This window comes from Myotis myotis, unplaced genomic scaffold (assembly GCF_014108235.1).
Source record: "Myotis myotis isolate mMyoMyo1 unplaced genomic scaffold, mMyoMyo1.p scaffold_m19_p_16, whole genome shotgun sequence".
NCBI lineage: Eukaryota > Metazoa > Chordata > Mammalia > Chiroptera > Vespertilionidae > Myotis > Myotis myotis.
In genome coordinates, this window is record NW_023416320.1 from 35886084 (window position 1) to 36389566 (window position 503483).

Genomic DNA, 503483 nt, shown 5'->3' on the forward strand with positions numbered 1-503483 from the left:
AATAATTCCACTGGAATACCTATTGTGTGGCATATTTATATATAATATGCTGATTATATAACATAGATATTTGTATTATTCCAATCTTTTAGTATAAGTGATTGGTAGAAACCAAATTCTGAGTGGTTTTAACAAATAAAACAAAGCACTGAAAGAATGTATTGAAACTATTAAATGTCAGAGGTGGATCTCCTGGGCAGGACCAGCCCTCACGTTTAAAATGATGTCATCAGAAATCATCTCTTCATCTCTTGCCTTTGCTTTCCTCTGTGTTTGCTGCTTGCTCAGACCAGCTCTCTCTTAATGATAGCAAAGTGGCCACCCACATCACTAAGCTTCTATTTTATACAGTTTGCCAACTTCAGTGGAAAAGAACTTCCCAAACATTGCAGCAAAATGTCTGCATTGCCTTCTGCTCGGCTAGTCCGAGTCCTGTCATCTCTCTTAAACCGTCACTAGAGCCAAGGAGAAGCTGTACTTTCACTGGCAAGACATCATCAGTCTCCTGATTTCAAGAGAGGGTGCTGTCAGAGATTCCTAAAAAAATTTTTTAAAATAAAAAATAAAAATCAGGGTGATATTATCAGAAGCAGGAATGGATTCTGGGCAGGCCTGCACAACAGATGGCCATGGAAGTAGCGCTGGAGAACGCCTGTACCCATCTTAATTTCATGCTTTATCTTGCGTTGGCAAGTCTATTAGTATATTTCCTTTTCTATGAATTTCCTGATTTTATCAAACTGGAACAGGAAAATTATCTTTACAAAGACACTTGGTTCAGAAGCCAGGTGACAGTAGACAATATATTAAGCAGAAATAGAGGAAAATGAAGCAAATATAGATTACTTTTCTTATAAAGTTAATAGAAAAAGAAAGGAGAAAGTTGGAGCTCTAGTTTAAGTAAAAGCAGTGTAAAATGGTTTTTGTTTTCTTAGCTAGTTGGCCAGGGATCAGTGAAGATTTATTTTTCTATTAAGAATGAAAATGCTTAGATATTTTTTTCCATGTAGCTCTTAGGTAAAATGCTTTTCATGGTAAGAGCATGTAAATATACATGTCTTGGATTTATTTTATTTGGCTTTGGCCCTAGAAATATATTACTTAACTGTGAGCCTTCAGTATGACGTTAACCTTGGTAGAGACCATGTTTTGTGGGAAAGTGGGTTTAGGAGTCCCAATGCATAATGGCAGCTAGATGATCTGAACATGAGCAACATGTTCTCCATCAGGCTTCCTCCAAGAGTTGAAAAGTTGTAAGTATGGCCATGTAAACAATGCCATTTACATTTAAAATGCACACATTATGGTTCACAGAAGGAAAATATTCTTAAAAAGTAAACAGTGTAAATGAACCACAGCTTTTTTATTCAGTCATGTGCTGATGGGCACTTGGGCTGTTTCCAAATCTTAGCTATTGTAAATTGCGCTGGAAATTAGCCAGTCGGAGAAAGATAAGTATCACATGATCTCACTCATGTGTGGAATCTAATGAAGAAAATAAACTGATTAACAAAATAGATCCAGAGACACGGAAGCATGGAACAGACTGATGAATTTCATTGGAAAGGTGGGGGTGGGGGGGAGAGTGATTAACCTGGAAACATGTGAATGTATACATACCCCATGGATACACACTCTAGTGTGGTGAAGGCCTGGGAGGGGTGGGTGCAGGGTGGAGGGGGTCAATGGGAAAAAAACAACAAAGAGGACATCTGTAATAAAATGTTAAATGTAGTTAACGTTTTAACAAATGTTTGAATATTTAAAAAAGTAAACAGTGAAGAAGGTTTTGGCACTCTATTGTGAATTCAGATCTAAACAATGGATGGAGTGTGTGATTCTGAACGTATTCCCTAACCATTCCTTGCTTTTAGGATAAAATTGAAAGTCAGAGGTAGAAGAGCTAGATGATAATATTACCAGGGCAGTATTCACGGCCTACGTCAATAAATAAGTGCCAGTGGCATTGAACTTTAACTTTAAAACTGAAATCCAGAAAGAAATGTGTCTTGTGTCATTCTGACGAAAAGAAGATAATGGAAAGCCATTATAGTGTTTTCCCATCTGACATTAGGGAGAGGTATTGCCTTAGCTTTTCTCAAACATCTAGGACATATTTCAAGGATCTTTTGGAGGGACTTTAACCCACTGCCACTCTATTCCTCAACCAGAGGAGAAAAGGGAAAAGAATATGAGATGCAATTTCATTTTTCCCAGGACTATTTCATCAAAGTCTGTGACATAAGCTAAACAAAGTTAGCAGATGCCTGCGCCAGAGTGACAGATGACAGATGCCGCCAGATCCACCTTTAGAGAAGAGGCAGAGTGAGGAGTTATCCAAACTATTTTATAGGAACATTTATATTGACATTAGTTAAGGGAATGGTTGGAAAAAACATCAGCTGTGTCAGGAAACTTAAAAAGTGGAGTCTTGGTTGCAACTGCTGCCGGTGCTCATGGGAACACGTCATTTGAAATGTTAGAGTTGAATCACATCTCTTTCCAAATTCATAATTATTATTGTGTTAAATATAGAGACAGCGGGAAATGCCACCCAGAGAGGAAGGAGATGTGTTTCTACATATAAGGCAGTGCTAGTCTTATGATTGGCAGAAGGGCTGCTCCTGACCCTGGCTGAGCGTGGTGGGGCTGGGGGGGTGGGGGGGTGGGGAGGGTGTTATGAACCATGTTCCTTAATTTCTGTATTCTGATGCTTTGACATCTGGGGCCTGGTTGACTCTGGAGGACTGCCCCTCCTGAGGTTACTCCATACCTTGAGAATTTATTTTATTTTTTTAAATATATTTTTATTGATTTCAGAGAGGAAGGAAGAGGGAGAGACAGAAACATCAATGATGAGAGAGAATTATTGATCGGCTGCCTCCTGCAAGCTCCCCACTGGGGGGTCGAGCCCACAACTGGGGCATGGGCCCTTGACCAGAATCGAACCTGGGACCTTTCAGTTTGCAGGCCGGCTCTCTATCCACTGAGCCAAACCGGCTGGGGTGGGCAAACTTTTTGACTCGAGGGCCACAATGGGTTCTTAAACTGGACCGGAGGGCCGGAACAAAAGCATGGATGGAGTGTTTGTGTGAACTAATATAAATTCAAAGTAAACATCATCACATAAAAGGGTATGGTCTTTTTTTTTTTTTTTAGTTTTATTCATTTCAAACTGGCCGGATCTGGCCTGCGGGCCGTAGTTTGCCCACGGCTGGGCTAGGGCGACCTTGAGATTTTAAACAATTCACCAGCCAGTGTGCTTTTTTTTTTTTTTTTTTTTTTTTTTTTTTTATTAGTTAAGGTATTACAAATGTGTCCTCATCCCCCCCATTAACCCCCAACCTCCCCCCCACACACACTCATGCTCCCAATACAAACCAACCAAGGCAGAGCCCACACCCCAGCTCCCTCCTTTGTCAGGCTGTTACACTCCTGGCCACAACCCTTCTGCTCTACTCACCCACAGCCAGCTACCAAACAACTAGGGACAGCCCCTACAGTGCAGAGCCTGCAATAGTATTTAAGCTAGCCAATCCTACGCCTGCTTATCCTACCTTGCCTGTTTCTTCCCTAAGAAACCACAGTAAACCTCACCCCTCCCTCTTCCTCTGCCTCCTGTCCAACCCTGGTGCTTCCCCATGTGCCCCCCCCCGCCCCCCCCCCCCCCGCCCAGGTGCAGCATGGCAAACCCCCCTCCTCTAGAGAATTGTGAGCAACAAAAGATCTTTTCCATGGCAACCATCACATGATCTTCTGGCCTCACAATGCCTGAATAATAAAACCTTAAAAAAAAATAGGGGTGATAGAAAAGAGGGGGCAGGAGTAAATGTCTTCTTTGAGTATCTGAGAAGCTGAAAGTAAAGCTATATTGGCTAGTCAAGTTGTCTCCAAAACCTTTTTGTGACAGTCCTAGGCAGAGATTCTTATTTTCCAGCTGTTCGAGGCTACAGGAGTATCCAGCATCATCTGCTGTACTTCTGAGTCCACAACTGGTTATGCTGGTTAGGTAGCTACTTTTAGTTGGTGGTATTTTGTTACAGCAGCCTTAGTCAATTAAGACATAGTTCTACTTGGTCAGCGTCAGACAGGTAGCAAAAGCTTTGCTCTTCACTTCAACAGTTCCCAAATGATCCATATTTGTTGGTTCTCTTGGAAGATAGTCTATTTTGCATCAGGCAGTGGGGAGTACTGGATAGAACAAACAACATACAAGAATTGTTGGCCAGCAGTCTATATAAACACCAGCTCACCAGATACTCTGTCACAATATGGCTGTATGAATTAAAGAAAATGACATAAAGTGCTTAAAATAACTCCCGGCACATAGTAGCATTTAATACATGCTACCTTCCTCTAACACACCCCTTTTCCTTTTTCCATGGTATTTAATTTTCTTGTCCACCTCTGGGAAAGTAACCTTTACCTTTAGATGTTTGTATTTCAGGAGTGATTTTTGTTTGTTTGTTTTAGGGAATTCAGTTTTTAAGTCTTTTTAGCCCCAAATTTCATCTAATATCAGCTAGTTGCTGGCTTCCTAATTATTAGAAATGTCTACCAGTGGTTCTCAACCTTCCTAATGCCACGACCCTTAAATACAGTTCCTCATGTTGTGGTGACCCCCAACCATAAAATTATTTTCGTTGCTACTTCATAACTGTAATTTTGCTGCTGTTATGAATCGTAATGTAAATATCTGATATGCTACATGTGTTTTCCGATGGTCGCGACCCACAGGTTGAGAACCGCTGGTCTAGACTATCAACTATCCCATCTTAGAAGTGAAATTCTGGTTATACAACATTAGCAGAATTTCTTCTATTTCTCCACTTACTATTTCAGCAAAACAGGTAGCAACAAAAACAGGTTCCACCAATTTATGCTGATCCATGCTGTCCTGGATCTGAAGGCCCATCCGACTCTTGGGATACAACAGATGGAGCACCACTGCTGGCTGACCTGAGTAGGAATTCTTCTGGGTCAGTCGGGAACTCGGCTGGGCCTTGAAAGATGAGGGTTATTTTTTTCTAGATGGAGTCAAGCATGTGTTTATGCTAAGATGTTCAGAAAATAGAAAAAGCAAGGATCTGGGATCATTACATTCTCTTTTGTAAGGGGCCCTGAATCAATCTTTGCTAATGATGGCACATTGACAACAAAACAGGATAGCAGGTGAAACCACAAAAGGAGCGGGCAGAGAGAGGGTGGTGATGGGAACTAGGAGGCACTGTGGGCTCCTGGAGAAAATAGACTGCAGCAGAAATTCTCTTCAACCTTCGCTAAGTCTTTTACCATTGAAGCTGTAGTTTAGGTTAGAAAGTGATTTCACTTCTGGATTCTCGTTTAAGGGCTTGTAAAAGCTTCTCTTTGGAGATTAATATCACCATGATGTAATTAGCTTTCAAGTGTCTTTTTAAAAAAATCTAAAATCAGGGTGAATATATTCAAGTGGCATGAAAGTGGAAAATGTTCTTTAAATATTATAACCATTGATACAGATGCATCTGACTGTGAATATTTCTGACTCACAACTATCCTAATTTACCAAAAAATATACATTGAACATTAGTAATTCTTTCCAGAAAGTTAGACAGCATTTTTTTCAATTTTAAGTATCCCTACTGTGATAATTTATATATACTGCCATATCCATCAGATGCGCTAGAATTCTCAGCTGATGATGGCAAAGTTGGCCATCTACCTTCCGAAGGTGGCATTGTGAGTGGAAAGAACATAGGTGGCTTGACTTCCAGACTCAGGTGCTCCACTGCGTAGTCACCTTGGAGAAAGCCCTGCCTGCTTTGGATTTCTGTTTTCTCGTATGTTGAATTACAGAGTTGGAGCAAGTCAAATTTAAGGTCTCTTTCAGTTCTAGACATATATAAGAGAAAGTGATCAGGTGTTCGGGGGTTCCAAATGGGAAGAGAAGATACAGAAATGCTTCCTAGAGAAGGTAGAATTGGAAATGGACATTGAAGGATACGTAATAGAATCAGGCATGTTGAGTTTGCTAGGGGTTGGATTGGGGGGGGGGGTGTTTATTCCCACAAGTAATTATTAGGAAAGCTGGGAAATGTGGAGCCTTTAGGGGAAGGACAAGGGGCTTTGTATGGTTAGAACAGAGAGAATATGTAGAGAATAGATTTAATAATGCAGAGATGGGGACCATACAGAAAATATTTATTAAGCACTTACTATGTGCCAGACACTATCCTAAGCATAAGATACAATGGTGAGCCTGGTAGGCAGTGTCTCCTTAGGGGAGCTTTTAGTCTGTTGGGGGAGATAGATTATTTAAACAGCTATGATAGGGGAGCTCATGGCAAGAACATCTGATCAAATCTGGAGGTGACAATCTTTGAAGATGTTATATTTAAGCCGAACCCTAAAGGTTGAATCAATGTCAGCCAGGCACAGCTTGGAACTTGGAAGATTATTTCAAGCAGCAGTGAAGTATCTGTCTTTCCTAACCCTTTGTATCCAACCAATTGTTGACTAAATTATGCACCATGAGTTCAGTAGCTAATTGAAATTGGCATTCAAAGTAAGTGTATTTACCATCCCTGGTCTAAGAAATATTGTGCCAGATATAGTATGGCATCTCTTCATTTTTAAGCACACACCAAAAATATACTTACGATTTAAAAAGCCTCACAAAAAGTATTTGTGAAAGTCCACAATAGGATATCAACAACAAATTGTTCATTCAAACTCAGCCAAATTTTAATGAAATTAAGTAATTAAAAAAATAATATATGGAGCTTGCATGGTAAAACAGCTTCTGATTATGTGTTCAATGCTTGCTGAGAGCCTGAGAATCACACACTATAAATTTTAAGTTGTGAGTTTCTTTAGTAAGTTTTACCAGCTAGGAGATATAATGAGAAAAGTCCAATGGTTGGATTTATCTAAGGTTAAAGATTGACAGGGAAAATAGAATTGATGGCAATTGTAAGAAGGGGTCTAGGCTAGAAAGAAAAGACATAACGCCAGTGATATAGTGGGAGAGATGGGGACTGACAGTTCCAATAAGTCTTTTTGTATTTGGAGAAAGAAGGTGTATATGCTCTTGACCAGAATAGAACCCAGGACCCTTTAGTCCACAAGTCGATGCTCTATCCATTGAGCGAAACCAGCTAGGGCTGGTTCAAGTTTTTTAAAGATTCTATCTGTCCTCCTATCTGCTTTATCAGTGATCTGAAGAGTCTGGAGGTGAACAGCCGAAGATGTGAGCCACGTGCTGAGTCGGATGAGAACACATGCACATATAAATCATCAGGGTCGTCAAGACCTGTTTCCGTAAAGCATCTTTAGGATGGGTTTCCCACTCAGCATGGACTCCCTCCGAGCACAGCAAACCAAATGTCCTAACTGGATTCAAGAAAAGAGAGGAGGGGAAGCTGGAAAAACCTAAGTCACAATTGACCTTTTAGACCTAAAAAAAGATGATCCTGCTGCATAAAGGCTAAATAACAAAGATGCAAAGAGCAACCACATGTTCCCTCTAGAGGACAATAGCGTCATGACATTAATAAGACCCATAGCAGACTGGAACAAAGGTCAGGTTTTCTTTGTGGGAAGTGATTTTTTTCTTGGCTTTCATAATACATGATGATGAGTTAGTAATTCTGTTTCTCAAGGGAGCTTTTCTTTCTGACTTATTAGTCACTTAATGCCATCTGTTCGGGTACCAGTATTATTCACTCATGTAAACAAAAGGAAGACTTAAAAAATGTGACGGTAAAGTCACACTATTTGATGTCAGACTAAAGTTAACATCACCTTTTGGGGTATATCTGTAGTTTATTTCCATTCACTTTATAGCTATATAAAGCTCAATTTTTTCAAACAGGAATAAAAGGATGTAGAATACTTTATGTTCTTTTTAGTGGAACCTGAAAAAGGAAAAGCTTAAGGAAAGCCACTCAAGGGAGATGTTACCATGTCCCTGTGCCCCTCCGTCTTGTAAGTTTGCTGACACACACCTTCCCACCCCCACCCCGTGCTGCCTCTAAGACAGTTTCTCCCCAAAACAAACAATATTTTAGTAAAATGCAATGAGGGTCTGGGCCAGGAAGGGTCCTTAGTTACCAAATAGGATGGATATCTGCTTTCAAAGTTTCAATTTTTTAAATTTTCTTTCTTTTTTTTGGTTAATCGTCATTCGAGGATAGTTTTCCCATTGCTTTTTAGAGTGGAAGCCGGGGGTGGGGGGGGGTGGGGGGGGAGAGGAGGTGAAGAGAGAGAGAGAAACACCAATGTGAGAGAGACACATCTATTGGTACCTGTAAACCAGATACTTGCTTGTGACGGGAATCGAACCCACGACCCGTCGATGCACAATGCATGCTCTAACCACTTAGCAACACCAGCTAGGACAAACTTCCATTTTAACCAAAAAAAAAAAAAAAAAAAAAAAAAAATTATAGTGGCCAAAGTTCCGAGCTGTTTGCAAACATTCCCATGGAATTTTATATGTACACATAAAGGTAAACATACTTTATCTCGTATAGAAAGTCTTCCTATACATTCCTATGTCACATACTGGCATTTTGGTAAAAAATGGGCCACATATATGTTGGTGGTCTCATAAGATTATCATGGAACGGAAAATTCCTATCTCCCAGGGAGGAGGTAGCCGTCTCAACATCCTAGCCGTCATAACATCATAGCTGGCATTACGTCATAACGTCACGTCACGTCACGTCCTCACCAGCGTCAGGACGTAGACAGTCTAACGCAGTGTGGTGCGTCATCGTGCCTTACGCCTTACGTTTCGGCAGGGCCGTGTCCGAGGCCTTTATCTTCACTCACTGGCTCAGAGCAACTTGCAGCCCAGCACGCTCCGCACGCGGTAAGTGCCCTGTGCGGGTGCAGCGTTTTTGGTTTATTTTTAAAATCTTTTATACTGTACCTTCCCCGTATTTACAGATGTTCATGTACATACAGTGGCCTCCAGTGTTCATGCCGCACGGATTTGTAGCCTAGAAGCAATAGGCCGTCCCAGTGTCAGAATTGCCTAAGGATGCACTCCCCGGGACGTATCTCACCGGGTAGCGATGCGAGACTGTTTTTCATTTCTATAGTTCCTTTCCATTATTTTTAATAATTTTAACCTGATTCTTCAGATGCAAGCAGGGCCCATTTCCTCTGAGTTGGTAATTAGTGAAAAAGAGAACACCTGCCAAGGTTTCCTTCCTGGGCTGTGCATCTTTTAGTTTTCAGTGTTTTCACAGTGTGAGTTAAAATGCAAATGGAAAATTTAGCAAACGTGGAATATTTTCATGTAAGCCGCAGTTTATCACTGATGCATTCCTCAGTCTCTGGCTTTAAAATGTCAATTAACTTAGGAACTTAATATTAAAAAAAAATTTCTAGTTCCTATCAACTTGTAGCAGGTGATGTGTTATGGTCCGTTGGAGCTAGCATTTTAACTACACAAACTCAAATATAACGGATTCTTATCAACCATGTTGATACCAGACATAACATTTTATATAATCTGTTTTCCTCTCCTACTGCCTCTTCTAATGCTATTTTTTTGAAGACTGTGAACATCTCAGGCATATGTTCCCTAGGCCCCAAAGCTAAGATATACATGCACTAAAGTTAATGTGCTTTTTTGGAGATAATTCCTTGTAAAGTCTCCTGTTTTACCCAGTAATTATTTTCTCCGTGAGGCTGAAATCATGAAATATTATTTCCAGTAAAAATCCTTCAGTAATATATCAGAAGCTTCACAACAGTTTATTACTACAGAAAGAGGTCATTTAAATCCAATAAAACACCATCCTCATTGAGCCTCTTTTATGAAGAGATGAGCTAGGCTGTTATAAAACATCTTTACAAGTGTGGCCTTAAAAGTAATTACACCAACAAATAAAGATTTGGCATTGGTTAAGAGTGTGGGTTGTGCAGTCAGAAGGTTTGAATCTCTACTAATCTGTTTACTAAGGGAGGCCGGCAATTAAACTCAATTATCCACACCTGAGAAATGGAGGAATCTTGAGCACTCGATGGCGCTGGCGAGGAATACGTAAACATATATGCCGTAGTATATATAAAACATCCAGTCCAACTACACAGCAAGCATTCAATAGATGGTAACTCTTTCTATAAACTGAGTTGTATTAGTTTTCAGTTGCAACTTTTCCCTTTTCTTAATTTTATGTATAAAAATAGCCCTATGCAGTATGAATTTTAGGAATGAAAATAGGAAAGGATACTCTTTAAATTTATTGTATATTTATACATGTAAATTATTTTATTTAGCCTCCAGCCAGGCATTAGTATTTAATTTCTAAGTGGTTCCTCATAAGTCAAATGACATCCGTTAGTTAAAACTTCAATTCATAATACATAAATTACAACATTTAATATTTTCTGGACATAGAATATTAAAATAAATAATCGCCTGTGACCAAACTTACACAAATTTCAAATAGATGGTGGTTCAATATATTAATGAAGTTTTGTAGAACCGTGGAAACTATTTGAATTTACCTAAAGTCTCATTACTCCTGTGATAACCTGTACTGCCTAACAACCAGCAACAGGTCCGGAAGCAAACTACGAAGTAGCTATGAGGGCAGACACCTGGAGTGGCTCCTTCAGAGGTTTTTCTGGACACTAATTGCATGTTATGTGCGCATGCTGGCCTGCTTTAAAGGCAGACACTAAAGACTTCGGGCTTTATTCTGTTACAGTTTTGAGCAGGAGAACATCAGAAGAGAATTTCAGAAATATTCATCTGGCAATAAGGAGTAGGTTCAACTTAGGGTTGACCCATTTAAAGCACTAATTTTAGAGAGAAAGAGTCAAAGTCCGGCTTGGGGAAATAAGCATAGAAATGGAAGAGAAGGGACCATAAGGGTATTTATCTCAGACGTGGATTTGGTGTGGATTGGCAGCTGGTCTCTGATTAATCTATTTTTTTCATAATTCTTAAAGACATATTCAATAATTGGAATATAGTACAGAAAACCTTATATATAAAACATGTTTCGCCAAATACTTTCTTTCCTGTTTTGGGCTAAGAGTCAAGATTCTAAATTTTATGATGTTGAACAATGACCAGGAGGGGTGTATGCCCAACGTACAAGCATCAAACCCCCTGAGCATAGAAAACTAGAAAGAATAATGGACAAAATACGCAACTGCAACTTAATATCAGCCTAACAGAGTATATAGTTCCTTTGTTTCCCCTTCCCCTTGCCACCACGCTGTGGGTGTTGTGATTGGTTGTGACATTGTTTGGGGAGCCTGCAGGTGAGGGCCAGCCTTCCACTCAGTGTTTTCAACCTTCCTGTTTACTGTCCACATGATAACAGGCTCTTATCCCCACAACTCTTGAGATCCAGAGCTAGGCATGTTTTTAACTGATTTTAGCAGTATTCTCAAATACCGTAAGACGCCACATGAAGCCTTTGCCAACTTCTAATGTGAGCAAAACGGGTTCTTAATTTTGTTTTCTGATCGTTGCCATCTTTCCCCCACCTCTCTCCATGGCTTTTGCATTTCCATTTCCTTTTTTGACCTCATTTAAACTCTCAAATCCTCTGCTCATAAGCTCCATTCCTGCTTCTTTCTAACCTATATAATCTCTTACCACACGCCAGTGTAATCATGTCCTTCCTTTATAATAGTTTATCAAGTGCCATTTGATTTGGGGCTTGGAGTACAGATTGAAATCAATAGAAGACATTTCCTGCCTTGCAGGGAAGTGGAATCTAATTCCAGGTTAGGAATAGGAGTCTAGGGAGCTGGCTGTCCCCCAGGAAAGGCAGAGACGCTGGAGACCAGAGGCAGCTGAATGCAGTCCTGTTGGCACTTCTGTGGATGGTTCTGTTGTTGGCAGATGGTGCCTTAATAGATGCATGTTTACCGAGTTGTTGAAAATGTTGCGGGCACTGAACCACAGGCAAGTTTTCATTCCTCTTATTCCTGAAGCAGCAAGAAAATATTTTCTGTGTCTTGGAACAATGCTGCAAATCCCTTGAGACTAGTTGGAGAGTGCTACTCTGGCCTTGTTAGATTTTTTTCTTCTTAAGAGTCTAACTGCAGGATTCAGGAGACCACTCTATCTGTTTATCTACAGGGCGGGGCAAAAGTAGGTCTATAGCTGTTCATATGGAAAATAATACAATAATTAATAATAATACAAGAATAAATTGTTTTTCTTAAAACTGTGAACATACTTTCCTCCCACCCTGGTATCTATCTACCTATTGTCTATCTTTATCTATCTACCTATGTACCCACCTATCTCATCATCTACCTGTCCATAATTATTTGTTTTGGGAAGACATCACCTAGTTCTGTCTATTTTTATTATAACTTGGAATATTTTATCTTTCTTGGCTGAATGAAAAAACAAATAAAGACATTATTAGTAATAGTAACTTGGTTTGAATTGAACTGGGATTATTCTTGGCCAGGAACAAACAAGCCACACCAAATTTTGCTCAAGCACAGCTAGCCAGGGAAGCCTAAACAGGTGTGCCTCAAAACCAGAGAGAGGGTGTTTCCTCCGGTCCTTCCCAAGGGGAGTATTTTGAAGGAGATACTGGGCGGTGAAGCCCAGGTCCTTTTCACTTTAAATACTTTGTGGATATGATTTTTACAAATTCTTTGGAAAAAAATGGCAGCAGCATAGCTGGGTGTTCTTTCTCTTTGCCTTTAGAAGCCTCAGAGCAGAGTGAGGAGAGGACCAGCTGCTGCAGACTGGGCCTCATTGTCTCCAGCTGGGGTGGTTTTATTGGTTGTTTATTTTGGAGAGTGTGGGTTAAGCTATTCCATATATTTCTTTGAATTTTATCCCCTCTAATCATCATACAGAATGTTTCTGCATCTATATTCTTCTGTTGCTTAATACACACATCACATCATGTTCCAATTTTCTGTGTATACAGAAAAGCCTAACCACTGCTTCATGCAGCATGGAATGTATAAATGAGTGGTTCATCATCCTTAATTAGAGCATGAGAGCATGCAGAATAATGACAGAAAAAAGCATTGTTTTTCATGGTTCAAGACTAATAATTGGGGGTCTCTCCATTCAAATTTGACTATAAAAAGATGTCGAATAATTAATTATCAAGATATATGTGCCTTCAGGCATTTTGTCCATTTTTCAGCGTGAACGACACAATTTGAAAATGATGTCTGCCCCATCATACAGACTAGAGAGAGAAATTTGTCAAAGAATCTCTATCATAAATAACAGTAATTTTACCTGAAGAACACTGAAGTCAATTAAAAGACCTCTATTCACACCTTAATTCTTATATTTTGAAGCTTTATAAATGTAGTTGCGTTTTTGTTTTCTTTTTCTCACCTCTAGAAGAACTCAGCAATAGGATTAACATGAGGTTCAAATGCAAGTTTATATCAAGTGATTAAAAAATACACTATTATGTAAATACTAGAGGCCTGGTGCACCAATTCGTGCACGGGTGGGGTCCCTCCGCCTGGCCAGTGATTGGGGCCGATCAGGGCTTGTTGGCTGGGGAAAAAGCCCAGGGAGGTTGGCTGGCCAGCCCCTCCCCCCTTTGGGGCCAATTGGGGCTGGCCGGCCAGGGGAGGTTGGCTGTGGGAGCACACTGTCCACCAGGGGGAAGCTCCTGAGTTGAGTGTCTGCCTCTGGGTGGTCAGTGCATGTCATAGTGACTGGTCGTTTGGTCATTCGGTTGTAAAGATCGCTTTGGCTTTTATATATATAGACTAGAGGCTCAGGGGGTGGGGGGGTCCCTCAGCCCGGCCTGTGCCCTCTCGCAGTCTGGGACCCCTCGGGAGATAACGCCCTGCTGGCTTAGGCCTGCTCCTGGGTGGCAGAGGGCAGGCCCAGTCCCTAGGTGCAGCCCCTGGTCGGGCTCAGAGCAGGGCCGATTGGGGAGTTGGGGCGCTGCCCCCTGTCATGCACAGAGCAGGGAGGATCGGGAGGTTGTGATGCCACCCTCAGTCACGCTCAGGGTAGGGCCAATTGGGGGGTTGGGGCGCCGCACCCTGTCACACACAGAGCTGCAGGCCGATCAGGGGGTTTGGGCACTGCCCCCTGTCATGCTGATCCTGGTGCCGGGAGGCCTTGCGGCTCCGCTGATCCCGGTGCTGGGAGGCATATTACCCTTTTACTATATAGCATAGAGGCCTGGTGCACGGGTTGGGGCCGGCTGGTTTGCCCTGAAGGGTGTCCTGGATCAGGGTGGGGGTCCCCACTGGGGTGCCTGGCCAGTCTGGGTGAGGGGCTGAGGGCTGTTTTCAGGCTGTCGGGTGACGGAAGCTCCCAACTGCTCCTTTTTTTCTTTTTTCTTTTTTTTTTTATTCTGGGCCAGCTTTAGCTCTGAGGCTCCAGCTCTGAGGCCTCTGCTGCTGGGAAAGCGGAAACCCTCGGGCCCAGACTTGTTTGTGTTCTATAATCAAAACTTTGTATCAACTCCAGCTCTGAGATCCCGGCTCGCTGAAAGCAGGTTTCTGGGGTTTTGTTTAACTTCTATATTTGTAACTATGTTTCAAACTGCCCACTCAGAGGCCGGCAAGGCAGGCAGGGAACGTTGGAGTCCGCCGTCACTGAAGCAAGCAAGCCTCATTCATGTTTGCTTTAAGCTGCCTGGCTGCCGGCCGCCGTGTTGGCTGGCAGTTAATTTGCATATCTTGCTGATTAGCCAATGGGAAGGGTAGCGGTTGTACGCCAATTACCATGTTTCTCTTTTATTAGATAGGATTTGTTAGAATAGTTGAGTAGGCATGGGTTTTTAGCATTATGCTTTGCAAAATATATCTAGTTCTTATATCTTCTGTGATGTCAAACAAAAGATCTTTCAGGAGGCTACTTTTCTAAAAAATACATTATTAGAAAATCTGATTAAAAATTCAGAAATAAGAAATGTAATGTCAACTTTATTAAAAATATCTGTACTGCTGTAATTCAGTGGTTTGTGTATTCTACCTGTAGTTTTGTACTCAATTTCACATTCAGTTAGATATTTATAAAAGTGGAGGTTTTTATTTTAATTTTTAAAAAGGTCATTATCTCTTAAAAAATATTATGAATCAGATTAATTGGTTTACAAAATGGTTTTCTTTAAAAACACACACACACACACACAAAACACCATAGTGATTATATTAGGTATATAATTCAAACAGGGAATTTATGTTTGAAAATACATTTACCAAATTTAAAATCAGAAGGTATCATAACTAAGAATCTTTTTATAGGCATTCTTGGCTGGCAAATGGACTTGACTATTATATATATATATATGCACATATTAATTTGAACATAAGTATTATTGTTAAACTCATATAATATTTTTTTACCCCTGCCAAAAAGAAACAACAGGCACAAACTGGAACCATTTGTGGTAAGCCCCACTAAGGCTTAATACCCAATCTAGTTTCAGTTTTAGCCTCTCTCAGGAGTAGAATTGTAAATCAGCCAGTCTGGGATTTCATGATCAACAGGAGTAAGTCACTCTGCCTGATAGGACCCTGTGCCTTCCCTCAGGGGAAGTGACCGAGCCTGAAATAATTGACTCTTTTAAACTACTTTGTTCCACCCTCCCTCTGACTATAAAAACCTTCCATTTTTTATAACTCCTGGGACCTCCCTGGTATTGGCTAGTTGGGATGTGGCCTGACTCATGAATCATTAAGTAAAGCCAATTAGATTTTCAAAATTGCACAACTGAGGTTTTGCGCTTTAACATCCCTAAGTTATAACCCAAAGACATGCGGTTTGGTTTTATTGTACAGCTAGAACCCAAGTGCACCTTAATTATTTTGAAGTTACGTTTTGTTTCATTTTATTCATAGTGCTGGTGTGGAGGGTGTTCATTTTGTTGGTGCAGCCTGATACTACTCTCCTCCATCCCAGTCCATGTGTGGTGATGTGCTGCCTTTATGTCCTTAGAAAGGGAGGGAAGAGCAACCACAGATTGCTCTTATTCCCTTTGTGCAATGCTCAATGTTGCTGTGAGCTGGGAATCAAATTACAAAGAACTCCATGATGTTGTTGAGGAGAAAAGAAAAATTCTTTCCTTTTAGAAGTTCTTTGACAGGTCTGATACAGTAACAGACAAATGAACTGGAGAAAAATTTAATTACATATGTACGGGAATTCCATAAGAATAAGCGATCCAAGGATAAGTCAGGCAGTTGAAGTTCCTATGCCATTCTGAGCTAAAGAATAGGCTAAGTATCTGGGATTTCAATGGGGAGAAAGGTAGTTCACAGGAAATGGGAAGAGCAAATGTTTGGTAGACAAATGTTTGCCCTGCCATACGGAGACCCACTCCCCACCACTCAGGGTCTTTGTCATTATCACTGGTGATAACTCTCTTCCTGGAACAGGCCCTCTATCTAAATTATTTTAGGTAGTTAAGGGGGATGTAAAAGAAAAATTTTCTGAGGCTTCTGTTTCTTAAAAAAAAACAATAAAAAAATCCTCCTTATGCCAGAGATACATTTGAGGGTGGCACATTTTGCTCCCTTCCCCTCTACCCTTCAGGAAAGGTTGGGACACAGAGTGTGGTACCAACACTGACACAACGTCAAACCCCTCCCAAGATCCTAAGAGGTGATCCCATGGCACCATGGCAATCTGGTTCCTCCTTTCCAAGATGACCTCTATGGTTCTGATCTTTTTGTCCACAGCCTTTCTTAGTCTCCATTGTTTCTGATATCAGTGGGATAGGACACTGTGAACCACCCTCTTTTCTGAAGTGATAATATTGCCATGCATATGGCTTCAACTTTTGCCTAAGAGGAAACTCCCAGATCAAGCTAAGAGGTTCTGCAAAACAACTTCAGGCATCAGAAATGCATGTACTTAGTTCAGCACGGAGACGTGCACACAGTACAAATAGTAATAGCGCTATAGATAGCCACACGTATAAACGATAGTCACTAAGTACAAAAGGCCACAAATCAGAAAATAGTCTCCGTGTTCAAGTAATACTTATATAGCTGTTCTTTAGACTTTGCTGTCACCTACCCCTGGTGAAAGGTGTTCATCACTCTCTACCGCGGCCTCAACTTTCTTTTATGGATTGCTAAAGATGGTTTTCCTTTTTCTTTATCTCAGTGTTTGATAAGCTCTATTCTGGACATTATGTCAGATACAGAGATTGAAACTGTCTTGTAAATGTTTGAAATAGATTTACAGACCTAATATTTATACATATGCAGATATAATTACCCAAGGTATATATTTAGAATTAAATCATGGTCAAATATGTGAATGAAAGCTTGCTAGAGTATGAGCTCTGGGAGGGGAAAGATTGTATTGATTTTTATGCATCATTTATCCCTTGTGCTAGAGCAGTAGCTCAATGAATAGTTGCTGAATGAATAATGGGTAGCAGAAGTAAAATTTTTTTAAAGTTACAATTGATATGACATAATTTTCATTGAATAAAATAGTATGGCTAACCAATCAGAATGGACGCTGGCTGGTATGCTGTACCTGTGTGCACAATTGACTATAAGCCATGGGTTGCTTGTCCAGGAAAGGGAGAGATTGTTGAGTGGCTAGGGGAGGTACCATTGGAGCTATGTTTCAAAAATATGTACCTTTCAAGTGAGGGAGAGGAGAGGAGGGTATTTAACTAGAGGAAATGGTCTTATCTAAATATACAGGGCTTTTTTTGTTGCTTCAAGAATAGTACAATAAAACAAAAACTTCTGAAGATATTTTTCTATCATTTTTCATTTTTATTAGCTTAATTTAACTTAATTTTTAGAAGTTTAATTTTAAAACCCAAATGAACCATTAACCTTTAATAAATAGCATTTATAGTAGCATTTATAATGGCACAAAATGTAGAAATTAGTTCATTTGTTATAGCAATATTTCAGTGTTCTCATAAAATCAAATGAAACCTATTACTGATATTAAAAAACTGAAAGAAATTGGTATATCCTGACCATGTTATCCTTGGAGTCTGTATCTTTGGTTATATCTTTTCTATAGGGGAGATATAAAAACCATAAATTTTTCATGTGGATGAATAATCAAGAGACTGGGAGGGTCACCTTACATACTCATAAATAAATCATATTAAGATTCCTTCATACATCTTACAGCCCTCCTTGACCCTATTCCAGTGATGGCGAACCTTTTGAGCTCGGCGTGTCAGCATTTTGAAAAACCCTAACTTAACACTGGTGCCATGTCACATATAGAATTTTTTTGATATTTGCAACCATAGTAAAACATAGATTTATATTTTTGATATTTATTTTATATATTTAAATGCCATTTAACAAAGAAAAATCAACCAAAAAAATGAGTTCGCGTGTCACCTCTGACACGTGTGTCATAGGTTCGCCATCACTGCCCTATTCTGACCTAGGAGACATTGAAGAGAACAGCAAGTCAAAGCCATTGTTTAGTTATACAGAAGAAAAGGCTAATGCATACTAAATTCACAGTTTGGCCTCTTCTTTCTCTTTGAATTTTCCTTGCGCTGCCAATTGGAACACAGGCTGCTTCTATTAGAACCTGGAAAAGAGAGATTTAATCACTGATTAAAAAACATATATCTGAAGGAAATATTATTATAAGAAAAGACAAAAAACATGTTTTATTATTTGATTTGAACCTTGAATCTCATCATATACTGGCAAAGAATGCCTATAATAGATGAGGTAGCAGAATGCCTTTCTGGCTTAAGCAATACACAAAGAGAGTCTTCAAGATTATACTATTGTGTTTTCTCTCATCCAGTAGCACAGTGCTATTTTCCAGGAAAATAAAAGATAAAGGAATACCTCCATGTAATGAAAAGGCATATATAGTATTAAGTCTTATAGTAACTTAAATTCTTTTCTTCTCTTAAACTTGCAAAATTTGACCCACCAACATGACACAAAACATGCACCTTAAAATGGGCTTTACATTTTTAAAATATTAATCATTATCTCCTAACTAATCTAACTTCTCCCTCTGAAGGCATATTACAATTCATTGAAGGAACACAGAAACATTGGAATCCTCCCCTTCATTAGTTTTAAAAGATGCTACTTTCAATGATCTCCATAGGCCAATTTGTTAAAAGAAAAATTAGCTTAATACTTTGTGAGTGGAGTGTGAGGACCTAAATTAATCAGTTCTGCATCAGCGTCATAGGGGTATTTGGCTAATTGCAATCTTCTTCCCTTTTAAATCCTTTTCTTATTTCCTACATCTTCCCAAACCTCTTTAGCATTCTGTGATTTTTCACTATCATTTCATTCTTTCTTGCACTCTTACATCTGCTACATGATAAATTAATATTTTTATGTAACCAAATAAATCCAAATTATTATTTCACAATATAATCCACATAAAAATGAGTAATAGATTTTATATTCTTGATTTACACCAAGTGTTCAAAGCCCAGTGTAGAATTTTACACTTACAACACATCTTAATTTAAAAATTAAATTTTATAAGATACATTTGTTTGGTATTTAGATTTTATAAAGTTTACAGTTGATAAAGAAGATTCACATACCCAAGTTTTTTCAAACATATCTTAACAATTTCCAATCCTGAATCAAATATTAGTTTTTAAATTTAAACTAATTAAAATAAAATAAAAATGCCTTTTTTTTTTTTTTTTTTTTTGGTGCTGAGCAGTGTTTCCTTGTATGGATGGACCACAGTTTCTTTATCAACTCATCCAGTGAAGGAAATTACAACTGTTTCCAGTTTTTGGCAGTTATAATAGTATTGCTATAAATACTTGAACATATGTTTTTGTGTGAACATAATGTTTAATTCTTCTAAGGTAGATATCAAAGAATGGAAGTCCTGAGTCATATGGTAAATCTATGTTTAACTTCATAAAAACTATCGCATAGTTCTGCAGAGTGGTTGCGTTACTTTGCATTCCCAACAGCAATATACCAGGGTTCTGAGTGCTCTGTGTTCTGGCCAGCCTTAGTGTGGTGAGTCATTTTAGCCATTCTCATGTGTGATGTGTGCATTTCCCTCTCATTTGGTGATGTTGGACCTCGTTTTGTGTGTAGAATTGCCTTTTACATATCCTCTTTGGTGAAGTCTCTGTTCAGGTGTCTACATGTGTTTTAGAATTGATAACCTGTATTCCTGTGGGAAATAACTTTGTTTACTAGAGTTCAGGGGTTCCTTTGCCTTCGGTCTTATAGACTTAATTTCCAGGGTTACGTAGGTCATCACCCTTTCTCCATCTCAGGTGTTTCACACATTTATTTCCTCCAGTGAGATGTTTCATGCAATTATAGACCTGTTAAAATATAAACAGGAATGTATCAGAGTTTATTTGAGCAAAAATCTGCTTGGATCAGGCAGTGTCTTACCAGAAGTGGTTAAACACTCTATAACAGGAGCTCAGGGACAGATTTTACAGAGAAGAGGCGGAAGCAGATCAAGGAAATTTTTTGATTGGCTATAGCTTACTTAAGCTGTTGCCTTATTTGGGAAAGCCTAGTAGGCTGTTTGGGTTGGTTGTCCTCCTTAGGTTTTGATTTCTTAATCTTGAAGCATTTCAGGCTTAGGTATTGGTTTGCTTTCATAGACTACTAGAGGCCCGTTGCAGGAAATTCATGCAAGGGCCATGAGCCCCGCTGCCTCTGCCTCGGTTGGCCAGCTGGGAAGGGACCGCGGGAGGGCTCCAGGGCATGTCCAGCCCGTCTTGCTCAGTCCAGTCAGCCGGACCCCAGCAGCAAGCTAACCTACCAGAGCGTCTGCCCCCTGGTGGTCAGTGCACGTCATAGCGACTGGTCGACAGGTTGACTGCCCTCTGGTGGTCAGTGCATGTCATAGTGATCAGTTCAACGGCCTTAGCATATCATTAGCATATTATGCTTTGATTGGTTGAACGGATGACCGGACGACTGGACACTTAGCCTATTAGGCTTTTATTATATAGGATATGCTATAGCCCTGACCGATTTGGCTCAGTGGATATAGGATATGCTATAAACATTTAGATGAAGGTTTTCTGTGGACATATCTTTTTATTTATTTTTATTTTTTTAAATATATTTTATTAATTTTTTACAGAGAGGAAGGGAGAGGGAGGGATAGAGAGTTAGAAACATCGATGAGAGAGAAACATTGATGAGCTGCCTCCTGCACACACCCACTGGGGATATGCCCGCAACCAAGGCACATGCCCTCGGCCGGAATCGAACCTGGGACCCTTGAATCTGCAGGCCAACGCTCTATCCACTGAGCCAAACCGGTTAGGGCGACATATCTTTTTAAATCAGTTGGGTAAATAGCTAGGAGTACAACTGCTGGGTCATATGGTAAGGCTGTGTTTAGCTTTGAAAGAAACTGCCATGCAGTTTTCAGAGTGGCTGAATCATTTTGCATTCCAGGCAGAAATTGAGAGCTCCTATTGCTCTGCATCCTCACAGGCAATTGGTATTATCAGTATTTTGGGTTTTAGGGTGGAAATCTAACTTAATATGACTGCTGTCCTTATAAAATGTGAGAGACATTAGCGATCCATGCACACAGATGAAAAACTGTGTGAAGGCACAGTGAAAAGACAGCCATCTGCTAGCCAAGGAATGAGGCTTCAGGAAAATTCAAACCTACCATCACCTGTTCTTGGAGTTCCAGCTTCTAGAATCATGAGAAAATAAATTTTTGCCATTGAAACCACTCAGTCTGTAGCATTTTGCTTTGGCAGCCCTGTTAAACTAATGGACTAGGTTTCATAGATTTTCTCTTATGTTTTCTTCTAGTTTTATATTTTTGAATTTGATATTTAGATCTGTAATCCATTTTGAGTAAATTTTGGTGTCGGGTCTGTCTCTAGGTTCATTGTTTTGCATATGGACTTGGGATTGTATCAGCACCAATTATTGAAATGACTCTTCTTTTCCCATAGAATTGTGTTTGCACCTTTCTCAAAAATCAGTTGGCTATTTTTGTGTGGAATCATTATTATTTTTATAAGTAAATAAATTTGAATTTTTTAAAGTATTACCTGCAAATATGGTAATGAACCATGTAGCTCAATATCTCTATATATAAAAGCCTAAGCGACCTTTATGACTGGTCAACCGAATGACCGGTCGCTAAGACGCGCACTGACCACTAGGGGGCAGAGGCTCAACGCAGGAGTGTCCCCTGGTGGTCAGTACACTCCCACAGCCAACCTCCATGGCTGGCCATCCTCCCACAGTCCCAACCCCCATCTGGCCCCCAGTGGCTCTGATCGGAACTGGGCGAGATGGCCCCCCAATGACCCTGATCGCCGGCCAGGCTGAGGGACCCCACCCGTGCACGAATTCGTGCACTGGGCCTCTAGTTAACTATAAAGCAATCGGCTGTTCTATATAACTTATTGAATCATTTATCTCCATCTTAAAATTTTTTTAATAGATGAGGTCAGACTGATCTGTTCCTTAGGAGAGAACATTTCAATATAAAGAAAGTACCAGTTATTTATATTGGCTTTTGGGAAGTCTAGCTCCAGGCCATAATTTTATCTGTGATCTTTCAGGTCCAACCATACGCAATTACAAAGTCCTTCCTTGAGAGACTTCATGGGCAAGCTGCCCTCCCTACACTAGACTCAATGGGTGCACAGCCAGTCATGCCAGTCATGTTGTCTCTGAAGGGGGTTGCAGTCAAGGACTCCCAAACCCCCAGTCCTGCCTCCTGGTGGCCATGCATTTATCATATCTACACATGTTCACCAGTGCAAAACTTGAGCATGTTATACTGACTTAATCATATTTTATCCTTCCTTTTTCTTTGACTCTCCAGACTCCATCTGGTTAAGCAAACAATCCCATGGTTTTAAATTCATTTTCCTCACATTTGGGGTGAAGACATTTTTAAGAATTCTCAGGAAATTAGTGGCACACTTATTTTCAGAAGTGATTTTCATTTGCGTGTTATGAAACTTATACTATATACATTTAAAGTGAAAATAGACTTCCTTATAATTTTATTTTCATTTACTTCCAGGACCTCTGAAGTTGCTGCTTAATGAAATCTTATGATATTTGTAAGAGCATTTGTCTTTATCATGTCATGTTTCTCATAGCTATGAGTTTTGCAACTATTTGCATTTTTCCCAAAAATTTTACAGAATTTTCAGTTAAATTTACTTAGAGAATAATTTTTCCTAATGCTTCAGCTGCTGGGCTCTTCTTCAAACTGTATAGAAACATTAAGGTCCAGAAAAAGTACTGTTCAGGGTTCACGCTATATACCAGGCCCAGAGTTTGTCACTTATAATGAAAACATAAGCTTCCACAGATTTTAAGTATTGATTCCATCATCATCATTGAGTAAAATCTATAATACTTAAAAGCTGTTATATGTATTTATCCAGCTGGCACCTGCATACATGAATACGCATTTCCAAATGGAAGCACATTTGCAAATTCATTACAGAACGATCATCTCTTTCATATTAAATTCCACAACAGAAATCATAGTAGATAAAAGGGCAGCAGAGACTGTGCTATCTGTAATGCATGCAGTTGAGGTTACAGAATGAGACTAAATGATCATCACTTAGAATTTTAAATACTTAAATATAAAAAAGCGTTAGCTGATACTTTCCTAAAATGTTGATAATATCTCCCCCCCTCCCCCCTCTCTCACACACACACACACACTCTTTTTTTTTTTTTTAACTAAATGCCATACCATAATAAAAGTCTAAGCTCTCACCAGGGCAATCGGACTCTTACAGCAAATACAGTATGGAATGCAGTTGGTGTGGATCTCTTTGGTTGTTAGTGGAAATGCTTCCAGTTGGTAAGATGGTTTCATAAAATAACGTGAGTCCCTGACTTTACAGCATTCACAAACTAGTAAGGAAGACACATATACAAATTTATTGGAAGAGAAAGACATTGAGTATGTCAGTAGAGGTAAATGCACCGTTTCAGTTAAGCGCAGAGGGATAGTTACAATGACTCTGCCTGGTGAAGTCAGAGCCCCTCACAGAAAAGATGATCCTGCTGGATATTTAAGGAAAGCAGAAGCTCTGCAGGCAAATAGAGAAAGGAAAGAGGGCATTTTAGGAAGAAACGACGTTCTGTGGAAAGTCAGGAAAGGATGAAAGAGTAAGATCTGATTGACAGGATGTAAGTTCGTTACGGCCGTACAGAACGCATGCGAGAAAGGAGCCTGTCTCGCTGAAGGTGAAATAAGGTCGCAAGGAAGTTCCCGGTGATTGCAATAGCATGCCATCACCCAGCAATGAAAACACACTTTGCAGATTTTGAGGCGGTTCTGCTTGTTTGGTTTTGTCTTGACATATATTTTTATTTTTTTAATGTGATTTAATTCATTTTTTCCCATCACCATTTATCCTCTCTAAAATATCTGATTCAGCCAGTAGGCAAGTGCTCACGGAGAAAAGCACAGGAGAGCACAGATAAAGCACACGCAGTGTATTTAAAGAAGGAACCTCAGGCTAAAGCTCTCTCTCTCTACGATTGACACCCCCCTTAATTAATATATTTTCAGTATGAAAACGGTATTGGGATATCTGACCATAGAACTAACCAACCCCAAAGAAAGACCTGGAGGCATGCACTCCAGAAGGTCCACCATCAAAATACCCAGAAATCTCAGCAAGATGACCAGTGAGAGCAGTCTGCCACACTATAGCCCCCAGTGCGGCCTTCTGATCTGCCTTTGAGTGCAATACTTTAAAAAATGAAAGTGCAATCAAGGCTCACCAGACATTAAAGAAAAGCTTTCAAAAGAGACTCAAACAGACAAATAGGAGCAAACCTCTAGAGGACACAGGGAGCATGTAGAGAGTAGCAGGAAACTACGGCAGTAAATTGCTGGGGTACTTCTTTCAATGTGAGGCCCAGGTAGTTCTTTATTAGGCTGAACTTCCTGTAGATATGTCTGTACACTTTGGATAAAGTATTTAAAATGTTATATTGTCCATGCTGCGGACTGAAAGAAAGATCATTATTAAATATCCATGGATAATACAAAAATGGATGTTTAATAGTCATTCCATTTTATTTATCACATGATTACACAGTACATGCTGTGTCAGCTACAGTTTTAAGCATTTTAATAAATAGTAACTCATTGGATCCTTATAGCAACCCCACAGGGATAGGTTCTATTATTTACATCTTCCTCTTAGGAAGAAACTGGCTCAGAGAGATGAAGTAACTTGCCCAAGGTCACACAGCTAGTAAGGAACTGAGCTGGGATACAAACTAGGTAAGCTGTCGAGTCCCTACCATTAATTGTTGTGCAGTATGGTGACTAATAAATACAAGCGAAAACGTTTAATAGCTCACCATAGTTGCTAATTTTATTTCACTTATTTTCTTTATGGCGTCTAGCATCTGGGGAATGTTTAAAAATCACTCAGGTGCTAAAAATGTTCTCAGGCATGTAAGGGACTGGCAGTACAGATAACTTGAAAACCTTCCAGCTACCAACACCAACAATTGATCAATAAATTATAACAGCCTTATAAATACAGGCTGAACTGCTGAGAAAGGCAGGGAAATTGCCTTGGGCCAGAAATGAAGAAGAAACGGAAAACTAGGACAGGGATCTGCAGAGTTGGCACGGTCTGCGGGGTTAACAGCCCAGGGGCTGGGATTTAATACATGTGTAGTGAGGGAGACCTGGGATTGAGACCCACAGCTTTTATGTGCCAGCCCGTCAGTATGTGTGAAGATTCAGGCAAAAAGAACGCCCCGAAGTTGTGGGAAGGATTACACATTTACACAATCATTTTGGAGAGCAATGTGACAGTGTCTCATAAATCTAAATTTGTGCATTCTTATGACCAGGCAGTTCTTTTGCCAGGTTTATACCCTGAACAAAGTTTAGACCATGGGAAAAATCAGACATGGTTGAGAATTTTATTGCAATGTTGTTTGCATTAGTGAAAGCTTGGAAGAGAAGAGGGAATGAATGAATTGTGCTACCTTCATATAATGGAATATACAGAGTAGTGAATATCAGTGTACTGTAGGCATGGGCCATCAGGGATGGTTCTGAAAAGCTCCACTTTTGTGATAGAGACAAGTTACAGAGTATTTGCATGATTAAATCTAAAGTGCTGAAATGTAGAGAATCAGAAGTTTTAAAATTATAATTCTTAACCTCAAGAAAAAAAGAAAGCCAAAGGACTTCTAATAATCCCTGTCCCAGAAGCCAGCAACACAGGATTACAGATGGCTTCCCTTGGGCCCAGCACCTACCCTGCAGACAGACCCTCAAAACAAGTCCCACTGCATAGCAAGAAAGATGGAATGGCGGTTTTGTTGAATATTTCCCAAGGTGGAAATACTCTCATATTCTCATTTATTTCACCAACATGCAAATTGACTCAATATAGCTGTACTAGTAAATCTCCTTCCTTTCCACGGCGCATCTGTCCCTCTTACTGGCCTCGCCAATTGCCTCTCAGTTCCTGAGTCCACACAGGTGCACATACTCTCAGATTTAGGCAGTCATTTAACTCTTGCATTTTTATCCCATCATCATGCAGCTCACCAAAGACTCATGTTTAGGATGTTTATATCTGTGTGTGTGTTTTATAACAATATTTTTCTCTGTCACACACAATTAAAAAAAAAAAGGAGTCTAGGAGGACCTTGGAACCAGCAAAATTTAACAATGACTCTTATACCATTTTCATTGAGATATAATTCACATTCCAGACAGTTCACTTACTTAAAGTGTGAGGCTAAATGGCTTTTAGCATGTTCAGAGTCGTGCAACCATCAGCACAATAAATTTTAGAACATTTTACCAGCCCTAAAAGACACCCATTAGCAGTCCCCTCACCCTTCCTCTGCCCCTATGCTTCCCCTTTCCCACCACCCCTCCCCGTCTCCTGTTCATCCAGCAGCTCTAAGAAACCACTAGTCTACTTTCTGCTCTATCGATCTGCTTGTTGTGGCTGTATTACATCAATGGAAGCATGCAGTATGTGGTATGTTGTGGTTTCATTTAGCTGTAGCCTGTATTAGTGCTATCTATATTCCTTTTTATTACAAAATCATATTAAATGTACATGCCACATGTTATTAGCTCTTCAAGTAATGGGTATTTGGATCAGTCCCACTTTGGGGCTTTTATGAATATTGCTGTTATGAACATTCATGTATAGATTTTTGTGTGGGCATACGTTTTCTTTTTTCTTTTTTTTTTTAGTATATACCTAGTAGTGGAATTGCTGTGTAATATGGTAACTTGGTATTTAACCCTATAATGAACTGCCAGACTTTTTCAAATTGGCTGCACCCTTTACATACACATCAGCAGTGTACGAGGGTTCCAATTTTTACTTATCTTTGCCAACACTTATTGTCTGTGTTTTATTTTATTACAGTACTAGAGGCCCAGTGCATGGATGCACCGGTAGGGTCACTCAGCCTGTCCTGTGAGGATCGGGCAGAAACCGGCTCTCCAACATCCTCTGAGGGGTCCTGGATTGTGTGAGGGCGGTTCTCGAGTGACGCACCCCAGAATTGGGCTCCCTCCTTTGTGGTTCCGGATGCATCACCTGAGAACCCCAGCTGCCAAATCACTGCAGTTCGGCAGCTCCTGAGTTGAGTGACTGTCCCCTGGTGGTCAGTGCACGGCATTGCACTGGTCGACTGGTTGGATGGTTGCTTAGGCTTTTATATATATAGATAGCCATACTAGTGGGTATAAGTAGTATCTCATTGAGGTTTAAAAATTATTTTTCATTAAATTTTTTTTTAAAATTATAGTTTACATTTAGTACTATTCTGTATTAGGGAGACTATTTTAAAATGAAATATCAGTGAAATATAGAAGGTTGGCCATGTTTCCTTCTTCTCTACTTAAATTTTGAAATATTCTTACTGTCATTGCTACAGTAAGACAAGTTTTTGATACAATGCCATTTTCTTAATGAAGTGAAAATGAGAATAAATGTTTTTTGTTTGATAATAGTTTTGGCAAAGCAGAGTCATCAGGAATGCTGAAAGAAAGGAAGAGCCATCCTACCATATATGAAATCTTGGGTTCAGTGGCAATGATTTTATATTAAAATATGCATAGGGATATGACTGTCAAGAGCAGCATTTACACACAAAGGGATCTTACAGTACATTTTAGAAAAGAGATGTAACAGAAAACATTTATCAATTTTAGTCCATTGGTTTTTACTGACCACTGACAATTGCTTACTCATGTTTCAGGCTCAGGTTGCAAGATGAATAACCCTCCTTAAAAAAATGAAAGAAAAAAGGTAAGAGAAAAAGAAAAGTGGCAAATTGAAGAGAATAGATTCAAGAAACACGTACAGGCAAATCAGTGCTGTTATCTTATTGAAACACTGTATCTAAATACTTGACAAATACTTAGAATCTACTGAACAAAATCTATTAGACTTTATTACACATGTAAAAAGGGGGATTTAAATGTACGTGATCGAGAAACTGGTTATTGGATATGCCTAATGAATTACCAGAACTATTTATTCTTTCTTTAATTCATTTATTCTATATCTATTTGTATGTTCATTCGTTCATTCATTCACTCAGGTTTTGGTTTCTGAATCTTCCCAGGCAGTTTCGCAAGTGTAACTACTATTACTCATGACCTCATCATAAATCTTTTGTGGCAGATATATGTCAGTGTGATTCCCTGACATGTGTAGAAGCTTAGCGTATGCTTGGACATCATAGAATTCTCTGTCTCAGAGTTTCAAAACCTGTTGAGGGTTGGAGGATGAGTATTACCCTTCAGAAATGGACCAACATTGACTTTGGAAGGAGAGAATTTGCTGACTAGTTGGGGTGTTAAAGTATCCAGCGTTTATTTGCAGAGTTGTCTTCCTTTTTTAAATTTAAATTCCCTCTAGGCAGTGCAGGTTCCACTTGTTCTTCTAAAATGCACACTGAACCTTTAGTGCTGGGGGGTTGTGAGGTGCCGTGTTATGGCTGAGCATTAGCTGGCATGTACAGAGATGCATGTTGGAGAAGTAGGTCCCATGTTCCTTATTCCTTGATAGTTGGATGGGAGCAGGAGCACATCCTGTCTCAGGCAGAGTGCCTGGTTCCCCACCCTGCTCACCAAGTAAAACTGTTTTTCCTTACCAAGTCATCTTTTGTTTGCTTAGTATCTCTTATTGTCTCCTTCCTTTCAGCAAATCCAGTATCATGTTACAGTATTTGTGACAGTTTTTCATTGTCCAAGTTATTTTTCTCCTTAACAAAAACTCTCACTTATTGGGATGAAAAATTAAGACAGTATTATTTTGGATAGTATAAGCAAAAAGCATGTCAGGCTCAACAATTTATTGATAATATCAAAGGTATCTACAGTTTGGCATCTGTAGATTTCCTTTCAGTGATTCATGACGTAATGCAAATAAACATGTTATGAAGTTACTGACATAAAGTATTTTAGATGCTAATTGCTTATAAACATCCCACATATTAAAAATTAAATATTAAAACCTAATATTTAAATGTGGAAATTAAAGTGATATGTCACTTGAGAAGGCTGGGATTTCACAAAGCTGGTAGCATCATTTGGGCTCATCTCATTCTCAAAGAATTGATAGTGATGGTGGTGATAATTATTATGGTATAATTATAATAATAACAATATTAGCACTACCCTTTATTGAATCTTTATTGTGTTCCTGGCCCTGTATTGATTGCTTCCTGCATTGCCTCATGTAATCCCTATAATAAATGTAGGAACTAAGTGCTATTTGCCTTCACTTTACAGATGAGCTAGAATAAGTAGCTTCCTGAAGATCGCACAGCTGGTGGCAAAGCCTAGATTCTGTCGTGGGCTAGAATTCCAAGGTCAATGTTCTCAATGATTGAAATTGATAGCTTCCCAAATAATGCGTCTCTCCCTTTTAGCTGGACTTGAACCACTACTTAACAGTAAACAAGAAAATACTTTGTAAATTTTACTGAGGAGCTATTAAAAAGAATCAAATTGGAGACTTAAATGGCCCTTCACACATACTAACACCGATAAGAGCCATGCTCATGCTAACCACAGATCTAACAGTATTTTAGTATCAGTATCTTTGTAATTAGCAGTGTAATCCCTTGAAATTAATCTATAATATGTGAAATGATAATAAACATTCTTGTATTAGAGTCCAAATATACCCTGGTTATCTTTTGAATTGTTTCCTGAAACATGTATTTTGAAAGTTTCCATATATAGAATATCCTACCGTGTAATAAATTAATGTAGTATGAACCATAATTATCATTCTTTTTCTGATAATTCAGACTTTGAAATCAAATTACCTTAGGGAAGTTTTTCACTCGGGACTATTCCATGTTTCCACTTACCTGCATTATCTTTTCTGTCTCTCATGTAGCCTCTCCACCTTATAGTTCAAACATCAAAATCTTGATGCTGCACTGAGTTCTTTGGGGAGGGTTTTGTCCCTGTTATACTTTGGCAGGGTGAAAGAGATACAGGAAGGGGACAAGTATGCTTCAGGCCAGTAGTCTGATTCCAGGAGCCTGTATAGAACTTCCCTGCTCTCTGATTTCAATATTTAATTAATTTCAAGGGATTATATTGCTAATACTTTCTAATTAGGTCAACTGGCCTTCACCATTGTTCTCTTGTCTCTCATCAAAAATCATTTGTGTAACGTGTTGTGCAAGGTGTCTTACAAATGAAGTTAGACAAGGACTTTAGTACATCCTATAAACTGGATTCTGTATATTTGTAAATTATGCTGACAGGCGATCCTATAACACAATGAGGTCAAACGGTCCCAGAGAAAATGGCCTTTTCATGCTGTACTTAAGCCAAAAAATAAAAAAAAATAAAGGGAAAGGATCATAAGGGTGCCATGTTATGGGTGAAAATGGTTAAATTCAATCTAAGACGATGGTTACTTTTCAGATTATCTTAAAGGGACTAAATGAAATAAATTCTTAAAATGTACAGCAATAGTATATTAATTAAAGATGTTTAGAAAGAACCTACTATATGACAATATACTGTTACATACTGTAAAGTATAAGAGAATTATTAAGATACAGTTCATGATTTCGATGAGCTTGCAATTTAAAAGAGGCACCAAGATATGCATTTAATGAATTAAACGGAACAAAATAGAACAAAATGCCACATGTTAGAGGCAAAATTTACCCTAAAAGAACGTAGCTGGATTGAATTGATCTACTAAAAGGTGATCGGTTCACCCAACTGCAATTTATTGAATGCCTACTACGTGACAGGTCATGAAATAGCCCTTCCTACTAGGGGACAGTGATAATTGCAAACTAAATTATTGACTAGTTTGCAGGGTACCGGATAGAGCATTAAAATAGTTTCAGATTTGGAGTTAGAATAACCTGAATAAAACCTGTCTTTATCAATTATTCATTGGGTGACTTGGGCAAATAACTTATTAATCTCCCAGCTTCACTGTAGAAATCAGAGGTCATCTTTGATTCCCTCTTCCAATTTCATCCTACAAATAGTTAATCAACAAATTAGTCTTCAGATATTTCTTGAATACATCTCATCCTCTCTATGTACACCAAGTCCTAAGACTGGCCCTCATGATTTGTTTATGGATTCTGTCACTCAAAATGGTTTTGTAATCTCCATATCATTTTTCCATTTATCATGAGTGTTGTAACCAAAGCAACCTTTCTAAAACTTTTACCTGACGCTGTATAATACTCCTCCACTCAAAACTAGTCACTTCTCACTGCCCCAAATAAGCAAGTCTGTACGTCTTAACAAAGCAGTAAGACCTTTAATGAGCTTTACTCTCCTTACATTTTTAACCTCACATGCCAGTCTTCCTCCAACCACACCCTGTGTTTCTCTCACCCCCATCTGTTTTGTGTTTCTGTGCCTTTGTACATGCCAATTTTTATGCCAAAGTTTAAAATATTATCGGCATCCTCACTCTACCAATCCTATCTGAAAAACTTTAAGATTTTACTCTTCCTTCAACATGTTGCTCAAACACCATCTCCTTTATGAAGCATTCCTTGATAATCCTGGCACAGGTAATTTTCCATCATTAGTACATGTATGACATGTTCTGTATATCTGCTGTATTAGCACAGTACTTTTAATGTCATTATTTGTGTCTGTGCCTATTGCCTAGACAAGACTGAACACCCGAGAATAAAGACAGGGACTTTCACCTTTGCATCCTCTGTCCTAACGTAATGTCTGCCATGGAGAGGCTGTGCAATACATATTTATTGTAGTAATGACGTCAGGTTTGGGGATAAGTGGAAAGAACCAGGAAAAGGAGTTAGTATTTGAGGTAGGCATTGAAAACTTTCAAAAATATTTCCTGAATTTTAAAAATGTAATTTTGGGGTATTCAGTGTATTAACAGACACAAATGTATATATTTTTACGATTCTCCCATTAATATGTATTTTGTCTTTTTCTACCCAATGCCCCTGTGCAGCGCTTTGAGAACAGCGAAGACTTAGCATGTTAATTATCTGATTTTTAAAAAGTATGTCTCCTTGATTTCAGAAAAATACCACTCTGATTCTTCAGTCTATGTGGTATCAAAAATACTTGACTTTTCACGTGGGTCGTATGTTTAATTTCTTCTGGACACGTTTAAAATATATAAGTACATCTTTGATCCACAATGGAAAACACAGGACATCCCCGAGCATCTCACCGTTATTGTTTAACTCTTTCTGGGCAGATCACTGAGTCAGACAGTCAGAGTCATACCTGGGCATCTTCCCACTCCAAATCATGTCTATTTCTTTTTAAAAAATATATTTTATTGATTTTTTACAGAGAGGAAAGGAGAGGGATAGAGAGTTAGGAACATCAATGAGAGAGAAACATCGACCAGCTGCCTCCTGCACACCCCCTACTGGGGATGTGCCCACAACCAAGGTACATGCCCTTGACTGGAATTGAACCTGGGACCCTTCAGTCCACAGGCTGACGCTCTATCCACTGAGCCAAACAGGTCATGGCAAATCATGTCGATTTCTGTTTACCAGTGATAGTTAAGCTCTTAGGTATCTTAGAGGATTTCATATCTTAGTGGATTTTAAATAATCTGAATTATTTAAATGAAATTAATGATACTTTTTGGGATATTCCATTCTTATCTTAACTATTGCACGTTTCCACATAAGCATATCATTTAAAATACCAGTGAAAAAATCACTGATGATAATAAACTATGAATTACAGAAATCCAGAACACAGTGAAGAAAAAGAGATCTATCCTGTTATAGCCTGCTTCAAAGACAGTTCTTCCCTTCATTCTAAATCTTCATATTTACTTACATAAATCTTTTTGGTTTGGTTATCATGTCATGGTTAGGAGCCAGGGAAATCGTCATTGGAAGCCTCAATGGTTTCTGTTTGTTTTTTCACAAGAGAGCTCTGTGAAGAAACATCTGTGTTTGTAGATCTTCACATTGAAAATCCCTGCATGATAAGAAAGGTATTGACTAAATTTGAGGAGGTCATGTAGTATCTACAGGAACACCGTTAAGTGGAATAGGGTAGCATCTGAGATGCAGCCGTATCATTGGACATGATTATGTGTGGATTAGGAAGGCAATCTTGGAAGGGAGGACTGGGTTGCTTTGATCTCCTCTTCCTGTCCAAAGCTGAAGGGTTGCTCCCAGCCCTTGGGAGTTTCCTGCTGGGCTCTCAGCTTGCAGTCGCCCGGTCCACTTGCTCCAAGCCAAGTCAGATTTTCCAAAGGAAGGTAACTTCATTTTCATGGCAAACCCTCAGACCCATCCATGTGCCTTTTCACAACCCTGCCCTTCTCGGACCCTGAACCAGTGTAGGCCAAGCAGGAGGTGGCGAGGAGAGGTTCCGATGGGGTGGTGGGGACGACCCCCTTGCGAACTGCATTTGCAGCTGCCATATAGTAGCCAACAAGCACCAGATTTATATGCACTTTGAAAGAAGCCCCTTCACCATTGGCTTTTGGAGCAGCGCTGTCGCTAGGGAGCGGCGGGCAGGGCGAGCACAGGCTGGGGAGAAGCCCGGGCTGTTTGTGCTGTAACCTGGGAGAGGGGCGCACGCATCCTGCGCTCTGCACGCGGACACACACTCTAGGCGAGGTGCAGCCCCCGGCCCCGTCCGCCGAGGGCGCCCCCAGGTGCCACTCTGGGTGGAGCAGCAGCTCCCCGCTAGCCTCAGGGCCCCTGGTCCCCGCTGCTGCCGCCCAGAGGAGAAAGGCACCGCTGCTCCAAATCTCGGGGCGCCGCAGCCCGTGCCACGCAGCCGGAGCCTGGAGCCTCGGGGGCGGTGCAGCCGGAGAGCGCAGTGAATGAGTTCCCCCAGCGTCTCCGAGTTGTCTGAGTTGGTGGCGCTGTGCGGTTTTCCGGGCTGTCGGCGCCCCACTGGCTTACCGGTGGCCGGGCCAGACCCGCACGCCGGGGAGCCCAGGCTCCTGAGCTCCTGTCCCAGCCCCAGTCCGGGGAGCAGGCGGGCGAGCCCCGGGCAGAGGCGCGCGTTCAGCCCGCACTCTGCGCGGCTTCTGCTGTCTCCATGGCGTCCTATCAGCAATCCCGCATCCAGGCTTACCTGGAGAAGAACAAGATCGGTCCCCTGTTTGAGGTAAGGCGCTGTGGAGGGAGGGGTGCCCAGACAGAAGCAGATCACCTGGAGGGAAGGGGGGAGAGAGACAGACGCGCAGGAGGGGCGCCCCTGTGGCTCCAGGTCACTGCTACCGCGCCTGCGGGCCAGCTGTCCTGGAACACAGCCGGGCTGGCACTTCCCTGCTTACCTGGGCGCAGACAGGTGAGCGCGGTCGGCCTGGCCTCAGCCTGGCAGGGAAGTTTGAGCCATCTGAGTGTCCAGCACTCGAAGTCACGCCCAAGACCCTGACACACACACACACGCACACACACACCCACGCTTTCTGGAATTCACGCTGTCTTGCATATTGAATTTTTAAAAATGTTGGCAGTAGTGGAACCGGGAAAGGTGGAGGAGGTGCTTAGCAGCGGAAGGAACACGGTTAACTGGGAGAAGGTGGGACTGGTAAGGAGTGGGCTTGGGTAGATGCGGGCTTGTTGAATGAAATTGCCAAAGGGCGACGCCGACAGTGGGGTTTGGATGGGAGGAGAGCATGCGACGCCGACAGTGGGGTTTGGATGGGAGGAGAGCATGGCAGACCCTACCTGGAAGGCGCGGGGGGGGGGGGGGGGGGGCGGAGGAAGGTTCAGGAAAAGCACACGCGTATTTATGGGAAGGAGACGTAGCTCTCTGCTGTGTTCTCTTGCCAACAGTACTGGTGACAAAAATACGGTAGGAGCAAGGAAGAACGGGAGGACTCAAGAAAATGAGAATGGGAGACAGAAACCCTGCGCCTGCCAAGTGTCCCACGGGTTGCCAGGGGGCTGGGCAGATGTGGAGGCAGGAGGGAGGGATGCCACTGTCCCTTCTCCTCCAGGTTGAACCTCCTAGCTAGGCACCTGCATGGTCCAGGAGCTGTGGGAGGGTCCACATACCTTTGCTTGCCCTCCTCCCAAAAAGCAGTTGTGGCCATTCTTTGTGGTTACATGTCCCTGGCCTCTGATTGGGGCTGAAGCGCAGCAGCGGGGAGAGGTACCGAGAATGGAGCAGCTTTTCTAGGACTTAAGAGAGTGAGAACAGCAGAGAAAACAATGATTCAAACTAATGCTTCAACACAAAAAGGGACACTGGACAAGAGCGTGCGATCAGATAGGTCTTTTCTCTGGGGAGGAGCGATTTGACATGACCAAGATTGTGTGATCTCTTGGTTTTCTGTCCATCCTTAATGGTGTGCTGTCTTGAAAGCGTGGCCATAGTTTCTGCGGAAACTCACTGTTGTGTAGTCATAACGCCTTACACTGTGTGAATTGATTCTTGTTTCTGCTAAAAGTGTTAGCAAAGGAGGTCCATATCTAAAAGCAAAGTAGAATGGCTGGAGCTATTAGATTCCTTTACCTTTCGTGAAATAATTGGAGACTATAGGCAAGGCCATATGCATATTTTTAAAAAATAGAAGGGATATTTTAACAAACATCCCTTTGTGGCACAGTGTGTTAATTACACCAAAAGAAAGATAAAGGAAATATATTTAGAGTGTTTCTACTCTCTTGGAATATGTACAATTTATTGGGGTGAATAACTGAATTGGTTTTTTTTTAAATAGATGCTGTTCTCAACATATTTTAAAATTCTGAAGAGTTTCTCCAAGTGATAATAGAGCTTGGAATGTATGTAAACTTCCTACATAATTAGGAAATAAATCCAACGTCATATTTATCAAGTCCACATTTTTAAAAAATGCTCTCCAGCTAGTTCTGCACTGATGAGATTTAAGTTTTGTCAAAATTTTCTCATAAAATCATAAGACGCCCTCACTACAAAACAATGACTAAATTATATGCTTTATGGGCACAGACAACGGTGGTGATTGGGGAGAGATGGAGGAAACTACGCGGGGCGGGGTGGAGGTAAATGGTGATGGGTGGAGACTTGACTCGGGGTGGTGAACACAGTGCGGTGTGCAGATGATGTGCTGAGGAATCGTGCACCGGACACCTGTATAATTTTGTTAACCATTGTCACCCCACTACATTCAAAGGAAAAAATGATGTGCTCTGATTTTTGTAGGTTTTGTTGATGACGAATTACATAGATCCCATATGTAGTGATAAGTAGTTGATTTTTAAGGATTGATGTGCACTTTAAAAATTGAAGGGAGAAAACGGATATGTTCTCTTTTAGGGAAAGCAGGTCTTTATATAATAATTTTGATCTTTATAGAGCTCGGTTTTGAGAGTAGAATTGCACATACTTCACAAAATTGAACACTCTCACCAGCTTGTAGTTGCCTATTTCTTCCTATTCTAGAAAACCAGTGAAACGGGTGTAACACAGATATTGCTGATCTAACATTCTCCTCAGTGCTCCCAGTGCTTTGGTTAATGGTTCTTATAAGAACTGCTCTGGAGACCAGAGAGGGGGCCAGGAATCCAAATATAGTAAGAGGCACAAATTATTATGTATTTAATTCCTGGACCACATTTTAAGAAACAGTGACATAAGCTAAGATCTCCTTTTCTCAATCACTCATTGAAATGGTTAGCTGTCTCCTAGTTTTATTATCTGTGTGTTGTTGTCATTTTTTGTGTTTGTGCTGAGGTAGTGGAGTTGGTGAAATAAGTTTACTTTTGTTTTGAAAATATACAAGATCTGACATTATGTCCCCTTTACAGATTTTGTAAATTTGGAATGCTGTTGTTTTTTTTTTTTTTTTTTTTTTTTTTTAAAAAAAACTTAATGGAATGAGGCATCTCAGAAAGAGCACTTGAATGTTATTTTGAAACAATAGCAAAGGTCACACATACTATTATTGAGGATACTTGTATCCTATTTTTTTTTTCCCACCTGAGTATCTTATTTACTTGCTTGCTAGTTTATTTCTTACTTAATTTGTTTATTTCTAACATCTTATCATTTGAGAAGCTTATAACATGTTGCACACAATATGGTGTTTCAAAAACCACTTTAAATTAAAATGAATCCTGTGTCCAGATGATTTAGTAGTATAAGTTTATGCTACCTTTAAATATGATTGAAGATGTTTTGAAGCCTTATATAACCATGCCTAGAAATCATTTCATTAGAGTCTTGGATAATGATATTTTAATCAAATAATAGGAAGACTTAAGATGGAAATGGTAGTGATGACTTACATTCCACAACTATTTCATATTTTTGTAAGATGTAACACTTTCAGTATTTTGTTGGTTTATTCAGGGCATCAATCTATAAGGAATGCTTGACACCACTTCAATAAATTAGCCCTAAAACCCTATTTACTATGGATTTCCACACATAGTTCCTTAGTTGTGACATGGTTTGTCTCCCGCCAAAGGGGAGTATTTTTTCGACGCACATAGGGAAGATGCATAATCTAAACCCAAAGGCTTATCTCAAACCCTAAGGCCAACCACTTAACCATCAAAGAATTTGGCAGTCAGAAATTCTGAAACTGAATAATTAACTGGCATGTAGCTTCTTATTGGGATAAAGAGATTTATTTTGTCGATATTTTAAGAAGCTTAACTTCATTTCCAAGAGATTATATGCTGTGGAACATCACAGTACATTTATTTTCAACATAGAGAAGTATACATTGCTGTTAAATAGAATAATTACTTGAAAATTATTGGTTGCAAGCTGCTCAGGGCAGTCATATATCTTGGTTCAGGCCTGAGCATACTCACAAGAGAGTAAAATTCTAAACTACCAAAAAGCAGAATAAAAAGTCCTTTATAAAATCTCCATAGAATTTTTAAATCTCTGTGTATCGAAGATGTGGCCAACCAAATTCACTATATTTCTCCAAATGCAATCTGATTCGCTCCAAGTAAAATCACCTTCTTTATTTAGCTCAAAGAACCTCTACCTACATGGCCTGAATTTGTGCTAATTGATGTGGCAGGTGCTATGAGATGGACTCATGTCCAGTGTATGGTCGCCCATAGCCTGCATCAGTCACACACTTGCTGCTGCACAAGTGGCTTTTTCCAGGTACCCTTTCCAGCCACTCTGCAACACTGAAATCCAATTGGCCTGGAGAGTATCAGGTAGTCACCTGGCACGATCAGGAGATTTGTTACTTACGAGGTAGGGGAGTATTGAGAAAGTAATTAAATGTATTGAAAACAGTGCGAGCAAACTGTCACACTGACGGAGATGGGCGTCACAAATATAAAAAGGAAAAGAAGTAGAATGAGCCTTGTGGTGCTGGAATGAAATTGGAGGTATTGATGTGCCTCAAGACTTTCAATAATAGAAATAGATGTAGATGTAATAGAAATAAATATGTGTGTATTAACAGATGTATAAATGTATACATTTATTTCCTTACTCTGCCTTACTGTGAAGGCCCGGGAATAGCAACACCCCAGTAGCAATGAGCACCCTTAGTGACCAGATTTTGGATTTTCTCTGTTAGTAGAACCAGGTATCCTTGGAGAAATGGTTGATTCCAGCTTTGGAACTGAGAAAGTACAAGATGAACCTGAGAAATCTTATGCCAGAAAGTAAGAAAGTGGCCAAAGAAAAATAGCTACATGTCAGAAGAATATAGAAGGCAGCTTTTAGAAGCTCTTACTAACTAAATCTGGGACATCTTAAGAATCAAAACGAAAAAAAAACCGATGGTAACAGATTATCTTGCTGTATAAAACAGGAGTAGTTTATTGCACAGGGACAATAATGAGATACATGAATGTATTCAATTTATAGGAAGGTGAGAACGCTTTATCATATAGTAGAATGCCAATTAATAAATACAGAAGGGATGATGGAATTAGAAAATCACTACTTGGCAACCATCTTCTTAGTAATTCGGGCAAGAGACATTAATTGATGCTAAAACAAATGGGTGAAAAGTAGATGAGGAATGAGATGTTATATCATCTCTAGTATCTTTTCACGGAATAGTGTTAATTACAAAAGGGAAAAAGTAGCTTTAAAGTGAAGGAACCTGGCAGACACTACTTTAAATAATCAAACCGATAGCCTGTGCCTCCTGGTAGGATGCAGTTAAAACAATGTGGCATTAGGGCTTGAATTGAGTAGTGGGGAAAGATCTGATAAACTTTGTCGGGGAAATTCTGTTTCCCTGGAGTCTTCAAAAATGTTAAAGTGGTGAAAGTCAAGGGAGGGCTGAAAAGACATGTTAACTCAGTACTAAATAAGAAAGAAAATTTCCAAAACATTGGGAAAATAGGCAACAGTCTTCTAAGTAATCTCCTGGTCAACAAAAAAATCTCAGGGAAATTTGAAAAAGACGTCAAATAACACAAAGAAAGAAACGACATGTCGAAATATGTGAGACACGGCTCAAGCAGTGCTGAGAGGGAATTTTACAGCACTAAGACGCACATGTTAAAAAAGTGGACTGTGTGACTGGTCTGAATAGGGGCCCTGCCCTGCTTTCTCTTCTTTTTCTCTGTGCCCTCCCTCTAGTGGAGGACACTCTGAAAGGTGTGTTAGAGTCATCTGCTGACAGTAGGTGTTTGCTCATATATTATATCATGTCTTGTATCAAAAGGTAGATCTGAAGCTCTTGAAGGTTATAAGCTTAGTAGGTATCCGTTGAATTAAATAGAGCATTGACTTGTATATATTTTTTTCCTTCTATGGGGAAAAAACATTGAAGCTAGAGACAGCTAGAAAATAGAATATTTTTTAAAAATTCGCACCCAAAGCTATTCTTATTGATTTTGAAGAGAGGAAAAAGGAGCGAGAAGAAACATTGATGTGAGAGAGAACATCAATTGGTTGCGCTCCGTATGTGCCCTACCTGGGATTCAAACCTGCAACCTTTTGGTATACCAGACGATGCTCCTACCAACGGAACTACACTGGCCAGGACAGCACCTTAATACTTATTTTTTAAAATGGAGAGCAAAATATCCTCCATTCTATTAATTAGCCTTTCTGAACAGTGAATAACTTTTAATTATGTACTTAAGTGAATTAACCTAATTTAATTCCCTCTCAGCCATATTTTTCTCTCTTAATATCTGCTTTCTGGAGAGGGCTGGATAAATTAATTCACACCGCTGTGCAAAGCTTAATGCCTAAATCCCCCAAATTCATTTACATTTAATACAGAGGAAGATGCCTGGCACAGTTACATGGGATGAGGTAGGTGGTCTTTGGTGATAACTCTGGCTTGGTGTCATTTACTGTCCGCTTGGCCCTGAGCAAGTTACTTGATCCCTGTGAACATCCGTGTCCTCCTCTGTACAACAGTGCCTAAGGAGTATTTCATGAGGAACATGTGAGATGAATCAAAGTCCAATGAACCCAGTTCAGTGCCTGCCACTCGGTGAACATCCAGTCAGTGTTGGCTGCCATCACATTACATGCTGCTACTATTTCCCTTTTCTGTTGATATTAACCCAGTGAGAGGCCATGTAGAAAGATGCTTTTGGAGATTAGAACACACTCAAGAGTGTGCATCTACTTAGGTTGTAGCTCTTCTATCTTTGAAAAGGAGAAAGGAGAGCAGAGTAAAGTGTGAATGTAGGTGTGTGTGTGTGTGTGTGTGTGTGTGTGTGTGTGTGTTCATTCATTGGTGGGGCCAGGGGAGGCCTTGCTTGTTGCTATGTCTCAACATTGACAATATACATTGGCAAAATTTGGAAACATTGTATAAAGTTAGAAAACAACCCAGAATATCTTTTATTATTTCAGACACAACCCTCACTCCCCATCACTCTGTGTAATATGCGTTTCTTTGTTTTCCTCCGCATCCCTGTTGTCATTTGATATTATTTCACTGGATTTTTATAATTTCAGCTTATCTTCTCTTTACTCCACTAGAATATAACTTCTTAAAGGCAGATATTTGGTCAGTTTTAACTGCTTATATCTTCATAGAAAATGTCTGGTGCATGGTAGGTGGTCTACTAAATAGTTGTGAATACATATATGAATGAAAAGAAATCAGGACCAGCCAGTCACTGATGAAAAGTGTGGCTTGTGTGTATAAATGATAATGTGCACCAGGAGCCTGGGAATGTCCTCAGCAGTTTATGGGAGATTTCACCTTGAAAACTCATTATGACTTTATTATCTTTTCAATAGACATTAAATTCTTTGGTGTATAATGTTTGAAACTTTATTTCCATTTCTTCAATATGTATTTATTGGGTACTGTATTACCTATTGAGAAATATAAATGTAAGTAAAACATTTCCTGTCCTCAAAAACTCAGGTGTATTTAGAAAAGACTGATACACTCTTAATTTTACAAAAGGGACCTTTGTTTTCTGTTTACCTGCCATGTCCATTTTCACATTCATCAGTTTATTCCATCATTATAATATTGGAAGTAAGATTCATTTTGAAATCAGATTTAGATATTAATTTTCAAGAAATTTGCCATAGAATCAAGTATGTAAACCGAATAAAGCTAAGGGAAGATTTGTTAATTTCTGTTGTTGTAGTTTTTATTCCTGGAAGTTCTTAGCAAAAATCACATTCAAATATGAATTACTAAAAATATCTAAGTGCTCTAATTGTTGGGTAGTGTTCTATGTGAGACATTCTGATAGTTTTAGGTTGTAAGTTGTTCCTTTAACATAAAAAGAGGGGTTTCTTTTTGAAGTATAGTATATAACTCCTGCTGTTTCTTTACTGTTTGAACTATTGATCAAAATTCATAGTGACAAACTATGAATTGAGAATACATTTGGTTTTTCTTGTATTTGAAATAACATACCTATATGTATGAAGTGGACTTGATTATATAATCTTTGTTGTAGTTATTATGTCTTTGAGATATTTTTAAATTAATGCTTGCTTTTATGAATTCTTTCTAGCGGACCTGGTATTTCATTTTTTCTTTTTATATTTTGTCTACAAAATATAATAATCATCTTAGCACTATATAAATGGTAATTAAAAACTGTTACAGTTTATTAAACACAGAATATTACTTTATTCTAACCAAAAATATTTATTAAGACACTCCCTGGCATCTTCCCTCTTAGTTGCCATAGCAAGGGTATGGCAAAAACACCTTTAAATTTACACAGACGACATATACTCTACTTTGTGGAAGTTCATACGAAGCATCAGCTTTCACAGAATTATTTTAACTCAAATCCTCACTTAACATTCAGTTAAGACATTGAAGTCTGTGTATAGTTGGCAACATCCCATTGCTATGATCTGTGGATTGGTAGGGATCCAAGACAGATCATTGTCACTAAGTTCATCTATTGTTCGGTTTTGAGAAATAATACTTAGGGAAGAATTCATGAGGGTTATGTACACTAAGTTCTCAAGTTATTAAAAATGTGTTTTGGATAGAATTAGTTGAACAGTGGCTTGGATACCCACTCTGCATGAGGTGGCCCACTGAAGACTGACTTTCACTGAGTTATACAGTGGAGTGGTTTAAGAAGCCTGTACTGAGAGTCACTGTAAGAACCAGATCATGAAAATACAGTTTTGTCTATTCAAGGATGTTGTGGACGGGCATGTTCATTCATCAGACAGCATCCTCTTATGGGAATGACTGCTTAATTTTTAATGCCAGAAAGGGTTCAGGAATATTTTGAATTGTATAACTAATAGCATTCCTGCCCTCCTTTCCCACCATGCGTCCCCTGCTCTAGGTTTCTGAAAACTCATAGCCTAGTGATAGTCAGAATGTAGGCCATTATTATCACTCCACCCCCCTGAATAATGTCCTCACTTGTACTTTATCTTATTCCCTTACATTTCATTTATGCAATTTGATCATAATTTTTATTTCTATGGAAGATATCTTAAGTTCTTTCTGAAGTAAGGATGAATACAAGTATGTTATATAAATCGTAAAGTTACCCACTCATGGTCCAAATAATTTAGGTATAGGATAGGATATATTTGAATTATCTGTTTCCTGTTGATACACACTCTAGCTGGCTTTCTTTGGACAAAATATTTGGCTCCTTCTGGATTGTTGAGAATTTATTTTCAGTTTGATGATTTTCTCTCCCAGGATGAGTTTGGGAGTGGCAGAGACATGGCTACCTACCATCTGCCTGTGTCTCAGGGCCTTTGCATGATCTGTTTTCTCTGCTTGAAAGCCCCTTTCCCCCCAACACCTCGCTTGGTTGCCCCTTGCCCTTCAGATCTCAAGTTAAACCTCTCATCAGAGGGGCCCTACAGACAGCTCACTCTCCACAGCTTCCCAGTGAGCCTCCATCCTGCCATTGTTTTATTTCCACCACAGTACTCAGTCACTAGCACTTTCTTATCGTCTGTTCAGTATTTGGCTCCTCCTATAATATATCCTCCACGAGGAAAGGGGCTTGGTCAACCTTGTCCTTTGACATATCTCCACATTGTTCAGGAGCCCATGTCCTGTAATTGGCTATTCATTTTTATTCCTCTTACTTAACTTTTTCTAAAAAGGGTTAAATTAACTTTCCCCAGTTGTTTTGTATGGATTAGCCATTAAAAATATAGAAAAGATGAACTCCACATTACACAGGGGTGGGCAAAAGTAGGCTTACAGTTGTAATACAAATAAATAATGCAGTGATTAATGAGTAATCCTATCTAATAAAGAGGGAATATGCTAATTGACCCTCACACTGTCGCAAAGATGGCAGAACCCACAGCCAATAAGGAGGAAATATGCTAATTGACTACCCACCTTCAAAGATGGCAGTGCCCACAGCCAATACGGAGGGAATATGCTAATTGACTGCCCCGCTCTCAAAGATGGTGGCACCAACAGCCAATAAGGAGGGAGTATGTTAATTGACTCCAACACCCTCAAAGATTGCAGCGCCCACAGCCACAAGATGGCCGGCCAGGGAGGGCAGTTATGGGCGATCAGGCCAGCAGGGGAGGGCAGTTAGGGGCGACCAGGCCAGCAGGGGAGGGTAGTTGGGGGCGACCGGGCTGGCAGAGGAGGGCAGTTGGGGGGGACCAGGCCTGCAGGGGAGGGTAGTTAGGGGTGACTGGGCCAGCATGGGAGGGCAGTTGGGGGGACCAGGCTGGCAGGGGAGAGCAATTGGGGGTGACCAGGCCAGCAGGGGAGGGCAGTTGGGGGCAATCGGGCCAGCAGGGGAGCAGTTAGGTGTTGATCAGGCTGGCAGGGGAGTGGTTAGGGGGTGATCAGGCTGGCAGGCAGAAGCGGTTAGGGGCAATTAGGCAGGCAGGCAGGCAAGCGGTTGGGAGCCAGCAGTCCTGCATTGTGAGCGGGATGTCCGGCTACTGGTTTAGGCCCTATCCCTCTAGAATTGGGCCTAAACCGGCAGTCGGACATCCCCTGAGGGTCCCAGATTGGAGAGGATGTAGGCTGGGCTGAGGGACACCTCCCACCCCACACAAATTTTGTGCACCAGGCCTCTAGTAATACAATAATAAGCTCTGTGTTTCATATACTCACAACTCTAAGCCTCCTTGTTGCCCATCCCTGAATATGCAATATTAGTACAGCTGTGTAAGATACACAAAAAGAATGGAAAGTAAGAATGGTTCATAGCTTTTTTAAAAAAATATATATTTTATTGATTTTTTTACAGAGAGGAAGGGAGAGGGATAGAGAGTTAGGGATAGGGATCGATGAGAGAGAAACATCCATCAGCCGCCTCCTGCACACCGCCTACTGGGGATGTGCTCACAACCAAGGTACATGCCCTTGACTAGAATTGAACCTGGGACCCTTCAGTCCACAGGCCGATGCTCTATCCACTGATCCAAACCGGTTAGGGCTGGTTCATAGCTTTTATATGAGGTACCAGATTAATGGGCTAGTTTTTGCTCCCAGAACCCATTCTGTTTTCCAAGCTCTGTTTTGCTGCTATATTGCTTTTAGGTGATTTGGTCTTCTAGAGGCCCTTACTGACTCCCACATAACTATTAGCATATTTGCATATTAATACTGAATTTCTTGTCAGTTAAAACTTTAATGGGGATTTTTGCCCCAGGCTGAGAGAAAAACCCTAATTGAAGAACCAAATCAGAAATGATGGTGATAAGAGGACAGGTAGAGTAGGAGTGAGCCTCAGGGGAGTAGAAATGGTGGTCTGGGGAGATGGAAAAGAAATAAGTCAAACATTTCAAATACAAGCCTACTGTCACTCTATGAGCTCTCCCCCTCACCCCCGCTTAAAACCCTATTTTCAAAGAGAAAACACACACACACACACGCACACACACACACAATTGCACACTTTACACATTACCTGGCATCATAAGACTTATACTCGGCTCTTGTAGGAACACTCAGGAATCAAATGCCCTAAACATGAGGAAAAATGAACACTCAGGGAGATGGCTAACAGCATTATAAAGGAAACATGGGACATCTCATTTGGACATGTCCATGGCCAGGCGGGAATGTGCTGTACCATCACCATATCAACAGCTCCCGGCAACTCCTATTCTAGAAATAATTTTGAGTGGGTACTGTTGGAAAGACTTTCCATGTAGGTTATCTTATAGGTACCTCAAACTCAAAATGACTAAAAGGCAGCCAAAACAACACAAGATGTTTCACTCTCCTTACCTTTTTATTTCAGCTACAGTTTAATAATTCTCCCCAAGGCCCAGGTAGCTTTCATGCCTTTCTTAAACAAATATATCTGGTAAATTATCAAACCCTTTCAATTTGTTCTTTAAAATGCCCTTTGCGACACTTTTCTTGATCTTATCATCATTGCCACTTTAATCCTGGCAACCACATCACTCCATCAGATTGTGCCATTCTGAGCCATTCTACATGTGGCTGACAAATTAACTGTTCCAAACAGTGACATTTATCATGTCATTTATCCATTCGCTGTGGCCATGCTTCTTAAACAAGAGCATTCATTATAACAAATGCTAACTGTGGACAAAATACAAGGTTCATGTAAATTTCCCCCCTACCTGAGATAGTTTATTGAATGCGGCTAAAGGACGGGAATTATTAAATTACAGCATGTGGCTCATAGTGGTTTTGCATGAATTAGTGATATAATTGCTGGACTAGCTGTTCACTATCACCACTTTGCACACATTATTTTATTGATTTTCTTAACAATTCACTGGATCAAGGAGAAGTAACCACACAAATCCCCTGGTTTTTGAGACTTAGAATACCTTTCAGATACTTTAGGTTGGCTGTTGTTTTCATTTCGGATGATACATCAGCTAAGGTTCATATAAATTTCAAAGCTAATCAAACGTTAGGGAATTTCTATGCTTGCCTTTTATCATGTTTGGCTTTGCGTCTAGTCAGCCGGGAGGATGAATTCACAGCCCTGGAGCATTGAGGATGCAAAGATTTTGTAACACTTAATGATGAGATGCATTCCAAACTAGGGTGGCATTCAAAATCTGATTAACCATACTTTTCATTGTACCCACACACCACCTTCAGCGTAGCCAGTTTAGTTTATCAATTTTGCCAAAATATACAATGTCAAGCCTTTGCTTGATAGTCTCTCTACATGTAAGGTTTCCTTTTCTTCAGTAACGTCTCGGATTAGGTTCCTTGAGACACAGACTCAGAGATGCAGCTTTTCATGTATGTTCATGGGATCAGCACCTGAAGGGAGTGAGGGAAGAGGGTCTGAGTAGAGGAGGAAGTTGAGCGATGAGGCAGTTATTTGAGAGTCCTCAGCTGATCATACAGAAGGACCACCTGGGGAGCGCTGGAATGGGGAGGCTGTGAGGGTTGTTCCAGTGGGTACCTGGTAGTCAGGCCTTTGTACTCCAGTCATTAGAAGCAGGCTTCCTCCAGGGAAAGAATGTGACCTTGGGTGAATCAGTTGCCTTCTGTGGGAGAACACAATTCTGGAGGAGGCCTCAGGTAAGAACCTTCAAAAGCCACATTCCTGGCAGCTGTCATAATGAGTATTTGTTTCTGAAGAAAATACCTGGGCACAAATCCCAATTTCTGCTACATTCTCCTATTCAACCATCAACCACTTATTAGGGGACAGTTTGTGTTTTGTCTTTTTAAGTGAAATTTTTGACTGCTCTAGGTTCCCCAGATTTTCTGTTTCTGTGAACTCCTGTTGCACTGAGGCCGAGCCACTCATTTTTGTGGTTAACCACATTGTTACTTAACTACTTTCTGCATTATGGCTTTCTTTCTAACTGTATTGATTCCCCCCCCCCCGCCCCCGCCATTTCTTCAAGGATCTGTCTTGTACTATATGCATCATAAGAATTCAACTGAATACTTGTTGATTGAATAAATGCATATAAAACAGTATGCTCTATAGAAATACAACATAATGTTTGCTTTATACACAAAGCAAGCTAAACCTTTCTGCTATTTCTAAACTTCACCAGGAAAAATACACAAAGACCTCAAAGAAGGTTAAAAGATGATCCACAAAAGAAAAAGGATTAAAATTTATAGTTAGTTTCTGAGTCAACTGATCCCCCTTTTGTGTGTGTAAACAAGACTGATTTGGATTTTTTGTTTTTTTGTTTGTTTTTTTTAACATAGAGTCCTCAGTTATCTGTGTAGTTATAAGTATTATGATTTGTATAAAAGAAATATTTTCATGATGCCATTCAACGTGCATGCCTTAGAAAGGTGCAGCTAAAATAAAAGGCATCCTATGTCATTTCATCGTTTGCCCTCTTCTCACATGGGTATAGTATACATGGGATTGTTAAATGGAGGTTTTGTTATATTTCATGCTGGCTTCTTTGATTAGGTAATAAATATTCAATAAAATCATATAGCTGGTGCATATTAATTATGAATTTGATGTTTATTAACACAGGTTTATTTAATACCTAGCAGAGTCCACATTTGCTTTTCTTAAATGTAAAGCAAATGCATTACTGAGCTAAAGGTAAATAAATTGGTCATTTTTATTCTACTTTGGACTAGTGAAGGTGCTATAGAATTTACTAGTTTACTTTATTCTGTACCTTAATTAGACTTAAAAATGTGACTTCAGAGGCTCATGTAAGTAAAGTCATGACTCCAAGTGTTTCCTAATGCCCAATCTGTGAAAGCAATAGGAGGGGTTTTACCGCAGGTTATTTTATTGATTGGACTAGACAGTGGACTTAATTATTTCATTTTTCAGTTTGGTTATAAATGTGCATCTAGAAGTATGCTATGTTATTATTTTTTACTTAGCTGGAAATTATTCTGAATTTTTCTTTGCAGAGAGCCATATTGTTGGTGGAAATGGCAGAGTTGTTTCTTTTTAGACATTATAGCTTTTCTTTCCTTTTTTGGGGTCTCCATATGATTATGTGATAGCTACTACTAATGGAAAATGGGAAAAATGACAGTTTCTTTTCAGACTCAGTGGCATTTATGTCTTTTTCTTGTCTTACTCTCGTGGCTAAGACCTCTAAAATAATGTTGAATAGAAGTGGTAATACTTGGTATTTTTTTATGTTTGGGTCCTGATTTTAAGAGGAATGATTAAGTTTATTATTTTTTATAGATACCTTTTATAAGGTTAGGAAAGTTTACTTAATAGTTTGCTAGGATTTTTAAATTAAGAGTTGAGTTCAATAATATTTAAAGATATTTCTTTGTATATTGAAATTATCATATGATTTTGTCCTTTATGCTATTAATGGGAAAAACTACATTACTGAATTTAAAAAATGTTAAACCAACTTTGCATTTCTGGAAAAATTGATTCTGATTAAAATGTATAATTTATTTTCTTCCATTGCTGAATTTGAATTGCTAATAAGTTGCTGAAGATATTTCCCCTCTGTTTTTTGGAAGTTTTAAACTTAATTTCTTTTTTTTGTGGTTATCACAGAAATAGTAGGGTGCATGTTTAACTTCAGACCCTGAAGTTGAGCAACATCTTTGCCTTCCTCTTGAAAAATGAAAGGACTTTCGAGTGCTTTGCTTCTGGCTACCACTTTCCCTAGCTTATATACTGTTGTTCATTTCAATTCTTCTTCTTCTTCTTGTCCTTCTTCTTCTTTTGGTTCAGACCCACAGAACAGACAGGAAACAAATACCTTAAATTGTTATGCACAGTTTAAGGTGTTCTTTCAAACACGTGTCCCTAGACATCCTTGAAAACAATATACCAATTCTGTTCTTTTTCTATTTCTGAGTCATACCATTATCCACTGTCCATAAATCAGTGGATCCTTACTTCTGGTAGTAGATCAGCTATGTGGACAAATAAATATTCTTAAGGCATGGGAGCTTTTCTGCCTGTCTTTTTAGTAGACTTTGGAGTGAACTTAAAGTGCTGTAATAGTCTAGTAGTCCACTTGGATTTTATGCCACTATATCATGCAGGACCAGGCCTAAACCAGTCTCAAGTTTCCATCTTAGTCATGGGTCCTAATGAACTCCCCATGAAGACATATGAATGGATTGAGGGAATGGAGGCAATGTAGCAGGTGTATGCATTGAAGGAGACTCCCTGCATGTTTAACTTACTTGTGTATTCTGGATTGCTAATATACATATCCAATCTCATGGTTTGGTGAGTCAGTACCCACTTCATGATGAGCATCTCAAGTCTCATGGCCAATTCATATCCCATAGTCAGATGTCCTTAGAGGGTCCAGTAACAAGCCAAGAGGTCCATCTCAAAAGGAAACTGGCTTGCTGGAGAAGCAGACAGGACCTCATTAAAATCCTCTAGTGTTCTGTGCTGTGCTTCTCCTATGAAGGCTTGCCAGCCACTCAAGCAGCATCTTGCTTGGCACAGGCACTTCCAGTATCAGTGGGTCTACTGGGGCATAAGGATTGAGTGCTGGAGCAGCATGTACTGCAGCTGGACCTGCTGCAGAGTCTTGTCTTGCCCTGGACCTGAGTCAAAAAGGATAGCCTAATGGATTGTTCACTATCGTGTGGTACATGATGCCTCCAGAATCCAAAGAGGGTTTGCTTCTTTGTAGAATTAGGTGGGGTGGGGGTGGGGGCGGGTGTGTAGCACCTATGGAGAGTATATTCTACAGCAGGAGTCCTCAGACTTTTTAAACAGGGGGCCAGTTCACTGTCCCTCAGACCGTTGGAGGGCCGGACTATAGTTTAAAAAAAACTATGAACAAATTCCTATGCACACTGCACATATCTTATTTTGAAGTAAAAAAAAACAAAACGGAAACAAATACAATATTTGTATTTGCATGTGGCCCGCGGGCCGTAGTTTGAGGACCCCTGTTCTACAAGATTAGTGGGCCTTCAGACTCTCTATTGTGGTAACCCAAACCAGGTTTCAGCTTACCAGATGTAGTTTCTTTTTTCTATTACATAGATTAAGTTATATTTCCATATGCTGCCCATCTATTTCACCTTTAAAGACACCAAGATTGATTATCAGACAATATGAAAGATTACTGCTGGTCAAAATATTTTGCTTATCACTTTGTCCCTCTTCCCCATTATGGCAAATATGTCCATCTTGTCTGTGGAAGTTAAGCATTGCCGCCTGGTCTTTGCTAGTCGGGAAGACATCATCCCAGTTGACTGTAGAGCCTATTTGGTTGACAACTCTCACTGTTATCTCTGGCCTTTAGAGACTGTCTCCACAGAGCTTATCAAGGGTATTCTCTTGGTAGTGAAGAGAATGTCCTCTAGGCCTGTCTAGAGTTGAGAGTGAGTGAATGTACAGTTTGCACATGATAAACTCACTCCACTGTTCTTATCTTTCTAAGCCTTTGGAGTCTTTTCTTTATATTAGGACTAGGGGCCTGGTGCATAACATTCATGCACTGGGGCATTGGGGAGGGGGTCCCTCAGCCTGGCCTGCACCCTCACGTAGTCCAGGGCCCCTATGGGGATGTCTGCCTGCTGGCTTAGGCCTGCTCCCCAAACTGGCAGGCAGACATCCCCCAAGGGGTGCTTAGCACTGCTGCGGTGGCAGGAGCCTCTCCTGCCTCCAAGGCAGCGCTAAGGAGCAGCAAGCCCGGCTTCTGGTTGAGTGGCGCTTCCCCTGTGGGAGTGCACTGACCACCAGGGGGGAAGCTCCTGCATTGAGTGTCTGCCCCCTTGTGGTCAGTGCACGTCATAGCAACCGGTCATTCCACCATTTGGTCAATTTGCATATTAGCCTTTCATTATATAGGATATACTGGGACATCTCAACCTCATTGAATGTAGGGCTCTGTTGAGGCCAAGTGTCAGTAAACCAGTCCAGCAAATTTTTAGAGCATGACAGCTAACACTTTACATAAGTAATCTCTAGCTTCTCTCATATCAGTTGACACATGATTATAGAGGCTAAAATCTGCTTTCTGAAAGCTGGAGAACCAGGAAAGTCTGTGATGTAATTTATTCTGGGTCTGAAAGTTTGAGGACCCAAGGGAGTACCAGTGTCTAAAGTTGGGAGAGTATAGCTGTCCCAGCTGTAACAGAGAGCACAAATTTGTCCTTCGCTGGCCTTTTTGTTCTGTTTAGGGCCTTAACAGATTGGATGACACCCATCCATATTGCTGAGGTCAGCCTTCCTCACTCAGCCTATTGATCCAAATGCTAATCTTCCCTGGAACACTCTTGCAGACACGCTCAGATATTTTATCGGCTATCTGGGCATCACTTAGCCAAGCTGACAAGTAAAATTAGCCATCACAAGGTTTACTTCTCACCCATTGTTCTCAGCTTCCGTGTTTTAGCCCAGAATTCTGAAGCATCTGAAACTGTCTCATTCTACACTCTATTGTACTGATTAATTTGATAATATAATCTATTTCCTTTTCTTAGTCACAGTATATTTTATTTACAGTGGCATGTGGCTAAAAAAGCAAAATGCATTTTCTCTACATTCCTTTTGAAATAAATACATTTCTTGGGGTTTATTATCCAATTAGTAATCGTGGTGTACCACACAGTTAAAATAAATAGAGCCACAAGGCATTATTATTATTAGCAAAACCAAAATGATATATTACAATACTTTCTTAGTTAAATGATGGTTATACTAAATGATGGAAATTTTTCTGTGAACCTCATATTCAAACATATTTATATATATTCTGGTGTGTTTTTTAAAATATATTTTATTGATTTTTTACAGAGAGGAAGGGAGAGGGATAGAGAGTTAGAAACATCGATCAGCTGCCTCCTGCACACCCCCTACTGGGGATGTGCCTGCAACCAAGGTACATGCCCTTGACTGGAATCAAACCTGGGACCCTTCAGTCCGGAGGCCGACGCTCTATCCACTGAGCCAAACCGGCTAGGGCAATTCTGGTGTGTTTTTGATAAATCTACATCAAACACAGGATGGGAGCACATAATCCTTGATACTCAGGTTGTTATCTCATGAAATCCAATTTAAAATAAAAATTTTCTCCAGTTTCTGACATGACACAGCAGGCTTCAATCTATTTCATTATTCATAGTAGACACGATTTGTTGTAGTTCAAAACTGACCAGATATGAATATTGTTCAAGGATCCTGGTAGCCACCAAACAGACGAAAACATTTGAACTTCCTTGTAATTATTCAACATGAGCTTGGAGATTCAGAGGGTGAAGCCTAGAGGACACCTCAGAGCTCCTGAAACATTAGCATATTTTTTCCTGTGGTAAAAAAAAAAGTCCATATCTAAAACATACTAATCAACTAAAAGTAGTTATCTTTAATTCTCTTTTAAAAAATAAATGATTTAGGCTTAAAGAGTGTAGATAATTTGTCCAAGATCAAATACATCTAAGTGCCAAAATTAGGATTCTGCCTTAGGAAAAAAGTGCTTGACTTTGTGATTGTGAATTGTTCAAATACCAGTTTCTTCTTTTACTAGAAGTCTGACTTTAGGAAGTTAACTCTCTTAACTAACAGTCAAACATGAAATAGGGTAAATGGTTCCAGCTTAGTGGATTGTTGTGAAGATTAAATAAGGATATGTATTTTGATTGAGCAATTCGTATAACACAAGATATCAATAAATAGTTTTCTCTTTTCATGTAGGAAAAGGTGTTATAGAATCAACGTCAATAAGATTCTTTGAGTCATTTTTCTAACTCTTTAGCAGAGATGGCTCAGTGATGACTCATCTACATCCTCTTCATTGGACTTAATTTTATGCCATATAGGAAAGAGATTTTATTTATGTGCAATGAGGTGATGTGGGAAATTGAATTTTTTAATAAATATATTTTTGTTGATTTCAGAGAGGAAGGGAGAGGGAGAGAGAGAGATAGAAACATCAATGATGAGAGATAATCATTGATCAGCTGCCTCCTGCATGCCCCCCATTGGGGATGGAGCCCGCAACCTGGGCATGTGCCCTGACCGGGAATCGAACCATGACCTCCTGGTTCATAGGTCGACTCTCAACTACTGAACCATACCAATCAGGTAGAAATTGAATTTTTGACCTGGGCTTTGCCTACAGCATGTTCTAACTCAGTGGTGTCCAAATGTTTTGATCATGCAACCCTATCATAAAAATGTTTGTTTATGCATCCACAATATTTATGTTCATGTCTAAATTATAAGCATATACAAATGTGTTAATAAATTTTATGCACAATAAAACATGTAAACAAGGACATTTTCCAGAGTTGAAATAAAAATATATCAAAGTATAAGTCTAATATTTTCTTCCATTCCCTAACAGATGGCCATGTGTACCCCATTAGGACACCACTGCTTGCTCCAACCAATAAGTGGAGGAGCATGGTATAGTTGTGCTAATGACTTATTGTATAGATTATCCGTATGTTTCTTTCTGCTTATATTGGTGTTCTTGTGCCATTAACCATTTAGTCAAACTCCAAAAAATAAACAGGATGACACAAGACAAGGCAATCCTTTAATCTTGAAAGATGATTCATGAAGCATTGCTTACAGAGTTGGTCCCTGGGAGTATTATTTTGTTTAGGAAAAAAACCACAACTATTTAAATCACCAACTATCTAAAATACATGTTTTTATCTATAATAATCTAGGAGTTACCATAGAAATTTAGTGGGCACTTTTATGGCCAGCACTGGTCTAGGTGTTAATTGGTAACAAAAGTATGAATATACTTGAAGACACTTCTTATTTTAAACTAGAGGCCTGGTGCACGAAATTTGTGCACAGGGTGGGGCTGTCCCACAGCCCGGCCTGTACCCTCTTGCAATCTGGGACCCCTCAGGTAGGGTCCCTAGGCTTGGCTGGTGATCACGGCCTATTGGGGCTTTCCTTCTCCCAGCTGCTGGCAGCTGGTCCCACCCCCACAGCCACTGCCACTCCTTGCCATCTCTGCGGCGCTGCCCCCTGCCACCGGTCACCTCCCTGTATATGTGACAGGCATGGGGTATAATTACTTGGCTGGCCTGGGCCTCCCTCTGCAGGGCGATTGCTGGCCGGCGCCGCATACCCACCACAGCGTCTCTGGCCGGTGGCCTGGGCCTCCCTCTGTGGGGCGATCAATCGTGGAGCCCCCAGATCAATCGCCCTGCAGAGTGAGGCCCCGCCTACTCACCGCAGCGGCCGCCAGCCGGGTGGCCTGAGCCTCCCTCTGTGGCTGCCAGCTGGGTGGCCTGGGTCTCCTTCTGTGGGGCAGTTGATCACAGGGCAGTTGATCGCGGGGTTCCACGATGGATCACCCAGCAGAGAGAGGCCCTGCCCACTTGGCTGGGGCTCTGTGATCAATCGCTGCACAGAGAGTGGCTTGGGCCTCCCTTTTTGGGGTGATCAATTGTGGACCCCCCCCTCACCGATCACCCCACAGAGGGTGGCCTGGGCCTCCCTCTGCGTTGCAATTGTGGGGCGATGGCGGGGCCCCCCAACCAATCGCATCACACCCGCCTTGGCTGGCCCTGGCGCCAGTGTGTGTCATAGTGTAGTCATCTGGAAGGTCGTCCAGATGGTCGTCCTGCTGTTCGGTCGTTCGGTCAATTTTCATATTATGCTTTTATTATTATAGATAATTCAGAGATGCATTTGTCTGGATTGCCAACTAGTTAAGAGAATGGGCTTTAGAGTCAGACACATCTAAGTTTGAATCAGGTCCTTTAATTTACCTGTAACTCGTAATCTCCCTCCATTAATCCAACCATCATCTAGCCTCAAATGTTAAGGAGTGGCCACAATCAACCATTGACTGTGCTAGGCACCAAGGTGCTGAGGATACACAAGCTGCATGAGACAGAGCCACGGTCCCTCTTCTGTTCTGTTTATGTTTGTCCCCGCAGGGCAGGGCCTTGAGCAATGCACATGTTTGCTGTGTGAATGAACGAAGGAAAGAAAAAGATCATGTAGTCCATTAGAAAAGACAGCCATAAAATAAAACAAAATTAGGTAGGTATTTACTTTTAATTGTATTGAGAAGAGAGAGGAAAAGTACAGCTCTTGTGAGTGCTTAAAAACGAGGGACCTGATCTCATGAAGCCTTCGTAGGTTATGGAAGGCTTCTTCAGGCAGTGACAGTAAGGCAGGACATGGACTTAATACAGTGATGGCGAACCTATGACGCGTGTCAGAGGTGACACACGAACTCATTTTTTTGATTGATTTTTCTTTGTTAAATGGCATTTAAATATATAACATAAATATCAAAAATATAAGTCTTTGTTTTACTATGGTTGCAAATATCAAAAAATTTCTATATGTGACACGGCACCAGAGTTAAGTTACAGTTTTTCAAAATGCTGACACGCCGAACTCAAAAGGTTCTCCATCACTGACTTAATAGGTTAATAAGTTGAAAGAAAGAGTGCGAACAGGATTTGGGCAGAGGAATGATTCAATATATCACAGGGTAGAAGAATGCCCTGATGCAGTGAGATGCTTGGCTTATTGAAACTGTAATAAGGCTAGTATGCCTCGGGAGTAGAGAATTGGGGAGGAATCCTGCAGGATGTGGCTGGACAGTGGCAGGGGCCAGATCCTCTAAAACAGCGGTTCTCAACCTGTGGGTCGCGACCCCTTTGGGGGTCGAATGACCCTTTCACAGGGGTCGCCTAAGACCATCGGAAAACACATATAATTACATATTGTTTTTGTGATTAATCACTATGCTTTAATTATGTTCAATTTGTAACAATGAAATTGGGGGTCACCACAACATGAGGAACTGTATTAAAGGGTCGCGGCATTAGGAAGGTTGAGAACCACTGCTGTAGGGTCTGAGGCCTGAGCAACTGAAAGAAAACTTTAAGAACTTGCAAAGGGAACCGGAAAAACCCCATATTGGGGAGACAAAGAGGGTAAGATAGTATAAATACAGGAAACTTCCTGTGTGATTTCACCCAGAATTTGAGAGACATTTTCCTCTGGGCCCGCACATAATAAATGTAACTCCATCTCTCTAAGCGTTGCTTGGTTCTTCTCCGGTTTTTCTGTAACACATATACGTATATAAATCCACTAATTAAAATTGACTATTACCCTAGTTTATAAACAATAGCCTATAACTAATCATTGTTTGAAGAGTAATGAGATGAAGGACTGGTTTAGCCAGTCATGGATAATAAGAGAATCAAAGACTTTGTTTACATCAGTTGTCAATCCCAGGCCCAGTCCATTCCTGGTGGCAAGAATCAGACTCTCTTCTGAATGAAACTCCAGGAAGGACCTATTTTCCTCCCTTCGAAGGAAGAATATCCACATTCCTGCGGGTAGATTAGCCAAGCACAAAGTTTCTCTCCCTCTTCCTCTCCCTGCCCTCCTTCAGAGCAGTATGACTTAGACAAAAATCTATTGGAATATCATTTTAACCATTGTTGTGACTCTTGATTTTCTCCCTTTATCCCATTGGTACTATTCTGCAGCTTCATCCATTCTCTTTCCTTCTGTGGCTTCCACGGCTTGGACCTTCCTTTAATTTCTCCCTCACCTTTTGTCTCGTTGCATGTGAATCCCAGGCTCTGCTTATGGTTAGAGAAAATATCTTGACAGTCATTAAGATTTATAATATGGACCAATATGCCTTTAAATTCACTTACTACATTAAAACAAAAAAACGGTAGCCACATTTTTCCCTGACAGGAACAAGATGTACCAGAAAAATATGTTGTAGAGAATGAAAGAAGCTTGAAGAGAAATCTAGCAGTTAATTATGTTTAATTGTCACTTTGGAAATTTCTGTTTACAGTATTGTCATTTCTAAAAAGATATTTTCGGAAGTGACATTTTGATTAGGATAATTTCCTGCTTTCAACATAGTGCGTTTTTATCATTATTTGGCTCAGTGGATGACAAGTCAGCAAAAACAGTTGAGGGTTTTTTTTAAATGAATGCAGGCCCAATGTCTTGGTTCTCACTGGGGCGTATTGAATGCATGCATCACTATTTAATTGACATAAAAACCACTTTTGCCACATTGACTGAATTCAGTCATACTGTTTGGTAAATAGACATATGTAAGACATTGATGAGCTCAGCAAATATTTCACCTGTAAGACAATTCGGGAAGAAACACACACACACATACACTTATATATATGCGTATATATATGTATATGTGTGTGTATATATACATATATATTCAATTCAAGGCATTAAGATTTACAACACATGCACTGGCTTCAGAAGATTCTTTTGGGAAAACATTAACTCCTTTTTACGTGTCAAAATGTGCCTGAAGGCTAAATTCCAATGAAAGTTCATATTAATAAATTAAATAATAAAATGCAAGCAAAAAGATGAAAGCTAATACATAAACTTGTTCTTGGAAAAAGAAGGCTTTGAGGTGACAGAATTACCATTACTAATTCTAGAAGAAAGTATAATGAATAAAGCGTGAAAAATTTCAGTTATCTAGTACAAGAACAGATTAATGAAAGAATGCTTCATATTTTTTATGAATATTTTAAGAAGTGCAACAAGGAGCTTGACTATATTGGCTAGTTTAATTGTCACATTATCGGAAGGAGGAAAATTAGGCAATAATTTTCTAACAAGAAGGGGACACAATAAACTTCATGATCTGTATTCAGAAGTCCTGCTCTAACTTTTAATCTTCCAAAGAGGAGCCTTTTAGAGGTTAACTATTTAGGTTCTGATTAATCCACTCAATCCCAGCCTTTCATATACATCCAGTATTATATTTTCAGGCTTGCAACTATTGCTTTTTGAGTATTCTGACATCTTTGGAACATCTCCACCATTTCTATCCTATGTTTAAAATACCAAAGCAGCCCAACCAGCATGGCTCAGTGGTTGCGCATCGACCTTTGAGCCAGGTGATCACGGTTTGATTCCTGGTCAGGGCACATGCCCGGGGTTGTGGGCTCAATCCCTAGTGCGGGGCGCGCAAGAGGAAGCAATCAATGATTCTCTCTCATTGTTGATGTTTCTTTCTCTCTCTCTCTCCCTCTCCCTTTCTCCCTGAAATCAATAAAAATGTATTTAAAAACCATCCAAACGACATTACAACTTCCTAATGATATTAACAGTTTAAAAATACAATGGCTTGTCTTTTCTTGTGTAAGCTCCTAAATGTCCATGACATGAGAGGCTGACCTTAGGTCCCTGCCAATTCCACTTGGATCTGTGTTATGATTTGAGAAATGTTAAGGCATTCCCTTCACCTCCTTCCAAAATGCTCTTTCCCCACCAGATCTTTAAGTTCCATGCTATTTATGTCATTAGGGCAAGGTTTCTCAGTCTCAGTGTAGTTGACACTTTGGACCAGATAATTCTTTGTCGAAGGGAAATGGGTTTCAAGATATTTAGCATTTCTATGGACTAGACGCTAGTAACTCTCCTCCCAGTCGTGACCATCAAAAATGTCTCCAGACATTACAAAATGTGCCTGAGGGGCAACATCACCACAGATTGATAACCACTGCTTTAGGGAAAGGCATTAAGATTCATCTTACAGGGCAAGTCACTGCCTTGTCAGACTGGGCCGCTTTATCATTTAGCAATGTTAACTGTGGCCAGAAGGAACTGAATACAGAACAGGTTAAATTCAGGGAGATAGCATGGCAAGAATCAGCAAAAGCTAGGTAGGTGGTATGTTTTCAGAGAGCATAAGCCCAGGTGGGGTGCTCCATCAGGTGTCCTCTCAAGTCAGGGAGCAAAGCATTTCATTTTCTCACTTAGCATATATTAATATGCATCTGCTCATCAAGAATACAACATGAAGAAGACGCCATTAGAAATAGAGAAGGGGGCAGCTGTGGTGGTGGAGAGGAAGATGAAAATGTTCCTGAAAAGAAATTGAGTTCCTATGGTAGAAGACACAGAAATAGAATTTTCTTCATAGTACTTTATGTCTCTACTTGATATGATTTTTTTTTCAAAGAAAATAATCATATAGAAAGCCACTCTAAATAATTGTGCAGAACTAAAAACAATAAAAAATGCTATTACTGCACTTCCAATGTGTGAGCATTTAGGTTGAATTAGTAAAAGACACTTAATGGCTCACAAACTGGAACTTTCTGCAGTTGTTGTATGACTTCTTTGCTGTTCGAGAGCAACTTTCTGATTAGCACCAACTCCCATTTCCTGGTAGTGTGTCCCAGCAAATACTTGATTGCTTCCTGTTGATAGTTATTTTCCACCAATCATTTCCAGTAATGAATTTCATGAAGATTGCTTCTGGTTTTTGTCCCCATAAAATTTTATTTTTTTCAGATAAAGCAGACATTCAATTTATTGTTTCTTCTCCCTTTTTGCTCATTATTCCGTGGAGAAAAGCCTTTTTTTTTCTGGGAACATTAGCCTTTATTTATTTATTTATTTATTTAAATGTTTATTGTTGAAAGTATTACATATGACCCCCTCTTTCCCCCATCAACCCCCTTCAGCCTGCCCTGCCCCCTTCCCCAGGCCCTCACCACCCCACTGTGTGCATCCATGGGTTATGCATACACACATACAAGGTCTTTGGCTGATTACCTTCCACCCACCCACTCACCCTCCCTCCGAGATTCCACACTGTCCCATGCCTCCATGTCTCTGGATCCACTCTGTTCATCAGTTTATTTTGTTAATTAGATTCCATGGAGAAAAATCTTTGCAAAGGTTGTATAAAAGTTTTGGGGATAAAATGTAATTGCTTATATTTTGAATTTAGCAACTTCATCCTTTAAGCTTGATAGCCTCATTGTATTTAATTCCAGAGCCCCAGTGGAGTCTAACGTAGCTTTAGAGAAGTAGAAGGACCCTATGTCCATTAAACTATCTTCCATGGATGGTTCACACTAAACTAGCAGTTCTCAAAACTTTGGCATGTATCAAGTCATCTGGAAAAAGCACAGAATTCTAGGTCCCATTCTCAGAGCTTTTGATTCAGTAGATATGAAGTGGAAACCAAGAATATGCACATCTAGTTCCCAAGTCTATGTGCAACCTGCTGGTCCAGAGATCCCACTTTGAGAACCACTGCTCTGTGAGCTTTACATCAGTGTTGTAAGTTTCACATTAGCCTTTTCTCACTAGGAACTGTACTGCAACCCTTTTGCATTGTCAATTGATAAAGAATGCATGTAGCCCAGTGGTTGAGTGTCGACCTATGAACCAGGAGGTCATGGTTCGATTCTGGTCAAGGCACATGCCCACGTTGCGGGCTCAATCCCCAGTGTGGGGCATGCAGGAGGCAGCTGATCAATGATTCCCTCTCATCATTGATTTTTTTTTTCTCTCTCTCCTTCTTCCTTCCTCTCTGAAATCAATAAAGATATATATATATATGTAAAGAATGCTTGTAAAATACCAATTATAGGGAGTGCTATCCACTAGGTATATAGTGACTTGAAGCTTTATCATGACTAATAAGATATGACATCCAGATTTTAGTATGCATTTATTATACAGAGATTTATAAAATCACCCCTCCTAGAAAATGGAGGTAGAATAGTGAGGAAAATATTTTCCTCATGGAGCCTGTAATTTATCAAGGAAAAAGAATGGGATAAAATTCAAAGACAGTTTCCATCTCTGTGGCTCAGCATCATCCATGATCTTGGGATACTTCTCATTTTCCATACATCTATGATGATAATAATCCTTGCATAGTTGCCGTGAATTAAATGAGGTTTCATAAGTGCCTAGTATGATACCAAATAGTACTTAGATGTGAGGTATGAACTATGCTTCTAGTGCATGTGGGCTAGACTATGAGAGAGAGAAAGAAATAGATGACTGTAAGGCATTGTGATGATGTCTTATAAGCTTACTAGAGGCCCGGTGCATGAAATTCGTGCATGGGGGTGGTCCCCTCAGCCCAGCCTGCACCCTCTCCAATCCAGGACCCCTTGGGGGATGTTCGACTGCCAGTTTAGGGGTGACCAGCAGTCGGACATCCCTCTCATAATCCTGGACCACTGGCTTCTAATCGCTCACTTGCCTGCCTGCCTTGCCGCCCCTAATTGTCTAACCCTGCCAGCCTGATTGCCCTTCACTGCCTCTGCATGCCAACCTGATCGCCCCTAACTGCCCCCCCCCCCCGCTGGCCTGGTCGCTCCTAACTGCCCCCCCCCTGCTGGCCTTGTCACCCCTTTGGGCCCCCCCTGCCAGCCTGGTCACCCCCAACTGCCCCTCCTGCTGGCCTGGTCGCTCCTCACTGCCCCCCCTGCCAACTTAATCACCCCCAACTGCCTCCCCTGCCATCCTGGTTGCCTCCAACTGCCCTCCACTCCCCACCGGCCGGCCTGGTTGCCCCACGCAGCCTGCTTGTTGTTTGGTTGTCCCTCACTAACCCCCCTGCTGGCCTGGTTGTAGGCAGCCATCTTGTGAGGGTGTGAGGTTTAATTTGCATATTACCTCTTTATTATATAGGATTTTGAGCCAATCTAACACCTAAATATACTCTCTGTCCACATTGCTGTACATGGCACATGCCTCCCTTTCTAAAGGTGTGAATTTATTTTATAATTATTGTATTGTAAAGGGCATGGATGACACTATTTCTTAAATTGTTGCTTAGGAACTCAGAATTTATTAGGTACTTGGAGACTTGTTCATCCAAGGGGTTATATATTAAAAATCTAAAGGTGAGACCAAATAAAAGAAAGTGATCTTTGATTTATGGAAGAGGCGATTTGGCAATTTCTTTTCTATTTGTTTTTTCAAAAGGATTGGTGAACTTACATGGCAAGAAATATATTACCTTTCACATAAGAGGAAAATCTAGTTCAAGGACAGTTTCTTTGGATGAAAATTATTCTTAGGTTTTCATAATCCTAATGATAACCTCTTTTAACCTTTTTTCTAAGATGCTTATGTATTAAGCCGTATGAGTAAGCATTTTGGTGAGCTACAGTTCCTCTCGAAGTGATCACTACCACCATGACTATTAGTTAAAAGGCAGCTCCTCCATTTTTCCAGATTAATGTATCATATTTCATTAATCTGAGTGTGTTTTGCCTTCTCCCTCACTGCTGTATCTTTCCTTTTGATAATGGATTTTTTTACTGTGGAAGGAATGAGAAGGAAGCAGAACGCATTGAGCATATACTTGATTGAGGATGAGGATGTGGGTTCTGCCTCTGAGTCTGCTGGTCTGTGTTCTGGACCAGCATCCTAAAATTTGAGTTCCATGTACAAGAGTTGAGAATGATGAACTGAGTTTCTTCTCCTTGGAAAGTCTGAGGTAGCCGAGTTTGACTGATTAAATCTATGAAAATTTTTGAGCTAGAAGGTGGTGGCTACATGCTTTCTACATAACCCATAAGCAGGTCAAGAAGATAAAGCTGGCAATAAGATACTATACACAAAGGCAGATGCTCTGGTAGTAGGAGGTAATACAAATCAGAAGGGATTATGAATGGAGACTGCATCACATAGAATTCTTTAAAACTAGGACAGTCTTTTTTCCATTCTTTTTCCTCCCTCCCTCCCTCCCTCCCTCCCTCCCTCCCTCCCTCCCTCCCTCCCTCCCTCCCTCCCTCCCTCCCTCCCTCCCTCTCTCTCTCTCTCTCTCTCTCTCTCTCTCTCTCTCAGTGATAGGACTTTTACCAAGTTTTGAAAATCCAGTTCCTCTATCTCGCCCAGGCCATGAGCTCTGGAACCAGGGAATCTGAAGTTAAGTCCACTTCTACCACCTATCAGCTCAGGTTTTTGTCTATAAAATTGAGATGAAGGTTACCTGTGAGTATAGTTGCAGTCTGAATCAGCCAGGGGTTCTCCAGAAAAACAGACCCAACAGAGATTTCTTTTAAGGAAGGGACTGATTGAATGAGGTCCACCCACCTTAGCAAGGGTAATCTCCTTTACTTAAAGTCAACTGGTTGTAGATGTTAACCATATCTGCAAGGAATCTTTACAGCAACACCTGAGTATTAGACTAAATAACTGAGTGCTACGGTCTAGCTAAGTTGACACATAAAACTAATCATCAGAGTCATCATATTAATAATGGCTAGTATTACTTAACTATGCGTTAAGTGTTCCCATGGAATATTTCCTTTCATTCCGATAAAAACCACAGGAGAAGTTATGACCTTAGGATAAAACTTCCTTTGTCCCACAGTAACTTGCACAGGCACGGGACCCAGGCCATGTCTGGGTCATCTAGACTAGAGGTCTGTCACAAAAGTTTTCAAATTCAAATTACAAAGGAGAAATTTTTTTACCACCCCAAAACTCAAGGCTGTCCTGATGTGCTGGTGGCCATGCCCCCTGCCCGCTCCCCTGCCACCATGCCATGAAACAGGCTGGTTGAGGAGCCATGAGGCCAGCGGGCTCAGAAAAGCGACGAAGAGAGTCAGAGGAAGGTAACCATGGAAGTCCCTAGAGGTCTTTCCTCTTCTCCAGTTGGACCTTGTTAGCTGCTTGTTGCTTCTCTTTTCTCAGCAACTTTGATTTGGGTTTCTGTCACTTGCTAGCAGAGTCCAGCATGATACTGTCATATCGCTATCAAACTGACGGTAACCAACATCCATAGAATCTGAGTGGCTTGAACCACAAAAATGTATTTCTCACTCTTTTTAAAAAATATATTTTTATTGATTTCAGAGAGGAAGGGAGAGGGAGAAAGAGATAGAAACATCAATGATGAGAGAGAATCATTGATTGTCTGCCTCCAGCAAGCCCCACACCGGGGATTGAGCCCACAACCCAGGCATTTGCCCTGACCGGGAATCGAACTGTGACCTCCTGGTTCATGGGTCGACACTTAACCACAGAGCCACACTGGCCAGGCTTATTTCTCATTCTTACTCAGTTTCCATCTTGGTCCGTGGTAAGTCTGGTCTCCAGCATCTTCATTCAAGAACCTCTGCTGTCTGAAATAAGGCTGGCCACCACAGCAGAGGGCCAAAGCATGGCAGATAGTGCACTGGCTCGAAAAGCTTCTGCCCAGACTGACACATCATTTCTGCTCACATTTCATTGTCCAACGCAAATCCAAAGCCCCCTGGAAGGGGGAAAGTGTAATTCTGCAATGTGTCCAGAAGTGGAAAACCAGGAAAATTGATGAACATCACTAATAAATGCTGAATAATTCATATAACTTTTCACTCAAGTAAAATACATTGGATAAAATCAATTGGTTTTATTGATAAAAAGGGTAACTGATTTGAAGAGTGTATAAATTCAGATTTCAAAATTATGAATTTTTCCATTTTTTACTACGATTTTTGTTTCTTATCTATAAGATATTTTCCTCCCCTGAGGCCACAGATATTTTCTCTTACATTTTTTCCTCCCCACTTTAATAAATCGAGTTTATTTTCGTATGTGGTTTGAATTAGGAATCTAATTTTAAAGGTCTTAAATATATAGAAAGCAAATTATCTCAGTATCCTTATAATATAGTCCATTTTTCTTCCTTGATATGTAAGTCAGTCTATAAAATATATTAACTTGCCATCTTTACTTGGGTGCATGGAGGAATTAGATTTCTTTTATAGTTAAACTAGAATCAAAAATAAGTTGTGGCACTTTTGAGTTTTGAGTACAAGAATGATTGCTGGATTGGCCTTTGTAACTTTTTGTATATTTTCCCAAAATATAAAAATATAATGTCCTGCCAAAACTATTATTTTTCTTTTGCACGTTCTTGAATTACAGATAAAATTTTGTTAGAAAATAACTTTGCTTACCAAATAGATTTTACTCCCAATTATGCTTTACTTTTTAAAAAAATCCTTAATTAAATGTATAAAAATTGATAGCCTCTGAGAGTCCGCTTTAAAGGAGACTGACCCCAGTTCATCCTCAATCTCTTTTTGGTTTGAGTAGCCTACGTTAGGGATTGCAGTCTTATTTCCTCTCATAGGTTATTATGATTTTGAAAAGTGATAACATCATGTTCTTGGCTTCTCGGAATAAAGACTAAGCTTTGGAAAGAGCCCAAGGAATGAATGTTGACCTTGGAAAGGTTTCCCCAGGAATATATTAGAGAAACACATTACTTTCTTAATTTTGTTTAATCCATTTAACCAAAAACTTTATTTTATTTGTAAAACAAAGCTGAAAAACAAAGCATGCTCACTCATGCATTAAACTAATGATTTGGGGCTGGACATACGGAACACTGAAATTGATGTATATCTACATATTTAGTGAATGTCCTACAACTGGATAGCGTTTTTGTGAGTACCATGAGTTGAATTTAGGTATTAGTGGGTGCTGGCTAAGGTTAGCCCTTTTGAAACGGAGGGGTAGTCTCACAATAATTCCATTAATCACAAGGAATGCTGGCTTTAGTAATATGATCAGATATACAAGTGTGGAGAATTGACGCATTCTCCTTGGCAGAACTGTTCATTGTTGCAATAAATAAATGGAGGATATCATGAAGCATATCTTACATTTTTTGGTGGAGCAAGGCATGGGAATGTGAGATCAGTGAAAATGAGGAATTTTGCAATGAACCTTCTTTCCCGCCTGCAGTGACAAATTGGAAGCTATTTCACAGCCTAAAAATCAGGCTTCTGCATGACTTTCACTCTCACTTGGCTTCCTCAGGATGGCATAGGGAAGGGAAATCAACAGCATGGCAAATAATAGAGAAAGGACAACCTTTAGAAGAAGATTTACTAAAGGAAGCAAGTTATTTCAGTGTAGAGTTTGAGAAAAGGGAATTAGAGGAGGAGGACATGTCGGGGATCTAGGGGAGAGAGGATGGGTGGTTAGGATAAGGGAGTGACATCTGATTAGAGAGGATGGAGATTCTAGATGGAATTAAGAGGTACCAGCAGTCATACTTAGTATTTGGCTACCTATGGGAAAGAGGGTGCAGAAGGATTCAGGAATAATACCCTAGAGAGTGACATTGAGTGGGTAAGCATGCTATTTCTAAGAGAGGAAACACACTTTCTTTGGCAATTATGGCCTGAAGTACCAAGTAGTGTACAAAGCAATTTTGTTTCTAAATTTATAAAATTTCCTACAATTTTAGTGATGAATTTTATCCTCTTTTGAGCTCATATGCTTTGTAGTAAGCTCATAATTTCTCAGTTCAAGTGAAGGCAGTGTCTCAATAATTCAGTGCTAAAAATAACGACATCTCTGCTGTTGCCATCTAGTAGCCACTAGTAGTTATGGAACCTCTCACTTAATTGTATGCTCAAGATTTAATTTCTTGAATTACATCCCTCTGAGAGAGAAGGCCATGCTATAGTACATATTAACTGTTAAAGAATCAGCTTATTTGTAAATGCAGTAAGTATTCCATAGTCAAATGAATCATACTAGGTAGAATGCTAGTGATGTGAAGATACTGTTAAATTTTATAGCTTAAATCATAGTTTTTCTAGGATAGGACATGAAACAACTTACTAAATAGCTTTAGGGAGAATTTATCAACAACAAAAAAAGCAGTAATGTGAATTCCTTTATATTATATTCAGTAAAAATATGTGGAAACTATACATAGGGATTTTTATAACAATCAGTGAGCAACTTTTGTGTGCCCAGGGATTAACATTGTCACACTCTGAGGGACACAAACAAAGAAGAGAGCATGGGGCTTTCCCTGGACATGGAGCTGTACTGGAGGAAGGTAGAAAAATATACATTAGTTTTGATACCTCTCTGAATCCAACTTCGCACACAGGCACTCCAATCAAGGATTCAAGATTCTGAACATCTGGAATGGGGCCCCCTGTTCCTAGTATGAATCGCTGGTCAAATACTAATTGTGAGCTCTTTGATGTCAAGGAATGTAGTCTGTTTTATACTTCTCATGTTTGCCTCAGCATGTCAAACAAACAATTAAAATAAAAATGAACAGTCTGACCTGATTAGTACAAGTCAGCAATATGTACTATGAGAAATTTAGAAATATGTATGAGCCCATGTCCTTGTGGTTTAGAAGTTTATAGTTTGCTAAGGGAGAGGCACATGGACGACTATTGTATTAGAACTATATTATTAGAACAGCTGTATAATAGCAGGCAAAGGAGGTGGTGGTGGGGGGGGGTAGGAGGGTGGGTAGGGGGGTGGGAGGGTGCGTGGGGGATTGGGAGGGCCCAGTAGAAAGCCAGTGAGCTTCCAGTACCTATACTGGAGTTTGATGTTGTGGGGTAGAAAATAAACATATTTGTCCAAGAGGTTCAGTGATAAGGAAATCTACAGATCCTGAAGGCAGGGAAATAGGAAGTATGCTGGATACTTTTAATGGTACTACTTTACATCTAATAAAACTGTACACTGTATCCCTTTCTTGGGAGGCTGTACTTACAGAAGTTTAGCAATTTTCACACTCAGTGGAAACCTTGGGAGCATATCTTTGTCTCAATCCCTGCCCGCCCCCCCCTCCCCTCCTTGCCACCAAACAGTAGGAGATATGTCCTTTTCATCCCAATATCGCTCAGTAAAATATCGCTCAGGCCCTAGCAGGGGATTTGGTGTAGGATTAAAGAAAAACAAAAGGCTCAGTGTCTGTTTCTTGAATGTTTCTAAATGTATTATAGTTCCTAAAATGTTAATGATGACATTAATCATTAATAATCATAGCAGTATACAGCACAACTCCTGGTGGCTTTGTAAGCCCAGACAGGTCAGCTCATCCTGGTGGTCTTCAGTTCCCTCATCTGTAAAGTGAGAAGTTTTCCCAGATTGTTTTGCTAGCCTTCTCCAGTTCTAGGGATCTCAGAATATCACTCTGATTCTCTCACCTAGTTCCCTTCATTGCTTTTACACTGAGACGGTCTCCTTTCTCCTAGCCTCAAAGGTATTTCTCCATTCTCGTTTCAATCCCCATATTTTCCTAAATGCCATCCTAATTAGTGTCCCAACTTGCAGTTTTATGCATCATTATCTCAAAATTCATAAATGAACTCTCTGTTTCTTTCATTTAGCAATTACACTTGGAGAAAGATCCATTTGAGTATATATAGATTACTTAATTCTCTTTAATAATTGTTAAGATATTCCAAAATACGGTGTATAATAACTTCTTTAGCCAAAATCCCATCAATAGACTTTTAGGTTATTCACTATCTTTATTTTTCATAGTGGTCAATAAATATCCTTATATAGTTGTCATGTTTGAATTGCTGAATTGGGTTGCACATTTTTACTTTTGAAATGCATTACTTAATTGTGCTGCCCTATTTAAGAAACACTCATTTTGTCCTATGAATTGTCACCGAATATTTTATTTTTATGGGTTTCTTTTAGACTGTTTCTATCCTTTTATTCATGGCATATTTCTAAAGAAAAGCAAAGTATATGTACCACAGTTTACAACCCTGAAACATAGATTATAGGCATACAAAGAGACTAAAATAGAATCTATGATTTTTTCTGTAGCCACTTTAACTATTAGAAATCTTCAGGGCCTCTTAGTTAATTTAAAAACCAAATAGGTCTGCTTAAACAAAGCTAGTTAGGATTCACTTGCATTTGAAACGGTGATTGGTATCTGTGAACACTATCTCAATTACGTTAAATATATGCTTGCAGGTTGATTAGCATAAGCCTAAAGGAATATGTAATCACACAGTTATCAGGAGCAAACATAGTATACTGGAAAACTATTTTGAAAATCCAGTAGAAAAATCAAAACAGAATTATTATTTTGGTCCAGAAGCATTCACTTATATAATTCCCATAAAAGAAATGATTTTATAATGCTTTGAAAAAGTTTCCAGTACTCTTGAGATATTCATGCTATATTTGAGTTGTTTTGCTAAACATGCAGTTTTAGCACTGGGGAAATTTACTGGAAGAAGCAGTGTACAGCACAGCAGTATTTGACTCAGCAACTCTTAACATTCCTTTAGCCGGGGTTGGCTTCGTGGGGGTGTGACCTGGGCCGTCACACAGGCCCCCGCGCTCAGAGGTCTCCATACCTGATTTAATGCTCTGCTCTCACTATCTTTAAATTCTTAATCATTTTTGAACGAGGGGCCCCAAATTTTCATTTTGTACTGTATCCCACAAATTATATGGCCTTTAGTATATTTTTCAATATGAAACTGTACAGTATTTATTAGAATGTATTCTTGAGTCAGTATTAATCTTACGGTCTGATGCTTTGGTTATCTCTTCAGCTTAGGGAGTTTTTATTAATTTTTTTTTAAATTTTCTTATCTGCATTTTCACTTTATTATTCTGAAATGCTTCTTAAAAGGATGTTGGGCCTTCCATATCTTACTCCCATGCCTCTTAATTTATATTTCCCCATCTTTTTGTAATTTTGTTTTATTGTTAGATTTATTCTCTTTTTATTTTTAGATCACTAATATTGCCTCAAATTTATTGAGTCCTTCCATATATATTTTGATTTTAACCATACTATTTTAATCCTCACAAATTCTATATCTGCTTCAGATTTCTCAGGTTTCATGGCAGAAAATTCCTGTTTTATAAATGCAACATTCTTTCCAGTAGTTTCCTGAAATAGCTCTACTTCTTCTTGGCTAAGTTGTTCTCTTTGTTTATACACTGTTCAGTTTTTTCCTAAAATTTCTAGTGATTTCTGATTGTTGATTCATATATATGAATGAAAGATAATGATTATCATAGGTAGCTTGTACTGGTCTCTCTGTACTTGAATAGAGTCCCCCATCCGACCTCTTCCTTGACAAGGAAAGCTGGGTATTGGCTTAGAGAGGTTAGCATTTGGGCTTCCTGGAACACACATCAGTGGGAAGTCAAGGTGCTGCCCAATAAGGAGGGCCTTGCTTTGAGGGAGACCTGCTTTCCTGGGCTCACTCCCAGGCATCGGACCTCACCTTCCACGAGATGCGGAGTCCAGTGTTATCTCTGGTTCTACTCTGATGCTTCTTGGAGTCCAAAACTCTCCCTGGAGACTTCCTTAGACAGGTAGCACAAGACAAGGTTCTCTGACCTCACTCTGTGCGTAAAAGCCAAGCTTCCAATGGCACCCCTTAGAAGAGGGAGATGGGATTTCAGGCAGCCCACCTGCTGGGAATGCAATTCCCTAATGACTTATACTGATGGTGTCCCCTTGGCCTCTGTTTGTGCTTTAGCTTTAATAGTCTCTCTGGCTCTCTTGGAAAGAATAGAACTTACCAGGTACTTCTGTTGTCTTTGGTTGTCGTGTCTTCCATGCTTAGATGCAACCATAGTCTTACCCCACCTGCTTCATTTTTCATGCTTCCAGAATTTGTTAAAGCTCTAGTCAAGTGATGGCACCCTTTCTTATTATTCTTGCTAGTATGTTTTCATTCTATGCATAATATCATTTCTGTTATTTTAATGGGTGCTTGGCCATGAGGGAAGGGCCAGTCAATGTGTAAGTGTATAAGACCATATATTATACAAGAAACCAACATGTATTTAACTAGTTGCATAAACGTTACAGAATCACATGGCTTCCAAATAGTATCTGTGGTCTGAATTTCGTGTTGGAAAAAAAATGTTTTTAGTTAAATAAAAATATATAAGCATACACAGCATATTTCATATGTAAAACATTCTTGAAAACAGCTGGCAATTTTCATTGCTTCAGCAGAAAATGGATTTTACTGAATGATTTTGAATCTTTCTAAATCACCTCTTAGTTTACCAGCTGCACTGCGTTCAGTCAGACCCACTGAGGGTTTGTTGAAACTGATTTCTGTTTATTGTTCATCAAGGAATTTTAGTTTTAAGCATATGATGTCTGTTTTTATCAAAACACATATAACTCTACAAAACCTTATATAAAGCATATATAAACAGGGTTCAGCACATACCTTCTGAGAATGGGGGTGTTAGGTGTCTGTAAATTAGAAATGAATTTCCAGCAATTACTGAGGACATCAATATGCTCTTTTACTTATCATAAACCATAAGGAGTGCATGACATCAGCATACTGTTAAATTTAGCTTAATCTAAGAATTTCTGTCTATATCTAATGTCATGATTTTAGTTTATGTAATTTTAGTATTAAATGCCTTAACTGTTAACTTTTTTTGTAAATTGGCTTGGTGTTCTGCATATTAGGTACAAGTTTTCTTTGAAAATGAATATATAAATGTGAATATTCATGTAATATTTTATAATTTGGGATTTTAATGGTAATAGCAGAGTTTTTCTCACTGAGAAAATATTCCTAATAAAAAGGAAAAATTAGTACTTACATGTTTTAGACTCGCTAGTTTTGAGAACTATTTTAAAAATATCTTTTTAACTCCATGTCTTCAGATTATACTGCCTATTGCCCTTCATTGTTATTTTGATCCACAGACCTGTGGGTGGTTCATCTAGATTCCTCAATAGTTTGAAATTCTAATTTTTGCCACACTCTCTAACACTACACCTGTATTTCATCTTGGCAGTTTCCATATACATGTAGATGGCCTTTTCATCATCCTGGTGCCTTTATTGAACTCCTCTAGACCCCTGGTCGGCAAACTGCGGCTCGCGAGCCACATGCGGCTCTTTGGCCCCTTGAGTGTAGCTCTTCCTAAGCCTTAGGAGTACCCTAATTAAGTTAATAACAATGTACCTACCTATACAGCTTAAGTTTAAAAAATTTGGCTCTCAAAAGAAATTTCAGTCGTTGTACTGTTGATATTTGGCTCTGTTGACTAATGAGTTTGCTGACCACTGCGAGTCTAGACCAATGATTTTTACCTAATAACCTGTTTCAGCCATTCCAATTGCTGTTACCAATAACTACCTGTAGGCTCTTCATAGTCTCACTTTAAACATCCTTCTTTCTGACCATCTCCTCTGTCCTTCTAGGTTACTGTTTCTAGTATCCCAATTCCAGCTTTTCTTCGACCACCTGGACATCCAGTCATCGATCCTACCATATTTTCATTTTCCCTTATCTCATTGATGTCCTCACTCAGCTTCCTGTCCATCTTAAGTTCTGGGGCCAGTTGTTGTAATTCTGTAGACAGTTATTGTAATTGCTCCTTTGCATGTCCTCGCAAGTGCCTTGTCCCTCTCTCAGATCATTGCATGCAATTCGCTAAACCACAGCCCTGCCTAAATACAGATTCTTACCCCTTTCACGCCTGCATGCCTGCAGCTGAATGTGCCTGCGAGGAAAACACGTTGCCACACTCACTCATGTATTTCCCCCATCCCTTCCTTTCTCCATGTTTTAAGATGTGCTAGAGTGTCTCATTTTTCTGGGGGAAGTAATAATGCGCCTGTGCTTAAATCTAGGTCTGGATGTGGGTCTGTGTATGGTGCTGCCAACACAGTGGACAGGTGGCCCTTGTAGCAGATGGCCAGGTGCAAAGTGTCCACCTCGGTCAGGCTCTGGCACCCAGACAGTTCATATTACTATTGTTTCACGCATGGTAATAATTGTGGGTGAGCCCTCTCTCCTACACTATAAGCACAGGACGTTTCCGTCATGGTGTTCAGCCTCCATCCTGGACACTGGCTTGCTGTGCTAGGATACGTTTTACTTATGGAGAACGATAAGGCTGTGGAACTTTCTGCAGTCCTGTCTCCATCTCCAACCTGACATTCCAGCTGCATGACTCCTCACCTCAATCTGTCAGCCCCCTATTCTGTCTCTGTATAAATCTTTGTGGGGGCACAATCAATCCTTTTATTGTGAGGAGCAACTTTGCAAAGCTCAGGAGTTAAATATTCATATTCAGGAAAAAGGTTTCTGGATTGAGTGAGAGGCAGAATAATTCCTCTTACAAGTACAATACAGTTGACCCTTGAGCAATGTGGGGGTTAGAGGCACCCCTTCCAGTCAGAAATCCCCATATAACTTTTGACTCCCCAAAACTTACTACTGTTTTGAAAACATTCTGTGTATAAGTGGACCTAAGCAGTTCAAACCCATGTTGTTCAGGGGTGAACTGCATTCATAAATTAGACTCTGACCCAACCAAGATGGCCAACATAGCTTATTGCAAACATTAACTATTTCATTTTGCTTATAACCGAATGTATCCTTTCTTTAATCTCATATATTCATGAATGGAATATAAGGATATCCAAAATTAGTTACTAGACTGATAAAAAATTTAGCAGTGATTGCTTGGTTTATTATGACTGTATGAGCTATCTGCTAAAGACAGTATAAGAACCCTTCAGTTTATTTTAAAAGAAAAAACATACCCACAGAAACTTTCCATCCAGTTTGAAAGGTAAAAAAAGAAGTGCATCAGATCTTAGGAAGTTTCAGGATAGAAATTGCTGTGATTTTAAAGCTCTTATTAATCTAATGTTGCTTTATCTGAATGCTCAGGCCTTATATGACAAGAGTAATCTAGTCGGCCCTTCTATTTATCTTTTTCTCCATTGTTTCATAGCTTTTGTAATGTACAATGAATTTAAATAGAACATAATACATCTCTTCTACAGAAGCAAGATCCAAAATGCTTTAAATTGCATTCCACTGATCCATAACTGGGGTTTACTTGAACCCTGCATTGTTTTACCACAATAGAGGAATGCCCTCTCAGTCATAACTAAATGATTGCTATCCTATCTAATAAAAGAGAAACATGGTAATTAGTGTACGACCGCTACCCTTCCCATTGGCTAATCAGGGCGATATGCAAATTAACTGCCAGTCAAGATAGCGGCCGGCAGCCAGGCAGCTGGAAGCGAACATGAGGCTTGCTTGCTTCAGTGACGCGGACTCCAACGTTCCCCGCCTGCCGGCCTCTGAGCTGCAACTATAAGCAACTATGTTACAAATATAGAAGCTAAACAAAACCCCAGAAACCTGCTTTAGTCGCTGGGCTTCAGCCAGCAGGATCGCAACATTGTTTCAAATACAGAAGGTAAACAAAGGCCAGAAACCTGCTTTCAGCAGCAGAGGCCTAAGAGCTGGAGTCAAGCCTCAGAGCTAAAGCTGGCCCAGAATAAAAAAAGAAAGAAAAACAGGAGCGGTTGGGAGCTTCAGTCACCCGCCAGCCTGAAAACCGCCCTCAGCCCCTCACCCAGACTGGCCAGGCACCCCAGTGGGGACCCCCACCTAGATGGGTGTGTGACCAGCTGCAAACAGCTATCAGCCCCTCACCCAAGCTGGCCAGGCACCCCAGTGGGGACCCCCACCCTGATCTGGGACACCCTTCAGGGCAAACCAGCCGGCCCCCACCCGTGCACCAGGCCTCTATCCTATATAGTAAAAGGGTAATATGCCTCCCAGCACTGGGATCAGCGGAGCCGCAAGGCCTCCCAGCACCGGGATCAGTGTGACAAACCTCCTGATCGCCCTGTGGCTCTGTGTGTGACAGGGGGCGGGGCCACAACCTCCCTATCGGCCCTGCTCTGTTCGTGACAGGGGAAGGCGCCCCAACCCCCTGATCAGCCCTGCTCTGTGCCTGATAGGGGGGAACTCCCCTGATTGCCCCGTGGCTCTGTGTGTGAGAGGCTGCGGTGCCCCAACCCCCAATTGGCCCTGCTCTGTGTGTGACAGGGTGCGGCGCCCCCAACCCCCCCCTCCCCATGGGCCCTGCTCTGTGTGTGACAGGGTAGAGCCATAACCTCCCCATTGGCCCTGCCCTGAGTGTGACAGTGGCAGCGCCCCAACCCCCTGATCGGCCCTGCCCTGTGGGTGATAGAGGGTGACGCCCCAACTGCCCCCCACGGGCCCTGTTCTGTGTGTGATGGGGTAGAGCCATAACCTCCCCTTTGGCCCTGCCCTGAGTGTGACAGGGTGTGGCACCCCAACCCCCTGATCCGCCCTGCTCTGTGTGTTACAGTGGGCGGTGCCCCAACTCCCCTATCGGCCCTACTCTGTGAGTGACAGGGAGGAGCTCCCCAACCCCCTGATCGGCCCTGCTCTGTGCGTGACAGGGTGGAGCTCCCCAACCCTCTGATCGACTCTGCTCTGTGTGTATGGAGCCCAACCCCCCTGATGGGCCCTGCTCTATGAGTGATGGGGGGAGCTCCCCAATCTCCTGATTGGCCCTGCTCTGTGCAAGACAGGGGGTGGCGCCGCAACCTGCCCATCGACCCTGCCTTGAGTGTGACAGGGTGCGGTGCCCCAACCCCCCAATCAGCCCTATCCTGAGCGTGACTGAGGGTGGCAACGCAACCTCTCGATCCGCCCTGCTCTGTGCATGACAGGGGCGACGCCCCAACTCCCCAATCAGCCCTGCTCTGAGCCCGACCAGGGGCTGCACCTAGGGATTGGGCCTGCCCTTTGCCACCCGGGAGCGGGCCTAAGCCAGCAGGTTGTTATCTCCCGAGGGGTCCCAGACTGCGAGAGGGCACAGGCCGGGCTGAGGGACCCCCCCTTCCCCCCGAGTGTACAGATTTTTGTGCACTGGGCCTCTAGTTTTAAATAATAGAAATAAAGAAGACCTGTGTCAGCTGGTTGCTTGCTTATATGTTTTCAGAATATTAAAAGTATTACATTGTGTAATAGGTTGCTTCATGGTATATTTAAGGTGGGATTCCTTTGATCCTTTTACTCCTCCGTTTAGTCTGCACATTTTTGAGATAGCTTGAATTGCTTTATCCATGTCTGTGAGATCACATTGGAAGCTTGTCATCTACACAATCCATTTTGCCTCTACTCAGATAAATCTGTTTGTTCCTAGACTGTTAGAAATGTCAATTAATATCCCTGAGGTATCATGACAGCAGTTTCTTGTATAGGAGGTCAGAACAGTATATTTTTCTGGACTAAGAAATCCATGAACGCTTGAAATATTGTTTACTAGGACACTAAGGCACTTTTATAACTAATATTTACCTGTGGTCAGTTAGCTTAGCAGTCATTCATTCATTCAACACCACCTATGAGTGGTAGAGTTCCAGACCTAGGGAGAGAGTATAGATCAGACCAGGCAGTCCTTCCTCTTAGTGCTCTGGTAGGGATGGGTACAGCCAAGCATCAATCAATGAGTAACTATTAAATGAGATGGTTCAGAAGAGTGCTAAATGGCGTGAAGAAAATAAAATAAGGAAGTGATAAAGATTTATGGAGATTGGTATCTAAGAAGGTCTCATTAGAGATGCATAAATACAAGCCAGCCATCTCAACATCTGAGCGAAAGCATTCAAGGCAAAGGAAATAGGCTATGGACCAAAAAGACAATAAGGTGGGAAATTTCTAGTACCCCTTCTGTTAGCACTCTGATACCTGATTGTATGGCCTACTCACAAGAACCACTGCCTCTCACACATTCTGTACTTAAATTGATCATCGACAGACTAAAATTATGGGCTAAAACCAACAAGATGAGATGTGACTGATGTGAATGTAAAATGGTGCATGTGAGTAACAAACCCCTTTGCTCAGTATATCCATGTGGGTTGGCAGCTGTTCACATGAGAACAGTCTGGGGAGTCTAACTGACCACATGTTGGAGCTTGCTCTTTACTGTTCCTGAAAGGAAAGAAAACAATGTGTAGATATTACCCTTAGTCAGAATTCTGCCCAATTTAAGGCATCATTAGTGCGTCCAAAAATGGAACAGCCTGTCTGGCTGGTGGAGACATCTCCTTTGCTTAACTGTTTAAAAAAAATAAGAAAGAACGAATACTCATCAGGACTTTGGGAGAAAGGAAGTTCTGCAGTGTTTGTAGGCCAGTTTAAGACACTTTTTTGTTTCCTGTGATTCTGAGACTTATTACTCAATTATTTTATTCCAAATAAATGTTCTTCGTTTTGTGATATTTATATACAGTTAGGAAGAAAAAAATATCATTGGTATATAAGGTTGATGGGAAATTGGGTTTATAATGCCATCTTTCTAAATGGTGATCTGAAGTGTAGATTTCTTAGGTTATAATTTTTAAATGAGTTTAGATTAAATTTCTAATGTCTTTGGCCAAGTAGAATAGTAAAAATAAATATATGTATCTTGGCTTTGCCATGTGTCAGCTGTGTAACATGGACAATTTACTTTTCTGTACTACAGTTTCCCCAAAATGAGGACAGTAACGTGTACCTGCCTGAAAAGATTGCCTTTTAAAGGATTAAATTAGTTGCTGTATATAAAGCAGCTAGAACAGTGCCTGGCAATAGTACCTGCTAAGTGTTTGTTCTAATTGTTAGATGTAAATGTATTTTCTGTTCTGCCTTCAGGAATTAATGACCAAATTAATAACTGAGACACCTGACCAGCCAATCCCATTTCTCATTGACCATCTTCAGTCCAAACAAGGAAACCGAGGGCAGCTTCAGCGAACTTTATCTGGATCTGCAGCTCTCTGGGCAGAAAGTGAAATATCAGGTAAATGAAACAATATGTTTTTTTAGTTAATTTTGATACGTGTCATGTAAAACTTTACAAAAAGTCTTTCTGATTATAGTAAGATAAGTCTAGATGGTTACCTAGAGTTTCATGAATTAATCTGTAACTACACCCATATGCTACAATTTGTCATAAAATATTACCGAATTTGAACATAGTGTTAGTATTATGCTTCAAGGTATGAGAATTTGTGTATTAAATTTTATGAAAATAAGAGTCAGATTTTCATGAAGAGATGTGATTCTATATGAATTCAGGCTAATTTTTCTAAGGTTTTTTTCTTTATTTCTTTTTATGAAGAATTTGAATTAAATGTCTGTAGCTCATTTGTAGAAAGGTAAACAAAAGATTTCTCCAAAGTTTCTTTTCTTGTTGTTCAAACTGATGATTATTCTCTATTCCCCCAGCCCAAATTTTATCTGTGTAGGAAGTACAGCCTTAGAAAGGTACCTTTACTCTGGAAATTGGGAACCAGGTTTACCATGAGGCAATACTGTAGTCTCATCTTCCCAGTGAGCCTGGTGAGGTAATTGGGTAGACTTAACTTCCATATCTGCTTGTAAGATAACCCTTTTTCTTCTACACACTGGCCTGTGGGTTGGCATTTAATTTCAAAACCAAATATCCCCACGTCTGTTGCTTCAGGAGCCAGTTCCTTGGCGGATTCCCATGGGAAATCTGACTGCCGGGCCTCCACATGCTTTCCTGCAACGACCCCCTCACTCCTGTCGTCTTCTTTATGCTCTAGTGCTGCCTTGCAAGGATTTTGGTCTCTGGTTGTATTCTCATATGAGTACCCTCTTGAGACCGTATCTCAAAAGCACCCTAAAGAACATAGGGTTTAGGGGATTCCTTTCGGAATGTAGACATCTCTAGTGTCAGTTATCCATAGGGAAGTGATCTGCATCATACAGGAAACTAGGATATGAGCTTTTGGCATTAAAAAGAGCAAATTCCTCTTTCTTCTTGGCCTGACTTTCTTGGGTTTAGGCTCTGAGGAGGTTGGTATATAGGCATGTACTGTGGTTTGCAGGTACAAAGAAGACAGTCATTATGTCAAGCAGAAGAGATGAACATCTGTGAGCCCAGGGAAGCTCGTATGAGCCTATACTTATAAATTATAGTATATGAAGAGGCAGGAATGTATGAAATTGTAGATTTATCAGCTTATGTTTCATATCTCACAGTTCCATGTGTCAGAAGTCTGCTAATGGTTTAACTAGATTCTTTGTTTAATCTCACGTCTGGAAATTAAGATATTGCCTGGGCTACACTCTGATCTGGCATAAGAAAGAACCTGCTTCCAAACTCATTCACGTTATTGGCCAAATTAATTTCCTTGTAGGTAGATGACTGGGGTCCCTGTCTCCTTGCTGGATTTCAGCCCAGGTTGCTCTCAACTCCTCCATGCAACCTGCAGTCCTTTGCCACATGCCTCTGTCACATTATGGCAGCTTACTTCTTTCAAACCTGAAAGGGGATTTGTCTCATTCAGGTTTAATAAGATGGAATCCTATATAACATAATCATAGCATTGACATTCCATCATCTTTGCCATATTCTATTCGTTTGAAGTAAGTCAAAGATCATGTCGACACTGAAGGAGAGGGAACTATATATAAGGTATAACATCAGGGGACAGAGATCATGGGGGTCATCTTAGAATTCTGACTGGCACAAGTGCTTAATGACGCACTGCTTAGAGAGGGTGAAGGAGGGGTGGAGATTACTATAACTCCCAGCTTATTAGCTTGAGTAATGGTATAAATGCTTGTTTAATAAAGTAAGATAGTATCACAGGACTAAATTTATGAATGATAGTAAGTTCAGTTCCCCTTGATAGATTTGATCTTCTTGTGGGGCATGTTAGTAGATAATTCCAGCAGGCAGGAATGAGTCTAAAACTTTTGGGATGGGTCAAGGCAGGAGTCACAGGTGAGGCATTCATATCATATATAAAATCATTAAAACTGTGGGAGTGAAGGAATGGAAGAAGTTGTGGTTAAATTAACAGATTGAGTAGGAGATGGACTGGGAGAAGGCCAGTGTAAGGTCATAGCTGAAACCTAAAATTTTGTCTGTCTGTTGAGAAGTGAGGTTGTTTACTGAGGACAGCTGAAGATCTTTAGAGGCCAGTGTAAGTGAAGGTTCAGTGAAGTGGGAGAGGTACAGAAGGACAGCAGATTGTGCAATCTGAGACTTGAGGTGGAATGATTCCAGATAATGAGAAAGTCCTATTGATGGCCATAGTCTGGGAGTGTCATAAGCATCAGGGAAGTGAAGCTTTCAAAGTTGAGTACAAGGAAGTCTGAGGCTTAATGGGTGGTTTTTTTTAAGGATTAAGAGGTCACCAGGGTTTCATCCAAGTTGTTGAAAGGTCTAGGGACACTGTGCCAATATCATGAGTAGGGTTGCAAGAGATATCAGGGCCAGTACTCTGGTGATAATGAAGCGTGGTGAACAGTGTAGACAGCCAGCATGAATCACAAGTCAGGAGGGACTTTCAGCTTTACATTGCTGGACCCGGAAAACCCAGCCAATGGAGAAGAGAACACTCGCCACTCCAGGAAGCTGCGGAGCAGGGAGTGCTCTTGGGGGAGGAATGAGGTATCTCTTAAGACATGAGAGAGGGGAAGGGGTTAGAACAGAGGAGTGTTTGTTTCCCATGAAATGTATGTTCCAGAAGATGAAGAGGGAAAATTTTGGAGGGCAGAATATGACAAAAGGGAGAAAGGAAGCACAGAATAATCCTTGGATATGAATATAGCTGGAGAAATTTCAGTTCAGGTGACAGTCAATAATGCTAGTTTAAACCTTGCCTGCAATTTTGAATTGTTTCTTTTGGTGTATGTTCTAATTAGTTAGAAAATATCTCAATATTCAAAGTATATGGGTATGATACTTTTTGAAAACATCTCAAGATGTCCTCTTATGGCCTTTAAATGGATCTAGCAATTTAGGACACATCGTATTTTCCAGAAGTTTGACATTTAACATTGTTGAGGACAAACCTGAAAGCAGCCTTATTTTATTCCTTTTAGATATTTTAATTATTCTTTTTAAACACAAATGGGATTTGCTTTCTTTTCATTTTTGATGTTTAAAAGTTTACTGGGAATACATCTAAATGTTTGTCTCTTTAACTTTCCCTATGCTCACTAAATCCTTTCAATCAACAAATCCCGCTCATAAGCCTAGAACATTTTTTTTTCTTTTGTGTACTTAGTTATTGCTTCTATTATATTTGTTTAGGTTTCTTCTTAAGGAAAATCAAGTATGTGTAAATATTGTTCTCTATCCCCCTCATTTCATTACACATGATATTTTCCTTTCTTTATAGAATAACTTTTAGGGAAATTTATTTGTCAATGTGTTCTGTGCCACTGATTCAATTTTCTGCAGTGTCAGTTTTCTCTTTCTGGCTTTGAACAGAAATTTAAATGTTGGTATTGCATTTCAGCTTCCTATCAGTATTTCCTTATCTTCTTCTTTTTTTTTTTTTTTTAAATCTCTGACTGCAGTTATATTTTTTTAACATAGGTTAGTTAGCCTATCTCCTCTCTCATTTCTTTTTGGTTCATAGAATCCATTTTATTTTATTTTTATTGGCAAGTTAGCCACAATGTAAAATTTGAACATTTTCAATAATAAATCTTTTGTAAAACCATCCGTTTCCTCTGTATCTTGAATGCTGTATTCTTGTTTTGTATATTGAATGTTTTTCTTAAAATCATTTATTAATTCAAATTTAAATGAGGAATGTTCTATTTTTAGGCTTGTCAATACGTGAACTCTTCTTTGTCCTCTCACTGTATAGCTTGGAATTTTTTGACTCCTTCTAAAGAATTTTAGAGAGACAGGTGAAAGCAATCATAGCCACTGCTAAAATTTCCAGTATCAGTATAATCCTGTGGGTCTCAGCTAAACTGACTAGTGACTGTATGTCTCATCTCTTTTCAAACAACTAAATTAGAACAATATTATTACTGGATTATTTAAATTAATGTGGACTTGTTTTTCCTTGCCAGTCGTGGAGAATTTAAAAGACCACAAAATCCAGTGTATCTTTTCTCTCTGGTTCCTTTTAGCTTTCCTTTGTATCATGAGCAGCTATATTTTACAAACAGGATTCTTTATTCCTTTACCATATTACATTAGAATAAATTATGGTGCTAGGATGCATGTAGAAAGAAAAATTCTGAGAGATTATGAAACAACATAAGGAGATAACTCTGAGACAGGGGCAAACATTGTGGATGTCTTGAAACCCTCCAACATCTTTCTGATTTGCCTATCTTTTGTCTTAATCCTACCAATAGAAATACCACCTGGGTTCTGGCAGACCACAGGCCAATATTTCAGTTCCTAGTGTGTGAGAATATTTATACCTCTTTTGGTATTTAATGGGATATTGGAGGTAGAAAAATTGAATAACACCTAGTTAAGTACAACCTTAGCATGAGCATTTGAGAAATCCACATGCTGTTTATTTAGTGCTTATAGGTGGGTGGCCAGAGAAAGATGTATGACTTGTTCATAAAGCTGGGGTGAAAACTTCTAAATGTAAATAAGAAGACAGAGGGAAACTCTAAAGAATGCCACCTGGATGAAAGAGGTTGAGGAAGCAATGAATGGGACAGAGACGGGGTAGTCAGGTTAAAGGGATGAGAGGTTGGTAATGCTCTGAGAATAGAAGAAAACATTCTGCAAAGGTAAGTCTGTCTAAAGAGATGGAATGCTTGGTGGAGAAGTGAAGAGGGATGAACTCTTGAAAAGATCACTTACCTTGGGAATTGGTATGACATTGACCACCTTTGAAGGGGAACTATAACTTTAGCAAAGTTGGTTGAATTAATCTTTCTTGCAGAAACAAGTGGGAAAATAAGTGATGCTGAGGAAGAAACTTAGGTGAAGTCAGTTTTCTGTGCCATAGTAAATAATGGATAAACTAACATCAGTAAATATGTAGTTTTTTATTTTCCACAGAATACAATGTTTTCTTCCATGGCAGCATTTAAAGAATGTTATTTTAAGTAATGGTAACCCATGCCTTTCAAGGCCTTTCAAATAATTTCAGTTTAAAATGACCTTAATCATATTACTATACACACTGATTCATATCAAATTGATAACTAAAATGTACAGGGGAAATTAAGCAAGAAATGCTTTTGGATATTTGCATCATTTTTTATTTTACTTTATTATTATTATTATTTTTTTTTTGTATTTTCATTGATTTCAGAGAGGAAGGGAGAGAGAGAAAGAGATAGAAACATCAATGATGAGAATCATTGATTGGCTGCCTCCTGCATGGCTTCCACTTGGGATCAAGCCTGCAACCCGGGCATGTGCCCTGACCAGGAATCGAACCGTGACCTTCCTGGTTCACAAGTTGACACTCAACCACTGAGCCACACCAACTGGACTATTTGCATTATTTTTTATATAAGGTGACCTTGTAGATTTTGCTGAGTATGCCTAATAACTTCATGAATTTAGTTTTTTATGAATCTTGAAATCACAGTAGTGAGCATGTATTTACATATATATGTTTGTTTGTTTATTTGAACAGAACATAAAGGAACAAGGAGGGATTTGAGAAGCTATGATAAGCCTTGGCAATTAAATGCAAAGAAGCCCAAAAAGTCAAAAAGTGACCTTGCTGTCTCCAATATTTCTCCACCGTCACCAGAATCCAAATCATGTAAGGAAGTTTGTTATTCAAAAAATTACTTAATGTATATGTAAGTCTGTGTTATTAATAAAATGAAGAAAAGGTAAGAATTGAAGCCAAATGTTTTATCTGATATTTCTGGCTATTAATCATAATGCATTTTGTATTTATTTCATTATTAACATTGAGCTTTATTTCTATTTAGTAACTTATTCATATTCTTTTTTTAATGTATTTTTTATTGTTGACAGTATTACAGCTGTCCCTATTTCCTTCTCGCTTTGCCCCCCTCCACCCAGCCCCTCCATGTGAAATAGATTTATGCTTTTGGAGTATGCAAATAGAGCGTGCTTTTGGAGCATACTCTTTTAAGGATGTATTTTGCCTAGAATGGGTCCCTTGCCTCTCGTGGCCAGTTGCATCATTGTATTACATTCAAAGCAACACCCACCCTACATTTTAAAAAGCACATAAAAGCAAATTAAATCTATTAGAGGAGGAGCAAATGAGATTTGTATTCAAAACATGTAACAAAATTTTATGAAGTCCTTCACCTATTATTTCCCTGAAGTCCTACTTATTATTTATTACTGAAGCCCCTATATTTATTTCTGTTTCGTTTTCTCTCTCTCTCTCTTTTCCTCCCTCCCTCATTTTCTTCTTCTTTACCCTCCCACCCCCACCCCACCCCACAATGATAAGTCTAGAAGCTTACTAATTTTAAAGGGTCAGTACTGGGTCCCGTCAACTTTAGGGGAGAATGCTAAAAGGCTGCTCATTCTGAAGAGTCTGTGCTCCTAGCAGGATGCTGCTGAGTCACAGCCTGTTGCTGGTGATCTGGCATCTGATGGGTGATATCTCTTTCTGTTCAGATGTCCTACTCCCAAGTTCTGGTTCCACCCAACCATTACCTTTTTAAAACCAAGTTAATAACAAAGTGAGCTTTTATAGTATATGTAGAGATTACATATATGACAATAAAAATACAGGGTCAGAATTATTAATTGGAAAAATGTAGTCAAAATACAGTATATTAAATTGTTCCTGAAGTAACAGAGTATGTTTGAACTTACACTGGGACAGGCTTAAGATGCATATTGTAATGTGTAAAGAAACACTACAAAGCATAAAATGGCATATATTAAAAGTCAGTAGAGGAGTTAAAATGGAATGCGAAAAGAAAAATATAATTTATCCTCCTTAAACAAAGGCAGGAAAAGAGGAACAGAGAAATAAAAGATTGGAAAGATAGAAACCAAATACCAAGATGTTAGGTTGAAGTGAAAACATGTCAATAATTACAATAAGTGTAAAGGTACTGAACATCTCAATTAGAAAGCAAAGATTATCAGGCTAGATTAAAAAAGAAATAGCTATATCCTTTATCATCCTAGACATAAAAATATTATTATCAAATATTAGCAGTTTTATTGGTAAAGTCATTTCAAGGAAACAGTACATTTATTTTTAACCCATAGATAGGAACTTTTGGTGGAGGTCAGAATTTGATTAGTATAATAAATAATTGCTCTAAATTAGCCCTGTATACGGTATACAGTATACAGTAGGCTGCTGTATGAAGTAGCGAGCTCCTATGGGCCAATGGAGGATGCCATCTGCAGGGTACTATGGATGGACTCCTGCTTTGGGGGTGAGCTTTGCCTCAGTGAAGCCATAGACATGTCCTCTCTTAGGTTCTATCACTGCACATGTGTCATCTTATGTTATTGATTCTGTTCTATTGTTTTCCATTTCTCCCGAGAATATTCGTTAAAATGTATTTAAATTGTAGTTCTCAGTTTTAAGATAATTAAGTATAACTAAGTAAGGTTTTTAATCCATCAGAAACCTTTAAGGGATGCCCTCCTCTCGAGGCTGTGTCCTTCCATTATTTATCAAAACATCTTTTGAAATCCCCAGCGTAGTTGATTTGACCATCATCATGCTGTGGCCTGGGTTGTCCTAGATTTGGCTTCCTTGATAAATTGGATATATGTGCATGAAAGTTGCTGAGGAAAGTACTTGAGTGTTGTATCAGTTCTCTGTTGCTTCATACATCCTCCCTAAAACTCAATGGCTTAAAAAACAACAATTTATAATTCCTCATGATTCAGTGGATTGATTAGGCACTTCTTCTGGTCTTGCCATGTCAGTGCAGTCAGTTGGTAGGTCTGTGAAGGCTGGGATGCTTTGGGAGCTGGCCATGTCTGGTGGTTATTCGGAAATATTAATTGGGACTGATTTTAAAAACAAACACTAATCTCTTATTTTGTAAATTAAAAGGAGAGAGAACTCTTGATAGCATATGTTAATTTGCAGGAAAATTAGATAATGCAGTGATTTAGATTAGAGAAATTGTTCAATGAAGGTTAACAAGTGCCAAACAATCTTTTTTTATATATAAGTTTTAAAAAATATATATTTTATTGATTTCAGAGAGAAAGGGAGAGAGAGAGATAGAACCATCAATGATGAGAGAGAAGCACCGATCGGCCACCTCCTGCACGCCCCCACCAGTGTCAAGCCCGCAACCCCTGTATGTGCCCCAAACTGGAACCGAACCCTGGACCCTTCAGTCCACAGGCCAAGGCTCCAGCCAATGAGCCAAACCAGCCAAACAATCCTTTGAAGGATATGGTACAAATATAGTTTTATCTGCTTCCTTTTCTGAGTTTCTCTCCCCTATGCCTGGGCTTGTTCCCAGAGGTCCCCTGGGGTAATAGCAGTGGGCTAGAAGTCTTTTCTAGAATATTTATCACTCTCACTCTGTCCACTCTCCAGTGTTTGATCGCCAGTGTGTTGATGTTAGCTGATATCTCTATCCCAGAAACCCTTAAATAAAAAAAGACACAGGAAGCACTTGCATTCTATTTTTTATATTTTAGATTTATTTAAATTACAGAAGTAATATTTGCTTATTTTGACAATTAAAAAATAGACATTAGATAGTTTTTTTTCTTCAGTCCACTTAAATTCTACTCCCTCAGAAATAGTTTGTATCTTTTCATAGCCTTTGAAATAGGTTGCATTTTTTACATCCTTTTCTTTTTTAATAAAGGCCTTCCCAGACAAAAAAATGGCTATTACCAAAACCAGCGTTGCAAGAAATGTTAAAGAGACTGCTGTCATAGTAATAAGCAATATATAGAGAGGGAAATATAGGTATAAAGAATACATCCTTTTCTTTGTATAAACTAACACAAAATATATATGGGTTGACTTGCTTCCTAAAACTAGCCTTAAACTGTAAACACTAAATAACTTGATTTTATTATTTTAAAATGCATTGTGGACATATCTCCATCCTAGTAATAGACTACGATCTAAGATAAACTTTTTAATAAGTGCAGACTGTATCATAGTGTGAATGTACCTTAATTTATTTATTCCCCTGTTGAAGGACATTAAATGATTTCCAGAATTTTTCCACCACAAACTGCTGAATAAACAAATTTATATCTTTCACTTCCTGATAAAATAAACAATCTTGTAATCCTATCTAACAATAGAGAAACATGGTAATTAACCGTAACTTCGCTACCCTTCCCATTGGCTAATCAGCGAGATATGCAAATTAACTGCCAACCAAGATGGTGGCCGGCAGCCAGGCAGCTGAAATGAACAGGAGTCTTGCTTGCTCCAGTGATGGAGGAAGCCAAGGTTCCCGGCCTGCCGCTGCCGGCCTCTGAGCTGCACTCTAAGAAACAATGTTGCAATTATAGAAGCTAAGCAAACCCCAGAAATCTGCTTTCAGCCAGCCGGGCCTCAGATCTGGAGCAGCAACAGTGTTTCAATTATAGAAGCCTAACAAACTCAGATACCTGCTTTCAGCAGCCGAGGTCTCAGAGCTGGAGCCGAGCCTCAGAGCTAAAGCTGGCTCTCAGCTCCAGTGACAGCCATAGAAGGTAAATAAATCGAAGAATTAAAAAAGAAAAAAAGGAGCAGTTGGGAGCTTCACTCACCCGCCAGCCTGAAAACAGCCCTCAGCCCCTCACCCAGACTGGCCAGGCACCCCAGTGGGGACCCCCACCCTGAAGGGGGTGTGACCAGCTGCAAACAGCCATCATCCCCTCATCCAGGCTGGTCAGGCACCCAAGTGGGACCCCACCCTGATCCGGATCACCCTTCAGGGCAAACCAGCCGGCCCCCACCCATGCACCAGGCCTCTATCCTTTATAGTAAAAGGGTAATATGCAAACTGACCCTAACAGCAGAAGGACTGGGAATGACTGGTCACTATGACACACACTGACCACCAGTGGGCAGACGCTCAATGCAGGAGCTGCCCTCTGGTGGTCAGGGTGCTCTCACATGGGAGGAGCACTGTTCAGCCACAAGCCAGGCTGATGGCTGCCAGTACAGCGATGGTGGTGGGAGCCTCTCCTGCCTCCTCAGCAGCGCTAAGGATGTCCGACTGCAGCTTAGGTTTGCTCCCTGCTGGCAAGTGGACATCCCCCAAGGGCTGCCGGGCTGCCAGAGGGATGTCTGATTGCCAGCTTAGGCCCAATCCCCCGGGGAGCGGGCCTAAGCCAGCAGTTGGTCATCCCCTGAGGGGTCCCAGATTGTGAGAGGGCACAGGCCGGGCTGAGGGACCCCTTCACCCCCAGAGTGCACAAATTTTTGTGCACCGGGCCTCTAGTTTATATTTAAGTATAGACATTTTTATTTATTGTAATTGACCAAACATAAGATTGCTGGGCCAGAGGGTCATTATACTTTTATTATAATCGATATTGCCAGATTACCTTTCAAATAGGTAGCAGAAAAGATATTTCAATAGCCTTTCTTTCCTATAGCCTTACCATATAAATATATAGAATTTATTTATTTTTATTGAAACAAAAATATATGTGGTTTAAAAAGTAAAGTAGTAGGTACTACTTCTCCTCTGTTCTTCTAATGTGGAACCACTTTTAACTCTCTTAGATGTTGCTTTTGGTACACAGGTCTAAATATGAAAACATACAAGGTACTTACATGTTCTTTTTTACTTTTACATTTGAGGCATCATCTTTTGACTTCCTTCTAAGACTTCGTGCTTTATACTCTGCCCCCTTCTCAGCATCCCCCTACAGTCATGCAGATATTTCAAATGTTGGTTGAATATATACTCTGCTTTGGTATTAATAAGACTACATTAATTTGTGTTTTTCACAGTGTAGCCATAAGATGTCTAACTATTAATTTATTAGATGACTTTTAATTAGAGTTAATAATTGTCTTTTTTTCTGTTTGTTTTCTATGTATCCATCATTAATACTTCACCAAATCCTGTGTTAAACTATTAAACACTCTCAATATGATCAAATACATCAAGTGATCCTAATTTCGGTCTTATTTTATATTTTTTACTTTATTTCGTTTAAAAAGTGTTACATCCATTTCCCCTGTAGCTCTCTGTCCTATTGCTCTAGTCTTGGCTTCTGGGTCTTTAGCTGCTTTTTCAGCTGTCTCCCAGGATTGTTCTTTACTGTCACCCTTTTCCTTTTCCTTATGGAGGATCACCTATTGCCTGAGCCCCAAGTCTTTCCACTTTGTATTTTGGTGGAGCATCTCCACTAGGAGCTTTCTGGGGAAAAAAAATGCTTGCAAGATAAATTTTGAGTCTTTTCAAGTATCTTAATTGATCCTTGAGTTGGGTAGAAAATTCTGAGTTGGAAGTACTCTTTACTTGAAATCTTGAAAGACTTTCTCCCCCATCTTCTGAGGAGAACTGTTGCTGTTGAGAAATCTGATGACGATATGATTTGCTATTTTTGTCTCTGAAAGCTTTTAAGATCTTTTCTTTTCTTCTATTGTTGTAAAATTTAGTGATATTCAATGCATTCTTCCAGTCTGAAGAAGAAAGTTTTTGTATTCTTATTACTTTGTCGTTGGTCTTGTTTGATACTTTAATGCTTAAATTGTCTGAAATGATCACTTTTGGGGGGCATCTCTCTCTTCAGGGACTAGGTTTTGTTATTCTCTAGTTTGCTAAATTTGTTCACTACTCATCAATTCATTTTGCATCTTCCAATAAACGATGATGCTATTTCATATCATCATATTAATAGTGGCTTCTCTCCTTGCTTAACTAATTCTTTGTCCAAAAAAATAAAAATAAAAATTCCTTTACTCCAATAATTTTAGTGGGAATTTGGAATTTGAAGGGAAATGAAGGTAATTACAGTCGTCTCTGTTTTACTAGAAGACAGCAAGAATGTCTTAGAAATATTTACTAATTGATGATAAAGAAGTTAGTGAAGTTAGTGATTATTTTTAAGCTGCTAAAACAAACAAAATCTACTTTTATGTTTTCCTTAAATTCTAGAAATTATTAGTTTTAAATCAGTACCTGATTTTTCTTTTTTCTACAAATAGCATCACACTACCCTTTACTTGTTCATTTAAAACATTTCTTAAAACCCAGCTTTATAACTTCCCACTGCTTGCTCACAAGAAAACCATTTCCAAGGCAAACATTTTTATTCTGTATATGATCTTATACAGTCTTTCACATAATGACGAATAGTAAGTTTTTATTACTATGCAGCATGCTTATGAAGTAATCATTTTTTTTAAACATAGTGTCAAGGTCAGTAGATCATCCTAAGTGGAACTGGCGAACTAAACCAGAAAGCCGTGATTTTGATGAATTGAACCACATCCTTCAAGAGAGCAAGAAGCTGGGAAAAGCCCTTGAGAAGCTCTCTCGAAGTAAGTTCAGTTATTTAATCCTAATTGAAATTCCTAACCAATATTAAAGTAGAAGCACTCATTAATATTGCTGGTAACCCATTTCCAACATCCTCGTTAAAATTCTGTGAGAGGTTGAGGAGTTCTAAGGGCCTGGATTGGAGCTGAGATTGATCTTGCGTATTACACAGCCTCATCGGAAGACTGGTTATACAGAGTAGGAGGAGCTATAGCCCCCATGGTTATTTCACCACCTCTCTCTGCAATCTCTCTGTTATCAAGGTCAAGGGTACACCTAAGGGTATCTTATTCATTCTTCTCTTTTGAACCTCTTTGTTTTGTGTCATCTTAATGAACACATATTCCTATTGCTTTCATGGGTTTTTAATGTCTCTGCATTTAAGGATGGTAATGGGGCCAGATTTTTCTTAGAATCCTTTCAGAGCCTAGCATAGTGCTGTGTGAAGTACTTTGTGTAAAAGCAATGATTTATAATCCAAGTGCCTAGGTTAGAGGTTTTGTTCTGCCACCTGTGACTTACTTTTGGATCAAATAATGATAAAGTGAGTTTTCAGTTTATTGCTATACTATATTCATGAAAAGAACCTTATATGAATATGTCAGAGGCTTTTACTAATATATACAAATCTTGATGAGATGCTATAGAAATGTTTGTTTATATCAATTAGCCTATGGTAAGTTGGTTTTATTGTCTGTCACTTTGCTTAAAGTTGCAGAACCTATAGACTGTCAATACAGTCTATTGACATTAGACTGTATATGCTTTTGAAACAAAATGCCTAACATATCTCCACTTGCATTTAGCTCATTGCCATGCTAGATTCTGTCTATCAGAGTAGATCCTACCCCCCTCTTCAAATGTAACCATTTTTTCTGTGGGCTCTGTCTCAGATGGTGGCACCGTCGCTTACCAATTCTCCTAAACTGGAGCCCCCCTATACACGCTTCTCTCTCCCCCTTAACTATTCAAAAATTAACTCTTACCAAATCTTGCTCATTTTCCCTCAAAAATATGTTTTGGGTCTGATTCTCTTCTCCAGTCCCTAGTTCACACAACACAATGACAATGCCCAGATCATTGGTTTATCCATTTAACATGGCCCATTTCGTTCCTGCCCCATGTCAGGAAAAACACGTGCAATTCCTGCCTTTCCTGAGCTGTGTCTGGCTAGCTTGCCATAACCTTATGTTAGGGGAGTCTCATGGCCAAAATCATGTGGCTTCATACAATACAATATTTTCTCATTCAGGGAATAGCTTATGGAGTGAGCCAATGGTGCAGTGAGCCAGTGGTGCATCTCCCTTACAGCATATTGTAGCAACCCACTCACTACATTTTCTCTTGGATATTTTCAGTTCACTGCTGCTCCTGCATTCCTACATACTTTAACAATATTATCTTAAAATATGATGGCTTTTAAGAGTTAATGAATAGCTGTGAATGTTATGCTAGGCACTTGGAGAAATATCCTGGCTACTCATTGTAAATGGTTCCCATTGGAGCTTCATGCTTACGGAAGGAAGCGTTTCTTTAAAATTCTTTCAACTGTTTTAGTTAGTTTAAACTTAGATTAAAAGTGAAATTACAAAAATATGAAAAATACCCTCGGTAATTTGACATTGTCAATAGGGAGCAGAAAGAACTGTATGCAATAGAGTAGATATTTATTTAGATAACTTATTAGGCAGAATCATCAAAATATGTAAGTGTTAAAAAGTATAATAATAGGTATCTCAATAAAATATGTCCAACCAAACACTTGGAACAGTTAGAAGCATAATTTTTTCCCCCAAGGCAAGTTTCCAATTTATCTAGTTTGAATTTTATTGTGGGACCTATTACTTCTTAGTATGTTAATATATCTTCATAGCAACCTTTCCCTTCATCTCAGTTTTTCATTGGCAACATTTCTTGGCTCTGCAAAACAGCATCTGAAAGTTGAGAGTGATGGACAGTGGATAGAGGATCCAAGCAGCTAGGTCATAAGTGATGGGCAAGTTCTGTATGATAAATAGATTTTGACTATTCAAAGATTTTTTGACTTACTTGCTAGTTCTTGGCTACAGTCTAGATAGGTGAATTATTATTATATTTATGAATAATGGATTTATAAACTGAGGTGTAAAAGAAATTTAAAGATAAACTGATAGCTTTCCAAAAATTTAATGAGAAAACTCTTTTTGCAGAACCAAGGGTATTAATGCAAAAAGTTTTTAAAAAAATCAAGTGTGTTTCAAAAATCTCAGACAATTAAATCATGGGTTATATAATTCCAGGTATCTAAATTTTATGGCTTTGGATGAGATAATTTTGTTTTATGTATCTACTCTCTTTTTAAAGTATATTGTCTTTTAAATATTTAGTTTTACACAATATATTCAGTTTTAATATTGAATAATACAAAAGGAACATTTTTGTATTAAATGTAAATATTAATACTTAAATATTTACTTGGTTTTTGTAAACTGGAATAATTATTTTAAATATATTGTAGACTGTGACATAAGCCATTTGGTGTTCTATACATTATCGTGAAATCTGAGTTATTCCAAGTGACCATTTAAAATATTATATATATACTAGAGGCTCGGTGCATGAAATTCGTGCATGGGGCGGGGAGTCCCTCAGCCCAGCCTGCACCCTCTCCAGTCTGGGACCCCTTGGGGGCTGTCTAACTGCCTGTTTAGGCCCCCAACTCCCTGGGATAGGGCCTAAACCGGCAGTTGGACATTCCTCTCGCAATCCGCGACCGCTGGCTTCTAACCATTCACCTGCCTGATCGCCCATAACTTCCCCTCCTGCCAGCCTGATCACTGCTAACTGCCTCTGCCTGCTGGCTTGATCACCCCTAACTTCCCCCCCTGCCGGCCTGGTCACCCCCAACTGCCCCCCTGCTACCCTGGTCGCCCCTTACTGCCCTCCCTGTCGGCCTGGTCACCCCTAACTGCCCCCCCCCCCGCCAGCCTGGTTGCCCCCAACTGCCCCGCTTCCGGCCTGATCACCCCCAACTGCCCCCCTGCCAGCCTGGTCACCCCTAACTTCCTCCACCCCCCCACCAGGCTGGTTGCCCCCAGCTGCCCCCTGGCCGGCCTGGTTGCCCCACGCAGACTACTGTTCGGTTATCCATCTGGTTGTTTTTGTCATGACGGCCCCTGGCTTTTTATATATTAGGATTTAAACCCTAATATTCATAAATGGGTACTTACATTAAGCCTCTATAAATATTTATAATTGTTCAGAAAGCTTTGGGATCTCTTATTGGTCTTACATATCCTCCCCATTGCGAATCCATTATGTCTCAGAGCCCTCCACCACACACACTCAGTGCAGATACTGGCCAGCTGCAATGCTACTCCTTCCTGAAGCCTTTGTTGAATTGTTTGAAGGAGCTAATTAATACAGCATGTCCTTGAGTAATTGTTAAGCTTAGGTCACCCCAAATTCCCAAAGCGGTAGATAGAGATTTTTTTTTTAGTACAGTAACACATACAATTCCTAGTTACCAATAACTTTTACCAAAAAAAGAATTATATGGAATATTGCTATGATGAATGAGTCTCAGATACACCTGTGTTTCTAGTTTCATCTACAAGGGAAAGAATGGTGCCATTTCCTGAGATATAGTAGGGCAATATTTTTCTGCTTTGTTTGTAATTGATGTATTAGGTTATTGGAGTGGGAGAGGCTCTAGGAATGGGTTAAGTACCCCCCACATGGCCACACCAGTTCCAATGCCTGGCCCCAGGGCCTATGTTCAGCTCTAGGCACAGCATCATTCACAAACGGGGGGAAATGATATGCAGGGAAGGTGATGTCATTAGCCTGACACTTTGAGACTGAAATGCACTTAGAAATCCAACAACTAGCTCAGGAAGAAAGTCTGTGCTGTAGATAAAGACTTGTTTGTCATCACCGTATAGAGAAATAACCATGTCAGTGGTATGGGTTAGATAGCTCAGGAAAGAATATCAACTGAAAAGAAAGACAGCTCAGCAAAGAACCCTTGGCATTTCAGGAAAGGACTCCAAAGAACAGGATTCCTGCGGGGGGGAGACAGATCAGGAGATTAGAAAAGAGAGGGAGTTAACAGCGTTTAATGACAGAGCGTTGATGACAGATAAATTAAGGACTAAGCTCTTTACATTGCTGATTTAAAACAATTTTGGAGGAATGGTAAAGACAGAAACAAGATGTACAGTGAGGAATGGTAAGAAGGGTAATTGTGAGGAAGAATCATTTATCCATTGGCTTAAGAAGCTGTCAATCTAAGAGACTGGGACAAATTCCTAGAGCTCTCTAGTTTGTGTCCTCATCTGTAAAAAAGGGAATTAAAATAAATGATCTCCAACCACCATGCTGCCTTAATATTTTATCACTCTAGGAGTCTAAATCAATTCATAAGCAGGAACAAAATTGTAACAACTAAGTTATACTTGATTGTCATTATAACATAAAGACTACATCCCTACAATTATATGCACATTAGCTCTGCATCTAAAAACCACTGTGGTACTTGTCTTGTTTTTGTTGCATCATTTGCATTTTTCAGCAGTTCATGCTGTCATAGTTTACTTGAATTCCTAATTTGTTTTCATGAGTAGGAAGGTTGTATCACACTATTTTGAAGCACTAATAAAAAGAAAAAATAGAATGGAAAATACACTAGTTTTACAAATAGAACTTTTGTCTTTGACATTAGGTTATTAAAGATTGTTTCTAAAACATTTTTATAAATCTCTTTTGAATCCCAGGTATTGCAATTTCAGATGAACTTGATAAGGTAAGTTGAACTATACATCTAATGAAAAGAACATATAGAATTTAGGTTTTAATCCACTGAAACATAAAATGTTCAAATATAATTTATGGTGCTAATATTTTAAAAAAATTTTCAAAGTTATATGCTTAGATTTTAAAATGAAAGTTATTAAATGAAATATATAATATCACCTATTCTTTTGAGTTAAGGATTTTCAAATTTGGCTAGAGAAAACTGAACCACTGTAAGCATTAACAACTATATTAAAAAATGAAAACTAATAATATTATGTAAACTATTTGGATTTTACTTATATTGATTATGATGGTATGGAAGAAACTTGTTATTTACTATAGCTGCTCTTTGTAAACCTTACTAAGTATTTTTCAAAATATATTTTTATTGATTACAGAAAGGAAGGGAGAGGAGGAGAGAGATAGAAACATCAATGATGAGAGTCATTGATCGGCTGCCTCCTGAATGCCCCCTCCTGGGGATCGATCCGCAACCCAGGCATTTGCCTTTGACTGGAATCGAACCAGGAACCTTTCAGTCTGCAGGCCGACGCTCTATCCACTGAGCCAAACCAGCTAGGGCTTACTAAGTACTTTTTAAAAGTAATTTTAAGATGCCAAGAAAATATGATGATGCCTTGCACTAGTGATAGTTGTGAAGGTGGTGGGAAGTGATATGATTAGGAATATATTTTGGCAGTAGTATCTTTGGAGCGTGCTATGGATTGGATCTGAGGACTAGTAGAAGAGATCAGTCAGTGATGATTCTTATGTTTGGAGGATGAGAAATTAAATGATCTGTGGTGCCATTTACCAAACTGGGGAGAGAGCAAATTTGACAGGTTGGGATAGCATCAACAGTTCTCTGTCCTAGCCCTAGTCAGTTTGCTCAGTGGTTAGAGCATCGGCCCGTGGACTGATTCCAGTCAAGGGCATGTGCCTGGGTTAACAGCTGGATTCCCGTCCCTGTCAGGGCTCATGCGGGAGGCAACCAGTCGCTGTGTCTTTCTCACATCGATGTTTTTGTCTCTGTGTTTCTCCCCCTCCCTTCCACTCTCTTTAAAAATAATGGAAATATATCCTCAGGTGAGGATTAACAACAACAACAACAACAAAGAGTTCGCTTTTGTAATGTTTATTTTGAGTTGTCTGTTAAATATTGCTTATATGAGTTGTTGCTCATAAGAAAGTTTTGATTTAGTGTTACACATTTAGGAGTCAGTCATTGGGCTAGACGTTCTTATTTTTTTGGTCTCAGGATCCCAAAAAACTTGGCACTGTGTAGATTATACCTATTAATGTTTTACCATGTTAGAACTTAAAACTGATAAAAAAGTTTACATGCATTTATTTAAAAAAATAGCAGTGACATAACCATTACAATAACAAAAATGTTTTTGCCTTATCCAGTTTGGCTCAGTGGATAGAGCCTCGGCCTGCGGACTGAAGGGTCTCAGGTTCGATTCTGGTCAAGGGCATGTGCCTTGGTTGTGGGCACTTCCCCAGTGGGGAGTTAGCAGGAGGCAGCTGATCGATGTTTTTCTCTCATCGATGTTTCTAACTCTCTATCCCTCTCCTTCCTCTCTGTAAAAAAAATCAATAAAATATATTTTAAAAAATGTTTTTATGAAAAAGTACTTTGTTTTCCAAAATAAGGTACTTATGAGAAAGTTACATTTACAGTTTAAAAGAAATCTCTTTAATGCCTGGCTTAATTAGACACTGCTGAATTTTCATATCCACTTCTGCATTCAATCTGTTGTGATATGTGGCTTTGGCTGAAGAAAAAGTTTTAACATGAGGTATGTAGTTGGAAAAGGGAGAAGCACTTAGAACTAGCCATCAATATTTGGTGAACATTGATACAACTATCTCTCTAAACAGAAAATGTATTTAATTTGGCCTCATGCTATATTTATAGCTAGAAAATGGTAGAAATTATTGTACAAAAATGGGATCATACAATCATGCCATTTTAAAATAATAAACTATAATGTAACAATTACTTTATTTACATAAAAATAATAGTTAGCATTTTTTCTATTCCAAATAGGAATATATCTTTTAAGTTTTAATAAAAGTACATATATGATAAAATAAATAAATAAAATTGACAAATATATTATTAAATATGATTTCCCTTTAATAAGCCACCTAATAATAATAAAATTACTTTAATTTCTATCTGTATTAACTCCATGCAAAACCAGATCATAACTATGTACCGTAGCTCATGGAGTAAGTGGCAGATGGGGTATCTGGCTTTGTCCTGTTTTTCTAGTCTTTCTCTGCAAAGCCATCATTGTCTTTGCCCAAACTGGTCTCCTTATACCCTGACATTCCTTCCAGTTTGCAGAAATGTAATAATCCATGCTTGTGAAGATATACTCTAGGTTCATTTTAAGTACAAAGACATAATCATTGCCATTTCTAGGTTCATTTGTTCCTTCTAATATATTTTGCAAAGCTCTGGATGCCGGAGCCATAAATTAGCTGTGTGATTCTACTTTCCTTCCCTTTCTTCTGGGCCCTGGCTTGCAGCTGGGTTAGTGTCTACACCATTTTTGGTGAGATAAAGAGCACAGCAATTGTTCTTTGAACTGAAAGTGGATTTCACCTTCACCGGGTAACATTGTAGGTGCCCTGGGGTCTCCAAGGATTAGCCCAGGGTACATCTTCCTCCTTCTCTCCTCTCTTACAGTAGTAGCAAGAGTTTTCATTTAAATAAGTTTCACATATTGCTGATTTTAATTGTCTTAATATTGTATTTTAAAGACTTTATAGAAATTGCTGGAATTTATTGCACATTTATTATTTTTCATTTTCATTGAGGAAGCCACCAGTTGTCACACTAAAAGAGCTTTTATTGAAAAATATAGTTGTGTCAGTACAAAAAATTGTTCCCACTCACACCTGATTTTCAAGAGGGTCAGATAATACAAAAGAAACACAGCCTCCATTCTTTGCCTTCCTGGAACCAGTCTTGAAGAGGGACACTGCCTACCCCATGGTGCCCTCTGGTGACCACAAAACTCAGTTTTGCATTTTGCTCGGTAAGAAAAAGTGTATCTCAGGCAGGTACTAAAAGCAGTCAAACAGAAAAAGGGGACATCTGTAATACTTTCAACAATAAAGATAAGGTTTTAAAAATCAGTCAAACAGAAAGGTTTACAATTTGTGTAGAGCTGACACCTTGTCCTTACTATAATAAAAAAAATATATATTCTTCCTTTTAATCTTCTATTAACATTTTGGGGGTTCACTAAAGATAATATTCTTCTTAACCTTTATAAAATACTGGCCTCTAGTTAGATCATAATTTACTGTCACTCTAGTTAGATGATAATTTCATTGAAATTATTTATTCTGTGATCTTTAAAAGTAGTTTATGAATTCTATAAAAGAGTTATTACTAGTAATTCTATTTAAAATGAAATGATAAAATAAAACAAGACTGACACTATTTTAAAGCCTTTAAAAAAACTGTGAATTCTAGAAATTTCTTTCTGTTTAGTCACTATATTGGTTTTCTATACTGCTGTAACAAAGTAAAACAAGATGATTTATTATCTTATAGTTTTATAGTTTAGAAGTTCTACATGAGTGTTCCTGGCTGTCATAAAACTGTATTCCTTCCTGAAGTTCTTTGTGACATTCAGGAATGAGCACAAATCACATAAAATAAGTCATCTAGTAGAGATGGAAAGAACTGAAATTTTAAGTTAATTCAGAAAGGAAAAAGAACATTTTGATTTGAGGAAGCTGTTGAAACTCTAGATAAAATTATTTCCTTGTCTTACTGTAAAGAGTAAATAAGCTAAGGCAGCACATTCTTTTCTCCTCTTCAGGAAACAGTGGCATGTAATTCTTCTCTTCTAAGACCCCGTGTAATAGGAGAATGGATTGGTCGAGAAGAGAATGATGCTGACCCATTGGCAGCCGAAATGCTACAGCCCCCAATTCCAAGAAGTAAAAATGAACAATGGGAAAGTGAAGATAGCAGCTCTAGCCCCACAGGAAGGTAAGATGAGATGGTGTCTAAGATTCTGAAAATGATTAATCATTACAAGGTGAAGGGAAAATCAAGTGCATGATTTTGTTGAAGTAAGTCTTAGCAAATTTATATAGAAAATTATGTTGGACTCCACACAAGATAAAAATTAATTTCTCTGTTTTAAAATTAGAGTGCTACTAGAATTGCTTTTAGATTTTGGTTTTGATTTTTTTTTCTTTACAGCTAAAAAAAATTACCATCTCTTTGTATCTAATACCAAATAGAGAAATAATTTCAAGGATATAAACTGTAGTTGAGATTTTCTATAATATTGAACAGGGAATAGCTGACTGTTAAGAATTGAAAGAACATATATCTTTATGAATAAGTGTTTTCAAAATTTTCAGGTAGATACCCAGAAGAGGGATTGCTGAGTTATATGGTAGCTCTGTTCCTAATTGTTGAATGAACCTCCATACTGTTTGCCATAGTGGCTGTACCAATTTACATCCCCACTAGCAGTGTGTGAGGGTTCCTTTTTCTCCATATCTTTTCCAACACTTGTTATTTCTTGATTTATTCACAATGGCCATTATAACAGGTGTGAACTGGTATCTCATTGTGGTTTTGACTTGCATTTGCTGTATAGCTAGTGAAGTTGAGCATCTTTTCATATATTTGTATGTCTTCTTGGGAAAAGTGTTGATTCATGTCCTCTGCCCTTCTTATAATTGGATTGTTGGTTTTGTTGTTGAGTTGTATGAGTTCTTTATTGAAGAACCTTATGGAAGTAAATTTGCAAGTATCTCCTCCCTTTCAATTGGTTGCCTTTTTGTTTTGCTGAAGGCTTCTTTGGCTGTGCAAAATCTTTTTAGTTTGATATATTTAGTCCCATTCATTTATTTTTGCTTTTCTTTTCCTTTCCTTTGTGGTCAAGTTCATAAAAACCTCTCTAAGACCAAGGGACATAAAACAGAAATAGACACAGACAACAGTATGGTGGTTACCAGAGGAGGAAGGGGGTCAGGAGAGGATGAAGAGGGTAAAGGCAGGCAAATATATGGTGACAAAGGAGACAAGACTTTGGGTGGTGAGCATACAATGCAATATACAGATGATGTATTGTGGAATTGTATACCTGAAACTTATACAGTGGTATTAAACAATGCATTTAATTTAAAAAAGAATCTAAAAGGGAGAACTTCTGATGTACAAGAGACATAATCAGCAGGGGTAAGAAAACTATTAAATGTATAACAGACAATACAAGGCAGTGTTAATGTGGAATATAAAGAAAAAAGAAAACCCTTGGTTAAAACCATTTAAGCTTAGAGTTGCTAACTATGACTGCATATACATTTTCTTTGTTAATGTTTAGAAACTATTATGATTTGTAAGTTTGAAAGTCCATATTTCATTTCACTCAGACCTCTGATGCTCAGAATGGGTGACGAGAGATTTGCCTTACGTTTCCATAGGCTGGTAGAAGGGAAATGTTCAGATCATATTTATTAGAAAAAGTATATTTAAATAGCAATTGCAGTGAGTAAAACTCAAAACAAAAATGAAAACTTCTATAAGAGAGTTGGGGTGATAAAAGCCTTATGAAGCATGGCATACACGAGGCTGAGAAAATGGATATAAATACCCATGAACTGAAATGTGGCTGGAGCTAAAACTATCTGTGAGTGTTACCAGCGGAGCACCTTAGAGGAGTTTTTCCTGTGCATCGCGTAGCCACAGTAACTTTGTATATCCTATGTTAAATTTAGCAGCAAGCAGTAACTATTCTTTCTCAAGGAGAAAATTGTATTTTCTACAATATAATAGCTTTCAGGCTTTTTTCACTTTGACTTATCACTTGGCTGGAGGGAAGGAAATTCAGAATACTCATTAATGTGCTTTAGGCATATAGGAAAAATGATTCCATTTCCATGAGAAGTAACTTTTAAATTATTTAAGTAGTTTGAGTTTCCTATGTAAGGAGAATAAAACCATTTTTAAAAATCCATTTACCTTCTTTTGTAAAATGCCAGATCAATTTCACCTGTCAATGAGGGTACTTTCATTTTTAATACCAGGCTTATGAAACCTGGTATTGCTTTATCTTTATTCATTGCTAGATCTTTAGTTCTTAAATATAAAATAGAGAAATGTCAATTTTCATTTTGCTTTCATTTAGTCATAATAATAATTGGAGCTATTTATTGAAAATGTTAGTGTTTCTATTTTCTTCCTAGCTTACGTGAGCTCTTATTTGCTCTTGAATATCATTAAAGGGAATCTTTCCTACAATTCTAGTTCAATCCCTTACCCATAAAAACTCAATCCATGAAAATATCTCTCTCAAATATTTGTGTAAAAATGTTTTCAGTTTTATTTTTCTCTAGCTTTAAATTATGAGTTGAGATATTACCTATGAAATGAAGAAAGTGGTGAAGTCCTGCCCAGATGCCCCAGTAGAGCTGAAATATAATGCATGCATACCTGAACTGGATTTAAAGAATAACAATAAACTATGGATGGGAAACTGTATCTCTCGCATCTTCTAATACATAACAGGATTTATGAATTTATACCAGGCACTCATATAGCATTAGATTTAATTTGGATGAATAAGAAGGGGTTGAGAAGAAATTTTTAAATGACTCTACAATTTTCAGCTTTAATGTTAGCTTTTGTCTTTAAATAGTTATGGAATTGTACTATAACTTAACAGTCATGAACATTCACAGACTACATGATATTCTAGATCCTGAAAGTAAAGACTTAATTTTTAAAGATGACTCCTTCCATTTTCCTTTCCGCTAATGCAGTGGTTCTCAACCTTCTGGCCCTTTAAATACAGTTCCTCATGTTGTGACCCAACCATAAAATTATTTTCGTTGCTACTTCATAACTGTAATGTTGCTACTGTTATGAATTGTAATGTAAATATCTGATATGCAGGATGGTCTTAGGCGACCCCTGTGAAAGGGTCGTTCGACTGCCAAAGGGCTCACGACCACAGGTTGAGAACCGCTGCTCTAATGGGATCCACATGCTGTTGTTGAAAATAGACATTAGTCATATGAGTGAAGGAGGCACATAGATGGCATCCAGTAGACGTGTGCTAAATGAAGCCTAGTTATAAGAAGGATTGTTTATTGTCTATCTTAATTTTTTGTACTTTTTCCTACCTTGGTCTTTCCTGTTGTTTAATGCTCAAATCTTACTTGAATGTCTGTTGTGACTGTCCTCCATCTTTGGTACATACCCAACTTTCCCTTTCATTCAGATTAATACATACACAATAGACTGGACTTTCACCATTAGGTTAGAGAGGATTAAATAAAAGCATAGTGAACCTTAAGAGTCTTATGGGTAGAAACTTACCCACAATTTCCTCCTGGAAGTTTTTTAAAAAAAATGATATTTCTTATATGAAATATCATATAAGATATGATATTTCCTTAGGTTCTGCAATACAGCATTGTATGAAAAGAGTCAACAAATTTAATAAGCATTGCTGTGACTTGAAGGGTTAGGTGCTGGTTCAAACAAAGGCAATTACTGTAGGAAGGAGATATGGAGAAACTATTAGAATAAGACAGAAGCTACTAACACAGAATCCATGAACCCTATATGGTCACTGGTTGGACTCAAGAGATCTTTGAATCTCTTGAAATTACATGGAAATGTTGTGTGTTTGTGCACATGGACATTTTCCTGCATTTTTATGCCACATCTTTCATAGATGTCAAAGTGGTTCTAAATTAAGACAGTTAAAGAAATAAAGCATCTGAGCTATAAAAGAAAGAGAGATCACAAAAGAGAAAGGGGAATATGTTGGGGAACTATCGAAAGTTTTCCACAATTGTCAGATACAACCAATTGGCATTAATTGTTATGGCTTGTCTAGCCATTTAAGGGGGAAATATATACATTTATTGCACATTTAGAGTTATTAAAAATAATCACACAATAATATAAACAAAAATTAAGTTTAATAAAACTATATAATTCTATCTTAAGCCATCTTAACTAGACTTTGCGAAAGCTGGGTAATGGAGTTCCCAAAATTACTTGCTGAATTGTAATGTGAATTTGTAAATAGGCTCATCAAGGCTTGAAAGCCTAATGAAGCTTCTCTAATTTGAGCCACCTTATTAAAACAAGAACAATATCAATAAATAATATAGATCTGGTGAATTGGCTTTATTTGCTAAATGAACATTGTTATTAGATGGTAAATAGGCCATAAAATGGATAGAAAATCTTACAACTTATAAATATATATTATTAAAATAAAAGCCAAAATCTCTTCCCATTAAGAAGTTTTCCCTTTCATTAAAACTCATCGTTGCTTTTGCTATATCTATAAACAAAGGCTGGAAATGTTCCCCTTTCCTTAGAGTACCCTTTATTAGCAGCAAGAGATAAGCAATCAACAAGTGAATATAAAAATATCAGCCATAAATTCAAGTAGTGATAAGTAATATGATAGAAAGTAAACCATAATAAAAAGGAAGAAAATGGATGGAACAATGATCCTTAATACATATTGTCTGATTTTGACTGTGTAGATATGATAGAAATATAAATCGAACTTACTAATTTAGGAGTACTCTAAGATGTAAATTTTAAGCATAAAGAATGTTAATTAATAAAAAATCTATCAACCAAAGAACAGAAGCCTTAAAAAGATCTAAAATATAACAAAATTATACCTTATGACTCAAAAATTTCTACTTAAAGCCAAAAAATATGTAAGTCATGAACAGTCATCATTTGGGTCTCACAGCCCAGCACTGTCTTTATGACCAAACCATGTATTTTAATGAGACCGAGGACAACAATTGTGCCCACCTTCATGAAATGGTCTTGGTCATTGTTGGTTGATGAATAGGAGTCACACATCTGCAACCTGCCATTTGTTCCTCATCTTCCACATTTCGACCTGCATATTTTTCCTTCTTCTGTTTCATGACCAGTCTTCCTGTTGCCCTGGATTTTCATTTTTTATATACATCTACTTAAACGAATTCTCATTTTATTTAGTGTGTTTTAAAAAATGAAGTTCAAAAAGAAAAAGTGATTTAAAAAATATCTATTGAGCATTAACATAGAAGGTAACATGCTAGGTACAGATTAGGTTCTGACAATTAGGCTGTGATGGTGAACTGAAACAAGCTTAGGATACAAGTCAAGAGAGGAATCATCCAGTTTGCCACTAAAGAGAGCGTATGGGCTCAAATAGAATATTTACTAACCTGTATTCAGAAACAGTGTGTTAAACAAAATGGATCAAGGTCAAGTCCCGGGGAAGAGTAGGACCAGGAAGAAGGCTGTCCAGAGGGATGAGGAAGTCTCCACCTGGAGAGGTGGGCACACCAGGGCAGGGACATCAAATCCCCTTTAAATTGTCCCTTTCCATCTGATCTTGGTTTAGAAGTTACCTTTTTAAAGCAAAGCAAAATAGATTCCTAGAGTGTATCAACACCACACTGAAATATTAAGTGCTATTCTTTTTCATATGGCCTAAGGCCTCTTGTGGTTCCCTTTCCCTTTTGTTTTTCTAATTTAAATTTTATTTTCAATTAAAGTTTACATTCAGTACTATTTTGTATTAGTTTTGGGTGTATAACATAGTAGTTAGATAATCATATACTTGACAAAGTGATTCCCCTGATATTTGCAGTACCCACATAGTTATTCCAATATTATTGACCACTAGAGGCCCAATGCATGAAATTTGTGTAAGAGTAGACCTTCCTTCCCCTAGCTGCCAGCATCGGCTTCCCTCTTCCCTTCCTTCCCCCTGTGGCCACCGGCAGGAACCCGGGACCCGGGCTTCCCTTACATCCCTAGATTCGTCCGGAAGGATGGAAGGACATCCAGAAGGGCATCCAGTCTAATTAGCATATTACACTTTTATTATTATAGATATTCCCTGTGCTGTACTTTCTATGTGAGATACAGATGCTCACGAAGAAACGTAAATATTTAGAAAGCTGCCCATTATGTTCTTTGAACATATAATGATATTGGTTGCCACTTTAGAGACTGCTCTATGTGTTTCCTCATAAAAACATTATTATTATTCCCATTTTAGAAATAAGGAACTAAGTCCCAAAGCTGTGAAGTAGCTGAGCTAGGCTGTTTTGCTTTCAAATTCTGTGTCCTTAATACTTTTCTTCAGGGAAAAGTTCTAAGAATCCCAATATTATTAAAATTTTGGTTCAATATCTGGGTAAGAGGGGGCCCAGAACCCTAAGTGCTCTTAGAAACACCCCAAACCCATCTCTCCCCATCTCCCTACCGCCTGTTTGCATTAAGATCCTGCTTCCCTTCCATGTCCTCTCTCATGGTGCAGTTTTCACTTCTACAATCCACAGGCCTTTCTCATTCAAAAGGCCTTCTCAATGAATACAGTTTGTCAAGGAAGATTTTTAAATTTTACATTATTTCTCACCTTAAAAGACACATGGCAAAATTATTCAGAAGACTGATGCCATGACAAGAAATTGGGGTAAATAAGCCTCCATCAATTTATAAGTGAATATTTTATGTTTTATCTCTACTATTAAAATATACAAGCATGCATGCATGTAAGCATAACCAATGGACATAAGACACTGGGGGATAGGGAGGCTAGGGGACTGTCTAGGGCAGGGGGATAAAATGGACACATATGTAATACCCTTTGTAATACTTTAAGCAATAAATAAAAAAAATAAAATAAAATATACAAGCGAGTCTCATTAATTGAATTTGAATTATACTCATAGTTACTAAAATAGAAACAAATATTTTAAAAGATAGGCCTTTTTTTTTTATCACAATAGTTCCTGTTTAAGTGGGGAACCTAAGTTAGGATGGAAGTTAAAGTTGAAGTAAGCATTGTTGATAAGAGTATGCCTTCATTATAATTCCTCTTATTTTTACCCTCAAGTTTTCACTTTGAAAAGTATCAAACGGCAGAAAATTTAAGAATAGTAATATCAATATCTACATACCCTCCACATATATTCACCAATTAACATTTTGCCTTTGTGTTACCTATGGTAATAGATCAATCTATTCTAATTTATTTATCCTATTTTTTTTATGCTGAAACACCTGAAAATAAGTTATAGATATTATAATGTGTTAATTCCTTAATTCTTTAACATTCATTTCCTGATAATAAGGATATCCTCATATACAACTATAATACCGTTAACATACCAAAACTTTTAGCAGTGATACTATAAAGTTATCTAATATGAAGTTTATATTCAACTTTCTTTTTTCCAGTAGAGTCTTTTATAGATTGTTGTGTTTTGGTGTTTGTTTGTTTGTTTGTTTCTTTTTTATCTACCATCTAATGAAGGATCATGTGTGGAGTTAAGTTTTCAAGTCTCTCTAGTCGCTATAATCTAGAACAGTCTCCGACTTTTGTTTTATTTCATAACATTGATATCCTTGTAGATGGCAGGCAATTGTTTCCAAATCTGGACATGTCTGATTGTTTCCTGATCATTAAACTCCAGTTAAATATTTTTGGCAGTAATTCTACATAGGTAGTAGTACTGAGTACTTCTTCTTTTTCCCATATCTAGAGATTCATAATGTCAGTTTGTCCCATTATTGCTGATACTGAGTTTGTTTAGTTGCAAGGTTAAGGCCCTATCCACTAGGGTTCTTCATTGTGAAGATATCATTTGCATTTGTAATTAACAAGTCATCTACCACCTCATCTACCAAGTCATCTTTGGAAAAGATGGCACAGACTCTCTCAGCTCCTCCCCCTTAAATACAACTATAAACCTTGGAAATAATGCAAAAGGCAGCCAAAGCAGTTTTATGCTGTGAAAAATGTAAAGAGGAAGATGGAATGGCTAGGGATCTGACGACTGGAGGAGCAGCAGTGGCCAGCAATGTATGAGTCTCCCACCAACAGCATAAGGCAAACGAGGCCTGGCATTTCCCAACCCCAAACTAGCAAGAGGAGGTGGTGGCCTTGATAAGTTCATTTCCCCCCTAATCAAACAGGAGTCCTCCCGGCCTCACTGGTAGAGCCTGGTTGCACTGGCCAGGGAATTGACAGAGTCCCACTCACAAGAAAGGGTCAGAGGACATACTGTCCTTTCCTGCCAGACTTGAGACTCCTCTTCCCCACTGAAGACAGTGGGCAGTTAAGTGCCTTTTACTTGACAAAAAGACACGAGGGATCCCTCCACAGCAAAGCTTGACATAGGAATCCTTTATGTCCCCACAGCCAGACATTCCCTTTATCTACCTAAAGGTACCAGATGCACAACCTGGAGATGCTCCTTTTGCCCTCTCAGGCAATACCAGCAGGTACACTGGGAGCCACAGCAACACCAGATAGCCCAAGCAGACTAAAATAGCACTTCAAGAGCTCTGAAGCTGTCACTGGAACCACAAATTACAAAAGTAAGCCAGGGGGCTGCCTTTTAAAATAAAAAATATGAATAGGCCCCAGACACTCTTAAAATAATAGTCAAATTGTGCAAATCACATTATACGAAGAATCAGGAAAACCACACCTTACATGAGAAAAGATAGTCAACTAATGCCAACATTAGGAAGAATCAGATGATGGAATTATCTGGCAAAGATTTTAAATGCATGTGTTTCCTAAAATAGAGTCAGAAGATGAAGTGGCATCATTCTCACATCAGACATTAGATTACAATATGCGATTGACTTTCTTCAGTGAACATGCAACTCCCACAATTTGCTCTGATCATGTCAGCATCACTGAAACCCTCAGCCATCTTAGTTTAAAACAGTGGTTCTCAACCTTCCTAATGCCGCGACCCTTTAATACAGTTCCTCATGTTGTGGTGACCCCCAATTTCATTGTTACAAATTGAACATAATTAAAGCATAGTGATTAATCTCAAAACAATATGTAATTATATATGTGTTTTCCGATGGTCTTAGGCGACCCCTGTGAAAGGGTCGTTCGACCCCCAAAGGGGTCGCGACCCACAGGTTGAGAACCACTGGTTTACAACTTTGAACTTTATTTTGGATTCTTCCCATTAAATCTAATTAATCCTGCTTTTTAAAAAATCATAAAAATGCTTCAACAAACAATTATAAGTTCCCTTGAAACAAATATCAACAAATATAAATACTGACAAAGAACCAAGTGAAATTTAGGTAACTGAAACAAAATATAAAAACTTGTTAAATGGACCCAGATTGGAAATGACAGAGTATAGAGTTTTTTAATGAGGATAGATCTATAGAATTTATCCAAAATGAACACCAGAGAGAAAATAGACTAAAACTTATGTATAGGCCCAATCAAAATTTCAGCAGGTTATTTTGTGAATGTCAGCTAACTGATTCCAAAGTTTGTATAGAGCGGTAAAAGACCCAGAACAGTGAACAAATTATTGAAAGAGAAGAACAAAATTGGAGAACTGATAGTAACTTACTCTGAGACTTACTATAAATCCACAGTAATCAAGACAGTGTATATTGGCAAAAGATTAGAGAATGGGACAGAAAAGAGAGGCCAGATAGCCCAGAAATACAGTAAACTAATCTTTGACAAAGGAGCCAAAGCAATCCAATGGAGCAAAGGTAGCCTTTTCTACAAATGGTGCTGGAACAACTGGACATCCACATGTTAAAAAAAAAAAAGTCTAGACAGAGACCTCCCACCCACCACAAAATTTAACTCTAAATGGGTCATAGACCTAAATGTAAAATGTAAAACTATAAAACTTCTATAAGAAAATAAGAGATAACCTATATGACCTCAGGTGTGGCAGTGAATTTTTAGGTATAACACCAAAGGCACAATCCATGAAAAAAAAAAATGTAAACTGGACTTTATTAAAATGAAAACTTGAGGAATGAGGTACCAAAGGATGTCTAAGAAAGAAGACAAGGCTCTGTATTTTTATTATACTTGGGGAAAATTTTAATAAAATGTCCATAAATTTGCATGGCAAAATAATGGAATGAAATGTGATTGTCGATTTTCTTCACTCACCACAGCTAATGCATCATGTCATCATCGTTGAAAGTTAACACTTAAATATTTCTTCAGCTTAAAGGTGGAACCCAAGACCAAGGGATTAAAACAGCAGCAACAGCAACATAAGAAACTGCTGGCAGCGATGCTCTCTCAAGATTCTTTTGAGTCTATTCACAGCCCTACCCCACCTGTAACAGAAGAAGATATTGATAATGAAGATGATGCAATGGAATTGCTGGGTAATTTTAAAAATTAATAATTTCTCTTTTTATTCTTCTTTGGCATTGTAAAATGTATGGTGATTGAGAGACTTTAAGAGTTTTGAGTAGTTTTGTCTTAGGGGAAAGAGCTTAACACACATTTTATTTACATTAGACTTTTATGAAGTTGCATCTAAGAGCTAAGTTGAAATCACCTAAGCATGCGAACTATTAGACTGTACTTTGATGTTTTATATATGCAGCTCTTTGCCTTCTAACTATTTAATCAAGCTTTATTCTGTGTGCAATTGTGATATTCAGTTGTTTGCTTTATTCTCTGATTATAATTGCCTTGATTTCAGCTTTTGTCTATAAAATGTATCCAAAGTACATATTTCAATCCTTATCCCATATGTCCCCTGTTATTTAAGAATGTGTCATAAAAATAGGTTAAATTTAAAGAGGCAGAGAGTAAAACTAATGCTTTATATCTTTCATAAATGACAGAAAAGTTGAAATGTAGACATTTCAGCTTTTAACTTTTTCATAGGCCCATTACTTTCATAAAAACGTTATTAATGTTGTATATGTAAGAAATCCTTTTATGTCTATTGATGAAGTAAATGTATGTTTCTGTGTCATCAGAAATATTTTTGTAGTAACTTTAAAAACTTGAACTTCCCTTTGGAAACCATTTTTTCCAAAAGAATGAATGAACTTTTATTTCAGAGAAAGTGATCCACATATAAAACAACATTTTTGTCAGTGATATCAATTATTCTATTCCAAATAATTAGAGCAATTTTAAATACTTTGTAACAATATACTAGTAGGAGAATAAGTCTAGTCATTTGAAAGTTTTAAATAAGTTTAACATATAAAATATGGAGTCCCAGAAATATGCATATATTTAAATTTTTTTCTTATACCAGATTCTTTGGTTTTAAGTATTTATGACAGTAAAACACTATCATTATGATAAGTGATGTAGGTTTCTTTGCATTGGCCTACAGAGGTGTTATTTAGTCAGTGATAGCAGGCTCACTGATGTTTTCTGATGTTATAATACCTGCATTTATTCTAGCCTTGAGGAGACTATATCATGGTATTTTCATCTCAAGCTGTTGGTCTCTCTCTCTCTCTCTTTCGAAAGAACAATTAAGCCTCGGTGCTTCTTACGGAATCTTCTCTTCCCCACCTCCAAATCATTACTGTGGCAGGTGTGCAGGATGTGGTGGTCAGACCTTTTTCAGTTAATTTCCATTCAACAAGTATTTACTGAGCACTTACTATGTGCTAGGCAGTGAGTCCTGGGGACATAAAAATAAAATAATCACGGTCTCTGTTTGCTAGAACTTTACCTTCTAGTGTTCAAGATAAAAATGTAAATACCTCACTCCAGTAGTGCTGCTGCAGGTCTAATTTGATTAAGGTTACAGCTGTATATAGGGAGAATCCCTAATGCAGGAGTAGGAGACGGCGATCAGGGAATATTTCCTAAAGAAACTGATTGTTCTGGTGAGTCCCGAGATGCATCGTCAGCAGGCAGAGTGCGATTGTTCTCCTTGTAGGTTTACTCTGGTAGGAATGGAATCTCTGCATTTATGCCCCAGGACAGTGCTTATAAATTGTTCTCTGCTTTGGTCAGTAACAATGAATCGGCATTGGATTGTGCCGATATCTTCCTCTCTCTATCCTTTCCTGTAAATGACAGCTCATCGTCAGCTAATGTCCACATGAAGGCAACTGTCGCTTGCCACAAGAATCTTTTGAAGAAATGCAGGCTCAGAATCACTGTAGGGTTACTGACAGCCTCAGGAGTTCAGAGGAGATCACAGAACTTCCGTGGTATCTCAAGGGCTTCTTTAAGGGATTCTTTAAGGAGACTCTGATGTCCACTCAGTGCTGGTGGCCCCTACATATCGGCTGCTCTGTTATCAAGTGTCAGTTCTCCCAAGCTGAAGACCAGAGGGTTGGGTTTTGACTACCTAACGTGAGCAACTAATATCTGGTCCTCATTAATTTTTTTTCCATTTAGACATTTTAGCAAATTTAATCATAAGAGATAGTCAAAGGACTTGGCCTTTCTTCCTGTAATTCTGTATGTCTCAGCACAGATGGCTGGTGGTATACTAATGCTGATCTCCAGATGCTCCAAGTCCATTAGTCTTATCCCCTAAAATAATGCCATACGCAGCTTTCCCTGTTGCCTATTTGTCTCCATGAACAAAGGTGATATAGCAGAAAATTCAGTCCAAAAGATGGTTTCACCCAGAAAGTTCATCTACTAAATAAAATGTCATTTGAATATGAAATATGTTTGATTTTTAAGGCCCAAATATTTGTACCCACTAATATAATTTAATGATTTTTAAAATACACATTTAAAATATAAACTCAGAGTTTTCTTCAAAAGTAACTAGTATATATAAATTCATTACATACGATGTTACTTATGTCTCACTAAGGTAATGGCTCATCTTTTACATGAAATTAAACAAATGTACATGATAATTTCAGTTAACACAAGAAGTAAGAATTTTTTCAGTCATACAATTTCAGATTAATATTCCAAGTATGGATATAGCATAAAATAGTTCTTATTTATTTTAGGACTTGACATCTTGGGTAGCCATGTATATCTCTTAATATTTCAATGTTTTTCAATGGAATCATTGGTACAATACTCCTAAATCTATTTAGAAATTATAAAAATCTGCCTTCCTGGTCCTTTTAATATTAGATTTCCATCATTTTGTTTATTATAGAATTTTAAGACAATAATTTTGAAACTCTGCTTCTAAAGAAACATCTGATTATATTTATTTGAAACAAATTCAGATGCTAAGCTCTTGAAAATTTCATGAAGTATAATTGTAGTACATAGCATCAAGTGTAAAATCAAACAGAGACATCTGGTACTTAAAACATCTTTTTTAAGCTACCATGTTTTGTAGAATGGTTTAGCTCTAGCTTACGTGTTTTAGGGTTTAAATTGTCATTATCTATACCATGATTTAACAGGTTGAATTTTTATTTATTATGCATGTGAAGCACTCTGTAAACTTTTTGAAGTGATAAATAAGTAAAAGGTATAATGATTAGCTTACATTAATATATAAATAATTATTCCTTAGCAAAACTGATTGGAAAGGTTTTTGGAAAAAGGTTTTTAGTTGAAGTAGTAAACTTTAACAAAACTATTAATCCTGGTTTTGTTTATTACGAAATCTAGCATTGTTAGTATATACTAATATTTAATTCTCTACAGTTTGGTTGCATTTTTGTGGATTTATTTTCTATTAAATAAGCACTAAATGTCCTTATGAACAGGATTCAGTGAAAACAAACAAACAAACGCCGGCCGTGGTATATGAAAAAAATTTTAGTACACCATTTATAATTTTTTATGTAGTTTAAATATTTTCTGTAGGATTGCTTTAAATACTACGTATAAACTCATAGTATATAAGTAAATTAATATGGAATTACTATATATCAGAGAATAACATCAAAATTTGTGGAGTGTAAGATATAATAATTTTAATCACTTCTGAATTTGGTACTCTGATTACAGAAGATATTGAATAAAATATCTCCATGTCACCTTAAATTAAATAACTTTCACTTCAAATATAAGATATTCTCAGTTATTTTAGTAATTGTGCTAGAAATTAATGACCACAATGAGTAAGCCATAATAAAACATTTTCATGCTTTTTAAGTTATTAAAATAAGTAATTTTCAAAAATGGAAAGACAAGTTACAGTGGTAAAGATATAAAAACCTTTATGTATTTTATTTTATTATTTTTTACAGAAAATTTGAGGGACTTCATTAGTTTCAAAGATTTCACTTTGTGAATATGAGCCCATTTTCATCATGTTACATGCATTTTTCCTCTTATTTTTTATGAAATGCTAATTGTAATACATATTTGATTGTTCTCTGCATAATTTATACTCATTAAAATATCATTAGAATTATTTGAAAGATACAACTACTTTTCTTACACACTTTAGTATGGGTTATTACTCTTTAAAAATTTTTATGCTTTCTCAGAATTGATTATGAGGCTAATATCTAAAAATCACATGCAGGAAGTACTAAAAAGAAAAAAAAACAGGATTAGTCATGCTTTATACTTTCTAGTCATAGGTCACAGTCATCTAAAAATTAAAACTAAAGTTATATTACCAAAACATACAAGGTGCTTAAAAATATATTTTATTTGTTATAAATTTAATAGTTAAGAACAAGCATAATTATACAGTACTGGTATTCTTTGCAGAATATAGTAATTGAGTTTCTAAAAAACTAAGTATATTACCACATTCTGTAAAATATAAACTTTATTTTCTGGAGGCACTCATGACATCAAAATGATCCTTTGGCAAATTCTTCTGCATTTTTTTAAAGTAAACATTCACTCTGCCTTTTATTTTTAATTGGAGACTTCTTAAAATAGAGAGTACCCGTTTTTGCAAAATAGCATGCATTTTACCTAATGAGAAATGGGTCCTGTCACTCTATTTTGTTCACGGGGGTGAGGGCGTTAATGAAAACAATAATCTATCTAACTACCTATCACCTACCTGTATTTTAATGGTCTAAAGTGTGTGAAATAGACTGGAGCACATGGGAGCATAGATACACACTTCGTTTCCTTTGTGTATCACTCTTTGGGCATATCAGGGCAACATAAATACTGTCACTTTTAAAATGTAGATTTTTTGTAGAAAAGATTCTGTTAAAATGTATGAAGACTTCCAAAATTAAATGTATGGATACTTTAAGTTGTCTGTAAGATTGCTTTAAATGTTACTTAGAAATTCATTCATCATAGTATGAAAATAACTTAGTGTGGAATTAGTACATGTTGGAGATTAAAATATCTAAATTTGTGTGATGTCAAAATAAAATAATTTTGAGCACCACCAGGTTAGTGCTCTAAGTCTAGAACATACTGAATAACTTATTTCCAAATCACCTGCATCTAAGTAAACCTCATTTATAAATATAAGATAGTCTCACAAATGTCAGTAGTTATACTGGTAAGTAATGACCACAATTAATTAAATATTATAGAAAATCTGCATATGTATTTTTAAATGTTCACTAGTTGACTTAGTATTATGGAAAAACTAGAACCTTACACAGATGTATAAAAATATCTTTCACATTCTAAGTATTAAATATTTCCTTCTGTGAAGTCATGAGATGTACAGGGCGGACAAAAATAGATTTACAGTTGTGAGTATGCAAAAAGTTTATTCTTGTATTATTATTCGTTAATTATTCTATTATTTATTTCCATTACAACTGTAAACCTACTTCTCAGTTTTAAAATAAAGTAAGAAAAGTAATGCATGCTTATTACTGGTCTTACAATGGTTTCAGGATTTTAGCCTTCTTAGTTCCGTCATTGAATGTTCACATGTGAACACTGTCAACATAATTTTACTGTTTATTGCCTTCCTGACAAGCAAAAAATTTCAGAAATTTCAAGAAAGAGTAATTATTTTCAAGAAAACTATTAGCACTTATAAGTCAACATAGGCTTATTTTAGGGGATTTTAATATCAGATCTGCTGGGAGTCAAATTTCTTCTAAAATACTATTTATTTCTTATTACTAAAAGGCAGATATTCAGTGTAAAGAATGTGGCATTACAGAAGGCAAATGGAATCCAAATAGTTGAAAGAAGCAAATGTTTCAGTTAAGAAGAGGAATCAATGACCTAGAAAGCTAACAGAGAATATTAGCAATGCCGAAACTGATACATCCCTCCTAATGCTGACAAGGAAAAGGGTAGAAAAACACAAATTACCACTATGAAAAAGATGGACAAGACCAGATTTCACCATAGATCTTACACAAAAGATAATAAAAAACATGTGAAAACAACTTTATACCAGCATATTTGACAACTTAGATATAATGAAGAAAAAAATTCTAGCAAAGCACATCATACCAGATATAAAAAAGGAGAAATAGGATATCTGATTAGTTCCATATTTGTTAAAGAAATTGAATTTGCAAACAAAATCCCTCCCCAAAAGACAACTTCAGATTCACATGGTTTCTTTGATGAATTTTCAAATATTAAGTAAAAAATAATGCCAAATATAATAAACTCAGGAAGTGGTGAAGAGAGAAAACTTTGCGGGTTGTTTTGAGACTAGCATGTCCCTTATGGACACAGATACATATGTTCTCAACAAAATATTATTAAATTAAATCTCTATGATCCAATTCGGTCTCAATCAAATTTCTAATAGGCTTAAAAAAAGAGAAAGAACTCGATGAGCTAATTCTAAAATATATATGGAAATAATGACCTGAAATTGATAAAATCAGGGAAAAGGAGAGTATCTGGAATTAAAATATCTGATTTCAGGACTTACCATAAGGCTACAACAGCCAAGAAAATATGGTATTGATACAAAACTTGACAAGCAGATCGAGGAAATAGTTTAAAGTTTAGAAATATATCTAGTCAGTTCGTTTTCAACAAAGGCATCAGGCAATTTGATATATAAAGAAAATATTTTCAAGCATTGGCGCTGGAACAATGAGATAAATGTAAAGAAATCGTACCGTAACAAAAATTATTTTTAAATGAATTATAGGGACAACCTTGAGGCAGGCAGAGATTTTTTTTTTCTTTTAGAGATAACTAAGGATTAAAAAAGACATTTAATAAACTGGACCTCATTAAAATTATAAGCTTCTCAGAAAATGAGAAGAAAGTAAGAAGAAAATTTAAAAAATAGAGAAATATACCACTTACTGGGAGAAAATATGGACAATATACCTGACAATCATTTCTTGGCCTTTTGGCTAAGATCAAGTGTAGTATCTGTTCTTATCCGCTTAATCTCTGATATGTCCTTTAGCTGGACAATATACTTTTTTAAAAAAGGGCAAAAGCTTTCAACAGGCAGTTCACAAAATGAGTTAAAAAAATGGTAAATAAGCACATGAACAATGTTTAACTTCATAACTTCAAAGAAATGCAAATTAAAGCAGCACTGAAAGATCACTACAAACCAACTAGAACGGCTAAAGTTAAAAGACTCTCAACGCAAAATATTGCCAAGAATGTGGTGTCGCTGTATATTTCAAATATTGCTCATAGGAATGAAAAATTTTACAATCACTTTGGAGTAAATGTCTGGCAGTTTCTTATAAAATTCAATATGTACCTATACTATGGGCTAGAAATTCTTAGATATTTTCCTAAGAGAAATAAACATGTATCCTCAAATAGTTGTGTATGAAAGCAGTTTTATTATAATAAATATCCTAGATAAAAAACTAAATATAATCACTAGGAGAAATTATAAATAAATTGTGATATATTTACACAATGAAATATTGTTAATAAAAATGATCTAAGCACTGATACATGTGACAATCTGGAGGAATCTCATTGTTATGGACCAATTCATATGTTGATGCCATAACTCCTAATTTTGATACTATTTGGAGACAGGACTTTCAGGGATAAGTATTAAGTTTACAGGAGGTCATAAGGGTGGGTTCCCAATTCAGTAGGTCTGGTGGCCTTTTAAGAAGAGAAAGAGACAGAGCCGCCTCCCCTTCCTCTCCCTCTCCCTCTTTCTCTGCCTCTATTTGCACGCACACTCAGTACTCAGGAGAGGTCACGTGAGGATGCAGTGAGAAGGTGGCCATCTGCAACCCAAGGAGAGAGCTCTCACCAGACATTGACCCAGCTGACACCTTCACCTTGGACTTTCCAGCTTCCATGACTGTGAGAAAATAAATTTCTGTTATTTGAGCCATCCAGTCTAAGACATTTTGTTATGGCAATTTAAGCCAAATAAGACACATATAAACACTACACCGAACAAGAGAAACCAGAAACAAATGACTACATACTATGCTAATTTAATCATAGGGAACTCAAGAACAGACAAAACTGATCTATAGTGATAGAAATCAGAACATAGTGCAGGTGGTGAGGGGTTGGTATCAGGAAGCTTTCTGTGCTGATAGAAATATTTTATATTTTCACTGAAGTGCTCATTACCACATGGGTGTATACATTTATCAAAACTCATTACGTTGTACATTTACTATCTGTGTATATCCGTGTAGATGTGAATTTGAAAAAATAAAATAGAAATTTTTGTATATAAAAATCATGGCTGCATAATGTTAGATCATGAGAATACTCAAGGAGTCAAAATTAAATTTGACGTTTGTTATTGTTCCTAAAATAAAATGATTACATTTTATAGAAACACACATGAGATATGAAAGGTAATTTAAGACAGTAATATAGGCATTTGCTATGGAAATATCTCTACTGTGACCTTTAATATGTTTTCCAAAGTCTGTGCCTATTATAAGCCTCATATTTGAATAATCCTGAACAAAAACAGAAATTGTCATTTTAATTTCATAGTTGCACTTCAGAAAGCAGAATTTGATCTTTGATGATAAATTTCCTCGTTTTGAATATACATACTCTTCCAATGTGGTCACACTATATTTTATTTGATATACTGAAATGTCCTTCCTTACTGACTTGCTTGTGATACAAAGAGCTAAAGCTGTGGCAATCTAAACTGAAAATGTTCTTGTTATCAACTGGAAATGTGCAGTACATATATTGTGATTTTATATTCTTTGCTTAAACATCGTTAGTGAGATATACATGCATGACATAAAATTTATCCACTAAATGTATAGAGTTCAATGGCTTTTACTATATTCACAGAGTTCTGCAACCATCCCACAATCTAAGTTTAGAACATTTTCATCCCCCCCTCCCCCCAAAAAACCAACCAGTCAGCAGTTACTCCTTGTCCCACCACCACCCACTCCCTCACAGCGAGGCAATCATTATTCTTTTCTGTCTTATGGCTTGGGTATTCTGAGCATTACATAAATGAAATCATATACTATGTGTGGTCTTCTATGAAGGACTTCTTTTACTTAGAATAATATTTAAAAATTTATTAATATTGTCGTTGTATTAGTCCTCGTTCCTTTTTTACCGACTTCTGCACATGGGCCACGAAGTTTCAATTGCATTTTACGTGCGCGCCCACACGTGGCATTTTGTGGAAGAGCCACACTCAAGGGGCCAAAGAGCCGCATGTGGCTCGCGAGCTGCCGTTTGCCGACCACTGGTCTAGGTTTTAGAGCATTTTTAGGTTCATAGCAAAATTGAGCTGATGATCCCTTCCTCACCCATAACCATTGGCAACCACTGATCCTTTTACTGTATCCATAGTATAGTCTTCTTCAGATTTCGTACAGCTGGAACCATACAGTGTGCAGGCTTTTGATAATTGACTTATTTCACTTAGTAACATACATTTAATGATTACTCCATGTCTTTTTATGGCTGCGTAGCTCACTTATTTTTAACACTAATAGTATTCCGGTCTGAATGGTACAGTGTATCTTTTCATCAACTGAAGGACATCTTGGTTGCTTCCAAGTATTAGCAGTTGTAAATAATGCTGCTAAAAACATCTGTGTGCAGATTTTTGTGTGAATGTAAGTTTTCAGTTTATTTGGGTGTATACCAAAGAGCATGATTGCTGGATTGTATAGTAAAAATATGTTTAGTTTTGTAAGAAACTGCCAAAGTTTCAAAGTGGCTGTACCATTTTGCATTCTCCCCACCAAGGAATGAGAATTCTTGTGGCTTCACATCTTCACCAGCATTTGGTGCTGTACATTTTTTTGGATTTTAGCCATTTTAATAGGTGTGCAGTGTTACCTCATTTTATCTCCAATAGCCTAATGACAGATGATGTTGAAGACCTTTGCATATGCTTATTTGCCATCTGTCTTTTTTGGTGAGGTGTCTGTTCAGATCATTGGCCCATTCTTTAATTGGGTTGTTTATTTTATTATTGTTGATTTTTAAAAATAAATTTTATTGTTGAAAGTATTACATTTGTCCCTTTTCCCCCCCATTGCCCTCTCCTTCCCCCACCCCACCCCTAAGCTATCACCACCCACTGTGTGTCTATGGGTTATACATATACACATATGAGTTCAGTGGTTGTTCTCTCTCTCTCCCCCTCCTCCCTCCCCTGCCTTCCCTCTGATATTTGGCAGTCTGCTCAATGTTTCTATGTCTCTGGGTCTATTTTTGTTTATCAGGTTATGTTGTTCATTAGATTCCACATATGAGTGAAATCATGTGATACTTATCTTTCTCTGACTGGCTTATTTTGCTTAGTATAATGCTCTCTAGGTCCATCCATGCTGTTGCAAATGGTAAGAGTTCTTGCTTTTTTACAGCTGCATAGTATTCCATTGCATAGATGTACCACAGTTTTATAATCCATTTATCTGCTGACGGGCACTTAGGCTGTTTCCAAATCTTAGCTATTATAAATTGTGCTGCTATGAACATAGGGGTACATATATTCTTTCTGATGGGTGATTCTGAGTTCTTGGGGGTATATTTCTAGACATGGGGCCACTGGGTCAAATGGTAGTTCCATTTTTAGTTTTTTGAGGAAACTCCAAACTGCTTTTCACAGAGGCTGCACCAGTCTTCATTCCCACCAGCAGTGCACAAGAGTTCCCTTTTCTCCACATCCTTGCCAACAGTTGTCGTTTGTTGATTTGTTGATGATAGCCTTTCTGACAGGTGTGAGGTGGCACCTCATTGTCATTTTGATTTGCATCTCTCAGGTAATCAGTGACTTTGAGCACTTTTTCATATGCCTTTTGGCTTTCTGCATGTTCCTTTTGGAGAAGTTTCTATTGAGGTCCTTTGCCCATTTTTAAATTGGATTGTTTACCTTCCTTTTGTTAATTTGTATGAGTTCCCTGTAGATTCGACAAAATCCAACACCTTTTTTTTGGATAAAAACTCTCAACAAAATGGGAATAGAGGGATCATACCTCAACATAATAAAAGCCTTATATGAAAAACCTACAGCCAACATCATACTCAATGGACAAAAGCTAAAACCATTTCCCATAAGGACAGAAACAAAACAGGGATGCCCACTTTCACCACTCCTGTTCAGCATAGTCCTAGCCATTGCAATCAGACAAGAAGAAAAAATAAAAGGTATTCAAGTTGGAAAGGAGGTAGTAAAAATATCACTATTTGCAGATGGCATGATACTGTACATAGAAAACCCTAAAGACTCCATCAGAAAATTACTAGATTTAATAAATGAATTTGGCAATGTAGCAGGATATAAAATTAATACCCAGAAATCTATGGCATTTTTATACACCAATAATGAACTCTCAGAAAGGGAAACCAAACAAATAACCCCATTTCCCATTGCAAGAAAAAATTTTAGATGCTTAGGAATAAACTTAACCAAGGAGGTAAAAGACCTGTATTTGGAAAACTATAAGACATTGAAAAAAGATATATAGGAAGATATACGCAAGTGGGATAATATACCATGTTCATGGATTGGTAGAATTAACATCATTAAAATGTCCATACTATCCAAGGCAATCTATAGATTCAATGCAATCCTTATTAAGATACCAACAGCATAATTCACAAAGCTAGAACAAATTGTCCAAATCTTATTGTTGATTTTTAAAAGCTCTGTTGTTTTTTTTGTTTGTTTGTTTGTTTTTGTTCCCTTTACCCATGTTGCGTATGCTCTTTGTGTATTTTGTATAACGGCCCTTTATCAGATGCATCTTTTGCAAATATTTTCTCCAAGTCTGTGGTTTGTGGTTATCTTCACATTCTCTTGATGTTTTCTTTCACAGAGAAGTTTTCAATTTTAATGAAGTCCAGATTATTTTTTCTTCATTGATCTTGCCTTTGGTGTTTTATCTAAAAAGGTACCACCTTACTGAAGGTCATCTAGGTTCTCTTCTATGTTATTTTCTAAGAGTTTTATAGTTTTTCATTTTACATTTAAGTTTGTGATCCGTTTTGAGTTAATTTTTGTGAAGGGTATATGTTAGATCTGTGTTTAGATTCATTTTTCTATGTATATATGTCCAGTTGTTTCAGTGTCATTTTTTATAAAAACAACCTTTTCTCTATTTTATTGCCTTTTCTTTTTTGTCAGAGATTAGTAAGCTATATTAATGTGGGTCTGTTTCTAGGCTCTCTATTCTGTTCCATTGAACTATATGTCTGTTTCTTCACCAATGCTTGATTCTTCACACTGTCTTGATTTCTTTAGATTTATGGTAAGTCTTGATTTTGGTAGTCTGTCCTCCAGTTTTGGAAGAACTGACATCTTATAATATTGAGTCTTCCTTTCCATGAACACGGAATACCTACTCATTTGTTTAGCTCTTCTTTAGTTTCATTCATTAGAGTTTTCTAGTTTTCCTAATGTACATCTTGTACATATTTTGTTAGATTTATATCTAGGTGTTTTTTTTTAAAGGTGCTAATGTAAATAGTAACTGTCTTTTTAATTTCAAATTCCACTTGTTCATTGCCAGTATTTAGGAAAGCAATTGGCATACAGCTTTGCTATAATTCCTTATTAGTTCCAGGAGTTTTGTCAGTTGTTTTGCACCTCCTCCATAAACAATCATATCATCTGCAAACCAACAATTTTGTTTCTTCTTCCCCAATGTTTGTACATTTTCTTTCCTTTTCTTATTGTATGAGCTAGATGAACTTGAAAAGGTGTTGAGAAGGATTGATGATATAAAACATCTTAGCCTTCTGCCTGACCTTAGTGGGAAAGCTTCAAGTTTCTCACCACTAAGCATGATTTTAGCTGTAGGATTTTTGTAAAGATTCTTTCTCAAGTTGAGGAAGTTCCCTGTTTCTAGTTTACTGAGAGTTTTTATCTGAATGAGTTTTGTCACAGGCTTTTGCATCTATTTATATGATCATGTAATTTTTCTTTTTTAATCTGTTAATATGAGGAATTACATTGATTTTTTAATGTTGAGCCAGCCTAGCATACTGGGATAAATCTTATCTTGTCATGGTTTACAATTATTTCTATACATTTTTGGATTAGATATGCTAGTATTTTGTTGAGGATTTTTGCATGTTCAGGAGAGATATCTGTTTGGACTTTTCTTGTATTGTCTTTCTCTGTTTTTGGTATCAGAGCAACACTGGCCTCAAGGAATAAGATAAGAAGTATTCCCTTTATCTTCTGGAAGGGATTATAGAGAATTTGGTATTATTTCTTCCTTAAATGTTTGGTAGAATTCACAGGCAAACTCATTTGCACCTGGTGCTTCTTTTTTTGGAAGTGTATTAATTATTTTTTGTAAAAAATATGTTTTTATTTATTTATTGGAGGGAAAGGATGGAAGAGGGATAGAGAGAAACATCGATGAGAGAGAATCATCACCGATTGGCTGCCTCCTGCACACACCTTACTGGGGATTGAACCTGGAACCTGGGCATGTGCCCTGATTAGGAATTGAGCTAGTAACTTCTTGGTTCATGGATCAGTGCTCAACCACTGACCCACACCAGCCAGGCTGAAGTGTAATTATTATTGTTTCCTTTTCTCTCAAAGATATAGACCTGTTTACATTGTCTTTTTCCTATTTCTTCTTATGTGAATTTTGACAATTTCTGACATTCAAGGAATTGGTCCATTTCATGTAAGTTTTCAAATTTGTCTGCAGAGTTTTTATTATTGCTTTGTTACCCTTTTAATGTTCATACTACCCATAATAATGTCCCCTCTTTTATTTCTGTATGAATATATCAAAATTTATGTATCCATTTCTCTATTCATCAGTTTCCAGATTTAAATGATTACCCTCAGTGCTGATATGAATACCTCTATCCTGACTCCTTAGGCACCATGCTGAAGTTTCTTTTGGGTGTACACCTGAGATTAGCACTTCTAGGTCATGGGTGCTTGCATATACTGTATGCAACTTTTTGGATTTTATTAAATATCTCATTTGTCTCTGAATATTTGTGTTAGTTTCTCTAGAGTCTGGGTAATGGTTCTCAGTCTGGGTAAAGGTGATGGCCAGAAGGAAGGGGTGGGGGGCAGTGTCTGGGTGAAGGTGAGTAAAGGAGGGGACAATAGGGACATCTATAATAGTATAAACAATAAAAATAAAGTTAAGAAAGAAAGAAAACCTTTTTACTATGTAAAGTGATATCTCTGTTAATTACTTCATTGTGGATTAAATCAACATGTTGTATACCTTTAAGTATCATGTTATTCAAAGTCGTTGTCAATTTGATTATGAAAGAACTCATTCAAAAGTTTTCATTTCTCAGATAACTAATAAAGTTGAATTATACATTTTCCATTTCCTTATTTATCTGTTGTATTATGGATGATATCTTTAGATATTTTGTCCCATTCTCTCTGTTTGATTTGTAGTTATCTTGTCCTTTGATAGTTTTAATTTTAGTTATTATATTTTTCATATCTAGTAATTTTTAAATTAAAATCGGTTTGTTCTTATTGTTTTCTAGCATATTTACCACTTTTTCTTATAATTCCTGAATGGATTTTCTCTCTTTAAAATGTTAAATAAACTTATATTTAATCTTTGAATTGAATCTATCATCTCCAATTCTTGGGGTGTTAATTCTCCTTTTGTTTTTACTGACTTATACTTTTTTGTGGTAGATTTTCTTTTTAATGTGGCTTATAATTTTTAAGTATATTTTTATTGATTTCAGAGAGGAAGGAGGAGAGAGAGAGAGAGAGAGAGAGAGAGAGGAATATCAATGGTGAGAGAGAATCATTAATCAGCTGCCTCCTGCACACCCCCTACAACCTGGGCATGTGCCCTGACTAGGAATCAAACCATGACCTCTGGTTCAGAGGTTAGTGCTCAACCACTGAGTCACTCTGGCCAGGCATGGTTTATAATTTTTAACTGACCCAGCACTGCAGAAGCACTTATACAAGGTGGCTTTTCATTGGCTTTGTATAGGGCTGTAGGAGGATTTGTCAGTTGAGTTTTCGCTTTCTCCATCACTTGGACCTTGTAAATCAGGACATTACACTACCATGTAGCATAAGTTTATATTTCCATTTCTAATGATGCCTTTTCCAACAAGAGTGACCAGTGATGAGAAGCTTCCTTGCCACTTTTGTGGCTGAATGGGAGAACTTTTCCTGCCCCAGTGTCTGATCATAGTTCAATGTCACTTACAGCTCTAGGGTTCCTTACTTTATTCAAAAGACTTTATTTCAGCTCCCCCGTTTACATGAGCTAAAGACCTTATCTCTTTTCTTCGTAAATTCCAGCCACTAGTCCAGAGATCTAGACTACCCTAGACTCATGTAGGTTTTAGTCTAGGTTTTCTGTTCTAGATTTATTCTTCTTTATTTCTGCTACGTGAATACTTCATTTCTTTTAGAACTTATTGGGAGTAATTTTATTTTGTTAACTTTATCAAGCATTTCTGTATTTGAAATGGCAGAAAGCCTTTTGTGGCATTCAGTTACTTAGTATATTGGTAGAAATTTAAATCGTTTAATTTCAATGAAATCCAAATACTAATAAAAATACAAAAGAAATATATAAAGAAATACATAAAAATAATCAGCTTTCAAAAACAAATAGCCAACATTATGTATGTCATCTAATTTTTTCAAAATTGGTCAAACGTAAATTTATATGAACTATAAATATGTAGGTATCTATCTCTATGTATTAAAACCAAACTATTATCCATGGTTAACTTAGGGGAGCAGAATCAAGGTGGGAGAGATCTTTCATTTTTCTGCTTTCTAAATTTCCTCATTGTTTGATTTTGCACATAGGCATTTTAAGTGTGAGAAGATGCTAAAATTAGTGATAACTTTAAGAGGACGCATTCTGTAATTTTCCTGATTAGTGTTTTGATAATTACTAACCATGAAAACCCTGTGAGCCTGAAAGACAGACTGTGAACTCGTTTCATAGACTGTGGTGTAACGGGTAAGTTGGGAGGCGTAGCCAACATCAGAGCGAACCCCAGGATCTGGGAGCAGAAGCAGGTGGTGGAAGTGACCAGAACAGACTGCATCTTGGATGCCTGCGGAAGACGAAGACCACGCAAATCAGACCACGGCCACCATTACCCATGAGGGAAGTCAGTATCTACCTGTTCCTCCCAGCTATGTCAGCCTTACTGCATTTTCGAGTTTCTTTATCAGGCCACAAAGTTCTTATGGATTTAAAAACATTTGTAGCAAATGTAGGTTGTAGGTATGAGAGATGCCATCCACAAAGGGCACTTAAAGGTCAGGTGAATTTCCTTCTCAGCTAACACCGACTTCAATTCTGGCAGTCATGTACTTCCTTTACATTTTCTTCATTCTTCAGTCGGTCTTCCACAAGCCGTATTTGATTCATCATAAAATAATAAGAATGCGTACAATGAATTTTCCTCAACCTACGTTTTCTTAGCTTATTTTTGATTCTACTTGCAGATTAATTTTACCATACATACAACCTACATTACCCACATCAACAGACACAATGTGTGTTTTATTGCATTTCAGTATATTAATGAAACCAGGAAAAAACTCTTGCTCTCTCTTCATACTAATTGAGCAGTATTTCAGACTACTTTATTTTCCTGCAGGGTAAAATAAAGCTTGTTAGCTTCTGTGTTTCGTAATTAATTCATTACATATTTATATTTGGTATCTTACTTAGCACTTAGATCGAGGGAAATAATTTTACACTGAAAAATCCATTAATCTTCTCTGTGGGGGCATCATTTTCTTGTAAATTAAATTGCCTAATTAGCTGTTCCTTTGGAAACTGATTCCGAGCTTGATCCCCAAAAGTTTAACCAAAATGTTTCTACTTTTTAAAATAAACTACATACAGACTACTTGTAAAGATATTAGATTCAAGCTATTATTAGACCAACCATGAGCCTGCTAATCCTAGGAATGAAGAGACTCACTAAGGCAAAACTCTTATTATATTTAGTATTTATTTGCTGTGTTCCCACCCAGATCATGGAAGTAAATAGAAGATCCCCCACCTTGTCTGTGGGCTATCGGAGTGTGCTTTGGTTTCCTTACAGACTGCCTTGCCATAGGACAGCCTGAAACAAAAAGTGTGACTTTATCAAATCAGCTTTCTGCACCAAATAAGGAATAAACTTCCCAAAGGGTGATTGAGAGGCATTGCTATTCAGGGAATATTGTGACTTTCATTGTGGTCCCCACTTAATATTCAATCTGTAATAACAATAACAGGGATCTTTTTCTTTGTGCTGTTTTATTCTCTTATGAGTGACAGAGCCTTTCCTGGCCAGGTGCTCATAATGTAAACGTCAGAATGAGAAGCATGCCGGTTGGCAGGCAGAGATGAGAGTCTACAAATTAACAACAGATGTGAGTTAGTAACTTCAAATATGAACAGAAGGCCCGTGGCTCAGTAGCTTCTTCTTTACGAAGCAGATTCTCATCTAATGGTCCTCATTTCTGAGTTCTGAAATTTTTATAGATGAAAATTATTCCTTAGACCTCAGCATTTTTATTCTGCATCAACAAAGAACAAAATGAAGTTGTCTATTATTCAAGCAAACATAGATTGCGTAGGCACCTAACTTAAGAGTCAAGTTAGAAACTAATAACTCTTCACTCCATTTTTAAAAAATAAGTTTTTATTGATTTTAGAGAGAGTGGAAAAGAGAGGGAGAGATAGGGACATTTATCAGCTACTCCTGCACGCCCCCTACTGGAGATGGACCCCGCAACTCAGGCATGTGCCCTGACCAGGGATTGAACCAGTGACTTCTTGGTTCATGGGTTAACACTCAACCATTGAGCCAAACCAGCCGGGCTTCACTTCATTTTTGGCTTTGAGTCTAATTTGATGTCTAATCTGAAACCTAACTATATATAACTATGTAAATATATATATGTGTATATATATATAAATTTGGAAAGATACGTATGTTGCAATTTTTAAAATATAAAGTGTAACTTTCTTACAATAAATTACATTGTTCTCACCAAACAGGAAATTTCTAACCATGTAGTTTCATTTTTCCTCCTCATAGAATGTAATTTAATTTTTTGAAAACGTTTCATAGTTGTTAGGAATATGGTGGTAGGGCAAGGATTCAGAAGACAGAGTGAAATATCACACAGACATAGGAAGAAATGTCTTCTAGCAAAAAAAAAAAAATTGTTAAATATAAAAATAGGCTAGTTATCTTTGTGATAATATCTAGATACCAGTGCTAATGGAAGTTTATGATTGTATTTCTACTAGCTGTCGAGGTCATTGATAATGCCATGCCCTGTGCTAGGTACTGAAAATACAGAGCCAAATGAAGTACAGTTGCTACGCAAATATAACAGTGGAGAAAAAGAAAAAATGTAAACCCATGTGATAGCTATAATATCAGAAGTATGTACATGGTTCTGCTCTGCACATGATTCTAGTGCTGGGTCAAGGTCAGGATGCCTTTTGCTGTCACAGAACCACTCTTCCCATCAAAACATCTGAAGTATCATTTTCTTCCATTTGGCCCATTGGGGGGATATAGTAACCACAGTGGATTGTTTCTTCATTTTCTTTACCTTTATTTGTTTTCTTTGCATTTTCAGATATCCTTTTTTTCTGCCTCACATGATGGCTCACCCCCTTGTAATTTGTCCTTGTCTGTCCGTTTTGTTCTCATTGTTTCTATGCGTTTGGGCTATCTCTAGCATTGAAGTCACGATATTTTCAGAATTGGGCGAGTGCTCTCTTAAAGAATGGGCTTTTGTGTAGTGTAGATCAAGCATGTCAAACTCACAGCCAGTGGGAATGAGGCATGTGGCCCACCAGCCACGAGTTTGACATGTTCGGTGTAGGTTTCTCTCAGATCCAATTTGATTAATTAATACTCCCTATGTTTTAGGAAGCAAATCAATTCCCCCAAAGATAAAGCTGCTAGTCCAATGGTTAGAGGCCAGCGTGAAGCCAAATGAATCAGTGCCCTCATTCCCTAAATAGCCTCTTGAACATACCCTGCAAACAAGACTTTCTTCACCTCTGCTTCCATGGGAAAAGGAAAGGAGAAAACAGGGCAATGAAGGAAAGAAAGAGAGAAAGGGAATGAGCATTTAAATGAGTAAATAAAAACACCGGGTACATTTCTAAAGCTGAAACAGTGCAGATAGCAGGATGGGGCCATCTTTTGTATCCCAAGGCCAAGTGATATGAACAGCAGTGATGGATTGCACAGAATGCATCATGACGTTGCCTAAGCTGGTACATTATCTGGCAGCGTGGACTGACATTTACTCAGATTTTATCTTACCTTTAAACAGAATGTTTGAAATAGGACTTAGAGTGTTTTTAATGAGATGATCTCTTAACTATGAAATACAGTTAGATAGCTGTTGAGCATTTTTTAATGTGACGTCAATGTATTCAAGTGGACAATCATGTAAGAAACAGGAATAGCTTGGAAGAAGGTACAAATGATACACAAACAGGTAAGAGGTCAGCTGATAAAAGTCTAACTGAAGATGGTGTTAAACATTATAGAATTTTTTAAAATATGGATTTTTATTTCATTTTATCTGTCAAGCATTTCGAAGACATTTATAACTTCATATCTATGGTTATTTGTGAAGTTGTGTTTTTAATTTTGCATGTGATTATATCAAATACTACTTATCTCTGTTTTTATGAAGTGTTAATCCACTGAACTTTGTTAGTAGTAAAGACTCTACTAAATATTTAACCTAAATATTGCTAGAGGAGACTTTAAGGTTAAGTTAAATATAAGTTTGGCTTAATATTGACTCTGTCCCTCTAGTTGTGTGATCCTAGGAAATGTAATGGGCTCTTAAACTTTTGATTATTACCTGTAAAATGTACTACTGTGGAATAACTTTATTAGTGTTTAGTACAAAGTAGATTAATAGATGGTAATTTACATTATAACTAGATCAGTAGATTTTACAAAGGCCCCAATTTTTTTTTTTTTAGAATTATTTGTTAAACAGTCTTTATATAAGAAATTCGAACAATCTAAAGCTTTTAAAATAGAAACTGATAACATTTTAATGTTGTACCTGTTAAAAGGATTCTGTCTTCAAGGTTAAGAACAGGAGTCAGGAAACTTTTCTGAAAAGGGCTAGATAACAAAGAGTTTAGGTTTTGTAAGACCTATAGTCTCACACTAAACAATTCTGCCGTTATATTGTGCAATCAGTCATAAAGTAATGAATAGCAAATGGGCATGGCTGGGTCTCTGTAAAACTTTATTCACAAAAGCAGGCAATGGGTCGGATTTGGCCTATCAGCTTTGATTTATCAACTCATGTTGCAGATTGTCTGCTTTCCCATCCCTTCACCCACTTTCTAATCCTATCTAATAAAAAACAAAAAGGGTAATTGACTGTACCTTCACTATGCTTCCCATTGGCTAATCAGCGTGATATGCAAATTAACCGCCAACGAAGATGGCGCCTAATTTGCATATGTAGGCGCCAAGCCATGGAGCGAAGCCAGCTGGCCCAGGGCAGGAGCAGTGAGTGAAGGCCGGCGTGGTGAGCGAAGAGCAAAGAGGGAAGCCCGCTGCGCCGGCCCTGTCCCAGGGGCCCGCGCAGGAGTGAAGAGCTAAGGCCCTCGCCCCTGGGGCCCGCGCGCAAGTGAAAAGCAAAGAGCAAAGCCCGCCATGCTGGCCCCAGCCGGCGAAGAGCGAAAGCCTGGGTTCCAGGCGCCGGAGGAAAACTGGTGCCAGCAGCCAGGGGAAGGGGCCCCCAATGGGCGCCAGACTGTGAGAGGGCACAGGCCGGGCTGAGGGACCCATCTGAGTGCAGAAATTTTTGTGCACCAGGCCTCTAGTAATAATAATAATATCACCAGGTTTATTGGCTTTTAGAAACAGCATAGGTTTCTATGCCAAAATCTTTAATCTTTCCATGCTGACTCTTACTAAAAAAAGATAATTTGGAATTTACCTTGCATCACTTAGAGAGTTTGTTCAAATGAACAAAAGTTCTAAGAGTAATACAGAATAAGATTTATCGTAGTATTTCACCACACTCAGAAGGAGCTGGTTATAATCTATGTGAGGCTATTGTTTCTGTTTGGCATTGGGCTGAGCCAGCTGAACAGCAAGTGATGGAGGAAAGATGGGCAGGAAGTAGGAGAGAACAAAGGCAAACCAGACCCATGAGGACCAACTGGAACCCACGTGAGTCCTCCCCACCCCTGGGCATCCAACTTCAGTGATGGAGGTGCCTCCTCCATGGAGCTGCACATGCTCCTGGCCTGGGGGTCACAGACCCCTGCGGCAGCCATCAGGCAGGAGCTGGAACAGCGCCAGGCCGCTCTGCTGCATCCCAGGTGACCTGTCCCTAACCTTCCTGGCCTCAGCATGGCTACTGCCTCACTTCTCTTTCCACATCTCCCGCAGAGTTCTCAACCCTGAGCGGTGCTACCACTGTCTCGTGGAACTCAGTCCGCTTCTGCCAAGGAACTTAAAAGGCAATGTCGGTCACGTTCACTAAAGCTCAAACATGCCACCCTTACCTTGTCTTAAAATAGCCTTGAGGACACATATTGCTGGTTTTGTATTTTAGAAGCGGCCTCTGTGGAGCGCCTGTCTTCCGTCCGAACTTACAGCCCATCTACCTGCATAAGTGAGTGAAACTTCAAGAAATGATGAGGCGGGTCCTCAGTCAATAAGCTCTGGTTCGGGATGCCCTCTGACTCAGTCCTCCCGCGCCCGGACCCCTTCTCTCTGCTCTTGTTCAATTCTCTCAGTTGTTTGTGGGGGTCTTTTTTTCTATTAGCCTCAAAATAGTTGCCTGGAAGCCCCCGTTTTTGTATATTGGAGACAGTTTCCTCTCTTCAAAGTACCAGAGCTATTCTCAGAGGGCACACCTGCCATTTGCTTGAACATAGAATCACTGGCCAGTGGATATAGGTCAGAAGTTCAATCGGACTTTTATGTATAAACCCATTTTGGAGTGGTCTTCATGGTGTATCTTAGTTTCCTTACATATAGCTTCAGCATATACTGCTTCGTGCTCATCCTTAGAAGCCTCTCATCAAACACACGTTTCCATACTGTGCCATCATGGCACTCACTAGTCAATGACAAAACACACTTAACCATGTGAACAATGATCGGAGAGCCGTGTCCCGCCTGGCAAAGCAAGGCAGCGATGTCCGTATGCAGCAACATAGCTTCGAGCTCTCCTGCATTGAGAAGGGCAGTGCTCATGCTAATAAAAAAAAAAAAATACAATAGAAACCAGCCTCACTGTCAGTGTTTCTGAAGTGTCCAGCGTTAGTTGCAGTTCCCCTACCTAACGTATGCACATCGTGAAATATATCTTTGACACCTGGCAGTGGCAAAACGTCTCCCCTACTAAATTAAATGTTAAGTCCTGTAAACTAAGTTATTGACCCCTGGCTACCCAAAGGGTGCTCCTGAAGCAGAGCAGAGGCACTCCCTGGGAGCTTGCAAATAATGTGGAATCTCAGTGCCGAACCCCAAGTTGTCGAATCGTACTCTGTGTTTTAACAAGATCCCTTGTCATGTATGTGCACAGTAAGATATAAGAAGCACCAATGTAACTCTTGGAGTCATCTCATTAGATTGGAAATTCTAAAACAGTTCTTATACCATGGTCAAAAGGATGAAATGAGATGGTGTGTGCAGGTCCGGAAGCCTGGGGCAAAAGCAGTTTCCTCTACTCGAGAGAATGGAGTGGGTACTTCTGTTGCTCTTTGATCATGAAGGCTGATGGGAGAAGCTTTGACTGTTCAAAAGGGTCTTTGGGAAATGGCACTTGTCCTGAGAGAAGAGCAGGGCTCTCTGGGAACTGGTCCACCTTTGGGAATTTAGCACTGAGAGCATGCACGTGGTCCTCCTCTGTGAGCTCAAAAAAGACATTCCAGGGAGACCCCATCTCCCCGCAGAAGGAGTGCCCTGTGCCTTTGGCTAGACCTAGATTTCATTTAGTAACAGCCATATTTATTTATTAGTATGTCTACTTCCCACATAGTGAGACATTTTTTAAAAAAATTGTGCTTAATTTGTTCATAAGTAAATCTCCAGAAGGAAATTGTCCTTTGGGACCTTTGAATTTGAGGAAGTCTGTAGTCAGTGTCTTGGGCTTGAAGTTGAAGACAACTGTGGCAGTGAAATCAATGTCAAGTTTGTCAGGAACTATCTATCATTCCTTTCATCTAAAAATAGGTATGGCCCTGGCTGGGTGGTTCAGTTTTTTGGAGCATCATCCTTTACACTATAAAGGCAGATTTAAAAAATTTAAATGGCCCAGCTGGCATGGCTCAGTGATTGACCATCAACCTATGAACCAGAAGGTGATGGTTAGAATCCCTGTCAAGGCACATGACTGGATTGTGGACTCCATCCCCAGTGGAGGGAGTGCAGTAGACAGCCAATTCGTGATTCTCTCATCATTGATGTTTCTACCTCTCTATTCCTCTCCCTCCCTCTCTGAAATCAATAAAAATATATTTAATTTTTTAAAAAATAAATAAATAAATAAGGTATGGATCACCCACAATCTGTAAGATGCTTTAAAAGTTACTCTTAAATCCTACTGTGCTGGTCATTGAGCTTAATGCAGGCAGATTCCTGTGTGCCTATGGGTAGTATAAAAAAAGATAAGGAAAAATTATTTCTCTGTGTTAGATTATTTATATGGCTGAGATATCATAATGGGAAGAAGCATAGTGAAATTGCAAATTAGCCATTTTATATTTTAATTCCAAGGGTGGTTAGGTGTCCCCTTATATTGCTCACATGGATTTCAACATATGAACAGGTGGCTCTTCTATTTGCTATAGAAAGCAAATATGTAAAATTTTAATACTAACAATAGTGATAAATACAAAATTACATATTTATATAAAGTATTTCAAACAAATTGTGAAATAATATTTTTAATGAATTTGATCACTGTTTTTTCAAATGAGATCTTTTTTCCTGCTTTAATATTTTCTACTTGAACATTTTAAAACTATACTACGCATCTGACATGTTTATATTGTAAATATGTAAAGATTTTTAGAATAGTATTGCAGTGCTGTTGAAATCATTATATGTTTGTGTGTATAGATATATATTTTCATAATATACATATATATAGTTTCCAGTGTGTATATATATATCATTTCATATACACATGTATGTGTGTGTGTATATATATTTATGACACTGATGACCCAGAAAATGATCCATTTTATTTGTCTACATCTTTTGATTGATGTGTGTGGTGTTTTTCTTATCAGGTTACAGAATAGAGCACTACTTGAAACTATACTTCAGGGTGCTCTTAAATGTATTTTACTTCTGTTTGTCCAGATTTGATTACTATACTTTAGTGCACCATAAACAGTATGTTTGGTTTTTATGGCTGATGTCTGGTTCCTGAAAGTGCTAAGCTCAGCAAGATTGTACTGTGATGATCATTACTTTGAATCTGACAGATTTTATGTGTTGAAAACAGCTTGAATAATGATAATGCATGACCATATATACACATATGGCTGGAAATTGCCTTTCTATTATTTCATTATGGGGCAACCCTGAATAATTCTGGGCTCCCTTTCATACTCAGTCCTTAGTTGAGCAGAGCTGTTGAGCAGAGCTGTTATGGATGTGCCAAGTCTTCTCTCCTTCTGCTAAGCATCCTCATTTTATTTAACTACTCCACACCATCCTGGTTTTTAGGGCTTTTTCTAACCCTGACCTCTCATCATGATCTACTGTAGTTAAGTGTGTGTTAACAAACGCATATATTATTGTCATTTATATTGCATTTGGCTTTTTCTGTATTCACATTGCAAAGATATTCTTGGTTCATATAGACCTGCTATAGTAGATCTTGGTTTAACCATTTGGTTAACCATTTTTAATATAATCTAAACATATAATTTTACATTGATCCCTGTGAAATTTTAGTTAAGTCATTTGGCCATTTGTATAGACCTTCAAAACAGACATCTCATGAAATATTAGTCTGATGTGATGTTCCTTAAAAATTCTATGGTCAAATACATTTGTAAAATTATTTATACTATGTTCCTGTCTTGCAGATTTTCAATGACCATTAGATAATTAAAAATTCTAATAAGTTCTACGGTTAAGAAACCCTTTTAAAATTTATTTTCAGAATTATTTTTGAGTAATACTACTGCCACACCATAAAGCTGGGGTTCTGCTCAAGGTAGTTGTGAATTATTAACCTAGTGCATTGGAACTGTTTAATTTTGATTTGATTTTCCAACCATATTAGCTGCTATCCCAACATCTATATAAAAATGTAAGTATTTGAGAGGGATGATATTTATCTTCATGGAAGATAATGAGAAAAAGAGGGGAAAGTATTAGGACAGTTCTACTAGAGAGTTTGCCTCAGCTTATTATCTGACCCATGGTTATGCAATAGTTTCTGAATATCATTGTTTAACCAGAAATTATTCACCTGCCTGACATATTATTCATCTTCTCACAAGTGAGAATAATTATCCATGGTCTTAAAATCAGGGTATTTCTCCAATTAAAAAAATAATCTAGTGCAGTGGTTCTCAACCTCCTTCTGGCCCTTTAAATACGGCTCCTCATGTTGTGACCCAACCATAAAATTATTTTCGTTGCTACTTCATAACTGTAATGTTGCTACTGTTATGAATCGTCATGTAAATATCTGATATGCAGGATGGTCTTAGGTGACCCCCGTGAAAGGGTCTTTCGACTGCCAAAGGGGTCGCGACCCACAGGTTGAGAACCGCTGATCTAGTGTATGGCAAAGGTCACCTCTGTTGTACTTCATTGCACTTTATTATTTTTGTTATTTATCTTTATTGTTGAAAATATTACATACATCCCCTTTTTCTCCTATTGACTCCTTCTAGCCCGCCTCCCTCCGGCCCCATGCCTTTACTATCGTATTGTATGTGTCCATAAGTAATGCACCTATGCATACAAATTCTTTAGTTGGTTTCTTCCCACCCACCCCGGCCTTCCCTCTGAGATTCAACAGTCTGGAAAATTTTTGCAACTGCAGAGTAGACAATACTTCTTGGAGATTATATAAAATTAATTAGTAGTATCTAACCCACAATGGAGATTGCAGTAACAGAAGCCGTTATGTTTTTGTTTTGTGTGTAATAACAATATATATATATTTTGTCTTCCATTTTATATACATTCAAAACATGTGTTCTTCTCGATGGGAGATCTTATTTTAAATTCTACAAGATCTTATAGTTTTATTTATCAAGAAATTGACTACAGTGGTGATTGCTTCAGAAGTACAAAGAAGTACAAATTAGTCCATATTGGAAGATTTTCTGTCCTTGCTCAGGCTTCCTCAAATATTTCTTCTTTTTTCCCCTCATCTTCTTCCTCCTCTTCCTCCTCCTGTACTTCTCCCTCCTCTTCCTCCTTCTTCATAAAACAAAGGCAATAGGGATATCTGAATTTCTTCCTTTCATATGTATAGAAATTTTAATAAATGTTAACTCCACAGCTGGAAGCTGTTCTAAGTAAAATAATAAGTGGTTGCAAAATCTAAACTCTACATGACATTTCTAGATTCATTATAATGTCTGCAAAGAAAGAAATACAATTAAATGTTGGAAATATCATTAGGAGAATGTGTCATAAGTTTATAATTTTTCACTTGTAAGTATGACTTGTACTTAGCTAATGTGATACATTCATACTCTTGGTGAATTATATTGAAATGCCAATAAAATGGTACTTTAGTCATTGTAAACTACGTTTCTAAAGCTAAAAGTAGTTTATAACAGCTGCTTCTTAATCACTCTTTTTTGTCAAACTGTTACTCTTCAGTTTCTATTGCTACGTTGGCACTATAAACAGCATAGTGTTCTCATCCTTCACACTGTCACCAGTGACAGTGTCATATTTTCAAACCCATATGTGCTGCAGCCTGCAGTGGTACATTGGACAAGAGTTTGAAATTGGCTTTAGAGATGGGTACTTCTAATTTTCCATCTTATGAAATAATTTGAATACGAATAAAAAAGACATTTTGTTAGAATACAGGTGTACAGTCCCTAGAGCTTACACACAATGATGGCACTCTAAATGTCTAGACTGAAGTTCTCAGTGCCTACCATGGGCACTGACTACCCAGTAATGGGTGCTCTTTGGTGGGGTTCTATGTTAAGAGTGAACAAATGCAGTATGATCAGTCTTCCATATGCTGTGTGTCCTAGAGGCTTTACATACATTAAAGAACTATAGATCCTGGTCTTTAGGATCATGTCTTCTTTATGGGGACTTAAGTGTTACCATTAGTTCCAAGTGACAAGGTAAGTTATATACCTCTCTAAACTTTGATTTTCTAATTTGGACAAGTTGGATGATAATGCATGCTTACCTTTTTTTGTATGATGGACTTATACATGCTATGAGGTTTCTCTTCCCCACCCCCCTCCCCGCCTTTTCTTTTTTGGTAAAATAAAATTGTGTTGTTTGGACATCAAAATGACTGTCATTCCCAATGTTTCCTGAGGCCTATACAATAATCTTGCTTTTATTCCTATCCTGAGATTCAAAGTGTTAGGTTCTTCTCACACACACACACACACACACACACACACACACACACACACACCATTCTGTATGTTCTGTATCTACTTCTCTAGAAATATTGATTATTATCATAATATAAGTATATGGAAATATTAAAAAGGAAATAGTGTCCTTTTCCTGAAGACTTAAAGCTGTAAATACTCTGTGGTAAAGGATAAAATACAGACAGTAAAATGTATTCAAGTAGTTTTTTTTTCCTAAATAAGGTGCTACATTAGCAGTTGAAGTTATTAAGACCAAGAGTCTTTAAAAGAGCTGCTTGCTATCAGAGGTAACAGGCAGAATATCCCTTAGCAGAAGGAGGCACCACTACTTAGTGACTTTTTCTTAGCCACAGTCCTTTCAGTATCATTGTCTACATACTCACTAATAAGTCTGTTATCGCTAGAGGCTTTGTCTGAATATTGGATTTGATGGAATGACATAATAGCTAAAATTTATGGAGTTCTTAATTGTGTGTCAAGCACTGTGCTAAACATATTCCTTTGACATTTGGTGCTAATCAAAGTTCTATGGTCAAAATGCATTCTTCTAATTGATTTTTAATTCAAGTATTTTTCTGTGAAAGTCTGCTAGGTGAGAAACATGTAAAAATAAAATACGTTTTAAAATAGTCTTTTGTTTCCACATTTACAAATCAAAAAGACTTAAGAGAAGTCCACTTGGGAATTTCCTTTCAAATTACTAATAGGAGCTAGTATACTAGTATTAAAATGCACACAATCAATTAGTTTATAAAGGTATTTCTCTTTTTAACATTCAATCATCAGCCAAGGATTCTATCTTTATATTTATTCTATAGCTGGTTGTGCAAAATATTTATGAATATTTTAAAATGCTTTATACGAAAAATGTAAATACTTCCTCTGCCTAATTACCATCGCAAAGTGTGCTGTTTGAACAGCAAAGTCAGTATCTTAAGGAATGTTAGGTTCTACCCAAACTTATTGAACCAAAATATTCATTTTAGCAAACCCCAGTTGATTCATATACACATTTGACAACTTTATCTACATTTAAAAATTAAATTTAGGTGCTTTAAAAATTCTATTATTATAAAGTCATAGAAAATATATACAGTGTTAATATAAATATGTAACAAAATATTAACATTTTCTTTAAATCAGTGTTATCACTAAACATTTAGAATTGATTTATGTTTTATACTTGCAATTTGAGATGACTACAGTATATTTAGAGATTTTAAATTATTTTATGCATTGTTAAAAACAAATAAATGAGAAGCAATGAGGGAAGTTTAAGGAAAGCTCTCCTTTGCTGCATAAAATTTGTTACACCACAAGAGGGTGCTAATGCTTTTGATTTGCAATATTGAAATTTTACATCTAGATACAATTAAGTTTTCAAAAAAAATAAAAAAAAAATATGTGTAATATATAAGTAAACCCCACAGAGGACAAAATTGTGTAAGTTATTAAAATGAAAATCTGAGTTGTAAATTAAATTTGTTTTACAAGTTTTCCTATGTAAAACCAAACACAAAAACTTTATTGTTTTTTCAACTTTCTGCACATTTAAATAAACTATTTAACTTAAAAACATAGAAGGAAATATGCTGAAATATGAACAATGGCTATCTCATGAGTCTAGCATTATAGGAGGTTGTTGTCTTCTTCTACATGTGTTTGTGTATTTTCCATTTTATTTTCTACCATGGTCATGAGAGATTGCATTTATAACCAGGAAAAAATAAAAAAATAAAAATTAGGGAAGGAAGAGAGAGAGGGAGGGGGAAGGAAGAGAGAGACAGAAAGAGGGAGACCTAGAAGGAGAGAGGGAGGAAAAAATGGAGAGAGGGAGGAACAGAGGGAGGAAGGAAAGGTTAATTTAGCACTCATTTGCTAAGATATTTTGTGGCTCATACTCAAATTTTGCTTGAGATTTATAAATGATTTAAACATATTTAGGACACAAGAAACAAAGCATTATAAATCTTGTGGATGGGATTAAGTTAAAATGTTTAGATACCTGTCTTTTTGCAGAACATACTGAGGCTGCAGGGAAAGTAACATGATTTCATTTGGGATTCCTGCTGAAATTGGTGCAACTGTAGACCTTTTTTTCAATAGAAACTTCCTCCTGAGTGCCAAACGTAGTACAAAGCGGTTCCCAAGCAGGAGGGTGACCTTGGTGTGGCTACCTTACTAAATCTAGAACAAACTGGATGCTCTCTAGAGGTAGGTTTCCTAAAAGGCGTCATTCATGTACTAATGAATTATTTAGGTCCAGGAGCTACAGCAAAGTATTGAGTGGATCTTAAGAAAGATCTGTGGTTCATGCTGGTGAAAATATGGTAAGTAAATGTACATCTATTCTTCAATACTGATCTACAGCCTTCAGAACTTAACTAGTTAGCAGGTTTTACCTTGCTTTGCCATTATTTTGCCACCAGCATATTAAACATACTTGAATAGCATTACTATATTTGAATTTCATTCAGTTGTATATCTAATCAAAATTTGATCTATTACTCTTCTAATTTTGATAGAAGATCTTGCTTAGAGAAAAAAAACACAATACTGTATTGTTCAAAAGTTAAAATCAAACAGCTGATCACAATTTCTAAACATGTTACTTTTGCTTTGCTATTTGGAGTATTTTCCAGGATCTGTCCCCAGTTACTTGGTACCTAAAATAAGCCTGTTTCTTTGTTGAGGGAGAGAGCTCTTTATCTCATAAAGTGTTAAGCCTCCTTCGTTAAAAGAACACAGCAGAAGTCTTCCAAAGTTGTGCAGAAAATATTTTTTTAATGTCGAAATGAGAATTAAGGAATGACATGTGTTTATGTGGTTGGTGTTCCAGACTCTGGTCCTCTGAGTTCTTGACCCCTTAAGGTTATTTGCTATAACTGTAATGGTGTTCATTGTCCTGCTGCTAGCAGACAAAAACTTCTGTGTCTTGGCTCATCTTGACATAAGTGACAGAATTCATAAAAAAATTTTATGATAATTCCATAAGAACAAAAAGAATGGAATTAATTGATGAAAGCAGAATAATTTTAAAAATTCAGTTTTCCAATGCATCTCCATTCTTAAAGGTGCAAATAGAAAGACTGAACAGGAGACCTAACCAGTTTGGCTCAGTGGTAAAGTGTCATCCCATGGACTGAAGGGTCCCAAGCTCAATTCTGGTCAAGGGCATGTACCTCGGTTGCAGGCTTGATCCCCAGCCCTGGTTGGGGTGCATGCGGGAGGCAACCAATCAATGTCTCTCTCTCACATCAATGTTTCTGTCTGTCTCTCCTTCTCCTTTCCATTTTCTCTAAAAATCAATGGAAAAGTACCTTTGGGTGAGGATTAACAGCAACAACAAAAAGACAGACTGAACAGGTATACTTTAGACCTAACTGAATTTATCTTATCATAATATAAAGACACTAGAGGCCCGGTGCACGAAATTTGTGCTCTGGGAGGGGGGTGGGCGGGGCCTCAGCCTGGCATGCACCCTCTCCCAGTCTGGGACCCCTCGGGGATGTCCGACTGATGGCTTAGGCCCGATCCCCATGGGGAGCAGGCCTAAGCCGTCAGTGGGACATCCTTAGTGCTGCCATGGAGGTGGGAGAGGCTCCTGCCACCACCACTACCCTCTCAAACCATGAGCCTGGCCTCTGGCTGAGTGGCACTCCCCCTGTGGGAGCGCACTGACCAGCAGGGGGCAGCTCCTGCATTGAGCATCTGCTCCAGTTGGTCAATGTGTGTCATAGTGACTAGTCATTCTGCTGCTTGGTCAATTTGCATATTAGCCTTTTATTATATAGGACTAGAGGCCCAGTGCACAAAAATTTGTGCACTCGGAGGGGAAGAGGGGGTCCCTCAGCCTGGCCTGTGCCCTCTCACAGTCTGGGACCCCTCGGGAGATAACGCCCTGAAGGCTTAGGCCTGCTCCTGGGTGGCAGAGGGCAGGCCCAATCCCTAGGTGTAGCCCCTGGTCAGGCTCAGAGCAGGGCCAGTTGGGGAGTTTGGGCGCTGCCCCCTGTCATGCACAGAGCAGGGCGGATCAGGAGGTTGCGATGCCACCCTCAGTCACGCTCAAGGTAGGGCCGATTGGGGGGTTGGGACACCACCCCCGTCACACTCAAGGCAGGGTCGATGGGGAGGTTGCGGGGCCACCCCCTGTCACTCACAGAGCAGGGCCAATCAGGGGGTTGGGGTGCTGCCCCCTGTCACGCATAGAGCAAGGCCCATCAAGGGGGTTGGGGCTCCTTACCCTGTCATGCACAGAGCAGGGTCGATCAGGAGGTTGGGGAGCTCCCCCCTGTCACGCACAGAGCGGGGCCCATCAGGGGGTTGGGGAGCTCCCCCCTGTCACTCACAGAGTAGGGCCGATAGGGGAGTTGGGGCACCACCCCCTGTCACACACAGAGCAGGGCGGATCAGGGGGTTGGGGCGCCGCCCTCTATCACCCACAGAGCAGGGCTGATCAGGGGTTTGAGGCGCCGCCACTGTCACATTCACGGCAGGGCCGATGGGGAGGTTATGGCTCTACCCTGTCACACAGAGCAGGGACCATGGGGTGGGGGGGTAGGGGGGGTTGGGGCGCCGCCCTCTATCACCCACAGAGCAGGGCCGATCAGGGGGTTGGGGCACCGCACCCTGTCACACACAGAGCCACAAGGCGATCAGGGGGTTGGGGCACTGCCCCCTGTCACACTGATCCGGTGCCGGGAGGCCTCTCGGCTCCGCTGATCCCGGTGCTGGGAGGCATATTACCCTTTTACTATATAGGATAGAGGTCTGGTGCATGGGTAGGGCTGGCTGGTTTGCCCTTAAGGGTGTCCTGGATCAGGGTGGGGGTCCCCACAGGGGTGCCTGGCCAGCCTAGGTGAGGGGATGATGGCTGTTTGCAGCTGGTCACACACCCTTCAGGGTGGGGGTCCCCACTGGGGTGCCTGGCCAGTCTGGGTGAGGGGCTGAGGGCTGTTTTCAGGCTGGGACTGAAGCTCCCAACTGCTCCTTTTTTTATTTTTTTTTATTCTGGGCCAGCTTTAGCTCTGAGGCTGCTGAAAGCAGGTATTTGGTTTGTTTGGGTTCTATAATTGAAACAGTGTATAATTCCAGCTCTGAGATCCCGGCTCGCTGAAAGCAGGTTTCTGGGGTTTTGTTTAGCTTCTATATTTATTACAATGTTTCAAACTGCAGGCTCAGAGGCCGGCAAGGCAAGCGGGGAATGTTGGTTTCCTCCATCAATGAAGCAAGCAAGCCTCATGTTAGTCAAGCTGCCTGGCTGCCGTTCGCCATCTTGGCTGGCAGTTAATTTGCATATCGCCCTGATTAGCCAATTGGAAGGGTAGCGGTCGTACGCTAATTACCATGTTTCTCTTTTATTAGATAGGAGATTAGTTCCAGAGAACCTGTACAGAGAAATTACTTTTTAAATGGCTGCTCATGAGAGCATTACAATATAAATTTATAGTAATACAGAAACTAAAACAAAATATAATGGATGAGTGGCAAGAGTGTGTGCATATAAATATGTGTGTGTGTGTATATATGTATATAGATATACACACACATATATATACATATATATGTATGTGTGTGTGTGTATATATATACACACACACACAGAGAGAGGATTATTCAGTCTCAGAATTATAAAGAATCTCTTGCACAAAATCCTTGCAGATCAAGAACTTATCTTGAAATAGAGAAACAGAATATCAGAGCATTAAGGGATATTGGAAATCACCCAAACCCTGCCTTTTAAAGTATACTGATGCTTAGAGAATTCAGAGTTTTCTGAAATAGCATCATCTCACTTCCATTCCATTCCATTCCATTCTTGAGAGGCAGAGATAAAATGTGTATTTAGAGGATCCTATGTAAGATACTCTAATTTATTTAATCAATTCCACACTCATTGTGACTGGCTTTTACTGATGGTTATGAATCTTAATGTAGTTTGCTACTTATGATTAAGTAAAAAAAATTAAGTATAAAACTTTTCAAAAACTTTTGGATATATCCACATAAGTATGTCATCTCTATAAATGTGATCTCTCATGTGAAGGCAACATTTTAATCATGAAGGAAAAAATGGTTGAAAATGACTGATGTAGAATGTTGAGGAAAACTTTTTGGCACAATCACTTGGTGCATTAATTCTTTTTATTATTCAACAAATATTTATTATATGACCAATGCTTGTAATGCATTGCACAGGTAGAATTAGGAAATCTGCCATTAATCTATCTATAATAATAAAAGCATAATATGCTAATTAGACTGGACGTCCTTCCAGACAACCTTCTGGATGAAGCCGGGGCTGCGAGGGAAGCCTGGGTCCTGGATGTGGAGGGAAGCTGGTGTTGGCAGCCAGGGGAAGGAAGGCCTACTCTTGCACAAATTTTGTGCATCGGGCCTCTAGTGTGTATATATGTGTGTATATATATATATGTGCATATATATATATATATATATGGCTAAGTGACCATCTGACCGACTGACCAGCCGACTGGCTGGTAGGTATGATGCACACTGATCACCAGGGGGCAGACACTCAACACAGGAGCTGCCAAGCAATAGCAACTTTGCAGAGTGCCCTCTCGCACTCTGGGACCCCTCGGGGGATGTCGGGAGCCAGTTTCGGCCCGATCCCCATAGGCCAGGCTGAGGGACCCCACTTGCCAAAGGAACCCTGCTCACTCCGCAGATGCCCTTTGAGCTGCGATGCCATCCCAGGTGTGGCCGGCCAGGGAGGGTCCATGGGATGTTGGCTTCAGGGCATGTCCCGGCTGTCTCACCCAGTCCTGCCATGCCAGCCACCTTCTAAATAATTTCCTTTCAATGTGCACGAATCCGTGCACCAGGCCACTAGTTCTTAAATAACACCTTCAGAAAGATCAGTTCTCCATTTTGCCCCTTAAACTCACTTGAGATTGTTGCCAACAGCCCTATCTGATTAAATTCTATAGTTGTAAAAAAGACAGATGGAACATGAAGAATGAAGGCAAATAAGGACAGATGAGCAAAACAGAACATTCGTATGGGTATCCATTTTCCTTGATAGGAGAGCTATTTTATCCCACCAACAGTGATGTCTATATCTTTCCGTGGAAATTCTGCTTAGGTGCATACAAATATACATGTCCATATCTCCAATGTCCAATCTCTTAGGCACCACATACACAGAAAGAGCAAATGCAACACTGAGAGAGCAGCTGGGAATCATTACTCAGAAACCTCGCCAGGATCAAGGTAAAAAACTCATCAGGTGGAGTGTTCCCTCTGACAGAGCAGTCCAGAAATCTGGAAAGAGAAACATTGTTTAAAACTTAGGTCTTAAAATAAATCATGACTGTAACATCCTTTGGGCTTGGTTTTCTTCCTTTTTTGAAAAAAACCTGGTTCTTATTGCTTAAAAATGGAATATTTGGCATGATAAAAATAATAAACATGAATCGAATTGTGATGGGACTTAAAAGATTCCATAAAGAACATAGATAGAACCCTTTTCCTCTGCCTCTGCAGTTTATTAACATACCAGCATTTTTTTTTTTTTTTGGTTGTAAAGTGGTGATGTGGAAATAGGACTGGATGAAATAGAATTCCTGGAATCTAATGCAGACCTGTCATTATGCAGGCTTTGGGAGGTTGCTTACTCTCTCTAGACCTCAAATATTAAGATGTATGAATTGAGATCCTTTTAAATTACAGAATTTTGTCTTTGAGCTTGATGCTTGGCCTTGGGCTACAGTCAGAACCCTGAAAGCCTAAGAGGCGAACTTAGATTGCCCTTGAGATGCTTACAATTCAATTTATTGAGCAAAATGTGGAGAAAAGAGTAGTGTGGTGAGTAGATGTGCAGAATAGAAAAAGAAAGAACACTACAGTGTTCACTGTAGCTTCTAGGAAGCGATGGGGCAGTGGGGAGGCGGGGGGAGGAAAACTTGAAAAGGTAGGAGTTTTATGGGACAATGTGGATTTTGTTTTATTAAAAACGGGATAAAATATATTTTCAGTTACGGTTAAACAAAAAGCTGGATCCTCAAATTGGATAAAAGGTGCATATTAGGTAAAATATTGAGGAGACCCTTATGTAGTTGTTTGTATTTCGTTTTGTCATAAGTTGCAACAATGTGTTAGTTACCTATATCATGGCACAACAAATTATCCTAAAACCTAGTCACTTAAAAAACAAACCTTTTTTATCTCACAGTTTTGATGGGTCAGGAACTTGGTCTCAGATTAGCTGGGTGGTTTTGGCGCAGGGACTCTAATGACTTTATAATCTGGATGTCGGCTAGGTTTTGACGGGGGCTGGGGTATCTGCTTCCATAGAGGCTCACTCACATGGCTGTGGCAGGAGCCCTCAGTTCCTCACCTCAGACTGCTCCATACGGCTGCGAAGTGTCCTCCTGACACGGTACTAACTAGTCCCAGAGTGAGCAACCCAGGAAGGGAGAGGAAGAAGGACAGAAAAGGAAAAAGAGCGAGGCAGACAAGACAGAATCAGACACCACAATGTCTTTTATGGGCTACCCTGAGAATTAACCCAGCATCATTCCTGTCATTTTCCATTAGTCACCCAGTTCAGCCCTGAAACAGTGTGGGGAAGGACAGTGTAAGTACCAGGAGGCAAGCTCATTGGGAGCATCTTAGAGGCTGGCTACCACAAATACTAAAACAAAATACAACACTAAGAACTGAAGTCTGATAAGATTTTAGTTCTAAGTGTACTGTATGCATAAAAGGGAGAGGAACGATTTTACAGGGGAAGACATTTAGCATGTCCTTTATTATGCCTTTTATTATTTGCTGAGAAGAATGCAAAATATTACCAAGTTGAGCTAATCTGTAGTTAAAGAATAAATCTGAAACAGATGGAATATCACTGAAATGGACTATAAATTCAGATTATGTTACATATTTGACCAGTGTAGGCATACATCCAAAAATTAAGTGCTTTAAACACTGAAAGATATAAAAATATTTCTGAAATACTACAAAGGTCTATCGGAGCCAAAAAGCCTTAAAGTTTCTGTCTTTCCAGTATATTACATTAATATTTGCTATCAGAGAATCTAGGCTGTTGTAACAATCTGTTACCCTGAATTACTTGTATCTTTTTATTTTCAAAAGTTTCAGTGATGTCTTATAAGGCTTAAGTACAAGGTAGTTTGAGTTTCTGTTTGAACCACAAATATAAGATGCCCAATCCACCTTGAAGTCAGTGGACCCCATGATTTCACATAGTTGACTTGACATTCCCAGCAGTAATTTCTTACCATATGAGTAATCCTGTATTGCTTGCCTCCTTGCCAGGAGCCTTTAAATTAATGATTAGAGTGTAGGAAAGATTGGACCAAGGTTGTATTATTGCTTTAATGTCAGCATTTGGTCTGTATTTTCAATTACATACTCTGTTCAGGGCACAACGCAAGGCACTGGGTGTGTGACTATGGTCCCTGCCCTGAAGGGCCATTACATTTTAGTAGGACAGTGCTCTCCAGCTGGTTTTGATTATGTCCCTTCTGCATTCGAGGGGGGAAAGGAGCCTCAATGCATCTGTAATAATAAAAGTGTAATATGCTGATTAGACGGCACATCCTTCCGGACGACCTTCTGGATGAAGCCACAGCAGCAAGGCCGAGGCAGAGGCTGCTGCCGCGACAGTGGAGCTGAGCCCCTTGCATGAATTTTGTGTATTAGGCCTAGTCTAGTGTATATATAATTATTTACAATTGTCTAACTGTCCTTTATCACCAGTAATATTTCAATAAAAAATATGCACTTATTGTCAGATGTACTTAGGTGATTACTTCTTTACTGCTAAATATGGCTGACGAAGATCTTGTACCATAGGAAGAAGGGTCATTTCTGCCATTTTCTTATTTCCTTATGCTTTCATTATTAGTGTTACAAGTGTTATCTTTAATCTGTGGCTTCTATTGAGAAACCTTTTAAGCCATCTCTCTATTTTGTGAGGGGTACTTAGTTAAAACTGGATAATAAATTCTATTAATCCACTTAATCAGGACAAATAAAGTGTAATACCTTTTCACTCACCAAGAACAAATAAAGACACAATGTTTACTGCTATTGCTCAGTGAATCCTACTAACCGTCAAGATACCTCAAGTTCTTTCCCTGAAATGTAACCTTAAGACAGAGACAAAGTGAGGGCGCCAGTGTTGATCTGTAATGTAAAATAAAGATTAATTTCTCTCCTTTTGGAAAACCAAAACAAGATAATATAGCATACTTAATTTTTTTGTACCTTATTGTACCTATTTTATGGCTAAAGAATTTCTCAAAACTAGTTTTCCTTTGGGAGAGGAGTGAAAAAAATAGGAACATGCCATCTGATAAGGGGTCAGCAAACTGTAGCCCAAGAATTAAATCTGATTCTTTGCCTGTTTGTTAATTTGTTTACATTTTTTCTATGGCTACTTTCATGCTACAACAGCAAAGTTGAGTAGTTGCAACAGAGACTCTATGGCCTGTAAGGCTGAAGTTATTTACTATAGAGCCTTTAAAAAAATGTACCTACCTCTTTTCTAAGTGCTTTAAATTAGTGTCCAGAGTAAATGAGTGTCAGGTAAATTTGAAGAAGTGCAGCCTGGTGATTAAAAACACTAACCTTGGTTAGCCACATCTTTGTCTAAACCAGTTCTTACCCTCTCTGATCTTAGGACCTTGAACCAGTCACTTAATTTCCTTGGAGTCAAACTTCTATAATCTAACATAGGACTTTCTTGAGGATGACATGTTATGTGTACGAAGTGTCTAGGACAGCACAGTATGTAGTAGGCATTGAACAACAGTAAAATTTTAGGACAGATTATTAAGCAGATGATCTATAAGTGATAGAAATCAATGGAATGAGGAATTCAATGCAAATACCTTTAAGCATAAGCACCTAACTGGATTAATCATGTTATGTTATGATTTTATAGGATCTGTGTTGGTTAACTGATTTCAATCTAGACCTCAAATGAAGTTCTGAGGAATTGCCTATAATGCTTTTTGAACATTTTGCCAAAACTTGAATCGTGATAGACAACATGCTTATTGTATTTGTGAGTGACCCAAAGATAAGAAAACTAGATAAGCGTTGTATTAAAAACTAAGAAAATGAAATTTCACTGACGTAAATGAAAAATCCAATTTGGTTTTAGTAACAACTACAGAAATGCAGAATTGGGACGCTCTGCTTAACTGCTGCTCATCTGACAAAGAAGAACTAACTGAATAGGATGAATACATGGCAAACGGAGAATTGTCAGAACAGCATGGCTGTTTGTGAAAGGGGAGAGAGGAGTCTGAGCAAGATCATGAGGGAGAAAAAGAGACAATATGTGACCTCAGGCTCCATCAGCAGCATACAACGTACGGATCAAAGGATGCACCCGAGGCCGGTCATATTTTAAGTATCTGAGTTCAGTTTTAGATGCCACGGGGAGAGACACTGATGTGAGAGAGACACATTGATTGGTTGCCTCCTGCACTCACCCAACTGGGGCCAGGATAGAATCTGCGCCTGAGGTGCCTGTGTGCCCTTGACTGGGAATCGATCCTGGGCCTTCTGATTCTCTGGCCTCCACTCTAACTACTGAGCACACTGGCCAGGGCATTCCCTTTAGATATGTATGAGTCCCCTTTTTCTCTTAACATGTTTTTCTACATTACATTCTCTTATTTAAAAATTTTAAATGGGTACTATAGAATTTAGTGTTTATGTCTTCATAGTTTATTATTGTTATATCTTTATGTTCTACCTTCCTGGGCTTTTTAATATTTATAGTTTTTAGCCATTAAAATTCTGAATTTTTTAAAAATTCAACTTGAGAGTCTCGGTCTTTGAGCAGTAAATCTACCCTTGCATCCTCATTGACTTACTCTTCCATCAAAAAATATTTCTGCTATCCTGTTTTAAGTTTTCTGTTCATCATTATTTTTTCCTCCTTTCATGTCTTCAGTAGGATATATACATTTTACTCCTGGTCATTTAAAATTTATAAATTCTATTTTTACCCTCTAGTGTTTACCCTGCTTTATTAAGATTAATTTATATTTTTATCTTTTCATACTGATTTTTAAGCTAAGACAGATATTTTTGCTTCCCTTTAATTCCTTCCGAGCCTCCAACTTTACTCATTGGCTGGTTTCCTGTACCTTTTCTTTTAGTTCTTGATTTTTTTGAGTTATGCTTTTTGTTTGTTTACAAAAAATATACTTTTCTAAATGATTAATTTACACTCACCTCCAAAACACTTTTAGCATTCTCTTTAATTCATTTCTCTCTTTATAGTATATTTTTCTCTATCAGTTCTTTTAAAGAAGATCTTTGGTTGATAAATTGTAAGAGCTTATATGTCCAAAAACATCATTTAAATAATTTTTGTTCTTACATTAAATCAATGAAAAATATAAATTCTAGTTTGAAATATTTTTTCTTCAAAAAAGGAGCCTGATACTATTTCAGTTGTTCCTTGCAGACCATCTACTTCTGCCTCTCAAAGCTCTTATAGTTTTCTCTGTCCTTATGGCTTTTACATTTTCCTATAGTATTTTTCTAATGTACCTATTCTCCTTATAAATCAATTGAATCTGAGGACTTGCAAGTTCAAGGGAAATTTCAACCATTATTTCTTAAAATATTGACTTCTTTCTATATTGTTTTCTCTTCATTTTACAGAAATTGATGCTTCTGCTTATATTAGCCACATGTTTTAATATTTTCTTTTCATCTTTTTATGCCTTCCTGAGACATTCTGGCAGAGACTCTTAAAATTATTTCCAGAATACTAATTAATTCTTTGCTTGTATCTGTGCTTATATTTCACCAACTCACTTATTTATTTCAATACTGAATGCATTGTTATTATATCCAATATCTTCAAATGGTTTTTTTTTCTTATAATTACTTGTTCTTACAATATGTTTCCAATATCTTCCTTTATCTCTCTGCAGACCCCATTATGTTCCTTACGAATGGTTTCGTGTGTGTATGTGTTTCTTAATTGCTACTTCACTTGGTATACATTATCTAGTTTGTGTGGCTTTTTTTATTGTACTTACACGTCTTGAATGCTATAAGAGTTCTTTATCCATGAGTATATATTCCGTTTGGCTAACTTGATTGATACATAGGCAAAGGGGCAAATGCCCAGTCCCCATCTGCAAGTAAATTCAGAGAGCTGGGAATGGAGGTGGGATAAAGAACCTCAGTGTTGCAATATGAGTGCAGCTACTATCACCATTAGGTAATCATATTCTTTTAGATACTTCATTTTTCTAAGTTTTTCATCTTCTGTTTAAATATCATGGCTTTACTCTGAACACATTTACTTTTAGCCGATAATGTATTCTTCAAATGCTCACAAGGGTGTCAAACACTATGAGGGGTCTAAGATTTTTACCCTTTAAGCCAATAAAGTAGTCTGCTACAGTTTCATGGGATGCCCATATTAGAGAGAAATGCAAGTCATTATTCATAGCAATAGCAATAGACAAAGTATCAGCATTTTCTTCTGCTGGTTCCTCAGAGCCCAGTTCGCAACGACGAGGCCAGGTGACACCTGAATGTGTTTGGGTTGTGTACAGGAAATTAACCCAAGCCTCTTGTCTTTCATAATGGGCTGCAAGCAAGCCTGTTGAGGGAGATATCACCTCTAAACAATCCTGCATTCTGCATGTTAGTGATATGCTCTCTATGTTCCAAACCTGTTTACTATACAGACATCCTTGAAAAGTTACTCTAGGACAGAAGGTCATCAAGGCATGCAGAAACACAGACAGTTGTGATCATGGGTGGGTAAACTATTTTGAAATTCAATTCAAAAAATTATATAGTTATGGATCCTCAATACACATATAGGTGCTATGAATCGTTTAAGCATTTAAAGTATTTCCCACTTTATAGCTGAGGGTTGACATTTGACTTTTTCACTTTAATTAAAATAATCATGTTTTGCCGTCATATTATTCCTTGGAAACATACACACTTTCAAAGCCACATTTAAGTTTATGATTTTACTGAGAATTATTAATGAGACCACTGTCTTCCTCAAAAGCATACCATATGCCTATAGAGCAAAACTCGGAAAAATCTCAACCGTTATCTAAAAAGCCAAGGATGGAGGAAGTCTGAATCATTTCAAAGAGAATTTTGTTTTTCAAAACATTCAAAAACACAAATGAAACTCAGAGGGAAGCTCTCACATTGGAATCCTGACTTCAGAACATCAGAGATGTGAGAAGATACCCCTGGCAGGATCTCAGGTGAACCTACTGTCATGAGTGTGCTCCGGAGGTCAGACTACCCCCCATGGAACAAGGCGTGCATGGGACACAAAGAGAAGCATTGTGTCATTTGAGTGGCAGGTGACTAGTGTCTCAGATGTGAGAGTGGGTCACCTGATTCCACTCATATGGCTGACAGATTGGCTTTCTGACTGTATTCTAAGGGCTGAAATTTTTCATATGTGTGAAATAGCAAGATGTTTATTTTAAAATGGGTTTATAGGAAATATCTCTACCCTTTAAACAAAGGACCTCATCCATGTGCTTTGGAAAAGTAGTTGCATCATAAGGACATGGCTTGACACTGAAAACTTATTTGTCTATTTTTCTAAGTAAAAATCCTGGGGAATCAGAGGAGCTTAAATAAGTTCATCATGAAGTTCAGATAATACATATGCCAAGTCAGTGTGTGTATGTGTATGCTTGTGCACACCGATAAAGGAAATATAAATGGATTCTTTCCCTCTGTATTTTGGCATCTAAAGAAGAACCCCAAAGGGACTCTCTTTGCTTGAAAATTGATATTGTAAGAGCAATTTTTCTCATGTTTCAGATAATACCTTTAAACCCACTTTAAGCCTTAAAGTAATATAACTACTAGGAAAGAGTAACTTTATTCCTGTTTTTTGTCACAGTCTGACGGCCGGTAGCACATATGTCTTGGTTCTAACTTTGTTTGTACTAATTCTAAAAAAAATGAAGAAGGTTCATACTTTAAGACAAGAAATTTTTTTCTTCCCACAACTAGATTTAAGCACTTTTAAATTATGACCTTCCCTTTTTTCTTTACTACATTCAAGAACAGTGATATTTTGACACAACTCTGATAAGGTAATTTAAAAATTCAAGATGATTTTAATTGTTTTTAAAAATTAAAAAGTAATATTAAGCTAAGGAGAATACTTAAACATCTTTGAGCAACTTCCTCTTTCCTCATTTCCTCCCATACCAATAGAAAATAAACAGGGCTTTGACAACCAAGGGGTAGGGCTTGACAACCAATTGACAAGCCCTACCCCTTGACAACTGATTTTCATAATCCTTGAAGTGTTTCTGCTAGAAATTATACAACTGAGATCAAAATAAAGACTCTACAGATCAGCTACAGCTCCCCTTCCTAGACTGTAATAAACAGTTCAATTAATATCCCCAAAATGTCTAAAGAGAACATAAGAAGTATGATATTCTAACAATGTACCACTTGGAATTAATTTTGCTACTGGGGATAAAAGCAATGGGTACTAGTGAGAATATTCTGGGGGGTGGGGGGGCGGCAAAGTTTACAGGTATTATCTGTGGTGTGACAAGTTTAATGACTCAAATAGTATCTTGGTATCGATTTCTTTGAGTTTATGCTATTTGGGATTTGCTCATAATTTTTTAATTTGTAGGTTTATATTTTCTTGCCAAATTTGGAATGTTTTTAACCATTATTTCTTCAAATCCTTTTTTGATCCCCCCCTCCCTCCCTACGTCCTTCCCTTTCTGTTGTATGATGGGAGCAGAAGTTTAGCTCAGAACTAAGTGCTACTTACCAGGGGAGGGAAGTGGGATGTGGACTCTGACTAGTCCTGCCACTCACCACCTTCTAACTCATTGATGCAGGGTAGGGGTGAAAGTTCAGCTTCCTGCTGCACCTGCTGACACCACCAGGGGTGAATGAAGCAAAGTGAAGCAGATCCTGTCTCACAGGTCTTAAGTCCCAATGCTGCTGGGTGGGGCCGAGGCTCAGCTCACCATTGGACCACCTAGCAACAGCGCCCTGGTGCTGGGGAATAAGAGATCACCTCTCCCCTGGTCCACTGAAGGCATGGGAGGAGGGGCAGTTTTTCTCTTGACTTTTCATTGGAGTAGAGCACATATTGCCAAAAAAGTTTTTGTTTGGTTGGGCCACCTTTTCCTGAATTCCTGGGTGAAGGGCACAATATTTATTTAGAGCGTTTTAATTGTCTACATGTTATTCGGTCTAAATCCCAGGGAAATCATGCTGTCTTTACTCAAGTCCCAAATTCCTAATCAGTTCACGCTCTTATTTCCACCTTTCAGCATCTTCCTTTTTTTTTTTTTTTTTTTTTTTTTTTTTTGTACGTTCAAGGGTATTTAGTTGTAGGAGAAAGAGCTGGTCGGAATGCAGCTACTTCATCTGGGCCAGAAGCAGAAGTCTCATCATTAATGCTGACAGTGTACAGTGGTACAAGCACTTTGGGAAGAGGCTTAATGGTTTCTGATAAAATTAAACATACACTTACCCTGTGACCCTGGCAATTAAATATACACTTACAGTAATAATTCCTCTCATAGGTATATGCACAAAAGAAATAAATTATATGTTCCTGATTATATTCATAATATCTTTATTTATAATAGACTCATAATGGAAACAACCCAGATGTCCATTGGAAAAATTAATCATGGTATAGTCGTACAATGAAATATTACTTAGCAAATGTTCAAATAAATCACCCAACTACTGATACATTCAACAGTATTGGATGAATCTTAAAATATTAAGATTAAGTTAAATAAACCAGATACAAAAGAAACCATATTTTATGATTTCATTTACATGAATTTCAAGAAGAGACAAAATGTTTTTATAGGAATAGGAAATCAAAATGGGGTTGTGAATAATGTGTGCTGACTGGAGGAGCAAAAAGGAACTTTCTTGGGTGATAGAAAATTTCTCTACTTTGATTGCAGTTTTGGCTACAGACTAAATTGTCAACTTTTCAAATTACACTAAAGATCTGTGTATGTCACTGCATGTAAATTTTATCCCAATAAAAAAAAAAGAAAATATATATGTTGTAAAATTGGGGGACAGAAAATTAAATAAGACCAGAAAAGAATTTAGGAAACCTAAAAAGTAGACCTATATAATTAAAATTTGCATTGGAAATAAAGGCAGAAAAACACCATGGAAATTCAAATTATTAATGGAAGGCACTGTTTTCACAAAATGCAGAGGAAGGGAAAAGCATGATGATGAAGATGGTGAAAGAGATGATGTTATATATGAAGCAAAAATAAAGGATATGTAACATAAGAAGAGACCAGAAACAAATAGAAGGAAAGTCAGAATCAGCCAAGGGCAATAACAAATTCCACAGACCTCATGTCGTCCCTGTGTACCATGCAACAATTAGTTTTTAAAAAGCAAGCATATAAAGTTAATAACACTTCTTAAATTTAAGGAATAAAGGGTTTCTGTGGAGAAAGGTAAAGAATGTATGCTTATTGGCAAATGATAGCAAATTATTTTGCTAGAAAATACAAGTAAGAATAAAGTACAAACAAGTTGTAGATTCAGAACACATCAATTATGATAATAAATGTAAATTTATGACAATAAAAGTGAATCTTTTAAATGACAACTTTATATGTTTAAAAATATGAAATTCCTCATGAAGTCAGCAATAAGACAAAAGTTACTTTTTCTGTAACTTTTTAAAATCATTGACTCTTATTACAGGTGCCCCCCATTTCCAACTCCCTTTGCCTCACACCACCCTGCCACCTCCCCTCCGAGATCTATCTGTATGTTCCATGTATCCATGCCTCTGGTCTTATTTTGTTCGTCTGTTAATTTTGTTCTTTAGATTCTGCATATTAGTGAGATCATATGGTATTTGTCTTTCTCTGACTAGCTTATTTCACTTAGCATAATAATATCCAGGTCCTTCCATGCTGTCTCCAAGGGTAAGAGATCCTTCTTTTTTATAGTCATATAGTACTCCATTGTGTAAATAAATGTACCACAGCTTTTTTTATCCACTCATCGACTGATGAGCACTGGGCTGTTTCCAGATCTTGGCTATTGCACATAATGCCACTGTGAACATAGGGGTGCATATATTTATTTCTGATTGGTTTTTGGGGATTCTTAGAATATATTCCCAGAGGTGGGATTGCTGGATCTAAAGGAAGTTCCGTTTTTCTTTTTTTTTTGAGGAAGCTCTATGCTGTTTTTCACAGTGGCTGCACCAGTCTGTATTCCCACCCGCAGTGTACTAGGGTTCCTTTTTCTCCACGTCCTCTACAGCACTTCTTCTTTGTTTTATTGATGATTGCCATTCTGACAGGTGTGAGGTAATACCTCATTGCGGTTTTAGTTTGTATCTCTCTAATGATTTGTGACATTGAGCGTTTTTTTCATATGTCTATTGGCCATCGGTATGTCCTCTTTGGAGAAGATTCTATTCAGGTCCTTTGCCCATTTTTGTATAGGATTGTTGAGTTGTATGAGTTCTTTATATATTTTGGAAATTAACTCAACTGAAGAATCATTGGTGAATATGTTCTCCCATGTGGTGAGTTCCCTTTTGGTTTTGTTGATGGTTTCTTTTGCTGTGCAGAAGCTTTTTTAGTCTGATGTAGAGCCATTTGCTTATATTTTCCTGTGTTTCCCTTTCCCTCAGAGACATATCAGCAAAAATATTGCTCCATGAGATGTGAGATTTTACTGCCTGTTTCTTCCCAGGATCTTTATGGTTTCTCAACTTATATTTAAGTCATTTATCCATTTTGAGTATATTCTTGTGCATAGTGTAAGTTGGTGGTCTAGTTGCATTGTTTTGCATGTTGCTGTTAAATTTTCCCAACACAATTTATTGAAGAGACTGTCTTTACTCTATTGTATGCTCTTGCCTCCTTTGTCAAATATGAATTGATCATAAAGGCTGTGGGTTGATTTCTGGGCTCTCTGTTCTGTTCCATTTATCTATATGCCTGTTATTATGCCATTACCAGGCTGCTTTGATTACAGTGCTTTGTAGTATAGTTTGATATCCAGTATTGTGATCCCTCCAACTTTGTTCTTCTTTCTCAAGATTACTGAGGCTACTCAGGGTCTTTTTTATTCCATATCAATTTTTGGAGGTTTTGTTCTAGATATGTGAAATATGACATTGATATTTTAATAGGGATTGTGTTGAATCTATAGATTGCTTTGGGTAATATGGACATTTTCATTATGTTAATTCTTTTAATTCATGACATGGTATATACTTCCACTTGTTTGTATCTTCCTCTATTTCTTTTTTCTGTGACCTATAGTTTTCCGAGTATAAATATTTTACCTCCTTGGTTAAGTTTATTTCTAGGTACCTTTTTTTCTTTGCAATGGTAAATGGGATTGTTTTCTCGGTTTCTCTTTCTGAGAGCTTATTATTGGTCTATAAAAATGCCACTGATATCTAGACATTAATTTTGTATCCTTGTACTTCGCCAAATTCATTTACTAAAGTTAGTAGTTTTTTGGTGGATTCCTTAGGGTTTTCTGTATACGATATAGTGTCACCTGCAAATAACTACAGTTTTACATCCTCCTTTCCAATTTAGATTCCTTTTACTTCTTCTCTGATTACGGTGGCTAGGACCTCCAACACTATGTTGAATGAGAGTGGTGAAAACGGACATCCCTGCCTTGTTCCTGATCTTAAGGCAAATGCTTTTAGTTTTTGTCCATTGAGTATGATGTTGGCTGTAGGTTTTTCATATGTGGATTTTATTATGTTGAGGTGTGATCCTTCTATTTCCACTTTTTTGAGAATTTTTATCATAAATGGGTGCTGGATTTTGTCAAATGCTTTTTCTGCATCTATTGATATGATCATGTGATTTTTATCTTTCATGCCATAAGTGATAAGGAAAACTAAGTCATGATTACTTGGAGATAATTCTGTTATCTAATGAGAAAAAATGGAGGAAACACATTATTGTAATTAATAAGTATTTGTTAAAGTGACTTGTGTTTAGTGAAGTATTTGGTAAATTGGTTTGTATTAATATTATGAAAGAAAATCACTTTAGGAGTGTAGGAATTGTGTCTTATTCTATTTCATATCGCAGTTTTTGGAATAATGTGCCCAACAAATATTTGTTGGAGAGAAGATAATCTCTAATGTATCCTGACCAGCTATTAACTAAATCATAAATAAAATTTATGGACACATGGTGGGCCATAAATTATAGGAAGAAGTAAAGGAATAAAAAATATTATCATCTACTACTCACTCTTTACTAATCAGAAATTGTTTGTATTTTAAGATCTTTGATGTCATCTATTACCTCAGATCACAATCTTTTTTTTTTTTTTTTTTTACAGGCCGGGGCGGCACTTTGTTTTATTTTTTATTTTTATTTTTTTTAATATATTTTTATTGATTTTTTACAGAGAGGAAGGGAGAGAGATAGAGAGTCAGAAACATCGATGAGAGAGAAACATCGATCAGCCGTCTCCTGCACATCCCCCACCGGGGATGTGCCCGCAACCCAGGTACATGCCCTTGACCGGAATCGAACCTGGGACCTTTCAGTCCGCAGGCCGACGCTCTATCCACTGAGCCAAACCGGTTTCGGCTCCACAATCTTTTGAAGGAAGCTAAATTGTACTTGTTGATAATTTGTTTGGATCTAGTGAGGTTAATGTCATACAATAAATTTATACCTAAGTTATCACAGGCAATCTGATATCCTGCCTCCTAAAATTCACTATTTGTTGGAAAACTGTTGTAATGGAAAGGCAGTGGTCCTTGGACTTTTTTGTAGGATGTGGGAGAAGGGATGTGTGCAAGACATGGGTGAAGAAGGACATACTTGGAATCATGCATAACATCAATTAAATCTTTAAAAATCTGGTACTTATTAATACTTGATATTAATACAGATTTTTGGTTGCATTTTACTTACGTCTTGTTTATTTTGAGGTGAAATAAACTAGTGGAACTAATTTAAGATCCCCCTGTGTCTACGGTTGAAGCACTTCTGGCCAGTGAAGTAAAATTTTGCATATTAGGATCTCTCAAGAAACTTTCACCCACATGTTGCACATCTCCAGATGTTTAGCATTTGTGAGTATTTGAAAAAAATGAAAAATACCATCTGTGTCTCTTACTTTCAATTAGAGCATATCATCAACAGCTGAAGGTATTCCCAGGCTATTCCTAAGGCTTTCTTGATCCAAAAAAAAAAAAGTCAAAGGAGAAAGATAAATTTTTTTCCTGCTTCATTGGTAGCAAGATTTATGTTTTCCTATAATAAATATTATTTATTATAATAAAATATTCAAGACTAACATTGTTGCCTATGCTGTTAGTTTACTAGGACTGCCCTAACAAAGTATAAGCTGGGTAGTTTAAACAGCAGTACTGGAGACTAGAAGTCCAAGGTCAAGATGTCTGCAGGGTTGGTTTCTTCTGAGGTCTCTTTCCTTGGTTTGTAAATGGCCATTTTGAAGTCAGAGGAGTTTAGAACATCAATATATAAATTTTGGTGGAACACAGTTCAGCCCATAACACCTACATATTCATCTTGAGGCCTAAAAATCCAGATTTATCAGAAAGTTGGAATCATTCCTGGTGCAGTGTTGAATACAAAATCCAGAGACTCTCTCTTCTGTTTCTCACATAAGGTTTTGGCATCAAAAGGAACCAATGTGAAATGTCATTCAGAGAAAAGTAGATGTGTCTAGTCTTGATCATTATTTGGCAAAAGCTTATGGCTAAGATATGTTCAAAAGGATATGGTTGAGTTGTCTACAAAACTCTAATGAATATGAATTGTAGAGCAACTTTGGAAGTCTGTGTGGTCAGCCAGACCAGTGAAGTTTCTAATGGGGAAGTGAACAGAAATTTCTGATCCAAAATATAGACAGATGGTAGGAAGCAGCATCGTAGCTTTTTATTAATTTATTCATTTTCTCATTCAGTTCAATAAGCATCTTAATATTCTACTATGTGCTGGTGAGTGAAGCAGAAACTGAGTACAGAAAGAGCAATAAAACATGGCCAGTCCCCTCAGGGTTTTCACTGTTTACCTGAGAGTGAAAGACATGTTTAGCATAAATTCTAATACCATGTGGTAAAGAGTAGAGCATGATAGGAACATAGAGGAAAATGAGCCAAACCATGCTAGAGCTGTGAGGACTGAGTTGAAGAATCTTAAATTATGGATAGAAGTTCTCTGGTAAGGAGGACAGAGATGATAAGGGGCTGGAGAAAGGATTTCAAAGCTCAGGAAGCAATATGAGCAAACACACGGTGCTAAGAAATAGAATGATGTGTGAAAGGAAATTGGAAGCTGTTAATGAAGGCAGATTATAGTCAGAAGCAGGAAAAGAAATTGAGAAAAAGGAAGGGTATCATATCATGCAGGGCCTCTGTGAAAGGAAAGAAGTTGAGATGTGTTCTGTAGTCATAAGGTCTGGGTACAACATGGTCAGATGCACATATTCTCTAGATCATATGGCAGTTGTGTGAAAGGTAGATCTGAGGGGACCTAATAAGAAGTAAGGAGAAGGGTTGAAGGTTTTTCAGCAGTCCAAATCTTTTAATCCAAGATGAGAAATACTTGGGAAGCAAAATTAGCAGACCTTGATGACAGGTTAGAAGTAGGGTTCAGTAGGAATCAAGATGGATTTATCATTTCTGTGTTGCAAATTCAGGTGCCCACTCAATGTTGAGGGGTTAAACATGGAAACCAGTAAAATGTGATCTCCACGTTCACTAGAATGTAGAATTGAAGATGAAGGATAGATTATAAAGAATTTGGATTAATCAAAATTTTATGGTTATAGCGAATCTTTAGATACCCCTTCAAAGAAGTGACTAATATGGAGCACCATCAGGAAGTAGCATGAGCTAAGGTGTGAAGATGAAAACATGAACATTAGGTAGATATATAAGAAAACTGATAAGCTTTTTACAAGAAAGCTAGAACAAATATTTGTTTTTGTTTTAGTTGTCAATTCAGGTCAGCTGCATTCCTGTAGAAAGAAAATGGAAGAACTCTTAGGTCCAAGATAAAGTAAGTACCATAAGATCTCAGGAGATTCCTTCCTGGATTGGTAGCTGAGACTACAAGAAATGGATGCATTTTATAAATAAATACCTTTAAACCTTTAGCGTCGATTAAGATTTTTTAAATTTATGTATATTTTTATTGATTTCAGAGAGGAAGGGAGAGACAGAAAGAAACATCAATGATGAAAGATAATCATTGATTTGCTGCCTCCTGCACGCCCCAAACTGGGGATCGAGCCCACAACCAGGCATGTGCCCTGTTCAGGAGTCGAACTAAGACTCCTTGTTCATAGGTTGATGCTCAATCACTGAGCCACGCCTGCTGGGCTCAATTACGGTTTTGCACCTAAAGTACTCGTATCATAGAAGTCAGTATACAGAATTATTTAGTTCAAAGTGAAAGAAAAGCTACTACTTAAATTTGTTAGTTTTTATAATTAAACTAGAAGATTATGCTCTTTTTTCCACAAGTTTTATAGTTTTCATTTTGTAGTGATATGAACTTAAGTCAGTGTCAACTAATTTATCAAACTTTTTACTTCTGAGAGATTGCCATATGTTTCTTGGTACCCACTTTTTATAGATTTTTAGTCTGCTACGTTTTGATTAAAGGGTGTACATCAAAATGCTTGTTAAGTTTAGTCTCTGACTTCAATTGTCCATGTACTTACACACAAGCAATAAGCAGAGTCCCAACAATGAAATCTTGTACTTCAGTGAGTCAGAAGAGAAAAGCTTTGTTTTTCACATTAATTTCAAATTTCAAATGAGTGTGGCTTTGCTGTCATATGACATACATTATGGTTTGTATTGTTGCCTTTTTCTGGAAAGTTTAGAAAATCACACTTGTAAAGGGCTGCTTTGGAAGTGAACTATCCTGGTCAGTGGTATCTGTTAAATGAACATGAAGGTGATAGAATGATCTTCTCTGTATCTTTAGAAAAATAGGACAGTCATTTGGTATCACCTGCAGTGCCTCCACTTCTAATCCAGTTTAATCACTTTGCAAACTAGTAACAATATAACTACCATTTATTGACTGCTATCTATGTGCCAGACAGTACTTTGCCTTTCTCATGCATTGACTCATTTAACCAACATTACAATCCCGAATTGGCCACTGCTTTTCCTCATTTTACTTACAGGGAAGCTGGGGCTCAGATGTTAAACAATTTACTCCAAATAACACAGCTAGTAGGAAGCATAATCAGAATTTGAATCTTAGTAGCCTGACTGTAGAGATGACACTCTGAACCACTAAGCCATTTCTTTCACCTCTCCACTGTTCTGAAATACTTTAAAAATCGCATCAAACCTCTTATGTTCCTCTGATCATTTCAACCTATATTGCCATTCAAGACCTTTCATAGGTAAATATCACTGTACTCATCCAGTTGTATTTCCCATAAGGACCTTTTCTTTATACGTTCAACAAACAGTTATTAAATAGCTATTATATGCCATGAACTATGCATGGTACTAGAGATACAAGGTTGAGTATGCTATGGTTACTGATTCTCAGGATCTTAAAATTAGTGAAGAACACTGACAAATAAATAAATAATTACATGTCCCTTTCCCTACATCATTACTTGTGCTAAGTTCTTTCTTTATGTATCTCTGGACCTTTTTCTAACATGGTTTTTCCTATAAGTCTTATAGATCTATTTTAATTAATAAGTCAATATCCAGGGAAATACACACATGTTTGGAAAAATGAAAATCCCTGCCTACCTCATAGGTGTTGTCTAGCCAACAGGTGGCTGATTTTGTTTCTAGAACCATTAAATGCTTCATCCACTTGACTGTGTATGAGTGGTTTAGCAATATGCACAGTATGGTTATTTTTGTATGGGGACATTGAGAATATGTATTTCGTCTTCTAGAAAGCTGTACCTACAGGAATATTTACTAGCCATTATAAATAGGACCAAAATCAATTAATATAATTGGCTTTGAACCCAGTAGATTGCAATGAGATTAAAGGAAAGTAACAATGGTGGATATTATTGGAATTGAACTTGAAAGTACAGTGGGGAGAAAGTAGTAGGAATTCTTGTTCTAGGACCTGAACTTTTTTGTGTATGAAGAAGAGTTTTATGTCTGTTTCAATTTGTATGTATTTTTCTATTCTGTGTCCTTATTTGAATGACTATTCCTTATTTACTGATTAAAAAAAAACAGTCTTCAAAACCTACAGTACTCTTGCCATCTTGAATGTTTTAAACAGATAATGATTTTCTTAATATAATTGAGAGGTATGTTTAAAATCACGTTTTCTGATTTTTTTAATAAAATAGGAAGAGTGATGATCAAAATTATGCTCCTAAAATAATTATCTAAGGCCCTTACTGCCATCATAAAGATGCAGTTCATGTATCCAATAGTTTTTTTTGTTATCTCTTTTCTATTTCTTTATCTGCATATAGTTGTTTACCTCTGCCAAAGGTTACTTCGTTTAAAAGTTCAAAATTATGTGGACAAAATTAAAAGGGATAAAATTAGCCCGTAGCTCAGAAGCTTTCTATCAAGCTAGTAGGAGATAAATGGACATGGTGGGGACCAGGTAAAAGATGATCCACATCTATGTGTCAGTTCTCAATAATAGATGTATGAGTCAATGAATGAGCTAATATTGAAAGTTAAATAATGATGCCAAGCAACATACTATTAAGCTTCTAATACCATGGGTTACTGTGTCACTAAAGTTCAATGGAAATAAATAATTACTGTGAGCTAGAGTGATGAGAAAGCTTTCATGGAGGAAATACCCTTTGAGCTAAACTTGGAAAGAGAAGGCTGATTTTTATTGGTAAAGAAATCATAAGAGCGCTTTGCATATGAGAGGAAGATATGGGCAAAGACATGCAGGCTACAAGAAACAGGGCATGTAAGAAACAAGGTTTTGCTATTAAATGAATGTTTCTTTAAATTATTTCTTAAATTTAAAGTATGTTTTCCTGTTGCCTTTGACCACAGTGAACCTATCACTTCAGAGGAGAAGAGGTACTAACTAAAAGCAAGAGGTTATTTACTGATCAGCTTTATGTTTCAAAGATAACTTTTTTGATGGTTAAGGGTTACAGTCATCTGAAAGCAATACCTGTGGAGAGAGGAAGGTATTTAGGTTTTAAAAGCTCCCCCTTTGCATCTTCAAAGCAAAGCTCCTCAGAGGTTTGATCATGGATCATATTCACAGCGGAAAGTGAGGTGTTGAGAAGGTACCTGCCCAATAGGGAAGAGAAAAGCCCATGCAATCCTGAATAGTAGGAAAAGACATAACCTGGTGTGCTGGCTAAACCTCAGAGTAGAAATCCCAGTTGTATGGCATGTAGACACATTCAGGTGGGTTAGGATTAGAGAGGAATATGACAGAACCTTTACTCAAGAATTTTAGACTGGCTAGTGTAAAATCTGGAAGCTCTTGGGCCAGTGGTTTCCATTTCTGTAGAACAGAAAGGATGGATGTTCAAATTACTTATAGAAAATAAAGAATGCTACTTTTTTTTTTTTTACCCATCTTAATTATTTTTTATTCTAGGCAGTCTGCATGTTTTGGAGAATATGAATAAACCAAACCTCCTAGGGTAGAGTGTTTGTGTGAGGAAATAGTGCTTCATAGAGTTAGGAATCTATAAATATTTGTCTGGATGTGAGAACACCAATATATTGAAGTTGGGTCTGGAAATACATTCAATATGAAAAAGTGCTCTAATTTCATAAGTTTCAGAAGGTGACCGCTCCCCCCGCTTACCACCAGACAAAATGTTGGACAAGTTTTCGGTGGCTCTGGCTTTATCTAAGCCGTGGTTGTAGTCCATTTAAGATGCTGAGGTAGGACAGTGTGGGACGTGATGGGTCATGCAGAACTTCAGTACTCCAGCAGAGTATGTGTGGTGTGTGCCTCTGTGTGCATGTGTATGTGTCTGCATATATGTGTTCATATGTATGTGTTCTATGAAAAGCTGCTACAGACTGACCCCATTTTTTGTCAGAATGTGTTCATGGAAACCGCATATTGAATCTGATATTCACAAAGTGGATCATTTTTCCTATCCAAACAATGTTATAATTTTGGATTGAATTTGAGACACAACGTCAGATAAATCATAGCTGTAATCAACCCTACAATGCAAGGGGAAAATCAGTTACTAAAAAATCTTTATAATAATTAAAATAGCAGAATTATATGAAAATATGAGCTGTGGATAATAGTATTATGTAAAACAATTAGAGGTGGGACTTCAGTGTACTATAAACTGTATATAAAAATACCCTACAGACAACTTTGTTATATCATAAATTTGGCTAAATGTTAAATTTTGATGACTATTAATTTTACTTGCCCTTTTAAAATTAGAAAAACATTTTAAGGAATAAATTGAATGACCAAGTCTCTTAAAATAAGGTAGTCTTGAATTTTAACTGTTTTCTTATATATATTTTTATATATTGCAGGTTATTTAATGTAAAACTACCCATTAAAATAATTCTTTAAAATTTCACTAGGAATCTTATTCCACATAATTTGGAGAAAAGAAAAATTACTTGAGTGTTTCATTTATTACCTAGAGCTGCGTAACAGATGACCATATATCTAACATTTTAACACAGTACACATTAATTATCTCACAGTGGTTTTATGTGTGTGTGTGCTTTTTTTTTTTTTTTTGTGGGGGGGGGGGTTGGGTCGGGAGTCCAGGCACAGCTCAGCTGTGTCCTCTACTTTAAATATTCTTATAGGCTATAATCAAGGTATCAGCAGGCCTCCTGGAATCTCTGATGAATCTCAATTGGGGAATAATTTGCCTCCAAACTCACACAATTGTTGGCAGAATTTAGTTTCTAAAAGGTTATTGGACTGAGGGCCTCAGTTCTTGGTTGGCTGTTGGTCAAAAGCTACCCTGAGCTCCATGTCACCTGGGTCTCCCTAACTTGTTTCATCAATACGCAAGCCAGAAAAGCAATAGAGAAAGTGTGCTAGCAAGATAAAAGGTATAGTTTTTCATAACCCAATCCCAAAGTGACCTCCAAGCTTCCTAGCTTCCTTCTCTTAGTTAGAAACCAAGTCCCTATGTTCAACCTATCTTCGACGGGTGAGAATTATTCAAGGGCATGAGTACCAAAAAGAAGGGATCATGGAGCCATCTTTGAGTCATGCTGGCCCAGGTATGTCCATCATATTAATCTTATCTCTTGTTTTTTTTCACATGTACAGTGCTCTTGCCAGACAAAGAAATCACCATGCTCTGAGCAGGAAAGGAGCCAGAATGTGTGTGCTTTTGGTATTGCTTACACAGCAGAGTGGTAGGTTGGTGGTATGCTCAGAGGCATGAGGCTTTCATGATACCAAAAGGCATTGTGATAAATGGTCATGACAGAAAATACTTCATGAGGGAGATAAAACTCAAGGTGGAATCTTTGTTTGATTAATCATGGTGTTGAGTGTGGATGCAAACTGTAAGTAGGTGCAATTGTACTTCAAAAGGACGTCAGATGAGGCTGCAGTCAGGAAATGAAAGGTGGGAGAATGGAAAAAGAAGATGGAATGCAAACTATGAAGCAGCCATAGGGGGCAAAATGTTGTGAAAGACCCAAGATGTTTAAAGGTGATTTAAGGGAAGTTTTGCTGTGCAAAGTTCAATTTAACTACCTCTTTCATAGCCTCATGAAATTCCCTGTCAAAATCCCCATTTGTATGATATTATTTGGGGTGAGGGTACAATGATGAGGTACTGAGAATGGTGTTAATAGTGTTAAGGTAAAAGCAGAGTAGCCCTACCAGACTTAGTCATCTCTGTGTAACGTAGAGTTAATTAGTAATGTAGTGTGAGTAGGGTGTTGTGCTCTGGCTGGATCACCTGAGCTCAAATCCAGGCTGCACCATATACTAGCGGTGTAATTTGATCGAACTAAACTCTAACTCCAGTGTCAGATCCCATAACCCAAACTTGGTTAATTTCCCCTCCCCTGTTATGACAACAAAATATGTCTGAAGACATAGATAGCCGGGTGTCTCCTTGTGGTAGAGGGAGGAAGAAATCACCCATGGTTGAGAACCAATGCCTTGGAGGGTTGTTGTGAAGGGCAAAATAAGGTGTAATATGTGAAAACACCTAAAAGAGTGATTAAAACTTAATAGGCACTCAACAAATGATTACTGTCCTTTAAAATTTGACATTGGAGAGTAGTATCTTACATATAAAGTTAGCTAGATAGAAGTTTATTGAAACATAAAAAGCAAATAATACTGTTAATAATAATAAAATTATTTGAGAAACCATTTATAGTGTTTGTATGTTTATATAAAAGCTGATCCTCAGACCAATCAAGCTTTAATTGCTGTCCCTTCCAATTAATACTGTGTGCTCTGGGGAAATCATTCAGGTTTTCTAAGGGACCTTATCTATAATACACCTCACCTATAAAAGGGAGATAATAATGGCATGTATATCATGTGTCAGGATGATTCACTCACATGTTCAATTAATAGATACCTATTAAGCACCCATACTAGGGAACTATAAAGAAAATGTGAGACCGTCTCTGCCCTCCTAGAAATTTCTTAGTGTCAAATGATGAACAATAAATATATAATGTCATTCTAGGATGTAACAAATATTATGGAGATATTGATAAAAATATTAAATAATAATAGAAAATGCTCTTATAGGATACTAAAGGAAATTCCCTCTTGGAACAGAAACTTGAAGAAAAAGAAGCCAGTATGGTTTTATTTGATGTAAGGACACGTGAACTCATTTTTTTGGTTGATTTTTCTTGGTTAAATGGCATTTAAATATATAAAATAAATATTAAAAATATAAGTCTTTGTTTTACTATGGTTGCAAATATCAAAAAATTTCTATATGTGACATGGCACCAGAGTTAAGTTAGGGTTTTTCAAAATGCTGACATGCCAAGCTCAAAAGGTTCGCCATCACTGCCCTAGGTAGAGGGCACACCAAGTAAACATTAACATCTTTGGATTGCTGTATATGGAGTATTATAGCCAATTTGTACATATTTAGATTTTTGTATTTTTTTCTTATCACCAAAAACCTGTTTTTAGAAAACTCAAAAAAACTTATGCAATGTAGGATGTGAGATGAAGTTCTCAGGTGCCATCATGCTGCATGCTACTAAAGAACAGTTCCACAGAGGCAACTCTCCAAGAAAATAGACAGAGTTGAAAAAGGTTTTGTTAAATTGCAATCGGGGTGGCACTGCTTCGTGTCTGGAAGTGTGAGAGATGAGAACAGCATGTGAATTCCCAGAAAGCAGCTCAGAACAGAAAGTGGATTTACAACGTGTCAGACAGGGTGGCAACATCTTGTGGCGTGTGGCTCGCATCTCAGGATGGGGAAGGTATGTCCTGTGCCTGCTTCTCGCCTGTGGCACACCACAGGGAGAATGAGTCGGCAACCACAGCCAGAACACATCAGCAGCAATTTTAGTGTATGGCCAGCCACAATCTTCCTTTTTATTTTTCCTAAAATTTAATTATTTTCCTTATTTATCTCGAAGAGCTGAGCATAAGACAGAAATAAAGTTTTGAAGGGAGATGACAATGGGTAGCTATGATGCTTAATACAATTTTTAGATTTATCATACTGGATTTAGAATCCTACCTCTTGTGATAAGTATAATACATTACTTTTCTTTCCTTTCCCCCTCCGTTTTAATATGCATTGAGTTGGTTAATATTTGCTTCATTGAGAATATTGCATGACGGGTTGAAAATCTCAATATCAGTAGCACAAATTTCAAAGACGGAAGGTCGTGAAGTTCAAAAGAAATGAAATGTAGGACAGTTGAAGGAAATTAAGTCTACATGATCAAGGGTTTAGTGAAGAAAGAATACTACCAAAGCTTAAGACTTAAGCAAAAATAAAGATAGAATATAAGAAAAGGAAGAAGAAAGGAAGGAGGTAGTGGGAGATGTGAACCATCCAAGACTTATAATATTTGAAATCCAAGAAAAAAGTAAACTAAGAATAAATCTTGGGTTCAATCACTAATATACTATCAGTTTAATTTTGTGTGTCTGTGCCATGTATATATATAAAGTAAACTGACTTCAGGCAGAGTCAACTTTGCTAACGATGAGTTTAGAGCATGGGTACAGAAAACTTAACTGCCAGCGTTGGGATTGTAACAGTTAGTGGATGAATTTATTGTGCTCTCACCAGAAGGCTTATTTTGAGTTAGCACATTATGTAACCAATGCTAAAACGCTCATCCAAATGAATTCAATTAATATTCATGATCTGGATCAAGAATCAGAATATCATCAAACATGGTACACGGTACAGTGATTAGGTTAATAGCCAAAGCTCATTAACAGTCAACAAATTAATACAATACACATGAGAACTTCTCAACATAGGACCTTATTTATTTGATCCAGAGTTTATGGGAATATAAAGATTGTATTAAAGAGGGTTAATCATTAGTTTTAAAACAAGAATAAAATAAGTGTTAGTATAGTGAATCACCTACACCAGCTGAAATAATGCTTGCTCTAACATAATGGTGCCTAAAAGGGCCAGCCATCTTCCATAACCAAACTATTGGGTTGAGAAATGCTTTCTCACTATTGAGAGGTAATAATTATACGAGTGCTTTAGGGAGAGATACAGCCCATGGGAAGTAAGTTAGAATAAATACACTTTTAAATGGTAGTTAAAATGATAAGCTTTTGTAAGCAATATATTGCAGTTGTTTTCATATTGGAAAAAAATCACACATTTTTGCCTATCACTCTATATAGTTAATAATTTACCTAATCCAGCCTTTTAAAAAGATTAAACCTTTCCCCAAGACTACCTAGATATCGTCTTTGCCTTGTTCATGTCTACATTGAACATGTTGCCTCATGTCCCTCACTTTCTGTTTTCCAGTTGTATTCCTGAAGACCTCTACTTCTAAGCTCTTTTCAAATCTCCTGCCTATCCCCCTCAAACCTGGTCCCAATACTACGCCTCTGACACTGTCTAGATTTCTGAGTTGATTACACTGTGTCCTCACTTCAATGAGGGCTGTAACTGGGCTCAGTTGTACCAGGCCAGTCTGCATATATAACGTGAGTCCACATGCCTGAAATTTCAGTTCTTTTTACTGAAAGAGAATTATACACAACCTCTATCTGTCAAACCTTCAGAGAGTAACAAAAGTTTCATGAAAAAAAAGTTAATTTTTGTGTGTATATAATATAATCTCTTGCATTTTGTGGTGGGTGAAAGTTAAGAAAAATAAAGATGCACTATGATGCAGAAACCAGACTTTGGGGAGTGTTTGGATTTGAATTTGTTGGAAGCACTGACGTTTTCTTCCAGATTGGAAGGAGAAAACCACTCCCAGATGTCTTAATTTGTCTGACTAACAAACAGAAAAGCCTTCACAATTTATATAATGATGGGTTCAATTAGCACAAGTCTTGTGATTCATTTGCAATCTAAGTGAACAAATTCTAGCCTATAAATATTTTCAAATGTCTGTGGTCATCATGTGTTTGGCTATTGATAGTCAAAGAAATTAAACAGGAATTGGTAGCTAAAGAATATCTCGGGAAGTTTCTTGCTCCTTTCAAGTTAAGAAGACATAGACTACATGTAAACTTAAATTTACATAAACATTGTTTGTAACTTGCTGGTATAATCACTTTCTTTGTGTATTGCTCTTATGTGGTCAAAGAAAGTAAATATTCTGTAACATTCTCTTATGTTATTAAAAAGGGAAAATTCAGCATAGCATTTTAATTCCACAAGACTTTTTTTTTTCAATGCAAGTCTAACTTAAATGCTTTGAATGAAGGTTATTTTGTAAAAATTACAACCTAAAATTTCTGCTATCTACCACTTTGTTCTTAATATTTTTGAATTTGGTTAAGTTGTATTACTCTGATGTTCTAAGAAAGAATGCTGAGCTTATATTTGAGGCATGGTTGTAGAAAGAGGGAATCAATAGAAAGCATGGCCTGAACCTCCTTCCCCCTTTCAACCAGAATTTGTCCCAGGAAAGTGAATTATGCTTCACTCTATATTCTTTCTTTTCCTCTTAAGGAATTATAGCTGTCTCACATAGCAAAAAAGTTTTCATAAATATTTTATTTAAGCTTGTCTAATTTCTTATATGTTTTCTTAACATTTATTTTATTTTTAATAATTCACTCGGAATATATAACATCTGCATAAAATATTTGACCAAATCAGCTCTATTGACGTAAATCAACAAACCAATTGCAGTGCAGGGAGAAACTGCCATATAACTCTTGTGTAACCATCATTGAATCACTGCGAAGGGACTTATGTTTGGAAAGCTTTTAATTTTTTTGTTATGAAGTTCCTAGAAACAGATGTGAAAATTCACATTGTCTAGTTCAGACAGCTGTAAATTATTTCATGGATTACACTTGAGTGAAATGAAAGTCCTGGGTTTATTTCATCAAGGCAGCTGTTATTTCCTTAAATTAAATCAAAACAATTCTTTGCTTGATTAATTCTTGCTTATTTGGATGGTATAAAGATAAAGTGCTGACATGTCCTTAGTTATAAATTTGTTCATTTTTATCAATTAGTATCCCTGTGACTCAAAAGATGCATCACAATTTTATAGGTTACTTTAATAAATAAATTACTGCTTTGGGCTTTCTATTGTAAAAAAAAATAGGTATAGTTTTACAGATAATATTCATGTAATGCACACATTTTACTTGTAAAGAAAGTTAGGCATCGATGTCACTGCTTGATTTTAACTGCTAGGCTGATAACTATACCAGCTTTTCTCAGCCATCTGGTCTGTCGCTCCATTTCACACTCCCTCCCTAGCTCCAGACTTGTCCTTCTAACTGTCTACCAAATACCCATATGGCTATCTTAAAGGTAGCTCCATCTCAGCATGTGCAAAAGCAAAGGTATTGTTATCTCTTCCTGTATTTTCTAAAAGTGGTCAGATGGAGAAACCTGTTAGGATTTCTCAATCGATAGTTCACTATAACCTATTGACTCTACCTCTGAAATTGTCTAGTATATTTCTGTCTCTTACTGTTTCACCCTTTCTCCAGACCCTCAGAAGCTTATACAGGCAGCATTGCTGCAGGCTTCTTCCTGCCTCATCTCCCTGGTTCCAAATTGTGTAGGTAAGTGCAACAAGTGTATCTCTTCAAAAACCCATTCTCCAAAAGTCAATCCCATAATTAACAGGGATTATCAAATTATACAAAAGTTTTCTAGTCAGTAAATATCAACAAATGCCTACTCTGTGCTGGATACACTTGTAAAACACTGAGATTATGGTAGTAAATGAGAAAGACTTAGTTCCTATGTTGAGGTATCAGAAAAGAAACAAAATTTTAAAATTAAATGAATAATTGTAGGGGTGTGTGTCTGTACATGTACATGTATGTTTCTGTTTAAGTATGTGTGTGTGTGTGTGTGTGTGTGTGTGTGTGTATATATATATTTATACACACACACACAGAAGTATATAGACATATACACTGAGTGGCCAGATTATTATGACCACCTGATCTTTGTAGGCAAATTAGCCGTACACTGCATCGTATGGGATTGGAAGCCGAAGGCCTTTTCAAACACCTTTGCTGTCTGCAGTGACCAAGATAAAATGTCTCCAATTCGCACAGGAACACAAGGATTGGACAGTCGAGCATTAGAAAAAAGTCATGTGGTTCAATGAATCACATTTCCAGTCGCATCATGCAGATGGCAGAGTGAGAATTTGGCGGAAACAGCATGAAAGCATGCACCCCACATGCATGAGTACAACCCTTCAAGCTGGTGGGGGCAGTGTTATGGTTTGGGGCATGTTTTCCTGGCATGATTTGGGCCCTTTAATTCGTGTGGAACAGTGTCTGAATAGCACAACATACCTAAGTATCGTTGCTGATCAAGTTCATACTATCATGTTGATGGCATATCCCAATGGAGATGGCTTCTTCCAACAAAGACAATGCGCCATGCCTCGGTGCTCGTATTGTGCAGGAGCGGTTTCAAGAACATGAGGGAGACTTTACCTTGCTTAGGTGGCCCCCACAATCACCAGATCTCAATCCAATTGAGCATTTGTGGGACGAAGTTAAAAGAGCCATCAGGCAGCTGGTTCCACAACCATCAAATCTCACAGAACTGGACAGTGTTATTCATCAGGCATGGTGTCAGATTCCTCGCATCACCTTTCAACATGTTGTGGAGTCAATGTCAAGAGTCGCCGCAGTATTAAAGGCAAAAGGTGGCCCAATGAAGCACTGATGGGGGTGGTCATAATAATCTGGCCACTCAGTGTATATATATATCCCACGTTCAAAGGCTGTTAAATCGCATTGTTTACCCATATCTTCAGAAAAAAATCACTTCTACTGTCGTGGTAAACAACCTGCTTCCCTATTTATAATGGTCTGGCCCTCTAGCAACTTCAGCGTGAAATTATAGCTAATTTGCCTATAAACGTGAGGTGGTGATAATAATCTGGCCACTCAGTGTATATATAGTCAGGTAATAAGTACTGTGGGATAAAAATAAAACCAAATAGTAGGATAACAAGTAATGAAAGTAAATATTCTTTTAAATAGAGACAACGAATATGATTATATTTTTCTCATAAATATTAATGGATACATTGAAATGTGTTCTTATTTGCATCAACATAAGGAAATCTTTATTTACTGGTAGTCTAAAGCTATATGATATAAGATAGTTTCATTTATATTATATTTAAAAATATAATTTTATTAAGATATTCATGAAATATTTGTTCTAGAAGAGTCTCATTAAAAAAAGAAAAAAGAAACAGGTAAAATTAACTGTAATACATTTTAATTTAACTCAGTATATCCAAAATATTCTTATTTCAACATAGAGTCCACATAAAAGTTATAACTCGGATATTTTGTATTAAGTCTTCTGAATACTGTATGTATTGCACGATTACAGCATGTCTCAATTTGGACGAGCCACGTTGAAAGTTCTCCATAGCAACATGTGGCTAGTGACTAATGAATTGGAAGATACAGTTCTAGGTTATATTGATTATGCTGACAATATTAAATATATGTTTGCTATTTAGTTGAATATGTAATTGTATAGTCTTAAATAAGAATATGTTAATGAGTAGTGAATTTATAGCTGTGAGGAATATATTTATAACCTAATTCATTGAATATATTAGTTGAATATGTATTTCAATGAAGACTATTTTATAGATTATATTAGTTATCATATCAACTATGTTTAAAAAGAATATTCCTAAAATTAATATTATAAATTTAGAAAATTGTTTATTTCAGTTAATACACCTACAGACTTGATTATTTTATCCCCCTTTGTCATCTGAGACTAAACTATTCACCACTGTTACATTCTGTTATCCCTATACATCTCAGGTTATAGTCATATAAGATGCATAATATTTCCCAAAATACTATGTACTTTCAAATCTCTGTGCTTTTTCATGTTCTTTCGTTGCTCTGAAAGGTACTTCACTACTGGGTCTGGCTTGTATACTTCTACTTACCTGTTACCCAACTTATTCGTCTTACTAATAATTCTTTATCATTTAGGTTTTCATCAGAAAACTGAAACTATTCTGCTTCATTAAAATAAAATAGTGCCAAATGCTCATAGACAATATCTGGCATTTTTAAAAACTCATTTTTGATGTTTTAAGACTCTAAGTTTCTGTACTTAAAACTGTTCATGACATTTTCTCCCCTGAAATATCCAGCATTAAACATTCCTTGGACAAGCTCTTACTCAAAATGTCTAATTTGTTTTCTCCTCTCTTACAATTTATGTAAACTTTCTAAATTTTTCTAGGTTTAGGCATTTTGATTTCTTTCCCTTGCTTATTTAATCCTAGATACCTTCTCCCTTTAAAGTTATTAAGGAACTGACCTTCTCCCTTTAAAGTTATTAAGGAACTGGAACTATGAAGACCTAAATTTGTATTTTATTTTTATTCTTTGTAAACTAAATAGATTATTAGCACCCTTCCATGACTAAACAGGACGCAAGGTTCTTTATAGTTGCATCACCCTTTAAAGCTCGGTAAGGAAGTTTACTGATTTTCTTTGAGAGAATGACAGTTGGTTAACAAATGAAGAAATGAATATTTTCCAAGTAAGACCTCTCCTAAGAATCATTTCACTGACATCATCACAGTTGCATCTGATACTTCCATGCCATAGCAGTTGCTGAGTTTCAGTTTGCAGCAACCTGAAGTCTCAATGAACAAGCAAATAAATTCTAGAAGGCTTCTTACTCTAGGATTCTCTTCTTCCCTCCCCCCCCCCCCCACCGCCCCTATATTGTGACAGTTATTCTGAGCTGTATAAAAAGAAGTGAGACCCACCCTGGCCATGTGGCTCAGCTGGCTGGGCACAGATCTGTGCACAAAAGATTGCCAGTGAGATTCCAGGTCAGGGCCCAAGCCCAGGTTGCAGGCTCGGACCCCAGTAGGGAGCATGCAGGAGGCAGCAGATTCATGTTTGATGTTTTTGCTCTCATATCGATGTTCTCTCTCTCTCTCTCTCTCTCTCTCTCTCTCTCTCTCTCTCTCTCCCTCCCTCCCCCCCCTTTTCCTTCCTCTCTCTCTAAAAATCATTTTTAAAAAATCTTTAAAAGAAGTGAGACCTAGATGGAGACATGGTGGCTAGTCAGTCTTCAAAAATAAAATCATAAAATTCATGTCTTGTTACTTTCTCTACATACATCAAGCAACCTACAAATGCTTAGATAATTATCATGAAGCTCCATACCCTTGTGCTTTATATTATTAGTAGAAAAATGATGCAGAGGCAAGTAGAGAGTGAGGATTTGGCCTTGAAGGTAAGGAGTAGCCATTATATCTATTCCCTAATGTAGAATAAACCACATAATATCTTCGTGTCAGTATCTAGAATAACGCAGTACTCACTTCATTAAAAAGTCACTGGGGTGTACTTTGCAGCTCAAAAAATAAAACTAAGGAAGCAACTTTTTGGTTTAATTCATAGCAATATGGCCTTCAAGAGATTGTTGTTTCATTTAAATAGTCTGCTTTTAAACATTCAATTTCCTATTTTTATCAGTATCAGATATGCCTTAAATCCATCATAGAATTATAATGACCAAGTTTGAGAGAAGCTTAGATTTGGACTCAACTGGAGAGATCATTTATTACAATGCTTAGCAAAATTCTAGGTCAGCCACCATAATTACCCAGCCTCTGCTTTAAAAACTTCATGGATGGGGTACTCACATCACCCTCACGACACTGCTCAATATGCCTTTGAATAGCTATAAATGTAGGAAGGTTGTATGTAGACTCAGAAATACCCTTCCCTCTTCTTAGACCCATTTCTTCTCTGAAGTCACAGGGGAACTGTGATATCTCTTCTGCATGATATATATTTAAAGGTTGCCATGAAGGAAATAAATGAAGACCTTTACACTGAGAACAAGCAGAGGCTATTTATTCAGAGCTTCTTATAGCAAGGCAGTCACCCACCATCACTTGTATTTGCCAGAGACCCAAAAGCAGGTAGGAAGGTGGGAAAGATTTATAATGAAAAAATAAAAAGGGAAGGCTTGAGATATGTTCTGATTGGAAGTGGACATGGGGAGGCTAGAGGCAGGCTAACTAGAAGCAGACTATCTCATACAAGTGATTTGGGGAGCATATTTGGCTTTTTTGATTGGTTCTGCGTTGGCAATGGGGGTACAGGAAGGGAAGCTGGTTTATATTAACTGAGTACTGAGTTTTGGGCCAACTGCTGCAGAGATTGTGGTTTGGCCTCTCTGGTTAATCCCAGCAGAGCTTATAGGTCACTGTTCTAATATCATATGTGATCAGTACAGTGTGTGTTTATATATTCAATCTCTCAGGTCCCTCTTTTGGTTATTCTCTTTCTTGCAGGAAGTTGGCCGCAAGGTAAGACTAGAGATCCAGATCTTCACTGCTTGATGAGTATTCACTCATCTCCATAGTCAGTTGTATCAAAAGAGTTTCTTAACTTTTTGATGTTGTATTATCATGGTGATCATCTGATGAGGCAGTGCTGTACAGAAGCTTTTAAGACCCGTGTCAGCACTAATATGATAGAATTCTATGGACTGGTATTGTGACCACTAAATGAAAAAGGACAATAAACAGTCTATTTAAGGAAATGAAAATTTAAACTTCTTTTAAAAAATAGAACTGCTGCAGAAAGTCACACCACGGACAACAGAACCAATTACTGCGTGGTGCGGTGTAATCATGTGCTAATCATTCCCGGGACATTGTTTACGCGCGGTGACTATTGGATTTAAATATGTAGACTATTGCCCTGGCCTTTGTGGCTCAGTTGGTTGAGCATCATTCTGTGTACCAAAAAGTTGCTGCTTCAGTTCTTGACCAAGGCACATAGACCTAGCTTGTGGGTTAAGTCCTGGTTGGGGTGGGTATAGGAGTCAAACAATTGATGTTGATGTTGCTCTCTCTCTCTCTTCCTTCTGCTCTTTATAAAAATCAATAAAAACATATTTTTAAAAAAGGAGGAAACATACGTTTCTGAACCAAAAATCTAACAAAGGCCAAGAAAATAACCCCATAGGTCATAAGAGATCAATCTTAAAGAGTCAGGTAGCTTTTGCCTTAAGGTGATATATAATCTTTTCTACCTTAGCTGTTTCATTGAGCCAAATACAGCAAGTAGTATTATCAGTAGCACAGATACTACCATGACTAGTGAATTTGAAATCTAGATTGTTCATCACTGTTTTTGTCAAGGCATTGAGACTGATCTATATTTCATGTAGGGTAGAGGTAGTATTATTTATTAGTTCTGTCAGAGTTAAAATGATACATGTCTTTACATATTTTGTTTGTATGATGCCTGTTATTGGAAACTAGGGCCCAGTGCATGGATTCGTGTACCTTGAAAGGAACTGTGGGCTGTGAAGTTGCAGTAGGCACAAGGGTGGGTCTCGGCCCATCCTCAGTGCCATGGCCCTTGGTACCCTATCTGCCGACAGCCCCACTCCCGCCGCCGCCACTCCCATGTGCTGACAGCGCTGGCCCCGCTCGCACCCGCTGATGATGTGGAGCAATTGGGGCTGGCACCAGCAGTGGATGTGAGCGGTGGCTGCTGCTCTGATTGCCCCTCAGGAGCAGGGATAGGGGGAGAAGCCCTGAGGGGCGATCATGGCCAGCAGCTGCCGAGCTGTGCTCACTGACAGTGCCCAGCGAACGGGGCCAGTGCCGGGTGCGAGCGGCAGCTGTGGTGCTGGCAGCAGGTGTGAGTGGGGCCGGCGCCAGCGGCAGGTGCAAGTGTCAGGTGGGACCGCGGCACACAGCAGCAAAGAATTTTCAGTGACCACCAGAGGCTTGCCCTGATGACAGTGACCGGCACCCTGACTTGGTCTGGTGCCCCCGTTCACCTGCTCCACCATCACGCCACGGCCTATACCTGCCATCTTCTGCGTGTGCCCCCTGGTGGTCAGGGCATGTCATAGTGACCGGTTGTTCAGTTGTTCCGCCGTTCAGTCTATTTGCGTATTAGGGCTTTATATATATAGTTACTGCTTTATTTGTATAAACAATGAAACAGTAACTCCCCCAGGTAAAGTGCCTGAATAATCAAGGGTAGCCTCATTTGGAGCTCATGTCTGAATTACAATTTCCAGTTTGATGATTTATAGAATTAGGGTGCCTATATACAGATAAGTTTTGCAATACTATTCCTAAAGTGCATGAGTTATTAGTATGAGGAAAGTGATCCTAGCCATGCTGGTTGCAAAGGAAATCCAGTAGTATCTGGTCGGAACACACAGGTACCTAGGGGAAAAGGAATTATTCATGGCATGGCCTTATATTAGCTGAATAATCTGAGATTGGTGGTAGACTGATTACGCTCCAATCTAGAACAGAACAGAAGAGGAAAAGGGGCCATCATGGGTGGGCAGCAACCAGGAGTCTACAGAAAAGGAGAATAATGATTGTAAGTAAGTAGATGAAAAACAAAATAGGAATTAGTAGGGGTTTTGATCCACCATCTTGGGCAGAAACTGTCCACTATCTGAGGTCATTGGATTGTTCTAAAGAATCCTGTTTGAGGTCCCCTCTTATAATAGGCTTCTTGTTTTGTTGATTCTGGATTGCTTCTTTAGTTGTGAAATGTGAATCCAAGGGTTTACTCCAGAGAGTCTTACTTCTGTATTAGTAGTTTACAGTATTTGATAAAATCCCTTCCATGAAGTTCAAGAGCATTTTTTTTCAGATGTATCATCCAATGGACAAAATATGATAGTTGAATATTATGAAGAGGCTATAAGAAGATATTTTGAATGTGACCTTAACCTGTTGGTGATAGGACTGAGTCTCATGTAGTATTTTACAAGGTGTGATACAGAGAGTAGAGCTCAGTATCAGGTAAAATCCTGGAGCACATTGGCCCTCCAGTTACCAGTTCATAGGGAAGTAAACAATGTGTCCTCAGGGAGTGGACCATACTGACATAAGGATGAGTGGGACTACCTTTGCCCATGGAAGCTCAAGGGTTTCTGAAAGTTCTGTTAAATTCATTTGAAAATGTAATTGATTCCACCTTTCCGTGGTTTCTGAGTAAGGGGTTCTTTTATGTTTCTTGGGAAGTGTGTACCTTGGGTACTTGATATAAAAGTTTGTATTCCCAATATTGAAAACAAAAAGGCAGCTTTTTAGCAACTATAAAGACTACAGTTTTTTTGCCAAAGAGATGTTTCAACCCATCCTGAAAATAAACATATAACTACTAGTAAAACATTAAAATCTTGTGGAGTGTGAAAGCTGCATAAAATTCATGCAGTATTCAAAGAGCCCTTGAAGATTTTGTTCCTGGCCATATCCCATCTTATAGTTTTTCTAGAATTGTGCTGTTGACAAAAGAAAACATGACTAAAAAATGACCTCTACTGTCTTTGAAAGTTTACCCAGTCATGTTGATTTCACACAGTAAGCAATTTATCTGTATCATGATGAGTAGTTTCATGGAGAAATTTAGCTACTATCCATTTGAAACCAAGTAATCTCACCCAACAGCTATCTTCGCCAGAGATTATCTGAGTAAAGTTAGAACTATATATTTTTTCTAGAATTAGGGTCTGGATGTTGATATTCATAATAGTTTCTTTGAATTCCTTTAAGTATTTATCCTCAAAGAGTTTAGATAGCATGATAACTATGTTTAAGGTTGCTTGTTTGGCAAAATGATCTGCTAGAGTATTTCCTTGAGCTTCATCATTATTTATTTTTTCATGAGCCCTAGCTTTTATAATAGCTGCATCTTTATGAAATAAGAGTATAGCTAAACATGTCTTAAACAGCTTGTTCACTTTTTTTGTTGTTGTTAATATTCACCCCAGCGTATTTTTCCATTGATTTTTAAGAGAGTGGAAGGGAAGGGGAGAGACAGAGAGAGAGAGAGAAACATCGATGTGAGAGAGAGACATTGATTGGCTACCTGCCGCATGTACCCTGACCAGGGCCAGGGATCGAGCCTGCAACCGAGGTATGTGTCCTTGACCAGAATTAAACCTAGGACCCTTCAGTTCATGGGTTGATGCTCTATCCACTGAGCCAAACTGCCTAGGACACTTGTTCACTTTTGATAGGATTTTCAGCAGAGTTGAGAACACCTTTGTTTCCAAAGCATCCCAAGTCATATTTAAAAAAAAAGAAAAAATATATATATAAATATATATTCATTCTGTGGTCTTTGGCTGGTGGACAAGCTTAAGTAAGTGCAATAACACAAAGGATTGTATTCTAAAGGCAAGCTTAAGTTGATGGTAGCATATTCCATTCCAGTTTCAAGTTTCGATATATCAACGAATAATATTAGGTCAAATTTTGATGTATGATCTATCAACAAATAATATTAGGTCAAGTTTTCAGTTATTAAAAAACCTAGGTGAGGCAGGCACATTTTCTAACTGAGGTAAGAAAATTGTGAGGTTCCTTGTTCTGGTAGGATCAGGGTGTTGCAGTGGTGAAGGGTGATGTGAGGGAATGTTAGCACATTCTCATGAGAGGTTAATTAGCTGGAGAAAAGTGCTGTATGTTCTCAGGCAATAGAATGTCTGCATTGCATGAGTAACCTTGAGATCAAGAGGGGAGCTTATAACTGGTTAAGCAGAATTTTGAAGTGGCAGCTCTTTCCCTAAAACAGGGAAATAAGCCTTTGCAACCAGGTCAAGGAGATGCGTTTTTGATGACTCCCATGAAGTTGAGTTAAAACCCAAAGTAATTGTCCAGATTGCTCATGTAGATGGAAGGATTTTCAGTTGGGGAAGCCTATGGAAGGATCCTAGTGACAAGCCTCCTTCAGATTACAGAAGGTTGGTTCATGACTTGGACTAAGAGTCATTATAATCTCAGGAAAATTTGTTTGCATTATCCAGTTAAGCCTAGAACGCTGAGTTGTTTTGTAAGAGCTCTGCAATGTTTGGGTTCTCCATAGCCTTATCAAAGGAGACTGCCTTCCTTACACAGGCTATAAACGCAGTAATGGATCATGTTTGGCAAAATTATAATTTATCTTTTGAAACTTTATGTACCTTTTTTGCTAAGTTTGAGAGCAAGTAAATGGAATACCTTTTATAAGATTCCTTGTTTTCTGAATAAAGCAGGAGAGCATGTACTATTATATCAGGACCAAGTTACAAAGGAAACTTAGACCTTTTAAGTCTTGATTGAGAATTTGGGAAAAATAGGAAGGGACTTCAGAGAACAGTATTCTCCTCCCCAGGTGAAGACAAGAAGAAAAGGTTTAGAATGGAAAAAAAGAAAGTTTCAGATATGTTCTGGTTGGAGATTGTTGGATGAGGAAGCAGAAGGCAGGCTAATTAGAAGCAAAGAATCTTTTGTAATCAGTTGGGAACATAGTTGTCATTTTCTGGTTTGTTCTGAGCTGTAAGTAAAGACAAAAAGAAGGGAAGCTGGTAGCCATTGCCCTAGTCCTGACTATTTTGGTCCAATTGCTGCAGAGGTTGTGGTTTGGCTTCCTATAAATCTTCTCATATAATTTGTCTCTAACAACATCTAGAATGATTAAATAATAATTGATGCATGAGGTAAGATTTTTGCCAAGTGGAAATGTAATGTTTTAACTTATAAACTACTTGCAGACACCTGAAAACATGGACTTCTCTCCTTAATACTACTAAAATTTAATTTTTCTCTCTGAAATTGTTTGTGTTGTTCCAGAGGATCTTGATGATTTAAGAATGGAGGGAGTGACTACTCTGGCACCTTCTGGGAGCAAATTTAATCAAGGTCGTGCTACTCACCCTGCTGAACTTCAGGCCAAGGTCACACTGAACATCTGTTCAAGGTGTGCCAGGTAAAACATATTATAGGTGTAGTATATATCAATGTGATTTTGATTTTTAAAATCTAAGGTTTTGATGTAAAGCCTGTACTTTGTGTAAAGAAAATTTTTTCCTCCTTGTTATCTTCCGTGCTAACTGGCAAGGGAGTTTGCTGTGCCGATGATCCTTGTGCCCACTGCCACTCAGACCAACAATGAATCAAAGAGTTTAGATTGTCCTCACTTCACAGTTTGGGACTATTTTAAGTCCCAGTTTCTGAATCTCATTTGCTGTCTGCCCTTCTGTTCCCTTTCAAAGGAAGATTCAAGGGGAAAAACTCAAAGCTACTTCTAAAACACCTGCATTATGCACAAGTTTGCCCAGGTACAGTCTAAAATCTAATATTATTGGCCTCTTAACCTGCTCCTTATCCTTTTCACCTCCTGGAAAGAATTTAATCAGCTTGAGGCTTTTCAGTTTTGGCAGCTGGAAGCAATCTTTGCATATACTGGATGAGGCCAAAGAAGTAGCTTAAGTTACTGCCAAGTCAGCTCCCAGTGCTGGTCCAGCAGAAACTCACCAAATAGCTAGAATTCATTCTTCTGTAGGCACTAAATCTCATTTGCAAAGAGGCTTTTAAGCCTGTTTAAATGATAAAACAAGCCTTCTAACCCTTATGTAAATGGTGCAGATTAGCAAGAACAATGCACTGGCTGGCCAGTTTTATCTCCTTGCCTTTATGTCTAGCTATTCTATTGTACAGTTTGAGAGGGGATTAGCTGCTTGAAAAATAAGGAGGGGGAAAGTGTAGGAAAATCAAATCAGATTTTTGTAGCTTTTCCTCTTTTACTCCTTTGGAATTTTTGTTTTTAATTGTGCCATTGCACCGTAAATACAACAATGGAAACAATGCTTCAGACAAGTGATATTTGGTGAATTGAGTTTTTGATTATGGCTGTGAAGAAAACTGGTAATAGTTATGTTACCATTGTAATTTGCTAGTTAATAATAATAGGAAAGGAGCAAAGGAAAGGCCAGACATTATACTAATAAACATGGCCATCTGGGCAGCTTCACCAGGAAGTTATAATTACACACTCCCCAGGAAACCACTGGTCCATTCCCTGCAGATTCCTGGGGGAAGAGACTAGACAAAAGGGAAAATGGGCATATTCACAGTGAATTGGGGTGACATAGGGAAGGTACTTGCCTGTCAGTCTAATTGGAGGACAAAGATCATTGTCTAGAGGGGTGGATCCCAATGCAAGCCCACAAAAATTTGGGAATACATAATCTCCAGACAAAGGATTTCTCTCTTTTGTTCTGTTTCCTTGCACTCATCCATGTTCCCTCCCTAGCCATGTGGCTCTAGAAGCTGCATGGCCCATGGCCATGTGGATCCTACACACAATGAACTGCAGCTGGGAACATAAGCTAACCTAGCCAGATGCTGGACTGGACTGTGCAAATATGGAGCAGAAACTCTGAGCTCTGGCTTTAATTCTAGCTCTGCTGAAGATGAAATGGGACTTTTTCCTTGGCAGGATGGAGGGAGAGGGGACCTTGAAAACTCAGGGATTTAATTCCACAGAAATAACACTTGCCAGGATACCTCATCCTCCTGTGAGGGCCTCTGGAAATTCTTATTCCAGCAACACCCCAAGAAGTCCACTTCCACTGGCAATGGTGGGGAAATAGAGGACCCCCCACCAACAGCAGTTAGGCATCCTGAGTATACAAGGCCATCTATGGAAGAGTAGTTTGGCATTTTAAATAAAACCTTTATGTGCACATTTGTACATTTTGTACACATTTATACATCTACAACTTGACTTGAGAGGGGTTGCTGCAAGGTCTTTCATGTCCTTTGAAGAAGACTGGGAGATGAGATGTTAGTTTTTCAAATGGGAAAACCTATGGGAATAATATGTCTTTATTGAATTTAGAAAGGACCAAATACATACACAGCCCTAAATTATTTACCATTCATCTTCCAAGTGATAGGGTTATATTGTAAATTACAATCTGCTTTTAAGGTGGTCCTTTACTGAACTTATTGGAAAAATATTCAGTTGAGTAACTGGTTACATTTATTGCCTTCTCACTACGTACCAGATGCTATTCTAAGCACATTAAACATAAAAACTTATTTAATTCTCAAGTAATGTTGAGAGTTAGTTACTATTATTGTTTTTCTTTGTAGAGAGAAGAAAACTGAGGCATGAATTGATTAAATAACTTGTCTAAGAGAACACAGCCAGTAGGTAGCAATAGTTTCAAACCAAAGCAGTATAGCTTGACAGTCTCTTTGCTTAGTTGTTTTGCTGTATTGCTAAGCATCAGGCTAATCTCTGAAGTTGGAGATGGAAGCCAAAATAGCTAGAAAGAAAGATAGGGAGAGATTTAGGTGTTTGAAATGGGAGTTCATGATTGTTTTTGATGGAGCATAAAGCATTGCTGTGCTTTCAAAAGCAAGATAGAGATATATTGATTCAGGGAAATGTGGTAACCAGTATAGAAGAAGACAGTAGGCTTTTAATTTTAGAGTAGCTGCTGTAGCCAGAGTTCAGAATGGAAGAAAAGCTAATATCAATTTTCAAGAACTATGAAGGACTTGAGATTTTACCCTATTTGCATCTTAACATGCTAGTCTGCCAATGTTTTATAGATACTGGCAGAAGACATGATTCTCCTGAACCAGAGACCAGGGGCTTAGTAAGCACAACAGTAACAAATATCAGCATATTAGCATTTTCACTGATTTATGCCCTGAGGCATAAATCTCATCGATGGACACAATTGGGGCAGTAGGTTGCAGTATATGAGAGGAACCCTGAGTTTAGGAAACATGAATATTTTATAATGGGAAGTTAGCATAGCTCTAGAGAGAGACTCCATATCTCTCTTCCAAGGCTGTCTATATATATAAAAGCCTAATATGCTAAGTGTCCAACTGTTCGACCAGTCGCTATGATGCGCACTGGCCACCAGGGGGAAGATGCTCCAACCGGTAGATTAGCTTGCTGCTGGGGTCCAGCCAATCGGGAGTGGGCGAGACAGGCCTGACATGCCCTGGAGCCCTCCCATGCTCCCTTCCCGGCCCCAGTCGTGCACCAGTGGCGTCCCTTGGCCTGGCCTGTGCCCTCTCACAGTCTGGGATCCCTTGGGAATGTCGGAGAACCAGTTTCGGCCCGATCCCCGCAGGCCAGGCAGAGGGACCCCACTGGTGCACGAATCTGCACCAGGCCTCTAGTTTGTTATATAAACATTCCTGAACAGATTGTCTGAAACAAAGGCTGTCAGTGTCTCCACTCATAAGATATGTAGAAACATGAGAGACTTGCAGAGAACTGTCCCTTGATATTAGTTACACTACGTGGATAATGCATTCATGTGGTTATCAGAATTTTCCATAATTAATTCACAAGCATCAATTTATGTTGCTGACTCACCTCTCCTAATGTAAGGCTTTTTCAGTCTGTGAGAATAATACTTTGTAAGCTAGGGCTAAGCAATTATCTGAAGCAGAAGTCATAAACTGAAGGACTATGGGTAGGGTACAGGTTTTTGTGTTCACATAACAGAAAAAGAAAATACCACTGGATTAATTACTAATTTTACATAAAAATTGGGATTTTTATCTTCTCTTTAAAAATCCATAAAGGTGATAATACTGGGCCCACATTCTCAAATGATTATACATGAGCAGCTTTCCCCTCTAGAGCCATAGACCCAGTAATTCTGCCCTAGTTCATCTCAGATTGTCTGTCCATCTTCGCTCATTTACATTTACCTGTGTGGAGTCTCTGGACCCTTGTTTGTAACCTCTGATTTGTAGAAACATTGGAAGTGCAAAGATAAGCGGTGAATTAGGACTGGAGGAATGCAGACGGAGGAGCCTGGCCAGGCCCCTGGGAGCAGGATCTGCAGCCCAGAAGAGGCAGGTTGTACCGCCTCAGGTACTGGGTTATGGGCAGGGATTTATAGTAGCCAGACTGGAATCTTAGAATGACTAGGCAGTCTCTCAGAACTCAGAGTGAGTTGGTCAGAAATCCAGCTCTGCAAACTAGAATGACATGGAGAAAAGGATCGCTTCGCTTAGAGAACTGTGCTCATGGCCATTGCTCCGGCACCAGCCTGGAAGAAACCTGTGAGAGAGAGATCATGCAGCCTTCATACCGGAAGCCGGACATTGGATCTGGGACTTGGGATCAGGATTTAATTCCAAATCTTGCCTGATTGGAGACAGTGTGGGGCAAATGGATGAGAAAATTTAGGATAATTAATGTTACCTTGTTCTTATCAAGACCTACCAAGGCTTTACAACAAAGACAACCTTTTTTTTTTTTTTTCCTGAGGAATGACAAAGAGATCAAAGTACCTTGATCTAAAGTACCTTGCGTGTCATCTTGGGAAAATGATGCAAATATTCAGAAAATCTAGTCCCTCTTTTGTGAAATGGAGTTCATGTAATCCTGGAGATAATTTCTGAGGAGGACGAAGAGCACTGGCAGGATAATGTATGCAAAGGCATCTAGCAAAGCATTCACAGTGCAAGGCGCTCAGGAACAGGGGGTCTCCTCTTCCTCTCCCTCACTGAGACAATTACCATGTAAATACTTAAGCAGTTTAAAATGCTTTGAGCCTTGTTTTTTGCCCATCATTTTGAGAGGCACAAATAATAGTACTCAGGTATTGAGAAAGAAGGAGCCTCATTTTCCTGACATTCGGAAACTCTCCTGCCTTAGGCTTCTGCCTGGGGAGAAACTATGGTCCACCCTCCAGCATTTCCTGTGTTTAATAAAACAGTATAAGCTGGAAACATGTTTGTTTGTTTGCTTGTTGTTTCGTAGAGTGTTAAGGTCAAGAGATCATTTTCCCCATAGAACTGGAGAGGTAAAATGTAATAAGTGAGTTAAATGGATGTGTTGAGATCTTGAAATAATACTGTAGCCCCAAGATGCTATCAACAACCTCAATATAGAGTCAGTGAGACTCAAATGGTGTTCAGAGTTTCTGCAAAGAACCCATCCAGTATCAAGTGAGTGGAAAGAGGTTCAGTCTACTCTTTAGATGGTGACTTTCCTCAGTCCCTGTTTCAAACACTTCAACACTCGTGAGCTACTTGCGGGGTCATAGTAGCTCTAAGTGAGTGTGCATATGATATGTCCAGACATTTTTGCTCTGTCAAACTGAGGGCATACAGCTAAAGGCCATGCAGCCCTTCTCATTCAGAACCTGCTTGGAAGACATGATCTGAAATGAGACTGATACACTCTACTGGGAATAATTGAGGGATGAAAGATACATATGAACTTCCATTCTACAAGACATCAGGACAAAAGAAATTAAGCCACATTAAATTGCTCTGTATGGCTTTATGTGCAGCAAAGTGACTAAAATATCAAGAATATCAAAAACGTTTACTGATTAGCATGGTGAGAAGAAATAAGATGATCACAGACTTTTTAATAAATATTTTGCACATGGTTAATAAATACAGATGGAAGAAAGCTTGTGTCTGTAAGCTGGAAAATTATCCAGGTTATTGTTACTCCCACAACTGTTGGTGACTTTGGTCTGATGTGGGCATTGCTGCAATTTGTGTGATTTAAGCAAAGAGATGACATCCTCTGGCAAGTGGAAAAATGCATGGCTGATAGATATGTAACCACCATTTGCATTAAGATTTTAACCCAGAATATTTCATTTTCCCCCCTCAGATTATAAGGGAAAGAAGTCATTATAAAACTAAAATTTTAAAGAAAGAATTATCTGTGTAGGATATAGCAGTGTCCTTATAATTAATTAGCCATCTTATTCATTACAAGGTAGATTTTTTAATATATTCATTGAGTGTCTTGTCTCGACTCTCAGAAGATTCCATGAGTACAGCTACAGATCTTTGAATAGTGTGGGCAAAACAAGTTGCATTTGTTGCCTAGGAGTCATATCAACCAAAAAGTAAAGTATCGGTAGGGCAATAATTCAAAATATCAGGAATCGTCAGCAAAACTTTTATGGTTTTAAAAAATAGTGGTTTGCAAAATTGTGAGTTTCAAATGGAACTTCTCTATTAAATCTCCCGAATTTTTGTTTTAAGATAAAAGTTAAAAATAACAAGCAGACAAATGCTGATACCAAGGCACCAAATTACTATTTCAGTGAAGTTTATAAGCCACTTTTCTGGAAAGACCACCCATTAATTCTGTCTACTCACTGCCATTCTGAGGAGTTAAATCTTGTTTTTGTGGACTCCTGCCAGGGCACTCCGGGTGGTAAGAAGATATTTGTTTTTGATGGTGCAAGTGTTTGCATTCATTCATGCTTAACATCAGTAGTGCACAAAAAAAGGAGCTGAAAGCCATTTGAAAAGAAATTGGATTACAGAGAACATGCGGTGATACTGCCTCAGAAACTGCAGCATGAGAACACTGAAAGCTATTTGTTTCCAAAGAGCCTGCTGATTTTTAACTAACTTGCCTCATGTCATTGTACCAAAAATTGTTCATCATTTCTTCTAAACATCGCGACATTAAAATACTGAGTTTAGTTTTGTGTTTACTATATAAATTTAAAGCAGATCACCATTGGTGATGGCAAGCTGCAGAAAAGATGTGTCAAACCTTGTAATTGTGAATTAATTTCAAACCGTCTATTTTAGGATTTACCAGTTGATTTGAGGAAACTTGTGTAATTAATCATACATTATATTCTTATTCTTTCCTATGTATTTTTTCTTTTTTCTCAATTATTTGTATGAGGTTCCTATTTGAAGGAAAGGTGAGCAAAATGGACATGAAGGAAAATGGATAAGGATAAAAATGGATTAGCCCTTGTATTTAAGTTAAAAGTTTTCCACAAAATGGACATCATAGTCCTAGAGGATTAAAAGTTCCCATTTGAGTCATGAATACAATGCAGCAGACCTACTGCCATGTTTTAAGTGTCAAAAATATTTAATTTGAGCCAAATGCATTTATGGAACACACATTCTGTGTCAAGTTCTGTGATAAGCTCTGAAAACAAAAATTAATTAATACCCCTGTCCCCAAGAACTTACGCTCTACCTGGAAAAAGACATGTAAACAAGTTCAACCCCAAATGTCAGATAGTGATAGTGCTATGGGAAAAACAAAGCGTGGAGGGATGGCTAGGTTATTGATGGTTATTTCATGGAGGCTATTGCAGTGGGAGAAGTCCATACTCTTGGAAATATTGGTGTATGGCTTTATTGTTAATTCAAGATTCACATGAAGGAAGAAATGAGAGCAACCAACATGAGTCCGAAGCTGGGGAACCACTTCATTTTAGTTCTTAACACAGTAATTTCATAGTTTTTCTTTTATTTATAAATCAATGCAAGATCCTCCCCATCCCCACTTCTTTCAGTAATTGCTTTGTGATTCATAAGGGAGGGAGGTCCTTGAATGTCCATGGGTTGCTTCTGAAGGATGAGCAAAAAAAGCGATACCCACCTTGAGATTGAATTTACTCCTGGTGAAGGTGCTGTGAAGACTGTTGGAATGACAACAGAGGATTTAGAATACTACGTCAATAGTTAGTAAAGCAGCAGCATTGCATTGTGGCCAATTTACTGAATAAGGTTAGGACATAATGTACTTTATTTAATAAATATATCTATACATCATTAATTCATATTGATATTTGCAAGCCAATTATAACAGTAAAGCCTGTCAGAATATTCAGCTTCTATTTCTGACACAAATCCATGGAATTAATGGTTAAGTCCACAGGAGCAAGTGAAATTCATCACTGATACTACTGGTTCAATAGCATGATAGATTCAAACATTTTCCACAATGTACCTATAGTTGTTCCAAGCATACCATTCATAGAGGCTAATTCTTCAGTCACTTCAAACCTGGCATTGGCCCCCTGAATAAACAACTGTATAGTAATAGTGACATGGATAACTCATCAAGATCTGGAAAAAAAAAAAAGATGAAATTATTTGACAATTAGCACCTATTGGTGTTGCTCGCAATGTCCTCAACATTTTGAGAAATTGTTCTTGAAGGCTATTAGGCTAAATTAATTTTTTTCTGGACACTTCAGAGAGATGGCTATGAGATGTTTAAGTCATTAGAGTCCTTTCCATCTTCCCCTCCTCCTCAACAAATTCTACACACTTCAAACATCAGATGTTGAGAGTGGGAAGAAATAGGTCCAAAAGGGTGTTTTGCTTTTGTGTCCTTATCTTGGATGCTATTTTCAGAAAAGGAGTTTCTTTATAGAGGGCGCCCAACATGTATTTCTCTAAATGGCTCTCACAGTTGTCCAGTTGCCCTCACCAATAGCCACAGTCTTTGTAGGTTGGTAGAAACCATCAGTCAGATCAGTGGCATGTGGAATACAGAGAAGCCCCCTTTAGTAGCTAACATAGGTATAGTTCTGTTGTTTCTCACTGGGGTCTATAGCATCTGAGCAGCAGTGTCTGGGATTCCCTGGAAGTGAAGGAAAACATGAAAATAAGAACTTGTCCATATCCTGTAGGCTACCTCTGCCATTTTCAGGGTTTGTATTGCTCAAATTTAACCCAGTTATGTGATGCTTGATGAAAAAGGAAGGAAGGAAGGAAGGAAGGAAGGAAGGAAGGAAGGAAGGAAGGAGGGAAGGAAGGCAGGAAAGAAGGAAGGAAGGAAGGAAGGAAGGAAGGAAGGAAGGAAGGAAGGAAGGAAGGAAGGAAGGAAGGAAGGAAGACAGACCATGACCCAGTATCTTGAAATATGGTTTATGTCATTTCATGATGATCTTTAGGCAGGAAGAACTGAGGTGAGGTACTCACTCAGCCTCTGGTGTGAAGATCTTGAAAAAAATAACAAGACATGTGTCTAAATTTCCTAATCTTAGAACAGCAGTAGGGATGGTGAGAAACTGTCAGATTTAGAATTCTTTTGAAGAGCGAGATGACAGGATTTGCCAATAGACTTAAGAGTTGTGTATGAGAAAAAGAGATGAGTCACAGATGATTTCAAGGTATTTACAAGAATAGCTGGAGTATGGTGTAACCATACGGTGAGACAGAAGTCTGAGAACTCAGGAGGTTTTGCACATGTTAGATTTGTAAAGCCTATTGGACATGTGTGGTCAGATCTCTCCCTCAGCACCAAACTCCCAGCCAGCAGGTGGCTTGGATGGATTTCTTATTGATGGCTGTTCCTGCTTATCTCTTTCTCTCACTCTCTGCTTCCTTGAGTCATTCTTTGGCCTACAGACGTAAGGTGGTTTTGCACATTTCCAGCCTTTGTTCACCAGTCGGACATCTCATTCAGCCTCAACTCACACAGTTAGCCTGGTTTCAAGAATAGGGGATTTTGCATCCCTTTCCAGCCAAGAACTGAATCTGCTGGCAGATTTGATCTTGAACTTCTTACCTTCCAGAACTGTGAGAGATAAATGTGTTGCTTAAGCCACCCAGTCTATGGTATTTTGATACAGCAGCCTGAGGTAAGACATTGGCCTTTACAATCATGTCTTTCACTAAATCTTATATACAAATTACCAGAATGAATCGGATGGTGCCCACCAGTTAGCATTCAGTATTATGTCTAAACTTGAGGAGCAGAATTCTTATTCTACACCATTTTTATATCAGTGTCTCAACATTGAGCATCCGTGGTGCATTAGTTTGGAACTAGAGGATTACGGCCACTTTGTAAAAAAAAGAGAGAGAGAGAGAGAGAGAGAGAGAGAGAGTAATTAAGATTTTAGTAGCCTTATGAGCACCTTATCCTGAGCAGTACTTAGAGTTTTAAGTTTAGTTCTCTAGAGTATTTAGACTTTTTTGTTGAGCAGAAGTAAAAGCTTTGCACTACTATTTGTAAATAATCAGCCATTCATTTGAAACAGGATTAACCAGATGCCTCTTTCTTCCTCACTAAGCTTAAATGCACCAAGATCTATCCTCAGAGAAAGCACCAAGGAATCACAGTATGGCATGTCCTGCTGGGTCCAAGAGGGGATGTGCTGGTGGCAGAGGAGCTGCTAACTTAGGAGATGATTTCAATTCGACTCACCATGCCCATTAGCCATGAAAGTATTCTATGATGGTGTACTATTCACATTTATATCATGCAAAGTTAGAATTGAAAACTTTCTGATCTAAATCTTAGAATATATCCTATATTTTATAATGGAGAGAATACTTAACGTTAGATTTATAGAAACATCATCTAGCCCTAGCCAGTGTGGCTCAGTTGGTTGAACATCCTCCCTTGTACTGAGAGTTCCCTGCTTCAATTACTGGTCAGGGCACATGGTGGGGTTACTGGTTGGATCCCCAGTAGGAGGCTTGCAGTAGGGAGCCAATTCAAGCTTCTTTCTCATCAGTGCTTCTCTCTCATCAATGCTTCTCTCTCATCGATGTTTCTTTCTCTCCTTCCTTCTCCCTTCCTTTCTCTTTCTGAAATCAATAAAAAACATTTACAAAACCATCCTCCAATTAAATAATACTCAAGGAACAGGCTGTGTTATAAAAGTTAATGCTCTACTGCCATAGATTCAGTAGGAAAATGTGGGTTCAATTTAGTGATGCCATAACGTTAGGAGAAAAATCTACTGCCAAGATGAAATGCACATTGGTGTAATAAATAGTCTACTCCCTCAAGTGAGTTAATATAGAGATATTTATGGCATGTCTTCGTAAATCAATTTTGATTTAAAATACAGATAGAAATAAGGAAGATAACTTCGAATTGTACCTATACAAGGTGATGTGCAGCAGTGTGTGTGCTTAGAAAGCTACCTATTGTGGGGGAGAGGGAGGATGGTCCTTTAGATCCAATCATCCCATTTTATTACTTCCCTTAAAAGGAATTCATAAGATACTTATTTGATTCTCTAGCTTTCACAGAAGGCAGATGAGTGTGCAACACCCCTCCCCCCACGGCGACCTCACTTCCGGTGGCAGCCTTCCTTAACTGTTGCATAAATGCAGCTGGGTGATGTGTTATAGCCAAGCCCTCCTTCCTGTTTTGCCAAAAACACTGAATCCTGCTTAAGTGTCCTTAATGTGCGGGTACTTCCTGCCTTCTCTTAGATCATTTGGATCACTCTTCCCTTGCTCCTGACCAGCAATCACTGGCCTTCTGGCTCTTCTAATAGGTCAAGTGCATTCCTGTCTTGCTCATCTTTGGCACTTGCCATTTCCCCCGACGTGTGTGGGCCTTACGCAGACCTCTGCAGGGCCTACTCCTTCATTTCAAATGTCATCTCATCAGACAGCAGTTTCCTGATCCCAGCTCCATCTGTCTCCCTCCTTACCCAGCTTTTCCTCAAAGTTTCATCATATGTTATTTATTTTACTATATGCTCCCTCTTTCTCTGCCTGATAGAATGTCGGATGCATGAGGCCAGGGATCTTGTCTTGTTCACTGCTGTAATTCCAGCACCAATAACAGTGCTTGTAGCACATATAATTATTGAATGGTTAAATAAATGAATGGCAAATGCATAAGGCACATTATCTAAAAATTTGGAATAAGAGCTAATTTTTATTGAGTGTGTTCCATGTCAGGTATTTTTCTAAGCCCTTTATATATATTAATTCATTAAATGCTGGCAATATCACAGAGGCTGAGTAATTTATCCAATGTTACACAGCTCATAAGCAGCAGTGCAGGGAATTTAAGCAGGTCTTGCTCCAGGGTAGACACCCTTTTCTTTTCTCCTGCCAACAATAACAATGGGGGGACAGTGGATGTGAGAGGAGGGAAAGGTATGGATGTTTGGCATGTGGTTACCATACTTAGTTAAATTTTCCATAATAAGTCAGCCCTTTACTTCGTTATCAGAATGATGAACAATCAGTGGGAATGACTTTGCCAATGTTGCTTTTGCCTATCTTGGTCCTAGCCCCCTTGGGTGTATAATCTAAATGGATATTGCTATTTATTTATTTTTTTATTGTTGATAGTATTACAGATATTTCTCATCACTCCCCCTCCCCCTCCTCTGAGCTCCTACCCACCCCCTGGATATTGCCATTTAAAGTAGAATAAAGGGCTATTCAGAATTATCAAAAAGTCAGAAATGCTTCCAGCCAAGTAACTTCATTGTAATTGCTTAATATAAGTCATCACATCAACAAACTTAAAAAGAAAAATCACATGATCATAATGATGAATGCAGAAAAGCATTTGACAAAATTCAGCAGCCATGCATGATAAAAACTCTCAATAAACTTGAGAAAGAATATCTACAAAAACCTAATAGCTAATAATCATACTTAATTGTGAAAAACATGAGCTTTCCCAATAAGACAGGTACAAGGCAAGGATATTCTTTACCATCAGTCCTTTTCAACATTGTACTTTAAAAGTTCTAGCTAATACAATAAGACAGAAAATAAAATGTATTTAGATTGGGAATGAGAAAATGGAATTGTCTTTGTAGATGACATGATCATCTATGTAGAATATATGAGATAATTGACAAAAACTTCTAGATCTAATAAACAATTATAGCAAGGTTGCAGGATACAGATTACTATGCAAATGTCAATTGCTTTCCTAAATACCAGCAATGAACAAGTAGAATTGGTAATAAAAAACACAATATTATTTACATTAGCACCCCCAAAAATGAAATACTTAGGTATAAATCTAACAAAACATATACAACATCTATATGGAGAAAACTTCAAAATTCTGATGAATAAAATTCAAGAACTAAATAAATGGAGAGGCATTTCATGGTAATGAATAGGAAGACTCAATATTATAAAACTAGAGGGGTCTCTCGGCCTGGCCAGCGCCCACTCGTAATCTGGGGCTCCTCGGGGGATGTCAGACTGCTGGTTTCGGCCCAATCCCCACAGGCCAGGCTGAGGGATCCCATTGGTGCACAAATCCGTGCATTGGGCCTCTAGTATGCATATACGATCTTTGGTTAATCTCTTTCCGCCCTCCCCCCTTCTCCCTTCCCTCTGAGATTCATCAGTCTGTTCCATGTTTCCATGCCTGTGCATTGAGCGTCTGCCCCTTGTTGGTCAGTGTGCGTTGTAGCTACCAGTCGAATGGTTGAACTGTCAAACAGTTGCTTAGGCTTTTATATATATAGATGTCAGTTTCTCCCAACTGGATCTGTAGATTCAATGCTCTCCTTGTCAAGGAACATGGTACTAACTCAAGAATAAAATAAGACCTCATCTAGGCTGCAGTCTCATAGGTTGGATGTGACAAATACATCAGTGACTGTGATTCAAAACTGGCTTAATATTCAGTGTTTTGGATCCATCCTAATTCCTTTTTATTGTGAATGAAAAGCATTTTACACCAATATTTCAGTTAGTTTTTATAAAACGTGAATAGGTGTTTATATTTAAGCCATTTTTGTACTCACTAAAGAATGAATAGGTGACTAAAAAGAAACTGTTTAGAGTAAATGTTTCTGCCTAGGATGAAGGAACCTGAATTCTCTATCACAACTGATCAGCACACTTCAAAAGAGACTTTGTAAAGATAAGAAATTGAATCCCTTTCTGACAGCTTTAACTCTGGCAAAATAAAACCGGGAGAGAAAATGAAATGCCCTTCTGAAATGTTTAGCATCTCAATATATAGCTACAATCATTAGTCCTAAAGGTGCATTTTGGAAAAAAAAAAAAATGAATCTCCATTAAAAATTTTCTTTGGGTCTAAATAAATTGTCCAACACAGGAGAAACGTAAAATTTTCCTCAGTTCAGTGGTTCAAGAAAATAGGAGGATTTCAGGAGTTTATGTTGGAAGGGAATAAATAGAGTGGTGCATATTTAAAGGGCAATCCATGGAAGAAAAAATATACTTATTTTTGTTGCTCCAAAAAGCAGTACTGGCACTAAACTAAAGGACACACGGCTTTACCTCAACCTAAGAAAGAACAGCGAGACAACGGGAGGAGTAGAAAGAAAATGGAAAGGTTCAATCCCAGCAGTGTGAGTGCTCCATTCCTTGAAATGTCCGAGCAGATGTTAAGTAGCTGGCTGGTGGAGGGTCTGTGGGGAGTAAGAGATTGGGCAAGGCGACCTGTGAGGCAGAGAATTAAATGGACAAGCCATCCAGTCTGTGGTGTTTTGTTACAGCAGTCTGAATGGCTAAGACAGTGTTCTCTCCGTCTTCCTGGGCCTTGAATAAAGCTCTGAGCTGAATTTGAATTCATACATCTCTCACTGGCTCAGCCAGTTTTTGCAGCCCAGCCCGCTGAGCTCCTTCGTGTATCAGAAAGGTCTTTTAGAGTTCCCAGGAAGCGATGCATGCAGCTTTTCTTCCAGGTCGACTGTCATCTCAGGGCACTGTCACTTTGGGATCCCTGATTCTGGGATGGGTTTCTGGTTTCCCAAAGAATGGAGAAAGATGCTCTTCATTGTTGAGGACAAGTCACATAAGTTCACTAGCCCCACCTGTGTTCAAGGATGCCTTCCAGATACAGGGTTGGAGCTGAGTCCTTTGGCACCATGCGTGGCGATGAAACCTCTGTAGGGAGAGGAAGGTGCTGACCCCTCTGTTGAGCAGCTGTCCCTTTTGCCGTATCTTCACAGTTTCCTGACTAGGTGAGGTCATCTGATTATATCAGGTGATTTGGCACTAAAAATTCTTATAGCGCTTTAAAAATGCTGACAAATCACTTGGAGACTGGACTCCAAGTCCTCTCTCTTCTATCCTCTGTGTCTAACAAAACATAATGCACATACTATGTGCTCAATAATGTTTTGAATAGCCAAATCTATAATTGCACCAACACTTTCCAAAGGTGAGCTGCTGTGTCGAGGGTCACAACTAACATCACCTCTAAAATCATGAGTGGTAGTGAGTTGAGGGGGAGACGTGCCATCCATTGAAATTTTGTGGACTAATCCGGAGTCTCTCCAACTAAGTTTTATTTACTGGACCCACACATCTTTTTTAAAGAACTGAAATATTCTGTATTTTCATTTTAAAGATGAGTTAAAAACTATAAGCATATTCTGGATCATAGGGTTGACCATCTGATCACTGAGAACTATCATTCAATTCCAGTGCCCATAGGTGTTTCAGATTGTGCTGGTGCCACTTAGCTTAGTTTCAAGTCATCGAGAAGGGAAACAGCTGTACCTAATTACTTCAGTGACATGTTAGCAACAGTCTCCTTTCACTGTAGGATCTCAATTTCTCAGTAGTTAAATGGAGAACCGTAATAGAGGGACATTTGAGGACATACATAATAGCCAAGGCATGCTGGGTCCCGAAGAGCTCATACTGTAATTGTCAGCACTACATTTACACTAACAACTTAGTTTTAGCCAAACCCACATTCATAATTGCATTAAATTATTGCTGAAAATTTAATTTTTTATTGTTTTATAATTAAATATTTTTTATAATTGAGTAAAATTTGTCTAATTTATTTAATAGTTAGACTAGTGCATTCAAGACACAGATTCACTGTGCTAGAGGCAGCCTAAGTAATCAGTGAACAGCTGTTGAGTTAAATCAATTTGCACCCAAGTATTAATTTGAAAATTTAAAAAAATTAAGTTACAGAGCACAGTGATATTCACAGTATTTTCTGGAGAAAGGAATTTTATAGTAGCTTCACAAAATTCTTTTTGAATCTTGTTTGTTTTTTTCCAAATTAAAAAGGAATCATATTTCTATTGGGTTTTTAGGTTGAAAAATATTTTATGCAGCTGTACTTGGAAAGATACTCCTAGAGATCCCACATGTGATAGACTTATTGGAGCCAAGTGCCAGCAAGGCAGACTGAATGCCAAGCTTGGCTATGGAGATTTAACACTGATTTTGGGCCCAAGGAAGAGTTGTTGTACAGTCATATTGAACAGAAAGTAATGAAATGATTTACAGTTAAATTAGAAAATGTTGAGAATTCTGCACTCAGACCCTAGGCCTACAGGTACACTTAGTTGACTGTTGTCAAATAAGTCTACATAAGTCATATGGAATGTTGTTTGGGGAACTCAGATTTTGCTTAAAATGATATTTAGAAGATTTAGACAAAATTATGGCTTGGAATTGGTTTGTATCAGTCTTGTTCACTCTTTAAGTTTTAGAAATGGAACCATAGTCAGGTTCCATCAGATGGTAAGAAGCTTAAAATTGATTCCTGTGAGGAGGAACAAAGACCTCATCAATACTGGGCATGGAGTATTGATCGGTGTCTCTACCAGATGCCTCTTTCTCAAGTGCCTGGAGATAGGGTGAGTGAAGAGGCTATAACTCTGTTTTGCTGTGTCCCTCTTGATACCAAACAGAAAGAGAAACAAACAAGCCAAGAACTGTGATACAGACAAGTTTGAAATATGGGTAGAATCCAAATGACAGATATGTCAATCTAGAAAGAGTTTTCTGTTTCAGAAAGAAAAATATATCCCAATAGCTTTTAAATATTTATTATAATAAAAAATCAGAATATAATTGTATACTGTCTTTCCAATAATAAGTGATAGTTAGACAACATTAAAAAAAGATGTTGCATTTATTAGTTTTTTTATACTTGGCTTGGGGAAAAATTTTCACATTCAAATTATGAAAATAATCATAAGAGTTAGAAGTGAGCAAACCCACTCGTACTAGCCAGCATCCACCAGGCTGTGTCCGCACTCTGTGTAATGCCCAGAGGGCAGGGGAGACCAGCAGCTGCCCTGAGCTTACCTTCAGAACTGTTGTAAAGATTGGCTAATGTTTTTAAATTGACTTTTAAAATGAAAAACTTATCAAAACAATAAGCATTGTGTATAAGGGTCAGTTTGCTTATTTCTCTTTCTGTTTCTTTCATCTCCTTTATTTCATTTGCTTCACTTCCCTTTTCTTTCACCATCTGAATGAAGTCCCATGTGAACAACCAAACTTTGTTTATTTTCAAGTGTTCAGTGAGCTCGTGAAAATAAAGAGTGTGATGGGCTTTCTTTCGACACTCAGTGAGTGACACTCTTGGCCAGGGATATGTCTGCTTCATGGCAAAATAAAACACAAGATCCATCACCAGTCCAGAAAAGAAAGAACATTGGAGGGGGCCTAAGTACCTTCTGTAGAAGATAGCCTCACATCACAGAAAGAAAATTTTTAATGGGCATAGAATATTAGGATTTAGGAACAGGTTTGAGTAGACACTGGGTTTGCAAAATTTGAGCTGTAGGAAGTATTTATAAACTCTGTAAGAGTATATTGCTCTGAATAAGAGACAAGCCATTTAGATAGCTAGCTATTCTCTTAAAGTCATGACTTGTCATTACTAAGTTTAGACTAGAACATGTTTAATTCTGACTGATTGCCTAAATTTAGTCTCACATTGTGTGATTTCTAAGAATGATTAAAAAATTAGTATGAGCCCTAGCTGGTTTGGCTTAGTGGCTAGAGTGTTGGCCTGTGGACTGAAAAGTCCCGGGTTTGATTCCAGTCAAGGGCACATGCCTGGGTTGTGGGTTCGATCCCCAGGAGGGGGCATGCAGGAGGCAGCCGATCAATGATTCTCTCTCATCATTAATTTTTCTATCTCTCCCTCTCCCTTCCTCTCTGAAATCAATAAAAATATATTTTAAAAATTTAGCATGATATTGTAACCTTCAATGTTCTACAAGCAACAGTAATCAGAAACCTGATAGTAAACATGTGACTCAAGTTAATTTTTTTAAAAGGCTTATCTAATATTGTGTAACTTTCTAGAAGAAATTTAGAAAAAAAGAAACATTTAAAATTTTTAAAAATTTTGTATTATAAAAGGAAAAGCAGTCAATATTAAATTTAGTAAAACAAGTGATAAGAATTTAGACTTATTCTTGTTTATGTCAGGTTTGTTATATTAATTTATTCTATTAATATACAGTAGATAATATGAGAATATAATTACATAAATTATACAATTTTCAAATATTCTAGTTTATTAAATCTCAAATATCAGAAATATGTACCAGTTGTTTTATCTTTATAACACTTTGAAACTAAGGGACCGTATAAGCATCATAGTAAATACTTTTCTGGAAGAGCAAGATCTAGTCTAAATATATAAAGGGCTGAGCGACTGGCCAACCAGCCAACTGGCTGGTAGGTATGATGTGCACTGACCACCAGGGAGCAGATGCTCAATGCAGAGCTGCCAAGCAACAGCAACTTTGCAGAGTGCCTTCTTGCACTTCGGGACCCCTCGGGGGATGTCGAACTGCTGGCTTCGGCCGATCCCCACCTGCCAGAGGGACCCCTCTCATTCTGCTCACTCCACAGACGCCCTTCAAGCCTCGGTGCTGCCCCAGGTGCAGCCGGCTGGGGAGGGACCATGGGAGGTTGGCTCCAGGGCGTGTCTGGCCCATCTTGCCCAGTTCTGCCCCTTCTAATTAATTTCCTTTCAATGTGCACGAATCCGTGCACTGGGCCTCTAGTATATATATAAAAGCCTAAGCAACCGAACGACCAGAACAACTGGTCGACTGGTCACTATGACACGCAATGACCACCAGGAGGCAGACACTCAACGTAGGAACTGCCCCCTGGTGGTCAGTTCTCTCCCACAGTGGGAGCGTAGCTCAGCTGACCGACCCTTCCCTGGTGGCCCACCAGGCTGGTGGCAACCACTTACTCCCTCAGTAGTCCTGCAGGTCCAATCTCCAGAGAATGGGCCAGGCACTGATGGACCAGCGCCACCGGCACGATCCCTACAGCCCAACAGCGCCCCTGGCCTCCTGAAAGTTGGCCTTGGGCACTGGGGCCACCTCCCCTCCCTAGATGATCTGCAAGGAAGAAACAAAAAAAGTGGCCACCAGGTGGTTCACAACAACCAGCGCGAATGTCATTGGCCAGATACCGGGCCGGCAAGGGCATCCCACTGCCCGCCTGGAGGGCTGATCGCATCCTGGTCCCCCCACTCCCCTCAGGACCCCTCCCATGCACAAATTTGTGCACCAGGCCTCTAGTTTATGATAATGGAACTGGTGAAAGAATCCATGAACTAATACAATGAAAATTTAACCCATGAACCTACTGTTATTCCAGACTTTTCTCTTTCTCTGCTCTTTTTTTTGATAACTAGAGCTCCTCTTCATTATAACTTTCTCAGAATATTATAAAGAGTTCAGATTAAACTCACTAGCCTGTTAAATTCTCAAAGTAAAATCGTCAGAAAAAGTGGTGGGAGGGGGTCATAAAGGATGTAACAATTCAGAGCAGAGTTGACATTTATTGAACAAATAAAACTAAAAAAATCTTATATCTGCAAAGTGCTAAAACTTTGATGATGAGTTCAGTTAAAATTCCCAGTGAATGAATTCATCCAAATTGACCAATGCCCTCATCTATAATATTGAAACAAATATGTACCTTGAGGCATGGGTTTTGGGTATTGCTTTAAAAAGCACATTGACAACATTTCTTGCTGCATGGCATTTTGAAGTTAAGGTTGTTCAGAAGCACCAGCTGTGTGTACCAAATGCATTAGATAAAGGGTGTCCCAAAATTCACGCAAGATTTGAATTTTGTGTGAGCATTAACAACAACAACAAAAAATATAAAAGCCTAATTTTACTTAGTTTATTGAGTCAGATTCTAATATCTGTTGTCCTTTGATTTCAATCCATTCAATTTGATAAGCATTACCAAGTACCAATTATGGCCCAGGAGCAGGGACAATGAAGACCAATGAAGACCACGGCTTTGCTTATGTGCCAGCAAAGCCGTGGAGGCCTTTTACCCTATGTGCTATTCCATACATAACCCTTTACTATATACTTTATGAATCAATAAAAAATTTACAATTTTTAATTATAAACCTGTGTTTTCTATCAAAATTACTTCTTGCGTGAATTTTGGGACATGTTTTATTTAGAAACATTGTCCCTAACCCTCTCAAGTGACTGATTTAGCTTTACTTTGCAAATGAGAAATGAAGTTCAAGAGACCAGGTGAAGTGATGAAGGTAAAAAGGCTGGTAAGTAGAACAGGTAGAATTTGAACCCTGCTCCATCTGACTTGAAAATCCAATTCTTGCTACTGTACAGTGCTGCCTCCTAACTAGGAGCCAGAGTTTTTATCCTATTTTGGAATTAGACACATTTTTCAAATTTATTTTACTGCCTAATCCGTTTTGGGGATAAAAGACTAATAGGGTCAAGTCAGGAATGTTGTTTATAAGAAATAAAAAACCTGTCAAGTTATAAAAGTTCAAATAAAGCAAACAATGTTTTACCTACATTATTGGGATAAAATAATTATTCTGTTTTAATAGGCTGTGAGTTTGGTAATTTATATACTACACTAGAAATTTGGGGATAATGTAGTAATAAATATCTCCAAACTGAGAAATTGAGTATTTATCCTTTTCCTACTTACATTTTAGGATAAAAATTAAGTTGTTACTGTGAATGAAAACACTACAAGCATTATGTAGTTTATAGGTATCTTGATTCTAGTTATTACTATGTTTCACTTAAGGGCAATAAAGCCATGTTTCTAATTCTTAGTGGACTTATTTAAAGTTCAAACTCTATTCAGGTTCCTTTCATGAACATTAGCTTGTCAAAAGAATATTTAGGTGCTGTGGTTGAATGTTTGTGTCTCCCCTGTCCCTGCACCCCCGCCCTCCCGCCAATTCACATGTTGCATCCTAACCCCCAAGGTAATGGTATTAGAAGGTGGGCCCTTTGAGAAGTGATAGGCCCTGAGGATGGTGCCCTTACTTTCAGATTGAGTTACTTCGATTTGGCAGTTGGCCCAATAAAAGTATGTTTTTAACTTATCAGTCGAGTCCCTGAAAACAAGCAGAGCATGATGGTTAAGACCTTGAACTTTAGTGTCTACGAGTGTCCTAGTTCCTCCTAGTGGAGCACCCTTGGGCAAACCGTTTCATTCCCCAGCGATTGACACGTAAGCACTGCGCATGTTGCAGCTCCCATGCTCTTATAGGTGACTTTCAATTCATTTAAGGGGGTGGTGCCAGTCTTAAAGGGGCTCCACAAGAAGAGTGGAGAAATATTGCAATGTGCAAGCTGCTGCATTTTTGTTCAAATAAATAATCTCCCTCAACAAGCAATATTTCTAAACATCTTACTGATTTGCTACATAGATGCCCCTGAATTCCAACTTTGATAAGCCCTTTTCTTTAAATGCCTCCAACTAATTTTTTATTGAATGTTTTCAAAGGGCCACAGTTTGGGAGATAGGAGGATAATTGTTCCATAAGCACATTATTATCCAGGAAAACGGGCTGTCTAAAAAAAAAAAAAAAAAAAAAAAAAAACCTTGAGAAAATAAGAACAATAGACATTGAGTGCATTGGCTCCCCCACCTCTCCTTCGGGAATATTAAAACAAGCTGTCAGACAGAATGACACAAAGTAAAAATGTGTTACTTAAGTGATTTGGGAAATGATGACAATTTGGTTAGAAAGGATTTATGCTTTATGTGGTATTTCTGTGAATAAACTAATCATCAAAATTGCCATGACTGAAAATCTTAAGTTTCTCAGTTTTGTGCATATAGTTATTATCAAGAATATCTATATGATATGAAAATCATTTTTAAAAGTATCCTAAAGTCTTTTCTTGCTTAAATACCCTTTCTAATAGCATAGTAGCAATAGCACAATTGGACATTATGCTGTTGTCATACTATGGGAAGATTATTTTTTAAATTTAAGTATAGTTGGTATACATTATATTATGTTAGTTTCAAGTGTATAATTCAGTGACTCAGCATTTCTGTACTTTACAATGTGATAACCCCACTACGTCTAATAACCATCTGTCATCATGCGAACTTATCGCAGTATTATTGACAATTGTTCCCTTCGCCGTTTTCACCCATCACCCCAACCCTTCCCTTCGGTAACTGTCCCTTTAGTTCTCTGTTTCTGTGAGTCATTTTTCCTTTTGTTTTACTTCTTCACTTTTTTTTTTAGAATCCACATATAAGTGAAACCATACAGTTTTTGTCTTTCTCTGCCTGACTTATTTCACTTAGCATAATGCCCTTTAGCCCTCTAGATCCATCCAAGTTGTCACAAATGGCAAGAATTCATTCCTTTTTTTGCTGCATAGTATTCTGTTGTGTCTCTCCCCCCTCCTATCTATCTATCTATCTATCTATCTATCTATCTACCTACCTACCTACCTACCTATCTATCTATCTATCTATCTATCTATCTATCTATCTATCTATCTATCTATCCATCCATCCATCCATCCATCCATCCATCCATCCATCCATCCACACACACATACACCACCTCTTCTTTATCAGTTTTCTATCAATGGACATCTAGGTTGCTTCTATGCCTTGGCTATTATAAAATAATGCTACAGTGAACATAGGGGTGCATATATGTTTTTAAATTAGTGTTTTTCATTTCTTTAGATAAATACCCAGGAGTGTTGCTGGGTCATATGGTATATCCATTTTTAGTTTTTTGAAGCATCTCCACACTGTTTTCCATAGGGACTGCACCAGTTTGCAGTCCCACCAACAGTGCACAAGGGTTCCCTTTCCTTCACATCCTGCCAGCACATGTTATTTGTTGACTTTTTGATAATAGCCATTCTGACTGGTGTGAGGTGGTATCTCATTGTGGTTTTGATTTTCCTGAGTATTAGTGATGTCGAACATCTGTTGGACATCTGTATGTCTTCTTTAGAGAAATGGATTTTTATGTCCTCTGCCCATTTTTTGATTTGATTGTTTATTTTTTGTTATTGAGCTGTATGATTTTCTTACATATGTTGGGTAATAGTCTTTTATAAAGTATGTCATTTGCGAATATGTCCTCCCATTCAGTAGGTTGTCTCTTTGTTTTGTTAATAGTTTCCTTTGCTGTGCAGAAGCTTTTTAGATTGATGAAGTCCTATTTGTTCATTTTCGCTTTTGTCTTCCTTGCTCAAGGGGACATAAAAAAAAGTCAAATAGTTTAGTAGGGAAGATTAACTTAAATGATTCTTCCTTTTTTCTCCATTTTTATTTCTCTACTGGCTTACCATGAGGCATTTTATATGAGAAATAGGAACAAATAGTGAAAATTATACTTTACGTTTTTATCTGGGAGCTTCTTATTTACTCACTTGCTTGACATTCTGGACCTCCCTGTACACGTTCTAGTAAAATTGGAATTGCAATTACTTTCAATTACTTGTTATAGTAATTACCCTTATAATTGGGTAACAATTCCTGAATTGCCTGCATAAGTCATATGAAATGTATAATTATATTTACATTATCTTTGTATATCTTCTATTACTTATCTTTATAACTACTGACCAGTTAACTGGTCTCAATAATATAAAAGATATATTTTAGAATCACAACAGACTAGATATATCATTACTAATAAAACAAAGAATACTAAGTAACATTACATTTTGCATTTTCTTATAACATTTCAGAATAAGAACCAAAGTTCACAGAGTATGTATTTATTTCAATTACAAACATTAGTGCTCAAAATATATTATGAAATACCTAAAAGGAAAAGCAAATAAGTTTTATATTAATGTCATCATGCATTATGTTTCTATGTCTGTATTTTTTAGGAAAGACCATTTGAGTTTTTTAATAGTTTTTTTCAGAATTTTAAATATAATAATATATTTTTACTTAAAATCAGCAATTCTATAACATCTAAATCATGCCATATAAAAGCCAAAACAATAAATGTAAGTCTGTGGGGAAAAAACACACAAAAACATGACTTGAAATATGATAATCATCCAACAATGAATTAAATTAAGAAATAGTTAAGACTCCTTGGAAAAGTTTTATTTACATGCTAGATGTGGTTACCACTGCAAACCAGTTTTAGTTTTCCAAAGCAGAAAGCAGAGAGAAAAAGTTCTATGAACAAATCCTACGATCATTTTAAGAGACCAATTGATTTGTACGTCAGAAAAAATAAATTTTAGACTAAGGTAGTTAAAACTTCAGAAAGCAGTATTTATTTTCCCTGGTAAGTCACTGGATATATTTCTTCTATGCCAAAAGGCATCTTACCATCTTTATGCCTGTTATTGGCTTTTCCAATTATGTAGACACTTGTATTCAGTATTGTCCTTCTTAAGAATTTTAAAAGCATTGTTAAAAGAGTGAAGGAAGGTCTTTATCTGTTCTGTTATAATCTCTGCAAGGACTCCATGTTCTTATTTCCCAAATCAACCTTGTTCTCAGATCATCAACTTGCTTATTTGCAAATTTCAGCATGCTGTTTAAATACTAAAACACAAGGCAATTTAATATCTAGTTATTAAAAAGCCATTTGTTATCCAAGTTTGTATTTACCACACAGGGTTCTGTTTAAAACAAACAAGCCAAGCTCTGTGCCCCAACAAACTTAAACCTAGAAAATATATAATTCTTGGAGGTAGTACTGAAGTAAGACATTCAAATTGCAACTATTTATTGGCTGTTATGGGAACATCGGTGCTATATTAAAGCACTAAAGTAAAGCATTGAAGTGGGGGGAAATAAGGAAAGAGAGACCAAGTTATGTTTTTATGCTTAAATGCCTTACATTTGACTGTGTTCTACTGGAGGAGTTAAGTGATAAAACCCCCCTTGGGAATGCCCCACACCTGATGAGGAAGCATGCCGGCTCACCTTCCTGAGGCTGCAACCTCAGAATACAGTGCTTTCAGGTTTCTAAGGAAATCTCAGATTTTTCCATCCTTTACCTCCCACTCCTCCTAATTAAATGGAACTTGATGGGGCTTTGTTATTCCTCACAAAAATATACAGCTTTATGAAGAAGGATTGCTGTGGGGCTCCCTGTGGTTCATTCCTTCATGCTGGTTCTATATCTTGTAACATTTTTTTCAGAATTTGTGGTACTCCTCTCACTGGCAACATTCTCTCAATTGCCGTCTGTGGGCAGGTAGAATCCTGCTAAAAGCTCACCTCTCTCTGGTACCAAGTAATATGACCTGTAATTTGGGAATTTCAGCATGCCTCATAATTCCACTAGTTATCACAACTTAATTTCAATTTTCCCAAATCTTATGCAATGGAAAAAGCAAAGAAATGAACATAAAGCATCTGACTAAGGCAGCAACACAACTATTGCGATGCCCGGGGCTATAGCATTGAAAAGTCTAACAGCGTTCGGTATGCTCTCAACCACAGAGCAAGGGCAAGATTGGCGACATACAGCCTAAGTCAGCCACCTGACAGATGCTTCCAGGGGACAGACAGAAGATGGGGTGGTCTTCCATCAGGTACATCTGTGAGGCAGCCGTCAGTTTCAGAACCACGAGTAAAGGGGTCTCTGATTAAAGGAAGGGCTGGTGGAGGAAGGAACAAAGTTTTGGCAGTATTTCAAAGAGTGTTTTGGCTCCCACACAGTCCCACATTTCAGCGTGTTAGAAATCAGAGCTTTAGAAGACTCTTCACAGCTGCTCCTAAACTAAATGCCTGCTGACCAAGCCATTCTCTGATGGAGGCCGACTCTGAGATCTTCAGCCTCAGTCAGGTGCAATCAGACCTGGTGGGAAATTAAATGTAGAGTTCAGCTAAAAGTCAATACCCAGCAAGTGAAAGATACGCAGCAACATCCTCTGGTGGTGTCTTCTCTCTTTTTGGCATTTGAGACACAGTTCCATACTACAGCCACAGTGAGGATGGATGGGGGCCCCTCGCCTTCCCTAGCTGTCACTATAGAGGGCAACTAGAGAGGGCTGGTCCCCAGTCAGAGGGATCAGCAACACCAGGGACCTGGGTAGAAACATGGATTCTGGGGCTATGCTCCCGACCTGCTGAATCCGAAACTCTGGGTGGAGCCCGGCAACCCGTGTTTTCAGAATCTCTCCCAGTGATTCCAGTGCACCCTAAAAATTGAAGAGCCCCTTCTCTACAGTGTCAAATAAGGACCTAACTGCCTATTTCTATTTAGGTAGATTTTTCTTTTTCACACAAAGTGTATATAATTACAGTTGCTGCCCTTACCGAACTTACAATTCAATTATGAATTAAAATAACAAGAATGATAATGACTGAACACATCATTACAGTGTAGATCCTTGATATTCATGAGAAAGGCATCCAGAGAGCTTCATGGATCCAAAATATCAGGCTCTCACTATAGCCCTCTTGTGTTACTGAGATACGTAACAGACCAACAAAGTGAATTTCAGAAGTGAAGCAAGAGAAAACATGATGAAGAGTAACTTTATGAATGTCCGAGTCTTAAAATCAATTATAAAGTTATGTGATACTGATACTAATGCTAATACAATTCAAAAAGTAAGGATATGTACAATCATGTATTCACAGCAAATATCATTGCACTCCTCCTATGTACCTTTAGGTAGATTTTTAAAGCGTTCCCTCAAGCTATGAGAGAACCACACTTTTGCCAGATCACTTTATGGACGTGAAGTCTAGTTGGGAGTGTGCATGAACAATGCGGGGGAAGGAAGCCTGAGGATACTGGTGCCCAGGGCTCCTTCAGGCTCAGACATCACGAGTTTGGCTGCTTTCTTTTGGAGTTTCTTTAGCTCCAGAGAGGTCTGGAAATTTGAGTTTAATCCTTTCTCGTGGCTGCCTCAGATTTCAGGAAGGTTGTAAAGTTCCCAGGCTCGTCCTTTGTGTGAATAATAACCTGGCCAAGGTGTGTGAGTCGGTGACCCACATTCCAGCCCTATCCGCCTGGAAAATCTGTAGTCTCCCAAGGTATGCAAAGAATCAGTTCTGCCCTGGGCCTCATCTGCTGGACCTGACTGTGGGTTGACATTTTACATTCGATTTGAGGTAAAGCAGGAAAGACTGAAAACACCACATATCTATTCGCCATGTGCACTCTCCTTAGATTTGGTTTTGAAATTCTGAAGCCTCTGCCAGGAGGGTAATTAGCCGCGGAGATAAGGCCACCGATGGCAGCTACATGTCTGCACTCAGGTATGCAGGAGAGAACTATAAATCTGATTAGAGCTACAGATGGTTTGCTGGTCCACATATCTCACTTTCAGGAGATAGGAAGTTAAAAGGGAAATTGAACGGGAAAGAGCATGGTTTTTATCCCTATGTCACCATCAATCATGACATTTTAGAGGTGAATGTTCCGAGGTGCTTGTCACTGAGAGAGAATTTAAAATGCAGAATATAAAGACAGCTCTCTGGTGAAGGAGAATGTTATTCTAACCCATTCTGCTCTCAGGAGAAAGGTGCTTCATCTCGATGTACTGTTACTTATCCTCATGTCACACAAACAGTGGGAGTCAAGAAAAAGCAAGACTGCCTACCAGTGAATGCTAGAAGGAAGATCTTGAAATCAATACAGTACTAAAATAAGGAGGAAAATCTAGGTGTTGCTAGGCATTTTCTTTTGGCAAAGGAGATGGGTGGGGACAGGGTATTTGCTGGGACATAAAGCTGTGTTTGAGTCACAGAGAATGCTCTAAGACAGTGGCCGGCAAACAGTGGCCCCTTGAGTGTGGCTCTTCGACAAAATACCACGTGCGGGCGTGCACGTACAGAGCAATTGAAACTTCGTGGCCACACTCAAGGCGCCAAAGAGCCGCATGTGGCTCGCGAGCCGCAGTTTGCCAACCACTGCTCTAAGAGGACCAGAGGGACAGTGTCCAAGGGACAGAGTCAAAGTAAGCACCCAAGGGTCAAACTGGCATGGCCAGGGTAAGCAAGAATGCCTAGATGGAGTCAAGGGTTTGGAAAAGGAGTGAGAGGAAGAAGGTCCAAATAATTAATACCCTGAAGAGCTGGACAAGGGGCAGGAGAGGCAGAGTTCCACAGTTCTGCAGCGACATTTTTCAGGGTAGAAAAGTATAGCAGTGGTTAGTGACTTCAGATAGCTGCCATGTCAGTGAGATGGTTATTCTGGGGAACAGAGATGCGAATTAATGTGCCAAGCCCTGCTGATGTCAGGCCTGGTCTCTGACTTTAGGACGTTCTCAATGTTAATTGGAGAGATCATGCAAAGACACACAGGCCTCCTGCCAGATAGCAGACTCCTTATTCAAAAGAGGGTTTTGCTTCTGAGGCTTCCAGTACATTTTTTAGGTTGATGACAATTTTGGCTTTTTTTAAAACTTCAAAATTGAGTCAGTGACAATAAGTTGTTATAATTTCCCTCAAAAAAAATAATGCTGGAGACCCATGGAATCTTACAATGGAAAATGAACATTTAGAAAGGGGCTTAGAAATAACTCAATTACTGATGTTCTAAAAGAGGCTTTGTGAATTAAAAGCAGACTTTGGAGGGGAAAGATAAGTTAATTTTCTAACCCTTTGAAGATAATGGTCCAAAATGTCTTAAAACCAAAACTGTTTATTGTGGTTCCCCTGGCCTAATCAACATGTATTATGATACACAATTTATTTTCCAGTGCAATAGAGTATCATATTCTTCAAAATAGCTAAATTATAGAGTAGAATGTCACCCTGGCTGGTGTGGCTCGGTTGGTTGGGCATTAACTTTTATACCAAAGGTTTGCTGGTTTGATTCCCCATCAGGGTACATCCAGGTGGGGTGGTTGGGTTGCGGGAGGCTGGGGATTGATGTATCTCTCTCATATTGCTGTTTCTTTCTCTCTCTCTCTCTCTCTCTCTCTCTCTCTCTCTCTCTCTCTCTCTCTCAAACATATTTTAATAAAAAGAATAGAATCCCACATTCTGAAGTTCTTTGTAGAGATTTTGCAACCCAGAAAGTGGAAGCCTCATCCTAGGACCCAGTCTGTTCAGCATCTCCACATGGATATCCACCTGTGACTTCACACCTCCACCAACATGTCTAAAATGCCTTTGAAACTTATCATGTCCCCAAGTACATTCTACTTAATTGCACTAGATTTTCTCTTCCCTGTTTCCTTACCTCCACAATGGCTCAGGACAGAAAATGGCGATATTGTTTACGCCTCCCTTTCCCTCACAAACTTAAGCCCAGTTGATGAGATATACTATTGGCTCCAGCTACAGACTTTATACAGATCAGTCCACTTCTTATGGCCTTTTCCACATGGCCCTCAAATGATGTTATAAATATCCAAATGGCCCTTGGCAGAAAAAAGGTTCCCCACCCCTGGATAGGAGAGAGGGCCTCTCACCCTCTATGAGAGGTAAATACACGTCCAGGTGAAGACTTTTGTAGGTTCTATGTGAGGGGGAGTAGAAGGTCTTCATTCCAGATTACATAACTTTCCTGGATGACACAAAAGGCAGGTGAACTTTTTGAAAAAACTTTGAGAGGACTTGAAGAAAGGAAAACAAACCAAGAAGCCCAAATTCAAAGTTAGGGACCTTTGTTTTATACTCACTACTCCTAGAGTGTCATGATTTCTCCAGCATTGTTCAGCTGCACATGTGCAAAATAATACAGGGTTAGGTCTGGTTGGGCAGTAATAGCAGAAGGACATGGGTCCATGGGAACTGAGAAGACAGCAATCCAGCTGAGTATGGCAGGAAGGGAATCAGGAGGGGCCAGAAACCCCGGAGAAAAGTTAGAGCAAATGGAGATCGATGTCTAATTAAGAGGAAGTGTTAAGGACATTGAAAGGGCCTAAAGGGGGTGAGTTTGTTGTTAGGGAACTGAACATTGTATTTAACAATTTCTGACGTAGGACAATTCCGAGTTCTCGGTCTTTGGGTTAGGGAAGGTGATGTGGAGGGAAGATAGCCAGATCTGAGATGGAGGGACTTTGAAACCAGAGGATATCCACTCATCTACTGATGGGCACTTTGGCTATTTCCAGATCTTAACTATTATAAACGGTGGTACATTTACACTATGGAATAGTATGCAGCAATAAAAAAGAAGGATCTCTTACCCTTTGAGACAGTATGGAGGGACCGGGAGAGTATTTTGCTAAGCAAAATAAGCCACTCAGAGAAAGACAAGTATCACATGATCTCACTCATATGTGGAATCTAATGAATAAAATAGATCCAGAGACATAGAAGCATGGAACAGACTGTCAAATCTCAGAGGGGCTGGATGGGTGGGAGGGAAGAGATCCAACAAAGAACTTGTATGCATAGATGAATAACCCATGGACACAGACAGTGGTGTGGTGAAGGCCTGGGGCAGGGGCCAGGTGCATGCCAGAAAGGGTCAATGGGGGAAAAGGGGGGCATATGTAATACTTTTAACAATAAAGATTAAATTTTTTAAATTTAAAATTTTAAAAAAAGAAGCAGTGGATAAATATACATGAACATGAAAATCAGTCAAGATAATACTAACACTTGAGTTGAAGAAAAAAATTAAGCCTGAGCAAAGCTTTCATGGCAGAAAGATAACAGGTTAATATTTATAATCCCTTGTTATCTGAGGTGAAGTTTAGGAAGCTGTACTCGTAGAGAAAAAGGGGGATGTGATATTCTTAGAAGAGAAAAGGGTTTCATTTATGACAAGGAGGAGCAGGACACATTTTGTTGAGAGGGTGAGAATGTGGAAGAGTGTTTAATACAGAAAAGGAGTTTTAGAAAGCAGAGGAAAAAAAAGTTGAGGAGTCTGAGTAAAACTCTTGTAGGGAATAAAGTGATGTAACTATTATTGGGCTATATTTCCTGGCCTTGCCCACACAACCCTTGTTTGTGTAGCACCTATTAACCTCTTACAGAAGTAGTGCTGTGTGGATTACAGCTTGGGAAACATTGGCAGAGCACTCAAGGATAGCAGGCTGTGAAGCATTCCGCATGGAGTTGGTGCCAAGTCACGGTAAACTCAACTCTCAAGGTATCTGGAGGGCACTGCTTGAACAAGGATGAGCCAGATTCAGGGCCACCCAACTTGTTGGGTTGTTTCATGGCCACTTGTCTTTTCAGCTCAGCCTCTGTGAAATCAGGGACAGTTGTCATTTCTTTGCATCTCCACAACATTTGGCTTATTATTGAGCATATTAATAAATGTTAAATAAATTTTTCTTTTTACTGAAGCTGGCAGTGAGCAAAATAAATTTACAACTTATTTATTTATTGCTTTTTTCCTGCCTTTGATGGAGATTTATTTTCCATTTAGGTTTTTAACCTAATGTTAAATGCCCAAATGTGTTGGAGCTCATTATCAATGTTTAACAACTTTGACTTATACCTTTTAACATCTCATGTACCTACATGTGTCCTATCTTTGATAATTTTTGTGAAGTGGGGCTAGAAAAAAGCTCAAAAAAGAATATTTTATATATTGTTGATTCGTGAAGTATTTATCCTAGTTATTATTATAAAGAAGAAATAGTTGGGCAGATTTGAGACGTAGCTAAAGCACTCATTTAAAAGTTGAGTTGTTTTTTCAAGTAAAATTTTAAAAATTAACTAGAAGTATAAAGTCTATTTTAATGTTTTGAGGAACCTCCACACTGTTTTCCATATTGGTCACACCAATCTGCATTCCCACCAACAGTGTGCTAGGGTTCCCTTTTCTCCATATTCTTGCCACTGTGCTAGGGTTCCCTTTTCTCCATATTCTTGCCACTGTGCTAGGGTTCCCTTTTCTCCATATTCTTGCCAACACTTGCTGTTTCTTCCTTTATGGACAACAGCCATTCTGGCAGGTGTGAGGTGATACCTCATTGTGGTTTTAATTTGCATTCCTCTTATGATTAGTGATGCGAACATCTTTTCATATATATATTGGCCATCCGGGAACATTTCTGCAGAAACTCGAAACACTAATTTGAGAGAATATATGCGTCCCTGTGTTTATTGCAGCGTTATTTGCAATAGCCCACCAGTAAATGAGTGGATAAAAAAGCTGTGGTACAAAAAAAATATATTTTTATTCCTTTTCACTTCCTTTGTTATATTTGTTTTAGGTCTAAAACAAATATAATCTGAGGATTTTATTCTTTTCATTCATAGATGCAAATGTTGTTTGAAAATAAGTCATCTATTAGAGTGAAAGTAATAAATGGTGGGATGAAGGAGAGACATATATATCTTCTCAGTACATAAAAAGTCATCAGCAATTATTTGTGGGACTCAAATATTTCATTTTATTTTATGATATTTAACTCTGTATGTTTTGACATAAAAACATTGATGCAAATGATGCCTGTTTAAGTAAATAATCAAATTTCAACCCTAATTACTAATTACTTCAATATATCTATGTTGGATAAGTCTGATATTGACAGTGTATGTATGTATAATTATTGTATACATATAATTTTGCATGAAAAAAAAGCTGTGGTACATTTACACCATGGAATACTATTCAGGCATAAGAAAGAAGGAACTCTTACCCTTTGTGACAGCATGGATGGATCCAAGGGTATTATGCTGAGTGAAATAAGCCAATCAGAGAAAGACAAATACCATATAGTTTTACTTATATGTGGAATCTAATGAACAAAATAAACAAAATAGAAACAGATTCATAGACACAGAGAACAGACTGACAGCTATCAGAAGGGGGGGATTGGGGGTCTGGGTGAAAGAAATGAAGGTATTAAGCAGTACAAATTGGTAGTTGCAGAATAGTCAATGAGACGTAGATTACAGCATAGGGAATATAGTCAATAATATAGAAGTAAATAGGTATTAGACCAGGTGGCTACCACTCTGTAAAGTACATTATTTTCTAACCACTTTGCTGTGTATATGAAATAAAGAATAATATTGAATATCAACTATAGTTGAAAAATTAAAAAATGTATAAAATATACATATTTGGCCAAAAAATATTATAACTGTCAGGAAGTTACCCTTGAAAATTCTTTAATTAGCTGTTACTTATTTACAGTATTAGCAAATGTGTGTTTGTGTATTGAAGGGAATACATGCAAGTATAAATGTATACTATATACAGAAACATGTAGAATTGAATATAGGAATACAAATGAAAATATAATTTATAATGTGTATTATTACACAAAAGGTAGAGAAAGACATGCATATGTTTGAATATGCAGATGTCAAATGCAAATTATTACATGATTCCACTGGGGCATACAAAGGCAAAGATATAAAATAGTTGAAAATTTTAATTTTTAAGAGTGGTACAGTTATGAAATGTACTTGGTTTTTTAAAATGTTAATGTTATATGTTATGCATTTATTCATATTCTTTGGTGAGGGCATTTGCCTTCAGCTAAATACAAGAAAAAAGTAAGAGAACTGATAAAAAAAACTCCAGTCTCCGGATTGTTTGATGTAATGTCATCCAACATTAGCAGAGTTTAATCTGTTGTCCTTAGGACAGAGTTCCAACATTTATTGATGCGCTCTACCTCCTTTGATAGCGTAGTTCACAGTGTAATATAAACCCAGACTGTTTGAATTGGGTTCTGCGAGTCTATTTTTCTCAGCGTAGAGATGTGGATAGAAAGGCTCAGAAATATACTGTCATAAAAGTACCTACACAGCCTTCCTCTCCTGAAGAAGCCACAGTGTCTGAGAGCCTGGGAAGTCACATGCATTAGGAATCTATTTCCACTATTGAGACTTACCTTGATCTGCAGGCCTTCGCTCAGGTTTGGTTTATTTAGAGAATTGTGTTTGGTAAACTTCTGTGTAGAAAGGAAACCTTCTCATGCCACTGGACCCAGAAATCAGGTGAGTATGCTCTTGTTTTTATTTCACTCGCTCCCTTGTAGTTTCAGTCAAAACATTTGCTTATAAACTGCCCTCCCATCAGGCCAAGAAGAAAAGCAGTTTCTACCTAAACTAACCTTCCCATGTATACAGGAGAGAGAGAAAAAAAGAAAGACTTTTCAAGGGTAGTATAGCAAAAACACCATATTACAAAGGTTTTGGTACAATTTTATTTCTCCTTTGAAGAAGCATGTCTGATTTGAGTACCCATCCCCTATGGAATGTACTTCACACTTCTAATTATTTCTAATTATTTTTTTTAATTATTTAGACTCCAAGGAGACAACTTGGCAGAAAGAACAGAGGAGACGACACAAATACTTCCTTCTCCAGATGAAATAATCCTGGATTCTTTGAGTAAGTTTTCAATCCCACAATACCTACATAGCTGCCTGTCATATGTGTACCCCTCCTTCAGGATGGGTATCGGGAGGTTAAGGGCAAAAGAATATGGATTCTGAGGAGCAGGCTCTTAATGTCTGTGCCTGTTTTGGGTACAAACAGGTCAACCATATGTTGGCTGTTGCCAAAATTTGTCACTAATGCCAGCTTGTTTGGGGTACTTTACATTGCTCACTCCCATTCTCACATCGTGGACCCCTTTATTCTTCCCTGCCAGAAGTGTCAATGTTATATTGATTTTGTTCCCTCTCTCATCCTTATATTGAATTGTTCTCAAATCATGTCAGTGTGCCTTCAGAATTGCCTTTCCCAGGCAGCGTCCTCTTCATTTTCCCTGATGCTGCCTGGTCTGTGCGTTTGTCCTTTCTTTGTCTAATTTAACAGCCATGTTTGTACTGTCTCAAATAGTCTTTGTACTATCTCACCCCTCTTTAGCTCATTATCTTTTTTTTTTTACAAAGAAAGCTGCTTATATCACCCCTCTTTTTTATATTACAAAATTCAAACTCCTTAGCTTAGCATATGAAGTTCATGGCAGGGCACTTCAAAATGGTTGCTGAATAATTATGCACGTGTAATGTCACTACGATGGCATTAAAGGTACATCACTGCTTCACCGTTCCGTATTCTAGTAGGAAGCAGCTGGACATCCAGCTGGGATAATTAAAAGAGAAACAATAGAAACATTTTTTTTTTTTTTTACATCTGGATAGAGGACATCTTAAACAAGATGGAAAAAATCTTAACTATGAAATAGAAAAATCAACTATAGAAAGTTAGAAACTGTTCATCAAAGAATGCCATAAAAAGTGAATAGCTATTCCACAAAGTAAGAAAATATATTTGAAATATATTTGTAACTGATCAAATATTAATATTCAGATTACGTACATAAAGAACATCTACAATTTTTTTTTTGTTCAATCCCTCCATCCCCCGAACATCTATAATTTAATAAAAATCAAAAACAATAGAAAAATAAGCAACAGGTATAGGTATGAATTGACATTTCATGGAAGAGGAGAAACACAATTGGCCAGTGAACATTTGAAAGATGCTTAATGTTCTGGTAACCAAGGGAAAGTAAATTAAGACCACAAAGAGGTGCTGTGTTATAACCAATTGTTTGCCATTAATTAAGAAATTTGGCAAAACCAAGTGCTGGTGAAGACATAGATGAAAGAAAAGTCATACACTACAGGTGGGCATAAACAATTTTGGAAACTTTTCCATTATCTTAAAATCTTGAACATTTATATAATCTAAAACCCAGGCACTCCACTTCTAAGAAAATATCTTAGCGGAACAAGTCTTGTACCATGAAATGTGAACAACCCTTCTTAGTATTGCTCCTGAAGAGGAAAATGGGTAGACATTGTGGAATTGTTATATTGTAGGAAACTGAATGCATTTCAACTACACATAAGATGGATGAAACTAGTGGAATGCTAATAAATGTTACCAACTGTTTCTTTGAAAAGAGAAAGCCCTGATTTGTAGAAATTGGTGGTTTCCATAATGTGCTCCTGCTGAAGTTGAATTCAAGTAACCAATCTGAAATGGCAGCGAGGACTCCCAACTGGTAAGAGCAGGTTATAGCTCACAGCTGAATAAATCTTAAAAGCATAGTATTGATTGAGAAAAAAAAGCAAGTCATAGAATTAAATTCACATAAAAGCTCAAAACTAGCAAATCTAAGTAGTGTGTTCTTAAGAAGACATACATAAGTGATAAAACTGTATTTAAAGAAGGGAATGAAAAACTCAAAATGATGGTTATTGTCAGAGGGTAGAGGAAACAGGGAGGTGGGATAAGAAAGTTGTGCAAAGGTAAATGAAGATTATTGAAAAGTCCTAATTCTTAAATTAGGTGGTGTCTTGGGTGTTTATTTCATCGTGTTTTGTAATATAAATACACTACATATTATGCATAAATATATTTTGAATATGCTTTTTATATGTCAAGTATTACCCAATAAACATTTAAAAATAAAGTGTGATGGGAACATACACCAATGCCAGTGTAGCACAATATAATGAAATAATGATAGTTTACATGCACTCAAATCTCTTATAGTACTAGTGACATGAAACACTTGAGACTTTTAACACTGCCAGCAGAAGTTGGGCAGTATGTTGGCCATTTGTTGGCCATTTGTTGACATAAGACAGATATTACTTAACTACTGGCCCATTATTTTTTAAAATTCTCTCAAAACCCCCCCAATCCACCAATCTACAAATCTGTATCTTCAGCAATCATATTCATAATAACTGAGAATTATAGAAACTCAATTTTGGGGGAAATTTAAACAATACACCAGTAATATGTTGATTATATTTACTTGTGTCCACTGAGGGACAATGTATTTATTACGTTTAAGGTCCTTTCTTAAACTTCTGCATTCTTGACATTCAAGTATCTGTAGATTTAATGAACAAATCTGAAAACATGAGTTTCTGATTCAATATATTCTTTTCCACTTATGTTAGAAAATAACCAAATTCAATAATTCAATATTATTGGTATTATTCGAAAGTGCTAATGTGATTTTTATTTCAGCTTTGTATCCACACTGAATTTGGCTCAAAAAATATTTCTATGAATGGGTATAATTTTGTGCATAAAAGCCTATTGTAACACACAGCAAAAGTAAAAATAATGGCAGGAAAAAGGTGAATAAAGCTAAAGTCTAGAGTTTTCTAATTTCTAGCAGCATGCCCAATTACAACAGAGGTAGTTTGTAGTTCAAGTACTGCCAGAGACTTTGAATTTGACAAAATCACTTTATCTTTCTATGTTCCAGTTGCTTCTTCTCTAAAATGAAGTGATAAGATAAGCTCTAATATTTGATCAATTTAGAGAATCATTTTCCCCTCAGTGTATTTTGAAAATCATATAGACTTATAAAACAGTAAGTACATAGGACAAAGTAGTTCGCACATATGCACACACCAATTATTGTTAATCAGCAGTGTACTAAAATACTTTAAAAAATGGAGCTCCAAGCATGAAACTAAGATTTTTTTTTTTTTTTTAGGATATATATTGTCCCTACTAGAATGTAAATTCAAAAATATTCTGGCAGGACCTCACAGTTGTCTCACATTACATTGAATGGAATTCATTATGTTTTTAAATGTTTTTTATTGATTTTTTTTAAGAGAGAGAAACCTCATCTATAAACCTCATCTATAAAGGAGAGAAACCTCACTTGCTTCCTATACGCCCTATTGGGGGTTGAGTTGCAACCTAGGCATGTACCCTGACTGGGAATCAAACCCATGACCTCTTAGTTCCTTGGTCAACGCTCAACCACTGAGTCACACTGGGTGGGCAAATTCATCATATTTTTTATCCCACTAGATATTGTACCAATAAACAGGAAGAACTGAACCCAGACAAGAACAGAACAGAACTCACTCCTCATAAAAAATTCTTTTGTTATGAAGCACCTACTAGAATGTCTCTAGTGACTTATAGTATTTGTTGAATAAATGAATATACAAACACACAGAAATAGTTGAATGAATTGATTAATAAATACATACATTAAAAAATCAATCAGAATGACAATACCTCTTTAAAACCATGAATTAATGACTGAGAACTTGAAAACTTAGTTATAATATAATATTTCTAACCTTAAAAATATCAGCAAATCCACTAGAGGGTTGGTTTTCTCCTACATATGAAATAATTTGCTTAGTAATGCAGGATAGAACATTTTAATATTATTAAGTTAATATTCTACTCAAGAGTTTCAACACAAATAAAACAGGAAAAATAGAGTAAGTAATAAAATTACACTAGTATTTACTCACAGTTCAGTAGATTATAATTCAGTTTTAGAGGACTTAAACTTATGCTAATTTACACATCCTCGTGTAAAAAGTCTATACATTGTCACTCTTACCAATTGGGTTTTAGTAAATAGGGATTCAAGTATTCTTTGTTAGTGCATTAATATTTTTGAACTTGGTGTAATTTTCATCATCTGTATTGATTTTGTCAACAAAAATTTCCTTCTTTTTAATGTCTGTTTGGAAGGGTGGTAGGTAAAAATTTTAAATTTGCTTACAACTTGAGACTATAGCGGTTATTGAATGTAAATTCTGATTCAGAAGCTACGGTATAATTACGGCTTTATGCTAAGCTTTCCATAGTCTCCTGGAGTGGCCGTAAGGGCTTGAGAGATTTAATGCTCTCATTTTCTTCCCAGAGCACACATTTTATTAACAGAAAAATCTGTCTCCATATTTACATGAATCTGAGGGAAAATTTTCAAGGATTCATATGACTCTCAAATATTAATAATTATAAGAAATCAATTTTAGAAGTCTCCAATCGTTTAAAATGGCTTCCTCTTTACTGATTTTTTTTATTTGAATAGAAGGTATTAAAGTACGGACTATTTCTAGATTCTCTATATATCTGTCCTTATTGTAGAATTTTTTATAACCCGTATAAATCCTTGTCATCATAATTAATTTAACTCAGCAGACATATGGGAAGGGTTGCCATAATTTTATTCACATATTTGAAAGTCACTACTCATTCACTCCTCAATCTATTCAAGATAAGAAATCACAACTTCTTGCTTAATACATTAAAATGGAAAACTTTCCATCATTTAAAAATATGCACTCTTCTCCAAACTTTTCCGAATTTCCTATCCCATTTAAGAGAAAGAACACAAAATGGTAATTACATTGTGTGGCCAGTAAAGAAAAAAAGAAGACAGTTGGTGGGTAAAACAAATAAATATAAAATTGCAAACCAGAAAAAGAACATTAAAATCCCAACAATTAGCTGAATGAAATGCTAAAAGAAAGTTTGCCCTATCCAAGATAACAGCAGCTCTTGCACATTCCATTTCTAACTTCATTGTGTCCTACATTCGAAATTCATAACATTTTTCATAGGTTGTCTTTAAGCTGAATAAATATCTTACACTCTAACTCACAAACACTGTAATTTTTTCAGCAACCAGTTCAGTCACTTTAATATCCTTCTTGTAATAGGCTCGTATATCAAATTTAAGCAATATGTGACTGTAACTTATTCATTCTTTTGGTAAAAATAGATTCTTTACCTGGGACTGAAGAAGCACTAATGGAGGAGGGTGGAGAATTTGAAATAGCATCTAAATTAACAGGACCTGTAAGTATATTCACTTATTGTTTTAATCTCTAAAACTAATTTATCTTATTGATAGGAAAATCTAATAGAAGTAGGAAGGAATAGGAAACTATAACTTTAAAGAATATTTCAAGTGTACACCCACTGTGTCCCGCAGAGCCATGCAGAGTGCTCATATCAGTAGGGGGCAGCTTGATTACCAGTATACAGCAAGGCTGCGATTAAGGAAGAAGATTCAAATGAGGTGGGAGAAAATAAATTCTGGTATTAATACCTTTTTGTGCACATGAGTATTCTTTAAGATATGAGTTACCATCTTAAACTTCAATAAGTTTATACCTATCTTAATAGAAAAATAAATGTTTTGCATATCTTGAAAGTTCACATATAAGCATGCTTTTATTGGTTATGAAGTCCTTGTGATATTTTTGTTAAACTGTCTCTTTTCAATAGAGTATATTGGGAGGAAACCAATAGGTTTAAGATTTTCAATGCAATATAATGTTGAGAGAATAAATACAGGAAAACTGAAATCTACATGTAAATTCTAAACGTAAAGTTTATAAAAGATTCTGAGTTATTTTCAAAATGACTATGCAGTCTTGTGCTATCCTAAACTTAATATTTAGACTGGGTTTACATGCTACAGTATTCTCTGTATTTGTTTGCTGGGGCTTCCATAAGAAAGCACCACAGACTGGGTGGCTTAAATAGCAGAATTTTATTGTCTCACAATTCTGAAGGCAGATAGATCCGAGTGCTAGCAGATTTGGTTTCTCCTGAGGCCTCTCGGCCTGCAGATGGTCATCTTCTCCCTGTATCTTCACATCATCATCCCTCTGTCCTTGTCTATGTCCTGATCTCCTCTTCTCTTAATAACACTAGTCATATTGGATTAAGACCTATCCCAATGATCTCAATTAACTTAATTACCTCTTTAAAACCTTATCTCCAACTACAGTCAGATTCTGAAGAACTGGAGGTTAGGATGTCAGCATATAAATTTGAGGGGACATAATTTAGACCATAACACTCTCTGATGAGGTTACGGTATTTGAAACATTACTTGGCTCACAAGATTTGATTGAGGGCACCACATTTTCCAATGGATTTCATAATAAAAATAATTTTTTAATTACTGATGAAATTAATATATCTTTGAAGTTCCCCAGAATCCTATTTAAAACTTCAAATTTGTTTTCTTTGTTATTCTATATAGCAGTTGTCATCTTCTAATATACTATGTATTATATTTGTTTTGCTTATGGTTCATCTTCTTCACAAAATATAAGGTCTATGTGGGCAAAAATTATTTTGCATTTTTTTCACTTTTGTATCCCTAGCAAAGTGCCTACACATAGTAGATACACAATACATATATATTGAATAAATGAAATTTTTATCAATAATTTCTTGTCATGAGATGAACAATATATGTAGAGCCTTAGAAATCGAAAGAACCGTGGCGGCCATCTGGTTCAGCCTTTCCTCTCCCTTATCTCAGTATTCTTACTTTCATGGAAGGTAAGGATATCCATCCTATCTAATAAAAGAGAAATATGGTAATTGGCGTATAACCGCTACCCTTCCCATTTGCCAATCAGCGAGATACGCAAATTAACTGCCAGCCAAGATGGCAGCCGGCAGCCAGGCAGCTTAAAGCGAACATGAATGAGGCTTGCTTGCTTCAGTGACGGCGGACTCCAACGTTCCCCGCCTGCCTTGCCGGCCTCTGAGCGGGCAGTTTGAAACATAGTTACAAATATAGAAGCTAAAAAACCCCCAGAAACCTGCTTTCAGCAAGCCGGGATCTCAGAGCTGGAGTTGATACAGAGTTTCGATTGTAGAACACAAACAAGTCTGGGCCCGAGGGTTTCCGCTTTCCCAGCAGCAGAGGCCACAGAGCTGGAGCCAGAGCTAAAGCTGGCCCAGAATAAAAAAAAAGAAAGAAAAAAAGGAGTGGTTGGGAGCTTCCGTCACCCGACAGCCTGAAAACAGCCCTCAGCCCCTCACCCAGACTGGCCAGGAACCCCAGTGGGGACCCCCACCCTGATCCAGGACACCCTTTAGGGCAAACCAGCCAGCCCCCACCCGTGCACCAGGCCTCTATGCTATATAGTAAAAGGGTAATATGCCTCCCAGCACTGGGATCAGCGGAGCCGCGAGGCCTCCCGGCACTGGGATCAGCATGACAGGGGGCAGCGCCCAAACCCCCTGATCGGCCCTGCTCTGTGTGTGACAGGGTGCGGCACCTCAAACCGCCCCCCCACCCCCACGGGCCCTGCTCTGTGTGTGACAGGGTAGAGCCATAACCTCCCCATCAGCCCTGCCCTGAGTGTGACAGTGGCGGCGCCCCAAACCCCTGATCGGCCCTGCTCTGTGGGTGATAGAGGGCGGCGCCCCAACCCCCTCATCCGCCCTGCTCTGTGTGTGACAAGGGGCAGTGCCCCAACTCCCCTATCAGCCCTACTCTGTGAGTGGCAGGGGGGAGCTCCCCAACCCCCTGATGGGCCCTGCTCTGTGCGTGACAGGGGGCAGCGCCCCAACCCCCTGATTGGCCCTGCTCTGTGCGTGACAGGGGGTGGCGCCGCAACCTCCCCATCGACCCTGTCTTGAGTGTGACAGGAGGCAGTGCCCCAACCCCCCAATTGGCCCTACCCTGAGCGTGACTGAGGGTGGCATCGCAACCTCCCAATCCGCCCTGCTCTGTGCATGACAGGGCGCGGCGCCCCAACTCCCCAATCGGCCCTGCTCTGAGCCCGACCAGGGGCTGCACCTAGGGATTAGGCCTGCCCTCTGCCACCCGGGAGCAGGCCTAAGCCAGCAGGGCGTTATCTCCCGAGGGGTCCCAGACTGCGAGAGGGCACAGGCCGGTCTAAGGGACCCCCCCTTCCCCCCGAGTGCACAAATTTTTATGCACTGGGCCTCTAGTTTTATATAAAATGAAACAAAGTCAGAGAACCTTAGTAACAGGACTAAGCTCCCAAAGCTAAAAGAGTGAAAAGGTCAGGAGTTGAGTGCTAGTCAATTTCCCTTCTACTGCATATCCCTGTTATTCAGGTGCTTTCCTGTTTCTTTCAGGAGTTTATTCCTGTTTGTTGGACATTTTCATATATTCCTCACAACCACTTGTAACCATTGGTTTCAGTTCTATTCCTTGGGCAATAGCCTGAGTCCAATCCTTCCTTTTAACTAATCTCCACTTATTGGAGACAGTTAGGATGTCCTATTTGAGACTTTTTCAGCCAAAACACAATCTGTTCCTTCAACCAGTTCTTATATTGTGTAGTTTGCAAAGATTTCAGCACTTTTGATTCTTTCCCTGGACATACTCTTGTTTGCCAAATCCCTTGTAATGTGGGGGTTATGCCACAACCAAACCCAGGGTTCCAATAATGTTCCCACATCAGAGAGTATAATGGGATACATACTTGATGCAAATATTATCTTTGGAGTATGACCTGGGATTGTAATAACGTTTTTTAAAGGAACTTTCTGACATTTATAAACTTCAGTATGTCTCCATAATCTCATGATGATAATAATGAATAATCTGTCATTCATCACTTTTGGAAAAGATTTGTTTTTTTATCTGTGAATTCTACCAAAGCCCATATACCAATCTGCCACATATCTAAAAGGATACAGCTAGATTCTCTTTCGAATCACTTTCTAAAATTCAGGTATATCTGTTAATAGTATTTGACTTACTTAATAATACCTAACAATCCAAAAGGGGGAAAAAGAAAAGTTAGCTTTTTTGGTCAAAATTCTCTTGAGTTATTACAAACTGGCTCTTAAAAGATTTTCTGCTTTCTTTTTATAGTGTTCACACAGTGCTCTCCTATGCAGACATTTGTTCTAAGTCAGTGTTACTTGTTTTCATTTATCAATGATTAGACTTTGAATTCTTGAAAATTTCTATAATTCTATTTAGTCAAATTAACACTAATTCTTTTTGGAAATATGTGGAATATAAACAATATCTGTATAAATTAATATCAGGATCCTGAACATAATTTTTAGGTGGTAGCTGCTTTTATTGTAAAGAAAACATGGATTTTTAAAAATTTATGTCAGATTGATGATATTTTAGATGCAAATTCCCCAAAACATACTTCTATAATATTTCTGAGGACTGTATTTTTGGTAAATCAAGAAGAAAATTGTGGCTTTGTGTAGATATGAATGGAGAATTGAAACAAAACAGAACTTTTTTCTTTATTATCATAAGAAATGCGATATATTGCCCTGACCGGTTTGGCTCAGTGGAATAGAGCGTCTGCCTGCGGACGGAAGGATCCCAGGTTCGATTCTGGTCAAGGACATGTACCTTGGCTGCAGGCACATTCCCGGTAGGGGGTGTGCAGGAGGCAGCTGATTGATGTTTCTCTCTCATCGATGTTTCTAACTATCTATCCCTACTCCCTTCCTCTCTGTAAAAAGTAAATAAAATATATTTTAAAAAAAGGAATGCGATATATTTTATAGCAATTTTTGAGTCATATACTGCAAAATGTAAAAATGCCACAAATGTTAAAAAACATTTAGAGTAATTTCAACACGTGCTGTCTCTATTTGCTAACTTTCCATGTTGGGTATTGGATATTAATAAGTGGGTAGCAGGATTTTGGAAACTTTTTCCCAGTGGCTTCACCTGTGTTTAAAATACTTCATGAATATTTTGTGAATATTTGAGTGAAGTAAAGGCAACATTTAGTTTAGATTTTTATCGTTTCCCTAATAAGCAAGTCATCCTTTTGGAATTTCCCTCTTCCCTTCCTCCTCCTGTGTTCTGGAATGCCTCTTAACATATTCACAGCTGTGACGATTAAAGCTGAATTTGCTAGCTAAATCTATTTGTTAAAAATGAACCAACAAAAGGAAAACCTTAGGAAGAAAATACCAAGCAGCAGATATTGATTATAACCTTTTAATTCATAAATGTGGTACATATTTTTCTGGATCAGTGAGCCAAAAAGACTTACAGCAATGATATTTTAATTTCACAGTTCTTATGGCATTCTTAAAAATTCTGTATTGTTTTTTGTTAAACAAGCATATGAGCATAATGAGAAAATAAAAAGATAACTAAGTAAGATATTTGACATTAAATATCTTACTGACTTTTTTTTTTTTGTAAATCTGCTAGTTGTTTTATTTATTCACCAGCACTGACCAGACTGTCATAAGCTGACTCTCTTTTTTAAAAATTTTTATTGAACTAATTGGGATGACATTGGTTAATAAAATTGCATACAATTCTATAACACACCAGCTGTATATTGTATTGTGTGTCCACTACCCCAAATCAAGTCTCCTTTCATCACCACTTACCTCTCCTTTACCCTCTTGTTTCTTCCCCTACACCCCTTTTCCTCTGCTAATCACCCTACTGTTGTCTGTGCTTATGAGTTTTTTTGGGGTTTTTTGCTTAATCCCTTCACCTTTTTCAACCCAGCCCCCCAACGGCCCTTCCTCTGACAGCTGTCAGTCTGTTCTCTGTATCTGCTTCTATTTTGTTTGTTAGTTTATTTTGTTCATTTGAGTATCTGCTTCTATTTTGTTTGTTAGTTTATTTTGTTCATTAGATTTCAACTATGAGTGAAATCATATGGTACTTGCCTTTCTCTGACTGGCTTATTTCAGTTAGCATTATGCTCTCCAGATGCTTCCATGCTGTCACAAAAGGTAAGATTCCCGTCTTTTTTATGGCTGCATAGTACTCCATTGTGTAAATGTGCCACAGTTTTTGTGTGCACTCATCTACTGATGGGCACTTGGGCTGATGAGCTGACTCCCTTAAGACTTTATGTCACTGGTCATCAGTTAAAGTAGAAGAAAAATTAAAAGGACTCCTATAAGGAAAGGTTTTATAAAAAGCCTGGAGTTTTTAAGAGTTTTATTTTCAGGTCATTTTTTTTTCTGAAGAGCTTTATATATTTGAGGAGGTATATACAACTAACTAGAATGAAAATAGTAATAATGAAAATGATAGCACATCTTTGTATGGTACTTTTTAATTGCTAAGCATTTTTACAGACAATATCAATCATCTCTGAATTTTGCAGTTCCTATGATTTCTCTCTTAGGCTTGACAACCTTTCTGTGACGTAAATAGTACTCTAAGTTTGCGGTGAGCATATTGAGCTGCCAGATGATCTGGTAACTTGTCCCAGGTCACATAAATGGGGAAAAACCAAAGCTCATATTTCTCAGTGCCCCAGCCCTCTTTAATAGAACTCGTCAGGGTCCATACAATTATTAAGGCAATGAGGCCACTGTTAGATTGGACATATAATATAGAAAGGATTAAAGGGAGGACATTATCAGTAGCCTATATCAAAGATAGAATTATGAGATAGTAAAAAAAGTAGACATTTGAGGGACTGGATCAAAAGACAGGTATATTTTTATGAAAGGAAGGTATCAGTAAGTTTGGTGCAAGAAAGACTAGTCTTGCTTGGGTCTTTCACAATTAGAGGAATCCGAGAAACCAGGCTGGCATGACAAGGAGGGGCTCTTAAAATTGAGAAGGTACTCAGAAGGAAAGTGAAAAAGGAAATAATACATGTCTTGGAAAAATTGCCTGTGGCAAACGCAGATGTTAGACATAGGTGATTCCAGCAGCATCATTTAATAAGGTGTCTACTTAGCTGGATTAGAGGTCAACTTCAATTACTTGTAAGATTGATTAATATGTGCTTATGCCAGTCAATGAAGGAAAAATACCACATGATCTCACTCATTCATGGACGATAGAGACCATTATAAACTTTTGAACAATAATAGATACAGAGGCAGAGCTGCCTCAAACAGATTGTCAAATTGCAGCGGGAAGGCCGGGGAGGGTTGGGGGGCATGACGGAAGGGGGTAAGAGATCAACCGAGGACTTGTATGCATGCATATAAGCATAACCAATGGACATAAGACACTGGGGGGTAGGGGAGGCCAGGGGATTGTCAAGGGCGGGGGGAAAAAAAAGGACACATATGTAATACCCTTTGTAATACTTTAAGCAATAAAAAAAAAATCCTCACAAGAAAAAAAGAAATACATTTATATATATATTTAAAAAATGTGCTTATGAATTACTACATAAACAAAACATTTTGTTTGTTGATGTTCTAGGAACAAGTGGATGGCTTTCTGTTTTGCCTTCACTTTTTGCTAATTCTTTCTACTTCCACTCAAAGTAGTAAGGAATTCAGACCTAGTTGTCTAAAGTTGGAATTTCCCACACATACCACCTTTTCCTCATAGCCCATACATATGAACTTTAAAAAGTACAAATTTGGGTTATAATACTCCTTGGATAACAGCTATAATTGGAAGCCATGAAGATAAAGAAACATTGATGTGCTTATTTCCACAGACAGCTAGCACACAAATTCAGAAAAGAGTTTTGACAGGAAGGATATTGTTCCTAAATGAATTTCTTGTGACTGGAAAGAATTAGGTGGATTGATTTTTGTTGATTTTTTAAAATTTTTATCCAATGAAGTGCATAGATCAGCAAAGTTTTACCTGTATTTCTTTTCCCTTTTACATTGTTAGTTTACAGTACAGTGAAATCCTTGTGAAAAAAATCTCTGGAAACATTAATGTTTTGCCCGGCTGATGTGGTTTGGCTGGTTGCACCTCATCCCATGCACCAAGAGGTCGCTGGTTAGATTCCTGGTCAGGGCACATCACAGGGTTGTTGGCTGAATCCCTGGTGGGGGTGTGTAAGAGGCAGCTATTTCTTTCTCATTGATGTTTCTATCTCTCCCTCTCCCTTCCTCTCTTTAAAAAAATCAATAAAAACATACACAAAAAACACACATCATTAAAAAAAATAATCCCTGATGCTCTTGGGAATTATATTAAAAGATAAATTGCTGAGACTTAATGAAAATGTCACAATCTGCTGAAATCATATTGACTGTTTATAACATGCAGGTTGCACAGTGCCTTTTACTTCTCTATCCTAGAAATCTGTATACTAATTTCAAGCCAAATAGCGTGTGTCCCCTTGGAGATTTATTCCTTTTATTCCACTTTTTCTTTCCCAGATCTTTACCTCTTCTAAGTCATACTGAAAAAGACCCATACATTTAAAAGACATAAAATAGAAAATTATCACTTAGATTTGACAAAAAGCATAGAAAGAATTGTACCCATAGGTTTCCCATGTAAAACTAGGTATCAACTTTAGGGAACCTTTAGACTATTTCTTTAACTATGACTTTTGATAACCCTACTTTCTACTTTCTACTTTGTTTCTTAGTAATATTGTTTTTCCCTACACATAACCCTCCCCTTATGAAAATTTTGACTATTTCATCATCCTTACTTTTTAAATGTTTCCAATAAAACATCTTTGATATTTTTCATACCCACATGTAATTTTATGGTAAGTAAATTGTTGCACATATTTTAGAGTACTTATAATTCTTTGTAAATTGACTTAAATAGCTGGTCAATGGAAGCAATGTTGAATGAATAGGTTAATGAACAGTTGCAGTTTTCTTGTATTATATATCCAGTGTGGAAAACTAGACACACAGGTAGCATTTATGGAATTAAGATAGAACGTTTTAATTAGCACTCTTGCAAAGTGAAAAAGAAACTAAGTTAATGTTCATTATCATCTCATCAAATACAAGTAATAAATTATGGTGAATTTTGTCTTTCAAAAGATAGTGTTGACAAATTTTGGCAGCTAATTGCAGCAATGAATTTTCTTCTAGAAAACAGAAATTAATATACATTTTGCTCAACCCTAAAGAATTTTACTATTTCTTTTTCCTTCTAGTATGTGGAATTTTGCTAGGTTTTTATGATTCAGATTTCAGATGCCAATAAAACTGCTTAAAATCAAATGTTATAGTAGGCAAATTATGTAACCAAATTTTGGGATCTAGTGGGATTTTTCCTTTTGACATTTTTGGTCTGTTGATTTCCAACACATTGATAATGGAAATATTTGCCCAAACTGGTATAAATATTTAAAAAAAAAATTCTGTGAATTTTTAACATGTAACTTCTAAATGTAACATTTACATAGAAAAAGTTACTTGAGATTATTAAATATGATATAAATGGTAGATCATTGATTGTAGTTGTTCTAATTAATCATCTCTTTACATAATTTCACTGCTTCTCCATTGCTAAAATGATGGCATTATTTCTTGGGATCAGTTAAATTCTGCATTGTATTTTTAAGACAATTGGAAGAAAAATATGCATTGATATAGAACAAGGGACAGTGAGTTTCTAAGCAAATAATACCCAGGAAGATGGGGGATAGTACACTATTAGTGTCTTGAACTCATTATGGAAAACAGTATGAAGTTTCCTCAAAAAATTAAATATGGAACTGACATTAAACCCAGTGTTCTCACTTCTAGGAATATATCCTAAGAAACCCAAAACACCAATCAGAAGGAATGTATGCACACCTATGTTCATAACAGCACAATTTATAATAGCTAAGATCTGGAAACAGCCCAAGTGCCCATCAGTAGATGAGTGGATTAAAAAGCTGTGGTATATTTGCACCATGGAATACTATGCAGTTGTGAAAAAGAAGGATCCCTTACCCTTTGAAACAGCATGGAGGAACCTGGAGAGTATTATGCTAAGTGAAATAAGCCAGTAAGAGAAAGACAAGTATCACATGATCTAAATCATATGTGAAATCTAATGAACAAAATAAACATATGAAAAAATAGATTCAGAGACGTAGAAGCATGGAACAGACTGCTGAATCGCAGAGGGAAGGCGGAAGTAGGTGAGTGGGTGGGAAGTGATCAACCAAAGACCTTATATGCATATATGCATAACCCATGGACACAGACAATAGGATTGTGAAGGCCTGGGGTGGGGGCAGGTGAGGGCTAGAAGGGGCCAATGGAGGAAAAGGGAACATATGTAATACTTTCAACAATAAAGATTTTAAAAAAACAATCACTTTTAATTGTATTAAGCAAAAGAATATGAAACATTTTCAAGATTGATAAGATTGATGTAGGAAGTCATAGCTATAATTTCTTATTCATTAAATTAACTGTAAATATGTCTGAAAAATTTAGTCCTTATAGATTTAAATAAATATTTGGCTGCATATTTAAATTACTCCTCCACTTGAAAGAGGGAAAATAAATAAAAGTGCATAAATGCAATGTCATGAATAAATGAAAATTGTCAGAAATTCATGAGGAAATGTCTTATACTCAGAGACTGGTCCTAGCCAATCTTACCACTTTCGATCTTAATGGGTGTTACATTTCCACTATAATACTTCTAATCCAACTATGTCACACACCAAATTTTTGCCTCTTTTTTAAGAGTGTGTCCTGGGAGGCTAATTCTACAGGGTAAAGTTAGTTCATAACCTTCAGGTCAACAACACTCCATAACGTTTAGAAAACCTCCTTATTCCCTGGTGATTTGTTTCCTGCTAGAAATGTTTTCTATTTCTGAGACTTGTGACTTTTTCATTCAGCTGTTGACATAAAAGGAAAGCATAGAAACTTAGTGAGTCATCTTTTGTACATTGGAAATTCAAGTGTAACGTATTCATTTTATCTGTGGTTTTTCAGTCTTTGCTCAGCCATGACGTGCAAATGTCAAATAAATAGTTGACTTTTGATGTGTTTTCACACGGTCAGTAAAAGAGACTAACAAGGCAAACTTTGTCTTTGCACATCTCTGTGGCTGGGTTTCAAAATCAATAACTAACTTTTATGTGTGCATTTCAGTTTATAAAATGCTTTTATATTATTCCAACAATCCTGTAAGTATTGTTGTTATTCTCATTTTAAAGATGTGAAAAGAAGCTCAGAGAAAATAAATTGCCCCAAATTACACAGAACTGGGACTTAATTTGGTTCATTCTGAATGTCCTTTAAACTTTTAGCAAATACATGGCAGTGTAGCTGGCAAAATCATCAACCCAATTATTGTACTCATGTTGGATGTGAGTCCACAGACTTCCATGGTATGGATTCTGTGATTATCTACAGAAGTATATTGTACCAATAATATAATAAAGTATAAAATGGAATTACTATCATGAGTCATAGTCATCTCAAGATATGTAGCACCTAGCTCAGTGCCAAGAGGAAGAGGTGCTCAATTAATGCTCGTTGGATTGAACTGAAGGAGGAAAAATCACTCCAAATATTTTTTTTTTCATTCATTAGCCACATTTTCCAAAGGGCTGTTGTTCTAACTAGAATATAATGGCTGTTGTCCTAAACATAACATTACAAAGCTTTTAACTGTACTTAACGCTGCGGTTTGTCTGTCTTGGGTACCTCCCAGTTCTCTGGAGCCTCTGGCTTAGGCTGAGGGTTATAGGATGACGTGGGTCTGAATGATTTTCATTTTGTGACCTATAATCTCTTCAAAAATTTCTCCTTTCATCTAATTAAATAACAGGATGATCTTTGTGGCTATTATGGCAGTATAGCTATAAGTATGGAATTGTGCTCAGGCTGACCTTGGAAATCAGCAGGTCCCAGTACCTCTAAACAGTGGTTCTCAACCTTCCTAATGCCGCAACCCTTTAATACAGTTCCTCATATTGTGGTGACCCCCAATTTCATTGTTACAAATTGAACATAATTAAAGCATAGTGATTAATCACAAAAAAATTTGTAATTATATATGTGTTTTCTGATGGTCTTAAGCAACCCCTGTGAAAGGGGCGTTTGACCCCCAAAGGGGTAGTGACCCACAGGTTGAGAACCGCTGCCCTAAGACCTGTCCTTTTAAAACGGGCTCAGAAAACATTCCCTCACAATTACCTTATTTTGAAATCTTGTAGAAAATAATATGCTTCATATCTTCAACCTTTTACCTATTGCTGTCTTCTTTTTCTGTCCTCTGTGGAAACCTAATACTTCCCCAGACATTGTTTATCACTTGTGCCTTTATGCAAATACTGATTATTTTCTCAGACCAGTTCTAAGAGGCAATATTGTGTTTATCTTGGTTTTCCTCTGCAACTTTCTGACAATTCATTTTCAAATCTGAATAAAAATTCCTCTTCTTCTGAGGTTCAGATGATTTCATACAATGTCAATTTCTTGATCACACTCCTCAGTCGTTGAGGACTTCGACATTTGGTACATGCTATCTTCAGCATGTCTTTTTATTCTATTCTTCAAACTTTCTGCCCAATATCTGCCACCTATGGACACATCTTGAACCTTACCAGAATGAGTTCTGTTTATCTCTAGACTCAAACTCCAGTGTATCAGTCTCTACTGATAATACCCTCCTTTTAGTTTTCTCACTTCCTTGGTTCCACCACTTCCCACCTTTAACTTCCCCAAAGAGCTCCAGGCCTAGCATTGCCTCTTACTGGCTGCCCTATCTAGCTAAGATCTCAATGTTGCACCACATCAATGCCTTGCCCATTTAGCCTTCTACTGCTGCTAATTTCCAGCCTGGAGTCCATCCAACCTATTCACACTCCATATTTCAACACATAGGCAGACAAAAAAATCACAGAATTATGGAGATTGTTGCAATGCAATAGGAATGCCCTCTAATTTTATTTCTCCATGCACCTCGCCAGTCCTTTCACCTGCTCTACATCAGCTTCTAATCTCATTTTTTATATCAGCTATCCCAAAACTATTTCTGGCTCTCTACTTCTCAAAAAAACAAAATCAACACAAACAAAACCAAGCCAACAAAAAAAAACTTGGGCCCTCAAGTGTGAAGCCTCTTAATATCCTATAAGCCTCTACCCATGTGTATCGGCATCCCCGCTCCTTTATTTTTCATCCAGTCTCAGAGGAAGAGGTTTGAATTGTATTGTTTCAAGATTGCTCGTGAGAAAATATTTTTATTTCTCTCTTTAACATCTCTTTTTTTCTGCTGTATGTTCAGCCCATCCTTTTTGAAATTTCCTATAAGCCGTGAGCTTTCTCAAACATCTCCCAGTAGCAAACAAATACATGAATCATTTCATATTTCACCATTAGTGAGACAGGCCTCTGTCTCTCTCATATCCTTTCCATCAAAATCCTGGAGAAATCCATCTTTCTTCCTCTCATCAATTCTTTAATCCACTTCAAAAGTGAATATTAATTTCTTATATCCAAATCCAACGAACTACTGCTAGCCTTCAATTTCTTTACTCTTTTGGTGAAAATTGGTTCCAACAAGGAGGCTGCTCCTAATAGCTTAAGTAAGGAGCCAAACGTTATGGAGCTATTTCCTCTCAACACCATTCAAAGGAACTGAGACTATGTTGCATACAACTCTGTAATTCAGAAGGCTGGTGGGATTAAATATTCCGACTAGACTATGTGGACATAGATCCAGAACAGCAGGGACATGACTGTAAATTAACAGTACTGACTTGCTGATCAGTCTGTTTCTTCATCACCACCACACAACTCTCACCAAGCTCCTCTCTGCGAGCTTGCTGGAAAGAAGGGATGTGCGTGCCTGCATCCTTTAAATGGAAAGGATTTGTTCCGTGATAGGGCACACGTGAAATTTCTATGTTCAGCTTCAGCAGGTTTACTTAGCATGGATTTCTGTGTAATTTTTCTCCTTCCTCTCCCTTCAACATTTATTACACTGCTCTTATTCTTGAAGCTCATGCTTCTTTTGTTTCCTGAGACACAATTCTCTACTCATTGTCTAGCTCTCATGTGTCCTCTTTGCTAGCTCTACCCCTTTGTCTGCCTCTTAAATGTTGGTGTTTCTCAATAGTACTTCTTGTCTCTCTCCTTTCATCTTGCAAACAAATTCTCCCTCAGTAATGTCATTCACACCCATTACTTCTTCTGACTTTAAGTCCAGTTCTTTCTTTTGGAACTCTCCCTGAGGATCAGAATTATACACACCAAACCAAACCAAACCAAACAACCAAACCACCACCCCTACCGCAAAGAGGAAAGCAACATAGAACCTATTCACTGGATGTCCTATTGGCATTTTAGTCTTAAAATATCAAAGCTGACAATCTTAAACTTACCTTGTTTTTTCCTTAATTCAAAACCCTAACCATCACTCACTCAAGCTATTTTAAAAATTATCTTTATGCCTTTAGACTTATACTCCATAAATCCATGTATTCGAAACTAAGAAGATTTTTCAAAAATAAAAATCTGATCATGTTATTGTTTCTGGTAGTATAACATTCAAATTAGTTGCTGGTTTGACAAACATAATTCTCAATTATCTAGCCCATTTATCTTGCTCTACCTTCTATCTTGCCCTTCCAGTCATTGTAAATTACTTGCCATCTTTGGAATCGCAGATGTTAGTTTCAAGATTTTATACTTAGATATTCTATATTCCTGCCTAATAGAAAACTTTCTTAGCCTCTTTTTCAATTTTTGAATCACTAGAAAACCCCTATATATTAGTGTTAAGCCTTCCAGATCTTTTCCTGACACCCTTGGAAGTTTTCTTTGGGTCCCAATTGCTGCTACATTCTGTGCCCATCTCAATCTGGTGTTCAATTCTTTAAGGAATTTTGTTATTAATCCATCTATCTCAGTCTATTAGATTCTAACCTCCTGAGATTAGAAACTGGTTTTATTTATTTTTACCCCAGGGCATAATTATGCAGACAAAGGAACGAGTGAATGAATAAATAATGTAACTGTGGGTCTCTGGAAATAAAAATTTGTTATTTTTCTGTTTGCTGCTGCTCTAAACACATTGTGATATTTCATGTTGAAGTTGCACTCTGACTATTGTGTCCAAGTACAGATAAGTTCAATAAGATAGACTTTCAGGCAGAACTGGAAAGAAACCAATAATTCCATAGTACCAGCATAGATGCAGAAACTGTCTTTCAGGTTTTTATTTTCATTGATTGATCAATCAATCAAGAATTCAATCAATAGTTGTCTAATCATTTTGCCTAAAGCTATAGGGAATACAAAGACATATTGGATATAATTTCCTTTTCTTTTTTAATCCTCACCTGGTGATATGTTTTCATTGATTTTGAAGAGAGAGGAAGAGAAAGAGAGAGAGAGAGAAACATTAATTGGCTGTGTGCCTCTTGTACACGCACTGACCAGTAATGGAACCCACAACCCTTTTGGTTAAGGGACAATGACTCAACCAACGGAGCCTCTAGGACAGGGCAACATTGGGATTTAATTTTTATTTTCAAAATGTATTATCTAATCATATGAATTAAGAAATTCACTAGAAATCAGTTGGCTTCAAATTCAGTATAAAACAATATAAGTTGTAATAAGAACTGTGTTTACTGATTTCTTTCAATGTGTCTATTTACTTTGCTAAGTGTTCTCATATATGATATATAAATTTAGCAACAAATCAAGAACAAATTATCTATTTTGTTAATGAGTAAATTAATTAAAGGTTAATTATACTTGCTCAAGGCAAAAAATTATATAAATAGTCCAGTGATAATTCAAACCTAGGCATCTAGTTCTCAAGTTCTCTATAACCCAATCCCATCTATGTCCAAAGGTAAAAATGAAGTATTAAGACAAATATTACCACCAAACACTTAAAGTAGGCTTAAGAGCATAACAACAAACTCTTGAAGGAAGTGAAACTTGAGGGAAATCTTAAATGTTGGGAAGGTTTTCTGTGTACTATGAGAGGGGTAGAACACACTAGGTGAGACAGAGACATGAGGAAGTTTTGAAGTTGAGAATAGCTGGTTTTATTGCAAGGGCCATAGAAACCCCTAGGGTCATAGCAGATGATTTGTTATGAGTTGTAGAAATATGATAGGTTGTGGGTCCTGAACGCTGGGTTGAGGACACTAGATATTGCTTGACACCTCTGAATTTGTGCTATTAATTTTGGAATGTTTCAAGGAATAACCTTGTGGGCTACTTCATGTAGTTAAAACTGAATGGAGAACAATTATAGAGATGACAAGGACACCAGTCAGGAGTTTTTACAATCCTTAAGTATAACGATGAATTTCTGAACTCAGACTAGCAATGGATAACAGGGAGGAACAGCATGGCTTTTTATGTAACATTTCCCCTTGTGTGACTATTTTCACTTGCCTGAAGAATAATTTATGTATCATAAAATTCACCCATTTCAAGTATATAATTTAATGACTTTTTGTAAATATCATGATTGTTCAACCATCATCATAATCCAGTTTTAGGACATTGTCATCACCCCAATAAGATTCCTCATGCCCCATTTACAGTTAATCTCCATTTCCACTCCCTGTCCTAGGCAACCACTATTTTACTTTCTGTCTCTCTAGATTTGCCTATTCTGGACATTTCATATAAATGGAATCATACAGCATGTGGTCTTTTGTGTCTGGCCTCTTTCACTTAACATAATGTTTTTGAGGTTCATCCATGTTGTAATATGATTACTAGCTCATTCTCTTTTATTGATGAATTGTAATATTCTGGTGCTGGATACAGCACATTTTGTTTAATAGTTCATGGGTTGATGGATATTTGGGTTGTTTCCAACATTGGACTGTTATGAACAACGCTGCTATGAAGATTCACATTCAAATCTTTCTGTAGATATATGTTTTCATTTCTTGTGGGACATTCCTCGTAGTAAAATTGTTGGGTTTTATGGTAAGTTCATATTTATCTTTTAAAATTTCTCCTTTGCAATTTTAAGGGTACAAAATTAAAGATGTGAAACAGAGAATTACCATATGGCCCAGCAATTCACTCATACGTATATAACCAAAATAATTGAAAACAGGTGCTAAGGGAATAGCCAAAATGTGGAACCAACCCAATGTCCATCAACTAATGAATGGAAAAACAAAATATTCTGCATCTATATAATGGAATATTGTTAAGCTATTTAAAAAGTGAGATTCTGATGCATGCTACAATATGGAAGAACATTGAAAATATTATGCTAAGTGAAAGAAGCCAGACGCAAAAAGTCACAAATTATATGATTCCATTTATATTAAATTTCTAGAACAAGTACATTCATAAAGACAGAAAGCAGATTAGGGATTGCCAGGGGCTGAGAGAGGGGAATATGGGGAGTCATTGCTTAATGGGTTTGGGGTTTTCTTTTAGGAATATGAAAATTTTTTGTAATGACATAGTGAGGATGGTTGTACAACATTGTGAAAGTACTTAATGTCACTGACTTGTATACTTCAAAATGTTTAAAATAGTAAACATTATATGTATTTTATCACAATAAAAAATTAAAGCTCTGATGGCCCAAACTGAAAATTCTAAAATCCACAAGAATAGAGCAGATGGATTTGCTCTGGGAGATTCAGAATGGTTAGGGGAATGATCTCTTCATAGAGTCAATTAACCATCCTTATTACCATCATAGCTCACTAATTCAGTGTCTACTTTGTTCATACATTGGCCTAGGGTCATTGCAGACACTATCTCTAATTTGCATTGTAGTCCAGCTTGGTAGGTATTATCTCTAATTTTCAAGATTAGGAAATAGAAGTTCTAAGAAGTTAATATGTCCATAGTCAAATAATTAGTAAGTGCTGGAACTGGGAGTCAAGAGACATTCTCTTTTACTCTATGCCTATGGATTTTATACTATATTTTGTTCCTCCAAAATTGTGCATGTACTAGATAGAAGGCACCACACACAAAAGAATAGTAAAACAAAGCATTATTATTGGAGAAGGCAGAAGAACCTGGAAACAGACTCTAAGATTGCAAACCTCAGCGTTTTTAGGAAATTCACATTGTAGTTCATGCTAGTGGGTCCCTGGGTAAACTGAAACAATGACCATAATTTATCCCATATTGTAAAATGACAGTTCTGAGTTCAGTATTTGCTTATTATAAGCTGATTCCAAATATTCTGGCTCGCTTCCAGGAAGAACACAGGGCTTGTAATTTCAATTACATGGCATTTCAAGTAGAACCAGGTCCTAATAGTAGATGGAGGGATTAGAGTTGACTGCCAGGACAGCGACAAGGTTCAGAAAAGGATTATTATTTTTAGATCACTTTATGCACCAAGTGGACCAGCTTACCCCCATGCTTGAAAATATTGCAAAGCATAAATGACTTAATTCTTGCTTGCTAAGCCTAAATAGAAAAATGTAGGTTATGTGAAGTGGTTGTAGTCAGGGTTTCAATAAGAAGTTAAGATGCTGGTGCTCCACATTGTATTGAGTGGTTGGGGGCTTGAATTACAATCAGCCTCCTAAACTGTGGGTTAGGATTCATTTGACATAAAGCTTTACGAAGAGTTGTTAGGAAGATATGCCATTACTTTGAAAAATACTTTACTACCTAAAAGAAACAAGCAAAATACATTTTCAAGCTTGAATAGATGGAATCTATGGGTTAGAAAGGAAACATGAATTATTTTATTATGATACTAGAGGCCTAGTTCATGGAATTCATGCACTTGGGGGGTGGGGAGGGAGTCCCTCAGCCCAGCCTGTGCCCTCTTGCAGTCTGGGAGCCCACAGGGGATATCCAACTGATAGAAGCCAGCAGTTGGACATTGAGTGCTATTGCGGAGGCGGGAGAGGCTCCCGCCACTGCTGTTTCGCTTGCCAGCCATAAGCCCAGTATCTGGCTGAGTGGTGCTCCTTCTGTGGGAGCACACTGATCACCAGGGAGCAGCTCCAGCATTAAGCATCTGCTCCCTGGTGGTCAGTGTGCATCATAGGGACCGGTTGTTCCACTGTTTGGCCGATTTGTGTATTAGCCTTTTATTATATAGAATTGCTTCCTGAAATTATTAGTAAAACTTCTGTTGGATTGAAATTTTAAAAGCATAAATGTTTCATATCAGTGATTTCTTAAAAAATTAATTATATTACAAAATATTTCTCAAAATCTCTTGTATAAATTCAGATGTGTATCCACAATGTCATGAACTTCCTTCAGTTTACAAAATGAAAGGGTTACGGTTCTTCCTGTTTCTCTTTAATTGCAGTCCCAACTTCATAGCCTCAAGGGATATGGAGAAGCCTAACAGCAGCTCCATTCTCACACATTTAGGTTTTGATCTTTTACTAGTAATCATTCCTCAACTTCTCCAGGTGAAAGGAAACTAAGGCCTCAGGATAAAGCACATATCTCTGTTGAACTTATAAGAGAGTTCTTCCTTACTTTTTATTTTTATTTTTAGATTTTTAAAATTGATTTTTACAGAGAACGGAAGAAGGAGAGAGAGAGAGAGAGAGAGCGAGCGAGCGAGAGCGCAATATTAGAGGGAAACATCAATTGGCTGCTTCCTGCATCTCCCCTACGAGGGTTGAGCCCACAACCCAGGCATATTCCCTAACCAGGAATATAGAACTGACAACCTTTTGGTGTTCCACCAATTGAGCCACACTAGCCAGCATGAGCTCTTCATTATTTTTTTTTTAAATATATTTTACTAGAGGCCCAGTGCACAAAAATTTGTGCACTCGGGGGGGAGGGGGGTACTCAGCCCGGCCTATGCCCTCTCGCAGTCTGGAACCCCTCAAGGGATGACCACCTGCTGGCTTAGGCCTGCTCCCCGGGGGATTGGGCCTAAGATGGCAATCAGACATACCTCTGGCAGCTCGGCAGCCCTCGGGGGATGTCCACTTGCCAGCGGGGAGCAGGCCTAAACTGCAGTCGGGCATCCTTAGCGCTGCTGAGGAGGCAGGAGAGGCTCCCACCACCACCGCTGTACTGGCAGCCATCAGCCTGGCTTGCGGCTGAGCAGAGCTCCTCCCATGTGAGAGCGACCTGACCACCAGAGGGCAGCTCCTGCATTGAGAGTCTGTCCACTGGTGGTCAGTGTGTGTCATAGTGACCAGTCATTCCCAGTCTTTCTGTTGTTAGGGTCAGTTTTCATATTACCCTTTTACTATATAGGATAGAGGCCTGGTGCACAAGTGGGGGCCAGCTGGTTTGCCCTGAAGGGTGTCCCGGATCAGGGTGGGGGTCCCGCTGGGGTGCCTGGCCAGCCTGGATGAGGGGCTGATGGCTGTTTGCAGCTGGTCACACCCCCTTCAGGGTGTGGGTCCCGCTTGGGTGCCTGGAGAGCCTGGATGAGGGGCTGATGGCTGTTTGCAGCTGACCACACCCCCTTCAGGGTGGGGGTCCCCACTGGGGTGCCTGGCCATTCTTGGTGAGGGGCTGAGGGCCGTTTTTAGGCTGGCAGGTGATTGAACCTCTCCTTTTTTTCTTTTTATTCTGGGATTTATTTACCTTCTATGGCTGTCACTGGAGCTGAGAGCCAGCTTTAGCTCTGAGGCTCGGCTCCAGCTCTGAGACCTCGGCTGCTGAAAGCAGGGATCTGGGTTTGTTTGGGTTCTATAATTGTAACACTGTTGTGGTCCTGCTGACTCCAGCTCTGATGGCTGAAAGCAGGTTTCTGGAGCTTGTTTACCTTCTATAATTGTAACATAGTTGCTTAGAGTGCAAGCTCAGAGGCCGGCAGCGGCAGGCAGGGAACCTTGGCTTCCTCTATCACTGGAGCAAGCAAGCATCCTGTTCGCTTCAGCTGCCTGGCTGCCGGCCACCATCTTGGTTGGCAGTTAATTTGCATATCTTGCTGATTAGCCAATGGGAAGGGTAGCAAAGTTATGGTTAATTACCATGTTTCTCTATTATTAGATAGGATTGATTTTTTACAGAGAAGAAGGGAGAGGGATAGAGAGTTAGAAACATCGATGAGAGAGAAACATCGATCAGCTGCCTCCTGCACGCCCCCCCCCCCCCCCAGTGGGGATGTGCCCTCAACCAAGGTACATGCCCTTGACCAGAATTGAACCTGGGACCCTTGAGTCTGCAGGCCGACGCTCTATCCACTGAGCCAAACCGGTTCGGCGAGCTCTTCCTTATTTAAAGTGATCAGAATTTGGCCCTTTTAACTTCCACAGATTGTTTGTGTTGATGTCTCATGAAATTCAATTTCCCTTCCTTTGAATTCTATGAATGAACCTTGAAACCTTTATACCTATTTCTCTGAGAATTACAGCTGTAAGTTTATTCCTTATCACTAGGACATTCTCTTCTTTGGACCAGATTGTTAGAAGTATCATTCTGGGTGGTGTGCTGAAGCTGGCTCACAGTAGCTCCCTGGGGCTGGGAGTGCCATCTTTCCCCAACTCTGTGTTCAGTGACATCACATTGGCACCCTGAGATCAGCTCTGTGAAAATATTTACACTGCAGAAATCAGAAAATGCTGCCTAATCAGAGACTTAACTTTTCCTTTTAGAGGGTTGATTGTTAAACTTTTACCAACACATCACTGATATCAAGAATCCGGGTGAGAAATATAGAGAAAAAATGCTGTAAAAACAGACAGGTCACTTTTGGGGGGTATCATGAGCCAAGCTTATTTTGAATACACAACTGGAACTCCAGAGCCCACCTCCTAGGAACTTGTGTCCCCATAGAGACTTGCACAGAGTTGTGTATATAATGTGTGATTGGGATTTTTGTAATTTAATTAAGGTGGAAAATTTTTCTTCCATTCTTACATAAACCATCAGTGAGATGCCATACTCCATGGATCAGAGACACACTGGTTAGGTTGGATGACATTTCCTAATTTTAACATATGGGGCATGTTTAGACCAGCATTTCTCGTTAGGTAGCTCGTAAGTGTGGTCTGTTTGGTGTTTTTTTTGTTGTTGTTGTTTTTTTGAGTATCAGGAAACTCCCCATAAATTTGTAGGCAGTTCTTTTTGAGAATAGTATGAATCCAATTTCCTACCAATGCACTAGTGACTGTTGAGTTTTTAAAATGATAGGCAGTGCCCGGTGGGTGTTGCTCAGTGGTTGAGCATCGGCCTATGAACCAGGAAGTCATGGTTCCATTCCCAGTCAGGGCACATGCCCTGGTTGTGGGCTCGATTCCCAGTGTGGGGAGTGCAGAAGGCAGCCAATCCATGATTCTCTCTCATCATTGATGTTTCTATCTCTCTCTCCCTCTCCTTTCCTCTCTGAAATCAATATAATGAATAAAAATATATTTAAAAATAAATAAAATGATAGGCAGTAGCTTGTGAAGCTCTGTAATGCTGCACATTATTTTGTTCTTGAAGGAATGCTTAAAAGAAAATGACAAATAATATATTTTATGGTCATAGCCCTGGAATATTGAAAACACGTGCTCTTAGAGCAAATGATCACTGTTTTGTAAAAATTGAGCACCCTTGGATCATGTAGACGTGCTTGTGAGCACTGAATATGAAATATAATACAATATTATATTTATTATATGTATACTGCTTTGTTAATCAACTGAGATTTATTTATTAAGTTATTGATATGGCCCCTTCCGCCACCCTCATTGCATAAAACCTCATGGAAGAAAATTGGAAAGTGAAATCGTTTTAGCTCTAAAGACATTCTGGTTGTCTTAAGATTATCCAAATGCACCAGGATAAAAACCATTAAGTAAACTGTATGATAACATGTATACATAATGTCACTTAGAGTTAGGAAAGCTTTCCATAGGTTGGATGAGTTAGATAAGATTGCAAGGGGAAATTGAACTTGACCTTTATGCCAAATAAGTCATTTTTGATCCTTTGCTTTTTACAACTTGACATAGTATATCTTTCTATCTCTGCAAAGTAAACATAAAGAGGGTAGAAAACTAAGAGTCTTGGGTACATTTTAGATGACCCTCTTTAGAATTTTGAGGACGTATTTTACATAGGATTCAATAGGCCCTACAAATTATAACTTCAAAAACTTTATTTGTAGGAATGTGCTTTTTCACATATAAAGAGGAATCGGATGTGTGAATAACATGCTCCACATCGTTGAAATTGACTGGTCACTTTGATCTGTCATGCATGGCCCCTGTGTGACATTTCTTGGTGTGTGTTCTGTTCCTGGCAAGAAACAGTCACTGCCAGTGGTGCCAAGCCCTTTCTGTGGCTGCTGGAGAGCAAGCCATGCTCAAGTTAGGAGCAGGAAGCTCTGAGAATGAGCCTCCACATTCTGTGCAGGTTCCCGTTTCTGTGGTTGATGGCTTGCACTTGGTTACCATGTTCTTTCAAGCAATTCCGTGTATTAACTTTTAAAAAACCACTTTTTAAAAAATGCCAGGAGTAATTTGGCTAAACAAAATGATATGAAAATATACAGCTACATGGATCATACTATGCTATGGGGAAAAAACAAACTCATAATTCATACTGTAAACTAATAACACATACTGTTGACCTTAGAGAAGGAAAAGTATACCCTGAAAGTGTTACTTTTACATGTTTTTCTAGAATGATTTTAAATTGTTCTCAGTTCAAAGTGGGTAAAAGAAGCCAAAACCTGCTACCAGGAGGAAAGTTGACAAGTATGTCCTTTCATGATTATTTTGTATTAAGGCGTAAAATTTCTTTTCTATGTAAACAGGGCTTTTAAGAATCTGAAAAGGAATGTTAAACAACAGGTGAAGGTTGAAACTTTGAGGCCAAAGAAGACATTAAGTAAACTTAACCCACCCAAATTACCCTGGGGTTTGAATAAATCTAGTCTGGAAAAGAATACCTAAGGCTCTCCTGGTCACAGTGAATTAATGTCTGAGTTAACTGAAGCTGTGCTATTTGCATGGAGAACTTTTGAGATTTTTAAGAAGGCTGAAAGGCAAAGACAACTCTAACAGGCTCTACCTACACTAATAGGCTACCTTTGAAACTTTTAAGGTGATATGAATGTCATAGTCTATCAATCATGGAAAAAGTACACTTAGAAATGTTTACATAAAATGTGTACTATTACATGAAAGCAGAGGTAGACCAGATTTCTCAGGACAGCTATCCCCAGTGTGGACAGAAGTGTATGTGAGAGCTGCCAGCAGGCCTGCATTTCCCGTTAGAACCTTGGTGTTCCTGCATCAAGTATAAGTGCCCTGACACAGTGTGGGTGCTTGATTGAAGAAACGAGGCATGTTGGGGACTCTATGCACTCTACATTTGTGGCCTGAAAAACACATGAATACTTCAACGATATAGTTAATTATAGAGAATTAATTCAGTTAAGAACTAATTTTTCTATTTTGAAAAGCATAATTCTACTAAATTTCTTGCTTACTATTCACGATAAATGTAGAAAATGTGCTGTTAGTTTTCTTCTTAAAATTATAATTGACATTAACTCATTTATTATTTATACACATTCATGTCAACATCCCCAAATATTGCTAAGCACCTATGCTGGGTGATCTTCCAAATGTAGGGTGCAGTGCTGAGGTGGGGGAAGCAGGGTGACAGGGGGACAATTTTGATTTTAAATTGCATCTTTAAGGATGAAGAGATGTTATCTAAAAAATTTTATGAAGTAAGAACATTTAAATAACATCTGTTAAGTACTCTACTTTTTTTAGTTTTTGTTTGTCTTGTACATTTATCAATATGTTCATTGGAAGGTTATTACAGAAGGTTAATCTAAACAGGACTAATATGGCAGTGAATCTGCACACCACAACATTCCAGAAAATCTATCCATAAATAAATATTCTGTTCCAAATCTTGAATAACTTAAATGGTGTTGATGGATATGATTTTAAACAGGACTAGCTTGTGTCTCTGAAAATCTGGAGTCTTCACAGATGGGTATTTATTCCTATAGATGAAAGAGAAGCCTCATTTTGTTAAATACAGCTGACAGCAGGCTTCATAGATGATTTACACATAGGGTGATCAGATGCGTACCAAGAACACTATTCATGAACTGAAACAATTCCTCCTCCATAACATTAAAAAAAGGGGCATCTTAGCAGTGCATTTGCATTTCATAGTCAAAATGATTGTTAGAGTGGAAATAATCTTGATTTCATTTCAAAGTCTTGCTGTGCAACTGATAAAAGACAAAACTTTTTCCTTATTGATTTATGATTTATTTTTGCATTTTTCTTGTAATCAAGACCCTTCAAGCCAACTTTTATAATAAAGATGAAACCCTGCACTGTCAATAGGGAAGTTCTGTAACTTCTGAGTCCTGCACATTACCTACCATTAGGCTACGGAGGTAGTGGGCAGAGATATTTGTTAACCAACTCACTGTGACAAGTTTGCAAAGTCAAAAATAAAAATGTTGCCTGCACTGAATATTATATTGAGTCTGTATGGAGTTTTTTCCCAAAATTTTAAATTTATGCCAAGCCAAATCTTATATCTGTTCTGAGAAGTAAAGGCAATGTACAATGGATAGAATGTGGACACTGGAGTTCTACAGCCAAGGTCAAATCTGGCTTTAGTGGTTTTTAGCTCTAAGATACTAATATGGCCTCACTGAACTCAGCATTTATATTCATAAGACCAGTGTTTACTGTTGCAGGAAAAATGACATGAAATCATGTAATGTTAAGTGCTAAAAATGGTAGCTAGTGAGCTTGTTCACAGTTGCTGCAGGTTGTCTTGGGTTCTTGGATGGATTGAGATAGTCCAAGAGAGTTCTATTCGATCCGTCAGCAAATATTTGCAGCAGGTCTGTTGGGTGCCAAGCACTCTGAGCCCCAGGAACAATGTGATGAGGCTCAGCCTTGGTCCTTCGGGGGCTTCCCATTTGCAGAGGCTGTGAAATGGTGCTCACTTGGCAGGCCTAGAGCGCATGCTGTGACGGCGATAGAGAGGCACAAAGGCAAGGCTGCTGCTTTTCATTTTTGTTTTTAAATTCTCTTATAGAAAACTAACTTGTCTCCCGCCCCACCCCCCCACCCCCCCAAGGAGGACTTCATTGGGGGGTTTTTGGTGCTTATTTTTTTTCTTTTTCCTGTTAGCTGAGTGGTTTTTATTAACCTTCCTCATTGCATTTCCAAATTCCCAACTACAGTAACACAGGATGGCTGCTTTATAAAGTTGAATTCAAGCCATATTCCTTAGTCAGCAGTTGGTTGACTTGGCTGGGACTATTGGGCCTAATATGCTCTCCGGAAACAAGTGATATATGAACATATTTGCATTAATTCTGAGAAACCAGGGAGTATAGCATCATTATTAAGGACTATCTATCTTTAATTGAGTCTTTTCTTCTAACTTGATTCCAAATTCAGGCCAGAAGCGTTATAAGGGATCCTGGTGGATTGCTGTCTGTGTGGGAACCGGAGGGCCTTTCAGAACTGCACTTGTTTTCAGCCCAAAGAGCAATACGTAGAGCACACATACACTAACTACTAAAATTCTGTGGCACGCCAAAAAATCGATTATATGTTTTTTGCCAACCTGACAAAAAATAGGGATAATTTTGATTCCTTCACTGGATGGCTACTGTGTTGGCTGTTGTCATTTTTTATTTTTATTTGACAGTCTAAGGGAAAGAGGTCAGTGCTCCTGACTATATAGTCAGGTATTGCATGTTTTAAAAATTCTCGCAGCACACCTGTGAAAATTGCCAATGTAGTGCATACAAATTATTCTTAGGTTTACTTTCCTGTACTGTTCTTATAGGCTCACCTGTTGATATAGTGGATTCTATTGAATAGGTAGGCTTTCTTACCAAATGGTCATGACTTTCCTCAAACGTTGGAAATTGTTTTAAACTCATGAATAAAGGCTTTTGGGCTTATATTTACCTTCCCGTGACTATTCTTAGTAACATTGGCACAGCTGTGACCTGGCTGTCATTCCGTACAATAATGACAAAATTATAACTAATTATTTTAGCATTAACTATTTGCACTTCTAAGAAGAGTGCCAGAGCTTTTGAAGGAAGCACTATTTAAAAATTCTATATAGACCCTCATGCATTCATATGCACTCATACATCTAAAACACTCTAACATATATTTGCATATGTATATCTAAATTCACATTTTTTTTCACCCGTTTTATACTCATCCATTTTACTTAAGGGAGGAAAAATTATGAAATTATCAGGCTAACTTAAAGTTAATGTTTATTAAGCTTATCAGAGGATACTTCACTCTCATTCAGAAGAAAACAACCACGGAGTATCTAGCCTTCCCTTTTCCAGAAGGAGTGAAAATTAGGAAAATTATAATTTTGAATTTTCATTTTTCCCACACACATGTCTATTACCCTTATTGTCAGACAGACTGCAATAACGTGTATGCCAGATGTGAGCATTCCCCTAGCAGTAAACTCTTACAAGCCTCCTTGGCTGTAAAAGAATTATAGAATTTGGATAAGCACCTTACTCACATTTATTGGGTCTATTGAATATGTAATACACATGAAAATGAATAAGTAGTATCTTTACTTGATTTTCAGTGAAAAATGTAGAGACACTTACCTATGGTTTTCTGAATGCCTTTGGGTTGTCTGTTGCTACCGTCTGAATGTTTGTCCCCTCCAAACAGCATATGTTGAAATCCTAATATCCAATGTGATGGTGCTAGGAGATGAGGCCTTTGGAAGGTGATTAGGTCATGAGAGTGGAGCCCTCATGAATGGGGCATGTGCCCTTCTGAAAGAGACCAAGAGAGCACCCTGCCCTTCTACCATGTAAGGATACAACTAGAAGTCTGCAACTCAAAAGATCTCCCTCACCTGACTCTGCTGATACCCTGATCTCAGACTTGCAGCCCCAGAACTATGAGATATAAATATTTGCTTTTTGTTTGTTTTAAATTTATCTTTATGTTGAAAGTATTACAGATTTCCCTCTCATTTTCCCCATTGAACCCTTCCAGCCTGCATTTGCCTCCCACCCCAAGCCTTCACTACATTATTGTCTGTGTCCATGGGTTATGCATATCTGCATATAAGTTCTTTGGTTAATCTCTTCCCACCCACCCACTCACCACGCCTTCCCTCTGAGATTCAACAGTCTGTTCCATGCTTCTATGTCTCTGGATCTATTTTGTTCATCAGTTTATTTGTTTTTATAAGCCACAGAGTCTATGCTATTTTCTTATAGCAGCCTGAATGGACTAAGATGCTTGGAAGTACACATTTGTTTTAAACCTGTTAAATTCTTAAATAATATTTTGAGAGAATTGACACATAAAACTGTTCTTAGAAAATGATTTGGTATAGCATTGAAACAATACGCTATACTGACCTTCTAGGTTTAGTGCATTCATTCATTCAACAAACATCTATTGAGCATCTTCTATTGTAAAACACTCTGGGACATATTGGGGATCTGAAAATGAAAGATTTACTTCTTGCCATTAAAGAGCCTACAGTGTGAGGGGAAGGGCAGTTGAATGAGCAGATGTTGGTGAGAGCACAGAAATTATCTGACAGATATATACATAGCATGCACATGGCAGGAGGAGGCATCTAATGTAGTCTGCAGGGTGAAGGGTGATCAAAGACAGCTTCCAGGAGAAGGTGGTCTCTGGGTTGATGGCTTAGTGAGTTACTGGGAAGGTTCACTGACACAGAGGGAGAGAAGAGGCTCCCTGGGAGCCAACATGTAGTTCGGCACAGCTGGAGAATTAGATGGAGAACGGGGGTGGGTAGAGTGAAGGCTATGATGTCTGAGTTCTGGGACACAATCAAAGTAGGAACGATTTATTGAGTGCCTCGCACTGTAATTTATAGGTACTATCCCTGTTCTTTTATTGAAAGCATTCTTATTCTTTTTATTCTTTCCACAACTGAAGAAAGAAAAACTTAGGAGCCTAAGTGGCTTGACCCAGAGGCCACACGCCTAATGAGTAACCCACAGAAAAGGTTCAGACCCAATCTTGTCTCCAAAGTCAGTGCTTTTTCTATTGATTTGGGGCTTGGCTTCCCAGGAGTGTTGAATGACATGTTTATATCCTGCAAGCCTTAAAGAGACACTAAAGACTTGCCCTTACTTCCTCTTCCTGGCAGAAATACACTAATGTATCTGGGCATGGAGTTTTCACAATATTATTAATTAAATTATTATAACAACATAACACAAGCTTTGATGATTAACAGTAATTTTTTTTCCTTTAAGTTACTTTCTGTGTATTTGAGTGGGTTCATTGTCAACAATACTAATTTACATTTAGGTTTAATATAAATAACTACAGGCCTGGTGCACAGATTTGTGCACCAGTAGGGTTCCTTGATCTGGCCTGAACCCTCTTGTAATCCGGGACCCCTCGGGGTATGTTGGATAGCCTGTTTTAATTCGATCCCCACAGGCCCGATCCAGACAGGAGGGAGCCCAATCCTGTGCATTGAGCGTCTGTCCCTAGTGGTCAGTATGCATCATAGCGACCAGTCAACCGGTTGTTCGGTTGTTCGTTCATTCGGTCGCTTAGGCTTTTATATATATAGATGGGTTGACCTGGCCCTGGATTAGCAAAACCAAAAAGTAGAAAATAGCAACATAATGTAATAAACAGAAAACTGGATTAGGAGTCCATGCAGAGGCTTAAATCAACCTCTGTCAAAGTGTAAGCATTCAGTTTGACTAGAGTGGTTGATTTCATTATTAGAGGGTTCATAGGATTCAAGACTCAAGTCTTCTTTGGCATTTTCTTCATCTGCAAAATGGAGATAATTTCATTCCTGTAAAATTGCTTCACAGGAATAGTGTGAGGATTGAATGCAGTGGACCTGTGCTTGATCCATAGCAGCTACTAGATATAGGCCATTTTTCTTTCCTTTATTCAGACATCGCAGTCAAAAAACAAGATTACCGATGGAAGACTTTTCTACCTCCTGGTTCTGAATTAAATACAGAAGGGTTGTAATTATGGGAAGCAAAAGTCACTGTAATTCTATCCCCTAAATTCCAATCTGCCTCAGTTTACATGTCTAACTTTTGAACTTTAGGAAGAGACCACATTTTCTAGGAGTAGGAAATTTAACAGTAAAATTTTTCATCCTCAATGAGGAACTCCTTCCATAGCCCACTGCCTGCTCTTGCCCCCAAGATTTCAGGCAACAACTCTCTCCTGAAACAACCTGCTTCCATCCATATTTTATTACTGCTCTTGGACAATGCCTCTTCATTTTGAGGGAATCTGACTCCATGAAACTTTCAGCTAAATGCCTTAATTTTGCTCTGTGAAACAAGAAAGAACTCTAATTTCTCCTCTGTCTTCGAAGTCTACAGTTAAATATCTCAATCACTCTCTCCTCTGTCCTTCTGATTAAAAATGAGCAACCTCTTTAATAATCCCTTATGTGATATGACCTTCTATCTAGACCTCTCACCATTTTAATCACTTCTCCTTCTGACATACCAAACCTAGGCACAATACTTAAACCGATCAGCAATGTACAGTTCAACTATTAACAACCTAGAGGAGTTGATTGTACTTTCATTAATAATGTCTACTATTGGAATAGCTTTTTTCCTTTTTAGGAATTTCCACTGCACTGCTGGTGTACACTAAAGTTGTAGTTACCTTATATTTGCCTCTTTATTTTTTTAAAAAATATGAACTGCTATGTAGCTATGTTTCTTTAATTCTATATTTATGTGATTTTTAAAAAAATCATGATGGAATATTTTGCAATTTCATTAGGTTAGTTTCAGGTTCTTGGAACATTTGAAAATGTATGATTGTGCCTTTTTTTTCTTTTCTTTTTTTTATTTGCCTTGTTTTATCTCTCTTGCTGTCAAAGCTCTTTCTTGTCTACAGAAGTGACCAGCATTTGCCTCCGTTCATCTCCTTGGCTGGGGCACATTGTGTGTGATTGTACGAGGAGTTCAGCCCTGAGTCTGGCGCACAGCCAAATGAGTCATTACAGAATCTCCCAACATTCAAAGGCAAAATTCTGGGTGGCAGGTGCCTTGATTAGCTTGATTTGTATTGTCTCTGGGCTTCAAAAATGCATTTTACAAGAGTACAGAGAAGTGTTTCCCAGGATACTTGTTATCTTTAAAAATACTGAGGCTGCCTTTTCATGAATTGGCTTTATTAAGTTGATATGTTAAACTAACTGGCAGTGGATGTAAGATGAGTTACATTTAACTTCTAACCTGCAATGTTGCTCTGAGTTCGAGGCAGGGCCAAATAGTTTGGCTCTGAAGTTCATTGTCAAGAAGTATCCAGGATTTCTAATGTTTATCACAATTAACATTGAGAGTGTGTAAAATTAGGCTACACATGTTATAAGAATCCTTTTTTCTCTTGAAATTTTTGGCTTTTAGATTTCCAGACCTGGCAGGCAATCTTTTGGCTCTTCTGCTTCTGATCCTAGCTGTTCTCACAAAATGCAAACACATGCAAAAACATTGTAATAAACCTCAATGTTCAGTCATGTTCGGTAAGACTTCAAAAGATGTTTGCTTTGAACTTGGTTCTAAAGATGGGCATACCTTCATGAGAATGAAAGATATCTTCTTACTCTCTATGATGTGGTTTGGCCCTTTCCAGGACCCTAAAGTAATCTTTGTTCTGGAAGGCACATTAAATTCACTTTTGGACTAAGAATTAACATAGAAATTTCCTCCTATAGAACATCTTGAGGCTCTGGTCTCCAAAGGGGCAAGGATTTTAGACCACAAAGGAAAAACTACACTGCATCAAAGAGGCTTGGAATGTCATCATGAGCTCTGTGCCCTGTCTTAGATTTAATGAAGCCTTTAGATTGTGGTTCGTGAGGTTGGTGGGTGTTGGATGATATGTCTAATCTCTGATATCACTGTGCAGTTTACAAAAACGTGAGATGAGGCTGAAGGGGTGTAGTAAGCCCTGTAGTTAGCAGAATATGATTGGAAAGGTACCTTCTGTAAACAGGTCCTTCCACATCCTTCCCTGCTTTGTTTCATTTCTAAGTTTTATCCAGCTTCTCTAAGTCTGTCCTACAGAGAACCTTTGCCTTGATCCCACCTCAGATAGACCATTTTAGCTGGTGAGACTGAGGTCTCTTTTTGAAAATTCCACTGGAGCTCCCTCCATTACTGTTATTCTTATATTCTGTCATAGTTTATTTTTGTTTATCTATGTTTGGGGGCCATTATAAAACTCAGAACAAACATAGTCAATTTTCTTTCTCTAGTTCACATTTGGATGATAGTTTCTGTGGATCCTGAATAGATCTAAAGCATGATTTCTTGCTACTAAAATCTCCCTGATTCTGTCATTTCTATAATATTCAAAACTTTTACCAAATTCTTTGTCTTTCTATGTTTCTCAGCATATTTCCAAAATTATGTATTTTAAGCTGGCCTGTCAAGTCTGATTGAACATCAAAATATATCTTATGTTAGATTTTGTTGGCAATGTGGACCTCTGTTGACTTCTTCCCTCAGGCCCTGCAAATGGTAAGGATAGGTCTGTGAGACTGACAGTGTAGCAGGCCAAGGCAGTCAGCATGGCAAATGCTGTAATTATTGAGAGTAATGGGAACATGTGGTGGGTTGGGTGGGGGCAATGCAAGCATGTGGGTTAGGGAAGTCTTTCTGGAACCAGTGGACTGAACTTAGACTTGCCAAGAGTAGAATTTTACCAGGTGACATCAACAAGATAGCATGCTATGCACAAAGCAATGGGTTGAGGAGGGAAGGAAGGACAGAAGGAAGGACAAAAGGATGCAGAGAGATAGAGCCACTGACTGTGGGGTGACCTGGAATGTATTGAGCATGACTGGAGTATTGCAGAGGGTCATGAGTTGCAGGATAGATGGTCAGGAACAAAGTATTGTTAAAGAGATAGTCTTTCTCCATTTCCTCAACAATAAATTTACCTTGACTTGTGTCATTCACCTCTCTGCAGTTTTGATGTTCCAGACTTTTTAAGTTCCCTTTTATCTCATCCTCAGTCAACCTTCCATTTACCTATGCATTTACTGCTGAAAACATATTTTTATGTGAAGCCATTCACCTGTCATTAAAAGTGCAATAATTTTTATTGAAAGAATGACACAAAAATAAGAATAGGTAAATTAAAAAGTGGCATCTGATTTTCCCACTTTCAGGTCCTCATCCAAGCTGTATTCTTAAAGAATTAAGCATATCTCTAATTTTCCTACCTTATAGAGTATAAGGTTGGTTTTCTCTGCCTTTCATTCACTAAAATTCTGCTAAAACTAATACTAATAATTTCTATCCTGATTAATAATGATGACAGCCAGGAACTTAGTCTCATCTTCTGTGATCTAGAGACATTATTTTATCTAATCATCACAATAAGCCATGAGGCACATGGTGTTATAACGATTTACAGATGCGGAAATTGAGACCCAGAGCACTTATGTAACTTTCCCAGTGCACATGAGCGTAAGTGGCAGAACCAGGGTATGAACACATATTAGCTTGACTCCAAAGCCTGTACTCTTGCCTCTCTAGGACATCACCACCTTTTGCCACCTTCTGACAGTACGTGGAGTCAAGGCCAAGTCTTAGTCTTGTGCTCAGTCTACGTTAAGCAGAAGAAATACTGTACATAAATATAGGTGATGAGTTTGGATGCAATAGTGGAAACTGCCTTTTCACATTATCCTAGAGGCAGGGAAAACTTCAGAGTTAGTAACTGTGATACTGTTAATAAGTTAAAGAACCCCTTATCTCCTCCTCTGAGTCACTTCACTTACTCATTTGGAAGTCATCTCTTTTTCTTGGAAAATTGATTATACTTCTACACATTTCCCCCACGCAAGTCACAACTCTCCTAGTGACACTGTTTATGGCATCAGCTGCCAAGTTTGTGACAGGCCAGATCATTTTAATTTATGCATTTTGTTTATTTGGTTTGAACCACTTAAGGAATCAATTAAAAATAAAAACATTAGCCCCTTTCAAATCAACGTGCTAAAGATTAAAAATATGCTTTTGAATGTAAATGTGCTTCTGCATTGTACTGCCTGTATTTATTTACATTTACAAGTCAGTGAAAAAGAATTTTTCTTTCAAAGTTTAAATTATTCTATAGCTCATTAAATAATGCAAAGGTTTCTGACATGTGAAACTGGTCTTATTTGTTCTTGAGTTGAAAACTCAGACACATACGTTAAAAGAAACAAACAGAAAATCATTTGTGTCCATGCATCGGCTAGAAAAATCCCTAGTACTATTACTTATCTAAAAAATAAATCATTTTTTAAATGAAAGAAGCATGGGCTGTGAACAGGAGAAACAAAAAAGTCCTGGTGTTACATGAACATTGGGCATGTCAAGTTTCCTGCATCACAGTGCAGGAGGTTGGTCACTTTAGCCATTTAACCATTTTGCAGAGACACAGGTTAATTTAATTTTAAAAGAACACTTTGTATATCTGATTTAAATTATGAATCTGACATTCATATTTCACTGACCTTGGAGAATTTATACAGGTACTTTACAAATTCCAAAGTAGCATCTATTGATTTTTTTTAAAAGCTTAATGGAAGAGAATTTAAAGGCTTAATTATTTCAAATTATAAAAATCAGAATTGCCAACTGATTTTTATGAGGTTGGTGTTATAATTAGATTAGCTTAAGATTCAATCAGAAGGATAAGAGTGTCCTTTAACTACCTTTCTAGACATATAACTAGTAATTACCTCTTTACATAGACCTGAAGATTTGGATCAATGAAGGATTAGATATGTAAAAATGGAGATGTAGCCAACAAGAACTAGAGAATTATAAATTTCACTCTTATTTTTTAAGAGTTTCATTTGCACTTTACATTTATGCCTGTATCAATATAGTTGCCATTAGACATGGCTATCAGTTTCCTTTTAAATCTCTTTTTATTACAAATAGAACACAAACATATAAAAATCGCCCAAATCAAATGTTTGGCTTAATTATTTATTACAATGAGAATGCTACCCAGGTCAAGAAGTGTCCACAGTGTGCCCTGTCCCAATCACAACCTCTGCCTCTTCCCACAAATAACTAGTCTAACTTTTATAATAATCAACGACTTGCATTTTAAAAGTAGCTTTGTCACCCAAATATGCATCCCTTGACATTATGTTAACCTCGCCAACTTTTTAAAGTTAGATGTCCTTACGTCTCTTTTAATCTATAGGTTCCTCTTCAATTTCTTGCATTTTCTTACAATTTATCTGTTAATGTACCCTGACCCTTACCTGTAGAGTTATCCACAGGTATGCTAATTTCATATTCTTGGTGCAATGCAATATGTTTTCAGTTCTTAATATTTTCCTGAAAATTTTCTGGAAACTGGATAAAGCTACTCTTCAGCACAATAAAAAGAGTTACATATGTCTGGCTGGTGTTACTCAGTGGTTGAGCATTGATCCATGAATCAAAAGGTCACAGGTTCAATTCCTAGTCAGAGCACATCCCCAGTAGGGGGCATGCAAGAGTTAGCCAATTGATGATGTTTCTCTTTCATCAATGTTTCTATCATTCTATCCCTCTCCTTTCCTCTCTCTCTAAAAATCAATAAAAAACGTTTTTTAAAAAGGGGTGTGTAATATCTGGTTGTTTTCTCATTTTATAATCTTAGCAGCCATTGATGCTTAATGCCAGTACCTGTTTATTTACTAGTAGTTGCTAAGTGGTGATATTTGAACTCTGTTATTTTTTTAGTATTTGTATGTTAGAATACTTTTGTTAAGAAACTCTTTCCTTCATTTACTATTTGCTTAGCCAGGAATTCAGTCAATTCTCGTAAGAAAGGCAGGATAAATACCAATACTTAGAAGGCAAAAACTAATAACAATTTTTGCCCTCAAACAACTTAGGGTTAAATGGTAAAGAGTGATTTACCATTTAAGCAGTGATTATAATAGAGTGTGATATGTATTTTGAGAAAGATGTGTACAGTGTCAGAATATAGAGACATGAGTGACGGGGACAGGGTAGGAGGCATGAAACCATGGGCAGATCACTAGAGATATACACATTAAATACTGCACTTTACAGGGGTATAACTCTTTGGAGTTTCTAGTACTCTTTGACCTTCACAATCTCAGATGAAACACAACCTTGTGGTTCTGTTGTCTGTACAGCTTCAAAAGAAAGCCGTGACTCTCAAGATCTCATGGCAGATGATTTGCTGTGTTGCCACATTAAATCATTTTAGAAAAAATGAATACTCCTTTTTGTACATAATAAAAGTGAAATGGTATTAATAATTGACATGATAAATTAATCAGCACATATCAGAGAAGACACACATGACTAGAGCAATAAATTGTTCAAGGTCAAATAGATTTTTTTAAAGTCGATTGACTATTGATATATATCTCAATCTAATTTTTAAGTCATTGCAATTCAAAATCATTAACACTAAGCTATCCGCTCTTACAGCCCCACCCTCTTGTCCATCCCTTCACTTGTCCAACATCCACTGATGAAAGATTCTACTTTCCCAAACAGGGAGCCTCTCATTCATTACTGACTTTGTCCCCACCCCCCTTCTTTTTTTACATAGGATTAAAGGAAAGAATAAAATATCTTTTTTCTTTGCAACTGAATAACCACTTTACAGAAAATAATAAGAAACACTAAAATGTTTTAAATCATCAAAAATTTAACATTATAAGTAACTAGAGGCCCGATGCATGAAATTCGTGCAAGGGGCTTGGCCCTTGTAGCCCAGGCTGCCTCAGCTGGCCCTCGCAGCCCTGGCTTTGTCTGGAAGGTCGTCTGGAAGGTTGTCCAGATGGTTGTTCTGCTGTTCGGTCTAATTAGCATATTAGCTCTTTATTATATAGGATAATCATCAATTCCATAATTGCTTCTGCCCTTCTTCATTCTTTAAGGTAAGGGCATTACTGCTAAAGGCACTATTTAGTTTATTTTAATTTAAAAGTTGGTTAGGGATTGAGTATTCTCTGTCCCTTCTGAGGGGACAAATTTAGCTCCTGATCATTAGTGGAACTTAAAGTCAGAGTGGATCATAACATCTTATCTTTTTTAAAAATATGTTTTCATTTATTTCAGCAAGAGAGGAAGGAAGAGGGAGATAGATATTGATCACTACCTCCTACGGTCCCCCTACTAGGGATTGAACCCTCAACCCCACGTGCCCTGACTAGGAATTGAACCAGTGACCTCTTGGTGCATGGGACAATGCTCAATCAATCCACTGAGCTACACACACCGGGCATAACATTTTATCTTAAAACTAGAGGCCCAGTGCACGAAATCGTGCGCGGATAGGGTCCCTAGGCCTAGCCTGCGATCAGGGCCATCTTTTGCCCTCTCGCCAGTCCCCAGTCCAGCCCCACCACCACCACCCACCCCAGTTCCTCATTTGCCATCCGGTGATCAAAAGAACAGCCCACTCTGCCTTAAGTGCCTTGTGCCATCAAAAGGCACCTGGCCCTTTGCTCCCTTTAAAGAAGTAAAATAAATGCCCTCTCTCTGCACCTGTCTCTTCTCTCTCTTGTGAATCCTTTCACAGCCAGCGTCACCAGCCAAAACCCTAACAATGACGTGGGAAACTCAACCAGGAAGCACTATGCCTGTGGGAGGAGGTGCAGGGAACCAGGGGTGCCCTCTTGCTCCTGTCCCTCCCTCCTTCCTTCCCCCCTCCCTCCCTCACTGCCCCAGCAGCCTGGCTCAGCCCCTCTCCCATCATGGAGCTGCTCAGCTCAGGCTCTGGCCCCACCCATCCTGCAGGGAGGAGCATGCGCAGTTTCTTGCAGACCCAGAAGTGGCTATGGAGAAGAGGGTGGCCTTTGTGCTTTAAGGCTGATGTACTCCATCCACCTCCCAGCAATGAAGGGTGAGGGTCGCTGCAGGCGCTGAAGTCCTTATTGAAATCTCTGCTCTAGAGCCTCTCACAGCAGAGAGTCTGTGTCCCAGGAGGCTGTGTAGTGGAGGCACCACGTTCCTTTCAGAAGAAACTGAGGATTGATCAGAGCCTGTGGGTGGAGGGGAGGGACCAAGAGGTCTTCCCTCTGCCCCTTGCCAGTCTCCAGTCCCACCCTGCCGCCATCCAGCCTGGTTCCCCATGGTTCCCCATTGGCCATCCACTAATCGGAGCTTGCGGACTGGAGAGAGGGACCAAGAGGTGGTCAGTGCACCTCATAGCGACTGGTCGATCGGTCGTTCTGGTCGTGACGCCTAGCCTTTTATTATATAGGATGCTCCTATCAGTTAGCCTTTAGCAATGCTAAAGCAATCAGGTATCTTCTCTACTGGATAAAGCTGTCATTTTCAGAGACAAATGGTCTGCAATGCTGCTATATTTATCCATAAGATTGTGGGCAAATTTTCATTAAAAAATTCTGAATGATTTAAAAGATGTATGAACTTTCCAAAAATGTCTGCGTTTCTAACTGTGGCACCCACTATTTTACTATTTAGAAATAGATCCCTGCCTGTTCTCTCGGACATCAGTAGCTGCCAGTAGAGTATGCTGGAGTTTGGAAAGCTGAACTTCAATCCTCTACCATTTGTCACCAATGCAGTAGCTTTGTGTAATAATGTAATTAAGAAATATAGCACATAGCATCATTATCAGCATCTGTATTACAGGGAATTATAGTATAAAATTAGGAAATAACACATGATGTTAATATCTCTCTGTCTAAAAATACAGTGCAGAGTATAATTGGTGCTCCTCATTGTAATACTTGTGGTTTCATATATTTGCTCTGTTGTGCCTGGGACCTTGCACAAAATTTTCTTTCTGCCTGATATGAGTCCTCTTTCTATTCAGCTTCCTGTTCTGGCTAATTGACTAAGTCAAGACTAATTGACTTTGTCTTGAGGACTAAGCTTTATAATAACTTCCTCAACTTTCAATCCCTCCACATTGTCTTCTTCATCACATGTATCTAGTGGGCTACACCAGTTCCTAGCACATGTGAGCGCTCAACACATGCTTATTAAGTAAATGAAAGCCTAGGTGGTTTTCCTCCTATTTTTCCCCCATAGCACCTTGGGTTTACCTATGCCAAGTAACTTTTGCTCTATATTCTGATAACTTGTGTATTTGTTTCCTCAAAATGAACTTTTTATGATAGGGCTTAGTTCTTGTTCACCAGTTTGTCTCCACACTAGCACAGAATGTGGCACACCATAGGTGCTTAATAAATGCTGGTGGAATAAACAATGGGTGGACTTTTGTGGGTCCCTTGGGTTCAGAAATGTCCTGGCCATCCATCTCAAGCTCCCTTCTTCTATGGGTTCTAAAAACTTCATGTACGTCTTAGGAAGGTGCTTTCTGTGTTAGGATTATTGTTTAGTTTCATTTGAAAAAAGGTGGGGAGGAAGATCTGTGTTAGGATTATTGTTTAGTTTCATTTGAATAAAGGTGGGGAGAAAGATCATTCTGGTAGAGGTAAGGATCTCATGAAAATGTCTTTGACAGAAATTAGTACCAGAGCTCTTAGACACAAAAGGGTTGTGAGTAAATGTACTCTCCATACAAATGAAAGTCTTTATGCATTTTGTCTAAGGGTTAGTCAGAGGTAAATAAAAATTACCTACTGATTGAAAGAAAAGCAGCATGGTATAGTGAAAAATGGCAATAGATTCAGGAGGGTGTGGGCCTAGTCCTACTTCTGCCTCTAGGATATTCCAACTCAATGAAAATGTCTCCTTAACTGCAGAATAACTAGGGGAGTGACAAGAGCTTTTGTCTCTAACAGCCATGTCAGATGTTTCTTTTTCTCAGTTTATATTTTGTAATTCACATTTAAAACATTTTTATCTCAACTTTGGTTATATTTAGGCTCATGATAAGTAAAACCACATTTCAGGAAATACCTTTTTTTCCTTTTGTTTAAGGCACAGTTTCCATGTATTCTGCCCTTTCCCTCCTTCACATGCCCTGTCTGCCTCCCTTATACCCCCTTTCCTATCTTTGTTTCTCAAGGGAAGTTGCATTTGGATATTTTTAATTCATTTCCAGGTGCTTCCAAAAATATTATGTTGTTAGAATGACTTGTTATTTAAAATGCCAGTTCTTTAAACCTATGGAAAGGATGACTGAAGTTGATAGCTTTGTGTTTTAGAAGATATTTTATTTCACTAGCGCCCCGACAGAGCGCTCTTGATTTGGGCTGTGTCTTCTGATCCTAACACATAGAGATCCTGCCCCCTTGTTCTTTTTTTTTAATTCTTTATTGTTTAAAGTATTACATGAGTCTCCTTTTTCTCCCCCATTGACCTCTCCCCGACAACCCTCTCCCAAACACAAGCCCTCACCACCACCACCACCCCCGCCCCCTGCCACTGTCTCTGTCCATTGATTTTGCTCATATGCACGCGTACAAGTCCTTTGGTTGATCATTTATCCCCTCAACCCCCCAACACCAACACAACCACCACCGCCGCCTTTCCTCATAGGTTGTGCAGTCTGTTCGATGCTTCTATGTCTCTGGTTCTATTTTTGTTCATCAGTTTATGTTGTTCATTATATTCCACAAATGAGTGAGATCATGTGATATTTATCTTTCTCTGACTGGCTTGTTTCGCTTAGCATAATTCTCTCTAGGTCCATCCATGCTGTTGCAAATGATAATAATTCCTTCTTTTTCTTGTCCACTTGGCCTTGTACCCCATTTGTAATCCTCTCTGTGAGGTGTTTGTTTCCTCTGTATTTTCCACCTGCCATCTTTGACTCCATACTCCTCCTCCTCAGTGCTCCTCCTCACCAGTGCTGTCCGTGTCAGTGACTCAGGAATGGCAGTTACAGCCATGCGTCCGTTCTGTGTGGTCTTTGAAACAAACAGTGTTGTGTGAGTTGCTCCTTTTCTCTGCAGTAGAGTTGAAGAGGACTACCTGACACTGTGGGAAGAAGCAAGCCTGAGAAGAAGCCTTATAGGACACCTAGTGATTTAGTTACATTTGATCATCAAGAAAGCCACCAGTTACCACTGTGCCTTAGCATAAGAGTGCATGTGTCCAGACAAACAGGGAAAACCATTGCACTCCAGCTCCAGGGAAACCAAGCACCCTCTTCAGTGAGCACCTAGGGACTGCGCTGCAGCATCTCATCATTAGCCCTCAGGTGTGCAGAGGCCATCCATCCAGACTACAGATGCTGGCCCCTCCAGAGAGCATCTGTAACAACAAGCAGTTTGTCACCTCATCCTCTTGCCCTTAGCCAGCCAGGCATAGGGGCAGGGATTATTAGGACAAAAGGACTGGTCTGTCACTCAGAAGATCCAATTGGAAGAACGCACAGCATTTCTTCTACTCTCGTTGTCCTAATGAGGGGAGATAGTGTAGCAAGTTCAACCATAAAAAGCCGTTTATCTGAAGTAATTTTCCAGCCATCTCTATATGCTTTGAGTTAAATTCCTCACAGTTAAGGGAGTTTATGTGGATTTGATTTTTCCTTATAGTTTATCTTTTAGTTTAAATACGTATAACTATCTTTCCTCTTTTGTTATCGTATCCATTGAGCTTCCTACAAGCTTGAAGCATGTGGAAACATCTCAACTGCAGCATATTAATTTTTGTTGTGAAAACCATGATTTGAAAAAATATTACCATTTGTAAGTTTTTAGGAATACCAGCACTTTATTTCTAGCTTAATTTTGAGCATGCTTTTAAAAAAATCCCCTCAAAGTGCTTTATAGTATACATCACTTTTTTAACTAAAGTAAGTTTATTTTTTATGTTTTAAACTTTTTGTTTCCACAAGGTAAAGAGGGTTAGAGTGGGATCCAGTCCCAGAAATACCCTGCTTAGCTCCTTGATTTTGAACCCTTCACTCAGCATTGTTCAATTTATGTATTAAATTGGCCTGGGGATGTCTTTTCTCAAGTCATCGTGCAAAACTAATGAAATGAGATAATATATGTGAAAGTTCTTGAAAAGTTAACAAAGAGGATCCTCAAAGAGTTAGAAACAAAAGTAAACTTATTCACACTTATTTAGTTATCATTTAAACACATATGGTGTTCTAGAGTTTATCGTTTTCTGGTATCTCAGAATTTATTTCCAAATGTCTCCTGCATGTAAGATAAAAATATAATTTATCCAAACTAACAAGTTGTTTGACAGTTTTGGTCACCAGTGTTCGGATGAACTTGTGATATATGTTTAAATTATTTTAAATGTCAGTGATTTAAACTGCAATGATTACCAGCATTCAATGAAGTGCTAGGAAAAGGCACAGTAATGGAGAATTAACTAATAACATACAAGTAAGGTGCAAAAGATTTATATAAACATTTGGGAAAAGGCAGGTTAATGACCTGTACACTTTCCCTAAAATATTCTTAAGTCCATGTATTAGATCCCCAAACACATTTATAGAATACAGACTTAGTGACTTTTTCTTAATCTTATTGTAAGAACACATTTACAAAACATTTTATACTACACATTTAGCATTCTGTCCTAAGATTTCGTCAGCTCTTCTAGGTGGTTATGTGTTTATGTGACCTAAAATTGCTATTGCCTTGGGAAAAAAAACTTACCTCCTTCACCTTAAGAAGTTGCCCATCTGTTAATCTCACAAACATCAACTGAGATGCTGGGGGGATGGTAAAGTTTTGGTGTTGCTCCTAGGTGTCAGTCTCCTCCATGACTCTCTTCTCTCATTCTTTCTTCTCCCTCTCCTGACTTTGTCAACCTCTCTTCCTCTTTGCCTCTAGGGAGAAGCCCCCAGTGGAGGACAGTCATTGAAACACTACATGGAAGAAGTGAGTTTTAAGGTGGCCTGTAAACACAGTCTGAAAACAGTCTATCTATCATATAGAATGAAACCCTCACGTGGGCTTTCTCCATCCGCCTGTAGGGTTTCCAGTCTATGCCCACTCTTTGGTCATGCCCACAGAAACAGGATAACAAATAATGGTATAAAAATGGCTTTTGGTCCTCATGGGTAGGGAGATACGGTGTGTCAATTCATCCTGAAAATGAAGGTATAAACCTAGTGCTATTATGTATTTTCACTCATAAACATTTGCTGATATCCTAGTAAATGAAAAACACATGCTTTTTGTTGGACATGTCCAAAAAAGTAAGACATGATCACTGCTCTTATGACAAGAACAATCTATACCAACTGTCTTAACAATTTAAATATGTAGATATTTGTGGAAAACCCATTTAGACTTCTGATTTATTTGGAAGATATCCCAGGGTGCTCTGCGTCACATGCTGTGTCTTCGTGCAGTTTGCAAATGGAATTTGGGGACTTTCAGGTAAACCAGTGCATAGAATCCGTAAAACTTGATCTAAAACCAATCCACAGAGGTCACTAAATTAGCCACCTGAATTGTTGCAGGTGAAAGGATCTGGGAGACAACTTGGTGATGATGTCATGGAAGCACCAAGTGTTTGGTTCTCAGCAAGACAATCTGTGTCTCTAATTAGTCTATTCTCCCATGCACGAACCCATTCAAAAACAATTTTGATTGCCCTACTAAATGTACTGTGTAGTCCGTTGATTCATTCAGAATACTGAACCTATACTGAAACTCACTTTTACCTCTAGATATCACTTGGAAAGAAAAACCAGAGTGAATAGCACCCCTTTAAGTCTCTAACATTCTGAGTTTTCATGCTTGTTTGGAGGTGGTTGGAATTTTGTGAAAGGTACATGGAGAAGGAGTAATGAAGAAAAAAAATGGACTAGCCAGGCAGATAGTTTAAGTTCAGGTTAGAAAAATCAAAATATATGGGGCAGAACATTGGAGGATTGGAGCACCAACTTTAAATTTCCACTTAATGAATTTGATACAAAAACTGAATAGAATACATTAAGCAATTAATGTTGCCAAGAAGAGGCAGACACTGTTTTCAACATGTATATCAACAGAATCTCCCTTTAGGATTCTGTTTGCTCAAGCTCTTGGCTCAGCATCCCACTTGCTGGTAGGGTGCCTTGTAATGTGTCCTGTATAGGTCTAGCACTGTGGAGGAAAGGGAGCATTACAGTGTTGATATACGAAATGGGCTGCATATAGCTGATAGAACTTTTAAAGTGTCTTATATTAATTTTGCAGTTGTAAAACAACAACAAAAGATCCTTATTTTCCTCATCATTACAAATGTGCAATCTAAACGTACATGTTGTACGCAATTGTAAATGCTCAATGTGACATGAAGGCTGAGAATGTGTACCTTCTCAGTGTGGTCCTCAGACTAGCAACATCATCATCACCTGAGGTCTTGTAAAAAATGCAAAATCTCAGGGCTAACACCAGATCCAAAGAATCAAAATCTGCATTCTAACAAGATTCCCATGTAATTCATAAACACCCTAAAGTTTGTGGGCACAACCATAAAGTGTTCTTTCCAATGTTATTTCTAGAGAGGAACTTCATACAACACGGGGAAAAAAATCAATGTTATATAATATTGGTAGAGGAACATTTTTTTAATAAATTTATGAGTTTTGTTTATTCATCTACTCTGAGGAATAGATTGTTGATTCAGGGTATAAAACCTCAGGATCTTATGAGATTCATTACTGACTTTCAGTTTGAGTTTACAAGTATGTGTGAACTGCCCAAGGTAAGCCTTGCCTTTCTTAGGGGTTCAATTTCACATAGATTTTTTATCTAATGTTGGTTGGTATTTAGCTTTTAGCTCTTTTTAAAATCAATAAATGATCATTTTGACAGTAAAACTAAGTTTGATCTTAATTAGTGAACTACTGATTTACTGAAAGTTCTTTTCAGACATTAATTATTGGATCTTTAGGAAATATATTCAAACTCTCCTTTATTGCGAACAAGTTAAAATTGTGAGCCAAAAATTGATAGTTTTTGTTTTTTTTCCCCACTTATGCTCTTATTTCACTTTTCCCTCTTTCTCATATTCCTAGAATCAGCAAACATTAAGGAACAGTGTGTGTGTGTGTGTGTGTGTGTGTGTGTGTGTATATATATATATATATATATATATATATATATATATATATATATATATGTCAGAAGCATTGAAGTTAAAACTGAGCTAGCAAACATTTGCTTTTATTTAGTATACATTAAAACTCAAATAAACCATAGTGTTTACATTTTTAATATATTTAACATTTCTTGCTAAAGTTTGAACAACTCTTTGCAGATCAAAGTCTCTGGTTTTCTTATTTATTTAGTCTTATAATTAGTCAGAATCATAACCACATGAAGTTAGACAATTCTGTTTAGACCTAACTCAAAACTAAAGACACAATATAGTCTCCTCAAAAAAATAAAACAATTCTGGTCCATATTTTCTGTTGTTTAATGTGTAATTTTTCCAGCATAGAGTTTATATTTTTAACCAAATAAAAAACAACAAGGTATTGCATAATAATCTACTTTCCCTAATCTTCAAAATTGTTCTGACAATTTTTAAAAATTACATATTCTTTACTTACAAGGCACTTAGTAACTCAAGGCAGAAATAATAATTTCACTTTGTAAAAATTTTAGTGTTTGGAATCATAATATCAACATTCATTGTGCACACACACACACACACACACTCACAATTTAAAATAACTTATCAAAATCAAGGACTTCCAAAGCTCACTATGCCTTTTGTAGAGAAGCTGGTCTTTTTTAAAATCATATTTCTTTAGATGAATAACTGAGAGCAGCATAATATACTAGTTAGAAATTCCCTACTTATTAGAGAAATGTGTTAATTTAAACATCCATAAATCAGATAAACATAGTGAAATTAAATGGTTGAAGGCCTCCGAAGAACTAAAGACTGAAGTTGATTATTTTTAAAACTTTTTAAAGAACCACTGAGAGCAGTTCTTCACAACCTCAGGAAGTTATTTGGTAAAGGCCAGAGGCAACATACACAGGAGTGTGAACTAGCTGCGGGTGTCAGGCAGCAGCTTCACAATCTCTCAGGGTGTCAGGCAGGAAAAGAAGCCTGTTAAGTGACAGACCTTTTTCAAATCTGTAGAGGTTGGTTTTTCCAACTGTGCCACCGATTCTATGCTACAAAATATCTTAGAATCACTTCTCCTGCCAATTGTGTCTGTCTTTTCCCCTGTTTTATATTCTGTGATTGTTAATGCAATGAAATTCCAACTGTGCTTCTGAAGGAGAGTGCATGACATTGTTCTTCTATAATAAATAAGACATAATGGACTTTTTATCGTGCACAGGGATTTACTTTTTAAAAATTGAAATAACTATTCTTTAGTATCATACTTTTATTCCACTTAGGAAACAAGGAATTTCTTTTTTAAGGAAACTCACCTGTCGTTGATATTCACTAAGAATTAATGCATGTAGTTAAAGGATAACATTTTTTTAAAGTTATAATCCTGGTTCTCATCTATACTAATAAAAGGATAATATGCTAATTAGACTGGGAGACCTTCTAGACATCCTTCCGGACAAAGCCATGGTGATGGGGCCAAGGCAGAGGCAGTTAGGGGTGATCAGGCCAGAAGGGGAGGGCAGCTGGGGGTTATCAGGCCAGTGGGGGGCAGTTGGGGACAAGCAGGCTGGCGGGGGGGGGGCCATTTGGGGGTGATCAGGCCAGTGAGGGGCAGTTGGGGAAGAGCAGGCTGGCAGGGGGGGACACTTGGGGGCAAGCAGGCCGGCAGGCAGGCAGGTGAATAGTTAGGAGCCAGCGGTCCCTGTGGGATCAGGCCTAAACTGGCAGTCGGACATCCCCTGAGGGGTCCCAGATTGGAGAGGGTGCAGGCCGGGTTGAGGGACACCCCCACCCCGTGCACAAATTTTGTGCACCGGGCCATTAGTACAGATATAAAATGATCATATGTCAAAGATTTATTCAACTCATTAATTAATGAAGGAACCAATAAGATATTGCAGCAAATTCAAAGGAGATTTCAAACCCTCACATATAGTTAAATAAGGAATCTTGAAGTGAAGTTATAAATAAATGCAAAACCTAGCAAACCTAATTTATATCCATAGGATAATAATTAATTGCATTTAAATTGACATAATTTGCATGTATGTGGACAAGAATTATTTGTACTACTATACCAGTAAATTTTTATAAATTGCATAGTTGTAAAATGGCTCAAAGTCAAGTGAATGACTCCGAACCTATATCAAATCAGCTAATTGGAAGGGCAGGCTAGAAAAATTGTTACAGGTCCAAATTCTCTGAAAGGCCAAGGCTCAAAATACCAGAGTTTGTTGTAAGGGAAGGTTTATTGATTGAGAAGTTGCCAATTAAGAAGGTAGGGGTGCTAGCAGTTTCTCAAATTTGTTTTAAGAAAGTACAGAATTCAGTCTTCTTTTATGTCAAGAGATGGGATGGGGGGGAGGGAGGGGGAATAAGAGGGGCTATTTCTGTAAAAACTCAAGCCCCAAGCAGAATTTCTCTAGTGATTAGCATCTCTAAAGCAGACACTGTTAGCCTGAAGACCACTGACACAATGTAGGTGTGAACAAGATGGAGTCATAGACACCCAGCATTTCACTGTTACAAAATGACTTAGCTTTCATTGACTACACTCAGTAGTGTTTCATTCATTTCAAAGCCTTTTACAACTTTATCCTACAGTTCATTTTGTAATGTTTTTCACAATCTACCATATTTTTTCTAACTTTATTATTGACCCCTCTCTTTTCTTTTCCAAAATCCTATTAATTCAAATGTATAGCTTCCCCAAACTTATTACTTCCCTTCTTGGGTTTCAATTGCCCTTTTGCAATCCTCATAAGAAATAAGCTACAGAAGTATAATTAACTAAAAATTGATGGATTTCAGCCTGATAAGACAGGACATTTCATTAACAAATATAAAGTTGTTTTCAAACTTTATTTATTTAAATATGTAAATTATATGTTTCATTTTAATGGAAGTAGAGGCCCGATTCTTTGTCAGAAGAAGCAGTCTATTCCACGTATCTAGAGTGGAGTGTAATTTTGTTTTGATTTTATATGCAACATGTTTCAGGGATCCTTATTTTATAGGCATCCTATGGTTATAGAAGTAAAATAAAAGTGATGAATCCCTTTTTGAAAGGTGGAAACTAATATTTTGCGCATTAGTTTTATTCTTAACCAAAGGGAAAGTAATGTTTAGTTGGCTGAATTGAAGTATCCATTGGTGAAAATATGAGCAAAGGAGCATTTTTTTTCTCTAAATATATTGAAGTTTCAGGGTCACACATGACATAAATCACTGATTGATTGCATTTAGAGAATCCAAAAATAAGCTAGCCATGTGGAATAACAATACTGCTGGAGTTTATAAAGCACTCATTCTGTTAGCAGATAGAATGATATGTTGATACAAGGCTAGCAACTGTTTTCCATATGACGCATGTCACTATTTCCCACCACTCCTAGTCCCTGGACATTTGCATACTTACGGTGAAAGTGTTTTGAAAAAAGAATGAATGGCATTTCTTCTAAAAACAATCCAAAGAACTTGCTCTTGGGAGTATGAAAGAGTTTGTACTATGCTCAGACCCAGTTTAATATTCTTGTAGAAAAATTTTTCCATATACTGGCAAAGAGGAATGTCAGTTGTTGTTTTTAAAAATATCCAAGATTTTAGCTCCTTGACCCCATCAAAAAGAATTATAAGGAGTCTGATGGGCTCAATTTTGGACACACATAGTACTGCCAGCATTGATAAAGAAAACAGGTGCATTACCAGCTGTATTCAAGGGAAAACCAAAGCAAAACATCTTAAGTTACAATATAGTAATAACTGAATTAACAATTGAATGCTGCTTATCTGCTCAAAACTAGTCATTAAAAACAGAAACCAATTGATTGTATGGCTGAATATTCTGAACTACTGTGTGAAAAAGTAATACAACTGATGTATTAATCATCTCCTCTTATGAAAACAGATTCTAGTATTTGGGTCTAGAAGCTAATTAACCAAAATACCTTTTAAATTAAAAACACTTTTTCATGATCACTTTACAATTTACTCTTTTAAATAAAGAGCTTTAACCATTTGATTTTTACCTTATAAAACCAAAATGAGAAATCTTTGATAGTTCCTCAAACATTAGAGGCTGCATGTTCTATTTTTTAAAAACTGAGGAATGTGATTTCTTCTCATGAAACTTTTTGAAAAGTGACTTCTGCTGTCTTCTTAACTATTAGGGAGTTTTAAATCTAAGATTTTTCACATGTATGCTGCTGCTTTAGTATAGACTCGAAGACCAAATTGAATAATTAGTAAATTTGAAAAAAATAAGTTAAATCTTAAAAATAAACACTGATTTATATCTAAAGTATATATTTCACGATTGAATATCTTTAATTATTTGCTGAGTTTCCTCCCAACAGTTCTAGAGATTATCTAATCCAGGGCCTTCACTCTCTTCATTCTATCTCAAGAGGGGAAGTGATATGCCTTAGATCAGTGGTTCTCAACCTGTGGGATGCGACCCTTTTGGGGGTCGAACGGCCCTTTCACAGGGGTCACCTAAGACCATCGGAAAACACATATATAATTAAATATTGTTTTTGTGATTAATCACTATGCTTTAATTATGTTCAATTTGTAACAATGAAATTGGGGGTCACCACAACATGAGGAACTGTGGCATTAAGAAGGTCGAGAACCACTGCCTTAGATTAACCAAGATAAAAAGCTGTGACTCATGACCCCTGGGGCAAGGACTCTTCACTGCCAAACCCTATTTCACAGGACAGGAATTTATATTTTAATCCAATTAACAGACTTTTTTTTTTTTTTTTGCAAGAGTTGCTCATGTTATACTTTAAAGTGAAAATCATTTTTAAAATGTTGTGGGGGGTTTTTCAGCATTTTAAGTAAACTTAAAAAATTTTTAGAACCATTTTAGGATTACAGAATCTATTGAAAAGATAATATAGAGAGTTCCTATATACCTCTTCTCCAGTTTCAACTATTATTATCTATTATTATCCCCTATTAGTATGGTACATGTGTCATAATTAATAAACAAATATTGATATGATATTAGTAACGGAGCCCTTACTTTATTCAAGTTTCCTCAGTTTTTTCCCTCATGTACCTTTTCTGTCCTAAGATCCCATCCAGGATATGTTCTGTAGTGCTGGCTCCTTTGGCTCTTCTTGGTTGTGACCATTTCTCAGACTTTCTTGGTGTTTAATGACCACAGCAGTTTTGAAGAGTACTGGTCATATATTTTGTTGATCATCCCTTAATTGAGATGTGTGTGATATTTTCCTTATGGATAAACTGGGATAATATGTTTATTAGGAGGAAAACCATAGTGGTAAACTTTTACTTTCATCCCATGCTATCAAAGGAACATACTATCAATAGGAATTATTGCTGTTGATATTGACCTTATTCACTCGGCTTTAGGTAGAGTTTGTCAGGTTTCTCCACTGTACAGTTATTTATTCTTTTTGCTTTCCCTTTCCATGTTGTACTCTTTGGAAGAAAGTCACTATATTCAGGCCACACTGAAGAAGAGGGAAGTTATTCTCCACTTCCTTAAGGATGGAATTTATACTAATAGAAGGGTAATATGCTAATTAGGCAGATGTCTTCCAGACGACCTTCTGGACGTTCTTCTGGACAAAGCTGCAGCAGCTGCAAAGAGCCCAGGCTCAGGCCGGCAGTGGCAGAAGCAGGGGGTTGGTGGGGGTGGCACCTTCCTCTGATCTGCCAGGTCGCCTCCCCCAGAGGGAAGCCAGACTGCGGCTTAGGCCAGGGCTGAGGCAGAGGCGGTTAGGGGCAATCAGGCCAGCAGGGGAGCAAGTTAGGGGCTATCAGGCTGGCAGGGGGCAAGGTAGGGGTGATCAGGCTGGCAGGCAGAGGGAGTTAGGGGCGATCAGACAGGCTGAGGGGTTAGGGGCGATTAGGCAGGCAGAGGGATTAGGAGCAATCATGCAGTCAGGCAGGCGAGTGGTTAGGAGCTAGCGGTCCTGGATTGTGAGAGGGACATCTGACTGCTGGTTTCCCTGTGGGATCGGGCCTAAACTGGCAGTCAGACATCCCCCGATGGTCCCAGATTGAAGAGGGTGCAGGCCAGGCTGAGGGAACCCCCCCTCCTGTGCATGAATTTTGTGCACTGGGCCTCTCGTATCTACATTAATATTTGAAATCCTTCTGAATGGCATATTGGCCTACTCATTTTAAGTCATTTATTTTTATCGCAAGGAGTTTATAAATATTTATTTTATACTTTAGGTAATAGCCCAATGCTATCTTATTGATTGATTGATTGATTGATTTAGTTTTGCTCAAATTGTTCTAGATTTGGCCACTGAGAGATTTTTCAGTTGACTTTCTTCATCCTTTTGAAATATCTTCATTGTGTGTGTGTGTGTGTGTGTGTGTGTGTATGTGTGTGTGTGAGCATTTTCTTTCTGGCAATACCAGATGCTCTAGACATCTTGTATATTTTCTACCTCAGTCCAAGAATCAGTCATTTCCAAGTTCTTTTGTGGAAAAATGGTATTACAAATTAAGGCGAGAGTGGTAGTTGTGTTTTTTGCTATTGGTGTCATTGTGTTTAAGTTCTCTCAGCTGCCAACTCTAGTACATTACACATGGATCATTCTAGCTTTATTTATCTGTAAACTCCCACTGCAAATATATACTGAGTGGCCAGATTATTATGACCACCTGACATTTGTAGGCAAATTAGGTATAATTTCGCGCTGAAGTTGCTAGAGGGCCAGATCATTATAAACATCTGAATAGCACAACATACCTAAGTATCATTGCTGATCAAGTTCATCCTATCATGTTGATGGGGAATGAAGTACTGATAGGCTGGTCATAATAATCTGGCCACTCAATGTATATATGTAATGTGTTTTAGAATTGATAATCTCTAAGCCCATACGAAAAATGTTTATCAACTATAGTACAGTTATTATGTACAGTTCATTTTGCTTTTGGTCTTTTAGAGTGCACTTATTTTCAGTTACTCAGGTCAGCACCGTATTCTTTTGTAAGTTATTTTAGACATTTGTAATGCATTTTGATTATTTAGATTATTTTTTAGTATTTTGCCTTTCATCCTGGAATTCCCTAACCATCTAATTTATTTTTTCATTTGAATATATCAACATTTACTCTGTAATGTGAAGTTCCATGGGTTTTGACAAATGCTTAATGTCTTGTATTTACCATTATAATACCATACAGAATAGTTTTACCTCCTTAAAAGATTCCCATGCTTTACCTATTCAACTCTCTAACGCTCTCCAAAACTCCTAGAAAATTCTGCCTTTTTTAAATTCTAAATTAGGACTAAATATTTCCAGAGGTAACCATCACAATCCAGGGATGTTTCTCTCATAAAGGAATGATTGATGGATTGATTGATTGATTAGAGAGAGAGGAGAAGGAGAGAGAGAGAGAGAAAGAGAGAGAGAGAGATGGATTTGCTGTTCTACTTATTTATGCACTCATTGGTTAATTCTTGTATGTGCCCTGACTGGATATGGAACCTGCAACCTTGGCTTATTGGGATGATGCTCCAACCAACTGAGCTACCCCACCAGGGCCATAAAGGAATTTTTTTAAACAAATGCTTTCTGATGTAGGGTTTCTTAGTGATCAGGGCTTGTGAGCCTTTATTTTTTAGATTTATTTTCAGTTACTGTTGGTATCTACACTAATAAAAGGCAAAAATGCAAATTGACCATACCTTCACTACACCTTAAGCCATGCCCACCAGCCAATCAGAGCGACTATATGCAAATTAACCCAAACAAGATGGCAGCCAGCAAACTTGGAGCTGGAGCAAGCAGGAGGCTTGGTTGCCCCAATGATGGAGGAAGCCAAGCTTCCTGCTTGCCGCGGCAGGCTCTGAGCTCCACTCAAAGCAACCAAGTTTCAATTATAGAAGATAAATAAACTCCAGATACCTGCTTTCAGCCCGCTGTGGCCACGGAGCTTGAGCGAGCAGGAGGCTTCCCTCCCACCCGCCCTGGCCAGCTCTGAGCTCCTCTCAAGGCTACAAAGTTTCAATTATTGAAGGTAAATAAATCCCAGAATAAAAAAAAGGAAAAGAAAAAAAGGAGAGGGGGGCTTGGTCAGCCTGAAAACGGCCCTCAGCCCCTCACCCAGACTGGCCAGGCACCCCAGTGGTGACCCCCCCACCCTAAAGGGGGTGTGGCCAGCCTGAAAACAGCCATCAGCCCCTCACCCAGGCTGGCCAGGCACCCCAGTGGGGACCCCCACCCTGAAGGGGGTGTGACCAGCTGCAAAGAGCCATCAGCCCCTCACCCAGGCTGGCCAGGCACCCCAGCAGGACCCCCACCCTGATCTGGGACACCCTTCAGGGCAAACCAGCCAGGCCCCACCCATGCACCAGTCCTCTATCCTATATAATAAAAGGGTAATATGCAAACTGACCTTAACAGCAGAACAACTGGGAGTGACTGGTCACTATGACACACACTGACCACCAGTGGACAGACTCTCAATGCAGGAGCTGCCCTCTGGTGGTCAGGTCGCTCTCACATGGGAGGAGCTCTGCTCAGCCGCAAGCCAGGCTGATGGCTGCCAATACAGCGGTGGTGGTGGGAGCCTCTCCTGCCTCCTCAGCAGTGCTAAGGATGTCTGACTGCACCTTAGGCCTGCTCCCCGCTGGCAAGTGGACATCCCCCGAGGGCTTCCAGGCTGCCAGAGGGATGTCTGACTGCCAGTTTGGGCCTGATCCCCCAGGGAACGGGCCTAAGCTAGCAGGTGGACATATCCGACAGGTCCCAGACTGCAAGAGGGCATAGGCCGAGCTGAGGGACCCCACCGAGTGCACAAATTTTTGTGCACCAGGCCTCTAGTAAAATATTATATCAGTTTCAGGTGTACAATATAGTGATTAGACATTTATATATCTTATGAAGTGATCAGCCGATATGTTTAATACCCATCTAACTGTAAGCCTTTATTTTTATCTTGCTGGTATTTATCTAAGCAACATAAAGCAAACTATCTCAACTTGGAGTCAAACATCATTGTAAGTCGGGGAAGATGATGAATGAATTTGAGAGGACAAAAGAGTGAATTGACAGGTCACGTTGAATTTGTGTTTTTAATTTTCAAAATCTGTTTCAAAATATTTTCTTGAATCATGATTTAATAAATTTGAAATTGTTACTTATATTTTATTCTGAAGGGGATCCATCCTCCCTTGCTACCCTTCATCCTCTCTTCTTTTCTCTTCCTTACTTCTTCCTATGCAAATGTTTACTGAGTGAATACCTATTTTTTGCCAGGTTCTATATAATAGATGCTGGAAATGCACAGGTGAAAAAGTTATCCCTGTCCTCAAGGACTTTCCACATTATTTTTGAGGCAGGCAGATATGAAGAGGCAATTACTATATAGTAATAGTTGTTCTATTGGTGCAATAGGCACACACTGGAATAGAGGAGTGACTCTCTCTTGGAGGATCAGGGAAGGTAAGAGAGATGACACCTGCCTGAATGAATGTTCATGTTTGAGATAAATTTAGTGCATTTGAGGCAAGAAGCATGACCTCTGAAAACATCTTGGCAGATCAGACAGGATGACAAAATTGAGGAGCTACCAGTTAGTTATAGCTGGAATGGACATGTCAGTTGAGGTGGATGGAGATGGAATTGGGGGCAAATCAAGCAATGAAGGTCCTTGAGTTTAGATCTTATCCTGGGAATAATGAGGAGGCTACTCAAGGATAGGGAACAAGGGCATGGCACTTTAGAAAACTCACTTTGGCAGGGAACTTGGGGGGGGGGGAAATTAGAAAGCATATGAAATTTGATCCTAGAAAACTTCACAGATGGCTATTACAATCAGGTTGGAAGATGATGAGGGTCTGCTTTAGGTCAGTGCGAGAAGTCAAGGAGCAGTGAAGTAGTATATGAGAAATATAATAATAAAAATAAGGAAGTAAATAAAAGCCAGACTGGCATGGCTAAGTAGTTGAGCATTGACCTATGAATAGGAGGTCACAGTTCCATTCCATGGTCAGGGCACATACCCAGGTTGCAGGCTCGATCTCCAGTGTGAGATGTGCAGGAGGCAGTCAGTCGATGATTCTCTCATCATCGATGTTTCTATCTCTCTCTCCCTTTCCATTCCTCTCTGAAATCGATAAAAATATATTTTAAATAAATAAATAAATAAATAAATAAATAAATAAATAAATGACGTGCAAAGGGGAAGGAGGTAGTGACTTAGTAGTGAACGGTGAAGTTGAGAATGTTCTATATATCCCACTAAACTTTATTCTCATTAGAGGGAACTTGAAGCCTTGATGACAAAAAGGTACTATTTGTGCAATTTTATATTGAATATTGTATTATTAAGTTTCCAAGAATAAGTGTCAACATTTCCACAAAAGTGTTAATTCAGGAAGGAACATGTCAAGGTATTTCTTCTCATTAAGACATTAAATCTTATCAAAAGGGAAGCAGATTTAAAAAAGATTTTAGAGTTTGTGGCATGTCTATGACATGAAAATGAATTTAAACTTAAGACTCTATAAGGAAATATTTATTATAGTTTATTGGACATATAATTTATGGAGACTGAAGTGTTCACCCATATTAGTATTCACAAGTTTATTCTAGAGTTTAATCTGAAATGAATTTTCTTTCTTTGGCAGGATGATTCTTTAAAGCAATTGCAGGTGGTTCACCAACCATGGATCTTGCCAAGTGACACAGAAAGTGAAGGAGTGGAAGCAGAACAAGAGAAACGTGAGTAGACTCTACTGTTTATTGACAGATTGCTTTTAGCCAAAGGAAATCTACACTGAAGGTCTATTCCTTTCATAACATCAGATGTTGTCTGCAAAAAAATTCAGACTTGACTAGGAAACCATGCAAAGATAAGCTATATTTCAGGTATATAGATCTTGATTCAATTATGTCATAATTATGTCGCAGAGAACCATAAACTCATTTTCTGAGAACAAGTACAGAACCTTACAAGAAGAAATTGTTCTTCTTGAACACTAACATAAATGTCCATTTAAAACAGGGGTCCTCAAACTACGGCCCGTGGGCCACATGCAAATACAAATATTGTATTTGTTCCCGTTTTGTTTTTTTACTTCAAAATAAGATATGTGCAGTGTGCATAGGAATTTGTTCATAGTTTTTTTTTAAACTATAGTCCGGCCCTTCAATGGTCTGAGGGACAATGAACTGGCCCCCTGTTTAAAAAGTTTGAGGACCTCTGATTTAGAATGTGAATCTTCTATCCTGTATAATAAAACCCTAATAAGCAAATCGACCAAATGGCTGAACGACCAGTTGCTTTGACGTGCACTGACCAACAGGGGGCAGACGCTCAATGCAGGAGCTGCCCTCAGCCCGCAGGCCCCAGGCCAGCCAAGGTGGGTGCCAGTGGGGGCCCCCTGATCACCCTGCCGGTTGCCCCACAGAGGGAGGTGACCGGCGGAGGCAGGGGCGGGGGCGGTGCCAGGCCAGCCAAGGTGGGTGCCAGCGGGGGCTCCCTGATTGCCCTGCCGGTCACCCCACAGATTGGCCCTCATTGCTGGCCAGGCCTAGGGACCCTACTCATGCACAAATTTTGTGCACTGGGCCTCTAGTAAACATATAATTAGAACAGTGATAACTTGTGATTATTTTTAAAAAATCAAAATATGTTAGGAACAGTTTATTATTGTATATAAAATTATCATTATTAGCTAAATGAGCAAATCTATACATATAAAAACCTACGTGACCATTACAACCGAACGACTGGAACGACCAGAACGACTGGTCAACTGGTCACTGTGATGCACACTGACCACCAGGGGGCAGACACTCAAAGCAGGAGCTGCCCCCTGGTGGTCAGTGCACTCCCACAGCCAAACTTCTGCAGCTGGCCAACCTCCCCCAGTCCCTCCCCATGGTCAGCCAACCTCCCCCTGTCCAGTCACTCCTCCCGGCCAGCCAACTTCCTACAGCCCTTCTCCCTGTCCTTTCCACTGGCTGGCAGTCCACAATTGGCCCGGCCCTGATCTGCCTGGCCCCGATCCGGTCTGGGCGAGAAGGCCCTGATCGGCCCTGATGACCCGCCAGGCCTAGGGACCCCGCCCCCCCCCCCCCCCCGTGCATGAATTCATGCACTGGGCCTCTAGTATATAGAGAGAGTTGATCCTTAAACAACGCCTAGTGTTAACCACAAGCCTTACCGATAGCATAAACAATTGATTAACACATTTTGTATGTTATATGATGGTGTTCCAAAAGGTCTCTGAGGAACTGTTCACTTTTCTTCATTTATTTTTAAGAATTCCTCAGAAGTTCCTTAGATTGGATTTCAATGGACCTATCTTAAGTTCTTTGATCCTTTCTTATGCCAACTCAAATATGTTGTTGAGACCCTTTAGTGAATTTTTTCATTTTAATTCCAAAATTTCTATTTTGTTCCCTTTAATAATTTGTATGTTTTAATTGGTAGTCTCATTTGGTGGAAGTTCATTCTCATGTTTTTTAAAAATTTTATTTGACAAGATTTCTTTTAATTCTTTGACTATACTTATCGCAGTTGATGACAAGCTTTGTGTGGTAAAGTCCATCATCTGAGTTTACTCAGGAGAGTTTCTATTGAATGTTTTTTCCTTTTTATGAGCCACACTATCATGTTTATTTGCATGTTTAATATGAGTTATAAAGCATGTCACTTTTTGGTTTGTTTGTTTAAAACTGGACATTTAATATAAGGTGGGAACTCTAGTCATTGGACCATCTTCCTCCCATCCCCAGTTTGTTCTTGCTGCTGTTGGTTCTTGTTATTATTGTTGCTATTTTTTGTTGAGTGACTTTGCTGAGCTGGCTCTATAAAGTCTATATTATTTAGTGTATGCAGCCACTGAAATCCACACTCAGTAGCTTTGTAGTCAATCTTCTATGAGTATTCAGAAAATTCTAAGGTTTCACAAGAATTTCAGGGCATCTGAACTGACACCAGGCAATAAATCCTCAAAATTAGGAATATCAACATTTGCATGTGGGGTAACTTATCATCGTAAATATTTAAGGACTTACCTTTAATCAATAAATATAAAAGTAAATTAATAACTAGTGTTAATTATCTGTTAGAAGCAAAACATTCTAATGCCAAATTGCAATTTTTCTTTCTAATACTGGTTTTAGAAGATATTTTTTGGTTATAAATAAATTTTTTGTCATTTCTAGAGGCCAAATGCCTCTGAATTATTCCTGTGGCCTTCTTACTTTGAAATGTTTCCCATGTCTGTGGTAAAATTCTGATATTATGAATGGTTCAATTGACTTCTAAGCTCCTAGAAAATATTTAAAGGGTAGCATTTAATGACATATCTAACATAATCTCACAAACTAAACTATTATGAAGTATAATGGGAAAATGGGTCAGGTTGCTCAGCAATACATAAAGTTGCATGCTTCAGACTACCTTCTTTGTTTATTAAAATGTCCTTGCCACATGCAATAATGGTCAGAAATTTTTATAACAAGTGTCAGAGAAGCCTGTGTTTAAACAACAAGACAGCCGAACTGTTATTTTGGAGTGCAAGATTCTTTGGATTCGAGCAGTGATTTTCAAATGGTGTGCCACAAGAATTTTTATAACATGGAAATACCTGACTAGTTAGTTAGGGCCACTGACCTCTTTTCCCTTAGATTGTCAAGTAAGAAATGATAACAGCCAACACAACAATATCCGTCTGGTGTGAATGAATCAAAATCATACCTATTCGTTGCGTGTGCAATGAGGTACAAAATATTGAAAATTGCTGGATTAGAGTATGTGTGGAGTTGAATTCTTTAAAATTAAAAATAGGAGATACATGGTCCAATTTTTTGTTATTTTTAAAAATCAAAAGTATGAATGAGTAGCACATGTTTTTAATACTTTCACCAAATACTTTTTGTTTGTCTTGGAATATTCTTATATTTGCTCTAGGTGTGGCTAAATCTTAAAAAAAAAAAAATAGAATAATGGACACAAAATGAAGGAAAGATCTAGTTTATTCTTTAACTTTGATGGATTTAGCTTATATGGAAGCCTTATATCAGATGGAAAGTATCTTTACAAATGAGAAGAATGTATTGGCTGGCTGCAAGTCTTTTGCATGTGTTTACAGTTTTCCCAGCACCATTTATTGATGACACTATCCATTCCCCACTGTGTAGTTTTTGTGTCCTGGTGTTAAATTAGTTGACCATATATATTTGGGGTTTATTTCTGGGCTCTCTATTTCTGTTCCACTGGTCCATGTGTGTACTTTTATGCCAGTACTATACTGTTTTAATTACTATAGCTTTGTAATATAATTTGAAATCATGAAGTGTATGCCATCAATTCTGTTCTTCATTCTCAAGACTGATTTGACTACTCAGTGTCTTTTGTAGTAATTTTCTTTTCTTTTTCACCTATTTTATTTAGTTTTTATTAAACTATATATTTGTTAAGGGATTAATATCCAAAATATGTAAGAACTCATACAACTCAATAGTAAAAACAAACAAACACCTATTTAAAAAATGGGCAAAGACTTCAATAGACATTTTTCCAAAAAAGACATACAAATGGCCAACAAGTACATGAAATGGTGCTCAACACCATTAATAATCAGGGAAAAGTGAGCAAAACCATAATGAAATATCATCTCACATGTCTTAGAGTGTGTATTATAAAAATAATAAAAGATAAGTGTTGGTGAAGATGTGGAAAAAAAGAGAACACTTGTACATTGTTGGTTAAATGTAAATTGATTGTTAAGCCATTATGAGTAACAGTGTGAATTTTCTGCAAAAACAAATTAGTACTACCATATGATCTAACAATCTCTCCTCTGGTATACACCCAAAGAATATGAAATTAGCACCTCACGAGAGAGCTATGCTCCCATTGGAGCAGTATTCACAATAGCCAGGATATGGAAACAACCTAAGTAGCTGCCAATAGATGAATGGACAAATAAATTGTTATATGTATTACAATGGAATATTATATGCCTTTTTTAAAAAAAAGATCTGGTAATTTGCAACAACATGGATGAATTTAGAGAACATTATGCTTACTGAAATAATCCAGACACAAGAAGAAAAAAATGTGATTTCACTTATATGTAGAATCTAAACAAGTCAAATACATAGAAGCAATGAATAGAATGATGGTTACTGGGGCCGGGATATGGGAGAAATAGTTAGATATTTGTCAAGGGCTAAATAGTTGCAGTTATGTAGGATAAATATGTCTAGAGATCTGATGTACAACATTTAATGTGTAGTTAATCATACCATATTGAATACTGGAAATTTGCTAAGAGAAAGGTAACTAGAATTACCCATAATATCACCACTCAAAATATTCTCCATTATTATTTTGGGGTTTGATCACATGGTCTTGTCACCATGCATGCCTGTTTATTTTTTATTAAGTATTGAAATTATATATGAAAAATTAGATAATTTGAGGCCTAAAATGATATTAACTTCTTCCAAGCGAACATTTTTCTTTGTTTCAGTAAGAAGTATTCCTAGATTATTTGAAATTCAATAAAAAATTTGAGATTTTAAGTTGGGCTTTATTCATTAAGCGGGCTGCCATATTCCCATGTTGCCCTTACTCTTTTCCCCTCAGAGTAGCAGTCCCAAACCTGGGGAGTTTATTTGAGTCACCTTCCTCAGTAACACTGGAGCTCCAGTTCTAGAAGGGTTTTTTCAGTCTCTCTTTTGGTTGTCAGCTCCTCAGAATTTATTTCAGTAACTGGCAGGTATCTTTAAAGGAAGCATGTCCCCAAATTCCACTTTCAGAATTTCTGTTTATTTTCTTATTCTCCTGTATATTGGCCATGTAATACTTTATTGCTTTGAAAGGTCTCTGATGCCTTCATGGATTCTTTTAAATATATTTTTCATGTTTTTAGTGGGATGCTTTATCTCAATAATGTACCCAACCATTACTGAATTATCAATTTCTCACTTCAATATATTTCAACAAATTTAGGCATAATTAACACATTTTCAGATTATTGCATTTTGTTTTTATAGACTAATAAAAGGTTTACTTTTTATTGCTTTAATTCGTGCCAAACATAGTGTCAGACACATAGCATGTGATGGTAAATATTAGTTAATTCTAAGCTCTTACTTTTTGGCTTAGCAATATAATATGTAAAATAGTTTCTATTTATGCAAAATGTTAATGATAATATTTAGTTTATCTTCTATCCCATAAGGATGCCAGTTCTCACTTCTTATTAGGCTTCTACTTACCTTTACTGATGTTATTATTAATGACATTATGTTCTTATCCTGCATGGAATTTGTTGCCAGACATTTGTTAATTTCTCACTGCAGTTTATTAATGGATTCACTTTTTTGTGAGCATACATGTGACATTTAATTAAGTCAGTGTGAGGCTAATTTTCTTTTTCTAGAAGCTCTGATAGAGTTGGAAAAACTGGGAATCAGGAGACTCATCAAAGTTCCTGCTTCTTCCCTGTTGTCCACAGGCTAGTAAATTGCAGAGAAAGACTCACGCTCAGCTGCATCTATGTTTGCTCAGTTCCCAGATTTGAACTATCAGAGGTACATTAACTACATGAGAATGAAAGAGAATGCTCTCCTCCAACATTCTCTGCCAAACACTTTCCATCTTTTACGTACTGGTAGTAATTTATCTTTTCATTTATAAAGCCTAAGCTCATTTTTCTCAATTATTCTATGACTTTTGCATTCAACTTGTTGCCTCTATTATATGCTGGCACTTTAGAGTAGAGAAGGATTATATAGTCCTAATTAGGGGCAAAAAGAGTGACCTCTTCCTTGTGTGGACTCATGGGTAGTATCATCATCTTATGCAATGTTCTCACATATTCTTCCAGGCTGTGTGAGTTCGTCTCATGCCTACCAATGGGTTACATGTAGCCATTCCATCATTGATCCCAACCTTCCTTATTATTTCACTAGAGGCCCAATGCACAAATTCATGCACAGGTGGGTTCTGGCCAGCCCGCCCTGATCGGGGCCAATTGGGCTGGGCCAGCTGGGGGGAGGGGCTGTGGGCAGTTGGCCAGCTGGCCTCACCCTCGATCAGGGTGAGGGGGCTGATCAGGGATGGGGCCGTCCAGGGGAGGGGCCACAGGTGATTGGCAGGCTAGCTCTGTCCTCTGGTCGAACTCCAGTCGAACTCCTGGTTAAGGGGACAATTTGCATATTACCCTTTTATTATATAGGATTCCCCTTTTTCCTCCTATTTCACACTTAATTACTTACTTTTCTCAAACTAAAGGGGGGGGGAATCAATGTTGTAAGCACAGAAATTAAAAAATTTTCAGTGCATAATAAATCTTTCTCACTGAGAGAACTAGTATATATTCTAATCGATATTAATTTAATAATAAATTGGGGAATTGTCCCATAGACTACTATATATATATTTTATATATATAAAAGCCTAAGTGACCGTTTGACAGGTAGCTATGACATGCACTGACCACCAGGGGCAGACGCTCAATGCACAAGCATGGAAACATGGAATAAGCTGATGACTCTCAGAGGGAAGGGCGGGATGAGATTAGCCAAAGATCTTACATACATATTAGAGGCCCAGGGGACGGATTTGAGGTCTCTTGGCCTGGCCTGCAGGGATTGGGCCAAAACCGGCTTTCTGACATCTCACCAGGGGTCCCCAGATTGCATGAGGGCACAGGCCAGGCCAGGCCAAGGGATCCCATTGGCGCACGAATCCGTACACTAGGCTTCTAGTTTATAAATAAATGTTGACTCGTGCATGCGCGATATTTGTCCCCGTCTGACACTGGCCTCCCATTTAAGTTAATTCAAAGACAGTTTCCCATGATGCCAGCATTTGCGATGACTATTAATAAAGCACAAGGACAAACTCTAGACAGAGTAGGAATATACCTGCCTGAATTCCTTTTCAGACACGGTCAATTATATGTTGCCTTCTCTTGAGTTCAAAGAGTTTGTGACAAAGTTGAAGTTGTAAATACTTCATCACAAGGGAAATTATTCAAGCACTCTGGAAGTGTTTTTACTCTTAATGTGGTATACAGTGAGATATTAGAATAAGTTAAATCAATGTATCAGTCATTGTATCAATGTTTTTATATCATGTTTTGGTTGTTGTTTTCATACCACGTTTTTATTGTTTTTACATCATGTCTTTGTTGTCGTTATATCATGCTTATTTATTAATAAATTTATATATTCTTTTTCAAATACATTTTACTAATTTTCTTTCATCTCTAACACTTCTATTATAGAGAAAGGGTGAATAGCAATATTAGAATATTTCTTCTAATTACTTTCTTTCCAATGTGCATGAATCCGGCCACTAGTATACAATAAAACTACAACGTCAATTTGGGGAATATATTTAGAATTACAGAATTCCACTTTTAAAAACCTATTAGAGTAATTGACATTTTAAGGTTATATAGAAATACATGCTCTTTAAAAGAGGAGGAAATGGAAGAGGACTGACATTTATTAAATGTTTGTAGTATCTCCTTTTATCCCCATAATAAATGAATGTGTGAGTGATAGTACTCTGATTTTACAATCTTAGATTTATTAAATACCCTTTCCCAAGGGTACATGATTAGTAAGTGCAATTTACATTCTAACTTAAAGGTCACGTGTTCTAGTGTGAAATGTCATTCCATCTCTAGAAGCTAAATGAAGAGGGAAGGTGGGAGAAATGTGTGTATAAATAGTATAAAGAGAGGAATTATTTCACTGAGCACTGAAAGAGTTTGTATCATAAAGAAAATACTATGAAACATGAAAATAGGAAAAGTGACATGTAAAGAAATAATGCATTTGGGTAGGAAATCTGCTTTTAATATAACTTCAACTTGATTTAGTTATATTTACACTGTGCTCTGAATTATTATCTACAGGCAAAGTCATCCAGAAAATTAAGGGAGGCATATTTGATAAACATAAAAAATAAAATTTTGACAGAATAAAATAAACAACATTTAGTAATTACATTAAGCATGTTTTCAATCCCATAGTAAGCTATTTAAAATAGAACAACTGTTCAAAGCATGCTGCCAAATGTCTTCAAAATGACTTGTTATGAAATGTTGACTAAATATCCCAAAACTCTATATCAACTTTAGTATAATTAAACATTCTTCAGACCAAAAACAGAGTTTTTATTTATATCCTGAAATATAAATTCCACGTGACTTTCTCCTTCATATTAGGACCAAAAAGATTATCCATTTGTTAACATTCACAACAATTTTCAGAAAGTTTCCACTAGTTATATAGACTTTATCATTTATAAATGGCTTCCACATATTTAAGTCCAAAAATTAACCTACTAGGGAAAATTTTGTTGTAATATTCATATTTTACATTGTAAGCATTTAGCACACAATTATTTAATAAATATTTATATATTCACTATTTACTAAATAATATTTACTGGATGAATTGAATAAATGAATGATTAAATTTAGTTCAGATTGAAGTGACTCGAGAAGTGGCCAAGCCTGAGTCCCATCTTCTGATTTCTCAGGAAGGCCATGATTAGAAACCTGGACAACTTTATGTAGTAAGTGGTTTTTATCGGCACACACACAACCAAACATGATATGTTCAGTGATACTTCAAGTGTGCACTGTGCGGCTCCTCTGTGGTAATGATAATTCATCGTTGCAAAGAGTATGGTGCTTTAATGCAGCCTTTTACATCAATCCCCGCACACGCATTTGAAACGCGTTGCCTCCGGTGATTCGTGTTGCTGGTTGTTACTGAATAAACCTGTACCTATGGCATTCAAGAAGAAAAGAAGTTTCTATGCGTAAACAAATTACCTTTATTTCTAGAATTTATGGCTCCTCGCTTTCCTGCTTGTTCTCCCTCCCCCCGCCACACAAAAGCTGCTTCATTCCTTGCATGGCCACAGTATGGGAAATAATTGGCTATCCCCTGATATTTAGTCCTACTTCACAGACGGAAGCCATGTAAGGCTGTTGCCATACTAGAACAACATTATGCCAAAGTTCAGGTCAGAAACTTGAGATCACTTACTTCTGTTTTTTATTCCTGTTGCCCTTGGCCACTCTGTCTTGCCCCCCTGCCCCTGTCAAAATAAAATCATCTCGTGTTTTGTATTCTTTACCACCATTGATATATTTCCCAGAACTTCCCCCTGTACTCTGTGCAGCTGGAATTTGATTTGCAAACCGATTCTCCTTCACTGCTATTCAAATAACACTCTCCGTGCCTTTCTTTGCCTTATTTGAAATGGGTTCTTCTAGAAGGCACTGCTTCCCTGTGAGCCTCCCCCAGGGAAGTTGCTCCTTTTTTCAATTGCCATGTGTCTTGACATGGTGCTTGCACCATGAGGAAGCATGAAACAGTCTACTTGAAATTCTCCTTTTTTTTTTTATTTTTTTAGGTTCACGCCATTTGTCCTGCTGTCTAGTTTCTTTGTCACTATAATCCTACCAATCACTTCTGTTCTTTCATGTGGAGTGCTTACATCTGGCTTACTGTTTTCCTCTATGCCACAACCCCTATTAAGAAATTTTGACTATCAAGTGGGTGACTTATCCAATGGCTTACCATTATCATTCCTTGACTCTCTCAGATGTAGTGGTCTTCTATGGCAATGTGTGTGTGTGTGTGTGTGTGTGTGTGTATATATATGTGTATTATTTTTTGTTTTTTGTCAAATGTGAAATAGCATCCAACTCTAACATTTTAGATTATTATATTCTAACTCAGCAGTTCTCAACCTGTGGGTCGCGACCCTTTTGGCGGTTGAACGACCCTTTCACAGGAGTCGCCTAAGACTATCCTGCATATCAGATATTTACATTACGATTCATAACAGTAGCAACATTGCAGTTATGAAGTAGCAATGAAAATAATTTTATGGTTGGGTCACAACATGAGGAACTGTATTTAAAGGGCCAGAAGGTTGAGAACCACTGTTCTAACTAGAGGCCCAATGCACGAAATTTGTGAAAGGGGCTCAGCCCTCACAACCCCAGCTGCCTCAACCCTCGCAGCCTGGCTGCTTTGCGGCCCTGGCTGCCTCACGGCCCCCGTGGCCCCATAACCCCACCCACAGGTCATTCTGGAAGGTCGTCTGGAAGGTCGTTTTGAAAGGTCATTCTGCCATCTGGTCTAATTAGCATATTATCTCTTTATTATATAGGATCTCTGTCCCAAACCTCCTGCCCTTAAGATTCTCTACACTTTGATTTTGTTTGGTGCCCAGATACTTCCCTACTCCTTTTTCTTCAAGTATGTTAGGCCACAGCGGGCTTCATCCTTCACCCTAAAGTCCATGCTACATAGAACATTGATATTCAACCTGTGGTCCATAAACCAGCAACATCTTAGGAACATCTTAGAAATGCAATTCCCTTGGCCTCCACCCCACATTTACTAAAGTCAGAAACTCTGATAGTGGAGCCCATAGCAATCTGTGTTTTAAAAGCTCTCCAGTTGATCTGATACCCTTAAAATTTGAAAACCTCTAATATAGAACATTAATTCAACTGGTCTCTTGCCAGCACCCAAAGGTGAATGCATCATTATTTTGTTCCAAAACCCTTCCATGTTTAAGATTTCTAAAAATGTACCAAGTTCTCCAGCTTTATTAAATGAAGTACCCTTTCCATCTACAATCACTACGACCACCTTCACTTCAAATGCACTTTGTAGTTCCTATTTATCTAAATTTGAATACTGTAAAACCATCAAATGCCCACTATTTAATGATACTTCCAAAGGCATTTCCCTGATAATAATTCTCAGTGGAGAATCCTGAGCAATGCTACTGGCTCAAGGTCACTTATATAAGAAGGGATGGGACCAAATTTTGAATTCAGTTCTATTGAGTACAAATCTATGCTTTTTTTATTTCACCGCTGAATTATATAAACCAAAAATTGCATTGATATGCCTCTGGTTGAGGCAGTACCTACCAATGGATCTCTATAGAATTTTTAAAAGTGAGTTACATAAAAATCTATTATCAAATCACTTTGATAAACTTCAGGTTAAATAGTTGTTTTTAATTGTAGGACTTTTAAGACCCTTTAATATCTTCGATGTCTACTGATTCCTTTATTTCATCTGCTCTTATCTTCTTTATTTCCTCGTGGTTTTAAACTTTTCCCACTAGGTTTGCTCTCCTGCCTTAGGGATGTGTTCAGAGGAATTATCAGCATGCAGTGTTATAGATATAGTGTATATGTATGTATGTGCACTACTTCATGTAAAGCTCAATAACTTTGTGATGATAACATAAAATTACAAATATTATAGCATCAAAGTCCCGTGACATGTACATATCCAATCCAGAATAAGCTGTATTAAGGTAACAGCCTGCATGGTATTGCTTTCCTGCCTAACCCATGCTGAACGTAAGCATTACAACTTGAATTGAGATAGTGTCTTCCTGCAACTGACATGTGTATTCCTAACACTTTTCAGAGGGGCATTTGGGGCTGGATTTTATTTAAGAATCAACCAAAGTTTAAATTGGACATGACTGATTTATGACATGAAAGTATATTCACTATTAAACAGTTAAAGTATGTAATTACAGCTCACTGAATAGTAGAAATGTAATTTTACTATTCATTTCATGTCATTTTCACTAGAAGTTGGTTAAACCACAGGGAATTGTGTTTAACAGATGTTTCCTGGTACAGCGTGTTATCTCTCTCTCTCTCTCTCTCTCTCTCTCTTTCATCGTGCAGGTTCTACTGACCTTCTTCTGTGTGTTCCGTGCTCTTCTTGTCCTACTCTGGTCTACTCTGGTATGTTTGCTCAAGGCACTGACTGTTAGTGTCGGGTAATTAAGGGTACTATCCTACAACTGCTCAGAGGTCAGGTTTACTAAAATAGTCTTCATGGACTATAACGAGAAAAAGGATTTTCCTCCAAGTACTCTGCACGAGGTTTCCTTCTTTTTTTTGTGATGTTGTGTGGCTCTCTGGCTCCTCACTGAATCTGTACTCACTGGGGAGGTAGAATGGGAATTTGAACCCTTCTTCTTAACAGGAAAATCACTTTTAAATATATGTGAGATGAAAATACATTCTCCCACTGTGCAGTCCATGGACTCGATAGCACTATTAAATATATCCCGGAGACACAACATCTCAGAACAATTTCAAATCCATGGACGTGAGGCTAGCCTATGAAGTGACTATATAAACATGAGCAGTTCACAGTATATTCTCTCAAGTATGTCACAGAGAGAAGCAAAGGTTGAGTTTGTTCTTAGCACTCAGAGTCACAGTATTTCAAAATTAGAAAGAACTTAGAACTAGCTATGTCTCTTCCAATATAATGCTGGTCGTTTCTCCGCACAACCCCTACCGAATGGTCACCCAGCTTCTACATGAAATGAGAAGTATACTTCCTACTTTTGCAGCTCATTCAGTTTCGTTCTGCTCTGATTGCCCACTGACCCAATAATTCTATATTAATAAATCACCTTAAAAAACAATTTGTGCAATGCAGCACTGTGCAGTTATCAGAATGTTATTATGTTCATTGCACATGTTTTATAATAAAACAACTGTTTTATAATATAGAAAACATGTAAACATTTAAAAATCATCTAATGATCAACAAAAGAGGATTGATTAAAAATTATAGCAATCTACATAATGGAATATGGATGAGTTTAACTGGGTATATACATATATTTATGCTGACATTAACTGGATAGATCTACCTACCTATATCTATATATATTCTAATGTGGAAACCATTTTTATATTTTTACATAAAATGTGAGTCACAGTATATTAAATGTAATTTAGTTTTGTTGTATACGACACATAGACACACACAGTTATATATTTATATCTGCACAATACTGTCTAAGTGGTTACATACGAAAATTGTCTCAAAAAGCCATGTTCATTGCAGCATTATTTATAATAGCCTAGATAGGAAACAACAGAACTGTTCATCAGTAGATGAATGGGTAAAGTTGACACATCTTTTTTAAATATACTACACTACAGACATGTCATTAAGCACATTTTGTTTTGTTTTGTTTCTCTCCTACAGGTCTGTGAAACAGGCAGAGATTGCAAGTGGTCCTTAAGGAAACTGCAATTATTCAAATCCTTATGTATAGATCTAATTTTATTTACTATGTGTAATCATTTAAAGAATGGTTATTTTTATAATATCAATAACAAACAAGTAGTCTTGTAACCAGGGGGTGCCCTAAGTCAGTAATCAGAGAACACTAACCCTGGCAAAGGATTCTGGGGTGGTCAGCATGCCTGTTGCCTTCTGACATGGTTGGTGCCCTGGGTTTAGATTACTTTATATCTAGCTATTAAGATTACTATTTGATACACTAAATATTGCCTGAGTCAAAAGACTTTGCTTAAAATTTTTCTGTATTTTAACTTGTCTAGGATTTTCTATTTCTTATATTTTTATAATATTTTCTCATTTTTTTAGATTAATAAACATTATACTTGCCCACATGTGCCAGGATGTGCCACTTAGGTATCTCTGGGAGTTAGGTGTTCAGTGTCATGACCTGCCCTATACGTTCTGTGCAGAGTGAGGGGCATTCTCCACCACTGATCCTTTCTGCAATTATTGTCCCTGCTCCTAGCAAAACATATCATTTATATGTTAATTCAATAAAGCAGATCAATAAGGAATGAAATGCATGCCCCAACCCATATCAATAAAAACTGTTTGACCATTTATGCAGTTATTGAACCCAACTAAGACTATCCATTTTAAAGTTGCTATATGCTTGCTTTTGGACTGTGTTATGCATTGATACAAAGTGAATGGATCTAAGTAATTTATTGGGCATCTCAACTGTTTTATTTAATTGTCTTAACCTAGGTTTTCTTTCTGGACCTTTAAGGCATATGATTAAATGATAAAACTGCCTGTATAACTGTCAAAAAACAAATGTTAAAGGCCAGACATGGCTAAAGAATAAAAAAAGAAATTCCTATTGTATGAATGAAGTTATACTCCTAAGTCAAATAATACATTTTCGTACATTAACATTTTCTTGAGCATAGAAACTCATGAGACTGATTTTCATAAAAGTTGTATTTAATAGGTAGAAACAAATTAAAAGCTTAGAAAACAGTATATTTTTTAGCAGAACAGAAAACACAAGAGAGTAAGTTTACAGGACCAGGCCAGTTCTCTATTTAAATATCCTTAACATGGAGAATATTTCTTTTAAAATGTTTAACTGATGATCCAAATATTTGTCATATTCATAATAGTGTTTCTTGAAAATGTGTTATCCCTAATGCCTTCATCTGAACCATACTTTCCTCCAACCATCATTTGGTCAGTTTTTGTCATTCTCTTGTCCACTGACCTGTTTCTGGGGACAGTCACTCTACTAAGTGCTACATCAACCTCAGGAATCAGATCTACCAGGATATCAAGTATATATTTAAAAAAAAAATTCTACCAAAGACCAACAAAGCCAGACACTAATTCAAGTGGCAAGATAGATATTAATCAGTGATAAACTATTGCAATAGGGAAGAGGACCCAGCATGAACTGAACTCAACTTTGATTTATGCAGAGGTGACTGGATATTCTGAAAGGTGTGTGAGGGAGTAGGAGTGGGGAATTGCTTGGGCTTGAACAGAGTTGGGGAAATGGACATTTTTAAAAGGGGGTTGTTCCGTGTAAAACTCATCTGAGTTCACCCACTGCTGCTTATTATCAAAGTTTTAGTTCTACCCTCCCACAGAGACTGGGAAATGGGGTCTGTCTTCAGGTGTTGGCTGAAACAATCAGTAAGTCCTTTTGGCAGCCCTGAGCTCTCCAAGACAGGAACTAAAGAGGGCACAAGTCATCTCCTAGGGATGCTGCCTTGAGTTGTTAGAAACTATGTAAGTGTTCGTTCAAGTCTTTTAATGTGACAGTGTGTTGTGGTGGATGAAATTATCTGTACTGAGAATCTGTGGTTTTTACAGGCCAAGTTTCAGGTCTGGTCAAGAAGAGGGCTCAGAAAAGCCAGTCTAGAGCAGTGATCGGCAAACTCATTAGTTAACAGAGCCAAATATCAACAGTACAACGATTGAAATTTCTTTTGAGAGCCAGATTTTTTAAACTTAAACTATATAGGTAGGTACATTGTTATTAACTTAATTAGGGCACTCCTAAGGCTTAGGAAGAGCCACACTCAAGGGGCCAAAGAGCCGCATGTGGCTCGCGAGCCACAGTTTGCCGACCACGGGTCTAGAGTGTTACCAAGGACAGAATCTTTGTCTATGCCAACGAGGCAGGACACACACACAGACAGACACACACTCCACAACCTTTGCTCTCTCTTCTTTGTCAAGTCCAAAGACAGAGGTCAAAGGCAGTAAACAACTAGAACCCAAATTAGGAAACTCTTCTAGATTGTTTTCCTATCTCCTGTTTCAAGTGTTATATGTGAAATCAGAATCTGCTAGCACTCATCTGGGCTGCCATTACTCATTTTGCCTCTTTTTCATTTTTCAACAAAGATCCAGAGTCATTTCAATGGTAGGACTTGAAAACCTCATGGGAAAGAGGGTTCTAGAAATATTCCTCAGATTTTCTATGCAAACATCACTTCGGTAGAGAGATGGCTTTGGCCGTAAGTCATGCCATGGCCTCTGGGTGTCCCTGACTAGTTGTCTCTGACCTTCTAGTCATAGAGGCCAGATCCTCAACTCTCCAGAGCATCACAGTCTAGTATGGGAAACATACATATGAACAGATGATTTAAATAAAATGTGGTAATGGGCAGTGAGGATGACCTTTATAAGCTAGATTCTTAGGGGAGCACAAAAGAGCAGTTGTGAACCCATCTGGGGATCTGGACTTGGAAGAGTATGAGTTGTGGGGTAGGTGGGAAGTCAAAGAAGGATCCACAGAAAAGATAATGCCTAAGCTGGTTCCCTAAAAATTAGATGGAGTCAATGGAGCAACAAAGGCAAATACGAGGGTTTTAGTGGGAGCAACAGCATGAACCCAGTTTGGAAGTCTGGATCGGCAGAGTGTGCATGAGGATGAGAACAAAAGACACATGGTATTTATTACTGGAGCACACAGAGTATGTTAGGAGGTGACAGTTGATGGGGCAGAGAAGTGGGCATGAACTGGGCTAGGAAAAATTTATCTATGGCATTCTGTGGTCTTTAACACAGGTCACTCATCCAAATCACAGATGCTTAAGCCTCTCTGGGATTAAGATGCAGCTGGTTTAAGGTGGACCCCAGTCATCAGTATTTATTTAAAAGCTTTTTACTTGATTCTAATGAATAGCCAAGGATGAAAGCCATTGCCAACGAGAGCAGCTAAATATTTTCCACAGTAGAAAGGCGAGTGACGCTGTCTGATGGATAGCTAGGACAGCTCACTCTGGCAGCATGGGGAAAATGACAGAGTAGGAAACACAGGGAATAGGCAAACATGGAAAAACTAGTTAGGAAACTGTTTCAGGAGTTAAAAAATAATAAAGCCTTATTTAGATTTATTAAGGCAAATATGTTAAGAATCTAACTGTGGTTGGGATGCTCTGGAAGGCCAGGAAAATGTTGACCACGGGTGGAGCCTCCAGGGAAGAGACAGGCAAGGACTGTAACTCTCTTCATGTGATGTCACTACAGGATACACTAAGAGACGGAGGAGAGAAATGTCACCTGAGCTGGCTATTGCTTTACCTTCTTTCTTTAGAAAAAAAGAGGATAGCTCCTCCACAGACCACCGAGAATTTCAAGTCGCCCACCCAGCTGTATCTAACTTATTCAACACACCCACTATGTGTCTAACACCTTATTAGATCGGGGGGCCCAGAAGTATTGGGGCAGATGTGGTTCTTGCATTCATGGAGCTGGTGGCTGGTATGGGCATAACACTGACAAACAGCCACTTACTATGGAGTTTAAGAATGTGACACAGGTTGCTAAGGAACCACACCTGAGTAATATCTACCTACATTTCAGATAAGGAACCTTGGGCTGTGGTTAAGCTGTAATCTAAATAAGGGGGGGTGATTCAGGTGAAATTGGGGGAAGTCAAGGTAAATTCAGGATAGTAATAGAGAAAGGAGCTGCAGAGTATTTTGAGAGAACAGCATGTGCAAAGATCCAGAGAGATGGATAACATGGCCTATCAGGTGACATGGACAGCTGAGTATTGCTGGAACATAGGGGATGCACAGCATTGTCAGTGATGCAGATGAGAAGTTAATAGCAATGGAGCTATTAAGGGTATCATAAGGGGCAAGTGAGGCACACCAAAGAGTTTTGAGCAGGTGAATAGTAATATTTCCATTTTAGAAAGGCAATGTTTTGCTTCAGTATAGAAAATGGATCATAAAGGGACAAGACTAGAGACTGGAGAATGACTAGGACACTTCCAGTAATCCACATCGGAGAGAGAGAAGTACTTAGGGGAGAGATTTAGACGGTTGATGATTAAAGATGTGTGGGAGGAGTTGCAGATGGTAAGATTTCTGGCCAACACACCTGGTAGTGAAATACGTTTGGAATGAGGGGAAGATGTGACTGGAGTTCAGTTGGGGACATGTCAAATTTAAAGAGGTTGAGAACTTAGGCGAGACGTTGAGCCTCATCAACCTAAAAATGACCCAGTGGAGCATACTAGAAATCAAGGCAGTAGATAGCATCGCCCAATGAGCGTGAGGGCAGTGAGAAGAAGAAAGAAGACTCAGGAACACACCAGCACTTAAGGGACTGAAAATGTGATTTCAAAAGGAAAGAGTTTTATGTACACTAGACAGGGTGGGTGGCCCACACACTGTTTCTAGGAAGCAGAAGGTCAAAATCCGTGCACTTCAAGGCCCCTAGTTCCTGTAAGCACAGCTGGATGTCAGGGGAGAGACAAGCATGGGCTCATTTGTTGAACAACCTTTAGTTGTCTAGTTTAATGAGGCTGTAGAAACTTCCTGTGGGTGGATGGAGTAAAAAGCGGCTATGGGAGTGGGAGGGGAGGTCAAGGAACATAGAGTTTTCCTTATTTAGGAAGGAAAACTAAGGCATGCCCGATTTGGGGTCTTTTTAGTGGGTGTATAGCAACATCCAACTTGAGAATTCCTTTTTCTTTGCTTAATAGTGAAGAAGAGACAACTAAAATCTTTAGGAAACGGGTTAAGAATTAATCTTGCTGCAGCATTTTTATCTTCCATTTTTCCCCTCAAATTATTCAAACATAGTTTTGGATGGTTATAAGGAAAATAAGCATTGCCAGCTGCTAGCCTGAAGCTTATGAGGCACTCCCTAGAGGGAGAGGTGGGAGCATCAGCCATCTTCCGGGGTCTGAGGGACAGAGCTGTTCTACTGCAAATCATAGCTTGCCTACACTATAAATGTTTGTTGGTTTTTCAACTTGCATTTGGCTCTCTCACCACTATTCTTTCTGTTTGTTTGTTTTTTTAAATGTCTACGGTGGTTTCTTGTCTCTTTTGAGCCTTTGATGTTTATAGAACCCATCTCTGCAAAGCCAACATAAGTGGATTTGGAAATGAGCAGGAGCTGTGATTTGGCAGCTCTCCTCACTATTATTATAATCATTTAAAATGTGCCTGAAGATCCCTAAGTGCTACGTGCAAGACAACAATGGTAATACGACCCAGTGTCTGAAAAATACAGCAATTTTTTCTCAGAAACCGCCTCGCTAATGGCAGGGGGAGGCAATGGCTTTGAGGTTGTTAGTGTACATGATTCTCTCGGGAAATGGTCAACCTATGGTTTAAAAATGGAGCCTCTGAAAGAGCTTGCAACTAACCTGATAGACTTGGCAGTGGCCTGTGCAGTACATTACAGCTGTGTCTGAAGGGCCCTTTATAAACCACAGGCATTTGATTGAACGACTTAGCCAAGGTTTACCACCTGGATTCTGAGTGAAAGGGGAACTCTTGTGCTTATGGCCATTTTTATTGCTATATTTTTATTACTACATTTTGCAAAACTTTTTAGGTAAAGATAATGAGCATGCACAGGAAATTTTTCTAAGAGTATACTCAGAATCACATCATCAGTGGCTTAAATCAAGCTATGGAAATTTGTGTTTTACTGTGGAAAACAACTATGCATCTGTCTTCAGTAAGTTGTAAACTGAAGTTTTTAAAATCTTTAATATACTTATTGTTTGAATTCATTATGAGATATCTTTCTTTGGGTCTTTGATAGACATGAGGATTTCTCACCCTGGGTCTTTGATAGACATGAGGATTGCTCACCCTATCTCTTCTTGCTGGGCACATAGAAAGATACCTCAGGCATCTGCAGTTAGACAGGGTTGCATGACTAATTCTGACCAATGGGCCATCAGTGGAAGTGACATGTAGCACTTCCAGCTCAAGGCATTTAGTAGATGTGTGAGTTCTCCATACTCTTTTCTCCTGCTACAGTGAGCCTGGGTGTTATAAATCGAGATGGACATGTCTAAAGATGTTTGGGTTTATGACTATGTGGAGTAGAATTCCTGCTGACCTGCATTAGACAGGTAATGTGAGTGAAAAATAAATATTTATTCCACCATGGAGGTCAGATGTTTATTTGTTACTGCATCATGGTATGGCTTAGTGTCAGACTTAGGCTTTGACTCATACTAGATCAAATTCTCTCCTTACTGAAGATGATGGCTCCAAAATATCTAGTTCTAGGTCATCTTAACTTAGGTTTTTAGACATTCCTGAGCTTTGAGCAAATATAACTGATCATTATCCTTGTTAAAAATATATATTTTTATTGATTGCAGAGAGGAAGGGAGATATAGAAACATCAATGATGAGAGAAATCAATGATCGGCTGCCTCATGTATGCCCCACACTGGAGATCTAGTCCACAACCCAGGCATATGCCCTGACCGAAATCAAACCATAACCTCCTAGGTTGATGCTCAACAACTGACCCACACTGGTTGGGCCTGATCATGATCCTTTTAAAGAAACTACCAAGTTATATTTTGAGAAAAGCAGATTACAACTATATGCATTCGTAAAATAATGTCCATCTGTCTAACATAAGTCTTAACTTATCCTAAGCTTTTGTTTATTATATCAAAGAATTTCACACTTACATATATTAACATACATATAAAATGGTCATGTTATTTCATTTAGGATTATATCTCATGCATATTCTATAATTTTGGATTTACATGACTCTAGAACCTCAAGATAGAATCAAGTTTCAGGTGGAAAATAAGGGAGTTAGTTTCTCAAGGCTAGGAGGGTTATCAAGTAGAGTTAAGGGATGTCATATTTCCATAGGTCGACCCAAACCTAGAACACGAGGTTTGATGGAACTGATTGCATAATTTCATATGATGACTTATAATACGTTTTAAACACCTTCCTTTCTATCTTTGGTTTATTGTGTTCCAAAGACAGAACTGTTTACTTTGGAAAACTCTTTTGATACTGACAGTTATAAAAGCCTTTGGAAAATTGAGTTTATATAGAGGATCTTTGCCAAGGATAGCCAGATGTAAACATAGCCTTCATATTACAAGGAATATTCTTGTGCCAAAACAGACACCTGTTGAAGTGGAAAGATAAGGATAGTGTATTGTAGTAATAAGACCATGTGTTTTGTTCTTCAGAAATGTATGTTTCAATACCTGCTGTATTCCTCAGAATCTGTGTAGATTTAGGTAATATCAGTTTCTCTGAGTGTCAGTACAATAATCATGTTGTTGCTGCTATGGTTCCAATGCTTAGCATGGACTTCTGCTGTACCTTGTATGCATTAATATGAATATTAATATTAATACTCTGGATATTAATTAAACTAAAGAACCAGAGCTGCAAGAGACACTGCTGTTTGTAGATGGGGCGAGGCAGCTGCCGGGCACCTGGGCACCAAGGAGGGAAGCAGGTTGGGATGCTAAGAAAGCTGCTCCGATGCCCATGAGCTAATGAGTCCAGCCGGGCGCCCTGAAACCTGGGGCCTCTGCTGATTAAAAACATCGAAACCTGGAGGCATTTGTTTCATTGTTTCATTCGTTATTAACTTCCTCAACTGATGTGTGAGCAGGTTAAAGCTAAACGCTCTCAGTATTCTTCAAGCCAAGAAGTCGTGGAACCGGGATTTGAACCCCAGTTGTCCATGTGTAAAGCCAAGGATGTGACCATTGTATTCCTCCCCCTCTTCATTAGTGTGTGTAAGTACATAGGCTTGGCTTCAAAGAGGAAGTGGTCAGATAAAACCAAGGTGGGAGCCGTTCCCCACCCCCTCGCGAAAGAGCCTCCAACACCACTTTTCCCTTTGATGTGGCTGAGGAGCAAGGGATTCAAAGTAAGTATTTACCATTACTCTCTGGTCTTCAGAGAGAATTCCTGATTCTCTCCATTTCTTTCATTCAGACTTTTTGACAGACTTTCATTACGTGTATAATTCAAGACAGGCAAAGTTGTCCGGGTGTTCAAAAGCAGGCCCTGGATGAAAGGCAGGTAGGTACCTCCTTAGAGGCCAGCAGGCCAAACTCTTTGCCGTGTAATGAAGGCTAAGGATCCCCACGTGGAGCCACAGGCAGGCAGCTTCAAACTTTGATCAGTCTAAAGAAAGAGATTATGGCTAATCCTGGCACCCCTCCCAACTTGGCACCTCATTCCCCGACATTCCTGGCTGCCTCTAGCCCATCACACCTCATTTTTTTCCTTGAAAATTGTGGTAAAATACTTAGGAGGTTTTGTTTCCATGTAGACGTTAATGCTTCATTAGAAATGGCCTTTAATTGGGCAGGAGAGGGAAAGACTCCCCGACCATTCTGCTCTACTGTATGTGCCCTGCCTGGGACGGACACCTTTGGCAAAGACACAGCGAGTTCTCAGGGTTCCCTCTTGAATGCTTTTAAATTGCATTTCAACAGAACAGATCACCTTTGGGAAGTGTAAAAAACAATCCTTATATGTTCCCATCAAAAATGCATGGGGAACACAGCAAATTTGCTTTCATTACAAGTTGAAGGTCTTCTGCCAAGTTGATTGGTTCCTAAAGCAGGTTCACTGTTGCCTACCAGTGCTCCTCAGATGAGCTGACAGACGCCAGAGCAGCTAACTGATGGCCTCAGCTCAGTATCTGCGATGTAATCTTGCCAAGTGGAATATGAGCGGATGAAAAGGAACCCAGTTGCCTGCGTCGGTCTAAACTACATGCGGACACTTGCCATGAAAATCAAACCAGATCCTTGCCGAGGGTTGAAGTCATTCGTCAAATTCCCTTCCTGTTTTCTTTTTCATGCTCTTTGTTTTGTTTGCCCGGTCCTTTGACTTCATGGTTCTTGTGGAATCGGAAGTAAAGAAATACCACAGAAGAAAGTGAAGCGAGCTTGTGGTGTTCCCGACTGAGCCAAACCCAGGAAACCTTGGAAACAGCCATTGCCAGCCCGAGGTTGTGAGATTTCCAGCCCGATAGCCAGCCCGGAGAGGTTTGGAGTGACGTGCGGGTGTCCTCAATATGAACCTTCGCCAGGCTTCTGTTGATTATCTCACTCAGCTGTCACGACATTGACTTTTTGGGTTAACCTTTCTCTTTTTCAGAGTCATTAAGTAAAAACACTTTTTAAAAAATTTTGTTTTATTGCTTAAAGTATTACAAAGAGTATTACATATGTCTCCTCCCCCCCCCCCCGTGACATTCCCCTGGCCTCCCCTACCCCCCCCCCCACTGTCTTATGCCCATTGGTTATGCTTATATAATAATCTAAGACATTGCTTTACAGGGTGTCAAATATGATGCTAACTTTTCTGCCTCTAGCAGATATCAAAGTTCAATCATAACCAGTCTGCATTTGAGATTCTGCATTTGTTAAAGCCCCGGAAGCTGGTGTAAAAGCAGGGGATGAGGATGTGTTAAGGTCAGACTCGGTGCTGTGTCTAGCCACCTGATATCCCCTAGTTAAAGGCCCCAGCATGTAGTGTATGCTCACCAGATAGTGTGCCCTCACTATGGCTGATTCCAAGCTACCAACAGGTCATCACTCACCATGTGCTATGGAAGAGTTGTTTAAAATAAGCTCTTAACAGGTGCTATGAACTGGTTCCAATATCACATTCACACATGTCACCTGGCTCTGTCTCTATAGCTGATGCAAGGAGACACTGCTGGGTGCCCTGCCCCTCTTGTCAGGAAATTGGGAGAACCAGAAATGGAAGGGGAGGGGGGCATGATGACTCTGTGCTATCTACACATAGTCTGTGAGATCAGACACTGTGGTTTCTGGGTTAACACATGTAGCTAGGGAAAATTAAAGAAAAATAAAAATGTATGTCTCTATTTTTCTCTTTGCATGACTATTAAAAAGCTAAGGAAACATTCCCAATTTGGGGCAATGAATGTTGATCACTTGTAATTAAGCTGGGACTGATTTCTAATGTGCTCCCTAGTTCTGGGAGTAGGGGGAGATGATAGCTGTTAGATGGAGAGGTGACTCCTATGGTCACGAGTATGCTATATACCCTGAATGTGGGCCAAATCATGCACTGACAGACATTTGTCTATAGTATACAACATAGGCTTATTAAAAACTCCGACCTGGTAGTTCAGTCCTATTAGCCACGAGCCTGCAACCTTTCTCATCCGCATCCAAGGCTACTCAAAGTGGGAGAAAGAATTTCACAACGCATCTCTCAATGACAGTTCTACGTTTCCGGCCTCCTATGTCGGGCAATATTCCAGTCCTTTAATGTGCATTATCTCTAATCTTCTTTCAACCATGTAAGGCAAAGATTATTTGGATTTTATAAATGAAACTGAACCCGGAGAAATTAAGTTGCCGAGGTTTACACTGATAGTTAGAAAGGGGCTGGGATTCAGAGCCAGTTCTCTCTGAAGTACAAGGCTTTCAGTGTCTCTCGAAGAAGGTGTTGTCTCTAGTGTATGTGTATTTGTATAAAGTGCTCCTTTAAGCCTGATTCCGGGCCAGGAATAGAGATGCCAATCCTTGCAATGGATTGACAGCCTTTTACAAAATGGTCAAGTCCAGAGGAGAGGAATTCTAAGAAGCGCAGAGTCCGAGGAGGCTGTTCCTTGAGGGGTTCTGGTCCAGTGATACTCTGAGCAGGAAAGTATCAGACTCTCCTGCCTCTAGAGCTGTGAGACAGTAACTATCTGTTGCTTAAGTCACTCAGGCTATGAGTTTGTTATGGCAGCCTGAGCTAAGACAGCAAGAACCATGTAAATAACAGAGAGAAGGAAAGGATGACAGTACTCTTAAGAAGTGTTTTTGTTAACATTTTGACCAGTAAGTAGATATTCTTGAAGTTTCATGTTTAGAAAACAGGGAGAGTGAAAAGAACAAAGAAGTCGGGGCCAGGTTGAAAATGTCTTTCATGCCATTGAAAAGTTAACTCTTTAGCCTGTCTCAAACTTGAATGCATCTTAAGTTTTTGAGTTGAAGAATATATTCAGTAGTTAGCAAGAATGATCCTATACAAGTGGGAAAGATGAATCTTTTTTTAAATATATATTTTTATTGATTTCAGAGAGTAAGGGAGATGGAGAGAGAGATAGAAACATCAATGATGAGAATCATTGACCGGCTGCCTCCATCATGACCCACAATGGGAATCAAGCCTGCAACCTGGGTATGTGCCCTAACCGGGAATCGAACCTGTGACCTTCTGGTTCATAGGTCAACGCTCAACCCTTGAGCCATGCTATCGGAGCAGGAAGATGAATCTTAAAGAGTAGAAAGTTAAGGTAGAAGGTTGTTGTAGTAATGCTTTTAGAGCCGAATGCTAGATAAAAGATTATTTTCAGTCTATATCAAAAGTGAGCTTTGTAACTCATCACATTCCTGTATTTCTGCCAAGAAACGCAGTAAAGGCAGTAATTAGTTCTGTGTCCTCATTTATCTGTTTCTCTTACTCCATTACATGGCTTATCTGTTTTCTATTAGGTCTATTTATTAATTCAACAAATGTATTCAAACCTAAGTGTCAAGCCCTGTTCTAGGTGAACAAAATAGCGAGACACAGCACAGATTCCCTGCTCCTATAAGCTTCCATTCTAACAGAGAGACAGCCCATAAGCATAATAAAAATGAGCTATATCATAATAAAGGTTATTCAGAATAGAGCATCTATGGTATATACTATATAACTTTATTATATACCATTCATATGTGTTAGATTTTCCATAAGTTTTATTTTAGAAGTGAATAATTAGAGTGAGATAGGAGAGTTTAGTAATGTCAGGAGAGAACATATGGCAATTTTAAGTATGGTGCTCAGGGTAGGCCTTACTGAAAAGGTGACATCTAAGCAAAAACTCGTACCTGTGTCTCATATTACAAGTCAATATGAACAATTTTTTTTACATTTTTATTGATTTCAGAGAGGAAGGGAGAGGGAGATAGAAACATCGATGATATGAGAGAACTATTGATTGGCTGCCTCCTGCACTGGGGATCGAGCCCCCTACTGGGGATCAAGCCCACAATCCCGGCATGTGCCCTTGACTGGAATTGAAACTGGGACCCTTCAGTCCGCAGGCCGACGCTCTATCCACTGAGCCAAAATGGTTAGGGCATGAACAGATTTTTTACAAAAGAACAAGGGTTTAAAATAATACACAAAAAGAAAAATTTCATTAGTCAAGCATGCAATAATAAAGGCCTAGATTAGTGTTTTAGTGGTAACGAAAAGAGACCAGTATAAGGGAAATGGTTAAAAATAATTGACAGTTAAATAACATTCATCCTTCATGTTTGCTTTCCATGTTTTGGAAGGTGGCTGAGGTTTTAGGCTTCGATGAAACTGTAAGTTTCATTATAGAGGAAGGACTTTTAGTGAATTATGGCAATGTACTTGTGAAATCTGTAACCCTTGCCTGAAGCCAACGCAAAGAAAAAAAAGAAGAAAAAGAAAATTTTATTTGCAGTGAAGATAGAGAGCAGCTACTTCCCTAAACCACAGTCTATAAAGAATATCTGCCAAACATTCTGAAATTCAGATGAACTGAAGGTTGCTGAAAGCCAAAATAAATGAATATGTTCACATCTTGAATGAGGTACAGAGTTCTCTGAAAGTAAGTGAGACTCCCAAGGGAGTGTGGGTGGGCAGAAGTAATTAGCATCCCTGTGGGATGGAGGCTTCTTTAAAATCTGGGCTCCTTACATAGGAGAAATCGTTTGGATGTGAAGTGAAGTTAAGAAGAAACAGAAGTTACTAGCTCCTGATCAAAGTCAACGAGGCATAATAAGTTAAGTAAGTTAAGTAAACTAGCAGAAGATAAATAAGTTGCTTAATATTGAGCTATGCTAACCTATCTGGATGGTCTGTTCATGTCTGGGAAAAGTGTGTCCCCATGGCATAGGAAAAAAAAAAAGAGATGATGTGTTTGAAAAAGACACATCTCATTTAAAATTGCTGACAGGCCCAGATTACTTCTTCTGCTACTCTGTAAATTATTATTGAGCAAATAGGAGTAATAGGACGCTGATCATTTTGAAAATGATTACTAGGACTTCCACTTCTGGCCAACCTAAAAAAAATAAAGCAGTAGACGGAATATGTGACATAATGGGGTTCAAGCTGTTAGATATCAGACAATAAAAGGCAATGATTATTTACAGTAAGGAAACGAAGGAAACCCTACAACTACCAGTTTACAGCACTTCACAGCATGGACAGGAATAAAGGGGGGGGGGCAAAGATCCCAGAGTGTTTAGGGATATCTACCTAATGAAAGCCAAAATAGCCTGGAAACCAGTAACAATACTTGCTGGCATTTATTGATAGCTTACTATGGGTAAGCTACTCCTCTTTGTCATATATATATATATATATATATATATATATATATATATATATATATATAAAAGCCTAAGTGACCTTTATGACCAGATGACTGGCTGGTCATGCACTGACCCAGACCTTGTTTCTGGGGCCCAACAGCCCTGAATTTGGTTCACCGGCACCCTGGACCCAAACAGGAGGGAGGAGGAACCCTGAGTCCTCACAGAATCAGCCATTGGATAGCTTGCTGCTGGGGCAAACCTCCCGTGGTCCCTCCCCCTGGCAGGCAGCCCCCCCCCCCAATCGGCCGTGATCGCCAGCCAGGCCAAGGGACCCCACCCGTGCACGAATTTTGTGCACTGGGCCTCTAGTACACACACACACACACACACACACACACACACACACACACACACGAGACCTGATGCATGAAATTCATGCAAGGGGCTTGGCTCCTGCCTCTGCCTCGGTTGCTTCTGCCTCAGCCCCCACCACAGCTTCATCCAGAAGGACAGCCAGTCTAATTAGCATATTACACTTTTATTATTATAGATGTAACTAATAGGTGAATATATTATTAAGCCCATGCTGCAGATGGGGAAACTGATGCTAGGAAGTCAGAAATGGTTTCTACATGGGGTTGGAAGTGGAGCTATTGAGAATACAGTAATCTCTGCTTTTACAGGGAATTGAATGTTATAAATCAGCTCATGCAAATCATGGAAACCAAATGATCAAAAGAAGAGTTTCTTACTAAGGGCAAGTGGCAGTTTGAAAAGTTTGAAAAGACTTGGTGGCAGTGTGAATCAGTAGCATAAGCTTCAATTTTATTGAGACTAGCTTATTGCTTTTACATACTCTTTGGCCTTTCTTCTCTATGAAAAGAGTTAACATATTAATTATAGGTATAAATAGTCTCTAGTTATTGTTTTTACTATATTCATGAGTAATTTGTGAAAAGACTAAGAGTCCTTTGAAAGGTTCTGTGTACTCACTGTTATATTCCCAGCACGCAGAATATACTTCATAATGTTTGTTGAAGTGTTAATTAATATTTTCTATGAAAATAAGAGTTGCTTATGGAGCTCATCTTCCTAAGTAGCCCAAGAAATAATTGTTTTCTCTGATGAGCGTAATCCAGCCACTATACACTAAAGATTTCAGCTGGAGTCTATGCTAAGGCCCTTCCCTAATTATTCATTGAGCACAATGTCCGAGGCCTCAAACTTGCCCAACCTTGAATTCCCTTTATTGCCCTAGCTTTATTGCTTCTAGAATAACTACCTCTGTATGTTCCCCCACTGGGAGTGCTCTCCTGTAATTTAGCTCTCCCTTCTCAGAACTACAAGTGCTGAAAACTGGAAATGATCTTGTCTGGGGCATGTGAATATATGTGCTCATGAGAAATCAACTGAGCTGGGAATAGCCACTCAAGCCATAACTTGAAATCCACTGTGTGCTAAGAAAAACAAGGCATCATGGTAGGCTGAGGGCTCCCTGTGCTGACAGAGCCATTGTTTCTCCAAATTTCTGATTTTTATCCAAGCAATCCCACTCTAATATATTATGTTGTCATAAGAAATGCATAGCATTACATTATGGTTCATCTTTCAGTGTCTTGAGGGTATTCTTTGTTGCTCCATCAATTTCTTGGCTTTTTCCTGGAAGTCAGATGGATGTAAATACTCAAAGCAGAATGCCTTGGGAAATCTCCCCGTGACCAGACTGGTGGGAAAGTTTAGGACCAGGTGGTATTAAAAAAATCATCATAATTCTCCTCAGATGCCCTTTAAACAAGGCCAGCCGTCTGGAATACAAGAGGAATGGGGTTTGTGTGTCCTGGCCCTCTTAAAGACTGTAACTCTAGTTCTAGAAACACTGTGTGTGTGTGTGTGTGTGTGTGTGTGTGTGTGTGTGTGTGTGTGTAGTACTCCATTAAGCAAAATTGCTTCAGCACAAAACCTTTCCTCTTGGGTGCTACCTTCTATCATTCAAAGAAACTTTACACATACACAGTTTTGCTTGTGATTATATGGCTTATCCCTGAAAGGTCCTATGTTATGTTTCTGAAAGTTCAGTTATGTGGGGATTTAGAAGAAGTTTTCATATGAGAGCCATTTGCTAAAATGCCAGATCAGAAACAACTTTTTAGACAGATGAATTTGCTTGGCTTCACATCTTTACATTCACCCAGTGACCGCATTAATATTAGAATGAACTTCCTTTTATCCCAAGTAGGATATTGGCAATGTTGTTTTCTTACAATGACTTAATCGTGGAAGACTTATTTACAGAAGCACAGGGGTCAGGATATGCCTTCTTAGTGTCTTAAAATGGTGACCTATCTGCTACCTGTTCAAATGCAAAGCTTATGTGAGTCCCAAGAGAAAAAAGAAAAGTCAAATTCTAAAGGTAGGCTGCTCTTTTACTGATCTTTCTAAGCAAGTCAAAAAAAGACATTTATGTCCCTGGCCTGTGTGGCTCAGTTGATTGTGCATCATCCCATGCACTGAAAGGTTGCCAGCAATTCCCAGACAGGGCACATGCCCAGGTTGCAGGCTCAATCACTGGCGATGGGGAGGGGGAGAATGCAGGAGGCAGCTGATTGATGTTTCACTCTCACATTGATGGTTCTCTTTCTCCCTCTCCCCTCCTCTCTCTCTAAAAACCAATATAAAAATATTTTTCTTAAAGACCTATGGATAATCCAAGAAACCCGGGATTTAGAAATTTTCTGATGGCTACAACTGTGAACCCTTCAACCATTCTTGCGTCTTAGCAGCCTAGCCCACCTTGATTCCACCAGCTAAATGTCTGTTTAACGAACCCTTCTCAGTTAACCCCTGCAGTCCATTGGAAAGAAAATTTTAATTAACTCTTTAATATAGATTTTTCCTTTCCATCCAACTCCCACTGCCTTAGTCCATGCTTTCTCATCTCTCTTCTGGGCTGTTCCCACAGGCTAGTGTCTATCAGTGCTGATCCAAGTCGTCTTTCATGGAGTTGCCAGTAACTTTCCTCGAACATAAAAAACTTACTGTTCTACTTCTCTGACTAAGAAAACATCACCGAACCTGCAGTGAATGTCTGTCGTGCATCTCTATTGGGGAGCTTGTGTATCTCTAGACCAGTGGTTGTCAACCTGTGGGTTGTGACCCATTGGGGGCTGAATTACCCTTTCACAGGGGTCGCCTAAGACCATCGGAAAACACATATATAATTACATATTGTTTTGTGATTAATCACTATGCTTTAATTATGTTCAATTTGTAACAATGAAATTGGGGGTCACCACAACATGAGGAACTGTATTAAAGGGTCGCGGCATTAGGAAGGTTGAGAACCACTGCTCTAGACAAAGTGGATGTGCCGGGAGTGTCTGTGACTCAGAGCCTGGGACCACTTTCTGGAATGTCAATTCAGCCAAAATCCAGAACCAGCATAATTCTAGGGTCGCATGCACCAGGCAGAGTACACTTTGCTCCATAAGTTATAATTTCACATCATCAAATGAAAAACCATACCTTAAATGTTAAGAAACAACAGATGATTACAGGTCGGTTTCACTTTTTCATGGAGAGCTCTCAAGCACTGAAGGGCACTTCACCATCAGAAGTACTTTGGGAAATTATAAAAACTCAAATTCTGTCACTGGGACCTCGGCATTCTTCAAAATAAAACTGAATTACATTTCCACCGTCATCTGACAGCCTCACACTTCTATACTGGTAGATGGCCCAGACTCTTTCACAAGGTTAAGCCCCTGTAGATGTTGTGAAATCTGCATTTTATGTCCCTTTCCTTACCTTTGCATATGTAACTCATATTCATTCTTCAACTTCCATTTCAGATGTCACTTCCATGAGGACTTACTCTGATTCCCTCAGTCAAATTAGTTACTTGTTTTGTGTATCATAGAAAAGCTTTGTCACAATCTTTCTGTAAATTGATGGCAGGAAAAACTGGGACAGAACTCAAATGGGGGGGTCAGTGGTATCCCTGACAGAGGACTCTTCTAGGTCATCTGTGCTTTTTTATTGTGTGAGACTCATAGTAATGCAAATTGTTTTTTTCATGAAATACAGATTGGGGCCCTGTGGAGTGCAATTGACTATGGCCTGTAGATAGACCAGTTTTGCATGGATTCATACATTTGTTTAGCATTCTGTATTGCCTATATATGTATAATTGCTTTTTTTAAAACTGCTCTGACCTGATTGTAACATTAATTAATAAGTCATTAATTATGAATGAATGAATTTAATAAAATCTTTTATGTGTGCTTATTTCATATATTTTGAGAGCCAGGCTTTTATCTTTTAAAAACTATTATCTCTTAACATGCATATAATCTTAGTATTAAATCAGCATCTCTTCCACTGAAATGTAATTTCCTGAGGGGAGGGATTACATGATAATAACAATGTTGAACAAATACAAGGAATAAATGTGCTGTTTTTTACGCATTTGGATGTAATCTGAAAAAAGGAGAGTGACTAACTCAGTTGTTTGTTACACTTTCATAAGTACAAATCTCTTTTGAGAATCTGTCAAAAGTGTGGAACTTCTTACCCGAAAAGTATGTGCTTGTGTAGACAAATAGAATACAATGCAAGGAATTTTAGTGAGTTAATGGTATTTCCAGGTCCATGCGGGCCCCACACCATTCTTCTGTTAAAAACAACTTTAAGTGCTGTGAGTTTTGTTAGCTTTGTAAAAGAAGCCACATTTTTGAACCCCTCATCCTCAGTTTTATTTTTCCAGCTAAGAAAAACAGTTCAATAAAAACAAAATAGCAGCTTCTGTCTCCCTTTACATTCACTGCTATCACAGTGATGACAACAAACATTATTCTTTAGTTTGTCACAGAACAAATTTAAATATTTTTATTCTCAGCCAGCTCCTTCAGCATACCTTAAGACCAAATGACCAGATATAACTCAAGGACATGGGTAGACGTAACACATGGCAGAATATAGATGTCCTAAAAAGATACAAAGAGCTGTAGCCTTTGGAAAGGAATCAGATGTCCCCATTTCAAAGGACAGAGACATATGAAGATGTCTCATTTTTTTTAACCAACCTGTAGGGCTCCTATGAACACTGTTGTGGGCAATTACATTATCTGTTAAAAAGGAAAATAAAAACATAGCCTCCCAGCTAACTTAGAATACAGGCTCTGTTCAGTATTATTAACTCAATGTGATATTCTTACTTATAAAGATGTGGATGTAATGTCCTAGGGATATTCTCAACCAATACAACTGACTAGTAACCACAAGGCTTAATCTTATTCTCCTTCTTTTCAAAGAGAATGCTAGGTCTTTTGGTCTAGTGTAGTGATCGGCAAAGTGCGGCTTGGCAAACTGTGGCTCGCGAGCCACATGCGGCTCTTTGGCCCCTTGAGTGTGGCTCTTCCACAAAATACCGACTTCTGCACATGGGCCACAAAGTTTCAATCGCACTGTCTGAGTGTGCCCACACATGGAATTTTGTGGTATTTTATGGAAGAGCCACACTCAAGGGGCCAAAGAGCCGCATGTGACTCGCGAGCAGCAATTTGCCAACCACGGGTCTAGTGGAATGGAGAAGATTCACTCCTTTTTTTCTGGAATGAAATTATATACTGTTAAATTTATACATTATGTCTTTGGTGCTAGCTTTTCTTTCCTGTGATTAAACTAAAATGAATATGTATGTGTTGAACTTCATTCTGAGCGTGGCACTATGGCATCATTTTCTCTTCTCTACTTAACCTTAACTGTGTCTGTGTAGTTTACTAGAAACAGTTTTAAAGGTGGGTGAGTGAAAAATTATGCCCAGGAAACAAACACCATTTTAAAGCAGGTAAGAAGTAATATTGTCCTTTGAAAGTGGTTTAATGTACAAACTGCTATGATTCAATTACAGTTCTCTTTAGCAAAATCTATAGCTTCAGAGCTTATTAAGTCATATATGTTAGTAAAACCTATTTTTCAGATTTTAATGCATTTTTCTTGAGTTTGACTCTGTAAAATCACTATTGAGTTCTGATTTAAATCGCTGTGGTGATTTCAATGACAAAATACAGTATTAGAGATATCCATTCCTTGGTGCCTTCCAATACCTAACGAGCCAATGAAAGAATCCTTCCTTTCTAGATAGTTTGGTAAACTTTTATAACTGAAGTATATAAAAGCTAGTGCTTTTATTCATATTCATAACTGATAAGCTTATTAGAAATTTCATTTTTATCCTCCCACCCAAAATGCTAATAAGGTCAAGCAAAATCAGCTAGAAATTTTTCTCAACTTTGAAAAAGAGCATAAAAAATGGTGCATGTTTTTTTAGGTGCCTAGGATACCAGACATATTCAGATATGAAATCAGCTGATCTTCCATGCATGGATCATAGGTCAGTTTTTAATCAGAGTTCTCATGAAACAGATATTCTCACAGTCATTCATTCTTTGTTCTTCTGCCCACACCCATTATTCCTTGCACCCATCCACTTTTTCAGAGTTATCTTCCTGGTTAGCCTCTTTCCTCAACATTTAAATAATTGCTGCATGAGCCACAGTGATATATATCTTATTAGTTGAGTCACCAGCTAATTGAATTAACTATTTGTGGGTGGTGTTCTAATAGCTGAGCATTTTATCATTATTTTTGCTCCTTTGATCTTCTTATTTCTAATGGCTAGTTTGTGTAATTTTGTTATGTGGGGTTCTCAAGTATTTTATTATTAACACTTAATCCATGTTCCATTTTACACTATTCCCTTAGCAATTTCCTCTAACCTCATGTTTTAAAGTGATACCTTATATTTAGGTGGTTCTCAATTTAGTATCGTGGAATAAATCATGTCCCACCTCTGCCTAATTCTGTGGTTGGCAAACTGCAGCGCAGGAGCCACATGCGGCTCTTTGGCCCCTTGAGTGTGGCTCTTCCACAAAATACCATGTGTGGGCATGCACGTACAGTGCGATTGAAACTTCGTGGCCCATGTGCAGAAGTCTGTATTTTGTGGAAGGGGCCAAAGAGCCGCATATGGCTCGAGAGCCGCAGTTTGCCGACCACTGCCCTAATTCATATGTTAAAGTCCCAACTCCTAGAACCTGAGATTATTACCATATTGAGAGAGAAAGTCTTTTAAAGAGGTGATTAATTTCAAATGAGGCTGTTAGGATGGAGGTCTAATCATAAGGACTGGTTCTTAGAAGAAGAAGAAACATTAGGATGGGTGTGAACAGGGGAAAAAAATGGCCATGTGAGGACACAGGGAGAAGGCAGCCATCTATGCATGCCAACGAAAGAGGCCTCATTAATAACCAAACCTGCTACTCTTGTCTAAATGTGCCCCCGAAATGCATATGTTAAAGTCCTAATCTCCAAGAAGATGATACTAAGAGGTGGGGCCTTTGGAAAATCATTAAGCCATGAAAGCCAAATCTTCATGAATGGGATTGGTGCCCCTGGGAAAAAGGCTCTAGCTTGTTTGCCCTTGCACCAGTTGAGGACAGAGCTAGAAGGCAGCAGTCTGCAACCGGGAGGAGGGCTTTCGCCCGAGTACAACCATGCTGGGACCCTGGCCTTGGACTTCCAGGCCCCTGAACTGTGAGAAATACATTCCTGTGGTTTATATGTCACCCAGACTGAGGTATTTTGTTAGAGCAGTCTGAATGGACTAAGACATCTGCTGACAACTTGATCTTGCAACTTCTAGTTTCCAAAACTGTGAGAAAATTAATTCCTGTTGTTTAAGCCACCCAGCCTGTAGTATTTTGTTATGGCAACTCTAGAAGACTAATACATACAGCTTTCCAGCTTTAGAAATCTGAATATCGTTAATACCTCTCAGTGCAATTCCAGGTGACTTCTTTGTTTTTGATATTGTCTTTATCATTATCTGCTTCCCAATTAGGCTTGAAATTTATGAGCACCATTCTGAAACCAACTGGTATACTGCAGTACAGGCATACCTCAGAGATAGTGTGGGTTTGGTTCCAGACCCCCGCAATAAAGCAAATATGGCAATAAAGTAAGTCACACAATTTTTTTTGGTTTCTCAGTACATATAAAAATTCTGTTTACACTACACTGTAGTCTATTAAACTATTAAATGTGCAATAACACTATGTCTAAAAAATGTACATACCACAACTGAAAAATACTTTATTGCTAAAAAATGCCAACCATCATGTGAGCTTGTCGGAAAATGGCACCAATAAACTTGTTCAATGTAGGGTTGCACAAACCTTCAATTTATAAAAAAAAAAAAAAAAAAAAAAAGCTATGAAGCACATAGAGTGAAGCATAATAAAACAACGTATGCCTGTACAATTTTGACACTACCCACCAGTAATTAGTGTCAGACTACACAGATTAAAAGGCAAGGTCCCAAGCAAGACTACCTTTTACTTCAAATAGCAGCTATACTCTAGGGCCACCCACACTTCTGTCAATTACAGTTTATTGTTATTATAAACTAGAATCCCAGTGCACGAAATTCATACATGGGTGGGAGGGGAGGGGGCGTCCCTCAGCCCGGCCTGAATCCGCCCCCCGCCCAGCATGGTTGGACTCTGGGGGATGTCCTACTGCCTCTCTCAATCTGGGACCGCTTGCCTGCCTGCATGCCTGATTGCCCCTAACCCCTCTGCCTGTCTGCCTGATCGCCCCTAACCACCTCTGCCTGCCTGCCTAATCGCCCCAACTGCTCCCTTACCAGCCCGATCACCCCTGAATGCTCCCCTGCTGGCCTGATCGCCCCTAACCACCTCTGCCTCGCCCTGCACACAGGAACCAGGATTCCCTCCTCCAGCCGGTCACAGGCACCCAGGACCCAGGCTTCTCTCCCTCTGGCTGGCTGCAGACACCCAGGACCCTGGCAGGCTTTGCCCAGGCCGGCCACAGCCGCAAGGAACCGTGGCGGGCGGCCTTGCCTGGGCCACAGCTGTAGGTGCCCAGGACCGCAAGGTGGGCGGCTTGTCCCTCTCCCGGGCCGCAGCCTGGCTGGTCCCCATTCCTCTCTCACAAGCTCATTTGTGCCTGGCTGGTCCCCATTCCTCTCTCCCCAGTGTTGAGTGTCTGAGCCGTTATGGCATGAGGGCGTGATGACCATTTGCATATTAGCTCTTTATTATATAGGATGATACAAATCAGGACCAGACAAATGAAGAGACTCATAGGGCATATACTGGTAGTCTAGAAGGGTCTTTCTGTGGAATCAGCACTCCTGCCTCTCTTGCAATGCATTTATCAGACAGGAGACTCCACTAGGCTTCAGCATCCACAGTGTTTTTTAGTGAAGCTTCATTATGTAGGCATGGTTGATTGAATCACTGGCCATACTTCAGTGCATAATCTCTAATTGCATGACCAGCCCAAACCCTGAAACGTCTCATCTCTCAGCATAAATTGAGGTGTGATCACAGAGGCCCATGAATAACCAAGTTACTCCTATTGATACCGTTGTAATCTATAATAATAAAAGCATAATATGCTAATTAAACCGGACAGCCAGATGACCTTTGGGGCTGCAAAGGCTGAGGCAAGCTGCTGTGGCTGCGAGGGCCAAGCCCCTTGCATGAGTTTCGTGCATCGGGCCTCTAGTTAATAATAAGAAAGGAGCAAAGGGAAAGCCAGACACTACAGGCATGATCCCTGCAAAACACTGGGGGGAGGGGACTGGGCAAAGGAACAATAGATTCATGCCCACTAAAGTTGGGGTGACAGGAAAGATACTTGCCTGTCAGACCTGTGGATAGAGATTGTTGCCCTAGATCAGTGGTTCTCAACCTTCCTAATGCCGTGACCCTTTAATACAGTTGCTTATGTTGTGGTGATCCCCAATTTCATTGTTATAAATTGAACATAGTTAAAGCATAGTGATTAATCACAAAACAATATGTAATTATATATGTGTTTTCCGATGGTCTTAGGTGACCCCTGTGAAAGGGTCGTTTTACCCCCAAAAGGGTCGCGACCCACAGGCTGAGAACCACTGCCCTAGATGATTTGGGATACTTAACCCCCTAAACAAAGGAGTTTGCTCTCTTATGCTCTCAGATCCTCTTGGCGCATTGTGCACGTCTCCTGGCTTGTGGGGCTCTTTTGCTCCTGCTTCCTTGCATTCGCTGTGTGGACCCCACACACAACCAGCCTGATGCTGAACTGGACCTATCTCCAACATGGAAGGGAAATTTGGACACTGGCTTTGCTTCTAGCTTCACTAAAACACCAGCTGCACTTCTTCTATGACTGAACTAAGGGAAATGAGATTTTAAAAACACAAGGATTTAATTCCACCCAAATAAAAATCACTCATTCTCCTATGCGAGTCTCAGAAAATTCGTTTTATCGGGATATTCTGAGAACTCCAACCCCAGCAGTACCCAGTGGGGAAGAGGACCCTTCCATTGCATCCGATATCACATTACTTGGAAAATTCCAAGGATGTAGAGTCTCCCTTCTAGGAACCAGGAATAAATGCCAACCAAATGTTTTATTATAAACAAAAACCTTTGGCTTTATCCCTATTTTGTGAAACAATACTCAATTATCCAATACTCCAAGCCAGTAGTTTCTTAGAGAACCCAATAATTCTGAGACAACATTTCTTTATTTCCAAGCTAGTTCAGACCCTATTAAGCTTACTGCAATAAAGTCCAAAATGATTATTTCTCTTTAACTTTACCACTGTCCCTATTCTAAACACAATAATAAAAATAATGTGGATGGCTAATTTTTAATTACTTCTCAACACTTACAAACACTCTGCCTTTTCCCAATAAGTTCTATTTTTTAATCAAAGCTCTCTTGTATCTGACCCTACCACATAGTTTCAGTCCCAACTTGAAAATTAACTATTTTCTACAGACACACCAAACTTTCCTACAGACAACATAGTATAGCGTTTACTAGATGGACTTCGAAATTGGACAGATCTTGATTGATTAGGTAAGAAACACTGAATTTATTTACTAGCTGTTCAGCTGACTCAATTAACTTTACTTCTCTATGCCTTGGTTCTCTGTTTTATTAAATGGATACAATTCTTATTTCACAGGAACACTTTGGGGGTTAAATGGCATAAAGTATTTATTAGGATGTCTGGCACATAGTAAAATGTCAACAACAGGCAGCTACTTTTGTTTTTATCTTCTTCTCCTGGAATGCTTTTTTCTCTCTCCCTGAATGGAGGTTTCCTATTCATCTTGCTAGATCCAACCCAAAGATTTCCCTCCTCCTTTCTGAAATTCTTCCTAATTTTCCCCAACCAAGTGTGAATTTTTTTCTGTCAAATTGCAAGGCACTCTCAGTTCCTGTCAAGTAGTTTTTTAATGTCTTTATGTAATAATGTCCTTGTACTGTCCCCTCACAACAGTGGATCATACTAGTACTTATAGCCACTGAGGGCAAAGCCCTTCTAATGCATCCTGAATTTCTCATGAAACCCAGTACAGTCCTCATACTCAGTGGTCCCTGTTGGATTAAGTCATCTGTAATTCAAAGTTTGTAATATAGTTTCATACATACAATATTAACTTAAACGTTAGACCTAAAAATCCAGTAATATCTTATTCTTTTATGGTAGTATCTTATTTTCATTTCCTTTTTTCCTCAATAGTATAGATAGTGTCACAAATTTTTATGTGAATCTTTGCTTTAAATATATACATACCCACAAACAAAAGAGCTATTTGTGTTTTTAAATCTACTAGCTATATGCCTTTACTTCTCATTTTCAAAATAATTAGTTAATTTGGAGTAGAGTATGTGCACTTACAGAGGCAAAAATAAGATTTTGAGAGGTCAACTAAATTTTAGGTTGCTCAATAAGTGAGTGGCAGAACCAGATTTCAAATCCAGGTCCATCTAACCCTAAAACCTGTCCCATTTCCAACATTCATTATATTGCCTCTTGGCGAAATTCCTACATACTTCTGTACAACACATGTAAAGGAAACAGCCTCTAGGCTAAGGGCTCAGTTAAACCTCTAAAAACAAACCAGTCAGGGGAGTGAGTGACAAAATAAAAACAGAAATGTGGTAATGCTTCCCTGGGCTCCCAGTGATACTGTGCGGACATGAAGTGATTAAATACCAGCATCCTATAAGAAAGGCTGAATTCAGTCAAGGAACACGGGACTAATGTCTTGGGCATAGTGTTGGCTGAGGGCCATGTTGCAGCAACTCTAAAACAATGGATATATTGATTGAAAACCATCTCTGAGTTGGAAGCATGGAGCTGAGTTAGAGCATGTAAGAAGAAGACTGGCTTTCTTAGGATGGTGGTTTGGTAAATATTATTAGTATTGATACTATTTCAAGCAAGGTAGCTGAAACTTGTGAATTGCCGGGTAAGTTATTGCCGTTCTATCTAGATCTGGTTTTAAGCATGTTAGTCTATCTAAGGAAACATTTAAAAGTATTCTTGAGCACTGTTAGAAAACCAGTAGGATTTGACATGTCTACTTCACAATAAAGTCAGTTGGAAATCTTAATTATGGTTATATATGTATGAGTGAATAATTGAGCAATGAAGTAAAGATACATGGTGATTGGTACAGTCACACTTGGGAAGGTAGCCCAAGTCTATGAACCTTCTCAACTCCAGGGGGCACCATGAGGTAGGCTCAACTGATTAAGTGCATATAAGAGCCCATCCTAGGACTGCCCATGTGGGACTTCCTAAGTGACGAAGACTGAACTCCTTCTGAGATAGCAACAGTCACCCAGCAGACATTTACTTTCCCTGACACAGCAAATAAAACTCACATCCAGCTCTGGTGGTTTTAATTCCAATGCAAGTAAATCCAAAGGTATTTTCTCCTGGGGTTACATGAGATGTGCAGAGGTTCTCATGCAAAAGACAAACCCATTAGCAAATGCCTCTTCTACTTAACTCAAAATGAAAAGTTTGCATAGTTAGACAAGGAGTACAGACTTTACCTCTTGACTGTATGTCAAGCTGTCCAGAGAATGTGTATTCAACTAATTCTTTCTACTGAGCAAACAGAAATGTGTTTATATAAGGCACTATGCAGGTGAAGCTAAAACAAACCATTCTTATTTCATTTCACAAATATTATCTTTGTCTTGCAATATTTTCTTGCAACATTATTATATACATACATACTACTTTAATGACATCACTTAAATGTACATACTGAAAACATTCTGTAAGCCCCGAGTTACCTTATACTGCTCTAACACCATTCAACTTACTCTTTTCTGTGCTGTTACAGGCCTTTATGCTGTCAAAATTCCTTATTAAATTCCTTGGTTAGCTCTTTATTGACTATGGGGAAATCTGCATACCTTTTAAAATATATTTATTTTTAGAGAGACATAAAGTTCCTGTTGGATTTCCCATTTTAAGAATGTGACATATAGACAGTTCTATTTGAATACCTCTTAAAGATGATTTCTAAAAACAAGAGAATAAGTAACAAACATATACGAAATTAATTTGTAGAGAGTTGGGAGAAATGTATAAATTGATTTTTCACTTTATGTTCAAGAGTTAGTTCATTAATTCAAATTTTGATAAATAAAGTAATAAAATATATCTTTTTAATGTTATAAAGATAAATACTATAAGAACCAATGAAATAATATAATCAACAATTATATGTAATGAGAAGAAAGGAAAGGAAGGAGAACTTAAAGGAAGTATGGTATTAATTCCCATGGCCTCATAGTGGAGAATCAGTTGGGTACTCTCCAAATAAATAGAATATTAAATGTATTATATTAAATTATAGTTACAGATGTTTTAAAACAGAAAGCAAACCTCCCAAATTATAATATGGTCCTCATAGAAATTCACAAAGCGTAAATAAATACCTAAAAGAAAATGACTAAGAAAATAAAAAAGATGGAAAAAGTGTTTCAGGAAATGAAATGGCCACAATTTTAATACCAGATAAGTAGATCCAGAGTGAAAATATTGAACAATACTAGTTTATAATAATAATGAGCACAATCTATACCGATTATTTAAATGTCATCGGTATCTAAGTACCAGTTATCTAAAATTTAAATTCATGAAGCAAACATTGAGACAGAGGAAGGGAAAGAGAGAACATATTGGGATATTAAGACTAGGAGGTGTTTGCTTCTTGCTTTATGGCAAGTCAAGTGAGGAAGAAATATAGTAACAAATAAGTTATATTTAAAATTAAAAATGATATGCATAGATATAATTCTATAAATTAAAAACAGAAAATGTGTCTTCAGGTTTCAGAAAACATCAAACCCATTGATCAAATATTAGGCCACAAAGGAAATCTCAATAAATTTCAAGATATAGAACACAGACAACATTCTCTAATTTTACTTCCATTCTACTGGATAATGTTCATAGGAAGGTGAAAAATATTAAACACCTCATCAAAATTGAAATTACAAATTATATAGAAAATAACCATAATGAAAGCAAATCAGAGCTGCGTGTGCTCTGTCAACATTGCTTTAAGAAAAGCCTAAAATAATGACCTTAATAAGTAAGAAAGATTAAAAATGAATAGATCAAGCATTCAATTAAAGTGTTTTGAAACATGATTTTAAAGGAGTATTAAGAAGACATTTTAAAAGTAAAAACAGGCATTAATTCTTTTATCTATTAGGTTAATCTAGTTTTGTTACCCCACCCCCATGAATTTGGAAATTATCCTCTCTATTTCTGTCCTTTTAATGATTTCCTTTAGTCTCCATTAGTCTAAAATGATCTAACATGCAAATATTTGCGAACATACGACAGTAAATATCACCACTTCCCCTTCTTCTTTTGCTCTGTTCTACTTTTAAACATATTTATGGTATAAGTCAAATTGTTCTTACTGCCATTTCTTGGGGTACCAATTCTTCTTTGCTGCATTATGCTAATTTAACCTCATGTTTTCTTGTGCGGTCGTGAATGGAGGTTGTGAACTAAAGTTCTGCAGGGGTGACTTGTGTGCACTGGGTTCTGACAGTCTTCTCAGAAGGTAGTCTCACTGCCAGCACCTCTGGGTTCCCCTTGTCTTGGATTTTATGTTAATGTTTGGTCTTAGGATTCTAGCAAGTTACATACCACCGTTACATACCATGTAGATTCTGCCACGTGTGGAACGGCTGAGTTTCAAGTTCATCTTGTTCCTTTTTCCTCTGTCACTTATGGTCCCAGGGATGGCAAGACTCCTTTGCTGCCATCCTCGACTGATTTATAACTTTTTTTTTCTGGTTCCTTTTGAAACAAAACCACGGAAAGCTTCCGAGGCCCTACCTATGTGCAAAAATCTCTGCACCAGTTCCCTTTCCAAGATTGTCTATTAGCCTGATAAACTCTAACTGCAGGCCAGAAATACTGCTGGAGACTGTGTCAGAATCTCTCTCTCTCTCTCTCTCTCTCTCTCTCTCTCTCTCTCTCTCTCTCTCTCTCACACACACACACACACACTCATCACACACACACTCATACACACACACTCTGGATAGTAATCCTTCGTCTTTGATTTTTGAAAGCCTCAATGTGCTGATATTTTCAGAAAAGTTCTATACCAATTGCTCCATTATTTTTTCAAACTTAGGGACTCAAATGCTCTGTTTGTTGCCTGTGTTGTCTCTCCCTGATGACAGCACATTTTCTTCCATGGCTAATAGCTGTGTTAAAATGTGAGCCTATCTTTGGTGGAACGATCTATGGTGGAACTCCCACGAACCCTGAGTTGTTGACGCATTTCTACATACTTTTTGCATCTTCCTGGGCTCTACATCCAAACCCCCTTTATGTTACTACTTTGTCCATTTGCATCTCCAGACCACCGGATAGCATACATATAGACCTCACTCCTGCATGTATTACTGACTGGGCTTTTCAACTTTCCTCTCTCTGAAGGCCCTGAAAATACAAACTGCTTAGATAGTAGGCAGAATCTTCTAGTCCTAGTTCCATGGAAGCCGTGTTCCCATAAGCCTGCCAGCTTTATTCAGGGCACTCGGGTTGTGACTTTTCCTAACCCTTTCAACAGGCCAAGCAAGACCTTGTCTCCTGTCCCAGCTTAGGCCCTGAACCCACTCCTCTAAGGCCTTTCTCCAGATCCAGTTCCCCCAGCGCCACAGCCTTGGGTTGGCATTCACTCCTCCTTTCTGCATTACAGAGATATTTCTTTTCTTCTTTTGAACTTGACTATATACTTAAAATTATTTTCTTATTATATTCAATCCAGCATTTCCATGAGTTTGGAGGGGGTGTGACTGTGTGGTTTCTACCTTCCACAATACCTGGAACTAAAGAAAGGAAGATTTGTCAAGATCTGGACTGATAACATCCAGTCTTTCTGAAGACAGAAGTTTTAGTATGTTTTTCCTGAAATCTAATCTTTTCATCACAAAAAAAAAAAAAAAAAAAAAAAACGGGAAAAATGAAAAGAAGGGAACAAAGGGAAAAAATACTTTACAAACTGAGGCAGCCAGTGTCTTCTTGCCTAAACTGTGATGCAGGGTAGAGTATGAAATCATTTGTGAATGTAGGCTGGGAAAATTTCTTTAGCACCTATTGTGTGCCAGGTCCTATATTAATCTCAGCTCAGAATCCTATATAATAAAGAGGTGATATGCAAATTGACTGCCACGCCCTCACAAAAGATGGCTGCCCCCATGTGGTCACAAGATGGCCGGCAGGGGAGGGCAGTTGGGGGGGGACCAGGCTGGCAGGGAAGGGCAGTTGTGGGCAATCAGGCCAACAGGGAAGGGAAGTTAGGGGCAACCAGGCCAGCAGGGGAGGGTAGTTGGGGGCAACCAGGCTGGCAGGGGAGGGCAGTTGGGGGCAACCAGGCTGGCAGGGGATGGTAATTGGGGGCAACCCAGCCAGTAGCGGACTGCAGTTAGGGGTGACCGGGCCTGCAGGGGAGGGAGGACAGTTGGGGGGAACCAGCCTACAGGGGAGGGCAGATAGGGGCGACCAGGCTGGCAAGGGAGGGCAGTTGGGGATGACCAGGTCTGCAGGGGAGGGCAGTTGCGGGGGACCAGGCCTGTAGGGGAGGGCAGTTGGGGTTGATTGGGCTGGCAAGGGAGCAGTTAGGCATCAATCAGGCTGGCAGGTGAGTGGTTAGGGGGTTATCAGGCTAGTAGGCAGAAGCGGTTAGGGCAATCAGGCAGGCAGGCAGGCGAGCGGTTGGGAGCCAGCAGTCCTGGATTGTGAGAGGGATGTCCGACTGCCGGTTTAGGGATTGGGCCTAAACCGGCAGTCGGAAATCCCTTGAGGGGTCCCAGATTGGAGAAGGTGCAGGCTGGGCTGAGGGACACTCCCCCCACCCCCCCCACCCCGCCCCCCAGTGCACAAATTTCATGCACCGGGCCTCTAGTATTTAAATAACTTGATAAATATCTTAAGTCCAATTAACTATTTGTGCTCATATTCAACACCAGGCATGAATAAGCTGCACTCTCTCCATTTTAATGTTTCTTCTCAAACCTGGGAGTCCACAGACATATTCTGCAAATCCAACAACATATAAATACCAACTAAATTATAATTCATAATGAAAGCTATTTCGTTGAATACATCTGTTTCTGTAACTGGGATCGGAAAAGCCCTGCGAGCAGGAGAAAATGTCCCAAGACCCTGTCAGGGATGGGAGAGAAATATTTTCCTTAAAACGAGCCTGTGCTGTACTCAAGTTTCAGAAACATCCTTGTTCCAGGATGAGGTCAGTGTGACAAGCCTTTATGAGCTTGTTGTTTTGTTTTCCTTGAGAATTTTTTAAAATCCCAATCTTGTTAGTTCTGTAGCACGTTGAAAGTGGATTTTCTCACATTTCTTTTTAGGTAGGTGGGGCATCAGTTCCCCCAGTGACTGGCTGGCTTATTTCTCAAAACTCAGAATGGGTCCTGTGTTGAGGGGGAACCTTCCAACTCAGGGGCTGTGGGAACCAGGGAGGAGCAGCTAGAGCTGTGTCCTCACAGCTCATGCTCTTGTCCTTCAGAAACCCTGTGCCACCCTCCCTTTCCCACTAAGATCCAGCATATAAATTTCTCAAGGCCCATAGACAAGGCCAAGTGTGTCAGTTCTTAAGTATTTAATCTAATCTTGTATCTAGATTTTTCTTTTGTAGTCTTTCTTTTTGTTGCTGTTTTCCTTTTTCTGTTGTTGCCATTTGCCTCCCACCCCTCTTTTTTGAACTATAAAAAATATTGATAAGATTGGGGGAGGTGTTTAAAAGGAAATACACAGAGGCTGTGGATTTATTTATGTGGGAAAACTATCATTTGGATACTCTCAAATACCCCTACTGTCTAAGGGGATTTAAAACATTGTTTTTAAAAAAAGCAATTTTGTTGTTGTGGTTTTTGAGGATTTATAGATTTTGTTTGTAGACAGATCAAATTTCTATGATTTTCAAGATTCTTCTTACATTTGAAATCATCTTGTTTCTTTTACTGTAGTCTTGGGCTTACTTTTTCCCATATTAACAGTGAGAGTCATAACAAAGCCACCAGAAAAGGCAGGTAATTTTCCAAATAGTTATGATCTTTATGTTTGACATGGAAGGTAAAGAACTAACAGGTAATAAAGGAAAGACTAAGAGAAGCAAAATAATAATATCACCACAAAGAGGAAGTATTCTGGTTTCTCCTGATTGTAGATCAGTAAGTGCTCTGCGCTCCCCATTGGCTGAGGAGAGGGTTAAGCTCTGGGAATCTGGAAATGATGTAGACAGAGACCATGAGCTAAAAGAAGTCTTGTTTGTATCTCTATTATATGAGAAGACATCAGTTTGCTTCCCAAGAATTCAACTCATTCCCCGCACCACAAGAATTGAACATTCTGAACAGAATCAGCCTTTGAATCCTAGTGTATATGTGTGTGGTGGGGGGTGTCAGCATTGTATTATTTCTGTCCCAGTTTCTGTTTCATCATTTTACTTCCATCTAAGATGTCTGGCTTCTTGGAAAGTCTGCCTGATTTAAAACCTAGTTCTATGTGAATGGTATGTAGACAGGAATAGCCAATTTCAAAATAAGAGCTTTAATACAAATAGAGCAATAGGGACAGGTAATATTTTATCACGGCTTCTAGTTCACACTCAGTTCATAAAACGACTTGCTGTGAGAGCCAGCTTCTTAAGTCATTCAGACTCAATAGAGCTACTCACCGGGCGATCTTGAAAGAGTAGGGTTGAATTAATTAGGCAATGGAAAACCTAGCTGGGAATAATGGGGTTCCTATATGCATTTGGATGACTTTGATAGGCAGCCCTTACCAGAGAACAGGAGCTCCAATGTAAGCCAAGAGGGGCTGGGAGTCCTGGTCTTACAAACCAAGCACACCCATTGCTTTTCTAACCTGGGACTTTGTAACTTTCAATCAGTCAGTGGTTTAATGAGTTCTGAGTATGTTTTCAGCATTGATTTAGAAGCTGATGCAGATTACAAAATAAAGTATAAGATTTGGTTCTTGCTTTTTTTTTTTTTCTTAAGGAAGGGCCCCTGGAGCTTGGGAGTGAGGAAGCTAATGGTAACTGTTCCTGGGGGAGTGTGAGGGGCAAGGGTAGGGGGTAGGGGGGAGACAGGGTTGTGCACCCAGAAGGGTGAGTGTCTGGTTCTTGCTATTAATGCTCTTACGTGATTGTAATAATATGCATGAAATATAAGCATTTTAAAACATAAATATAAGGACTTTCCTGGGTGCCTAGTGAGTGTTAAGAGCTGTTAAAGTGTTCTAGGAACTGAGTGAAGATTGAAGTTATTTAAGTTTTCTTCCAAGGCTGGGAATACAACTGAGCTGACTCTACTAGACATTTGGGGGCCACCATGAGGTACTTATTTTACCTTCTCTCCTTTAGACAAAAACGGTCTCCCCAGACATTATAGCATATTTATCTCCAAGTCATAAATGCTCCCGGGTTAGTTATAAGAAGTGCTGTCAAAACTGATTGTTCCTCCAACTAAAGGGTAACATATAGAATAGTTTGCATACATATACATAGTGTAAAGCTGATCTCTGGTTTGTAGATTTGCTAGAAAAGTTTCTATGTCATTTGTAGGTACTATTGACTCATGATACACATGGCGTTTGGACTATTCACAATCTTTTAGGCTAACGTTTTCTTTAATATTGTTGCCTTATGTTATCCCTTAGTTGTAACTCAGAAAAATCAGAGCAGGATTTTTTCTTTGGAAACCCCATTATCACTTGCAGCCCTTTTATGCAAATCCCTCTGGCGGGCAGAGCGCTGTGCATGGAGCTTGTGCTGCCCCTCCCTCTTCCAGCTCTTCCTGAGTCCAGGCGGCCACACTTGTTAAAGAAGAAACCTCCTCACCTGGCCTTTCCAGGGCCCCCAAAGCCCACAATGCTTCTCCAGGCCCCTTTCATCCTCATTCCCATGTGCAATGAATTTTCGCATCAGAATATATTTCCTTAAACAATAAAACTTTTATTACCCTACCATCATTTAAAACCCTCCCCTTTGAAGCCCATATACTAGTAATTGGACTATACTCTCTCTCCCTTTCCCATTTCCGAGGGTATTTGTCAATGTCTTTCTCTCCATTCAAATGCTTTGGTCAACCTGTGTGACTCAGCCTTCATAAGGATGACCCAACCGGGACCCGCCGTCCTTGTCCACTTAACGTCATCACTTTAGCCAACATTTCCGTAGTTACACCTGGGGCTGTAACAGCTCCACAGCAAACCCTTATTTAGAGCTCCTTTGTTTATCTGTCCCCTATGACTAACTTTCTGTAAGGACATGTAGACTTTTAACCAAAAGGCCCTCATTTCTTCCTCATCCTTTAGCCCTCTCGTTTCTCTACTTCCTTCCTTTACCAGGAAAGAACCCATTGTGCATCACTTCAACAAACTACCTTCAGTACTCTAATGCCCTTGGTCTTCAGATTTTTGATCACTCATGTTTAATTTAAAGTTGGATTTCTGTGAGTACGACTTTATCATTTCACTCTTCTATGCAAGAGGGAAGTCACTAGATGGTAGGGCTTCAAGATAAGTTTGTTGACCCTCTCCTAATTATTGATATAAAAACAGGTATTATAATGTTTCAAGTATTCACTTAGTAGACTGCAGTTTGCTGAACTGTATAGATCATCATACAAAGGTGTCACTGAGTGTATGCCCATTCATTTGTTTGCTCTACAAATATTTATTTAGAGTTTGCTGTGTTTCAGGTACATTGTTGAATGGTAGGAATTAAAACCAGACACTGTTTCTGATTGCTTGCCTATATGAAGCTTGCAATCTGATAAAGAAGAAAGGTCAACATTGCTATGAAGGTATGAAACATGGGGGCAGTCTTTCCAGAGAGGGTTCTATGAGGAAATGACATTTGAGCTTAGACCTGAAGGATGACAGGCCTGCAGAGGGCAGGAGTTGTTGAGGAAAATTGGCATGTGCTTCCAATATTACACTAATAAAATCATGCAATATTTCAATTTTTGGTTTAATAGAATTGTGGAAATGTTATTTATGTCCGAGGAGTATTACATGTGAAACTTAAAGATACATTGAAAATGAAATTTAAAAGTTGTTAATATTTAATTAAATGCACAGAAAATTAAATATTACCCCATTTCTGCAAGCAACCTAAATTGGCAAAAGATTATCTTATTGCCACTATAACATGGGCTGCCAAAACTTTAACTCTAGGCCAAGTGCCTGGAGGCTGGGCCAATAGTTCGCTGTCAGGATCTCATGAACTCAGCTCTAGTGTCAACACAAATAGAGAGCATTTCAGGGTGAAAACTTAAAATAATGTCCAGAAAGAGGAACATGTATCGAGAACATGCCTGTGAAGGAGTCACCGTAAGTGTGGTTCCCAAAGTCAGTCTAGGGCTCTGCTCTCCACTTCCCAGCCAGTTCAGCCAGCCTTCTCAGGGTAGGCTTCCTCACCATTCTCCACTGAGCAGTGACCGCGTGCCTTCTCCAGCTGTCCCCTCCCCATGGCTGGGGAAAACTACAAGCCTCTTCTAAGAATAAGTTGATAAATGTCCCAAATAAAATACCTAGGGCTACAAATGAAAACAAATGACACTGAAATGCAGTTATCAAGAGCTTAAAAAACACGTTTGTGACATGGTAATCTACAGGCTTTTTGTTAGCATACTAGTGTCCCGGTGCATGGATTCACGCACATTGAAAGGAAATTAATTAGAAGAAATATTTTAATATTGCTATTCGCCTTTCTCTGTGATAGAAGTGTCAACCAAATTCACGATTGACAATTACAGATCAAAACACACACATGCGATTGGCACCAGTGAGAGGTTGTTTGCACCTGGCTATAAAGCAAGTCAGGCTGCGATTTGGTGGGGTGTTGCTCTGGGGTGGTGGCCGGGTCTGTGTCCCACTTGCGGGGAGCCGAGTGTTGGTCTGTGGTGCGTTTATTTTTAAATGGCCAGGGCACCTCATGGCAGCTCCTGTGTTGAGCATCTGCCCCCTGGTGGTCAGTGTGCATCATAGATATGGTCGGACGGACAGACACTTAGCCTTTTATATACACTGAGTGGCCAGATTATTATGACCACCTGACGTTTGTAGGCAAATTAGCTATAATTTTGCGCTGAAGTTGCTAGAGGGCCAGACCATTATAAATAGGGAAGCTAGTTGTTTACCATGACAGTAGAAGTGATTTTTTTCTGAAGATATGGGTAAACAACGTGATTTAACAGCCTTCGAATGTGGGATATATTTGAACGTTGAATGGCCAGATTATTATGACCACCTGACGTTTGTAGGCAAATTATCCATACACTGCATCGTTTGGGATATGGAAGCTGAAGGCCTGTTCGAACACCTTTGCTGTCTGCAGTTACCAAGATAAACTGTCTCCAATTTGCACAGGAACACAAGGTTTGGACAGTCGAGCATTAGAAAAAAGTCGTGGTCCGATGAATCACGTTTTCAGTTGCATCATGTGGATGGCAGAGTGAGAATTTGGCAGAAACAGCATGAAGCATGCACCCCACATGCATCAGTACAACCCTTCAAGCTGGTGGGGGCAGTGTTATGGTTTGGGGCATGTTTTCCTGGCATGATTTGGGCCCTTTAATTCATGTGGAACAGCGTCTGAATAGCACGACATACCTAAGTATCGTTGCTGATCAAGTTCATCCTATCATGTTGATGGCATATCCCAATGGAGATGGCTTCTTCCAACAAGACAAGGCACCATGCCACGGTGCTCGTATTGTGCAGGAGTGGTTTCAAGAGCATGAGGGAGACTTTACCTTGCTTAGGTGGCCCCCACAATCACCAGATCTCAATCCAACTGAGCATTTGTGGGACAAAGTTAAAAGAGCCATCAGGCAGCTGGTTCCACAACCATCGAATCTCACAGAACTGGACAGTGCTATTCATCAGGCATGGTGTCAGATTCCTCGCATCACCTTTCAACATCTCATGGAGTCAATGCCAAGAAGAATCACTGCAGTATTGAAGGCAAAAGGTGGCCCAACAAAGTACTGATGGGGTGGTCATAATAATCTGGCCACTCACGTTCAAATATATCCCATGTTCAAAGGCTGTTAAATCACGTTATTTACCCATATCTTCAGAAAAAAAATCAGTTCTACTGTCGTGGTAAACAACCTGCTTCCCTATGTATAATGGTCTGGCCCTCTAGCAACTTCGGCATGAAATTATAGCTAATTTGCCTACAAACGTCAGGTGGTCATAATAATCTGGCCACTCAGTGTATATATAGATTAAACAATGAGAGGTGATGATAGGTCTAATAATTCCTGAATGTATTTCAAAAGATCTATAACACTGTTAATAATAATGGTAATGGTAGTAATAGAAACAAACCTTTACTAATAGTATGATGGTTTGTTGCTAACATTCAAGTTCATGAAACTTCTTGATCTTCTCTGTGGACTTCCAGTTTCCCATGTTACCAATGCCTTGGACCCAGTTAAGGGCCAGTGAACTAACTGGCTAAGTTTGACCTTTCAAATCTGTGTGTGATCAGAATGACAAAAGTTCAGACACTAAAGGAGAAGAGGCAGACAGGGTCTGCAAAATCAGCTAATTAATGGTCACATGGTACCTGTATTTATTGGATCCATGTTGAGAACTGAATCTATTTTTTTTCTGCAGACAACATATGGTAAGTGGTGAAAGGCCAGTCGATGCTACTGACATGCTCTGTAAGGAATTCAGAAATCAGAACTTAATAATGTTGGTAGTCCAGATATATCTTATGCTCAGAAAACTCTCGCTTACAATTATTATGCTCTGTGATTTGGACAATGACCACAATACCTTGAGCTTAGCAACAGCTTGACAAATGTTAAATGTCAGGAACCTAATAATGACACTTATTAATAAGATACCTTAAGAATAAAGCTAGTGCCGGAACCGGTTTGGCTCAGTGGATAGAGCGTCGGCCTGCGGACTGAAAGGTCCCAGGTTCGATTCTGGTCAAGGGCATGTACCTGGGTTGCGGGCGTATCCCCAGTGGGGAGTGTGCAGGAGGCAGCTGATCGATGTTTCTCTCTCATCGATGTTTCTAACTCTCTATCTCTCTCCCTTCCTCTCTGTAAAAAATCAATAAAATATATTAAAAATATAAAAAATAAAAATAAAAAAAATAAAGAATAAAGCTAGTGAACAAATAACCTGATGAGAAAAAGAATAAAATCTAATTTTATTTAATTCAATCCAGAGATCTCATTATTTAAGGACTTGAAAGTAAGTAAAAAGAAGAATAGATGGCCACCACACTACAAAAATCCCTGCCATTATATTCACAGGAATTTTTAAAATAGTTTTTTTAGTGACAGTTATATTTTCAAGACCTAAGAAACAAGCTGAAAAGGTATGTACGTGCATGTACAATTTTTCATAAAAGGACTGTTTCAAAGTTGCATTAAAAACTGGTTATAATATTTCAAATAACTGGAGACTATCCAGAGAACCTTTTAGCTAATCATTTAGCTCATAAAAAGATTTTTGAAGTAAACCCACGTTAAGAAGTTATTTAGCTTATTGGCAAACAGGTAAAGTACTTTTCTATTTACTTCTATCTTGAGGAAGAAAAGGAATTATTTCAAAGTCTGGATATTAGTTTTCATCAAAATCTGAAGGTTAAATACTATCGCTTGATTCCAACATGTTCTGCTATATAAAAATGCTTCTGGCATTTTATCTTCTGAAACAAGACACCCATATGATGCTCAAGTCATTTGTAATTGCTTCAAAGATAGAAGGCATAAACATGTAATTACTGCATTATAGGTTCTGTTTCATGGGAATAAAATAGGATGACTTTTTAACAAGCCACTTCCCTTTTGGTGACAGGACACCAAGCACCATTTCCAAGTCTTAAAATTCAATCCCTCCTGTGCAATACTTGCCTTTGGTCAATGAAAAGATGTCAAGAGTCCCTTACCATATCATACCTGCATCCATTTCACTTATGAAATAACTTTTTTCTTACCAACTCTAATAGAAAAATACCCATAGTTGCCGCCATTTCTCTTGTTTATTTCCCTCATTAATCAAGACAATTAGGCAAACTTTACCTTTAACAGCCTATACCTTATTGAGAAGAATTAAATAAGGGATAAAGAAGCAAAGTAACATTTTGTTTATGAAACTTGCCCTATATTAGTCACTATAAAATGACAAATTCAACAGTAGGAAAAAAGTAACAGATTTGTAGATGTAAGGTAAGTTGTCATTTTTAAATCAAAAGTATCAAAATACTTTTATAATTTAACTAGAGGCCCGGTGCACAAAATTCATGCACTGGGGGGTGGGATTCCCTCAGCCCAGCCTGCCCCTCTCACAGTCCGGAAACCCTCAGGGGATGTCCTACTGACGGTCACAGTCTGGCAGCAGAGGCTTGGAGCAGACGTCCTGTGTGTGTGTGTGTGTGTGTGTGTGTGTGTGTCTGTTTGTGTGTCTGCTGGGGGCCTGCCCCCAGCTGCATTGGAGGCTCAGAACAGGAGCTGTGTGTGTGTGTTTGCGTGTTGTGTGTGTTGTGTGTGTGTGTGTGAGTGTGTGTGTCTGCTGGGGGCCTGCCCCCAGCCACACCATGGAGGCTTAGAGCAGGCACCCCTCTGTGTTGATCTCTCAGGCTCCTGGCCTCCACGGTGTGTTTTTCTTTCCCTTGAGCTGTGGCCAGGGTGGGGTGCTTCCTGCCTGCAGGCTGCGCTTTCCTGTTCATGGATCACCGGATCACTGCAGAGACCGGGGGCAGGCCCTGCTGGGTGCTGCCTGTGAGGAACTTTCCTGCTCTGGGATCACTATGGTGATCCCAGGAGCAGGCCCACCTGGGGGCCCGCTGCCCTCCACACTTGCTTGCTCCGGGATCGCCATGGGGTCCCAGCTGGCAGCGGGGCTTAGGCGCACAAGGCTTAGGTGGCACACGGGGGTCCCAGCTGGGGGCGGGGCTTAGGTGGCACACGGGGCCCGGATGGTGTCTGGCACTGGACAGCCCTGCCTGCAATATGCAAATTAGCCGCCATATTTGATGGCAGTTGATTTGTATATGGCGCTGATTAGCCAATGGGAAGCGTAGCGAAGGTACGGTCAATTACCCTTTTTGTGTTTTATTAGATAGGAGGATGAGTTCTGTGCCTTAATAGGACCCTTCTGTGAAGGAAATCTGCCGGGAGCCGGTCCATGCTTGCTGTTTCAAGGGACCTGGCATATATGGCATACTGTTCTTAATATGTTTGCTCACCTTCTTGGCACTATGTGTTTTAACCAAGGTCTCTGAGAAAGGTTGTTTCCCCAGGTAGGGATTTTCCCCTGAAGTTAGGGAGGGAATAAAACCTCTTAACTAAGTACCAGGCGGGTAATTAATCACTTTAACTACGAACAATCATGCTTAAACTACATAATCTTTACTCCCTGGAATGGAGATAAGAAACGCCCTAACCTTTGGAATAGAGATTGATAGGATTGGAATCAACTGGTATAAATACAGATGTAACAACACAGAACTTAGAATACAGAGCTTAGAACACAGAACTAAGAAGACAGAACCTACACAGAACCTACAGACAGAAGAACTTCGCTGGAGAGAACATGGCAAAAGATCCTGGACTGAACCTGACTACAGAAATTGGCAAGAGAACCTAACTAGAACCTGGTAACTGAACCTGGCTGGAGAACCTGGACAGAACCTGGCTGGAGAACCTAGCGAGGGAACCTGGCTACAGAACCTGGCTGGAGAACCTGGAGAACCTAGCAAGAGAACATGGACACAGAACCTGGCTGGAGATCCAAAGCAGAACCTCTCTGGAGATCCAAAGCAGAACTTGGCTGGAGATCCTGCCTGGAGATCCTGGCTAGGCTGCTGATCAACTGAACACTGTCTCTGTGTCCTTCCTTCTTCGCCGACTCCGTCTACACCTTTGGGGACCCCTGGACCTTCTGGTGCTGGACCCCAGCAGAAATCATCTTGTAAGCTTAATAGCCTGGTGGGAATTCACAACTTAGAAAATCAAACTAATTTTACTGATTAACTGTCATGAAGGTTAATATGTTTTCTTTAAAGAGCCTCCAGTTAGAAAGCGATGGGACCCATACACAACCCATGAATGTCTTGGTTCCTTTCTGCTGCTGTCATTCAGGATGATGGTCTCAGAGCAACATCACACATTGCCCCTCAGTTTTACTCTCTAGAACTTGATGTTCTGCAATATGATTTTGAGCATTAAAACAGATTTGGCAATATTGAATGGTTTGTATTTCTTTCTGAAAGTGCATGAAGCATTACAATGAAAAGATATGCGCAGGCTGTTGGAAATATATGTAGAGTGTGTTTTCAATTATTGTCATTGCAAAGGGTGTTTAAAATGTTTTCTGTAATACAGAGAAGGGAAATCCATGGAATTCTGATTTGCAGTCTGTCTACAAATACTATACATCTTAACTGTTAATGGCAGAAATGTCTGTCTATTTTGAAGTATTTTTCTTTGAAAACACTGCATGCAAAAGTATCTGGATTGGGATTTTCAGAGAGTGGAAAAAGTAGATGGAACAAAAAAAAATACCTGTGGTGGTGAATATTGCAGCACATAAATTATATGCCTAATGCTGTAATTTGGTGAGTTTCTTCTTTTTTAACAACTAAGCTTGCTTGGAGTAAGCTTCGTTCCTGTGCACACTTGGAATGTGCAGCAGTTTGCTCATTTTATTTTACCTTCTGGGTTTGTTTTATATGAATGTCTAGTCATAGGTACAGTTAGCTGATGGCAGGAGCTGGTGAAACATGGCTGCAGAGAAGGGGTTTTTTGTTTTGTTTTGTTCTCTCTTTTTTTTAAATAGAAATATTCCTCATTTGGAGTTCTTGATAACAATAGTTCCTCACTTTCTTTTGTATGTAACTATGCCTCTTATTTATTTATTTATTATTTTTTATAAGGACATCTAGCTCTTCTAATTTTCTTTTTTTGGGATCTTGTTCTGGATCATGATGGCTCTCCGTGTCTCAATAATATAATGGAATAATTCTTATCTATAAGACCTTTTTTATTTTCTTTATTGATTAAGGTATTATATATGTGTCCTTATCCTCCCATTGTCCCCTCCCCCATACCCCCCCCCCATCACTCATGCCCTCACCCCCCTGGTGTCTGTGTACATTGGTTATGCTTATATGCATGCATACAAGTCCTTTGGTTGATCTCTCCCTTTACCCCCCCATCCTCCCCTGCCATTCTTAAGGCTATCATACAGAGGAGAACACACCTTTTTTAGATAGAGTATCTACTTTTAGACACTATATATGTTTTTCTATATATTCTGTGTGTATCTACTCTTAGAATGATCTTGCAATCTACTACTGGAAACTTTTTACAAAAGCTGTCATGATTTCATGTCACTTGAATACTTCACTTGTCTTTAATGTCATTTTAAAAATAGCATAGATGTCTGTAATGATTATCTGTGCTTGTCTATAGTATGTATATATAATGCATAGATATGTGTATAGATGTTGTTCATAATACTATCTGACATTTTGACTTTTTATGAATATAGAATATTTTATATGGATATTGGAATTGCTTTATTTTCATTTAAAGTATCTCATATTTCAAAAAGATGATGCAGTGCTAATTATAATGTTGGAATAATTAATTTTTATTCACATATTAATTTCTGTTATATTTTATTATATTGATTTAGTCTGACTCAACTAATACCTGAGCTAATAAACTAAAAAGAAAAGGTTCTATGTTTAACAGAATTTTGTTAATAGTTATTAACACTTATTTCCAGTAGGCTATTGTGTCTATAATAATAAAAGGGTAATATGCTAATTAGACTGGACATCATTCCAGACGTCATTCTGGACGTCCTTCCAGACCAAGCTGGGGCTAAAGGGAAGCCCGGGTCCTGGGTGCCAGAGGGAAGCCGGTGCCAGCAGCCATGGAAGGAAGGCCTACTCTTGCACAAATTTTGTGCATTGGGCCTCTAGTATTGTAATAAAATAATTGATTATGCAGTCACCATTTTTAGTGTTGGAACTTCTACATATTTTCCATTATCTCTAGTAATAATGTCCAAGTATACTTTTATCAGCCATGGATTCTAGGCAACATCTCAGTTATCTCTTAATGGTCCTTGTTATAAAAAATATATAAAAAGTTAATTTGACAGCTAAGTTGAAGAGCATTATCTGCTGGCTGGCCCAAGTAGATGTAGAATATAAAAATCCTATATAAATGTTCTGTTTCTACTTAGTCTATATTATATATCAGTGTAATTTAATAGATCAGTCACTCTTTCCTTGTGGAAACAGACTTTGTTCTCTGTGAGTATTAGGGCTGAAGTGTTGGAAACATAAACCAGCATCTCACTGGGCTGCTTTTGCTCAATTGTGACATTACTCTAAGATTTGCCAAAACGGGGTGGGGGGGACGGGTAGAGTAGCAATCATAGGAAAATTGAGAATGTTTGTCTGGTTCCCAGTTATCTAGAGTAAATCTCAGGATGTCTATGAGCCTGCATCTTTATCAAAACAGTTTTCTGCCTGGACAATCCTTAACTCTCAGCCAGGCTGTGTTGCTAATACGGAGAGAGACCCAATTATCCTCTATGTCCATGTGGCTATATTTAGGCTTGGTTTCTGCCTCAAAGTCAGCTGCCCAGCCTATTAGACTGTTTTGAGGAACCCTAAGTTCATTGTAAGAATTTGGATATCATTTGAATGGTAACATAACTCTTACCTCTGCTTACATCAGTAATCCTATAATGGCAGGAAGTCTGTCTTCATCTCATTATCAGCAACACTGGTGATAAGGTTTTCCGTTTTCATGCACTCAGTAAACTGTGTGTCCTATAAATGGGGACGATTACTTTGAATGGACAAGGAATCCAATCAGCCCGCTCAGCGTTTCATTCAAAAACATTTCTTGAGTGCTCATTATGGGACAGGCTCTCTGCCAGACACAGAGCATACGGTGGTGGATAAGACAAATGTGATAATGTCCCTCATGTTACTTACAGTGTCCGACACTTAATGGCTTTTCCAAAAAAGGCCCCGAAGAGCCCTGTTTAAAATCAAGATGCACCCTTTGATATCCAAGGCAAGTCAGAAACAGGCAGCCTTACTCTCCATGTGGCTGTGGTTTCCGCTCTGCCCATTGCTCCGACTGAAATAGAATCCAGACGGGGTTTGGAGTTGTGAACTTTGAAGGCGAAAGCAGTGTTCGCGGAGATTCCAGGGACATTAGTGCTGAGCGATGCAGTGCTCTGTAAGATGCTCCTCAGATGTTGCATCATCCTGGCCTCAGGACCAAGTGCAGGGCATGACCAGTTCAGCGTGCTTTGACGCAAGGGTTCATAGAGCCGGATTTTCAGACACTCCAGCTCCTTGTTGCTTCTTATTGGCTCTGACCTATTGACTTCAGAATATCCTGAAATCGAGCTTCATGTGTCTTCATTCTCTGGGAAATTATTTATGACCCCCAATTCAATTGTTCCATCTGGTTTGTGGGCTAAAAATAAAAAAGGCCATCAGGAATTCGTTAAGTTGTGTGTGTGTGTGTGTGTGTGTGTGTGTGTGTGTGTGTGTGTGTGTGTTACTGGAGATGCTGTAAGTGCTGCTGGCATTTTGTCAGTTAGAAAAGCATCATGATTTGGTTAAGTGAGCTAGGCTGATGCAGTTTCACCTTCATTCCCCCTCTCCAGCCTTCCCTGGCTTTCCCTAAGTGCCGCTTTACTTACGAGCCGTGTGTAATTTGGCCAGACATTGTCAATTGCCTGACACTACTGTAATGCAAGTGAACGCTTTACTGGTTTAATGTTCGGCTTAAGATGACACAAAGAACACAAAATAAGAGGATTACATACATTCCAATGGCACATTTTAAAATCCTTCAAAATGATTATCTATATATAAAAGCCTAAGCGACTGTTACAACCAGTCAACCGAACAACCGGTCAACCGGTCGCTATGATGCACACTGACCACCAGGAGGCAGATGTTCAACACAGGAGCTGCCCCCTAGTGGTCATTGTGCTCCAAGAGCCAACCTCCCATGGTCCCTACTCCTGGCTGGCTGGCCCCGATCGGGACTGGCAAGACAGCCCCAATTGCCAGCCAGGCCGAGGAACCCCACCCATGCACGAATTCGTGCACTGGGCCTCTAGTGTAAATATAAAAATACAAATGATAACAATATGGACTAAGAGAACTATTTTCATGGAGAAATTATAAATTGCCAGAATCAAAATGTTAAAACAAACAAGATCTCGAAATTAAGAATTAAATAGTAAAGATTTATAGGTACTAAGTTTCTTTATACATGCAAACCACAACAATAACATCAGTTGCAAGCAGGAGCAGCACTGCTGAAATCAACTAACACCCAAGGTGAGTTTGTAGTTCTATCCCAGTGGTTCTCAACCGTGGCTGCACATTAGAATCACCTGGGAATCTTTTTAAAATCCTGATTTCTGGGCCTCATCCTCCGGAAATTCTGTTTCTTTGTTACTAATGTTGTGGCCCCACCCCATAACAAAGAAACAGAATTTCCGGAGGATGAGGCCCAGAAATCAGTATTTTAAAAAGATTCCCAGGTGATTCTAATGTGCAGCCAAGGTTGAGAACCACTGTTCTATCCAGTCACAACGCCTTCATTGTTAGGAGTCTGGGAAGAATAAAATGAACCAGAATGAAGACATTGGTTTTCTGCCTGAAGTGATCACCTGCTGATTGCACCACTCTGGAAAAAATGAGTAAAAACTCAATTTTGAGCAAGCATATTGAGGGTCAGAGTGAAGAACAAGGTTCATTGCAGTCATTGAAGCTAATTGAGAATATGATTGGTGCCTAGGGAAAAAATCACCCTGAATTACCTGAAAGCATATTATATCTCACCCCAAAATAAGGCCTACTTTAATGAAATAGGAAGTACATTTCAAATAAATTAGTTTATCCTTCTGCCTAAATCTAGTTTAAAATTTGCAACTATAAGCATTTCCTTAATCAGTTAACAAAGCATATTTATGAAGATGATTAATGTGTAGGGTACAACAGTAAACTGACTTATTTTTAAGTCAAACTTGGGATATTTTAGCAAGGAAAAGCTAATGCCATTTCTTCCAGTATTTGTTGGGGCAGGTGGAAGCCTTCTGGGATACTATGTTTTGTGATTGCTACAGGAGAAACACATGATTTGGAAACAACACTGTAAGAAAACAATGAAGAAAAAGAAATGAAAGTAATAAATTGAGAACCAGAATTTTATTCCTGATTCTGTTGAGAGAAAAACCACAGGTCCTGTGCTGACATTATTAGTCATTTAAGAATACACAAAAAGATCACATGTCTGAAAGTTTACTGCCCATGTGGCTGTCATCAATAAATCAACAAACAACAAATGCTGGAAAGGACATGGAAAAAGGGGACCCTCCTGCACTGTTGGTGGGAATGCAGACTGCTGCCATGATTGTGGAAAACAGTATGAAGTTTCATCAAAAAATTAAAATTGGAACTACCTTTTGACCCAGCAATCCCACTTCTGGGAATATATTTGAAGAAACAGAAACACTAATTCAAAAGAATATATGCACCCATATGTTTATTGCAGCATTATTTACAATAGCCAAGATTTAGAAACAGCCTAAGTGCCCTTCAGTAGATGAGTGGATGAAAAAAAGCTGTAGTACATTTACATAATGGAATAAGACTCGGCTGTCAAAAAGAAAGAACTCTAATTTTTTGCAACAGCATGCATGGGCATGGAGAGCATTTTCAGTGAAATAAGCCAGTCAGAGAAAGACAAATACCATATGATCTCACTTATATGTGGAATCTATAATAATAAAAGGGTAATATGCTAATTAGACCAGACGTCCTTCCTGATGAAGCCAGGGCCGGAGGGAAGCCAGTCCAGGCCCTGGGTGCCTGTGGGTGGCCAGAGGGAAGCCAGCCAGGGTCCCAGGTGCCTGCCGGTGGCCAGAGGAGGGAAGCCCAGGTCCCGCGTGCCGGAGGGAAGCTGGTGCCAGCAGCTGGGGGAAGGAAGGCCTACTCTTGCATTGGGCCTCTAGTTTAATGAATAAAATAATATAGCAGATGAAATAGAAACAGAATGCATAGATACATAGAACAGACTAACAGTGGTCAGAGGGGTATTGGGGTGCTGGAGAAAAAGGTAAAGGGATTAAGATATACATGTATATATCTTAATCATATATATATGACATAGACATGGACAACAGTATGGTGATAGAGGGACAATGGGGGTGCTGGAGGTAGAAGTGGGCAAGGTGGTGATAAACTGGAAAGGAAAGATGCAGTATGCAGATGATGTTTTATTAAGGTGTGCACTTGAAACCTGTATGGTTGTATTAACCAATGTCACCCCAATAAATTCAACTAAAAAAGTGAAACAAGGAAACAAGAAAAATAACAAAAATAAAAGTATGTGGGAATAGAGAGGCAGGAAATACTCTTACATTTATTGATTTTTTTTTGACAAGGGTGCAAAGAAAATTCAATAGCAAAAGGATAGTCTTTTCAGTAAATGGTGCTGAGACATTTGAATATCCATGTGCAAAGAACTTTTTACTGACTCTTATGCTAAGCATTTGTACACACCATATGTAAAAATTAATTTTAATTGGATTATAAACCTAATTGTAAGAGCAAAAACTACAAAACTTCTAGGGGAAAAAAGGGAGAAAATATGGTGAACTTTGATTGGCACCCAGGCAAATTCCATAAAGAAAAAAAAAAAAAAACTCGATCAAAATTACAAGGTTTCTCATCAGAAGTCATAATTAAAAAAATAAAAAGACAAGGTATATACTTGGATAAAATATCTGTAAATCATATATCTGATAAAGGACATATCTGGAATGAAAAAACTTACAATTCAATAATAAGAAAATTTAAAAGTTGTCCAACTATTTTAATAGACATTTCACTGACGAAGACATAAGAAAGGTTGATAACTGAGAAAATATTCATATCATTAGTCACTAGGGAAATGGAAATTAAAATTATAATATAATGCTACAATATACTCACTAGAATGGCTATCATTCATAGCATTGAAAATACCAAGTGTTGGTGGGATGTGGAGAAACTAGAAACTTCATACACTTCCTCTGGTGGGAACGCAAAATGATAGAACCATGTTGAAAAACACTTTGACAATTTCTTAAAAAGTTAACCATACAACTCAGGAATTCCTCTCGTAGTTATCTATCTGAAAGAAATGAGAACACTGGTCCACCCAAAGGCATGCATTATAAACATTATTTATAATAGGCCAATCCTAAAACTAATCTTTTTTTTTTTAAATATATTTTATTGATTTTTTACAGAGAGGAAGGGAGAGAGATAGAGAGTCAGAAACATCGATGAGAGAGAAACATCGATCAGCTGCCTCCTGCACATCTCCCACTGGGGATGTGCCCGCAACCCAGGTACATGCCCCTGACCGGAATCGAACCCGGGACCCTTCAGTCCGCAGGCCGACGCTCTATCCACTGAGCCAAACCGGTTTCGTCCTTAAAACTAATCTTAATGTCCATTAACTCGTGAATGAATCCACAAAATGTGGTATATTTATACAATGGAATACTATTTACTAAGAAAGACAAATGGACTACTGAAAATGCAACAATGTGGATACAACTCAGAAATACTATGCTAAGTGAAAGAAGCCAGGCACAAAGGAAAATATTGTATGTGTTCTTTTGTATAAAATTTCTAGATAAAGTAAGTTCATAGGGACAGAAAATAGAACAGTTGCCTGGGGCTGGTAGTGGGAGCAGGATTGACTGAAAATGGGCATGAGGGAACCACATGGGGGGTGGAAATGTTCTAAAAGTATATTGTGGAGGTGGTGGCACATTTATATACATTTTATAAAAATCACCAACTGTTATACTTGCAATTGGTGAATTTTATGGTGCATAAAGTATACCTTAATAAAGGTATTAAATTTTTTTAAAGTATTTGGAAGGCAGGTCTCTACTAACATAACTATTTTTTCATACTCTTAAGAATAAGCAAACATTAAGCCTATTAGGACTATAATGCTCATAGAAAAGGGTGAGTAATTTATTTCTGCCTCTACAAATTATTTCAAAGTCTAAGGTTATCATTGTTTCCTAACAGAGGGCAAGTGAGTCTCAGTGGGCTGGTTTCACATAAACTAAATCTAAGTAATATTGTCCTTAACCTGGTTTCTCTGTAAATTCACACAGTAAATTCATCAACTGCTAAGATTAATGAGTTTATTTTTTCTTCTTAGTATCAGGTACCAAGGATTATTGGTATCTGTCAAACTGTTTTTGACATGTTATGTGCAAGTTAGCTGCACATCAATTGCTGAAGAATCATGACTAAAGACTAGAAAGGACCAAGCATCTTAAGTCCTTGTTTCAGGAATAAAATAAAATCTTAATAGAGATTAAAAACACGAACACTTTTTCTTCCTTCTCAGATTCACATTCTCTTTTTGCCTCAATCCACACAGAGAAGTTATCAAAGCAGATGTGAAGAGAGGAAGGAGAAATGGGGGAGGATATTTTGGACAGTGTTCAACAATAAGGAATGTGACTTATTTCAAGATCTTTCATTACGGATTTCTTGACATGTTGCTTTATTTAGTTGTCTTAATTCAGTAAAACTAACTATATCCATTTTCTAATATCAGGCAATTGCTTTGTCATACCTATCATCATGTGATCCTTTCACTATCTTTTATTTGGTTTTAACTAGCCACGATCTATAGAAATTCAGTTCAACCCAGTGTTAGTGGAAATTCAAAGACAGTGTTGGAGGAGAAAGTAGCATATGTTACTCTATGTTTAATGTATATTCTGCTCTGGTTAAGAAAATAGTGGGCTCGTACCAGAAAATAACCCACAAAAAGAGAAGGAAATAGCTTTCTTATGAAAGTGTTTTGGTTTTGAGATACAACCTGGTGGAAATTATAGGGGTTGGGGTAAGAAAGTAAGAGAGCCGGTTCCAAAGTCTACAGCTAAAGTTTAACAGTAGGGAATGTCCACATTTGAAAGATGTGGTCCAAGTTTGTAGCGATAGAGACTGTAGAAAATATGGACTTTGCATAGTTTCGGCCTCTTGGAGGAAAGTAGGTATTGCTTCAGGGGGATGTATGTGAGGAGGGAGGAAGCTAGGAAGTACCATCCTGTGGGGTTTTTGATGTTACAGTTTTAGTATTTCCATAATCATACTGAAAAAGTGATGCAAGATTCCATTTGCAAAGTTATTTTACATTTAACTAGAGACTATTGGGGATATGATGAATGCCTTTATCTAATTATCTAAATCATTTTCCTTTTGTAATCTTTTTCAATGAAAATTTATGTTGTAATAAGAACTATTGTTGAAGTTGCCATCATTCTTTATTATTATTATGTAATTAGAACCATATGTCTCAGATAAACTTATTGAGTAATTCAATCTATTAACTGTTAATAATGACTTAACAATTTAAATTCCATTTTTTCAGGGTCTTTTTTAGATTCCTAAAATGGTTCCCTACATCCTAATTTCTTAAAATCACAGAGTATGAACCTAAGAGTTTCCAAGTTTTCAAAGACTTATCTATGCCTCCCCTCTCCATTTTTTATCAAATTAATTTACTTCTACTCTCTTAACATATGAGAAATTAAAAGTTGACAAAAGCTTTGCCCAGTATTTATAATTTAAATTAATCAATTGGTTTTGGATTGTTCTTTATTGCATATATTTTTCTACTTGTTCTCATAAATCAGCCTTAAAGTAACATAGTACTTATTTACTTGCACATTAAAAAATTCAAAATTAGCCCTGACTGGTTTGGCTCAGTGGATAGAGTGCCGGCCTGAGGACTCAAGGGTCCCAGGTTCGATTCCGGTCAAGGGCATGTACCTTGGTTGTGGGCACATCCCCAGTGGAGAGTGTGCAGGAGGCAGCTGATTGATGTTTCTCTCTCATCGATGTTTCTAACTCTCTATCCCTCTCCCTTCCTCTCTGTAAAAAATCAATAAAATATATTTTTAAAAAAATTCAAAATTACAAATAGGATAGTTATGTTGTATAGATGCCGTTTTAAGTAGAGTTAAGACAAAATGTTATTCCTGCCCAAACTGTTCCCAAACACTCATTATTAGATTGAAATGTGCCTTCCAGTCTTAGAAATTGGGACCTGTCAGAGATGAGGGTTCGTGATGTTAGAACAAGGGAAGGGAAACTCGAGAAAACATGAACACAATTTCAGGAAATTTATTCCTAGGAAAGCACTATTCCTCTTATTTGCAAAAGCATCTATTGTGCATTGTAGAGAACTTTATGACTTATTAAGTGAAGATGCAATAATTAGGATCAAAGTATATATATTCTACTAGAGCAGCGGTTCTCAACCTGTGTGTCGCGACCCCTTTGGCGGTCGAACGACCCTTTCACAGCGGTCCCCTAAGACCATCCTGCATATCAGATATTTACATTACAATTCATAACAGTAGCAACATTACAGTTATGAAGTAGCAATGAAAATAATTTTATGGTTGGGTCACAACATGAGGAACTGTATTTAAAGGGCCAGAAGGTTGAGAACCACTGTACTAGAGGCCTATTGCATGAAATCTCGTGCCCTGGGGTGGGGGGTGTTCCTCAGCCCAGCCTGCACCCTCTCCAATCTGGGACCCCTCAGGGGATGTCCGACTGCCGGTTTAGACCTGATCCCTAGGGCATCGGGCCTAAACCGGCAATCAGACATCCCTCTCACAATCCAGGACTGCCGGCTCCCAACCACTCGCCTACCTGCCAGCCTGATCATCCCTTAACCACTCCCCTGCCAGCCTGATCAATGCCTAACTGCTCCCCTACCAGCCTGGTCATCCCCAATTGCCCTCGCCTACCTGCCTGGTTGCCCATAACTGCCCTCCTCTGCCAGCCTGGTCACCCCTAACTTCCCTCCCCTGCCAGCCTGGTCGCCTCTAACTGCCCTCTCCTGCCGGCCTGGTTGCACACAACTGCCCTCCCCTGCCAGCCTCGTCACCCCCAACTGCCCTCCGCTGCTAGTCCAGTCAACCCTAACTGCCCTCCCCTCAGGCCTAGTTGCCCCCAACTGCCCTCCCCTGCAGGCCTGATCACCCACAACTGCCCTCCCCTGCTGGCCTGGTCACCCCTAACTGCCCTCCCCTGCCAGCCATCTTGTGGTGGCCATCTTGTGACCACATGGGGGCGGCCATCTTTGACCACATGGGGGTGGCCATCTTGTGTGAGGGCATGATGGTCAATTTGCATATTTCCTCTTTGTTATATAGGCTATCTGAATCAATTCCATTTTTTAAGCTGACTTATGAACAATGAACATATCTCACATGAAACACAGGAAGGATTCTCAAAAGTTTAAAATGGAATTTTACTTCACAGCAGTTGGGAAGTCATTTGGGAAAGGGAAATGGCAAGGTAATAGAGGACTTCATACAGGTCTTCCCCCTCCATCTAAGCTTTCTCTTTGGTCTCTAAAAAATAACCAATATAGAGCTGGCTGTGGCTATACTGGGTGATCTTCAATGTTTTATTACTTTCTATATGCTGACAGCAAGATACTTTGGCTGTTTGTTCAATATTCGACTCTAATGGTCTCAAGTCTAAGGGAAATTGGTAATTGTTTTGCAAATATGAGAAACAGAAATGGCATTTTTTAAAATCTAGGTTTTATTCTTTCTTGTTTGTTATGTATTTTGCCCAGAGGTAGACTTTTTAAGGATTATAGGAGATGTATTTTGTAATTTTGCCAGAAATGTATTAGTGAACATAAATTGAATTGAGATGGGATGATAGAACTGTGTTTTTATTTTAGGAGAAAATAAAATACAAAAATGTGGTGTCTGTTTCCTTCAGGGTATAATATTTCATATAGTGAACAAATTTTCCATATGTTTTGCAATCTATCGTCCTCATTCTTTTAGGAAATAAAATTAGAGTTGGCTATATCTCAGTGATGTTTTAAACTCACATTCCAAAAGGATATTGTCTTCTTGGATGTGACTTAGGTAGATGTTGTTAATTAAAAGGAATTAGAAATAGAAAGGATGGGAGATATAGCTGTTAGAATTGAAAGGAGGGTGTTTTATTTAGGTGTTGTATCAATCAGGATGGACTAGATTACACTTTAGTAGTTAAAACAAAAAAAGACCCACCCAAATTTTTTAAGTCAACAGAAGTTTGTTTCTCAAGCCCATTACCCAGCAATTGTGGCCAACAGGGAATTTCAAACATCATGGTCACTCAGGGCTTCATCCTTACATAACTCCACTGCGGCAGTGGGAAGAGAAATATAGCACATTTCAACCTAGGTCTTAAAATGTCTGCTTGGATTGCATAGGCCAGAGCAAGTTCCTTGTCCAAGTCTAACTTCAAAGAAGATAGGGAAGCACAGTTACGCCCCATGCCCCAAAAGAGTGAGCCAGGAATATGTGATGAATTGCACTAAAATTAAGTAGTTTTATAAATTATATTCATGAAATAATTGCTAGGAGATCTAATTGATTACATGTTAGAGAGAGAATCAATTTTACTCCCAAGGGCTTGCTTCAGTTTCTTCAACTAGCCCGTTTATTGAAAAAAGAAACACTGTTATGAAAAAAGAAACCCCTGTGGTGTATACCATTTGCACTTGGTCTTATCAACAGGAGTTACTTTTATTTCTAATTGAAGAGAAGAATGTGGTTCACAAAAAGATTGGTCTTGCCCTAACTAATATTTTCATAAAATTCTCTGGAATAGGTCTGAGGCACACACATCTTTCAGTAGGCGTGAGAAGGCTCTGAAAATATTTTGCTTTGTACAGATAACTCTTATGGAATATAAATTATTCTCATTATGTAAGGAGTAGTGTCTGTGGCAGGTCTTGATCCTTAAAACTAAACTAAATTACACCTAACATAATTATACTCTACTAAAGGCCCAGTGCATGAAATTCGTGCACTCGGGGGTGGGGGGAGTTCTTTCAGGCCAGCTTGCACCCTCTCCCAGTCCGGGAGCCCTCAGGGGAGTGCGACTGACAACTTAGGCCCGCTCCCCTCAGTCAGACATCTTTAGTGCTGCTGTGGAGGTGGTAGAGGTTCCCGCCACTGCCACTCTGCTCACCAGCCGTGAGCTTACCAGCCGTGAGTGCACTGACCACTGGGGGAAGCTCCTGGGTTGAGCGTCTGCCCCCTGGTGGTCAGTGCGCATCATAGCGACCGGTTGTTCTGCCATTCAGTCGATTTGCATTTATTATATAGGCTTTTATTATATAGGATTGGCTTGTCTGTTTGTGAAATATCACATCATATCCCTATTGCAAGCCATTAAACACTGTCTAGAAAAAGTTATTTGTCACACACCTACCCTGAGCTCCAAAGTAAGGTCACAACGGATCAAGGTACTGACAGTATGGATATTTTAACACTAACTAAAGTTATCATATTTTTCACTCCAGTTGTTAGAATACTGGTATAAAAGGTTATTTTTATGCCACTTCCGTGTATAGGAGGTAGTCCACAAAATATAATTTGGATACTCAGAGCACAGTAAATCCTCAATACTGACTTGAAAATGAATGTAAGAAGAGTTGATTTTCTGAAACATTTTCTTTTCTGTGGCAATGCAGTACTGGAAGGTATGTGATTATCTCTGAAAGTACATGACCAATACATGTTAGGACATCAATCAGTGCCTTGTTAGCAAAGTAAAATGTAAAGAACACATTTTATTGCTAATAGACTAGTGTTGGAAGGAAACCTGAGGTCAAATATTCCATCCCTCTCACACCAGTGCCAGAGCATCGAAGTAGAACACCCAATTTGTCACTGTTACTTTAATGTAGCAAGTACTTTTTTTAAAACCTTAGAAAATTTGGAAAGAAATACACTCAAATAAGTTTTTTTTTAAAAAAAATCAAAGATCTAGTCAAGAATGAATAGAACATCATTTAGTAGTGTGGGATGACAGGGTAATTTATTGTATTTGTAGATTTTTTTTTAAGTCACAAGGGCCCATATATTGAACTAGAAACTGAACAGGAAACACATTTCCTTTTGATTTGGTGTCAAAGGAGTCCTGAGGCTGAGATTTTAAACTCCCCAGTAGATTTTTGGTTTTACAGTGGTTGGCAAAGTTATTTGCATATACCACTGAATTAATAGTGGGATGTTTTACTTGAAAAATCAAGAAAAATAAACATAATAGAAAGTATAAATCACTCATAGCCTTTCAAAATTTTAGGCTCTGAGTGAAAGTCCCTTTGTTCCCTTTAATCCTAATATTTTTTCTCCGCTTAAGCAAACATACACATAAAAATTTATCTAAAAAAAGGGAATGGGGATGCAATGCACATTAATATTTAAGTTTCTTTTTTAATGTACTATGTCATTATGCCTTTTACATCTATACATTTACAGTAATCTCACTGAGGTAGCTAGTTAGTATATCACTGTATTGATGTTCCCTAATTTCTAGTAATTCCCCTATTGATGGACATTTTTGTCATTTCTAATTTTATATTTTTACAAATAAAGCTGCAGTATCATTTTAAATATTGTGAATACTTTAAAAATGTCTTAATTATAAAAACATGTATAAATTACAAAAATTATGGGGTCAATAGGAAGAAAATAGAGACAAGAGAACAAGAAGAAAACTTTGTTGATGAACAATTGGCTTGAGAACTCAGTACATACTGCTTCTCTATGGAGTCATTTTCAGAATATTTTATTGGTGATATTATTGCGGCATAGGTGATATATTCTAGCATCATACCACTGCCTTTGGGCTCCTAAATATGTCCTCATTCAAGTTTCAGTGAGCACTTTCAATTATCACATGGTTTGGGAATGGAGATAATAATAGTGAGAGATATTAATTAGGTGGACTACAGTAACCACTGACAGTTTAAGGTGACTAAGTCCCAATATAAGATTTCTGTTTGGCTTCTAATGCAATGAAGAAAAATATATCCTGTCCAGATGCTACTTGAGAAAACATAAAGTTTAAACTTTAGTGTCCAACATGTAAACCCAGATGATACGCACTTTACTATTAATTGACAAAGGTTTTATGTTGGTAAGACTCCATTAATTTACATGGTATGATTATTTCACATATTTTCCACGAGGTATTTTTATTTCCCTCTAGTAGTTTGCAAATCCAAACCACCAAAACTCAAAATGATACTTTACTTCAGAAAGGAGATAACTCTTTATAAATTTAGATGAATTTCATGATCTAATCTACAAAAGATTCAAAGTTATTTTTAAAAATTGCCTGTGAAGTTAGGTCTTGCCAAAATCCACATGTATTTTAAAGAGATTCTGGAGCTTTTTAAATCTACCTCAAGCTCACTTAACCTTACTCATGGTGATTGTGATGTGTGTGATAACTCTAACATTCATTTGGTTGTTTGGTTTTGCATGTTTTTTTCCTACTATTAATTATATTATTTAGATCAGATTTGGGGTGGTTGTGATTTTCTCCAATATACTTAACAACTTTGTATTAGGAAATTAAGAGGTTGACTTATTTTCAGTGTGCTTTCAAATTCATAGTTGAATCCTTGTATATTACCATCAGGTAGAAACCAGAGGGTATGGAAAGGATGTATTAGCTTCTTATCTATTGATCTCATAGACAAGGAAATCTACAAAAGCTGCACTTGAAAATATTTAATTTTAGATCATGGAAATATATACATTATATCAAACTTTTAATTTTCATAATTTGGGGTTTAATTTAATGGTTAGAGACTACCACTGAGCAAACCCATAACTTGTTTATAAACTTTCATTAACTCTATATTCTAGTTATATTTTTGTCTCCCCCAGAAGGAATCCAAGTCTATAGAGGAATTTAATGTCGGTCCTCCTAATTTAGGAGCATCAACGAACCAATGCAAATAATCATAATAAATAACATTGCCTAATATTCACAACTTTTCAACTTAGTGGTGTCTTAGTGGAGCCATGTGAAAGAATTCAAAGTCTTAAGCTACCACTAGTCATGTGATTTAATTATTACAGATTTACACTTGAAATTTTATCTATGTTCTAAAGAGTTAATTTCTTTGGAGAAAATTACATAGCAATCCTTGTGCAAAATAATTACAACTGGCTGTCTTTAGATTGACTTTATGCTCTCTGGTTTGCCTCGTCACTAGCTCTCCCAATTTTTATATTTAACTTTCTCTGTCTTATTCATTTATCTTAACTGTCGGCCTTTGTAAGTTTTCTGAATATGTTATTCATATCTTAAATAATCCTATTTTGTTTCATATGATATCATCCAAGGAAAACTGTCTACTAATTGACTCAATGCTATAGTATTTCCTGTCTGTTTCAAGTGGGCATTATAGTAAAATCATTACTTTAGGCCACCCAATGTCTGAGCCCCTCATTATGTTTGTGGAATGCCCCATCCAATGATCTCCATGGCAGGGAGGAGTTGAAAATACCAAATACTCATTGTCCAAGAACCCCACACTCTCTGGCTATGGTGGACTCCGTCCTGGGACAGAGCAGCGAGGTTAGGGTTGGGCTCCGGTGGCCAGTGCTAGTGATACTGGCAGTGCAGGCTGCAGCATTTAATTCTTAGTGGTGGCGATAGCAGTGGTATCCTCATTTGGCCAGTTCTACACCTACACTGTGTTTAGATATTGTTCTGAGGTAGGCAACCCAAGTCAGGTCTCCAAACCTCCCGATAGACCTGTCAGCTACGAAGTAGCCATTAACAAATTTCTTTTCTATTAAAATCACCTAGAAACTTGACTATCTGGTCTTGAACTTTATAAAATCTTTCTCTATTACAGGTCAGGGAACTTTTTCTGTAAAGAACTAGATAGTAAATATTTTGGGGTTTGCATGCTATTGGATCTCTGTTACAACTACCCAACTCTGCCATTGCAGTGAAGAAGCAGTTTAAAATAATAATCCAACAAGTATGGTTATGTTCCAATAAAACTTTATGTATAAAACAGGCAATGGACAATTTAGCCTGCAGGCTGTAGTTTGCCCATCCCTCTCTACTACTTAAGGACAGAGTGTGTAGTAGACTGAGCTCGTTGACTCTGGTTAAAACCATGGCATCCAATTCATCTATCCCTGTTTTCTCCTTGTTCAACAACACTTTCTAACTCTAACAACTTTGTAACTTCTAACACCTTTCTGAGTCTCAGCCCCACTTTGACACTATTAACTATGCATATGCTATTCCTAACTCATAAAATATGTGTTTAGTTTATGAATATATAAAAACACAATTTCTCTTCTATAACAGAAGTACAATATCTAAAATCCCTCTTAAAATGTAATCCACCTTTGTATAGTGAAACATAAGTGCAAATATAGTCTTATTTAAAAAGCTGTTTTGAATTTATTCAATAATTCAGTAATAATTAGGTGACAATTTTAATTTATGTGAATGATATCTTTTTAAGTATATTGGAAGCAGGCTGTGTAAATGAACATTTTAAATTTGAGATGCAGATTATGTAATTTTAACAAACCATTTATTTTTATTTTTATTTTTTTTATTGATTAAGGTATTACATATGTGTCCTTATCACCCCCAGTCCCCCCACCCCCCACTCATGCCCTCACCCCCTGGTATCTATGTCCATTGGTTAGGCTTATATGCATGCATACAAGTCCTTTGGTTGATTTCTCCCCCTTACCCCCACCCTCCCCTATCTTCCCTCTGAGGTTTGACGGCCTGATCGATGCTTCTATGTCTCTGGATCTGTTTTTGTTCATCAGTTTATGTTGTTCATTATATTCCATAAATGAGTGAGATCATGTGATATTTATCTTTCTCTGACTGGCTTATTTCACTTAGCATAATGCTCTCCAGTTCCATCCATGCTGTTGCAAATGGTAAGAATTCCTTCTTTTTTACTACAGTGTAGTATTCTATTGTATAGATGTACCACAGTTTTTTAATGCACTCATCTGCTGATGGGCACTTAGGCTGTTTCCAAATCTTAGCTATGGTAAATTGTGCTGCTATGAACATAGGTGTGCATATGTCCTTCCTGATTGGTGTTTCTAGTTTCTTGGGATATATTTCTAGAAGTGGGATCACTGGGTCAAATGGGAGTTCCATTTTCAGTTTTTTGAGGAAACTCCATACTGTCTTCCATAGTGGCTGCACCAGTCTGCATTCCCACCAGCAGTGCACAGGGTTCCTTTTTCTCCACATCCTCGCCAGCACTTGTCATTTGTTGATTTGTTGACGATAGCCATTCTGACAGGTGTGAGATGGTACTGCATTATCGTTTTGATTTGCATCTCTCAGATGATTAGTGACATTGAGCATTTTTTCATATGTCTCTTGGCCTTCCTTCTGTCTTCTTTCGAAAAGTATCTATTTAGGTCTGTTGCCCATTTTTTGATTGGGTTGTTTATCTTTCTTTTGTTAAGTTGTATGAGTTCCCTGTAAAAGTTGGATATTAAACCCTTATTGGTGATAACATTGGCAAATATGTTCTCCCATGCAGTGGGCTTTCTTGTTGTTTTGCTGATGGTTTCTTTTGCTGTGATAAAGCTTTTTATTTTGATGTAGTCCCATTTGTTTATTTTCTCTTTAGTTTCCATTGACCTAGGAGCTGTATTGGTGAAGATATTGCTTTGGCATATGTCTGAGGTTTTGCTGCCTGTGAATTCCTCTAATATTTTTATGTTTTCCCATCTTCTGTTTAAGTCCTTTATCCATTTTGAGTTTATTTTTGTGTATGGTGTAAGTTGGTGGTCTAGTTTCATTTTTTTGCATGTATCTGTCCAATTTTCCCAACACCATTTATTGAAGAGACTTTCTTGACTCCATTGTATGTTCTTGCCTCTTTTGTCAAATATTAATTGAGCATAGTGATTTGGGTCGATTACAGAAACCATTTTTAATCATGGGTTAGAATTTCTATTATAAGTCTTTAGTGCTCAGTCTAACTACATTACTGTGTGAGCTTAAGACTTAAAATATTTATTAATGTGTGTATACTAACATACTATTAAATTGAAAGATATTGATTATTGGCCAATAAACTTATAGTGACTATCATCTCAGACATTTTATTAGTGTCTTCTTATGTTTGGTAATTTAAATGTCTTAGCAATAATGGGATTGAAGTCCTTCAGAAAGCACTCCTAAAAGATTTTCACATTGCTTCAGTTGGGATTCTTTGCTTTGAGTAGTACAGACTCTTGTGATTTGAATAAAAGACAAATTAGGATTGTACTGTAGAAAAATCTCTTCTGATGCTCTTTCATATATGTCAGTATCCTTGTCCACCTACTGTAAATAATAACATTTAAATAAGTCAAATCCACAAGGGAATTTATTTACTATTGTTAGGGGACAATTCTCCACAATTCTCTTACATTTCTACACTTACAAATGTGAAGAAAATTAGCTTATAATACATTCATTTAAAATGCCAACATCTCAAGGGCAGGCAGTAAAAGAACCTAAGAATAAGGAACTAGAGAGGTAGGTAACTAGAAAGAAAAATAACCAGGATTGTTGAGTAATTGTTTCTTTTACAAGGATGTATGCTTTACTGGTATATAAACAGAGAATGTCCAAATAGTTAATACTTTAATTCCAAGGGAAAATCTTCCAGGAAAACTGTTATAAAGTGTCTTAGTTTAGTCTGATTTGGAAGTGAAAAACATCCACTTTGTCTTAGATCTTGGTTGAGCATGTCATCTGGTCATTTGGTGTTAGCTATCAAGGAAGGCCCATTTAGAAGACTCAACCAGAGCCCAGACAACCAAATTCTCCCATGAAAAACTTAAATTCATTTGAGCCAATTTGATGGTGAAGCAATCACTTTATGTACTTATTAAAACCATGAATTTTTCTCTTTCAATGTGTTTATAAAATTCTATCTTAGTATTTACTGTGAATTCTTAAACATAAAACATAGAAATCATTTTCTTAGCTTGACATTTGGAACAGATTAATCTTGAGAGGTTCAGCACTCTCAAGATAGAAGGGATAAGCAAATGAAAATAGACATAGTGAAGAGTGAACAGAAATGTTTTGGGTAAGTTAATCAAACTATAAGGTTAGATCATCAGAGGAGTTTCATAAAGATGGCTTATCAAAGTCTGCCTATATCAGGAACTCTGCGCTCAGTCCTTCTTGAAGAGCCAGTGAGAATTCACTCCAATTGAAATTGATATTTGGATGCTGCCTTTTAGAAGCCATGTGGAATTTCCCCGGTGAATGCATGAAGCTTCTTACTTATAAAATCCGTTCTTATCAAGTCTGACCCATCTATTTTCCCACTAGCTTTCCCTTATACTTTCATATTTTATTAATATACCATTCTCCAATTTTTGGTCGGAATTTTGTTAAAATTCAATTACTTTGGTTCTCCTGTTTTTTGTTTTCAGTCTCTCCACCTCCCTCACATTTTGTCAATAATATCTGTTTGTTGGCAGTCATCTGAGATTGGACCTCCACTTAGGTAATGTTGGCAAGTGTGTTTCAAAGACAGCCCTACATAAAAAGTGGTAGACAAGTGAAATTATTGTTGGCTCTTTGCCATGAGAAAAATATACAGAGTTGTCCGCAAATACCAACTCAGACCTCATAATATTTCTGTTAAATGAGGTGTGAAGCAGTCACAGATACACACCACCTAACAGATAGTGACTTTGGGTGTTTTGTTTTACCAGAAACATAAGAATACCTATGGTTTAAATCATAAAACACTGAATGTTTGAGTCCATGCATTCATCATGTCCTTTTTAAAAATTGCAGGAGACGATTTAAGGTTAATAGTAGATCTGTGTTACTAATAAAGTATTCAAAACACAGTAATATTTTTACAATTGGGATGTAATGCTTATATTTTCATGTTCTAGAAGATAGGAATTGAAAATTGTCCCTACCAGATTATTTGAACAAAATAGGCTATTTTTGAATATACAGTCTAAATCATCTTTGGTGAAAACTACACATGGCAACATTTTTCTTTTTTTTTCTTACCCCCCCCCCAACTTTATCGAAGTATAATTGACAAATAAAATTGTATACATTGAAAGTGTCCAACGTGATGATTTGATATATGTATACATTGAGAAATGATTACCACAAGCAGGTTAATTGACCTATCCATCACTTCACATAGTTACCTTTCTGTGTGTGTGGTGAGAATGCTTAGGATCTGCTCTCAGTACATTTCAAGTATACAATACAGTATTGTTAACTATGGTCTCCATGCTGCACATTAGATCCTCAGGACTTATTCATCTTATAACTGAAGACTGTACCCTTTGACCAAAGGCACATTTCCCTATCCCCTCCCCTTAGCACCTAATAACCACCATTCTACTCTGTTTCTATTTCAACTTCTTTAAATTTTCCTTTTAAGATTCAACATATAAGTGAGATCATACAGTATTTATCTTTCTCTGTCTGGCTAACTTCCATTAGCATAAAAATGCCCCCCAGGTTTATCTGTGTATTAGCAAAATGGTAGGATTTCCTTCTTTCTCGTGGCTGAACAGTGTGTGTGTGTGTGTGTGTGTGTGTGTGTGTGTGTGTGTGTCTTCTTTATCCATTCAACCATCTATAGGTACTAAGATTTTTTTCCATATATGAGCTATTGAATATTTTGAATTAGAAAATTTCAATTAACTTCAGAAGTGTGTCACTGAATTTTTTAAAGATTGCTGCAGTTCCCTTGTTTTCTCTCTCTAATATATGTGCACTTATTTATACTTTTATATCATTATTATTAATGGCAATTTGTTTTTTAATGTTTGTTTTTTTAAGGATTGGAGATTTTTTCAACAGTAAAAGTTTAATTTATCCTGGTCCTGTACCATAGATATAATTCATTTGTAATTACTATATCAATATCGGGCATTTATAAAATATGGGCTTGACATATAATCCTTAACATTTCTTAACATCTGATGACACTAATTTTTAATTATACTCTGGGATGTTCACTCTGGATGCTCTAGATTTTTCTCTTGTGTTAGTTTAAGAAAGAACTGAGCATGAGGATTTTCAGAAGATTCTCAGAGACGGGGCCAGCTGGGGAAATGAGTTATTCCGGGCTGTTGAAGGTTTTCTAACAACTTCTACAAAAGTCCAGGTACGTAGGATAAAGCTTACAGTCACTAAGCAGCAAATGTGGTTTTCTGGGTTCCTGTGGGGGCCCTATGGCAATGCCAGTGGAGAGGAGACATTCAAGCCACTCTAGGTATGCCCAGAGGGGTCATGGTCACCACTGGATAGAAAACTCAGGCTCAGTAGTTGGCTCAACTTTGCAAAGAACTATAGTTTCTCACTTTGAATCTCAACTGCCTCTCTCTTCCTCCCAGAATTCTGTTTTTAGACCATTTGTTAATCCATTTCAAATGTAATTTTCTTAAGAAACATGAAGAAAAATTATTTATCAACATTTTCAAGGTTTTGTTGATGCACACTTCAAGTTCCCAAAGTTTCAGAATATCATTTTTTGTAGTTTTAGAATGATACCATATCAGATTAGACAGATCAATTTAAAATATTTAAGTAGTTGCAATGAATATAAATTTCCTGTGTAGCTTCTGATTCTACTTTATACATTTTCTAACATTGGTAACCCATTGGCCCTGGTTATATTTTGTGAATGAACAAAATGTTGGTTACTGACCTGAATAAATCAATGCTGGGAGGCAAAACTTTGAACTTTATTTTTAAATGCAATTAATTTTATGCTATATGTAGGCTGTTGACATTTTAAGGACTTCATTGTTTTTGACAAGTAACTGAATCAGTTGCAGGAATGATAAGGCATGCCTTAAGCGTTAATGAAAAATGAGAGACATTTTTAAACATTCTATTTTTATCTCTGTTGCTTTTTTTCCAAAGACAGAACCACCATGTCTAATATACCATGCTGTCTTTTTTATTTCAATACAAATGCAATCATTTTAATCTTTTAATTTTTATTATTTATTAAATTATAGCAAGTTTTATCTGGTCAAATGAAATTTGAACACTGTGGAGCAATACCAGGCAAGTGTGAATGGGATAATCAACTATCCTTCAATGAATGTTGACTGAATGATGATGAATAACTTCCTATTTTTATAAGTGCCACAAATTAACAGCTGCTTTAGGGTTCACATTCAACTAAGCTGCCATTCCTGTACTTCTCCTATATTCTGAAAGGAGAAATGAATGAAGTATAAATACCCAAATACAGAACCTACTCAGCATTTGATACTGAGCCCAGGGACTGCTCAAGTTAAGAGTTCAGGCTACTGGCATTGGAGTAAAGATATACCAAAATTTAGCAGTAAGATTTGAAATCCTTTTGGAACTGAACCAAATGACCCTAAAAACTGACACATGGGCTAATTTAAGTAAAGATTTGTTTATTTTGTGCTTAGAGGCAGGAATCTGAGAAGAGAGGAAGTTTGGGGTCAAATAGTAGAAGCACTTGGGAGTTTGAAAACTCCAGGATATTGACAAATACACGCTGCTTCTCTGAGGGCTCTTGTTGGGTTTCAGGAAGTCCACATGAGGGTTGATGTGGTGGTGATAACAAATGCACAAATGTACAAAGCAATCTGCTTAATTTTTTGAACTTGAGATAGTTGGTTAGGAAGAAACGCAATCTAAAAGTTGAAATCTAAACTTCGACCCATTGGGTATGATTGTAGAATTACTTCTAAAGGTATTTGAAGAAATATCATTTTTCCCAGGATGAATTAAATTTTGCAATGACTTTCAGTTTTGAAAGAGATTAATACCATTACCAAGTATAAGTTGAGAATACAAAATACATTAAGTTCAGTGCAAATGAAGATAAACACAGCATGCAGTGCTGTGTGTGTGTGTGTGTGTGTGTGTGTGTGTGTGTGTGTGTGTGTGTTGATGGATATAAGGATGTACTTCAACAGATGGATGGTGAAACAAAAGTGCCTTTGGTGTGAGACACTAAAGTCTTTAGAATTCCTACAAGTTATGGTTCTGAGATGCCCACCTCCCTACCATAAGGAGGTTAACCCTTTAGGAGTGTGAGACAAGTTGGGCATAGTGTCCTGCCTGCCTACACTTGACCCATTTAAGTATCTTCTGAACATCTCAAGTGCAGACTCTACTGCTGAGACTTTGAATAGGAGGAAAAGAATTACTTTTATTCATGAAAATACAATCCTTGGCTTTCTCTCCTTTCCTCTAACCAACTCATTTAAAGCTAAAATATTTTTTCTTAAATATTTTAAGATTATTATGACCATCTGACGTTTGTAGGCAAATTAGCTATAATTTCGCACTGAAATTGCTAGAGGACCAGATCATTATAAATGTCTGAATAGCACAACATACCTAAGTATCATTGCTGATCAAGTTCATCCTATCATGTTTATGGTGTATCCCAATGGAGATGGCTTCTTCCAACAAGACAAGGCATCATGCCATGGTGCTCGTATTGTGCAGGAGTGCTTTCAAGAACATGAGGGAGACTTTGCCTTGCTTAGGTGGCCCCCACAATCACCAGATCTCAATCCAATTGAGCATTTGTGGGACGAAGTTAAAATAGCCATCAGGCAGCTGGTTCCACAACCATCAAATCTCACAGAACTGGACAGTGCTATTCATCAGGCATGGTGTCAGATTCCTCGCATCACCTTTCAACATCTCGTGGAGTCAATGCCAAGAAAGGCTCCCACCACTGCTGCTGCACTTGCCAGCCATGAGCCCAGCTTCTGGCTAAGCAGCGCTCCCTCTTTGGTGAGCACACTGACCACCAGGGGGCAGCTCCTGCATTGAGCGTCTGCCCCCTGGTGGCCAGTGTGCATCATAGTAAACAGTTGTTCTGTTGTTCAGTCGTTTGCATATTAGCCATTTATTATATAGGACTAGAGGCCCGGTGCACAAAAATTTGTGCACTCGGGGGGGGGGGGTCCCTCAGCCCGGCCTGTGCCCTCTTGCTGTCTGAGACCCTTCGGGAGATAACGACCTGCTGGCTTAGGCCTGCTCACGGGTGGCAGAGGGCAGGCCCAATCCCTAGGTGCAGCCCCTGGTCGGGCTCAGAGCAGGACCGATTGGGGAGTTGGGGCACCGCCCCCTGTCATGCACAGAGCAGGGCGGATTGGGAGGTTGCGATGCCACCCTCAGTCATGCTCAGGGTAGGGCTGATTGGGGGGTTGGGGCACCGCCCCCTGTCACACTCAAGGCAGGGTTGATGGGGAGGTTACAGCGCCACCCCCGTCATGCAAAGAGCAAGGCCAATCAGGGGGTTGGGGCGCTGCCCGCTGTCACTAACAGAGCAGGGCCCATCAGGGGGGTTGGGGCTCCGTACCCTGTCACGCACAGAGCAGGGTCAATCAGGGGGGTGGGGCACTGCCCCCTGTCACGCACAGAGCAGGGCCCATCAGGGGGGTTGGGGCTCCGTACCCCGTCACGCACAGAGCAGGGCCCATCAAGGGGTTGGGAGCTCCCCCCTGTCATGCACAGAGTAGGGCCGATAGGGGAGTTGGGGCACCGCCCCCGTCACACACAGAGCAGGGCGGATCAGGGGTTTGGGGTGCTGCCCTCTATCACCCACAGAGCAGGGCCGATCAGGGGGTTGGGGCGCCGCCACTCTCACACTCAGGCAGGGCCGATGGGGAGGTTATGGCTCTACCCCGTCACACACAGAGCAGGGCCCGTGGGGGGGAGGGGGGCTTGGGGCGCCGCACCCTGTCACACACAGAGCCGCAGGGCAATCGGGGTTGTGGAGCTCCCCCCTATCAGGCACAGAGCAGGGCTGATCAGGGGGTTGGGGCGCCTTCCCCTGTCACGAACAGAGCAGGGCAGATAGGGAGGTTGTGGCCCCGCCCCCTGTCACACACAGAGCCGCAGGGCGATCAGGAGGTTTGGGCACTGTCACACTGATCCCGGTGCCAGGAGGCCTCTCAGCTCCGCTGATCCCAGTGCTGGGAGGCATATTAACCTTTTACTATATAGGATAGAGGCCTGGTGCACGGGTGGGGGCCGACTGGTTTGCCCTGAAGGGTGTCCTGGATCAGGGTGGGGGGTCCCCCCTGGGGTGCCTGGCCAGCCTGGGTGAGGGGATGATGGCTGTTTGCAGCTGGTCACACACCCTTCAGGGTGGGGGTCCCCACTGGGGTGCCTGGCCAGTCTGGGTGAGAGGCTGAGGGCTGTTTTCAGGCTGGTGGGTGACTGAAGCTCCCAACCTGTCCTTTTTTTCTTTATTTTTTTTATTCTGGGCCAGCTTTAGCTCTGGCTCCAGCTCTGAGGCCTCTGCTGCTGAAAGCAGGTATCTAGTTTGTTTGGGTTCTATAATCGAAACACTGTTTCAACTCCAGCTCTGAGATCCCAGCTCAGTGAAAGCAGGTTTCTGGGGTTTTGTTTAGCTTCTATATTTGTTGCAATGTTTCAAACTGCAAGCTCAGAGGCCGGCAAGGCAGGTGGGGAACGTTGGAGTCCTCCATCACTGAAGCAAGCAAGCCTCATGTTAGCTTCAAGCTGCCTGGCTGCCGGCCGCCATCTTGGCTGGCAGTTAATTTGCATATCACCCTGATTAGCCAATGGGAAGGGTAGCAGTCGTACGCTAATTACCATGTTTCTCTTTTATTAGATAGGATTATTCTGTGATAAGAACATTTAACATAGGAGCTATTCCTAAATGTTTATAATTTAATTTTTGCAATGGCTGTGTTTAAGAATCAACTTGCAGCTGAAACTGGTTTGGCTTGGTGGATAGAGCATCGGCCTGTGGACTGAAAGGTCCCAGTTCAATTCCGGTCAAGGGCATGTACCTGGGTTGCGGGCACATCCCCAGTAGGAGATGTGCCGGAGGCAGCTGATCGATGTTCCTCTCTCATCGATGTTTCTAACTCTCTATCTTTCTTCCTTCCTCTCTGTAAAAAATCAATAAAATATATTAAAAAAAAAAAAAGAATCAACTTGCAAAATTCCTAAGAAATTGAGCAGTCAGCTCTGGGGAGCCAGTGAGTGACAGCTCTGGCACCTCCCTGGGTTTCCTCCACCCGGTGCAGATAAGGAAGGAGTGGCAGCTTTACCAGTGAAGTTCAAGATCCTGGGGGAAGAGCCAAGATGCTATCTAGAGAAAAAGAAAATCTGCAAAGTGGGACATCAAGCCATGTGAGCCTCAGTTTTGAGGGAGAACAGATCACCTACACTGCATCTTATTCTTATTATTCCCAGAACATAAGCAAGAAGCCATTCATGAACCACAGTTATGTGAATTGTGGAAATAATACAGGGAGGGACAAAAGTACGTTTTCAGTTGTGAGTATGCAAAATACAGAGTTTATTCTTGTATTATTATTTTTTAAATTATTGTATTGTTTTCCATATGAACAACTGTAACCTTACTATTGCCCAAACCTATACATATGATCCTTTAAGTTGATTTGAGTTCCATGAAACCACTTATTGAAATGAGTAAAAAGTACTTTTATGGGAGAAATCCTGTTTTGTAATGGCAGGTCCCTGCCTGCCACCAGGCTATGCTCCTCAGTCTGAAAACGAACTCTTGTAAATAACTGAAATCTGAGAACAGAATCAACTTCGGAGTGTTTGTGCATCTGTTATACATCCCCTCGTGTACTTCCCTATAATCTTTCAGTGTCTAGACATATTTATTTTAGTAAATTAGAATATAAGTTGACTTCTATTAGTGAAGCATATGAAATCATGTGAATTGGACAAAAAACATGTTATCGATTAAAATTTCATTCATGAAATTCTATATATGGCCATGACATAAATAATTCTTGTTTTTGTTTCTCTCAACCTAAATTAAACCTAAATTAAAATGAATCCCATTAAAACCAAACCGAAGCTGTGAAATATTTTATGTATTTTCCATTAGTAGTGGGTATGTTAAACTATTGAGTATGAAAGCACACCAGGTTCTGACTAAATATTTCTCACGCAGTATCTGTCACACAGGAAAGATTCGGTGTCTATACTGTGTCCAGGATAACTGAAGGGGACGTTCCTCAATGCTCTCATTGCATATCCTTGTCATCACAGCTATCCTTTGCTGTCTTTGTGTAATTCTAGTAAACAGAGTTCTCTCTCCTCATTTTCCCTCAATTCACTTGCTGAATTTCCAAAAGCATCCAGGATATATTCACAAATATTTTAATATCACCGAATAAAAGTCAGTTTTTTTACAATATCACATGTAATTTTTTTTTTGCAATTGATTTCAATTATAGTATACTTACTTTTGGGGAAAAATTGTTAATAATAGGTCATTCTGGGGACTAAATCAGTAGAGATAGAAAAACTCTGTTTCCATGCAGAAAGTGGTAGTTTTGTGAGTCAGGTGATGTTTGCTTTTGAATTAAAATCCCACTTAAAGCTATGGTTTCTCAGAGGGCATTCGTATCTGAAGGTGGAGACTACTTCTGCTAATAAATATGAATCGATCTGGAAGGCCCAAAAGACTCGGTTCTGATGGTGGAGTGATGAGTGGAGGGACTTCTATTTTGGAAATGGGGCCCTAGTGATAGCTGCTCAAATGGAACAACGTTGACAGTCACCTGCTGCTCCTGCCGTCTTGTCTAGCTCTCATCCTGGCTTAGACAGTCTTGCCTTAAATCAGCTCTGCTGAAATCCCAGGAGGCAAAACTTTAGACTCAGCCCCTTGGTGGTGTCCCGCTGGTCTCTTACCACAAATGCATCATTGTCTCTGGCGAGATGGTTTGCAAGGGTAACCTGCTAACACCTGGCGGGCGGACCTGGGAAGTCAGGAACCTTACCAGTTTTACTCACCCCTCTATCTAGTGATTTGCTACGAAATGTTTAACAACTGACTGAAAAAGCAAGACCTGAAGTGTAGTGCTGCTGGTTGCTGTGGTATAAATACTCCCTCACAGCCAATCTCAAGTTACCAACATGGTGACACCAAACACAGCGTTGGGGAGCGAGCACACCATTGGGTCTCGCAAGTGTGTGGGATGTGGCTCCAGGACGCCATGGCCTCTATTCTCAGAACCTACCCAGATCCCTGGCAAACAGTAGGTGCTCAAAACATAAATATTTGACAAGTGACTGAAAATAGATAGATCAGTAGGAACTTTTCACCATCCCTGGGAAAACAAGTAACGGGCCTGTTCCATTGGTGAGGAAACACAGTGTCTATATACGTGGGTAGCCCGTTTTTAGTTTTACATTCTTACCCAGCTTTGGAAAAAAAATAAGCAGTTGACATCAAATTGCATAAACATTTGTCACATAATCAAAAACAGCTCTGTTCTTATAAATGGATATAACTCGGCTATTGAAACTCATCCCCAAATAATTCAGTACATGGAAATTCATATGAGCATATAATTTCAAAGCAGAAACGGTCTTTATGTGAACATGTTTGCAGTTGCCATTGAAGCGGGATAATTCATTTGGTGAACCTGGCATTTGTAGACGTGACACTGTTTTTCCTTTCTAGCTCCTAGTAAGGATACGTGATGTGATGTGACACTCCCATTAGCCAGTGCCTCTGTACATAGTTAAAATTGCAGTTAAACCCAGTGATAAGGATTTTCCCCTGAACTGTTTATTGAGGCAAAGAATATTCATTTGTCAGAGGTTTTCAGGATCCATGCTTGTGCTCTGGTATGATTGTAAAACCCTGCTTGGGAAGAAAAGTTACGTGTTTCTTTTCTCTAGAAGTAGAGCTGATTTTCATGACTTCAAAACATGTATTTTGACTACAAAGCTTTTGTGAACGTCTCCACAACCAGATAATAGAAACCACTGCTGTGCCTTACGTCCTGGCTCTGTTCTTCGCTTTTTAAATGCTCCCCGTGGGTGTTCATGTTCCTGGCATTTCCTTTCAACAATTCCTGTAAGTTATCCTTTCTTTGTGGATAAGTAAGAGTTTGCAAAACTTTACACCCTTATTCTTCAATTAAACAGTGACATGGCGCAGCAGCGAGGAGCATGCTAATCGGCAGGACCTCCCTGTGGGAATCTGAGCGAGAAGACTGCTTCACATTGAAGGCAGACCAGGCTGTTGACACCGGCTGTCACAAAGGCCTCCCGTCTTTGAAAGGAAATCTTAATCTTCTTTATTCATGTGTGAACAGGTCCAGGCCCCCGGCCCAGGACTCAGATGCAGCGACTGTTTAAACCCCAGGTTGCTAGGCTTTGGGGTAGACTCTGTTTGCTGTGTCTAGTTCCCCCCCTGAATGGATGGGGACTGAAAATTAAAATCTGTCTGACACAGACCATGGCTCTTCTGTCTCTGTTTGAAGAGACATGGCAACCTAGGGCGGAATGAAAAGGAATTTTATTGAGCGCAAAAGCACTCCATGTTTAAATGTCGGATGGGGGAACCGAATGGTGATGTGGGGCAACCGGGAGATTGTTTATAGACAGTGGGATGGCTGTCTGTCAAGGCACAAAGGCAAAAGTTGTGTCAGAAAAAAAATGCTTTTCCAGTGACTGAAATCCCCATTTCCTGTTGAAATGCTCAACTTGGGGAATAATAAGCTTTTTTTCTTGAAGTTTCCAAGCACAAAAATTTCTGAATAGTAGAAATGCTGTTATTGCTGAAGATTGTTTGATCTGGGTATCACTGCACTTAACAGTTTAAAGATAAGTTATACCCAAAAGATCTCCTGTACAGTTTTTCTGTTGCATTTGAAGTTTCTTCCTCTTGGTTTTCTCTCGTTCTCCCACATTTTTTACAAATAGAAAACAGAAGAAAACAAGTTGGAAATCATCAAAGATATTTGGAAACAATATGTACTGTAACATTTTAAAGAACCCAATACAAAAAGTTCCTAAGCATACATTTGATTTGATTTTAGAATCCATTTCTTTTTAGAACCTGAAATTTCCTTGAATACTCTTTTAGATCATTTATGAGAAACATTTTCATTGCTGGCAGTGAAAATACCATTGCTGGTATATTTGGGGGGAAATATAAGAAAAAACTACCTATTAACAATGCAAACCAGATTTTCAAAATAAGTACTGACTCTGTGTTCCCAGAGAAATCTGAGGGCATACAAGTAACATATGTTCTTTTAACCTAGAGTGGTAGTCTAATGAGTTTCTTCATTTAATTTTAAAAATCAAGTTTTGAGTTCTTATTAGATAACTAGAGGCCTGCTGCACAGATTCGTACACCGGTGGGGTCCCTCGTCCTGTCTTGCAGGCATTGGCTGAAACCGGCTCTCCAACATCCCCTGAGGGGTCCTGTATTGCGAGAGGGCACAGCATATAAGGTCTTTGGTTAATCTCTTCCTGCCCTCTTCCCTCTCCGCTTCCCTCTGAGATTCATCAGTCTGTTCTGTGTTTTCATGCCTGTGGTTTCCGCTCCTGCATTGAGTGTCTGCCCCCTGGTGGTCAGTACACATCATAGCTACTGGTCAACCAGTCAGCCGGTCACTTAGGCTTTTATATATATGGATAATAGACCACAACAGTGCCTCTAATTCACTGAGTTTTCTTTGGCTCCTGTGTATCTGGAGTAAGCTTTTCCTACATATGGAGCCAGTAGTGCCGACTCACTGGTATGAAGATACACAGCATTGCTATTGTTCTAGGACAGTCAATTCAACCCATCTCCCTTGGGTATTCTTGCTATGTATTTGTAAAATGACTATTCAAGGACAAGAAACAGACCTAAAGGAAGGAAGGCCAGCATATACAGTGGGGCCTTGACTTACGGGTGTCCCGACTAACGAGTTTTTTGAGATACGAGCCATCTCTCGGCCGATTTTTTGCTTTGAGTTGTGAGCTAAAATTTGGGTTACGAGCCAGCTTCAGATACCTCACCACTAGTTGACGCAGCGAACGTCACAGTGAACGCCACAACATCAGCCCAGCATCACGTGTCTCACACATTCACTTTTTGATTTGACATACGAGTAATTTGAGTTACGAGCTCCTTCACGGAATGAATTAAACTCGTAAGTCAAGGCCCCACTGTACATTCTGATGTCAGTTTTGGTTTGGAAGTGTGCTAATTAATCACACTCCTATCCCCTACCTGAACAGTTTGAGATTCAAAATTTGTCAAAACCAGGTTGGAGGACATGGTTTATTCCCAAACCTGATTCAAGCCTGTCACTACTTCCTTTAACCAAAGTATTTTCCCTGGCACCTCCCTGAGTAAATTAAATGAGGCGGGGAGGAGGGGGGGTACTGTGTTTATAGCCCTTAGTAGGCATACCAGATACACACTCCCTCAGGAACTAGGAACAGCAAAGTTACCACGTCTTCTTGTTGGCATTTTGGATTATTGGCTTTGGCTAATTTAAAGTTACTAAATCACCTTAAGCTTCAAGGAGGGCAAAAAAAAAAAAAAAAAATCATGAATGTAAATAATGTTAATACAGTAATAATAATGTGGACACCCTGCGGATTAGGAGGAAATATTTGGAATTCCACAAAACAAAAAGGGCTTTGAAACATTTAGCCAAACTTCTGCCATTCAATTTCCTTGTCCCAACCCTATCACTATATCCTTTGGGTGTTTTAGCTGCTACCACTCATTGCTCCCCTGAAATTATAATTCACGGTGTCATAACAAAGAACCAGGAGAGGTTTGCAGTCTCAGACAAGAAAAATATCATCTCTTTTTTGGAACTATTTTATCTGCCATTTCTGGGCTCATGTCATCTTCTCCCACCCGCAAGGAAATGGAACATTTTTGAGTGATGCAGTGACCCTGATTCCCTGGGCTTCTCCATATTTCAGCCTTTGGTTGTAAATCAACCTTAAAAAAATTAACCCCGCATTTGAAATCGTCTATGGCATTACTATTGATTTTATCTCATTTTACAAAGGTTACTTTCCCCCCATTCTCAACATTCCAAAGACCTTCTGAGTAGCCACATCAGGGATAGAAATGAAAATCAAAATAAACTACCCTGAATTGCAAATGCTAAGGGAAAAAAATTATATTAAGTTTTCCATGTTTCAAATCAAAATCAAGTTATTTGTCTTAAAAACAAAAACTGGAAATGAACTGTATATTTCAAAATTGTAGAATGTTATAATCACATAATTTTATAAACAAAATAATATTATCACAGAACTAAACACATGCATCTGTGGGAAAATAGTTCTGCCCCCACCCCCTTTCATCTCAACCAGAATCCCCTTGACAAGAAAGGGTGGAACAGAGCACGGGTGTTTTGTCTTAGACCAACTATCACATTTATTTATGTAGTTGGTTCTTTTTCTTTTTTTCTTTTTTATCCTTGGTACCTGTTTCTTATGGCTTCCATCAGTACTTTTCCCAGTGCCTTAAGGCTTCTTTTGGCTCCCAATATGTCTGTTCTCACCAGAAAATTTTCTTAAAGTTTTATTCAGTAACTAGAGGCCTGGTGCACAAATTTGTGCATGGATAGTGTCCTTCAGCCTGGCTGGTGATCGGAGCCAATGGGCCATCTCACCCAGTCCTGATCAGGCTGATCAGGACAGCCAGAGGGAAGGGCTGCGGGAGGTTGGCCGGCCACAGGAGGTTGGCTGTGGAAGCGCACTGACCACCCAGCCAGCTGAGGGGAGGGACCGCAGGAGGTTGGCCCACGGTGGGAGGTTGGCTGTGGAAGCGCCACCAGGGGCAGCTCCTGTATTGAGTGTCTGCCCCATGGTGGTCAGTGCACATCATAGCTACCAGCTGGTCGTCAGGTTGGCTGGTCATAATGGTTGCTTAGGCTTTTATAGATATAGATATGCATATTTTGATTCAGCCTAACACTAGGTCCTGATATGGTGGAGTTTGGCTTGCTTTGGTGAGAAGTTGCACCACTTCTTAGATTCTCAGGTGTCTCTTTGGTTCTTAGAGGAGTCCGGTTGAACCCTGAAATAAGGACAAACAGCCTTTCTCTGTGTTCAATGGAAAAGGAAATGAGTCAGTAACTCTGAGCTAATGCCTAGCATTCTAGTGAGCCTTCTCTCCCACATGAAATTTCAGGTAGTTCCTTGGCTATTCTGGTTCCTTTCACTCACCAGAACAATCTCATTTTCCTGACAAAATATCATCTTAATATGGTCATTTTTGTTTCTATGTAATGGAAAGCTCTTCCCTTCCCCCAGCTTGGGGTCACATTAGACTTGAAAGCCTGGGTGCGTGAGGGATGTGCTGACGCAGTAGATGATATCCTGTCTCTTCCTGGCTTTGTTATCTCTACTACCTGCAGCTGCTTTTGGTTTGGAGTTGATGGGAATTAATTTAGGGCGCTGGCTCTTACCTCACGGGCCCTTCTCATGGGTGCATATGCATTCCATGTGGGAAGCTCTGAATACAGTTCCCTTGACCCACAATACTTCCTCTGGCTGGCCTTGTCCCCGGGTCTCTGAGCATCTAGATTTCTAGATTCTCACGCTCACTCAGACCCAAGGGTTCCCAGCCACCAGAGGTGGGACCTGGTTCTGTGAGGTGTGTTATATAAGGAAACATTCTTATCTCCACCCACCATACTCTACCCCTGCATCTCAGAAAGCCAAGTCTTTTCCCTGTGAAATGGTTCCCTCTCGACGACATACAGTAATTTTCGTTACCAAGGAGAACAATAAACTCCTCATTCTAAAACATCTGTATTCTCCCCTCCATAGTGAAGGCACTTAAAATTTTTATTTTATTTTAATATTTAACATGCTGTGTTGGGTAACTTTCTCAAACAGGCCCTTTTAGGGAAAACAAATCGCTTGCAATTTTTTTCCCCCTTTCCAACTTTCATCACTCCAACCCTGTTGATAAACTTTTTAAAAATTATGAGACCTGACCTCAGGGAGGGCACTCCAAAACCAGACCACGCATGGCTGGTTGCCGTTCAAACAGCATAGCTCTCTATCCACTAAGGAGAGAGAAAACTGGATCAGTGTTGGCGTCTGCAAAGCAAATGAGGAAAAAGAGAAATCGGCAATAAGAGTGAACATCCCATGAGCTGGGACTCATTTAAATCAGATGTTCTGATCTCCTTAACTGGTAAAGGTAATGGAGATTAACTGGCTGGGAGTGCCAAGGGAATCTCACATGCCATCTAATAACCTTTCTGAAAATGCCAAATGGGCATTTATTTTCGTGTCCTTTGAATAACACTTTTAATGTGAGAATAAGTGCCCTGTCAAAGGCAGCATCAATACTGTTTATTTTCCCAAATGTGGGTTTGCAGTGAGCATGTAGAGTACCTTAAACAAAGGCAGAAGACAAAATATTCCCGTATACACACACAGCTCTTTCCATACGGTCCCAGGCTAAACATGATTTTAAAAGCATATAAATTGCTGGCAGGCTTTAAAGTGGGTTGATCATAACTTTGTAGACAGCTGGACTGAACTGCAAAGCTCCCTCTTTAGCCAAAACGTCAAGTGAGAATTCATGATTTGTCAAATCAGGATAACCCTGGAAAAGAACAGATAATCAGAGATCCACCGAGGTCACAAACAAAATGGAAACGGTGGTTCCGGGCAGCAACAACTCAGACCGGATACATTTTATAGAGCAAATCAAGATCTGGCCCCTGGTTAAGATGACATCTGCAGAGCAAGAATGAAGACAGGTCCTGGGATGTGTGGGCAGATGTCGCGGAATGCAGGGCATGAACCCCAGGCGGCTCAGTCAAATGCCATCTCCTTCCCAAGCTTTCCATTCCTCTTCTGTGCCCATGGACATCTGTTTCTGTGCAAGAATAAAACTAGGATTTTTTTTTTCCAGAGGTGGTTGGATCGAAGCTGAGAATCACTCCAAGTGTGAGCCAGGACACACTTTCTCAGAGCAAAAAGACGCTTTTCCTGGGCGGAGCCAACTACTCACAGATGCACAAAGAAACCAGCCCTCAAAGATTTCATCACATTTTTTTAAGTGTTTTTAGATGACTGATGCTTTGTCTGCCACAAGAACGTAACAATGAACTAATCCCTCTGAAACCATGAACCTGTTGGGCAAGGGGTGGCATCCCGAGCCTCTCAGACAAAGACTAATTGTTCTTCCTTTGTGGTCACTGCGTAATCTTGCTATTTGCTATGACAATAGTACTTGACAGTGTCCTGTTTTATTTCTCTAACTGTAGACACTGGAATTGCTGATTTCTAAAAATAAGGAGAGTTGAATTGTTTCAGATGCTCTGCCCCAAGTTCAAGAATGAGGAAGTTGGGAGAATTCCTCTGTCAGGGGCTCAAGGTTAATGTCTTTCTGGTTCTCCTTTTCAGGTTGTTGTGTGGTTGAGAGTCATTTTTTGTGGCTTTTCCCAAACACGATGTTCAGTTTTACCAGCAACACACAAAACATTAATAAGCAAGAAATCCCCTTCCTACTATGTAATCAGAGGAAACTGTTTTCGTTGAGAAAGTATAGAGAGTAGAGAGAGAGAAACTCCATGGATTAGCACTTACTTCGCACCGGTAATAGGTACCGTCTTTTAAGGGTTTTATACACATTATTTCTTTGAGTGAATAAAATACAGATGAGATACGTAATTACTTTCCATATTTAATAGATGAGAAAGATGGGGTATAAGAGAGTTCCTTGTGCAAGGTCATGTGTTAGGGAGGGACAGAGGCATGATTTGATTCTAGAGTCGAAGCCCTTACAAATGATGTTCAAATCTGATTGCTAATTATGGAATAGCTAATGCAGAGCATTCTACAAGCACAAACTTAGTTTAATTCATAAAATTGGGGGGAAATGAAGTCTGTCACAGAGGTTAGTTGTGAGGACAAAATACAATAACGCACAATTCCTGAAGAATGAAGATAGCTATTGGCATTTTGGAAGAAATAAGACAGTTACCTGCATGAAGGGTAAAAGCAACATTTCTATTTAGATTATTGTTATTGGAAAGCTTTGATTCTCCATTGATTTAAAGATCTTGACTCCACCGTGTGTGTTAGCTCTACAAAGAATGAAGCAGCCGAAACCGGTTTGGCTCAGTGGATAGAGCGTCGGCCTGCGGACTGAAGGGTCCCGGGTTCGATTCCGGTCAAGGGCATGTACCTGGGTTGCGGGCACATCCCCAGTGGGGAGTGTGCAGGAGGCAGCTGATCGATGTTTCTCTCCCATCGATGTTTCTAACTCTCTATCTCTCTCCCTTCCTCTCTGTAAAAAATCAATAAAATATATTTAAAAAAAAAAAAAAAAAAGAATGAAGCAGACATACTGTAGGGAGGGGCACAAAGAAGGGGAAAACTAACAAAAGTGGGCATTTAATTACAAAGTACAAAGTGCTAGGAAAAACGGGATTGCCTAGCGTTTCTGGGAGGGAAGCATGCCTCCTTCCTGGATCCCGGGGAACCCCATGCAGGCCCAGCCAGTGGAAGCTGGCACTGTTATCTTCATGGGCCTCCAGGCATGTGCTTGCTGCCTAACAGTGATTACAACAAAGGACAAATCATGTTATCGTGTTTTCCTCATTATTTAATGTGGTAAGAGATCCTGTCATTTGAGCTTTCTGTACAAACAAGAACAAACCTGTGAACCCTGTTTAACCTTTTTTTTTATATAATCATACAGTTTAGGGGGTCTTTTCCTCCTTCTAATTGTCACTGACAACTCAGAGATTTTAATCTCTTTCAGAAGAAGTTGGAAATTTGCATTTTGGCTGTTCATGAGCACTTAAAAGTTTTTAATTCACTTGCCCTTGATAATTTGCGGAGGGTTTCTTTAAGGTCTGCTGATGAATCTTGTCTGGAAAATGAACCAGGTAGTAACATATGCATTGTTGCACTAGGTACTTATATTACTTTTATCCTCAAACTTCAAATCAAATGTCATAATGGGTGGTTCACAGATTCTAATAAATGGTGCCAGTGTGTGTTAAGTCCCTGTACCAGACTTCGTACTAAAAGAAGAAATAGTGGCTTCTGAAAACAACGTCCCTGTTGTTTCAAACATCCCTCACTAATTTAGAATAAGTTGAGTTGATACCGTAGTAATAAGTTTTAAACTAGCCAGCATTGGCATCCAGTAGAAGATTCGATTTTATCATGTATCAGAATGTTTTGTTCCCTGAGATACTGGATTCAGTGCCAAATCAAGGATCAATGGTTATTCCAGAAATTCTATGATGGTTGAAAGGCATTGCTTAGGGAGTACAATTGGATGGCAAAGGGTCTTGGGACTTTTCTTGAAGCTGTGTTAATAAGCACACCAATTTGAAGTATATGTTGGGGAAGATGGCATAATGAAGTTTATGCTGACCGAATTCATTGTCCGGTCAAATCATGTCACCATACCATAACTGTCGAAGGTCCAATGTGTGGCAGAAACCACAGGTGAGAGGTTGCGAGGGCTGAAATCGCACCCCTCTGATCCTGATGTTCTCGAGTGCATCTTCTCTGGCGTGGAGCAGCACCCGGGTTCTGTGAAGAGAAATGCTGCCAACTCTCGGAAGTTTGTGAAGACAGAGTAAGACCATCAGGGCGGAGCTGATGTCTTACCAGGGCACTGAAGCTCATTCTCCTTGACTTTACCAGATCCTGCCAAGTCCGGTGTGTTGCTACTGTTCAGCAATAGACCTTTACTTCCTTTTCCAGAGGACTTATTCTGAGTTTTCTGTATTTATGACAGAGAAAAGCAAAATGTACTTTGCTAAGTGTACACATGACCCTAGAATGGTGTTTGTGATGAAAATGATGCTGCTGACAACAGGACCCTCCAAACCCTGAGCACAAAATGCTATGATTGTCACGGTCAATGGCTGAGTCTGTAATTTAGCAGAACCTGTCTTTTCTTCTGTCAGTCATGTCCAGTTTCCCATCAGACTGTCACTTTGGACGCTCTGATGCTCGAGGGCACGTTATTTAATCATGCCAACTTAAGTTTACGCGTCAATTAAGTAGAGTTAATAATACCCAGTGATGTGACGGAGCCAATTCACACTGACTTCTGCGAATGAGTGTTACATTTTCAAGAATTTTGTGAGCTGGTTGATGTCACTAGTGAGCCATAGTGGGAACAGTTACACCATCAAAACGCAATGCTCAAATCGGGGCTTCGCTCCTTTCCCCCAAGAACCAATTGTTAAAGTTTACCTCCACACCGCTGGTAACAGCCATCCCATAAGACTGCGGTGAAAATTAAATGATTTAATGTGTAGAAAGCAGTGTCTGATCACAGGAAGTTCTCCAACAATAACAGCCATATTATTAGCACTAACATTATTATTCAACATAAGCTGTATCTTAGACTGTTTTTGTTTTCCTAGTTTCTTTTGTTTTCCTCATTTGCCATTCTTTGCTTATTAGTTTTCTAGGACTGCCATAGCAAAGTACCACAAGTTGGGTGGCTTAAAACAAGAAAAATGTATTATCTCTCAGTTATGGAGGCTAGACGTCCAGAGTCAAGATGTTGGCAGGGGCATGCTCCTTCTGAAACATGTAGGGAAATCTTTTTTCTTTCTGGCTTTTGGTAGTTTTGCTGGAATTTTTACTGAACTTTTTGGGGTGATGTTGATTAATAAAATTATATAGGTCTCAAGTGTACAATTCTATAATACATCACCTGTATATTGTGATATGTGTTCACCACCCCCAGTCAAGTTCCCTTCCATCCCTATTCATCCTTCCTATACCTTCCTCTACCTCTCCCTGCTCTTCCCCTCTGGTAATCACCATGGTGTTGTCTGTGTCTGTGAGTTGTTTGAGGTGGGTTTTTTTCTTAATTCCTTCATCTTTTTCACGTAGCCCCACAACCCCCCTCCCTTCTGACAACTGTCAGTCTGTTCTCTATCTATGGGTCCGTTTCTATGTTGTTTGTTAGTTTATTTTGTTCATTAGATTTCATATATGACAAATAAGTGTTGGTGAGGATGATGGACATTTTTTACATTCCTTTGCTTCCAACTATGCATCTCCCATCTCAGCTATAGTTGTCACGTGACATTCTTCATGTCTGCCCCCATCTTTACATGGCTGTCTTCTGATAAGGTCCATTCATATTGGGTTAGAGGCCCACCCTACTCCCTTATGACCTCATTTTAACAAATTACACCTGTGACCCTATTTCTGAATGAAGTCACATTCTGAGGTAATGAGGGTCAACATAACTTTTTTGAGGGGACACAATTCAACCCATAATATCTATTTAGTATCAGTCTTTCATTTGCCTTTACAGCATTGCTCACCTTACCTCTGCTGATCGTCTGTTTCAGTTTTCCCTGTTGTTATAAGACATTTTTTGTTGAAAAATATCATTGCTTTAGGTTACTATTGGAGTGGCTTACACTAAAGAAATAATCTATCCCTAGCTGGTTTGCACAGTGGATATGGCGTTGGCCTGCAGGCTGAGGGGTGCCAGGTTCAATTCTGATCAAGGGCACATGCCTGGGTTGTGGGCTGGATCCCCAGTAGAGGGCATGCAGGAGGCAGCCGATCAATGATTCTCTCTCATCATTGATGTTTCTATCTCTCTCTCCCTCTCCCTTCCTCTCTGAAATCAAAAGTATTTTTTAAAAAAATAAACAGCCCTAACCGGTTTGGCTCAGTGGATAGAGCGTCGGCCTGCAGACTGAGGGGTCCCAGGTTCGATTCTGGTCAAGGGCATGTACCTTGGTTGCAGGCATATCCCCAGTAGGGGGTGTGCAGGAGGCAGCTGATCAATGTTTCTCTCTCATCGATGTTTCTAACTCTCTATCCTTCTCCCTTCCTCTCTGTAAAAAAAAAAAAAATCAATAAAATATATTTAAATAAATAAATGAATAAAATAAAAAAAGAAACAATCTACATTTATAGAGCATGGAACATTAGGCATTGATATGTACAAATTACGGAGATGCATAAAAGATGGAGTGAATAGTGGAGATGAATATGCAAATAAACATGTCTGCACTATATGCTATGGTAGACGCATGCCTGTGCGTGGAACCTGGGAGGCATAGAAGATGCAGGGGTGAGTAGGGAGGGAAGACCAGAAAAGCTTCACTGAGATGATTTCCACTGGGTGGGGAGGGAGAGGAGCAAAGGTTAGGTATTCAAGTTCCTTAGCTTCCAGCAGATAAACATATTTTCAAAGCCATTTTCTACTGCTAAATTATACAAACCTTTGGAAGTCATGCTGCCCAAGTAGTAGATACAGATGCCAGTTTTTATCTTTTAAGCCAGTGAAAATCATAGATTATCAAGCTTCTTCACGCCGGTGGACTGTCTGAGTCCTAGATTTATTGTGCTGTGCTCTAAGGATTTTTTTTAAGGCTTTCCATATATCTATTAGATGCATAACCTGCAATTATTGGTTCCTTTAGCCTGCCTCAAAATATTTAATGATTTTCCTCATATATTGAGATAAACTGCCAAGAATGTCAGAAGCGTTAATGATCAGCATGTAGGAAACCTGTATCCATATCTATGAATGGGAAAAATAAGCGCCTCTAATAAGCAATCATGAAAGAGTCAGTAATAATATAATGCAAGAAGAAAAGGCTTTGGAGTCAGAGAGTTCAGAAGTCGAAATCTGGCTCTGTGTTTTAAGAGCTCTGTGACCTTTTACTAGTAATAATGTTATCTCATATGGTTATTGTAAAAAGAAAATGAAATGACATGGAGAGACAGACTGGGCACTAGGATCAGAATGAAGCTCAGATTTCATTTGCTAAGTTAGGTTTCTATATCAACAAAATGAGGATAAAGTAATACATATTACAGAGAAATAGGTATGAGTTGATATGATCCATTCTCAGATGACAACCTAGTCTTGACCACCAGGTTTCTGTCACAACTTTTCAACTCTGCTGTGGTAGTAAGAAAGCATAGACAATATGTAAATAAAACCTGTCTGTCGATGTTCAAAAAAAACACGTATAAACACTGTAATTTGAATTTCACATAATATTCATATATCATGAAATATTCTTTTTATAGCCACTTAAAAATTTAAAAATCTTTCTTACTCATAGTGTGCCAAGCTGTGACAGATACCATTATGGAAAATCCCCAGATTTATGGATACCATATTTGATTAGTGTTGGCAATGGCTGCTTGCTATTAGATTTTTTTGTTTATTTATTTATAATATTCCTAGGGTATTTACCATGTTTTAGTTCCAGGGGTATTACCTATATTAGTTTATTTAACATTTCCGAAACCACTAGAAGGTATTTTTCCCTTCTCAGCTGATGAATAAATTAAAGTTGTAATGGCAGAGTAAATACTTATCAATTGTCTGCTTTATTCCAGGAAATTCTCGGTAGGGAGGAAGAGCAGGTCATATAAATGAGGTCGCCTCCCTCACAGAACTTACATTCCGAGGAGAGGCTACAAAATAAACAAATGAAAATAATCAAATCATAAAACCTTACAGATTATGACTAATTTTATGAAGGAAACAGGAAGGTGGATATAATGGGGGGAAAAATCATCCAAATAAATTCTTTTTTAAAATCTTTATTGTTGAAAGTGTTACATATGTCCCTTTTTACCCCATTGACTCCCTCCAGCTCCCCCCTGCCCCCCACCCTGCCGGGAGCCGGTCCATCCTTGCTGTTTCAAAGGACCTGGCATATATGGCATACTGTTCTTAAAATGTTTGCTCACCTTCTTGGCACTATGTGTTTTAACCAAGGTCTCCTCTCTGAGAAAGGTTGTTTCCACAGGTAGGGATTTTCCCCTGAAGTTAGGGAGGGAATAAAACCCCTCAACTAAGTGCCAGGCGGGTAATTAATCACTTTAACTACGAACAATCATGCTTAAGCTACATAATCTTTACTCCCTGGAATGGAGATAAGAAACACCCTAACCTTTGTAATAGAGATTGATAGGATTGAATCAACTGATATAAATACAGATGTAACAAGACAGAAAGAGACAGAACTTAGAAGACAGAACTAAGAAGACAGAAACTGGCAACAGAACCTAGAGACAGAACCTAGCGAGAGAACATGGCAAAAGATCCTGGACTGAACCTGATTATAGAACATGGCAAGAGAACCTGACTAGAACCTGGTGACTGAACCTGGCTGGAGATCCTAAGCAGAACCTCTCTGGAGATCCAGACCAGAACTTGGCTGGAGATCCTGGCTGGAGATCCTGGCTAGGCTGCTGATCAACTGAACGCTGTCTCCGTGTCATTCCTTCTTCGCCGACTCCGTCCACACCTTTGGGGACCCCTGGACCCGCTGGGGCTGGACCCCAGCATCACCCCAGGACTTCACCACCTTATTGTCTGTGTCCATGGGTTATACATATATGCATACAAGGCCTTTGGTTGATTATCTCCCACCCACTCACCCTCCCCTGCCTTCCCTCGCAGATTCTGACCTTGGATAGTGTGTTCAGGAAGGTCTCTGCCTTGGTGACATTGGAGCAGAGATCCAAAGACTGAGAATGGAGTCATGGAAAGAGTCAGGGCAAGCCTTCAAGGATGGCATGGGCTTGACAACACACATCAATGTAATAAGAGTAAGATAGAGTGGGGAGAGGTGAAGTTGGAGAGGTAAGCAGGGCAATTTATGTAAAGCTAATAAGTAATGCCAATAGCTTTGCTTTTATTATAAATACTCTAGGAAGTCATTAGAGTAGTTTTAGAAGGAGAGTAGCTGCTGTGTGGTCACTGGTTCATATAGATTCAAATTCAAAAATCAGAAGGACAGTGAGAAAACTATTGCTGGAGGGAGATAATGGTGGCTTGGACAGGGAGGTGACCGTGAACGCAGAGAGAAGTAAATAGAATTAAAGTAGAATTTGAACACAGAACTGGTAGGATTTGCTACAGACTTCTGGTTTACATACCTGGGTGGATTGTGGTATGATTTATTGATGTATCAATAGACCAAATTTGGGTAGGAAGTCATGACTTTTGACAGTGGCATTAAAGATGCCGATTCTATACTTATGTGGATATTCCAAGGCAATGGTTGACTATATGATTCTGGAATTAAAACAGAGGTTAGAAACTAGAAATATAAATTTGAGAATCATCAGCTGGTCAAAGCATCGGGGAAAATATAGATGGAAGCCCAGGGAAAAGAATCTGGACATTACAAATTAAGCATTTGAGAACTGAGGATTGGCCAGTGTGGCAAAAGCCTGCAGTGTACCAGAATCTGTGTGAAGAAAGTGTTTTGAAGGGGAAGAGTGAGTTAGTTAATTAGGTTAGTTAGTTCATTCTAGAGAGAAACATCCAACATAGGTATTAGTAAGAGGAATTAGGATTTAGGATTACACTCTCTTATTCTACATCCTAAGGGCTTTCTACTGTAGTCATGCTTGTGAACTAACAAACAGATTTCCCAATTCACTATGTATTCGTTTGCCTTAATTCAAATTCAGGTACTCCTCTTAATGCCCACAATTGCCTCTCAATTAAGTTGATAAGGTTCTATTTTAATTATATATTTTAAGTTTTGCAGGATATTATTTATTTTAGATCATGTTTCTGCCTTTGAATTTGGTGCTGATTTATTTGTTTAAATACTAATGGATTATCAAAAATCATTTACAGTCAGCTATTCTTCTAGTTTTTCTTTTTAGTTTCAAGATAGAACAAAAATGTTTTTATATGCCCTTTCTAACTTCATAATTTTATTCTATTTAGATATTTAAAATAAGAAATATGAAATTGTTTCTTATTCCTTTGTTAAAAAGGAATAAAGTCTAAAGTAATTATACTTACTCTAGGAATATGAAAAGGAACTTTGGCACTGTCCTTTAAGAGTAAAGGATATATTTTATAGTACTCACCCATAATTAAGAATTGTGTATCTTGGTTTTGTAATTAAATTGGCACTGTAAAATATTACTCGTAATTATATGAGTTAAATACTGCAATTCAATATAAAGGTTATATAGCCATAAAATAGATTCATAATTGGAAATTAAGGCTAATTGCATATAAGACAAGTGGGAAAGAAGGAAATTATGAGACACTGTAATAATGATTTCACGGACGATTGTAAATCTAGTAGGATAATGATGTAACATGATGCTTCAGAACTTAAAATGCCATTAAGAGATTCTAGGATCCAGCTCAGAAGCAAAATAGATTTAAACTACCAGCAAATTACTGCTTAGTTTTAAATTATCTAAAATATATATTAAAAATTAAGTTAATAATTTATAAAATTCAGAATAAATGCATGAAATAACTTGGTTAAAATCGTAATATATTTTTAAGATTTATATAAGTATCACATAGCTCAAACACATTCAAACACATATATAGATACACATACAGAAACACATACACAACTTCCAATAGTCCCCTGATACAAGTTTATTTTATGTTTAAATCACTAACATTGATCAACAAGGAAAAAAATTAAGAACTCACACTAACCCACCCGTGTGTGTGTGTGTTGTACATCTTTGCACAGAGCTAAAAAAAAATTTTATTTCATTATGATTTAAACAGTCCCTTACACCTCTATATTCTGTTATCCTATTTGATCTTCTATATAACATTTACCTTTAAATTATTCAACCAGCTTTTCTTTTTAGCTTTATGTTAAAACAATTTTTTTTCTAACATATGTTTTTTCTTTAAACCTTTCAAAGTAATCTCAGACACTGCTAGAGCTTTATGGGGCTAAATTCCAGTAGTAAACAGGAAATGCATCATTTAATTCCTGCACATTAAGCCAGCCAAACTTTATTTAAGGTCAGTCAACATTTTTTGACTCTCAGCCATGTATGTAGATATCTCATCCTTGGCATCAAATTTACATAATCCTTACCTACCATTGAGACTTGTGAAACAGCCAAAGGACATTTACAGAGCAATAAATGTAAAATGTAAGCTAATAGCGTAGCTAAGAATCTCTGTCCATAATATGTGCTGAGGAGCACCAAGCACAGAAATGACAAGAGACAGCTGAGAGAGTATCCAGGCTGCTTTAGAACTTTTCACCCCATATTTCTCTATAGATGAATAACCCTGGGAATTTTCTCTTTTTCATGCATGTTTAACATTACAATAATATGTCTTTGCTATTAATGGCAGATTGACTATTAAATTAGCCAATCTTAATTTATATAGAATAAAGATGTATTGATTAAATAATCCAAGATTGCCTGTAAAAATAATGTTTATCCAAAGGTTTTTAAAAGATATATGTTTTGTATATGCTTCAATGAGTTTTTATTTCAGACAAATTTAAGATAACTTTGTGGGGGATTCGTAAGCCATATTTTGGATAAATTATTGCTATTCATAAAGTAACATCTAGGGAATATAATACAGTGAATGATTTTGTCATAGAGAATGGACCTAAATAAGTCTTTTCTTAAGACATTACAGAATTTCAGAGCTCAAAAAAAATCTTAGAAATTATAAAATATGAATCTTATTTCATAGGTAAAAAAACAGAGGCCCTCAGAAATAAATTGTGTTTCAGAACTGGTTTCAGCCTGAGGCCCCTGACTTCCAATTCTGTGCTCTTTAGGCACATCGTGTGGTCAATAATAAACCTCTGTTGAAAAATTATTAACCAAAATAATGAATGTTTATATAGTTTTTGTTCTCTACAGATTGCCAACGAGAGACTGTTTTCATTACATATTATTTTATTAAGTTCACAAAGTTCACTTCTATTCCTCCAAAATACACATTATTGTTCTTTTGAACTCTATAAATGTAGGACAAAATTTTTGTGAATTTCAGTATTCAATGTTGTGCATTAAAAAGCTATGAGTGGGCCCAGCTGGTGTGGCTCAGTGGTTGAGCATTGAACTATGAACCAGGAGGTCATGGTTTGATTCCTTGTCAGGGCACATGCCTGGGTTGTGGACTGGGTCCCCAGTAGGGGGCATGCAGAAGGCAGCTGTTTAATGATTCTCTCTCAGCATTGATGTTTCTATCTCTCGTTTTCTCTTTCTGCCTCTCTGAAATCAATAAAAATTTTAAAAAATAAAAATAAAAAAGCTATGAGAGGGCACATATCTATATAGGCAAATAAGAACAATGGGTCATGGTCTCTGAGTTCAAGCAAAGGTTCTTTTTTAAAATATATTTTTATTGATTTCAGAGAGGAAGGGGAGGGAGAGATAGAAACATCAGTGATGAGAGAGAATCATTGATTGGCTGCCTCCTGCACACTTCACACTGGGGATCGAGCCCGCAACCCAGGCATGTGCTCTTGGCCAGAATCGAACCCAGAACCCTTCAGTCTGCAGGCCAACACTCTACCCACCGAGCCAAACTGGCTAGGGCCCAAGCAATGGTTCTTGATAAATTTCATTTATGTCACATAAACAGCCCTACCTTTAAATTACTGCCAATGTTAGGAAGAGTTGTTTTATTATTTTTTTTAAATCCACATACCCACAATATAGGATCAGTTAGTGCTGAGCTTTTCCACAAGATGGATTTCTATGAAGGCTCTAGGAAAACCCATATTAAAGAATAGTGGCAAGTTCTGTTTTCTGAAGAATTTCATCAGATGGAATACCAGGTTAAAAAGAGCACTGTCATGAAGTTTAGTGTCATTTTTTTCAAAAGATTTTACCATCTTTGTAAAAAAATATTTTTCAGAGTTTTGCTATACTTTGATATCATATTTTTGTATCTTTGGTCTTCCTATGCTTGCCAGAGGGAATTAAGGAGGCACATGTCCAAAAGTAATTTTCAACACCAACATATTACTGTATTTCACTGAAGTTCTACTCAACCTTTACTTTTTAATGCAGCGGAAGTTACATTCTCCTTTAAAAATGATAAAGACCCAGGAATGAACTCATTCAAAGATTTTAATTCTCTAGACAAAGGCACTTTGACCAGTTGCAGAGCTGCTCTGTGTGACTCATGGCCATAATTAAATTTGTTTCATAGTGTGTTGCAAGATCCTTTGTGTGGGGAGTTTATGATGAATATTTCTACGTTTTGGTTGAAAAAAAAAGATATTTTTTATGACCAAGGAATTACCATAGATATAAGACTGTATATCTAAATATTTCAAAATTTAGGAAGCATTTGCTAATATAAATGCTGTGTATTCTGTGCAAGTAGAGTGCAAGTCCACAGGATTAGTAGGGCATAACTTGGCATTGACTTGGTTATATAGTAGGGAAATAGTAAGGTATAGTGCTTAAAGCTTAGACTCTGGGCCAGATGGGCAATAGCTCTATCATCTCAAGTATGTATCCTAAACTCTTTAAGCCTCAATTTATTTATCTGTAAAAGAGGAAATATGACCAACTCTTGTAGATCTAAGTAAGAAAACACTTTTAAATTGATTAGCACAGTGCCTGAGAAAGAATAAGTGCTCAATAAAAGTTAGTTATTTTATTATTATTTTACTATTATTTAAAAGATTCTTCTTTTAAATATTTTTTATTGATTTCAGAGAGGAAGGGAGAGGGAGAGAGAGTTATAAACATCAATAATTAGAGAGAATCATTGATTGGCCGCCTCCTGCTCACCCCACACTGGGGATCGAGCCCACAAGCCGGGCATATGCCCTGACTGGGAATCGAATCGTGACCTCCTGGTTCATAGGTTGACACTCAACCATTGAGCCACACCAGCTGGGCTAAACAGATATTTCCATATTCAAGAATGCATACTGCAAATAAAACAGTAGAACATGTATAATTAAAGAGAAAAAATTTTGATTTGAAAACAGGTGGTTCAGAAATGGTTCTATTATTTAACATCAGGTAATCTCATTTATTGCAATAAATTATAGAATTGCATTGTATTCAGAAAGCTCAGGGCAGATTGCTTATTTTTAGAATACTGCAGGACAGGCAAGAGTACTTATAAATGCTTTGAATAAAGAGGGTTTTGAGTATAAAATGGAATTGACTATAATATATTTATAATCAGAAATATGGCTCTGATGATAATTTCTACACAGTTGTGAGGTCATAATGCATTCTTCCAGATTATAAGGAAGATTCTGTTGGTGCTGCTTCATCCTAGTGCTAACCAGACAGACAGGCATATATATGTTAATTAACTACCTAACTGTTCCTCCTGAATTGATGTGGGACAATCTCCTCTGAAATCATACTTCCTGGATGGTTTCCAGATTCACAAATGAGGGGAAGGGCATTTTCTCTGTGGGACACATTTACTGCTTGATATTAGTACACCATTCAGTGTGGGAGTTTGGTGCTATCTCCCACCAGCGCCTAACCCCTCTGAGTCTCTAACCCAGGATTAGAGAATTTGTGTCTGGTTAGAGGGGAAAAGAGACAGATGCAACCCAGTGACCACTGTCAGCATGGGAAGATTTGTTGTGGTCATTCTGAGCAGAGGCCTGAAAGGTTAGCTCTTCATTCCATCTTCCTAGAATCTGAAGCCACTAACTCCCCTTTCCATCCTCCCACTCACCTGATTTCTATTCTCCCACAAGTTCCCTGGGGGAAAAGCCGATTGGAATTGGTTAACTGACAGCCTGACCAAAAAAGGCGAAGCAAGACAGGACTCATAGAAGAAGGTAAAGAGGTAGAAAGACAGGAAGGGTTTGAGGGGAAAAGACAAGGAAGATGGTGGTACACAAGGAGGGGAGGACTTTCTGGTAGCGACCTGAGCTAGTCACACTATGACCTAAAATGGTGAGTTGAGGGTAAATGTGACGAAAAATTTACATCATTAGGATTCCTTGCATGAGCTGAATTTTCTTTGTGTACATGGGTTACTTTTTTTGCCTTTCCAATTATCTTAATATATAAAGAGGTAATATGCAAATTAGGCCGGGATGCTATAACGGGACAACCGAACAGGAGGAGGTTGTGTGCACAGGTGAGGCCCGGAGTGGAGACAGAGACAGAGAGGGGGAGGGAGGGGGGAGAGGGGAGAGGGGAGTGGGAGGGGGGAGGGGGAGGGGGCGGGGGGGGGGGAGCCTGCCCCAGCTGGTGCAGCAGCTCCGGTGGCCGGGATTGGACACAGGCAGGGGGGCCTGGGGGGCCTGGGGTGGAAGTCAGGCACAGGACCCAGCCACCCACGGTGGAGGTCTGGCCTGACTCCTGCAGCGGCCCTCGGGGTGCCTCCTCACACAATTTCAATTGCGCTCTGGGCCTCTAGTTAAGAATATAAGGGCTTTCACTTGTATCATTGTGTTATTCAGCTTGGGCTGCTATAGCCAATTAGTACAGATTGGGTGGCTTCAGGGACAAACTTTTCTTTCTCACAGTTCTGAAGGCTGAGAAATTCAAGATCAAGGTGCCTACAATTTTGTTACTTGGTGAGGACCCTATCCCTGGCTTGTAGACAGCCCCTGGTCCCACCATCTCCTCATAAGGACATTGATCTCATCAGGGAGCTCTGTTCCCATGACCTCATCCAAACTCATATCCAAATACCACCATATTGAGGATTAGAGCATCAACATGTGAATTGGGGCACAAATATTTGGGCCATGACAATCCTGCTGGGGCTGGCTCAGAAAAAGTGAGAGCTAAAGGGAGGAGGCATGATTTGTTAGGAGGGTTGACCTTTCCACTCCCCATCTTTGGTTTTCAGTTTTCCCACTAGTTTTATATAATGGTGCAATTTAGTATAAAAATAGTATATTTCAATCATAAAACATTATTTCTGTAATGAAGAAATAGCAGAGAGGGCTATTTTCTTGTTTCATCTTTCCCATTGTCCTTACCGAATGTGAGTAATGCTTGTGTATTCACATTCTCAAAGGTCATTAGTGTACTTATCTGCTTCTTCCCATTTCAGAAATACGGTGACCTTAGAAGCATTGTATATCCTGGGTGATAGCATGTTCAAAAGCATGGACAGATCCTTGTTCAAATCTTAGCTCTATCTCTGAGGTTGGGTTAAATAAACTTTCTCTAAATCATCTGTAAAATTGCAGAGTTGGGAAAATATAAGAGAATTTAGCACATTGCTTGGCACATGATATAAATGCATTGAATGACATACAATAAAGTCTTGCTGATAGTTTTGTAGTATTTTCTGTTTTCCAGTATTTGGAAGGAGCTGCTAAATTAAGATTTTGCCATTATACTAACACTAGAGGCCTGGTGCATGCAATTTGTGCACAAGTAGGATCTGTAGGCCTGGCTGGTGATCAGGGCCAATCGGGGCCTTCTGGCTGCCGACCGAGGCCTCTCTTCCCCGGCTTCTGGCTGGGGTCTTTCTTCGTTCTGCCATCCCCTTGTGGTCAGCGCACATCATAGTGAGTGATCAGTCTCCCGGTCAAACTCCCGCGGAGACAATTTGCATATTTGTCTTTTATATATATAGATAACCAGAATTATAGATTTGCTCTACTGAGATTAAGGTAATTTAAATTAAGCAAATTTACAGATTCCCCTGAAAAAAAAATTATATCAACACATGTAAATGCTATATCTGCACAATTGAGATGCTTTTGATCTATCTTTATAAGTCTACTTCTCAATTCTTTCTTATTTGTTGAATGTTACTATGTTTTATAGGAGTTGTTATCTCTTCCTCCTCTTCCCTTACCTTACCCTCTCACAACTAGTCAAGCCCTTTTACTTCTGTTCTACCTGGAAACCCATCCACTCTTCCCTACACCCACTACCATTGTGTCATTTATTGACTGGGTTATCACAGTGACCTCTTAACCAGTTTAGTTTTTTGTTTATTTGTTTGTTTGTTTGTTTTTTCACTGCCACTCTCTAACTCATCCTTTGTACCTTGGCATTTTAAGATAACAAATCTGATTGTGTTTCTCACTCCTAAAACCTGATGGTGGTTCTCTGTGCCTTATGGAATTCATTAAAGATCCCTAGGTTGGCCTGCCATATACTGCTAATTGTCTTCTAATTATCGCCTTTCCTTTAGTGATAGAACCTCCCCCCCACCGCCCATTTTAAGAGGCACATAGCTGCCCTCACTGAGGGTTCAATTCCCCAGCCTCCCTTGTGGTTCACTTGGGCCATATGCCTCAGTTTTGGCCAAAGGAATGGAAGGGAAAGTGTCATGTATTACTTGTACTAATTATCCTTAAAGGGTGGTAGCTTGTCCTTCTTTATCCCTTTTTATTTCCTGATAGGTGGATTGTAGATGTGAGTGTTGGAGCTAGATCATCTCTTTTAACTCGTGAGGTGGGATGCTAAAGATGGTGGAGCAACAGAGAGAACCTGAATTTATAATGGTCAGAACTTCCAAATTTGCCTTAGATGGGGAGTTATTTATGTGTGAGAGAAATGAACTGTCTTGTATAAGCCAATATTATTTTGAATTTGTGATGCATTTAGGCATGATAAATCCTAAAATATGTATCCATTATCTCTCAAAGTCCTGGCTACTTCTTATATTTCATATCCCTTCTCTTTCCTTTTGGACTTTTCTCTACAACAATAACAAACAACATGTAGGCCCCAGATCTTAGAATGGTTTCAAATCTTACTGCTTTTGTTCATGTTTTTCCCTTTGCCTAATATGACATATGCTGCAGCTCTAATCCTCTTCATTTGAATTTTAAAATTACTACTTAACTTTAAATGCCCTGTTCAAACATCATCTCCCATAGGAAGCCATCACCAACAATCCCCTCCACCCCATGCTCCCAAAGGTTAATTTTGCTCTTTCTCTTACAACTTGCTCAGCTGAACAGGTTCACATTTCCCCCCATGCATACACATTGACTGTGACTTATTTATACATGTTCTTTTCATTACTCCTCAAGGGCTATGATTCTGTCATATACATTTGCAGTGTCCAGCAGTATCTGGCAATTAGTAGGTAATCAATAAAAATTGGTTGAAATATGGTTTTGATTTCAGAGGGCATAATTCTAACTCTGGAGTTTTTAGATAAAAGTAATGTTTCATTGGCAGCATTTCTGAATTCAAAGAAAAAAAGCACATTTACTTGTTCCGTTAATGGCTATTTAAATTTTTTAATTTTTTTCAGCTGCATGTTATTAAAAAGACTGTACAATTTTATTTCAAACTGTTCTGTTCTGAAATGCTTCATAATAAATAATGTCACCTTAGATCAATATTAGAACATTAAAGTAGCATTTAATTCCAGTGTAATAAATTTTTGTATAATCATCAAAGAAAAATTTTAGATATATTTTTTAAACATACTTTTAATAATGTTCTTCCTTCTATAAAATTTTGCACTCCACTTTTTTCCCCATAAATGTTTTTGGAGCATTTTCCCATGTCTTTAAATTGTCCTCAAAACCATTAAAAATTATCTGCATAACATTCTAGTTTATGGCTACTATACTTTACTTAACTAATATACTAGTACTTTCTGTTCTCATGGACTTGCCTATGTTGGGTATTTCATATAAATGGAATCATACAATATATGGTCCTTGGTAACTGGCTTCTTTCATTTAGCATAATGTTTTCAAGGTTCATCCATGTTTTAGCATGTGTCATTACTTCATTTCTTCCTTTTTATTGCTTAATAACATTTCATTCTAAGGCTGTAATTAACCTTTGTGTTTATCCATTGATCAACTGATAAATATTTGGGTTGTTTCCATTTTGAGCTATTATGAATAATAAGGATGTTGTGAATATTCATGTACAAGTTTTGTGTAGGCATGTTTCCATTTCTCTTGGGTATATTCCAAGAAGTAGAATTGAAGGATCATATAGTAACTCTATACGTAGCATTTTGAGAAACTGTCAAATTGTTTTCTAAAATGGCTGCACCAGTTTGCATTCCTACCACCAACGTATAAGGGTTCCAATTTCTCCACATCCTCACCAATCCTTGTTATTATCTGTCTTTTTATGATAGTCATCCTAGTGTGTTTGAAGTGATACTTCATTGTGGTTTTAATTTGCTTTTCCCAAATGACTGATGTTATTGAGCTTTTGGTCATTTTTATGTCTTTGGAAAATTCGAATTTATTTCTTTAACAAACTTACCAGCACATTTTTGTTTGTGGAATTTAGTGTGCAATACTCCAGCGCTGGTACATTCTTGAGAGATTTAATACCACATAGCGAAATGCAGTAGGAAAGGACCTTAAGAATTTTCAAGTGAAATAACCCTTACTTTATAGTTAATAGAATTAACAGCAGAAGAAGTTAAATGATTCCCAACTGAGATGAAGCAACCTAGGAATCAAAAGAAATTATTACTTTTAAATCACAGAAAAGCAGGGGGCACCTGGCCAATGTTATAAATTCTTATGTATAGGTGAGTGTATGAGTATCAAAAGGAATTGAACATAATAGATAGTAGGAAGGATTCCGCTTTACTTTTAGCTACTGGAAGAAACTAGTAGTCGTAATCTGTATAATTTATCTCAGCTGATGACTTAGATCTAGCCATTTGTCCTCTGTGCATAGCAAAGCACATGATTGATAGGTTTAAAATATATCACTCAAGGAAATATATCTAGCTCATCCCTTGCTGGATTAGGACCAAGATATTATATTGCTAAATTCCTGACTCACTGGTTTGATAATCTTAAAGCTAATATCTACCCTTCACCCTCTTTACTTGGATCTTTCCAGGAAACAGAGTTGTCTGTAGCCCCTGATGCAAAAACTGGGAGTTATTCATTTCTAATAAAACCACACTCAGCCTACCAGCCTGGCTCAGTGGCTGAGCATCGACCTATGAACCAGGAGGTCATGGTTCAATTCCCAGTCAGGGCACAATCCCCAGTAGTTGGTGTGCAAGAGGCATCTGATCAATGATTCTCTCTCATCACTGATGTTTCTATCTCTCTCTCTCTCCCTCTCCCTTTCTCTGAAATCAATAAAAATATATTAAAATAAATAAATAAAATCACATTCAGAAAATGTTAAAATGTTTTAAAAAATAGGAAGGCTATGCATAGTGTGCTGTTTGAATAGATGGCATTGTACAGACTACTAGATTCCAACCCAATAGAAATTTTTTCTCTGACGTCTACTTTCTCATGTGTTAATATTCATGAATTTATAAACCTGAGACATTTCTGAGATACACAGGAGCAGTGTGATTGATATTCACTATTGTGTCTATCAAAACCATTTTAAAGCCAATATATTAATGTTATTAGCTAAAATAAGAATTTTATTATAAACCATTCTCATGCTATATACTGTGCTATATTTTAGGGATGCAATAATTTGTAATATGTAGTTCTTCATTTAAGTCTTTGCAGTCTTGCTGTGGAGTCAGATAAAGAAAAAGATGTTTACAATACAATTTGACAAGTGTCATAATAGTGGAAAATACAAAGTACTAGAGAACACACAGGAATGAGACTGTAGTGGCCTGTTTACCAGGAAAAGGAATTTTTAGTGTGGTGCTGAAGGTAAACATGGATATCCAGGTTGGCAGAGAAGGGATTGAAGGTGGAAAGAATAAGTCAGAGGAGCACAGGCATGGTATTTTTATGTAATTATATGGATGGAGTTGAATCCCCAAACCTTGGTGAAATATTAAATCATTGTTTTTTGTTATCTAAAAATTAGTGCAATAGACACTCCAAAGTGAAATCCATGGAATCATTTTCATTTTCTCTTTTATTTATTTCTGTATTGCATGACTTTTTATAGGGTCATATTTCTTTTACTTTCAAGAAATAGTTTATCATTTTCCCTCCTAATTTGTTAGAACTGTGTTAACCTCTAAGAAAGTATCACCTCCTACTAGCAATCCTAACAAAATTAATGAATATTTCTGGGATGGTGAAGAGAACTGTAGAAAACTCAGGTCTGGACTGAGAAAGAAAGATTATGGTGATAAAACATTTTTGTCTGACATATGTTTAATGAGATAAAGTTGCAAAATTAGGAATTCTACAAAAGTATATTGTGTTATCAAGCATACACTTTTATTTATTAAGTGAAAATAAATGGCTATGACCATAAAAACTATAAGGGTGAGATTTCTTCTCCCAACTGCAAAGGAGTAGCTAGTATAGAACTTGCCCTCTAATTATATACAACCAAAGAACCTGGGCAGTATCCTATCTAATAAAAGACAAAAAGGGTAATTAACCGTACCTCCGCTACGCTTCCCATTGGCTAATCAGGGTGATATGCAAATTAACTGCCAACAAAGATGGCAGTTAATTTGCATACGCAGGCTCCAAGCGGTGGAGCGAAGCCAAACAGCCCCAAAGCCGCAGAGCAGCGAGGCCTCACCACCCGGGGAACAGTGGAGCCGTGAGACCTCCCGGCCCCAGGATCAACCCCCCATGGGCCTTGCTCTGTATGTGACAGGGGCCAGCGCCCCAACCCTCCGATTGGTCCTGCTCTGTGAGTGACAGGGTGGGGGTGCCACAACCTCCTGTTCGGCCCTGCCCTGAGCGTGACAGGGGGCTGTCCCCCAACACCCCCATCGGCCCTGCTCTGTTCCTGACAGGGGGCAGCGCCCCAACCCCTTGATCGGCTGGCTCTGTTTGTGACAGGGAAAGGTGCCCCAACCCCCTGATCCGCCCTGCTCTGTGCGTGACAGGGGGTGGTGCCACAACCTCCCATCAGCCCTGCCTTGAGTGTGACAGGGGGCAGCACCCCAACTCCCCAATCGACCCTGCTCTGAGCCCGACCAGGGGCTGCGGGGCAGGCACCTAGGGATTGGGCAGGCCCTCTGCCACCCAGAAGCGGGCCTAAGCCAGCAGGTCGTTATCCCCCGAGGGGTCCCAGACTGTGAGAGGGCACAAGTGGGGCTGAGGGACACACCCCTGCCAGTGCACAAATTTTTGTGCACCGGGCCTCTAGTCCTATATAATAAAAGGCTAATATGCAAATCTACTGAAACTGCAGAACAACCGGTTATTATGACACGCACTGACCACCAGGGGGCAGATGCTCAATGCAGGAGCTGCCCTCTGGTAGTCAGTGCACTCCCACAGGGGGAGCTCGGTTCAGCCAGAAGCCAGGCTCACAACTGGTGAGCGCATCAGTGGTGGCTGGAACCTCTCCCACCTCCAGAGCAGCACTAAGGATGTCTGACTGCCCCCAAGGGCTTCCGGACTGTGAGAGGGCACAGGCCAGGCTGAGGGAACCACCCCCCCTCTCCCCGCAATGCACAAATTTTGTGCACAAGACCTCTAGTATTTTATAAGTTGTTTTCAGGAATTGTTACAATAGGCAGAATTTTGATTCCTGTCAGAATGGTGTCTAAGGAGGCATACAATTTCCCAGCTTTCTGCCAGGAGAGTTTATAGACTGTGGTCCAGAGAGAGAATCCAAAGTACAGCCTAGTGGTCTAAGTTGATGAAACAGTGAATAAAATTTGGGGAGGCTGAGGCTGATAGAATGCTTGCCCTCATATTGCTGGTGGGATGTAAAATAGTACAACCATTTTGGAGAACAATTTGGCAGAATATTTACAGTTAAACATACTTATCTTATGATCCAGCAATTCTCCTGCTATGTAATTACCCAAGGTGAATGAAAACATATTTCCACACAAAGATTTGTGCATGAAAGTTCATAGCAACTTTATTTACAGCAACAAAAACTATTAGCAGCCAAAATGTCCGTCAACAGGTAAGTGAATAAACAAATGATAGTTTATTCATAACATAGTATCCAGTTCAGCTGAAATGAACAAATTCTTGTTATACACAATATCATAGATGAATCTCAAAATCATCATAGTAACCAAAAGGGGAAAAAAACAAGACACAAAGTCTGTCTGACTTCCTTTTTATGAAATTCTAATTAGTATGTAAACCTATAGTGATAAAATAATTCAGCAGTTGTGGGGAACAGGATTAGGGAGATTGATAGCAAAGAGGCACAAAGAAACATTTTGGGTTGATGGAGATATTTCAAGTCGTGATTGAGGTGGTGGTTACATAAGTGTATATATACGTTATCACTCATTAAACTGTACACTTAAAATGGTGCATTGATTAGATATAAAGAAATCCTCAGTAAAACTGATTAAAAATAAAATTTTAAAAAATTCATGAAAGAAAACAGATAACTAAGGTTGAGATGTTTCATAATATACAGTGAATTGTAATTAAATGAGCAGATGCTTTGTTTTGAATAATTAATGGCCCAATATCTATAAGCAAGTGTGGTGTTTAACTCATGGTTGTATGCTGGTCTGAAGATGACGCTAAACTCCACATCATCCATCAATCCAAACCTGATCTCACTTTGCCATCTTAGATTGCCCACTACATGAGTGGAACTCAGTAGCAAGATTAGACATAAGGATGGTTCAAGAATGTCTGTGTGGATATAAGGAAAGTGACAATACTATGAATTGTTCAGATTATTATTATAAAGGCAATACTTTGTGTATTGATTTAAACATATTTCATTTCCAGGATTGTTATTCATAATCATTTCTACATGTTTTAAATAATGAGGTTTTAAGGCTTTGCTTCAAATAATTTATCATTTATATCTCACTCAAATATAAAATTAGTACAATTCCAGGAGAATTCCGCAACAGCATGGAAAGGACAATAGAATATATTTTACATAATCCAAGTGAAGACACATAAATGATAGCGTTTAAAGGTTAATTCTTTCTCTATTTCTTTGGTAACTCCAAACACCCACCCCACCCCAATTTTAACCCAGAACATTTAAAATTACCATAGTGACTTTGATGGATGAAGAGAACTATGAGTAATGAAATACTGGTAAGTAAGGAATGCATACCTTCATTCTCATTTTGCTTCTATGGTCACCATTCTAATCACTTACCAGAGCTAGTCAATTACATCATACGTGCTCAGTAATGATGATGATAGTGAAGCATTGCACAATTATTAGGAGATGAAGTATGGTGAACAGAGCAGTTTTAAAAAAAATTGATATTTTTATAAATATTGAGAAAAATGTGAGTTAATGGAAAAGTGAATTTATATGCATTTTAAGAAAAAAGGAAAAGAAAACCAATATTATAGAGAAATATTCAGAATTCACTTAATTTTTTAACCTAGGTTATACCTAGTTTAATGAAGTACTGTTATAAAACATGCAGTAATTATAGCAGAATAGGATAAAGCCATTAGCCCCATTTTGTAGGGTTCAATGATTCCCCACAAGAAGATGCTGAACAAAGGGTATGTTTATCAAAACCATATAAGGACATGATTTTGGCGTTTTACTAAACTCCTGGGACTTCATAGAACTAAGTTATGAAGCAGATATGAGAATTCAAATGTTTTACACTCCTTGAGTTCCTTCTTAGGACTGGATTCCAATGGGAATCCTTATAAGACTCTTTAGGCCAGCGGTTCTCAACCTGTGGGTCGCGACCCCTTTGGCAGTCGAACGACCCTTTCACAGGATTCGCCTAAGATCATCCTGCATATCAGATATTTACATTATGATTCATAGCAGTAGCAACATTACAGTTATGAAGTAGCAACGAAAATAATTTATGGTTGGGTCACAACATGAGGAACTGTATTTAAAGGGCCAGAAGGTTGAGAACTACTGCTTTAGGCTGTAGAACAGGAAAAAAAAAAAAAAAAAAAAAAAAAGACTCTTTAGGCTATAGAATAGAATATGTGACCTTGGTTAGCACTGAGATTTTTTTTCTTTAAAGGTGAACATTTTAAACATTGTGATAAGCATCAGCTCATGGTATTAAAATGTCATACAATACTGGAAGTTTAGGATATATGACACCCAACATCTATATTGAGAAATCATGCTTTTATTAAAAGAGTCTAAGCTCTGTAATGTGGAAACATACTCTCCAGAATAAATAAAAAGAGCAATGTTCTGGGTGGCGAGAAGGAGGAACACTTTAGACTTTTAAGTCATCCAAGCATTCTTTGTTTCATGAATTCGAAGTGGACAATTTTTAAGTGACTTTAACAACACCTACTAAACAATGATCTGCTGATAATCATAATTGGTACTTCTTTCAAGAAAGAAGGCACTTTAAATCCATTTCACAGGATACCCATATTACAGGGACTCACCTGAATAAAGGTGATTTTTTTTTTTCATGAAACAAGATGCCTAGAGGTAGGCTGCTCAAAACTGATATCAACGACTTCCTAATGCCATCAATGATGCAAGCTCTTTCCAGCTTTCTGCTCAGTAGCCTCTGATGCAGCATTCATGCATGGCTGTGGCCTCTATTCACAGGTTAGATTTTCTACATCCAGTGTTTTAGGCAGGAAGATGTGAAGGAACAAAAGTTGTGTACAAGTAGAATTGTGTCTTTAAAAAAAGAAAATTAGAACTCCCACCCAGAAACTTCCACTTCCATTTCATTGGCCAGAAATATTGCATGACCATTTGTAGCTGCAGGGGAGGTTAAGAAATTAATTTTGCACCTGGCTACATACTACCTCAATCACAATCATGCCGTATCAGCACAGGAGGAGAATAGACATGGAGTAGGCAACCAGAGGCATCTGTCACAGCAAACAGAAGGGAACAATATAAACACGGCATCTGTCCAACAGGATGGATGATGATTATTATTTTTACTTTCCCTAAAAACGAAAGTCTTTTATATTTAAATTTTAATCTAAATTTTTTGCTGCTAGGGCAAATGCTAAGCTACGTTGTTTAGTTTTAACAGTCATACGAGTGTGTTTGAAAGCAGTTTGTATGTTAGATTTGAAATAAAAATAGAAATGTTAGGTTTTGGCAACAGATGTACCTGAACCAAATCTATTTGTAATAGAGATGAGCACTTCTGCCAAATTATCTCATAGTTTTTGATGTACTTACTGAATATTTTCTTTAAAAAAATCAGTTTTGTATATAACATTCCAAATAATAAAAAAAAATAACCTGTTAAATGGCTCTGATATACTACTGTGATGCGGTATTTCCTATAGCCCTTGTAACTAAAATATAGCACTTATAATTAATCCCTTTAAAATGAATTGAACATGTGTGTGTGTGTGTTTGTGTTAAACATAATTAACTAACCACAGCCCACAGCTTATGTCTGTACCGTATATGTAATCTGTTTATAGAACAGAGCAGATGACATAATGTAGATCTTGGCGAGCAATCACACTCTCCTTCCACAAACAACATCTGAAATGATAAAAACAACATATAGATGAATAACTCCCAATAGGTAAAATCATTATAACTCACATTAGCCAACATAATTTTAATCCCGTTCTGTTGGTCAAATATTTTCAAAGGAAAGCGTATGATTCTTGCATATGGCTCAATAGTTCATTTTAACAGGAGAGTAACTCTCAGGCATCAAGAATGTGGGTCCGGGAAACACTGTAGTTAGAAAGCTGAGCTAGCAACCGAGTCAGGCTCCAGGTGACGCTTGCGGAAAATGCCAACTCCACGATCCGACGCACGGTCTTAACCTTATCGTGCCCACTTCCTTATCCGTGAAACAGAGTTCCCATATAGGGATTTTGCACCCGACGCCCCGCAAAAAAAAAAAAGAAAAGAAAAAGTCATCTAGGGATAGAGAGTTCTCCCTCCTGCTCTGCTTCCCACCCTCCCACTCCAGGACTGTGTGGAAGCTCCTATCACAGTCTGGCATGGAAGGCAGGTCTCTTCCCTAATTTTATTCAAAGTGATGAATATGTTGTCATTAATCGCTGACTTTACATTGATTATTGTATTGAGCTGGCTATTCTTTTGAAAATAGTACATCAAATAGTTTGAAAATGGATCCAGATGTAGTGGCTTCTTTGACATTATTGGAAATGTATGAACAAATGGAAGACAGATCATTTCATTAAAAATAACTAAAAACTGATTTAAGTTTGAAACAATTTTAGTGTTAAATGCATGATATGTAAATTAAAAGGGCAATTAGTTTATTTGTAGTAGTGAAGGAATATATTAGCATTACAGCTAATCATTGAAGATTAGGTTATTTATGCGATGACTCATCCTTACAGGGTTAATTGACTATGTCTTCTTTAAAAAAAAGAGTGGAAATGTGTGAACTCTCATAAGTATGTTACAATAGGTCTTTGTTTACAGAGGCAAAAAGATTATAAGACTTCACAGTAATTGGAGAGAGCATTTATTTAATTATAGATATTTTCACTATAATTTTAGAGGAAATACCACACAATTACATAAACACTGAATATAATATTTTTTAATTTGCATAGTATGTGGTTAGATCTATACTCTAAAATAAACCAGAGCCATAATTACATATGCTTTTGAAGTTAATACCTAATCTTTTCACCAAATACAACTGCCTATTATTTTATTTGTAAATACGTTAGCATATCAACACTTCTGAGCCACTAATATATGGGAACTTCTTGAGAATAATTATTTATATTTCATTGCCCTTTTGAAAATATCTACATAATTTCACCTGCTTAATATTTTAGAATAACATAACTAGCAACATTGTTTTAAATTCCATGTTTTAAAATTGTATCTAAAGTTCTCTGTGGAATCTACTGGTTACTGTTTGGAATCTATCAGGTTTTATTTCAAGAATTTTCCTTCCGCCGAAACCAGTTTGGCTCAGTGGATAGAGCGTCGGCCTGCGGACTCAAGGGTCCCGGGTTCAATTCTGGTCAAGGGCATGTACCTGGGTTGCAGGCACATCCCCAGTGGGAGATGTGCAGGAGGCAGCTGATCGATGTTTCTAACTTTCTATCTCTCTCCCTTCCTCTCTGTGAAAAATCACTAAAAAAAATATATATATATATATATAAAAAAAACTTCCTTCCCACTTTTAAACTGAATTTATATGTTTATGCTACTTCACAATTTTATGTACACTGAAGTACTTTTTGGTTCAGTGTTCATTGCTATGTAATTTTACATGGTTTTTCTATAATGTAATTTTTATAACTGCCAGATCAAAGAATTGATTTACTTACCTTAATCTTCTACAATATACCTTGGGTCTTTGTTAGAAAAAGGAATATTGTTTTAGCCTAAATAAAAGATTTTGAGGGGTTAATTAGTGCATTTAATTTTAAAAAACTTAATTCTCTTAATCAATTTTCATTGATCGTCTACTATATGATCAAGGCAGAGGAATTTACACATGAGTTGGCATGAACTCTGCCTTCAGAGAATTTACAAATTCTGGGAGATACGACATGTGCACTATCAAATAGGATAAAAAACAAGATAGAAGAGAAAAGTTTTATAACCAAGAAATGAGCAAATTCAGAAAAAATGAAAATGCAGAAATGAAAATGTTTCTTAATAGATAGACAAGAAACAAAGTGTTTAGTCTTCTTCCACCTTCTAACTAATCATCACGCCTGGCAAAGTGCTTCCTGGCTTCCGTTTCACTGAGGAAACCAAAGCAATCAGTGGAGAACTTTCATTAAATACCACCACTCCCACCCCCTGCACCCGTGCCATCAACTCCAGCTGATCACAGGTGACTATGAGGGGCCTGTATCTCAATGCAAGGTCAATCCCTCCATTTTCTCCCTAGATCCCATTCCCTCTTTCCTTACAAGATCTTTTTTTCCAGCTGTATCCTCTCTGCCTCCTGCATCATTACGTTTTCTCTCTCTTTGGATCATACTCATCAGCATACAAACATGTGTAATTTCCTTTATATATGTGAAAAGGTAAGCCCCTTGACCTCATTTTCCTCCCTTTTTCACTTTATAAAACTCCTTGAAAGAATTGTCTCTATTTACCATCGCCAAAAGAATTCTGAATATACTCTCAGTCAGATTTTTTTCCCTTCACAACCCAGGAAAACAATTTTTTTGTCGCTAAAAGTATCAATAAGGATGCATACCTTCTCCATCCTCATCTTCATCATCCTTCACCTGTTAGCAGCAATAGACACAGTTGATCACTCCTACTTGAAACCCTTGCCTTGTTTTGGCTTACTGTGTACCACACTCGCCTGGTGTCCCTCCTGACTTTTTATCCTCTCCTCAGTGTGTTTATCTGTACCTTGAATGCCAGGTCTCAGTCCTTGGGTCAGTTGTCGTTGCTGTCCATGCTCACTTCTTTGATGATCTCATCCAGTCACATAACTTGAAAGATGGTCTTTAGGTTGATAACTCCAGCCTGTGACCCTGCCCTCATCATCCAACTGTCCACTTGATAGGATTGCCAGGTTTATCAAAAAAAACATAAGACATCTAGTAAAATAAGAATTTCAGACAAATGTAAAAAGGTAAACCTCTTGACCTCATTGGACTCTGCCTTCAGAGAATTTACAGGTAAGACTCAACAGACTGTAATGATAAATGTGATTTGAGGAATTTATACTAACAAAGAATAATTATTAGTATAAATATGTAACATGAAATATTTGTTTTGTACTTATCTAAAAATAGTTTTTTTATGTGAAATTTTAATTTAACGGGGTGTCCTGTATTTTATGACACCCCTACCACCCAATATCTATGTATCTCCACTTTGATACCAAGAGGAATCTCAAATATAAAATATCCAAAATGGAGCTCCTAACATTTCCTCCCACACCAGTTCATTGTGCAGTGTTGCTCATCTCAGAGAAAGGCAGCCATTAAGTTTTTCAAACCAAAAACACTGTGGCCATTTTTGACTTTTTTTTCCCCTCAGATCACATTTATCATCACAGTCTGTTGGGTCTGACCTCAAATACTGCATATTCAGAATCTGACTTTTTTCTCATGGCCTCGATGCCACCACCATCTCTTGCCTCCTAATAGAGATCCCTGCTTCTTCCTATATCCCCCTTCAGTCTGTCCTCAAAATAGCCACCTGAATATACAAATGGATGGATAGGATTGGTGTCTATATAAAGTAGGCAATTGTTTAAAAGATAACACCAACCTTGGGTGAAAACCTTTACAATTGAAGAAATACTGGCTTGAATCCTCTCCAGATTGTTTTAAATAACTTTTTTATAAGTAAAACTCGGCTGCTCACTAAATATTTTTCTTCCACCTTAATGTAGCCCATATTTGCATCTCTGGTGTTCTGTCATACTGCAGGGAAAATGCTGAAATGTCCTGGCAGTAGTGCTAAAGGCTGAATTCTTAAGAAGATTGGAGAAATATTAAAAAATATAATAATTTAAATGGCTGATTTTTTTCTCCTGTCTAAAAAATAACCATAAATGACATTTATTGACCATTTACCGTGTGCCAGATCCTGTTCTACATATTTCATATGAGTGTGTACTACTGTATTCCCATTCACACATGAAGAACAGAAAGGTCAAGTGCCTCGCCGGGGGCCAGCAGTATAGCACTGGTGTTCAGCACACTACATGTAACACAAGCAGATCAGAAGCTCCTTCACCTGAGTTATATAGAATCTTCTGGAAGCTAGAGGCACAGTGAACATGTCCATGTTTTAGTTATTTGGAGGTGGTATTTTTTTAAAGTCCAGCTTCAGCATGGCTGCTTCTTTATATCCTTAGTTACAGGACTTCTGTTCAGCTGGTTTTCAGGTGGTTCTTAAGGGTAACCAATCTGTAATTTAGTTGTCCTTTTCATGGGTCGTGGAGGAGGCAAGCACAGTGTTTACCTACTGTACTATCTTGACCTTGACCAGTTCCTATTCCTCTTAAACACTTCCTTTGCAATAGTTTACTTCTGACCTGATGTCATCAGGAAAAAAAAAAAAAAAGAAAAAAAAAAAAAAGAGATGTCAATAACCCTGAAAATATAAATTGGCTATTGAAATGCATATACTGATACACACACACACACATACATTCTCAGAGTTTAAAATGGCTGCTGTGTTGACAACTACAGTCCCAACCTGCAGAGATATGCTTAGAAGATTAGAACTTAGTAATTATGCTTTTCTGTGACTCCTTGAAATTATGTTGGTTAATGCAACTGTACTCTGAAACCCCACGGCTATTACTGATGAGCTAAATACCATGGCTTAGTATTATTAGGGGGTCTCTCATGTGGTGCTTAGGAGGATTAGGCAACTGTCCTGTGTCTCTTTTGGAATCCCACAGACCCAAGGGGAAGGGGTTGGCAGGAGCCCATGATGGAATGCATCCAGAGGGGCACTGCATTCCTCACATCCTTTCCTGGCCACACAGGGGGAACTTTCCCAGCCTGAACAAAGACGTTAAGTAAGAGTTCTGATCAGCAATGATGAGTCAGCAATTATGAAGTTTCATCCTGACTGTGCTGATCATCTGGCTGTAGGAAATTTCATCTTTACTTGGGGCCCCAGGATTTCTCAACAAGAGTAGCTCATGGAGTTATTTATGGATCATGTCACACGGTGACGGTGACAACAGCGTACAGTGGCTGTGGTCATGAGGGCTTTTGGCCTCACTCTCAGACAGGCTTTGTTTATTTTTAATGAAGGAAACTAGATTAAATAAAGCCAGTTCCCTTGGATGTAATTTCACCCAAGAGGGAGAAGAGAGAAAGTATTGTATATTTGATGTCAAAACATCATGTTGATCCACTTAAAAGATAGAAATAGCCAAATTAATTTTTTGTGCTTCATAATAGCAAAACAAGTGATTAGCAGACTGGTTTTTGTTCACTTTTCAATTGATTGAGCAATGTATATTCTTCTGTGAAGAAAGCAGAGGACAACCATTAGATTGACAAGACTTAATTAACTGAGCTGACTTTTTAATTAAACTGAAGACATGCCTTATTTTTTTTTCAACTTAAAGTAAAACCAATACGTAGTTGATAAATGAAATCATCAAAAGTCAGGGATTGATCCCACATTTTGTTTCTAGTAAAATAAGTGTTGGCATTATCCATGAGGAGATTGGAAAATCCAAATAATGCTAAACAAATCAGCATATATAGAAAGATATCCTTGCCACATCATAACGCTGTCTATTGCACTGGTCAGTTGCTCACCATTCAGCACTGATGGTGTTTAGAGAGAAATGTTTGCTGCCCTGACCAAACCCACTAAAGAACCCATAAGGTAAAGTGCTTGCAAAGGTTATTGGATGTTTCCTGTAGCCAAATGAACCCTACTCTCGCCAGTGTTTCACTCATTTCAGAGTTTATGCTGATAGACACCGTGTAAGAGCACTAAGTGGTAGCAAAATGTGTCATCTGTAATGAAATGAAAAGTGCATTCTGACATGAGAATTTTTTAAGAAGTATGACTATATTAAAAATATGCCCAGCTTTTTTTAAAATATGTTTTTATTGATTTCAGAGAGGAAGGGAGAGAGAGAGAGAGAGAGAGAGAGAAACATTGGTGATAAGAATCATTGGTTGGCTGCCTCCTGCATGCCCCACACTGGGGATCAAGCCCACAACCCAGTGCCTCTGCTGGGAATTGAACCGTTTGGTTCATAGGTCGATGCTCAACCACTGAGCCATGCCAGCCGGGCTCACAAATTCTTCAATACTTCTCCCTTCAAGCAGAGGAACTCAGTCTCCCTTCCCTTAAGACAGGGCTGTAAATACTGCCAAGTTTCTAACAAGTAGAATATTGCAGAAGTGATAGTGTGGAACTTTCAAGAATGGGAGGTAATAGGCATTGTGGTTTCCTTTCTAGGATTATCTACTCTGGAGGAAATTGACTATCCTGAGACATACCCAACTGAAACCAAGGCATTGAGGTATGTCATAATATTTTAAAGATTGATATATTTTTTACTGTCATTCTATGATGCCAGAGAAATGAAACCTAAATTGACAGGTCATTCAATTGGACTGTCATTTTTCTATCCAACTTTCTCTCCTTTCATTCACTCTCTCTCTCTAACCTTTGTTATCTCCAAATAACTTTCCCCAAAAATATCCATTCTGTATCTCATTGAAGTAGAGCCGTGTGTTATTTATTATTCTAGAAACACCATGGACTTTGGGTTCAGGTAGATCTGGGTTCAAATTTTAATTTTAATTTTCAAATGAAAGCTGCTACAGCATCTTACAAAAAAAGAAAATGTTTAACCCTATTTCAGCCTCATGTTCTTCTCATGTAATATGGAATTCATAATACTTATTTCCTATTGTTCTTGTAAAGATTAAGCAAAATAATATTCATGAAACTTCACTCGGAGTTTACTCACAATTGGCAACTAATATATTGAAATGAATGATTTTTCCTGTTATTATCATTACTAGAGGCCCAATGCATGAAATTCGTGCAAAAGTAGGCCTTCCTTCCCCTGGCTGTCGGCACTGGCTTCCCTCTGGCACCCGGGACCCGGGCTTTCCTCTGGCTGTCGGCAGGCACCCGGGACCGAACTTCCCTCACAACCCCAGCTTCATCTGGAAGGATGTTCAGAAGAACATCCAGTCTAATTAGCATATTATGCTTTTATTATTATAGGTAACTTAACTAGAGGCCCAGTGCACAGATTCGAGCACTGGTGGGGTCCCTTGGCCTGGCCTGTGCCCTCTTGTAATCCAGGACCCCTCGGGGGATGTCAGACTGCCGGTTTTGGCCTGATCCCTGCAGGCTAGGCCAAGGGACGCCACCAGTGCACAAACCTGTACACCGGGCCAGTTTCGGCCTAATCCCTGCAACCCAGGACAAGGGACCCCACTGGTGCATAAATCCACACTGGTGCATGAATCTGTGCACCGGTCCTCTAGTATGCATATAAGATCTTTGGTTAATCTTTTCCTGCCCTCCTCTCTCCCCTTCCCTCTGAGATTCATCCGTCTGTTCCATGTTTCCATGCCTGTGCATGAGCTTCTGCCCCCTGGTGAACAGTGCGCATCATAGCTACCAGTCAAATGGTCAAACGGTTGAATGGTCATTCAGTTGCTTAGGCTTTTATATATATAGACTAGAGGCCCAGTGCACAAAAATTTGTGCACTCGGGGGGGGGGGGAGGGGGGTCCCTCAGCCTGGCCTGTGCCCTCTCGCAGTCTGGGACCCCTCAGGGGATGACCACCTACTGGTTTAGGCCCGCTCCCCGGGGGATTGGGCCTAAGATGACAATCAGACATCCCTCTGGCAGCCCAGCAGCCCTCGGGGGATGTCCACTTGCCAGTGGGGAGCAGGCCTAAACTGCAGTCTGACATCCTTAGCGCTGCTGAGGAGGCAGGAGAGGCTCCCACCACCACCACTGTACTGGCAGCCATCAGCCTGGCTTGCGGCTGAACAGAGCTCCTCCCATGTGAGAGCGCCCTGACCACCAGAGGGCAGCTTCTGCATTGAGTGTCTGCCCCCTGGTGGTCAGTGTGTGTCATAGTGGCCAGTCATTCCCAGTCCTTCTGCTGTTAGGGTCAGTTTTCATATTACCCTTTTATTATATTGGATAGAGGCCTGGTGCATGGGTGGGGGCCGGCTGGTTTGCCCTGAAGGGTGTCCCGGATCAGGATGAGGGTTCCGCTTGCTTGGGTGCCTGGCCAGCCCGGATGAGGGGATGATGGCTGTTTGCAGCTGGTCACACCCCCTTTAGGGTGGGGGTCCCCATTGGGGTGCCTGGCCAATCTGGGTGAGGGGCTGAGGGCTGTTTTCAGACTGGTGGGCGACTGAAGCTCCCAGCCTCTCCTTTTTTCTTTTCTTTTTTTTATTCTGGGATTTATTTACCTTCTATAGCTGTCACTGGAACTGAGAGCCAGCTCCAGCTCTGAGGCCGTTGCCGGCTGAAAGCAGGTACCTGGATTTGTTTAGATTCTATAATTGAAACTCTCTTGCCATCACTGGCCGCTCTAAGCTCTGAGGCCGCGCTGGCTGAAAGCAGGTACCTGGGTTTGTTTAGGTTCTATAATTGCAACATTGTTTCATCCGGAGCTCAGAGCTGGGCTGCGGCAGGCGGGAAACCTTGGCTTCCTCCATCACTGGAGCAAGCAAGCCTCCTGTTCGCTTCAGCTGCCTGGCTGCCCGCCGCCATCTTGGCTGGCAGTTAATTTGTATATCTCGCTGATTAGCCAATGGGAAGGGTAGCGAAGTTACAGTTAATTACCATGTTTCTCTATTATTAGATAGGATACTTGCTCTTGTCTATTTGCCCCTACTGAAATGTAAACAAATGAAAGTGTGAATTCCTGCCTTTCTATATTATATCTGAAGAAAGATAAGCAGAAATGTCCAATGAATTATTCTGGAATCTCAAGTTGCCTGGCAATAAGCCCTTTGAGATTTGGGGCTTTGTCTCCCTTGGGTCAGAGTAGAGGGGTTTACACTCTCTCAGTGGAAGAAGCTGCCCTTAAACTCAAGCAATGAGCTCAACTTTCCATGGGAATGCAGAAAGGGACTGCCTTCCCCATTCAGCCTAAAGCCCTTTCTGGTAACATTACCCAACACTAACACCTATTGTTATCAGACAACTGCCTGTCAGGTGTTTTGGTGGCAGAGTCCTGACTCATGACTAATAGACAGGCACAAGGCCATAAAAGATGTGACAAGGGATCAGGCTTCATTCTATGGAGCACAGTCCTAGAGCGTGCCCAGAAGTATCTTGAATGCCTCTGTGAAATAATAAGAAAATGGGAATTGTGTGCTTCCTATAGTGATTCTGGGCTTTTACATTTGCCCAGTAAAGTCTAACTTTGACATCCATGTTGTATGATGCTGTGATATTTGCCGCCACACATCTTTCCCATCTGAGCAAAACATAATAATCCTTGCCTTTTGGAGTGAATACTTCATTGAGAAAAAGAAAACAGAAACAGAAAATGAAAGGATAAGTAAAATATCATATGTTTATGAAAAAATATACATACATATATGTAAAAGATATATGTGTATGTGAAAATATGTATTAGATGAAGATAAGAAAAATTAAGCAGACAGGAGGTGTGCTGGAAATATATACATGTCTTATAAATTGGTAATTTACTAAAAGGTACATTTACCTATTTCAACATATGCTCTAGGAGACATACACAGGGATGCTTGTTATAGTAATGTTTAAAGTAGAAAAGAAAAAGGAAATGTCTAAATGTCCATCTGGTCACCTGGTAATGATCTTATGACGAAAGATCACTGTCATCAGTTATGGGTGATGCATGGAAGAAAGGCAAGTTTGGCACCTGCCAGGAGACTTGATAGAAGATGATTGAAGTAATTTAGACAAAAATAATAATGACAGGTAGTATTTTGGGGTGCTTACCACATGCTATCTGATGGTTCAAGAATTTAACATAACTCATTTAATCTTCACAGCTCAATGTAGTAGATATCATTGAGGTTGAGGGACCTCCTGAGACCATACCTTAGTAGTAAAAATAGGTCTCAAACCAGACAGCCCAAGTTCAGAATGATTTAACTATGATTTACTATGCTACATGCAATATGTTCTCAGCAACCATAAGAATGGAGAAAGCATGAAGAATTTTCACAGGAGAATTTTTCTGGAAAAAAAAATCCATTTTCTTCTACCCACTTGCCATTATTTATGTTCTGTGATTCCTGAGAAAAATTGTTGTTGCATGGGGAATAATTTATACAGAAGGAATTTTAATCATAACATTTGAGAAAAGTAATGTTTTCTTGCCCCACGATCAGCTGACAAAACGAAGTCCCATCTTCATCAATACCTGCTTAGAGCAATTTGCTCTCCTAATTAGGTTTAGAAAACATTTGCAGGAAAAGTATAAGAGTTTTATAAGTATCATAAAAATGTAATAGTCTCCTATCAGCTCTAATAAGAGAAATTACACTAAGTGCTAAATTCTGAAGGCTAAAATTATAACAGTGGAATTTTTCTTAGTGTTTTGTTTTTTTTTACCTGTATATGTTTTCCTGTTAGTGTTCCTAGCCCTTAATTTACTTCTAGGTTGCTTTTTAGTTTTTCCATTATCATTTCCAGTCTGCATCATAAATCTGACATTTTAATGAGATGCCAATGGTTTTAAATCAGGCAGTGTTTTAAATTATAATGGGCCTGGATTATTTTTTTATTGCTACCATCCTTTTCTGTTCAATTGCGAGATTAAGTGTGTGCTATCTAGTAAGGTTATTAGTTCCAAAACTTATACAACTGATATCCTAATACCAAAAATATCAGAAATCATTTTGTATAAAGCAAGGCCATTGTTAATTTTGAACATAGTGAGCCTTCTCTTAATTTCTCCTTCAGTATATTTAATTTAGATCAAGCTTATTTCATTGCTTGGCTGTAAAAAGAAAATAAAAGAATCTTTTAGGTAGATTATTGGATTTATTGGTCTAAGCAAATCCACTTTGGAATAATAAAAACCTTATTAAGTCATTAAATACTGAAATATGGTATATTTGTTTTTACAATTTTACCTCATGCACTTTATGTTACATTGAAATTTTTAAAACTTCGTAAACTTTCTTACCTGGAAATAACTGTACTATATGGCTATAAATAGTTTTCCTTCTTTCCACAATGTCTCAGACATGTCAAACCTTAAAATCCTGTGGCACTTCTCTGTTTGTAAGCAGGAAATAATTATAACTCAAATTCATTCTCAATCCAACCCAGTCATTGAGAAAATTGAGGAACTTACTCTTCTATGAAAAATAAATGCCTAAATTTCCATGCATTCTGGAAAATCACTAAGATTGCTTCTGTATAATCTGTTGGAAGAAAGGGCAAACCTTAATGACAGAAAGATATTAGTTCAAGTCTCACCTCCGCCCCTTATTCTGTGAACTTAGAAAAGTCTTCTTTTACCTTTTAAACTTTTGTTAAGCGAAATTTCCTTGACTGTATTTGTAAGTATGGGATAAAAGTAGTACCTACCTTGGAGATTTGTAATGATAAATAAATAAAATCAAGTGCTTAGTGTGGTGCCTAGAATATACTGAGATACCCATAAACGGCAGATATCATTATCTTCCCTATATTTTTTATCTCATCCTATGATATCCTGGGGTTCAGTTTTCCATGCATGCATGGTGAGATAGAGAGGAATATTGTCTCTCCAAATGGAAACACTTTACTTGAATGTCCCAGGCAGCCATATGCTAAGCAAATAGCGTGTAAATTCTTGATTTCTAGGCACTGTCACTCTAAGACAGTGGTTCTCAACCTTCCTAATGCCACAATCCTTTTAATACAGTTCCTCATGTTGTGGTGACCCCCAATTTCATTGTTACAAATTGAACATAATTAAAGCATAGTGATTAATCACAAAAACAATATGTAATTATATATGTGTTTTCCGATGGTCTTAGGCGACCCCTGTGAAAGGGTCATTCGACCCCCAAAGGGGTCGCGGCCCACAGGTTGAGAACTGCTGCTCTAAGACAGCATGACTAGCATATCAATTAAATAGCATTATTTAATATGCAGACATTGCACAGTGTATGTCACATCATAAGTTAACCCTACTTACAGAAGTAAAAAAAAGATTATAAGAGAACACTATGAATGTTTATATGCCATCCAATGAGATAATCTAGAAATGAACAAATATCTAGCAATATGAATTATCAACTTGTCCCAAGAAGAAATAGATAGCCAGTAATGAGATTGACTTAGTAATGTGGCCTATTGTGTCTGGTTTATTTCATATATTGTATCATTTCATTTATATAAAATATCCAGTCTAGGCAAATTCATAGAGACAGAAAGCAGATTGGTGGTTGCCAGGGGCAGGAGGAGGGGAGTCTAGAGTGACTGCTTGATAGGTCTGTACTTCCTTTGGGAGTGATAAAAAGGCTTTGGAATTAGATAGAGGTAGTGATTGTACAACACTGTAAATGTGCTAAAACCCACTGAATTGTGCACTTTAAAATGACTAAATTTATATTATGTAAATGTTGCCTGAATTATTTTAAAAGTAAAAAAAAAAAATTGACCTTGCTCCTAGATAGCTACAACATCTGATATAATATAATAATAAAACAAAACAAAACTGTGAATAGGAGCACCCTCCACTTATCAAAGCAAAGTCTAGTCACTACAACCAGGTGCAGGATCATTTCATTTCTAGACTCTTCCTCAGGTTTCTGGGCTCTGAGTCAGGCAGGACAGCCCTAAACTCCCTTGAGTTAGGCACCTCTCCCAGAGTCCCCATTTTTTCCTGTTGCGTGTATCATCCTAATTCCCATCACCATCCATCCCCACCACAAAAGAGTTCAGAGACATACCTAACTGTTTCATTCTGGCCTCTGCACTGTGAGCCTCTCGCGCTAAAACCGAAGCCTGATGACAATAAGCCACACTGGGTTACCTTCACACACATCCATCAGTCACACACCCCCTGCCCCCACAACCCAGGATTCCCCTCACAGTCTAGCCAGATAAGCTTAAATATCCTTTTATTCCTAAAGCCAAACTGAGTCAACTAGATTATGTGGCTTTATGGCTCCACTCCCAAGCGTTAATTCTTTTTGAGACTAAATATATTCAATAGTATTATTTAAAGCCTGCTTGGCTTAAGTTAATTTCTTATCCTCTTCTAGGAGTTTCTGGCCTTGGGCTTTAATTAATCTATGCTAAGAATGTTAAACCCCGTCTTTGCCATCCTCCCTTATTTAATAAGCTTAAAAAATGCTAACACAGCTACTCCAGTCCATAGCACTATGTCTGTGGCCAAATATTTGGTTTGTAAGAAGGAAGGGGAAAGCGCTGCATAAAGGCAGGGCATGGTTTTGAACTTCATTAAGGAAGTTACTAAAACATGACATTGGAAAGATTTATAAAATTTTTGGTTCAGAAATATTTTGCAAAGTGAGTTAGCGGAAAGGTCTAAGCATCTTTCAGTCACCAAGTAGTAGATATCTCCACTCTCACCGAGGCCTTTAGTTTGGACAGGGTCCTGCAGGACTAGGAAAATAGATAAAGTCAAACCCTATAATGGGATCCCTTTTACCTTTTCCATTTCACTTTCTCAGCACTTTGACCCTATCTAAGCCCATTTAAACATGCAGTTCCTAGGACTCAGGCCCTTCCAAATGGCAGTTGCTTCTATGTTAATAACTAGCATTTATCTGATTACAAGGTAATTTCACATGTATTGTCTCATTTGCTAGAGTAGAAAATATGTCATCACCCTCACTTTAGAGATGGGCAGCCTTAAAATCAAAGCATTGAAATAATAAACTGATCAGCCACAGATCTGAAAGCCAAACCCAGACCCTCTGATCCCTGGGTTCTCAACTCAGTATGCTGTTTCTCAAATGGCATGTTATACCTGATTGTCCCCAGTATCTGTTCATCTCGATTATTCATGCCTATTTTTTCTAGAAGGACTTCAGGTACATACAAAATGGATATGGTGATTTTTGAATTCAATCAGACAATCTTTTTACTAATTAGCTAATGCACAGAAAACATTGCATAAGATATGTTGAAAAAGTAAAGCCAAAACAAATGAATACAATGTTGAAAGGATTCCAGTGAGTGAAAAGATATACACAAATGGCTAAAATATACATTAAAAGTATTTTCTAGATGATCCCTAAAATATAGCTCATGTGGGGCACTTAGTAAGCGTATAGAGCCCTGTAGGTCTCCCCTGAAGATTCTGGTTCAGTACTGGTATATAATTAAGTATTCCATGAGAATTCAAGGTAATTCTTATGATGGGGAACACTGCATTACAGAATGTAATAACAAGGAAACACTGAAATACTGTGACACCTCAAAGAACATAGCGTTTACCTCCACTAGTGGAAAATCTACAAATACCACATGTAGGAAGTGATATGTAGGGCGTTATAGCTAGGTAAGATTTCAGTAACAGAAGAAATTCAAAGGCAGACACAAAAATCACATGAACACATACAGTACATTTCAGAATGGAAATGATTTCCGCACAACTGATGTCTGCAACATGGGTGAGGAAGATGAGGCCATATTTGGAGGGGTCTTTGATTACTTATGCTAGAGAATTTTAAGTTAATTCAGTGTGTAATGAGAAACACAATGAGTTTGTTTTTGTAGAAGCTGAGCCAATTGCTTATCTAAAATTCTCCATGTTATTTTTTACTGTCTCCAAAGTGAACTAACAGTGATCACTTATTTTCATCACTTAAGCCACAAGTAATGATTTTTTTTTTAAGAAAAAAAAACACAGTTTATGTACTTTGCTGTGCAAGTGAACAGATCGTTTGTATAAATGCAAAATTATACCTGGTATGTGTAAATATAATAGACTAGAGGCCCTGTGCGCGAATTTGTGCACATGTGGGGTCCAGCCAGCCAGCCCCGATTGGGGCCAATCAGGGCCAGGCAGGCTGGGGGGAGGGTCCATGGGAAGTTGGCCGCTGGCCCCACCCCCAATCTGGGGAACGGGAGGCGGGGGGGCAATCGAGGCCTGTAGTGTGTGTCAAAGAAACCAGTTATTCTGGTCGTTCTGGTCATTCCAGTCATTCCAGTTGTTCCGGTCGCTTGGCTTTTATATTTACATATATAGATAGTTCTTATACTTTATCTATATTCATAGATATTTATAAATCTTCCCTGGTAGACTGAAGCTAAAGCTATCACTCTCATCTTTGCTCACTAGTTTCTTATTATACGGCAGGTTTCCGAGTAATGTCATTTTGCTCAATGTCATTTCGTTCAACATCATTTTTGTGTACTATTGATGAGATGCCATAGGAACTTAGTCTTTTTTGTATCAATTAGCTTATGGTCAAATTGGTTTCCTTATGTCATTTTGCCTAAAGTCACAGAACCTATCAACAGCATTAAGTAAGGACTTTCTGTACAGCTATTTTATTTCCCTTTCATATTCTAGTGCAATCATCTCTTTAGCATCCAGCTGAAAAGTCTTATACAACTACTTTTTTAAGTGAAGTATTTTAGAGTCCAGGTTTATTTTTCCCATATGGTTAGGTCTAAGGAAACCCAATAATGGGAAAAAATATTCTAACATGCAAAATAATTATGCACATATTTATCGATTGCCTGGTCTACACTAAGTGCTGAGGTTAGCAAGGCAGGATCCTACCAATCAGGGAGACAGGGGTACTAACAAGTGACTTGCTACAGTGCTGTGATTGATGGAAGGTATGGTGAAGAGGTAAAGAATGGCGTATTCAGTTTTACATGATATGGGGCGTTTGGGTATGAAAGTAAATGAATGAAAAGAGCAAACAAGAGATAAGGAAAACTTCATAGGACAGAGTCTTTGAAGATGATTGTGTGTTCAGAGGCAGGAAAGAGGAAATCAGACAGTTCAGCCTAAGAGAAGGAATAGGATATTGACATTTTATGAGACAGCAGTTAGTTTGCTCACATTTTGAAGATGCTTAAACTGAAGCCTACTGATATTATCTAGCTTTCTTTTCATTACAAAATTAGTTTATAAAACTCAGTTGATGATACTCAGTGCTCTCAGCTTCAATCTACAGTGTCTGTAACTACTTGAATGTGGCCAGTAGCAATGGGGAAAGAGAAGATGGGATGGATTCAAGCTATATGCAGTGACCTCCTCCTCCAAAGATGTATGGAGTGCCTATCTTGTGTCAGTTACTGTCTGGTGCTGAGGGTACAGGAGTGACAGGGACACGCAAAGTCCCTGCCCTCTTGGAGTTTACATTCTACTAGAAATAAAGAAGACAAAATCCATATACCTTGACCAACTCATGAGGGCAGTGAGAAATAATGGAATAGGTCTAAAATGTATAGGTCCAACACATTCAGGAAACACTCATTCATTCCCTAAACACTGTGGAGTCCCTGAGTGAGACAAGCATAGTGAAGGGCATAGTCCTGGGCTGTTGAAGATACAAAGATACGGAGAATACAGACTAGCTAATTTTGAGCAGTAGAGTTTAGGAGAATTATTCAGCATTAGTGAACACATAACCTTTGCTTCTACTTACCCAGGGACATTCAAAACAGATTTGCTTTATTACACAAATCATGATCTGCAGCTACTTACTCAGGAGAACATTTGCTGATCCTTTTTTAATACTCACACTGGTCCCCCAAAGTAAATTATGCATTTATAAGCATTTAAAAGCATTTATATTTTTAAGCCAAACCATTTGAAATAATCTCTAAATGCAGTGAGATATATCAAGCCATTTTTGCTTAGTGAGTTTATAGGCAAAACAGATACTTTATTATATATAATGACAAAAATGATTAAAAGTTTAGTGTTTCAGATCCCAATTAAGCAGTAAAGAAAGTCGGGAACATTAACATTTGTGATGGACATGCACCAACAATGATAATAAGCTATAAATTTCCACAATGTGCTCCTTGTTTTAAGCAACAATGTAGTTTGACCAAAGCTGTGTGTTAGGAAGTTTCACCTGATATAGCATGGATGAAATGAGGAGAGAGAAGACCTGGAGGGACTGTTTAGGGGGCTACTGGCAAATTCTAGGTGAGTATCAAGCACTCTGTCAGGCTATCGAATACCCTTGATTATAGGACGGCACAGAGAAAGGAAGGGTGCGAGTCCTTGTAGCAATTAAGGCAAAAGCTTCCATACTGATATGATGTGAAGAGACAGGAAAGAAGGCTCCATTATGACTCTAGGGCAGCGGTTCTCAACCTGTGGGTTGTGACCCCTTTGGGGGTCCAACGACCCTTTCACAGGGGTCCCTTAAGACCATCGGAAGACACATATATAATTACATATTGTTTTTGTGATTAATCACTATGCTTTAATTATGTTCAATTTGTAACAATGAAATTGGGGGTCACCACAACATGAGGAACTGTATTAAAGGGTCGCGGCAGTAGGAAGGTTGAGAACCACTGCTGTAGGGTCTGAGGCCTGAGCAACTGAAAGAAAACTAGGGGTGTCATTTACATAAGCCAAGAAAAGAGCTGACTTTAGGAAAGGATGATCAGTTCTATTTCGACTTCGAAATATGACAGCAAGTGATTGTGGGTAATGTTTTGGGTCATGGAGCCACACAGACGGCTATTGCTTATACAATAGCCTCACTAAAAATACCAGTAGCACCTTCTGTTGGGAACGAGGGAATGTTACCGTGGTATTTGATCAGCATATCCAGTGACACATGAATTCTAACCCCAGACAGCCACACTTCCCCCCAAGAACCCTGTGAGAGGGATGTGGGCAGAGCATGATAGTAGGGAAAGGAACATGGACTGGGATATTGGCTCCAGAGCTTGCAGAGCTTGACTAGATTTGCTTTTGCCTCCCTAGCTGGTTTGACTCAGTGGATAGAGCCTCAGCCTGCGGACTGAAGGATCCCAGGTTCTATTCTGGTCAAGGGCACATGCCGGAATTGCAGGCTCAATCCCCAATAGGGGGCGTGCAGGAGGCAACTGATCAATGATTCTCTCTCATCATTGATGTTTCCATCTTTCCCTCTCCTTTCCTCTCTGAAATCAATAAAAATATATTTTTTTAAAAAAAGATTGCTTTTGCCTACGTGGCCTACTTTTTCCTAAATCTCTTGGGTTAGAGCTAGGGAACAGTGGTGGTAAAAGGGGTGTGACTGTGTATGTGTTTGAATATCAGAATGGGTGGGTGGGTGTATGTATGCATCCAGGGCATTTTTCTCCAAATTGGAAGAATCCCAGAATCTTAATTGCCTCCAGTTTTTTTTTTTATTATTAAATTTATTGGGGTGACATTGGATAATAAGATTATATAGGTTTCAAGTGCACATTTCTATAATATGTGATCTGTGTGTTGCATTTTAATTGCCTCCAGGTTAATGAAAGATGGTAACAGTCATAGTCAGCATCTAACTCAGTTTTCTAAATACAATACAGGAACGGATTCTTTCATTCTTACAGCAACTACCAGTATGTATTACCATCCCCATTTTATCAAGAAGAAAACTAAGGCAACTTAACCAAAGCTGTACAATTAGTAAGTGGTGGGATCAAGATTCCAACCCAAGCAGTCTGACTGTGACACTGCTTCTTTGTAGAAGCTTTTAAAATCAATTTCAAATTAAATGACTAGCCAAGTAGGCCAATGCTCTCTATCGCCTTCGTAAGGCCGAATGATAAATCCCTCCCCTCTGTAAGACAGGCTGACTGACCATGGGACATGGACAGAGTGATCATGACTAACAAGCCACTCTGTGAAACCACCAACTTTCACTTGCAACACAAATTATGTGCTTGCCAGAATCAGTTGTATTTGTCCCCAAGCTACTTTATTTTTGCCAATGGAACTTGTGTTTGTAATTAAATAGTGTAATTAAATATTACATTAACTAGTAAAATGTGGTTATAAAAAGGAAGATAAATTAGCAAAAGTAAAAAGAACTGATTACATAAAATGTTACTTTTTAAAATTAATGCAGAAACGTCATTTTTAAAATATTCATGTTGATTCAGGTATGGGCGAGTCAATTTTTTAAAACTGTAAGTGTTTAGCATCATTTTGCATTCAGACCTCTTTGAAAATATAGTTAAGTAATAATTCTGTTTTACAAAGTTGACACGAATTTATATATGATATAATATAAATTTAGTTTTTATAAGAAAAACTGTAAGTTCTAGTCAGGAATAGATCATCAAAAAGTCTTTTTTTCTACATCAAAATATTGGTGAATGAACATATAATTATGTTTTAAATTACTAGTAAAAGAAAAAATTTATTGAATGATTACATATCACCTTATTATGTACCTTCTAAACTCTTACAACTAATAGAAAAATCACCATTCCTGTGTCTATTAGGTAAGAATTTTTCTACTAAATGTTCAAAAAGAGACATCCTCACCGCAGGTACACTCAGGTTTTCATTGAACTCTCCACTCTCAGGAAAGTGATTTCATACAATGGTTTCAAGTTGAATAGCTCATATTAACACTTCAGCACCTTGAGGGATGAACAAGTTTAGAATATTGGTGGAAAGGGGAGGGTACCTGAGAATTTCTTTTAGCCACTATAAATGCCCATTTCTTTTCAAATGGGTGAGAGCCCTGTCTCTAACTCAGAAATCTCTTGCTCTAACTTCATGGAAACACAGTAGTTATTTAAATGCCTTTCAGATGGCAATAAAAATGTAAACTTAATGAGAAAAGGATAATAATCCTAGTTTCATGAGGTCTGATACTATTTGTCAAGTTTAACTTTGTAAAGATGCTGGTGCCTTCAGAGGAAATATTTTATATGGTTAACATAATGAATTACCTGCACATCTGAGCACCGTAACAAAGACTGGGCTTAAGAGAGAGGATTGTTTGAAATAGAACAAGTCCTATCTTTTCCTTTATTTTTGAATTTGGTTTCTTGCCATATGTCAATTACAGGACTAAAACATAAAATGCATACATATCCAGTTTTCATCCACTCTATATGCAATTCTATTGGAATAAGAGAATAAAATAAATCCCAACCGAAGAAATCAGGATTTGAGGGCAGTAAGCCAAACATGGCTGCCCATGTGGTTAAGTGGCTTCTGTGTGATGTATCTGTTATACACGGACTTTCTGATTTTGTGGTGGAAACTCCATGACGCTCGGAAGAGAATGTGGCTTCATGATTTCCTTTTCCATCCCAACTTTACTGCTTTAGCTACATGGAATGGAATTTCCTCGTTTTTTCTCATCATTATTTAGCTTCCGTAATGTTAAGGATAAGTAGATGAGACACTTCAACTTTCTTCATAAAATCAGATACCCAGAAAAAAAAAAAAAAAACTAAATATGGAAGTCAGCATAGTCAATTTTTATAAGCCACGTTTTCAGAAACATCCGCCATATATTTTTAAATCACTTACCTGTGCCACTGGCTATGGTATTGTACCATGGACAAGATTCCAATATACACATGCTGAGTATTTGGAATGGTATTAATACGTTGACACCTCTGTGGAATATCTGAGTTAGTTAATTTCTGTTTCTCCATGTAAGAAAGGGTTTTTAAACTGTTTTGAGCCCTTCTACAGCTACTATTGGGACTAATAAAAAATAATGAGATCAACTCCTTGCTGTCAAAGGATGTGAGGATACCCCTTTTAAATATATTTTAGCCATTACTTTTCATTCTCTTTCCCGCTCTCACTGCTCTGTCATTATCATCAAACCATTGGCCAAACACAATTCCCTGCACAGTAAAAAGGGAGAAGCTGTGTGATTTATTGCAAATCTCTCCAAGATCTTGGATAACTTCAACTGGAGGTGCCTTAAGATACTTTCCATAGGACAGAAGGAGCTCCAGTATGTAGGGGGAAACAAGTTCATTGCAGCCTCCATGATCTGGCTGCCTATGTCTCTAGGCCCTTTGAAGAATGTACTGCTTCCAATAAATTTAAAGCAATTGATGACCTCCGTCACATTTTCCAGTAGAACAGATTGAAAACCAGGGAATAACCAGCGAAGTTGTTTGTAAAAAGCAGAGGACAAACTCCTGCAAATCTCACACAACATCCTCTGCTTACTCTGCCCCTTCGTGTTTATTTTCAGTCTATAGTTTGATTGGATTAAACTGTCTCTACTGAGACTTCAGCAGGAACTACTGACATAAAGAAAAGTGGGGAAGTATAAACTTAATTTGAAGTTTGGGGCAAATATCAAAAGAAGGAATTTGTTGCAAGACTCAAGAGTTTTTTCTATTTTTGTCTTGATAATATGCTTTTGGGGACTTTACAGTATTTTTCCTTATATGCTCCATTCATAAATATCAATTATGTTTCATTCACAGGAATGTTGGAATAATAAAGGGCTTAGAATGAAAGGTGCTCGATGTGGAAGTCCTTTCTGTCTTTACCTGCACTGCCTCTATCGACAATGTAAAGAATGTCTGGAATGTTTCTGTGTGGCCTAGTCACTCTGGCTCTGTTGTCATGTTTCCGTCGAAAACAAGGAATTACCAAAGGACAGCAACCCGTAACAGAAACTAAAGACTGCAATCAAGGCATTACCCTCCCAAAGAGGGTATTCCCAAATAGGTTTTCGCACTTGAACTTAGCACAAACAGGTGGGTGCAAAGAACTTGGAAGGTTTTTTCTTTATAGCTGCCACTCATGGACAAAGAGGTTTATTCTCTTCTAAGCAGTAGTCTTATATATATATTTTTTAAATATATTTTATTGAATTTTTACAGAGAGGAAGGGAGAGAGATAGAGAGTTAGAAAGATCGATGAGAGAGAATCATCGATCAGCTGCCTCCTGCACACCTCCTACTGGGGATATGCCCGCAATCCAGGTACATGCCCTTGACCGGAATCGAACCCTGGACCTCTCAGTCCGCAGGCCGACGCTCTATCCACTGAGCCAAACCGGTTTCGGCAAGTCTTATATTTTAAATATCAAAGTTATAAAACCTTTTAGAGTCACACTAAGCTGATGCTCACTCTGCTAAAAATAGGTGAGGAGCCCAGCCTGTGTCTCTCAATGGTTGAGCATCAATCCATGAACCAGACATGGTTTGATTTCAGGTCAGGGCACATGCCCGAATTGTGGGCTCGATCCCCAGTGCAGGAGGCAGCCAATTAATGATTCTCTCTTAACATTGATGTTTCTATCTCTATCTCTCTCTCCCTTCCCCTTCCTCTCTTTGAAATTAATAAAAATGAATCTTAAAAAACAATAGGTAAGGAAACCATCAGATCATTTTGTGAGAAATCATAAAAAAAATAAAAACACTAAAGTAGTCAAGATTTAAAAGTCTAAAAAAGGAGCCTGAACTAATACAACATAACAACAACAAAAAACCAAATAATCTGATTTTAAGAATGGGCATAAAAACTGAATAGACAGTTTTCCAAAGAGGACATTCAAATGTCCAACAAGCACACAAAAAGATCTAATCTTTTGAGAGGTGCAAATCAAAACCACAATGAGATTCAACCTCACCTATTAGAGTAGCAGTCACCAAAGAGACAAGAGACAGCAGGTGCTAGTGAAGATGTGGTGAAACCAGAAACCCTTAGACATTGTTTATGGCAGTGGTCGGCAAACTGCGGCCCCTTGAGTGTGGCTCTTCCACAAAATACCACGTGCGGGCGCGCACGTACAGTGCGATTGAAACTTCGTGGCCACACTCAAGGGGCCAAAGAGCCGCATGTGGCTTGCGAGCCACAGTGTGCCGACCGCTGGTTTATGGGAATGTAAATTACTCCAATACATGGAAAATAGAATGGAAGTTTCTCAAAATATTAAAATTTTATAAGACAATCCATCAATTCCACTTCTGGATATATACCCAAAAGAAAAATGAAAACAGAATTTTGACAAGAGATATACACACCCATGCTTATTGCGGCATTATTTACCATAGCCAAGATATGGAAACATCCTAAATGCCCATCTATAGATGAATGGATAAAGATGTAGTGTACATACACAATGAAATGTTATTCAGTCACGGGAAAGGAAGATATCTTGCCATTTGAGACAATATGGATGGACCTTGAGAATATTATGCTAAGTGAAATAAGTCAGAAAAAGAAAAGTACTGTGAAATAAAAATAAAAAGTAAAAATTTAGAGAGTAAAATAGTGGTTGCCAGGGGATGGAGGAGGGGGATAAGACTGATGGTGTTTAAGTAAGGATACAAACTTATAATGCATAGTATGTAAGCCATAGAGATCTAATGCACGGTGTAATGAATATAGTCAATAATGCTGCACTATAATGAACTAACGTGATAAATATTAATTCAGTAGCAATTATATGACAGTATATAAATGTATCAAAGTCATATGCTGCACACCTTAAATGTACAAATTGTACTGTCAAATTTATCAAATAAAAAAGGAACTCCCACACTAAGGCTAAATAAGAATAAAATGCAACTTTCTCCACACTAATGTATATTTATCCTAAAGAAATATTATAGAGACTAATAATTGAATCATTATTTAAAATAGAATCATAGCATATTCAACAAAAGTTAGTGTGAACCATGGAGAGAAACAAGAAAATACTTTTTTGTAGGGAGTGTAAGAAGCTCACAGATATTCTAATCCCATGATTTGTCTCAGAATAGCAGCTACTTGGTCACCCACTCTACATTTATATGGGTATAAAAATGGGTTGTTTTTTTTTATTCCAAGTTTCCAAACAGTGGACTGAATCACACTTTGAAATGTTCCTATTCCCAGCAAACATACTGAAGAAATCTTAATAGGTTCCCAATAAAGAAGTCAAAAAAGAAGGTTTTTGTGGTAAGGAAACAAGGTAATTATTTTAAAGAGTTACAAAATAAAGTGAAGTTCTCAGTAATTTCTGGATGGAAAATTCTTTTCCACCCATTTGGTCACATAAATATATCTACACCACAGTATTATAATATACTAAGGAGGAGAAAATTATGCATATCCTTTTAAAATATATTCATATGTTCTCACGGTATAATTTTCTGCTTTTATGAAGTCAAATAAAGGAAAATAGATTATTACTGCATTTTTCTTTCTTTAATGTTGGCCAAATAATGAGCTTGACAAGTACTGGGACTATCAATACAGTCTTTTTCCATCTCTCCAAGTAGAATCTTACATATCAAAATGGAATTTCCCCTGATAATTTATTTTTTTCTTTAAGGCTTCTGGGAATTTGTTTCTTATTTATGTATTTTTATTAATATATAAGCAAATGCCAATTAAAATTTTATTTTGGGGATCCATATTCTAAAATGGTATTCATAGAACTCATCCTGATAAAATTTTTACTTCATACATCTTCTTTACATTTGTCTAGAAGTGGGGTATTTAAAAGGCAAAAAGGACATTACTGAGACATAATAGAATGGGGACTTGGTATTTTGTAAACTGAAGACAGAGAAAGAAATCAGTGTAGAGGACAAGATTATCTTTAAATGAATGCATAAAAAGAGTTGAAAGTACAATTTTTTAAAACGTTTTGGTTGTATTTTGTTTTGGTAATGGGATAAATTTGGAATGTCAGGAATCTTTCTGTTGTTTCATTGAAGTTTTAAAAGAAATAGAGAAAGAATGAGGCATTTCTCCAAGTTGCAAAGCTCTCTTTGAAAGAATGGGGTGCAAATGGATAGTCCATTTCTGTGTGACAAAAATACAGAGGAAATACCATAGTGAGGTGTTGACATGCATTAAAATAAAAGTAAATGCATATTTAAAAGATGATACAAGTGTGTAGGTATTTTAGAATAATCTGATAAAAAAATGTTTTAGAAATTAAGTTTCATATGGAATAGAATCAATGTCTAGACCCAATTTTTTTCTGAAAGATCAGGGCCTTTTTAAGTCAAATAAAGGAGGGCTGACTGCAAAATTTTGTGAGTGTAATATATACCCTCTCCTACTTGGAGCACAACTGTGCAATTTCTATATCTAGAATCCTACTGTCAAAAGTCACTTTTCAACATCAGTAATTCAGTGGAACTTCCTCTTTTTGTAGTTGTTTATAAGAATTTTAGATCTGATTCCAGAATTACATGACTTTTATAAAGTGAAATTGTGTGAACCAGGAAGATTCCGTAAAATCTACAGCATTTAAAAAATTATCTCATTTTAACTAATAATCAACCATCACTTGACTGAAAATATTATTTCTATATGTTTTTGAGAGAGAGAAGAAATAAAGATTCATGGTTAATGAACTGTTTTGATTTATCAACCCATTATTATTCTATGTTCCCAGCTGTATACTAGAAGGTATGGGGCAATGGCTTTCTTTCTTACACTCCTCGCTCCCTTCTCCTCTCCCTTCTTTCCTTCCTCCCTTCTATCAGTTCTTTTTAATTTATTTATTAATTTGTCTGTTTATTTATTTATTTACTTACTTATTTATATCAACAGACTCCGTTTGTAAAAATTGTATTCCAGCCCTGACTGGTTTGGCTCAGTGGGTACAGCGTCAGCCTGAGGACTCAAGGGTCCCAGGTTTGATTCCAGTCAAGGGCATGTACCTTGGTTGTGGGCATATCCCCAGTAGGAGGTGTGCAGGAGGCAGCTGATCGATGTCTCTCATTGATGTTTCTAACTCTCTATCCTTCTCCCTTCCTCTCTGTAAAAAATCAATAAAATATATATATTTTTTTAAAAAAAATTGTATTCCAATATGGGAAGCAAAACAATGAAGCAGGTTATTGTGTAGTTTGTGTAGAGGCCCAGAGCCCAGTCCCCCATCGCTCCTTTCTTACTCCTATAAACAACTGTGAGATAGACAAGAAAATTATGTCAAAGTTCTAGCATTCAGAAACCATACAGTATAGTAAAAAAAAGTCAAACTAGCACATATGAAGCCATTACATGGTGCCTAACACAGAAAATGTGCTAAATTAGGCCATCTGAAATTTGGCATTTGTACAAGAGTATGCTGCTACTTCTCACCGTGTTTGCATGTTGCCCCATCCTTCATGGTTAATTTGTTTGTGCTACCTTCCATAGAAATGGGAAGCACATTTTTAAAAACTTAAGAATGCAAATTACTAGTAGAAACTTTTAAATGTTATAGAACTGAGATGAGGCAACAATTGGGAGTTCCTTGTGATCAAAGAGGCAAACCACCAATTTCACTGGGAAAATCAATAATTGACAAAGCATTCTAACCAAAGAGAGACTTCTGTGTTAATAGTTTTAGCAGCATAGGAGGTCTGAATAACTTACCCTGAATTTTTCTCCGAAATTGAAATCTTAAATAAAAGATTAGTGGATTTATTTTAATACTAAAAGAGTAATACAACATATGTAATAAAATATATTTCAAGATGCAAGATTCATTTAATATTTTAAAATATAATATACTAAGCCACTAATAGGCAAATATAGAAAAATAGTGAATTATCTGCATAAATAAGAAAATAAAATTTAATAAAACTCAATAACAATTTCTATTAAAATAAAATATATTAAAACCCTCTAACTAAACTGCCTACTTATAATGAATATACAAGCATTCATTTTCCTATACTCAGCAGGATTTGGTTATAAAATATCTAGGAATAAATGTAACATCAAACTTTTACTAAGGGATATGATGGAAGATATATTTCCAAATGAAAAGTGAAAATGGTAAAGATAACTTTACTCTCCAAATGCCATATATATTTAAATTGATCCCAAACAAAATCGTACTGTAGTTAACACTGTGGCAATTTTATTAGATTTTTATCTAAAAAAGTGTAAGACAGTCAGAATAATGTTGGGAAAGATGTGCGAGAGTATCGGTGGCAGCTGGAAGGGACTCCTTTTCTCAAACCCTGGTGTCACAGTGTGCTGTGATATTTCAAGAGTCACAGAATGTGCTTGTCATGCTAAAAAATGCCAAAAGCCAAAATAGTAGAGAAAGGGAAAACACAGGAAATCTACTGGAAAAAGTACAGCTGCCCAATCAATTGAGGAAAATGATTCAACTCACTTGTAATCAAATATAGCTTACTAAATTGCCAGAGATGGATAATGGTTTTTGCCTATCAAGTTAGGAAAGGTTATTTTTAAATTTTCATAATAATCTATTAATAAATTTACAGGGAAACTGACTTCTTAGGTTTCATGACTGAATTTAACAATCTTCCATTAACTCAGAGTTAAAACTGTTACTACACTTTTGAACAAATATCCAAATAACTGACAGAATTTTATTTTTCAGTTTATAGCTAAATGGTAAGCATTAAATAAATGGTGCATTGCATAGGTTATAAGCAAATCTGGAATTCAAACTCTCAAAGTTGGTTTTATAAGCTTTCTTTCAAAGAAATCTCTACATGAATTCAATATAAAAATTCTGACTCAAGAAACAAAAAGCCAAGATAATATTTTTTAAATGACTGCTTAGAAGTCTTGATCTCTCCAGTAATGACAAGGCCAATATGCTCAGTTAAAGTGCAGGCCACAAAAATTTAGGAGCAATATAACCTTCATCCCAGTGTATGCAGGAATTTCATTAGCCATATCTATAGGGAGGGGGCGATATACAAGATATTATGTTAGCATGTTTTTAATTCTGATAGTGGTAAAAATGATAAGAAATTTAAAATATTACTAGAATATTTTAAGATGTGTAAGCACTCCAAGTATATACAATTGACAGACTCTTTCTGAGAAAAGTGCCTAAGGATGAGCAATATCAACAGAAAAATGAATCAGCATAGAGAAATGGAAAGGGCAGGGAATGTGATATAACAAATAGTGATGGTCATTTAAATGTAAAAAATAAATGATCAAGACTTCAGCCTACTATTATGGGTCAAATAGTAGTGTTTAAAACCCATAACAAAAAAACCTGCCATACTTCTAACTTAAGGAATGTAAAGAACCCATGAAATAGCGTGCTGAATTAAAAACTATTTAGTAAAGAGTTAGTGGGGCAGTTAAAGATTCTGGTTCCACAGGAGCCATTATCATGGATGAGAAAGAAGATTCCCTGCCAGGAGAAAGGGAGGAGGTTATTCAGTGAGTTTTAGAGTCAACATTCTCTTGGGAAGCTGCTCACCTTGGACTCTCAGATATCCTTGGACTCCACTCTGATTGCTAATTGCTAGGGAACCATGCAGTAGTTTTCAATTATAAATATTTGCATAGAAAACAGTATAAAGTATCATTCTACGTATTACTGTACTTTGAGACTAATTTATTGGCATCTTATGCGGAGAGTGATACATTCATACTTATGTCATGAAAACCAAAAAACCTGAAAAATGAGATAAATTGTTCCTTGAAAAGTAAACTTTTGAGAATACTTATTTGAGTAATAATTTAGCCATCATTTTAAGTGTCCTAAAAATTTATAAATTTAATCTTTTATAAATGTTCAACCAGAGATAAACAGTATGCAGTTATTGGCAGAAACATTTTATTTTCTAACCAATTAAAAATATTCAGAATAAATTAAAACTCCACCAGATTATACATATTGAAGGTTCTTGAAATTCTCAAAAATAACATCTAAATTATTAAGGTGTTGCTTGGAATAATGTCTCTTTTTTATGTCAAGTTTTATTAGAAGGTTAATTATCCAGAGGCACCTATGATATTTAATATGAGCTTATCATATATTCAAATACTTAAACTCTAAACATTAATATCCATGAGAGTAATTTCTTCTAACCAATTCCTTACCTGGGATAATACTTTCCATTTGTCAGCTATAACTCATGTCTTAACTTTAAGCAGCAGGCTCCTTAGTTTATGATAGTCATTATGTAGGAGATAATGTCCTGGAATTTCACAAGTGTATACAGAATTCAGATATTTTCACTCTCTGGCAGGAACTTGCCTCAGTTAATATTTTTAGGGAGCTCTGAAGCTGGCAGAGCTACCTTCAATTTAAGGAAATAAGTGATTGATTTCATCATGGGATGACAAATAGAACCCTAATTTATGAATTTGATATTGTATGGCTATTTGCTATTGAGGGCATGAGTAGTCACTTTTATATAATAGCTGAATAAAAGCTAACAGTCAAGGACAGAAGATAGGCACTAACACAGATTCATTGGGAAGACTTTTATAATTTTTTATAGAGGAAATTTAGTGGTTCACTCCAGATCTTCTGTCTTAATTCAAACTGCGTTATGTAAATCAGTGCGTGAAGTTGGGTCTCTGCCAAGAAATATGCCATTGAAATGTGCTCATCCTTATAGAAATTCAAGTGCATGGGCCTAATTTATAGATTTTTATAAATGAATAATCTACCAGTTCAAAGGGGAAAAAAAATGTTTACAGTGACACTAAGCTATCATCACATGGATTATTTTTTCTGAAATCAACCTTACAGTGTCTGTACATATTTCCTGGATACAGGTAATGATCAAGACTTCAGCCTAAAAAATATTCCATTCACCCTCACCATTAGACATTTCAATGAGTTTGTGATCCTCATTGAACTATAAACATCTCTGAAGGGAGTTACATTAAAAATTATGCTAATCCCAGTAACATTTCATTACTCATCCTTAGTTAAAGTGTTTCAAGTTCACTGAAAATAGATTTTGGTATTTATGAGTGAAAAGGGAACTCTGGAATCTAGAACCATGTAAGATTACTCTTGGTCAAAGAGGTAGGTATACCAGGAAGACATTCACAATATTAAGGAGGGGAATTGAGAAAGAAGGTCAACAAAGAACAAAATAGATGGCATTGATCTCCAGTAGCAAACCATGTCCAATTCCTATTTGGAGCTTTTCCATGGCGAGCTCTGCACACCAAAATCAAATTCTGGACACATCCTATATAATAAAAGGGTAATATGCAAATTGACCCTAACAGCAGAATGACTGGGAATGACTGGTCACTATGGCACACACTGACCACCAGGGGGCAGACGCTCAATGCAGGAGCTGCCCTCTGGTGGTCAGTGTGCTCCCACAGGGGGAGCTCTGCTCAGCCACAAGCCAGGCTGCCAGCTGCCAGCACAGCGGCGATGGCGGAAACCTCTCCCGCCTCCTCAGCAGCACTAAGGATGTCCAACTGCAGTTTAGGCCTGCTCCCCGCTGGCAAGTGGACATCCCCTAAGGGCTCCTGGGCTGCCAGAAGGATGTTTGACTGCCAGCTTAGGCCCGATTCCCCCGGGAGCAAGCCTGAGCCAGCAGGTGGACATCCCCCGAGGGGTCCCAGACTGCAAGAGGGCACAGGCCAGGCTGAGAGACCCCCCTCTTCCCCCCCAGTGCACAAATTTTTGTGCATCGGGCCTCTAGTTTTGATATAATGATCCCAAACTTACAAATACATTACCTAAAACTGATGTATATGCCAGTACTTTAGAATCTAGAAAGCGTTTTCCCAGAGACCAGTGCTTTAAATCATAGATTTCTGGCCCAGTCCTGAAATTCTCCTTAAATGGTGTAGACACATAATATTGCTGGGTAACAAACCATTCCAAAATTTAGTGAGTAAGAACAACCTTTCTATTATTTCTCACAATTCTATGGTTAACTGTTTTTTCTGCTTCATGTGATGTTATATTGGCCCACAGTTATCTGGGGCTGCATGGGGGGGGGGGGGGGTGCAGGGGTAATCCAAAACGGGCACTCAGATGGTTGGCAGTTGATGCTAGCTCTTGGATGGGAGCTCAGCTGGCTAACAACCAAAGCATTTACACAGGGCCTCTCATTAGTCTTGGACTTCTTATTGTATGGCTGTTAGTTCCAAGAGGGGGCATTTCAAAAGCAAGAGTGCCAAGAGACAGAAAGAAGGAGCTGTGAGTCCGTTAAGGGTTAAACCCAGAACTGGCAAAGTGTCACTTCAGTCATATTCTTTCTACCAGTTAAAGCAGCCACAGAGCTCACTGAGATTCAAGGTGGGAGAGAAATAAACTCTATCTGTTGGGAGAATGCTAAAGTCACATTTTATTAAATTTTTATTGTCTTATTGAACTTATTGGGATAACATTGGCTAATAGAATTATATAGGTTTCAGGTTTACAATTCTACAATACATCATGGGTATATTGTATTGGGTGTTCACCACCGTAAGTCAAGTCTCCTTCCATCACCATTTATCCTCCCTATACCCTCTGGTAATCACCATTCTGTTGCCTGTGTCTAGACAGGGGTGGGCAAACTTTTTGACTCGAGGGCCACAATGGGTTCTTAAACTGGACCGGAGGGCTGGAACAAAAGCATGGATGGAGTGTTTGTGTGAACTAATATAAATTCAAAGTAAACATCATTACATAAAAGGGTACGGTCTTTTTTTTTTTTTTTTAGTTTTATTCATTTCAAACGGGCCGGATCCGGCCCGCGGGCCGTAGTTTGCCCACGGCTGGTCTAGGAGCTTTGGTGTTTGGAGGTGTTTTTTTTCTTAATCCCTTCACCTTTTTCACCCAGCCCCCTCTCTCTGATAGCTGTCAGTCTGTTCTCTGTATCTATGAGTCTATTCCTATTTGGTTTATTAGTTTATTTTGTTCATTAGAATAAAGAAGGATATGCATTGAAGTCATTTGTGTGGCCAAGTTTGGAAAATACAGTCTGCCACTCCTACTGTCTACTAATGCAACGTAAGTGAATTAGCATGGAAAAAGGGTGTAACTGTGCTGCATTGCACTAAGATCCAGAACCTTACGGCTTCACACCCAGTTCTATTTAATCTCTCTAAATTTTAGTAACTTCTAAAACACGGGCTATCATAAAAATATAAAAACTGCTTATTTAGCAACTACTATGTGCCAGTTTCTTTGAAGTGACTTGTGCTCATTTATTTATTTTATTTTATTTTATTTTATTTTAATATATTTTATTGATTTTTTACAGAGAGGAAAGGAGAGGAATAGAGAGTTAGAAACATCGATGAGAGAGAAATATTGATCAGCTGCCTCCTGCACACCCACTACTGGGGATGCGCCCGCAACCAAGGTACATGCCCTTGACCGGAATCTAACCTGGGACCTTTCAGTCTGCAGGCAGACGCTCTATCCACTGAGCCAAACCAGTTATGGCGTGCTCATTTATTTAATTCCAATGGCAGCTCTATGAGGTTAAGTTCTTTTATTATTTCTACTTTAAGGATAGAAGAATGAAATAAAAAGGGATTAAAGAACTTTCTCAAGATTACATAACCAGTAAGTAACAAAGCTGGAATATTTCAGTATTCTTACAAAGATTAAATCAGATAATATATATAACTATAGAATTAAAGTGATATCATCATCATTCATAATGTTTTAAAACTAAACACATTTTCATTATGAGACATTTCAAAGCATGCAGAAGAATTTAAAAAGCAATGTAAACCTACATAAAGAACTCATATAGCTGAAACCGGTTTGGCTCAGTGGATAGAGCGTCAGCCTGCGGACTGAAGGGTCCCGGGTTCGATTCCGGTCAAGGGCATGTACCTGGGTTGCGGGCACATCCCCAGTGGGAGATGTGCAGGAGGCAGCTGATCAATGTTTCTCTCTCATCGATGTTTCTAACTTTCTATCTCTCTCCCTTCCTCTCTGTGAAAAATCAATAAAATGTATTTAAAAAAAAAAAAAAAAAAAAAGAGTTTCTAGAGATTGAGTCTTAAAAAAAAAAAAAAAGAACTCATATATATATATATATAGTTTAGAAATTGTCTGACATGTTGGGGTGCAATAAGCCACAGCTGTCATTGTTATTATTATAAATAACTTCTACTTATATAAAACTGTAGTCCTTCATACACCATGAAGTTTGAATTAATCATTTTGGAATTACATGTGAAAATTCCCTCACAATCTTAGCATCTTTCTTCACCACATTCCCATAATTACACAGTGACCTACTCGTAGGAAAAATCACAAAGAACTCGGTTGTGGGACCCTAGAATTTCAGACTTTGATAAGAAAAAGAAAAAGCATATTACAAATTTCAAAACTTTTTGTGAAAATTTGCTACACAAATATTATTTTTTAATATTATTTTAGATGCCAATAAAAATAAAAATACTTTTTTATAACACCAGATTCTATAACACATTTTCTATTTACTTTTTATACTATGAGCTTTTTAAAAATATTGTGTAATGCCATATATTCTTCTGCTATTTTACTTACAATGTGAACATTTTCACATTGTTTTTTTAAAAAACATTCTTTTTTAAGTGTTTAACCATTTTCTTTTCACTGTTACACTTTATTGCACTATATATACAGAACAGTGAACAAATCATTATTCTATAGCTCAATAAATGTTCATGAAGTGAAAACATTGGTAAAAACAGCAGCCAGACTAAAACACATACAACAAAAGCATAATTTTGAACATTTAGGTTGTTTCCATTTTCCAACACATAAAACTTTATTTACAATTCTGATTTCCTTTCATTTGGAAAGATTCCTAGAAATTGAGTTACTAGTTAAATAATATAAGAATTCTTAAAGTTCTCTATACATATTGGTAAATAGTTTTGGGGAAAGATTGAATCATTTTATAGATCCAGTAAAGAAGCCCATGGAAGAGTATGTGTGCCAGTCTCAAGTAATATTGCTTTATTAATGTTTTCCACTTTGATCGGGAAAACATATCTCATTAAGATTTCAGTTCATATTGATACCGAACACAATAGGTCTGAGTCTGCCCGTACTACTTGAGCCAAATTAAGCAGGGACAGGATTGATACATACCCTTCCCCCTATCAATATTACTGAAAAAGCCCAGCCAGTGTTGCTCAGTGGTTGAGCGCTGACCTGTGAACCAGGAGGTTCCAGTTCGATTCCCGGTCAGGATACATGCCCAGGTTACAGGCTGGATTCCGAGTTTGGGGTGTGCAGGAGGCAACTGATCAATGATTCTCTCATCATTGATGTTTCTATATCTTGCTCTCTCTCCCTTCCTCTCTGAAATCAATAAAAATTGTTATTTAAAAATATATATTACTAAAAGAGACCATACTTCTTGGCATCTCTTACCCTGCAAATTATCTCTCATCTGCTCATTTCTTTCCCCAACTGGAGTATTGCTGATTTTTTAAAATTAAATTTAAATATAGTTTATATTTTATGGATATTAGCCTTCGGTAATATTTGTTACAAATAATTTTCTATTTCTGACTATCGCTTTTTAATTTCTAGATGTCTTAAATTTAGTTTTAATTTTTTCAAGGATATGCATGCACCTAATATTGGGTTAAGTAGTTGTAGAAAGCTTAATAATTCTATCGTCTATCCATCCATCCATCCATCCATCCATCCATCCATCCATCCATCTCTCTTCTATCTAATGTTTGTCTATATCTCCATTTCCCACCACAAATGTCTCCTTTCTAAGAGATTTTAATATTTTCTTTAGCTCTTCCTTTGGCATTCATATTCATATCTTTAAATAATATAAATACTTGTCCTTCTATTTCTTGATTTTTTAAAAAAATATAGCTATTCCTTTTTGGCTCTCTATTATGAAAGATGAAGATTTGGCTAACTTGCACTGCCCTCCTAGCACCTGCTATCTATAAACATACTACCTACCTGCCCAATACCAATGCAATCATAGTCTTTCTTCGGTCAGTGTTCAGTGTCTACATGATCATGACTGTGCAATGGTATGCATAGTTCAACCATGTCCATATTCTGTCATTACTTACTCTTCTTACAACTCCTGTTACCCCTGGAGTTCATATTTTTTTCCTTTATGTTTACTTAGTTTTCTAAATTTTCATGTCTGATTCTTCACCAAACTCTTTAAATTGTGTAAATTTCTTCCTAATATGTTAAAGAATAACAGGTATTATATCAAGAGATGTTTTTCCCAGATCCTCTGCACAGCTGCAGTCTGTACATGCTGTTCCTTGGGCCTGCTGTGCAGATACTATCCTCACAGGTCTTTATTTTACCTCGTTTATATGGTTTGAACCCTGGTTTTCTGGATTCTGTGCTTTATTTTTTCTTTGTTTGTTTAATCCCTTACTTTGGTGGGAAAGGGCCTTCAATTGATGAATATCTGAGGTTATCTTCTTCCTTCCTTCATACCTTAATGATAGTCTGACTCTCTGAAGAATTTCAGCACTCACACTCCTATTTACAGACTCAGCTCACAGAATTCTTGCTATCAGGTTATTTAAAAATTCTTTTTTATGGAATCTTGACCAGCCCAAGAGGAAAACTGAAGATACTGACATGGTGAACTCCCTAATGAAATGGAAGAAACTTCCCAGACAGTAATCCGGCAAGTGACAAATTCTAGTTAGAATTTTCCTTAGAAGTCTGAGAGCATTATTCCACTTTTTCTCTAGCTACAAGGGTTACTGTTCAGAGCTTGTTTTCATTCCACCTTTTTATCCTTTGACTATAATATGATTCTTTCTGAGAGCTTTTAGGATTTTTCTCTTAGTTTCCAGCGTTCCTGAAATTGCATGATGTTGTACCTTGGTGTGTTCCATTTGTAATGAGCACTCAACGTACCCAAGTTTCTGTCCTTGTATCTGTTGTTTCTGAGTACCTTTTCTTTTTATATTTTATTTTAGCATTTTCTCCAGATGTCTAGATTTCCTTGGTTGTCTGTTAATAACAGGGGCGGGGGGGGGGGAAGAGAGAGAGAGAGAGAGAGAGAGAGAGCGAGAGCGCGCGCAATATTTCTGTGCACAGGGCTATCACCTGTAGGCCTCACTACAGGGTAATTCAATGGGCAGTTTATGTTGCTGTTGATGTTGTTTCCTTGAGGAGCCCATGATGTAATTTTAGGTTTCTTTTGAATTGTTTAAATTTTGACTGAAAAGAATCTTCTACTCTCCTTCATGGAAGATATAAAACTGGCTGTCAGAATTCTGTGAGCAGAGTCCAAACAAGGGACGAGAGAGAGATTTCTTAGTATCCGGTATATATACCTTCCTCCACCTGCCTGTTTCTAGCATAATAATCCTGCCTGCAGTTATACCTGGTGTCCTCCAATCTAGGAAACATCAGTTGTGCTCTCTTCAGAGAAATGCCACTGGCTTTCTGCCAAGTAAAAAAGAGGAGTTCCCTGGCTCTTTTCATAGTGGCAGTGGTTAGATACGGGAGGGTAATTGCTCTTTATACAGTGATTAGATATGGGAGGGTAATTGCTCTTTATACAGACCATCATCACATCTCTTTCTTTTGAGCTCCAAACTCACTGCCTCTTCCAGAAGTCCCTGTCACTACCAATTCCTGGGCTTTTTGGGGGTTTGCAGTACAGACCAAGTTGATTCCTAGCTTTCACTGCTGCTAAGTTAGAATTTTGCTTTGCTGATTTGCAATTAATCCAGTATTAATAATCCTTTTGCTCAAAAGATTCCATATTATGATGCTGTCATCTTCATTCCTCTTTTCTTTGTCTGTGTAAGTTTACTGTTTTTTCTCCATTAGCAACATATGTCATTTTAGTGAGAGAAAACAGGACAAAAGTTGAAGGAAAGAGAAAGATGGGAATGAAGCCAGAGAGATGGCCGTCACCATCTTTGTGAATGTTGGCTCCTAATGTACAACCATTACATCTTATTAGAGCTCTTGAATTGATGATGTCCTACCAGCTGTGCATGGATTTCTGTGGACACTCGTGAAAAGGTTGTGTTTCTCCCAGGAACTGGGCCAGGAAGTCATGGATATGTGTGTTGGGGGTCGGGGGTGGGGTAGGTGGATGATTTATTGGACTGGAACAGCTAGCCATGGCACAGCTGATGCCTGGGCTACAAGGCTATGTCTCCCCTATATTTTCTTTTGACTCAGAAATCTCTAAGTATTTTTAAATATAAATCGGTTGATTTGGTATTCAGCCTTGATAAGACTCCATTTACCACTGTTCTTCTTCCTCCATTTACCATTGTTCTTCAATGGCGTTTCTCCCCTTAGGGCCTGTGTTTCCTCAACTGTCAAATTAAGAGTTCAGACAGAGAGTCTTTAAAAGCTCTGTCTCTAGCAATCTCTGCTTTCTATGTGTAATATCTCTAAATATATGTTTCAGTCCTTGAGAGTATATTTTTTACTTCTTCATAGTCTCCATAATGCCTCGTACCTCAGACATTTATTACATTATTAACTGCCTACTATAATCCCAGCACAGTATATCAGCTGAATAAGATCCACTAAATAACCAATGAATCAAGTTCTTCTGATAAAGTGATAACTTTAACTTTTAGAGTCTACATGTTGTAGTTGGTTCTACCAAGTGTCTGTTTGTTTGTTTTGTTGATCATGTTTACATAGTAGAAATGTGACAAATTAAAATGCAGGGCACAGAAGAGATGAACCCATAAGTAACTCTAATGAATTATTACTTTATTAGAATATAATTGACTTAGTTATTGTAACAGTTAAATAATCTCAGCCAAAAAAAAAACACAAACCTATACAAAGCCATTTCTATACATATTCAACCTATTTTTCAGCTAAAACAATATTGTTGCTTAAAATAACATAATGTCATAACATAATGACCAGTGCAAGCTGAATACACCTGTGCTTGGGGCCTATAAAAAAAGCAAACTGAACTAAAATTTAAGCATGTGTTAAACCTTGCTATATTTTTTTCAGAATTGATGGAAATGCAAACTTCATATGGAGCCAAATTTCTGGGTGTGACTCTGCCAAGAAAAATAGATCTTTGAAGGGTAAAAGCAGGTGGGAAACAAATGTCTTTCCAAAACTCATTCAGTCATAACCTACTTAATGAAAGTGCTAGTGAAATTCAATTGCTTGAACACAGCATATCCTGTTACTCAAGTATATGCTATTATACCAAAGACCTGGCTTATTCTAACAGATGAGGTTTTATTTTTGATATCTCTATCATGATCCATTTCACCTTATTCACTTGTGTTTTAGTCATCAGACACATGTTTATGTGATCAGTGCTTTGTTGTAAGTGCTAAGTCAGTGGTGGCTTTGAAGAAGAGTTGATTTTTCACTTGAGTCGTGAAGGCTATATAGGAGTTCACCAGTCAAGACATGAAAAGGAGTTCATTTTAGCCAGAGAATGAGATCACTATTGATGGGCTCTTTGCATGGTAACAAGGCCTTTTATGATGTGGCTTTGCCCCCTTGCCTATCTTGAGCCATCTCTTTCTCTCCTCTGTTTATATCATAATATCCAATTATACTCAGCTCTTAGCTCTTTATCTCTATGATTTGTGCATACCACTTACTCTGCTGGTTGCTTAAAATCCACACTCAGGTTTAAAAACAAATTCAACCATTATTTTTTAATTGAATCTTTTCTTGTTTCTGTCCCCAAAGCCACATATAAGACCTCTCCTCCCTTTGTATCCCCAAATACCTCTTGGCATCTATCTGTCTTCCCATCTAGCCCCTCTAGCACTGAGCCTCATGCTTTAGTAGTCACGAATCCCTGAAGACTAAAACAGTGCCTGGCACAGTGGAAAGTCTATAAATATGTATTTTATACGTAGAATTATTTACTTGTGGAAAAACTATACCAGGTGCTTGAAGGAGCCCATTCTTTCCTACAATTTGAAAGGTTTTTAAATGATTAAAAAGAAAACATGGTCTTAAAACACTTCTCTTCAGCTATACTAGGAGAAGGATTTCAGTGGTTAATAATTGGAATCCACGTCCTCCTCTATGCATGGTTTCCTCAAGAAAAATGTTTAATTGTATCGTTTCTACTTCTAAACGGAATGGTGTGCTGCATTCAGGAGAAAGTGGAGAGCCCATGGTCTATTCCTTATTTATATTTAATCTAATAAAGGAGATGAATATTAGGTGATTTTTACTGTCTTTGAATTTGGAAATGACTCAGAAGTTATGTGATGTCAGATATCTGTCTATTTCTATATCATATTACATCATATCATATTTTGTTGTCAAGAATAATTTGACTTTATATCCAGGTCCATATCTATATTACATAGTTCTACTTTGAAGGATCTTTAAAGAATAATTGTTTTCTCCAAGCAAGTTTTTTAAAATTAAAAATTATATATTTTCTGTAAAATAAAATGTGAAAATTATCGAGTCAAGTATAAAGAAAAAAGTCAAAACTTTTCAAAATATCCCCTCACATATATTGGAAATAACTACTATTAATGTGTTGATGAGCATCCTTTCTAATCTATTTATTATAAATGTATTCTCTCATCCACCCATTTAGATACACACATACAATCAAAGTTATAATGGAAAAGGAGATTATATTTAAAACAGTAACCATAAAGGTGTATCTTTTGAGTTACTATTTTAAATACCATCTTTTTGACTACACTGTTTAATTTCTCCAATGTAACGTGGGTTTTCTTGTTCTATCCTTATCATTAGCGGGGATGGGTCCAATGTCTCCAAATTATGTAAAAAGCTCGCACAGGGGCTGAGATATATATATATCACAGTATCAAGGAAGAAATGTCAGAAGCTTTCTCAGCATCTATGGATTTGATATGGGGTTTCTCTCATATGTAACCATTAATTTGGTGAATCCTAGCAATTGATTTCCTAGTGTTGAGCCATACTTGCAATCTTGAAGTAAACTTATCTCTTTTTTATGTACTATTGGATTTTGTTTGTTGCTTTTATCTGGGAATTTTTGCATTCCTTCCGTAAGATTAATTTGTCATTGTTCATTTTGCGTGCTTTTAATCCATTTCAGTGTCAATAAATAAAAAGTTATTAGTTTAAATGGAAAATTGCATATGTGAAAATAAATGAGAGAATGGCCAGGAATAAGGATATTCAATGCTGGCATAGAGGGCGGAGTACAATTGAGAATATTTTTTCTGAGATTCCTTCAGAAATAAGATATCTACCTATCAAAAATAGTGTGTAAACTCATTTTCATAAAGATTGGACCTTCACTGAGAATTCTTCCCATAGCGATTTTTTAATCTTATGTAAACTTCAAATTTTTTAATATGATATTTTATATTCATAATATACTAAAAATTAAGTTGTGTCCTTGGTTACTTAAGGTAAAAAAAAATGCTAAATCTGGTAAAAATATAAGTACACTTACAGGCTACAGAATTAGTAAAACAACCAAAACCTTTAAACACTTTATGATTCTCCTTGTTACTCCTCAAGCTCAACAGAAAAGTTGAGTTCTCATTTTAGTTGGCTCTAATATTAACATTATCATTGTATTGAATTCCATTGTTTGTTGCAAAGCTGAACCTCAATATATAGGATTATATGAACATAAATTAGAATTATTTGACATGTGCCAATAAAATAACATTGCCAAGTACTAAAACACTTTGGCTTCATGTCAAGTCTGAGGTCAGGATTTGTAAGAATGACATAGTCCCTTTTTTTGCCTGCTTATTGCTGTGGCCCTGAGGCTGTAGTAACCAGATGTCTGGCACTTTGCATTTAAAGGTCTCGCACTTTTAGCAGATAAAGACCCAATTTTTCCTTCTTCAACTCAAAGTTGTACTGTTTCTATTAAAATATACACTCTTTTATATTAATCTGACTTTTTTCTTTGGCATAATCTATTATTAACAATGAAAAGTAAGAAATTATAACATATTATACATTTGAATTGCCCTTTTTACTACCTAATCAAAAGAATAAATATATTTCATTTTCCCTTATGCTACTTAGATTGTGTTGTGTAAATCTTAGATTCTGTTGAAACTTAATCTCTCCATATGGTCTCAGAAATTGGATGATAGGTTCCTTATCTTCATCTCTGAATCTCCAGACCCCTATACACTGAAGGAGCATGCAATAAATATGTTGAAAGAATAAATAAATATATGAATCTGGAACTAACATCATTTTAAACCTGCCTTAAGCCTGCCTCCATATTGTGATTTAAAAACTAAACCAAAAAAAAATTGGCCTGCACTAGTTTGTTGAAAGATTGTTGGCTTAATCTGAGTAGGGAAATTTACTGTTGGACCTACTGTCATAGCTAAAGAGACTTGAATCTCATAGGCATTCAGCTATCCCTCCAGTGGTGTGTGTGGGGATATGAGGATCCAAAATATACACTTTGGGACTTCATCATTAAGTTCCCTTTATTACATTTTAAAATTACATTTTATTGTGGTTATTATGACCAGCCACCTGGGTTTTATCTAAGCAACTCACAGACTATGAGGGCTCTATTGCATCTGTAATAATCTTTATTTCGGGGAGGGGGGGGGATATTCTTCATAAAATATAGGAAGAAGTTGAAAACACTATCTAATGAGCAGTTGAATCCCAGAACTGTCCTAAAAAAATGCAGTCAGAAGACAGGGGCCATGAAAGAACCCAGGCTCCATAGGGGCCTGATTGATCTCACGTCAAGCACAACAGATACACAGATAAACCTGGAGTACTGTGTTACACCAGAAGTCAAGAAATCTATTAGAGATTACTTAAGAGTATATCAAAGAGACTCAGAAATCAAGTTCAAGAGGCTCCCACTGGCCAAACATGGGATGATTTGAGGATCCATAAGAAGAAGCCCAGTATATTAAACACTTAATATGTTTAAAGCCATAATTCACCACACACATGTGAGCATGTGTGTGCACACACAGCCATCATTTCCGTCATAGATCACCTTCAAAGAATGTTGAGTAAACCACCTCAATATCTTTAAAACTGGTAATAATTGAAAATAAACAAGTATTTACCTGCCTTCACTATGTGGAGTAAAGTAACACAGTAGTGAATAAAAAGAAGATTCTCAATACGGAAACATCCCAGCTAATAAATGAAGAAGGAAGAATAGAATTAGACTACTATAGTCTGCCATCACTTATGAAATAACAAATCTAAGAAATAATTACTAACTGGCAGATAGTACCTCAAAAGGTGATATAACTAGAACTTCGTGCCTGCTGGTAGAGGTGTACACACACCACCTAGGAAGTTGTCTTGCCAAAAAATTAACTCTGCATCTGATCAAGGCATTAGATGGCCTACCAGCCTACAAGAACTATGAGACAAAGGCACATGATAAATGACATTGTGAGGGTGCAGTGAGCAGCATCTAAACAATGGTATACTCTAAAACAGTGCTTCTCTAAGTGTGGTCCTCAGAGCAAAAAATCTGGGAATGGTTTGTTACCAGTCCATGATGAGATATGGAGCTTGTCTCAGGATGGGAGTCAGATGCAGCACTGAGAATGTGTCAGTTCAGTGGAAGGAAGCTGTGTAATTGTCATTCTGGGGCCATCTCCTTATCTCATAGGGGCCAGTATGTTGACTAGCAGCTCGCTATTGCACAAATGATCTGACTCTTAAAATTTATATAAGACAGAGAAAATGAAATGTACAAGTTCAAAAAGATTTAATGAAAATAGCAACTAATTACAATATATTTAGTATATTTTATGCTGAGTTCAACAAATAAACTGTAATGAAATGTATAAGAAAGTTGAGAAAATTTCAACACTGACTAATAATATTAATGGATTGTTAGATTTGTAGGAGGGATAAGAGCATTGTGGTTATACTTAATAGTTAGAGACACAGTTTGGGATAGTATGGATGAAATAATATGATATCTAGGATATGCTTCAAAAATATGGAGACATATGGAAAGTGGGTAAGAGGTGTAAAAGTAATAGGATTAGACATGTTAAAGTTATGTTGGATGATAAATACATATACTTTCATTACATTGTTTCTCTACTTTTGGATATGTTAATTTTTTTTCAAAATTAAAGATTAAAAACTGAAAAAAAGAAAATAAATTAATTTCATCTCTGTAAAAATAAATAAATAATAAAGATGGAATTCACAGAAAGTGAGAACTAAGATTAGAAACAAAATAGCAGAGAAACTAAGATGGCGGCATAGATGAACACCGGGAAATTGCTGCCTCCCACAACAACTTCAAAAAAACAACATAAAGACAAAACGGACATCATCCAGAACTACAGGAAGGCTGGCTGAGTGGAAATTCTACAACTAGAAGGAAAGAAAAGCACACTGAGAGCCAGAGGAGCCGCGGAAGTAAAGTGCAGAGGTACGGAGGCTCGCGCTCACGCAGAAAGGGGCTGGCACCTGAGGACGCAGCTATCTTTTTGAATCAGGGGGGAGTCACAAGCTCCCGACTGCTCTGAACTCCAGTTCCGGGAATTCTCTGGGGACCCAGGACTCATACAGGGAGAAACTGGACTGTCTGGCAGCGGGCAGAACTCGGAACTTGAGGTCGGCTTTCCCTCAGAGGTGCTTGCAGCAATTACCAGGACACTGAGACGCGCGGCCCCTTAGGGCAGGGCTGAGAATCCGCCATAGCTGCTTGCTCTGCCCTTTGATTCCCTGAGACCCCGCTCCAACCAGGCTTCGGCAGAGGCTTTTGCATATGAATGCCCTGGCCCTTTGCAACCTGAAAATTACCTAACAGCAGCTGGGCCAGACAGACCCAGAACTTCCAAGAGAAGGCCCAAGGCCCCACAGCGGCTTGCATTGCTTCACAGCTGGACCTCATCAGGGTACCTCCAAACTCCAAAAAAGGAAAGGGAATCTGCAGTTCTCTTCATAGCTCCTGCTGTGTAACCTCAGGCAGAGGCTAAATTAGCACCTCCTTAGATCCAAGAGCCAGTGTACCCAGTTGTCAGAGGGGGACCATCCGGATTACAACTCCTCATATCCATAAGGGACACACTCAGGGGGCAGACTCAGTGAGCACCAAAACCCCACTGAAGCAAGTCTTGCCCCAGAAGGGTGTCTTCAGCACAGAAGTTCTCCCACTGCAGACACAGCTGATTCTCACTGCCAATTGGCCTGGAGGTCAATTCCTCCCAGTGATCCTACAACAATCAAGGCATAACTACAACAAGACTGTGCAAAAAGCCCACAAGGGGGTGCACCAAGAGTGTCCACCTCAGGTAACTGGGGAGGCTGAGCCACTGGGCCCTACAGGACACCTAGCACACAAAACCACTCTACCAACACAGGGAAGCATAAAAAATGCGGAGACAAAGAAACAGGTCACAAATGACAGAAATGGAGGAAAGCAAACGACTGGATATAGAGTTCAAAACCACGTTTATAAGGTTTTTCAAGAATTTTATGGAAACCGCCGATAAATTTAGTGAGACCCTCGATAAATCTAGTGAGACTCTCGAGGATATGAAAAAGGACCAACTAGAAATTAAGCATACACTGACTGAAATAAAGAATAATATACAGAGATCCAACAGCAGACAAGAGGATCCCAAGAATCAAGTCAAAGATTTGAAATACGAAGAAACAAAAAAGACCCAACCGAAAAAGAAAAAAGAAAAAGGATTCCAAAAATATGAAGATAGTGTAAGGAGCCTCTGGGACAACTTCAAGTGTACCAACATCAGAATTATAGGGGTACCAGAAGAAGAGAGAGGGCAAGATATTGAAAACCTATTTGAAGAAATAATGACAGAAAACTTCCCACACCTGGTGAAAGAAATAGACTTACAAGTCCAGGAAGCGCAGAGAACCCCAAACAAAAGGAATCCAAAGAGGACCACACCAAGACACATCATAATTAAAATGCCAAGAGCAAAAGACAAAGAGAGAATCCTAAAAGCAGCAAGAGAAAGATAGTTACCTACAAGGGAGTACCCATACGACTGTCAGCTGATTTCTCAACAGAAACCATGCAAGCCAGAAGAGAGTGGCAAGAAATATTCAAAGTGATGAATGCCAAGAGCCTACAACCAAGATTACTTTATCCAGCAAAGCTATCATTCAGAATAGAAGGTCAGATAAAGAGCTTCACAGATAAGGAAATGCTAAAGGAGTTCATCACCACCAAACTAGCATTATATGAAATGCTGAAAGGTATTCTTTAAGAAGAGGAAGAAGAAAAAGGAACTCTTACCATTTGTCACAGCATGGATGGAACTGGAGAGTGGATAAATACCACATGATCTCACTCATTTGTGGAATATAATGAACAACATAAACTGATGAACAAGGACTGATCCAGAGACGGAGAGGCATTGATTGGACTGTCGGGCCTTGGAGGGAAGGTAGGGGAGGGTGGGGGTAAGGGGGAAAGATCAACCAAAGGACTTATATGCAAGCATATAGGCCTAACCAATCGACACGGACAACAGGGGGGTGAGGGCATGAGCGGGGGGTGGGGGGGTAGAGGTTAACGTGGGGATAAGGACACATATGTAATATCTTAATCAATAAAAAATATATTTTAAAAAAAGAAACAAAATAGCAGAGTAATTCTTAAATAGGCAGAAATAGTTTGCAAGCACATCACATACATGTTGGATACAAACTTCCCGTTCTCTTTGCCAAACAGTTTGTTTTCCTAACATTGAAATTTTACTGTTGAATAAGGACATATGCAGAATGCTCCTGAAACCCACCATTATCAGTTGAACTGTGTCCCTCAAAGGCATATGCTAAAGTCCTATTCTGGTACCTGTGCATGTGACCTTATTTGGGAAACGAGTCTTTGCAGATCTGTGGGGTCATTATTGTGGGCCCTAATCCAATAGGGCTGGTGTCCTTATAAGCAGAGGAAATTTGGGTACAAGGAAACACAGAGAGGGTGCCATATGAAGGTGGAGGCAGAGGTTGGAGGGATGCATCTATGAGCCAAGGCACACCAAGGCTGGCTGGCCATCACCATAAGCTAGGAAAGAGACGTGAAACAGACTCCCCCTCAGAGCTCTGAGAAGGAACCATTCCTGCTGACGCCTCCATTTCGGACTTAATACACCCACTGAGTGTAAGATCAGTGCCTATTTGTCTGTATGTTGGGTGGAATCAGGCAGGGAGAGATTGGCTCATTGTGTTTTTACACAGTCCTTTTTATAAAAATAATGTTGTCATTTAAGAGTTGACTGAGTTGTTGACTTTTTTATTTTCAAAATTACAATTTGTGTCCCATCTTTAATCACAAAACTTAAAAATAGACAGCAACAGTGCTTATCACGAAGCAGGAAGAAAAAAATCTACAACTTTGATGCATCTGCAACATCTGCAATGGGCATTTTCTCCTGCAAAATAAATTGTGACTACCCAAGAAAAAAGCAAAACAACTGGTCATTTGGGATAAAAATCTGATTACTTGGTGAACTTTTTAAAAATGTGGTCAGCTAATTATATGAGAGTCATCTGGGCCAATGTGTTCTAGTCCTATTTTCTAGGAAGTACTTCTAGGTGGTGAGCTTTTGAAAAGCTTCAATGAAATTTCATTTGTTTGTGCATACAGATCCATAAAACAGGAGACTTTTTAAAAGCTATATTTTTTTACTATAATTGCGAGGACAAAAGAAGTTAAAGTGAGAAAGGGGATACAAAAAAAAAAGAAAAAAATTTTAAAAGAATGGGTGGCAAATAGATGACTCTTTTTCTGCTTGGCCTCATAGGCAGTTAATACAGGTTTGCTCTTTGCTGAATAGATTGATGTTTGATGTCTGCAGTGCATTCTCTGGAGTAACTAGGGAGTTACTTCTGTGATCCAACTAGGGCCTAAGTAACACAGATCTTGTTCCTTTACAAGGCGATAGCACAAGGAAAAGAAAACGAGGCCATCCATCCTGAGAAAATGAGGACTCAGGTTTTCCTAGAAGAGGATCCAAGGGAATTCAACTCAACCCAGAATAAGTTTATCTGCTGCTCACAGTCATAGTTTTGTTGGCAGTTCCTCACTCTTGGCACCATTCAAAGTTTCGTCCGTGGTGAGGCCACTCATTGTTATCCTCTCAACACCTTCTCGGAGTGCAATGCATCGTACTTTCTGCGGCCTTCCAGCAGCTGCTCTTATGCTCCCCAGGAAGACCTGCAAGTTCCTTAGAGCTGCACCAGGGAAATAAACCCAGGAATGGAAAAACATTGTCACACACCGCCCCTCCCCCCGCCCCCCCATGCCTCTGAGCGCTTCACCGTATTCTGAAATATCCTAAGGATATTGAGTGTGCACATCACCCATTCAGGGGGAAGGGAGAGAGAGTGGAGAGGGATGGTGGAGAGGGAGAGGTGTGTATATTTAGACAAGAAAAAGCATTTTTATTTAGATGATGGTATTTCTTAAAGAAATATAAGCTATCTCAGCTCAAACAATTTCCAACATAAGATCAGGGAGGATAAAATTTGACTCAAAAGATATGATTTGTGTATATATAACTTCAGTTTCATGTTTTCTTCAAGTTAGTGTTGGAGAAGATATTATGTAGTGTGAGAAGAAAAGGAAAAGGATTGAGTGACCAAGAAAGATTGAATAGAATGGAGAGGAGAGAGAGAGAGAGAGAGAGAGAGAGAGAGAGAGAGAGAGAGAGAGAGAGAGAGAGAGAGAGAGAGAGAGAGAGAGAGAGAAATGGAGAACAAAGGAGGAAAATATCAGCTGAGGAAGTTTTGAGGTGTGTGTCAGTTGATTTCCTTGGACTACATGGAGTCGTCTGATCTTTGGCAATGCTAATTAACTGATTAGTCATTGCCCACAACTTTTATTTCTTAAACTTAAACCTAAGGTTCTCAGTTCTAAGTACACATTGTAACCACATGGAAGTTTAAGAAATACCAATGTCTGGAACTCACCCCAGAGATTCTTTTTTATTTGATCTGCGTACAGCCTGCAATTGTGGTTTTTAAAAGCTCCCCAGTGAACCTAACCTGCAGCCAAGGTTGATGTTACTGCTGTGAAACTCCCATGACTGACAAAAGCAGAGGACCCTCTGCCAAGCACCCGGAACTGTGGGATCCACCCGTGTGTTCGACGTGGTTCTCCAGGGGAGGTGTACATCAATGGCCCTATGGAACTTTTTATGATTATCCATTTCTGATCCCCACATCAGTGATTCAGATTCAGGAGGTTTTGAGGTTCTGCCTAATCAATTTTGCCTTGAAAAGAAAAACACTCTTCACCAAATAGCTCTGATGTAAAAGAAGTATATAAAAATCACAGACTCAGATGTTTAAACTTCATTCAGATAATGAGTCAGGAAAGTATCCCCAAAAGAGACAGTCTTTATCAGACGGTTCAGTTTGCTTAAGGCTCCTCTAACGAAGTACCACAGCTTAAACTGGAACTTATTGGTTCACAGTGCTGGAAGTTAAAGGTCCCAGATCAAGATGTCAGCCTGATGGGTTCCTTTTGGGGGGTGGTGAGTGACAATCTGTCCCTTAGCTCTTCCCTTGCTAATGGTTTGCTGGCAATCCGATATGCCTTAGATCCTAGATCTCTGCCTTTATCTCATGGCATTCTTCCTGTGTACATGTCTGTGTCCAAATTTTCTCTTTTATAAGGACACCAGTTATATCGGACTAGAGCCCATCTCAATAAACTCATTTTAATTAAGTACCTCCATAAAGACCCCATCTCCACGTAAAACCACATTTCTGAGATACTGGTGATTAATGTGACTTCAACATGAATTCGGGGAGATCACAATTCGATTTGTAAGATCAGATGGCTCTTTTTTCTTCAAAAACACATTGCCACTGGTAATAGCTGCGCTACCAATTTTAACAATATTTGATTTTAATAAAATAGTAGTGATGCAAATTTTCCTGAACTTAACATAGTTCTTATTTGTAATCATAAAGACTTCAGCAGTTGGATTCTGTAGTTCATTTATTGACCATGCTGATCAGATAAAATGGTATTGAAGACATTAGACAATTGCTTCTCTATTTGCAAAACACTGATGAGGATTTTATAATGTGCTACATCTTAAGAATATCGTGGCTTCAGGACATTTTTAAACTAAGTTGATAGTGATAGAACAGTGTTATCTTACGCTAAAAATACCAAGCTTTTCCCTAACAAAATGGTTTCTATTGCCCATGAGCTCTTTTCTAGCCTTGAGATAAATTTTGTACAGAAATCCATAATTCTGGGGGTAACAGAAATCTCTGTGATTCTTCAATTATCAAGCTTATTTGGTTTCATATATTTGTATCCCCCACTCCTTTGATAGCTGAATAATCAGGTCTGTGGTCATATATGGTTATGTGAGATTTGACCTCAATAGTCAGCAAACTCCTAGCTGATTAAATTTTTCTTCTTAAAATATATAAAACATTCTCTTTTGTACCCTATGTTTCAGCATGATTTGGGTGGGGTTGGAAAATATCAGCTTATCATCACAGAGGAGGATCTAGTTCTAGCATGTTCAAATGTAGACAATGCAATTAAATTTGATAATTCAACAAATGAAGAAACACTGAAAGTGCCTCTATTTCATTTTAGGTCAGAGAGAGATGCAGAGCTAAAGGAGAAATAATACATGAAATTAAGATAAGAGCTAGCTAGCTTCATGGCAGCTTCACCAAGAACTGGCATCATTTGCTCATGTGGAGAAGGATGTTAGAGCCGGAGGCTTTTAAAAAGAAGAAATAAACAGAATTGAGCCCAAGCCCTAAAACTGGGATCTGGATTTATTGTGGTTTTTCACCATGTTCTCAGGAGGGACTTTGCTTCACGATGGAATTCTCTCTCGGGCATTCTGCTTCCCAGCAGTGATTCCATATTTCATGGCAGGGAACAAGGTGTGCGCGTGCGTGCGTGCGTGCGTGCGTGTGTGTGTGTGTGTGTGTGTGTGTGTTGGATAGTGTGAATGTTGCCTTTCCTCTGATATACAAAAGCAGCATAGTTTATATGCACATTTTTTCCACCCAGAGAGAAATGAACCCAGAATTGAAGGGACGTTTTGGCTGAGAGCCTCAGTGGGGATGTGGAAAGCAAACAGAAGAAGGTTAGTTGAAGGTTAAGCTGCGTTGTATTGATGTAGTAATGTTGTCTTTAGAACAAATTAGTTCACAGGGACTTGGTGACACCATGGCATATTAAACCCTCCTTTACAAAAGGGACATGAGCAGGTTGTTGCTAGCTTAAAAAAATGCCAGAAAAAAAAATTGCACAAAGATCAAGCTTGAAAAATGTTTGCTTTGCAGAAAATCATTTAAAAATGGAATCTCTGTTCTGTCGGCAGCTCAGTGTTTTAAAGAGGATATTTATCGTAGACCCCTCAGCATCTGGTTTGTTGCAGCTCATATGGTGTATTGGAACTGCATGAACTAAGCACCTTGGGGAATGTTTGTTTTTATTTGTTTAAGGTGGTTGGACTGAAATTCAGTATGAATCATATAAGAGAGATTTAGAAGCACATGAAGATGAATGTTTTCCTTGTGACACTGAACAGCACATCTGGAAGGTGATCCTATAGAAATACTAAATAGTAAATACCTGAAAAGGCCATAGTTCTAACAGATATCAATAAAGAATAAGATTGTGCTTTTCCTTAATTTGAGAAGGGCTTATAGTTTTTTATTTAAAAAACATCTTTTTTTGATACAAATTTCTTGAAGCTCCATTAGTGTAGAAATAACTCTACACATACCTTTTACTCATTAATTCACTCATGTGCTCAACAAACATTGCTGAGGTTCTGTCTATTATAGCTGCTCCTCTGCTAGGCTATAGATATAAAAATGAGCGAGAAGCACTTCTTGCCCTAAAATATTTCTTAACTTACTCATCAATAAGTCTTTCTTCTAAGCATGTGACTTTCCTGCATGTCAGCTGATGTCCCCCAACACATTCAATCATGCTTGGCACCGTGTCTTGAACAAAGTAAATAATGCTATTTATTATTATAAATAAGAATTTTCCCCCATATCCTTCAACCTCATGGTATGATCACTAAGATACAGAAAGGAAAGAAAGGGAAATGTTTGGATATAGTATTATACTGTATGAGCTTTTGCGCATTATTATCTTTATATACTGTTAATCTCAACCCTTTGGAGTATTTGTATTACCCAAGAGAGTTTGGGTGTAGTATCTAGTCCACCCAGTATTCTAGTGGTTCAATGTAATGCGTGTTTCCTATACTCTATTCCACTAGCCATGCAGAGAACCAGGCTGTTTCTGTAGAGTGGTTCTACCCTTTTCTGGAACTATAAAGTCCCCATATCAATTGTCTGTTTCCAGGGACCAGATAGGGAAGAGAGGGACAGAATTCTGCATCCCCACCATTTCACATTAAGCATTTGTTTATTGAATTATTCATTCAACAAATCCCCTATTGGTTCACTTAATACATTAGCTGAATTAATTGAATATTAAGTTCACTAATCTAAGCTGCCACTGCTTACCTATAGATATTGCCCAGAAAAAAATACAAATCTAAAACAGATTCTCTATTGCCAACTTCCTTCATACTAGTTTTATTCTGTGGTTCTATAAATTTAGTGTCATAACATAATTTAATTTCTCTAAGATTTATTGACTACTAGAGGCCCAAATGCATGAAATTCGTGCAAGAGTAGGCCTTCCTTCACCAGGCTGCCAGCACTGGCTTCCCTCTGACACCTGGGACCCGGGCTTCCCTCGAAGGCCCGGCTTCCTCCGGAAGGTTGTCCGTTAGGATGCCTGGAAGGATGTCCAGTCTAATTAGCATATCATGCTCTTATTATTATAGATTTAATATGAGGATTATTTTATTCCCATGACAGTGAAAAAAATAACAAAATATTGGGTTATTCTCTATGTTGTACTTTTCTAATGAAGCATAGAAGAGGAAGCTGGTCTTCATTTAGACTTAAATTTTAATAACAAATTACTTCTGATTGCATTTGTCTTTTGTTAATGTAAAAAAACCATTGAAACCTGTAAAAAAATTTTGTGAGTTTATTTGAGCCAAACTGTCGACATATGCCGGGAAGCAGAACCTCAACGAATTGAGATAATGCTCCAGAGAATTGCAGGTTACATTTGTATTTATACATTACAATCAAAGGAGGGACATAGGTGGGTTACATTAAATTCATTGGTGATAGATTAAGGAGGTGGGATAATGCCAGAAGCCAATTCTAGCATGTCATAATTTCAAGAGTTTCATCAAAAGGTTGATGGAACTTGGGGACTCAACAAGGGCTGAGTCACATATGTAGTCACCTGTTGGGAATGGCTGTTGGCATTTCCCCAAACCTGAAAAGGGATGGATTGTTTTCTGCCAGACAGCTCAGGGCATCTTAATCTACATGTTATTGCCTCCTACTGGCCAAACACCTGAACAGCCGTAGGCTAATTCCCCATTCTGACAATGCCTCTGTATATGAAACCCTGACCCTTTGAAGTTTATATCTCTGCCTCGCCTCAGGACAAATTGTGTTAATAAAAAACATGGGGTCCTGAGACGAGGAGAACTTAGAACTTAGAACTTAGATCTTAGTTTCTTTTAAGCTAAGCTCCTCTGACCCCCAAATGCTTTTCAAAATTATATTTTTGTCTCTGGACTCCTATTTAATCTATGCACAGCCTTCTCCAGATTTCCTGAACCCTTCTTAATGCCGGAACAAGAAGGGAAGTTACAAGTTACCCAGACATTTCAAGGGTATGTTATCATAGATGCAAAAAGACAGATAGGCTCAGTTAAGGTAAAGGTTGACCTTGTTAGTGAAGATACTGGCCTAGGACATAACTGCCCACCATAACTGCTTTTAGTTAAAGTTTAATTTCAGACCATTCTTTGTGGTTACTTTATGTCTCTGAGTTTGCAAGACTGCCATGCAGGCCTCCCCTGAGCTTGTCAGGTCAGCATGTGGCCCCTTTCGTCCACACTTTCATCACTTAGGAAGGATTTAAATGGCAAGACTTCAGATTCCTAATGTTAACTATGAAATCTGGAAAACTTCTCTCTTAAAAAGAATGGAGCTGATAGGGTAAGATGTTAGATATAAAATGCAGGAGAGAAACTGTACAGAAGATAAAAATTCAGCATTATAAATTTATGAATTATTTGTAAACCCAAGAAATCAGACTCTCTCAGCCTGCAACTAGATTTAGAATCAGAATAACCAGACCCCAGAGAACATAAAAGTTTACTATATAGATAAATATCTTATGAATTAACCCTACCTTCAATGAATACCAATGTTTTATGAATAGAGTTTCTGGGTCTCTTATCAATGGGGCCAAATGCCCTAAAATTTCTATTTTAAAAAATTGACTTAGACTCTAATTTTGCTGTATTTTTCAATTATCAAAGCAAAGTTGTGAGATCTCAAAATTTTCATTTTTGCTCACTCACTTATACAAGTTGTTAAAAAATTACAGGTAGTTTGATTTTTATATTACTAAGTGCCTGCTTTAAAACGGTTGATATTTTGTTGTTTTTGAATTGTTCTAAATTGAAAATCTGTAAAACTTGGGCCGCTGCATACCCACCTAAGATAGAGCTGGATATAGCAATGAATGACCTTTTCGTGGATACCCAGGGCCAGTTCAGCTTTGGAGAATGCATTCCCACTCAGAATGTGTTTCACTGAACTTAATGAACAAATTAGAGACTCATACAAAGTTGTAGAAGAGAGAGTTTCATTACCGAAGCTAAAAAGAAAATTCTAAAATCACTGAGTTGAAGCAGAGAACAATAAACAAAATGGCAATATCTATACATTCAGTCATTTAGGTTTTACTTATAATTGATCATATACATTTCAAATTATGTACAGAAGTATATGTCCACATTTAATATCTTTATATATTGTTTTGCAAAGCCCAAGGCACATTCACAAAGGACTTAGCAGAGAATTTGTCACCGAAGAAAGACAGATAAATATTAGTTATTTGTTAAGTTCTTTGCATGCATTGTCTTATTTAACACCCACCAGCCGGAGAAGATACTACCGTTACTGCTATTTTAGAGGAAGGAAAAGAAAGATGAAATAAGCTAAACAATTTTTCTTTGTTCATCCACTCCTACTAGTACTGGGAGTTCAGGTGTCTCTTCTTTAGCTAATCTTCACCTGACTTTCTTTTCATGGTCCATTTTTGAGCAAAATTTATTTCTGGGCAAAGGATATAACTTAAGAAGCAGACATGACTGTTTATAGGCCATAGTATGTATCTGTTTCAGATTGATTATGTCTTTATAGGAAATGAGAAAGCGTGCAAGTAATGTGAGATAATTAAAGTATAGGGGTTTTATCAGCATCCAATAAGGAGAAGGCTCAAAATGCAAATAGGGGTTGTTTGGATTCTAATAAGTTCTTAAGAAATAATATGTAACAGGTTTTAATGATCATTCAGATTAAAGTTAGACCTTCCTATATTCTTATTTCAACTAATCCCTATGAAATCACTTCCTGTTGTAGCCGCCATTTCCATAAATGCCAATATTTACATTCCCAATGTTTAAAAAAATCACAGCCCTCTTAGTCTCAATGTACTCAAATTTAGCGCCAGGTTGCCAGACGAAACCCTGGAATAGCACCTGGCCACCTACCTTAATTCATAGACCAATAAAATCGAGAGCCTTAAAAATGCCATCACCTTGTTTGACTGCACTAAACTGTGAAACCTGGAAGAATGTAGAAACCAGAACAGGCTGCTAAAATGAAGTCATCTTGCTAAAGGGACAATTTGTAATGGGACATTGTGCTGACAGGTCTGCAAGCCTATAGTCTCAAGTCGGTGTGTATGTTTGAGCTCAAAATAGACCCTGTGTGTGACAAAAACAGCATTATCCTCAACAGTTGAGGGAACTTGATGGATGTTGCTTCTCTAAACCTTGGAAAATTAGAATTGAGGCCCTATGGAAAGGTCTATTCATGCAGCATTTTTTTTTAAAGAAATGCTGGTGTATATAGAAAGAATGGTCTAACGTGTTTGCTGAATATGAAGGGTAATCTCTATCTTTATATTCCAAATTTTAAAAATAAAATAGATATTGTCTAACATAGGGTTGTTTCTTTTTACCTCCTGATCATTAAAAAGGTTTATCTCAGTTTAAACTCTAAACCAAATTTTATAATGCATTGGTTAAATTAAATAGTGTTGCCCCGAAAATCTGAGTAGAATTGTTTATCTAGAACCTGATATGTTGTTGACAGAAATAGTATTGAATGGTTTCAGGAGTCATAAAGGTTTCTTCTTCTGGTAATGCATATTTTATGCTCTTAGGTATAATCTATATGATCAAAGTAAATGAAATTTTCACTTCAATTTTTTAATTGTCACGCAGAATGATGCATGTGCAAAAAAAATCTCTCATTTTTAAAGATTTGCACATTCTAGATGTCCAGATGCCTCAAAACCAGACATGCTTCATGTTAATTGATAGCAGACACCTTTTTTCGTTTAGTAACAAAATTCATTTTCCTCAATGGGAGAATTTGTCCCACTGGTCTGCAGCAGCCATCTTGGGTGGATGAGGACCAGGAAATGAGAATTGTTGTCCCGGCTCTCTGAAATTAGAAATGGGTTCATCCCTCTGAATTGGCTTCCCTGTCGGGAAGATGTAGAGCTCAAAGTCCATAGTAATAATTCATATTTACTGAGAGCTTATTGTATGTCAGGTGTGACAGCTCTACTAGGTCACTGCTAGTGTTAGCCCCATTGTATGGAGGAGGGAAATTGAGATGCAGAAAGATTAAATAACTTCTCTAAAATTCTCAAAGATAGTAAGGAAGGAAGCCTGAATTTTGAACCAAGGCAATCTCCATAGAACATGCAAAACTACAACTTATTCTGCCTTCCCAAAGTACTTTCTAGCTACGAACAAAATAAATGATTCTACATCTTGCCTTCCTATATTTGTTGTTTAAAAATTTTTGCTTGAGTTAGGAGTATGTCTTCCCATATTTTCCTATAGTTAATGGTTTATTTTAATATGTGCACGTAAAGTACATGTTACTATCCCAATAGTATTGATAAAGGAAACAGGTTTCAAAGGAGCACATTTGCTGTCTTTTGGACATCTAGCTTCCACATGGCAGAACCCAGGTAGCTTCAAAATCAGACTTGTTTTATTCCAAAGCCAAGTACCCTTCAGTAATATAACTGAATGTTTACAGTCATTATGTTTAATGGCATCTTTAGTTAAAAGACAAGTAAAATGCAAGTTCCAGAATTCATATCTGATGAATTATAAAGGATGCTCCTTAACTGCCTTCTCTTTCAATGCTCATGGTCCTCCCACCTCGCATGAGCACTCTGCACAGTGTTTCATTTACAAGATAATGAGCAACGTAGTCTTTCTTTTTCATCCTGAGAGTCAGCTGCCGCATAGAAGAAGCAAATCAGTGAGCATTAAAAATAAATGACCCGTAGAGGTGGGATCTTCTCTGTTGACAAAGCAGGTCTCAGAGAGGAGCTCGGGTCCTCTGGTTAAAAGGAGTAGTGACCTGACCAGAAATTCCAAAGCAGGCAAGTCTGTCAAAAAAGAACATCACAGCCTGGAAACCAAAGCACATGGATCTAATTCTAAAGAAAGGAAAGATTATTTAATAAAGATAATTGCATAGTTTGTTAACCATTTGCATAAAATGAACTATTAAGTTATAGCTTTATCTCTATTATATACACAAACAAATTCCACATGGATTAAAGAATTAAATGTAAAAGTTAAACCAAAGCCAGGAAATCAAAAAAGAAAAAAAATGCTAGAAAAAATATTCATAAAAAATTTATTGAAAAAATTTATTGAACTGCAGAATGGTCATAAAATACATTAGTTCAAAACAATAAAAGAATTCATAATGGGTAACTATTATAGACATTTTCCCATCGAGAGTTTTAAATTTTATGTGGCTGGGAAAAAACACCATAAATAAAATTAATAGTCGATTTTAAAAATTTCAGAAAATATTTGTTCATATAGGAGAAAGGAGCTAATTATCTTAATGTGTAAAATTTTCCTCAAAACAATTTAATTAAGAGTCATCTCAGAAGAAAGAAATATTTAAAGTAGTAATATATTAAAAATAACATCATACCAGGCCTGGGATGAGGACGACTTCTACTCATGGAAAGATGAAGTAGACACATTTCTTTTTTCCTATTCTACCACGTAAGTCAACTAAAAATCCTGGACAATCTAATGTTTTAAAATTAGGAAGAAAACAGAAATGTGGAGCAAAGACAGACAAGCTAGAAACCGTGGTCTCAAAAAATGGCATGGGCTGAGTTCCCCGGGATTTCTTTTCTCTCATATATCCCAGACTTGTAGCTAAAGAGCCAGCAGCCCAGAAACAATGGCTGCAGGAAAAGTTTCAACAAAATGTCGCTGTCTCTAGCAAAGGGCCAGGAAAGTGGCAGCTTATCCAGACAAAACTTTTAGACAATAACCACTCTGCTCAAACAATACCCAGAGAAAAATAACCATGACCCCATTCGCACCCATGGCAGCAAAGGCAAGTGGGGAACCTACTCCACCTCCCTCACAAGGCCATACAGAGGTGACTTGACACCCCTGCATGGGTGGTGTCTCAGGGTGTCAAGGAGGGAGTTGAGACTGCCACCCCCTCTAGCCAGTAACAAGACCCCTTTGCAGTAAAAATGGAGGTCATATGGGAAGCCTGGACTTCCTGCCCTCCCTTCCCCCAATGGAATAGCATCAGAGGAGACCTAGTGAAGAGTGACCACCACTCAGTACAATGAGGCCACCCCCGCCATGGTGCCAGTGGCTTCGGATGTGAATTCTCGGTCTCCTTTGCTTTAAACTGCCTAACAACAACCAAGTCTCACTCTTGACTGGAACAAGCAGTGAACCCCTTGAGTTTGGCAACACCTGCACACACACTTCAAGAAACTAAGAAACATGGTGACAAGTCTATTGCCTCCATAGAGTACACTCTTCCATATGAGCACATGTCTTTCTTTAATCCATTTTGAGACTAAACTTAAGTGGAAAAATAAGACTTGAGGTAGACTGGAACAGGCTGTAGCCAGAAGTCAACTAGAGAACAAAGTTCCTCACAAGATGTGGGGAAGATAGGGAAATAATTGTGAGGAGATGAATATTAACTGAACTTAGTGTGCTGTTCATTTTGCAGTATATACACATATCGAATCATTACATTATACAGTTTAAATGATGTTGTATGACAATTATATCTCAATAAAACTGAAAAAATAAAATGCCAGAGCAATTAACTAACTTAGGGGGGAAAGAATATGATTAAACTGAAAAAGAAAAGATTAGGATAAATCATCCAGACTAAATTTTACAGAGGTGATAAAGAAAGAACATCATAGAAAAGCACAAAAGAGATCAACAGGACGTATTATAAAGGGTTTAACAATATGTACAGTTGCATCCTAGCAGAAGAACAAGAATGGAGTGCAAGAAATAGTGACAATAATGAGAATTTCCACTACCAATGGGGAAATCAAGTCAGAAATTTGAAAGCATATACCAATAAGAATTTTTTAAAGGAAAAAGATCACAACAAACCATAATGGAGTAAACAAAAGTGAAAACAGAAAAGTCCTGAAGGCAGCCTGAGAAAAATAGTACAGTACCTTCAAAGGAGAGACAAGAATACAAACAGCTGAAAATAGAAAAAAAAAATAGAAAAAAGAAATCAGAGGATAAGACAGCAATATCCTCAAAGTACTGTAACAAAATAACTTTCAACACAATGAAGCTGTACTTCAAAAATGAAGGTGCAAAAAAAAATATTTTAGACAAACCAAAACAGAAAATTCATTATTGCAAACCCACGTAATAAAAATACTGAAGGGTGTTCATTATTCAAAGAAAAATGATTCCATCGGTAATGCAGGCATTTATTGGTAATGCAGGCATCATTGAGTCATATTGTAAATCACTATACTATGATTTTATGAATTTCTTCTTCCATCTAACTGATTTTGCTTTATAAATTTTAATGCCATATCATTCAGACCATAAAGACACATGGCTGTTCTGTCTTCTCGGTCAATTCTGCCTTTTAACATTGTGAGTTATCATGCTTCGTCCAACTGAATGCTTTTTCACTCAGAATCATATCTAATCAGTTGTTACTATCGCCACTCCTGGTATGAATATGGTTTATGTTTGTCCATTCTTTTCTGGGTAATTTGCCTGTGATGTGTCTCTAGTAATAAAAATAAGTGTACTTGGTGTTTTAAATTGGATTTTTATTTATTTTTTATTAAATTTATTGTGGTGACATTGGTCAACATGAACATACAGGTTTCAGGTGTGGCTTTCTTTATTACAAGATCTGTATACTAGTATTGTACCCTGTGCCCACCACCCAAAATCAAATCTTTTCCTGTCACCATATATTAGGTCCCTCTTCTCCTCTCTCCCCTTCCCTCTGGCAACCACCACACTGCTATTTGTGCTCACGAGTTTCAGTTTTATATCCCACATATAAGTGAAATCACATGGTTCTTAGCTTTTTCTGGCTGATTTATTTCATTTAGCATAATGTTCTCAAGGTCCATCCATGTTGTTGCAAATGGCGCTATTTCATCCTTTCTTAAGGCTGAGTAGTATTCCATTGTGTATATGATTTTGAGGTTTTCTGGTATATACCCAGCGGGCAGAGGGAGGGGATGGTGATTGGGTAGGTGGCAGCCGATGGCAGCGGTGGGGTGATGGAGGGTGGGCCCGGCCGCTTGCTGGCCAGCACCATCCCCCACCCCATCGGCCCGCCGGTCACCTCCCACAGAGGGAGGCCAGACTGTGGCTTAGGCCCACTCTCCCCAGGGGAGTGGGCCTAAGCTGTCAGTCAGGCATCCCCCAAGAGATCCCAGGTTGCGAGAGAGTGCAGGCCGGGCTGAGAGACCCCCACAAGGGAATGGATTTTTGTGCACCAGGCCTCTAGTATTATTATATTGCATGTCCCTTCTTTTTTTTTTACATCATTTTTTAAATTAAATCTTTATTGTTGAAAGTATCACGTATTTCCCCATTTCCCATCCCCCCCCCCCCTCATTGACCTTCTTTTTGTATTTTTCATTTCACCAGATTCTGTTGTTGAATAATTTTGTTCAGAGATAATGAGTATATATTTTCTAAGTATTGGAATTCTGAAAATAGCTTTTTTTGTGAATATGTATTGCTTTGCCTTGGCACTTTAAAGACATATTTTGTTTATCTTCCTACACTGTGAGTTTCATATAAAAAATCTGATGAGACTTTCAGTCTCATTCCATGATAAGGAGCTTTTATTCCTTTTATTTTCGTAGTTTAGAGATTTGGGGAAATCTACTTAGCACTCTGTGTTAAGATATGAGTCTTTCTTAATCTCGATGTAATTTTTTACATCTTGCCTTTGATCATATTTTTCCTTAATCTCTCATTATCTTATTCTGAAATCCCTATTAGTTGATCCTAAGTCTGGCTTTCCCATTTACCATGTCAGTACTCAGAGATCTTACCTTTTCTATAGTACTTCAGCTGTGATGTGTTTTTTTGTTGTTGTTTTGTTCCACTTTCTGAAAGATAACCATTTCTGTTGATTTCTAATTCAGTCTCTGTGTTAGCTCAAGTTGCTACAACAAAATATTATGAACTTGGTGGCTTAAAAACCACAGGAATGTATTTGTCACAAATCTGGAGGCTGGGCATCTGAGATCCGAATGTCAGCCTGTTTGGGAAAGGGCCACCTGGCGGGGCTGTTTTACTATTATCTCTGTTACTTCTGGGGGTCACTGTTTGATTTCCCCCTTTTTTTCATATTATTGACTTTGCAGAGGTTCTTCTGCCTATTTCACTTCTCCACTTTTGAGGCCTTCTTGTCTTTGACCTTCTGCTAATAGCTTCATATTTGATGACTGATGGAGACCTCTTAAGAATTGTCTCCAAGTTCATCATTTTTCTGGAGCTTTGATAAAAAGCACTGATCTTATTACTATCATGTTCCATTCCTTAATCTCTCTCTCTTTCCCATAGTTTATATGTTCATCTGCCTTTGATTCCCCAGGAATATCAATATTTCAGACTCAATCATGCCAATCTTACTTTTTCCCATTAGGCCACTATTGTGTATAAATATCTTAAATAAATATAAATATTAACTTTTGAATGGGATTTTGGCAATGAGACATAAGAGGTAAAAACACGAGTTTAGTTGACCAAACTGAAACAGAAGACGTGAATTGCTTTTAATTAGAAAAGTTTTTTCTATATATCACCTCTAGAATAATCTATGAAATGCTAACGTATAGTGATTGTATTTCCTGGGAAAGAAAGGGTTGCTTCTCCTGTTTAGTCTTGAGATCCTAAGAAACAAAGCTAGGGATACAAGATATACACACTCAAATTTATCTTCCGGGTGGTGGTTAACTTCTACAAGAAAACATTGGGAGATTAGAAACTTGCTACCTGTGAGCTTTTGGGAGGCAAATGTTACTTTTATTTGTTTTCCTTTATGTGGCCAACACTTAGTAGAGTATAAATTGATGTACTCTTTTGGGAAAAACATATCTTCACAATCAATAAATTTTATTTTTAAAAGATAATCTAGAATTTGAACAGAAAAAATGTCCTTACTAGAAATAATTCCTATTAGAAATAAATCAAAATGTGTAGTCTTTGGGGTTTTCTTTCTCTTTGTTTGATTTCCCTCTATTTTCCAGTATGTTTGGTGCAATAAACTCCATTTAAAACAAAAGTTGAACCTTTCTAAAGATACAAGAGAAACTTAATGATATCATCCACTGCTGGTAGAGGTCTTGGGTATCAGTCCTACAGATTTCATTGTCATTCACATGAGACTCTTGTGCAGAATCACCTCAGGTTTCATCAATACAGACACAACAATTTGGAAGCCGGGGCAAATTACTTATCCTTTAAGGTTTTGCACAGTTGATCAATGAGTGGCAGGAAATCTAGATTTAATAGAAACTACCAGCAAGGAATCACTGTCACCAACATCTATCCCGTGACCACATCACACACACCCTTGTTAAGTCACCTAATAGCCATTACATCTCTGAGAAGAATTAAGTGATGGGAATGATGCTACCACAGCCCTGCCTGGTCAGGCAGGCAACGTGGTTCACAGTTGTAATTTGCAGCCTTCTTTGAAGGGAGCAGTGTGACAGGGATTCAGGTACCAGCATATTCAAACTCCCAACTGCACTTCATTTGTCCCCCATTCGAGTCTGCAGCATTTCAGTTTCTCATTATTTCCTCCTTGTTGGCATTTCCACCTAAAAGATACACTACAATGATTTTTCTTAAAGAAATGTAATGCTGCATCTGTGATTAAAAATGGGGTAAGATTATTACTCAGGAACTAATATTTTTAAAAAAAAATACAGAAGTCAGTATGCCCCTGTTATAATCTACCTACTTGGATGATTTCCAACTGAGCATTAGCCATGTGTCCTGGGATTTCCCACACATTTTCTATGAATTTCCATCAGCATTTGTTGTGCTTTTCGAGTTAGTCCATTTCGTGTGTTTTCTCCCGGTATGTTGTGTAAGGGAATTTCTCACAGCAGACAATATGCACTCTAGCTTTGCAGAGTACCCATACTCAATACATGTGTGCTGAATAAATTAATATTTGCAGGAGGAATTTTTTTGCTCATCATAAATCAAGAACATGATTTAAGAATTTATATTTGGTAAATACACCTGGAAATTTACAATAAACCAGCAAGTATCTAAAATTTCACATCCGAGAAGACCTGTCTTCATTATTTCAGAATCTATTTCACTAGTTCACAGTTTAAAAAAGAATAGACCTCTCCCCTCTCCCCCCAAAAGCCACTGCTTTATTTGCTTTTAGCATTTCTTTGAGCTTTATCAAAATGCAAAACGCTTGCCACACTAACCAGTGGCCTTTGCATGCTGGCAAAAATACCAACTGTTTTACAAGAAGGAACTTAGATGAGTGAAAAATAATCCACACTATAAAAGGCCCTAATGATTTTGTTATTTAGTGTCAGTGTTGCAAGTGATTAAAAACAGAGGGATAGAGATTGATTGATTCGTGGCTGGGATTCTTCCTTTCTTCCTTCCTTCCTTCCTTCTTTTCTTTCTTTCTTTCTTTCTTTCTTTCTTTCTTTCTTTCTTTCTTTCTTTCTTTCTTTCTTTCTTTCTTTCTTTCTTTTCAAGATGTCTACAAAACCTCCTCATTTCAACAAAATGTTATTCTCAGGATTTCTGTCCTGTTCTTAATGCTTTTCTTCTGTGAAGTACCTGAAAGGGCATTGCAAGTTGTATTTTCCTATTTTGTCTGGGGAAGGAAACCCCTCTCTCTACATGTTGCTTATGCTTCTCATTTTCATTTGCTAAAAAGAACTCCCCAGAGCAGTAACGATGAAAACAAGCACCACTGCCATGGCTGGTGGGGTTCAGTGGGTTGGGCATCATCCTGTGCACTGAAGGGTTGCCAGTTGGATTCCTGGTGGGGGCACATGACCAGGTTGTGGGTTCAACTCCTTATGGTGAGTGTGCAGGAGGCAGTCAATCAGTGTCTCTCTCTCTCTCTCTCTCTCTCTCTCTCTCTCTCTCTCTCTCTCTCTCCCTCCCCCTCTCCCTCTCCTTCTCTCACTCTCCCTGTCCTTTCCTCTCTCTCTAAAAATCAATAAAATTAAAATAAAAAAAAAACAAGCACCACCAACAAAATAACACTTGTATGCTAAAATGCACCTCATTTCATATTTATCTAAGCCCAGAAAGCACATCTTGGTCTACTGTGTCTCGGTTAAATGGATGAATACCAGATTCAACAGAGATGAGCATGCATTATCTGCTTTCAATGTTCCTATCTTAGAAATATGATTTTTTTAGATTGTTGGCAATGATGCTCCTTTGTTCAGTACAAGATGCAGGAGAGTTTGTCTCTGAATAAAGAGCTCTGTAACAATTAATGCTATACTAGTATACTGATGAGATGGACTGCCTCCATAATTCATAAATTCTATGTCTCCAGAGTTGTTTGACAATTCCTTACTGGAAACAAATGTGGTTAAACAAGGTGATTGAGTGTCTTCTCTTATTTTTATTACACTTTCACCATGCCTGCAATGGGAGGTAGAGAAGATAAGGATAGGAAATATACATCTAACAATCTCACTTCATAAACTCAAGGGATTTACTCTCTTGCCTGGTAGACAAGGCAAATAGAGGGATAGGTTTAATGTTAATATCATTGGTACTGACCAGTGTTCTAGGAATTCTAAAACTAATGAGAAGCGAAGCAATATGGTTAGACTTTAAGCAGAAACTAGTGCAACAAAAATGACGTAAATTCAGTGGGTCGAGTTGAAGAAACCATATTTCAGGTAGAGCAACACAAAGAACCAAAAATAAAGGAGGAAATGAGCTTTGTGCTCAAGAAAACCAGTTGGGGTATATTGGGAAGACAGCATACATGAATAATTTTTACTTGTATTCATCTCATCCTAATAAAAGAGGCAATACAATTTACACCATTCTGAAATATCCACTTTTGGGCACTTTCCCAAAGCATTGCATATGGGTTAATATCTCTCTGCATTCCACTCTTTGAACTCCTCTCCTCAACCCCAAAGTTGTAAAGGATGGAACCACCATTGTTCATGAAAGCTAACTGATCTCTAGTAGAATTTGTTAAAAAGATTCCTATACCAGTTCATCCTGTCATTTTTATTGCATAGTCATGTACAACATAATTAAACACACAAAAAGCAAAAACAATAAGTAATTGTTGAATGGGTGAATAAATTTTACTCTGTTTACAAAAGGAAGTCTTTGTCCCTATCTAAATATGGTCAAAAAACAATAGCCATCATCTGCTATGATTCCTTGTTATTTGAAGGATTAATTAGCTGGAAAATGGTACGTGGATATTTTAAATGCAGGAAAAGTGCTGCACATCCGATTATGGTTTGGTTTGTGGTGCTCATTTTCAGCTTAAAAAAATAGCTTGTGTTTCTTGAAGTAACTGGCCTTTGAAATCATATTTTGTCGGCCACAAATTGGTGTTAGTTTACAATGCTGACTTCAGAGGTTAACTATTGAAGGGTGGTTCCATAGAAGTCTGTGTATAAGAACGCTATAATAAAAAGCAAGTCACAGAGATCAGATTCTCATTAGGAAAACCTCCGTCTCTTTATAATTTCTGTGAAACATTGTTTGGAGTAACCTTTGAAATCTTGATGGAGAAAAAAACAAACCAGGCTTTGGCTGGCATTTACAGGAAAATCAGATCCTTCATCACAAATGGAGTGTGTATAATGAATGAGTGTTTTAGGGCAGACAATGGAGGGAGTTCTTCAAGTCTGTTTTACATCAGCTAATGTTGGCAGGTAATGCCCTCATTGCTGCCACTGTTTTGTTAAGAAGGAAGAATGTGGTGTAAATCCCCTTAAAATTAAAAATAAGGCCCCAGCCCTCCTAGCCCTCAACATGAGTTCATTCCACTAAAATGACTTCTTTTAGAATAGTTCAGGAAGGTCTCAGACCCACACCTTTCTCCACCCAATTACTGGAAGTCTTTTTATTTTTTCCCTCTGTGGGCTCAATGGTGACAGCCGTAGAGTGGAATGTGAATGCCTTCTCTATAACCTAAGTAATGAATCATACCAGATTGGTGAATAATGCTCCACATGAGACAGAGGCAGACAAGTCATGGAAAACAGTGTGAAGAGAACTCTGACTGAATCAGACAAGGTTATTTACTGTCAACACTTGAATCAAAGGCAGCCAGAAATCCAAGGTAAAGCATGCTGCCTCTAAAGATTACAGTTAGACACTGAATCAAAACCAATTTCTTGTATTTCTAAATCAAGGTCGTTGTTATGGACCTATTTGATTTTTGGAAGTGTTTGGCTAGTTGCAATTTGGAGATCATATGTTTGCACTGAAAATACAAGACCTGATAATCAATAGATTTTGGAATGAAAAATGAAATCCTCTATACAGCAAGCCACCATTCTGAAGCCACCTATGAAGAAAAGCAATTGGCTTTCAAGGCAGATACAATGAATTTCATCCAACTGCTTTTAAAGGGCTAAGAAAGTCCAATAATGCTCTCTGCACATTAAACAAATTTTAGACAAGAATTTTTTTATGCTAAAGTAGGTGATGTATAGATCCTTGTCTTCATTTGAAATATAGCCTAAAAAGATAACTTTCTGTAATGATCATAAATCTAAAAAGTAAGTGGATGGAGATAATCACTAACTTATTACTGGTTTCTAGTGCTTGTCTTTTCTGGTCTTTGATGGATTGATAAATTACTGAGTTCTTATGATTCTAGGTAACATGAAAGACATGCAGAAGTGGTCAAGATGCCAAAGGAAAGAATATTAACCATTCCCCTATATCTTACTCTGTCCTCATAGGCATTTTTGTTATTCCGAGGGGATATTTGTGGATTAGTTTGTCTCAGGTATCCTTACACCAGTGGTTCTCAACCTTCCTAGTGCCGCGACCCTTTAATACAGTTCCTCATGTTGTGGTGACCTCCAATTTCATTGTTACAAATTGAACATAATTAAAGCATAGCGATTAATCACAAAAACAATATGTAATTATATATGTGTTTTCCGATGGTCTTAGGCGACCCCTGTGAAAGGGTCGTTCGACCCCCAAAGGGGTCGTGACCCACAGGTTGAGAACGGCTGCCTTAGACCATCTCAATAGGATGGGAAGTCCTCTGGAACAAAATCACTAATAATGACTACCATTTATTTTAGCAATTTTCAACCAGTTTGCCACAAGAATTTTTAAAACATGCAACAGCTGATTATTTACTCAGGGGCAGTGACCTTTTTTCCCTTCAGTTATGAAATTTAAAAAAAAAAATTATAACAGGCAACACAATGATAACTGTCTGGTGTGAATGAATCAAAATTATACCCATTTTTTGTCAGATAGGCAAAAATATATTTGTGTGTGTGCTGCAGAATTTTAGTAATTAGTTTATGTATATCATGAGATGGAAAAGGTTGAAAATCGCTGATTTATCAGATCCTTAATATGTTCAAGGCAAAGATGAGCAGTTTACATACAATGTTGCATTCATTTCTCAGAATGCTAACAGGTGGATCTTATTTTTATCCTCAATGAATACTAAGGAAACAGGATAGAAATCCTAATAATTCAAGAAAATAACACAAGGTGATGAAGTGAGAGGTAAAGTTGTTAGGATTCAAACCCAGGCCCAGCTGACTATAGCATATTGTCTGTATGCTGCTAGAGTATTTCATTGCTTGGGGTGAGCACAAAAGTGGTATATGTGAAGGGTATGTTTGAGGATATAAAGATAATCCAATTTGACTAGAGTGGATGTAATATGTAGTAACATAAGAAGAAAGAGAAAGAAAAGGTTTTGAGATCTCAGGTAGAAAATTAACTTAATGCATAGGACTGTGAAGAACTGACCGTAAGTCATCTCTCCATTATTTTTCCAACCACCCACAACCGAGTATCTATTAACTACTGCACACTGTGAGTCTACAGGACAGACATGGGGATGAGTCTAATGGGGTCCCTGCCTGATCCATGAGTGCAAGGCTACAGGGGATAATTTGCTAATGTTGCAAGAGAGGCAGCAGCAAACTGACTGCAAGAAACACTCTGAATGTGCCTCGTGACGTAAGTAGCCTCCGTGGAAAGGACAATGGATAAGAAAGAAGAGACTAGAGGCGAAGATAATCAGTACAGATCGGACCGAATGAATTCGAGCATGCATGGGACTGAGGACCCAGAGCAGTTGCTGGAAAGAGAACAACTTAAAATAGAAGTCATGTGGCAATAATAGGGGGACTCAGAGAAATGCTAGAAAAAGATGAGTAAGTCATTGTCATGTAGTCATCCCTATAAAGGCTGAAGAGTAGATCTTAGAACAGAATAATTTCTAAGCTGTTTTTACTTATGTCTTATTTATAAGAACCAAAATAAACGAGGAAGTAGGTGGAATTAGTTGTTCCAACAACATCTCCTTTTTTTAAATTGATTTGGTTGTGGAAAGTATTGCAGATGTCCCCCTTTTCCCTCATTGACCGCCTTTGTCCCACACCTGCCCCCCTCCAGGCCTTCTCTGCACTATTGTCTGTATCCATGAGTTATCCACACATCTCTTGAGCACATTTCAGGGCCCTGTGGGCTTTGCTGAAATGAATACATCATGGTGTCTATCTTTAAGATGTCCCCACTCAGTGAGAGAGATATGGCACATTTGCAACAGCATGGATGGAACTGGAGAGCATATGCTACGTGAAATAAGCCAGTCGGAGGAAGATAAATATCACATGATCTCACTCGTATGTGGGATATAATGATCAACATAATTTGATGAACAAGAATAGATCCAGAGACAAATGGCAGGGAGGGGTGGAGGTTAGAGAGCAACCAAAGGACTTGTATGCATGCATATTAGCATAACCAATGGACACAGACACTGGGGCAGTGGGGGCTTGCCAGGGGTGGGAATGGCTGGGGGAGCGGGGTCAATTGGGGGAAAAGGAGACATATGTAAAACTTTAGACAATAATAAAAGAGAGAAGGAGAGAGAGAGAGAGAGAGAGAGAGAGAGAGAGAGAGAGAGAGAGAGAGAGAGAGAGAGAGAGAAGGGGCACACTGGAGAAAATGCTGCTGACGGGTAGAAAGTATAATAGAGATTCTGAACTATTTGCCAAAATGACAGGAAAATAACGTTAAAGGGCTGATGGTTGAGCTGTACCTGAAAGAAAAGGTGAAATGAAAACAATGTAGGTGATTAGAGAGCTTTCAGGGAGAAGAATCAGGAAAGGTAGGAACAACAGTGACAAACGTTATCTTGAGTGAAGCACAATTCTAAGAACATAGTGGGAAAAGGAGGAGTCAGAGTTGGAGGAATGTGCCGGGAATTGATCTGGAAGGCCCACACATGCTAACCTAATGACTTCGGATTTCCTTTGGAGAGTCGGTAACTGCCTTAAGTCCTTCCTTAGAAGCTGATGTGCAAGAGCAAGTGTCTCGGAGAACAGAAATTCACAAATCACGCTTGCAATTCAGTAAGTCAACCAAGATGTGCTTTTCATCTTAAGGCACAATTTTGAGTATTTTGATCTGTGTGAATGTGGGAAATGTAAATGGATCCCAGTTTATGACAGGCGGATAATGCTAAGCAACAACTTAGCTTAGGTTTTTAAGAGATGCAAGTGTGAAAGATACATTTATAGAACCTGAAGTGTGTTAATGACTACATAAAATTTAGTGTCATGTAATGCATAGATTCAGAGAATGATGAAAACTATTTGGTAGTAAAGTAATTCCCCCTAAAGAAGCTGAAGAAATATTTTGTTTGTTTTGAGGGGGAATAAGATTGCTTCTGAACTAAAAGAAAGAACACAGTCCTCAGATTGCTTGTTGTTTAAGTCCTTCTCCTTCCAGGTCTTGCAGTGCTCTGGGTGCAGAATTTAAGCAGCAACGGACAGTCAAAATAAATCAGACTTTCTCAGTCTCTTTCCTAAACCCTCCAGCTTCAATTTCACAAGTTCAAATTATCTGTATAATTCAGAAACATTCCCTGAAAAAGAAAGTTATAATGTAGGATGATGTTGAAGGGCTCATAAATGATGGACATTTTAGACATGGAGAGTCACTATGATACATTTGCAGTCACGAAGGACCTGATTGGCAAACAGCTGGTCTACCAAACAGAACGTAGATACAAAGTGAATAGACATTTTTTTTTTTAAGATCTGAAACTAATTTTATTCAAGTCTAAACTTACCTGCTGCTGCTCTGAAGTCAAATCCAGAGTATTCCATGCTCAAATGCTTCTGTTGAGAAGGTATTTCACTTGATGCTATTGCTTGGAAGGACACCAGGAATCAGTATGATTTGGGCTTGATAAGAATGGAGCTGAAAGTCAACATGCATTTTCTTTCTGACTGTATTTAATTTACGACAACATAAAAGAAAAAAAGAATGTCCTAAAGGTTGCAGGCAGTTTAAATACTTTTGGCAGAGGAAATAGAAATAATAAAAATATCCTACTGTATCATGGGTATGATACATTATTAAAATGTTATTATATTTTTCTCACACATATGATTTTTTAATAAGCCCTACTACTAATTGCCATTGTTAACTCATCTTATTATTGCTTTGTTTAAATAATTGCATTTAAGTAATAGAAAAGTAGATAAGAAAAAGTATACATAAATTCTATTAATGTTAATTTTAAAACACATATGTGCCTAATTATTTATTATAAATTATGTTGTAATGGTCTTTTTTGTTTGGTATGGGTGTGTCCTGGACTGGCTTTCAAACAAATTGTTTAACCTTATATCGGAGTCTGAGTTCTGGTCCAGCTCTCTACTAGCAATGTAGCCTTAGGCAAATTACTGAACATTCCTCAGTAAAATAGCCTTCACCTTAAAAAATAATTATAAATAACCACACATTTGTAATACCTTAATAAAAAAAAAGCTCAAAAATAATTATTATAAACAGTAATAACCTTTTAAAGGTTTTCAAGATGCTTAGAGACGTTGGACTGTCCTGTAGTAAATGATCAATAAATATTAGCTTTCTTCCAGTATAATTGTCCCTTCTGAAACTACTAATCCATGCTGAGGTATTCCATGGGGGTTTTATTTTCTATGTTAAGTTCATCATTTCTTGGCTTTCTGGCCTCATAGTCCTCAGACTGCTTACTGTTTAAGTCCTTCTCCTTAAGGCCTTGCAGTGCTTGGGGTGCACAATTTAAGTTTAGGCCATGTGATTTCGACTCCAACTTGGTCAATTCTTGAGTCCTAATCAATGTACTTCTGTTTAACATTTCTTTTGAACACAGAGTATGTGTAGGGTGCTTTCCATTTACATCAGTTTCTTGAAAGAAAAGCTTATCATCTACTTCTGATCCTACCACTTTGCATAGAGAGGCTTACTCTATAGTGTCAACTAAAGCTGACACAGAAATTGTCTGCAGATCCTGGGCAGGGAAGCATTAAAAACTAAGAATGACTGAATGGCTTCTTGTCAGGAAAAGCAGTGATTTAAAGAAAGATTTTTTAAAAAAGCATTGCCTTTTATTTCTTAGTCTAAGTGTGCTAGCAAGAAACACTTCTCAGTAGAGAAACAGGAAAATACCAGAGAGAAATTGTCAGTTTGTTTCTTAAAGGGATAATTTCCCAGTGGCATTGTGCCAGGAACTGGTCTTTCCCATCATCCATCCTTTCCTACCCCTCAAGCACAGTTACAGAGTCTGTGTAAGGTCAATACGAACTGTGTCATCAGTCAGAAAATCCAAACCGGAGTGAAATGTGAGATTTGGTTTGTGGTTAATGTGACCGTGAAGCCAGACTGATCGGTGGTGCCAGGAGGGTCAGTGTGGTGTAATCAAAGGAAGACAAGGATGTGGCCAATGTAATCATTTGCCTCATGACTCTCCGGCCAACATGGGCCCTTTATAGTATGAAGTATCCTGAAACCTCTTCCAAGGGAGGATGTGGACAATTTTTTTAAAGTAAACTTTGGAGAGATCAGATCAAATATACTGCCCAATACAAAATCTCATAGAACTGGAACAAATAAAGTTAAGGCAAAAAGTAGGTAGAAAGAAAAGAAAAAAAGTAGCAGATGAACTACTACTAATCCATGACATCTTCCAAATTCAGATATGATCAAGTCAATAGAGAATCCCACGATGCAGGAATGGGAGCCCTTTATAATGTTGTCACTATACATTGAGGAAAAAAATAGCTTCTTCTAGAAGTGTTGGTATAAGGGCATATGAGGTCACTGAGGGACCTCCTCCAGGTGTGGAGGACAGCAGTGATAAGTCTCATTGACCAGGGATTATTAGAGTCTGTGTTTTTCAGGACTTAAATTCTCAGGCCTTAGGATCTGAATTGGCGGTGGGGGTGGGGGTGGGAAATAAGATAGAGAATCTCAGTCTCTGAGAGACCAGATGTTTACTAATTGTTCTGGAGCCGGCTGCTTCCTTGTAAATTTGGTTATTGGTGATGGTGTAGAGGAAGGTAAATGCAGAGATGTAATCTAAAAGAGATAAACATTTAAAAGTTGGATTTAAGGAGTCTAAGAATGGAACACTTTTGTTTGAATTTAATCTTGAGAGAAAGGAAGGAAGGAAGGAAGGAAGGAAGGAAGGAAGGAAGGAAGGAAGGAAGGAAGGAAGGAAGGGAGGAAGGGAGGAAGGGAGGAAGGGAGGAAGGGAGGAAGGGAGGAAGGGAGGAAGGGAGGAAGGGAGGAAGGGAGGAAGGGAGGAAGGGAGGAAGGGAGGAAGGGAAGGAGGGAGGGAGGGAGGGAAGGAGGGAGGAAGGAAGGAAGGAAAGGAGAGAGGAAGGAAGGAAGGAAAGGAGGGAGGGATGTTGCCATGAGAGTGTCAAACCAGAGAGTGCCACCATTGTCAGACCTTGCAGGGCCAGTTTCTGAAAGGGACAGCATGTGGCAGCAGGAGATATACACTAGTAGACTAGTAGATTGCAGCACTGGCATGAGTTTGATATGGAAGCCCATTATTACTCCATTTTCCATTTGGGGATATATAAAACCCTTGGGTTCAAGGAAAATCCAGGGCAGGGAAGAGACTCTAGAATTCTTGCTATCAAGGTAGGTGTTGAATCAAGCAATCACATTGAAAACTAATAGAAACCGGATATTTTCAACCCATTTAATAGAAGATATACTCAGTCTGCAGTAAGTAAGAAGGTTTATTTTTAGAGGTAGCCACATTTTTAACAAACTGGTTTTTAAAGATCCCCCTCGCTCTCCTGGTGTTCAATTAGGATATGTTTCATGAGCATAAAGAATTCAGTGCTATGTTTTCAGAACTTGGAGAGATAGTAGGCTATTAATAAATACTAATTGTATAATGAATAAAAGATCTCTTTATTATAGAATTTTCAGTTTCATTAATACTAATTAAATATGTCATTAAGCCCTGACTAGTTTGGCTCAGCGGATAGAGCGTCAGCCTGCTGACTGAAGGGTCCCAGGTTCGATTCTAGTCAAGTGCCTCATGTGTTGCGGGCACATCCCCCGTAGGAGGTGTGCAGGAGTCAGCTGATAGATGTTTCTCTCTCATCGATGTTTCTAACTCTCTATCCCTCTCCCTTCCTCTCTGTAAAAAAAAAAAAAAAAAAATCAATAAAAATATATTTTTTAAAAATGTCATTAAAAAGAACAGAAAAGTACAAACAGGTTGATTTTGTTTGCATATGAGAGATAATTATATATTTTAAACTTATCTAGGTCTAACTAAGAAAATGAAATAGAATTCAATTAAATTTATTTAAACATTTATTGTATGTCTATATTGTACCAGAAACTGTGCTAGAATTTAATTGAAAGAGCAAGTTCCTGTTCTTAAGCATCTAGTGAAGAGTTGTTACAATGGACTTTAACGGTGGTAAATAGGCAGTATCTTCAAAGACTGGAGCAGTTAATCTAACGCAAACTAAAATGAAGGAACTTGAGACAGGCTTTATGGAAGTGGTGTCTGAGCTGACCCTTAAACAATGGGACAAAGAACAGGAAAACATCCAGGCACCAAGTCTATTTGAATCATGGAGAGACAGAGCACCTAGTGTTTTAGGAGACCGAGAAGTGGTTTGATATGGCAAAAGGAAACCGTCCTAGGAAGGGTGTGTCACTCAGAAGCAGAACCACTCGGAGTTAGATGATGATGATAGATGATAGATAGATAGATAGATAGATAGATAGATAGATAGATGATAGATAGATAGATAGACAGATAGATAGATAGATAGATAGATAGATGATAGATAGGTAGATAGGTAGATAGATAGATAGATAGATAGATAGATAGATAGATAGATAGATAGATAGAATACTTATTACAGTAGCTTGACCTTACGCCAGTATGGGAACTGATTAAACAGGTTATGTAGTACTGTTGTCATCCCCTCCCACTTATGCCGTGGGAGTCCTACTGTTCCCTCACACTTGCTGGCCTTGCTCAGCAACTGGGTTCTGCCTCATCAGCCACAGTCACTCTTTCCTCTTCCTTTGTTGCTCATGTCATTTGTCTCAGCTCTATTCTTCCCAGCCCCTCCTCCTGCTTGTCTACTTTCCCAGCCTGGGATGCCTCTCCTTTGAGTTTGCTGCTGCTGGGGAAGATTCTCATCAGTCACAGTTCTTTATTAACAGTCGCAGTGGTTCCTACAGAATTGGGAATATATTCTGCATGGAATAAAATTTGAAGGAAGACGTTTGAGTGACTAAAAGCCTTTATTCCCACTGCTAATCGTTAGTGATACAGTCATAAGTGTTTCTGGTTTGTCAGGCAGTAGGGAGAATATCATTCTTTGTTAGGGCCCTTGTCTCCCCATGTAACACCCTATATCCACCCACTCCTGCCAGCTCTGCTGACCCTAGAGTGGCCACCTGTCCCTTTGCTTGAGAGTCCTAGTTCCAGTACCAAAGGTCTATGATTTCCCCCTAAATCCCTTACATCCATTCAGTGGGTCCTTCTTTGAGTCCTTGGTTCCTAAGGCAAGTAGGTAGCAGATTAATCCAGGTCTCATACCACTCACCACCTAACATCACTAGACATTTAATGTGCCTGTATTTCCATTAGCCCCCTAAACCTTTGTTCCTCTAACCAGATTCCAATATTAAAAAAAAAAAAAAAAACCTACTCTTTTATATATAACCACGAAATGCCAAAACTTTTGTTTTGTACTTTTAGAATTCCCTTTCAGAGTTTACTAAAATAACTCTATTTACTCCCTTTCTCCATTTAGTTTATCTTCAAGTGTCAACCATTCCAGAATAGAAAAACAAGTTAATTTCCCTATTATCACATACTGAATTTTATTGCTGTGGATTTACTTTAGTATTATGTTATATTGTGTTATTGTAATAAATATTATTTTTCAGTATTTTTTGTAGAAAATGTAATTTAGCCAGAAAACATAATCAGGTAAAGGAAATCTTTGGGAAATGTTTCAATATTTAGAAAACTCTAACAAGCTGTTCTAATAATTTTCTTGTAATGTGACTATTTCCTAAAGTCTTTTTGAAAATTTTGTAAACTAACCATTGAAAAACTTTAAAAATATTAATATACACTGAAATTCTTGTTATCAGATTTTTGAAATGGTGGTATTTTGAGAGCAGAGGCAAGGTTTGAGGACAAATTAGAACAAACATAGAGAGACAGTTTTATAAAAGAGACTAATGTCATGGAACTTCGGAATCGAAGAAAATGTCAATCTAGTTTAACTGTTCTCTGTGTCAAAAATTCTGTCTTCAGCATATAAGATATTCAGTTGATATTTTGAATGAAAGAACTATGTTGAAGATGACCTGAATTAATTGATTTCTATTTATTAATCTCAGTTATTTTGCTCATATCTTATTCTATTTTATTCCCTGAACATTTTTTCTGGTTCTTATAATATGCCTAAATACATGCATACACACACATACATGCATACACACACACACACACACACACACACACACACACAACTAGACCTATGTGTAATAGAAAAAAAAATGCCTCTTTTTCAGCCCAATGAGTAATCCGTTTAAAGAGATAATTCTAAAATCCCTCTGACTAAAGTCAAATAAATCCTAGGCTGATTTTTATAAAGGTAAATATGACCCCTGACTGTAAAAATATTTTAGATTATAGGAATAAAAGATTTATTTTTTTGAAAGAACTAGAGCCTTTTAGTTTCTTTGAACCCAGCATTTCAACTGGATCAAATGCAGGTTTTTAACCCCCAAGAAAAGGTATCCAATGTATAACACAAATAACTTTTATATATTCATAGCCATTTTAACAATTTTCTTTTCAACTTTTCAATATACCATTCTTCTGGAATGTACAGTCAGAAACTCATTTTGACATAGATCTAGGCGGTGTTATATATTCTAGATTAAAATGGAGTTAAAAGCCTTTGATAGATCATCAAAGCATTTCAGAATCTTACACCTCTTCTGTGAACATTTATTTCAAACTTAAAGTAGTGTGAAAATAGCTTTCTGCGTCTCACTATAACCCCAAAGTCAACTGCCAACAGAAAATGTATTAAAGAAAATTGAGAAATCACTTTAGTTTTTGTATTTGGACTTGTATCATTTCTTTTTCACCTTTCTAGGGGTAGTCCTTATATCCCAGCCAGACTTCAGTTTCAGCAGATTGCTATGTAAGAACTGTGAGAAACTTAAGAAATTAACTCCAACTACTTGTTCTCAATAATTAATGGGATCTTGGGTGCGCCAGTTTCTCAGAAAGATCTGAAATTATAAGCTTAATTTACTTACTTCCTATTTTTAGACAGGTGGAGTCAAAATATTGGGTGATTTTCTTCAGTTACTTTGCAACGGCCACAGTAGAAAAATAAAAGACAAGGGACTTGTATCATTTAATCCCATAAATAGTTACTATTTCAACTTGCTCTTTTAAATTCATTTAGTGTATCTATGCATAGAGTTCACACCACTTGGTCTTCAAGATTGTGTAACTTATTTTATGAGTGCTGGCTTATTTTTGGACATTTTAACTTGTGATTCTGGTGGGGCATTCCATGCCAACTGTGTTCAAAAGTACATTTGGATCCTAGTATGTTGCCAGACAACATTTTAGAAAACTTTAGTTCATTTTTTTTCCTTTGGAAAAGCTCTTTGGGACAAATATTGTCACAGTGAGAACTTAGGTGAACTTTGATTTTGTATTGGGACATGATATGGTGTAGATCTAATCTTTCCTTAATTTTGCTCACTTACATGGAGGTAGGTAAAGGCAATATTATATTCTTTAGTGTTCCAATTTTATACAATAATTCCATTTCTAATAATTTAGCTTAAGGAAAAGAATATAAATAGGGATTTTTCAAGTTATGTTTATCATAACATTGTTAATTATAAGAGAACATTTTTATTAATCCAACTATCCAATAAAAGAAGCATAGTTACATAATTTAGAGTAATTCCATAAAATAAAATAGATGCAACCATTAGGAAATTATATTTTGAAACATATTTTGTGATATTAAAATTATATAAAATTTAACTGAAATCACCAGGCTATGAACGTATGATATGCAGTATGATCCCTGAAAGGTACCTGGATTTGAATAATTAAAATATTTTATCTTGAAGAACTCCTCCCATACACACACGGACATCTACATATATAAAACCCTAATATGCAAATAGAACTGAACAACCGAACAACTGAACAACCAGTCACTATGACCTGCGCTACCACCAGGGGGTGCACGCAGAACATGGTGGGCATCGGCCACGGCAGGATGGTGGAGCAAGTGAGTGGGGGTGCCAGACCAAGGCGGGGCGCCGGTAGCTGTCATCGTGGTGAGCCTCTGGTGGTTACTGAAAATCCTTTGCTCCCACGCACCATGGTCCCCCCCTTGCTCACAACCTGTTTCTGGTGCTGCCCCCACTCATACCCGCTGCCAGTGCCAGAGCCACCACTCACACCCACTGCTGGTGCCTGATGCCAGCCCCTATCACCCCTAAGGGCATCTCCACCTCCCCCTGCTCCTGAAGGGTGATCAGGGTAGCAGCCACAGCTCGCACCTGCTGACGGCACCAGTCCCACTCACACCCACTGCTAGCGCAAGCCCCAATCACTCTGCACTGTCAGCAGGTGCCAGCGGGGCCAGCGCCGTCAGCTTATGGGAGCAGTGGCGGGAGCAAGGCTGCCAGCAGACAAGAGACTGGGGGCCGTGGCAGGAGGGGAAGGGCAGGGGCACAGAGGATGGGCCAAGACCCGCCCTGTGCCTACTGCAGCCTCATGGCCCACAGTGCCTTTCAAAGTGCACAAATTCATGCACTGGGCCCCTAGTATGAAATAATATTTAAACATGATCAGTAGAAACAGTATGAGTTCTAGGAGGTGGCAGAGAACTTAATAAATGTCAGAGGTTGATATATGTTGGGACACATTATAGAATTTTTACTTTTCCAAATCATAATTTGTTTACTTCAAAGTTAACTTTTCTATATTTTCTACTTCAACATAAAGGGAAGAAAACATTTGCTTTCTGGTAGTCCACATGACTCAACAGCAGATGAATTGTAGCTGTCTTTTGTTTGCCTTACACAAAAGTCATCATGCCAATGCATACAGGCATGAATTCTCTTCTGCTACAACTTTCTGTCCCAGGAACACTCTGCAGTTCCGAAGAATCTGCTGGTGGAGCCAACACATTGCTGCGGGAACAGGCCACACAGTAAGGCTTCGGGAGGACACAGACTTTCAGAGTCAGAGTTTAAGGGTTTCTGATGTGGGTGGTTTTATTGATTTGAGAACAGGTGATTTTACCTAAAGTGCTTGCATTTCTCTTCTCTTGCTGATGTCTTCAGTCCAACGAGAAGTCAAACTTTCAGTCACAAAAGGAGAAAAAAACTTTGAGCTCAACTTGTAGCACCCTAACTTCCAGAATGAAAAATGATTTACTTGATGTGGTAGAGTTGGCCAAAACATCAACTACTTAATAGAATTATGGAAGGAAGGGATTCTGCATTTTTTTTGTGTTTGTATTTAGGCATGAGCTGTTGTCATTAAAGATCATTTGAAACCTACCCAGTGTGGCTCAGTGGTTGAGCATCGACCTATGAGCCAGGAGATCATGGTTTGATTCCCAGTCAGGACACGTGCCTGGGTTATGGGCTCGATCCCCAGAGGAAGGCATGCAGGAGACAGCCAATCAATGATTCTCTCTTATTGATGTTTCTATCTTTCTCCCTCTCTGCCTTCCTCTATGAAATCAATAAAAGTACATGTTTTAAAAAAAGATTGTTTGAAGACACTTAGACATTAAAACATAATTGATATTAAGCTAAAGGAACCAGTACTACTGGACCATTTGTGAATGCCAACCATCTGTTTTGACTGGTTGGTGTTTAAGCCATTGAATATTATCTTTGCTTATAAATCAAATCCAAATCATGTTTGAGGATGCAGTTTAGCTAAGTTCTTTATGGGATTGCTCTGAAGCAATATTATGTGATTTTTCTGGTCCCAAAATATTGCTATTTAAATTTATTACAAAAAGATTTGGCTAGATATGTAACAACTTGGTAGTTTAAAGCTATGTGGCTTAGTGATCACAATTTAGAAACAGCCCTGCTCAGAAACCCTTATTTAAGTGTATATTATTTGACAGAGTGGGAAAAATGAGTTTAATTACCAATTCACCTTTACTCCATTTTGCTTTCCTAAAAGGCATTTAAGTTTATTTGCCCCATTATGAAATCAATAGCAATCATTACTTTATTTTGAGAAACATCTCAATCGATTTGACTTCTTACCTCACCGTACTTCAGTTGCTATGAAGATATAAATTTGATGCATAAACTAAATTTTTAAAAGGCTTTTATAAATTATACTATAAACCATGCTTGTTGTAAAACAATCTTACACACAAATACACACACACACACAATAGTACTTCATTGTATAAAGAAAGCAAAATCCCCCATTTTTCTATTCATAATATATTCACCAGAGGAAGCCACTGAAGGAAAAATTCAGTTCTATAATGCTTACAAAAGAAAATGCAGTTAAGGTTTGGGTAGATATTGATTTCCCTGTATTTTCAGGGGCACACAGATGACTTTACACGCATCCACAGGGACACACAGGCCAAGGCTGAAGCACACCCGACTTTAGCCCTGGCAGGATCCTCTGGGATCGCTCTAGAGCACAAGAAGATAGGAGGCTTGGAAGGAAGTCATCTCCCACCCACTCCTCTCTCTCCCCTGGGAGGTTGTTATGAAAGTTTCTCATCGCCTCCCACATCCGGAGTATGAACTGTTTTTCCCCACTCCCACCCCGTTAGGAGTGTAGCCGCAGACTATCAAACTGGTTAGCAGTCCAGAATTGAATCCTCCACACTTAGGTTCAGATGAGATCATGAGTGGAGCCCCATAATGGGATTAGTACCCTTATAAGACCTGGAAAAGAGACCAGAGCTCTAGCTCTCCCTCTGTGCGAGCATAAAAGAGAGGTTACCAAGGGCACAGTGAGATCATGGCTGTCTCTGCACCAGGAAGAGGGCTCTCACCAAGGAACAACTCTGCTAGCACCTTGCCCTTGGGCTTCCCAGCCTCCAGAACTGGGAGAAATAAATGTCTGTTGTGTAAGCCACCCAGCCTCTGGTATTTCGCTATAACAGCCTGAGCAGTCAAAGGTAATGAAATGTAGAGGTAACATAGGTCATTCTGGCAAGTAGTAGAATCCCAGTTTAAACCAAGATGGTCTTGCCATAGGGACTGCATTCTTAACCACTGCACTAAGCTGACTTTTAATAGCTATGTATTTTAAAAGCCAATCAACTAGGATGGCTATAATCAAAGACACAGGTAATAATAAATATTGACAGTCTGTAGAGAAATTGCAATCCTCCCAGACTGCTTGCTGATAGGAATTTAAAATGGTGCATCCATTTTGTAAAACAGCCATCTCTCAAAAGGACCCAGAAATTCCACTCCTAGGTATATGCCCAAGAAAAATGAAAACATATGGCCACACAAAAATTTATGCATGACTATTCATGGCAGCATTATTCATAATAGCCTACAATGTGGAACATAATCCAAATACCCATCGAATGATGGATGGATAAATAAAATGTGTCATATCCATGCAATAGAATATTATTCTGCCATAAAAGGGAATGAAGTATTGTACATGCTACAACATGAATGAACCTTGAAAATATTATAATTGAAAAAAGCCAGTTGCTAAGAAACACATATGATTCCATTAATATAAAATATTCAAAATAGGCAAATCTATAGAGATAGAAAATAGATTAGAGTTTTCAGGGAATGTGGTAGAGGTGGTGCTGAGGAAAATGAGGAATGACTGCTAAAGGTTATGGGTTTTCTTTTAAGATGATGAACTGTTCTAAAATTTATTGTGGTAATAGTTGCACACTGTGAAAATAAACAAAAAATTATTAACTTGCACACTTTATTAGTAAATGGGTGAATTGTGTGAATTATATCTTATAGAGCTATTATCACAAAAAGAAATCTAAGTTGTTTTTAATGCTTTAACTGTTTTTACATTTAAGCATTCTATCCATTTGAAATTTATTTTGATGTATGAGGTGATATAAGGAGCAGGCCTTTATTCCGTTATGTTGAGGCAAGGTTTTTTTTACATTATTTATTGACTAATCCATTTTTTCCACATGGCTTTTACATTTCATCTTTATTATTTGGTAAACCACCAGACCTATGTATTCACTCAAGGTGTTAGCTTGATGTGTCTGTCTATTCCTGTGCCTGTACCATGTTTGAATGACCACCACTTAAAATACATTTAAACTACTGTTACTTCTTTTTCTCTTTTGCTATTTTTTCAGATATATTGACTATTTCAAGTATTTTGTTCCAAATATTTTTGAATAATATTTTGTTAACTGCAAGTACACAGTATGTTCATTAAGTTTACACTGAACTAAAGAATTAATAGACCACATGAAATCTCCCTTTATGTTTTACTTATGCGTGTCTTCATCTAGATCTCTTAGTGGAGTTTCTAAATTAAGTTTATTACTAAAGGGTTAAATTGAAATATTTAAATTAATTTAATACTATATATTTTGTCATTGATGATGGTTTGCTGTATATTTTTTTCCATTAGTCTGATTCAATTTTTGCATAAAATGAAACTACCTGATTTGGATATTTTAATTTTATAAATGAACACTCATCTTAATTTTTGTACCTGTCTGTTTTCAGTTGGTTCTTTTAATTACACAGCCAAACCACCTGGAAATAACGTTGTTTTGATTATCCCTTTCCAATATTTGTGTCTTCTGTTTCCATACATCAACAGATTTTTTTTAAATGCCTCAACTTTGTGTTTTTAAGGAGGTAATTTTGTTCAGTTTGATTGATGTATAATTGAAAAATAAAATTGTAAGGCATTTAATGTGTACAACATGGTAATTTGATATACGTACACATTGTGAAAAAAATGTCCTCATCAAATTAATTAACACATCTATCACTTCACATTATTTACCTTTTATTTTATTTTATTTTTTGTGAGGACACTTAAATTCTACTCTCTTAGCAATTTCAATTATAGAATATAGTGTCATCAGCTATAGTCACATGATGCATCAGTTCCTCAGACCTTATTCACCCTACAACTGAAAGTTTGTACCCTTTACCAACCTCTTCTTATTCCCCCTATCCCTCAGCCCTCGATAACTACCGTTGTCTCTGTTTCTATGACTTTGACTTTTTTTGGCCTACCTTAGTGTACAATAATGTTTTCTGCTTTAAAGTAAGTGACCTGGAATGGTGCTTCTATTCTAGACATACTGTGGTATGTGAGGGGTTAAGAGTTGAGTGTGGGGTTAGGCTACAACTTCTGACAAGCACATACTCAAAGGGTGGTGGCTGCAGAGAGACAGGAAAGGCAGGGACCCTGGATTTCTAAGACCTGCACACCTTCCTTCTAAGTGTTTATGAATATTAAAACAGCATGAGAGATTCTACTTCCATCTTGCTTTCCATGTGTTGCTTCTTGTTTTAAAAATTAAAACTCTTACCCTGGTCAGTGTGGCTCAGTTGGTTGGAGTGACGTCCCATGTCCCATGTACTGAAAGGTCACTGGTTCAATTCCTGGTCAGGCTCCAAATGGGAAATAACTGATTGATGTTTCTCTTTCCCATTGATGTCTTTTTCTCTCTCCCTTCCACTCTAAAATCAATTTAAAAATATTTGTTTTAAAAAAATAAACCTCTTTAGCATTACCTAGGAGAGGATGAGTTGAGAATTCTAAGTCATTTTGGTTATGGCTATGTTCATAGCACTATGTCTTCCAAATAATATGTTACAAGGAAGCAAATGACAGCAATTATGCTATAGGAAATCTTCTACATATAACCCTTTATTGACCCTCAGAGAAATGCTTTCCACTTTGTAATGATGTCAGTCAATATTAAGAATTTGAGTTCTTATTAAAAGATTTTCTAAAAATAAAGGCTCTTAGAGATAAATCTATAGCCACATACTGAAGCAAATAATGTGATGTGACAACCACATAATGGGAAATTCTCTATAAATTATCCACATGACACAGTACAACTAAGAGGAGGCATTATCTTTTACTATAAAAAAAATATGCTTTGTTCAGTATTGCAACGTAGAGTATCTTATTGGCAGAAAAATAAAGACTCATGGGTTCTTCCCAGCTGTGTACTTAACAAGGCCCCACAGCTGCCTTTTTAGATCTTTTGTGGTAAACCATTTAGGAAGAGAGTGTTTTATCATAAACATCCTGATCCATGCTTTCTCCAGTTCTTTCTCCAACTCAGACTTCTTTCAAAGTTCAGAACTTGGCCCATTATCAGAAAGTAAAGAAACCAAAGTTTTGCAACTAGAATTTTAATAAATAGTTTAGACCTTTAAGTCCATCAGTAAACCAGAATCCAGTGACCAAGGGAACAGAGGGAAATATCTGAGAAGTCCTCCTTCTGGTGGCAATACATTGTTCCAAGGACCCAGAAATATAGGTATGGAGGTTGCAATAAACTTAATTGTTTTTCCCTAAGAAACTGGTAGCTCCTTCGGGCCTACATCGCATCCTGTGGCACCTCCAGTAGAAGATATTCAAGATCTTGGAGGGATGTGCAACCAATCACATAAACTCTCCCTTTTTACTGTGCAGGAAATTGTTTGGTCAATGGTTTGGTGACATTGGCAGAGCAGTGAGAGTGAGGAAAGAGAATTGAAAGTAATGGCTAAAATATATTAAAAGGGTTATTGATAAACTTCTGTCCTTCACATCCTTTGCTAATCACGATTTGATCTTAATATTTCTCATTAATCCTAATAGTAACTGTAGAATGGCTCAAAACAGATTTAAAACCCCCTTTTATAGAGACAAACAGAAATTAACTCAAATAGCCTATACTCAGAGTATAATACCATCAAAGTATAATACCATTCCATATACTCAACATGTCACCATGAAGTGACTCCATAGCTAATGACTCAGAAATGACTTAAAAAATTTATGGCTGAACTTTCTGAAAATTAGGCTTATAAAAATAGAATATTACTTTCTTATTTAGTTTGATTTTTTTGTGGATATCAGCTTTTATGAGGAACGTTAAAGTGGGTTGCCTACTTAGCTATAAAATTGTGGCAGCTAAATAAAACTTTATGAGCTATTTACCAATCTCTTACCCATTTTTATCTTCCTAAATATTGTTTTGCACTGTGTTTGAATTACTTTGTAAAAGCATATAACCTTTACATAGATTTTCAATTGTGGATTTAGTAACATGAGAGGTGACACCAAGGACTTGTACATTGATTGAGTGATTGATTACTCTCCTCATGATTTATGTAACAAAGTATATTCAGAATTATAGGAAATTGTTGATAAAGTAGGTGCACATTCTTACTTCAAGAAGCTGAGGGACTAGTAAAGGAGAAGACATTTGTGTGAATAACTATGGCCCATAAAAAGGAATAAATGACTAGACAGATGATATACATACTATTGTATTTATGAAAGGGTTTTTGCTACTTTATACCTATAAGTTATTGGGAAAAGGCTACTTTAACATAGAATTATATAATGGGGAAAGGAAAGTTTTCTCTGTAGAGTGGCAACGTGAAAGGCTAAATTTTTTAAACCATATAAAAAACCTCAAGTTACGTGTATCCATCCAAAGTTTTTTAAACTCATATCTATATTTCATAAATCATTCTATAATGCATAAATAAATTTTCACAAATAGTTTTAATAAAACATATCTTTTAGATGTTTGTAAGAAAATTCTTATCTTGATAGATAAGTATTACAAGGGGAATAATTCTTTACAAAACTCCAAGAATATAAAGAAGATTTCATCTGAGAGACATAATTGAAGCAGGTGGTAAAAATGTGTAGACTCGAAGAACAGGAAGATTGAGGAAAGGTGGTGTCGGGAGTAGCACAGAGAACAAAGACAAGGTGTATGGGGAAATGCTGGGGAGGCTTGTTCATACCGGAAGGGGAGCTGTGGTGGCTTCAATAGGTAGGTTGGGATCACAGTGCAGAAGGACCAACTTCTGTGCTGTGTGGTATGGCTATTCCTCGGATGACTGGGAAGCCATCGAAATGTTTGAATAGATGAGCATTTGATATTTGTATATTCAAGTTGTTCTTCAGGATGACTAAACTGACTGCAGTGTTTTGAATGCAGTGGAGTTAGGAAACATATTCAAACCCTATATAATAAAAGTGTAGTACGCAAATTGTCCCCTCAACAGGGAGTTTAACCAGGGGGCGGCACCAGCTGGGGGAAGAGAGGGAGGCCCTGACTGGTGGCAGGCCACCACCAGCCGCTAGGGACCCTACCAGTGCATGAATTTTGTGCACTGGGCCTCTAGTATTACTATAATAGTCCAGGTGAAGACTAATGATTAAATATTGAGCGACTGAATGAAAGTAATAACAGTAGGAATACAAAGAAGGGGATGATGCTTGTGACAGAATTAACCATACCTCAGACAGTGTGACAAACTGGATCCCCTTCACTCAATGTCCCTTGAAATATAAAAATGACCCTTACTTTGGAAGACTATTACACAACACTATACAAATTCAAATAATAGGCCAAGCGAGTTGTGGAAATAGCTATAGTTCTAACTATAGTTAGAACACCACATCAGTTTGAGTTTCTTCTTGTTGTTTGCATAAAAAGTTCAATATCATGTACTCAGAGTACTTTAACAGTACCATGCATGTGTCAAGTTCACTAAGAGCACATATTTCCATCTGATGACAAACACACAGCCAAGTTTTAACTTCATGATACAACTGCAGAATGCCAAATAGAAAATCAGGGTGCTGATTTCCTCTGAATTGCAACGGACCAGTTGACCTGTGGATGCATATTGTCCTAGTTTGGGAATTAAAGAGGAGTCTCCCTGAGGTCACTTGGCTCATGAGGGTGAATAAGCATGTGTATGTGATCTGATATTTTTATATCAGAGATTTACTTGACTGTCTCTTCAAATTAAGCTTTAACTCTCCTACCTTGTTATATGTCAGCTATTCTTGCTGGAGTCTAAATAAAGGAAATTTAATCCAATCAATTCTATAGACTGAAAATAAACACTGAAGAAGCAAGGTAAGCAGGATTTGTTCTTGGAATTCCAAGAGCTTTTTTAGTTTGGCCAACACTCCTATTGGGAAGCCTCCAGTGGGACCCTTGATAAGTGCATAAACAAAACGTGGAGTATTATCAGGTAATTTTCTGGCAATATCAGAAAGTTTCCATTTTATTCCAGAAGAAAGCACCCATTGGTGTCAGTGAGCATAACATGAGAGGGAGGAAATCCACATTGGCATGAACTGGCTTTTCCCCGTTAACCCAGAATGGGCAGGCGGAGTTCCCTACAAGCCTTGCCAAATAAGTTTCAGCTAAAGTCAGGAAAATGGAAAATGCCTGGGTATTTCATTGTTTAATGGAGAACACCAGATATCTTGAGAGACAGGCCAGAGGCAGCAATTTATTGACTGACAAACATGCTCAAATGGAAATAGGGAACCAGAGGACTGGTCATAAAAGAGATTTTCCTATAATGGTTTGCAACTGGGTTCCTAGAAAGACCACCCTCCCAGAGAATGGAGAACTACTCATGTGTGCATGGCACAGGCAATCTGATGGCCCAAATTTTCAAACCAGACAATCTAGGAAATTATATGACTGGAATTTTACAATCTGCATTTTTACTTTATATATCACAAAGCACTGTGTTTCTTATCCTGTAATGTTTTAAGCATGAAATCTCACAAGCAAAAAGTTGAATGGAAATTGTTCTTTTCCAACTTTTGAAATCTTTTCTTATTAATTTGAAGTAATTAGCAAAATTGGGATTTATTGAACAGTTTTGATCATAGATTGTTTCTAAAGCCATTATTATCTTGAAGGAGAGAGAAAAGAGAAAGACAGGAGAGAGAGAGAGAGAGAGAGAGAGAGAGAGAGAGAGAGAGAGAGAGAGACTTCACTTGAGGGAAGGTAGAGAACTAATTTGCCAGTTCTTTGCACATGTAATTAATTTACTTCTCAGAATATTCCATTGTGGGGAGGTATTTTGAACCCTAATTTATAGTTGAGGAATGAGAGAGAGTTAAATAAGTTGTCCAAGGTCATACAGAAGGATAAATTCAAAGGCAAGATTTTTATTTTCACTAAGAACCTCTGACTCCTAAGCCCTGAAGCCCTGATTGTTCTACACAACATCCTCAGCATCCAAGAGTTGATAAAGAAAGTTCCTTGAGAATTAACTTAATGACCAGATGGCATTTATTTCTCACTTTCACTACAATGGTTTGTTTTCAAGTGAATGATGTTAAAATACTTAAAATATAGTATGTTTCACAATTCATATGTGGGATGAAAACATCGTTCTCAGTTCTACTACAGCTTTGCTGTGTGACCTTAGGCAAGTTACTGAACTTCTCAGAGACTCACTTTCTTCATGTGTAAAATAAGAATACTAAAACACATTTCATAGGTTATTATATTAAACTAGAGGCCCGGTGCAGGAAATTCGTGCACTCGGGGTGGGGGTCCACCAGTGTATGACTGGGGCCGGGGAGGCACACAGGAGGTTGGCCAGTGGGGAGGGACCACAGAAAGGCTACAGGGCATGTCTGGCCCATCTCGCTCAGTCCCAATCTGTTGGACCCCAGCAGCAAGCTAACCTACCGGTCAGAGCATCTATGCCCTCATGGTCAGTGCATGTCATAGTGAGTGGTTCAAAGGCCTTAGCATATCACGCTTTGATTGGTTGAATGGATGATTGGACAACCAGACACTTAGCATATTAGGCTTTTATTATATAGGATGAGATCATTCAGGTAGATAGTTAGCACAGCGCCTGACATGTAGTGATACTCTGTTAGGGTTAGTGATGATTCCAGGTAAGTTATGTTTCCCTAACCAACAACAACCAAAAAATGGTTTTAAGCAACAAAATTAACTTGCCATTCACTTAAATGTCAATCATTGGTTAGCTAAGCTCTAGATTGAGCTTGTTCAAGGTTGCAGAATGGTTGAAGTTTCATTTTAATGTGTCACATTCTTCCTTATTCACTTCAGTGAAAGAAGCAAAGGCAGTGACTCATGCTATTGGTTCTTCAAGCTTTCACCCAAAAATGGAACGTGGTACTTCTGCTTCTTTTCATGAGTCAAAGAAAGTTTCATGATTATGCCAAATTCTTGGGTATCAGATGTGAAAACCTACATGTGCCCAGAGCCTATCACAATAATTATTTAAAATTATTTCTACCATTGCCCGGCTGGTGTGGCTAAGCATTGAACATCCATCCAGGAACTGAGATAATCAGTTTGATTCCCAATCAGGGCACATGCTCGGGTCGTGGGCTGGATCCCCAATGGGTTCATGTAAGAAGCAAATGATTAATGTTTCTCTCTCATCAATGTTTATCTCTCTATCCTTCTTCCTTCCTCTCTCTTTAAAAATCAATAAACATTTTTTAAAATAATAATAATTTCTACCATTAATTTTCTAAAAGAAATATAAACTTAGACCCACTTCATCAAAGATAAGTTAGTCAAATCATTATTGATATTTATTAAATTAACAAATATAGGTATCCTTCAGTATCCAAATTTACTCATTTTCAAGTTCAACTACCAAGGGGTTGGAACTGAGGAACATTGATATTCGGAACCAAGTGAGACACTGCACTAAACTGAAGACCTTCTTTCTCTTAAATGCTCTCCATGCAGATATTCCAGTATCCAAATTCTATGTGTCTTTCTATATTTGTTTTATCATCTTCTCCCCTTCATGTCTCTATCTATCTAGCTCCCTTTTATCAGTGCTTGAATTTTCCTAGACTTGACTGTTAGAAGCACTATTAATCTGACTTCTATATTATCTTGACATTTACCCTATCATTCTTTGGAAAATTTCTATTCTCTCTCTCTCTCTCTCTCTCTCTCTCTCTCTCTCTCTCTCTCTCTCTCTTACACACACACACACACAAATATCTAAGACTCATATGTGCATTTCCTGCAGTAGGCTTGGAATCAGTTATTTCTCTATGAACTCCTGATTCCTTTAAGTGGATAATTTTATCTGGAAAACAAGATCTGAATCTCAGCATGTCTATTGCTCTGAGGTGTCGTTGTTTTCAGGGCCCTCTCTAAGGCTATAGCAAGGAAATATACACACACACAAATTCACTTATATGTACATCTTTTCTAAATTCATTTATATTTAAATCCATTTATCAATACCTCCAATTCCCAACTCAACTTCACAGGTTTAATGCTGCATCCTTCACCACAATTAGTGTTGAACCCACCACTCTTGCATGAGGTTCTTTAGGTACCTCAAGACCCTATTTTTAGAAATCAGAACACAATTTAGAAATTATAGTGAGAATTGAATGGAAAATATGCCCTTTTTCATGTGGTCTCATTTTATTCTTAGAAAAATATTTATGGACTAACCATAGTCGGGGCTGAAAAAGGCAAAGACTTTTGGTTTCTTGGTGAAATATTTTATTATTTTGTTCCAGAATTATATATAAGAAGGTCTACCTACAAATTTAGTATATACATGAAGCTTTTTTTATCGGCACTGAATTGATTTCATTTATTTTGGGGTGTATATGTAAACGTACATACAGGAGAGAGAAACAAATCTACAATGAGAATTCTGATTCCAGCCAAGAATGGGTAGCCTCCTTCCTACAAGATTCTCTATCTAAAAATTATAAAAATTCTGGACATAACACACAAAAAAAACAAGCCTAGGAAGACTCAGAAAGGTGGAATAATAATAGACTGCTTATAGACATCAGGACTTAAGGAACAACACAGACGTGAGTCATCTGGGCTTCCTTAATTGACTTCTATATATCCCAAACAGAGCATGTCAGAAGCCTTCAACCCTCAACTGCCAACAGTCACAGAAAAAAATTTTAAACTTCAAGAATATCCTATTCCCCTTACCAGAGGATGGAGAAAGGGTAGCGTGTCAACAGAAAACATTTTTACTACTGAGCCAAATGTTAATGGAAAAACCACACCATCTCCCTGTGGTTTCAGTAGGGCCAAGCAAGGAAAGGTTCTTCCACTCCTCCACCCTGGGCTTCCTCACTGGGTGATGTCAGTGTTTCCCAGCAGGGATCTGAGTCTCCACCTCCACCCAGTGTCAACAAGACTATAAAAGGGGGTGCAAGGTAGAGCTGGTCAATACTGCTGGTATTAGGAGACCCTGGGGAGTGGGGAGGGCGGTGTCTAGGTACCTATACCCACCCAGCAGAATTAGATGGACTGAGGAGGTACAAAGCTGGGCTAATCTAATCAGTGTTTCTCTCCCCTATCCTGGTGTCAGCAGCGCACAGTGGGGAACTGAGTCTCCATCCTATATAGTATCAGTGAGGCAGAAAGAGATGGTGGGAGGCAGGTCTGGTTGGCATCCTCTCCCCTAATGTCATCAGGGTTCAGTGGGGGAGCTGAACTTCTGGCCCAACATTGCGGCAACCACATGATGAAACTGAACATAAATGCCCACTGGACTCTCACACTATACATTAATTGGGTGACTGCCTCAGGGAAACATAAAAGACCAAATAGAATCCAAAGATTCATAATCTCCAAAATTTCCAGCAGACAATTTTTTAAAGTCACAGGAAAATCTCAATTTAAATGAGAAAAGACAATCAATAAACACTTAACATCCAGATGAATCAGATGTTGGAATTAAATGACAATAATCTTAAAGCAGTCATCATAAAAATACTTCACTAAGCAATTATACACTCTCTTAACACAATTAAAAAGTAAAGAAAATCTTAGCAGAGAAATATAGTTACATAAAAAATGGATGACTATAGTTGATAGCACTGTATTATATAATTGAAATATTCTAAGAGAGCAGAACTTAATGTTCTCACAAAAAAATTAATAATAATAAGATAAATAGTGATGTAATAAGTGTGTTTCTTAGTTTGATAAGGGGAATCCTTTCACACTGTATATATGTTGTACACTTTAAACATCTTACAACTGTATTTGTCAATTACACCTCAATAAAGCTGGAAAATTAAAAGAACCCAATGGACTGAAAAATATAATAACTGATAATAAAAAACTTGCTGGATGGATTTATTTATATAAGGAGATGACAAAGGATAGAATCAATGAACTTGAAGACAGATCTATAGAATTTACTCCATCTGAACAGAGAGAATATAAACTAAAAAGAAATGAACACAGTGTCAAGAACCTATGAGTTGATAACAAAAGACCTAACATTCATACCATCAGATTCCCAGAAGGAAAGGAAAGAATGAGATTGAAAAAGTGTCCAAGGAAATAATGACTGAAAACTCCCAAAATTTGATATAATATGTAACTCTACAATGTTCAAGAAACTAAACAGCATAAATTCAAACAAATACATGCCCAGAAATGTTGAAATTAAATTTGTGAAAACTAAAGACAAAGAAAAAATCTTCAAATCAGCCAGAGAGAAACACACATATTCTTTAGGGCAGCGGTTCTCAACCTGTGGGTCGCGACCCCTTTGGGGGTCAAACGACCCTTTCACAGGGGTCGCCTAAGACCATCGGAAAACACATATATAATTACATATTGTTTTGTGATTAATCACTATGCTTTAATTATGTTCAATTTGTAACAATGAAATTGAGGGTCACCACAACATGAGGAACTGTATTAAAGGGTTACGGCATTAGTAAGGTTGAGAACCACTGCTTTAGGGGAACAACGATTTGAATAAGGCAGATTGCTCATCTGAAACCATGAAGGCTGTAAGGAAGTGACACATTTTTCAAGTACCAAAGAAAAGCACTGTCAACTGAGAATTCTATATCAGGAGAAAATATCTTTCAGGAATAAGGAGGAAGTCAAGACATTCTCAGAAAAAGGAAAACTAAGAGAAGTAATTTCTAGCATGCCTGGCCTTAAAAAATGGCTAATGGAAGGTCTTTAAACTGACAGGTAGTAATAATGACAGTTTTGGGCTGCAGATTCATTGAAGAAATGGAATGTATCCTTTTTGTATTGAGCAATGGCGTTATCTGCAAATCCTGCCAGATATCTTCATTTAGGAACAATGTTGTCTAATACAACAAGCTGGAAAGTATCAGCTTAGGTGTGATCCTAGTTTTCTACTGCTGGTTTATGACAGAAATGTGGTCCTACTGTAGACCCTCACCACAACTGCTCATGGATGGAGAATCAAAGACAAATGGAAAAGCAGCTCAATATTTGAGTCTAGCCTGGAACTGATATATGGTGCCAAGGACAAAAGTCCAACTTCCCCCAACAAGAGAAAGGACAGTGCTTAGAAATATACCTGGGAGTATATAACTGTTCTAGAAAGAATGCCAGTGATCTGAGACCTTCTGAAACTAAGCCCAGGACTATTCTCCTGAGAAAAAAAATAAAATAAAAAGAAGAGTTGGAGTCTTTGATTTTGTTCAAATGGTCAGGGGTGAGGGTGGAGAAATAGTAATTTGGGGTGTGGGGTGTGGAGGTGTGATTTAAGCAGGGGGGTGGGGGGATGAGGAATAACTTTTCCATTATTCCTCTGTCTGAATAGTCAAAGTCTGGAACACATCAAAAGCAGTTAAAAATAAAGAGGATTGTTTTACTTATCTGTCATCCCAAGGCAGTTTCCATATTATTTAAAACAGCAAGCTCTCTTTGGGTGACATTAGCCTTAGTGATGTGAATTGCAGTTTTCTTCATGATGTCAGAGCTTAGTTATTAGTAAGTGGGAGGAAAACTTTCTAACAGAATGTACCTTAATAGGAAGAAAATCAATTGAACTGAATAAACTAGAATTTACATTCCCTCAGTCTCTATGTTTCATCTAATATTACCCTATGCCACTGGAGCCTTGGCCAAGAATTGAATTTTATTCTTTCTGGCCTGTGATTTCCCTTCAGTAAGAAGTGTTCAGGCTAAGACATTTAATAAATGCAAATAAATTTAGCTAGTATTTGCTTGGCCAGTTCTCAAAGAGGATCAAGAAAGGAAATGGAGAATACCAATGATAAACTATTCAAAGGAAAGTTTTGAAATTGGCAAAGTTGCAAGAATGATATTTTATGATGGTTCAGATATATAATGTTTTGAAAATGTTCAGAAAAAAAAAAAATCAAACCATAGCCTTTTAGACAGAGATGGCACAGCAAGGGGTTTATTTGATATATAATAGATATTTTAAATGATTTCAATTCATTTCAAGTACAGTACAGGATAAGGTTTGTTGAAGAAAAATATAATAAAGTACATGGAGGTATTTGGAGTTAGATTAGATTTCATTTGTGATGTAAAGGAAAAATACAAAATATTTCTTTAGATATTAAGGAGTCATTTATTTCCATAGACTGCGGCTCTAGTGTTTCACAATGGCTGAGCTCGTATTAAACATGGCAATTACATGTGTCTTATTAAATAACTTGCTAATATTATTATGCCCCCTCCCCCAAAAAAGGGTTAGTAGTGAGAAATGAGTACCTCTAGACGTGGATAGATGATACCAGTCCTGAAAATCTGCTGCTCACCAGTACTGTATGAAGTTGCTTTACCATAAACACATTTAAAAAAATGAACACATTCAAATTCAATATTTATTAGTGTAGAAAAAATAAAATACAAGCCTGCATATAAAATGCATTTAGCGGAGGAAGGTTTCAGATGACCAGTGTTTTTATGTTTTTTGTGTATTAATCTGATACAGCTTTTTCATTTTATTTTGCATTGTTTTAATTCTTTAGGCCTTTTGCCAGTCACAATACTGAAGTCCTAAAGGAACTAACTGACATGATTTCCAGGTTGCCCAAGAAGGAAAATAGTGAAATGCTTACTGATATTCATTAGTGATGTTTATTTTCCATATCAAGTAACTTGCGTCAACTGAAGGAAATTTCACAAACAGGAACTACTAGAATTTTACAGGAAGTGGATGTAGTGAATCACCAAATCTCAGGGTGTTTTTTTTGTCTTTTTAACCTCAGAGGTAATTCTACTTATACTAGAGGTCCAATGCATGAAATTTGTGCAAGGGGCTCAGCCCTCGCAGCCATGGAGGCTTGCCTTGGCCCTCACAGCCCCAGCTTCATCCAGAAGGTCGTAGGGCTGTCTGGTTTAATTAGCATATTATGCTTTTATTATTATAGATAGTTAACCAGTAAAATAGTTAGGAATTCAGGAGAAAATAGCCAATTATCCTAGGATTGTCTATAGATGTTTGAATTCAAATGAACAAGAAAAGCAAATGACACTGGTCTTCAAGAGTTTCATTGGAATTCACGAAAGCCTTTCCTTCAAGTAGTGCTATTTTGGGACTAGCTGTATCACCTTGGAATTGGAGTTAATGAGGAAATAGTTAATCATAAGTGTTCTCATTTAGCCCCTTTGTAGTTTATGAACTAGAGGGACACCACAGGAGGTGATACTGGTGGAATTTTTCTCTTTTCTCTGATTGATGTGACACAGCAGCTTTGCAGGGACAGTGACCTTGGATTTAGACGGCCTAACTTCAGGTCAGGTGTTCCCACCTACCTGCGTCGTAACCTCACTTATAAGATCATGAACAAAAGGAGGCCTATAACACTTTGTTTACTTCACATGATGAACTAATAGTATCAATCTGCTTTATATAAAGTAAATCATTATACAAGGAAAATATATTCTGGTTTTGTTTTTTTCATAACATAAAAGTGAACTAAATTAAAACCATCCTAGTTATCCAAATTGGTTAAACATGGCCAGGCAGTGATCTCTGGTCATTTTTAACACTTGCAAATGAAAAACTCATTGTTACTATATCAATATCATGACTGAATCAATGGCTTTGAGTTCTTAGAAGAAAGTTACAGAATACAGATTGGCTTGCCCTTAAGATTTAAATAATGTGCTCTGTGGAACTAATAATTATATTAGAAATATTTGCTGAATGAAGTAATGAATAAACAAGTCGTGTCTACAGAAATAAACCCAATCCAATAGATGCCAGAGTTGCAAGAAAGCTACTCACTGAAAGGTCATTGCCTTTTTTACACAAAATGTCATCAAAAGAAGAGCCTTGAATTTCCGTAATTAGAGAACTTTATATGAGTTAAAGTATTATCTATTTAAGATTCTATGAAAATATATATTTGAGATGGTATATTTAGGTTATTCCTGATGTATGCTTACTGTTTGTAATGTTGCAAACAGGAAAAACTAAATAAAATATTGCAAGGATCCAGTCACTCGGATGCCTGGATTTTGATAACCGATTGAATGTCCAACTGGATTTCTGAAGATAATGCAGGAATAACTACTTTGGATACTTGTTTCTCTTAAAACAACCTCTTTATTTTCATAGAAAAATGAGTACTTTTAATGCTTATTCATGTACCAGTAAAGACTTGTGTGTGAGGAATTAAAAATGAACGTAATTATACCCTGATCTTATCATTCTTCCAAATAGAATATTCAAGAGATCTGTTAAGTAGCAAGATTTAGTAAAAGATTTTGCCATACAATAGTTAAAGTTGGTTTTTCAAATGTGAATAAACTCTGCCAACAGATGATTAAAAATAAGCAGAAAAGTCTTAATACACTCCATTCTGCCAGCTCTGCAAAATAGCACACCATTTTGCCTTTCAGGCTTTAAAAAATTGGGTCATTTTTAAAGAATATCAACTTGGAAAGTTTCTAAAAGTAGAAATTTAGAAAAATTTAGCTCAAAATACTTAAATACATACTACAGCTGTACCTAGCCTCAACACTTAGTTTTAAAGATTATTGTCAATGTGACAGTAATCTGTTTGGAAAAGTCTTGAGAACATTTTTGCTGTTGATCTGCTTTTTTCCTCTATGTATATTACAAAATATCATTATGTCTCAAACTAGGTTAAGTTCAAAATACAAAGTGCAGAAATCATGTATTTGATGCCTTTTATCCAGCAATATTTGGGGCAGCCTATATTCCTTATAATACAGCCTCAGTATCATTGGTTATGGTAAGTAGTATCCTGGTGACCGTCTTTATTACCCATGAATAAGAACTCTTTTCTGAAAGGAACCCCTGCTTCCTATCTCTTTGTGACTCAAGTTTTTTAAAAAATATATTTTTTTATTGATTTTAGAGGAATGAAGAGGGAGAGAGATAGAAACATCAATGATGAGAGAGAATCATTGATCAGCTGCTTCCTGCACACCCCACACTAAGGCCAGCATGACTTCCTGACTCATAGGTCAATGCTCAACCACTGAGCCATGCCAGCCGGGCAGTGACTCAAATTTTGACGTTTCTATCTCCCCTGATCTATGGGCTTTTTCTTTACTAATTCCATTTGGGATGATCTCTACCACCCAAGAAGGCCTCTAATGGTATGTTGATCTGAATAGCTAGCCATCTTTGTTAGAAATTGAACCAACTCTTCCCTGCTTGGTTGGAAGTATTGAGAAGTTCTTTACAAACAAATAAAGGAAAATGTGACACCTCTTTTTGTATTAGCCATTTTCTTTGCCCAAAATGTGCTTTTTCTTTTTCTCTTATTAGATTTTTCCCCTAATTTCAAAGATGGACATGTAACCCAGGAAGGATAAACCATCTTTGAGGCCTCAGCTACTGTTTCAGGAAGAGACACAGAATCCAAGCTACACTACTCAAATGCTTCCTGGAATTTTATATCTGGAGTTTGGGGGGAGAGGGGGACACTTTTCATCTCCAGGAATGGAAATCTTAGGGTGTGAAACCACTGCTGCAGTAAGTCATGATCTACATTCAATATGGGAAAAAAAAAGAAAGGCAGGAAATCCCTCTATAGAAAGAGAATATGAATCCAAGTAGAATATGCAGAGAGAGAGAATTCTGATTTGTTTCAGGCCCAAGGCCAGCTCTTTTGTGAGCCAATAAATTCTTCCTTTTAATTTATTTGTTTGAGATTATTTCTATCACTTGCAACCAAGGATTCTGACAAATAAGCATGAAAACCACCAAGTGGGAAAGGCTACAGAGCAGAATTTCTTTATGTGAGAATAACAAAAGTATGCCTATATATTAAATTTTTAAAATTTTTTAATTCTCACCCAAGGATATGTTTATTGACTTTAGAGAGAGGAAAAAAAAACATATATATATATATGAAACATCAATTGGTTGCCTCCCCTATGCACCACAACCAGAGATCATACCTGCAATCTAGGTCTGTGCCTTGACCAGGAATCAAACTCACAACCTTTTGGTGTGCAGGATGACACTCCAACCAACAGAGCCACACGACCAGGACATCTATATATGAATTTAAAGAGTATGGTTGCTAGGTTCACAAGTTGTTGGGTTTTTTAAAATTCTCTAATCCACTTAGACCTGGAATTCAACCAGACCACTCACTATTTGGTCTAAAAGGAGGTTACTTTGCCACCTTCCATTAATTATACCAGGGGTCCTCAAACTATGGCCCGCGGGCCACATGCAAATACAAATATTGTATTTGTTCCCGTTTTGTTTTTTTACTTCAAAATAAGATATGTGCAGTGTACATAGGAATTTGTTCATAGTTTTTTTTTAAACTATAGTCTGGCCCTCCAACGGCCTGAGGGACAGTGAACTGGACCCCTGTTTAAAAAGTTTGAGGACCCCTGAATTATACAAAGAGAATCCAACTACTTTGTAGATTTTTAATTCATCTATCATTTTACTTATTGTGTAAACATTAATAGACAGTTCCACTGCATCAAGATCAATGTTCTAGGCCAGGGGTGGGCAAACTTTTTGACTCGAGAGCCACAATGGGTTCTTAAACTGGACCGGAGGGCCGGAACAAAAGCATGGATGGAGTGTTTGTGTGAACTAATATAAATTCAAAGTAAACATCATTACATAAAAGGGTACGATCTTTTTTTTATTTTAGTTTTATTCATTTCAAACGGGCCGGATCCGGCCCGCGGGCCGTAGTTTGCCCAAGGCTGTTCTAGGCACTGTTGTTGCAAATAAGAAGCAGAGAGGAACAAGCCACCTGTAGGAGCTCAGAGTGTAGTAGAGGAGTAACGCCATAGAGGTTTATGGGAACTCAGAGCAGAGCCAGCTGGGAAGGCGGGAAGTCCTTCACCCAGGAGATAGCATTGGAGCAATGTCACAAATGATGACTGGAAAATGTCCTGCTGTGCCTTTCCTAGTTGCCAGTTTCTCACCTGTTTCATATCTGCATTTGAAAATGGAGATACTTAGAACGTTGAAAGACGGCTTCAGTGCCAGCAGTTGGACTTAAATTTTGACTTGAAACATACAGAAACAGGTGAGAAAGACTGTAGTGCTCAAAACAGATATCGTGGTGTAAAAATTGGAATCAGATGAAACAATATGAAAAGCAAGATGAGTAGAAAAAAAAATCTGGTTTGTGTTTCTGTGTCGAATTTGGATTTCTTGTTCCAAGACCACTTTTTAAACATTAATAATTCTAAAGGCCTTGCATATGGCCAGGAATGTTGCCAGCATTTCAGAGCATGAAAACTATGAATCTCCTCACTGCTGATTTTTAATCGTTTTGGTTCTGAAATTAACTTTCCACAGACTGTTCATATTAGTGACTAGTAATTCATATTAACTGATCAGGAAAGGCATGTTTTCTGATGATGGTATTGTTTTCAAGTGCTAGCTCTTCCCAAGGAAATAATCATTCTTATTATTCATACTAGTAATCAAAATTACTAGTTGTTGGGAGTTTCAGAACTTGTATTTTGGTTGTTTCTTTTAAACCCAAAAAACTATCTATACATTTTAAGTCAATGGCCTTGCCTTTCATTTCTTTTATTGGATTCCATTTTATCTAGAACTAAGTTTAAATAATGTCATTTGAGACCATGTACTATCTCTTAGGCCTGCATGTTTACAAAACAAAGTCTAGTGTTAAAAGTGACTTGGGTGTCTGCTAATTATTAAAATTGTCCACATACTTGAAAATGTTTCTTCATTGTCAAAGATAAGATAATTACTGTCTTGTTGCATGAGGTCTAGGAGAACCTCTTCACATACAAATTATTTTTATGTCACATTCATATTAAGAATGGGAAGGAAGCCAGGCCAGTGTTGCTCAGTGGCTGAGCATGGACCCATGGACCAGGGTTTCATGGTTCAATTCCCAGTCAGGGCATGGGCCAGGTTGCTGGCTCTATCGCCAGAAGGGGACATGCAGGAGCAGGCTGATTGATGATTCTCTCTCATCATTGATGTTTCTCTCTCTCCCTCTCCCTTCCTCTCACTGAGAATCAATAGAAATACACACACACACACACACACACACACACACACACACACATATATATATATATGAATATATATTCTTTCATATATATATATATATATATATATATATATATATATATATATGAAAGAATGGGAAGGAAGTGGTTAGAATGAAGCTGGATACTAGTAAAGAAGTGGACAGAACATTGTGGAAGAGTGGCAAAAAAGAAATAGCAGAAGGCAAAACAAATAACAGAAAAATGGGAACACATTTTTATTTATATACAAAAACATGAAGAAAGCCTGAGCCCTAGGAGCCCATATGTTTTTATGGTGAAAGATAAAAGAGAAGTCCAGAGATTATAATCTGCTACTTCTAAAATAGAAACACGTTCCAATATCCAACGCTTTCCAGCACCAACACCAACTTATCAACTGATTTTGTGCAAGCCTATATTTTGGAAAAGCATTCTGACATAGTACTGAGCTTGTCTGAACTCACAAGTCATCTTTTTATACGCACTGAATCCCATAGAGCTAACAAATGGACCTATGCTGGTGGGGTAGCTTCTTTCCACAGTCATTCCCACCCAATCTCATGTTATCTCTCTTCTCTGTGCTAACCACTTATTTTCTGGAGCACCCAGTTCATTTTAAGGGTTACATAAGGTCAAGAGCTCTGCCAGTGAGTGGTGAGGACCGGAGTGACCTTGCCCTTTTCTTTAATCATAGGATTACACGGCGTGTTTGGCATATTGCTAAACTAAAGAATGTCACATATGCATATTTTTCTAATCGTTGGCTGTCTGGAGTCAAATTACTCAAAATGTGATTTATTGGGTAATCTTCCATCAAGATTAAGCTGAACACACTTAATCAAGTATTACAGCCATCTGTGGTTCTAGAAAATCCACCAGTGTTTGCCTCAGCTTGATGATGAGCAGAACCCTGATTTACTTTTTCTTTAAGATTAACTTTTTTTTTTTTTTTTTAGTATAATAGCTTTAGGGCCTAACCTCTTCATATTTTTCAGGGTAAAGACAACTTCACATATTTCAACATAGACTATACCTAGATATCGTTTCTATTATGCATAGAAACAATGTTTTAATACATATCTGAACCCCACTTTCTACCTTTGTTTATTGTCAAGGTTTGAATATTTATGTGTAGCCACACAAAACTCAGGCTTCATTAAAACTTTTCATAGTGTTAGTAAATGAGTATTGGGTAGTTTACTATCGATTAACTTTTGCTACATTCTTGTGTGGGTTTTTAAAATAAATCATTCTCCCTCAAGAAGACTCATTTTTTCCAAGAACATGAAAATACAGTTATGCAAATAGATTAGTCAGAAGAGGAAAGAACAAAAGCAAATAAATTTTTGAAAGTTCTGTTTGCTTTGGAGATTCTGAAGATAGCTGAGAAATTTAACTTGGGAATTTTTAACTTCACAAGGATGCCTTAAATTATCACAAGATTATCACTTCCACATTTATGGCTAGTATTCCTGAAATAATATTTTAAGAGACTCATTTCAGAAAAACAATAGTGATTGTAGATTAATGAAAGGCTTCAAGGTCAGAAGTTAGGAAATTATTACTCTTCTCTCCAGCTCTATTGTTAACCTGATATGCAACCTTTCAGAAGTTATTTCAGCCTTCCCTCTCTTTATGGCTAAAAACTTTTAGTGCTTTCAATGTATTGTAAAACTAAACATCTGGTTGATATTGCTAAATAAAGCAAATTCACACTGGCAATTCAAAACATCATATTCTCATGTACAGTTCTTTATAACCTCTGTTGGTCGGTCACATAAAAAAAGTTTACATATTGTTTCTGGCAGTACTCACTGGTAAAGTCATCTTCCCACTTTTTAAAATCTTAGTTAGAAAAGTTGGAATATCAGTTCTTCAAAAAGTGGATAAATCCTGCCATCACGCCAACCAAAACTAATATTGTGTGAGATAAGCATGGCGCTTTCCATACTCCTTTCTTTAAGGGGCACTTTAGCTTATCTTGGTATCTTATATGTTCTGCACAATGAAAATGAACGTCTGATCTCTAGACTAGCACCTCTTCTCTCTCAAGAGCAGTAATGTCGTTGCTCTTGGCTGCCACAAAGTGGCAGTGTGCCCACTAACTTCTCCATTAGTAAACCCAACGTTGGCCTTCAGAATGAACTGGGGCAGGAGAACTACACCTCAAGACTAGGGTTGCAGATAAAACACACGAAGCCTGGTTCGATTTGAATTTTAGAAAAATGACAACATACTTATGCTAAAATATTATTCAGTGTTTATCTTAAGTTCAAATTTAACTGAGTGTCTGTCTTGTGTTTTTATTTTGTTAATCTGGAAATTCTACTCCATAGATTTGACTCTTGTAATTATGTAATTTTTTTAGGTTGAAATATATTTATCCTTAATGTCTTATTTAGAAATCTGTATTTGTGGAATCCATAGAAAATATTTAATTAAGGAATCTGTATTTCTCCATTCCACTAGACTTCCGTTTATCATAGAGTTCTAGATTCACATTTTTAGTCTCATAATAGAATGCTAACTACATCACCAATATCAATACATACTTTGTTACAATGTCTTGTATGCCAAGGAAGTTGGAAAAGGCTCTAAAGAGGGGGCAGGAATTGACCTGAATATTGGGGTATGGGTGGAATGAAGATACAAGAACATGTGGATTAATGAAAGGCTTAATCTCTGCCTGACCAACAGATATTATAAAGAATTGTACATGCGAACATGTTTTGAATTGCCAGTGTGAATTCAACCTGGTGTTTAGTTTTACAATATTGGGATATGGGTGGAATGAAGATACAAGAACATTTTAGATGGGTGGGAAGGTATTTTCTATAGCAAAATAAATGTTTTATAAAAACCTGAAAGATTTAGTCCAAAGAACTAGTTAGAATATTGGAACATTAACATGATTTATTATTTATTCTAGTGCTCAATCTTGTCATATATCATGCCCCTCAGTAATGAATTAATAGAATTATCTCAAGAAATAAAAATGGCACTGGGTTATAATAAACTTTTTTTTTCATTTTTAATTCACTTAAAATTTTCTTCCATACCTATAATCACTCCAAGCTTTATCAAATTTCAGCAAAACCCAATCTTGACTTATATTACACCAATCCTATGTAATTTTTTTCTATATAAAATTATGTGTATTAGTTGTTTACATCAATATACTAGGTTTAAAAATAGATGTCTTTCTGTGTCTAATGTATGCAAAGGCAGTTTAACTTTAAAACTTTCTAATTTAATATAAAGTGTCCCATAAAACTTCGCCTTCAAAGTTTTCTCACTCTATCAGAAATTTTTTTTACCAATTTTTTGTTTGTGAGCTTTCCCTTGCATTTTTGGGGGACATTAAAAATTACACCCTAGATCTGAACTCCGGGAAGGCTGCATTCATCTATGCTTCTAATTCTCATCAAGTATATTCTGTGTAGAGGGGCTCTATATTTTTATATGTCTACAGGATAAATAAATCATCTATTTCTTATTATAAGGAGGAGATGGTGAAAGACAATCTGTAACTGCTGTATTTTACATAGTAAACCAGTAATTAAACCTCCTTTGAGCTACAGATACTTCATAGCACACCAAAGTAGAAACAAATGCGTTGTCCATTTATGTTGTAGCTGGGAAGTATGTATGCACTGTAGCTATTTAATGAGTTTATTATTTGGGGGAAAGTACACTATATTTTACCATCTTAAGAATTTTTCTATATTTAGTTAACACTTTCCTACCTTGAGAAAAGTATTATAAAAATCTTATTCTTTTATCATCAGCATCTCTTTTTTTATTGTATGTGCTAGATATTCTGCTGGGGATATACCAAAAAATTTATATATTTTTTATATGCCACTTCTTTCTAAAAGATTTTAAAGTAGCTTACAATACAGAGTTAAAGGGGTTTAGGGTTATTAATAAAGTTACAGTTATATTATTAGGAGCTGAAGGGGAATTAATGAGCTCGTGAGGTTCAAAGTTCTCTCATCAAGAAAGCATAAAGGAAACATGAGTGGTTACAGGAATGGCAGAGCAGTGGTTATATTCTCTAGCATGGAACGTGATTTATAAATATTCCAGTTGCTAACTGATGGCAAATTTGCATGTCTTGATAATACACAGAATAGAAAATAAGAATAACATTTTCTTATGGAAATCAAGTATCCTTACTAGTACATCTACCTTGGCATGAAGAAGGACAGGGGAGAAGACATGGGGATGAGGACGCCTGCATCTCACTGGTGAACACTGTAACAGAAGCACAGGATATTTCAATAGTAGAGCAAATAGAGAGTGCTTGATAGGAAGCAAGGAATATTTAAATCTGCATGAGACTGGCTGAGTAATGAAAGGAAAAACTACTGTATGGTGGTAAAGAGCATATCTGAGGAAAAAGATCTAATTCCTTAATATATAAAAGTTCTTATAAACCAATGAGAATAAAACAAAACTCTAATTTAAAAGTAGGCAAAGAATATGGAAGATCATAAAAAAATCAACAAACAACAAGTGCTGGCGAAGATGTGGAGAAAAGGGAACAGTAGTTCACTGCTGGTGGGAATGCAGATTGGTGTAACCACTGTGGAAAATAGTATGGAGTTTCCTCAAAAAATTAAAAATAGAACTTCCATTTGACCCAGCAATTCCACTTCTGGGAATATATCCTAAAAACCACAAAACACCAATCAGAAAGAACATATGCATCCCTGTGTTCATTGCAGCATTATTTACAATAGCTAAGATTTGGGAACAGCCCAAGAGCCCATCAGTAGATGAATGGATAAAAAAGCTGTGGGGTGTTTACACTGTGGAATACTATGCAGCTGTTAAAAAAGAGGTATCTCTTACCCGTTGGGACAGCATGGATGGACCTGGAAAATATTATGCTAAGTGAAATAAGCCAAACCGAGAAAGACAAATGTCACATGATCTCACTTATTTGTGGAATCTAATGAACAAAATGAATTGACCAATAAAATAAGACTCGAAGCAGGGGAGCATGGGACAGACTGGCATACCTCGATGTGGGGTTGCGGGGACAAGAAGAGATAAACCAAAGAACTTACATACTTATATGCATTGCTCATGGACAAGGGCAATAGGTTAGTGAAGATCTGGGGAGAGGGGAGGAAAATGGGAGACATCTGTAATACTATCAACAAAAATTATATTTTAAAAAAGGATATGGAAGATAGTACATTAAACTGGAAATCTAAATAGCTCCTAAACATCTGAAAAGATGGTCAACCTCATTCATATTAAGAGAAGTGCACGTGAAAACTATAGTGAGATAGCATTTTTCCCCATCAAATTACTAGGGATAGAACAGTTTCTAAGACAATAGGCATAAGAGAGAGGGAGGAAGACAGGATCAGAACAACAGTGGGAGTGGAGCATGGAACGCTATTATAGAAGGTGTGAACCATTTCAGTGGAGTAGTGGGGCAGGGAGGGGGAGTGCTAGGAGGAAGGGGGAAGCAAGTAAAAGACAACAGTAAGGATAGATGACCTGTTTGAGGTGTGTTACTATAAAAGAGACTAGATAATGAGAACAGTCCTGAGAGGAGAATAGGGAGTGAAAAGAGAAATGCTATTTGTGTATTTTGATTTTTACTGCATACATTTTATAGATAGACTAGAGGCCCATTACATGAAGATATTCATGCAATAGGCCTTCCCTTCCCCTGGCTGCTGGCACCAGTTTTCCTCTGGCACTTGGGACCCAGGCCTTTGCTCCGGCCGGAGCCTTCAGTCTTCGCTGCTCCAGCCAGAGCCTTCCGCTCCACCACTTTGCGCCTCTGTATGCAAATTAACTGCCATCTTTGTTGGGTTAATTTGCATACTCTCCTGATTGGCTGGTGAGCATAGCAGAAGGATGGTCAATTTACATGTTTGTCTATTATTAGGTAAGATAAATAGATAGATAGATAGATAGATAGATAGATAGATAGATAGATAGATAGATAAACAGATAGATGCTTGTATATGAAATATGCAAAGAATATTTCTAAAAGAATTAACAAAATACTAATTACTAATTACAGTGTTTGCTTCTTGGGAAGGAAATTAGATGGCTGGAAGTTGATTTCCTTTTGTGTTTTTCAACTTTGTACCATGTACTTGAATTACCCATGCAGAAATAAATAATTCATTATTTAAATACCATATAAATTGTGCCCAAATCTGAACAGGATTTAATTATTCTCCATTTAAGTTGTCATATCCTTAAAAGTAGTTTAATTACAAAAAGAAAACTGCAATCAGAAAAAGATTGCATTAATCATAGTATTTGTGTGGAATTTATTAATTCTATATAATAAAAGGGTAATATGCAAATCAACCAAACAGGGGAATGACTGGTTGCTATGACACGCACTGACCACCAGGTGGCAGACGCTCAATGCAGGAACTGCCCCCTGGTGGTCAGTGCGCTCCTGCAAGGGGAGCACGGCTCAGCAGAAGCCAGCTCAAGGTTGGCAAGTGCAGCGGTGGTGGCGGGAGCCTCTCCCACCTCCACAGCAGCGCTAAGGATATCCGACTGATGGCTTAGGCCCACTTCCTGCGGGGAGCGGGACACCACTTGGACATTCCCCGAGGGCTCCTGGACTGCGAGAAGGTGCAGGCCAGGCTGAGGGACTCCCCCCCCCTCCCCCCCCCCCCGCAGTGCATGAATCTCATGCACCAGGCCTCTAGTTCATAAATATTTGTATCATAATCTATTAGCATGAGTCAAAATATATGTTCATAATTGTTGTGTATTGCAAGAAATGTTAAAGTGATAAACCTTGCTATGTGTGAATATGACCTTATTTGTAAGTAAGGTCTTGGCAGCTGTAATCAAGTTAAGATGAGGTCATAGTGGATTAGGGTTGACTCAGATCTAATGACTAGTGTCCTTATGGGATGGGAGAACTTTGGAAAGAGTGATACCAGTACACAGAGAGAATATCTTTTGACAAAGGGAACTAAGTTGGAGTGATGTATCTGTAAACCAAGAGATGCCAAGGCGTGCCAGCAACCACCAGAAACTAGGAGAGGCAAGGAAGCCTTCAGAAGGAGCATGGCCCAGCCAGCACCTTGATTTTGAACTTCTAGCACCCAGAACTGTGAGAGAATAAATTTCTGTTGTTTTAAACCACCCAATTGTGGTATTTTGCTATAACAGCCCCCAAACTAACACAACAATAAGGCAATAGTTCATGATGATGTAGGAACTTGTTTCTTGGAAAAAGTAGTTGAGATTTCAAGAATATGAGATTCTATGCATTTGTAGAAAACCAAGATTAGAGCAGTGCATAATATCTCTTAAAGGAACAAGATAGATTAGATCAAATTTGTTTGAATAGGAAAGAGATCATTGATATAGTCAAGTCTCTACATAAAAGTAAAATAGGTATAAATGTGAATAATTCATTTCTCACATGACAAAGGTTCTAAATGGATAAAAAGAAAGAAAAGACTGCTTCATATACACATGACTGTGATTAAGACTCTATTGTGCAAGTTTATCAAACAATCCAGCCTAAAGAAAGCATCTATGGCTTTATTCATGTAGGAAAAAAAGGAGTGTATTCATGTTGGGTGTTGCAAACACAGTACTGAATACTTCACAATTTTAAAAAACTGTGCAACTGTAATAGCTCAGTGCTGTACGCAGGGCATTGAGTAATGGCTGTTCTTTGCTTACTTTTAGATAAAGGATCTGCAGCTATAGAACTCTTCTCCATGACATTGTCACAGAACACACGATTTAAAGATTTACATCCTTTCATCACTCCAGGTAATTTATTTCTTAAGAATGCCATAAATTCTACTTAAGTCATTTCCTGTCTCCCAGTGAAATGAAAGGCATCGCTAAAGAGATTTCAGTGTATCTTTTTGAGTGTCTGTGTTTTATATTTTTGCATTTTCCCAGGAAGAAAGGGAGACAGTGACTCAATTAATACCTTATGCTTCTCCTCTCATTATTCCATTCTGGGTTTGAGGGATCATTTGAAATAGATGGAGGGTGTTTGCTCAAACTCCTCAGGCTGGTGCTTGTTAAGTTACAGCCCTGGTCTGCCCTGTGTTGTTCTTGTAGCCCCGTCATGGATGAGTAGGATGCTAGTTCTCACCAGTCAAAGTAACCTTTAGAAATGAATTGTTTTCGTCTTTCCTATTTATTTCCGCTAATATTTAAAAAGGGGGGATGTTTAAGACTGATAAAAAGTTGCATTCTTAATATTTATTTAAAAAGGAAGAACTGTCAGCTCATCAGAGACACTGGGCTGGAACTGATGAGTTACATGACTCTCCTGACTGAATTGTAATGCATTCTTTCCTAAGCTGTTCACGAAATCTAGGTCATCTCACTCCCTTTTTTTTGTTTTGTTTTGTTAAGGTAACTGTAGATTCACATGCAACTGTAAAAAAGTAATAGAGATCATCTCCCGCCTCCATTCAGTTTCCTGCAATAACTTATGCAATGCAGTGTGTCTGCACTGGTACAATCCATGGCTCGTATCCACATTTCTCCAGTTTTACTAAAACTTGTTTGTGCATGCATATGTGTATGTGTGTGTGCTCCTATGTGTATAAGTAGCTACATACAATCTATCGCATGTGTAGGTGCATGCATCTGCCATTATAGTAAGAGGCTTAAACGATTATATCACCAGAAGGATCCTTCAGGTTGCTCTTTTGTAACCAAACCCACCTCTTTCCTGACCCACCTCCAGCTACTCCCTGACCCCTGTCCCTAATTCCTGACAACCCCAAATCTGTTCTCCAGTTTGACAATTTTGTCATTTCAAAGTGTTACATTAACAGAATCATACAGTATGTAAACTTTAGAGATTTTTTTTTTCACACTAGAGATTTAACCAAATTGTTGTGCATACGTATCAAAAATATGTTCCTTTTCTTGGAACTACGGGTGGGCCATAGTTTCTTCAACCGTTCACCCATTGAAGATCAACTGGGCTATTTCCAGTGTGGGGCTACTATGAGTAAAGCTTCTATGAATAACCATGCACAGGTTCCTCTGTGAACATGCTTTTGTTTCTCTGGAATAAATGTCCAGGAATGCAGTCACTGAATAATACACAATGGCATATATAATTGCATAAGAAACTTCCAAACTTTTTGTACATTAATCAACCATTTTATATTCCTACCAGCAATATATGAGTAACCTAGTGCCTGCTCATGATTGCTCGTATATAGTGTTGTCACATTTTTTATGTGAGCCATTCTGCTAGGTTGGTAGTGGTATCTCTTTGCCAGGTAATTCCAATATCTGATTCATCTCTGGAGTGGCCTTACCTTTTGTTGTTGTTTGTCTTTCCTCCATCAGGTTTATTATATTGGTTCCTGGCAGATTATTAGATTGTATTTTGTCTGTTCTGTTAGCAGACCCTAGATCTTATGTAAATCCTTTATTTTAGCAAGCAGTTGCCCTGTCTATGGTTAACCCAAGGTCCAGGCCTCCTCTTGTGGTTTCGAGGGCAGTTCAGTTTCAGACCCTTTGCTTTGTTAATTTTACCTGCTTGGGTTATCGGGTGCTACTGAGGCTCTTGTTGGTGCTGACACTGCCTGAGAGGGTTAAAGTAGTTTCAACAGGCCAGAACCTGGGTGTCTCTTAATATGGAAGAGGGGTCTTAGGCCCATGACAACACGTCATTCTCAGCCTTTATCTTACAAGGCCTTTCCAGAAGCTCTTATAATAGTTGATTGTGCCATCCTTTTTTAAAACCCTGCACTAACTTGACCTCTGGAATAACTCTTTTTGTTTTACTCTCTACTTGTTCTTTTCAGTCTTATTTGCTACTGTATCTCCTCAATCTCTAAATATTAAATAGCATTGAGGGTCAGGAATCAAAAATTGTCCCTTCAGCCCACCGGTGTGGCTCAGTGGTTGAGCATCAACCTATGAACCAGGAGGTCACGATTTGATTCCTGGTCAGGGCACATGCCTGGGTTGCTGGGTTGATCCCCAGTGCGGGCATGCAGGAGGCAGCCGATCAATGATTCTTTCTCATCATTGATGCTTCTATCTCTCTCTCTCTCCTTCTCTGAAATCATTTAAAAAAAAAAAGTCCCTTCACATTACAGGTGATTTAACAAAGGTTAATACCTGTAAATACTGTAAATATTAGTTGTATGCTCAAATTTATATCTTCAGCCCAGGCTCCCATTTGTAATGGCCTGTGCAACATTGCATTGGGATATCTAGTAGTATTTCATTGTTCTAGTTGCTTAAATAAAGTTTTAGAAAGTTTACTCTACTAGTTTCTTTACATTGTACATCCAATCATCAACAAAGTTCTTGGTTCTACCTTCAAAATATATGCAGACTCTGGCCATATCACCCTCTCACTACAGATATCTTGGTCCAAACCACTAGAAGCTGTTGCCTGGACTGTTGCAACATCCTCCATACTGTTCTCCCTGTTTTCACCATTGTTCTCCTACAGTCATTGTCTACAGTAGATCATGTGTTTCCTCTGCTCACAACCCTCTAATGTCCAATTATTTCCCTTCTCACTCAGAGAAAAAGTCAATGTCATTACTATGCCCTACAAGTAACTTAATGGTATGACCCCTGACTTATTTTTCTCTACCACTGACCACCCCGCTCACTTTGCTCCAGCCATATTTCTGGAGCATGAGACGTTTGCCCCTGCCTCCACACCACCTTTACATTTGCTGCTACTTCTGCTTGAGACCTTCTTCCCCTAGATGTTTATATGGCTCCCTCCCTCATCATCTTCAGGCATCAATTGTAATTCAGATATCACAAAGTGCTTCCTGGTTATACTATAGAAAATAGTTGCATTCTCACGTACAGCATTCTCTATCCCTGTACCTTGCTATAATTTTATCCACAGCACATAACACTGGGTGATATATATCATATATCATATAATTATATATTATACTTAAGGATAAAATATAATTATATATTATATTTCACTAAATCCTCCCATTAGAACAAAAGCACTATGAAACCAGAGACTTTGCCTGTTTTGTTCATTTACTATACCTGGTGCCTACAAAAGGTGTTTATTTAATGAGCAGTTGATGGATGACTAAAAGGATAAAGAGTAAATGCATACATGAATAATGTATTTGGAAGAGAAAAATATCATAGAACATACACCCTCTCACCAGAGAACTAGTGACAAAACTTGACCTTTCTGCTGAGATTTTGGTTTCTCACACTGTTCTGGGTTTTTTACTTTGTTCCAATCATTATTGTTCTCCCTTTAGACTCTGTTGGAAATCCATGCTTCTTTTCAGAACCTTTATTCTAATCACAAAGAGTCTTGACAAATCAGTTTGCCTCCTCCCCCAATTTCCTTTCCTTTCAGTACATACCATTCATTTTTGGCTGCCTAATTGATTTCTTCACCGAGAATGCATTGCTTCATTTATCAGACAAGTATTTACTGAGAATCTGTTATGTGCCAGGCAATGTTCTGTATGTTTCCCTCTCTCTAAGTTGAGTGCTCTGCACTGTTCTTCCTGGCAACTGTGCACTCTCTATGGGATCCACGCTCCCTGAAAGATCAGTATGTTTCACATGCTCTATTGATGACAGGCACTTTCAGGAGGAGGAAAAAAATCATTTCCAGCCTAAAGTATATGATGAAAATAGATGCCCCATTTCCCAGAAACATTAAGAGCCTATACTTCCTATGTACATCATTAAATAAACTGGAAACTTCAAGTGATATACATTATGGCTTCTTCATATCCAAGCAGACATCAGTTAGAGTATCATTAGGTTTATTAAAGAACAAAAATAAAATTCTTATAGAAGCCAAATATTACGAATGATAGGTTTGGAAATAATGAAAATTAAACAGTGGAGAAAATAATGTGTATGTAGAAGTAAATTTGGAAAAGAGACAAAAATAAAAAATAAAACAGGACCCTCTTCACAATGGCTGTGTTGACTCTCTGTCAGACGTCTTACATCATCTGAGTTCTGTTTTCCTAGTGAAGTAAGGCTTCAGGTTACCAAGCTACCACTGGCTTCTTGGTGTTGTAAAATTTAAGTGTGCCTACAAAGCAACTTCTGAAGATATAGAGAAATTTTCCCTTAGAAGATAAACAGGAACTATATTAAATTGTAACTGGTATTCAAGTCTACCAACTAGTTAGTTGGTTATTAACTAATATATTCTAATCAATTTAACTCCTCTTCTGTCTCCTTCTCCACTTTAAGGACTCTTGTGATTACATTGAGCCCATCATATCATTCAGGATAATCTCCATATTTTAAAATTAGCTAATTAGCAATCTTAACTCCATCTGCTACTTTAACTCCCCTTTGTCTGGTAACCTAACATATTCACAGGGGATTAAGAAATGGACATCTGTAAATATCATATGATTTTACTTAATATGTGGAATCTAATTCACAAAATAAGCTAAGAAACAAAATAAAAACAGACTCATAGATATAGAAAACAGACTAACAGCTGTTAGAGAAGAGATAAGATGGGGGCTGGGTGAAAAAAGTGAAGGGACTAAACAAAAAACTCATAGGCACAGCCAACAGTGTGGTGATTACCAGAGGGAAAGCGGTGGGGATGGTAGAAGAGGATAAAGGCGGATAAATGCTGACAGACGGAGACTTGACTTTGAGTGTCAAACACAAAATACAATACACAGATGATGTATTACAGAATTGTACACCTGAAACCTATATAATTTTATTAACCAATGTCACCCAAATAAACTCAATAAAACTTTTTTCAAAAAAAAGACATGGACATCTGGGAGGGAGGGAAAAACATTATTCTGCCTACCAAAATATCAATTAAACTTTTGATGTTTTACAATCATTTTTCTGCTTTTATTTTTATTGTTTTCTCCTGCTTCCTTGATGTAATTTTATTGCCATTTTAAAAGTTTTAGTTAATATTTAGCTCCCTCCCCCCCAACTTTTTAACAAAAGATTTTATGTACAGCTTTGGTTGTATCCCAAGGTTTTACTAATCCTCACTAGATAGTTTCTAAGTATTAGATATCATAGATTTAAATTTACATGTGTTTGCATTATCTTTAAATAAGGTTTTATTGTTCATTTATTTTATTGGAAATTAGTTGGTTCAATTTTTCTTTAGAGATTTTCTTTGTTCCATAATATAGGAGCTATACTAGTATTTACAAATATTTCACCCAAATATGGAATGAATGAGTAGTTTCTGTTTGTAGTAGACAAGATTTTTCTTACTAATAACAATAATGATCATAGCATTAAGTTTATCTGCACTGTGCTATGTAATTATAAATATTATCTTCTTTAATCTTCATAATAATACTATGAGTAGATATTGTTATTTTCTGCAGTTTATAAAGGGAAAAACAAAGTCACAAAGCTAGTAGACAAGAAAAATAACATGAATTTAAATTGTTATATCTATTATTCAATTTCAAAGAAATACATTATCATGTTTTACTCTCTTAATTTTTTATTTGTTTTCATTCTTTAAATGTAAAGACTGAATAAGCTAGTAAAATTTTGCACGATTCTGTTTCTATGATTTCTTTGAACTTATATAATTTTTGTCTTGCATAGTTTTGATGTTAGCTTGGTCAACAAATGCTATCTCTGACAATTATATCTCATTTGTAAAGATACACTTTTCCTATGCTTTTAAAAAATTTTAAATGACCCTCCTCTCCTTTAATACCTTTTCTACTTTGCCTATAGCTAAAATTGCTCTCATACTTCCCTCACTATCCTTGTTTCTTTGTATTTTCCTTGATACATCTGCCCATTTGTTTTTAATATTTATCATCACTTTCTGTTTTAAATATCTAACATCACATTTATAATATATATGCATAATTTTTTAGCTGGATTTTATTTAGTAACTCAAACTGAGAATCTTTTTTTCTAAATTGCATTTTAAAGTAATTTATGTTTGCCTCCATAACTGATTATTTCAGCCTCACTTTATTAACTGACTTTATACTTCTGTCTACTTTCTATTGTGTGCTATGTGAAGTATTGTGAATGTTTTCCTAGCTCTGGTGTTTTAAAAAATAGTCAATCTATTTTTAATGTACTAGTGGTTATTAT

General features: G+C 38.2%; 1 protein-coding gene and 1 pseudogene across 1 annotated transcript; both read left to right on the top strand.

Annotated features, from left to right (window-relative positions):
- Positions 1-33949: 33949 nt before the first annotated feature.
- Positions 33950-275379, top strand: CUNH8orf34 (chromosome unknown C8orf34 homolog). Its single transcript, XM_036338220.1, is given in 13 exon segments — positions 33950-34428; positions 34431-34549; positions 77703-77850; positions 83444-83575; positions 90113-90241; positions 94994-95022; positions 98864-99036; positions 109067-109233; positions 180998-181133; positions 214875-214960; positions 220092-220168; positions 262403-262450; positions 275278-275379. Coding segments are annotated over 13 exon segments (1515 nt in total). The 5' UTR covers positions 33950-34259.
- LOC118671043 lies at positions 116018-116131 on the top strand (annotated as a pseudogene).
- Positions 275380-503483: the final 228104 nt, after the last annotated feature.